Source organism: Zalophus californianus, chromosome 2 (genome assembly GCF_009762305.2).
Source record: "Zalophus californianus isolate mZalCal1 chromosome 2, mZalCal1.pri.v2, whole genome shotgun sequence".
Lineage (NCBI taxonomy): Eukaryota > Metazoa > Chordata > Mammalia > Carnivora > Otariidae > Zalophus > Zalophus californianus.
The window spans coordinates 79,426,508-79,950,331 of record NC_045596.1 but is presented as its reverse complement, the minus strand read 5'-3'; the positions used below and the strand labels follow the sequence as shown (position 1 = coordinate 79,950,331).

General features: G+C 36.1%; 1 protein-coding gene, 2 long non-coding RNA genes and 1 other non-coding gene across 8 annotated transcripts in view; 2 read left to right on the top strand and 2 right to left on the bottom strand.

Moving 5' to 3' along the window:
* STPG2 (sperm tail PG-rich repeat containing 2) overlaps positions 1–24,518 on the top strand; it is a 534,512-nt gene extending 509,994 nt beyond the window's left edge. For all 3 annotated transcript variants that reach the window (XM_035726170.1, XM_035726169.1, XM_035726171.1), the window contains 2 exons: positions 18,843–18,991; positions 24,131–24,518. In XM_035726170.1, coding sequence (XP_035582063.1) covers positions 18,843–18,991; position 24,131 — 150 coding nt within the window. In that variant the 3' untranslated portion in view covers positions 24,132–24,518. The remainder of the gene's footprint in view (positions 1–18,842; positions 18,992–24,130) is intronic.
* A 16,388-nt stretch (positions 24,519–40,906) lies between these two features.
* Positions 40,907–352,010, bottom strand: LOC113924155. 3 transcript variants are annotated; one of them, XR_003520551.2, is made up of 4 exons: positions 351,889–352,010; positions 106,752–106,887; positions 49,800–49,845; positions 40,907–41,699 (listed from the first exon to the last, which is right to left on the bottom strand). It is a non-coding gene; the product is annotated as an uncharacterized LOC113924155 (long non-coding RNA). The 3 variants fall into 3 exon arrangements; XR_003520552.2 differs by lacking the exons at positions 40,907–41,699; positions 49,800–49,845; positions 106,752–106,887 and adding exons at positions 332,031–332,074; positions 332,884–332,917; positions 333,453–333,545 and having other exon boundaries at positions 351,889–351,969; XR_003520553.2 differs by lacking the exon at positions 49,800–49,845.
* Positions 101,475–101,581, bottom strand: LOC113926043. Its single transcript, XR_003521129.1, has one exon. It is a non-coding gene; the product is annotated as a U6 spliceosomal RNA (small nuclear RNA).
* Positions 352,011–366,975: 14,965 nt separating the features above from the next.
* On the top strand, positions 366,976–381,560 carry LOC113924174. The gene is made up of 4 exons (XR_003520566.1): positions 366,976–367,100; positions 378,754–378,898; positions 379,069–379,147; positions 381,435–381,560. It is a non-coding gene; the product is annotated as an uncharacterized LOC113924174 (long non-coding RNA).
* The last annotated feature ends 142,264 nt before the right edge of the window (positions 381,561–523,824 follow it).

Below are 523,824 nucleotides of genomic sequence, written 5' to 3'. Positions count from 1 at the left end.
CTGAGGCACCTTCCCAGAATCTCTGTGGATCTTCATAGCAGTATTTTAGTAGTTTACTATGGGTGAAATATATGCCATATAAGGAATCACTCCAATGACTTGTATCGTTCTGAAGAATATTTGAGAAACACCGAAATAACAGGAATACTGTATTATTTTAATATTATGAATATTACTGTTTCCCCCCTTATTCCAACTAGAGACTGTAGTCAGGAGACATTTACTCAGATAAAGAGAGTAAAGTTTAAACTATGGATAATCAACATATTCTATATGATATAATAGTACACAACAATTTTATAAAGATGCATTTTATACCATAAATCAAGTATATTAAGAATTACATGTTTCAAAATGTATACTGAAAAATACTATGTTAACCAAAAATATGTAACGTACCAAATTCTCTTTTGCAAAATAATGAAAAACATTTTCCACATTATAAATCACAGAGGATAGTTAGTGAAAAACTTGACAAAGTAGCACGAATCAGCAAAGCAAGGGTGCCTCCGATTTCAATCAGCTGTGTTTTAAAATCACAGAGCTCTCATTAAGAGAATTCATCCACAATATTTTCCTAATCTCTTTGCTTCCATATTTTATTTTATTGTTTTTTCTATATCTCCTGAGAGAGAAGACTTGAATCCAAATTGCAAAATAACTGTCTCAAATCTTACTTTTATTTGATTTTATTTTATAAAATGAAAACATGTATTTTAGAAGCTGATAGCTCCCACAATCATAGCTCATTATTCTGTATATAGTGGTTCTAATAAGATCCACCATTATAGTGGGGTATTTTTTACTCACATGTTAATTTCTATTTCTTAATATACCCATAGCTCTTAGCAATGAGGCATGCTCAGTGTGGGGTCTCCTAAATTTGTCTGTCCTTTTGATTACTGGTTCTTTAAATTCTGTCAGATCATTCTCTCGCTGCCCTGACTAGCACGTACAAGTAGGCAAGGAATAACAACATGTTTTAGGCATTTGCCCTCCTTCTTGACCTCCTGACTTCCCGGCATAGAGATCTCTGGCTCAGAGTTTTTAGCTTCTGTACCTTCTGTATCTGTGTCTTCATGTGACATTTCTCCAGACTTCCTTTCTGGTTGTTTAAGCTTGTTCTTTCTCTTTGTTTTGATTGTGTCTGTTTTTGTTTTTGTTTTTGTCTTCTTTGTGGTCATGGGTCAGAAACTCAAATATACAACTGCCTACTGCCCTCATTGTCTTAGATCTCCCTCAGACATCTCAGGCTCAAACTGTCCACAACTAAACCCAGTATCTTCCTCTCCGATTCTGCTCTCCCACCGTACTCTCTCTGTTGGTGAATTACAGCAACATCCTATGAGTTATATTTGACTCCTTCCTATACATTGCTGCCATTATCAAATTGGACAACCCAATGTTTCCAGTGAATTCCCCGTATTCTCTTCCAGATGTAACTATCTTGAGTCAATATTACTTCATTTCAGCTTTTGGTTCATTTTATTCCAAAAAAGGATAAAATATCCACATTGAGTCTAAATCCAAATTCTCTAGTGGGAACTCAGTTCCTCCCTACATTAACATGCATTTTTAAAAAATTTTATAAGTAGTATGTTGTTATTATAGAAAATTGAGCAGTCTGTTAAGCCAATAAGTAGGAGGATTTTTAATAGTTCTACCTGAATATCATAAATCATGTATGTTTGCCTGATTTAAAAAAAAAATGTTTCTAGGGATGCCTGAATGGCTCAGTCAGTTAAGCGTCTATCTTTGGCTCAGGCCATGATCCCAGGGTCCTGGGATTGAGTCCCACATCGGGCTCCTTGCTCATTAGGAAGCCTGCTTCTCCCTCTCTCTAGTCCCCTCCCTCTGCTTATGCGTGTGCGCTCTCTCTCTCTCTCTGACAAATAAAATCTTTAAAAAAAAAAATGCTTCTAGCTGTGTGGGAGTGTTTCCAACCCATGTTTTCTAGACAAGTGGCAGCCAGTTTAATTGCCTGGCCAGAACACTACCATGTTTTGAAGGTACTAAACTTTGGTGGTAAGTGGTTTTGTTTGGGTTCTGATATAGTTTTTGTTTCAGTGTGGAAAGAGAAGCCAGATGGAAGAGAGAAGGGAGTTCGTGGTGTTTAGTTATCATATGAGAAATCTGAAAGCAGCTGGACTAAATACAATACTTTTCTCAAATGTCTTTTTCTTCACTTTCCAATTCCACTGCTTAGGCAAAATTACCACAAGGCTTTTTAACACGTGGAAGAACTTTCTCTGCCTAAGGAGAGGGAAATGGGATTCAGCTGGACCAGGAGGGAATTGATTTGCTCCTCCACAGTCTTTATAGGGCAGAGGAAAAAACTGAATAGTCTAGGGATGAGATTTATAATGACCACTTCCAGAGAAACTGTTTGAACTACTTATTACCGCTTTTAAGTATCTTTTCTTCTAAAAACCTCAAGGTCTCCAGATATTGAGCCTGATATAGTGCATGTTATGTATTTAGGTATTTGAGAGAAAAAAAATCACAGAAGGAGAAGAGACTGATTTTTTTTTTTTTTTTTTAGGTGCTCCCCTTCTAGATGACATTGATTTTAGGAAACTATCCAATGAAATTCTCATTTCCAGAGAGCACAGAGCTCACTGGAGTTTTCCATTTTTTCCTGATGGTCAATCAGAAAAGAACAGAGAGTGTTCACCTTTGATTAATTAAAAGAAAACAAAACAAAACAAATTGGGTGATACATAAACATGAATTTTTAAAAGCCAAAGAAATAACTTTTCATTATTGCTTTCAAATATTAATAAAACTAAATATACAAGTTTGGCACTGTCACAAATTTTTTTTAAGTAAACTCTATGCCCAATATGGGGCTTGAACTCACTACCCTGAGATCAAGAGTTGCATGTTCTAGCTACTGAGCCAGCCAGGTGCTTCTCACTGTCACAAATTTTTAAAGAATCATTTAGTAGGAAAAAAATATTTGGCAGAAATATTTTATGCACTAATTTCTTAGAGTTTTATAAACATTTATCTAGATGTAGTAGTGACTTTTCTTTTAGTTTACATTGTTTATACAAGACCTTAATGATAGGCTGTTAAAGTAGAATTTAATCACGGGATTAATCTTTAAGCGAATATATAGTAAAATCATTTGAATACGCAATGCCTCTTTTTCCTATCACCTTACCTTCTTCTTTTAGAGATAACATAACGCTTACTCTCTGTAGTCTGCAGTACTCCAGAGAGATTCCTTACCAAGTAGTGAATTGATTTGTACTACAGTACACAAAGTTCTATCTTAAAAAAAAAAAAAGAATTACAAGGCAGTTTCAATAATTCCATCAGCCATATTCCTATTTATACCATGGGATGTCTTTTATTTAGTATAGAGTTTGTGGCAGTGTTCCTTGATCACAGTCTAGTTATTTTGCCTTTGTCTACTCTGAGTTTGTATTTGTCTCCTGACCAAGTCCCCAGAACAGTCTAAATTTTTTAACCTATTTACCAGCATTCTCATTATTTTGTTCTCCAATTCCATTTTTAATATAATCAGTTAACAGAATGACCTCCTTTCAGTAGGTTTTAAAAATCACATTATTATTAATATGCTTTATGGTTCATATAACATGAATACTATATGAATGTAAAATGAATTCTTAATCCCGTTATACATGTAATTTATTTTAAAGTCAAAAATTTCTTTTAGTGAATCATCTATCTAGTGATTCTGTTCTCCTATCACCATTAGTAAATGAATGATGATGCTTTTGGAAATTTTTTTTTTCTATATGAAGAAAAGAAGTAAGAGTATTTGATATAGCAGTATGTAACTAAGAATTTGTGTGCTTTTATACAGCTTATAATGTTTCATATTCCTTTAATCATATACTTTTTAACATTTTAATTTTAAAAATGAAAAATTTCTTTATAGTTGCCATTAAAACCAAAAGTGATTATATTGGAAGAGTTTGAATATATTCAGTGACTCTGGCTTATAATTTCCATCTGTAATAATGTAAAAGCACTGTCTGGTTAAGGCTTCCCCATAGGATGGGGTTAAATTCAGTGGCTATGCAATTCTTTTGACCTTTTTCAGATACTGGAGATAACTTAAGTCATTTTCCATTTCTCAGCTATAATATTTCTTTTGAATGTTGTGAACTTTTAAAAAATGTCACTAAAATGTTAACTATTTTTTTTCTTCACACATTTGTGGTTTTTGACTATACCAGCATGGGTGCTAAAAAGTCTATTGCAAATATCTTTAACAAACTCTATAACTACTTCTCTACTTATAGGTAATCCTATTTCACACTTGAATGCATGATTTATGGCATTGAATAATCTATGATCTAGTCTTCTGAAAGGACATGAGAAAAGATCACTGGTTTCCTTTTTTATTCATTACTATTTATTTTAAGTAGCTCATTTTTATTCTAACATTTTTACTATGGTGTTTATACATTTTGGATGATTTTGTTAAACTCTAGGAGGCTGTGAAAAATATAACCATAAAAGCAGTGGAAAAACCCTACAAAAGACAAATGTGATAGTCTCATCCATCTCAAAAGTAAAAACTTTTGTATAAAAAGTAAACACACACATTTAAAATCTTCCAAAAAGAAATAGGAAAATAGTATTAGCAAATACCACAGCTAACTAACAGATATGGATCATTTACTATGTGCCTAGCTGTCTTCTAAGAACTGCTCTTTCCCATCAGTAGAAAAGGAAACCAGATCCCTGTCCGCATTCGTAGAACTAGTAAGAGGCAGTGTTTAGTTCTAGATCTAGAGAGTATAGCTCAAGAGAACACGCTCTTAACCTCTCCACTAAGAGTTAAAAGAAATACAAAATTATTTCCACTACACACGAAGGAGTTCTGAACATGCCACCCCAAAATATGCCACTCTGGCATTTTGACTATTTTGAGTTAAAGGCACTTGAAAAATGGCAGATATAAGAAAAACACTCTAACTTTCCTTCTTTTTTATAAAAGCAGGAGATGAAATTCCCATGTGAAAGATGTTCTCCCAGTACCAAAAGGAAAGTAAGATTCTCATCATCAAGGACAAGAAGTTGAGACTAAAAGAATACTATACAAACAGACCTTGTTAAAAGAATTCTGAGCTTCCTTTAGCTTCTGCACATACTTTAGTTACTTTTCCACGATTGCCTCTCTGTCCCATGTAATGTAAAAGCCTGTAGGTTTCTCCATTTTGGGCATCTTCACTGCTTATGAAGTCTCCTGTGTTATGCAAAACTTGTATTAAATAAATTTGTATGCTTCTCTCCGATAAACTGTCTTAGGTCAATTTAATTAAGGTCCAGCCAAAAAGAACTGTGATTGGGTAAAGGTAAAATTTAGACTTTCTTATACTAGTAACCAAAACAAAATCATTAAAAGAATTAGATGACACTACAATTAGCAAAAAATTTTTGTTTGGGTAGATACACAATGACAGAAGTAGATGATGAAAAAGACAGCAGTATGAATCAGGCTTTTTAAAAAAATTCAAAATACGGTTTGCTCTGGCTCAGTAATTCTATGTCTAACCATCTATCGTAAAAGAGAAAAACTGAAAACAATATAAATTGCATATATTAAATAAATGTTGAAGTAAAATGTGACCTAACCTCAGTGGTATATTATGCTGCCCGAAAATATGTTATTGAAAGTTTTCAATAGGCATATTAGGTAAAATTTAAGAAAAGCTGAATGAAATATGGTGTTAGTAAATAATGCATCAATTATCGGTTCATTAATTGTAAAAAATATGTTAATGTAAGATAATAGCAATAGGGTGACAGTAGGTGTGGTGTATATGGGAACTCTTTGGCAACTTTTCTGTAAACCTGAAATTATCCTCAAATAAAATGTTTATTAAACATTAATAAAATTTCTAGAATTTATATAGGCACATATACATAAATTCATTTAAATTAGAAATTATAATGGCTGGGCACAACTGAGGAATGAAGGGGGCAATGAGTAAATATGAGGAATCAGAATACAATTCAAAGTGTAAACACACAATACAATTCAAAGAGATAAAGAGATGGCAAATACTTTGAAAACTTGAAAACATAGAGAATATTCCAGAAAAACAAGAGTAACAAGAATAAAAATAAAAATTATAATTTGCCACTTTTGCAAATAGAAAAAAGTGAAAAAATATGTGAAAATCTCAATAGACTCAGAAAACAATTTGATAAAATTCATGCCCATTTATTGGAAACACTCTTAACAAGAGATAAAAGTAAACTTCCTTAATCAAATAAAGAAAATATTTTTAAAAAGCCATACTTCAGGATGAACTATTAAAAGCTGTCCATCTATGATTGGGAATGACCCAAGTAGGCTAGTATGGGAAAGACTTTTCCTCTACCCTCATATTCTTGCTAGGGCCTGTGAATTAAACTGACAAAAGACAGATTAATAGGAGAAAAAGCATACACATTTTATTTGATATATAAATGGGGGGGGCTTCATGGAAGGAAATGAATACCCCAAAGAAGAGATTCTTATATATCATTTTAACAAAGAGTGATAAATCATGAAGATATGACAAGACAAAGGAAAAAGGGCTTTGGGCTAGGGGCAGTAAATCGTGAGAAAGTGACTGGGAAATATATTGAGAAAACTAATGGAAGATAAGGTTATTTTAGCAAAGTTTGTTTGTACAGATTCATTTCTATCACTGATGGTAAGGTTGTGCCTCTCTTTCTGAAACAGGGAGGGTACCTTTCTCACAGGAAATTTATAACCTGAATTTAGGTGTAAAGGGGAAGGCAGAGAGCCCTGCCTGCATCTGCTATTTCTAATCAAAATGCCAAAGTGACATATTTTGGGGTGGTATGTTCTGATCCCCTATTTATAACCACTGTTATAACCACTGCAATTTAACCTAGTACTGGAAATCTTCATCAATCCAAGAGGGGCAGAATAAAAAAGAAATTAAGAGTACGAATAATTAGAAGAAATAAAATTGCAATCATTTGCAGATAATGTATTGTATATTTTAAAGGTCCAAAATGATCTACACATAAGCCACATTAATCAATAAATGATTTAGCACAGTTAGTGAACAAAAATGTTATAGATATCAGCAACAGATGGTTAGAAAACAGCATTTTTAAACACCATTTTGGTGACATCAAAAAATATAGGATACCATAAAAAAATCTGGTGAAAGATGGACGAGATCTCTAAATAGATAACTATAAAAAATTATTGGGAAAAATTAAATATGACTCACGTTGAAAAATATGTTTACAAAGTGGAAGTCTAAATATTTGGAGCATATCAGTTTTCTCCCATTGACCTTCAAAGTCAATGTAATCCCAATTAAAAATCTCAGCAGTTTGTGTGTGTAAAAATTGACATGCTGACTTCAAAATTTATATGGAAATTGATAGCCAAAGCAATTATGAATAAGAACATAGCTAGAGGATTTACATATTCGGTATGTTTTATATTTATAAAGGCTACTATAGGTAAGGTAGTGTGGAAAATAAAGAGACAAAAGAAGGTTAAGAACACATCTTACAAATAAACTCCTCTTCATGATAATGTAGTACACTGGGAAAAGTTGGTCTTCTCAGGAAACAGTGCCCATTCAATTGGCTTCCCATATGGGAAAAAAAGAATCTTAACTGCTGTCCTACATCACATATAAGATCTATTTCAGATGTATTATAGATGTAAGAATGAAAAGTAAAAACAGAAAAGATTCTAGAAAAGAAGATAATAGGATAATATCTTCATGAGCTTGAGCTAGTCAAATGGTTTTTTAACAAGACTTAAAAATGCTAACTAATAATGAAAGTGATAAATTGGATAGCATTAACATTTAGAACTTCTATTGATTGAAAGACATCACTAAAAGAATGAAAAGGCATGTGATAGAGAAGGGAGAGGATACTTGAAACCCAAACATCTAGAAAGTAACTTTTACACATGCATGAAAAAGGGCAGATAACCCAATTTAAAATGGACAAAAGACTTGAGCGGGAACATTTTTAAAAAGAGAGGACATCCAAATGGTCATAAAGAGATGAACAAGTACTCAATTTCATCATAAGTGATAATCAAATTAAAATTACAGTATTATACTACTTTATTCCCATTAGCATGGATAAGGTGGGAAAAAAATCATGTCTTGTAAAAGACATGATGAAAAGTGAAACTCGCACAGAATTTGGAAACCGTTTGGTAGATTCTGTAGAACTAAAAGTACAGATAGTTTATGATCTAGCAGTTGCTCTTCAAGGTACATCACTAAGAGAAATGTATATACATGTGTACAAAATGACATGTATAACGATGGATAGTGGGCACCATTTCTAATTACTAAAATTGGGAAACAACTTATAAATGGCCATCAGAAGTAGAGTGGATAAAATACATTATGGTGTATTTATCAAATGAAATGCAAGAAAGAATCAGAGTAAATGTTATAAACAATCACGTTGATCTGCATCACAAGCATCATGTTGAATGAATGAAGCCAGACACAGAAGGAGATCCTCTATGCGATTCCATTTATATAAAGTTTAAAATCAGGCAAAAGTGATCAAATGTAGAAATCTTAGAAGTCAGGGTACTTGTGACTTGCAGGCTCTGAAGTGGATATGGGGAATTGTGGGGGAATATTGGGTGGGGGAATATAGGAGCCTTCTGGAGCACTGGTAATGTTTGATTTCTTGATCTGGGTGCTGTTTGTACAGCAATGTTCACTTTTTGAAGATTCATTATGTTATACTTTTTGTGCATTTTTCTCTATGCTTTAATAAACATCTACTTAAATACATAGAGAATATTTAAGAAGATTAAACACATGTTTAGTATGAGTTCCAGGAAAAGGAAATAAAGAAAGTGGAGAAGAGATATACAAATGATCTCAGCTGAGAATTTTCCAGAAATGAAAGAGGACCTGAAGTCCTCAGAATTTTAAAACAAAGAGAAGTAAAACCTCTCAGGTCTCTGTGTCAGGCTTAGCTTTAAGTACTACAGAACAAAACAGACAACAACTTCTACTAAGCTATACAAGAAATAAAGCAAGACGCCAAAAAAAGGACATGATATGCAAGTTTAATAGGTAGAAAAAGCAGAGAAAGAGGCTGTGAAATATTGGGTTTGGGGAGCAATGCTGAAATCCTAAATGGGTTTCTTACTTGAGGTAGAGAATCAGATATACAGATGCAGGTAGGTGGGTAGATGTGGTGGTGTGGGGGTTGACAAAAGAGAAGAAAGTAAGGCTTCCTTCTACAAATAATTGTAGCTTATCCTCTGTAGTTAATGGGTCATTCAGTTGCCTGTTACTGAATTGTGAGGTGGTTTGCCATGGTTTCATATATTGAGGATGTAGAATGACTATATACATCAATTTGTTAACATGTATCATTTGTACTCTCCCTCTCTTTCTCTGTCTCATTGTCACTCTCCCTCTCCCTCCTCCCTTCCCCTTCCTCTCCTTTCCCCTCCTTATACCCTTAGTAAAGGAAACATAATGTTGCCTTCATTCTCATTCTCCAATTATTTGAAAGAGAAAAATATCAAAGGACCATACTATTTAACAAGACTGACAGTCAATAGAAAGAACAAACTCCTCTCCAATACTTGTAAGGGTGTAGGATGGAGTTAATGCAAATAGACTCGATGGTTAGGAGGGAGGAGCCAACCAGCCCAATAATACAGATTTTACAGATCTCTGGGAGAAAGATAAATCTGAGGCTGTCTAACATCCAAGCTGACATTGTTTAAAAGAGGCATACTTTGAGGCACATGGAATAAAATTGAGTAGAGGACAGAAGACTTCTGATTCCAGGGGAAGAGGAATTGTAACCAGAATATAGCAAAAGGACAGTTGAACCCTTGAAGTCATAGAAAAGAGAGTATGTTTTGAGTTTAAATTTTGTTTCAACGCTTGTTTTGAAAAAATTCCAACTCCAAATAATCAGTTAGCACATTGCATCATTTGTGCTTTCTCTGTCTTTTTATTTTTCTCTGTCTCTCTCTCTCTTACACATTCACTCTCAAACATGTATATATGCATGTATTCATACATTATTATTATTGTAGAATTATATATTGTATAACCATTTGAATTTACCAAATATCACAGTCTTTCATCTTTAAATACTTCAGCACGTATCTCTGACAACAAAGATATTCTCTTACTTAACAACAAAACAATGGATCAAATCCTCGAAATTTTATATTGTTACAATGCCATTATCTCTAATACAGTCCTTATTCTAATTTTTCTACATCAGTATCATCTGTTGTCTTTAATTACCACATTCGTTTAGTCTCCTTCAATCTATAATAGTTCCTCAGTCTTTCAGGTCATTGACCTTTTGGAAGCTATTCAGTAGACTTAGTTTCAATGCTTGCTTATTCTTTCTTCTAAATGCATACTTCTAATCACTATCACAAAAGTTATCAGGCCATTGTCCTCTTATCCTTCTCTGGAAGAGAACAATGTAACACATTTTGTGTTTTTAATATCCCACTGTGGCTTGGAAAGCTATTCAGCACCCCAGGAAAAATATAATAGTTGCTATTTTACCGAACATAAGAATAAAAGTACCGTAATGACTCGTCCTGACTAAAATGTCTTAAGCAACGTGTTTTACTTCACGTAATATATATTATGTTATTATGTTACCATATTATTTATAATTTCATGAAAACTATGGACATGGCAAATTAAAATATAGCCATTTTAACTTTTATTTCATTATGAGTTTGAGAAGGAAAACCCAGCTTTTTAACATTGTATTGACTTTACCTCAATTGTAATTCAAATTTCAAACACATTCATCATAATTTCAATGAAATGGCATATATAAATTGTCCTTTAGTTCAGATTAATTTTAAATCGGTTTTGCAAACCACAGATCACAGAATGTAAAAGTCTAAGTGGACATTAGGTGACTCTTGGCTGCAGACAAGTAGTTTCAGATACTTTTGTATTCTGAAAGCTACTATCTGAACATGGTTTCAATGCAGATCAAATACACTTAAAAGCCAGCTCATATTCATTCTAACGTCAGGTAGCAAATGCTTGGAATACTAAATAACTGTTTTCATTTCTATATGGCAAGGATGGCAGTCTTTTTACTTCTCCTGCTTGCCTATGATTCAAGAAAAAGCAAGTTGTTAATTAGAAGATGTTTGTGCATAGTTAAGAATGTATGATTATGTGTCGTCATCCTTATCACTTCATTTTTTCACCCAACAGTGTAATGACTGCTAGAGTTTAGCTCTTTGATCATGTCACCTCTTCAGTGTGATTATTTGAGCCATTAGATTTTGTTTCTCTCTAGCTTCCTGTTAAATCACCCCATTTCTCAAATATCATAGTTTAAGATTTAATGTTTAACTTAGATTCCAGCTTTTTAGTCTTTTCCAGATCTAATCTGTCTGTTCATATACTTGTTTATCATTCTCCTTCTGCAATTTACTTATAGCATTCGTGATTTTTAACCACTTATTTTATGTGACATACCATCCTCAGCTTCTAAGTTCATATTTTCAACAATAATAATATATAGATGCATTCTTGAACAGTTTGCCATAGATGTCTTTTTTTATTTAACTTATATTAAAGAGATGAGATGAAATAACATTTAAAAATACTCTAAGAGGAGGATTTAATCATGTTAGACAAGTTAGAGTTTAGAACGGAAACATATAGGACATGACAACCTTTGAGTTTTATAAAAATTGTTTCCACCCAAAATTTTGTCTGTCAAATACCATACCTGAATATCTCTATTTTAATCATTATGGCTATTTAAATTATTTAATCTATTATAAGGCAAGCTTTTTCTCATTATTGTCATTATTAAAAACTTACCAATCTATTTTCTCTTGTCTATTCTTTCAGATGAATTTCAGAATCACTCCACATACTTTTAATAGACTTTTTTAAGAGTAGTTTTCTGTTCATAGCAAAATTGAGTGGGAAATGCAGAGAGTTCCCATATACTCCCTGTCCCATCCCAGTCTCCCTACTATCAACCTCCTCCATCACAGGATACATTTATTACAATTAGTGAACCTACACCGACACATCGTAATCACCCAGAGTTCGTAGTTCACATTAGGGTTCACTCAATGCTGTAAATTCTCTGGGTTTGGAAAATTGTATAAGAATATGTATCCATCGTTCTGGTATCACACAGAACAGTTTCACTGCTCTAAAAATTCCTTTGTGTTCTACTTATTTATCCCTACTTCCCATTTATCAGGGTAATAACCACTTATCTTTTTACTGTCTCCATAGTTTTGTTTTTCCACGATGTCATATGGTTGGAATCATACAGTATACAGTCTTTTAAGCTTGGTTTCTGTCAGCTAGTAATATGCCTATAAGGTTCCTCCATGGCTTTTCATGGCTTCATAGCTCATTCTTTTTAACACTGAATAATATCCCATTGTCTAGATGTACCACAGTTTATTTATTCATTCACCTGCTGAAGGATATTTTTGCTGTTTCCAAGTTTTGACAATTATGAACAAATTTGACAATTATAAACACCTCTGTGCAGGTTTTTTGTAGACATAACTTTTCAATGCTTTTGGGTAAATACCAAGGAGTGTGGATTGCATGGTAAGAATATGTTTAGTTTTGTAAGAAACCACAAAACTCTCTCCAAGTGGCTGTACCATTTGATATTCTGACCAGCAGTGAGTGAGTTCCTGTTGCACCACATCCTTACCAGCATTTGGTGATGTCAGTTTTTTGAGTTTTGGCCCTTTGAATAGGTACAAAATGGTATCTTGTTGTTTTAATGTGCAATTCCCTAGTGACATACGGTGTTGAGCATCTTTTCACATGCTTATTTGCCATCTGTATATCTTCTTTGCTGAGATGTCTGTTCGGATCTTTTGCCCAATTTTTAATCAGATTGTTCAAGTGTGAAGAGCTCTTTGTATGTTTTGGATAACAGTTCTTTATCAGATATATCTTTTGCAAATATTTCCTCCCAGTCATGGCTTGTCTTCTCAAGTTCTTGACAGTGTCTTTGGCAGAGCAGAAGTTTTAATTTTAATGGAGGCCAACTTATCAGTGATTTCTTTCATGTGTCATGCCTTTGGTGTTGCATCTAAAAAGTTACTGCCAGAGCCATGGTCATCTAGATTTTCTCCTAGATTATCCTCTAGGAATTTTGTATTTTTGCATTTTACATTTAGGTCTAGGATACCTTTTTAGTTAATTTTTGTGAAGGGTGTAAAGTCTGCGTTTAGATCCACGTTGGGCATTTGGATGTCCAGTTGTTCCAGCACCGTTTGTTGAAAGGCAGTCTTCGCTCCATGGTATTGTCTTTGCTCCTTTGTCAAAGATCAATTGACTACACTTGTGCGGATTTCTTCCTGGGCTCTTTATTCTCTTCCATTTATCTCTATATCTGTTCTTTCATCAATATCACATTATCTTGATTACTGTAGCTTTATAGTAAGTCTTGAAGTTGGATAGTGTGCATTTTTTTAAAGCTTTTATTTATTTATTCATGAGAGACAGAGAGTGAGAGAGAGAAGCAGAGGGAGAAGCAGGCTCCCCGCTGAGCAGGGAGCCCAATGCGGGACTCGATCCCAGGACCCCGGGATCATGACCTGAGCCGAAGGCAGATGCTTAACCATCTGAGCCACCCAGGTGCCCCAATGTGCATTTTATTGATAGTGAACAGTAGCCATGTTTTAGAATCATATAGCTAACTTTACAAAATGACCGTGGCAACATTCTATTTTTTCCTATATTGAGAATAATTTTTAGAACATTACCAGAAATTTTTTCTAAAAAATTTGAAAGACTTTATTGGCATTCCTATTATATAAAACAATAAAATGAAAATCATGTCAGTTACCAATTTGTGAAGAATCAGAAAAATTGCCCAAAAATAAAATCCTAGACCTGGTATGACTTGTCTTTTCTTCTATTTATTTTAATTCTCCACTTTTTAAAAAAAATGTTTAAATATTTAAATTTGCATGAGCCCACAATGTGAATATATGATATTCCATATCTTTATATTTATGATAGTAATTTGCTTTTTACAAATCTGATTATTCCAGTACCAATAACCTTTGAGTACATCCTTTTCCTGTTGACTTGAAATGCCAATTTCATCATATGCTAAATGCCTATGTTTATTTTAAGCCTAGCAAACTACTTTTCCCCTGAATTTACCACCTGTTTTTGGACTTGAGCCACATTGTTTTAAATATAAAGACATATTATTTTATAATATCTGGTACCATACCAGCTCTCTAAATCTTTCTTAGGTTGGCCTTCAGTTTTAGACCTTCAGATCCAGAAGCCTTTGGGGAAAGGAATAGAGGGAACTGGTGGGGTGAATAGCCATAGAAAGAGTTTCATTTATTTCCTCTGCTATGGATAAAGCCTGATACCTCTACTCTATTTCTACTTCCCAAATTCAGACATAGTAGTATCTTGGCTTTTGTCTGAATTCTAATGTCAGAAATAAAATTGGCCAGGGGCACCTGGGTGGCTCAGTCGTTAAGCGTCTGCCTTCGTCTCAGGTCATGATCCCAGGGTCCTGGGATTGAGCCCTGCATCGGGCTCCCTGCTCGGCAGGGAGTCTGCTTCTCCCTCTCCCTCTGCCTGCCGCTCTGTCTATCTGTGCTCTCTCTCTCTGTGTCAAATAAATAAATAAAATCTTAAAAAAAAAAAAAGAAATAAAATTGGCCATGCTCATTTCTAAGTTTGTTCTATGTACTGTGCCAGGATTGAAATTTGGGACCTCGCAAAACTATACTGACTCTCATATTTCCCTCCCAGCAATAACCATACTACTTCCTCATTTCTAGATCAAGAAAGACAAAATGTCAACTTCCAGAAGTCAATATTTTTTTCTTGGAATTGGGTTGAAGATGGGAGATAGGAGGTTTGAATCAGACCCTAAATGGACATTCAGTCCATTCCCATCACTATTATATCTATCAGTAATTCTTTGAAAATTTCACCAGATAAATGTCCTATCCCTGTTTGTCAATATTAACACCTGGTTTTCTATCTTCATGTATTTCCTTAGTCATTTCTATGGGAACAGGACTAAGAGGAACACGACCTGCCACTTACAGAGAGAAACAAACAAAAAGATATCAGATGGAGTTTTCCCTTAATTACATTTTATTTAATTTGTAAATTTATGTATATCTGGATTTATTTTACAATCCTTTTCAACTAGTACTATACATTTCTCCTTTTTTCCATCTTCCACTATTCCAACACCAATACCTCCATATGTCTTATGCTATGGATTTTAACCCTATTGTATTTTTGGGAATATTTCACTATCAGATACCCCCTCCCACTCTCAATTACAGGGTGATTCCCATTGTCTTTTAAATACTTTCAAATCTCGGGGCGCCTGGGTGGGTCAGTAGGTTAAGCATCTGCCTCCAGCTCAGGTCATGATCCCGGGGTCCTGGGACGGAGCCCCATGTTGGGCTCTCTGCTCAGCGGGAAGCCTGCTTTTCCCTCTCCCTCCCTGCTCCCCCTGCTTGTGCTCTCTTTGTCAGATAAATAAATAAAATCTTTAAAATACATATATACATACATACTTTCAAATCTCTTATATATATATATATATATATATATATAAACCGATATTTCCAGACTCTTCATTTACCTTTGACTATTTCTTTCTCTTTTCTATTTTTGAAGCTAGCTGTAGTGCTGTACTTCCTTACTTCTCAATTTCCTCCAATCTAGCTCATAATCACTTTAGTTCACCTCAACTAAGTTAACCAATGTGCTTCTTTTCTCTCAATATGAGGAATGTTTTCCAGTCTACTTATTAATAGATTTCTCGGCAGGGTTGAAATCTCGGTACACTCTCTTATATGCTCTTCTCTTGGCTTCCCTGACACACTACTCTCTGAGATTACTCCTATCCCTCCACCTGCTCCATTTTCCTATCTTTTATACGCTCCTTCCCCATACATGGCCATGAATTTGGGAGTTCTTAATGGCTTGACCCTGGGTCCTTCTCCCGTGCTATAATCTCTCAGTAGTCTATTTGTACAAAACTGCCACATTTTCATCTTTAACCCCTTCTTCTCCCCTGACCAGCAGACTTGTAGAGTCTTCCCTCTTTCTGGAAGATAATTGTAATCTGAAAATCTCTTGCTGAGTAATTCTTATTTAAATAAGCAAAAATAAATAATTCCAATCGAAATTAGTGACATACAATTATTTTAGTAATTAGGTAAGTATACATATGATATTCAATATTTGTATAATAAAAACATTAATGCAAAATATAGTAATGAATAATTTTTCCAAAAGGCAAATCAGAAAATCATCTCTCACCCTCTTTTTAATAAACTTCAATGTTCTCTCATTACTTTTAGCACAAGGGCTAAAATTCTTAACCTGGCTACTTAGCTCTATATCATCACCTTTCACCATGCCTCCCTTCCTCTATACCACTCCAAGCCCACGGGTCTTCTTTCAGTGACTAGAACATGCTACAGGTCTTAGTGTATGTTGGTCTCTGAGCCTGGACTGTGTCTGTCCATTTTCCTCCTCATTGTAGCCTAGGTAGGGTCTGTTCTTCCTTCAAATTTCCAACTTCCATCATCACTTCCTTAATGAAGTCTCTGATTGCCTTTGCTTAGTCAGGTCTTCTATTTGTCTCTATGTACCTCTCCTTGAGAGTTATCATTGTCTGATTTTATATTGATTTTATGATTATCTGATTATTGGTAGTAGATTTCACCAGGCCTGGAGTTTTGTCTTGTTTGTTGGCAATTTCATCATTAGACCCTAGTACAGTGCCTGGCATGTTGAAGGCCCTTGATATTCACTTGTGGAATGAATGAAAGGAGGAGTAAGTAGAATTTCCTGTTTTCCTTTTTTAAATCATGAAACATTTTGGATTATGACTGCAGCTTTGGGGGTAATTCTATGAATGTTGATTTGTTGTTCTTTTGTATTATTTTCTAAAACATTTTTATTTATACTTTCTTTAATTTAATAGTTATTTAAAATGCTCTTTTAAAATTTTTGAGTTTATACTTCAGCTTTATTTTGTTCTAATTTTATTATATTTTTCCTGAAATATATATTTTTTATATTATGAATAAATACTAGATGTTACTCAAATTAATGTTATTTTCCTTATGCTGCATTATATTTATTGGAATTGTATAAACATATTTCTGTTTGCTCAGGCTTTTGAAAGAGAACATGTATGAAAAATTTACATTTTCTGACAGCAAGGTGTGGGGATTGCCTGACTTTGTTCTCATATGCTGATCATGAAAATAATCTGCCTTTTACTTTTATCCTGCTGGAATAATATATCCCAGTGAACTTTCAGTGTTTCTGTAGACCACTAGACTGAAGGCTAATTTCACCTGCTCTGTTTCACAGTTCTGTAAATATAAGAATGAAATTTTATTTTTATGTAAGTTGATATAAAATATTTACTTTTGGGGAGACACTGTACAAGATAATAATAATAATACTTGATACATAATGTTTTTGATATGCCAAGCTTGAGATGCTTTAAACATGTGAACTCATTTAATTCTTAAAACAATACTACAAAATAATTATTGTTTAATCATCATTATTTTTTAAATGTGGAAACCAAAACACAGGGAAAGAGGTTAAATAAGTTACTTAAGGACATACAGAAAGCAGATAGCAAGGCAAGGTTGAGTTCCAACCAAGAGCCCATGCTTTTAACCACTAAACTGTATTGCTTCTCAAGAACAAAGGCTACTTTATATACTTTAATTCAGTTAATAGACCCAGAAAGTCTATATAAGATAGATAGTATTAACTCCATTTGAAAAAGAGGAAACTAAAGTTCAGAGAGGGGGAATAACCTTCCATAGGCCACAGACATTTGAATTGTCTTAAGTTCAGGATTGCACTGAGATCTACTAACTACTCTACATGAAGCTGACTCTAAACCTATAACTATTCATCGTATCACATGCAGACAATGAAAACTATAAATCTAAGAATGCAGTATTCTCAACAATTTGTACTTATCCACTACTTATCTTAATTCCAACTTCTTTATGTATCCTGTTGTACAGTGTTCTTGGAGAGAGGGGCATGAGAACCAACAAAAGATACGTGTTGGTAGCACTTTGCTCAGGCTGGTACCCATCTTATAGGAGGTACTAAATAAATTGGTTGAATGAATATTCCATTATTTTTTTTTAGTGATCTTTTTGCAAGAGATTTAGTAAATATCCCTAACAGCAGTTGAAAATCAGACACTATTTCTTTCTTTCTTTTTTTTTTTTTGGTTTTTAGATTTTTGCTTTCTCAATATTTTCATTGGTAAGTGGATGGTGAATGCAGAAGGACTTTATCTTGTTACTGCATGTTTGTAGTACCAAAAGATAGTTTTGGGCAGATGATATGCATTTAATCAATATTTGTTGAAATGATAAATGTTAAGAGACGGCACATCTGAGAAATCAATATCTACCTTCACTGGAAGCAAAATTTATTTTGAGAATAAAGATGGTTTGATATTGATATATACAAAAAACTGTATCTTTTTAAAACATGATATAAGGTTTCACAAAAGATTTGGTCTCTCTGAAATATGTATAATCTTCAGCAAAACTATTAAACATGCTTTAGTTAACCTCATGACTTGTAATTATTTTATACTTTAAAGCACATTTATGGATATTAACCCTAGGAATCTAAAAGTCCACAATATTAATGAATGGTATTAGTAAGTTGTAAGTTATTCACATTAATGAGCTCATTATAGATTTATAAAAAGTAATTTTTCAAAGTTTATGAATGACATAATTAAAATATGCTATTCTTTTGTTCAAATATCCATAGCTCAGTCCATTTTTAAGACATTCTGTTCTGAAGAAAACATTTAATGTCACTCTACCAAATCCTTTCCTGATTAAGAGAGAAAACACTTTTACTATAAAACAAAAAACCAAACAAAAACACCCAGGAAGCAAAGTAAAATCTTCTAAATGGTAAGTGTGCTTGTTCTCACTAAATCATAGGGTTGCTACATTTTTACAGTCCATAAATTAACTGTCATACAGAATCTCTGAGACAGATAATTTTTTTCTTTCTTCAAAGCAATGCATTTGTATCCTTATTCTAGAGATTGGTTATGTTTATAGCCCCAGGGAGTAAATAACATATTATAGTAGAGGCCACTCTGCATGCTTCTAGAAATAAGTGATAATCTGGTCAAGAATAGCCAGTATATTTTCATTTTTAGAAAGTCTGCTTTTCATTTGCCTTTAATGCTAAGATAGAAGAGTTACCTTAATAACGTAAAGTTGACAGCATTTCTTTTAATTAACCTATATTTTAAAACAAAGAAATCTAAAAAATAATGCCATGCTCTAGTCAGTTATTGTGAGATTACATCTCAGTGAAATATTTAGGCTTTTTCAAACAAATTGTATAATCAAGCAAGTTTGAACTAAGAATATTCCTAAGTAAATAGTTAATAGGTATATAGTAATGACTATCAGTGGTTTAGATTTTAATTTAGGTTGTTTTGGGTTTTTTTGTACCATAGGATGGGCTTGAATAATTTGATGTTACTGTATTCCAAAAAAGCTTGTTTTCATTTCAATATCCATACCACAAAATGGCATTATATTTCAGGAATCTACTGAGATTGTATTAATTGTTAGGGAATTAGATTCTAAAACAAAAGTACTTATTTAAGTAATAAAATATAGAGTTTAATATCTGATAAATTGTTAGATACTTCCTGGAGTAGTAGATCAGATTTATCTAGATGTCATCAGAATTTATTCTTGCCACAGCCTGGACCTCTGACATCCATAATGGTAGCCACTAGTCACATGTGATTATTGAGTACTTGAAATGTAGCTATTTCAAATTGATATGTACTGTAAGTTTAAAATGCACACCAGATTTTGAAGACTTAGTTTCACAAAAAAGGGTATAAAATATCTGATGAATAATATATTTTTTTAAATTTAATACATGTTGAAATGATAGTATTTCAGATATACTGGGTTAAATAAAATATACTATTATGATTATTATCAGCTGTTAATTTTTACATTTAAATGTGATTATAGGCTCATATTTTATTTCTATTGGACAGTGCTGGTCTAGAAAATCTATGTTTTGGAATAGTGATTTCATCAGTGTATTGGAAAACAATATCTACAATAATGGTTTATTTTCCGTTCCATTTCACACAGTATACTTTCACTTCTATTATGTATTTTGTTATGATGGAGCAATAGCCCATTAACTACTCATGGTCATTATTAATTATTAATATGTAGTAATTCTTTAAAGTGCAAAAATATGAAAACTATTTAAAACTACTGTCCTGACTTTTGTGCTATAAATGTTATAATTTTCAATTTTATAACTATTTTTTGATCCCATAAGAGGTTGTTATCATCATTTCTCAAGTTATATTTATTTAGATTTACCCATATATTTATTTGTTTCATTGTCCTTTATTCCTTCTTGCATTTCTGTGCTTCTCTTTGGGATCATTATTTTCCTTTCTAATAAATTTCTTTTAATGTGTGTTCATGAAGGTTTGCTATTGATGAGTTCTCTCCTTTTTTGTTTGGAATCATTTTTATTTCATCTTCATTTTTGAAGAATATTTTTACTGGATAAAGAATTAGAAGTTCCTACATATATTCTTTTAGCACTTTAAAAATGTCATTGCATTGAATAATGCCTTCCATGGTTTCTAAGGAAATGTTTTTCCTTTGGAAATGATGTACCTTTTCTGGCTGCTTTTTCAAATTTTCTCTATACATTTAAAAAAATTATTTTTAATGTCCCTAGGTTTTCCTGCCTCTACCCAAATCTTCTTTGGTGTTCACTAAAGTTCTGAATTGTGTAGGTTGATGTCTTTTTATTAGTTGTGGAAAATCATCACCCATTATCTCTTAAATTATTGCTTTTATAATATTCTCCTTTATATTTTGCAAATGAAATTACAGATATTAAATCTCTTTCATTACTGTGTCTCACGTATCTTGTATATTCTTTTTTTTTTTAAGATTTTGTTTATTTATTTGACTGAGAGAGAGCACAAGTAGGCAGAACAGCAGACAGAGGGAGAGGGAGAAGCAGACTCCCGGCCGAGCAGGGAGCCTGATGCGGGGCTCAATCCCAGGAGCCTGGGATCATGACCTGAGCAGAAGGCAGATGCTTAACCAACTGAGCCACCCAGGTGCCCCTTGTATATTCTTTTCTATATTACAGATCCTCTTTCCTTGCTGTACTTCAGGCTGTCTATTTTCTAACACTCTCTCTTCTAGTTCACTAATCCTCTCTTCAACAGTCCAATCTGCAGTTAAACCATCTATTGCATGCTTAATGTTAATTATTATATTTTAAATTCTATAATTTCTTTTTCATTATTGTTTATAAATTCCAATTATATGGTGAGATCCTCTATCTTCTCAACAATTTTGTTACACGTTTTACTCTACATTTATTTTAAAGGCCACAAACTCTGAATCACCTTTGGATATGTTTTTATTGTCTCTTATTCTCTTAGTTTCTGTGTTTTGATTCTGTCCCCTGGCATGTCTAAGCTTGATCAAATGTTTTTCATAACTTATGAAAAATTATAGAGGAAATTTGATGCTTTATCTCATATTATCTTCCTCCAGACAGAACATCCTTTGGCTTTCTCTCAGGCATCTTATGTATGGGGCAACCAACTTTTCCCAGTGTGGGATTTTGCTTGTTCAGGATTGGACTTCATGTTTTTTGTGAGTGTTGATCTAATTCCTATCAGGTTATGTTCCTAGTGTGTAGCCTTTCTGTAATCTTAACAGGAAGCCAGTGATAATCACTAAAGTTCTTCCTCTAATATTTTTATTTCACTCTTTGAAACTACCAATCACTCTGTGCAACTGCCTAGATCTTTAGCTGCCACTTTTGACTCTACTTCTTAGTCTTTTGACCCTACCCCACTTCAGATAAAATCAAACAAATGTGCTGAGTGGAAAAATGATACAATGTCAAACTCATCAGTGTTCTTCCCTTTTCTTTGGGATTTTGTCCATGTCCTATTGTCTTGAACTTGAACTCTAAGGTTTGTTTCTGAGAAAGCCAAAATCTCAATTTAGATTTCTATCCAGTTTGTGGTTGTCTTCTATTCTACTTCAAAACTAAAAGAATCCTCTAAGGGAGTGTGAGGCTCATCTCAGTGCTATTCCCTCCTCACCTTCCTCACCAGATTTCTGGGCCTTACAAGACCTGGTTGTCTGTGTAGCTCTCCATTCTCTTAAATAAACATAAACAGAAATGAATTCTCTGATTTTTCTCAGAGACTTGGTCTGCAATGAGTTACTCTGCCATATCTGAAATTCTTCCTTTACTGTAATTTGCCTTCTTTCCCTTTTACCTCTAAAACAATTTCTGAAATCCCATATCTTTGATGGACATTTATAACTGAAGAATATTTCCTAAACATGATATATCCTGACATGTACCTATTTACTCAACATCCTACTAAAAAGTACATATTCTTTTTAAAGGAAATGTAGTCTCTTATTAAACTTACTTGCAAATCTATCTCTCTTTTTATTAAGTTCAGTTAGCCAACATATAGTACATCATTAGCTTTTGATGTAGTGTTCAATGGTTCATTAGTTACAAATTATTTCTTTAAGATTATTGTCACATTATAAACTAAAAGAATATGTTACGGTTATATGTTTAGTTATTTAATTATTTTTACCAGTTGTCACACAAAAATAAGTCCTTCAAAAATGTTTTAGTATCCCAGACATGCCCACACACATCCCAAGCCCTTTGTGAAATACAACTTCAGAAGATAAAACCAAACTAGCTCCTTGTTCAACATTACCATTATGGATGAACAGAAAGACTGGTTCTATCTTTTCTGTTTATATACTCTCCTAGCATTACCACCAGAGAACCTCACAAAATGACATTAGATTTCCATTCAGAATTATTCTGCATTTCAGTCAGTATAGTGTAATTTTGCGGCTTCCTCCTTTAATTAGCTTTCAGGAAAAACAATTTTATTTCACAATTAAAGAGAAATGTAATGCTTGGCTAAACTACTACACTAACTCTGAAGAAAAATGAGTGAGTTAACATGTTCAATGGGCTGCTATCAGCCCCACTCATGTTTGGATGAAGGGGAAACAAGCCAGATAACAGAAGGGTGTTGGATGATTGAAAATGGGGAAAGAATTGCCATCTGAATACCAAATAACAGGGGTGAAGTCATCAGAACAAATTTCTGGACTTCATAGGTTTACCCTGGGTCAATCAAGCCACATTTTGTTTAACTGTTCCTGGTCAAAATGGAAATGAATGTAAAATATTTTTGTTATGTGTAGTCTCACATACATAAAACTTAGTGAAAGAATTGATATTTCTTCTGAGATGAAATCTAGTACAGCCTCAAGTGCCCGGATGGCTCAGTGGGTTAAGCGACTGCGTTTGGCTCAGGTTTGAGTCCAGGGGCCTGGGATTGAGCCCCGCATGGAGCTCCCTGCTCAGTGGGGAGCCTGCTTCTCTCTCTCTCTCTGCCTACTGCCCCCTCCCCCACCCTCCACTTGTGCTCTGTCTCTCTCTCTTTCTCTGTCAAATAAATAAATAAAATCTTAAAAAAAAAAGAAATCTAGTCAGCCTCTTACATGTTACAAGTACATTTTATAAATAATTTAATTATAAAGAAGATTAATTCCCAGAAAACCAATGGAAAAATTAGTATATTAAATTATATTTTGAAAGTTTGAACAGCTTATTTGGTTGCTATTTCTTTTCTGTTCTCTCAGTTGGATTTAATACAGTAATATTATGATATAATATCCAAACAACTGCAGGTATAGTATATATTTAATATACACTTTTAACTACTTTGAGTCTCCAGCAGGCTCATTAGGACAATCTTAAAGCTAGGATTACCACATAATATGAACTACTTGATATCAGTGATACTTAGTTAATCTGGTTAGAAGAAAAGAATATTTTGTGAAATTTTTGTATCTTTTTTTATTTGAGGTAATGAACTAGAGGAGCAATGTGAAAGAATACTTTGGCTTAGGTTGAGAAGTACAAAAGAGACACCACTTACTGAAACAGCTTTTCTTTCCCCACAGATATATTCTAAAGGTATTATCTATTAATATAAAGGTAAGCTGACAGTTCTCTCACAAAGAAGTAATTCCATTTTGATGATGCCCTCCATCAGCTACTCAAAGGAATATAATTGCTCTTCTAACCTCAAGAGATAGAAAAATCTGTTCTTGCAAGACATTTATTTCTCTTTCTTTTCCTCAAAATTTTCCTATTACAACAGCAGTATATATATTCATTGCATTCTTTCTAAACATGTATTACTACTGCTTCCATATAAAACACAATGCTGAATAAAGACATCTGAAAACCCTTTCTTTTTTACTGTAGTATTTCATTCTCTAACCAGAGAATACAATTACTTTCCAAATACTAGGCGTGCTGAAAATAAGTACATGATGTTATTATATGTATGTGTTATCCACTTGACTTATTTTCTTACTCTTCATTTCTCTGAAATTAAAGAAGTAGAGAATAAAAATCATAAAAATAATCTTTACTTTGTGCATGTTTTTCTTTGTGTGAATTTTATGTATAGATAGGAGATCAAGGAAAAAGTGATTAAATTATAGCAACACATAGGGGCGCCTGGGTGGCTCAGTTGTTTAAGGATCTGACTCTTGATTTCGGCTCAGGTCATGATCTCAGGATCGTGAGATCAAGCCCCCATGTCGGGTTCCATGCTCAGTGGGGAGTCTGCTTGAGATTTTTCTCTCTCTTTCTCTCTAAAAATAAATAGATGAAACTCTGAGCTCAGTCCTAGCTATGTAACCCTAACTAAAGTTCTGAATCTTTGTTCTATGGCTGTAAAAGCAGTTGGTGTGCTAGATCAGTAGTTTTCAAACATAGCAGCTGCTTCACCATTGCCAAATGAGTTGATAAAGTACGAGAGCTTCCCAGTATCTAGCAACTCCCTAGCTACTGTACTCTGGGATGAAGCCTTAGAATCTGTATTTTCCTCTAGGTGTTTATGTGGTGAAATTAAACTCTACCTACACAATTCCCAAAGTTTCTGTCAAAAAAGGTATTTTTTGCAACAGTTGCCTTTTCATATGTCATGTGAACCATGTAAAATATACTTCTGGTCACAAAAAATTCAGAAAACCAAGAGCATTTGAAGTATATTACCTATGTTGCAACAACCTTGCATGTATTCTTTTCAGGTAGTACCTTATAGAATGATTTTTATTGTCTTCCTCTTAATTATATTCCTCTATAATAGATCACATAATATGAAAATCTGTTCATGAAAGAAAAATAGAAAGATGAAAATTCAGAATGTGGGCAAGTTCATCAATCACAACTCTTAAGATAATGTATTAATTATTCAATAGAACAATTCTTATGTCTGTAATCCTAAAATTGTGTAAAAACTTTCTAGACCAGAACTAGTTGGAAGAACAGATCTAATTGGAAAAGATTTCCCCCACCACCAACTGATACTTTCCAAAAATTGTATCTGAAAGTCTTTTATTTGCTTTAGTTAGTTTTTATCTTTTTCAATTGAACCATCACTATTACTTAATATTAGTTTTTCTTGAGGAGACTTGTCTCTTATTTGATAATTATAGAGCCCATTTTGCAGAGGCAATTTTTTGTTTAGGAATATTTTTAAATCATCTTTTGTTCTTTAGTGTTACTGACCAATTTAACCTTTGCTTAATATGTTAATGTTCAAGATATTCAGTGTTATTACAAAAGGAATTTCATGAGCAGGACAATCCACCACGTGGGTACTCTCAAGATGTATATTGTTACTGTTACACTGTCAGGGTTTCCCTATGTTGCCCAGGGTTATCATTAACTATGGTAACATAGATAAATCCCTGCTCTAACTCACACTAGGGCATGCTGCCTAGAGTTCCCCAATGTGAGAAGCAGCTAAATTGCAAATAGGATCTATGATTTGAATGATCTTCCCTTGTGACTTCTAACTCTATGTCTGATTTTATTTTATTTTTTAAAAAAATTTATTTATTTATTGACACACAGAGAGAGGCAGTGAGAGAGGGAACACAAGCAGGGGGAGTGGGAGAGGGAGAAGCAGGCTTCCCGCTGAGCAGAGAGCCTGGTGCTCAAATCCAGCACTCTGAGATCTTGACCTGAGCCAAAGGCAGAGGCTTAACGACTGAACCACCCAGGCGCCCCTGATATTAAAGATATTACTTGTTTTCTTGCTTTCTGGTATATTAATTAATAATATATAGTATATTTCTTCCAATCAGAAGCTATTAAAAACTAACACTGTACCTCATTTTTAATAGGTCCACAAAATTATTACCTACTTCTTTATCTCCAAGGTTGCTGAAAATGTACTTTATGTGCCCTATTTTCCACTATTTTAAATCAGACCTTACCAGTGACTATCCCTAAATTTGGAGGAAATGCATGAAGTAGTTTTCATGGGATTAAATACTAACCTTCAGAAATTAAAAATGTGTCTCTACAGAGAAATTATACATCATATTTAACGGAGACTTTATTTAGAAATTATATATATACTGTCTATAAACTATATATACTATAAACTATAAAACTATAATCTATAAAACTATTTATAGTTTACTTTTGTAGTATATAGTTTAAAAGCCAAGTCTAACCTATAAAACTCAAGATGACAAAGCTTCTATTTGTAATCTTGCACTCATAACTACTGAACATAAATTTGCTTGTGTAGGATCCCTATATTACTTTACCTAGAATTCTAATAAATGCCAAGCACTAAGAAAATCTTGGAGTCTTGTCTGCAGAATTATCTCGTGTGTGTGTGTGTGTGTGTGTGTGTGTGTAAAACTTGCAGTAAACTACTTCTCTAAAATTTTTTACCTAATTCTTGAAAAGGTGAGGAGTGTTTTCTCTATATTCCTTTGAAAGTAATGTACTTAGCATAGAAGAAAGGTTGTAAGATTTGGGGAAGTGGTTTTGAGCCAATGATGTCCAGTCAGAGACAAAACTTTGATTGAGTGATGCTAATTAACACAATAAAGATGACAAGTTTCTGAACAAGAAGAAAGCTGTGTAAAAGATGATAGCATCAATCCATGAGACACCACTTAATTTTTCACAGGAACCTTCAATATGAAACAACATATAATTAAAAAACAAGTTGACATCAAGAAAGAAAATCCAGGACCCATGTCTTCGTCAGGGCCCCTTCAGCACAATAAAGTAAGTCATTATACATTTGTGTCTAAAATCATATTTTGCTACACTAAGTAATGAATATTATATAATAATGACTAAGGTGTCAAGAAAGTTTCATTAAGCATCTACTTAACATGACAGTGAAGTGCATAGCAGATTTAAGAAGTGTGTCCATTACAAATAATTAAAATTTTTCATTGATAGTATTTAAAAGGTTATAGCTCAGCTGTCTAGATAATTCAGATATCCAGAATGATATATACTCTGAGGATTATGATTTTATCTTCATATGAGGTAAATCTTATTTTTAAAAAATTTTTTTTATTATGTTATGTTAATCACCATACATTACATCGCTAGTTTTTGATGTGGTGTTCCATGATTCATTGTTTGCGTATAACACCTGGTGCTCCATGCAGAACGTGCCCTCTTTAATACCCATCACCAGGCTAACCCATCCCCCCACCCCCTTCCCCTCTAGAACCCTCAGATTGCTTCTCAAGGTCCATAGCCTCTCATGGTTCACATCCCCCATATTGATGAACTGTCTTCAGTTTGCCTTAGTGCCTATACATATAATTTTCTCTGCAGTCAAATAATAAAAGATCTGAAGTGGGTTTTAACATCATTCTTAGTAGATAACATTATAGGGGAGGCATAAATTCATTCCTGAAGCTTGTCTTCTCTTCCCATGGTTAAATATGTCTTAAATTTTGTTGCAAAATGATTTCTCATTTTGAATTTCATTTTGTAAATTCCTTCAAAAGTGAATGGGGGTCTGTGTAATCTATAGGATTATGTGGAACATTACACTTAAACCCATCTTCTTAGAGAGTGTTTCTGACTTGCATAAATTCTTATTATTGTTTTAAACAATTATGAGACAAGCAGGGGCACCTGGCTGTCTTGGTGGGTGGAACGTGTGACTCTTGATCTCAGGGTTGTGAGTTCAGGCCCCATGTTGGATGTAGAGATTATTAAAAAAAAAAAAAATCTTTAAAAATTAAAAAAGAGTGAGACAAGTAAATTGAATATAGCATTGATCACTATGGTTTTTATGTAAGAATGATAATGTATTGCAGGCTGTTTGCTAAGGGGTCACAGAGCAAATTTTTAGGAAAGGAAAGACTACTTTCCCATATCCTGCATATAAAGCTGTTCATCCTCAAAGTTATGAAATTAATACTTAAAGATAATTTTCCATGTATGTCAAATAAATGTAAACTGCTGATCCTAAAACAAGGAAGTTAACTACCAATTGAAAATTTTGTGCAATAGGTCATTGGTTTTTTCAGCAATAAAATTGTTTTACATTTTCTTTAATAATTGATAAGGTCTTGGGCGCCTGGGTGGCTCAGTCGGTTAAGCGACTGCCTTCGGCTCAGGTCATGATCCCGGAGTCCCAGGATCGAGTCCCGCATCGGGCTCCCTGCTCAGCGAGGAGACTGCTTCTCCCTCTGACCCTCCCCCCTCATGTACTCTCTCTCTCTCATTCTCACTCTCTCAAATAAATAAATAAATCTTTAAAAAAATAATTGATAAGGTCTTATTCTATTACAGACATTCTCAGTGCAATTAGTGGTATAAATTCACAGAATTACAAGACTCAAAGACTTTTCATAACTTCCAGCTCACAGAGTACAAACCCAATTCTGCAATGAAGAAATATGTATATAATGGGAGAACTCTATTAATATTTTTCTTAAACTGCAGAGAGTAGAATTAAGTGTCTTTGAATTTTTGATGTTTTGATGTTTTCATAAATACAATATAAACTTTTCAGAAACAAAGTCTTCAACTTATATATCTTCTTATCACCCAAAATGCACAGCAAAATATTTTGCACGTAATAGTCAATTAGTCAATGCATGTGGATTTACTAAGATAAATTCTGTGCATGCCAGGTTGATGATAAAATAAGAGATGCAGCAAAACAAGGTAAGGTGTTTTTCTTCTCCTTTTGTTCAGGCTAAATATTACTGCAGTGTTGTCAAAAATATCAGGCCACCTTCAATGTACCTATTTTACTAGAACTTGTTCTAACTTACTTGTACTGATGAAAAGAATCTTCCAGATGTATATGGTTGAACTATGTTCCTCAAAAAGATTTTGAAATCTTGACTCCCAATATCTGTGAATGTGACTTTATTTGGAAATAGAACATTTGTAGTTGATCATGTTAAAAAAGATTATTTGGGTGGGTCCTAATCCAATGATTCTATCCTGTAAAAGAAAGAAAATTTCTGTCAGTATGGCTGCACACAGAGAGAATTCCATGTGTAGATTAACTCTTTAATCTATCTCAAACTTCAAACCTCCAGACTGAGTCAATATTCTATTGTTTAAACCAATCAGCTTGTGGTATTTTGTTCCTGCAACTCTAGCAAAGTAACACAATATGTGTGAGTCATAAACAATATAAAATTTAGACTTCTTTATTTAGGTGATATAAGAATGGGTTTAAAGTTTAACCTTTTTGTTATTAGTTAAAATGTGCTCTGGGGGGCAATACAATTGTTTGTGATGCAAAGTCAACAAAAATCTTATATGCAATATCAAATTTTAATTTGGTGAAATTTAAAAAAAGTCTATGTATAGACCAGTATTGGAAGTGAAAACTAAAAAAACAAAACAAAACAAAACAAAAAACCCAAAAAAATGAAAATAAAAAAAAACATAGAGGAACAAAAAAGTGATCATAGACTTTCTTTTCCTTTTCCAATTTCCATTCTTTCTGCCTTTTTTCCAATTTTATTAATATTCCTTATTTTGCCCATCAACAATAAAGTGTAGGTAAATTCTATTTTCTTATGGATGGGAGGAAGGAAGAGGAACACTTTTTTTACTTCCAGTAATAGTCATTTAAAAAAAAGTGGAAAGGCATATCATTCAGAATATACAGCCACACAGTCCCTTTAACCACTATATTTAACTGCTATATTTAACCACCATATTTATATTAGCTTGAACATTAATTCTCTACTTCATGTTATTGAAGCCCTTCCATTTTTCATCACTTCCCCTCGATTCTTTATTATCTTTGAAAATACGTATCTAATTCAACAATCTGGATACATTTTCTTTACAATATTTTTTGTTAATCTGTACATTTTTACAATCTGGATGCGTTTTTCTTTACATATATGTTTGATATGCTTTGTATATAGAAGTTAGATTCCTGGGGAGGTAGTCTCTGGCAGGCAGGGCAGGGGGTTTAACATGCAGAATGTTTTTTCAGGATCCTGAGATCAACACTTACAGAAGAGAGCTGGGGTAGCAGGACTGAGCAGAGGGAGAAATTGATGTACCATCCAAGCTCAGCAGCAGCCCTAGTCAAGCCAGTGTGGTGCTCTGCAGACAAAGTGGGACTTTTGGAGTTGTGCTGAATCAGGCTAAAATGGCTGACCCTTACACTCCTACATATATCAGTCGCTGGGTGTGGGTCACCTTGTAGCTATGGGTCACCTATAGTGACCCAATAAGTCATTGGGTGTGGGTCACCTATACTGTTCTCTGTAGCCGAACCAATCCCTTCAAGGGGCTGACAGTTCAAAGCTGTCTGGCAATAGCACTCCCCAGCAGCTGAGGCAGTAAGTCCTTCACCAAAAGGAACCTGGGTATTGAATTTCAGTGTCCACTACATGGACAGGAGTGAGTATCTCCATGAGTTTAATTTACCTCAGTGTAAAAGATACTCTCCTAATACTCTAGAGATTGATTTTTCTTTTTTTTTAAGATTATTTATTTATTTGACAGAGAGAGTATGAGTGAGCACAAGCAGGGCGAGCGGCAGAAGGAGAGGCAGAAGGAGAAGCAGATTCCCTACTGAACATGAGCCCGAGGACTCGATCCCAGGATCCCAGGACCCCAGGATCATGACCTGAGCTGAGAGTAGACGCTTAAGTGACTGAGCCACCCAGGTGCCCCTGATTTTTCTTTTTAATTTGGAATAATTTTGATTATGAGATAAGAGCTGTTGTGCTTAAAACTTTTGTAAATGAAGAATGATTTACTTCATAAAGGAATAATCACATACTAACTTAGATTTTTAGCTTTAAGTTAACTCATATATTCTCAGGTTGACCTTGCGGGAAGCAGGGTTCACCTCTATGCCTGGACGCCCTCTCCAATTTTGAATGCTAAATACTTTCTTACACTGATAGCTGCTGCCCTGAACTTTCAAACATTATTAGATCAGCGTGATAAAGTTGACTTAGAGCAAACACTGAGGAGTGACTCCTGTTATTTTGTCGCTGGTCACCTCTTACTGCTATCACTTAAGGGAATTTAGGCTGGGATTTTAAGACAAAATTATTTTAACTGCCGTGCCTTGGATGCCATAAACTGTCCTATTTACTGGCCCTAAACTATTTTCAGCCAGTTACTTCATACATCTGCCTAGAGAGCTCAGATTCTGCTGGGACCACAGGTAGGTATTGCATTGGTTCACCATCCTGCTGCGTAAGATCCCTGCACATTGTTTCCTTTGCTCATTAAGGTCATAATTTGAAATCAGTTTCTTCCCCAGATTTTTGTGCCCTGTATTTGGCCATGAACCATCTAGCTCCTTCACGTTAATCTCATCCTGGAAACAACCTCTTTCTGCTTCAGTTCTCTCTCTTTATTGCTAGAGAATTAAGTTCTTGTTCCCACCCTTTTTTATCATATCATTATCTCTGAGTTCGGTTTTTCCTGTGGCACTTGGTCACTTTTCTTTTATCATCACTAAACTTTTTAATTTTGTATAAATCCTTTCTGCTTACTGATAAAATTTGCTCACCCCTTTATGGCATCAATTTTGTGTATTTATTTTCCTCATAGTGGCAGAATTTCTGGTGCTCTGGTTTAAACTTGTCTCTAAATACCATGAAATTTCTACCAATAGATAGACAGTGAGGACCCCTGCCCTCACCAAAACCAAAGTGCTATTTAAAATACAAATTTTCACAAAAAATATATGTGAGTCTTAAATATTCAATAGGCCTTTATATCTTTTAATCATTTCTTTTTGTTAAAAATCTATTTTGCTTAGCTCCTAAGTTCCTTTTTGCTTTTTCTAATGTTTTATAGGTCTTGGGCAGGCAGGTTTATTATTTATCCATGAGACAACAAATATTTTGTAAGCATAAATAATAGTCATTCTGAAAGCTGGTGTACATTATGATTATTTCAGTCACAGCAAGAAGGGTTTATCTTAAATTCACTCTTATTTTATGAAATAGGTATATGATAATAGTCATAATATCAATTAAAATAGAAATATGATTAAAAAAATAGTCTCCTCCTTGATTTCTTTAAAGTATAATGGTTTGTCTGTAGTCACCCACTGTACCCATCATCCAGACATTCTCTAGTCTATTTTTGACTGGTTACTATTGTATAAAACATAATCTTATGAAATGAATTCAGCAAAGTTGGAGGATACAAGACCAATATGCAAAAATCAGTTGTATATCTATATACTTCCAGTGAACAATCCAAAAGGGAAATCAAGAGAACAATTTCATTTATAATAGCATAAAAAGAATGAAATACTAAGGGATAAGTTTAACCAAGGAGGCTCAAGACTGGTACATTGAAAGCTATGAAACATTGCTAAAAAATATTAAAGAAGACCTAAATAAATGGAAAAACATTGCATGCTTATGGATTGGAAGACATAACATTGTTAAAATGGAATTATTCTGTAAAGCAACACACATATTAATGCAATCCTTATCAAAATCTTAGTGGCTTTTTTTTTTTTTTAAAGAAATGGAAGAGCTGATTCTAAAATTCATATGGAATTCCAAGGGACCACAAATAGTCAAAACAATCTTGGAGAGAAAAAATTGGAGTACTTGTACTTCTTAATTCAGGAACTTATTACAAAGCTATAGTAATCAAATGGGTGTAGTATTGACTTAAGGATAGACACATAGATTAATGGAATAGAATTAAGAATCTAGAAATAAATCAATACATCTGTGGTCAATTTATTTCAACAGGGTGCCAAAATCATTCAATGGAAAGAATATTGTCTTTAACAAATGATGCTAGGCCAATTGGATATCCATGTGCAAAAGAATGAAATTGGACCCTTTCCTCATACTATATACAAAAAGTAAGTAAATGGACTAAAGAACTAGATGTCAGAGTGAAAACTACGAGATTCTTAGAAGCAAACAAAAGTAAATCTCATGACCTTGGAGTTGGCAATAGTTTTTTAGATATAACACCAAAAACACAAAGGAAAAAAAATAGATGAATGGGACTTCATCAAGATTAAAAATATTTGATAACAGTTCCTCTTGGGGCACCTGGGTGGCTCAGTCATTAAGCGTCTGCCTTTGGCTCAGGTCATGATCCCAGGGTCCTGGGATCGAGCCCACATCGGGCTCCCTGCTCGGCGGGAAGCCTGCTTCTCCCTCTCCCACTCCCCCTGCTTGTGTTGCCTCTCTCGCTATATCTCTCTCTGTCAAATAAATAAATAAAATCTTAAAAAAAAAGATTAAAAATATTTATGCATCAAAGGACACTATCAAGAAAGTGAAAATGAGACCCCAAAATGCTACAAAATATTTGCAAATCATATGCAAAGAATTTAGTATCCAGAGTATGTAAAGAACCCTTACAACAAAAAGACAAACAACCCAATTAAAAATTGAGTGAAGGGCACCTGGGTGGCTCAGTTGGTTAAGTGACTGCCTTCGGCTCAGGTCATGATCCTGGAGTTCCGGGATCAAGTCCCGCATCGGGCTCCCTGCTCAGCAGGGAGTCTGCTTCTCCCTCTGACCCTCCCCCCTCTCATGTGCTCTCTCTCTCTCATTCTCTCTCTCAAATAAAATAAATAAAATCTTTAAATAAATAAATAAATAAATAAAAATTGAGTGAAGTACTTGAATATAAGTTTCTCCAAAGAAAAAATAAATAAATAAAAATTTCGCCAAAGATATACTAATGATCAATAAGCACATGAAAAGATGCTCATCATTTGTCATTTGGGAAATGCAAATCAAAACACAATGAGATATCAAATAACACCTAGCAAGATGAAAATAATAATAATAAATAACAAATATTGCAGGGATATGGAGAAATTGGAACATCCATATATTGCTGGCATGTAAAATGGTACAGCTACTATGAAAAATGGTTTGGCAGTGTTTCAATCACTTAAACATAAAATTACCATGCGATCCAGCTATTCCATTCCTAGGTATATGCTCCAAAGAGTTTAGAACAGATGTTAAACAAAACCTTGTACATGAATGTTCATAATAGTACTATTTAGATTAGTCAAAAAGATACAAACAACCCAGATGTTGAGAAACTGATGAATGGATAAACAAAATGTGGTATATCTATACAATAGATTATCATCCAGCCATAAAGAGTAGTGAAGCACTGATCTATGCCATAGCATGGATAACTCTGAAAACATTAAGCTTAGTAAAAGTTTAAGCCAGACACAAAGGCCACATATTGTATGATTTTGTTTATATGAAATATCCAGAAGAGGCAAATCTGTAGAGACAGAAAGCAGATGAGTGGTTGCCAGGGTTTGTGGGTAGGGAGAAAGGGGTAGTGACTGTTTAATGGGTCTGGAGGTCCTTTTGGGGTGATGAAAGTATTCTGCAACTAGAACAAGCTGAGAGCTGCAACAATGTTGTGAACATCCTAAATGCTACCAAATTGCACACTTTAAAATAGTTAAAAAGGTGAATTTTATGTTGTGAATTTTACAATCGAAAATGATTTATGAAAAAAAAAATGATGCCCCACCAAATGTACATTCTTTTGAAGTTTCATTCCTCATTAAAGTAGAAACTTCTTTCCAAATAGTTGTAATGGGTAGAATTTCATCTTAAAGTCCAAGTGAAAGAATATCTGAGGACACTTCTTTGTTATTACACATGATAGCATATGATGGTAATCAATTTGCTCAGTCTGTTAAGAAAGTTATTTAGTTTTGTAGATACTAAGTCTTGCCACCAAACAAGAAATTCTATAACTGTATTAAAGAGTGTGACGTGGATCATATGAGTAAGTCTAATTAAATGTCTGTTTTACTAAATTGTAAAATCACTAGGAAAGTTTTGGTGTCCCCTAGCATAGATCTGTGGCAGCTCTCTCCACACGCTTGTCACCCCCCAGTTGTAATTTCCATCTGAAAGCGTTTGAGTCAGAAGAGCCCTGGACCTGTGTGGCATCAGTATAAATAGGTCATCACACTGATTCTTAAGTCTTCTGCCTCATTGTGGTAAAATTGATCAAACTCAGAAGGGCCATCTCTACCCAGCCTCTTGTTTTGAAAGAGCAATTATGTTCTGTAAGCACTGGCAATGCAGTCATTGATTTTGGATTCAATGGGACATTCAGGGCAGCATTGGCTTTCTGACTGGCAACAGGAAAATGGGTAAGAACGTTTCAAACTTTATTAAAAAAAAGCAAGCAAACATTAAATTATGTGAAATCACATCTGCTCTGGCTGCTCGTATCTGAGGACTTACCTTGAGGCAGACATGAAACGTCCAAAATTCAACTTTAGAAATTCGAAAATCAACCAGCCACCCTGACTTTGGAGTCCAATACCCAAGATTCCAGCAGAGACTTGAATGTTGACTTAAGGGCTCTTTCAGATATTTAATTTTGAAATTTTATCAGTTTCCAAGAACCAGGATCCTAGGTTGTAGCCTTGGATATAAAAGTGCAGCCCCACGACACTCACAACAAAAATCCCAGCATTGCTTCACAGGCAAAAACTGTACAGGCAAAATGTTTTCCTGGATGAAAGCTACGTTCATGTGCTGCAAGTGCAGGGAAGACAGACTTGTAATGGAATTTTTTGTTCTTTTCGTAATGGAATTTTTTGTTCTTTGTGTTTTTTTCTAAGCTTTGTCTCTTCTGCCCCCCTGCAAGTGCCTCCACTGATGCTTTCCACTGGATTCATCTGTCACAATAGTGTCAGTGAGTGAGGAGAGTTGGTCCTTAGTCCTCCTGATACTGTTTTGGGAAGCTGACGTTAAGTTACAGTGTTTCATTTTGATTTCTACAGACATCTCTAATCCTGAAATTCTAACACACTATACACAATTTGTACTTAACCTCTTTGGTATCTTTTGTTTCTTTGATGGATGGCTGCTGCCAAAAATCAGCTTGGGTGGGGAGCTAAATTTCCAAGAAATGTAAGAACTGCATGCATAGCTAATATCCCTTAGGTTTCCTCCTGCACTCCACATGATAAACAGAGACCTGAGCCAGAGCTCCTGCCTTCTGGGATGGCCCTTACCAATGATGGCTTTGTCTCTTACTTGAGTCCCAGTCCCCTGGTCTGTAAATCAGACATAATTGTGTTTGTCATCCCCTTTACTTCACCAGGGGATTTTAAGGATTGCAAAACCACATTGCACATGACAATACAAAATGCTACGGTAATGGTTAAAATGAAGAATGACCTTGTCCCGCCAATGAGTAATCTACTCTCAGGGAGTAAGTTAGGCATCTGGGATGTGAATAAACTCTCTCTAACCATGAGGGCGCCATTTTCAGCTGAATGCTAGAGGGCATGAAAGAATATACTGTTTCCACAGGAGGCCAGAGTACTTTTGCCCTTCCCACTATGCCTACATTTTTAAGGTAACTAAAAAGTTACAAGGAGATATTAGGCAATCTTGAGAAATTTTAAAAATTAAATCTGGGAAATCATCCCAGTCTTATTGAAGTAAACTTAATTACTGAAGTAACCTCAAATGTCTATCCCTTTCATATAATAAACTGAAGTCTTTCCATGCCATCGGGTTCTCCCCCTGAAGTCAGCCTCAAAGACTAGAAGAAGGAACAGATCACAGTTGCTCTTCACAGCTCATGATAGCTTTTCAAATTATGAATTTATACTAGCTTCTTTTATTCTATTTATAAATGGATTATTATCACATTGTAATGATGTGTAGTCTTCAAGTTCACAACTTATTTTCGAAGCTAGTGATCATTTTGCATGAGTTTGCTAGGACCCGCTAGGGTAACAGAGTACCACAGATCAGGTTGCTTAAATGACAGGAAGGCATGTCTCGTGTTTCCTGGAGACTAGAGAAAATGCATGGCTAGATTTGCTCTGAAGGCTGTGAGGGAGAAATCTGTTCGATTCCTCTCTCCTAGCTTCTGGTGGTTCGACAGTAATCTTTGGCCATCATTAGCTTCTCCTTCATCACCTTGATCTGTGCCTTTATCTTCACTTGGCATTTTCTCTGTGTGCATGTCTGTGTCCAAATGTTCCCTTTTTATAAAGATGCCTGTCGAATTGGATTTAGAGACCCACCTTACTCCAGTGTGACCTCATCTTAATTTAACTAATTACATCTGCAACAACTCTATTTCGAAATAAGGTTGTACTCTCTGAGGTATTAGGGTTTAGGACTTCAACATAAGAATGGGGGGCACAGAATTCAAGCCATAACACAACGGTATTAAATCTAAATTAAATGTATTCAAGCAAAGCAAGAAATAATAACTCATGATAGTTTGAAACTTGTATCTGAAGTCATATTCACTTTTTCCATACTCTCCATGGCTTTTTAGATTTCTGTTGCATCTTTAAGCTTTTATTTTCAATGTCTACATAGTGTCAATTGCTTCTATTCAGAGGTCTTACAGGTTCTCTTTCTTACCCTTTCTAGAGTAATTTCTACATTTTTAGGTTTCTCAATTCCATTACCATTGTTTGGATTACCACTTCATGCATGGGTTATATATCATGTGTTCACTCAAAATTAATAAATGCTTGAAAGCCACGCACCTGAAGCTGGGTTTTAATGAGTGTGCATGGTAGTAGATCTATGAACTTGGGCAAGTGAGTTTCCTTGCCAGTAAAGGGATTCATTTGTAATAGGGTTTTAGCGAGAACTATATAGGATACTGAAAATAAATTTGGTAAAGCTGTGGCCATAATGCTCGAGACTTAGCAAATGCTCCAGTTTTTCATTTAATTATTCAAAATGGCTCTGTGTTATCTGCAAATTGAAGGGAAAACAATGCAGACTTATATGGTTATTCAACTATTTATATAAGACTACATCAGTTTTTTTTTCTAGGTTACATTGCTATAACAAGTGACCCTCGCATAAATCTCAAGTAGTTTATAAAAACAAAGGGATTTTTTGTGTGTGTGGTTTTGTTTTTGCTTTTTTCCTTGTTCCTGTTTTGTATTAGCTACTTGTCACAATAGTTCTGCTCCTGCCCCACATTTCCGCCTTACTCCAGAATGCAGACTAAAAATAGAGCCTGAAGGCCCTATCTAGAACATGCTATTCTTATAACAGAGGAAAGGGGACCAAACCAAATTAGGCAATGGGCTCTCAGAATTTCTGGTCACAATTGCCATTATTCTCACTTCTTCTCAAATTCCATTGCTCAAAGCAAATCATTTGGACTAGCATGGTATCATGAGGTTGGAAGGTTACTCCTTCCACTGAAAGGTACTGCAAGTCACATGATAGACGAAATATGTAATCTAATAGGGTAGGAGGGATAAAATAATTTAGAACATAAGACAATCTGTCAGCAAGACCATTCCTAGTTCTGATACCAGAAAAACACCAGGCTTAGTATTGTTCCCTCTGTAGATGTGCCCTTTTAGTTCTACCCATTGTTGTTCTTCTTCTTCCTAATCTGCTGGAAAAACATAATAATTGTAACCTTGAAATGACTAATATTGATACCCCTCATCAAAGGCTTTTTGAAAAACATCTCATTGTCATACTTTTGTCCACATGCATGATTAATCCCTTCAAACTTCCCAAACCAACATAATCTTTCCTCCTATGCAGATTCATACTTGCTTTCCATAATTTACCCCCAAGTATTTAGTGGTCTGGTAGACATCTTTTGTTTCTGCCTACTTAGGAACACTTTTTGGCTTCTTCTAGTCATAAACCCCCCTTTTTTTTTCTTAAATTACCCTTTAACCATTTTCAGTCTCCTGTCTCAGTTGGGTATTCTGTGCTTTAAAGCAATATGAAATTAAAAAGAAAGGATCATTATGCACTACAATTTTCTCAGAGAAATAGTTCAAGAAAAAATCCTCCAAAGTATAGGTAGAATTTGGGTAAGTAATTGGGAAGAATTCTGGATGAAAGAATTAGGGTGAAACACAATACAGATGATCAAGGCCAGGAGTAAGCTCAGCAGGACTGGAATCGTAGAGTGCTTTAGGGGAGAAAACAAACAAACAAACAAACAAACAAAAAGAAAGAAGCTTGGGATAAGCTAAAAGTGACTTTTGGTGACAAGCAAAGATAATTAGACTTTACCTTGTCAGCAATAAGGAATTTACAAGGAGAGAATAGAATAGTGAAAAGTACACACACTTTATACCACAGTGCTTAAAAGCATGGTCTCAAATCATTTTCCCTGGATTTGAATCCTAAACAATTACTAGCTGTATAAACTTAACAGACATTTCACAATTTTATTTCTCATCTACAGTGGGAATATATATTTTCTATGGAGTTAATGTTCATGTGTAGTTACCACCATCTGCTCTATTTTAAGCGTGGAGGGCGTTACTACAGAATATTAATGGCTTTTGGAAGCACTGACTGAAGAAAACAGTATTTATGCTTAGATCTGAAAGTGAGGCCCAAAGCTGCACTGCAGAACTGGACCAGCACAGGATGCCACTGCCATACTGAGACATTACCCCTACCTCTCCTACGTACAGAGAGTCAGGGCATCTCTGCCACAGTTTACGATAGAAAATGTCAACCTCTGAAACAAATAATACATTATATGTTAATAATAAAAAAAAGAATAAAAAAAAGAAAATGTCAACCTCCAGTTCTGTGTCTCTCTCAACTTCACTCAGTTCATTCAACTTCAACTTCATTCCCATTTTGCATGAATGCATGTGAACGATGCCCTGAAAGCTTGTCTGGAAATGGGTCTGGGGAATGTAGTACTTGGCGATCCCACCTCTGAACCCAGGAAGGCACATGGGGAAGAAATTAGATTCATGTGGAAGGAGCCAACCCACATTATCACCTCCTAACTAACTTGGGGTGGCTGTGAGGAGATGACATTCTGTGTGTCAGACCTTCCCTATGATGTCTGACAGATGGTAAGTGCTCACAAAAGATTTTAGGATCATAGATTTGAATAAAGGAAAAACCAGAAGCAAAGGAGTCATTTATGACATCATTGCTGTAGTTTAGAACAGAAGAAATAATGGCACAAAATGAAAATGAAAATTGTTGTAAATATGAACAGGAGAATAGACATTTGAGCTATTTCAAAGGCATGATGGACAGGATTCAATGATAGAACATAACTGCTAGTTTCTATGTTTATTGTCCAGATTGCTAGTAATTTTCAGTTATAAGACTACTTGTTTTACTCCAACATGCATATTAGAAAGGGAATCACATCAGTTTCAGATAGCAGAATTGGTTGTCCATAGTCTTCTTGTGTCCTCAGACCCAAATATTGTTAGGGCGGATACCTGAAGAGTCTGTGGCAACTCAGCCTTCTCTTTGAAAAAGTAAATCTCAATAAATATGTATTGATGGCTCTTAAGCAATATCTGAACATTTAAAAAGGTATTTACCTAAAACCAGAAATGAAATTAATATGCTGTTTTTTTTTAAGGTAATTTATTTATTTATTTATTTACAGAGAGAGCACACCAGCAGGAGGAGCAACAAAGGAAGAGGGAGAAGCAGGCTCCCCAATGAGCAGGACCCTGAGATCATGACCTGAGCCATAGGCAGACGCTTAACCCACTGAGCCACCCAGGCATCCCTGGGTGTTTTAATCTTGTAAGTCAAAATATCTCCATGTGTAGACAGAAGTCATTAGTGGAGAGAAAGTTAAGCCTTTTTTTTCCTTCTTCTTCTTCCTCTTTTTTTTTTGGTTGTCAAATGATCCTTTATTGAAGTATTTTCCTTTGTAGTTCTTAACTAGCTGGGCTTTCCACCACACCACTATTGATGTTATCTATGATGTCATGGGGTAGCAGCCATCAACATTGCAGCCTACAGACTGGGCAGTCCCCAGGATCTCTTTAATGATTCCAGAGAGTTCTCTGGCTAAAGATCGGTGTCACATCAGTCAAGCAGGGTTGACAGTTTCATCAAAAGTGATGTTTCCACTGGCTTAATGTTTTCTGCTTCTTTTTATCTCTTGGAGGTTCCTTGAGGGCTTTGATAACAAGGCAGAGGCAGAAGGTACCTTGTCAATCTGTCCTGGCTGTTCTAAATGGTCAGCTCTTCACTGTCAGCCTCAGACCCTTCCAATCACCGGTTGCCTTAGAGACAAACCCAGAGGGATGATCTTCAGTGCCCCAACCCATGCACCTCAGGTATACGACTCTGATCTCGTTGGGGTCAAACTTAGGCAGCATGGTGGAGGCGGCTGGTGTCGAACGAACCTGGATTTGGGATGACCGAAGACAGCTGCTACTTTGCCTCCTCTGAGCTGAAAGCCAAAAGCGAGAAAGTTAGATCATTTTATGCAAGACATTTATTTCCCTGAAAAATGATTACTAGTAAGGCCAAAGAATGTGTTAATTCCAAATGCTCAGTAGGACATCCAGCTTCACTAGGTTATATACTTTTCCAGGAAGCCAGTACTAGAGTTCTCACAGTTTTCCCACAGTTTACAAGAGGGGAGGAATTATTCACTTAGCACCTTGTTCATGTACTTTGTACATGAATAATGGCCTGTCTTTTTGTGATCTTCGGTCAAGGTCTTTGGCCCTCAATCTTCTGACTGCTTCTGTTCATCTCTCTCCATCTCCCTCTCCCTCTCTTTCTCTCTCTCATTCTCTCCCCCTCTCTTTTTCCTTTTCTTCTGCTTATATACAAACAATACAGGCTAGTTAGTTTAACTAGAATCTTTTACTGATCACTGATTTTTGTCTGCTTAAGGTGATTGCTTAGCTAGTACAAAGTGACACTTAGTATATTTGGTGACCCAGACTGATCCCTTGAATGATGCTGATTCCTTAGGCACTGTATTCAAGACTTACTGGAGATTTTCTAACCTTTAAACCCCTGAGTATGTGGGCCAGAGTAGAGGTGTGTTACATCTTTGCTCTTAAGAACATTCACTTTAAAAGTGATGAGAAATGAATTGTCTGCTTCTGTACATGTTTATCTCTTGTTACATAGGAAAATGAAGTCAGAATTAGTTTAAAGATAAAAATTTTAGATATAATGTGAAAGACTGGAACATGTTTACATTGCATCAATAAACCATTATACCATGGGGTTATATAAAAACATTTAAAAATATGAACAAGAAAATTAGCATTCATTGAACACTTCCTATGTACCAGGTACTATAGGGAGCATTTTACATATATTCTCCCAATTATTTCTTTTAACAATCAGATGTGTTAAAGACTATTATCTCTACTTTACAGAGCATACTGAGGTTTAGGAAAATCAAGAAACAAGTCTATGTCACACATATGCCGCTAGGAAGAGCAGTGGTAGGAACCAGGCAGACTGATTGCATACCCAGAAGAAATAGACATGTGGATGTATCATGTGAACTAAGATCTTAATTTCTTAATGCTAATATGAAATTGATTCACTAAGCAATTTCTCAGGAAAAGCAAATACTAAATGTCACAACAGATGGAATGCTAGTTTGTTGTCTTATTCTGCCCTTTGGATGGTTCAAGCTATTGCTTCTGGCTTCAGAATTTCAGTTAGGAAAGTCAAAGTTAGGAAAAGTAAATGAGAAAGAATAGAATCACAATGGGCAAATCTTTCAGAAGGACAAATTCGGGATATATTTCAATAAGGAAATGAAAAGGGAATATTGCTTATCTCTAAACTACTTTTTAAAGAATAAGAGTTGTGTGTGGGGGGGTATTTGTTCATTCCATTCCTTATGCAGCAATTTTGTAATATATGTTGTGATATCTACATGTAGCATACATTAGTGTTGCTTTCATCTGCAGAATCCAGAGACTCAGCTATCATTACTTTGTTTTTTTCTGCTTATTTTCATATTTAATCACACATGTTAAGAAAGTTTGTGGCCAGTGAAATGCCTACTTCGAGACCTGTGGCCAAGTGGAGGGGATTTCCAATTTGCTCATCACTCTTAGAAGTCATATGGAGTTAAGACAAAGGGACACATGAGCTACCAGCCTGCATCTTAGACTTCCTCCCACTGAAATACTGTCATAAATTCTAGTAGTCACTATCAGAAAAGGTGCCTATGCAACGTCCCTTTGATTCCTTGCCATTTCCAGGTTTTGCGATAACTTATGGCAGCTTAGTGAGCTAAAGGCTCACTTTGACTAAATCCTAGGCTTCTTTTTGTCTTTCTTTGGTCTACCTTATGACAGTGAAACCAGCCCGAAGGACCCAGCCTGGCAAGGTAAATTCCCAATGATTTATGCAATGTCACTTTCTTGATGATTAACCTGAATAAATCATGGTGGTATTTTCAGCAGTGATACAGCTGCCCTTTATATTCTTATCAGTTTTCCCAGCAAGAAGAAATTAGTCCAGTCCTCCCATTGATCTTGTGAGGAAAATTGTACCTCACAGCAGGGGTTCTAATGATAAACAACGAACACTACAAATCACTTATCAGCTTACTTTTAATCAATAAAACTTCTCACGATACATTATTCTAGCAATTGGTCTAAATCACTGTGCCTATAACTGTTGTTTTCGAAACCTTTTAATCTAATTGGAAAATCTTCCTTTGTACTAGTAATAAACACTCACTAAACTGTCTGCACATAATTGAGCTATAGTAATTTATGGGTGCTCCCTTACTGTTTTGTCCCCTCTTTAATCAGACAGACCATTTTATGTCTTTAACTAATGAAATCTAAAAATCCACCCAGTAGATCTGATCAAATGTCACTCGTGACTAAATCTTCATTAACACTGGCAGGTTCCAAACCTGATGTCCGTCCATCTTGATTTAATTATTGTCTCACAACTGTCCTCTTGTCAGGTGGCAAACACCTTTTCTCCATTTCTTCAAATAGCACACCTTCATCAGCAGGTCTACGGAAGATCTGCAGGAGTAAAGCACAGCCTCTGGCAGCAAGTCTATGAGAGCGCTAGGGATGGAAACAGGGTCATCTCCAGTATAATCAATTCCATGTCTCCTGGTCATGAGCATTGCTTCTGTTTCTGTTTCTTTTGCAACTTTTTCTACTTCTTATCTTTGTCAGTAAAAAAATGCACTTCTATCAATGCAGTCAAGGTGTTCAAGCCCTGATAAATTAATTTATGCTACCCAAGGTCAGAAAAGAACAAAAGATAAACCAATATCCTGTTGAGAGGAATAAACTATTCCCACAATAGCTGATTATTACAGTAGGAAAGTTTTCTTGGGAAACTAAGATTGGAGCAAATGGAATTAGATACTAAGCTTGGAGAAGTGTCACAAAGCTGGCACCTGCAATGACCAGCCAGATCCACAGGAAGGTTTTCATTAACTATATTCAACATGAAACTGAAAAGCACTTATTTCCCTGAACTGTTCTCAGAAACACTGACTGATCAGGTTTATTTTGAAAGTTCCTTTTTGTCCCATCTGCCTCATTTTGAAACATGCCCTCATATCATTTATATAATTCCAAAAAAGGATGCCACTCAGAAGTGACTCGGGTACCTTAAAATTAATAAAAGAGAAAGAGATACCGACAAGCAGGAGCTGAATCAAAAGAGAAAGGAACAATGACATTAGCCTTGAGAGCTAGTTTAATTGCTAGTTAACAAATGTTTATGTAGTTTTGACCATATGCCAGGTACTCTTCTAAGCCCTTCACAAATTTTAACCTTAAAAACAATTCTAAGAGGTTGGTTTTATTAAAAAAAATAATAACATTTTCCAGCTGAGGAAACTGAGACAAAGTTTAAGCATCTTGCTAGAGAGCACAGCTAGTGAGTGGTAGAACTGGGATGTATCCAGATAGATAGGCTTTGGAGTTAATGTTTTTTTCTCTACATTATGCTACTGTTTTGTACAACTGAATGTCTGACTTGATTATGAGTTTCTAGAATGTAGGGCAAAAATAGAGCATAGCAATACCTCGGGGAAGACATTGCTCCTGGTATTTAATTATAAAAATGTATCCTAGCACATATTCCAGAGAACTCTTATCTTTCACCATGATTTCCAAAAAAGGATTCCATGGATCAATGAATTGGGGTATGTTATCCATTTTTTAAATTTCCTTGGAAATTCACAAACACATTGGCATGCTAAAGGCTCTGAGAAGATTTACAACGAAGACATAGGATAACTAGATGTAATCTAATATTTGTAGACCTACTCAACAGCAGAACAAGTTTTCTGGAAGACCCACTAAAATCTTGCGGAACCAATGACTCACCATGAATCACCTTTGGAAAAGTCATGTTAAAGTCTTGTTTACTGTGGGTGCTTCAATGGGCACTGAATAATATGTTAAAAATTTTCTTAACGTATATCCAAAAAACAAATACAAACTGGTTTTCACACCCTTCCATCAAGTTTTTTTTAATTGAATATTTAGCACTGAAATACAATGTGTTTAAAGATGATCCTGAGGGAGGCTAACCTACATATAACCTTTCTGTAGTCACTGGATAGGATGAAATGGAATGCAGGTGCCATCTGCCACAATATCCATGACTATAATTTATATATTATTAATGTTTCAGATTAGTTGCTTCCCAACTGAGATTTTGGAAAACACTTATTAACATGGCCTTAAACCATGTTTTAAAATGGGATACAAATATTTTATTACACAATACAGGAGGCTTTATGTCTTTAAGGGAGGTCATTTTTTCTCAGCAATGGGTCAATTGCTGACTCCCAGAGCCTTGTGTTTTTGAACAGTTTTATGTAGTCTCTTCTATTTGGGGCCTACAGTTGGTTTTTCTAAGTGCCTACAGCATATCTTTGCATAAAATTGGGGAAGTTCTTGTCTTTTCTGTTTCTGCTTGGCTAGTCTTCAGTGGTTAGGAGTATGAGCTTAGACTGATAAGAATGTGGTTAGAAATCTAGCTCCCACTTTTTAGCTCTGGGACTTTGGTTATGTTACTTTGTATTGATAAGTCTTTGATTGTTGGAGGAGAGTGATGATAAGACCTGTTTCACATGGTAATTGTGATGACTAACTGACATAATGCTTTTAAATTATATTGTATGGTACAGGCCATCACCCACTAACTGGTATCTATTTCTAAGATCATTGCTTAAAAATTTAGTTTTTCCTTAGAAATACTGGGGGGCTTGTTAAAGCACAGATTTCTGAGCCCCACCCCCAGAGTTTCTGATTCAGTGGATCTGGGGTAAAGCCTGAGAATCTGCATTACTAACAAATTTCCAGGTGTTGCTGATACTGTTAGTATGAAAACTATACTTTGAGAATCATTGCCATAGAGTAACTGACAAATGTTCTTTAAAAAGAAGCTGTCAAAGTGATCATGTTGTAGCAGGTGCATTTATCAGAGGAATTTACAGATATGCTATCAGAGACATTTAAGTAGCAATGTTTTATTTCATTGTTGTTTTGTATCAAATTCTCTTGCTCTGACATAATGGCGGACTGACACATTAGAGCCCATTTTAGATTCTCCCAGGTCTGTTTCAGTGATGTGGTTAGGATGGTTCTCCCCTAAAAATTATCCAGTGAGAAGTAACACTCATGAGTCATTGGGGACCCCTGAGTGTGCAGCCCGGACAAGAATCATTGAAAAGCTCATCTTTTCACCTTAGAACAGATGGAAGCAGCTAGAGTAAATGATAGACAGAAGGGGAACAGAATTCATTACACCTTCTAAGTTAATATTGACCTGGGAAAAATACGATGATTTCAAAGTTTGTCTTGCTAACTGAGAAAGCCTTCTTAATTAGAGGTAATGTCAAAAAGGTGGCTATTCCCCAAAATTCCTGCTCACCTACCATCTGCTACTGATAAAGGTTGGCAATTAAGAAATGTTAAGAGTAAGTTCTAATTACCTTCCTACCCTTGTTTCTTGTTCCCTTGTTGCTCTTTGATAGCCTTAATTGAAGCCCACATGTGACTCACATCTTCTACTGCATGCTGGCTCCTTCTGCCTAAATACACAGAAATCATCATAAATCCTAAGTTGCCCTCTGGTAAGTGTCTGATGTTAGAAACACAATCTTACACTTCTCAACGTTTCTGTGTATTTTCATCTTACTTAACTGTATTGCTCTGAGTGTGGCAGTGATAGCAGTTCTAAATTTAATTCCCCGAGAATGGCACTTGTCAATTGGCCTAATCCTCCCCTTTGTTAAATTTGATGATGCAATGGAAGTGGCAGTCTTTCTCACCAAGCCCTGACCAAGTGTACTGAGATCCAGGTGGCCATATCCTATTGATGTCACCTCTCCTTTTATAAGTCATAGAAACAAATTTTAGAATCTCTATTTTCAGTAGAGAAATTTTATTTTCTGTGCCTTGGGTACTGCCAGTAGAGAACAGAAAAAGAAGAACATTATGATTTTGGAAGTCATTTATGACTGCTGAGTCTCTGGTTATATAGAAATAACTTGTTTGCTCTCCTACTGCCAGAAAAAAATGATGACACTCCAACACCATGTTGCTATGGTGTGTTTTGAAGGAGAGATTCACCTCACTGCACTGACCTGGAAAAGTCCAAAATAATTGTTTCATTGAGGCCATCATAAATATATCTCTACAAGTAGTGCCTAGAAGCCACAGAAGATCTCCAAATATCTGAGTTTATGAAATTTATTTATATCTAGCATCTGTGTAATTTTTCTCAGTAATTATTTTAGCAAAAACTGAAGAGCCAGATCCTGATAATTTTCCACTTTATCACACGATTCAAAAATGCAGCAAACTACAGGCAGTTCCTCTTTGTGGAACACTTACAGGAGCAAAACCATATGCTGTTCTTGTTCAGGATAATTATAAATCCTTAAACATTTAACTGTACTTGTCTTTCAAACTGGTATCAACTCCAAAACAAACAATTTAATGTGAATAACTCAACACCTAGAATGTCTATGTACCAAACAGTTCATTAAGTCTATGCATGTATCCACACGGCAGTTGCAAATGGCTTCATGTGTTTTCATGAATAACTAAAGTAGGCTAGAAATTAATATTTTTTTCTTTTAGAATAGTCCATGAGGGGGCACCTTGGTGGCTCAGTGTGTTAAGCATCTGCCTTCAGCTCAGGTCATGATCTCAGGGTCCTGGGATTGAGCCCCACATCGGGCTCCCTGCTCAGCAGCGAGTCTGCTTCTCCCTCTTCCTCTGTGATCTGTCTCTCAAATAAATAGAACATTTTTTTAAAAAATTAAAAAAATATAGTCCATCGGGACTTGAAGCCATTGAATTGTAAAGTTAAGCCTTCAAAATCATCTCATCTGGTGATTTTCAAGTTTGGCTATATAAGCTTCAGAGTTAAAACATGTATACCTACCCGAGTGTCAGGTATTTATCATAAGAATAAGAATTTGGGATTCTTACTGTGTATTCAATGGGAAACTGGTATGTCTATTTTTAGATGTTTTATAGATCATTCTGATGGGCATCTGTATCAGTTTCCTAGAGCTTCCATAAAAAGTTACATTAACTTGGTGGCTTAATACAATTGAAATTTATTCTCTCATAGTTCAGGAGGCTAGAAGTCAAAAACCAAGGTGTTGGCAGAGTCATGCTCCTCCTGAAAGCTCTGAAAGTGAAGAATCCTTCCTTGCCTCTTCCAAGCTTCTTGCTTGCTGGCTATCCTTGGCAATCCTCAGCTTACAGCTGCATTGCTCCATTCTTTGCCTCTGGTGGCATCAGTGGTCTTCTCTGTGTGTTTGTGTCTCTAGGTCTCTCCTTATAAGCATATCAGTCATTGGATTTAGGGCCCACCCTCATCTAGAATGATCTCCTCTTAACTTGATTACATCTGCAAAACCCCCATTTCTAAATACGGTAACATCCACAGGTATTAGCGATTAGGTATTGAAACTATTTGGCGGAATTCAATCACTAACACCCCCAAAGTGAAAACTTCTTTTAACCCGGGTACTGCGTGGGACCACTCATGCTGATCGGTCCTTCCTGGTCATGGTACTGTTCCTACTTTGTCTGGAACCACCTGACTTATTCCTAATTATTTGTATTCACTATTCCCAATTCATGTGTATAGAGAGGACTAGACAATGGGCAGATATCAACACCTTTATATATTCCCACAGAAGAAAGGACAGTTTTAAGAGGTGAAGGGATAACAAGTGCAAAGACTCAGAAGTAAGAAAAACTTCACATGCTTCAGAATGAGGAGATGTTGAACGGTGAGTATCAGAGGGAGGGGTAAAGGGTGGGGTTGAAGAGGGAAGCAAGGGCCAGGCCATGAGAGGACCTAGATGTCATGCTAGGGAGCTTCAACTTTCCTTTCCCTTAAGCCAATGGAGAGGTGTTGAAAGATTTCAAGAAAGGAACTGTGTCACTGCATGACTGAGTTTTGTTTTAAGAAATATTACCCTAGTGACAATGTGAAAGTGAACTTAAGGGGGCAAGAGAAGAGTCTTGGAAATCATTTAGATAATTGTTACCTTAGTGGACTGCAGAATGATGACATCATAATTCAAGGTGCTGGTGCTAGGGTGGAGAGAAAATAACAGATTCAAGAGATTGAGTAGAGAGCACTTAGTGGTTAATTAGACACACAAGGAGTGACATGGGATAATTATGTTTTAGCCCTTCCTCCTACATCGTTCATCAAAGGACATTTTTGTAACACTGTGTGTTCCTCTCCTATGTTTTATACTTCTTCACCAAAGCATGCATTTCTCAATCACCTTGTTAAAAGCCTGAAAATGTTCATCCATTTATAATGCTTTTTATTGCCAGATCGTAAGATAGCAAAAATAAAATGTATCTTTGAATAAACTATCACATCACTTCTCAGCAAAAAACCCTGAACATAATACTTGAGTATACATAAGATAAATGCTGAGATGCAATTATTATCTATTGTGATCTAACTTTACATGTTTATTTCAGTGGAACCTTGAACTAAAAGGATTCTAAAGAAAGAAGTATTTTGAATCATCTTCTAGTCAATTCTAAATTAACCAGAATTCTCTTTATGTCAATATTCATTGTTGAAAATCTTATTAAAATGAAATTGTTAAAACCTTGTTTTACTAACTAGCTATATCTTGCCAAACATAATTTTTTTGATGAGTCAAGGTTATTTTTGTACTCCTAACTAATCATTACAAATATCAATGATTAAGCACCCTCCCACCCACTCTGTAGTCCGTAATAACAATTCATTAAGCATACCAAAGGAAGAGTAAGATCAAGTTTTTTTTAAGAAATGAACAACCTAGTATAGAAAGTAGCATAATTTCAAGGGGGGAATTCTAGATTGGACTTCCAGGAATGCTACTGAATTTAGACAGTGGGTCTGGGGCAGAGGGAGGAGACAGGAAATGGTTTCATTTGTGGACATTGAGGGAGCACTAGTGCAAAGCTGTCCACCTGGTGTGTTCAAGGAACAGCAAGGAGGTTGAGTATGGGTAGAAATGAGTGAGCAAGAAGAGGTATATAAGATAAGGTCTGAGAAGTAATCAGCTATGTTTTTTTTTTAAAACATAATTTCCAAATTCTTTGACATTCTTTTCATCAAGAGGTAGAGCTTAGGTCCCTTTCCCTTAAATCTAGGCCCAGTGACTTGTTTGGCCAATAGCATATAGTTAAAGTTATGCTGCTCCAATCTCTAGCTCCAAACCTTAAGAAATGGATACCTTCTACCTTCTGTTCCTTGGGATTCTTGCTCTTGGAGCACAGCTGTCAGGCCGCAAGAAGAGCTGGCCACTTGGAGAGACTACTTCTAGGATCCAGCTAAGAGACCACTGACAGCCAGCATTAGTTGTCAGACCTGTAATTCAAAAGGCCTGTTGGGTGATTCCAGCCCAGCCACCATCAGACTCCAAGTACATGAGGGAGCCTGAGAAAAACCACTAGCTGAGCTTAATCAATGCCAGATATAATAATAATAAAAGATAATTTTATGTTATATAATAATGAGATACAATATATAACATAATTAGTGTTTCTTCACTAACTTTTGGGGTGATCTGTTACAAAGAAATAGGTAAATGATCAGAACACCAGGTTCTATATCCAGGAAAGCTTTTTAGATCATTGTGAAGCTTCCATCCTACATGAAAGAGACCACCAAAATTCAGCTGAAGGTTAATACAATTTGCTTTACATTTTTAAAGGATCATAGTGAGTGCTGATTTGATAAAACACTGAAAAAGGGTAAGAGGTGGAAGAAAGGAAATTAGGCCAGTGATGTAACTAAGGTGTGAGCTCATGGTGTTTGGGATCAAGGTGATGTCATTGAAGTGGGTAAGAACTGCCCACAATCAGGATACCTTTAAAGAAGACTGAATAAGATTTTCTGAAAATATTGCTGTGGGCATAGTCCACTTTCATATATATATTCTCCCAGGAGTCATTCTTATTTATAAACATTTCCCTCTTAGTACAGAGCAGAGTATATACATAATTTTTGCCTTGTTTTGGTCTATTTATTAGCATATTTGAAGGGAAGGTTGGAGCATTGGGCACTTGCTATCTCTATACATCCTATTTCATTCTGTGGAACGTACTTACCTGGTAACTGGTGGCCACTTCTGCAGCTCTCTTTAAACTTCCCCAAATAAGTACTCCTGCCCTCTTTGTTTAAAGTAAGATAAATGAAGGTTAGAGAAGGAGTAGACTAAACGTTACCTGGAGCCCTCCTAGATATTTGTATCTGCTTTCTCTCACCTAGGGGACGAGTTAATTAGATGGCCACTGTTCTCACTATTATGCTGTAGAAATTTTTACTTCAGTGAATTACCTTGTCTGATACAAAGAAATATATAATTAAAGGCTGTGGGAAACCATGACACTTTGTAGCCGCTTCCACATTGGCTACACTCGTGTCAAAATACAGTCTGCCAAGTCAACTATGCATTAAAACAAAGTTTGCTTTCTGTGAATACTTAGTTCAAAAATGATGAAAAGAACGAGTTTAGGATAAGCTTAAAAATGACAAAGGAAATAATGCAAACATAATACAAAATAACAGAGAAATGAAGGATTCTGGGATTCTGGATATGGATGTGTTTAGGGGGGAGGAGCTGATGAAATTATGAGTTGTCATCAAAATTATAAATAACTAAGCCCCATGAGGCCAAATGCTCACAAACCACCCTCTAACACTGAAGGGTGGGCATGTGTTGCATCAAATCCAAGTGTGGTTTGTCTCATCTATCCTCTAAGTCTGAATCAGTAATCACACAACTTTAAAGCACAATTTTTCCATGAAGAGAACCACCAGTCTATGGGTAATGTTTAATTTTGCTGGATGAGATCTCATAATTCAACCCATAAGACACCACATACTAGCCAAATGGAAATGGCCTTTCTGAACTTGACTCTGAAAGCATTCGTTTTGGAAGATAAAGTAATATTTTCACTTTGACTTTGCATTTGAAGATAAGGGTAACCATATCAGGATTTCTACAAAATTATAAATAAAAGGAAAATTTGATGTCTGGTTACAACATCTGCTGGACCATGTGCAATACCATTTCAGGGGCAGATAATAAATGAAGCATGAAAATACAGTAGTGGTACCATCAGAGAGCCACATGAAGAATCTCTTGAAGTTATAACCTAATTAGGTCTCTGGGAAGAGAATGCCTTGCCAAATGCAAGGTATTCATTCATCATATTCTGAAATATCATTTCTTCTTTTATTTATTGAGAATAAGCTTTGTAATATTTATTGTCAATTAAGAAAAAAAAAAGTGAAGCACCATATAATGGAAATCATTATCAGAGTTCTAGCTCTTTCTGTCATTAACATGTAAACCTGGGCAATTCATGTTCTGTCTGGTCACAATTTCCCCAACAGTAAAACTTCAGTTTCAGTAGCACTTCTCCTTCTCAAGCCCCTGCTTTGTTTGTTCTTCAGGTTGGTTCACCCCAGACTATGGTGGGCAAATGCAGGTGTTGGTCCTTGGTTGCTTTTGATTTGCACACATACCCAGCATATCTGGGACTCATGACAGTGCCGAACACCCTGTAGAACTCCTCCTCTCTTTGGGGTACAGCCTGCTGTATACAGGAGCTCGTGGAGAGGTGGATGCCCTCCTCTTCATCATCAAGATCCTTTGAATAATTCCAAGACCATAGCAACAAGATGGCAGAGCCAAAGGACTGTTTTATGGAAAGACTGGGATACATTAAAAGTGTAATTATGGTGGAGGAGGCAAAAGTCAACACAATGCATTAAATATTAGCTTGTCCAGAGTAAGCACTGCACACAGGGAGAGAGTGCATAAGGTTCTGGAGTGCACCTCCCTTCTTAGCCTGCCTTCCCAGCTTTCAGGTTCTACAGGGGAAGGGAGATGGTAGGTAGAGAAGTGACTTGAGCCTCAGTCCCCTCAGGAGGAGTGGCGATGAGTCTTGCAGGCCCCATTGCTTGTGTAGCAAACTGCAGTAAGGTTCATCCTTAGAGCTTTCACTTTTAAATTTTTGTGGTTACATATGGTGAATTATCACATATGCTCATTTCTCTCCAAAACATTTCATTCATTCATTCAACTGACTGGATGAGGCCCACCCACAATGTGGAGAGTAATCTGCTTACTCAAATACTTCCTGAGTTTGATAAAAATATCAGTTGAGGAAATAAGATATCTTAATTCCACCCATTGTTTTTATAATATAATGTCTAATATTTATTATGATAGTAACCAGAATACAATGTTTTATGCACATAAATATTATTTAGAATTGTGAAAATGAACACAAACTAAATAGTTAATAATAAGCAAATGGCTAAATAGAGTATGTTTTGCAGCCCTTCAAAATATTTTACAAGAGTTTTTTAAGAACATGGGAAATTGCTTGTAAATTTATGATTAAAGTTGTATTCTCTCTGTTTGTAATATCTCAATTATGTAAAAAATGCATAGATCAGAAGGGTATTTATCTAAAAATACATAGTTATTATCTATAATGACTATTATCTCTGGATGGAAGTAGTATGGATGATTTTACTTTGCTTCTCTATATTATCTTTATTAAGATTAGCTTTGCAGGCACCTGGGTGGCTCAGTTGTTAAGCGTTTGCTTTCAGCTCAGGTCATGATCCCAGGGTCCTGGGCTTGAGCCCTTCATCAGGCTCCCTGCTCCGCAGGGAGACTGCTTCTTCCTCTCCCACTCCCCCTGCTTGTGTTCTTTCTCTCACTGTCTCTCTCTCTGTCAAATAAATAAATAAAATCTTAAAAAAAAAAAAAAAGATTAGCTTTGGATCCATGAGGAGCAAGATAGTGGAGGAGTAGGAGACCTAAATTTCGTCTGGTCCCAGGAATTCAGCTAGTATCAAACCATTCTGAACACCTACAAACTCAACAGAAGATCAAAGAAAAGAATAACAGCAACTCTCTGAACAGAAAAGCAACCACTGGGCGCCTGGGTGGCTCAGTCGGTTAAGCGTCTGCCTTCGGCTCAGGTCATGATCCCAGGGTCCTGGGATCGAGCCCCACATCCGGCTCCCTGCTCAGCGGGGAGCCTGCTTCTCCCTCTGTCTCTGCCTGCCTGCCTGCCTACTTGTGCTCTCTCTCTCTCTGTCAAATAAATAAATAAAATCTTAAAAAAATAAATATTCTAAAAAAAAAGAAAAGCAACCACTTTCTGGAAGGTAGGATGTGGAGAGAAGTGAATCTGAGGCAATATTCGGGAAGATAGACTGCGGGGGGAGGGAGCCTCCATCAGTAGGCTACCGGCAAGTGATAGAGCAGCGGAGCACAAAACTGGAACTTTTAGAAGTTTGCTCCACCAAGGGACATCACTCCAGTGGCTAAGCAGGGGGGTGGAACCCTCACCTGGACAGTGTGGTCTCAGGACCCTCGGGGTCACAGAAAGACTGTGTGCAGCAGAGTTCCCAGGTATCGGAGCAGGGAAGCCGGCTGCAAAGACAGAGGAGAGGAGAGGGCTCTCAGCTCAGGGTTGCCATTAACCGTGATCCTTGGCACAGTTGAGCCACTGCTCTTCCAGCAGGGATCCAACAAGTGGCAGATCTGGGGAGACCCATTCCTCCCCTGGGAGGAGGGGCATGGGAGCGCACTGCAGGGATCTGCTGGGTTTGGAGACTACAACACTAAACGGTGTTGTGTGCCAGAAACAGAAACGCTTGGAAACAGGCCAGGGGAGCACGGAGTGCTGCCGGAGACGTGGTAGATGGGAGTGATTGACTGCTTTTCTCCGGGGGCGCACCGAGGAATGGGGCCCTGAGCTCTCCGCTCCTCCAGGCAGAGATTGGGAGGCTGCCATTTACACTCTCATCCTCCAAAGCTGTATGGAAGGCTTGCAGGGGACAAAAGCTCCCGAGAGCAAACCCAAGCAGATTACCTAGCTTGGCCCCCGGCAAGGGTGGTGCAATTCTGCCTCGGGCAAAGACATTTGGGAATCACTGCAACAGGCCCCTCCCCCAGAAGATCAGCAAGAACAGCCAGCCAAGACCAAGTTTACCGATCAATGAGAATGGCAGAACTTCAGCACTAGGGGAATACAGCACATAGAATTCATGGCTTTTTTCCCCCATGATTCTTTAGTCTTTCAAAGTTAATTTTTTTTAATTTTCTTTTTTTTTGTTTTTCTATTTTTTGAATTTTCCTTTTTTCCTTTTTCAACCAACATCTTATCAATCCCTTTTTTTAAAAATCTTTTTTATTTTTCATTTTTAGAGTCATATTCAATCCCTTCACTGTAGTTAACCTTATTTTTGGTATATATATATAAAGTTGTTCACTCTTTAAAATTTTGGGATACAGTTTCTTCTAACAGACCAAAATATACCCTAAATCTCTGGTGTATGGTTTTGTTCTAGTCTCCTGCCTGATCACATTCTCCCCCACCCTTTTTTTTTTATTTCTCTTCTTTCTTTTTTCAATCAACATCTTATCTTGTCAATTCCTTTTATAAAATCTTTTATAATTTTCATCTTTACAGTCATATTCCATCCCTTCATCATATTAACCTTTATTTTTGTACATATATAAGTTTTTCTTTCTTTAAAATTTTGGGAAGCACATTCTTCTAACAGACCAAAATACACCCAAAATCTAGTGTGTGGCACTGATCTATGCACCAGACTGATCATATTTGATCATATTCTTTTTTTTTTCTTTTTCTTTTTTTCTTTCTTTCACTTTCTTTTCTCCTGGTTTCGGGTCTCTTCTGATTTGTTTAGTGTATATTTTTCTAGGGTCGTTGTTACCCTGTTAGCATTTTGTTCTCTCATTCATCTATTCACCTCTGGACAAAATTACAAGATGGAAAAACTCACCTCAAAAAAAGAACAAGAGACAGTACTGACTGCCAGGGACCTAATCAATACAGACATTAGTAAGATGTCAGAACTAGAGTTCAGAATGACGATTATAAAGATAGTAGCTGGATTTGAAAAAAGCATAGAAGATACTAGAGAAACCCTTTCTGGAGAAATAAAAGAACTAAAATCTAACCAAATCGAAATCAAAAAGGCTATTAAAGAGGTGCAATCAAAAATGGAGGCTCTGTTGGAATAAATGAGTTAGAAGAGAGGATTAGTGATATAGAAGACCAAATGATGGAGACTAGAGAACCTGAGAAAAAGAGAGATAAACAGCTACAGGATCATGAGGGCAGAATTCAAGAGATAAATGATACCATAAGATGAGACAATATTAGAATAATTGGGATCCCAAAAGAAGAAGAAAGAGAGAGAGGGGCAGAAGGTATATTGGAGGAAATTATAGCAGAGAACTTCCTTAATTTGGGGAAGAAAACAGGCATCAAAATCCAGGAGGGAGAGAGAACCCCTCTCAAAATCAATAAAAATAGGTCAACACCCTGACATCTAGTAGTAAAACTTACAAGTCTCAGAGAAAAAGAGAAAATCCTGAAAGCAGCTTGGGAGAAGAGATCTGTAACCTACAATGGTAGAAACATTAGATTGGCAACAGGCCTATCCACAGAGACCTGGCAATCCAGAAAGGACTGGAATGATATATTCAGAGCACTAAATGAGAAAAATATGCAAGCCAAGAATACTATATCCTGCTAGGCTGTCATTGAAAATAGAAGGAGAGATAAAAAGCTTCCAGGACAAACAAAAACTAAAGGAATTTGCAAACACGAAACGAGCCCTCCAAGAAATATTGAAAAGGGTTCTCTAAGCAAAGAGAGAGCCTAAAAGTAATATAGACCAGAAAGGAACAGAGACAATATACAGTAAAAGTCACCTTGCAGGCAATACAATGGCAATAAATTCATATCTTTCAATAGTTACCCTGAATGTAAATGGGCTAAATGCCCCAATCAAAAGACACAGGCTATCAGATTAGATAAAAAAAACAAGACCCACTGATATGCTGCCTGCAAGAGACTCATTTTAGATCCAAAGACACCCCCAGATTGAAAGTGAGGGGGTGGAAAACCATTTACCATGCTAATGGACACCAAAAGAAAGCTGGGGTGGCAATCCTTATATCAGACAAATTAGATTTTAAACCAAAGACCATAATAACAGATGAGGAAGGACACTATATCCTACTTAAAGGGTCTATCCAACAAGAAGATCTAACAATTGTAAATATCTATGCCCCTAACATGGGAGCAGCCGCTTATATAATCCAATCAATAACAAAAGCAAAGAAACACATCGACAATACAATAATAGTGGGGGACGTTAACACCTCCCTTACTGAAATGGACAGATCATCTAAGCAAAAGATCAACAAGGAAATAAAGACTTTAAATGACACACTGGACCAAATAGACTTCACAGATGTATTCAGAACATTCCATCCCAAAGCAACAGAATACACATTCTTTTCTAGTGTCCATGGACATTCTCCAGAATAGATCATACCCTAGGTCACAAATCAGGTCTCAACTGGTATGAAAAGATTGGGATCATTACCTGCATATTTTCAGAACACAATGCTTTGAAACTAGAACTCAATCACAAGAGGAAAGTCATAAAGAACTCAAGTACATGGAGGCTACAGAGTATCCTACCAAAGAATGAATGGATCAACCAGGAAATTAAAGAAGAATTAAAAAAATTCATGGAAACAAATGAAAATGAAAACCCAACTGTTCAAAATCTTTGGGATACAGCAAAGGCAGTCCTGAGAGGAAAGTAGATAGCAATACAAGCCTTTTTCAAGAAACAAGAAAGGTCTCAAATACACAACCTAACCCTACACCTAAAGGAACTAGAGAAAGAACAGCAAATAAAGCCCAAACCCAGCAGGAGAAGAGAAATAATAAAGATGAGAGCAGAAATCAATGAAATAGAAACCAAAAGAACAGTAGAACAGATCAACGAAACTAGGAGCTGGTTCTTTGAAAGAATTAAGAAGATTGATAAACCCCTGGCCAGACTTATCAAAAAGAAGAGAAGTGACCCAAATCAACAAAATCATGAATGAAAGAGGAGAGATCACAACCAACACCAAAGAGATACAAACAATTATAAGAATATATTATGAGCAACTATATGCCAGCAAATTAGATAATCTGGAAGAAATGGATGCATTCCTAGAGATGTATCAACTACCAAAACTGAATCAGGAAGAAATAGAAAACCTGAACAAACCTATAACCACTAAGGAAATTGAAGCAGTCATCAAAAATCTCCCAAGAAACAAAAGCCCAGGGCCAGATGGCTTCCCAGGGGAATTCTATCAAACATTTAGAGAAGAATTAATACCTATTCTTCTGAAGCTGTTTCAAATAATAGAAATTGAAGGAAAACTTCCAAACTCATTTTATGAGGCCACCATTACCTTGATCCCCAAACCAGACAAAGACTCCATCAAAAAGAATTATAGGCCAATATCCTTGATGAACATGGATGCAAAAATTCTCACCAAAAGACTAGCCAAAAGATCCAACAGTACATTAAAAGGATTATTCACCACGACCAAGTGGGATTTATCCCTGGGCTGCAAGGTTGGTTCAACATCCGCAAATCAATCAATGTGATACAATACATTAACAAAAGAAAGAACAAGAATCATATGATCCTCTCAATAGATGCAGAAAAAGCATTTGACAAACTACAGCATCCTTTCTTGATCAAAACTCTTCAGAGTATATGGATACAGGGTACATACCTCAATATCATAAAAGCCATCTATGAAAAACCCATGGCGAATATCATTCTCAATGGGGAAAAACTGAGAGCTTTCCCCCTAAGGTCAAGAACACGGCAGGGATGTCCACTATCACCACTGCTATTCAACATAGTATTAGAAGTCCTAGCCACAGCAATCAGACAACAAAAAGAAATAAAAGGCATCCTAATCAGCAAAGAAGAAGTCAAACTCTCACTCTTTGCAGATGATATGATACTGTATGTGGAAAACCCAGAAGACTCCACCCCAAAACTGCTAGAACTCATACAGGAATTCAGTAAAGTGGCAGGATATAAAATCAATGCACAGAAATCAGTGGCATTCCTATATACCAACAACAAGACAGAAGAAAGAAATTAAGGAGTCGATCCCATTTACAACTGCAACCAAAACCATAAGATACCTAGGAATAAATCTAACCAAAGAGGCAAAGAATCTGTACTCAGAAAACTATAAAATACTCATGAAAGAAATTGAGGAAGACACAAAGAAATGGAAAAACGTTCCATGCTCATTGGAAGAACAGATATTGTGAAGATGTCAATGCTACCTAGAGCAATCAGCAAAGCTGGTGGCATCAAAATTCCGACTTCAAGCTCTATTACAAAGCTGTAATCATGAAGACAGTATGGTACTGGCACAAAAACAGACACATAGATCAATGGAACAGAATAGAGAGCCCAGAAAGGGACCCTCAACTCTATGGTCAACTCATCTTTGACAAAGCAGGACAGAATGCCCAATGGAAAAAAGACAGTCTCTTCAACCAATGGTGTTGGGAAAATTGGACAGCCACATGCAGAAGAATGAAACTGAGCCATTTTCTTACACCACGCACAAATATAGACTCAAAATAAATGAAAGACCTAAACGTGAGACAGGAGTCCATCAAAATCCTAAAGGAGAACACAGGCAGCAACCTCTTCGACCTCAGTAGCAGCAACTTCTTCCTAGAAACATTGTCAAAGGCAAGGCAAGCAAGGGCAAAAATGAAGTATTGGGACTTCATCAAGATAAAAAGCTTTTGCACAGCGAAAGAAACAGTGAACAAAACCAAAAGACAACCGACAGAATGGGAGAAGATATTTGCAAATGACATATCAGATAAAGGGCTAGTATCCAAAATCTATAAAGAACTTATCAAACTCAACACCCAAAGAACAAATGATCCAATCAAGAAATGGGCAGAAGACATGAACAGACATTTTTCCAAAGAAGACATCCAAATGGCCAACAGACACATGAAAAAGTGCTCAACATCACTCAGCATCAAGGAAATCCAAATCAAAACCTCAATGAGATACCACCTCACACCAGTCAGAATGGCTAAAATTAAGAAGTCAGGAAACGGCAGATGTTGGCGGGGATGCGGAGAAAGGGGAACCCTCCTACACTGTTGGTGGGAATGCAAGCTCGTGCAGCCACTCTGGAAATCAGTATGGAGGTTCCTCAAAAAGTTGAAAATAGAGCTACCATATGACCTAGCAATTGTACTACTGGGTATTTACCCCAAAGATATAAATGTAGTGATCTGAAGGGGTACATGTACCCCGATGTTTATAGCAACAATGTCCACAATAGCCAAACTATGGAAAGAGCCAAGATGTCCATCGGCAGATGAATGGGTAAAGAAGATGTGGTATATATATACAATGGAATATTATGCAGCCATCAAAAGGAATGAAATCTTGCCATTTGCAACAATGTGGATGGAACTGGAGGGTTTTATGCTGAGCGAAATAAGTCAGTCAGAGAAAGACATGTATCATATGATCTCACTGATACGAGGAATTCTTAATCTCAGGAAACAAAATGAGGGTTGCTGGAAGGGTGGGGGGTGGGAGGGATGGGGTGGCTGGGTGATAGACATTGGGGAGGGTATGTGCTATGGTGAGCACTGTGAATTGTGTAAGACTGATGAATCACAGACCTGTACCTCTGAAGCAAATAATACATTATATATTAAAAAAAAAAAAAGAAGATGATAGAAGGGGAAGAATGAAAGGGGGTAAATCGGAGGGGGAGACGAACCATGAGAGACGATGGACTCTGAAAAACAAACTGAGGGTTCTAGAGGGGAGGGGGTTGGGGGGATGGGTTAGCCTGGTGATGGGTATTAAAGAGGGCACATTCTGCATGGAGCACTGGGTGTTACATGCAAACAATGAATCATGGAACACTACATCAAAAACTAGTGATGTAATGTATGGTCATTAACATAACAATAAAAAATAAATAAAAATAAAACATAAAAAAAGAATTCCTTCAACTTAACAACAAAACAACAACAAGAAATTATAAGATGGGGAAAAGACTTGAATAGACATTTCTCCAAAGAAGATACACAAATGGTCAATAAACATAAAAAATGCTCAACATTATTGATAATTACGAAAATGCAAATCAAAACCACAATGAAATACCACCTCATACCCAGTAGGATAGTTGCTATCAAAAAACACAGAAAACAACATTTATTGTCTTTTTGACAACAACCAGAAAAAAGAAGTATTGCCAAGGATGTGGAGAAGTTGGAATCCTTGTATGATGTTGGTGGGAGTGTGGAATGGTGCACCTGCTGTGTTAAACAGTATGGCAGTTCCTCAAAAATAAAAAATAGAATTATCACATGATCCAACAATTTCACTTCTGGGTATATACCTGAAAAGAAACTGAAGGAGGGTCTCCAAGAGATATTTATACACCTATGTTCATAGGAGCACTACTCACAAAAGCCAAAAGGCAGAAGGAACCCAGGTGTCTATTGACATGTGATTAGATAAAAAATATGTAGTGTGTATTATACAATGTAATGTTGTTCAGCCATGTAAAGGACTAATGTTTTGATACATGCTACAACATGGATGGAACTTAAAACCATTATGCTAACTGAAATAAGCCAGACACTAAAGGAAAACAATTATATGATTCCATTTATTTAAGATATCTAGACTAGGCAAAGTTTTAAGGACAGATAGTAAAATAGAAATTACCAGGAGCTGGGAGGAGAGGGGTAATGGGTAGTTATCACTTAATGGGTACAGAATTTCTACTTGAGATGATAGAAGAAGTCTGGAAATAGTGGTGATGGTTACACAACATTGTGGATGTACTTTAGACAGTGAATTATACACTAAAACATGGTTAAAATGTTAAATTCTTTGTTAGGTAAACTTTATCATAATGAAAAATAAGAGTGAAGTGAACTTTCAAAGAAAGGAGTGAAAAATAGAAGAGCATGTCATTGTTAGACAGCTAGTTAGTAAAAACATAAAAATTTATGGGGTTTGGTAGCTACAGACAGGCTTTCAAATGAGCTTCTGTACATTCTGTACAAGAAAAGAAAGAGGAGTTCTAAGCTTTTCTGCTTTGAACTTTTGTTTTTATATGTAATCAAGATTGTGTGCCCTATTCCAGGCTGATTGGGTTAATTCTAAAAAAGATCACAAAAATGACACAACAAAACTCTGTTGAGACACTACTTCCCCCAACTTCAAGATGTTTGTGGTGCTATACAGCTGTTATTAAATTATAACCTAACTTACCTGAAGAGTAGTATGGCAGAAAGAATAATGCTCCCCCCACCCCAAGATGCCCACTCCCTGATTCCCAGAACCTGTGAATATATTATGGTTATATAATTAAAAGGGACTTTTTGCAGAGATGATTAAGATGACAGTATTTGAATGAGGAGATTAGGCTGGATTATCCAGCTATGCTCAATTCAACCGTACAAACCCTTAAACAGAGAGAAATTTTTCTGGCTGCAGGTGGAGAGATGCAGCAGAAGAGAAAGGAAGCAGACAGATGAGGCAAAAACTTTGAAACAGGACAAGGGCGTAAGCCCCTGTTACTGACTTTGAGGGTGAAGGAATGTGGCCATGAGCCAAGGAATGTGGTCACTCAAGAAGCCGAGAACAACTCTCTGCCAACATCCAGCAAGGAAACAGGTCCTCAGCAGCACAACCCCCTGGAATTGAAGTCTGCCAATGGATGGATTCTAAAAGAATCTAGAAATGGATTTTCTCCTAGAACCTCCAGAAAATGTACAGCCTTGATGATACCTTGTTTTGGCCTTGTGGGACACAGAGTAAAGAAACCAGCCAAGCCTACTAGATTTCTGCCCTATTGAATGGTGAGATAGTAAATTTATGTTGTCAAACTGCAAAATTTGTTGTAATTTTTATAATAGTGATATAAACTATACAAATAATAAATCAAGAAGACACAATGCTTGTAAATACATCTAAATTTCTTCTAAACACTAGTCACTATTTAACAACAATCAAAAGAATATCATTTCCAAACATTTTCACCTTTCTTCAGATGGTTTCCTGACATTTAATAGTCTTTGAAATTAAGAAACATTACTCCAAAGTTCCTAAAATTCAGTTCTTTTCCCTGGGTATGCCCTGACTTTTTATAAAGGGCATTCAAGAAAATCAAGGGACAACGAGAAAAATAAAAGAATATTGTTATTTTTTTTGCCTGGTGCATTAGCAAAATCTCAATTCAAATATTGCATACTTGATGTTGAATAATAATGACTCAGGAGATTATTTCTCACTTGCAGAATAAAAATACTTCGAGAGAAAGCAAAACTTCTGTCCACTTTACATGACGGCCCTCATTTTGGTATTCGCTCCAAGCCTCAAGGTCAAGACCACTGAGGTAACTTCAGAAGTCTACAGTGGGTATCTCAAGGATGGAGAATGCACACAGATAGGAGTCAGATGCAACTAAGCTGAATAGAAACGTCCTTTTTTTTTTTCCTTTCTGAATTATTCGTGCCAACCCAGCTTCTTATTCAGAGCGTTAGTTTTACATTGCTCCATAAAAAGTTACCATAAACTTAGTGGTTAAAACAACACATATTTATTACCTCACAGTCTCTGTAGGTCGGGAGTCCTGGCATAGCCTGATTGGGTTCTCTGCTCGAGATTAACCAGGGCTGCAGTCAAGGTGTTGACTCAGCTGTGTGTTCAACTGGCTCAGCTGGGAATCTACCGGCTTCTTCTTCTTTTTTTTTTTTTTTTCAGATTTTATATATTTATTTGACAGAGAGAGAGAAACACAGCACAAGCAGGGGGAATGGGAGAGGGAAAAGCAGGCTCCCCGCTGAGCAGGGGCCCAGATGCCGGACTTGATCCCAGGACCCTGGGATCAATACTCGAGCCAAAAGCAGCCACTTAACCAACTGAGCCACCCAGGCACCCCTGTACTGGCTTTTAAACTCATCCAGAATTCACTTCTTTGTGGCTGTGTGATGGAAGGCGCTGCCTTTTATCTGCTGTCCGCTCTCACCTGAGACTGTCCCCCGGGGCCAACAGATCATCCATGATTTCCTGCCAAGTGGGCTTTCTCAATATAACTGTGTACTTCATCAAGCCGGCAAGGAGAAGCTCTCAAGCAAACTGGCTGGGGAGATTTATATAATGTGATGTAATCACAGGAGTGGCATCCATCACCTTTTACCTATTCTGTTATTTAGAAACTACTCACAGGTCCCACCCACACTCCAGGGAAGGGGATTATGCAAGGGTGTGAGTGCCAGAAGGCAGGGATCCTTACAGTTACCTTTAGGTTTGTCTGCCACACCCAGGTAAAGATTTCATGATTTTGTTGTTTTTCTATGCTTAGAAAATGAAAAGTTAACCGGACTAGGGTTGATTTTTTTTTTTTTTTTTTAATTCCTGTACTCTTTTAGAGGCAAACATGGCATTAGTTAAAAGCACCAACTTTGGAGTAGTTACATAGATCTGGTATCCAATACAGTTGTTGTTGTTGTCGTTGTTTTATATTTTAATTCCAGCACAGTTAACATACAGTATTATCTTAGGGTCAGGTGTACAATATAGTGATTCAACATAGTGCTCATCATTACCAGTTTTACTGTGTGATTTAGGGATAGTTGTTTAACTGCTCTGAACCTTGACTTAACTCTTGTAGAAAATGCAGATAAAATACCTAATAGTTTTTCTGTGAGAATTAAATGACAGAATACATGTAACATATTTAGTAAAGTGAGACAATACAAATTATTTATTGTACATGTTTTTCGTTTTTATAAAAAAATATCCTTTTGATTCTCAGGTAAAAGTGAAAGTTAGTATCTGGGGGAAAATATCTGTTTTACATGATAACTGGAACATAACCTAATCTGTCACACAGATGCAATATATGATATGAAAAGAGATTTTACTGATTACACATTTCATTTGAAGTCATTTCTTATTAATCCATAACACCATTTTTTTGAAATTTGAATTTCACAAATTTCTATCTATTCTAAGAAATACCAAACATAAAACTCACATTTTAAAAAATGCCCTCTCTAAAATTAGATTGGACTGGATCTACTTATTTATGTATTTAGTAGACATACAAAATAATGGAAATTTTTTTTCTTTTGGTTTCTTCATTGACTCCCTTTTAAGTAATGACTTGTCTGCATGAAGTACGAAATCATGGGAGTACTTAAATATACAAATCAAGTGGTCATGGAGGGGGTAATTTTTCTAACAACCATTGTTTGGTTATGCCATGTGGGCCCCATTCAGTTTCACATAAATTGCTGGAGTATAAAACATGGTTCATGGGATGAGTTCATGTACCAGCTGAATTTATTTTTGTCAATTAACAGCTGCATATGCTGCTGAGATCCTTTGACTAATATACTGCATTTGGTTCGTATTACAGCATCCAATACAGATCACACCAGGCCATGGCTATCATGCAGAGAACAATTTTATTGTTGTCATTATTGTGGTCAGGGAATATTTTAGATTTTTATTTTTTGTATTTAACTCAGCATAGATAGATAGATAGATAGATAGATAGATAGATAGATAGATAGATAACTGGGTAGGTAAGTAGCTAGCTAGCTAGATACTTCTTATGGGTGATTCATTCTAGATCATTTTGGAAATTGAGCCATACTAGAAGAACGATGAAATGTATTGAATAGAATTTTTATATATCAGAGAAGGTATATATTAGAATTGGAGAAAAAGTTCACTCCTGATTTGATGGTTTAGGTCTAGGTTATTAATATCTTAACTACCTTTTTTCTTTGCAGTTCTTTGTCCTTCACCACTATCATTAAAATGAGCATGAAATTCAGGAAGGTTTAGACTTATATAGTTGAGAGACCTGGGACAGGGTTTCACACTTAATAATTCATCATTTTTGCTAATCATGGAATTCTTTTTAAAAAGCCTTGGAGTCCTTGTCTATAAAATGGGATTGTTAAACTTCTGCCCTACCTGTCACATACAGTTGTTAGAACGATTAAAATAATATAAATAATGTATTTGGTGTGTCTCACAGTTTCTATGTAGGTATATCTTAAGGTCCTAGGGGTGTAGATATGTAATTCTGGGGCTATATAAAATTTCTTTGATTTACTAGGTGTTTTATAAAAAATGCGTATAACTGGGGGCCTGGCTGGCTCAGTCAGTAGAGTGTGTGACTCTTGATCTCAGGGTCATGATTTTTAGCCCCATGTTGGGTGTAGAGTTTACTTTAATAAACAAACAAACAAACAAACATACATATTCTCTTTCATTCCAAAAATTGCATATAACTTTTTAATTCTACTTCTTAATATATTGCATTAGTTTCAATAAAATCTTGTTTTTACATTTACTCCTGAGTAAAACTGATGCCATGCAAAATTTTACTTTAGCTTTAAGAATTTCATGGCACATGGCTGCTCTGTAAATACATGTGCTTTATAAATTGTAAGCATTTTACACATCTGAATTATCATTATAAATAAAGGAAAGACTTTCTCTTTGAAATAACCTAATAATATGTTTTACTTCTCTAATAAAAGAATATGCTTGGATGAGATTAAAGAAGGCCAAAAGTATGTGACAGAAGGATAAATATGAATATTCTAATTCAAAGTATAGTTAGAGTAATTATTAGCAACATACAGAAGAATATCTTAAAAATTATATATCAGAACCTTATAAAATCAGCCTTTTAAGTAATGTAACCACTAAATATTTCAGCCATCACATCATGAACAATAGCTTTAGATACCACCTTACAAAATGTAGGGAGCCTTTTACCATCATGGCAAATGAATGCAATTTCATGGCAATTTAAATAATCCAGTCTTATCAACAGTTATTAAGCTATTTCTAAGACCAATGGATATAACCACTTTAATCTGACACTCAAGATGAAGGATTGGCTCAAGGTACAACATGATTTGTTTTTGTGTGGGAGCTCACCAAATTATTCATGGCTCATACCAGCTCTTTTACACGGCTGCGTGGCAGAAGCTAGGACTCCATTGCGTTCCAAATGTGCACATTTATCCAGACGCCTTCTTCATCCAAGAAAACCTTAGATTAGTGAACATTTAAATGCCACCATTTGACTGATGTCCACAGAGCTTCTTTGCATTTTAAAACGATTGAAGAACTCATACAAGGCCATCTGGAGTGTATAGGGGGTCGTGTCTCCTTAAGTTCTTACTCTAGATTTACCATGGCTGTATCACTGGGGCTATTCTCATAAAAATAGGTTTCCCAGAAAGTAGAATCATTTGATATATGATACAATAAATAGAGGAGAGAGCATAAATATGAAATGGAGAAAATTTACAAGGTGACTATACTCTTTCAATTTTTATACTTCTACATTATATCATTACAGTTCCATTCGGCTGTTCATTCTTTTAAAGTTGGCTAAACTGCTCCATTTAAGGATTTATGTACTAGATTCCTTACAAATATGGAACATAATTATCTGTGAATTATATTCTGAATATGGCACATCTGAATCTTTGTCACTTGGGCCTCAGCAATAGAAATAGGTCATATTTATGTTTGCTTGAGCTTACTGCATCAAATAGATGATTTTTTATAAAACATGGTAAAAGAAAATCCTACCAAGCGATCTTATTGAAATATAAAACTAAGTGTAACTTCTATTATCTAATTTTCTAATTGTTTCCATATGTAGTCAATTACTAAAAATGTTAGCTCCCTCAACACTGCATATAGTCTACCTTTTCCAAAAGTGTTTGCAGCTCATTTAAAGTAACTGCAAATGTAAATGGTTCCAATGATTGTGTTTACCCTGTTGAGCCATTTAACTCTCTCATATGTAAATTCAAAGATACTGAGAAATGCACAGAGCCTGTACAGGTATAGCTGAGGAACTCCCTCTCTGACTTAGCTGGGGTTTCTGCTGTGAGAGCAATCTGGTTGTGGCACATCTGCCAGCAACTGACCGGTCTAAAGCCATTCAGTCTCTGAAGATATGAGCCAGCTTTTACAATGAGGCTGGTTGGTAGACAAAGTGAAACAACAAAAATTGGCCAATACTGATTTACTTCTACCATCTATTAAAATCTGTTTGATGAGAGAAATAATTCAGCTGTATTCCCTAGATGTTCTTAAACAAACATGTTTCTTTTGACTTTACCCATATTTCTACCCCAGTTATCACCCTCAGACCATGGGTCTGAATTATGATTATTAATTATTAATTATTATTAATTTCATGATTATTCATTCATTAAAGAAATATTTGTTATGTTTCAACTACATGCAGAACATCTCTATTAGGCACTGGAGGAAACATAGCAATGAGTAAAACAGACCACAAATAGCTGCCCTCGTGAAGATCACACTGGGGAGGGGAAGGGGTAAGATATTAAAGAGATAAACGGAAGTGCTAGGTAGGAAAATAAAGCAGGGAGTGTTTAGGGAATCTCCGTTTGGCAGGTGGGGTTGCAATTTTGGCCAGAGCGGCCAGGATGTTGCTGGGTGAATGGAGGAGACTCCTGGGCCTTGAGGCCTTTGCCCAGTCATCCCTGGAAGGTCACCAGAGGCTCTTAGTCTTGAAGCAATAAAAGAATCCAAAGATGGACCAGACGGTGTTGAGCGGAGCAAGTGAAGTTTATTAATGACAAGAGCGCACTCTTGAGAAGTGAGAGTGAGCAAGTTCAAGCAGAGCTGTGCCCAGCTTTGGGTCTCTAACTTATTGACAGTTAATAACCAGCGGGGGAAATATTTATTTGGGGAGGGAATTTCTCTGGGAGCAGTTTTGTGCCTTTTCTCCCTTAAGTTGGTCAGGCTCTCCAGCCTTGTTTGTCTTGGGTCTGTCTGGTTTGATCAGCTTTCCTGGGGCTTTGTTTTTGGAATGCTGCCAGGACAGGTCTCTCCCTTTCCTGATAACATGATTCCCCTTTTGCTGGCCTCCAGGTAGCCTGCGTAAGCCTAACTAACTGTCCACTCCAACAAGGGAAAGTATCCTTGAGAAGGGGGCATTTGAGGAGAGATCAAAAGGGAGAGCAGGGTCATCCTTGTGGCTATTAAGAGAAAAAAATCCAGGCACAGATACAAATCTCTGAAGGGAGAGCTTATTGTTTAAGGAATAGCAGTTACATTACTGTGTTAGAGCAAAGTGAACTAGCATGAGGTTAGTAAGTGATGAAATCAGGCCATGGGAGAGAGGCAAATCACAGTGCTCCTTGGAGGGCCTTGTAAGGACTTTGGCTTCTACTTGGAGTGAGATGGGAAATCAGTGGAGAGTTATGAGCAGTCATGAGCACTTGACTTAGAGTTTGACAAGATCACTCTGGTGTCTGTTTTGAAAAGAGAATGAGGAGGTACTAAAGACAGAAACAGAGAGATTATGATTCAGGTGAGAGATGGGTAGTAGTAGCAGGGGTAGAGAGAATTGGCCAGATTCTGGAAATATTTTGGTAGAACCAACAGATGAGATAGGAGTGTGAAAGAAAAGAAAAAGAAAAGATAAAGGAGACTCGAGATTTGTCTGAGCCTCTGGGAAAATAAAACTAAAAACTGTAAAAGAGACAGATTTGGGGGAAACTCTCAGAAGTCTAGTTTTTAACATGAGATGTCTATTAGATAGCCAAGGGAATAGAATTAAGAGCTAGTTGGATATATGTCTGAAGTTCAAGGGAATAATCTAGACAAGATATATAAGACTTGGAGACATGAAGCTAAACATGGATGTAACATGCTGAGCTGTATGAGATCACCTAAGGAGTGAGTATAGACAATGAAAGAAGTCCTTGGATGGTTTAAGCTTCCTGGTTGATTTTGTTTTGTTGTCTTTTTGTTTCTTTAAGTCTTTATGTCTTTTAATTTGATTCCTTTTTGGGTGTTGAGAGAGTGGTACAAGTATGCTTTTTATTATTTATTTTTAGGCTGACTTACTTTTGAAATGTCACTTGGAACTTAACTGTGGCTAATATATCTTATTGATTTTTTGGGTGAGTTTTATACATATGTTTAATTCCCAACATATGCAAAAAGATAATATACATTTTAACACCCTAGTAAAAATTCCCATAATGTATATGATTATCTTGTCTTATGGCAAGTCATCTTTTCATTATTTCAAAAGTAAGAAAGGAAAGATTCCTGACTCAAAGCTTGGCACTTTGTGTCCCCAGTATCTAACATACTGTCTCATATAGAGATTGTGCTCAGTACACGTTGATTGAATGAGCAGATGTGCATGTTAATTTATTGGGCATATGAGAAATCTGAAGAAGGAATTTTATTTATCAAATTGAAGAAATAATATTCTAATTATTCTTTAATAATAAGATTTTTAAAGTTCCTTTTAATTTTGAAAGTCATACAATTATAGAAAAGCAGTTAATACAGAAATGTAAAAGGAAATAATAACCAGTTTAAGGACATTAAAGAAAACCCACTATTGTAATAAATATTAATAAATAAATAAATAAATACACTATGTGTGGTGCTCAAAATCTCTTTTCTGGGACTTTGACAAGTGATATGGGGTGGCAGGTTAGGAGGTATTTGAGTATCAGTATTGACTTCTTTGAGTATTGGATTTCTAAAGAGGGTGCCCTATCACCATAGACCTTTAGTCAAAAACAAATGGATAGCCTTCCTTGGTGTGGATTTGGGATTTGCCACCATGCCTAGCCCTGAGAGCAGACCTGTTTTCTAAGCCACTCTGCTTCAGGGAACCAAGTAAGCAGGCAAAGCTGTCAATGGCTGTCTCTGAGAACCTTCTATTGGAATTACTTTTCTTGATTTTCACCACCCATGGATACCTCACTTAATGGAAGTCCAATTTCATGTCCCAGATCTGAACTATTCAAGCATCCTGTATCAGTAGTTCATCACAAATGATTAGGATTCAGAATCACATAAACCATTGGTGTGACAAAACTAGGTATAAAATAAAAATCTTGGATTCCTGTCTTTATTGCTTCTTCTGTAAGAGTTTATCTGCTAGGATTATATACATGCTGCATAAGTTCTAGATGCTTAGACATCCTTCATATTAAAAGAATTATGGAAGAATTTTAAGAGTAGATTTAAGAGGCCTACTGAATAGAGGCACAGAGGTATGAAATATTTCAGAATAATCAGTGAGAAGTGTAAAGGAAATTCAGTAATAAAAAAATAGAAGTTGGCAGCTAAATAGTAGGCTTAATGAGTTTTGGCCATCTGAAGGGATATGAAGTGACTTGCTACAAAAGTCAGTAAATATTACTTTTCTGAATAAATTAATCTCCTGTCACAGTTTAAAACACACACACACACACACACACACACACACACTACCCTTTTCTTCTGGAGTTTTACATGAACAGAATAGCCAAATCTATAAAGGATTTGATATAGTTTTACTGAGAAAACAAAAAATAAAGACACTCATCTTGAAGTCTCATTTAGTCTCATGATTTTATGTATAACTTTATCTTTTTTATTTATTAGCCTGTCTGAGTAACTTTCTAGGAGCAGATGTTGATTTGTCAAGATTTTTGTAAAATCTCAAAAATAATTTGCAAACTTGATTTTCATTTGCATTTGTTATCAAGTATGAATGTTCCATATTTGTTTTTAAAGCACGATTTTCTAACAAATAGGTTGTTACAAAAGAAATGATAGTTATAAGTACAGAGAATAACATTTGTTTATCTTTCTGTATAATTCCTTTAGAAATTTATAGGAATCTAATAGGTTAATTATCTCAGAACCCCACCCAATCACACATATAATAATGAAAGTATTGCAAATGCTGTTAATATTAGTAACTATCCAAACCATTATGAATCAATTACTCCAGCACCAAGATCTGACACCCAGTGGGTGTTCAATAAACATTTGTTGAATTTAAATGAATTGATTCAAGAAACTTGAATTGAGCCTCCTGTGGTTGTTCATTTCTCTTCACAATCTGCATTTCATAAAGAAAGCAAGAAATTCACTTAGGAAAGTCAATGTCATTGAATTCACAAATTCTAGCTCAGCTAGTCATGACTATAGAAGGTGGTATTTTCTTGTATTATTGAAAATATACATAAACCCCTTAGAATGGGATTCTGATATATGTGAAGTGTTTCATCTAGGATTCACCAAGTACTATGGTAGTTCCATCCTTACTTTCCCTGTCTTCTTTCTGTCTGCTCTATATCTGAGTCATGGAAATGCTATCATTGTAACCTTTTTAATAATATTTAAATCAAATCTAGTAGTCAAAGGTTTACCAGTTGAAAATAAAGGCCAACATAGAAAAAGAAAAAAAAAAATAAATGGGTTTAGAGCTATATCAATCCTTGGATAAAATTATTACTTTTTTCTTTGAGTTGCTTCTGGCATATTATCCTCTAGCACTGATTAGGGAGAAAAGGAATGCAACTAGCCTTTCTTTCTTTCATTACTAGGTTCTTTTAAGTCTTAGTAACACTTTTGTTTGAGATATCAACTGACACAGCTAGCCATTTTTTACACATAGGCTTCCACTGCAAGTCTATACCTTGCACACAGTAGATAGTCCATAAATATTTCTTGGATCAATAAATGAAAGAGTAACTTAGTATTGATAGATATGCTTTTTGAGTAAAAAATGAGTTAGAAATCCTTAGCAAAATCATTCTTTCCAACTTGACCAGTGTGTTATTCAGCACTTCAAAATACAAGAAATGCCCAGATTTTTTTTCACAAGGGGAAAGTAGACCTAAGACAGGAGCTCAGATTTAAAAAAAAAAATTCTCCATCTTTGCAATAGCTCACCCTACAAGGGCCAGCAGAATAGAACTTAAGAACTTTTTAAGAAATAGTAGTTCAGTAAGTTTTCATTTACCCGCTGTTGTCTAGGAATTATGTGATGCATGAAACAGGCATTAATATGTACCACTTTACATGGCTAAAGTGTGTTGTTATTGTAATCAGGAACTATATAATATGACTCTTCCATCTGTACTTCTTATACTATTCACAAAATATATAAATAAAATGCATTGATTATTGAACAATTAGAAAATGTAATAAAATAATACATCAATTTAAATTTCATGTCTAGAAGTAACTGACAAAATTTTTATAACATATTCTTCATACTCTAAAAATGTATATATTTTAAAAATTCTTAGAAAGTGGGACTATTTTATGTGGATTATTTTAGTCTTTTTGTTTTATTGGATAATATAGTCTAAATATCTTTTCATGTAATTGTATCAATCTAACATATTATTTTTTAATCCACCAGATTATTTTTAATGACTGTGTTATAGTCCATCATATACATGTAAGAGATATATCCCTGAATTTCATACTCTTAGAATTATTTTTTGCTATAATTAGCAAATTTTTAGCAAACAATCCTTCACACATATTTATGATTTTTTTTATTTGTTTATTATGGGCTGTACCTACAGGATTACTTCCCTTCTTGATTCATATTGCCAAGTTTCCTTCCAGCGTGGCAAGATGATTCAGTTTGGACTTCTACATATAATGTGGTATGTTTATTTCTCAAAATCATGCAAACATCAAACATCATTTAATTCTTTGACTAAATAATAAACGAAGACAGCAATCTCATTATTAGCCACCAATGCATTCTCTTTCTTAATTCTCACAGAACACTATGAGGTAAGAAGTCACACTATTTTCCTTTTATAAATAAAGACCCTGAGATTCAGAATGCCTTAAGGATCTAACCAGAAATTGCAAAGCTAGAATCCAAATCCTTTTCACTCATGAGCTGGCACTCTCTACACTACATCATTCAACCTTTCCCACTGAAAAAAGGAACATTTTAAAATTTCATGTCCTGGCTACTGACATTTTATAAATCTATTCCCTACTTGTATTTTTTGCTCACTATTCTTTTCTTGGGACCACGATTTTCCTCATTACTGATTTGCAAGAAGTCTATAAATATAAGGCAACAACTCTGTTATAATACATTTTGCTTTGCATTTGGATCTTATTCAACTCAATATGTCCACAGGATCCTGCAAAGTTTCCATAAGTTGGAAATCATTAGACTGTTCAAAATTTGTGACTTCCAAATAAGTAAAATGCTGCTTAAGTTGACATGGTTAACACATGAATTCTTTCCATAGGACCTCTTCCAACTAGGTCATGTTTTTCAGGATATTCCAAATTATAATCCATACATTAAACAACTTGCTTAATTTCTCTTCCACAATTTTCCTTTCATGAATAATAAAGTTCTTTAATGACCTCCCAAATCTTTCCACATAAAACGAATGTTATTTTTTATCTAAAGTGCTTTTACACACACACACACACACACACACACACACACACACACAGGTAAGAGTAACATTTTAGTTTGAAAAAGTAATTTCAAGGCATTCATTTTTAGATCCAGGAATAATGATCTTTAAACACTTCTGCATGAAACTGAAAAATAGATAATTGGTATATATTTTGAACAGGCAAAGAGATCTGCATCATTGCCTGGTTAGAAGTTGCTTTAATGATATGGTCCAAATGAAGGGAAAATGAAGAATATTAAAGGTCATAAGAACAGCTTAGCCTTTTCATGAGCTCTTGAAAGCAATTTTTAAGTAGATTTAAGTTTTTCCTTTATTGAGTACCACCTTAAATTTATTGAAAAGCTGCCTGAAGTTGTTCAGCAGGAGTTCTATAAAATGTATCTTTAACCCCATTTTTCCTTCTTTTCTCTCATGGGAAAAACAGCTTGAGGATACTTGCCCAGTTGGTTGTCACTTTGGGAGGGTCTTTTAGTAAACACATTCTAAGTGGAACTCTCTGGGTCTGCAAGAGACAGCTGGCTCTTAACACCAAACTTCACATTACAAATTGAGGCAGGCATATCACACGTGGGGGTTTTTGCATCTCTTTGCCTTGCCATTCCAGGCAGGTGCCCTTCCCACAGAGGCCAATGCTCAGGCACTTTTATTTTAACTATAGATGAGTTATAGGGACCATGTGCTTGCCTTTTGAGAGCACTGAATCGACTAGAAGCATAGTTCCCCAACTCCAGCCACAAAGCAGAGTTCCCCAACTCCAACTCCAAACCTCTGCTCTGGGGGAAGAACAGTCCCCCAGAGCAGAGGTAAACTCAGGATCAAACATTCTTGAAAACCAAAAAAACAAGCCAAGATAGCAAATAAATTTTATGAAAAGATGCATAATATCACTTAAAATAAAAGAAACACAACTTGTTTTGTAAAGATTATTGGTAAGGGCATGTGTGAAGAAATACACGTTTTGATGTGAAATTTCATATATATATGAATTTACACATACATATACATACATTTATATATGTATACATATGAAATATATATATTTATGTTTATAGAATTTATATAATTATAATATATAAATATAATTTATAAATCATATAGAAATATAAATATGTAAACATATTAAAATAAATAGAATAAATAAATATATTTAAATATATGAATTGTCATATATTTATATATAGATTTCATATGTATACATACATATATACATATATGAGAAATATGCACAAGATACATACACACAATACTTATATAGGGTACGGGTGTATATAAAATCTATTTGTAAGAATATATATATACATACGTATAACATATCTATCTATATATATGAAATTTATTATTGAAGTATAGATTTCTCCATACATACTGTTACCAATAATCTTTCAAAAAACAAAAACTATTTTTTATTTATTATGTAGATACTTGCATATGTACACATACATATGTACCTCTTTCTCTCTCTCTTTAATCTAGAGTCCAGCTAGTCTATTTATTCTAGGAAATTATCCTATGGAAATGATTGGATAACAATACAAAAATATTCATATAAGAGGGGCGCCTGGGAGGCTCAGTCGTTAAGTGTCTGCCTTCGGCTCAGGTCATGATCCCAGAGTCCTGGGATCGAGCCCCGCATCGGGCTCTCTGCTCTGGCGGGAAGCCTGCTTCTCCCTCTCCCACTCCCCCTGCTTGTGTTCCCTCTCTCGGGGTGTCTCTCTCTGTCAAATAAATAAATAAAATCTTTAAAAAATATATACATATAAGAATTAAAACTATAATAGAAGTAGCTTAAGTGTTAATCTATATGGAATTAATTAAATGAACCAAGGTGCGTGTATACTTTGGCCTACTGGGCAACTGTTAAAGGGGAAGAATCCTCTGTTATTCTACTTAGTGATGTAACATTGGACAATTTCTTAACTTCTTTGCACTTCATTTTTCTCAACTATAAATGAGGATAATTATTGCATCTAACATTCTGGCTGTTACAAAGATAAAATGAGTTCATTTATGTCAGGTACCCAGAAAGATGTATGGCATATAGCTATTTTAAATGCTAGATTTTATTATCCATAGTACAATATGAAATATAGCTGCATTGCCTAGTTAGTTATATGAATAACTCAGATTACAGGACAATATGTATGTATATGTATTTATAATTATATGCATATTTAATAAATGTTTTATACATGCATATATACATATCTCTCTCCAATTTTTATGTACATAAGCAAGTCTGAATGGATAGTTACTGACTGTTAAATAGTGATGATCTCTAAGGTGACTTAAGGAGCAACTTCATTTTTTCCTTTGTACATTTCTTCAGTGTAGACATTTCTATGATATATTTAATAATATCCATGCATTACTTTTATAAAACAGAACAGCAAGGTAACGTTGATTATAGAAACAATCTGAAGAGCAAAAACATCTTCTAAAAAAGGGACAATTTAATTGCATATGCAAAATAGGCCCAATACTTACTAGTAATTTAACAGAAGATATGTGTGAAGTGTTTTTATGCACACTCATTTCATGCAGCTGCACTTACTTACTGAACAATGATTATGGCTTTTATGTTCTATTTTTGCATAATATTCCTATTCTTTACCTTTGTTTTTCTTGCTTGATTATAAGGTGTTTAATTAATACGAGAGAACTTACTTTGTAATTATGCCAACATTTCATTATTTAAATAACAACTGTGTTGGTGAGGTGACCACATTGATAACTTTCATTCCTGGATCCTAACCTTCCCCATAACCTTTTTGTTGGAATAACTTCAGCATTGTGGACTCTTGGGGAAACTAAATATATTTATCACCTCTGACTCCTGCACTATTCTGGTAATGCCATAAACTCTGTTTTACTGAGGATGAAGAATAAAATGGGGACTTGGGGAAAAATGGTAAGATAATATTCCAGATATTTCAGACAGAAATGAATGACAGAGTTGATCAAGGCTCCAAGGAGCAAGAATTAGCTATCAGTGATCATGAAACACAAAAGAGCATTTCTATATTACATTAGAAGGACTAATTATCTAATTATGCTCTGAAAGGAAATCCACTCAGTCATAAGCTATATACTCACCATCTTGTTTCCTGATAGCATCTGAAAGTTTTCCAGACTGACCCAGCTCTGCATCTTTCTAATAGGCCATTTAAAAGGTGTTTTTATTTCCAAATATTTTTTGATGTTCCTGATATCTCATTGTTAGTTTCTAAATAATGTTGTAGTCAGAAACACTAGTCTATATTATTTTGATCTTTTCAAATTTATGGAGACTCATTTTATGCCCCCACCATCTTGCCCTTCTTAGTGAATATTCCATGTACGCTCACAAAAAAAAAGTGTATTTATAGCTGTTGGGTACAGTGTTCTACAAATATCAATCAGGATAACTCTGTTGATGCGATTGTTCAAATCTTCTATAATGATGCTCATATTTTTGTCCCTTTCAGTACCTGAGAAAACATTCTTGAAATGCCTAACTATATATGAATTCTGTTTTACTTGTTCTTTTAGTGGTTAAGCTGTCCTTCATGTACATGAAAGCTTTGTTTTTATATCTTTAAAATTTAAAATTGTTAGGTGTTCTAAATGAATTCATTGTTTTATCATTATGAGATGCTTTATTTCTAGTAAAGACCATTATCTTGAAATTTACTCCAATGTTAGTATAGCCCCGTGCTTAGTGTTTGCATGATGTATCTTTCCATGCTTTTATTTTCAGCATCTTTGTTAATATTTAAACTATGATTCTTGGAAATAACATATAATCAAATCCTTTTATAAAAAAATCTACTTTTACAATCTCTGCCTTTTATGTGGAGTGATTAGTCCATTTTAATGGACTATATTGTGGTTGACTTGGTCTATAATCTGCATATTTGTTCTTATTTATATCATTAACAGTGTTAAAAAAAAGTACAGTATAACTTCATGTTCTTATTGTAATATATCTTACTTCTATATGCACTAATAAAATATCGCTTTAATAAGTCATTCTTTTTAAAACATTTAAACATAAATTTTTATGTGTGTATGTGTAAATAAAGTAAAAAGATATTTTATATCTATCCACATTTTTACCCTATCTGGTCCCCTTATTGGTTTCTGCATCCCTGACTTCCATATGGTATCAATTCTTGGAGAGCATCAGCATTCCATCAAATACAGATCTACCATTAGGGACACTTACAGAAAACCAGACTATTAAGTGAGGAATCTATGGTGACAGGTTAAAGCAGGAACTATGTAGCCAAATGTACAAGGGAAGAGACAATAAAAGGATAATTAGATAGCTTTATTTCTAGTTTTTTTTTCTTTTTTTAAAGATTATTTAAGCACATAATGGAACTTCAGTTTACATGTAGTAGTCTTAAACAATCTTAAATTGTTCTGTTCTTTTTGTTTTTTTTTCTAAGTATTCTTCTTTTGCTTTTCTAACCTAGGTTAACGGTAGACTTAAGAGATAAAATTTCAAATGCCTCTTTTTCATGGAAGAAAGGCTGGAAAATATTGGAAAATATATGGAAAATATTGAATTCATAAAGAAAATTAAGAAATACCTGTCAGAAAACTTTGTATTCTACTTAATGTGTTGATTGCTAAGTTGTTTGCAGATAATTTACAATCCTAAAATTCATGTTTAGTATTCCTAATCCTAAGTGTATAGTTCACTTAAACCACATTATGGATCAATATAATTCCACCCCAACAAGTAGAAGAAAATTTAAAAGAAAATAATAAAAACTTTATACATATAAAAAAATACAGATCTACTAGTGACGAATTTGTCTAGTTTTAGTCTTTCTGAAAATGTCTTTCTTTTGTCTTTATTTTTGAAGAATAATTTCCCTCAATATGAAATTCCAGTTTGGCAGTTCATTTTTGTAATTTCTCTCAGCACTTTGAAAATGTCATTCACTTGTATTTGGTCTTCATTGTTTTTGATAAATCAGCTACCAATATATCTCTATGTAATAGTTGTTTTTTCTTTAGCTGTTTCTTTATATTTGGTTTTCATCAGCTTGTGATGAAACCAGTGGTAGTATTCTTTGCATTTATATTGTTTGGGGGTTGTTGCACTTTTTCAGTCTATTGGTTGACATGGTTTATCAATCAGGAAAAAAATCTCAGCCATGATAGTTCTTCAAATAGTTCTTCTGGCCCATTTTCCCTTTTCTCCTCTTTTGGGACCTCAGTTACACATAAATTACACTGTTTGATATTGTTTCACAGATCTCAGGTGTTCTGTGCCTTTTTTTTCCCGCTTTGGGTTACACATTGAATAATTTCTATTAATAGGTCTTCAAATACACTGATTCTTCTGCTATGTTTAGTCTTCAGTTAATCTCGTAGGGAAAAAAATCTGATACTCTATTTTTCATTTTCTTCATTTTAAAGTGTCCACCTCTCTGCTAAAATTCCTCGTCTATACATGCATATTGTCCACATTTTTGGCTAGGCATATTTCTCCTAGTTATTTTAAAGTCTGTGATAATTCCATCACCAAGGCCAATTCTAGTTCTGTTTCTTTTGATTATTTTCTCTCAACACCTATGGTTACATTGTTTATTTTGTTGTATCTTTTATTATTGTTGTTGTTATTGTTGTTTATGACAGACTTTATACATAACAGACCAAAGTAAATAATATTTGTATCCATAAAAAGGCTGTCCTTCTTATGTCAAGCATTAGTGTTGTGGGCTAAATTAGCCTAATCTATGTTTGACTCTCAATTGAGTTTTCTTGCACTTTTAGTTAAATTCAGTTCATCACTAACTTAAAGTACTTTATATATTTGTTAGGGATTTATTTATTTACTTTGGAGGGGGGAGCGACAGAGGGAGACACAGTATCTTAAGCAGACTCCACGCTGAGCGCAGAGCCCAACAGGGGGCTCAATCTTAGGACACTGAGATCACAATCCTGAGATCATGACCTGAGCCAAAACCAAGAGTTGGACACTTAACTGACTGAACCACCCAGGTGTCCCATGACTTAAAGTACTTTAAAGCCTAACTTAAAATGCTTCCCTCTAGCAAGGTTTGGGATCCGAGCACTAGCAAGAGTCTGGTAATCTCTTTAACTCACATCCAGCTTCCAGCTTTCTGGGTCATTTGGGTGTTCTCTTTGCTCCTCTGGGCCGGCTCCCTGGGAAATTTCTGTCCTGCAGCCCAGCCCTTAGGGTTTGGAGGCAAGCTGTAGGATACTTGGTGAAAGGCCAGAGTTTCTCAGAAGGATTTCTCTCTGTTCTCCCGCCCTATCCCCAACCTTTGGTGTGCAGCTGGAGTGTAGTCAGCAAAAGCTCCAAGCACCTCTCTGGATTTCTCTCATCATTCTCCCTCCCTAGATCTAGGTTTGTTAGATAGTTACTTTGCCCTTGGAAAAGGTCCACTACCTTAGGGGTATCTCTCTCAACTTCCTTGCTCTGTCCCCAGGCTTCAGTGTATCCCATCATGGTGAATACTTGGGGAAAGATAGAGCGGGTGGGTACAGACTTTGGCTGAGATGTCCTGTGGTTTTCATCCTTCATACTGGACTACATAGTGCTGTGAAGATTCATTAGAAGCTGGCCAGGTTTCTACACGCCTGGTCCTTATCTTGGGAAGATTCCTCCTCTTCTCATCCCTGGTAGTGGTAAAAGCAGGTTCCCCAGGGCTCATAACTTGTGGGATTTCAGTTCATTTTAGTTTCTTTGCATATTCTTTGCATAGTTTCTTTGCATATTCCCTGATTTTTTTTTTTTAAACTCCATTTTGTTGCTTACCCAGATTGTTCTAGTAGTTTGGGTCAAGTGCCACTCTCTTGTTACTTTCTACATACTAACTCCAGTTGGTGATTAAAAATGAGTACTACTAATTTGATCTCATGCTCTGGAACACTATGAAATTCTCAGCCAATTTCAGGAAATTGTAAGGAAAAAGCCAACATGAAAATTTATCTATTTCTAATCTCCTTTGTTTCCATACCATGTTCTTCTTTCCTACTCAGTGTTTGCTTTGAAATTCCAGTCTGTTTCTTTAGTACTATTCTTTGTGCTGATATCCTCAATTGATTTGAATGTACCATTTCTACCTTTAGGCCAGCTTTTCTTTTTATAGGGACATATGACTCTTATTGATCTTAAATCTTGGCCTATGGTCATTCTCTTCTCTTTTAAAACCCTTCCCATTTCTTGGCAACTTCATGCAATTACACAGTTTCTACTGATGATTTTTTTGGAAAATTATGTTTCAAATAATGTATGGCCCCATGGATCTATCATATAAGTATGTTGCTATGATTAATTAACACACACTTTATCAATTGTTTTTACTTGATTGAATTTCCTCAAATCTATTTACTGAGAATAACTTCAGAAAAGTTGATCTACTCTAGGAGGTTTCCATCATTATGTTTTTATGTTACTCTAAATTTTATAAACATATTATATAGTTTAACACTGATTACTTGATAATTTATAGATTAAGAAATTTTTATTCTCACTATTATTGAAGTGATTAAATATTTGATGCAACACTTCAAGCACAGACATTCAATTCAATCATTACATATAATTTAAGTGTGGAATTGTCAAAATGAACGCAAGAAGATGAAATCTTCTCATTAAAGCTAAAATGTAGCTATGCCAAAAAATTTACCCACCTTGTAGAAGGTCCATATTCTAAAATATAGTAGCAGCAATTAGAGATTAAAGTGCACAAAGCTGGGGTGCCTGGGTGGCTCAGTCGGTTAAGCATCTGCCTTTGGTTTAGGTCATGATCCTGGGGTCCTGGGATCGAGCCCCGCATCAGGCTCCCTGCTCAGTGGGGAGCCTGCTTCTCCCTCTCCCTCTGCCTGCCTGCCTGTCTGCCTACTTGTGATCTCTCTCTCTCTCTCTCTCTCTCTGTCAAATAAATAAATAAATAAACAAAATATTAAAAAAAAATAGACTGCACAAAGTCAGTAGTGGTGCCTAATTATGTGATGTACTTATACATATTGTGGAATGAAATAAAAAAGGGGCGGGTTGGTTAGGAGAGAAATACCATATAATTTCATTCAATAAAATACTGCTTAGCTACTTTTTAATCTAATTAAATACTGAAATTTAAATATTCATTTCTCCCATACACCCCATTATTACTCATTTGCAGGGAACAAATGGTCAAGAAATATTTAAGGTTTAAAAAATATGTGAGAAAAATGTGAAATTTGTCTGAATTCCACATGTCTGAGCCTCACTGATTACTGTTCAAATGGGTATTTGAATGTATGTATGCGTGTGTGTGTGTGTGTGTGTGTGTGTGTGTGTTTGTGTGTGTTTTAATCACACTATAGTCCTCAGTTAATCAGAGGAGGATGTCTAGTTTAGTCACTATGCATTTTTTTAATTCACCAGTTTTCGGAAGAGGGGAGAAAAATCCCATTCCCTTATAGCACGTGGAATATTTTGAGATGAACAGCTCCTTAATGAAGAGTAGAATGAGAATTATGATAGGCTATTATCTAGGGAAATGTCCTAGTAAGGAAAATAGGAGTTGTAGAAACATCTGGGTTGGATTTTCGGCATAAGCAATCAGATGTTGTGCTCATGAAGCACAACCTTCTTGGGGAAGCAAACCTTCCCAAAGAAAACACGCTGAATCTGTCTGCTTTTATTAATGTGCCTCACTGGTGAATCTTCAGTGGTGATGGATCACCCTCATTTAAGGAATGATGTGCTGGAAAAATGCATTATTTTCAAGAGTAACAGAGTGGATTAATGCAAGTGTGTACTGAAAAAAAATTCAAAACTCTCTCATGATATATGCTGATTTTTGGGTGTTCCCCATTTGCACGGCTGTTTAAGCAAGCACTCTAAATGGAAATGCACTTGACATTTTTGTAACTGGACGTGATCAAACAACATTAGAATTTAGCTGATTTTTCAGAAAATTATTAAACCAATTTCTTCCTCGTTTCCAATACTTGCAAGGGGAAAAAAAGGAATAAAAGACGTTTAATAAAAATTGACACTCAGATGGAAAGCTGCCTGGGAACAATGTAAGGAGGTTGATTTCTCTCTCTTTTTTTTTTCTTTCTCTCCCTTCCTTCTTCTATCACAATAGTCCCGGGCTGCATACATCATCAGAGGAGAATTTTGATCACCTGTTTCCAGGCCTTGTTAAAGCAATTCAGGATAAATGTTCCATAAGGTACCTTGAGACTGAGTTATGCTTGCCATTAATGTTTATGTGACAAGGACTTGTTAAACAGAAATATTCTTAAACGCCCTGTAATAAGTGATTTTGGCCTTGCGGTGCCTAGTGATAGACAACTGAGCTTTAAATTCTGCCAGGGAGGTAAGAGATATCACGGTAAGATGACTATGTCTGCTGCACAAGATCACCAGGCACAATGGTTATTATATTAGCTGGTACAAGTTAGGGTGTCCTATGAACCAGGCTGGTGACAGGAAACGTAATTGTTAGGCTGTTCGGAGCTTATACCTGCAAGAGGATTCCTGCCGTTCTACTGAAAACCAATTTTTTTATCTACTACCGCATAATAAATTACCACAAATTTAGCAGCTTAAAATAACACGTACTTATTACCTAACAGTTTCCATGGTCCAGAATCAAGGCACGCCTTAGCTGGGGCCTCTGCTTTAGGGTCTTGAAAGGCTGCAATCAAGGTATCCGCCAGGGATGGGGTGTCATCTGGGGCTTGGCTAAGGAAGGCTCCACTTCCAAGCTCACATTGTTGTTGGCAGGACCCAGTTCCTTGCTGGCTGTTGGCTGGAGGTCCCCCTCTGTTCCTTGCCATGTTCATATGGCAGTTGGTTTCATCAAAGCCAGCAAGAGACAGAGCTAAAATGAGACTCTTCTGGAAGATGGAAACTATAATTCTACATAACCTAATGACAGAAGTGACATCCATCACCTTTGCCAGATTCTGTGGGCTAGAAGCAAGTCATAGGTCCTGTTCACACTCAAAGGGAAATGACTACTCATAGGTGTGAATACCAGGAGGCAGGGAACACTGGGAGCACATCACATTCACCAAGCCCCAAAGTATTTCTCTAACTTTGAATTCAGTTACATCTAAATAACTTGGTACTCCTGCAAAATTCTGTACAAACATTTCTGTGAAGGAGAATTTTGTAGACTTAAGGAATTCTAAGTGATGTATTATGAAGTCAGTCTAAAAGTTAGAGAACATATATTTTCTGATCCTTCTCCACTCTTTGCTAGCTATATAACATAGGATAATGTCTAGCCTTCCACACCTCCATTTCCCACACGTGAAATAGAAACATAATGCTTATCCTGCCAATCTCACAAACATATTCTCATAATTAAATGACATAAACAAAAGAAAGTGCTTTGAACAAATAAGTTGCTTAAAACTGTAAGATCTATGTGCAGGTGGTCTAACTTTCCCCAGATTTCATTAGTCTGAGATCCTGGATTTAATAATGACTTGATGAGTTTTGATTCCATAGTTCACTACAAGTGATTCCAAGTTCACTGCATCTCCTTGGAAATCCTCCCTGCCCCCTACCCCGAGGGTTTTTGTGAGCTTCCAAAGAATATCTCATATTCTGATAAATACTCTCAATCAGAGGCCAGATGCCATCTACAATGTCCTACTTTTTCTCCTGCCCTGGGCTGCCTGTGTGGGATCCTGGGAATCTGCTGGATCCACTGTCTTCTCAGGGAACAGTGCCCTAGAGCTTCGGACGTGGTAGATCTACAAGTTGAGGGTTTCAAAGGGCCAATGTAGTACATATTCCTCCTTCCCCTCAAGTTTAGAGCCAGTTGAAAAACAGACACAGGAGTTTGATAAATATAGACTAAAATATTAACTTTATTCGGTGGAGGTGGATTAGAAAACACACTTTGGGTTTGTGACTCTACACAGATCTCCTAATAGCAACTGCGAGTTCTGACCTTGGAAAACTCTTTTTAGGAATACAGGCTATGCAGGTTGTTGATGAAGATAAGCTGCAAGGAGAAATCATAGTCTCATCTCCACTGAGCCCTGAGAGCAGGGACAGAGACAGCAAGGCCCCCAGGGCATGGGCTGCTTGCTCACCAAGTGAAAAGCAGGAGCCAGTAGGCACCAGATCCTCCTCATCTCACCAATCATGTCAGCCAATCCTTTTTCCATGGAGAGGAGGGACTAGAGGAAGGACAGAGAGGCTGGAGGAAGAAACTCACATAAACATGAGAAAAATGAAATAAGACACCCCCTAACATTGTGGATTGCTCTAAGGGAAAGTTGGAGACCAACTGCTCTTCTTGCTGAGAAAGGTTGTTCTAAGATAGAAGGTATCAAGCAGTGCTCATTTTGTCTGGTCAAGAATCTGAGAAAAGAATGGGTCAGCCCGGGTATAGCTCTGCTACCCAGTTGTAATAAAAATGAAACATTATTGGCATACTGTGATTTACTCCCTGTGAAATGGACTGGGCCACGGGCTGGAAGTTGATAAAACTAAACCAAATGGCACCATGATACGCCAACAGCAGCAACTCCTTACTAACATAGTTATATTTCTGTCAATTCTTTTTGCAAGGTCACATACTTTGGTTAGTTGAAAGTCAGTGATCACAGTTAACTGAAAACCTGGAAATAATAATACATGGTATGGTGCTATTTACTGAGACTGATTTTCTTCTTTTATTATCTTTGTCAATAGCTTACTGTGCCTCCCAAGAAGTTTTAGAAAATCACAAGAGGGCTAAAGATCAAGTACCAAAGAAAAGTGAAATGGTTTGCAAACGACTTTCAGAACACCAGGTCTGATTCAGATGATGGAAATGAAATAGTAAGTGGAGTTGTTTTTTAAACAATATTGAAGAGAAAATCAATTTCTCCTTGACTTCATTAAATGTGCAGTGAATACAAAAATGTTTTATACCTGTTTGAAGATGTAACACATAAAACCAACCAGTCCAGGGAACTCTTATGCCCCCTCAAGTTCTTAGGAAAGCGAAATGTTTGTTATTATTTATGGGTCACTTCCCTTAGCTTCATATCCATCGGGCCAATCTTAAGGACAGACTCTCTTTGCTCTTGCCTTCCAAAGAGTATGGGTTGGTGAGTGTCTCTAAGCCTGAGTATTTCCCAGGAAATTCTTAGTCTCTCAAAACTAGGCTTCTCTACTCTTCAAGTTTCCCAGTTCTGTCCCAGAGTATCAGCAGCTTAAGTTCAAGTCAGGACTTCTCTTACTCCCACTGCTCTTCTCCACTTCTCATCAATAATCTCTTGGAAATAAGTCAGTGGAAACGGAAATGAGGTGACAGGATTAAAATATGCTCACTCAGCACTTTTTCTATATTTGCCATTGAGGGAGAAGGCAAGTTCTGTCATTTCGATGAGATCATTTAATCTCTATAGGTAAAAAGTTGGGATTACCAGACACTAAAAATTTGTCATAATTTGGCTTATTTTCTTGTAGTGCCCAGCTGCCTGTGTTTGTTGGGTAGTTACACAATCACGAGGGTTCCACAAAGCTGGAGGAGGATTCGGATAGAACATTTTTTTTTTTTTCTCCAGCAGGGTGAGCTCACATTTGAGATTTAAAATGCATTATATTGCAGGTGTTGACCCAATCCTTGCTAATGCAGAGGAGAGTGCACCCCCATGACAGGAAAGGGAGCTAAAAATGTTTCCTGCTGTGCTTATAGCTCTGTCATCACTGTCCATTATTCTTTGTAGATGGTTTTATTGCCTGCTTTGGTCTATAACTCTTCCGCTAAGCAGTTCTCATCTCAAAAACAACTCAATCATCCACCTGTCCATCACCCATCATGAGTTCCATTGTGTCACTAGATGGAAAATTGCTGAATAAAATATCTCACTTTTAATACAGAGCCAAAGCAAGACAATAAAGACTGCACTTTGATCTTTCTCCAAAACTAACAGTGCTGATTCTAACCAGCCTCTACAATAGATGTTGCAGCAGCTGAGGATATTTATACCAATAATACCATTCTTTGGATTGTAGTCCTGATTTGCACCTCTCCTCCCAATGCTGGGCAAAGTTAGGACTAGAGGAAGCTCACACATACAGCAACTAAGAGGGTTTGGCTTGGGATTTCGGAGTTTTCACTTATTTCTTGTCTCCTAAAATAATACCTTCAAAACATTGTATGGGCCAGGATAGCATAAGGAACTGCACCACGGATCATTTTTATAAAGTCACTCATGCCCTGTCTTTTTGATCAGATCAATGGAAATTGGACATTTAGAGGAGACTGCTGAGAAAGGAAATAGATTACCAATAATGCTAGAAAGTTTTACTTCTAAAAAACAAGCAAAAATGCCCCATTCTTCTTATTTTTAATCTAGATTTCAAGTTAAATTATTACATTTATGTGTTATATACTCTCTTAATGCAAAGCCCAATTTTCTGAAAAAGACTCAAATGAAGACTGCAATCATCAGGGTTTTAGAACTTCTGACAACAGCCAGGATATCCATGCTTACCCTCAAGTAGTTCTTAATTTTTTAGTCACTGCTTTCCTATTTCAGTGGTAGTCACAGAAACTTGCTGAATATCCTGGACAATGCAATCAGAGCACAACTCTGATTAGTCACGGGCTCTGTGAGGTTATTAATTTATTTGTTCCAAATAGAGATAATACTTCAACCGACATAGATTGTTAAGTTCTGGGCCTCTAAGAAGCTTATAGCCGCTCATCTTTCTTTTGTTGCCATTAGGAGGCTGAGAGCCCATATTTAGGGTGTGAAAAATCCTTAAAATGTGTTTTTTTTAAACTCACCTTAACATAGCTCTCTCGTGTTTGAGCTGTGTCTGCCCCACTTTCCAGAGTGAGGATGTATGCACGCACAAATGCATATACACGTATGTGCACACTGCACATTCTATTTTGTATATTTTGCATACAACAAATGTGTTTGGAGTTTGAATTGGACACCAATTAATGAATTAACTGAAGACTGTGAGCATACTGATGGCTTATCTCAAATCACCTTTCCATTTGGATTAAGTGTGTGCTACTGCCATTGTTTGAAATCTCCTGATAGATGGTGCTGGTGGTTTATTTTAGCATGCTAAAAATGGGTCAGATACTTCTTTCTTCTTTTTTCCCCCAGATCTCATGGGTTTTGTTTTGTTTAATAGATTCATTCAAAATGTGGGATCTTGCCCTTGGTTTCTAACGAAGTCTTTTGTTAAGTTCAAGCCCAGTAATCACAAACAATGTGGAAGGTAATGGTGTGTGATAGACATAGTTTGCTCTTCTAAGGATTTCAGTTACACTTCAGTTTTTATATTCAGCAAATGAGAGTGCCCTTAAAATCTCTCATCTGTATATAAAAGTGAGTAAAAAAAATTGAAAAGAATAGAAGCTATACCCACAGAATTTATGATGGAAATATAGAGAGCAAGATGGCATTGGTCCATGGAAGAGAGAGAAGTACGTTTTTAATATTTTTTACAGAAAAATAAAAAAACCTTCAGGTTATATTTTGCATCACATATGTTTAGTGCAGATAATTTCAAAGAATGTGTGATAGTAGTGGTGTCATAATCAGCCGGTGAGGAGGGAATGTAATGATTGAAGTGCATAGGCCCCTTCACCCTCCCGGCCGTCCAGCCCAGTGCTGTCTCTATGGCCACCCTCTGAAGGTTCCTTCGCCTCCAAGTACCGGAAGTTCAGGCAGCCCTCTCCAGGTGAGTGCTCTGTGTTCCCTGCCGTCCCTGACCTAATAGCCTCAGGCTCACTGCGGACACTCTGGATGCTCTTGGGTCTCCTTCCTTACTCAACACGCTCAGGTCTGGACTGCGTTCGGATGTCAAAGTCCTAATTAAAATTCTTTAACTATCAGGTGTGGACTTTTTTTTTTTTTTTTTTTTAACTGCAAATCTAGTTAGAAAATAACCGAGACAGAGAGGATTTTGGCTAATTTAAGCTATTTATTATTCTTCCCTGTAAAAAGCAATGAGTAATAAAGGAGGAGAGGGACAAGAACAAAAGCTGCTAGCTCATCATTCCCGGAGTCAAAACTTGGAGGTGAAACCTGGGTAGTCTTACACACTCCACTGGCTGTGGCAGCCACCCAGTTACAAAGTGAGAGCAGGGAAACATTAGATTATTATTCTTAGCCTTAGGGTGCTAAAGAATAGAGTGGGGGTCCTTTTGTCCCCACTTTTTTGTCGAGAGGCTGTGCCCATCCTTCTGTTCTCCCGAGGGGATCTCAAATATGCCACGGTGGCATAACAATTATTTTAAGCTGAAGGTATTTCAGTTTCTTGAAATCTCTTATCTGCCTAAAAGCAGAGCCTCCCAAAAGAACTCAATTGTCATAAATCCCCTCCCAGAGAGCGACCAGGAAAGACTGATTCTTATCATGGGAGACAAACAAAAGAAGTCAGCAGCACACCGAAAAGACCTTTTCACAAAACTATCATCTTGCCCATCTGTTCTGCTAAGGGCCTATTTATTTTACCAAGAAGTCATTTGTTTTCCCCCAAGTGTCCTTTCTCTATACACCACCTTCTAAGAATTTATTTTTCTTCCATAGGTGTTCTCCCTATCCCCTTAGTCTATGAGCCCTAAATTATTTTTTTAAAGATTTTATTTATTTATTTGACCAAGAGAGAGTGCGAGAGAGCACAAGCAGGGGGAGCAGTAGAGGGAGAGGGAGAAGCAGGCTCCCCACGGAGCAGGGAGCCCGATGCGGGACTCGATCCCAGGACCCTGGGATCATGACCTGAGCCGAAGGCAGATGCTTAACCGACTGAGGCACCCAGGCGCCCTGAGCCCCCAATTCTAACCACCACACTGAGTCACATTTCTTGGTGAACTTCCTTATGTTTTTTATTTAAATCATTTTTTTTTTCTCTTTCTAATCTGTCTTCTGATAGTTTCATTCACAGGTCCCCAAGAATTAACTAAGAGGGTAGGGGAGAAGTTTTTCCCTGAGAATAGGGCTTTATGCTTAGGTTTACCAATTTTAGCAGAAGTTCTGTCATTTTTCTTTAGGTGGCTTCCAGAGACCAATGTATTACAGAACTTCATGCATGTGCATTTAAAAAGGTGAAGTCATAACACATATCCTCATATGTATACATAAATTAATTCCTTATAATTTTCACATATGTCTATTTATATAAAACTGTTCTTTCTGAGATAACCTTAAAACACAGGTAATCACAGGGAAATGTGTTTAGTAAAAACTCTGGAGTCTGGTTAATGAAGATTCTTCCCAAATCCTTTCTTACTGCAGAAGCCAGTGATTCAAAAGGAGATTACACTTCTAATAATGCTCAGAAAAACTTTAAATTCAAGTTCATATTACCAAAGACTTATTGATTTGGTATTTTCCTTCCCTTTCCATTTGTTCATAGCTTGAAGTCCAAGAGAAAGAGATTTGGCTCCCATTTTTATTCCTTTCTTATTATCTGTTTGTGTTAGACCCTGGGTAGCTAACTAATGGATGGTAATAAAAAACACAACATCCAAGCAGCACCTAGCAAAGGGCATATGGGTATGGACATGTGAAAATCTGAACTTAAAATGAAATAAAAACAAGACTGACACTGCACTGTCTGGAGTATCCTTCATTCTGCAATAGGAAGCTGGATAGGAGTCTTTTTTTTTTTCTTTCATTTTAGCGAAATGTCTAATCACGTGACTCCCCATAGAATAGTCTTCATGATATTGCCAAGTCATTTAACATGGTGTTTAAACCTAATTATCTCTCTTCCTCTACTCCTTTATAACCCCATCATAGTGCCTATCACATTCTATTAGGATTTTCTGTTTACTTTTCTGTCTTCCCCACTAAATTAATATTCCGTCAAGACAGAAGCATTTAATGTCTCTATCCCCAGAAATGAGCACAAATTATATCTGTATGCCAGCACCTAACTTGTATGTTTAGCACACAGCAGGTGCTCAATATATGTGTATTGAATGGACTCCTAGCTGGAATCCCTCCCCTGATCTTTCTGCCTGCTTAGCTCTTATCCTTCCATTAATATTAACTTCAAAAAATTATCTTTGTAATTCCTAGCCTGGTCTCACAGGCAGAATTAATCACACACTAATCTTTGCCTCTATGTGACTCTCGGCACAGCACTAGTATTACATTTAAACACCATATTTTTAATTGTTTGTTTCTGTTTCTCCTTTCAGATAAGAACTAGGTCTAATTCATTTTTATTGCCTGAATCTAGCATTGCGTGTAACAAAAAAAGAATTGCTGAATAAATGTCCGTGAAATGAATAAAGGAACAATCCCCATGGCAGGAAATACACGAGGTTTTGTTTCCCTAGAGCTATGGGGTGGAATCGTGTCCCACAAAATAATATGTGGATGTCTGACTTAGTACCTCAGAATGTGATTTTATTTGGAAATAGGGTTCTCGCAGAAGTAACTAGTTAAAGTGAGATCATGCTGGAGTAGGGTGGGCCCTTAATCTAATATGACTGGTATCTATATACTAAGGGGAGACTAGACACTCCGGGAAGATGGCCACCGAGACAGAGGCAAAGATTAACATTGTGCTGTAGCAAGCTGAGGAGCACCTGGGGCCACCAGAAACTGGAAGATCCAAACACAGATCGTCCTCTAGGGGCTTTGAAGGGCGTATAGCACTGTCAACACCTTCGTTTTAGACTTTGAACCCCCAGAACTGTGAGAGAATAAATTTCTTTTTTTTTTTTTTTTTTTTATTTATTTATTTGAGAGAGAGAGAGAACGAGTAGAAAGCACGAGAGGGAAGAGGGTCAGAGGGGGAAGCAGACTCCCTGCTGAGCAGGAAGCCCGATGTGGGACTCGATCCCGGGACTCCAGGATCATGACCTGAGCCGAAGGCAGTCGCTTAACCAACTGAGCCACCCAGGCGCCCGAGAGAATAAATTTCTTTTGTTTTCAAATAGCCAGCTTGTGATACATGGGTGGGGCAGTGCTAGGAAACTAATATACCTAGTATATTTATAACTGTCATATATTCCCCCACAAAAATAAGATTTGGAGTATTCCCTAAAATGGAATTGGTTTAGACAAGAGAATAAAAGCAAATGTGGTATTTAATGATTGCCTCTGTTCTGTAAGGTACGAAATGGTGTTGATGGTCCCCCAACATGGCATCCACCAGAAATGCAGGTGAACAAATGAATGAACACATATTTACAAGTTACTGGGTATTAGTAACCTATAGAATGTAATGCCCTTTGTTTTTAAATGTCTCAAAATTGGGAGGAAACTGCCTTGAGAATCATCAAAAAGTGATAATACCTTATTTACTTGGAATCTTTAGTGACTGGAGGCCACAAAATAGAAGACCATAGATTCATCTATCATCTATTCACTCATTCTCCCCCGTTTTCGGAGATATAGCAGTGAATGATACAATGAAGTTCCCCTCTCCTGGAGATTGCGTTCTACTGGGGTACAGCAGAAAAAAATAAAATATAAGACACGTTGGGTGATGCTTTGAAAGAAAATGGGTAGATGGAGATGGAGATGGAGAATATCACAGCAAGGATGCTCTTTTAGTTGGGATTGTCAGATGTCTTTCATAAGATGGGCTTTGAATGGAATGAAAGAATGAGCCATTTATATATGACTTTATATGCATAGATATGTATATATCCACATATATGTTATATTACATATATATATATATATTCCTTTGTGTGAGCTTGTTGATGGGTTGGTTGTAAACAGAGGAGTAATATGATTTGACATAGGATTTCAGTGTCCTTTTTAAAATTTTTTTTAAAGACTTTATTTTTTGTTTGAGAGAGGAGAGACTGAGTGGGGGAAGGGGCAGAGGGAGAAGCCTGCTCCCCGCTGAGCAGGGAGCCCAACAGGGGGCTCGATCTCAGGACCCTGGGATCATGACCTGAGCCAAAGGCAGACGCTTAATCGACTCTGGCACCCAGTCACCCAGGATTTCAGTGTCCTTCTGGCTGTTGTAGGTGAGCATCATGGGGTGAGCAAGGGTAGAAGTCAGTGGAGACTGCAGTAATCTACTTGTAGGTCAGGTCATGGTGATTTGAACTAGTGTGAGAAGTGGTTAGAATTGGGATGTATTATGAAAATGGAATCCAAGATTTGCAGATGAGATATGCATGTAGCCATGAACTGATTTTGGCAGATGAGTAAACATTGTGGTGAAGAAGGGAATGGTGAAGGTGAAGTCGAGGCTGCTTCCTAGGAATTGAAACTAGGAGGGGACTGACTTAAATTATCCCTTCCTCCACACAAAAGCTGGTAGGTTACAGAGAGAAAATGATAATGTGACACAAGGTGAGGATTTCATCAATGCTGGTTCTCTTCTATTTGGAATATTCTGAAAAAGATATGAGACCCCAAAATGTGTCGAAATTAGAGAGCTCATTACCAGCTCTAAGAAACTTGTATTGGATAGAATACTGTAGAAGCTAGGCAGAAAAGTCTTAACAAAAGTAAATCAGTAATTCAGAGTCTCTTCATACACCTTAATTAATAAAGGAAGGGGTTTTGAGAAAATCTGTTGCACACTGGCACGTGATTCAGACAGCCTACGAAGAGCCCATGAAATACATTTCTGAGTTATCTTCAAGTAGTTTCTATAAATGCAGGGCTCTCAGGAGAAAAGGAAGTGCTAGAAATATATCTAGTGAACTCTGAGACAAATGGAGCAGACCAATTTTGTGACTGATTTCACTCTTTTTCCCATTTCAAGCCAAATGCTCCTAAATAAGGGCCCATTCGGTCAATAATGAATTCCCATGATCATGTATGTATTTGAAAATATGCTTTAATTTTTTCAGTTATCTTTACTTTTCATACTTTCTTTTTTTTTTTCCTTTATACTTTTTCACAAAGCTTTGAAGAATGAACCTCTGTTGAAAACAATCTAGATCTCAAATAATCCCTCTTTATCCTCTTTCAGTTCGGTATTACCTTCCTTTCTTTGGCTGTCCCGTCCCAGCCGCCTAGATGACTTGCCTCATTTCAGGCCATGAGTCTTGCCCTTTACACCTTTCAGGCCATCATTAGTCATTTCAAAGATTTTACAGAGGAATGATAAAGGAAACTGTTATTTGAAGGACTTAGGTCTGTGCATTATTTTGGCCTTGACGAATACCCATTGGTAATGAAGACTTCAAAGGGCCTTCATTAGGGCCTCAGAAAGGAACAGCGGGGGGGAAAGTTAATTACCTGGAGCCCCAAATCCTATTTTCCCTTTAACAACCCAGGGCTGCACTTTAAAGGCAATCAAATGGAGTGCCGTTTGGCAAATAGTCAGCCTTTCTTGAAATGCTGAGTGTAATTAGATGCTCTCCTGTCTGTCATTAAAGACAAATTGTTTGTAAATGGTTAACATTTGAGGGCTGCACCTTGTCTTCAAACTTTATCATAATTATATTGCCAATATTGACCAAAATATTCTAAACTGAGAAATGGGAGCTTATGGCAAGGCTGATTGCTTGATAATGAATTACTGCTGTTCTTTTAAAAAGCCTCATTCTTTATTTATTTATTTTGTCTCCATTTTCTTTAGGGGTTTTGATATTTGCAATCCAAATTTACTAGGAAGAAGTCTTCTGTGGAAAGAATCATCCACCCCCCCACCCCCCCCACCCCCGCCATAGTGGCTATTTTTTTTCCTAACTGGGGCTGTGAACCATTGAAAGAAAAAAAAAAAAAAAACAACTTTCAACCCTGTCCAAAATCCACTGGTTTGAAAGAAACCCAGATGTCATTAGTGTGTCAGTGCTCCCTGATGAGAGATAAGGATGAATAAAGCATTTTTGACTTTTAAAGGAGGTTTTGAGACTGTGATGTCATCAGCTTCTATGCTTGATAGTGATTTACATCATTGTACTGCAATTTATTGCGCTACTCTTACTCAGTTGCTAGTCACCCTACATAAAACTAAGAAGTCCAGAAAAAAAGGGCCCAAGAGCCATGCTCTGACCTTATGGTGATAACTGATTTAGACTCTTCATCTTTTAAATGGTCAGTTTTCAAACTGCCACTCATGCCTATGTCATTAGTACTAGTCCAGTAGTTTCTTTCATCCCAAGTACCTAAGGGGCTTTAGGACAAGTTTTTTGTTCAGAATTCTGAACAAAATTATATGTGATGTTCCTGATTGTAAAATAGAGACCACGTTGTTTTTAAGTGGTAATGATCATCATTAAAACTGAATGGTTCAAGGTGCAGATATCAAATCTATTACAGGGATAAATAGCATAACCCAAATGCTCATTTCTCCATTGTCTGTCTAATAAAACTTCTATTTACTAATGAAGAATAAGCTATAAACAGTAACTTAGCAATGAGTTATTTAGAGGTTACTGCATGCTAGGGAGTGTTGCTAGCCCCTTTTATATATTTTCGGTTTAGTATTCACAATAACCCTATGAAATAGATATTATTCTTTCTCTTTCATAAATGAAGAAACTAAGGTTTGCAGACATTATTTTCCCTGGACCTGCAACTAGTAAATGGCAGAGCCAGAAATCTAAGCTATGTTTGTTTTCAAAGTCATGTTCTTTCACATAGACAATTATTACCTAATTCTCTAAACATTGTATGCTATTATTTTCCACTCTTCCAAAAACAGCATTATAAATACTATGGAAATACAATATTGGAGGCTCTTGACAAACTATGTACAGGAAATCAAGTTAAGTCACCTTCATTGTTAACAAAATTAATCTTTGCTACTATTACTAACTAAAGTTAACTACTTAACTATTGTCTATATTTAATGTGTGTGTCCTGAAATTATAGAGAAAATCTAGAGTGGGGATTTGCAAACCATGGCCCCCTAGTTGATGCCTGTTTCTGCAAGTAAAGGCATATTGGAACATGGCCAGCCCCATTCATTTATATATTGTCTATGACTGCTTTCACAATAATATTGTGAAGGGCTTCAGAATATACTGTTATGGAACCTGGACTGGATCTCCCAGTGGAAGAACCAAGAGGCACTCGGAGATCTTGGAGGATAGGAGGTTTATTTTAGGCTGGTGGGCTCAGAGGAGAGTGATCTCCAAAGGTCTGAGCCCTGAGCACAAAGTGGGTAATTTATACACTTCTACTTCCGCATACTTGGTACTTTTGGCACCTGAGGGAAGCAGGGCAGGGGGGAGAACCCCGAAGAGCCCAGGGGCAGGGGCTGGGACTCCTTTGCTGGCTCGGTGGGCCACCTTAAGACACAGATTTCCCTTATCAATACTACTGTGACATAAGGATTATTTTGAGCTGAAGACATTTGAGAGTTAAGAGATGTAAAAAAGGCTTTGTCTGAACTCCCCTTACCTGCCTAAAAGCTAAGCCTCCCCAAAGAGGAGTTATGACTCCTCAACTGTCATAACTCCCTTCCCCAGAATTTCATAACCAGGGAAGATGACTCCTATCAAGAAGTCAGCACTGGGATAAGAAATTGCCTAAAAAGTAATTGTTACAAAACTATCATATATCCTATCTATTTTCCTAAGGGTCCATTTATCTTTCCTAAGAGTGATCTGTTTTCCCATAAGTGCCCCTTCTCCTCCAACTTTTCCCACATTAAGATGGTATATAGGCCCCAAATTCTAACCCCCTCTTTAAGCCACATTTTGTGAGCTGGCCTGTGAACAAACAAGAATTAACCTTGTCTTTTCTCTTGCTAATCTGTCTTTTGCCAGTTTAATTTGCAGGCCCTAAGTACAAACTTAAGAGGGTTGAGGAAAAGTTTTCCTCCCTGACAAATGCAATGTCAAATTGTTGCAACAGAGATCTTGCGGCCTACAAAGCCTAAGATATTTTGCTTTATCTGGCATTTCAGAGAAAAATCTGCTGACCTCTGGTGAGACTGACAGATCATTCAGAAAGGGGAAATAGATCTTCACTACCTTTTAGCTTATTTCACAATGAATATGAAGTTTACATGAAAGGGCACAACCGTGTTATTTACTTGCAAATAATTATGTAGATGCTGGAGGAAATTTATAAGCTTGTTTACTGCCATGTTGGCAATGTGGCCCTTGGCAGTAAGAACCTGGATGGCTATTTCTTGTCTTAAAGGAAGTTACTGTATCATTGTTGTAAAATCTCTTTCTATCAAATGTGCCTAATTTAAGTTCCAATCAGATATCTAGTGTGTAGTATACATGTAGACACAATAAATATTCAAAGACATCATCTAGGGCACCTGGGTGGCTCAGTCGTTAAGCGTCTGCCTTCGGCTCAGGTCATGATCCCAGGGTCCTGGGATTGAGTCCTACATCGGGCTCCCTGCTCAGCGGGAAGCCTGCTTCTCTCTCTCCCTCTGCCCCTCCCCCTGCTTGTGTTCCTGCTCTCGCTGTCTCTCTCTGTCAAATAAATAAATAAAATCTTAAAAAAAAGACATCATCTAGAAAATTATTGTTGTTTAATTTCTATTTTTAAATTGTTACAGAGTTTGATTATTTAATAATTACCTATGCATGCTTCCTCTTCTGTGAATTATCTGTTCAAATCTTACTGACCTCCTCATAAATATTTATAAATACTCTATATACATGATTATGTACTTTTAATGCTCTGTGCTGCCTTTGTGGAAAGATTTTTTTAATGCTAGTAATATTTATCTACATTTCTGTTTCTGAGATTTTTCAGTCACTTATACTTCTAGAAGTTCTTAATCTATCCCGTAATTTTCTGTTAAATTATATTTTCTTATAATATGCTATTGTTTGATTATTTTCCTATGAGTTCTTTATTCATACATATAGATTTATGTAGGAATTTATTAAGTGGTATGACCCACCACAAACACACACACATTTTACTTTCACCATATGCTAATAGCCACTATTTCCACCACCACCACAACCAACCAAACAGCTAACCAAATGCCTTGATAAAAAAAGGCTTTGCCTTTCTCTTCTGGAAGAAGGTAGACGGCTAGGGACTCAGGACCTGAGGAAGAACACAGTGGTGGGTGTCTCTGCTTTTCTTTTTATCTCTTGTATTCCAAACTTGGAGCAGAAGATGCCAGCCACCCAGAAACAAACTTCATCAGAGTTAAAAGAATTGAATGATACAGAAGCTGTTCTCTGACCACAATGGAATCAAACTAGTCAAATAAATAAAGTTAACAGAAAAATCTCTAAACACTTGGAAACTAAACATATTTGTTAATACTCCATGAGTCAAAGGAGTTGACTCAAAAAATACATGGAATTGAAAATAAAAATACAGCATATTAAAATGTGTGTGACAGAGCTAAAGCAGTATAGCTGTATAACCAATAAGAAAACGTAATTCATTATTTTAAAACAACCCACATAGAAATCCTCATGCCCAGATTGTTTCACTGGAAAACCCTACCAGAATTTAGAGGCAGTAACACCAATTTTGCACAGTCTTTTCTAAAAAATAGAAGAGAAATTCATTCTATGAAGCTAGTATTACCCTGATACCAAAACCAGATGACAGTATAAAAAAGAAAACTACAGACCAATATTCTTCATGAAAATCAATGCAAAAATCCTTAAAACTATTTGCAAGTAGACTTCAGCAATATGTAAAAATAATTCTACTTCATGACCAAGTGAGGTTTATTCCAGAGATGCAATGATGGCTCAAATGCAAAAATCAAATATCATCTACCATATTAAGGCAAAAGAAGAAAAATCACATGATCAATTAATACAGAAAAATAATTAGAAAAAATTCAATACCAGTTCTTGATAAAACTGTCAGAAAAGTAACTATATAGAGAAACTTCCTCAACTTGATGATGACCATCCATATAACAGTAAGGAAACAAACTGGCATGGCTAACCTTATACTTAATGGTACAGAACTGAATGCTTTTCCTCTAAGATCAGGAGGAAAGCAAGGACGTCCACTCTCACCACACTTATTCAACATAATGTTGGATATTCTAGCTAGTGTAAGAAAGTAAAAAAGGAAAATAAAAACAATATAGAACCAAAAGGAATACAACTATCCCTATTTTCAGAAGACATGATTGTCTGCATAGAAAGTAAGGAATCTACAAAAAACTCCTAGAAATAATAAGGAGGGTGTTCAATACGGTCACAGTAAATAAGAAAAATATCAGTCATATTTCCAAATACTAGAAATGAGCACAGGGTCACCAAAATCAGTATAATTCCATTGACACTCACCTCCAAAATTATATACTTAGGTATATATCTAACAAAAAGGATTTGTAGGCTGAAAACTCTACAAGGTTGATGAAAGAAATCAAAGAAAACCTAAGTAAGTAGAGACATATTGTGTTTGTGGATCAGAAGACTCAACATAGTAGATATGTCAATTCTTCCCAAATTGATGTAAGTTTTAATGTAATTCCTATCAAAATGCCAACAAGGTTAGTTTTTTTTTTGGTAGGTATTAACAATATCACTCTAAAATTTATGTAGAAAAACAAAAGAACTAGAATAAAGCAATTTTTTTCAAGTTGACATTTTATTTAAATTTCTATATATAAATTTACATACTTAAAGGAAATAAAGTTATTTCTTATAAGAAAGTCTAAATGTTGCCAAGAAAGCAATCTTTGCTCATCTTTCAATTTCAGTGCCACTGAAATTTTTTTTTAATGTTGTTTTCGAAAGACAACTCAGTTCAACTCAAGTAACACCTAGATTTTATTTAAGTCAAATAATACTTAGATTTCATTTTAGGAATTATCAGAAGATCACTGACAAATGATTTTTTACCTATAGTAATCCAAGATTTCAACTCAAATTTAGCAATATATTGTCTTTATATACTCCTAGCTTTGATTCATTCCTTTTTCTTAAAGGTTTTATTTAAATTCCAGTTAGTTAACATACAGTGTAATATTAATTTCAAGTGTACAATATACTGATGCAACACTTCCATATGCTACCTGGTGCTCATCACAAGTGCACTCCTTAATCCCCATCACCTATTTAACCCATCTTCCACCCACCTCCCCTCTGGTGACCATCAGTTTGTTGTCTATAGTTAAGAGTCTGATTCTTGGTCTGCCTCTCTATTCTTTTTTACCCTCTGCTCATTTTTTTGTTCCTTAAAGTCCGCATATGAGTTAAATCATATGATATTTGTCATTCTCTGACTTATTTCCTTAGCATTATACTCTCTAGCTCCATCCACATCATTGCAAAATGGCAAGATGTGATTCTTTTTTATGGCTGAGTAATATTCCATTGTGTGTATCACTTCTTTTTTTTTAAATTCAATTAGCCAACATATAATACATTATTAGTTTCTGAAGTAGTGTTCAATGATGCATCAGTTGCATATAACACCCAGTGCTCATCACATCATGTGCCCTCCTTAATGCCCATCACAGTTATCCCATCCTCCCACCCATCTCCCTTCCCGCAACCCTCAGTTTATTTCCCGGAGTCAAGAGTTTCTCGTGGTTTAGCTCCATCTCTGATTTTTTCCCATTCAGTTTTCCCTCCCCTTATGATCCTCTGCACTATTTCTTATATTCCACGTATGAGTAAAACCATAAAAATATGGAACACTACCTGAATTTGCATGTCATCCTTGCACAGGGGCCATGCTAATCTTCTCTATATTGTTCTAATTTTAGTATGTGTGATGCTGAAGTGAGCACTATACCACAGCTTTTATCTTTGAGATAAATACCTAGTAGCGCAATTGCTGGGTCATAGGGTAGTTCTATTTTTAACTTTTTGAAGGATCTCCATACTGTTCTCCACAGTGGCTGCACCAGTTTGCATTCCCACCAACAGTGCAAGAGTGTTCCTTTTTCTCCACATTCTTGCCAACGCTTACTTGTTTCTTGTGGTTTTTGTTTTGGCCACTCTGACAGGTGTGAGGTGATATCTCATTGTAGTTTTGATTTGTATTTCTCTGATGATGAGTGATGTTGAGCATCTTTTTATGTGTCTGCTGGCCATCTGTATGTCTTCTAGGAAAAATGTCTATTCATGTCTTCTGCCTATTTTTTAATTGGATTATTTTTTGGGGGATGTTGAGTTCTGTAAGTTCTTTTTATATTTTTTTATATTTATTTATTTTTCAGATATGTCATTTGCAAATATCTTCTCCCATTCTGATAGCTGCCTTTTAGTTTTGTTGTTTCCTTTGCTTGCAGAAGCTTTTTATTTTGATGGAGTCCCAGTAGTTTATTTTTGCTTTTATTTCTCTTGCCTCTGGAGACATGTCTTGAAGGAAGTTTATGGCTGATGTCAAAGGGATTACTGCCTGTGTTCTCCTCTAGGATTTTGATGATTTCAGGTCCCACATTTAAGTCTTTAATACATTTTGAATTTAGTTTTGTTATGGTATAAGAAAGTGATCCAGTTTCATTCTTTTGCATGTTGCTGTCCAGTTTTCCCAACACCATTTGTTGAAGAGACTGTCCTTTTTCCATTGGATATTCTTTCCTGCTTTGTTGAAGATTAATTGACCATATAGTTGTGGGTTCCCTTCTGGGTTTTCTATTCTGTTCTATTGATCCATGTTTCTATTTTTGTGCCAGTACCATACTGTCTTGATCACCAGAGCTTTGTATATAATTCAAAGTCTGAAATTGTGATGCCTCCAGCTTTACTTTTTCTTTTTCAAGGTTGCTTTGGCTCTTCAGGATCTTTTGTGGTTCCATACAAATTTTAGGATCATTTGGTCTAGCTCTGTGAAAAATGCTGGTGGTATTTTGATAGAGATTTTATTAAATGTGTAGATTGCTTTGGTAGTGTAGATATTTTAAGAATATTTGTTCTTCCAATCCATGAGCATGGAATGTCTTTCCATTTCTTGGTGTTCTCTTCAATTTTGTTAATCAGTGTTTTATAGTTTTCAGAGTACAGGTCTTTCACTTTTTTGGTTAGGTTTATTTCTAGGTATCTTATTGTTTTTGGAGCAACTGTAAATGGGATTGATTCCTTAATTTCTCTTTCTGTTGCTTCACTATTGGCATATGGAAAAGCAACAGATTTGTGTATGTTGATTTTGTATCCTGAGACTTTATTGAATTTGTTTATCAATTCCAGCAGTTTTTTGGCGGAATCATTTGGGTTTTCTACATAGAATATCATGTCATCTCCAAAGAATGAAAGTTTGATTTTTCCTTGCCGATTTGGATGCCTTTTATTTCTTTGTGTTGTTTGACTGCTGTAGCTAGGACTTCCAGTACTATGTTAAATAACGGTGAGAGTGGACATCCCTGTCTTGTTCCTGACCATAAAGGAAAAGCTCTCAGTTTCTCCCCATTAAGGATGATATTAGCTGTGGGTTTTTCATAGATGGACTTTATTATGTTCAGGTATGTTCCCTCTAAACCTACTTTATCATGAGTGGATATTTTACTTTGTCAAATGCTTCTTCAGCATCTCTTGAAATGATCAAATGGTTCTTATCCTTTTATTAAAGTGGTATATCATAGTGATTGATTTGTGAATATTGAACCACCCTTGCAACCCAGGAAAAAAAATCTCACTTGATCTTGGTGAATGATTCTTTTAATGTATTGTTGGATTCTGTTTGCTAGTATTTTATTAAGATTTTTTGCATCCATGTTCATCAGGGATATTGGCCTGTAGTTCTGTTTTTTTAGTGGAGTCTTTATCTGGTTTTGGTGTCAGAATAATGCTGGCCTCATAGAATGAATGTGGAAGTTTTTCTTCCTTTTCTATTTTTTGGAATAGTTTGAAAACAAGAGGTATTAACTCTTCTTTAAATGTTTGATAGAATTTGCTTGTGAAGCCATCTGGTCCTGGACGTTTTGTTTGTTGAGAGGTTTTTGATTAGTGATTCTGTTTCTTTGCTGGTTATTTGTCTGCTCAGATTTTCTATTTCTTCCTGTTTCAGTTTTGGTAGTTTGTATGTTTCTAGAAATGTGTCCATTTCTTCTAGGTTGTCCAATTTGTTGGCATGCAGTTTTTCATAATATTCTCTTATAATTGTATTTCTGTGGTATTGGTTGTTATTTCTCCTCTCTCTTTATGATTTTATTTATTTGGGGCCTTTCTCTTTTACTTTTGATAAGTCTGGCTAGTAGTTTATCAATTTTATTTTTTCAAAGAACCAGCTCCTGGTTTCATTGATATGTTCTATTTTTTTTTTTTAATTTCTGTATGATTTATTTCTACTCTAATCTTTATTATTTCCTCCCTTCTTCTGGCTTTAGGCTTTGTGTGTTCTTTTTCTAGCTCCTTTAGGTGTAAGGTTAGGTTATATATATGAGATTTTTCTTGCTTCTTGAGGTAGGCGTGTATTGCTGTATAATTCCCTCTTAGGACAACTTTTGCTGCATCTCAAAGGTTTTGGACCATTGTGTTTTCATTTCCACTTTTTCCACATATTTTCTTTGATTTCCTGGTTGACCCATTCATCATTTAGTAGAGTGTTGTTTCGCCTTCATGTATTTGTGGTCTTTCCAAATGTCTTTCTTGGGGTTGACTTCTAGTTTCATAGTGTTGTGGTCAGAAAAGGTGCATGGTATGACTTTGATTGTTTTATACTTGTTGAGGCCTGATTTGTGACCTAGTATGTGCTCCATTCTGGAGAATGTTCCATGTGCACTTGAAAAGAATGTGTATTCTGCTGTTTAAGGATGAAATGGTCTGAATATACCTGTTAAGTCCATCTGGTCCAGTGTGTCATTCAAAGCCATTGTTTCCTTGTTGATTCTCTCTTTAGATGATCTGTCCATTGCTGTAAGGTGTTATTTCTCAAAATAAATAAATCAATTTCTTAAATAAATAAATTTTCTGTTCTCTTTTTCTCTCTTCTTCTTCTGAGACTCCTATAATATGAATGTGACTTTGTTTGATGGAGTTACTGAGCTCCCTAAATCTATTCTCATGTTGCATCATTCTTTTGTTTTGTTTGTTCAGCTTCATTATTTTCCATTATTTTGTCTTCCAGGTCACTAATTTGTTCCTCTGCTTCTTCCAGCCTGCTGTTCATTGCATCAAACCTGTTTCCAAACTCATTTATTACATTCTTCATCAGTGACTGATTCTTTTTTAACTCCTTTATCTCTGTGGAAAGGGTCTCACTAACGTCTTACTCTTGTTTTTTTTTTTTAAAGATTTTATTTATTTGTGAGAGAGAAAGAGAGACAGAGAGCATGGGAGGGAGGAGGGTCAGAAGGAGAAGCAGACTCCCCACCGAGCAGGGAGCCCGATGTGGGGCTCGATCCCGGGACTCCATGACCTGAGCCGAAGGCAGTCGTCCAACCAACTGAGCCACCCAGGTGCCACTAACGTCTTACTCTTTTCTCAAGCCCAGGGAATATTCTTATGACTGTTGTTTTAAATTCTCCATCAGGGGTGCCTGGGTGGCTGAGTCAGTTAAACATCTAACTCACGATTTCAACTCAGGTCATGATTTCAGGGTCCTGAGATCAAGCCCCATGTCGAGCGACATGCTCAGCATGGAATCTGCTTCAGTTTCTCTCCTTCTGCCCCTCCCCCTGCTTGTGGTCTCTCTCTCTCTCCCCCTCTCAAATAAATAAATAAATAAATTCTCCATCAGGCACATTACTTATATCTGTTTTGATTAGATCTCTGGCTGTGGCCTTGTCTTGTTCTTTCATTTGGGACAAATGCCTCCTCTTGGTTTTTTTTTTTTAAGATTTTATTTATTTATTTGAGAGAGAGAATGAGAGAGAGAGAGAGAGAGCACATGAGAGGGGGGAGGGTCAGAGGGAGGAAGAAGCAGACTCCCTGCTGAGCAGGGAGCCTGATGTGGGACTCGATCCCGGGACTCCAGGATCATGACCTGAGCCGAAGGTAGTTGCTTAACCAACTGAGCCACACAGGCACCCTCCTCTTGGCTTTTTGTCTAAATCTCTGCTTTCTGCTATGTGTTAGAAAAGCCAGTTATGTCTCATTCTCCTGAAATAATGGCCTTGTGAAGAAGAAGCAATGTAGTGCCTAGAGTTTGGCAGTTCAGGGAGTGTCTCTGGTGTTTGCCATGCAAGTTATGCTGTTATGTTTTGGCTGCTCTATCCTTCAGGCCAGTCATCTTCAGAGGCTCTCCTTGCCTGCTATGGGTGGTGTTTGGTTCCTGGCCTGAATGTGTTGAGCTTTAACTAGGTATGCTCTTGTCTGCTTGTGAAGTCAGTCCTGACACCAATTCCACCAGAACTGAGGCCCTGCAGAGCTGATGTGGCCAGGAGATGTGGTGTGGGCAGGGTCTGTGCTGGTATTCTGGGGGAGGGTCCTGCTGCTCTGGGACTGAGGCAAGCTTGACTGAGAAGGGCAGTCCTGCCAGAACACAGTGGGGGGTGGGGCTTGGTGTAAGCAAGTTAGGCAGCCAGTGTCCATGCTTAGCTACTTCCCTCAGGTGGCTCTGTGTTTATGTTGGAGGGTGGGAGAAGGAAATGGAGCTGGGCATTTCCTTTGTTCCTGGAGAGGCTTCCCCTTGAAAACTGCCTCTTAGGGACTCCCTTGAGAAGAGCAAATGATCTCTCCACATATGCCCCAAGCATTCTTCAGATTGCTATTTCCACACTGTCTGCCCCCAAGTTGTTTGCTTGCCTTCTCTCCAGGAGCAGGGCAGTGCCCTCATGGCTCCATCCCAACCAAGCCTGGTGACCTTTAAAACTCCAGGCTTTAAGCCCCGCTATTTGCAATAACTCATGAAATTCAGCCCCTGTCATTTTCCAAGCCAATGGCTTTGGGGGAAGGCTCTCCTTGTGTGTTCCCCTGTGTATTCCTGTCTCTCTCACCCTACTTTAAAAGCACAGCTCCCTCCCCTCTACAGCACCCACTATCTATTTCTCCCTTAGACCACATCTCCATACTTCCTACCTTCTTCAATGTGGTCCTTTGTCTCTCTTTAGTTGTGGAGTTTGTTCTGTGAGTCTTCAGTTTGATTTCTGGTGTATTTAGGATGATTTGATAGTTATCTAGTTGGGTCCTCCTATGCCACCGTCATCTTCTGATTCTAGAATAAAGCAATTTTGAAAAATAAAAATAAAGTAGGAAGAATCACTCTACCCAATTTCAAGACTTATTACAGAGCTGTAGTAATAAAGACTGCATTATATTGGCAGAAGGATAGACACATAGATCAATGGAAAAGAACAGAAAATATAGAAGTAGCCCTGTGCAAATATGCCCAACTGAATTTTGACAATCATGGAAAAACCATGCATTGGAGAAAAGATGGGCTTTCAAAACATGGTGCTGGAGCAATTGGACATTCATATTTTAAATAAATACATAAATAAATAAGGAAATCTTGGCAAACATCTCGCACCTTATGCAAAAATTAACTCAAAATGTATTGTGGACTTAATTTTAAAACATAAAACTATAAAACATAAGCAAATTGAAGAAAATATTTAGGATCTAGGGCTAGACAAAAAAAAAAAATCTTAGACTAGGCATCAAAAGCACAATCCATAATAGGAAAAAATGATAAACTGGACTTCAAAACTAAAAACTCTTGCTCTTGAGAAGATCTTGCTAACACAATGAAAGGACCTGTTACAGACTGGGAAGGCTGTAAGAAAACATCTGCAAATCATATTTAAAAAGGACTATTATCTAGAATATATAAGGAACTCTCAAATTTCAACAGTAAAAAACAAACAAAAACAAACAATTCCATTTGAAAATGGACAAAAGACACAATGAGATATTTTGTCAATGAGGATATACAAATGGCAAATAAGTACATGAAAAGATGTTTGATGTCATTAGCCATTAAGGAAGGGAAATGGGAATTAAAAGCACAATGAGATATCACTAAAACCTACCAAAATGGCTAAAATTAAAAATAAATATCAATGATACCAAATTCTGGCAAGGATATGGAGGAACTGGATGATTTATACATGGCTGGTGTGAATGTAAAATGGGAATAATCCAGATGTCTTTCAATAGATGAATGGTTAAAGATACTGTGGTATAGAATTCTACTCAGCAATAAAAAGGAACAAACTACTGAAATTGACAACCTGGATGGATCTCCAGAGAAGTATGTTGACTGAAAAACAAAGCCTATTCCAACGTTACATACAAACCCAAAGGTATGCTTTCATTTATATAACATTCTTAAAATACTGGTTGTCAGGGGATAAGGAGGTAGTGGAGGTGGGAGGGTAGTGGTTGGGAACATAAAAGAGTAACAAGAAGAACCCTGGTGACAACACTGTTTTGTACCTTGATTGTATCAATCTTGGGATCCTGGTTGGGATGTTGTACTATAGTTTTGCAAGTGGTACCACTGGGGGACACTGGATAAAGGGTACATAAGATACCTCTGTATTATTTCTTGTGATTTTATATAAATGTACCTCAAAGTAAAAGTATCTCAAAATAAAAAGTATAATAAGAAAATGGCCTTAACTGGCTATTCCATCCGAAGAATTTCCTGGATGAGGCTTACCTTTTACATAGTGATGAATTTCTCTTACAATTTTCAAATGCAAATGAATAATTCAGCTTAACAAATGTATTTTGAACACTTACTATGATCAAAACAGTGCTAATTAAAATGGTTTGGGTGTGATAATGGATGCGAGGTGGTATGTTAGGAGCTTACAATATATGGAGGGAGACAGAAGCATGTACAAATAACTGTTCTAAGGAAAATAGTAGCAAAGCAGATGGGATGGTTGAAATCTGAGGAAAATCTACTAAAAAACATGAGAAGGATAGCTTACCTACACCTGTGGGTTAGAAATGTATAAGAGTTGTTGTAGAGGAGAGTAGATTGTATGCTCTGAGCAGGGCTTAAGAAGATCAGAAGTATTTCCTTAATTAATTATACAGATATTTGCATTAATTATGCTGACTGGCTAATAGATGCTTCTGAGAAAATGTGGATTGTGCTGAAGTTCTTGCATGATGTTTCATATTTGCTAATTTCCATTCATACCAACAAGTAACATGTGCCCTGATGGCAGTGTTATAATTCCCCTTATGATTTTTGCAGAAGGGATGCTGGCCGTCTTTTTTTGGGCACAACTTTCAAGGTAGACTTAGTGTCCAAAAACCACTAAGTGGTTGCCATGCCATCAGGTGTCAGTGTGGTCAATTAGGACAATGAGCCGAAGTGAAAGTAACAACCAAGCCTTTTTTCACTTAGAGTGACAGTGCAAACAAAAGGCAAGAAGACAGGCACCACTCCCAGCCCCTTGGTGTTCCATTTCCCCCCCCCCCACAACAGCACAGGGAGAGGGTCAGGGGGATGCGCCAAAAATGGGAGGAATCATCTCACTGATGAGGAGCCCCTGACAAAAACTCCTACCTTTCATGGATGTGTGGGCCAGGGGAGGGGAATGGGGGAGAAGCTAGAAGTGGGAAAGCGCTGAGTCAAAGTGGATAAAAGTGACTCAGCTGAGACCCCCAATATGGAGGCCTCCAAATGGACGAGACTAGGTGAGGAATGCAGAGACGCATATGAGAGTGTGAGCACAACTGAGCCACGGAGATGGTGGGTCTGAGTCACACCCCCACAACCCCACCCTTGTGCAGCTTGATGGGCAAAACCTTGTAATCAGTTGCCTGCTGTTGGGCCTGAAAGTTTAAGGTCACACATACGGATTTAGGCCTGAAGCTAGACTCCTCAGTGTCTACCTAGCATTCTGACTTTGGAAAGGTCTTTTTGGGTCCTACAGCCACATCTACATTTTTTAGTGAACCATTCAGGTAGCAGATTTTTTTTCTATTTATTTTGCTATAGTGTCAAGAAATGTGCTAGGTTTGGGCATGATTAAGAATTTAACAATATTATGTTTAAGCAAGTATGAAAAGCTCAGTAATTTTATTTTTCCAGAAGTGTATTAAGTGACTTAGAATTTAATTTAAATAAATAAGTAATCACTGAATCATATCAAAAACCCCAGTTTACTGAACCATCCTGGTTGAGAAGCAATGGCCTAAGTGCCGCATCCAGGAACACACCGAGTGCCTCCTGCCTCTTCTTTGACATGTTTCATTCCTGGTGTCCCTTTGATACTTTAGAAAGTGACCCTTCTAATGTGGACAATAAGACAATTGCAGGTGATGAGCATTATTTTAGTGTTTTTGCTTTCAAGAAAGTAAATTTATAGTAGGAAGCTTATGTTAAACTGGTCATAAAAATACATACTTCTGTATCACCCACAGCCTAATAAGTATGGATAGTGCCAGATGTTTCTTAGTGGGAACAAAGAACTTAATTTTAGAAAGAAGAATTAGATAACATTCGATACCTGGTCAATCTAATCCCTCTCCCCTAAGTAACCTTTCGTGTAGTTCAAGAGAGTTTTCATTTCCTATGGAAGACCTTCTTAATTTCTTAATATGTAAGCTCTGTGGGAATAGTGTTGAATTGACTAAGCACGATAGCTAAAACATCTGATATACAAGAGATGTTGAACAATTTAAAGGATGAATTTTAGGTCATTATATCTCCAGTATACTACGTATCGTATTTTTACTATTTCAAATCCTATATTTTAAAACTCTGTGCAAGTAAGTTTTTTCCTGTATGTTCTTGCTCCTCTTAAAGTATAGCATTTTATATATATCATATAATATTTTACATATATATCATAGCTATATAACAGTGCTTTAAAATAGATGTCTACCTATCATCTATTTATCTATCTATCTAATCATCTATCTATCATCTATCTCTATCAAGTGCTTTTCTCAAAACAAAACAAAACAAAAAAAAGGTTACAAGAGCTTGAAAATTGAAAGAATGCCCCTTTGGCACATTTACGCTGACAAATATTCTACTTTTAAACTCTTGGTCTCCTTGTCCAGTCCTGGGGCATCCGGGGATGTCAGCCTTCAAACTGGCTTCAGATCACGAAGGAGTTTCCTGTGTATAGATTGCAGAAAACTGGGAAATAAACCCATGGATGAGCACACATGAAGGAACATGGTGAAAGTCTAATTAATCACTCTTATTTGCATAGTCTTACTTCCCAAGTACATTACAAAGACTAACAGGAAAATAATGACAATGACAGAAATAGGCGGCATCTTTTCCTTTTTTGAATTTTTTGTCTTTAGTTTTCTTTTGTTTTTTGCAGCTTTAGAGTACATAGCTAGATAAGTAACAGAGTAGAGTATGAGGATCATAGGAAAAGATAAAATGGATTGTTCTCATTTCAAAGAATTCTCCTAAGACAATAGATTGTAATGAGTGAAAGCAGTTTTCTGAGTTCTAGGTATAATAAATACAGTAAAATTAATATTCAAAATTTCTGATATTGCCCTACAAATAGCTACAATGATCTCAGATTTATAGTCAGAGTGACCACATCATTTCTTCCTGAAACCAGAACATTTTGAGTGAATAGGGGAGCTATGGGTAATTATGTCTGGGCAATAGACATACACAGATTGTTCCAGCCAAACAAATACATGTAGTCATGACCTGACAGTGTCCTGTTAATTAAGATAATTACTGAATTCAATCAAGTTTGAAGTTTTAGTTTAATCGTTTGCTTTCTTTGATTTCCTTCTCTTTTGTTCTGGTCTTTCATACTGGCTAGAAAGTTTTTCCCTCAGATCCTCACATGGCTGACTCCTTCTTATCATTAAAATTTTAGCTGTAATGTCTCAATTTTAGAGAGCTCTTTCCTAGAGCACCTTATCTAATGCCATCCATGCCAATATATCTTTTTTGTTTGTTTGTTTTCTTCTCTTCATAGTTGAGATCATGATCTAAATTTATTTCATTATTTATTTACTTGCTAATTGTCTGTCCCTCCCAATCAAATGTAAGCCCCCTAAGAAAGAGACCTTCCGTGTTGTACACTGCCAAGTCTTTAGAACATGGAAGAATTTCTGGCTCAATAAAAATGTGTTGAGTTTATGAACAAATAACTAACAAACCATCATTACTATCTTATATTGGTGTTTAGATTTGGAACTGTAAGGAATGGGAAATATTTTGAATTTAAGGTGTAGGTTATTTGACATTTCTATGTTTTTATGATTTCATGGTTCTGGAAAATGTAAAGATTTGGTTGTGTTAACTAGACTTAAGAAATTTGAGTCATTTGACTAAAAGACAAAAATTGTGGTTTAGGGTGGAATATCCTAACAGTTTCCATTTTTTAATCTGTTCAGATTATAATTTACTTTAGATTCTTAGTTCACTTTATAGCAGCTGAAAATAATCACAGAACATGTGAGGGATTCCAAAGGTGAATACCTCACACATGCAGTTTTTACAATGAATAGCACTCATTCTGCCTTGTTAGAGAGGTACAGAAATAGCCAAGTAGCCCCTGTACGAAGGGGGAGATTTAACTGGTTTGTAGACCCTGGATGTTTCTAAGTCAGTTTTATCAATATGCAATTACAACTCTGAAACTCATCTATCACCCACTGTAGTGGGAGACAGCTTGAAATTCTAACTGGCAGATCCTTCTCCTTTCTTGTTGAACACAGCTCATAAATAACTCTACAGAACTGTCCCTGTTATTTCAATATTAGTGTCATCAAAATTCTCTGACAAGCACATTATATGCCATTGAAAGAAATGGGGGGGAATCCTTTCTGAGATGGATTGATTTTTCTGGAGACTTTGCATCTTTTTAAAATTAAAAAAAACATATTAGAAAGAGTAAGACTAGTCTGTCTTCTTCTGGAGTGGCTGACAGTTTGTAGGTGACCAATAAAAGTTATTGAATGAATCAATGAAAAAATGAAAAAAAAAAGAAAAAAGAAAGAATAAACTCTTAAGATACTACTTATAACTAGACCAAGAATATGGCTATTCCACAAATGAAACTTTTTGTTTTACAGACTGCAGATTTCTTAAAACAGCTATAAAAGAAAAATTATTAGAAATAGCTTCATTTTTTTTTTTAGATGACATAATCGTCTAGCTTGGTCGAAATACAGTAACAGAGCTAGAACTCTACATAAACAAAGTAGGGAAAATTTAATATCTGAAGGACAGTTTGAAAGGGCAACCTGTCTAAAATTCTCTTATGCCCTATTGTCCTTACTTCTCCAATTTTTCTTTGCCCCTAAAATATTACCTTTAGTTAGAATTTTGTCCACAATATGTCTTTGAAAAAAGATTATTCTATCTCTCTACACTTTGTTTTCTTTTCCGTGCTCACTCTCTTTCCTACATTATTAATAAAAGTATTTTAAGTTGGAGGTGTTCAGTGAATCCCTGGTGACATCTTTATAAACAGTATTTTAAAGGTTATTTCTAGATCTTAGTTAAATGTTATTAAGCCTTTAGGGAAAGTGGCAAGGATACTCAGTGATACAGAGTTAGACTCTTTTAAATATGGGGAAATTTCTAGTTATAAATAATTAAGAAAAAATGCTTCTGATTCCTGACAAGATGATCTAGCATGGCTGCTGGCTTACTCCTTAAACTGAAAACCAGAAATGGAAAAGAGAATGACACTAAGAATTCAATAACCTAAGACACATGGTAAGAAACTTCTGGGGAAAGAAGACATTTAGGGTCACATCTGCAATGTGGACATTGAGAGTTCAGGTCAGAGCAAAAATAGGTGCCTCAAACTGGGGGAGAGCTTTATAGTTGTGCATTTCCTTCTTCCATATTCAATCATGGGGTGGGGAGGGAGAGATAATTGCCAGTATCTGCATTATTATGGGACAGAAAAACCATGGTATCACAGCAGAACTAGCCAGAGGTGAACAGGGTCACATCAGCATGATGTTGGGGTACAGCTGAGGTGAAGAGCACATAGTATCTTTATCAAGTAAGTGGGTGAGCTCTGAAGTATTTTCTTCTCCCACTCTTCATTTAGGTGCCTTTAAATGAGGGAAGTAGATCAGGGCAAAGAATAATGCCAGGGACCAAAAAAGAGATACTGGAAAATATCAATACAAAGAAGAGCTGTGATACTGATTTTAAACTTAAGCAAAATAAAATCTAAAAGAGCATCATGTTGATCAAGGGATGGGAATTTTTGCTTGAGACAGGGTAACCACAGGAGGGTGGCATGTGGGAAGGGAGTGGATCGGAGGTGGTTGAGCAGATTGTAATAGTAGAAACTCGCTTCCCTGAGATGGGTCCCAAGTAATGTAGCCACACCCTAAATCGCCACAGGGGCAAAATCTCTGTGCCATGTTTGGTTCCTCTCTTATGTGACTAATAACCAGTCAATGTAGCTGATATATCCAGAGGAATATAAGCCCACAAGAAAGTAGCACCTTATAAATGAAGAATGTATTAATTGAAACAAAGAAATAATTAGATTGAAGCGAAGAAATACAACTCAATAGCAAAGAAAGAAACAATCCTATTAAAAATGGGCATAGGAACTGAAAAGACATTTTTTTTTTCCTAAGAGGACACACAAATGGCCAACAGGTCCATGAAAAGGTGTTCAACATCACTAAGCATCAGGGAATGCAAATGAAGACCTATAATGAGATACTACCTCACACCTGTTAGAATAGCTATCATCAAGAAGACAAAAGATAGCAAGTTTTGATGAGGTAATGGAGAAAAAGGAACACTTGTGCCGTTTTAGTGGAATGTACACTGGTTTAGCCACTATGGAAAATAGTATGGCGTTCCTCAAACAAACAAACAAATAGAACTACTATATGATCCAGCAGTCCCACTACTGAGTGATCTTGCATGGCTGTTGGAAATGAAAACAGGATATTGAAAAGATGTCTGTACTCCCGTGTTTATTTCAGCATTATTCATGATAGCCAAGATATGGAAACAACCAAGTGTCTGTCAGAAAATGAGGCATAAATGTACACACACACACACACACACACACACACACACAGGACTATTATTCAGCCATGAGAAAGAAGGAAATCCTGTCATTTGTACAATGAATGGACCTTAAAGGCATTAATTTAATATTAAAAAAGAAATAATTAGATGGATGTAAGAGTTAATGCATTTGGCCAATAAATATTTATTCCTTTTTATCATGTTAAAGTACAGCACCAAAACAGTGAAAAGACAACCTACAGCATGGGGGGAAATTTCTGCAGTAAGTGTATCTATTTACTAAATCATACATGTGACAGAATATATATATATATATATATATATATTATTTATATATATATATAAACTCTTAAAACTCAATAACCAAAGACAAATGACACAATTTAAAAATGGGCAAAGGATCTAAATGGACATGTTTTTTTCAAAGAAGATATACAAATGGCTAAAAAGTACTTGAAGAATGCTTGACATGATTAGACATCAGGAAAATGCAAATGAAATCACAGGATACCACTTCACAGACACTAGCATGGTTATAATAAAAAGGGCAGAAAATTGCAAGTGTTGGTAGGATGTGGAGAAATTAGAATCATCATATGTAGCTGGTGGGGATGTAAAGAGTTCACTTGCCAACTCTACGTATCATAACCCCTTCAGGTCAATGAAAAGGGAGAAATGGAGAGCCAGGGACATTCCTCTTCTTTATCACTCAAGTAAGAGTTCTCCCAGGAAGCTCCTCAGGTGACTTCCGCTTCAATACTATTGGCCAAAATCCGATCACGGGGCACAGCCGCCCAGAAAGAGATTAGGGACCTGAAGAATATGACGATTTTGATTTCCTCTGATCAACAGTCCTCAAAGTATGATCTGGGAACATGTCCCTTTTAGGGGATCTGAAAGGTCAACACTGTTTTCAGAACAATACTAAAATGTTATTTACCTCCTTTGCTCTCATTTTTTCCTCAAGTGTACAGTGGAGTTTCCCAGAGACTACATGACATGTGATAATTATAAGGTTAATGATCTAGTGGCTATGGGATGTATGTATGCTCATGCATTTTTATGTTTTAAATGTCTCAGTTTTTAATTTCTAATACAGTGAATATCAATCGATTCAACCAACACAAAAGCTCTTTGGTGTCCTTAAAACTTTTGAAAGTGTAATAAGGCTTGAGAAAAAAGGTTTCAAAACTGCTGGCTTAGACTAATCAAGATCCTTAAACTGCTAGGAAGATCACTACATTTAACAAACTGGAGTTTTATTAGCAAAGACGATGGAGGGTTTGGCACTGAGAAGGAAGATGATGAAGTCTGATCAGTCTATGTAAGAAAACAAAATTATAGGACTATTCTCGAATTACAAGCACTTAACTTCTAAGTGAATTATTGGAAAAATGACCACAGCATTATATTAAAAATTGGTATATCATGAGCAAGTAGGATTTCATTCTGGAATGCAGAGATGGTTCATCGTCAGAAAATGTATTAATGTAATTGGACACATAAATAGCCTAATTAGTTAAAATCATATGATCAACTCCATAAGTGATAAAGCTCAAAGTCAATTTTATAATAGTAAGGATCAGAAAATCATAAACTAAAGGGACATTTCATCTGATAAAGAGTATTTACTAAAGCATTTTAAGCAAACACCAGACTAGAGACATTTTTCAAGATCAGAAGCAATAAAGTATCCTTTATCATGGCATCTGTACAATACCAGTTTGGAGATCCATATTTGTATTTATTTATATGATCCATCCATATTTATTTATATGACCTTAAAAATATTTCTTATTTTCAGATGATATGGTTATCTAAAAGAAAGCTCAACAGAACCAACAAGTTACTAAAGCTAAAAAGAGAGCTTGCTAAATACAAAACTATATTACAAATATCATTGCCATTTTTCTGACCTAATAGTAAGCAACTAGAAACTAAAATTGAGAACACAAAAACTGGCCCCTGTAAACTTAGAAACTTAGACATTTGGTCTTTTGCTCTTGCCGTGACTATTAAGAGAGCGAATATGTCATTCAAGAAACATTTATGGATAAATACTGCAAAGCAGCATCCTTGATGATTGGCATAGAGCATTGTCAAAAAGACAAACTATCAGCCTTGTTTCAAGGGAATAGCCTAGTAAAATGAGGATGCTATGTAGCAAAAAGCATACATTTGTATGATTATACCTAATACAAGAATAAGGGACAGTTTTCTTAACATTAATGCTTTTGAAACTAAGTGCTTGCTTCACGTAAAGGGGCACAAAACTATTATATCTGTTTTCCTCCTGAGAATATTAGTAACTGTTTTTCAAAAATATGTAACTATAATTACCTGACATCACTTAAGTATTCATTGTAATCTTACAGCTAGTAGTGCACTCCGGTCTTTTAGACAGACACAGAAAACAGAAAATACAGTTCTTGACTATGAGGACTTAGAAACTAGCTGAAGAGATAAAACATAGTCTCACGCAACAATGTGAGCACAATTACAAAACAAGTACATAAAATAACCCACACTAGGCTAGATACTGCTTCATAAATTAATGTGTGCTAAATAATTATTTATAAATAATTTCTGTGTTTGTAAACACCTCCACTGTGGACAATATGAAGCTACCAACAGTTTAACAGAATTCCATATAGTCACATAATTTCCTTAATACTTATAAATCGGTATAAGCTGGCTCCAGCATACAGTCTATATTTTAAAAGCATCCTTTCTTTCATTATCTCCAAAAGTTACTCCTTCCTTTCCCACTCTGATCACTGGAGAGAGATGTGGAGGTGTTTTCCTCCCAGACAATTCAAGTCTCAACATATCTTATTTCTCATGTTTTGTTAGAAAATCTACAAATGTCATCTGAAATATGTGAATCCTTATAGTCTGTGAAACCATACCCTTAACCACTGTGTGTATTCAAAACACATTTTGTGACAAGATATATGTATAGGTTTTGTACTTGTTAGCGATCTGTTCTGTACACTTCATTGAGACTATTTTTCTCTCTTCAGAGAGTAGCTTCATCTTAGAGAAAACTTTTTCTCCTTACCCGTATCCTCCAGTCAAATTCATTTTTCTCAAATATTCTTTTCATGTTAGCTTTAAAAACCCCTTTACTATTCCCTATAAACTTAGCACTTACGCGTGAAGCATCGTGGGCTTGGTTTATCTAAGATCCTGCCACGTGGATTATTTGCGACAGAAGTGTTAGAGAGTCGAGCTGCCTACTATTCTTTGTGACAGTCGTTCAGCTGATGTTTCTGCATCAGCCTCTGGAAAAGCTGCGGTTCCCTGGGTCCTTTTGGTGTAATTATCTTAGCAGCACCAGAGGTAGTAGTGTGATTGGCTTTGAGTTTGGGGTGTCTTGAAAGCAGGAGGGGGATGATGCAGACAATGTGTCTGGAATTCCAGCTGTCCGCCTCCTTTGTAAATTTGATGCCCAGATTATTCTAGTGTCCAGGAAGGACTGTGGGAGACATACTCTTAAAATGCAAAGGCAGTTTCACATCAAATCTTTTATTAAAGGCATTACCATTTAGTCTCCATAAATCTCAATAGGTCACTTAGCTGGAGAAAATGATAGGACATGTGGTAATATAATGTGGGTAGGGGTAAGGTGAGGAGCGAGAGAGATAAAAAGGAGGAAGGAAAATGTTTTGAGAATGTATGAAAATGCATTTACATCAAGGAGACCCATTTAAACTGTTCAGTTTTGATAAGGGAAGGAAAAAATAACTCATCTATAGCCAGGGTCATGAACAGGTGCATGTAATATATATCGAAATCTCAAAGAATCAGTTTCCTGTAGGAAATTTCTTCATTTGATGCATTATAGTATAAAATAAGTAAAGGTAATGAGGTAAAGGTATGATCTTACATGTACAGGTCTTAAAGTATATGTAAAGATGTTTGACATTCTCATGCCTTTACAAACATGAATTGATAGAAGTGAAATAGGTAATGAGGAGACAGTGTTTTCAACTTAAATTGAACAATGATTTATGATCATGTAACATACGGATATTATTCTGTAGGTTCTCTGGTGACCACAGTTATGAATAAGCTGTATGCTCTTAACCATTAAGAGCTTGTAACTTAGCAGAGGGAAGAAAATCATATATAATTAGATTTACTGTGTGGCAGGCCATGACAAGAGCTCCACAGTGACATAAATAGGCCATGAGAACTTAGGGAAGAAAGAACTTAGTTCTGGGCGGAGGGCGCCTAGTAAAATTCTGGTAAACATGTGGCTTTGAAGCAGAATGTTAATAGACCCGTAGGAGTTATACAGGGGATATCTGAGGAGTAGGGACATTCAATATACAGACCTTCTCTTTATCGTTCATTATTAGTCGAATCTTGATTATTCTATTATATGCCAGACACTGTGTTAGATGTTGGGAGGAATAATGAATAAAGTGTGGTCTCTGCCCTCAAAGAAATAACACTGACTGTTCATGTCATGGAAGCAATTGCTCTTTTCCCTTTCTCCTGCAGTATAAACATGTTGATACAAATTTTTAAACAACTGTTTAACCAGTCATCTAGGGTTATGGAGGTTGAACATTAAATCAGACCAGACACCACATAAATGGGATAGGATGGGGAAGAGGTAACAGAATTTGTGAATTTTAGCACCAGCGCTGTGATGTACCGGGCACACTTGACATCTTTTGTTTTTTTAACATCCCTCTCTTTGTGACAAAATTATCTTGAGTAATAATTATGTAATAACTAATGATAATGATTTTGTTGATTGTTCTTTATTAATAAAAACAATTTAAACAGGGAATTACTTTCAATTTTAAAGCTACTAAAATTTATTAAAATATTTCATGTAGGGCGCCTGGGTGGCTCCGTCCGTTTAGCACCCAACTCTTGGTTTCTGCTCAGGTCATGAGCTCAGGGTTGTGGGATCGAGCCTTGTGTTGGGCTCCGTGCTCAGCTTGGAGTCTGTTTGAGATTCTTCCTCTCCCTCCCCCTTTGTTCCTCCCCACTGCTCTCTCTCTAAAATAAAAAAGTAAATCTAAAAAAAAAATACTTTACGTGTGCACTGAAATTGCACTTAACCAAGTGCATTCATTTCCTATAGCTCCTGTAACAAAGTACTGCAAACTCAGTGAGTTAAAACAACACAAATTTATCGCCTTCCAATTCTGCAGGTCAGAGGTATGAGGTGGGTCTCGTGGGACTAAAATCAAGCTGAAGGCAGGGACTGTGTTCCTTCCAGAGGCTCAAGAGGAGACTCTCTCTCCTTATCTTTTCCTGTTTCTAAAGGTTGCCTCTCTTCCTTCTTCAATCCAACCATCACATTACTCCAAACTCCCCTTCCCTTGTCTCATCTCTTCTCACTCTCCTGCCTCCCTCTTTCACTTACACCGACTGTTGCGATCACATTGCCCTGATCATCCACCGTGATCTCACCATCCCAGCATCCTCAATTTTATCACCTCTGCAATTCCTTTCTGCGGAGTAAGGCAACATATTCACACATTCAGGGACACCTTTGGGTGGGTGGGGATCATTATTTTGCCTAACATGCCAATCAAATGTCTTATAGTTTGCCCTCTGTTTCACTTTTACATTTTATACACACACACACACACACACACACACACACACTCACAGACACACATGCAACTCCAAATACTCACATGGGCTGACTGAGTTGAAGAAACTCAAGTTCTGCTTTTTTTGTTTGTTTTGTTTTGTTTTTTGGTCTTTACAATCACTGTGTTCTATTCATTTATTTCTAACAAATTAAACACAAGAATATGGTTATTCCTAACCTGATTTATTAAACATAGGGTTTTTCACAGGCATTAGAGAAATGAACTGTCCCAAAAGTGAGCTTGAAAAATTCTGCACTGTTATGAATTTATTCTTGACAACAATTTGTATAGTTGAGCCCACATGGGTCTGGGCCAATTGCATATTGGAAGTTGCCTGAAATAACTTTGATGTAGAAAACAATATTCATTAAAGTTTGTGCCATAAAAATGTGCTAATGTTAAACTTCTTTGTGCATTAATGAAGCGCAACAGTAACTGCAGCAATTGTTTAAATTTTAGACCATCACAAGTTTTTTTCATGGAGGAGTAATTTACCACTAACATCGTTTAGGATTACTGGAGCATGGCGATAAGAAAAAGCAGAGTGATTTGCATCCCTGCATTGCCTGTCCACAGGGGTGAGTGTTCCTGCAGCCCTACCTTCGGTTTGCCACTGAATCAATTAGATTCTTCCCAGGTGTATTTTTTTTTTAATGCCTGTTTATCAAAGTCTAATCTGACTATTTCAGGTACAGTAAGTGCTGCTATAATGAGACACAAGTGTTCCTAAAAATCACTCTACAAATTCACTCTGTTGTGACTTTGTTAAAATAACATTTGTTAAGTAGAGCTCAGGGGTATCAGAGGGTGAGCTGTAGTTCAACAAAAGACCACAGAGGAACTGAAAGTGAGTGATTATTCACAGGTCCAAGAGGAGGTTTCATAGCACACCTTGAGCGGCCACCTGGGGAAGTCAAGGCAGGGTGCAGGCAGAGAGAGTGGCAGGGTCTGGGGCACGTGCCCTTATCAGGTCTGCAGGCAGAGGAACTTGGGGTTCTGGGCTAAGGCCAGATTGGTCAATTCAAACCAGAAAGAGTGGGATTTTAGTAAATTTTGCAGGAATCTTAGCTAAGAGGTGCACAAGGGGGAAGACCCCGGGGGGGGGGGTGGGGAGAGTGCTTATCACAGGGGCAGTTGTGGAAGTTACATCAAAAACATAGGGGTGTGTGTGTGTGTGTGTGTGTGTGTGTGTGTGTGTGTGTGTCTTTGTGGGCTGTTATCTAGGGCATGAGCTTGCAGGAGGGGCTAGTGTCAGTTCAAGGTCCCTGTGGGCCACTCAGCCACATAAAATGGATGCCAAGGCAGCAATGTCGTAGAGTGGTTTAGCCAACCTGTCACATACAATCAAGATGACAGACTTATGGGGAAAATGGGATAGAGGCACAAACACTTAAACACTTCAGTGACAAATCAGAAAAAGATAGGAAGTGGATAAAGATGGTAACATAGTTGTACACTTTCTAAGTAATTAGAAAATAGATAAATAATTCAATATGAAACTTGACAGAAACCTGAAGTTTACTTGGGAGGGGGCCTCAGAATTATAGCCTGAGGGTTAGTGCAGTGGTGAAGCGAGAAGGATCTGAAATCTGCCAGAGTTGTTGTGCCAGCTATGGAGAAGTGTGACTCACAACACAGCTGAGATAACTGGTAGATATGTGATGTGTGTGCACATGTGCATTTTGTACCTCCTTATGCGTCTTGGTTCAGAATGGTGTGGTTTTCCACTGTTATGTAGGTTTTCTCACTAATGAAATTGCACATAAGCAACCATGAAATGTGCATCATGCTCAAACTGTTCCTTAAATATCAATCTCATTGCAACAGATTTCTGTTTTCAAAGAAGGCATCATAGCAGGGCCCACCATGATGTCACTCCAACTCTGAGTGGCAACATGAAGACATACAAAAACCTGTTTTCCAACTTGTAGATCAAAGCACGGGCCTGGTACTGGAGGCCAACTGGTTTCATGTCAAGTACACAGCACCTGTGATGAAGCTCCTCCCTCCCCAACTTTCTCAGGTAAGACTAACAGATACCAGTACCTTTCTCTCCTAGGTCTTAACTTGACCTCAGAATCTTTCTAAGGACAAATTTCCAGAGAACCACTGCCAATCAGTTGGAGTTGGTATAAAGAGTTGAAAAACTGCTTTGCCATCACTGATAGTGGAAAAAAGCATGGCTTCCGAAGTCATGTAGACCTGGGTTCAAAACTTGACTCTTCGCTCTCACTTGTAAGTTGTGAGTCTTGAGGAGTTAATTGAACTCCCTCGGCCTCTGCTCTCTGAACTATAAAACTGAGCTAATAATGCTTATTTCAAAAGGTTGTGGTGGGAATGAAATAAGGCCGTATAGACAGGATATGTAGCGCAGTGTCTGCACCTGTCTGCCTTGAGTAGTCTTCTTAACTTCCACCCTAGGCAAAAAAAGAAGCAAAGAAATAAATCTTGATTGAGGGTAGAAGGTAAGGTGGAGGTGTTTCAGTTAACTCATAAACCAAAATAACCATCTTTCTTTCGGGAGTGCATCCTTTCTCTGCCCTGTTCATGCAGACAGACAGATTTTAGTGGGATATTACCAAACCGCAGACACATGGCCCATATTGCCTGGGTTCACCAAGCAATGCTGGGTTAGATACAGACCCACTGAGAGTTTGTTTACCATCACTTCTTGTCATTCGCCCTAGCCACCAGACAATGCTCTCTAGAACTGAGCTTTGAACAAAATATTTTGGCTGCTCCCCTGGGAAAGCAGGTGTATGTGAGATGGATTTTAAAGCTAAACCCATGGACAAAGATGCCAACAGAGAATGTTTCATTCTTTAAAAAAAAAAAAAAAGTTGACTATTTGTGATATGAACTTAGGCATGCTGGACTAAAGATAATAAAGCTCCAATTCACAATAATTTCTTAATGATGTATCAAAAAAATGAAGCATAGAAAACAGGGAAACTCTTGCTTATTTCCTTCAAAAAATAGTGAGATAGGCATTGAACTAATTTCCAAAAGATGCTGTTGAAAAGTAATCTGCGTATTTCAGCTGGTGAAATAGAGACTGTCTTAAAACTGATTACAATCTGGCGAAATGGTGGGAACTATCTCTCTAAGATGTAAATTGCCCAACTACAATTCTTGCTATCAAAGGCACCACATTTTAAAGCTTTAGCTCTCATTTCAGAGGCAGAGATCTGTTTCCTTTGTATTGTAATCTTTAGACAAGAAGATTCAGGCTCATAAACATGCACAACAAGAAAGCTACCCAGGGCAGAGGAAATAGGAACGTTGGCAGAGTACAGTGTTGTTTCTGTCGTGGCTCTGCCAGTTACATGATCCCTCCTGGAAGCTGCTCGTTAGCTGAGACATTATTTCAATTCAGAGGAACTGAACACCAGTGCGGGTTCATGTTCTGGTATAAAAATGGAAGCGCTGAGCTAAAGTCAAATAGAAGTCAGAGCTCCAGGAAAGTAGGAGAGGAAATGATTTCTGCTCCAAGCTCATGCTAAGGATGTACCAATTCATGCCAGATTTGACCTGGGTTTAGACTAAATAGGGTGTCAGATATTTTCATTTAGTAAGAGTATAATACTGATGAGGGATTTTATACATTATTAGTATTTTTATTACTTTCCTGTGAAAGTGCTGTTTTTCAATTATTCTAGGCAGCGATATTGCAGGGGATACAAGGAATATAATATCACTGGTTTTTTTTTCAGCCAGACCAAAAGTTGTGGATTGTGTGTTTGATACTACAGAGAAGGTGCATTCTAATCTGTTAGACCAATAGTTCTTTCCGAATGTGGACTAGAACCACACTCCCTTCTCTGTTTGAAGAGTTAAAGGGCAGAAATTCACCTGGCAGCTGGCTGTCTTTGTAATAGATCTCCAGGAGTGCACTCTTGAAATATCTCAATGACCGCCCAAGATTCTCTGTTTTCATGTGACAGAGGCAACAGGTCTGACGGCAAACAGCAGATAGCCTTGTGATGTGTCAAGGTGGCACCAGTGTCCAATGAAATTGATTCCTGCTGGAAGATGTCAGTTAATATGGTATTATCTAGACTACCCACCTAAACCCAGTTGAGTTGCCATCTGTTCCACAGTGAAACTGGCACAGTCTCTAAGAGGAAACATACTGCCATCCTATATAATGGTCATTGGGATGGAAAGCCAATTGACCATGATAAGTTCTGTTGATTAATTGTTGATGTTAAAATAAAGATTGTAAGCCAAAAAAAAAATTGTAAGGCTATGTCATCCTGAATTTTGTTTTTTCAACGTGAATTTTTATGCTGAAAATGATTTTGGGTTGTCCACTAAATTGCTGTATTTTATATTTATAGGAAAACATGGTATTTACAGATATTTGAGACTAATAAATCAGGTTTATGAAATTATTAATTATGTGTTGCCAGGTCTTAAGAGAAAATGCTGATTTTGTAGTTTTCTACATACTACACACACATACAGACACATGCACACATATTTGTGCTTGCACTTACCATACTACGACTCATCTGAGCATTCTAAGATATTGTCCTGATAGGCAATTAGGTAATTATTTCTCTACTAAGAGAAAATGACCTCTGTAACTATGCCCATAAACTCATATCAGTGAACTCCTCTCAAATAGTTCCCTTTCAAAGGGGTTGCCATATCTGAACTAGCTTAGCACCAGGAACACAGAATGAGCTTAGTAACTATATATATATATATTTTGATGTTGCACAAATTATCTTCATGAACTTCTAAGACTGCAAATGGATGACCCTTGGATTCTGCAGCCATTAGAGCTGTGATTTTTCTCGGTGTATTCTTTAACTATCTCTCCATGATGGGCTGTTGCATCTAAGTTGATGCCTGTCTTATAGTTTACGTCTAGTTTGTTGTTATTCCCATCTTGTTTAATCGTATGCCCATTTTATAGTTTAAGATCAGTTTTTCTTTTGCCTTTTTGTATTTAAAATTAGTTATATTGGTTCATTTATGAATTTAGTAATGAATCCATTTAAATGATAGGTGAATCGATGTTCAGAGTAGGAGGTAGCTCTACTCTGTAAGAGCAGAAGAGAGACAAAAAAACAAATCTGACTGGCCCTTGGTCAGACACAGGCAGGTGCACCAATCAGCCCCACAGTGAGAAAGCTGTAATGATGAGATATGTTATGGACTTGTTGGCTTCAACTCCATCAATCGTGGAAAACACTGAGAGCAATTAGATTTGACATTGATAGACCCTCGTACTCAAAACTCTAGGGAGAGGGATCCCCTCTGCCAACTGCTTGCCATACAGGACTCTTAACTGTTTGTATAAAATGTCTGGCTCCTTAAGAATGAAGGTATCCAAATTAAACCTAAGCAAGGGGGCTATGTTAATTTTGAACTGAAGCTTTATTCTAAGCAAGAAGGCAAATGACATTTGGAAAGGATTGCAAGATGATCCTTGAAAACCCTTCTGCACTTTTTCTTTCCAGATATGCAGAAAGGAATTTATAAAACTTAAGGGAGACAAAATATGTTGCCAATTTATTAAATTCCTTTTCTGGTTTTATCAGTGCCTTTGAACTTTGTGTTTCTGCCACTTGTGGAGTGTGTGATATTCCATGCTTATTTTGTATTTATAAATGTGCAATTATTTTTTATTCCTTTTTATCACAGAAGATTTTGCAAACATGTACTTGTAATATTTATATATGTATAATATAAATATGTTACAGAAGAAGGCAAAGCAAAACAGGAGAACACCTTTGGCAATTGCTGAAGTTATGCATAGTATTTGAACCTAGGCATTACTGTGAAGATACTGTAAAATATTTCACATATATATTTTGGTAATTCTGGCTCTTAAACATTTAAGGAACATGTATAGCAAGAAGCAAATTTAAAAAATATAAAATAAACTAATCCTGAGAATTACTAAATTTTCTTGTTTGTTTAAATTCCCTACCTAAGTGGCTGAAAGATTACTCTAATTGTTTTAAAATATGCTTTTGCCTTATTAATCTTTTAAAAGAATGTTTTGCCATTTCTATTGGTTAAATGCTTTGACTATGTGAATTTTTTCCCTGTCTGTTTCTGTTTTCTATATGCCTCTCTTTTATTAAGTAAAATCCAATGCAAAAGTATTTGTTGACGTTTTTGGAACATACTTGGGACAAAGTATATAATGATGAAAATTCTTTAAGACCACGTGATCTCTGCTTCAGAGCAAAACTGACATATGTGAGATTGGTCTCTAGCTTGTCATTCAAAAAGAACCCAAGTCAATACAAGTTATTGCACCTTCAAGATCAATTTAGGAAAAGATATCAAGACAAGAAGCAATATGTTTACTCAGCATATTTCTCTTCTTTAGGGTAGAATCCCTGAGAGCAGATATGGTCTCTTTAATATGTTCTCCAAGGCAGCCAATACAAAGAAAACTTCTTTTTTGTGCCCCAGTCAGGGACACCTACCTTCCCTATCTATTATATTAGTTGGTTTAGATTTGGCTGCATACTTTAAAAAATGACAGTAATACAAACAAGTTGGGACTTGACTTCTTTCAATACAAAAGAATCCTTTGATTCTAACTTTCTGCTCCTAGGATGATGACACAGTCGTAGTACCATCCCATTTGAATTTCAGGCCCAAAGAGGGAGAAAACAAAAAGCAAAAAGGGAGTCTCTTCCAGAAAAATTATGTCTTTATAAAAAGCAACCTTCATGGAAGTTCTATAATCTTCAGCTTCATCTTATATCTGATTGGCCAGAACCTAGTCACATGACCACATCTTGCTGAAGCAGAGGCTGGGAAATGTATTCTTTTATTCTGGGTGATAACGTGTTCTAAGAATTTGTGTAATGCTACTACTGAGGAGTAAAGGGAACCTTACAGTCTGTATCACAGCTGTTAGTCTTAAATAATTCTGCCTCGTTAAGAAAAGCTTTCCAATTTTTCTGATAATATTTTCTCATTGATAATCTCTTTGACTTTCTATAGCATCTACAATTGGAATCAGTTATTTTGCATGTAATCGAATCCTGACAAACATTGCTGTTCATATGCTTCGTTTATGAATGCCTTGTCTACTCACAGTGACCTATTCAATTCTTTGAAAGGAACATCATATCTTAAGCTCCTTGTTATGATCCACAAAATCCTCTTTTGTAAGAAATACTGCTTACTTTAAATTAGCACCCCTTAATATTGTTTGGATTAATTCATCTCACATTTCTATTCTTAATTGTGTTGTTGAATAACGTTCTTTGCCTTATAACTCCATAAGGACAACAGGAACTATTGAAAAAGACCTGAAATCATATTAGGGAAAGAAATGTAGTTAGTTCACTGAGATTAACTTAATGCCTAAAGATATGTTGTATACTATATTAACTCCTTTCACTAGAATATTTATGAAAATGTTTATTACTATATATTAAGGTGATTTCCTAGAACTTGACAGGGCCTATTTATTCTTTTTCTTGTTTAGATTTATTAAAATTATGTGGAGAGTATGGATATAATAGTTGTAGTTTTCTGTATATATTTATGCCTTTGTGACATAAGATGAAAATCAGTTCATTGAAAAATAACAGACCAATCCTTAAATTTGTTGTTGCTGTTTCATTCCTTATGCAACCAAGTTGAGAGAAGCCCTTTACATGTCAGAAGAGGCACCGTAGAATGGCTCACCACCCTCATGACCTGATTAGACTGAGCAAGTAAACAGCACTCCTCAGTGATACCTAAAGAAGTAAAATTCCTTTGCATTAGGTACCCTCACAAATGAAAGCATTCCCTCTTTTTTTTTTCATTAATGCTAAAGTATGAAGTAGAAACAGAGTCAGAATATACCTATCTGTTACTTGAAAGACCTAGAGAGTTAGACGCTCTGAGAGTATATCCAAATCTAGGGGACTGCTGTAACTGTTTCCTTGAGAAATCTGGTGAGAATCTGAGTTTACAGGGAGAGACTCCTGAGGACAGAGGCAAAATTAATATTTGCTTTTTTCTTTCTGCATCAGTTGTAAGAAAACCCAAGATGTATTGATCTCGCTAGAATCAAAGTTGTCTTTGATAATAGTACTCCTTCATTTGATACACATATACAAGTGGAAAAAGTGACAACTATTCATATCAACAGTCAAGTTTCTCAATGACAGAAAGAACTTAGAGCTATTACATCGCACAAATAATTAATCTAACCACTCCCACAAGAAACTATGCAAATGTTATAAAAGGGCTATTTTTATGCATATCTTTCAACACTTATATGTTCAGGAATCAATATTATTAAATATAGAGGAAGTCCTTAACTGTATAGTACACTAGAATATTGAAGTACACTGTTTGGACTTCTGGTACTCTCTGCGGGATTAATTCTTGAGGTTTTAATGTGTAGCTGCACTGTGAATGCACTGTAAATACTACCACTTGTCTATTGTATTAATTTTGTAAAGTCAGAATATCTGTCCTTTGTGGATTAGGGACAAGTGAATACAAGCTTATAATCTTTGCAGAAGTATCAATTTTATCATGTACAGCTGTGAAAGTAGGTTTAGTGCATTTAATTAGTTTATTTGTACCATGTTGAACCAAACGGATGCTCATTTCAATATTCCACTTTATTATTTCTGCATAGATATCTAGGCTGAATTAAATGTGTAGCATACAGAGCAGGTCTGTATATTTGAAAATGTTATTTTTATTGTTTACCCAGAATGAGTTTGTTAATCTAAGAAATAAACTTGATATTTATCACTTAGATGGGGATAAAATTTGTGTTTTCTTTTAATATATAAATTATGAAAAGTCAAAATGTGTATAAGGCACTCATTACTCTGCTTGATTATTTTACCATATTTTACTTCTTCCTTCCTTCCCTCCCTCCCTCCTTTTTCTTTCTTTCTCTTTTTTCTTTCTTTCTTTTTCTTCCTTCCTTCCTTTCTTCCTTTCTTTCTTTCTTTCTTTCTTTCTTTCTTTCTTTCTTTCTTTCTTTCTTTCTTTTCTTTCTTTTCTTTCTTTCTTTCTTTCTTTCTTTCTTTCTTTCTTCTTTTTCTTCTTTTTTTCTTTCTTTCTTTCTTTCTTTCTTCTTCTTCTTTCTTTCTTTCTTTCTTTCTTTCTTTCTTTCTTTCTCTTTCTTTCTTTCTTTCTTTCTTCTTCCTTCCTTCCTTCCTTCCTTCCTTCCTTCCTTCCTTCCTTCCTTCCTTCCTTCCTTTCTTTCTTTCTTTCTTTCTTTCTTTCTTCCTTCCTTCCTTCCTTCCTTCCTTTCTTCCTTCCTTCCTTCCTTTCTTTCTTCTTTCTTTTTCTTTCTTTTTCTTCTTTCTTTCTTTCTTTTTTTCTTTCATTCTTTCTTTTCTTTATCAGTCTTTCTATCTTTTATTTCTTTTTACAAATTCTAATATGTGCCAATAAAGGGAGATACAATTTCAGTTGCCTCTCTAGTATGTATCTCTCACCCCTTTCTTTACTGTTACAGCACTCCATTTTTGTTCATATATCCACTTCTCCACCATATGACTGAAAGAAAGCTGATCTGGACACCAGAACCTGATTCATCTAAGCCAATAAATGTGTGGCATTGCCCTGGTGACATTAATCATTCAGAATTGGGCAAAAGGAACTAAGTCTGCTCAATTATTGTCCATGATTGGAGGAGCAGTTTCTTCAGCTCTTTCACAAGATCTGAACAAAAGAAAATGATTCACTTACTATGTCAACAAACTTCAGACATTGAGGTCCCAAGTCAAGAAGTTGACAGATTAAATGATAACAGAGAGATTTTAAAAACCTGTGCTCTTGATGACAGCACTGAGCTACTGAAAATACCAGCCGGGAATCTTATGACTTCTAAGCTTCTTATGTGAGATGATGAATATCCTTATTAAATTAGTTTGAATTATTTTATTTAACTTATAGTCAAAAGTAACTGTTTCTTTTAAAATAGTATAACATTGGGGCGCCTGGTGGCTGACTCTTGATTCTTGCTCAGGTCATGAGCTCACGGTCCTGGGATAGAGCTCAGCATTGGGCTCCATGCTCAGTGGGGAGTCTGCTTGAGGATTTCTCTCCCTCTCCCTCCACCCCTCACCCTTCTCACTCGCGCATGCTCTCTCTCTCTCTAAAATAAATAAATAAAATAATATAACATTAACAGGTGCTTATAATCATATGAAAAAATTAAAAGTAAAATAAAAAATCAAAGAAAATAAAAAGATCTACAACAGTGATATCTGAAAATGCCTGTTGACGTTAAGATGTTAACTGAAGTTTTTTTAGCTTTTTCAGATATAGGTTATATCTTTTTTAAGTGTGATCTGAAAGGCTACATTTTTATACATTAATCAATAAATTTTGCTTTTTATTTTATGTCTTTTCTCTCTTACCCAATGAGTATTTTAATGTTTCTATTTTTGACTTGCAGATTTTTAAAATATTCTGAAAATATTTATTGAATAAATATTTATTATTCACTACTATATGCTAGATATTTTGCTGGGCCTGAAGGTGGGAGCAGTAACATAGTAAGTGAAAACAGGTAATGTCCTTGACTTCATGGAGTTAGAGTCGAGAGAAGAACATTAATTATAATGTAGTTATTAAAACAAATGCATTGTTACAAACTAATTGTCCTGAAAGAAAGACCTAAGATATTGTAAGTGCTTCTAGTGTGGGAACACAACCTACTACTGATCAGCCATAGAAAGTTTTGGTGAAGTAACCCTTGAACCAGAACTCGAAGAATTCAGGTAGATAAGAATATCTTCAAATCTCTGTGGTTGAAGGGTGTGTGGTTTTCTGAGCAATTGAAACAAGGTCACTATGATTAGATCAGAAGAAGAATGCTTCACAAAGGGAAGCAGGCAGGTTTTGATCATGCAGGGCTCAGAAGAAGGCTTGTTTCTGTTTTACGATCATTGGAAAACCACTAAAAGTTTGAGATTAGAGGTGGGGGTAGAGAAAAAATCATGTTTTCAAAAAATGATTCTGACTTCGGTGTAGAAGCCCTGTTGGAAGAAGGGGAACGCCGGTGGGAAGGAACCTAAAGATGGGGGGAAAAGGTTGGCTTTGATAAATAATTGGGGGTTAAAATTGATCCGAAATTGGTGGAAGGGTAGTACAGATAATTCCTAGGTTCTTATGGAAAAGGAAAATGATGCATTTTCTTGAATGCATTTTCTTTTGACATTACTTCTGTGCTTCCCAAACACAGTAACATAGATATTCCGTATATATTCTTTTTGTATGTCATTTTTACTTACAAAATCTTAAACCTTTGATAAGTCACAAAATTACTCAAGTTTATAATAAGAAGCAAGGTTGTCCTTCAAAAAAATAAAATTTATAGCTGTTTTGTATGAATACAGTAATTGTGGGAGTTTTTGGAGTTACAGAAAGTATAAAAAAGAATAATTATATAAATTATTAACACATCCTTCACCTAAAGGATTATTACTGTGCTGTTTCTTTTGAATCTATTTCTATAATATAGAATATGTTTTGGAAAATTAAATCTTGTAACATATTCTTTTTAAATTGTTATTTTCACTTAATTTTATGCTGTGAGTGATTTTTATATGATTACTCTTTGAAATGTGATATTTATTATTTGTATACTTCCACTGTAAGAATATATCTTAAATTATTACTTTATTTAACTACTGTCACTATATCTTTAAGCACTGAACATCTTTAAGCAACAATATTTTAACACTTCTTTTGAATGGATTTTTGAAGTTACTGGGTCCAAAGGAGTTTTACGTGTCCAGCATAAAATGCTGATTTGTATATCTTAAAACATACTTTTTTATTCTTTACCCATAAGAAATCTTGTAGTGTACAAACACATGTACTTATTATGTAGCAGTTGAGTTAATGTAAAGCTTACTTGCATTTTCTGAATTTAAACATTATAGAAAGTGAAAGGGTTATATGGCTCTTGTCCTTAAGTTCAATACATAACTTGACAGTGAACAATTTGATCATGATTTGATTGCCTCTTCTGTTTATTTTACCAACTGTCTTAGTCTGCCCAGGCTGTCATAACGAAGTACCACAGACTGGGTGGCTTAAACAAAAGAAATTTATTTTCTCACAATCTGGAGACTAGAAGTCCAAGATCAAGGTGCTAGCAAGGTAGATTTCATTGTGAGGCCTCTTCTTTTGGCTTGTAAGTGGTCACCATCTTGCTATGCATGCACATACCCTTTCTTTGATGCATGTGTGAGAAGACAGAGTGAGCTTTTTGGTATCTCTTCTTATAAGGACACTAATCCTATTGGATCAGGGTCTCACCCTCGTGACCTCATTTAACCTTAGTACTTCTTTCCATAGAAGGCCCACCTCCAAATACAGCCACACTAAGGGTAAGGGCTTCATTGTATTTGGGAAAGTGGGCACAAACATTCAGTCCGTGACACAAATCAAGTGTACAGCATATCTCTGTACTAACCAACAAGTACAGTGAATCTCTGTCACACAGATGTGCTATACCACCAACCACATGGATATAGAAAACAAACAAGAATTCATTGTAGGTAATATAGAAAACAAACATACAAAAAAATGAATAAAAGTAAATAAACAAACAAACAAAAAAAACCCTGTAATTGCTCTGCTTCTTAAAGATTCTACTTCAGGAATTCCACTGTTGGTGTAATTTCTATAAGTCTTTTCTTCTATATATATATATGTATTTTGATTTTTTTCCTCTTCAACATTAAAGTCATGTACACTATGTAGTGTTTTATATGTGAATAAAGTTTTACTTTAAACATGATGCAGGCTGTTGATTTGCATCAATTTTTCTTGATGATAATAAGAACACATCGTTATATTCATCATGGGCATATAGAGTTTGAACTCACCACTTCATTCAGCTAACATTTATTGGATATCTAGCATATGCCATGCACTGTTTTATTGAGGCAGACAGATAAATAATACATAAACATAAAATATGATTTCCCATGGATACATGTTATAAAGAAAATAAAGCAAGGTTGGGAAGTACCTTGATATGGGGACAGAAAGAAAACCATTTTCCACAGGAAGTTTTGTCTTAAGGTGTTAACTTGAGCAAAATTTGAATGAAGTGAGTGAGGAGGCAAAATGACATGAAAATATAATGAAAGATGTTTTCAGCTGAAAAACTTCAACTACAAAGGCCCCAAGGTGCTTGTATGTGTGTTGGTTCTTAGAAGCAGATGGAAAAGAATAAGATGAAAAGTGGCTAAGAGATGAAATCAGGGGGATAATTTGGGGCCAAATCATATAAAGCCTTTCAGGACATGTAAGAACTTTGAAATTTATTCAAAGAGTGTGGGAAGCCATTGGAGAATTTTGAACAAAGGAATTCTATAATAAGTTTTATGTTTTAAAAGGATATATCTGTCCTCTGTGTAGAGCAGAAATAAATGGTAAATGTATGAAAACTGCCTTTCTATTGCCTATGAATATTACTTTTTTTAACTTAATAATGTGATTAATTGCACTGCTATATGTCCTGATATTAAACCATCTGTGCATTCCTGAAGTAAACTGCACTTAATCACACAGGGTATCACATGCAGTTGACTTTAAGTTGCAATTATTTTTTCTGGGGTATTTACATTAATGAACGAGGTTGCTTTCCCAAGCTTTATGAGAAAGTTGGGAGAAACTGAGGCAGGTGCTGTTAAATTAAAACACAATTTAAAGTGAGCATCTTATTGATACATATTTGAAAGTTTTGATCTGTTTTAATTATTTGTGTGGGAAACATAAAATGATCAGAAAAGAGCTGACAAATGTAAAACTATCTTTGGATTAGCAAAGAGTAATTTAAAAATGAATAGGTTGTAATCAATGTTAATGACACTTTGTTGCTGGATAGGAAGTGAGAATTCAGTTTAGCTTCTGAAACAATATAGCATGAACACTACTCCAAAAACTAATGATGTACTATATGTTGGCTAATTGAATTTAAATTAAAAAAAAAGAGAGTTGGGTTCTACCCATTAAAAAAAAAATGAAACAATATAGCATTTCATGGACTTTGGTGCTTTCATTGTTTAGTAGAACAAAACAGTCAATGAATGAAGGATGAATGGATGAATAAATCACCACCATTTGCATGGTAGTGTTCACAAGACAAAACTCTTCAACAACATTACTCACAACAATTTTTGCAATAAAAACCTAAGAAGTGAACTATTCCAAGGTTTTAAGAGAGGCAGTACATTAAAATGGTTAAGAACACCAGAATATTGGGGTACAAGTCTTGTGTTTGCCTCTTATCTCATGCACAATATCTCGTAAACAACATTTTTGCTCCCAGTTTTCTCCATCTGGTGATATGGTGATAATATTTCATGGGTTTATTGTGAACATTAAATGAATAACACACTTAGAATAATGCCTGTAGGCTAGTATGTGTTCAATAAATATTTGCTTTACAAAGATGGTGGAGGTAGAATTAATTGTACGGAGTAGAACTAGCCTTAAACTTAAAAGTTGTCTCAGAGTGGTGTTCTTTCCATTAAATAAATCTAATAAACATACAATTAAAAGGGCATACTAAATAATTTGCTCTATCATCTCAATGTTCTCATATAAAGGAGAGATAATGAATGTTTGGCATTTTGCACAGAAACTGGCACACAAATGTCACGGTTATTATGAGGGCATTTAGCTAATTTGAGGACCTAATTATTTTAAGGCTAAAGCACTTATATAAATATATCATGTTGTTAGAAGGACAGTAACAAGCAATACACTAGTCAGAGATTTGCTACTTGTCTCTACATGGTTCTTTTCAAAGCACAGCTTGCTGTTATCCCCTTAAAAGCCATTTAACCCAGTTTTACTCTATGTGTCCATATGGATGATGGTATTTTGCAGTGTTAGTTATTTATTGGGAAACAATGTCATTTTCAGAGATTGGAGACTACTATATTGTCTGGCCAGGGTTGTTCCTCACTCCCTTACATTCTTCAGCCAGCATGGCAAGAGGCGATTCTGCATACAATGGCACCTGTGTGTTCAAAAGCTTTTACTACCTTTTGCTCTGAGTTTGCTCAGTTTGGAAGCATGACCAAGCTCCACAAGTCATACACCAGCTGGATGGGAGGAAAAGATAAAAACCGGGCCAGAAAAATTCATCCCAGGCCACCTGAAGATGTATTGCTAAACATATCATCTGACCAGGAAATGTCCTACGTAAAATGAAAACATGTACTAACATGAATGAATATATAATACCAAAAAATTTTTTTTCATAGTGTAATAAAATAAAATACAAGAGTGTGAGTAGTTAGTTCTGTTTATGCTATCAACTCAAATATTTGGCAGTGGTAATTACAAAACCTGATATTTAGCAAGTTTTTGCTTGTCAAATAGTCATACAATATCTTTCTGTGTGTGTGTGGTCAAATCATAGATGGCCATTTCCAGTGAACATGTGGTCCCCAGAAGTTATCCTTTTGTGTGAGTGTGTGTGTGTGTGTGTGTGTGTGTGTGTGTGTGCGTGCTGAGGTACTTTGTTTTTTATGGTATGTGCTTTACAATGTACTCTTGGTTCTGGGAAGCAGTGGACACCAATTCTCCTTGGTGAGGGCTCTGGCCACCTTAGTGTCACCTATTAACCTTATTACTATATACTCTGTTAATAATTTAAATACAAGGAATACATTTTATTTAATTTAATAAAAATGCAAGCCCAAATAGGGAAAGGTTGAAGCCTTGCAATTTTTTAGAAATACGCAAGCTAACATTTCTTGGAATTCATATCCTCATGAAAAACCTCTATAATATATTCCCATTACTCTACACTATGGATTAATAATTTATCCAATAAACTCTTCTGCAAGTATAAAGTCTGCCTCAACTACTTAGTGAGTTGGCTTTTAAATTTAGTTACTCCTCATGTTCTTTTAAATGTCTTTTGTTAAAACAGTTTTATTTTTATTTTTTAATTTTTTTAAAGATTTTATTTATTCATAAGAGACAGAGAGAGAGAGAGGGAAAGAGAGAGAGAGGCAGAGGGAGAAGCAGGCCCCCCGCTGAGCAGGGAGCCCGATGAGGGACTCGATCCCGGGACCCTGGGATCATGACCTGAGCGGAAGGCAGATGCTTAACCATCTGAGCCACCCAGGCATCCTAAAACAGTTTTAATCATAAGAAAATTGGGTGAACTCCTGACTAGAACTCTTTAGAGAATAGTCTTAAATGTCTGGCATCATATTTCCCAAGCAGTCTTTCTGCTTCAGAAAATGATTTATTAACCAGAGTTCAGCTGCCTTTTGCTTTTGTTGTTGATGACAAAAGGCATGTTTAAGCATGTTAAATAGGCTTAACATAGTGGACAGAAATGATGGTTTACCATAGCTGAATTTGCTGCCAATGCATATTTCTTCTTTGTTACATATAAGGAATAGTTAATCTGACCTCAAAGAAAAGAAACATATGCTCTCCTAGATAAGGTTCTAGAGATGAATGAGTCTGTCTGCTATATAGCATTTGTTGGTTAGAGAGAAAGGAGAAAAAAAAAAGAAGGTGGAAAATAAGCGGAAAATGAGACTCAGGAAAGCCCGATTCTATAGGGAAAAAGTCAAGTAAAACAGAGAAATGACAGATAAAATGGAATAGAAGTGGGGTGTGTGGATAGAGAATATAAAATGAGCACAGGTATATTGGCAGTCAGCAGTCTCTCTGGGGTCAGATTTGGTATTTGTCCCTTAGCAAATGATTCTAGAATGTTAAACAGTCAGTGTGCCTGTTCTAATGAATTAGGCTGTCAAAAATAAATAAATAAGCTCAATTTGGGGACTACAGTCCATCAGTTATATAATTCCAACAGGCATAACCATCATCCAAATTCTATTTGGGGCTATTCTGTATGCCCCGCATGAATTAAGACTGCAGAGTTCTGGGCCCAGTTTGGTATGGTTCATGTAGCCAGCAGCGGAAAGTGGTGGTTTCCCCTCATTCGTATCATTAGGACAGTCCAGGATGGCTGTATTTGAGTTCCAGTTTTGCCCTCTGTGAGACACTCTGATGTTGTGCCTGCATCTCTTACTCACTAACCTGTTCTCATTTTCTTCAACTCTACCCCATTTTGTAATTATTCTGTTACATTTTATTTTGTTGGACATACTTATGCCAGGCAAATCCTTCTTGATCTTCCAATGTCACTCGATTTATTAAGCACCGTTTTTTCTTAAAACTAATCCTTTTATTTTTAAGACACTTAATCTGCTTGGTTCTCTTTTTACCTTTCTTATCACGTCTTGTTTCCTTTCTCTCTCTTTCTTTCAAAATGTTTATGAGCTAATGATGGTCAGTGAGAAAAATGCTATTTTGCCAAAAAAATGTGGAAAATACTACGCATTATCTCTCTTCTTGATAATTCACCATATTGTATTAGATTCTTTTTTCAAGTTCTAGAATGGAGAAATCTGTGTGTGTTTAACTCAATATCTAGCACTATTTAAACTCTTTTGGTTTCTTGTTTATTGCTCTGCTTTAAAAGGTCTGCAGATAACTCTACATGATAAGCCCCAGTTTGCATATCAAGCATTAATCTAATATTTCCAGTTATCTGTTGGATATATAGGTCTGAGTATTATGCTAGAACTTTAAATTCATTAAAAGGCACATAATTTTTCCCTTTATTGAAAATATGTGTCAGTTGGCTTCAATGAGGCAGGTACCGGTAGTGCTAAGGATAGAGTGACCAACAATACCCTGTTTCTCTGGTGGAAATAAGTAAACAGAAAGTGGGCTGGGGCTTGGGAGAGATAATGACAAGATGGGAGACAGAGAGCTAAACCAAGACTGAATCATGAAAAGTACTCAACCTATGAGTCTGGTTTTCTTTGACAACACAAAGCAGTCACTGAAGGATTTTGAGGTAAGCAATGATCTGTTGTTTTTTTTTTTTTAAGACCCATATGACTCCAGGATGAGGTATACAATAAAGCAATGCAAGACTGGACACTGTGAAATCAGTTATCATAAGCCAATGAGGTGGTAACTTGATGGAACTAATCACAATCTGCTTTATGTTATTCTTTGCTGTACTATTTTTATTTTTTCTACTAAATGTGAGATCCTTGAAGACAGTAAATTTATCTTGTTTATCCTTGTATACTTGTCCATCCTTAGCACATTTCTTTGCACATACTAGATGCTTTCTTAATGACTGCTTGATGAGTAAATAAATACGAACTTGTTACTGTTTAAAACATGTTGCAGAGCACATTTCCTCAAAGGACTGATAAACAAAAAGATATAAAGAAAGTAGTTAATGAGAACCGAGAGAAATAGAAAATTAGTGATGGGTGAAATACAATCATAAAGAAAGAAAATAAAATTTGATGATAGGAATTGCCCATTTAGGAGACATATTAGTTCAAAGGCCTGGTAATTTAATACAGACTTTCACTGCTAAGTCATAGAACTCCAGCCTTTCCATCACCATTTTTTTTTTTTTTAACAAACTGTTGAGTAGGCAGTTATTGCTCAATCTGCTACCCCTCTCTAGGATTGTGCAATCTGTCCTGGGCTTGAAACATTCTCCTATATGGAAGATGGGTGCTGAGTTGCCACTTGGCCCCGGATTCTTCTGTGTTAGTAGGAGGAAACTTCCCCATGTTCTGGGTACACAGTGAATTTCCTTGTATTGCTTATGTATGTGTCATATGACACCTGGACAGCCCCACCGGTAAGTCTGCCTTCCCCCCAAAGGTAAAGGGGTCTTCACCTGCAGCATGAGAAAGATGTTGCTGTCTGCTGCCCTGTGTCGGCTCTTGGGAGAGATCTGCTAGACATGGAGGCAGCACGTACTATAGATGTTGAGCTTGCTGCATCTCTTCTTTCTGTGGGTAAGGCTTGTTCCAACCAGTGCATTGTGTGTTGAGTTACTTTGAACCCATGAAGATGCAGTGAGCTGAATCTGTGGGTTCCTACTTCTAGGTGTTGGTATTGTTATGATTTCTTCCATCTTCCATGTGGTAGGAATCCTCATTTGGAATTGGTACAGTATCTTCCTGCTTGACATAAACACCATTTCTAAGAAATAGAGGATGCTGTAAAATCACTGGGCAGTCTCAATTTGGCCACTGTTCAGTAACCACACCTGAAGTGAAGCTCAGTCCAGGTGCAGAAAATGGGTAAAAGGGAAGCTTAAATTGCTGATGCCTCCCTTTTACTTCTGGAAAAAACAAAAAGTTAAAGGAATGTTTTGAATGTCCATTGGTTATTGTGTTTTTGAATGATTACCTTTAAGCTAAGAGTCTAGAACTATTACCCAATTTCAGTCATACTTGGAGGAACTCTTCTATGCTTTTGGTAAATGTTAAGAAAATAGAGCTTAGCATCAATAGTTTATTGAGCATTTATTATGTGCCAGTTTATGTTATCTGAGTCATCTCTACTTACCCTCTGTTATCCCCACTAGAGAGAGGAAAATTGAGGATCATGGGGGTTAAATAACAGTTAGTAACTGGCAAAGCCTAGCTGACTTCAAAGTTTGTGCTCCTAAACTCTGTATTTCATGCTTTGTGATTTTATTTAAAGAAGAGAAAATGATTAGCTTTCTCATGAGTTCAACGGTGTCTGTGAACTCTTCTGGTCTGTTTGGATTAAAACTGCTAAAAAACCATTTACTCCAACCGTGTTTATTAAAATTCTGCCATGCTGGTCAACACATTAGTAATGGTGGAAACTATAAGCTACCATTAAAAAATACTGTTTCCTTTGGATATGTGTTCACCTAGATCAAAGATGTCATCTTCCTGATACCAGAAAGAATGATGCCCAACAAAAGCCTGGGTATCCTATAAATTAATTTTCTAGTAGTAAAGAGTGTGAGCATACCAAAAAAAGTAAGAATATTGCTATTAGCCAGATCACCAAAATAAATTAAAATCGAGGTGCAAAATCTCAAATGATGATAATACCAAATAACCAATATTGTCCCCATGTTTGATGAGTATGTTAGGCAATGCCAGAATTAATGATTCATTATCTTGGAATAGATCTTTTAAAATTTCTTCTGTTTTCAGCTTTTGAAATATTGTCTTGGCTTCTGGGTGGATAAAGCTACGTGGCTTTGTGTACTGTGATTAAAAGGAAACATATACACCATTTTAAAGTGTCCAGCAGGGATATATGTAAAGACAGGAAGTGAATTAGTCCTACAAAGAGTAGAAGAGTTAGTGGCCTCAAATTGACTCATTAAAACCAACTTCATTTGTATCAAAACCAGTAATCTGGGAAAATCTATGATATCTACTCTCTGGGCAAGAAAAAGCTATGTCATATTTTAGGGGAAAACAACGGATTTGTATTTTCTCAACCTTCAAACACATACTAAAGGGCAGAAAAGAGAAAAAGAAGCTGTTCTGATTATTCTCCCTATGACATGGGGTAGAAAGGCCTGGACCTAATTAGTAGATTGTTTTGGAAAAGCTATGACTGTAACAATTTCAAAGTAGTATAAATAGATACTCAAACTTGAGCAGCTTAAACAAGATACTGAAGAACTTCTAGATGCCCAGAGAGCACATACAGAAGACTCAACGAACATGGCCTTTTAACCGAAGTAGCTCATACATTTTCTCTTAAGTTTTCTGCTGAAGCTAAAGGCTGAAGTAGAAAAGAAATAGACAATTCTCACCTTGGTGACATTTACTGACAGCAAAAATGATAGCATGAATAAAGCTCATTCAGAAACTGAGAAACCAAGCTTTTTAAACTGGGGAACATTTGTACAGGTAGAGGTTATGTTGAATTAATACATAGAACAAGAACTAAATTCTTTTCTAATAAAATCCTGGTCAGAACTGTACTTCTGTACAGAAGTTCTAGGGGACTTTGCTTCCTGAGCCATTAAATTTTCCACCTTCACTGCATTCAATGAAGTTTATGTTCCTTTTTTTTAAATTTATTTATTTATGTTTTTTATTTTATTATGTTATGTTAGTAACCATATAATACATCATTAGTTTTTGATGTGGTGATCCACGATCCATTGTTTTCATATAACACCCAGTGCTCCATGCAGTACGTGCCCTCCTCAATACCCATCACCGGGCCAACCCATCCCCCCACCCCACCTCCCCTCTAAAACCCTGTTTGTTTCTCAGAGTCCACAGTCCTTCATGGCTCATCTCTCCCTCCGATTTCCCCCTCTTCATTTTTCCCTTCCTTCTCCTAATGCCCTCCATGCTGTTCCTTATGTTCCACAAATAAGTGAAGCCATATGATAATTAACTTTCTCTGCTTGACTTATTTCACTTAGCATAATCTCCTCCAGACCCATCCATGTTGATATAAAAGTTGGGTATTCATCCTTTCTGATGGCTGAGTAATATTCCATTGTATATACGGACCACATCTTTATCCATTCATCTGTTGAAGAGCATCTCGGCTCTTTCCACAGTTTGGCTATTGCGGACATTGCTGCTATGAAGATTGGGGTTCATATGGCCCTTCTTTTCACTACATCTGTGTTTTGGGTTAAGTTCCCAGGAACTTGCTGGGTCATAGCGTAGCTCTATTTTTAATTTTTTGAGGAACCTCCACACTGTTTTCCAAAGTGGCTGTACCAACTTGCGTTACCAACAGTGTAAGAGGGTTCCCCTTTCTCCACAACCTCTCCAACATTTGTTTTTTCTTGCCTTGTCAATTTTTGTCATTCTAACTGGTGTAAGGTGGTATCTCAATGTGGTTTTGATTAGAATTTCCCTGATGGCTAATGATGATGACCATTTTTTCATGTGTCTGTTAGCCATTTGTATGTCTTCTTCAGAGAAGTGTCTTTTCATGTCTTCTACCCATTTTTTGACTTGATTATTTGTTTTTTGGGTGTTGAGTTTGAGAAGTTCTTTATAGGTCTTGGATACCAGCCCTTTATCTGTAGTGTCATTTGCAAATATCTTCTCCCATTCTGTGGGTTGCCTCTTTGTTTTGTTGACTGTTTCCTTTGCTGTGCAGAAGCTTTTTATCTTGATGAAGTCCCAAAAGTTCACTTTTGCTTTTGCTTCACTAGCTTTTGGAGATGTATCTTGAAAGAAGTTGCTGTGGCTGATGTCAAAGAGGTTACTGCCTATGTTCTCCTCTAGGATTTTGATGGATTCCTGTTTCACATTGAGGTCTTTCATCCATTTTGAGTTTATCTTTGTGTATGGTGTTAGAGAATGGTCAAGTTTCATTCTTCTGCATGTGGCTGTCCAATTTTCCCAGCACCATTTATTGAAGAGAATTTCAGACCAATATCCCTGATGAATATGGATTCCAAAATCCTCAACAAAATCCTAGCTAATGGGATCCAACAATACATTAAAAGGATCATCCACCACGACCAAGTGGGATTTATTTCCGGGATGCAAGGGTGGTTCAACATTCGCAAATCAATCAATGTGATAGAACACATTAATAAGAGGAGAGAGAAGAACCATATGGTACTCTCAATTGATGCAGAAAAAGCATTTGATGAAAATACAGCATCCTTTCCTGATTAAAACTCTTCAGGGTATAGAGAGAGAGGGAACATTCCTCAAGTTCATAAAATCCATCTCTGAAAAACCCACAGCAAATATCATCCTCAATGGGGAAAAGCTGAGAGCCTTTCCCTTAAGATCAAGAACATGTCAAGGATGCCCACTCTTGCCACTATTGTTCAACATAGTACTAGAAGTCCTAGTAAGAGCAATCAGACAACAAAAAGAAATAAAAGGTATTCAAATATGGCAAAGAAGAAGTCAAACTCTCTCTTTTTGCAGATGACATGATACTTTATGTGGAAAACCCAAAAGACTCCACCCCCGAATTACTAGAACTCATACAGCAATTCAGTCATGTGGCAGGATACAAAATCAATGCACAGAAATCAGTTGCTTTCTTATACACTAACAATGTAACTGTAGAAAGAGAAATTAGAGAAATGATTCCATTTACAATAGCACCAAAAACCATAAGATACCTCAGAATAAACCTAACCAAAGAGGTAAAGGATCTATACTCTAGGAACTACAGAACACTCATGAAAGAAATTGAAGAAGACACAAAAGGATGGAAAAACATTCCATGCTTATGCTTTGGAAGAATAAACATTGTTAAAATGTCTAAGCTACCCAGAGCAAGCTATGCCTTCAGTGCCATCCCGATCAAAATTCCAATGATATTTTTCAAAGTGCTAGAACAAACAATCCTAAAATTTGTATGGAATCAAAAAAGACCCCAAATCACCAAGGAAATGTTGAAAAAGAAAAACAAAGCTGGGGGCATCACATTGCCTGATTTCAAGCTATATTACAAAGCAGTGATCACCAAGACAGCATGGTACTGGCACAAAAACAGACATATAGACCAATGGAACAGAATAGAGAGCCCAGATATGGACCCTCAACTAATGTCAAATAATCTTCGACAAAGCAGGAAAAAATATGCAATGGAAAAAAGACAGTTTATGTTCCTTTTAATGGGGTATTAGAAATTTTTGTTTCCACGATTAGAGGAATGGCCTAAATATCTATGGAAGCATAATATATCAGCAAAACTCATTTATATTAACCCAAAGTTGATTCTTTTTTTTTTCATTGAGGGAGATAAGGTAAGAGAAGAAGTAACTTCTTAGGGTTCAGGTGTTGAATGGAAGAAGATGCTAAGGAATATGAAAGCATGTGGAGAAGTTCAGGTCCTTAATATTGGGGCAGTATGTACTACTCTGATGTTTGCAGAAGTATTTCCCCTGGGGAGTCGTACTTTAGTGCTGATTATAGGGCTCCTGGAACAAATGAGTTGATGGAACAGCCAAAATTCAAACTCATCTTTCCTGATGTTGACCCAGGTAAGGCTTTCTTTTTTTAAATGGAGGCATATCTTCATAATGTCAAGATAGTAGGAATAGAGTCATGTTAGCCTAATCCCTCGGCAGAATTTTTCCCATGGCAATATCACCAGGTATTCCCTAAAAGAAGTGAGCCAATCCTGGTAGCCATGTGAGAACATCTTGCCCTCATCCCCACACACAAAACACAAGTTACTCCATAAGTCAGTGAGAAAAATCACAATTTCCCTTAAAATAATCAAATAGAATTGAGTGGAAAGGCAATATTTATACTCTGTTTTAAGAAACTTACTAAGATCAGATGATCCAAATATAGTTGGAACTTTATTAAGAATATGCCAGTCAATAGTTTTGTTTGTTTGTTTTAACATTAAGAGAGAAGAAAAGTAACTTTTAATTTTGTCCTAAAAGGAACCAGAAGAAGGTATATATGTAGGATTGTCCTAGAATCTTGTCATATTCCAAAGTGAACATGGACCCAGTTCTAAAACATTTGCTTGGCTTAGATTTGAAAAAAGGTTCCCTGTAATTCAAGTCAGTTGGTCCAAAAAAAAAAAAAAAAAAAAAAGCCAAGTTTTTAACCTCCAAGTTGCCTTTTGCTGAAGCTTGTTGCTCAATAGGCTTCCCAGCTGGTGCATCTGGCTCCATGACAGGGCGTGTCAGGTTCTATCGGTCATGATGCTCCACATGACATCATGGATCAGAGAAGAGTACAGACCATAAAAGGAGATGGTGTCACCTCACAATATGAGGTCTCAGCTGGAGAAAGTCTCTGAAACCCTCCAACCCATTATTAAAAGTAACACAAATTTGAGATGAAAAGTTGAGCTTGCTTGGCAACTTGAATTTTATTTGGCTCGAAATTTTATCTCAGAAAAAGTTAAGAGTATGTGAGAGTAAACAGATTATAAAGTTGGGCTCAGAGATCTTGTTTAATTTGAGATAGATATTAGAATTCTCCCACTAACTCAGCTCAGGTTTCATCTCATGGGACACTTGCTAAATTTGATTTCTTTGAACACTATTTAAAAAATACATTTAAGTTAGAAGAGCCTATCTCAGTTTTCCAACTGATGATACAATCTATTCTGATATTACTTAAATGTACATGGTACTCATTACCTTTTAGAAATAAGTACTTTTTGTTTTATGTTATTTTATTGCTGGAACCCATTGACACTTACAACCTTCACACAACTCTCTGTGTTTATGTGATACCATTTCACATGGAGGAAATTGAGGCTGCTCATGGTTCAAAAGCAGATGGAGATGGGAAAGAGAAGAGAGATCCAGTTAGTAAAGTTAGGATTAAAACTACAGGATATTAGAATTGGAAGTTTTCTTAGAAATAATCTAATTCCTAAAGTGTACTGACTTAGAATATTATTTCCACAGGATGTTCCGGAAAAAAAAAAATAGTTCCATTGTCAAAGAAATGGGAGTAATGATGTATTCTACACCCTCAACTGGAGAGACTCAGTGCATTAGTATATTAAAGACCTGAGAATTTCTTTTTTTTTTTAAAGATTTTATTTATTTGACAGAGAGAGATGCAGCGAGAGAGGGAATACAAACAAGGGGAGTGGGAGAGGGAGAAGCAGGCTTCCCATGGAGCAGGGAGCCCGATGCGGGGCTCGATCCCAGGACCCTGGGGTCATGACCTGAGCTGAAGGCAGATGCTTAACAACTGAGCCACCCAGGCGCCCCAAAGACCTGAGAATTTTAAAAAAGAAAAAAAAAATTCTACAAAAAAAAGCTGTGTTTAACTTGTTTCTTCATTTCCCCAAGGTATTGTGGTGTTGTGGTGACAACTCAAATAGATTTGGCTCTGAATCCTAACTTAATTTATTAATTGTGTGTACCTAGCAAATCATTTAGCAACCCTAAACCTCACTTTCCTCATCTAGTAAATGAAGAATAATATTATTTACCACCTAAGGTTGGGGGCAGGATGAAATGAGAAGATGACAGTAAAGCTCCTCGCTTTGCAAGGCCTCACACACAGTGTGTCCTTTTCAAATGGTAGTTTAATTATCTAAAAGATAACACCTGTGATGAAGATATGAATATCATAGGTGAACACAATTCTCATGAGAGTGAAACCAATGCATAATTTTGAAAAAGAAATTATAACCAATAATTAGTAGTAGTAAATGTCATTTGCAATACATAGAGTCATTAGGAAGATGTGAATTTTTGGACTTGTAATACTACGCTCTTTCCATGATAGTTTAGTCATCTTTCATGTGTTATGGAGTAGGTGATTACATAGAGTAATAATAACATTACACAATTTGCTATTGCATCATCTAGATTCAAATTCTAACCTGTCAGTTCCTAGTGGGTAAGCTCACGCAAGTCGCTTGATCTTTTGAGCCAGTTTTCCTATTCATAAGCCATGGATTAAAATATCAGTCCTCTTTGTAAGAGTTGTTGAAGATAAACTATAGAAAATTGATCAGTTAGTAAGGGCTGACCACATCCTAGGCACAACTTTTCGGTAATAAGGTAATAAGTGTTTTACATACATTAAGTGAGCAACTGTTCATGAAAACGCTGCACAAACTCTAACGTATATGCAAGTATTAGTTTGTAGTAACAGGTAATGCAGCTTGGCACCCGGGGGTTTCTGAGTAGTTAACTAAATACCTGACTTCAATCCCAGCAATTACATGGAAGAAGAAAAGAGGATATACTCAGTCCCCAAGTAATTGTGAATTCTTAAAGAGGTTTTAAAAATCTGTTCTAATATCAAATTCCAAACAATGCAAATATGAGTTGAAGTTGCCATGCACTTTTCTTGGATCTCTCTTTTCTTAGGTTAAAACTTCAAGGTATTTGCCCCTAAACAACTGTGGATGAGAATTTGTCAGGACTACATAAAACTTTTGTGGATGGACCTGTTAGGAAAATGGCACATATTATTATTCTGATTTTTTGTAAGAGGAAACTGAGACTCAGGCCAACCAACAAACTGGGAGAACGGGGACATGAACGTAATTCTTAATTGCACAGTCTAAGCCACCTTCTCTTCTCCTGCGTTGGATGTATAAGGAAGGAAAAATAATTAACAGATGATTTTTAGAGCTCAAGCCCTAGCAGATCAATTTTATTAAAGGATTAATCTAATCTACTCTAAAAATAATCCCTGGGCATATATTATGGATTAATAAAGTAAATTTACTCCAAAAAAAGTTTTGTATAATTTAATCATTTTTACATTCTTAAGTGGTTACCAAAAACTTTTGAAGACTCTTCAGTCTATACATATTTTGAGGACAGAAATTATAATCTCCCATAATCCCTCTATGGAGATAGAAAGTGACCTGGATAATTGTTCAACTCTAGTGCTTTATTTGTTTTTTGTTTTTGGTTCTCCTCCTTTAAATGTTATACATATGCTCTCTAAAATAAGTCATGTATTGGATAGTTAGATATATAATTTCCTAATCAATATCATTCAAGATTAAAAAAATCCCTCTGGGGTGAAAAGCCTTTTGGGAAATGGCCTATCACATAATCTGTATAGAACTCTAAATCAGTAAACATTATGTTTCAATGTGTATTTATTGAACACTTCTGTAGTCAAGATGTTGTGCAGAGTAGTAGCCTTCCTGCCATGAAGAAAGTTAATAATCTGATGGGTGAGGTGGAGAGAGAGAATTTTAACTCATAAGGAACATACTGTGCTAGCACAGATAATGATTCCTTTTCCCTGCCCGGATGTGCAAGCTAAGCTTCTCCTAGCACTCTATCCATCCATTCATTCATTCAAGGCATAGTCACCGTGAGTCTACGAGATACCAGGAATTTTACTAGTCTCTAGCAATACTATCATAAACAAAATGAACATAAACTTAGAAACCTTGTCTCAAGAAGTCTGAATCTAATTGATATTAGGGACTGTGCAATGACAATATAGATTGACATCATGATGTGGGCAGTAGAAGAAGCTATTGGAACATACGGGATGAATGCTTTGCCTAGACTTGGGCACTCAGGGAAGGCTTTCTGAAAGAAGCGTCGTCTGAACTGCTAATTGAAGGAAGAGTGGGGGGAATGGAGGAAACATTCCAGCTTAGACAAGATTACACAGGAAGAGCACCTTTAGCCTCATCTTGTAGAACAAACAGAATTGAGCCAGTTGAATAAAATTGTGAGAGAGGGAAAACCACATGTGAAGTTGAAGAGGAATTAAATCACATCAAGTAGATGAGGAAGCACTAGGATTTGGGTACAATCGTCCAAAACTCAACAGTCATGTTGGTAGGACATGAGCCCTGAGGAGAGAGAAGGGTCAAGATTAAAATGAACCCTGATGGTATTAGGTAATAAGGGAGCACTGACAGGCCTCATGCAGAGTAATTGCTTAGACTGACTTCCTCAGATTTACAGATAATAAAATGGGGCTCCAGAGAGGTTCTGTGACTTGCCCAAAGGCACAGAGCTACTTAGAAAAAGAACTAGAAATATAATGCTGGTCTGTGGAGACCTGCTACACATGCCTCACCTTCAATTTTTAAATTATTCAGGAAGTTTAAAATAATGACAAATTGATTGTCTATCAAGTAACGGATAGAAGTGGCTCCTTCTCTCAGGAAGACCCTTAAAGTATGATCTTTTCAGAGTAAATCCTAGGATGATGTCTAGATAAATACAAAAATAAGGTAAAGCTTATTTGATTTGCCATGTATTTTGGTCTCGTCTTCTGTATCGCTCCCTTTACACCTCACTTATTTTTGATTATTCATTGTCTCTCATCCTGAATATGAGTTTCAGAAGGGTCATTGTCATCTTGTCACAGACTGAGAGCCATCTCCCCTGTGTTGCCCAGCACCTGCAGCACAGAGTTAACTCTGATTCAGATTAGCTCTGGGTCAGCTGTGCTGTGAGGAGAGGGTTTTAACCCTTTGTAGAACTGGTTTCTTTCCTAGAGTGAATCTGAGGAAAACACATTCACAGGATTCCTCTTTCCTGGTCTTTCCGCCTCACTCCCTGCCCTCTCTCCAGAGCAGGCTGCATTTTTCTCCCTCAGCCTGCAAGCTTCTGTTTTCTGCCTGGCTGTGCTCACCGCCTTCCTATGGCACCTCAGGGAATTGCCCTCTTATTACCACAATTACAATCTGTACACATTTCATTAAACTAATATCGCTTCGCACAGGCTTTCTCCACAGAACTGCACAGCTGGAGGCCCATTTCTTTTCCTCAGCTTAAACACTTTGACAGGTTAAGAAAGCTATTATGGCTGAATAACAGGTGTTGCAAAACAATGTGCATTTGATGTTTAAATGAGAGAGCTTCTTTATTGACTGCCTTTATTGCAGGGAAGGCTCTCCTTTTTCACAATGACTGGATTTTTATTGTTTTTACTACTTTTTAAAGTGTATTCTGTTGTTTCAGAATAGGTCTGAAGTGACTGCGTGTGGTTATTTGTTATTCTGCTGTCCTTTCCTTTTTTTATGATGATTATTATTTGCGTTTCTTGCTTTATTTCCCAGGTGAAGAATAGTTGCAGAAACAGAAGTGTGGCATTGGGTCTCTCTCCCTCTCCACTAAAAGCACACCCACTTCATGAACAACTCCCAGGGGGCCTCTAAGGGGATCCCTCTCCATTATTTTGCCTGTTTATATTGCCTACCTCAGTCCACTCACCTCCCTTCCAGTGACCCAGTGAATTGGATCTCAAATAAGAAAGTATAAAATATAAATGGAGGGATAGTTTACTGTTATACCTCCTTATCTGAATATCACTGTCACATTCTTTGTTCAGGACCTTACTGCATAGAACTGCATGGTCTGTGTGTCATATGTGTATGTGTATGTATATATTTTTGGCATTTATCCTTTATCTTTTGACATTTGGTTTATTTTTCCTTACACTCATCAATGTTAGGCAAATCTTTATTCCTTTTCTCTGTTTGCTCACACAATATTATGCTCAGCAGGATATGGTCTATTTTATCATTTCAATAAGATGACTTTTGCTAAAGAGACAGTCAAGTGTTAAAATACCGTTTTTCAGAGGCAAGTGCTCAGTGAAAGAGAACACATGATTATGAAAGCACAGAAATAGATGGAAATAAAAGATGGCTCTAAAATACTTAGAATTGTATCTAATGTAGTGCTCTTCATATTGTAGGCACTCAAAAATGCTTATTAACTCAACTATAAGCCATAACATACTTTTTTTAAAAGCAAAACTTAGATTTCATGATCACCTATATTTTATGGCAGCAAAAAACAGAAAGAAAAGAAAGAGGAAAGGGAAAGAAAAAGCTCATTGTTTTCTTCAGCTGAGTATTTTCAATTCTGTTACCATATTCAAAACTGTAATCATCATAATTACTTCCTATTCACTTTTGTGAAGCCAAATGAAGTCATTTGTGTGATTCAGCGAAGTAAACCGCTTACCCAAAACGTGCACGTTGCCTTCTAGGATTGGGAGCTATTTCCCTGTGTGTCTTCAGTTCATAGGACATTTCTTAGGAAAAAGCAAGTGCTCAATAAGTGAGTGTTAAATGAATCAACCTTAGTCGCCTTGGGGCTGAGGAATTCTTCTTCTTTTTTTTTTTTTTAAAGATTTTATTTATTTATTTATTTGAGAGAGAATGAGAGAGAGAGAGCTCATGAGAGGGGGGAGGGTCAGAGGGAGAAGCAGACTCCCTGCTGAATAGGGAGCCCGATGCGGGACTTAATCCCGGGACTCCAGGATCATGACCTGAGCCTAAGGCAGTCGCTTAACCAACTGAGCCACCCAGGCATTCAGGGGCTGAGGAATTCTTCATCTGGATTTCAGATGGCTAGAAGACCTCTTGATATTCTAAGTATGATTTTGTTTGTATGTGCAGGAGTGGGGCAGTGAGAGATCTTGGTTTTCATTTGATTCTCAAAGGAATGTGACCCCCCAAATTTATGACCCCCTCCTTTAGAAAGAAGTGCTTTGAATGATAATTCAGTAAACATTTGCTAAATGAAGAAACAATTTATTGAGCCAGTAGCTCAAGTAAATTTTTTCTATTATAAAGTTCTGCCTAATTGAATGTGGAGTTTAGGAAACTGGGTAAGCTTTACTTGATCTTATAAAAATACACTTCAATTGTTTAATGGCTGCTTCCTAGAGCCAGAGACTGACTGTGATCCTCAACCTACAATTGTGACACAGATGGATATTTTTAATGATGCCCAAACTTGTACTCCCTGTAAGCTCTTTATAGTTTTAAAAGTTCTTTCTCATTTAAAAGACAACAAAAATCCATTTCACTAAAGTATTGATTCACCAGTATCCCTGGGAAAATGTAAGGCCGGTTCTATGTTTGGAGACTTCCAAATATGGCATGTGTCTAAATCTCTGTGATGTCTAACTCAATTTAAAAAAAGTTAGTAATCTTACATTTATGAGGCACATATCTCCTACGAATTTTAATGAGCTTCATGATGTTCCTACAAATTTTGTAGAACAAGGACCAAACAGGAAAGGAAACTAAAATGCAGATATTATTCAATGATATTTCTCATTGGTTGCCTGCTTCTAAAATAATAAATACAGAAAAAAAGATAGGTATTTATAGCTTTAGAAATATCTTTGCAAAAATATCTCCTAATATATATTTCTCTGGTTTAAAACCGAGAAAAAAATTTTGTCAGAAAATTGGTTTTAAAATGAAAGAAAAAATATTTTTTTGTATAATTGAGCCAACAAATTTAGATAAGATGTTACAATTACCTATCCATATATTAAGATCTAGTAAAATACTGTATGTTGCCTCAGTTTATGGAAATCCACTGTAATCATTTTTTAGAATTATATGCTTTCAGATAATTCCATACATGTGGGTGATGTATGAGTCTTCAAGAAGTGGTTTTGTTTAGAAGGTTAATGAATGAAAGATGGCTATCAGATTGAGAGGATTTTGCTTTTGATTTTTCCTTCAAGGGTCAATGATGTTAACTAAATTAATTAATATCACATAGATTCTATTTTTCAGGCTTATACTCTGAGTCATTTTGAAAAACTTTGCATCTTTTGATATTTATGTGAAAGTATATGAAAAAGTTAAATTCAGGTTTTTTTCTATACATTTTTCTCTTTTGAATATTATAACAAGGTATGACTATGTTTGTACAGATTCTCTGATTCAGCCTGTTGAAAATAATAGAATCAGTTGTCCATAACGGTTCTGTCAATTAGATGGTATCTGTGCTGTCTCTTGTCCTAGAAATTCATCTTCTTGAAAGCATCTGTGTTATTGAAAGCAACGGAGCCTGGTAATGCTGGCCATTACCTTTACTTCATTTGCATTTTTGTCCAATATTTTATCCCCACGTTCTGTTCTCACTTCTGAAGTCTCCATCACTCCACCGCATCTCATCAGGCGTCCTCTCAGCCACGCACAGGCCGCCTGCTGTGTGAAAAGGAATGGGTACAAACCAGAGATGCTGTGTGCCTGGGTTTCTCGTGCTTGTTTCTTAAGCCGGCAGCAGCTGGGATGACCCAGATACAAGAACTGTTTTCCTCTCTCGGGGTTTCCCCATTTCCAGGAATGACCATTGTTGCATTACCTCAGGATTTGAAAACACAGCATGATCCCCGTGGGTGGTACAATTTCCTCTGTTGGAAGAATGAGGGCACAATGGGAAATTTAAAGCCCCAAGAGCAAGAAGGTGAGTGTATCAAAACAGAAACTATTAGCACGGTGTTCCATTGTGCCAGCAAATATTCCTCCGTGTATGGAAACACTCAGTGAATTACACACTCACCTGCCTGGTTATGGGCAACAGGCACCAGGAATAAATGCAGTTTTCAAACACAATAGGGAAACTGGGAAAGTTATTCAGTTTGGGAATTAAATCTAAGCAGAAAAGGAAATGTCAGAGAGAAAAGAAAATCTATGATTAATTTAATGAGATTCATTTTCTACTCTGTAAATGCTAAATAACATATACTAGAAAAGGGGGGGCACCTGGGTGGCTCAGTTCATTAGGAGTCTGCCTTCGGCTTAGGTCATGATCCCAGGGTCCAGGGATGGAGCCCCGCTTGCGTCCTCAGGCTCCCTGCTGGGCGGGCGGCCTGCTTCTTCCTCTTCCTGCTCATGCTCTCTCGCTATCTCTCTCTCTCTCAAATAAATAAAATCTTAAAAACAAAAACAAAAACAGTCCCTAGTCATAGAATGAAAATAAGTAAATTTCTAACTTATTTTTTGGATTTGTTGAAAAAAGACTTTAGCTGTTAGTAAATATCCTGAAAAGATTTTTCTTTACCTAAACCAATGGTTCTTAAACTCAAACATGTGTTACAATCGCCTGGGAAACTTGGTAAAATACAGAGGCTCAGGTGTTATTCTGCATCAGTGTGCTGGCCTCTGCACTCTCTGGTTGCTTTCTAGATGATTCTGCTACACACCCAGCTTTGAGAACCACTGATCCAAACCATGAGGGGGAAGAAACAAAACATTTCAAGGCTGTACATTTATCTATTCCTAATTTTTTTGTACTCTTTGAAAAGATGTAATGATAACTTTGGAGCCATTTTTGACTCCTTTATATACCACATCGAATCCATCAACAAATCCTGTTGGCTCTCTAAAATAGAACCCAAAGCTAACTGACCATTTTTCACCACTTTCACCGCCACCATCCTATTCAAAGTCACCCTGATCATTCACCTAGGTTACCACAATAGGACATGTTCTTTAATCCTACCCATGCCATCCCACTCCCAGGTTCTTCCTCCCTACAGCAGCCCGAGTGATCCTGCTAACACTTAAGTAAGACCATGCTATTCGCCTTCTAAGAATCTCCCACGGCTTGCAGTGTAACTCAGAGTAAGAGCCTATGAGTTCTGGAAAACATTACCCCTCTTTCCTCTTACCCTCACTCACTTCTCTCAACCATGCTACCCTCTTTGTTGTCCTTTGCATATGCCATTCTTGCTTTCAGTCTTGGAACATTTGTTGTGGTATGTTGCTTTGCCTGGATTACTCTCTCCCAAGGTAACCAGCTCAGTCACTAGCTTGCCTCCTTCACACCCCTACTCAGATGGCTCCTTGTAGAAATGACTTCTTGACCACTTTTGGTAGAACAGAACCCCAGACCATACTACCACACTGATTTAATTTTCGTTGTGTGTGTGTGTGTGTGTTTTAAACACTTGTTAACATCTGGCATATTATATATTTCTTTATCTGTCCACACTTGTTAGAACGTGAGCTTTATGAAAGCCAAGACTTTATCCTTCTTAATCTGAGTGGTGGTGTATTATAAGCATTTAAGAAGGCTCTGATGAATGAATGAATATAAGATTTCCTCTCAAAACATCCCAAATCACCAACTTAACAGTCTTCCTGAGAATTAGGTAAAATTGATGAGAGTCATTCTTTTAAAGGAGAAAACTAAGGCCCAGACCCATGTATTTATTTAAGTGTATTTATCTAACTAGCATTTACCCAACTAGTATAGAAGTACATTTCTCTTCTCCACACTCTAGACTGGAATTCAGGCTTATGAGACTTCCAAAATCTTATTACATGTCTCTTTTTGGACTTCAAATTTTATACTTAAAGATGAATTTTTGAAATATTACTATACATGTCAACAATAAGATCTCTGTTGACACATACAAAATGTATTTAATTACTTAAAATTGATGAATATGATATTCAGACTACATTTTACTTTGTTTAGAGTTCATATTGAATCTGTTCTCAGACAACATGAGTATGAGTGTATTTCCTTGTATCATTCTTGCACACATTTTCCACCCCAACCTCTCCATTTATGAATGTGTTCCCAGTGACTTCACATCTCTCATTACGTTTGTCCATATTTCATATCTCATTTCCACAAGGTCTTTGTCTCATAGTCAGAAACATCTAATTCCACATAAGACATTCATAACTGAAAGGTGTTAACATAACCTAGGACCCCCTTATATTGTTAATCAAATGCCAGACCTGTTTGACAAATGATTTTTGTGCTACTTCTGTTTAGGAGGTGTTTTATGAGCTTGATTTCAGGGTAAGTTTTTTTTATTTATGACAATAATAGGGTGAACTAAAATATGGGCAATTTCAGATAATATATGATCATGATATCCCTGAATTATTTGATTTTTAACAATTTAACAATAACTATTTGAACCTCATTGTAGGATTTTACGTTCTCACAACTGGAAACTATATTTTCAGATAGAAACAGGGGTGCCTTCAAAATATCTCTCAAATCCTACAAAATAAACAGTTGTATAGTCCACTGATATTTTCAATACTACTTGAGGAATCAGTATACCAGGACAGAATATTTAACTACAGGCTTTGCTTATTTGGGAATATTCAATATAATCCCTAGATAAAATGCCATTGATATTTATGATAATAAATATGAGGAACCAAAGAAAACTACTAGAAAAATATGTCAGTGAAGTATTTACATCTATTAAATTGAGGAGTGAGTGGATTAAAAAGCAATTTATTAATGGCAATTACCTAAGTGGGTAATAATTGATTTTTTCCTCTCTAAAAGAGGTTTTCCACATAACCAGTCTTTGCTTTATAAGAGCTATTTATAAATCTTAATGTTATCCTACTGAATGCATTTAGAATGGCGAGCCTCCTGCTGAGGCCACACCTTGAGTAATGCAGGTGAGGGCCAGGGAGATGGATTGGAAACTGTACCACCAAACTAAGCATTGAGAACAAGAATTCCAGAACAGAGTGCCTGCCCTCCACCAAGAAAGTCAAAATTGGTTCCAACAGTCCTTACATCCCCATTTTTCTCTTCCAGAAGTCCACAGAGTCCTTGTGCACACTGAACACAGAGAGAAGCCACAGATATATTCTCAGAAGTAATAAAAGAGTTCAGTAAGTTCCCTTAATGTAAGTTAGTGTATAGAAGCACATTCCTACATACCAAAAAAGTTATAAAATAAAATTTATATTAAAGTTACCTACAATAATGACAAAAACTATAAAGCACTTAAAATTCTAGTAGAAGACATGTATTAAATGATAATGGTTTGTTACTGTATGGCCTATTACTAGTTTTCATAAGTCTTCTATCTACTTACAATATATTTCCAAATCATTAGAGAAAACAGATATGTGCACTTTAGTGGAAACTTGTTAATTTTGTTGTTCCAATCTTCTGTACCCTTATTATTTTTTTCAAGTGACATTTTCCAATACAATTTTTCGGCAAGTGATTGTGATCATTTTTGCCCTCATATGGAGTACTCAAAAGGAGTACACCCCAATGAATGCTATGGAGGAAACACAAATGTCAATACAGTGCTGCTATCACTGGAATTATGACCTAAAATGAATCAAAATGTGGAGGCCATCACCTACAGATGTTATCCCTTGGAGAAAGGTAAACAAGGTGAAAAAAAAATGAAGAAACAAAAAACTAGTTTTTTGGGCACATTGTTAATAAAACCTCAGTATGATTGTATATTGGCATTTTTTCCCATTTATTGAGAAAAAAATCTGGCTTTGAAAATAAGTAAAAACTTATTCCCTCGTTGAACTTCAAATGTATAAGTGTTTTGAAGAGTATCTTATGCTCTGACCTAAGTTGTTTACTGGTCTGGGGTTTTTAACAGCTAAGGCAAACTCCATGCAAAGCAATTATTAAAACAGGCTTCATTTGTTTCTTATTCCAATTGCACTTTTTCAACTTCTTCCACCTATTAATGAAGAAAGTACTGCTTCTGATAATAGGTAATTACTTTAGATAATAAGTTTTAGGTGGTCTAACAAGTCTTACAGTTCAAAAATTGATTTATGTTTTAAAAGAGTACGGATAAAGATGGCAATGAATTCTCTGGTTATCCAAGATACTTATTTTAAAGTAAGGTAAATAGGCAGAGTAGTTAAGTTTGAGTAATTATTTGTCAGATTGATAAGATGCTTCTTTTCCCCCGTATTTCTAGTATAAGATTATAGCATATTGCATTTTTAAAAAAGAGGGCACTGCAAAATTTCCAGTTCTATATTCTGTTCTAGAACCTAGCCACTTAATCAATAGGTAGATGCTGTTTGCCTGCCACTTAAATTTAGGCAGGTATTTGTGACTGTTTTGGCAGAATGCAGTGGAAGCGATGCTGTGTAACTTTCAAGGCCAGGTTATAAAAGGTGATGTAGCTTCTTCCTAGCCCTCTCCCCATCCCAACTCTCTCTCTGTTCACCCTTGGAACCCAACAACCATGTCATGAAGAATGTTAGGCCATATTTAGTGGCCACAAATATGTGTTTTGATGAATACCCCCGCTAAAGTCTCAGCTGAGTGACAAAATCAGCTGCCAGACAACATCAGCTGCCAAGCCTTCAGGTGATCTCTAGCCATTCACATGAGGTTAAGTAGAGCAGAGGCAAGTGTCTCTACTGAGTCTGCTCAAATAACAGATTCAAGAGAAAAATAAATGTTGTTGCTTAAAGTTGCTAAGTTTCAAGGTGGTTTTTTGCACATTAGATAACTAGAAATAGAAATAAGAATTTAACATCAAGAATCAAAACCACAAATTCTTCACTATTTTTCATATATTACATAAATTGATATGTTGATCTCTCATAATTCTATTAATTTTTGTTTTCTGTGTTTTGGGGTGATGTTATTAGATGCCACTTCACATGAGGTTAAGTAGAGCAGAGGCAAGTGTCTCTACTGAGTCTGCTCAAATAACAGATTCAAGAGAAAAATAAATGTTGTTGCTTAAAGTTGCTAAGTTTCAAGGTGGTTTTTTGCACATTAGATAACTAGAAATAGAAATAAGAATTTAACATCAAGAATCAAAACCACAAATTCTTCACTATTTTTCATATATTACATAAATTGATATGTTGATCTCTCATAATTCTATTAATTTTTGTTTTCTGTGTTTTGGGGTGATGTTATTAGATGCATGCATGTTTTGAATTTATATATAATATATGGTGAGTCAATTCATATTAAATATAAGCATAATGAGAATTATTATATATTACATATGGCAGATCAATCAATATTTAGTATGTCAAAAGCATTGTATTGCTTTTTTAAATTTTTTAAAAATTTATTAGAGAGAGAGAGAGAGAGAGAGAGACAGCATGCACAATCAGGGGGTAGGGGCAAAGGGAGAGGGAGAAGCAGACTGTCCACTGAACAGGGAGCCCAATGTGAGGCTTGATCCCAGGACACTGAGAGCATGACCTGAGCCAAAGGCAGACATTTAACTGACAGAGTCACCCATGTATCCCACAAAGCATTGTATTTCTAATAATTTTTTTTATCTTAGAGTATCATTTATTTGATGTTTATATAGCCATACCAGCTATATCCTGAATAGCATATGCCTAGTGTATTTTATCCATTCTGATTTCTCAAACTTTCTGTGTCATTGTGGTATAGGTATGTATTTTATTTTAAAAAGCATTTAGCTGGATTGTGTAGAAAATGTCAATCTTTGAATATCAAACGGTAAATTTATTTATTTATTTATTTATTTATTTATTTATTTAAAGATTTTATTTATTTATTTGAGAATGAGAGCAAGAGAGACAAAGAGAGAGAGAGCATGAACAGGGTGAGGGGCAGAGGGAGAGACAGGCTCTCTGCTGAGCTAGGAGCCTGATGTGGGGCTCGATCCCGGAACTTGGGGCTCATGACCCTAGCCAAAGGCAGATGCTTAACTGGCTGAGCCCCCCAGGTGCCTCTTAAATGGTAAATTTAATCCACTTACACTTATTGTGATGATAAAGGTATTTGTATTTATTACACCATTAATTTTTTTTCTTTGAGTATAGTTGACACACAAAGTTACATTAGTTTTAGGTGTGCAACATAGTGATTCAACTTCTCTATATGTTATGCTATGAACGCCAGAAGTGTAGCTACCATCTGTCACCATACAACACTATTACAATATCGTTAACTATATTCCCTTTACGGTGCCTTTTATTCTTGTGACTTATTCATTCCATAAGTGGAAGCCTGTATCTCCCACTCCTTTTCACCCTATATTGCCCATTATTCCTCCCCCCTTCCATCTGGCATTTTATTTTGTGATTTCTTTTTACCCAGCTATATCCAGGCTTTTTCTCCCCATCTTCCTTGCTATGAGGTTTCTTTTTCTTTCATTTATTGATTTTTTTTTTATTCTTTGGATTGAAAGTTATACATTATCTTTCTATTTTTTAGTGTATACTCACATTTCTAGTTTGCATATATAACAAAGTCTGAAATGAATCCACATCTTAACCCTCCTCTTAAACAGTACAGTAATTTAGGATGCTCTAACCCTGTTCATCTCTTGGCATTTTCATGTCATTCTTTTTCTGTATTTTAATTCTATCATTTAAAAAATTCTACAGACATCATTTTGTCATTGTCTTATGCAGTAAAAGTTTACCATATGTTAGCAAAAGTATTTGTCATTATTCCTTGCTGTATCTTAGTCCAGCTTTTGAGGTTTAATATTAATTTTCCTAAGATGGAGCTTTTATTTTTTATTTTTAAATTTTATTTATTTATTCATGAGAGAGAGAGATAAGAGAGGCAGAAGCAGAAGCAGGGAGCTTGATGTGGGACTCAATCCCAGGACCCTGAGATCATGACCTGAGTCAAAGGCAGACACTTACCTGACTGAGCCACCCAGGTACCCTAAGATGGAGCTTTTAGAACATCCTCAGGAAATCTGATGATAGCCAACATTAACAGTTTGTTAATTGGAAAATATCTTTACTTTGTCTTCATTCTTGCATAATAGTGTGGCAGATATTGTCCATGTTCTCCAAATATCAAAATATTCATGGCCCCACATCCAGTTCAGCAGTTAGATCTAGCAATTCATCTGAAACATTTATCTCAAATCTGTCCATTCTGTTTCATCAAATTCCACTCTGTAGTATAAATCCTTTCTCTTTATCATCTGGATCACTGCAGTACTCTCCTAACTATTCATCCTTGCTTCCCTCTAGTTCCTGAGAGTGATCTCTTTAAAAACAATGGTGTGTAATCCTTTGTTTCAAATAATTCAATAGCTTAGGGAAAAATGCATTTAGAGTAAAATTCAAATCTTTCACTCTGGTTGATAAGGCCATTCATGGTTTAGTTCCTGCTCACCACTTCTAATATACTGTTATGAACCTCAAAATGAAAACTGAACTGTTTAAAATACCCTAAGAAAACACAGCAAGAAACGTGAATATGAATGATTCTTTAATGCTTTGTAGCCTGTACAAATGTACTATATAATGCTTTCTAATATTTCTTTTGTTTCAAACTTGGTTTCCAGTACATATCATTAAGAGTAGCACTGTAACAATTCAGGTCTTAGATTGAACACAATTATATCTGGGGCAGCAAACATTCCTATTGCTGATGAGCCCACTCTTTAAAACTTAAAAGAGTATCACTGTGATCTATCAAATATGGCTACTCATCATGAATCCTGAGGGATACAGTCCACATCTGGAGGAACCTAACTTCATTACTTCAGACAACCTTCAGTATATTTTTGCCTTAAAGCATCTTTCTATTTAAAGTATAATGAAAAATTCCCAAGAAATTAAATGCCTAGTAGATAGTGGGCTAAAAACTTGTTATCAATTTCAATATATCTTTTTAAACTCACATAAGCAAATAACAAGAGCATCTTTTAAATAGGCAAGGCTCCCCAAATTCCATTTATATTAAGATTACATGGCTATTCATCATCTAAGTGCTTTCTGATTAGGTGGCTATTGAGTCCCTTTGATTGGTTGGTTGTGTTCACTCCTATCAGTTGGCCCTTCCAACCCTGTGACTACCTACTTTCCAGTGGAGGTAATATCTTTATAGTGGTCATTTCTAACATATGCATAGCTTTCCATTAGTATGTAATAGAGCAGTGTTGTATAAGCTTATTTGATCATATGAACTATGTAGCAATCATATTAAAAATATTAATTCCATGTTCCTCTTCTGAAAAGTCTCTTGGCAGACACTGTTAGTGCCCCATCCATATCTACTCTGCACTCACTATTCTGGCACAACCACTATAAGCACTTGCAAATATCCTCCTGGGGGCTCTTTCTTGATCATACAGGACAGATAAGAAGTGATGAAGTATTAATGTTCCTGGAAATAGATCTCAGCCAATGACTAATGGGGGCTTGAAATTCCTTGCCTCTTGGTGGAATAACTATTTGTAACTATTTACATGGCCCCAGAATTCTCCAATAATTTTGAGCTCCAAATATCCTCACTGTAATCTGCTCAATGATCACAACTTCTTGGCTTCCTCTCCTTCCCTGGTTCATTTCCCCACTCCCTTACCATTGCTTCCTGGGATGCCCTTCCAAATATGTTCTTTGTACTCAAACACTTTTCTCAGGGTTTTCTTTTGGGGTCACCCAATTTAGGATAATCTGATGGGTTTGGAATAGGACCAGAACTCTGTGTTTATAACAAGCATTCCAACATGATTCTTGAGATAGATTAGAAGTGGTATTCTATTGCAGGATAACAATCTATTTTTTTTTTTTAATAACCTGAAGCTGTATTCTCTTTGAAACTTCTGTGTGGTACATAATGCAACTGTGAACTCTTCTCCTATATACATATTTTCTTTGATCCCTTCCTATATTGCTTTCTAAAAGATTTTTTATATTTTTGAACTCTAATTAACTCTCACCCTGGTTATTGCAACCTCTTTAGTATTTTTGATTATTTTCATGGGAATCTATGTAATTATGAGTTTATCATACGTGTTAAAAAATTTTTGTGTAAACTCTTAACTTTATGTAATCTGTGATACGTTGTCAAGAAATCAACATTAATGGGATTGTGTTCTCACAATTTCACTAAATTCTATGTTCTTTTATGTGATAGCTCAGATTTGGTTACACTGAATAAATTTTGTCATTATACAAAGTAAATAGCGGTAAGGAAATGAAAGGAACTTTATACAAAATGAATATATAAAGTATTCTTTTTTTTTTCAGATTTCCTCAGTAATGGATGTTGTAATACATTGCCCAGCTACCTCTTTAGGACTGAAAAACATAAAAAAACAACATCACTAGAAGTGGTCCCGGCTTAAAGCCCTCATCATCACCTCTCCAGAAATAGCCTTCAGATGGGAGGAGCTTCTTCAACTCAGGTCAGGTTCCTTTTTCAGAAGCAAGCTACACTCAATGACTGATATGTGAGTATGAAGGTCTGGCCCTCTTACCACAAGCAGGTTAAATCTAAGGAGTTATTCCAGCTTCAGAGTGCCCTCAGGGATCAGCAGAATCTTTTGTGGTCTGTATCACGTAACTTTTCCCTTGCTCAGTCCTGCCTCTTCCTTTTCCTTGTACCAGGTGTGAGTCTAAAGAGCACTCCCTAACTAGTTTTCTGCATGCTCTTCTCCACCTCAGACTCTGCTTCCAGAGGAACCCAACCTGCAGCAATTGGTTTCATGAGCAGTCTTAAGAAAGGTGTGAGAAAGCAGATGCTAAGATGGCATTTTAGAGCTTATTGTCCTCCAGCTCTCCGGTGCTGGGGCTCCATCACTGGTGGTGCACATGGCTGCTGGTATAAAGTATCAAATGGAATTCTTAAAACTTTCACTGGTGGTGAACTGTGATGATATGACCGTAGAAGAGATTGCATTAATAGGGCCAGTGTATCAGGTGTTTGAGAACAATGCAGAAATAGTAACTATAAGGATAATGGAATTGGTTGCATGTTGCTAAGTACAACTGATACTTTGGAAAAGGATAATGAAAAGCTGGGAGAATTAACTGGTAATTAAAACTATGAGTGGAAGTCAGAAGTCTTCCTGTTAGAATACAAAGAGGCTCTCACTTTTTCAAGCTTGAGGACAGAAAAACTCTGCAGACCGGGTCTAGAATTTAATCATAAACTACTAAGAGAGTTACATGCCAAACCTAGTCATGTCTGCTATCCAAAGGTCAGGGCCCAGCATCATCGAATGGGATGCTAGTGTCGAGGCACTCAAATATTGAATCACCAAACATTCCTCAACTCTCTAAGCCTGTGAAGGTGGCTCACTCCTTATTAAGGGCTATTGCTTTCTTGGCCTTAAAGATGATGCAAAGGCCACTACCTATAAGAAAACATAGCACTGTTATCCCCTCTGAATTTCCTGTACTTCCATTCCTGGACACCAGGATAATAATTAGGGCTAGGACCTCATATAACCTGACTAGAGAAGTGCTGTGCCTGCTAATGGAGAAAAAGAATTATACTCACAAGGATATATAGAACTGAGGCAACATATATCAGTAGGAACTAGAAGGTTGAGGTACTTTTGGGACTGGGTTCTGAAAGTGAAATATGAATGGCGGGAAAGATCATAGAGTTGGATAAATTATCAATATGGGTGCACTGTCATGGAATGTGGGATTTAACACCCTAACAAAGGTCTCAGCAACACATTTTTAGAATAGGTCTTAAATGCTGAAAAAAATCAACAAAAAATAAACAATACAAAGGGTGGTGGAAATGCCAAAATTGTTACAGCATAGAAGAGATTTAAAGTCTCAGCAAAGAGGGCATGCTAGAATGATTACACTATGTAAGGTCTGAAATATCACCAATGACTATGTTCCTTGGGACCACCCAGAGGGTTCATTCTGTCAGAGTAATAAGGAATGTGTTGATAATAAGGGAATCAGTATCACAAAGAAGTTCAGTTATGTCTGTTCTCTGTTAAGCCAAGGTAGATGGTAGGATACAGTGTTATAGAACTGCATTCTTTGAGAGCAATGGAGAAATTAGGAGCCCAAAGCAATAAAAGATAGGTGGGGAAACTTAGCCACCAGAAATGAGGTAGATGCAGTTATTGTAATTAGTGGCAAGGTCATAGCATAGAAGGGAGTAAATGGGTGGCCTGACACACAGAATTATGGAGATGACTAAAAGAATATGTCTCCCTTAGGAGCAAGACAGATGGTAGCCAATAAGAGTATGGCTCAAACCAAATAACCAAAACCAATCAGGGATGATCAGGAGTTTAGGGCAGTTGTCCCAAAAAACTGGAGTCCTAGAAAATCTGCTCTAGGAACATATACAAAGAAATAAATCTGAGAAGCACAAGGACTGGAGAGGATACTGAAATGTTGCCCATGTCTCCTCCCAGCTGCCAGCTGATTACACTCAGCTCTGGCAGTTGTGCTCAGCTGGAGAGCTCTGGTTTGTCCAACATCACATCCCTTCCTGGGGGGAGGTCTGTATTCAATTGACAGGTCAGTATAAGACTATAAAGGCTCAGTTCCCTTGCTGCAACTTTGACTGATTATCCCAGTTTCAGAGTTTCCCCTTGGGTCATTTGAGGCCTTTGCTGAGATAGCCTCAGAGCCCAATTTCTCCCTTTGCTCAGTCCTATTTGTTTCTCTTTCCTGCCACAGCTGTTGATTCTGAGAGCACTCCCAAATGCATTTTCTGCCCACTCTCCATCTCAGAGTCTCCTTCCTGGGAAAACCAATACATACTAATTCCCTTTTCTCTTCAACTCATCATCTCCCTCTGGTAAGGTCCATTTGTTTTCTGTTTTAAAAAAAAATATGCTGCACTAATCTCCTAATTCAAAACCTTTGCTCAGGATGTCTGGCTTCAATGCTTTCTTCTTTGGTGCCAATTCCCATTTACATACCCTGTTTACAAAGCACGGTTAAAATCCAAACCACATTGATATTTCTGTGCCCTGGTCATCTATAAGACTCTTCATACTCCTCATTTCCACTAAGTCACAAAGTTTATGTTTTCATGTAAATGTGTTTTTCTGCTAAGAGAATCATTCCTTAAAATTTGAGATTATGCATTAGTTGTGTTTTTTTTTGTAAATTCTCTCTTGAAACCTGTGTAAAACTGGCACATTATAAAAGAGCAACAAGTATTTGTTGATTTGTAGATTACCTAAATGAATGTAATCCACACCCTTCCTTCTCTTCCTCTTCCTGTATAACTCATTACATTTGATTTCTACTTTTAGGTATAGCTTCCCTTTCTAAACTATCCTCCCCACTATCCCCCACCTTCAGCATCAGTTACTGAATCAACTGTGGCAAAAAGAATCCTCAGCATTGTGGTTTCTCCATACATGTTGGCATTTAGATGAGTGAATGAATAAATGATTAAACCAATTAAGTCAAGTTTCCCTACACTTAGAATCTTCTGACTGAGCCCTGTTTAACTGATTCTCATATAAATCTATACACATTCATGAGCCCACTTTACCCCTCTATCAATGCTCCAATGTCCCCAAGTCTGTTCTATAGCCATCTAGATAAACGATCTGCTCTGCTGCACTCATATGTGGAACATAATGAGTAGTGCAGAGGACCACAGGGGAAGGGAGGGAAAACTGAACGGGAAGAAATTAGAGAGGGAGACAAACCATGAGAGACTCTGGACTCCCAGAAGCAAACTGAGGGTTACAGAGGTGAGGAGGGTAGGGGGATGGAGTAACCCAGGTGATGGGTATTAAGAAGGGCACGTGTGATGAGCACTGGATCTTATCCACAACGAGTGAATCGTTGAACACTACATCAAAAACTAATTATGTACTATATGCTGGCTAACTGAACATAATTGAAAAAAAAAAGAGTAGAAAAGTCAGTCATACAGTGACTTAGTTAAGTTCCCCAGCTTAAAAAAAAAAAAAAAAAAAAAAAGATCTGCTGTATTAGCAAGGAGAATGGTAAAGTGGAAGAAGCTAAGGCTTATTCAGCTTCTTGATTATAGCATTTTCTATCTTCACATAAGACCGGAGTCTGCTGTTCTCCATTCTACTCTCTCTGGTAATCAAGGATTGTGGCCCTGCTCCAACCCTTAATCAGTGCCTAAGGTCCCAGTACTTCACTAATTTCTGCCAGTCCTCTTACTCTAGATCTAAATCCTGCTTAGTACCTTTTGCCCATATCAGAAGTTCTTGTCTGTATGTACAAATTGCCTGACAGAATACCTCCTGGTCTTATTTCAGAATAGATTTATTGCCTAATCCTCCTTTATTGCTATGTATCAGAATATGGTTTGGAATTCTTGGTATGTACCATTGTCTAAGCTATGTTTCTTGGACACAGGGCTTCAAATGCAAACTTGCTCTCTTGTGTTCTTACTTCTTGGGTAAATACTTGAGGTAGGGGAAACTTCTACAACAAACATTACTTTCTCAGTTCATTCTGGATGCCATTGCATTGATTTGAAGACAGGTCTTCCTAGTGTATTAATTAGCTAGGGCTGCTGTAACAAAATACCACAGAATAAGTGGTTTAAACAGTATTTATTTTCTCATAGTTCTGAAGTCTAGAAATCTAAAATCAAGATGTTGGCAGGTTTGGTTTCCTCTAAGGCCTCTCTCCTTGGCCTGTAGATAGCCACCTTCTCACTGTGTCCTCACATGGTCTTTTCTCCGTGTGCAAATCACTGGTGTCTCTTTGTATCCTAATTTCCTTATAAGGACACCACTCAGGTTGGATTAGGGATACTCCAAAGTTTTCATTTTGACTTAATTTCATTTTCATTTGACTTAATTACCTTTTAAAGGCCCTATCTCCAAATACATTCACATTTTGAGGTGCTGGGTGTTAGGACTTCAACATATGAATTTTGAGGTGACAGAATTCTGCTCATAACATGTAACATGCACAATGCTCTGTGGTGCTGAGGTCTTAGCAGTTCTCACATTCAAGCCATCCCCTGTATCAAACAATCTATTCTACAGCAGCTTATCATTATTGAGAAATAAACTAAATAGTTGCCTCAAATATATTGAGGTCATTGCTGCTATCAATCCACTTTAATTTTTCTAATAGATTAGATTAATATGCTGACCTCCACTTTGATTTAAGTAGAAAGTTGTTAACAGTTCAAACAAAACTAAACAGAACTGTTGTTATCATTGGATCCAAGTATTTCTGTTTATTCCAAGGGAAAATATTAAATTTTGTTTAATTGGATACATACTCATTACAAAGACAATAAATTCTCAACTCTCCAAATTTGTGATTTTGACCTCTGTTAGTAATTTTTCCACTTCAAAATATTTCCATTCATTCTCAATATATTCTGTAGGAAATTATGCTTTTCTGTGTCAGTGACTAAAATTTTATAGTTTACATAGTCAAAATATGTATAAGAGATTCATAACAACATAATGAGTGTTTGAGAGAGCAGGGAGATCCTGAAGATACGGAAATATTGGTCTAAGATATCATATATTCATACATTCCTTCATAAGTTTATCAAATCCATGGCTGAATTTCATTCCTATGGTCCTCTGACACACAGACCTAGGTAAGGTTATAAGAATACAGAGCCACAATAATATCCGTAAAGATTGTCTCTTTATTCCAGTGTTAGCAGAAGTACCAGGATTTGTGCTGTTTTATCACTGCTCAGAGATTGACTACTCCTGATGGCAAATTTCAGATGATAGATTTGTCAGGAAATTAAAATGCCCAGGAGTGGCTATCAAGGGGCTCTCTGAAGGATCTCCATTATTGACATCAGAAAAAAGAAAACTTGCAATGATATATAATTTTAATTGGACTCTGTCATGACAGGCTGACCACTTGCCCATAGTTATCTTAAGAAAAAATAACATGAAGGGGGAATAAAATTTGCTACATGTCTTCCTCCAGTTGCTTGGAAAAACTGTGACTGTTTTAATTCATTTAAAATGCCCTTTGTCCTGGGCTTTCATTTTAAAAATTTCTTTGACAAAGAAGTAATGGAGGGCGGGTGTGTTCAGCCAGGGTGAAACTGTCTAATGAGAAACCTGTACACTAGCTATTACATGGTCAGTGGAAACTGTTCTTACACTGTGAACCATAAAAAGGATCTGTTCCCTTATTTCATGTTTTCGTCTGTGTCAAATGGAAATACTTTCAAATCTCCCTCTGAAAATTTATTTCAGTAGGGAAAACCAAAGATGTAACACAGTTAAATAATATACTGGACTTATGATGATAACATTGATTTCACTGGGTCCTTGAAAACTCTTAACCCTAGTGAATCTAATTATTTGTTTCTCTGGTAGTTCCTGGAGAACAGAGGTGGTATAGTCTATACCAAGGACCCTAGCCTTCAGGTCCATTTGGTTTGGGCCTCAAGATTTTGGCACTTGTAGTACTTAAAAAATAACTTTTAGCCAATTCTTTTCAGATGGGGTCCATTTTTCTTGAAAAGAGTAAATTGGAAGATCTGAAAAAACTGCTTTCTCATTCCCCCATGATAATACATCACCTGTGATTTTATGATTATAAAATTGAAGAAGAAAGGAGTTTTGCTTTCCTTTTCCAAATAGAATCTCCTTTTTTGACTCCAAAATAAAGACTACTGATGATCAAATTTTAAGTTTTAATTCATTTTCCTAGATACGGTTGTAGGTGAAAGCAAATAAAGTGTTTATTACCTTTTACCTTGAGAGCTTCAAAAAGACATTCTACCTGAGATCATGCAAGAGTCCACTAATGTAAGCTTGGAGTGATTATAATTATGGGTTTGATCATCACATTTTATAATTTTTCTTTTCACTTGAACATCTATTATTGAACACCTGTACTGAGGTCAAAACTGTATCATGGGCTTTGAGAAATACAAAAGGGATATGTGACAGTATTTTCAAATGAGGATATTAAAAGCTATTTAAAGAATAAAAGTGCATAAATGAAATATACAAAAATAACATGAAACCAAGCACATTAGAATCCAATGGAAATTGTACAGATAATGTTATAACCTCAGGGAAGGGAGTTACAATTCAAATCAGAGTGAATGAGCAGACCTCAAGGAAGAGGTGACTCATAAATTTCATACGCTAGGCCTACAGTCTCAGAAAACAGGAAAGAATATTCACAATAGCAGAAATGTGAAAGGTCCAAGGCAGAAATGATCTTGAAATCTCTATAAAGGCTAGTTTGGTATGAACAGTTTGAAACAGTAATGAGATAGAAGGATAAATACATTTGGTATCAAAAAGGCATGATAAAATGCAATAGTTACTGAGACAAAGGAAAAAGTCTTATTTTCACAGTCTCTTTTATTTCAGTTTTATAGTTGTTTTCAAATTTAGCATAACTCTCTAGTGTTAATAGCCACCATGTCATTGGAAAATTCATAATAGACAGAAGAAGTCTGGTAAAATCCTAAAACCTGTCTTAAGCAACTATGATCTTAGGGCATAGAGTGCAGGAGGTACAGTAATGCTCCACTCTTGGTCTCTGGCATCTAGAACCCAGGAGTGATGAAGAGAAACCCTATTTTCACAAACCGTTTGGGCTAGGTTATAAAAATCAAGGTGGACATATATGTGTCAGTAACTGTACACATATATTTACTCAAAGGTAGAGAAGACCTATCCTTACCACCTTACCATCAAGGATTTTACAGTTGTGTAGGAGAGAGAAACATAGACATATTAAAGTCCTCTGTATGTATGTATGTTATTTGTAGTGACAGAACTATGTAAAGACATGGGACAGTATGAAGATACCACTCTTGGGGAGAGTTTATAAAATGCTTCAAAGGAAAAGGTGATTCCTAAGTAAGATTTAAACAGAAGAATCAAATTTTTGCAAGATACATTGAGACTAAAAGGGTATTCCAGGAGGGGTAAGTGACACAGGCAAACGTATCCAGCACCTCTAATGTTAGGGATCCACAGGCATTTTGATATCACTGGATCCTAAATAAAACAGGAGGATAGTGCCAAGAAGTAGCCAGGGACCAGATCATTAAGGAGTCACAGCTTCTTCCTATTAGCCATAGAGAGCCACTGAAGTGTTTAAGCTAGGAAGAAACATGATCAGACTTACCTATCCCAAAGACCATTCTGCCTGCCACAAAGAAAATAGATTAAATATAGTCTAGTTTAGGGTGGGAAACTCAGGTGGCCCTTACAAGCCTCCAAGTACCAGAAAATGAGGGCTTGAACCAAGGCACAACAGTGAGCTCAGGCAGGTATGCTTCTGAGAGCTATTTAGGAAATATTAGCAGGACTTGATTAATTAGTAATAATAATGATGATGACGGTAATAATCACAACGATACCTAATTTTGTTGAGGCAGGCTTCATACTGAATGCTTTCATTTTCACATTAAACCTAGGAGGTAGGTACTCTTAATTCCCCTAAAACTTGTTTCCTCCTAATGTGTCCCAGCTGAATGACTGGGGCCACCTCTTCCCCAATAGCTTAGGCCAGATGCCATCATTATGCTGGTTTTTTTTTTTTTTAAGATTTTATTTATTTGAGAGAGAGAGAATGAGAGACAGAGAGCACGAGAGGGAGGAGAGTCAGAAGGAGAAGCAGACTCCCCGCCGAGCAGGGACCCCGATGTGGGACTCGATCCCGGGACTCCAGGATCATGACCTGAGCCGAAGGCAGTCTCTTAACCAACTGAGCCACCCAGGCGCCCGATCATTATGCTGGTTTAATCTTTCCCTTCCAGCCTCCATCTAATTCATCAGTAAGGAATCCAATCACTCCTCGCCACCTCTATGGCAATAACCCTTGTTCAAAGTGTGATCATCTCTCTCCAGGATTACTTGAAACTACTTCCTAACTGGTTTCTTTTTTCTTCCCTTGTTTCCCAACAGCCTATTCTTCCTACAGTAGTGACAATGACATTCCCCATGCCTCAGAGGCACCCATTGATTCCTATCACACTTAGACCTAGATCATGAAATCAGAAGTCTTTTTTTTTTTTTTTTTTGAGAACCACTGCAACAGGTCCCTCCCCCAGAAGATCAGCAAGAATATGTTTATAGAAATCTTTATAAAGGCCATCCTGCCCTACCTGACGGACCACTGGTTACCTCCTTGACATACCAGTTTCCTCCACATCTCTCCTTCTGCTTTTGTCATACCTCTTTGCTCTTCCATGAACACCTACAAACATGTTCCTGCTTTATGCTTGTGGACTTGTTCTTCCCTCTGCCTGGAGTTCTTTTCACAGGATTCCCTCCCACAGACAGATCTCTGTTCAAATGTCATCTCCTAAAAGATGCCTTCCCTGATCGTTCTGTGTAAAAGAGCACCCTTTTCCCTGTTCTACCATCACTTTCTGTCCTCCAACAAACTTTCATCTTCTTCATTACAGCTACTGCTACCAAATGAATATATCTATTATTTATTTGTTAACTATCTTCCCTGGCTTGTTTTCTATTATATTCCTCAGGCCTGGGGATGGTGTGCCACATACTGTGAGTATATAAAACTTGCTGAATGAATATAAGAATGAATGAAGGAATGAATCCTCTTTTTAGAGATGAAGAAACTGAGACATAAAGAAGCAAGTACATTTTCCAAGTTCATACAGCTCTAGATGTCAAGAGCTGTGGTTCAAGTCTGTGGAATATCACTAAGAACATGCATATTTAGCCTCCATAATGGCTTTATGTGGTTGACAACTCATGGTGGAAACTCCAGTTCACAAAAGAAGATATTAGAGAAAGGATGATTCCTTCTTTTTCCTCATTTTCGTATTTTACTTAGAGTTTTAGACTAGATATGATATCATAGGGAGAACATATTCAGTGTAGCAAAAATAGAAGAGGGTTAGAGATGGAGTCATCCATTGTGTTGTTAGAGAAATTATGACTTAGAGTCAAAAATACTGCTTTCATATTAATCTCGATTACATGGTCATATAAGTGGGCTTCATCCTCCTAGCTATAAAATAGTTAAAGATAATTCCTACTTCAAATATTGTGAGGGTCAAATGAGATATGTGAAATATTTTGTACTATAAAACAATGGGGCACGATCTTGTCTGCAGTATATGATATGATTGTGGTTTAGAGCATATACTTTCTTCTCTTTATTTATTTGAGAGAAAGAGCACGAGAGAGACTGAGCATGAGCAGGGGGGAAGGCAGAGGGAGAGGGAGAAGCAGACTCCCCACTGAGCAGGGAGCCCGATGCGGGGCTCGATCCCAGAAGCCTGGGATCATGACCTGAGCTTAAGGCAGACACTTAACAGACTGAGCCACCCAGGTTCCCCTAATTTCCTCTCTTTCTAATGTGCTATATATTCTGTGATTGTATACCTGTGTTATATGGCTAGATACCACTTGCTTAGATGCTTTTGGCTTTTGCAGACTGAGCTGCTCTCCTAAGAAACCATGCATCTACTGGGGAAATGTGGCTCAATCTGTGCTAACTAGCTGGTGTAATTGACCTTCTGTCCTACCTTGCAAATTACAGTCTTATATCAGGAGTTGCTAACAATAAGATCAGCAAAGAAATTCAGAGACAAAGTAACCCTCTGCACTGTTTTTTTTCCCTATTAAATCCACTGCAAATTGTTGTGACTAGATAATTAAAACAAGCTGAGAATGAGTCTCTTATGGGTGTAAAAAAAAAAAAAACACAGAAAGAAAAGTGGTGTTCCTAGAATTGTCCAACATTTATTCAAACGGAGGTCTTGAAAGGATTCGTTTCATGAGAGGGAAAGGGAAAGGTTTAAAATCTTATGTGTGGCCATTACAGGGAGCATGTTTTCTGTCTCTTCTTGTAGAAATGCATGCCTCTTATCCTCGATGGCTGCCAGGCTTCTTGTCAACCAATTACTTTAAAACAATTGTTTCATTTGGAAAAGATGCCATAGCCCAAGTGATTGTCCCTTGTCAGTGACACATTCAATTAAAACAGCTCTGAATAGGAGTTCTGGAGGGCCTACTGTGCCTTGTCCTATCTTATCAGTCAACAAAGAACAACCTCCGAGACCTCAGTGCCGACTGGTGCCACTGTCAGGTGGTTTGAACATGTTGCACCTTCCCGGGGTTCCTCTGAGTCTTTCGTCTCTGTGCCTTTTACAGCCAATGACAGGCGCCATCTCAGCAGTGTCTGGGTCTACCATGCCAAGAAAGCTTATGGCAGTAAATAAGATGGCAGCTGTGACAGTCCTGACAGCTGGCTGCAGCTCAGGGTGGCAGGCTGAACCGGACTGTGAGCAGTTGGAGCAGCAGTGAGCTATGACCACCATTACTGGTTGGCAGATGTCACTTTCCACACTACTAGTTACTCCATGACGTGACAGACACACTCACATCATGAAACAGGCAGACAGAACTTTCAACAAGCTCTGGACACCTAGCATGTTCTACTCTATACATGGAGTTCAGAAAAAATGTGCACATTCTCATTAAAACATCAATTCCTTGCCTTTGTAGTACTTGTACAATTGGAGAAAAATTTTATGAAGTAACAATGGCAGAGAATTGATACTTCCACATAAGAGCTGGAATCAATGAAAGTGAAACTGATTTCAAAGAAAGGGTTAGTGTGTTGGTTGCCTTTAGAAGAGGTACCATGAGTTCACACACATCTCAGGATTCCTTTGTGTGGAAACTATATATCCCCCATACTTTTGGAATATTCTTTCATACCTGCTTTTCTTAGGCAAGCTCCCCATACCTCTGCCTCTTAACTATTTTTTCCTATTTTTAAGGAGAACAGATGATAAAAAATACCTATTATCAGAGGAGATAGGTACTGTAACATATATGTTATCAAAACAAGTAAAATGAAAACTGTCCTATTAAATTGTATGTACCATTGTAAGTTCATAGACAGGGCAAAATGGATTTCTGTAGCCATGTCAAGTCTGTGCAGAGTATAGATTTGCTACTTTGTCATCAGGTCAACCAAGGTGGGCGAGCAGGCTCTTGGTCTGGAAATTTGGTGTCATGGATCTAAAGTTGAAAGCTGTCAGGCTAGATCTGGCAGCAGGTCAAGACAGAGCTGAATCTGGTCACAGAGAGAAGTCACCAAAATGACAGCAACACAAGCTGATGCTGCTGGTCTCACACCCTGACCCTTTAAGGGGTCTGAGGTCTGTTCACCTAAAACCAATTCTCCTAACATCGAAGGCTCCAAAGCACCCATTAGCCTAATAATCATATTCCTAATAAAAATCTGTCATAGATGTAGCATTTCATATATATGAAGATGCCACTCTAAGCATTTTTGAGGTCTAGTGTATTTTTTAACTGATTTTATAAAACTTTGTCTTGAGTAATATGTCTTGGAAACCCTCACTAGTAGGCAAAATAGTTACTAGAGTTTACAAAAATGCCTCTGAGCTAACACTATTTTAGTACAAACGAAAAGTTGTAAATTTGATAAATGAACATTTTAGATGAATGTGTCCTTAGGCAAATTGATTATTATGCCAATTGATTTTAAGTAAATTAGTTTTAAGCAATTTGACATTCTCCCCCTAAAGGAGCCTTCCCACTCTGAAATTCTAGGACGTCTGATGTGCACTGCCCAAGACAGGGTTTGTCAAGCAGAGTGGCAGCTTTTGTTTGGCTCTATCTGGAAATAAGGCCAAGATTTCTGATACAAAGTAATGATAAAATCAGTACAAAGATAAGTGAGTTATTTATTACAGGCCAGGTATGCACCTATGTATTTCACATTTATTTATTCAATAAACTCTTACTGAGTATCTACTATATGCCAGGCACTGTTCTGAATGAACTCATGTAATCCTTCCACTGACCTTGTGGGTGACCCCCAAATGTGGCAGGTGGGGAGATGGGAACTGAAGCAAAGAAAAGTTAACCAATTGCCTAATTAAGTGGTGAAGGTGGGTTTTCAACCCAGGCAACCTGGGCCAATGCTTTACTGCCTCAGCAGATAGGCTCTGCTGATAAGTCATTACCTACAGGGTTCTAGGTGATTTTTTTCAAGCTGGGTAAAACACCAAAGTAGGTTGTGGAGATGTAGATAACATCCCCTATATAGTTAAAAAGCAAATGTAAGGGCTAAGACTTCGTAGTGATAGCATTACCAGCAGATCAGAAATCACTCTTGGAGAGTCATTCACTTTTTCTGAGCATATCTAATAATCTCCATGTTCTAGACTGAGATGAAAGAAGACACTTATCAAAAGGAGCAAGTGATGAGCAAGAAATTCTAGACACATCCTATTAAAAGAGCAACAGCATGGCATGCTAATGTTCATATTCCTTCTCTCTACTGTCTGGTTGTACATGGAGCCCGAACTTTTGTTTCCTCGCCTCTCCACTTGGGAATACTTCTGTAATGGATGGGAGTTGAATGTTTGGAGGGTATAACTGCAAGGACTTCAATGCTGGCACTTTGCTGGTGCCACAAGTAGGAGCTGATGATGGAGGTCACTTCTGTGTCTTTTATGCTGTTGAACAGGTGAATGACCAGAATAATCAGAGATCTACCACCCTCATGCAGTATCCAGCCTTTGGTGCTAAACATCAGACACCATTCTGGCAATAGAAAATGTAACATTCTAGGGGCACTTGGATGGCCTAGTCAGTTAAGCGTCTGCCTTCGGCTCAGGTCATGATCCCAGGGTCCTGAGATTGAGCCCGAGTCAGGCTCCCTAATCAGTGGGGAGTCTGCTTCTCCCTCTCCCTCTTCCCAACCCCCACTCATGCTCTCTCTTGCTCTCTCTCTCTCTCAAATAAATAAATAAAATCTTAAAAAAAAAGAAACTGTCACATTCTCTTATAACTACTGATAGTACTTATGGTGTCCTTAGTTAAATAAAATTTCCATTATGAGATGGTTATAATGAATCCTAAGACATAGCTTTCATGTAAATTTGTTAGCAAATAAAACAAATAAACCAACAAAATATACATTACTAATTGGAAATGTAGGAAACAATAAACAAAAAAAGAAAAAGAAAAAAGCCTCAGGTTGGAATTATTTAGAGCCAGTATTGCTTGATGATTTGAGCTTTAATTTGCAAGATTAAAAAAAAGAGATAAGAAGGACATTTTGATATGGCTACAGAAATATTTGCAAAAGGTAAAATGTTCTTGCACTGCAACTTAACCCACTGGGGACAGTCCTTCCACAGAAGTAAAAATGTCTTCCGGAGCTCAGCTGGCGATCAGTTTATGCCCTGAAGCATGATTATAATGTTAACCTTGAAAGGTCCTAATGAAATGAGTTTGGTGGTCTCAGCCTATATATTTTTATATGCGCCAGTGCATGCCTTGGAACATATCTTGATGGACTGTCTGCGGAATAGCCCAGCATGTGTCTGAGATTACAGTGTGACCCACAGTCTTCACACTATAACTCCTTATTTTTTCCCACATGATGCACCTCTCAAAATTCAGCCCAGAAGGGAGGGATGACTTCTTAACAACAGTCTGTACATTATTGATGGCGCAAATAGGGCGGTAAAGAGATAACTCTAGGTGTCTTGTTTGCCAGTTGATTAACTAGCGTGAGTGCATTCCCTAGGGAAAACATGCTTTGCAGAAAACCAGTTATCCATTCAGTGTCTCTCTAATGACAATATTGCAAAATTTGAGAACCCCCTTTCCTCAAAGCCTTGACTGAATTTCACTCTTTAAATCAGACTGCAAACAAAGACAAAAAATTGAGATGCATACGGGCCATTTGAGTCAATGGGTCTTACTAAGAATTTGAGGTAAATGACTGAGTTCTATTATTTGTATTTCATTGTAATGATGACAGGTCTCCTGGGTAATCTTTCCAAGTTTTATCTTTTTGTCTGAAAAGGATATGAGATTGCTATTTCTATTACATTTGATTCAAATAAAATATTTAGAAGTGATCCCATGACAGGTTAAAGCCTTAGCATCTGAGGACTGACTGGTGACGTTCTTATGTGATGGTGCCACACTTTCTTGAAAACAGAGATCAAGTTGTAGCTGTCCAGTCTTTCCGTATCTACTCTGGAACTAGCTTAGCCATGTCAGCAGTTTCTTCTCAGTCCCTTGGAGGAAAAGACATTTAACTTCTCTTGAAACCATTATTTCATGACATAAACCAGCTCAGGATGTCTTTCTCTTATATTATATGAGACTGGAATGTGGAGCAAAATTCAGTGGCAAAACTTTTTTTCATAACTAAAAACTTTGCATGTCTTGCTCCTTTGAATGTGAATGTCAGACTGATAAATAGATTGCATTCTTTATACTTAACTCCTCTGAATGGAATTCAAGATTTTTTTTCTGAGGCCATCAGGAATTTATGAACCATTTTTTCTTCTCTCTAGTCTTCAGGGAAGAATCTATTTGTACAAAGAAGACTCTAAGGCATTTGTCATTTTATAGAGTGTACCCATTAGCAAGCATTAAACAGGAACCTAAGATTTTAGGAGTTCTGAGGAACTGTGGAACTATGGAACTGGGGTACATGTATTTAAAGAATATAGACTAAGCACAAACCTTTTATTCTCCCTCATTGAGCATCTTTTCTTCTGTGTCTTGCAGAAAACTCAAATTATAACATTACTCAGATGTTGGCAATTTCTTTGAAAATTTCTGTTGGTTATCATGTATTAGTAGGGACATTTCCACACACCACTGCCGTTTTCTCATTACTCTTAACATACTTAAGGAATATTGGGTTTAAAATCCCCTGTGACTTCTCCTCTTGACTAATGCAAGAAACTCAGACAAGACTAAAATAAAAAAGGGAAATGAATTATTTAGCCTATAGAAGAGAAGGCTAAGTGGGTTTGAGGATCATGAAGGAAATTTAATAATAGTCTTCATGTACAGAGCAGATATTATACAGAGATTGATGGCTAGCTATTCTCTGCATTTACTGAGATCATAATATGAGAAAATAAAATAGGAGAAACTAAGGTAGGAATGAGGAAACATTTCCTGATGTTGAAGTTTGTTGGTTATGAATCATTCAATATTTATTAAGTTTCTATTATATGATGTCATGGTTGCCCAGGATGGAATCGTTTACTCAGGGTTCTTTTTAGAATATATTTACATTTTGTCTGAAGTGATTCAGCTGGTCTTGTTTAGAGAGAGGGAAACACATAATTGGCTTTACAATTGTTGTGATTTCTTCAAAGACACAGCAAAAAAAGTGAGATGCTGATACAAATGTCCATACTAACATAACATGGGTTTCCCCAACACACCTCTTCAGAAGCGTAAGAAAAAACAATGAAACATGAGCATCCATCAATGGAATCATTGAGGCTCCAACATCTTTAAGTCCTTCTTTTAAGCAGGGTCCAATTATGGCTAATTAATCTCCTTGGGTTCTATTAATGTTCTCTTGCAGAGCTAACCATATGAAGCCTCACTGCTTCAGTGACCTTAGCTACCCTTCTAGTGGCTCCCCGTGCTGAACGAAATGATAACCAATGACTTGAGCCAAGATATTTCTCTCTGTTTTGCTACCAATGCACGCTAACCTACTTGTTACTCAACTCCAATTTCTGCTTGATAGGTATCACCCTTCTCTCTGTGTAAGACATTTACTCCTCCGACCCCAAATCTATGTTATCACTAAGGTTAGAGAGGGTCATTTTCACATTAGAAAAATCACTTATTTAAACCCTTGAATAACGTGGACTTGCTCTTAGTTAGGATACCTTCTACATTTTGCTGAGTTTGAGGAAAACATGTGAGTTGTAATATTTTATATGGACCTATAAGTGAAATCCTAACTGATAATCTAGAAGTATGTAATAATTGACTTCAAACAATTAAGACATTTATTTTAAATGAGTTTCTGCCTCCCAAGGTACCCTTCTTCATGTTTGCTATGTTCCTGGTTGTCTCCATTGCTAAGAATCTCAACTCCTGTATCCTGGGGCTGTCAGTTACAAAACTATCTTACCATTTTCAAATTGCAAATTAGGTCATCTTGTAAATATAGCCCTAGGTCACCAGTTTTTTAGCCATGCTTTTCCATAGTCTTATCTCTTTCATATAGTTAGGGAGAAGTACTAAATTTTAAAACCACCTGTTATAGTTACAAAGACAAAGACGTACATCTTAGCACTCACAGGCCATCTGCTTTTGCATGGCCCCTGTAGTAATTTGTAGCTAAGATATAATTAAATAGTATATACAAAGGCCAGGCCAAGGAGAAAAAGGAGCCAGATGCATGGCTTTTTTTAAGATGACCCCAATTTAAGGGGGAGATGAACCATGAGAGGCTATGGACTCTGAGAAACAAACTGAGGGTTCTAGAGGGGAGGGGAGTGGGGATGGGTTAGCCTGGTGATGGGTATTAAAGAGGGCACATATTGAATGGAGCACTGGGTGTTATACTCAAACAATGAATCATGGAACACTACATCAAAAACTAATGATGTAATGTATGGTGATTAACATAACATAATAAAATTAAATTAAAAAAAAAAAAACAGGGTGCCTGGGTGGCTCAGTTGGTTAAGCGACTGCCTTCGGCTCAGGTCATGATCCCGGAGTCCTGGGATCAAGTCCCGCATCGGGCTCCCTGCTCAGTGAGGAGCCTGCTTCTCCCTCTGACCCTCCCCCCCATGTATTCTCTCTCTCATTCTCGCTTTCTCAAATAAATAAATAAATCTTTAAAAAAAAAAAAGGGTACCTAAAGAAAAAAAAAAAAGATGACCCCAATTTATAAATATGATTCTACCCTTATTGGAGAAAAATGTACAGTCAAAGCTAAAATTAAACCCTTCCAAAAACCGAATAGCTAGTCAAAGCTAAAATTAAACACTTCCAAAAACTGAATAGCTATTGAACAATATTTTCATCGAATGTAGGCTGACAATATACAGCTAACTGACAACTTCAGGGGAAGATCAGAGGATGCTTTTCTCAGGAAACTGAGATACAAAGAAAGTATGCAATTTGCCCAAGGCACACCTTGAGTGACAGAGAAGAGATTTGCATTTATGTAAGTCTGAATCCAAACACATGCTTTTTCCTCTATATTAATCAACATTTACAGTGACTATAAAATGATCTCACTATAACTTGTAATACTTCAATCCAAAATTGTAAATATGTGGATAGCTTCTGTTGATCATTCCCTCTTCCCAGAGGCCCTTTATTCCTTCACATGCTTTGTAGGACAACACTCCTCCGGGTTTTCTTCTTGGCTCACTAGCAACCCTTTCTGTCTTCCAAACTTTTAGTTCTTGGAAGGTCCCAGGCGGTAGTACTTTGACTTATTTATATTAAACACTTATTCCTTTGGGGAATTGCTTGCAATCTTGTAGCTTTAAAAATGATTTGTGGGCTAATGGCACCAGATCTACATATACATTTTAGAACTCTGCCCTGAACTCCAGACTTCTACATTCAACTGTATACTCAATATCTCTAGCTGGATGTCCAATAGACAGCTCATATTCAACATGTCTACAGTTGAACTCCTAACTCTGCTTCCAACCTCTGCAAAATTGCTCCATTTTAGTCTTTGTCATATTGATGGCAATTCTGCCCCACAGTTGTTTAGACGCAGGTGCTTAGAATCCTCTTATTTTTCTCTGTACCTTACATCTCATTTATTAGAAAATTGGTCTGGCTCTACCTTCAACTATTTCCAGAACTAGACCATGCCTAAGCAACTCTACTGCTTCTACAACCAGCTCCACAGCACCACCATATCTTGCCTGGGTTACTACTGTTGCCTCCAACAATCCTCCAGCTTCCACCCTTGCTTCCTGTAATCTATTCCCAACATAGCAAGAAGAGCAGTTCTGTTTTACCAGGGATTATGGAACAGTTCTGCTCAAACTCTCCAAATTTTCTCAATACTTCTCAGAGTTAAAGCTGTAATCCTTACAATGGCCTTCAAGGATCAACTAGATTTGGCCCTGTGTTATCTTGCTGACAGTGTTGCCCATTATCCTTTCCCATTCTCAGTTTGCTCCAGCTACCTGGGCCAGAATTTTTATCTTTTTCTCACATACTCCAAGGAGCTCTTGCCTCAAAGCCTTTGCCCTGGTTCTTGCCTCTGCACATAATGCTCTTTCACCAAATGCCTGCATGGCTCACTCCTTGATTTCCTTTAGCTCTTTCCAGCTGAGGATGACCTTAACTACTCCCTTCCTTCCTCCCTCCCAATCTTCCTTAGACTGCATGCACTGTTTTACCTCCTTCATGGCATCTGTCACTTTATAAAGTGCCATGTAATTTAATTATCATGCTTCTTTTTTACATTTTGTCTCTACTCACTAAAATATAAGGCCCATAAAGCAGGTTTTCCAGTGGCTGGTTGTTGGATGAATTCCTGTAAGAGTGCCTCATACACAGTTGGCAGTCAGTAAATATTTTAAGAAAGGAAGAAAGAAAATAAATAAGTGAATGGATAAAAACAGAAAGAAAAGAGAGAGGAAAGAAAAAGAAAATAAAAAAGGAAAGGAAGAAAGAAGAAGCAGGTTTTTTAAAAATGGAATCTGCAATGCTGTATCTCTTACTTAAAGGGTTAGCTTATTCTCTGGATAAAACTGAAATTAAACACTTGGAATAATCAATAATATTTAGAGTCAGAATGTTTTGGGGAGGCATTTTTAAAGTAATTAAGAAGAAATTGGATGTTAGTAAAAAATAAAGATAATTAATCACAGCCAAGAAGAGCCCAAGGACACTTGAAAATTAAATGGGATTCTGGAACAGAAAAGGATATTGGGTAAAAACTAGATATACAAAGTATGGATTTTTGTTAATAATGTCTCAGTATGGGTTCATTAATTATAACATACATATCATACTGCTATGATATGTTAATAATAGTGGAGGCAATGTGGGGTATATGGAAACTCTGTGCTATCATAGCAATTTTTCTATAAATCTAAAGCTGTTCTATGACAAAAAGTTTATTTTTTAAAAAATGGATGTTCACTAGAAAGAACTAATTATGTTTTTTTAGGGCTTTATTTTTATTATTTATTTATTTGTTTATTTAGAACCTCATTTTCATCACATAGGATTTCTGTGTGACACCAGTCCAACTGGTTGAAAAATTTCCCAATACAACTAGTTAAAATTGTTATGAAAGTCACTTGATTTTACATGTACTCACATGTATTTTATGAATCCAAATAATTATAACATCTTAGAAACTACCACTTATGAGAGCCTCAGAAATCTTCAATTATCTCCAAACTCCTTCCAAGAAAAGAAATTTTTAACATTATTCTTGACAAATAATCATCAAGGAAAATTCATCTGGTGAACTGGGGAAATTTTAAAGTTTTAAGATTTGTCCTTTTTTTTTTTTTTTAAGAGAAGGACCATCCTTGGAGTTAGCCCCTATTTTGGTTAGCCAAAATAAAAAGTAAAATTCACAAAAAAATATATTAGTATACCAGAAAATGTACATTTAGTAATCTGAGGAAAACTTTGAAACTAAAATCAGGACATAACACAATGACATTGGAAAAACTGAGAGATTAGTTTAACACCAACTGCTGAGTGTGAGATATACTGTAAATAATCAGTAGTTCCTGTGTGTGTGATTTTTGATCACAGAATATTTTGCACACATCATCACCAAAGTTGTACGAGAGTTATCACCAAGGATACAGCATATAAGCAAGAGAAAGGCAGTCTATGGCATTCTCCATATCATAAAGACATGAAGTTATAAGGTCATAGATTGCAAGCATAATTTGGACACAGAATTAGGTAACCGTTTGAGACTATGGAAGAATTGGTATGGACCACACTGAGAGAGAGACAGAGATAGAAAGAGATAGAGAAGTGATAGAGACCATCTTAAGATGTGGCAACAAGGGGCACCTGAGTGGCCCAGTCATTAAGCGTCTGCCTTCGCCTCAGGTCATGATCCCAGGGTCCTGGGATTGAGCCCCGCATTGGGCTCCCTGCTCGGTGGGAAGCCTGCTTCTCCCTCTCCCACTCCCCCTGCTTGTGTTCCCTCTCTCGCTGTGTCTCTCTCTGTCAAATAAATAAAAATCTTAAAAAAAAAAAGATGTGGCAACAAACCATCTTGGAAGAAGTTCAGGAATGGAACAAATAAATAAATAAGGCTAAAGAAAGAGTGTTTTTTTATTTTTCATTAATAAATAAATTCAAATATGTTTGAGAATTTCTGGGATGCTATATATGAATTAATGAGTTGTTCTCCTTACTGATTCTGGTCAGATCAGCATGGTTAAAAAATCATCGATTCATCTGTGCTAGTAATCCTTTACTGCAACTTGGAGGAAGCCCCAACCCCTACCCACCTCTTGCCAGTTTGGGGACTTTGAGAAGTAAAGTGTTCTAGGCAGCTTGTCCTGTTACTTACTTGCTGTCATCCACAGGAAGCAGTTGTAGGACCAGAAGACAGAAAAGTATGCCACAGTTTGTGCACTCATTTTAGGGTGGTGGGATGTGCTGAGGGTACATATGACCTGGAGACTTTTCAGCTCTACATGGTCATTCCAGGGGTGGGGATGGGAGGAGTTTAACCCACAGACAAATTCCACACACAGGATCATACACCGACTTGGTTACTTTTGTGAATGAGTTAGGTGATTTATCTTTTACTCCCAATAATTACCCCACTGAGAGTGAAAACTGATCAGATTGTTGACTGTAAGTTTTGTGGTTTCTGGCATAGAACTTCAATATTGGGTAATTTCACTTTAAGATGCATTGTCACTACTGACCTCCAGACTTGTCATTGAGAACAGGTTATTTTCAATTTAGGAAGAGCACTTTACCTGACTCTAGTTTTATCTGGATAGATTTTTGTTGTTGCTTTTACGATAGCAGTCTTTTTTCACTGGTACATATCTTATATTAAGTAATCAATCATTTCTCTTGTATTTCCTCTTTGTCTTTCACTTTTAAACAGGTATGGGGTAGATGCACTCAAAGGGAGTTAGCTAACAGGACAGACTAACTTCAGGCAGAAAGACTGGATAATGTTTTTACAAACCTTTATGATGCTCCTGCGCTTTGATCAATACATCCATACTCAATCCAGTAATATTCCTTAAATGGTACCTGGAATCCAGGCAATTCGGTAGCACCTCAGGCCAAACCTCTCCCACAAAACTACTCTTGGGTGGGTCTAAAAGACATCACTAGAAGACTTGTTGAAACAAGGCTGTTACAAATGTTTTTAGAATTTGTAAGGGGATTTGGGAGATAAATGAACAAAATAACTGTTGCTTCCCTCCCCCACTATCTGGAACTTAGAAGATTGACTTGTCAGAATCAGAACAATCATAACTTCCTCATTTTGGGGTATGTCTGTGCTCTAAAGAGCTGTACTGCTCCCACAGGTCTACTTCTAGTTAGAATGAATTTTTTTTCAGAACTATCGGTGGCTCACTTTTGGATGGGAAAGATTCCAGATCTTCATCAGGCTATTTGTATGACTACTTTGGAGTTTATTGAGATAGATAGATAGATAGATAGATAGATAGATAGATAGATAGATAGATAGGTATCTTCATAAACAGTATTGCCTGGAATGAGCATGCTACTTCATCTGCCTGATATTTAGGCCCAAAGCAATAAAATTAGTACTTTCTTTTAATTGCACCATTTTCACTTTCTCTGACAACCCACCACCACCCCATACATCTGGAATTGGATTAATCAACTGCCTGACTTAAATTTTCTGTATTTAATCATTTTCCCTCAAGGTAATATTTCTAACTAGCTTATTTACTCTCTCCTTTTCATTCCAAGCCACTGTTCTGCTCCCAAATTCCATTTATTTTTGTCATCTTCTATTATTCTCCCATGAAATTAGTAATACTACAGACTAATGTACCCCCAATGCCCAGCAAACTTTCTAGCATATAATATACACTAAAAATGTTTTTTTGTGTGAATAAATAAGAACTATATGGATATCAGTCATTCTGAGATTATTATGTGAGTATCATATACTATTCCAATAAAATTATTCTAAGGTTTGTTGAAACGTTGGTAATGCTCTGGCATCAAAAGTATAAACACTGATTTATTCTCTTTGATTTTTCTCAATATAATTTATGATAATGCATTCCAGAATACTAAAATGTGTTATGCATGATGTTTGTCACTATTTCCTTATTCTTGTGTCTATGAGTGAGTTCTTAAAATAAGGAAATACTATGTGTATATATTGTTTTCTTTTGCTTTCTCATTTGAAAACATCACCTATTTTTCTCTGTATTAATTTTTATAGATATTGGTTTTTTTTGTTTTATTAATTTTTGTGTTAAAATGACATCTGAAATATCCATGACAGAGTTTGGGGCTCTAGCCAATAGTTTAGCATTCACTAATTAGTAAAAGTTACAGGATCTGATAGTGTTTTGGTTCCAGATTTGAAGAGATGTTCTGCCTGAAATTCCCTTGCTGGAATAGAATTTAAAAGCAAATACCATATGATTTCACTCATATGTGGAATTTAAGAAACAAAACAAACAAACAAAGGAATAAAAAAGAGAGACAACCCAGAAACAGATTTTTAACTATAGAGAACAAACTAATGGTTGCCAAAGGGGAGGTGGGTGAGGAATGGGTGATACAGCTGAAGGGGATAGGAACACATACACTGAGATGGGCACTGAGTAATATATAGAATTGTTGAATTACTGTATTGTACACCCAAAATTAATACAATTCTGTATGTTAAGTATACTGCAATTAAAATTAAAAAAAAATTCTATGTCTCTGTTCTATTTTGATATCTTGAGACTAAACATACCCTTTTTTTCTTGAGAGAGAAGGGGCAGAGGGAGAGGGAGACAGAGAATCTTAAGCAGGCTCCACGCCCAGCATGGAAACATGGGGATCGATCTCACAACCCTGACATCATGACCTGAGTCCAAATCAAAATTCAGACGTTTAACTGACTAAGCCACCCAGGCGCTTCCCACATCCATGTTTTGAACATATTCTTAGATCATATTTAGCTCTCTCTTGTTCTTGTGTTCTTTGTTAATACCTGCATATTATTTGTGCACATTCCTGGCTCTATTTAAAAGTGGAGAAAATATGACTTCTCCTGCCCAATAGCTAGCATAGTGTTTTGTATGAAATAGATGCTGAATCAATTTGATTAACTAAATTACAGACAATATGTGGAAGGAATAGAATTAATATTGTACTATTTCTACTAAAATTTATAATTCTTCAGTATGCTGCCAAATGGCCAAGTCTATTCTTCATTGATTTCCTGTCAATCATTAAATACATATTTTATTGTTCCATTTTACTTCATTGTTCAGAATTACCCATTTCAGCCATAATTTATTACTTGTTCTATGCTATTTAGGTCTGCTTGCTGGTTCTAAATGACCACAATATCATTTTACAGGTATAATTCACACTAGATAGAAAGTTTAATACAGCTTCTCACCATCTGATCACTTAATAATGTCATGTTTTTGAATTAATGGTATATTGCATCCTATTTCACTAAGTTAAAATGAGAGTGTAATAACAATTATAGTATCTGGAAAGTATAATTTTAGTATTTAAAATATCTAGGAGAATATATATCTAGAAGTCACATTTTTCCCTTAATTGACCACTATAAGAACATTCTCACAGAACTGTTGTTGAATGGATGTCACTGTCAGACAGCATGATTTAATATGGTATTATGTGACTTGTGGGGAGATAAAAGTTAAAATTGGCTTTTCTGGAACCTTCCTGTCTTATCTTTCTTTCATCACAGAGAGGTATAAGTACTGATTGTACTTTTTAATTTCATGTGAATTTTATTTATTTGTGATTAGATATTTGACAGAGACCACTGTCTTGAGTCACATTCTTTCTATTGGGGCTGTCAAGAGTTTAGCTAAGCTTCTCCATGGTATTGATGCCTAGCATTCATTTTGTTTGGCCAACTGACCCACAGGGACCTTAAACTAACTCTAGCCCCTCAGGCAGCACATACCCTAGATAACAGCCCCCAGAGTCACAAACAAATGCAGGTTCTTGATATGATTACCCAAACTGTGATCAACAGTCTTTCCACCCCCTAAGTTCTTCCCCTTGTGCTTAGACAAGACTTCATGGAATTTATCAAACTCCTGCTTTTTTTAGTTTGAGTTGACCAATCTGGCTTTAGTCCAAGAACCCCAAAACACTGTACCCATGGGCTCAAATAAAGGAATGTGCCCCAGATCCTATGGCTTTCTGTCTGCATTCTGCCTTGACCTCCCCATGTGGCCCCTTGAGGCATGCTATGTACCTTCTCCAGGACATATGAGTGATAAACTCTATTTCAATTTCTCTTGTGGTCTCTTGTTGAACTGTGGCACCATGTGCTCCTCTTAACAAATGTTAAGTTAACAAACTCAGAACATACACAAATTCATTTGCTAAAATATAGTATAAATATCAAATTGAGCAAAATTCAGCCAAGTATTTTCTTCTAATGGACAGAACTCAGTAGATATTAAGCCCCTGAAAGGAGAACTGTAACTCCAGAGAGGAGAAATATATTGCACTAAATGATTATGAAAAACAATGTGAGAACACTTAAGCAAGTATAGAATGGTATGTAAAAAATTTAGCATGGATTGATAAAAAGAAAGATGAGTGTCAGGCATAACAAACCAATTAACTTTCATCAAGCAAGAGAGTCAATGAGTTCTTGACAGGGGTAAAGCAATAGACATAATTTGTTTACAGATTAAAAAGCCTCTTTTGACGTGCTACCACATCATAGACAAGAACATGAAATTACCAAGTTATTTATGGAGAAATTATGCATCTAAAGGGGAAAAAAAAGTGCTCAATGGTGAAGGACATTGACAGGCATTCCAGATTACATAGAAGGAAGGAAGTAAATAGAAAGAGGGGGCTACAGCTGTGCCTACATGCCATCTCTGCTCAAAGCGACATCTGCTAACAGGAACAGAATTGAAAGCTGGGATGAAACTAGCATTGCCAATCAATAGTATTGATTGAAACAAATTAAGATCAAATTAGGTCTATTATTAGAAATTTATTTCCTTGGTTTTCCACTGGCTTTGAATTCCTTAGAAAATATTAAGGTGTTTTCATCCACAATAACTATATTTTTCATGCCATTTGACACACCAATGGATAATTAGAAAATTCTGTCCAAAGAACACATACAAACAATGGCAAAACAGATCTTTACTGCACTTCTTCAGTCATATATTTAGATATGTTTTCTCCTCTTTCTTCTTCACATCATGTTTCTCCACACCTGTAAACTCAGCCCAGGACAGTATTCTGTTATAACACATTCTGTATATCCCAATGGAGTCTTATTTTTTCATATTTGCCCATCAATACTGGGTGAGACTCTAATATTTTTATACCTCAAATATTTTAAATAATTTTCCAAGGTAAGCTAAATTCTCAAGTATCTATCTCCAAAATTGGCTCCTTTTCATGTAATTCCAAATCAGATTAATGGCATAATTGCCCAGAAGTTTAATTTTGATGTCCCCTTTTCCTTCTTCTATCCAGAGGCTTCCCTAATATATCTATACATTTTCTTTATTATTCTCAAACTGATATTATTCAGTTTTATTCAAATTCTAATACTTCTAACCTATATTATTATAATCTGTAATAATATCTTTCAATTATATGTTTATTCTTTAAAAATGAACAGTGTTAATTATTTTATAAAATTTATTTTTCTTTCTTTTTTTTTTTTTTTTTTGAGGGGGGTTAGTTAGGGGCAGAGGGAGAGAGAGAAAATCCAAGCAGACTCCATGCCTAGTGCGGAGTCAGACTTGGGATTCAATTATATATATATATATATATATATATATATTCCATTGGGATATATATATATATAACATAATAACATATATTCAGTTATATATATATAATATTCCATTGGGGTTTTTATATATATAAATATATATAGAATATAATCACATATTCTTTATCCATTCATCTGTCAATGGACATCTAGGCTCTTTCCATAGTTTGGTTGTTGTGGACCCTGCTGCTATAAATGTTGGAAGGGACACAAATACATGGAGGTTAAGGAGTATCCTACTAAAGAGTGAATAGGTCAACTAGGAAATTAAAGAAGAATTTTAAAAATTCCTGGAAACTAATGAAAATGAAAACATAGCTGTTCAAAACCTTTGGGATGCAGCAAAGGTGGTCCTAAGAGAGAAGTTATAGCGATTTCTCAAGAAATAAGAAAATTCTCAAATACACAACCTAACCTTACATCTAAAGGAACTGGAGAAAGAACAGCAAATAAAGCCTAAACCCAGCAGAAGAGAATTAATAATGATTAGAGTAGAAATCAATGAAATAGAAACCAAAAGACCAGAAGAACAGATCAACAAAACTAGGAGCTGATTCTTTGAAAAAAATTACTAAGATTGAAAAACTCCTAGCTAGACTTATCAAAAAGAAAAGAGAAAGACCCAAATTAATAAAGTCATGAATGAAAGAGGAGAGATCACAACCAACACTGAAGAAATAGAAACAATTAAAGGAACATATTATGAGCAATTATATGCCAACAAATTAGGCAGTCTGGAAGAAATGGATGAATTCCTAGAGATGTATAAACTATCAAAATTGAAACAGGAAGAAATAAAAAACCTGAACAGACCCATAACCAGTAAGGAAATTGAAGCAGTAATCAAAAATCTCCCAAAAAACAAGAGTCCAGGGCTGGATGGCTTTGCAGAGGAATTCTACCAAACATTTTAAAAAAGAATTAACACCTATTCTTCTGAAACTGTTAATAGAAGGAAAACATCCAAACTCTTTCAATGAAGCCAGCATTACCTTGATCTCAAAACCAAAGACCCCACCAAAAAAGGAAAATTACAGACCAATATCCTTGATGAACATGGATGCAAAAATTCTCACTAAGATACTAGCCAATAGGATCCAATTGTACATTAAAAGGATTATTCACCACGACCAAGTGGGATTTATTCCTGGGCTGCAAGGGTGGTTCAAAATCCACAAATCAATCAATGTAATACAATATATTAATAAAAGAAAGGACAAGAACCATATGATCCGATGCAGAAAAAGCATTTGACAAAGTACAGCATCCTTTCTTGATTAAAACTCTCCACAGTGGGGCGCCTGGGTGGCTCAGTTGGTTAAGCGACTGCCTTTGGCTCAGGTCATGATCCTGGAGTACCGGGATCGAGTCCCACATCGGGCTCCCTGCTCAGCGGGGAGTCTGCTTCTCCCTCTGACCCTCTCCCCTCTCATGCTCTCTCTCTATCTCATTCTCTCTCTCAAATAAATAAATGAAATCTTTAAAAAAAATGAAAAAAAATAAAACTCTCCACAGTGTAGGGATAGAGGGAACATACCTCAATATCATAAAATCCATATACTAAAAGCCCACATTGAACTCTATCCCCCTCAGTTTTTCCCCTAAGGTCAGGAACAGGACAGGGATGTCCACTCTCACCAATGTGGTTCAACATAGTACTAGAAGTCCTAGCCTCAGCAATCAGACAACAAAAAGAAAAAAGGCATCTGAATTGGCAAAGAAGTCAAACTCTCACTCTTCAGATAACATGATACTCTATGTGGAAAACCCAAAAGACTCTACCCTAAAAAAAAAAATCATTCTTGTAAATATCTTCCTTAAGATACACACCTAGCAATAAGTTACTGGGTCAAGGCATGAACATTTACATGGATCAGAAAAGGGGTCAACAAAGCATAACCTGTGGGTCAAGTCTGGCCCACTACCTGTTTTTGTAAACAAAGTTTTACTGTAACACAGTTACACTCATTCATTTAGATATTGTCTATGGCTGCTTTCATACTCCAAGGGCAGAGTTGAATAGTTTAGCCCATAAAGCTGAAAATATTTACTCTCTGGCCCTTTCCAGAAAAATTGGCCAACCTCTGCCTAAAGGCAAAGACTCAACTTATTTCTGAGAAGCAGTTTTCAGTACCTACAAAGAGTTGACTGATTTCACCATACCTTCATCTGTGATGAGAATTATGAAACTTGTAAAACATTTATGAATTGCCTTTTCTCCATTATAGTTTCGCACTTTGTTCTGAAAAGAAGATTGAGAGATCTAGACCCTGTACCAAGGGGCCTGGCAGCTTAGAAAATTGCCCTGAAGCCTTGGTTATATATCCTTCCAAAGAAAGTCGACTACTTCTGGAGTTAGCATTAGCACATCAGTGACCACCAAGTGCTTCCTCTTTCTAGCTAATGAGTTCTACGGAGAGAACACCCTCAGCTAGTTTACAATGCCAACAAATTGAAGAGAAATATAAGAACTCTAACCCATCAGACTTTGTGATATTGTCTACTTTAGCATATGAACTGCTGCAGATGTTTTCCCTTCAAGAGCACAGTTTAATATACACAAAAGTGCCTTAAAGCAAAATTTAGGTTATTGAATAAAGGTCTGCTGACTCGCTTCAGTATGGCATTATGCTGAGATTGCATGCCAGGTGCAAAAGGGCTATCACATTTCATCATTTCTGTGTTGCAAAATCAGGTAACATGGGTATATTAGAAGTTAGATTATCTTCTTGTAATACAAAGTGACCCAATTTGCCAAATAAAAATGGAATGAAAACAGCAGCTTGTAGCAACACCTAAAATATCTTCTGAGTCATTATCTCTTTAATGAAAAGCAACACTGGACAATTTCAACGCAAACTGTGGTTTAGCATCTCATTAGCTGAATAATGGCTTATACACACCATGCATTTCTAAGCACCTGAAGTGTTATAAAAGTGTTACACCAAATGAGTCAAGAGTCCATTCCTCTATCCATCCTCAGATGATAATTAAGATCTTTCTGTCCTTCATTATCTTACCATAATCATGTTTCTTCTTTTATTTTCCTCAGATATTCAGTAGAACAGAGTAAGTTTTCCAAACAGCCTATTTGACATATTCCTAGGTATTTAAATAATTTTTCCCACTGTGGATTATGTGGATGTTTGATTCTGATTTGCCATTTGACTGGCATATTTCTTTTCTTGGGAGTCTTAGGGGGGGTCTAAAAATAAAAGAGGCACTGACTTTGTATACAAAGCCCTCCCAGAACATAAATTACTACTGGGCATCTCCTAGTGCCAGTAAAACAAATCCTGCAACTTTTTAATTGAAGCCTACTGAGACCAGTATGTCTCTATTTTTCAGTTCATTTAAAACATCTCCCTTCAGAAGTGATATTTTCCTTTCAATAATCAAGTAATTACTAGGCTGATTTCACTTCTTTTGCACAAACTTTGCCTTGTGTTCATCAGCCTGGTTCTTTCACCCTGATAAGCCCTGGATACTGGGGCTGGCATAGCTGTTCCATACCAGGCCTGAATCTCTGCAGGCATTTTCCTCCTGTTTCACACTGAGTTAGCAATCAATCCCATCTGTTCTTTATCATTAGAAATTCACAATGTGCTCAAAGCCATTCTTCAAGTAAGGTCTTAAACTTTCAAGGCAGCTTTCTAGATAGATAGATACATACATTCATACACAGAAACATACATATACATATATATACATGCACAGAGTTTTCATACCCACAGTACTCACATAGATTTTGGATAATAAGAAAAATAGGTATCTGGAAATAATTATTTGTGAACAAACTTCATTTGTATATGCTGATTGCTTTATCATTTTCCATGAAATAGTATAAGATGACTATATGTTTGTTTGATATATCATGTTTATGCTATCACTAAAAAGTAAGTTGTTTTTCAAAACATTCATGGATCTAGGCAAGATAATCAATTAGGTGTTAACTTTTTTTTTTATTTTTGCTTCAAGCAATTCTTCATTGACTTAGAAAGTATTCTTGAATTTGATGTGTTGTCAAAGTCAAGAATAATCAGTCCCAAATTCCTTCCAGTCCATTTTGTTGGGGTATCAGCGTTAAAATATAGCAGTATATAAATTAGCTAGTGTATGACATGTTTGAAATAAATACAAGAAAACACTACATAAGAAAGCCCTACAAAATAGTCTTATGGCTTTATAATGAAAATAAATGAACTCTGTATAATATTTACTTTAAAATATGGACAAAGCTGAGGTACTGTGAATCCTTATGAGTGCTGTTCCATTGTGTGTGGTGTGAAGGCATTTTAGTCTAAAACTGCTTCACACAATGAAACCTGTTTCCACAGGTTAGTACAAGTTTCAAGTATATCCAATAATTTAATCTCTTTGCTATATCTCAAAGTCTACCTAATATTTGATTACCTTAAATCTATCTCTGATGTCCAAAACTAAGTCTTGATCAAAATACTAAATCTGTTTCCTTAAGAGATTTGATAATACTTTTATAGAAAATAGTTTTGTTTATTTTCATTGTCAGCATTTTTGTAAAACTATGAATGCTAATTGTATCATTTACTAGAGCACAACAAGGTGTCCTAAGCTTTTAAAAATAATTTCAAAGAGCTGCAAAAGCTCATTGAAATCATGAACACTGAAGTATGGAACAACCCCTAAAATATCTACTTTATATAAATTATATTTCCCATCACCTGTTAAGATATTCTTAGAATAAGCATCCACTTTAATATATCAAGTTTGAAATGCAATTTTTGTGAAACATACAGGAATTTACTAGCCAAACTTCCCTTGGTAATTGCCCATGTGATTCTCAAATATGTCTCAGTAATAAGAAAACAAATTTAAAAGGCCTTGAAATAAGATCTATGACTTTTTAAAACAATGTCTTTTGTATAACATTAAAGCATAATCATTGTAACACTTTAAAGTCAATTTACCTAAATAAAAAAAATATAACAGAATGAACAGAAATTAATTGTGAAATTTATAAAGTCTCCATTGGTGATTAAGCTCTGGGGAGCAAAGCAGATTTTGTGTATATATTCTTTGATATAGCATATCGCTGTCCATTATATAATTTCTTTTGCAGGTATCTTTCTTTATATTGAACTTGGGAAAAATGTGATTTGAAAGTACAGCGGGATCTGTGATACAAATGTCTATTAGAGGTGACTAGCACATCATTTGTCCCAAAATTCCATTAGAGAGGATGGTACAGACCAGGGAAAAATTGAAAGGAGTAATAGAAGGAGCATAGCAATGTGCTGTAAGGTTTTAGATACCTGAAGATGGAAGAAAGACATTGAGTTGGCATTCACCTGATTTCTTCCAAATACTAGTAGATAGGAAGTCAACATATTGTAAATTATTTTTCTTCCTAGCTTGTGATATTTTAGTTAACTGTATTTAATGAAAAACTCTCACCTCTTAGTCTTTTTTTTTTTTTTTTAAGATTTTATTTCTTTATTTGACAGAGAGAGACACAGCGAGAGAGGGAACACAAGCAGGGGGAGTGGGAGAGGGAGAAGCAGGCCTCCCGCCAAGCAGGAGCCTGATGCGGGGCTCGATCCCAGGACCCTGGGATCATGACCTGAGCCAAAGGCAGACGCTTAACGACTGAGCCACCCAGGCGCCCCATCTCACCTCTTAGTCTTGATTCAAGCTAGTCATTCAGTCTCCAAAGTGTAAATGATATGTGACTCATCCCAATCCTTCTTTTTAAGATTCAGTTAATCACCAAATTCTATGGAGTTTTCTTTCAAGATACCTCTTATCCAAGTTCTTTTCACTTTATTTTCATTATCAACATCCTAATCCACACTTTCATCACCTCACTCAGAGATGAATCAAAGAGCTTCCTACGTGTTCTAACTTATCTCCTCCATCTGCTCCATCCTACATACAAATAACAGATGAACCTTGCTTAAATCTTCTTTAAAGAAATTATATCATTATCTACTCCTCCCTCACAATGAATTTCAACAGTACATCCTGTAATGTTTCTCTTTCTCTATCCAAACAACCACATATCTTATGATATCTCAAATATAACTTTAGCTTAAATTATATCAGCCTCTACATTTCAGGGTTTTGATATCTACTGGTACTTGTTTGAATTTGGCTTTGAATTGAGATTTAAAGACTGAGATAATAATAACCATTACTAGAAAATGACTTTTCTAATCGTTTTCAGATGTTTTCAAGTTGATCTCTTCTTGAATCATATAATGCCTGCATTGATTCTTAGTTCATTCATAGTTCTTATAACTATGATCTAGATTTTGATTTCAATCTAATAAGTTATTATTTATTTCTCACTCAGCATTTTTCAAGATAAAGGTATATATTAATTTATATTGAAATGAACCAAATTAGAGATGGCTAAGTAGTTACAAAAAGATCTAGATAGAAAGGGATTTTTGTTTCCCAACTATTCAAATGTTACAGTATTCTTCCTTTTAGAGGTGATTCCACATACGACAGGATTAAGTTACTGTTCCTTAGACCCTGAAATAGGGGAAATGTTCATGTTTAATCGAATACATTTGAGTTCAGATTTTGAGGATATTCTTGCTTTGGAATTTTGGGAAAGAAACTCAACTAATTGAGATCAGAATATCACTGTGAATAAACAGTGTTGATTTTTGTTGATAGTCAACCTAAGCATATTGAAATAGGTTTCCATTTTAAATTTACTTGTGTTCACCAAAAAGATGTACTGAAGTCCTAACTCCTGGCATTTGTAAATATGACCTTATTTGGAAACAGGGTCTTTGTAGATATAGTCAAGTTAAGGTGAGATTATATTGGATTAGAGGGGACCTTAAACCAATGAATAGTGTCTTTATAAGAAGAGGGAAATCTGCACACAGAGTAGACAGAAACACTGGGAACAGCTCCATGTGACAATGGAGGCCAAGACTGAAGTGATGCATCTTGAAGCCCAGGAATGCCAGAAATCACTAGAAGCCAGGAGAGAAGCATGGAAGAAAATCTCCCTCGGAGCCCTCTAGAGGGAACCAACACTACCAACACCTTGATTTTGGACTTCTTGCCACCAGAACTATGAGAGAATAAATTTCTGTTATTTTATGCCACCCAGTTTGTAGTACTTTGTTAAAGTAGCCCTGGGAAATGAAAAAAATATTTAAGCATCTATCTATCTATCTATCTATCTATGCATCCATCAATTCCAGTCATCATCAATCTACTCAAGTTCCATCCATCCATCCATTCATCCATCCATCCATCCATCCATCCATCCATCCATCCATCCATTCATCCATCTATCCATCCATCCTAATAAAGAACACAAATTTTAAAGTCAGTCAAGCCAAACTGCAAGATTTTCAGCAAGTTCTTAGATTTTCAAATCATCAGTTTCCTCATCTGAAACATGAACAGATTTTAAGATTAAATTAAAAAAACTTAGAATAGTACCAGAAACATTAGTGAGGGATCATAATTACATACACACACATAAATATGTATACAAACATATAAATACGTATATCACATATGGTTTTGTAGCAGCAAATGTTAGTTGTCTGCCTAGACCCATGTTCCTTTTATTTCTTAGCAATATCTATTTGGCTAACTATGAATTTTTCTATATGTCCATACATAAATATAAACATATAAGTGGTTTTGTAGCAGAAACTGCTGGTTGTCCCCCACTATCCGTTGTCTCCTACTTTTCTCAGAGCTTCATGTAAGTACATAGAAATCTGGAATAAAAGCTATATTTTCAAGCTACCCAGACTCAAAAGTTGTGACGAAAGAACTATATTCTAGCTATTAGAATATATGTGGAATTGTTGCATTAACTTCCAGTCAGAGTGCTTAATTAAGAGACTGTGTACCTTTCTTTGACAGAGCAGATTCTATTTGCTGGTGTCCTATAATTTGTGACTTGTTGGATGTCCAGCAATCATTTTGACTGTTTGAAGCTGCATGTTGGGAATCATGGAGCACAAGATAAAAGTAAGATTAGTTAATCATAGTTTCTGTAGTTGTCAACTAATTCTAATAGATGCCCCTATTAACAACTTGGGAATGTTTACATCTCAATATACATATGAATGGGCTGAATACAAGAGCATTTTATAAGTGTACTCATTTTTAAGTATTTAGCCCTTTATACCTGTAATTAAGTCCCTGAAGAATGTGAAACCTTCAAACCAGCCCCAAACTGCAGACCCTTAAAACATTCTGTAGGTGAGAGAAATATGGTTCTTCTTATATAGGTGACAGTTGTGCCAATCTCTATGATTTCTAACTTAAATGTTCCCAAGTGATTCATATAAAAGTGAGCAATATGCACAGTCAATTTCAAGAACCTTCTATAAGTTTATCAGTTAACCAGCTAACAAACCCTTCATACTAGGAACCAGTACTGACCCTTCCATTGGCTGACTAGGGCAAGCTCTCAGTGATCCTGGAACTAGATGTATTTTTGTTTTCATTTGTGATGTGGTTTCTTGAAATTTATTATATAACTCTATCGATATCTATAAAATATACATATATTAATCCCATTCTGCTCTTGAATCATTTGCATAAGGCTATGTCTTTGACTACCTCTGTTTTGCCTGATTTTTTCTTTGAAATGAAATTTGGAATTGTCTACCACAAGTGCATAGAAACAGCTTTGGCCTTGTCCTTGTGTGTTTTTTTTTTCCTGTTTCCCTATACTAATCTTTCTCTCTTATCTTCTCCTTTCTCTGTTTGTTCAAAATCATAATTTTTCTATAGGTCATTTGATAAAATTGTAGTTTCTAAGCAGGAGGCTGTACTTGCTGACCTCAGAGGTTTAATATGAGAAGAGAATAACCTGTGGAAAGAGGTCATATAAAACTACTCTGTCTCAAAAACATTTTCTGTGTTGCATTTCCTTACTCTTCCTATGACACATCCCTGTAGCAAATATAAAGTAAGATCAAAAGCATTATCTACCCTCGGTGTTAAGGCATGGCCACACCAATCCTTGGGTGTGTTTATTCTCTGTTCTTTTCATTCATAGATGCTTATGTTTAGTCACATATTAGGATCTATGTTAGGCAATGACATGACCAGTGTGCATTGATAAATATAAATTCCAGCATTTCACCTTTGAATGTTGTCAACTACCAGAAGCAATTGAGCAAAAAAATTTATCCCTGACTGGATAATAATAAAATGAGTAAATAAATTTGGATTAAGTAGAAAGAGAATGCATTAACTGACCATCGGATGCCTAATCAAGAAACTACCTCCATGTGTATTCTTCAAAGAAAAAGGGAATCTACAAAATATTTCTTTGAATTGTCTTGATTTTGGAAAAAAAAAAACCCAACAAACTAGCCACCACCAAATAACAATGATAACTCTAAACTCTATTTCTCTGAGATGAGTTTTGATCATAATTTCTACATATTAAAAATCAGTCCAAAATGAATAATTTTTTTTAATTGTATAGCCTTAAAAACTTAAAGAGCTATTATAAAAACTTTTAAATAGGTACATAAGAGATCATCTTAAAACTAGACCATGCTTTATAAATCTATGATTATATTTAAAATTTTTAAATATGTATACATGCAATTTGCTTAATATTTAGCAAAATAATGGAAATACTTTATGATATTGAGAAAATGTCAAAAACATTAATAATGATGATGAGAACATTTCTATTATAGTGAGAAAGTTAACCCTGCTCCTAAGGCCAAATCTTCTATTGCTTCCTAAACTCTGCATAATACTAGTCATTTCAGGAAATTTGTTCCAGCTGTTATGTTTCCTTTTCCCTATATCATCATGTTTTTCCCTTGCTATTGATCATTTTATGTTTGAAAACTTACCACTAAAAACAAATGACAACTTCTGTGATCCTACATTCCAACCAAGCTGCTTTACACTTTTCTGCCTTCCTTGATAGTACAACTTCATGGAAGTGATAGTTCCTGAAAAAGATGTATTACTAATGATATATCACCTTGTGTTCTTTCTTCTACTCACTGGTATCTGACATTTCTCCCATGACTTCATAGAAAAGTCTTCTTATGAACACCAGTGACCTTCATTTTGCCAAATTTTGTATTCAATACTTTGTTCTCATTTTATTTGACCTGTCAGAGATACTCAGCAAGGTTGACATCCTGCTTCATATACTCTCTTCCCTTGGTTTTTGTAACACAATCATGATTCCTCCTGTCTCATTTGCTGCTCAGTTTGTCTTCTTGGCTTGTTTCTCTTCCTGTGGACATCCTCTAAATCTTGGAGGCCCCAGTCATTTTTTTTTTTTTTTTTTGCCACGGTCTCATTTCTGTCTATACGTTGCTTTCTTGATATTCTAATTCGGTTTTAGGACTTCTTGAGTACCTGACATGTTTTTGACTCCCAATTTCACAGTTTCAGTCTCATCTCTCATGATCCACCTGCCTACTAGGTTATCTCCACTGGATGTCTGGTAAGTTTCTCAAACTTAGCATGTTCAAAAGAGAACTTTTGATTCCTCCTTCTCCCACACCCCATTTCTTCTTTTTTATTATTGAAGTGTAATCGATATATAATTTTCTACTAGTTTCAGGTGTACATCATAATGATGCAACATCCCACACCCTATTTCTGAATGTCCCCTTTCTCTGCATCTCAGTTAATGCCATAGTCACACCCCCTCCCCCGAAACTGGTCAGGTCAAAATTTCAGAAGTCATTCTTGTTCCTCTCCTTGTCTTCCCCCTAACCCACAATTCTACTTGCAAATATATCTTGAATTTATTTATTTTTTTATCATCTTCATTATTACTACTCTATGTGCCTATCATCTCTTCCTAACCATTGCAATTGGCCCCAAATTGTCTTTCTTCCTGCTTTCATTTTGTGTTCCACCAAAGTCTATTATTTTCATGGTAACTCGAGATTTTTTTTTTTAAAGATTTTATTTATTCATCTGAGACAGAGATAGAGAGAGAGAGAAAGAGCATGAGCAGGGAGAGAAGCAGAGGGAGAAGAAGAAGCAGGCTCCTCCCCGAGCCAGGAGCCCGATGTGGGGCTCGATCCCAGGACCCTGGGATCATGACCTGAGCCGAAGGCAGATGCTTAACCATCTGAGCCACCCAGGCGCCCTGAGGTTTTTTTTTTAAACAATGGGTCAACTTATATATTTCCCCTGCTTGAGACTCTCCAATGGCTTCCACTATACATAAATTAAATGTCTTAAAATTTATGATAAAGTTTTTCCTGGCTTGATGTGCTTTTATACTTAAATAATTTCATACAGTATTCTCCTTACACCTTGCATACATGTACTCACCCTAGATTTAGTTCTATTTATCAAATATTTAAGCTCATATTGTGTTACTTTTCTAAAGAGGACCCACTTATCCAAAATTATATCCCCCTCACATATACACCTAATCTCACTGTACCAGCAATCTCTATACCAACACTATGTTTTATTTTTTATATTTTGTATATTTATATTTTATATTTTGTATACTGTCTCTTTCTATCCTACCTAAAATGATCTTGTATATGTATGTTTGTACATACATATATTTTATATTTTGTATATTTATATTTATATTTTATATACTGTCTCTTTCATATTTTATATTTTGTAAATTTATATTTTATATTTTATATACTGTCTCTTGTATATATATGTTTGTATATATATGTGTATATGCTTATTTTCTATCACCCCTAACTAGAATACAAGCTTTATGAAGTCAGAAGCTTATCTATTTTATTTTTCTCTGTATCAAAGTTCCTGGACAGTATCTGGTATGTAATAGATGCTCAGTAAATATTTGATGAATACATTAATAAACTCAAAACTAAGGCTTACTAAAGTTATTTAAAAAGGCGGCACATGGTTATTCTGAACAAAGAAAATTCTGGAGGACATCTGAGTAGCTGTCATTGAAATAATCAAAAGACATTTCAAAAGGGAAAATAATTATATTTATTTAAAAGTCAAAACTGTGGAAAGATGAAATAGCTTGTTTAGGGAGTTTTTTGAGTAGAATATGGATGACCACAGGGAGTGTTTCTATAAAAAGGACGTGAAGCTTAAGGTAGATAATTTAGCTGATGATATATATGGCATCCTTTTATACCCAGGAGCTCCCTTCTCTTTAGATATCATAACCTAATGTGGCATTTAGTTACCTTAAACAATGTAAGTGACCTAATTGAATAGCTTTTACTTTCCCTATCAAACCAATGAATTACTCAGGATACTAGAAATACTATGTTTTAGACCTGTCTCAATTGTGTACCAAGGCTTATATAGGTTACAAGAAATCCATTTCCTCAAAAAAATTATAGCTTATTTTCATTTTCTGTCCCCTCTCAACTTACTACGAGAATCTCTGAAATATCTTCTAAAGAATGTGGAGGGCATATTATTTGGAGAGGTAGTATAAATCATTTGGCACTGGGACTGTTACTTTTTTTCCAAGAAGATCCTTTCCATTTCTTGATATGGATGCCTTATCATCTTCAGCACATGACCTTAAACTCTGGGGAATATAGGATCTAATGGACACTTTGGTTCCTTCATCTTATTCATAAGCAGTATTAATTGCTCACTAGTCAAATAGTGAGCATAGCATAGAATTTGCATAATTTATCACCTGAGGAAAAGATGAAAAGCACTGATAAAATGGATATGGACATTGTTCCTGAATAGCATGGTCTGAGGATAGAAGATAAGGAACTTCAAGCTGGAGTACTCTTAACAGTGCTGAGCACAAATGAACAGGAACAGAAAAGCTGACTGGTCTTCCAGTTACACTGAAATCATCTGAACTAGACAAACTAGTTACTCAGAGCTAAGGACCTGAGATCAATCTGACAGGGTCTGAATCCCTGTTTAACCACATAATTAACTGTAAGACTTAAGTATTAAGACTGAATTAGCTTAACTTCTCACTTATTTCACTGTGTAAAATGGGAATAATGATGGCATGCACACAGTGCGGCTTGGAGGGGAGAAACAAACAGGTTACTTCATGTAAAGCACTTATCAAGGTGCTTGATACATTATAAATGGCCCACAAATGTTAACACTCTTATGCTTTACATGTTTTATAGAGGTTTTCCTAAGTCTACCGCCTTTACCCCTTCTCTAAATGGCTGTTTTTTTGTTTTGTTTGTTTTTGTTTTTTTTAAATCAGTTGAGAATAAAGACAAAATGATAGAACTTAACATAAAAAAATCAGGATAGAGAAAGGGAGAAGAGAGAATAGAGGTTCAGGACCAGAGAAGCATCTCTCATGACTATAAAGTAATGAGGCTGACATATTTCTTCCACAGTAAATTCTGAAGGCAACTTCTTAAGAGGAGCTTCACTCTAGAAATGCTCTGAGCAAAGACAGTGAACTTGAATAAATTTTGTCCCCCCAGGGGGGACAAAATAGCACACTTATTTGGTATATCCCCTCTAACATTTACTAAAAAAAAAAAAAAAAAAAAAGTTTTATAGAGAACCACTTTGAAATAGCACACTTATTTGGTATATCCCCTCTAACATTTACTAAAAAAAAAAAAAAAAAAAAAAGTTTTATAGAGAACCTGTTTAATCCTTAAAATTGAAGAAGAATAATTCTTAAGTTTAGAAAGAAATGCACTCACATACACAGGTGTTCTCTAGAAACTGCAGAAACCCCTGTCAAGAGGCAGAGTTCAGAGTTCAGATGGAAGCACCTTCGATTTTATAGATCAAGATCCAATTACACTCTCAGCTCTTGAGTTTGGCCATGTTCAAACATCAGTTTTGATATCTCAGATCGGTTTACTGAACTGTTTCTCTGGGCAGGCCCTGCAGGAGGAGAGTCCCTTAGTGATCTAGTGAGTAGATCAGACACAGAAACAACGAAAACAGCGCTGTGGCTGGTTTCTCTGATAACGGCAAATGTGTGACAAGAAAGTACAGAGGAGGGTGACAACAATCATATTAGTAAAGAAGGATTTGAGGTTTTCTTCAGGAAGTATGGAAACTCGAGCTTTGCCTTGCAGAATGGACCAAACTCTGGTAGCTGGAAAAAGGGAGGGTCTCTAAAACAGGATTTAAAAGATATTTCCAGTGAGGCCTTTGTCACTAGGCCATCTTAACTCTTCTCTCAGATGCCTTCTGGTGCTCAGTCTAATTTCCTGTTGCACTGTTATAGGAAATCTACCCAATTACTGACTCCATCACTCCCAAATGTTAGGGAACAGGTGGTCAGAGGCCATTCTGGGAGGCCAACTTTCAGTTTGGAAGAGCTCTGAACCTGATACGAACAGAAATATGTATAAAAGTTACTAACCAGATCTCTCCAAGATCAGGGGAGATAGAGATCTGTGTATCATCTCACATTTTTTTTAATACTTTATTTTAGAGCCTGGATGCTGCATCATTAGTGACTGTACAGTGAAGCCAAGCAAAAGAGACTGCTAAGCAATTCCTTGATACTCTGCCGGGGCAGTCCTAAACTTAGAACCAATTCTGGTTGATGTATACACTATTTCTGTTATGTCAGGGTTCATTCTAATTAAAAGTAATAAATCTCCTATTTTTAAAAAATGATTTATTTATTTATTTTAGAGAGAGAGACAGAGAGAGAGCATGAGAGGGAGGGGCAACGGGAAAGGGTGAGAAAATCTCAAGCAGGCTCCACACTGAGCATGGAACGAAACACGGGGCTTGATCTCACAACCTGAGATCACGACCTGAGCAGAAACCAAGAGTTGGAGGCTTAACCGACTGCACCACCCAGGCAACCCTAAACCTCCTATTTTAAATGACAGACAATTTTGTTTATATTTGCTTTGGGTAAATCATACAGAGGAAACCTCATGTGGTCTGGGCCCATAAACACGGAACATAGAGGTGATGAGACAACTCTTTTCTTTAGGAATGACTAGAAAAGACATAAAAGATCAATTAAAAGGTTTGGTAAGAAGGGAGCTCAACCAATCAGGAAAGAATTTATCATTTGGACGAGCCTAATGAGAAAAGCAGTGCACTGGCTGATGTGACAATGTTAAGCAACAAAATTATGATTAATTAAAGAGTAACAAATTCAGGGGGAAAATGGTACAAAAGAGAATTGGACAAACTCTTCCAAGAAAATAATTCCTTCCTTTACTTTGGTTGAATGATTTAAAATAAGAGGAGTTATTCTATTTTCAAAAAATTCTCTGTGAAATAAGTTCAAGTTTTATGTAACTTTAATAATTAAGAATTATAAATATATTTAGAGGATTTTCAACTTCTAATGTTCTAAACTTTATGAAAATTGTGCTATATTTATTCAGAGTACATTAAAAGTAGAAGAAAGGGTGCCTGGGTGGCTCAATCAGTTAAGCATATGCCTTCGGCTCAGGTAATGATCCCAGGGTCCTGGGATCGAGTCCCACATGAGGTTCCCTGCTCTGTAGGGGAGTCTCCTCATCCCTCTCCCTCTGCTGCTCCCCCTGCTTGTGCTGTCTCTCTCTCTCTCTCTGTGTCAAATAAATAAATAAATAAATCTTTAAAAAATAAATAAAAGTAGAAGAAAAGCTGATTAAGTGTAAATATAATAAAATACACTTTACTTATTAAAATGGCAACTTAATGAAATATATTTTTACACTAAATATAGTTTGGAAATTTTAGATCATATGTTTTACAGAATTGATATGTACTGTTTCACCTCTAATTCAGAGCATTTTATTTTATTTATTTAAAAAAATTTAAACATTTTGTTTATTTATTTGAGAGAGACAGAGAGCAGAAGCAGGGGCAGAGGCAAAGGGAGAGGGAGAAGCAGACTCTGATGAGCAGGGAGCCTGATGCAGGGCTCCATTCAGGACCCTGGGATCATGACCTGAGCTAAAGGCAGACATTTAACCAACTAAGCTCCTCAGGAACCCGATTCAGAGCATTTTAAAACCCTCTTTCTTCTTACTTCTTTTAAGCAGAAAATTATGTATAATATGTTTTATTGACTTAAATCATAACAGTAGAGTATCATGGAAAAGTAACTGGTCTTAGAATTGCTGGTTGTGGATTTAAATCCTAAGCACCATGATTTTCTAACAATGTAGCCTTGAGGAAGTTTCTTAAGTTTTCTAAGCTTCCTGAGACTCAGTTTCCTTATATTCAAACTTCACCTAACACACTGTATATGTCAGATTATTGAGGAGGATTAATGAGATGTTGTCTGAGGCAGAAACAAACAAAAATATGAAGCACAGTACCTGTCAGAGAACACACATCCACACTATTAATTTCCTCCTACCATTCCATTACATAGTCTTAACAAAAAGTTAAAAATCTCACTTCATCCAAGATCTAATTAATAGGAATGAGAAAAGTCAGAGAAATTTGTTTCCTGTGATGTCAAGTAGAAAGTTATACATTCCTGGGATTGACATGATGAAGACCAGACTGGATAGAGTGTGCCCAGCACAAATAGGATAATACCCTTTTCCTTGAGGATGTTCACATTTAGTAAATGTGGATGATAAAAACAAGTACTATGTATCTAGTCATGTGCTACAAATACCTAATCTGGAGCAATCTATAAATAGGAAGAGTTTAAATAGTAAATTCATATTTTGGGTTCCTATTGGAACACGTAATGTTAATAATTTATTCACTTCTGTTAAACTTCATGTCTTTTGAAATACCTTCATGTGTGAGTATGTTGACTGAAAACAGAAAGACATATGAAGTTTGATGACTAGAAAAAAATCTGAAGAGTGGCTTAATTCATATAGATAATATATGCAATGATAAGGAAATATGGCTCACATTAATTTGTTAATAAAATTTTATTTTTAAAAATACAAGTATGTTGCATAATCCTAGAGGCACTATGCATATATGCACAATGGGGAAATATTTTTCTCACTCAGCCTAATCAAAAAGTTCCTCAAAGTGTAGGATGGAAGCTCTTTTGTTTTTGTTTTGCTATGGATACTTAATTTAATGACACTCTTTTAGAGAATAAAAGTTATTTTAACACACAAATGGTCGTTTTAAGGTCTAAAACTGTAACTATGAAATATAACAAATAGGGTTAGGAATAAAAAATGGGATAAAAATTGAAGAATGAGGGTGGGATCATTGATAGGGTATAAAAAGGCCTCTGGGAGGAAACATTGGCTAATCTAGGGCCCAGGTCACTTGACTCCTGATCTAATTACTTTCCATATATGCAAAGTTTATATCCTAAGCAGAGAAAGTTTGCATGTATACATGTATTTTAGATAGGAAAATTTTTCTGTACAAGCTCTGTTGTGTAAATTATTATCAATATTAGTTATTCCTCCAAGTTGTCACAGAGTGAGGCACTTGAGCTGTGTTGCAAAGTTTTTCTTCAAACATAAACGGTCCCAGGCTGTTATTTTGTTCTCAGTGTTTAATCCTGCAGTTAGGGTTTCCGTGTTTAATCCCGCTCCTCTTTTGATGTCAAGCTTTCAGGACTCACGCTGTGGTGAGTACAACTGCCACAGGAGTCACTTCCCTTCTCAGGGGAAACAGTTGTACACTCACAGTGAAAACAGAAAGAGCCTCGGAGGCAGACAGACCTGAGTTGGACCCTGGGTCTCTTGGGTTGGGCGGATTGCTCAAACTAAATGAGACTCACTTTTCTCGCCTATAAAATGAAGGTAGCAGAACCTACTTGTTGTGTGAACTAAATGAACAAACACCATCTATAAAATATGAAACAGGATTCCTGGGACATACAAAGGACTCAACAGATCCTTTTTCCCTTCCACATTCTCCCCTGCTGTTGAAAGTATGCTTTTTATGGTTGTTGATTTTGGACAGCACTAATCTAGCTTGATAAAATATTGCCTGAAATAATAGTAAATTGGCTCTGATTAAATGCCTGAGAGACTTTCTTAGGGGTTTACATTTGTCTATTTTGGCTGCCTACTTCTAAGTTTTTGGATGCATTCCAAAGAATTGAGATTTTTTTTTTTTGAGGAAGTGAACTGTCACCACAGTATTGCAGAATCTTAACATTCACTGTTTTTTATCTTCCTGTGTTAAGACAGCCCATGTGCTAAATTGAGAACTTGTTTTCCTATTCACATATAAATGAGGAAATCAGTGGAAACATGAAATATATCAGCTATTCATCATGTAGGCTATAAAATTTCTCAGATTGGTTATTGTATTGAATATTTTACCAAAACACACTTTAATTTAGCCAAACTGGTTCCATGTATATTTTACTACACTTAGTTGGTACCAGTTTAACATTTCTAATTTATTTGTTTAAGATTATGAAAATAAGTTATAAGTGATACCCATTGTTACTGAGTTCTATGTTTTTAATAAATTTTAAAAATTCCTAAAATTAGAATTCCCACAGAAACAAATTCTAAATTCAAAATTCTAATTTTGAAGAATGAGAGCTCATCTTGAGGGCTTAATTATAATCTGGCACTTTTAATTATAAACCATCGCTTTAAGGTATAATCAGATACCTGATTATAGAGATATACAGATAATAATAATAAAAAAGCTTAAATTCTGTCTCTTGAAACATGGATGTCTTCCCACCCTCTCTTCTGGTTTATTTGTTTTAGGGCAATAAACTCTTACTTTTCTTGTCCTGACAGTGAAACAATTATCCTCCTTCAACATAAACTGTATTTACTTTTAATCTTTTTTTTCCACTATGATTTTGGTTATTCTGTTCAATAATAGAAACAAATTATGTATGCTTAATCAATATTAAATTCTTTTAAATACTGCAGAAAGAAAGCATATGGAAGTCACAGTACAGAGATATAAAATGTATAAAATAAAAAATGGAAACATATATCAAATAAAGCAGAAAAATGTTTTACTTGATTTTATTTGTACCTAAATTTTATGTTTTCTCATAATGATCTAAAGTGAATGACTCTAAGGAAATTTGACTAAGTCTTTTACATATACAGGGTTTATTGAGATTTCATGAAGAAGATTATTTTATTCAAGTAATGCCTCATTTCATAGCAATAGATGACAGGAGAGAAAATTGAAGAAATAAATAAATACCAATGGATGCATTTTCAAATTGAAATTTCTATTGAGTCTTATAGATATGAGACTGACTATTAATGAGATTATTTTGATAACATGGGTGATAGAATTTTCCAAAAATAGTCAAAACAGTATCACTCATTCCATATTCTATTTTTACAGTGTGACTTTAACATTTCTTCCATTAAGAGGTATGGTCTACATTCTCTCTCCTTGAATCTGGATGTGGTTATGTAGAGAGCAGAAGTGAGATATATGACTTCTAAGTCTATGTCACAAAGTGATACAATTTCTGATTGATTTTCCTGAATAGTTGCTCTGGGAACCCAGTCACTACACTGTCAGGAAACACAAGCAGCTAATGGATAATTTACATAGAGAAGAACCAAGACCTCCTGGAGCATGGTCTTAGCTGAGCTCCCTGGTGATAGCCAGCACTAACTGGCCAGCCATGTAGAAGTGTCATTTTGAAAGTGGATTAACCAGCTTCTAGTTAAGCCACCACTCCTGATGTTGAAGAGAACAATAATGAACCATCACTCTGAAATCTGCCACAATTACAGATTTGTGAGCAAAGTAAATGACTGCTGTTATTCTTTTAAAATTATTTTTAGAGAGGGGTATGGAGGGGCAGAGGGAGAGAGAGAGAGAGAGAGAATCCTAAGCAGGCTCCATGACCAGTGTGGAGATCTAAGCAGGACTTGATCTCATGACCCGGATATCATGACCTGAGCCAAAATCAAGAGTCGGACACTTAACTGACTGAGGCACCCAGGCGCCCCATGACTGCTATTATTTTAAACTATTAAGTTTTGGGTGTTTTGTTACATAGAGATAGATAACGGATACAGATAATTTCCTAAAACATGGTATCAATTATTCTACTAACTTTGCATAACTTAGAAGTGATCATTGTTCATTTTCTCAGTTGTGAGTCAAATAATTTGGTTTCATCAACTTTAATAAGAGAGGATTTTTATATATATGTCAAAATATCTATGCACATATATACTTAATATATATATTTATATGTCAATATTGAAAGTTTTTTTCATTCACACAAACATCTGATAAAGTCTCATTATCTTCTTGAATAGTAGTTTTGCTTTAAGCTTTAGAAATGAATTATGTGTTATATAAGAGCTGTCAAAACCAGTTTTGTTTCTTTATTTTTTTGCAGCTCAATTTGAGAAATAAATTTTAGAATTGGTCATCCTAAAGAAAGTGTCTCCTAAGAGCCATTTTATGTAAGTATGGCTCAGAAGCAGCAAATATAAAGGTAACTTTATAAAGAAAGAGTATAGGTCACCATTAAAATAGCCTGGGTCATCTCTCACCAAAATAGCTTTAATACATTAAGTGATAGAACAAATATAATCACTGACTAATGGGATAAGTCACTCTAATTTAACTTAATGGTACTTTCCCAAATGCAGTGGGCTCAACAAATGTAGAAACTAAAGTATCCCAAATATTATTAATTGCCTCGTCTTCCTCAGGCAACTGAGGGACAGAACTGTTCAGATAAATCCACAAAATTCTGTGTGAATATCTAAATTTTCATTGGTGGTTTTAAAGTGAACTAAGAAAAAAAACAAGGGAAAGGATTAAAAAAGATAAAATCCACATACAATGTTGGGCATCAAGAGCCGGCCAAAAGAGTGATGTTCCAATTTTAATGTGAGTAAACGATACACAACTATCTGTAACAAAAAGTTGTAATTTATAAGGCAAGCTAATACTAGATGAAGACTGTAATCTAAAAAGTCTTATAAAAATAGATAATTTATTTGAATTGCATAGAAATTAAAGGTTTCATTTACTTTAATAAACAGGAAATTAAAAGTGAGATTGATTGTCAAGCACATGAAAGTGAATTGGCAGATTTAAGAAAATGATGTAGAGTGAAAATAATGATACTTCAGCTTTAAAATAATATTAAAAGTAATAAGAAGTTGAACTGACATGTAGGGGCACCTGGGTGGCTCAGTCGGTTGGCTGTCTGCCTTCGGCTCAGGTCATGATCCCAGGGTCCTGGGATTGAGCCTCACATCGGGCTCCCTGCTCCACAGGAAGCCTGCTTCTCTCTCTCCCACTCCCCCCTGCTTGTGTTCCTTCTCTCACTATGTCTCTCTGTGTCAAATAAATAAATAAAATCTTAAAAAAAAAAGAAGTTGAATTGACATATAGAAAGTGAATCAATAGAAATGATAAACATACTTATGGAAAAACTTTAAGCCTAGATGTGAAAAATAAATAACTAAAATAAATATAATAACTGTATATGTACATGTATGTACACATCTATATTGAGTTACTGAGTTAGATACACTAGGGAAAAGCTGAATGGACTAATACCAAATATGCAAACAACATGCCTAGGTAAAATCACAAATACAAAGGACCAACAAACAATAAGGATTTCAAACTCATAGAAAATCAAATAAAACTTACAAAAATTATAAAACTGCATGTTTTATATTCTAGAGTGAAAGTTATTAAGACATTAATAATAACAAGGTTGCTGCAATTGTGGGAATTTGGGGATTCTCATACAATGCTGACAGGAAGGCGATCTGGTATAAATCCAACGGACAATGTAGTAACAAGTAGTCACAAGCACTTTCTCAGAGGCTTCTATGTGCTCAGAAAAACCCACTTCCCTTTTCCTCTTGGGCACACAGCTGGATGAGATTTCCTATTAGATGTTAGACATACTGTTAAAGGGTCATATGACTAGGATTGGCCCATGGAGAGTGGTTAAAAGTGATGGATACCCCTGTAAATCCTGACCACTAAAACATACTACATGCAATCTTTTATGCACTCTCTATAAAATATCTATCAGTTGAATTATGATAATCCAGTAAAGGATTTGAAGACCCTAGTGAATGGAAGAGCTATGTATTGGTAGGTGTCTGAGTGCCTGATTCACTGCATAGAAGAGAGCCATTCAAGACAACTGGCCAATAATAAATCCATGTGCTGTTGCACAGTTGCAAATGAAAATAAATAGTTGTGTTAATCCACCAAAATTTCAGGGTTATTTGTAACAAACACAGACTTACAGATGATTTGGTATCTTAAAGTATGCTGCTGGCACAGTAAAGGCCTAATATATGAGACATTAAGTGGTCAGGTGGCTCAAAGCAAGAAAACAGTAAGAATTTCAAACTCATAGAAAATCAAACACAATTTACAAAAATTATGAAACTTCATGTTTTATATTCTAGAATGACAGTTTATTAAGATATTAATAATACTAAGGTTGCTGGGACTGTGGGAATTTGGGATTCCAATACAGTGCTGATAGGAGGCTGAGAAGATGGTAATCCAAGTTATGCAGTAGTGAAATATTCAGTAAAACTCTTGCCTGTGATGATCTGGAAGGCAGACAGACCACATGTCTTACTAATCTTGTAGCTCTAGAGAAAGTGGTTTGAAAGAATCAAGAGTGTTTGTGTGTTGTTGGCTCTTATTAAGAAAGTGATAAGCTCACGAAAGTCTTGGCTTTCTAGATGTGAAACTAGATATGAAAAGGAACTTTGAGAGCACAGAGATTTGGAGCAATAAAAATTTATAAAAACGCTATAGTTCCTAAAACCTAAATAGTGAAGGATAAGATTGAAAAATGCTTTTGAAGATACTGTAAATCTTCTAAACTGAAAAAGAATGAATCATTTCTGTGGTAAGGACCTAGAGGGTATTATGCTAAGTGAGAAATAAGTCAGACTGAAAAAGACAAATACCATATGCTTTCACTCATATCTGGAATCTAAAAAACAAAACAAATGAATGAACAAACTAAAAGCAGAATCAGACCTGTAAATACAGAGAACAAACTGATGATTGCCAGAGGGGAAAGTGTGTGGGAATGGGCAAAATGGGTGAAGGGGAGTGGGAGATACAGGCTTCCAGTTATGGAATGAATAAGTCATGGGAATAAAAGGCACAGCATAGACAATGCAGTCAACCATGTTGTAATCAGGTTGTATGGTTACCGATGATAATTACACTTGTGGTGAGCACAGCATAATGTATAGAGAAGTTGAATCACTATGTTGTACACCCGAAACTAATGTAACATTGTGTGTCAAATATACTCAAATAATAGATTTTTAAAACTCAGATTAAATGTACAGACTTCCCATGTATTGTTTAGGTTGACTAAAGCAATTGCCATTACGTTGAGAGAACAGCATGTGTTTGAAGAAGCAAAGAAATGTCTTAAGATTTTTTGTTGCCTAAAAATAGCCTTGGTTGTGGTGAATGACACATGAAACTCACAAGCATAGAACAGCAATCTACTAAATTTATGAAAGGATTTTATTGCCAAAGGAAACATGAGCCTAAACTTAAAAGCCATTGACCATTCAAGTGATAAGATAATGTTCAGGTTACAGTATTTGTACCAAGAGGAACAGATTATGAAACTAGGGAAGACCTAAGAAGGGTCTGTTCCTCATTGTTTACCTTAGTCTACTTTGGTTATGAATATGAAAGACAGTAACTTCTTAGTAAGTAGAACCACTGAATAAAGCAGTTCCAGACAAAGACAAAATCATAGCCTCAAAAAGGAATATCCTGTATCCCATGTTAAGGAGTACTTCTAAGGCCTATCTAGTGAGATCTCTAGATGTCTGCGTACAAACGACTGCTCTGAAGCTCCCATCCTGACCTTCTCAAATAGGATTTTCTGTTGTAGCTATTCTTTCCCAACTACACCAACATATATTGAGTGTAGGGGGAGCCAATGCTCTAATTCAAGGTTATCGGACTAGAGTAGCTATATCTGGATCCTATAAAGAGGGCTACATTCATATTACAATTAATAGCCTGGACCTCAAGTTGGATGCAGTGACCAGATAAGACTTCAGAAGGTATCACTTTAGAAAAAGGGTGAGTAGGAAAAGGTATAAAACTGATATTTGGGGACCTCTGTATCAGAAGCTACTATGGGTTCACCAAAAGCTACATTCCTTTTTCTCTGAGGCACACATTTAGACCACATTCTTCATGTAGGTATATCCATGTGACTGAGTTACAGCCAGTGGATTTTGGGTAAAAGGGATGTGTGATACTTCAGGCCTCCTCCTAAAAATCCTCAAGTGATCTTTCACACTTCTTTTGTAGAGAATCCACCAGAGGACTCTGAATCTTAGGGAATGCACAATGATGAAATAGGAGAAGGCTTAGGATTGAAAACACCACTTGGAGATCTGCTTTACTCATGACAGACTGCTGGATGACCCAGAAAAAACTTTTATGAATTTTGGGGCTGTTATAGCAGTTAGTACATTTGGACCAACATATACTGTGAGTCAATAATTCTATTTCATTGATTTTTTTCCCTAAGGCTGTAGTCAAGTAAACATATATATGTGCAAAAATAAATACACAGGATGTTAATTGAGTTATAGAAACAATATTTTTAGGGCACTAATTAAACTGATTACCGTCCTTTACCTAATTGAATATTTTCTGTCAATTAAAATGATGACACATAAATCAATATAGAAATAGACTTAAGCCATATTATTCATGGAGAAACTTTTATAATAAAGTGACAATATTTATTTAAAGTTAAAATAAATATGTGAAATTATTTGATGACTGTACACAACAAACTGTTGATAGTGATTGAATCTGGGCAATAAAATTAGGAGTGAATTATCACTTTCCCTTTTATTATTTTTTGTACTGTGTGAGTCTTTTACCATTATTATGTACTGCTTTCATTATTAGAAGTTTTAAAAAGGTATTTTCATTTTTTAAAAAAGTAAAATTGATCTCTTACCAGACACATAAGATTTAATCTACACATCAAATTTAATATAGATTGTGCCTTTCCCAATCAATTTTAGTGAATTTGAATTTTTCAAAGACCTCTTCCAATCATCTTGTTTTTTTTTTTAAACAGGTAGCGAGAATTTGGGGAAAAGTGAATATTATCATTGTCTTGTTGTGTTGGACTAGGATTTTTTTTAGAGCAACCAATTCAAGCCATAATGAACTCCTCAGTGATCTTTTGAAGACTCCCTTCCATGTGTTGATTGGATTAGCTATTTTGAAAACCCATGTCCAACTCATCCAACCTTAGTTTCTTTAGTAAACCACCAAGGTCTAAGCATTAATCTATATTTATGCCATCAATCTGCAGTCCTCAGCTTTGAGTCAAACTCACAATTTTCTTCTCCATCTCAATCCTGCCATTATACTGAATAGTTTATATCTATGTAGAAAATGTATTAGTTTCCTAGGTGTGCCATAACAAATTGCCACAAACTGAGTGGCTTAAAGCAACAGAAACATATTCTCTCACAGTCCTGGAGTCTAGAAGTTAAGAATCCAGGAGTCAAGAGGGCCATGCTCCATCAGAGGCTTTTGGGAAGAATCTTTCCTCATCTCTACTAGGTTCTGGTGGTTGCCAGCAATCTTTGGCAATCCTCGACTTGTAGATACATCACTTTAATCGATCCATCTTCACATACCTTTTTCCATGTTTGCCTATTTCTACCCGTGCAAATTTCTGTCTTTTTTTATAAAGACACTAGTCATATTAGGTTTAGAGTCCACTCATCTTAATTATATCTGCAAAGATCCTATTTGTAAATAAGGTCACATTTAAGCTCCAGGGAAAAATGAATTTTGGGAAGACATTATTCAACCTAGTATAGATGGTCCATCCAAAAGCAGTTTTCTGACATTTTCATTTTCAACAAGGTTATAATAGTCCTTAGTTATACTCTCTTTCCATGGTACCCTGGTACTTGCCACAACCTGAAGCTGCTTCACTTCTGAAATATTAAATTTAAGCTTTCTCTTCTCTGACCAAAACTTTTTTCTTCTTGCTTGCTTTTCTCTGTTCCTGCAATATCTATACTTCAAATTCTTTGAGGCTTCTAGTCAATTTTTCCCTCTAATTTTCCTGATGCATCAAGCTCTTCTCATCTTTGCCCACATTCATATTTTGTCCTCAATCTTATGCCCTCAATCTGTCTCTTGGAAATGTCTTCACCATCTCCCTGCCTCACTCCTGTCTTTTTGTTGAGCACATCTAACAAACTCCAAACCTGAATGAAAAGGAATATCTATCTTTGTACCTGTATCCAAGAACCTCAGCCCATATGCAAGATAATTCATATAATCAAATAGACTGTTATCACCATAAATTTGGTACTAAAAAATATGAACTGAACTTTCAACATTCCTGAGTAATTACACTGTATATTTATTCAGATCACTTTCTTATTTCCCTCAACTACAAGTTTCCATCTTTCTGTGACTTTCCTGTCAACCGATAGCTGACATTGACATAGCCTACTTTTAGAAATGCTCTTAAGTCTAGGAAACAAACCAAGGGTTGGTGGAGGGGAGGTGTGGGGGGGATGGGGTAACTGGGTGATCAGCGTTAAGGAGGACACTTGATGTAATGAGCACTGGGTGCTATATGCAACTGATGAATCACTGAATTCTACCCCTGAAACTAATAATACACTATATGTTAACTAAATTGAATTTAAATTAAAAAAAATGCTCTTTTCGCTTCCATAACTCTTCTCTTCTTTGGTACCTCTTTCTAAGTCCTCTTTGCAGGATCATCACGTTTTGACATATTTTTTAATATTGATATATTAGTGAACCTCAAAATTCTCTCTAAACTTATTTTGTTCTCATTCTATATGCATACTAGGAAGGCAACATTACTATTTTTATATTTTCCATTATAATTTATATATTGAAGATTTCCATTTTTTTTGGAAAAAAATCTCTAATTATATCTGTCTTCTAAGCATCAGGCTACATATCCAAATGCTTACTGGATACCTTCATTTGGATGTTCTATTGGTCAGTTCAGTCTGCCATAGCAAGATATCATAAACTGGATGACTTAAACAACAGAAATTTATGTCTCACAGTTCTGTAGGCTGGGAAGTCCAAGATATGGGTGCCAGTATGGTTGGGTTCTGGTGAGAGCTCTCTTCCTGGCTTGAAGATGGCTGCCTTTTCACTGTGTCCTCACATGGCAGGGACAAGGATAGAGAACACATTCTCTGTTGTCTCTCCTTATAAAAGCCCTAATCATGTCATGAGGGTACCACCCTCATGAAATCATCCATACTTAATTACCGCAGAAAAGTTCCATCTCCAAATACCACCACTTTGGGGTTTAAGGCTTCAGCATGTGAATGTGGAGGGGGACACAATTTAGTCCATAGTAAATATCTACAGGTAGATTAACTACAACATGTTGCAAGATTAATTATACCCTGACAGACATAATTATACTATCATCCATCCTAAACTAGAGATCTTATCATCATATTTGACTTTTTGACATTTCCTCTTCCTGCAAACACCAAGCTTTGTCATCTAGTCATTTAAAAAAATACTTATTTAACACCAATAGTATATCAGGCACTGTGTTAGGTGCTGGGTCAACCACAGGGAGACAGAATAGGTGTAATTCACATCCCTAATAAAGCTAAGATTCTGGTGTTGGACAGGGATCACAGACATTTGTCCTCTAACCATGCAAATACATAAAATGTTACAAGTGTGATGAGTATTATGAATGATGGGGACATAGCACTATAATAGAACAACTTATGGATGTCAGAGAAAGATATCCGGAGTGAAGATTGGGCTGAGATGTGAAACAAAAGTAAAGATTTATCAGGTGGAAAAGAAAGAAGGGGAACAGTATTAGCAAAGACCTCACGGCAAGAAAAAATATTGTTGGGACAGGGCCTGGTAAGCCAGTAGGGTAGCATGATATGAGCTTGGCAAGATATGTAGGGTCAGACTGAACAAAGCCTAGGAGTTCTTGTTAAGTGAATTTTATTTTCATCTTAGCAGACAGAGAGCTTTCGAAGCATTTTAAGCAAGAATGTGACATGATTAGATTTACATTTCAAAAGGACTCATTTGTCTGCAGTGAGAAGAGCCTTTTACAGAGGAGCCAAAATTTGCCAGTTAGAAGACTGCATCAGTCATCCAAAAAAGAGATAATTGTAAGGGACCAGAGTGATATCACTGTGAAATGGAGCAAAACACAAAGACTTAATAGATATTTGGGTAGTGGCTTAGTCTGCTTGGGCTGCCATAACAAAATACATAGACTGGGTGGCTTGAACAACAGAAGTGTATTTCTTGCAGCCCTGGGACCTGAGAAGTTCAACATCAATGTGTTGGACACATTGGACATCATTCTAATACCTCTTTTATTTGGCATGTAGGTGGCAGCCACCTCACTGTGTGCTTCCACAATCTCTTCTTTGTGTTTGCAAAGACAGGAGAGAGAGACAGCAAGCTTTCTGGTATCTTTTCTCTTAAGGGCACTAATGCCATTATGAGGGCTCCACCATCATTACCTCATCCAATGCAAATCACTTCCCAAAGGCCTCCTCTCCAAATGTCATCACATTGGTGTTAGGGCTCCAACATATTAATTAGGCAGGAGTTTGGTGGGGGGACACAGTTCAGTCCAGAGCAGGAAGCAAAATTGCTAAGGCCTATTGCTGACCTGGATATGGGGTGGAAAAGTGGAAGATGAGAGTGTCAGGAAGAATCTGAGCTCTCTGGTTTGCACAAGTCAGTGTTCTTCCCTGTCACTCATTTAGCTGTCTACAGTAATTTTCTCACTGGTTTCTCAGGGTTCCTTCCCCCCCGCAACCAGTTTCTTTTCCTCTTTGGTCAGTATGCCCTTTCTAAACTGAAAATCTAATTTGTTTATGCTTCTCAATGACACTCAGGATAAAGACCAAATCCTTGATGTTATCCTCAGAAGAAATATGATCATCAGAATTTTTTTGAATCTTCCAAGACCCATTTCTTGCCACATTCTACCTAGACACCACTCTAAGCAGTAATTGTATTGAAATTATTTTCAGTTTTGTAAATGTTCCTTCTTGATCTTGGAATTTGCACATGCTATCCCATCTAATGAGAAAGTGCTTCTACTTCTCATCCTCTTTTTCCTGGCTAATTCTTATTTATTCTTAAGGGTCAGCTTAGATGGCACTCCTCTAGGAAGCCTTCTCTTAAAGCTCCTCATTCTCAATACTTGATACAGTGCCCTGACTGGCTTACAGTCTCCTAGCACCCTGTATTTAATTTGATTGTCGTGTACCCTAACCATGTTTGTTACTTTGTTTGTTTTTGGTGATTATTTATTTATCTATATCTTCCTGGACTATAAACACTTGTAATGTAGTAGCCATATTTTGGTCATTGTATCTTTAGAACCTAGTATTATAGACCCTCAGTAAACAATTGTTGAAGAATAAATTGCATAGATGAATAAATGGATGAATGGAAATTTTAAATTATATGATAGGTAATTTGGATTTAATTTGGGTGTTCCAGTGCATAATACTGCCAGTGTTACTCCAGAAGAATTCTTTAATAATAGACAAATTTGATAATATTTTTTAAACTTCCCTTTCTTTTTATAGCTTGGATTATATCATTTTATTGAGCAGTTTTCCAGAGAACATTCTGTATTTTCAACAGATTGTATGTTGATAGTGCTTCTTTTAAGTGAATAAAGTTTTTATTTTTATTAGCAATAGCTAATATTGACTGAGCAGGTATTATACATATTCTAGGCATTGTTCCAGGTGGTTTGCATATATTAATGTAATTCTCATAACAATGTTTTATAGGAGATATTATTAGTATTATTTTGTATGTGAGGAAAATGAGACACCAAGAGGTTAAGTAACTTGTGCAAGTTCAAACATCTAGCAAGGGCCAGTCAAGATCTGAATCCAGCCATGCTATCTCCAGTGTCTGTGCTCTCATTTCCTATACATATTACCTCTCAATCTCACATGCAACATGAAATAATCAGAAGATTTTTTAAAACGATTTTAGGCTCAGGAGAAAGATCAGAAAATCCACAGAGTATTAAATAAAATCAATGCATATTTTCTCCCAAAATGATACTTAGTTTTCCTCCTAATTACCTATGCTCTAAACATTTCCACAGCTTCTATAGTCTAAGTACAAAAACAAAAAGGAATTTTGTTCAGGACCTAGCTGAAGAATAAATGAGTAGAGCTCATATGAAAAGGAAAGGAAGAAAAACAAACAAAAAAAATTAAAAGAATCTTTGAACCACATCCAAATACCTTTATACTCCAGGCAACAATAAATGCACCATGAGGAGCTATATGACCCTAACTTCTGTTTGAGATAGTACCCAATGGAGATACACTGGTAACTTTTTGATGGAGCGATTATTATTTGAGGTATACGACAAGTTCTATAGTTTCAGAGCTATTTTTCAGTTTATACAAAATGGGTAGAAGGGGTAGTTGAATGATATCTTTTTCTTTGGAATATAATCATTATCTGTCCACATTCATATAATAATAATAGCTTTGGCAGTGAGAAACAGTAACTAACACCAATTGTTATTCCAATTTTTAGCTGTTCTACAAATACTAGGGGAATAAAAGATGTCTATTTTCTACTTCTCTTCCCTTATTCTTCTCTAAGGGAGAAGAGCCTAATTTCACAGTGACTAGATAGGTTTTACATTTCAGGATGGATGCTTCAAGTAACAGGAAACACAATATTGTCACAATTAACAAGAATGGTCGGTAAGGATATATAGATTGTGTCTTTACATAGATTCATTTATTTCTCAACAACTAACTTATTTGCCAAAGTCATCACAACACTCTGATATTTTATTACATTAATCAATTAATTCATATATTCATTTAACAGATACTTGATGAACTGTCTATGTACAGGGCACTCTTTCCAGTGATGTGTATCTAGTGGTACATAAGACAGACATAATTACTGATCCTCATGAAGCTTACATCCTTGTGGAAAAGGCCAACAGTAAACAAGATAATTAAGGGAATGTATAGTATGTTAGATAGAGATAAGTTTTATGGAGAAAAATAAAGCAAAGAAAAAGAATAGAAAATGCTAATTGGAGGGTAACTAGAGGAAGCATATGGGTGAAGACTTAAAAGAGAAAGCCAACAATATGAGTATATGGAAAAAACCCAAACTTTTAGGCAAAGCAAAAAAGCCAATAGTATTCTTGCTGCATGAGTGTAATAAGGATGCTCATATGCCTAGAGCAGAAAGAAATAGGAAAAGAGCAACAAGAGATGAGTAAAGAAGTAATGGACATCCAGGTCTAAGACATTTTATCATGAGTGACATAGTGTGCCATTGGAGGGTTTTGAGTAGCAGAATGATATCACCTGCTGTGTTTTAACAGGATTACCCTGGTTGCTACATTTGGAAATAGACAAGGAAGAGGCAGGGAGATTAATTGGCAAGCTAGAACATTAATACAGACAAGAAATGATAGTGTTTGAACTTGGGTTGGTGAGAAATGTTCAGATTCTGGAAATATTTTGAATGTAAAGCCAACAAGATTAAATGTGGACTGTGTGAGCAAAAATACATCAAGAATCACTCAAGATTTTGGGCTGTATGTTTGGAATCACAACCTTTGCTACTAACTGAGATAGGGAAAAAATGGAAGATGAGTTGTTGTTGTTGTTGTTGTTGTTTATTTTGGATGTGTGAAGTCTGAGATTAGAATTAGGCTTTCAAGGGGATATATCAAAGTAAGTAGTTGTGCCTAAAAGCATGAACTTCTGAGAAGAGATCTGGGCATCTGGGCTTGTAATACAAATTTGGGACTCATCATCATCTAGGTGATAGTTAACACTCTGAAAGAGGAAGAAAACATTAAGGGACTTGAGATACAGAACTTTACTATCTCATATGGTAGTCACTACCACATAAGGCTATGGAGCATTTGAAATATAACTATTGTCAATTGAGATATGCTTTAAGGGTGAAATATCCATCAGATTTCAAAGACTTAGTGTGCAAAAAAGCATGTATAATATTTTACTATAATTTCTATATTATTAAATATTAAAATAATATCTAGAGACATTTGAGTAAATATTAAAATTAATTTCACCTATTTTTTTCGGTGGCTCTTATTTCCTTTGAGCAGTGTAGATATAGGGAAAAATGAAGTCTAAGAATGGAGCTCTGGGGAATTCCTAGTTTAAGATACTTGGAAAATAAGGAGAAACTAAAACATAGATTGAGAGGGGCAGTTGGTGCTGTAGAACAGATACCAGGAAATGATTGCATCCAAAAAGGCAAATGAACAAAGTATCTTAAGGAGGAAGGAGCAGACATGGAGTTTGATTTACTGTGCCCAATTTTTAATTGACTGTGACACTTGAAATAAAACTAGGGTTGAGAACTGACAATGAAATAGCAATATGAAGATCATTGGTTTGGAAGCAAGAGTAATTTCTGTGGAGCTGTAAGGTGAAAGCCTAATTGAAATGTTTACGAGAGAATTAGAGGAAAGAGATTAGAGGAAAGTAACATAGAAAGCTCTTTTGAAGTGTATTGTGGTAAAGGGGAGACAATGAAATGTTAGTTGGAGATGGTAGTACAGTGGGGTTGAGAGACATCATTTTAGGAAGGGAAATACAGCAGCATAATTTTCATGCTGATATGAGCGATTCAGTACTGAAAGAGTAAATGTTCATGTATGAGCACTGGAAACAAGTGATTTCCTTGTTAGTCTATAGGGGTTGGAGTCTAGAGCAAAATGCAGGTGAGTATATGCAGCTGACTTGCTCACAGAGTACTTAAAATCTAAGGGGCATTGAGACAAAGCATATCTGCATGGAGGGAATTTGTTACTTAAGAATAAACACAGGTGAGGGTAAAAATTGGAGGTTCACTCTTTAAAAATGTAAAGAGGTAAAATATAGAAGAGAGGTGGTTAAATAGTCCAAAAAATCAGAACTTTTATATGAAAATCTGCCTTTAATTCATAAACAAAAAATTATTCTTGGGCAATTCAAAACAAATTTGAATACTGTGTGCTCCACAGTATTATTTATTTTATTTAAAGAAGTGGTTGGGTGCCTGGGTGGCTCAGATGGTTAAGCGTCTGCCTTCAGCTCAGGTCATGATCCCGGAGTCCTGGGATCGAGTCCCGCATCAGGCTCCCTGCTCCTTGGGAGCCTGCTTCTCCCTCTGCCTCTCTCTCTCTCTCTCTCCCTCTCTCTGTCTCTCATAAATAAATAAATAAAATCTTTAAAAAAAAAGAAGTGGTAAACTCTAGGGGAGAGAGGAATTAAAGAGAACAACAGGGTTTAATTTCAGCAATGATGGATGATACTTTGGCTTTTCTTTGCTTTACTTTCAGGAGCATACTTTGAAGGTTTTGTTTTCACTACTGATTGTAGTTTCATTAAGTAACAATGAACATATGTTAATATTAAAGCCAACGTAAAAACTATGTTTGCTTGAAGATGAAGGAAATAGAATAGCTGCATTGCAAAATTAAAACTTTTAACTTTTGTATAAAGAAACAGATTCCAGGTTTTGTTTCTTGAATACCTATCAAATAATTAAGAACCCAAAGCACTAAGTATTTCTAAATACTTGCTTTTAAGAGGAATAAATATAATACATGTCATTTCCATGACTTAATTTTAAATTCAACATTGATTATTGAATACTATTTATCAAATACTGTGATACAAAAGTGAATGAAAGCATTATCCCTGCCTTTGAGAATCATGTACATAAGCAGAAGTGTCACTCCTATAGACAAATAATATAATAAATGGTAATAGAGCATCAATAGAGCATCTGTTATTTGTGGGGCACAGTTCTCACAAAAATCATGCAACATAAGGAAACTGATATTGTAACTTGTCTAATCCATTGTTAACAATGTGGCAGAAGTAGAATTTGAACTGTTTGATTAGTTCCAAAACTTACGTTCTTTCATCTAATCCATATTCCCCTTGACAAGCAAATACAATAATAATGCTATGTGTCACTGATCATAGTTGAGTAATAAATTACCTCAAAGCTTAGTGGTTTAAAGCAACATTAATTATCTCAAGTTTCCATGGGTCAGGAATCTGAGAATGGCTTTCCTGAGTCCCCTAATATTGGTCCCTCAGAGGGTAGAATCAAGTGACAGCTGGAGCCACGGTCATCTCTAAGCTCTACTGGAGGTGAAGCCACCTCCACACTCACTCACTTGGTTTTTGTCAGGATTCAGTTCCTCTCTGGTTGTTGGGCTGAGGAAACTGGATCCTCATGAGCTGCTGACCAGAGGCTTGCCTTGGTTCTTTGCCCCGAGAACCTCTCTGTGGAGTATTTCACAACATGGAAGTTTGCTTCATTACAGAGAATAAGAGAGATGTAGCAAGATGAAAGCTAGAGTTTGTTTTTGTTTTTAACCTAACCTTGGATATGACATTTCATCCCTTTGGCTCTATTCTACCCATTAGAATCAAAGAATTAGGTTCTGTTAACATTCAAAGGGAAAAGATTATACAAGGGTTTTGAATACTAGGACTCAGGCATCATTGGGAACCATTTTAGAAGCAGCCTGCCATAAGGCATATAAAAAATACAGTAGTAGCTCAGAGAAGTTGTTAAATATGTTGGAGTGGAGACCAGAGTTGAAAAGAAGTAAGATGTGTTTGAAATATGGGTTGAAGATTGTATAGTAGTTAAAAAGTTATTTTGTTTTATGGGTTTATTTATTTATTTATTTATTTATTTGCTTAGGGGAAGTATAGTTAAAACATAGAGGGGGGAAGGAAAAGCATACCTGGAAGCTGTAACAATATGGGAAAATATGCTGAGTCATCAAACTGGGAAGGTAAGTTAGAGATAAAATTATAGAATAACAGACCTTAAATTTTGGGAGTCCCTGAGCAAATCTGAATAACTGATGAAAAATAATTATATTGCCCTCAGAAGAAAATTGCACATAAATACAATATTTGTTACTTTTCTGAAGGAAAAGTGGATCTGTGGATCCAGCTTAAAGACAAACAACTCCCCCCACCCCCCACCATGGTTAGTTAGGGCCAGGGAAATTTTGAAGGTCATTCTTACTAAGAAATTGAAATTGTATCCTACAAGTTTTCTGAAGAAACTTAAAGGAGGGCAGTGAGTTGATGACATTCATTAACAATGGGTGCAATGTCACTAACTGATTAGAGGAAAAGAGACAAGTTATGAAGCTATTGAAGTAACCTAGACAATAAGATAAAGAGATCTAACTCGGGCAATGATAGCTAGATAGAAAGACAACCTCTAGAAGATATAATCAGTTGGACTTGTTGGTTGATTTAAAGTTTGAGTGATACAGAAAGGAGAATGACTTTAGATTTCTGGTTTCACGAGCTGGGTGATAACATTGAGAGGATAGGATACGTTTGGGATGAAAAGACAAAAAAGTCATCAGCATATCATATGTACATATTAAAAAAGTATCAATTTTTAGATACAAAAGAATAAGTATAATATTGATGAAAACATATATACTTATATTTGGCTATTTTGTAAGTAATTGTTTAAGTGCAACATCTGCCTGTAATAGAAATACAAATCATGGTCCACATGGTATCTGGAGAAAATAAGAGTTGATAGGGACCATCTACAACAGAAATGAGATACAAAAATGCTGAGAATTGCAAATGGTTCTCTTAGAATATTGTAGACTAAATTAATTAATGGAATTGCACTTCTTAATTTAATTAATGAAGTTTGCAGCCAGAAAATGCTTCTTTCTGGTATTACTCTGACATTCGTTTGACTTCTGTAGGCCAAAGGATATTTCAAATCACCTTACACTCAGGGTTATTCTCCTTATTTCATTCTTTCCTTCTTTTTCCTTCTCCTCTTCCAACTTCCTTTGAAAAATCCAGCTGGGCTATGGTGGACAAAAAGAGTAAAAAGCAATAGAAGTATGAATTGCTTTCTTCCCCTTGGCAATGACAAACTGATGATATTTTAATAATCATGGCCATGAGGATCACCATAAGTCTAGGATTTAGAAATCAGTTTCCTGCCCTTGTGTTCTCCAGCCACCTCCTCTAACTTCTGACAGATTTAGGGGTTATAATTTAGAGAGAAAAATTTTGACCCTTATAGAAGCACTTCACAGTGACAAAATGCCATATGAATTCTGATGCTCTTTCATTTGAGCTTTGGCCTGATGATGACTTCAGTTTAATTCACTAGGAATATTAGGGTCATTTGGCTGAACCATTAACAATAAAACATATGTTTACTGAGTTCTTGTGTTAAGAATACAGCAACCAATATAACATATTTATAAAATATGGCCATATTCTTCAAGAACTGTAAACCTAGTAGATGTAATAAGAGTATATTAATAATTGTGAAGAAGAGAAAATTTATAAACACAATATTATTAATATAAATAAAGTATTATGGAGGTCCAGAGAAAGGAGACATCATACATATCATTAGGAATCCAGATATGTTTCATTTAGTAGGTGGTATGTGAAGCCATTTGTGAGAGACAGATAGGATTTTTGAGAAGTAGAAATAGGAGAAACCATAATCTTAAGACTTAGGGATATATCACTGTTTTAGTAGTTTTTCCAAGGAAAATGAAAGATGAGATTGGAAAGAGTTGAAGTAAAATGAATTTATCTTAACTGGCTTGTCACTAAAAATAAAACAAAATGTTTCTTTTTTTTTTAAGATTTTATTTATTTATTTGAGAGAGAGAGACAGAGAGAGAGAACAAGCCAGGAGTGGGGGCAGAGGGAGAAGGAGAAGCAGACTCTCTGCAGAGCAGGGAGCTTGACAAGTGGCTCAATCCTAGGACCTTGAGATCATGACTTGAGCCAAAGGCAGACGCTTAAATGACTGAGCCACTCAGGTGCCCCAAAACAAAATATTTCTTGGTCTTTGTTGTAGAAACTGGCCGTTTACCAAACTTGTTTCCTCTTCCTCTTTTGCATAGAGCTAACTTGCATTTACCAGCATTCCCTGCAGTTAGGTGTGGCCATGTGTCTGTATTTTGACAATGATGTAAGGTGTGCTACCTCCAGAACTGGCCCCTATAACACTGAATGCAATCCTCCATGTTCTTTCCCCTTCAGAATAAATTTAGAAAACCCACATTACCTGATTTTGAGACTTAGGACAAAGTTACAGTAATCAAAACAATGTTGTTATTGGTTAAAGAATAGAATCATAATCACTGTAATAAAACAAATACTCCAGAAGTAGACCCACACAGATGACTGATTACTGACAAAAGTGCAAAGGCAATTCAATGGAAAGAGGGTAGGCTTTTTGATAAATGGTAGTAAACAATTAGACAATCATAGGCAAGGAAAAAAAAAAGGACCTCAACATATACCTCATATTTTCTATGAAAGTTTAGTCAAAATGGATGTAGGACTAAATATAAAACATAAAACTTTAAAGTTTTAGAAGATATTATGGGTGAAAATCTTTATGATCTTGGGATAATCAGTTATGATACAGGATACCAGAAACGTATCACATGAGAGAAAAGCTGATAAATTAGACTTCATCAAATTAATACCTTTTGTTTTGTGAAAGAAGTATTGAGAGAGTAAAGAGATCAGCCACAGAGCTGGAGAAACCACCTGCAAATCATGTTTATGACAAAGGACTTGTATCTAGAACACAAAAATATTTCTAAAAATCAAACAATTAAAAATACATAAAGTTTGAGCAAAAAAATATGAGTAGATACTGCACCAAGGAAGATATTTTAATGACGCATAAGCATATAAAAAGATATTCTACACAGGTAGTCATTAGAGAAATGTAACTTAAAACGACATGACCTACAAGTACATCGTGTTAGCATAACAAAAAAACCCTTACAATAACAAAAAAACCCTTACAATAACAAGTGCTAGTGAGGATGTAGGACAGCTGGGACTCTCACATTCTGCTGATATGAATGTAAAATGATACAACTGCTTTGGAAAACAGACTGGCAGTTCCTCATGAAGGTAAACACACACTTGCTGCATGACCCGATAATCCTCCTCTTAGGTATTCGTGCTAGAGAAATGCGTACATATAATCACATAAAAACCTGTTTCTGAATTATAGCAACCTTATTCTTAATTCCCCCAAACCGAAACCAAACCATTTGTATTTCAATTGTTGAATAAGTAAGCAAACACTGAAACATCAGTACAATAAAATTCTACTTGCAATAAAAGGAATAAAATATCAACTCATGCAATAATATGGACATATCTCAAATACATTTTGCTAAGTGAAAGATATTCAATGTCAAATGCTATATAACATTCTTGAAAATATAAAACTATAGAAATGAGAACATATCATTTTATGGATTTGGGGATTTGGCGTTGAGGAAGGGGTTGATTACAAATGGGCCTTGTAAGGGAATTTGGGGAGGAATGGAACTAACATATATCATGACTGTGGTGGTAGATACCTGACTCTGTACATTTATTAAACCTTGTAGAACTTATACCATAAGCAGTGAATTTTATTTGATGTAAATTAAAATTTAATAATTTTTAAAAATTAAAAATATACAGGCACAAAATTCTGTAGCTTTAATTTTACTGGTACTACAAATCCTAACAAAGTTTTAGAGTCCAGATTCACAGATACTGTTAATGTGTTCCAATAAAATTTTCAGTAATAAAATGGATTTCTGAGAATATACACGCTTGTTTTCAAGATAGATTAATGATGTCACTAGGCAAGAGGATATAAGAAATTGGTACACTTAGGCATATCATCTTGAACTGCAAAAATATCAAAGAGACAAAAACTCCTGAAAGAATCCAGAGGTAAAAAACAAACAAACAAAATAGAAAACCACACCTTATATACAGTGGAACAAAGATAAGACTTACATCTGACTTCTCAGAAACCATGCAAGCAACAGGAGAGTAGACTGAAATATTTAAAGTGTTGAGAGGAAAGAAAAAAAAACCACAATAACCACCAATCTAGAATTCTGTACTTTGCAATTATTCCTTAAAGGTAAAGGAGAAATAGGACTTTTGCAAAAAAAGTAAAGGAATTTGTTGCTAGTAGACTTGCCTTGAAAGAAATGTTAGAAGAAGTTCTTTTTGGAAAAAGATAATAATGAGTCAGAAGCTGAGATTTACATAAAGAAAGAACATCAATGAAGATGTAAGAAAAGATAAAATAAAAACTTTTTCTTGTTCTTAATTGAGCTAACAGGTAACAGTCTGTTCAAAATAATTAAAACAACAATGTATTCAATTATGTGTGCTTATATATATATATAATGGGTTCATATGCTTGTGTATGCTTATAAATAAGTGAAATGAATAAAAGCAATGATACAAGCAATCAGAGAGAGGAAATTAGGATTATTTTGCTATTATAAGGTAGTAATACTACTTGTGAAGTGGTATAGTGTTATTTGAAAGTGGACTTGGATTGGTTGTAAATGGGTACTGTAAAACCTAGAGCAACCACTAAAAAAGTAAATTAAAGGAGTACACTTGATAAGCTAAAAAAAAAAAAGAGGGAAAATGGAATCATACAAAATGTTCAATTAAAACTAAAAAAGGCAAAAAAAAGTGTGGAAGACAAAAATAAAAACAAAGAACAAGGGCAAGAAATAGAAAACAGTAGCAAATATGGTAGGTATTAATCCAACTATACCAATAATCACTTTGGATATCAATGGTCTAAACACCAATTAAAAAACAGAGACTGTAGATAAAAAAAAATGACCCAACTACAAGAAACACAGGTTATAAAAAACACATATATATTGAAAGTAAATGGATGGAGAAAATTATACCATGCTAACACTAATCAAAAAGAAAACAGGAGAACCTATATTAATTTTATACAGTGCAGACTTCAAAGGAAGGGAAGTTATCAAAGATAAGGAAAGGTATTACATAAAGATAAAAGGGTCAATGCTCCAAGAAGACAATTCTTAAAAGAAAGCATCAAACTACAGAAGGCAAAAACTGATAGAACTGCAAGGAGATATGGATGAATGTACTGTCATAGTTGGAGACTTCAACAGCCCCTTCTTGGAAATGAGCAGATCCAGCAGGAAGAAATCAGTAAGGACATAATAGAACTCAATTATATTATCAATAAACTGGATAGAATGAGCATTATTATATACTACTTCATATATATACTACTTCATCCAACAATAGCGGAATAACATTTTCTCAACCTCATAGAGAACATTCACCAAGATTCCACATTCTGGGCTATAATACATGCCTTCACAAATTTAAAAGAATAGAAACCATACAATGTCTAGCCTTAGACCACAATGGAGTAAAACTAGAAACTGATGATAGAAAGATACCTAGAAAATCCTAAAATACACAGAGATTAAACAACTCACTTCTGACTAACAGATGGTTCAAGGAGGAAATCTCACGAGAAATAAAAATATTTTGAACGAAATAAAATTGAAAAAGAGAATTATCAAAATTTGTGGGATGTTGTAAAAGCTGTGCTTATAAGACAATTTATAGCATTGAATGCATATATTGGAAAAGAAAATGTAAAATCAGTAAACTAAATTTTTCCTTTAGGAAACTAGAAAAAGAAGAGCAAATTAAATCTAAAGTAAGCAGAATGAAAGAAATAATAAGTATAGAGCAGAAATTAATGACATTGAAAACAAGAAATCAAAAGAGTAAATCAATAAAACCAAAAGCTGGTTCTTTAAAAAGATCAATAAAATTGATAAGCTTCTAGCCAGGTTAAGAGAAAGAGAAAAGATACAAATTACTAATATTATAAATGAAAGAAGGGATATCTATCACTACAGATCTCATGGATATTAAAAGGATCATAAAGGAATAATATGAACATCTCTATGCCCACAAATTTGAGAACCCTGATGAAGCGGGCCAACTCCTTGAAAGATACAACCTGCCAAAACTCACACAAGCAGAAATAGATGATCTAAACAGACCTATATCTATTAAAGAAATTGAATTGAATTAATCATTAATAACTTTCTAAATCAGAAAGCACCAGACCCAGATGGGTTCACTGATGAATTGTACCAAACTTTTAGGGAAAAAGTTGTACCCATTCTCTATAGTGTCTTCAAAGGATAAAAGCAGAGGGAATACTTCCTAACTCACTATATGAGGCCAGTGTTAATTGAATACCAAAACAGACAAAAATACTACAAGGAAAGAAAACTACAGACCAATATCTCTCATGAACATAGATGCTGGATTCCTCCACAAAACATTAGCAAATCAAATCCAAAAAGGTCTAAAAAGAATTGTGTAACATGACCAAATGGATTTTATCCCAGATATGCTAGGGTGTTTCGACATTCAAAAATCAATTCATAAAAAAACATAAATTCATGTAATCTATCACATTTACATACTAAAAAGTTCATACAATCATATCAATAGATGCAGAAAGAGCATCTGACAAAATCAAACACCAATTAATAACTCAGTAAACTAGGAATAAAGGGGAACATTCTCAATTTGATAAAGGCTATCTGCGACCAACATACAGCAAACATCATTATTAATGGTGAGAACTTTGAAGCTTTCCCACCAAGATCCGGTATAAGGCAAGAATGTTCCTCCCTGCCCAAATCACTCCTTTTTAACATTGTCCTGGAAGTGCTTCCTAATTCAATACGGCAAGAAAATGAAGTAAAAGTTAAACAGATTGGGAAGGAAGACATAGACCTGACTTTATTCATAGGACAGAGAATGCTCAATTCTAGGAAGCTGTGGATTCAAAGCCCTATCCCGAAACAACCTCCATGTGACCTTGAGTAAGATTCCCAAGTGTGTCTCACCACCTGTAAAATGGAGTAATACTGTCCTCAGAGAGTTTTCTTGAGGACTACATTAAGGTACTGTACTTGCAGACATTTAGGAGAGTACAGGCATATGAAGCTTACCACTTAGTTGTCAGGTGAAGCTCAATCTGAGTGTGTTTAAGAATGATTCCATTGAGGGTGATATAGTAGTAACGGAGAGGATCTCCTTGTAAACTTAATCTGCTTTTCCTCATGACAGGAAATTTTTTCTTAAATTAAAACAATAACATTTATCTTTCCTAATAAACCCTTTTTGCCTTTCCTTCCCATGGCTTGCTCGGGGCTTCAACCACAAATACCATACAAGATTAAATGAGAAACAGTGAATAAAATAATGTGGTTCAAATACCTTGAATGAGAGTAATTCTACTAGTATAATTTTTTAATTAATAGTATTTTCATGTTACTGAGCTTATTTATGTACCACTATATTTTTCTACACCATACAAAATAACATTGGAAATTTTTTTTCTAAAAATTATATTTTCATATGTTTTCTCTTTAATATTGGAAGTATGGCAAATAACCGTCTTTATCTTTCACCCCAGTGGTGAAAGGTGAGTTTGCAAGTAGATAATAATTGGAAAGTAGGAGAGTTTGTATGCATTTGATGAGGGAGTTAATCTTTTATTTGTGAACCAGCCATAGCATTGCAAGTTTGGAATGTTGTATTCTTGGTAATAACAGCAATGCTCTACTTGCCTTCACATATTTTGCAGATGGCCACTTATACATCGATTCAGTATTGTGGCTAATTACATTTTTGGAACAATTTGGTGGTAATAAATCTTTAACCAAAGTTTAATATTCAAATGATACTCTGGTGACTTTCTAGGTACTAACCTAAACAAAGAAGTAACAAGATTTAAAAGATTAGCCAAGCTTTGTTAGTAAAAATGCTCTCTGGCATACATTTGTCTTTCCCTTCCTAAAATGAATAGCTGTGCATTTTTAAATCTATTTTGCGGAAAAAACCCCTTTTGTAATAATTTCATACATAATTCAACAAGGTCGCTTCTGATATTTAAAAAAACAGAGTAGGTGCTAAAGTAAGTTTTTAGGAAATAATATTACAAGATTTAGGAAAAACACAGTCATCACTTACACTATTAAAAGTTCTGCATGTTCCGCATTTTACCTGAGCACAAGATACATACAAATGAACAATCATGTAGTTTGCAATTTCTTGATTTGCTTTTCTCATTCACATAGACTAATACTTATAGATTTTTTTCACTCTCTAGAAATACTGAAATAATAAATATGAAAAAAATCCTCTTTTTTTTAATCAATAATCCTGTAAAACTCATCTGATTTAATAAAGAAAGAAGAGAGAGCAAGGGAAAGAGAGTAGAGAGGACAAAGGTTGAGAAGAGCTGGGGAAGGAGAAAAGAAAAAGAAAGAACTACAATGTTAAACTAAAACTTTAACGTTCAACTCCAAGTTGAGTTTTGATTTAACCTACTAACGTCTTGATTGAAACTCAAATGCCCATCACAAATATGAATGTCTTTTGTTCCCAACAATTTACAGCATTTTATGGCCTATTTCATTGCATCATAAATGTCATAATGACCAAATGTTCCATGAAATGTCATAAAATGACATGAATTACAGCTCTCCTCTAGGTCTATGTCTGGAAAACTGAGTTTCTGGCTCATGCTCAGGTAACGTGCTTTTTGTGTTTGAAATCTCTGTGTACTGTGACACTGAGTTAATTAATTTTACTTTATCGTCCAAATGTACTAAGGTTCTCTCTCAAAAGGTAATTCATTTGTCTGGAGAGTACATACATAGCTGGATTAAGTATCTCCCAATTATAATGCTGTTATTTCTTTAAATATCAGCTGTTTAAGGATTCTTAAAATCTCGTGGTAAAAATGCTCTCTGGCATGATAATGCTTTACAACTAATGTTTCATTTTCAGTATTAGGACATGTACTTCTCTGGAACATATGAAGGTGTATGAGATTTTATCATACTGTTCAAATTCAGTAATAACTGCCATGTTCTTCGGCCACCCCATTTTCCCATTAATCCTGTGCATGCCAGAATGTAATTTGATAGTTTCCTAAACATGAGAAAGGAAAAAGGGGAAAGGTCATAATGCTATTCCCACAATTGTTCTGCCTATACTGGATTACTGACCCTAATTTCACAAGTTGATTTTACTACTTAGCTTTGATTCAGCGGGAAGATTTAGCTTGCTAGCTAAAAACAGTTTTTGAAATGTTAATCTTCAATTTATATCAGCATTTTCTAGCATTTTGCTTCCTTTTTTTCTTAATCCAAACAAAGAAATGATGTGACTGATAGGATTTTAAGACACCTATTCATTTATTCAACAAATATTTATTGAGCCCCTTCTGAATCTGAGCACTGTGACTTAGAAGAAATAAACATGACAATTGTTTCTGCTTTTTGACACTTACCCAAGATCTCAGAAAACAAATATGTAATCCTAAATCCAGCCCTAAGTGTCCAGTTTTGGTAAGCTAGGGTGTTTTCTACAGAACACCATGACTCCAGACCGACAAGAGAAATAACAATCGAAATATTTAAACCAGCATTTTCAATTCTGCAAGCTATTGCTATTCCTTTTTACCTCCTAGTGAATTTTCCCTACACTTTACCACTGGATAAATTACAGGCAACCTAATTTAATCCATCCTTCTCAGTAGGAGAGCATCTTTATGAACTGATATAATTGTACCAGTGAACAGTTTGCTACTTTCAATTTTCCAGTCTCACTCAGTATATTCCTCTGATAGAGGAGAGTAAGGAATAACTGAATGTCCTGAGTAATGTACATCCTTGGCCTCTGCATTTATCTAATTCTCTCTCTTACTCCTACCTTCCTCAACAAAACATTTGTCTCATATCTTTCAACACCCAGTTAATTATTCACGACTTGGTTTATTGGCAATCCCTAGCATGACATACAATAGTCATCCAATAAATTAACTGATAAAACCCCCAAAATAAGCTATAAAAAGTTAAAAAAAAATTGCAGAACATGGTTCATTCCATTTGGCATGACACTTTTACCTATAAGGACTATTGTGTTTTCCCAAAATAATTATTTACTTTTCTGTAGAAAGAAGCTAAAATGATTTTTTTTTAAATTTTTGTTAGGGTTAGACAAAAGAGCCATGAAATAATGGGATTTGTCACATTGGAGGCTTATGTAGTTGGACAATGAATTTTAAGACAAGTATAGGTGTTTAGCTTATTATAATGCCCCAACAGTAAATCCTAAAGCCCAACTCAGCAACAATAGTCAGAGTTTATGTAAGGCAATTTATATATTCCAAGGGGGGAAATTACTACAATGCTTGGGGCACTTAAAAATGTGGAAAAATACAGTGAGAAAGACTGTCAGCCTATGCTTCAATAGCGCTAAGTATATATGTGAATAATTCCCTTGACTTCAATCTTTATAAAATGGATCTTAATCACCAAAGAAAAGACCGGAAGAAAAATGTCTGTTTAAGCGTTTTGTAAAGTTCTGAAACTTCCCATCTGCATTCATTTACCTAAAATCTACCTGTCATGCCAATGTACTTTATACTTTTTTTTTCTCAAGGATTTTTTTTTTTAATGTTTAGCATTTCATGAAAAAATCTTACATTTTGGTAAACCTAAACTTTGCACTTCCTGTGGTTTTATAATTAGTAATTCCAACTGCAAGAACGTCTGATTCAGGAAAAAAAAATCTACAGAAGAAATATTTAAGTGCTTTAAGTAAAAGTATTGGGCAATAACAAAAGAGATATTTGGCATTGTACAAACAAGCCAATGGAAACATTTACATTATAGAAAGAACAATATATTACTTAACACTTGCACAATCGTGTTTCTTATATGGCTTGTTAGGGTCTGGTACATCTTTTAAACTTTCTATTTAATGTGATATCTTAATATCATAGTTTTACATTAGCATTTTTTATAATTTTTAAAAAGAAATTCAAATATATTTACAGAATGTTTTACTTCATGAATGGCATTATGTTAGGGATATTAAAGGATATAAAGATAAAGGAGATATAGCCTATTTCACGAAAGAGTTTTACGTGGTCTATAAGGAGGGAGAGCTCAGCACATTTAATATAGAGACAAAAAATTCAGAGTGGAATATGGTAGGAGATGTTCTGAATGTTAAGTACATTTTTATTTTCAAGTATGCTAAAATTTTCAATTGTTAATAATAGAAGAAAAAAACATTAAGAGTTCATCTCCAAAACATGAGTAACAAATATATGTGCATTCATTATAGTCCCACTATTTCTCAGTTCCTTTGTTTTGAAAGAGCAGATCACAGGCAGAGATTTTCAGGCCTTTTAAAACATTTTACACCTTTTTGTATATGCAAAATTTGGTTGTCTTCTCTATCTAACGTTTCCTCTTGAAGTCTAGCATTTCTTCAAAGACAAAATTAACATTTTAATGTTTATTGTGTGCTGTACCCTGTGATATTCAAGACTCATGAAAACTGGATGAAAGTCAACTTGGACTTGAATGAGTTGAAGGAAGAGCACCCAGATAATAATATTGTTATAGGAAAAGTTTTCCCGTATGCTCATTTGATCTTAAAAAGAGGGGTCATTTATTGTTTGGGGGAAAATTTCTGGTTTGGAGAACTGCTTATAAAGAAATCTCTTCCTTTCATTATTTGTACTTGGCTAGATCCAAAGAATTCTCCAACTGCATCACTTTGTTAATTCACTGAACATAAATTCACAGAATATATGCTATGTGGCAAAGTCTATGCTAAGGATTGGATGTTCAGAGGTGTAGGATCTGGTCTCTAAGCTAAAGGAACTTACAGGTGAGACTGGGGGAAGCACAAGTTAAAAAAAAATATGTAAATGTAACAGGGGAACTGTAAATTTTACCAACACTTCAAGGAAGCTAGAGTTTTCTTAATTTTAAGTTTTCCAGATCTTCTAACAAATTCTACAAGTTGAGCAGAAATCCTGATAGCAAACTATAGGAAGAAAGCAAAAAAAGAACATTTTCACATTTAAGCAAAGGTGTGATACTCAAAGTATTAATAAGTACAACCTATCACTGTATTAAAGGAAAAACACCTCATGAAGGAGTCTCAAGACTTCAAAAAGTAGTTGATGTAAGGAAATCTATTAATGTAATTTTTACAAAAACAAGTTAAGGAGGAAATAAAATAGTATCATGATATCGATCACTAATCCAAATCATGTTAAGAAGTTTAGTACCCATTAACTAAAAAAAAAAAAAAATTAATAAACAAAGAATGGGATAAAGAGTGAGCACCTCTCAGAAAACTATGACAAATCATATATTCTGGTGATACGTTAAGAGGTTCTTTTTACTGAAGTCAGGAACAATACATGCATGGTTACTCTTAATATCTCCGCTTCCGTGTTGGGCTAGATATTTGCCTAAATGTAATTAAACATGGTTGATAAGTTAACTCCTCCTAAAACTATTGTTTAAATCTCTTTCTTTAATAAAACATCATGTGTTCTTAATCCTTAGATCCTTGGACTTATCTTGAGCTCCTTTATAGTGAAGATTAGGTTGGATTTTTTACCACTCTCCCCCCCAAAGAATCCTCAAACATATGGGTTTGTAATACAAAAGACTTGATAATAAATTAACTTCTTGTTATTTGGAATGCATTTTCCTATAGAAAACTGTTTCTGGACTAGTATACAAAACCTATTAATACTAGGGAATGAACTTAAAGAGAAAAAGAACTAAACTACTATGTAAGTGAAATACAGAATACTGAAATAGTGAAACAAAATACTGTTATGCTACAAATAATATAAAATATATAAATAAAACATATAGTGGAAAAATTTCAATTTGAAGCAAGTAAGGTGAGTTTCTAGGCCATTAAAAATCAATGGCACTTCTTTTGTTTTGTTTTGTTTTTCAAGTATGATTTCACTTCAAAAGTGGATTTCTTAATTATTGAAAAATTATTTTAATTATTTTAAAAGAAGTTTATATTTATCAGTTATGATGCCAGTCTTTCATTGGCTTACAACAGATTTTTCCAAAAATAAGCAAATGATTGAATTTATGTAACTGACAAAAAGAGGACAGACAACACAGAATATATTTGAATGAGGTCGTTTCATATAATATTGAAATAAGGAGGACCTTGATGGAGAGTCTTTGTACCACTGCCTTGAGAGAGAGGAAGAACGATGAGTTAGTTGGTGCTTTAGCCAGCCCCCAGGTTCTATCAGCAGAGGTCATCTTGGTTATGGTCCAAAGCAGGTGTGAATAGTCAGGGAAAACGTGAAGATAGTGCAAATAGTCATTTGGAACTACAGAACATTAACCAGATGCACACTAGCAAAGTTTTGACAACTGCATAACTAAATGGACTAATATTTCTAATAATTTTGCTAGAATTAAAATGTATGTATTAGCATGCTGTCGCCAAATTTTAGTGGTCTGTTCATCAGCCTTAGGCTAACTTGCCAAGCAACAGTAATTTGCTATTTTGGAGTAAAAGCTAACTTAAATGTAATGTGTTTCATCTTTCCTTTTAATTGAGCTGAGCAGGCCTAGCCTTATTTAAAAAAAAATTATAATCTGTTCAACATACCATTTTTAGACTATCTAGTATTGGTATTCAACAAAATACACATAGTTTTTGCTGTCTTAGAATGATACTAAACAAGCAAACAGAAATAAATCCATAGTTGAAATGTGTGAAAAATGCAATGAAGGAAAAGAATAGGATACAATAATACACACTAATAGGGAGAATGACTTTTAGGGGACGTGGATATCGAAGGTCTTGTTCAAATGGCATTTAAGCAGCTGTTTGAAAGGTGACTAGGAGCTATCCGTGAGCAGAAAGAGAGGATGTACATTTCAGGTGGAATGAATGGTCCATGAATAGTAATAATAATAGTAACAGCAACAATCAACTTAGATGAAGGAAGAGCTAGTGGTAAAATTCCAGGTTGGCTGGAAGATATTTGAACAACTGGAGTAGTGACAAAGTAGAAGTTGAAGCCAAGGCTTCAAGTTTTTACAGTATTCTGAATATAATGAGGACGCTAAGGCTGCGATAATATTGTAGTCACTTCCCCCACCAGCTTGGTTCTCCGTGGCGGTGGCACACCTGGCCAGACAACTAACCGGAGTTGTCTCCTCGGTGGGCCCAGGCGAGAGGGTGAGAGTGCGGTCTAGGGAGCCAAACTCCCCTCAGCCAGCGTCCTGCAGCGCCCCACCTCACCAGAGCAGATGGAGAGCCGCCCCCGAGGCTCCAGCACGCCCGCCATCGCACGCTGGCTGGCCCTCGCTAGCTGCTCCAATTTCCCGTTTTCCCCTACACCTAAGCCTTGTCTCCAGCGTCAGTGGCATTGCGGTTTGAAGGACTGGAGGAGAGAGCAAGCTCAGGAAATTTCTAAAACATTACTCCGGATGAAAGAACTGTGAATCCTGCTGGTGGTGCCAGAAGAGGTGGGGGCCCATTAAAGTTGGAGGGCTGAGGTGTAATGCAGTTCTACCCAACCTTCCCTCACCTCAGCCATTAAGTCCTCTGTAGTGTGCTGGGGCCTATACAGTGGGTCTGCCCCTGTCACTTCCCCAAATATCTCGTTGGGGTTTCCCTTCAGATTTGACAGTTGGGGGCAGGGGGAGGTATAAGATAGTCAATTTTAACTCATGCTGTTAAGTCCAGAAAATGCGGGAGGAAAAGCACAAGAGCTTACAGGCAAGGTAGTCCATATGGGAACTAGAATTACAGAATCTGTCATTGTAAATAACAGAAACAAAACAAAGGGGATTTATGAACACATGCAACAGGAAAAGTTAGGACTGGTCTAGTTTTAGACACATGAGTCCAGGGGCTTAAACAATGACTGCAGACAAAGCTGGTTTCATTCTCTCTAAGCTGTTTCTATGTGTGTGATTGTACCTTTCATACAGACTAATATGTATGGCCAACAGCATCTTTGAGTTTATATTCTATCAGCTAAGTGACCCCAACAAGAGAGTGATTCTTTCCTCAGTCAATTCCCATAATAAAAGTCTCCTTTTAAATGCAAATCATCTGCCCATCCTTGAACCAATCACTGTGGTCTGGAAACAAAATACCCTGCTCGTCCAGGACTGGCTCCCATGCCCAACCCTCAAATAGGCACGGGTCGGGCTTTCCTGAATCACACTGGCTCAACATGACTGAGCGTGCAGAAGTTGTTCACCAAGAGACACCAGGATGGTATTATTGGAAGAAGTAGAAATGTATGCTGGGTGGGAGACAGATATGGAAGCGGGGGATTACAGAGGCAATCAGGATACTGAGAATAGGAGAAATTGAAGGATAGAGATAGACTCCAGGGGATTTCTTTCTTTCTTTTTTTTTTTAAGATTTTTTATTTATTTTTTGACAAAGAGACAGTGAGAGAGGGAACACAAGCAGGGGGAGTGGTAGAGGGAGAAGCAGGCTCCCCGCGGAGCAAGGAGCCCAACGTGGGACTTGATCCTAGGACCCCGGGATCATGACCCGAGCCGAAAGCAGACCAGGAGACTTCTAAACACAAGTCTGAAAATAGGAGAAAATTACATATTCCTCATCTCCACTCAAGGTCTACTGAATGTGAACCAGAAATTCTAGGGGTGTGCCCTATCAATATGCATTTAAACAATAATAATAAAGTGATTTTTTTCAGCACTCTAAAGGTTGAGAACCACTGGATTAAAATTATAACCATGAGAAGGTCTGAGTCTCTCAGTAATTCAATGTGTAGACTTTCTGTGAGCTATGAATTTATATGATTTTAATTTGCTTGATATCTGGAAAAAAATAATGAGTACAAAACAGACCTCCTACATAATACTAAAATGTTTTTAAATGTTGGTACTTTTATTAGTGCATTTGTATGTAGAGCAAAATTGACTAAAATCTATTTAGTATCAGAAATACCTCTTGGAGATCTTGTTTGGACCTACAACGTCTCAGAAAATTTTCTCCACATAGTAACTTAGAACAGATGAATTGAGTTTTTGAAGATACGGGCAAAAACTTAAAAATGAATACCCATGAGTATCTTTAAACATGAATAAGTTACAAGATTTTGCTTTGGCTCTTAATTTCTTACTCTGCTTAGACTGGAGGTAAGTATTTAGCACTCCTTCAGTGTCAAGTGTGTTGCAGATCCTCGATATTTTACTGCAACAACAGCTCATCACTGGTTACTGTGAAATCTGTTGAGATTTAGCCACCAGGTGTCAGTAAGACTTGCAAAACAGTAGGGTTTTGCAAAGTTCAGTGATTTTGTTCATTCAGTCTCTGGGAACAAATTAATATAGTCTTTGGTTATACCTTTTTTTGTTTCCAGGGAAAGGGAGGCAATCCATTGACAGACCCACTGAACACAGCAAGAATCTAAATCTCCCCCCACCCGCCCCCCCCCACACGTTAAAGCCTTGCTTCACCCCACTTTCAGAATATGGGCCGGGTTTTAAATTTCCAAGAATTGAGTACTTCAGGATTCACAGTGAGTGAAGTAGTTTAACCCAACCCGAAGGAAAAGGATATATCTTTGGAAGGTGATAAGAAGACAGGGAATTTTGCCAATTACATGTAAAGTCCATGAAATGTCAATTAACAAGGAAGCAGTAGAAAAGGTGAGTACTCTTTTAGACTATTTATAATATTGCCAAAGCAATATGCTGGGACAATTGTGAAACAGAAATAAAATGAAGTCTTTTAAAACTATTCATCCAAACTGTTGCATTAGCAGTCTCACTTATTATTGTTGTAGTTGCTGATATTATTATTACTGTTTGTGACATTAGCTTTTCCTCTTCTGTTGTTGCTTATAAGATTTAAATATAAAATCATTTGACCCTTGCATCAAGCCACCTGAACACCTGCGTTTATTTTTCCTGTTTCATATAAACCTTGAATTAAAACTTGAAATTGAGAGCGCCTGGGTCCCTCAGTCAATTAAGTGTCAGACTCTTGATTTCAGCTCAGGTCATGATCTCAGGGTCGTGAGATTGAGCCCTGCTTCAGGCTCTGTGCTGGCCGTGGAGACTGCTTAAGAATCTCTCTCTCCGTCTCCTTCTGTCCCTCCCCCTCACTCTCTCTCAAAAAATTTTTTTAATTAAAATTTTCAAGGCATATCATATCAATGATACCATTACCAAGAAATATTCTATTTCCTATTGTTCTGGGTAGAGATGAGATTTTTGTGAAATGTATTAACTCTCACCTTCTTGAGAATTACTCTAATAGTCACTGTGTTCAGGTAAATCATTTGGTTCAATTCCTGTTTCACTCTGAGTTTCCTCAGAGGCGGATATTTCAAACACTTGGTGTAGCTAGCCTATCTAGTTAAAGTCTGAGCAAGGTCACATAGTCTGTTGACTCATATGGCAATTCCTGTGTAGAACACAAAATTCTACATCATCTTTGAATCAAATCCAATAGCGCAAGATCCCAGCTGTCCTGGTATCTGTTGAAAGCATAAGACTGACCTAGTTGAAATTGTTTCACGGAGTTATTTTGGAGAATTAGTCTTTTAAGACTACAAGAATAATACAAGTTTATTTTAGAACATTTGACAAATGAAGAAAATACTAAGATGAAAAAGAAAAGCAACTATTAATACTTTGACCTACAACTCTCTCAAGATTTTGTTTTGTTATCTTCTTTGTTTCAATGTTTACAGTATTTCAGACAGCAGCAGAAGAAAGTGCTAATTTTATACCAGAAATTACCTATTTCTGAATGAATGGAAAAACTTGATAGAGCATCTTTTCTCAGGATAAAAAATGGTAAGCTACAAGGGCCAGATTGTATTGTTCCTATGCCTTGGCAGAGTGAGGTCCCTGACAGCTACTTCCAGACATAAAGCACTAACATACATCTTTTTCCTCCTTCAAATACAACACATTTCTAGAAATTGAAGTAGGAAAGAATGATTGCATAAAAAGAGGTATGTGGCTGGGAGAAGGGTTTAAACAGCTTTGAAGCTCTATAAACTAGGTCCGGTATTATACGGGTGTGACTTACTTCCCTCTGGTTATAAAAAAGTCTGGGTCTGTAGGGAGTGAGTGATTGCAATACTGGGGAGTATCATGTTTTTTTCCTTTGTGTGCACCTGCTGTTTTGCCTCAAGCCTTCATCAGAACTTTGGTTGGTGGACATTCTATTGATATTTGACAAATTAAAAAAAAATTGTCAGTACTTTTAAATCTTACCATATCACCTTTTATTTTGTGCTGTGTTTCAGTAAGAATGTGAGGAGTGGCTAATCAGGCATTACTAACCTTCTGACATTTAACTTAGGGAGGCCCTCTTCACTGTCACTATGGATGTTCTCACTCTGAGTCATTAGTGGGCACTTTTCCTTTTATGGCTTTTCAGTATGAGTCAGTCAGATGCATTTCTAGTGCCTATCACTGTGCCCAGGACAGAGCAGATGCTGAAAAAATATGGAAAGAGGCAATAAAAATAATTTTTTAGGAGATAGCAATCTATTACCAGATACTAATAATATAAAAGAAGTCGTATTTTTCATTTGTCATGTTTCATCAATGTAGTTGGGACATCTGGTAGATATAATTTAAGGCAGACACTGTTAATATATATGAATGGCAAGAGGCATGCACAAATCAGAATGATAAATATTGGACAGAATTGTAACAAGACAATATTGAACATTTAGATTATACAGAACATAAGTAGAGTTTCACTTTGGGCAATGAATAATAATAGAACTAGAACTCAGTGTTTGGTATGAATGCATGAATGGAACCCCAGTTGCTAAAAAGTGATATTGTCAAGAAGGAAGCCATGCTTGGATAGTGTGTAGGGGAGAAATTGGATCACAAATTGAACTTTGGTTGTACTCAAACTGTGAAGTTGGAACATGACCTGGGAATATCACTAGATTTATCACTTTTGATGGTTTTCAGATTGCTTAGGCTGCCAGGATGCCCTTTTAAACTCTCTATCTGACTGACTGTCTGCATCCTTTCCTGCAGAGCACAGGACTTTGCTACAGTGATCCCTGCATTTATCATGTTCAGATGTGTCTATTTCAATGTGTTTTTCTGAAACTGGAGCAGAAAACCATGTGGAGATTGCATCTGGCACCGGATGCAGTATCTCACCTCATGATATAAGATAATCTTCAAGAGAACACTACTCAGACTCCCATGTACACAAAAAGAAAACATTCTCTAGGGAGGATTATCTAGCTCGCTGATGAATATTTAGTTGAATATTTTTCCAAAATGATATGTAACTTCTAGAAAGCCCCACAAATATCCTAAAATATTATAAATAGCACACAAGTCACTTTCAAGATAATTTGTAACTTATCAGGACATTTTTTATTCAAAATACCTCGATTTGAAATATTATTTTAAGAAGGAAATAGTTTGTATAGTAACATCTTCCTTGGCTATAGGCATGCATCTTTTCCCTTCTAATGTGTTTTGATTCTAAGCTGCATTTGTGACTTTGGCTCTATAGAATATAATCGTGACCTACTGTTTTTCTCATTCATTCACTAAATGTTTACTTAGCACCTCTACCTTTAAATAAGTGTACTATACTCCATAGGAGATACAAAAATGTTTAACTCACAAAAATAAATAGACCCTCCAGGACTTACAGGCCAAGAGAGAAAACAAGAAAATCACACAAATCTTTTAAGATATATATATATATATATATAAAAGTACGTTCCCTGAGAAAAGTGCAAATCAGTTATTCCCAGTTGGGCCAAAGGGAGTGGTGGAACTTTCTAAACATTTTTCTTGTAAAATCACATTGAATTCCTTAAAATATGATGAATTTGAAATCAAGCCAAAAATTAATTGAAGTTGAGTACCAGTAAACATAACAGTCCTGAATAGTGAGGCATATGCATTTATATTTAATTGGCAGAAGTTACCTGATTAAAAATCTGTCAATCATGGTGATGTGAATGGCTGACTCAATCACCTGAGTGAATCATAGGGCATTCAATGAAAACCACTGCTGTAAAAATGACCGGAAAATGAATCAGCCAAAAGTAAATCAATTAGTTGGCTGGTGATAGACTCTGTCTCAAATTTATACAGCAAGTAGGAATCTCTGTTTTATAAGTTTATTTTCTATAACTCAACTACATTTCTGCCAATATGGCAGAAACATAATTTTATTTAAGACATAACCTACTTTTCTTCTTTTTCCAAGGTAGTGCTAAGCTTTGGAAAATCTCACACAGGACAAGGTATTGGAGAGACTCACTAGGTTCTCAGCAACACCTTTCTGTATTGGTTAGGTCTATTGTTTTGCCTGCACTCATCTACCAATCCATATATGTTGCCACACAGGGATTTGTTTATTCCTCCCTGCCTTACCCAGTGGCCCTATTTCCTATAGTTTCATGCCACATTGATAGGCACAAGATTCATACTGCTATTTTCATTCAGAAATAAGGCACAGAAATTCCTGGAAGGCTACCTAAGGGCTTGCCTTTTTTCTCCAGTTCCATGGTGCTATCTAGGAAGTAAAGCTCAGACTCTTTTTGTCTGGGAGGGGACCACCCATTTAATATCCTGACCTCATCATGTGCCATCACTCACTTGCCTCTTTTCCAATGGACAATTTTCTATTTGCAGTGAGAGTGGAGATTACCGTCTTCAATCTATCCCTCTTTAATATTAATTATATACATAGTATTTCTCCATTTACTAAGGGACTTATGCTCTTGGAAAATAATAGACAGAGCACGTCTCTTTTCTGCCTTGTTCCATGAGGTGTTGAGTAGCAAAATGTCTAGCTGCTTGAAATGAAGGACAAACCAAAGTAAAAGGGAGAATATCCAAGGCAGGGTGAACAGTCCTATTTCAAATATGTTTATTCCTTCATATTATGATCACCTTATGAGTTTTTTGATCAAATAAAAATCAAATATATATTAAGCAAAGTTATATAGATAGAATAACTTATATCAGAAAACATATTCATTATTTTGATATCAAGCTTTAAATGAACTGTTTCCAGGGGCTCGGTATGCAAAACCAAATTTTTTCTCTCTCTCTCTCTCTCTTTTTTTTTAGATGCTTATATGACCTAGATGGTAATGATAACACATGGTGCACAAAAATATTATAGATTATGAAAACATAGGAAAAGTAGACTCTAGATAAAGGTTTAGGAATGGTCAATTCCATTTGGATGAAGAAGGATTAGGGAAGTCTTCATTAAGAAGGTTCTTCAGTGTTGAAGAACACTGCATAGTTTTAGAGGAGGGGGTTAACAATACTGAAGTTGATCCTAGGCATATTATGTTGGCTTCAATTGTGGAGGACAAGTGTGAGGGTAGCACAGATAGAAGCAGAGACAATTTTGGAGACTATTTCAGAAGTACAGGCAAGCCATATAATTATATGTTAAAAAAAAAAAGATAGTAGGAAGGGAAAAAGAAAGGGGCTAAATCAGAGTGGGAGATGAACCATGAAAGACTGTGGACTCTGAGAAATAAACTGAGGGTTTTAGAAGGGAGTGGGGTGGGGAGATGGGTTAGCCTGGTGATGGGTATTAAAGAGGGCACATATTGAATGGAGCACTGGGTGTTATGTGCAAACAATGAATCATGGAACACTACATCAAAAACTAATGATGTAATGTATGGTGATAACATAACAATAAAAATTATTAAAAAAAAGAAAAGAGAAAACCAAAATAAATAAATAAAAGGAATCTGCAATAGTGGTGGGGAAGCAGAAGCTTCACAACATTATAAGGAGGCTGAATCAACAAGACCTTGAAATCCAATGCACATAGTAGCTAAATATGAAGTAAAACCCTAGAATGATTCTAGATTTTTAACTCAGGTCTCTGGTGCATGGTGATATATTTCACAAAGATAAAACAAACAATTAAAAAGAAGAGAGCAGTCTATCTGGGGAAAAAATTAATCTAATATAATAATGAAATCTAATTGATAACATGAATTTGACCTTTTTAATACTGAGAATGTTGACTTTTTCATATTCTTATAATAGATGAAGGCTTTGAAATGCTAGGTTTGGTGCATATAATACCAAACTGACTATATATATTTTCTCAGTAATCCACTGTGGATAATTTCAGTATTCTATATTAAAATTCTAGCTGCCACTTGGATGTTATATATCTGATCAGACCTCAACATCTAGAATCCATTTCCCTCTTAACCTGTAGTATACTAAACTAATAAATACTTTGTGTAAGTTAGCAAACAAGATTTCAAAACTACCACACTTCTACTTCTTTTAAAGATTTATTAGCTTAATATAAGGCTTTATTTCAGCTGGGGGATTGGCCTGTGTCATGTTCTGGACTGTGTTCTTCATCTAATGTCCCATTAATATTAAACCAAAGCCAACAATAATAACAAAATCTTGTAAGAGAAGGTAGTGAAATCTTTGGGGGATGCAATTATCTTTACACATACAATAGTGTACTGCCCTTTATGGTATTTTTAAATTGACAGAATTTCATCTTAACTCAGCACCTAGACAGATGATATTGACTAGTGGAAATCTATTTAGTAAATGGAATAATTTCTAAAGTGGTGTATACAGAAAGGTGGCTATGGCATTTATGAAAGCTGTTCTGACTCCAGACCTGTTAAAGGATGGAGGAGGGAACAGTAGCATATGGAATTAGTGTCAAGTTTGTATAGCTGTCACTTTAATGTTAGGGCCACAAAACATACTATTTTTTGGTCTTTCTCTCTTTCTCTCCCTTACCATTTTCTCTTGTGTTTTTCCTTTCCGATGCTTGTCCCTTTCCAGACATCTCTGCCATAAATGAAACCAATCGACTCTTTCACTTATTTTGCTCTTCAAAAAGCATTCATTGAGCCATTCAGTAAAGGTAGGAAAGCAGCTATAAATTGGTTTATAAACTACATGGACTCTGATACAAGGAAAACTTTCTATTGGCCATTGTTACTTGACTACTAGATTGACTAATTTTCTTTGTTATTTTTTTTTTCCTTCCTAAACAGAACAATGCAATCAGAACAATTGTAATGTATTTCCACTTTTCATGAGTGTGTGCTGTGGAGTGAGTGCATCAATGGAAAGAAGTAATTGCTCTGGAAGACAGTCCTAGGGGAGGTGGCCCAGTGAGGAACAGGAGATGACAAAGCCATTCAAGGGGATTGTATTTAATCAAGACATGGTATCACACCATTGTGGGTCCCAATGATTTCAGAAAGGTAGCTTAACCTTGTTAACGTCTCCTGTGAGGAAGAACAAGTCACAGTTCTAGAAAGGACATAGCTCCAGGGAAAACACCCAGCTTGTAGGAGTATCACAACTTGAACCAGAGATAGGAGATTAACTAGGGAAAAGCTTACTGGTGCCAATAGGTCACTACTATAGTGGCACTGTAACCAATATATATCCTATTTCTATTTCTGTTAGTTATCTATCACTGTATAGCAAGTTGCCATAAACTTAGTGGCTAAGAAATCACATATTTATTGTCTCATAGTTTCTGAGTTTCAGAAATCTAGACACAGTGGACACTCTCTCAAAAGGCTGAAATCAAGGTGTTGACCAGGGCAAGGGACTCATCTGAAAGTCAAATAGAAAAGGATCCACTTTCAAACTCAAATGGCTCTTGACAGGATTCTGTTCCTTTTTGGACTATCAGGTTGGGGCCCTCAGCCCCTGGCTGATGGTTGGCCAGAGGCCATTTTCAGTGTCTTGCCATGTGGGCCTTTCTAATGGCTAGCTTACTTCATCAAAACCAGCAAGGGAAAGAGTCAATAAAGAGTATCTCCTCACAAAATAGAAATTAGAATCTTAAAAGTGACATCTTAGCCTTCTGCCTTATCCTCTTATTTATAAGCAAATAATAGATTCCTTTCATACTCAGGGTGAAGGGATTACACAAGGGTGTGAATGCAGAGATAATATGAAGTCACTTTGAAGTCTATCTCCCACAATACTTATATTCACATTTTTTTTTTTATTACAAACTATTCCTAATAAATAGCAGACTAGAAGAAGCATCAATGATAAACTTAGGAGCCAGAAAACTTGGGTTCAAATTCCAGCTCTTCTACTTTCTAGCTGTGTACTTGATATTCAATTATTACTTAACTTCTTTGTGTCTTAATTTCCCTATACATAAAATAGGGAAAATATTCATGATCATCTCTTAAGATTGTCACAAGGATTAAATGAGGTCAGATGTTTAAGTAGTAGAGCAGTCTCAATAAATGTTTGTTATTATAGTTTGTGGGTAATATGACAGAAACAGATCTGTAGTCATTACCCATCTAGACTCTGGATCATCCACTAAAGGGCATGTTTGGGTTTGCAGAGAAGACAAGAATATCCAGAATCACCAAATCACTGATTTACAGATCTGTCTTTAGAACGTAGACCTAGGCTTTGGCTTTCTTTATGGAGAACAGGGTATGGAAAGAATTATACCCATCCTAAGTGTCCTTAAGCTAAAATGAGGATGCAGAAGGAGCTGAGTCACACATACTCTACTTCTCTTAGGTAAAAGGGTTAAGAGTCTTCATACTTTGTTTTCCTCCTGAGAAATGAAAATGCCCACTTTTCTATAGAACCAAGAAGAATATGAATCATGTGGTATCCTTAGCCCCCAACTCAATACTTACCATGACCTATAAGTCACTGCGTTACTCTGGCTCTGTCTATTCGCCATCATCATGACAATAACCTTCTTACCTCACTCAAATGTCCCCAGACTTCCTTTCTGTTCCCCACAGGAACCAGGAGTTTTCTTACCTCACAGACCTGGCATATGCTTTTTCTTCTGACTGCTTTCCCTACATCTGTTCACACTGTCATTGTTTGGTTTCCCCAAGGAAGACTCTGCCTGGGGAAGTCTCCAGGATCTCACGGAGCTGTCCAGCATGTAAATCTTGCTTCTCTAATTTCTTTATTTTACCTTCTCCCCTTATTAGAATGTAAGCTCCATGAGTTCCAAACTGTTTTCTACCTAGTTTTCTGTAGTACTGGCAATATCTAGCATATTAGGTATGCTGGTAGTAACATTTGTTGAATGAATTAATTAATGAGATAGATGCAAAGATATGATTTTTGAATTCAACTATGTCTTTACAAAGGAGGAGAAAAATCATTTTTGCCATTTTAAACCCTCAAGATTTTCAAATAAAATACACTCAATAAAATGGTCACCTAAAGGTAATTATTTTTTCCCTAACAATAATCTAAAGCTATATCTTATTATTCATATGGAAGCATTTTAATAAGTGATAAGTTAATTAAATTAATAATTTTATTCAGGAGCTTAGAAGCAGCAATTTATCAATTTGCATTCATATATTATCCAGGAGGCAGAATTTAGCAATTAGCAATTAATCATGTGCTGATTGGTTTTGAAATAGCTAGTTGTTTGATCTGATTATTTTCACGTGGAATATCTACCGGAGTTCTACATTCTGCATGCACAGCACTGGACTGCCAATAAAAATCGAGTTTCTAATATCATGGGGAAATTCTCACAGTATACTGTTAAGTACAAAGAGTAGTATACGAATTCTATACACTCTGTGAACTCATTTTGTTTTTTTTAGAAAGAAAGATTCTTTAGAAATATAACCAACTATTAAAAGTGGTTATTTCTGAAGGGTGTTTGGGTTGCAGGTGATTTTAATTGTATTCAACCTGCTTTTATGCTTTTTCACAATCTTTGTACTTCAGATTATTCTTAATAAAGAGTTTTCTAATGCAACTGCAAAGAGTTTCTCTGTGTTTGGACATCTTCATAGTTGAAAATCAATGAATAGTTGAGGTCAATATGGATTTCAGTATTAAAGTCTTTTTAGAATGAAAAAGGGACATGAACCAGCTGCATTCAGTAAAGTCCAGGACAGGGACGAATGGACTAATGATGGTTGAACAAAGTTTGGACAATAATCTCAAGGAAGTGTTTCAACCAGTGGGCGGTGCCTGAGTAAAAAACACCCCGCCAAGAGGAGCAGTAGAACAGTCCCCTGGTGCCACTTCAGGAGAACAGAAAGAGCACTTAACAGGAGAGACCCCTGAGGACTATGACTATATTAATGGCTAAACCCACTACTGAAGTCAGGTGGGAAATTGGCCGGGACTCTGCTAAGTCTCAGGTGCTTGATGTAGCTGCCTTTAGACAATGACACATTTTCTGGAGCCTGTGCAGGCCAAGTTCATAGAATTTGGTGGATAACTTTTTTTTTTAGATTTGTCCTTTTCAGAGACTTAGTCCCACACATTAACTCAAAATTATTTCTGAGCTGCTAATTAATTTTCTAACACATAGCACAAAGAAAGGGAAAAAGCCCTTCTTTTTTTTATAGCTCATTCATTTTTACATTTCTTTCTCTGCCCTACCCCTTCTCTATTAGCACAAAGACTCCTTCTATTTTATATAGCTGTAAAAACCAGCAGGCTTCTCTCTTAATCAGTGTTGTCTGGGTTCATCGCCTAAGGGCCTAGGTCGTTAGTAATAAAGGTCATTAGTTGATGTTTCCAACATACAGAGACTGTCAAATGATCCCCTCATTTAATCTCCCCATGATTAGAAACAGGCCTGAGCTTGTAGTATTTAGTCATTTTATTTTCTTGTTGTGGGAGGTAAAAGGCTACCTCTTGGAAACAAAAGCTTTTAAAAACTAATAGCTGCTTCACTGTAGACTTGAAGGAATAACAGACTATATAAAAGCACTCAGAACCGAAACAAGGGAGAAAATGCAAAGAATTGGTATCTGCTTCACCCCAGGTTTCTTCAAGGAGCTGAATTAAACGTGAAAGGAAGAGTCCCATCGAGCGGTAGGCAGCCCTAACTTGCCCGCCCTTGTTACCTTACATCTTAGCACTGTCTGATTTTCCAGCATTCTAATTGAAAAGACACTTTGTAGTAAAAAGCTCTGTTTGAGTCACTTTGAAATCATGATCCTCAGGTTTTCTTTCTGGCAAATGTTTCTTAGAGATCACTGAGCTTATTAAACAGTTCTGTGTTCGGAAGCTTCTAATGTTGGAACAGGCATAATCCAGACACCTTGGTCTAGGACAAATAGCAGCCAATTCCCCATGGACTCTGGACAGAGGCTGTGTGCTGGTTTCCCTCCCTTGACATGTATCTTTAGAAGCTCAGTGCCATGTACACAGGAAGCACCTGGTAAATGTCTGCGGTGGCAGATCGTAATTATATAATCATCATTAGTCATAGAACAGATTAATTTCTCTTCTTCATCTAATGTCCTCTGTGCGCCCAAAAGAAGAATGAGGATTTATAAAATATTACAGATTTTGTAAAGAAGGAAAAATAGTCATATTTGAGTGGAATTTAAATGATCTTTAGGGAGATAAAAGCATTTATGAAGTTTGGACACCTAACAATTTTTCACAATTCATTTTGAAATGTTGAAAATGAGATTAATGAATGCAATTATAGATTTGTTTCTCTTTTCTTCCAATACTTTCCTCAGCATTATGTTACACAATCAGTATTTTGATGTAATAATGGTCCTAAGAAAGTGATTTTTTAACAAAGTCTTTGTTTTCATAGTTATTTTGCAGTACAGAAAAAACTCTTTTAAGCTTTAAAGTTCCTTGAGACAGGAGATACATGAGCCAGTTAAAAAGAAAATGGCAAACTTACAGGATTTAAAGCTCAACCTAATAAAAAAAAGCATAATCAGTTGCATCATACGTGACCACCTTTGATCAAATATCGATAATTTATCTCAGTTGAACTAACCATTCCTGGAGATTTGCTTCCTCTCTGTATAGTCAGCATATCTGTGAGCATTCAGGGTCTCACTAACTCCAAACTGAGGCAGAGAATTCCAGTCACCTGCTCATTGATACACACTATTTTTTAAAAATATTTTATTTATTTATTTGACAGAGAGAGACAGTGACAGAGGGAACACAAGCAGAGGGAGTGGGAGAGGGAGAACCAGGTTCCCTGCCCAGCAGGGAGCCCAATGTGGGGCTTGATCCCAAGATCCCGGGATCATGACCTGAGCCAAAGGCAGCCAACGACTGAGCCACCCAGGCGCCCGATACACTCTATTTTTTAATGAAGAGGATTTGTGGTAAAGGAAATGAAGGGAAAATACCCATGTTGTACATGTACATTTCTGTACACAGAAATACTTCTGTGTACCAGGCACTTTCCCAGCTTTATCTCTTTTAATCCTAATAAGAATTTTACCCTACAGGGTACACATCATTATTTCCATTTTGCAAATAAAGACAGACAGGAGAAGCTGTGATTTCTCCAGGGTGATAAATTTGGGTAGGATGGGAGACAGATTTCAAGCCCAGATTTGACTGCCTCTAAAGCTTATACCCTTTCTTCTATTCCATATTGGTGAAGGTACTCTTGAAAAGATACATCTACTGCATTTATTCTCCCCACCCCATTCAGAAGTTTACATTGCCTGTTTACTTTTCCAACTATTTATATACAACATTATTAATTCTAGCTATTAAGGATATATTGATTTTTCTTTCAATGTAAATTTTCACTTTATCTTACTTTATTTTTGCAATTTATCTTCTTTCTCCTATTTTCTTTTTCCATTGCACTCTTTCTTTCTCCTTATCCTTTCTTTTACAAAAGCAGTTGACAGGAAGGAGGGAAGAAAGCAAAAAAGAAAAAAAAGAAAAGGAAAAAGAAAAAAATTCCCAGTAGCCCAAGTGAAGAAATAAAGAAATATACGAGACTCAGAAGTAATCCTGGGAGGTTAACCAACAAGACTGTACATGTGCCCAGGCCAAACACCATTCATTCAACTCATGTATTGAGTTCCTAGGATGTGCCTTCCATTGTGCTGGTCATAGACCTTAGCATCAGGAAATACAGAGTTTAATGGACAAGATTTAAACATGAAGAAGGTAATGACAAAGAGGACAATATGGCCAAGGTGTTGAGGAGAGACACTGGCTGGGCCTCTAAACAAACTGAGTGCCAAAGATGGTGGTAAACTAGAGCTCCATAAAGAGTTGAAGTTTTGAATGAATCCCAGAGTCTCAAAAGACATATTTGAGTCCAAGGTCCACTATGTGAAGAAGATTTACCTGTGGTTCTAGCCTAAAATGATGACAGCAGCTAAAGACTGTGATTCATCAATATTAGGGTCTAGAGAAGAAAATGTGCTTCAAGCTTAATGGAGGTGCTTTTGGATTTTGTGTTCTTTACCAGAGGGCATACTTGGAGTTATAAGGCTGAAACACATTTTACTCTGCTAACTGTCCTTAATCAGCACAAGACTGTACTCTTAAGTTGTGAATTATGCTTTAGTATTCATAAACAGAACAAAAGAGCTCTGTTCTTTTGCATTTACCTAGTTACTTACATTGACTTTTTACTTTTTTTGGGTATCTTGCTATGTGGCTGAATAATGTAATGGTTAATCATGGAGCAGTCAGATAGAACTCCTCTGTCGGACTGAAGGCTAGAAAACTGTGACATACATAGTTTTATCCAAAATATATCCTAGTGAGCAAATTATTCAATATACTTTTAAAATTAGAAATGTTTCTCTAAATAGAATTTATAACTTTATGTAGAGTTTCCATTAGTTATGGCATTATGTTGAAAATGATAAACAACAAGAAAATAAAAACAGAAAGGAAGTAATTAAAATTTATTTTTATTTTATGTCTAAGAATCACTGAATTTGGAACACACTCAATAATTTTAAAAATATATGTGTCACTGTTACTTTTTTGGAATTACTGTTTATGGGTCTACTAAAAAAAACCCTAAGAACTGACCTTAGTGTAGACTTTGTTCTTGAAGGTGATTTGGGAAATAAAGCATGAAGACATGGCCTAACTTAACACTTTATTACTTTTTATTTATTTACTTATATTTCTAACTTAATACTTTAGTCAATAAAAATGGACTAATGTGTTTATAAGAAAAAAAATCAGCATTAATACCCAATTTCCATCTCTAAAGCTGGTGGAAACAGAAAATGTACATTCTATAAGCAGAAGAGATATAATCTCCAGCATTTCTTTCTTTTCTTTTAAAGGTTTATTTATTTATTTGAGAGAGAGAGAGAGAGAGAGTGTGCACATGCATGTGAGCACGAGGAGAGGTAGAGGGAGAGGGAGAGAATCTCAAACAGACTCCCCACTGAGCCCGATTCGAGGATAAATCTCAGGACTCCGAGATCATGACCTGAGCCAAAATCAGGAGTTGGACACTTAACCAACTGAGCCACCCGGGTGCCCCCAGCATTTCTTTTTTTTTCTTCTTCTTCTCCTTTTTCTTACTCTTGTTTCCTCCTCCTCCCCTTCCTCCTTGTTCACTTTTATGCTGGCTAACTGCCTGCTAGATATACGTTGATAGGGCTTCAAGAAAGTTTTGTTTTAACATATTCACCCTCTCATCCTTCCAACCCAATTGAAATTTCTAATAGCCCATAAATCCCACATGTAGAATTTCTTATTCAAAATAAATTTACAATGAAAATGTTGACATTTTCACTTTGCAAATTGGAGAAAGTTCAAAATTTCCCCTAAATAGCATTGTATTGATGAGCCAGACTGAACAAAGTAATCAATGGCTGTTGATTTAGTTTGAGTTCCATCTTTAGATGCCTCTCCCTAACGTCTTCCTTGGCTGAGTCGAGTGCTGGTCTGAGGGGAGAAATCCCCAGCAAGAGGATGCCAATAGTCAGAGACGTCCTTGACGTGTTTGAAGCAGCAGTATTAATCAGGAGTACTAAGGCAAGAAAGAATGAAGAAGTGAAGAAAACCAGCTGAACATAGGCAAGAGTGAGTTTGGGCAGGCATATGCTAATCAATAGGTTACTTTAATTAACAAAATCATTGTTTATCAGCATTTACAACTGATCTGCTTTTGAATACTCATGAAGAAATATAAAAAAAAAAAAACTCCAGTTCTACTCTAGGAGGCATTATTTATAGAGAACAGAATGGGAGTGATGTTTCTGGAATTGTACATCATGGTAGCCTTCTTGAACATTTACAGATTTGCAGATTTTCCTCATTTTTTACAGAAGCTTTTTCCTATGTACATATCAATCTCCAGTACAAAAACTCAAAGAGCTAACTTTAAAGAAATCCTATTTAATTATTAGATATTATTATTATTATATAATTATTATATAATCTCTATTATATAATAATCTATTATATAGATTATTATATAAAAATCTAATAATTCTCTAAATATTCAGGATGCTAATTATACAGAACGAATAAGCCAGATTTCTGGTTGAAACTGTTTAAAATAACCAAAAATTCATATGAACCTTTTCATAGATTTAGAACTCATATTTGATATAACTTGATGAAAATTATATTGTTATGGATGAAAAACTCCTAAGTAGAATTAGATGTAAATTTCCTTAAGTATATCAGTTTGTATATTTATGATGTCTACTACATATCTGAAAGTGATAATGTTAAAACCTAAGTTCCTAATCATCTCCCAGAAATCTTGGTCTATTTAAAATCTTCTCCATCTATGTTAAGGAAACTCTATCCTTTCAGTTTTTCACACCAAAAAACGTGCGGGTCATCCTTAGCACCTAGAAAATCCTGTTAGTTCTTTCAAATTGGTTTAGAATCTGACCACTACTTGCCACCTCTATTGTTACAAGTTTGGTACTAGTCAACAAAAAGAATGAGGCAGCCCTATTAGTAATAGTATGGAAAGATCAGTATGATATATTAAGTGAAATAATGAAGCTGCAAATGAACTTTTTCTACCATTTGTGTTTTGTAACTTCTCACTACATATAGTAATTTATTGTATTTATATGTGATTTTATTTTGCTTGCGTAGAGAATAAGTAAGAAAGAATATTTTTGTAAGACTCTTGGAGAAACTGGCTGCAACAAAGATGACTTGGGGAAAAAGTGGGAGAGAGCTTTTTGTTTTGATTGTATAATTTCTGCTACCTTCTGAATTTTATACCAAGTGGATGTATTACCAACTTTTTTTTTTAAAATGAAATTTTAGAAGACTATAATTCCCCAAGAAAACATTTCATTTATTTTCCTTTCAAGGCTTACTTAACTAATTGGTACTTTAGAACATTAAATATCTTAAGATATAGTTCCATTTTTCACAATAAAATAGGTGAAAAATAAATTTAATAATATGTGGTTAAGGTAAAATTACACTATGATCATTTTATATCACTATCTTATGGAGAGAATGTGGTTGGAAAGTGGAGATAAATTACTTAAGCCATTATGAGTTCTCTTATCTAGTGAAAATTAAGTGAAATTAAGAAAATGGAATGTATGTTTTGTGTATAAAAGAAAAAAATCATAAAACCCATTAAATTAATAAGGGGTCAAATGATCTTTCAGGGAAAGTGATAGAAATCATGTCTCTGGAGACAACTGTAACCAAAATGGACAAAGTACTAGAAATAACCTTAAGGGAATAATCCTGCTATGAGCCAGGAAAGTACATGACATCAGAGAATGGTTTCTTCTTCCTCAATGATCCAGTACTATGATTATGAACAGTAATTAACTCTAAAACAACAGGGAAGTTAGATGGAAAGAACCATACCTAAAATGTTGGATAATTAAAGTGAATGAAACAGGAAGCATGCACTGGGGACATAAAACGTGCTACTCCAGCAGAGCTATTAACTGTTGCATTAGAGCCCCTAAATCATATGCACTTTTTACCTTCATTGACTTAGGTCAGACTGGATCTCTCCACTAAAGGAGCCAAATGAGTTTAATGTTTTAGCTGGTTGATGCCAATGGCAAAGAGACCTTAAGATGCACTTCAGTAAAGATGTATGATCAAGGAGGCATATGCTTTTCTCCATTAGTGTAACAAGTCGAAAAATCATTTATTTCTGGAAGTGTTTTTTATTGTAACGGATATGGCTCATCATTTAACTCAGTTCACCAAACATCACACACTGGTATTTTATTATAGTTTTAGGAAGAGAAAGGGGAGGTCTTTCAGGGGTGATTCACTGACATTTCTGAAAAGTAATATCACTGCTACAGAATTCTTAAAATGTTAAGTATAGTTTTGAATTTAGAACATGTGGGCACTGAAGTTAAGGGTTTCTGTTACTGTTTTAACTGTATATTATATAATACATGCTTATAAATCCACATAAAACATCGTGGAGTTTCAAAGAAGAGACAAAGTATAATCAATCCTACCATTGAACACCAAAGGGAAGCAATGAAATTGGAGTAAAATATCAGTAAATACTAATGTAATACTAATAAGTACACTATGACTATTTGAGCTGTATATGAATTAGGGCCCCTTTCTCATGCCACAGATTATCCACATGAAAAAAATCAAGTATTCGTATGTTATAATTTCTAATCTCTAGTTTCTTGGTTTCATACAGGAGAAAAAAAAAACTTTCTGAGAGTTAACTTTTCAGTTGTCTCTTTTATAGGTTAGTGACACACAGATAATATAGATTCTCTGGTAATAGCTACACACAAGGTTTTGAGTCATAGATAACTGAAATAATTTGGAGTGAACTACATAACTGAGTAGTTATATTGTGAATCTAGAAGGTAAAATGGGCATTTATATACATGTTATAATAAAGCATAAACATGGAAATTATCAGGTATCAATGAAGTATTTTTAGGATGCCATTTACTGTAGAAATAAGAACTGCAGAAAATCATACTTAAATCATTTTTCTTTTACTTTGGAAATTGAACAAGTATTTAAACATCTCTGAACCTCTATTTACTTAGTAGGAAGTAAGAAATAATATTAGGAATAATAATTCCTACATCATAGGGATATTATGGATAAATTAAAAGTAAAAGGCAGTACTTGGCATAAAATAAATGCTCAATAAATTATAGCCATAATTCTGTGCGAATTTTGCTATGTTAAGCATTTCTTGTAAATGTAATTGTGAATGCATTTTGTGTCTTTTGACAGTTAGTGACCTAACTCTCACTATTAATCAGGTGTTAGCCTGGTAATGTATAAGTATGGGATAGGCTTGCCTTTAAGAGAGTGAATGGTCATTAAGCTGCATAAAGAAGCCGATCTGGCTCTGGCTTGATAATGAGGTTGGCCTGCTTTTTTCTATCATGCTTTTTGTAAGATTTTGCAGTTCGATCTTGTAGATGCACCCTACCAGCCACCTGGAGTCTGTTAGTTTTCCCTCAGGGCAATGTCACACAATGGTTAGAGAAGGGACTCTGGTCAGAGTTCTGGCTGTAAATCTCATATCTGCTGCACCCCATCTTGGAGCATGTGACTTTTCTGTAGCTTAGTTTCACTATATTAAAATGAGGATATAAAAAAAAAGGGATATAATAGCACCAAACTCAAAGTTTAATTGAGAATTAAATGAATCGATGCATGTGAAAATAACATAAAGGGACTGTCACATAAAAGCTGTTTGTAAATGTTAGCCATCATTTTAGTGACTGCTATACATCTGATTTTTCTCAGGTACTGAAAAGTGAATCTGGGAATCTAAAAGAAGTCTTTCCTGAAACCTACATTCAAGCGCTTATGAAGTGATATTTGTATAGTTCGGGAATACATTTTATTCTTATAAATAAAATTAAACACATATTCTAAAATGTGTTAGCAACAATATTGCCTAAACTTGATTATGGTGCGCATTCTTTCTATTTGGCTTAAACTCTACAGAATTTGTTTTCCACCAGTCGATTGACCTTGTTTTACCCTATTCTCCATTTGCAAAATAGATAATGAACTGAATTATAATTTCTTTTTTTAAATATAATCTAAATATACAGACATACCCTTGCATACTTTATGTATAGCAAAAGTTGACTGTTATGACATTTAAGACATAACAATTAAGATATAATACATGTATCTTATATCTTAAAATACAATATATTTAGTTTATCTTTTGTGAATTGATGTAACCAAGTCATTTTTAGGTATTTACAATTGCATTACATATGAGTAACTACGTTCTTAATTAGAGAAATGGAATGACTACCCATTTAATCACAGATTAACATATGATACATTTTAAACTATGATTGCTTAATAATTTTTATCTATGTACCTGTGGTTATATGGTAATTGCATGATTATTGTCTTCACTTTGCTAGTACCTAAATAGTCCTCAAATTCTAGAGAAATTAAAACATTTCCCCTTCATTTTGTATGAATATGTTAAATATGCATATTTTTTAAAATATTTATTCATTTGAGAGAGAGAGTGAGAGAGAGAGCATGGGGAGGGACAGAGAGAGAGAACCCTCAAGCAGACTCCCCACTGAGTGCAAAGCCTGACTCAGGGCTTGATCTTATGACCCATGAGATCTCGATATGTGCTGAAACCAAGAGCCAGACATTCAACTGACTGAGCCCCCCAGGTGCCCCTAAGTATACATATTTAAAATCAAAGTAAAGTAAAATAGAATTAGTTTAAGAAAGGCAAAATGTTTATGTGTTCAAATAATGTTATATGAAAAACATACATAAAGTTTAAAAAAGAACTTGGAAGCTCAAATAAAACAAACAACTGCTTCAATGTATTTAGTTCAAAGTTGGATATAAATTCTTGTAAATGCATTACAGAAAATTATGTGACAAAACTTACTAGACAGTATTGGTATACAATTAGAACACTAGTTTCCTTTTTCTTGGGTCAGGACTAATTGACCATATAGGGCTGAAAATAATGAGGATGGGCTCACTTAATTATGCTTTCAGAATCTTAACCTTGTATTTAAATATTATTTTCATTATCCTTCTGATTCTTTGCCTCTCATTAAAACAAATTCCATCTTCAGAATATGGAAATCTATTTTAATAGAACAAATGAAACTAAGTTTTTAGATCTAGGCTCATGTTAACAGAACGTATGAACAACTGGATATATATTTTGAACCAGATATAATACCAACCTCTGGTTATTTCTGGGTTCTAGAAAATGTATACTTCTGATACAGTATGGTAATTTTTCAAACCAAATGATATAAATATATGTTTGTGTTATACCTACCTATGTATTTTAGGTTGTATGATGTTTTCTAATTATAGATTAAACTGAGATTCCATATCTGAAGGAGATATTAATTTATTCTATTTTTTATATGCAGTAATGTCTTCAATTCTCATCAGCAAGTGACAACTTTTTTAACAACTCTCATTTAGAATGGACATTGGCAAACAATAACTGTGCTGAAATAAAATTTCTGGTTTTACAAGGAAATGCTCTTTCTGTTTTTTTTTTATAAAAAAATCACTAATATTGAAAATCAAGCCAAATCATTATTTTAATTATGGTTTGATGAAGTTCCACTATAGTCATAATCTTAAACATGATTAACACACATTAGCCATCCACCCCATCTAAATATAAATCCAAAATTCACTTAATGATTATCCACATTCTGCATTGTTCTATACTCTTTAGATGTGCCATTTGGAAACATTTAAGTATTTGAAAAATATAGCTTCCCAGCAAGGAGCTTCAGACCTTGAATGATTGGCTATGAGAAGTAGCTCCAAAATTCATCTTACTATTGCATACTGTGTTTATGTAAGGTATACTTATATCTAACTTGTTACTTTTTAAGACTCCTACTCTAAATCTAGAAGGTGCAGGACTCTGGAGGAAGAAGATTTGTATAAAGAAGGTCTTGAGGCCCAAAGGACTTGGAATCTCCTAAGATCACAAAGGAATCAACTAAGTCAGTAATGAAAGGATCATTATCTTCCTTTAACAGTTTCTGTTATATTCATACTTGCAAGGGCTCCCTCATCAATGCATCTGACTATAGTGCCTTCAAGCTGCTCCAAATAAAAAAAATACTGCAATTTGCTGCAAACCTCTTTTGGAAAAGAGCCACTAGGAACTAATGTTGTCTTAGTCTCAGAACTTATATTTTGTTTCTACCTCAGTTGCTACTATACATCTTCCATCAAGCTTTAATGCATCTTGCCCCTAAATTTGACCTTATTTTCATAACTGTAATTTAGCTCCTCTGGCTGGAGAATTTGATGATCCATCCATAGGTGCAATACTTTGAACCAATGACCTTGCCAGCCTAATTCCCTGTCTCTGGGTATGTATCCATAGCCCTTGATAAGCTTACTTCTCCCAATAAGTTCCAGGCACCAGACTTAAATCCTAGCTCCTGGTACAGTTGTGGTTAAAATGGTAATCAAGGCAGGTATTTTCATACACATAGTAATAGTTTTATATACATTGTAAAGTTTTGAAAAAAAAGGTTTATTAGAAAAGTTACCCGTTACATATATCATCCTATCATATTAAACTGTTAAATTATTTTCTCAAATGTTTGTGTACTACATTGTAAACATAGGCTTAATGAACCTTCATAAAATAAACAAAACTCTTCCGTTAGGCCACTAGAACCCTGTCTAGTGTGCATATAATTAGCCATGTCTATTTTTTTTTAAAGATTTTATTTATTTATTCATAAGAGACAGAGAGAAAGACAGGCAGAGGGAGAAACAGGCTCCCCGCTGAGCAGGGAGCCCGATGCGGGACTCGATCCCAGGACTCTGGGATCATGCCCTGAGCCAAAGGGAGACGCTTAATGACTGAGCCGCCCAGGCGCCCAGCCATGTGTATTTTCTGAATCCTAATACATTCTAAGTGAGAATTCATTTCTCTCTCTCTTTTCTCTTAAAACAGTTAACAGTGATATTTCAGGAAGCTATACTTACCTTAAGGATTCTCAAGTCACCCTTAACTATTTTTACACAGGTCAAGATATAACTTACATTCTAGCTTAATAAAAGAGGAAATGATTTCCTTTCCTTTCCATTCTCACATAATTTACCTTGAGTGAGAGAGTTGTCTTCAGCACATCTGGTTCCAAGACAGAACAATGAGATGTTTATAACAAAATAATGTTGCATAATGAAGCACTTCAGGCATATGAAAAGTGAATCTCCAAAGAGATTAGAGCTGTAATTTATATTTTGTTCTGAAGATGAACACCTGTAATAGTCATTTTTCCTTATGGTAGCAATCTTTATAAAATTACAGTGATTTATATTTATATTTGAGGATTAATCCATATTAAATTTGAGTGCCAAAGCAATTTCAAATAAGTAAAAATGCTTTTTCTCTAGGTCAAAAGCAAGTATTGTGAGGATGTAAAACTGTCTTTACAAATGAAAGACAAGTGTTAGAAAAGTGACATCCGTTTCTTTGGCTAATAAGTTTCTCTTTGAACATGCAAAGGCGTATAAAGAAAGGAGACAAGTGTTGAGTGGTTATTTGTCATTAACATCATATTGTGTCTGTTTAATCAAATGCTTTCTTCTGAACACCTAACTAAGATGTAACAGAAGAATACTCATAAAATATCATTGCTTTTTTTCTCTTTTACGAAAACATTTCTGAGTTAATACTCAATGTATAAATATATACCAGTTCCCTCCCAAAATTGAAACATACTTGAACTTTGATTAATGTAAAAGATGAATATTCAGGATATTCCTAAATAGTTGTTAGGTAAACAAAACTCTGGTATCTGCTGAATTTGTAAATTAAAATAATTCGAAAGAAACAATTCATTTCGGGGCCTGCATTTGACTGCACAACCCCATATATGATCAGTGTTAAGCAAAATAGCGTGGTAGTTAGAAGCACTGTCTCTACAGACCATCTGTGTGTGTGTTTCGATACAGTTTGTGACCCAGTGCAGTTGCTTACCTTCTCTGAGTCTCACTTTCTCATTTCTGAAAGAGGGATGACAATAAGTAGCTTCCATTTAAGAGGGCTGTTATTGGAATTCAATGCATCAGTACATGCAGTCCTCAAGAATAATGCCCAGCTCGTAATATAATACTTATCATGATTACAACTTCAGAGATGGCATATAAGAACAATTTAATGAGAAGTCATATTTTTATCATAACTAAATTATTTTGAAAGTGAGGACAATTGGGACTTAACCTTTAAGGTGCTACAAGGTATTTAAAGTACCCAGGTATTACGGGCTGAATGTTTGCCTCCCCCCCTCCAACGCCATTGATAAACTGAAATCCTAACCCCCAAAGTGAAGGTATTGGGAGGTGGTGGCTTTGAGGTCATGAGGGCCCTTATGAATGTGATTAGTGACCTTATAAATCAGACCCCAGAGAGCTCTCTAGCCTCTTCTACCCTATGAGGATCCAGCAAGAGGACAACCATCTAAGAACCAGAAAGTGGGCTCTCACTAGGCACCAAATCTGCAGGAGACTTGATCTTGGACTTCCCAACCTCCAGAATGACAAGAAATAAGTTTCCATTTTTAATAAGCTGCCAAGTCTATGGTATTCTGTTATAGCAGCCTGAAAAAGACTAAGACACAAGGTTTAGACTCTGGCCTAATACTAAATGCAAATATCTCCTTCTTCCTATCTCCCTCCATCCATCTCTCTCTCCCTCCCTTCCCTCTTTCTTGTGGAAACTTAACCTCTAAAAATATAGACAAGTGATCTTGGCCACAACCTCAACAAGATTAAATAAAATCATGTCAGGACTTAGGAAATTATTGGTAGTTATGACTCTGTTTACTGAGAATAAAAAAAATCTTTTATTTTTCCTGACTTTTCTCCTGTTTTGATAGGATTAACTGGGGTAGTAAAGGAGGGCCATAGACATCTGGATTTCAACAGGGCTGCTGAAAATGTCTTTCATTATGTTTTTGTGAGAACTGACTTAATTGAATTTTAAATAAGAGTGACCTAGTGATTTTAATTGACTATAAGCTCATACTGAGACAATACTGAGCTGCGCTGCAAACAGAGATAAATTAGGCTGTATTGGAAATGCATCTCAAGCAAAGGAGGTGAAAGTTTTCAGCCATATCTTGATTTCTCTGTTTATTAGAGGAGCACACTTTAACATGAATATGGCAAAACAGAAACGTATTATAAGGCCAGAAGATTAGAAAGAGCAGGTTAATTGTCTAAGCGCTCTGTCACATGAGGGGAAATGGAGGGAGCTTAGCTTGAGAGGAAGAGAAATAGGAAAGGTATGTTTATTGGCTCCCAATGTGTAAAGACCAGTCATACGGAGGAAGATACTCTGATTCTGTGTCATTCTACAGGACGAAGTTAGGGCAGTACGTGGGAGCACATGGGGAGTATTCAGCATGAAGAAGGGCAAAATACAGCACCCCTGATTATTCTGAATTAAAGTTACTTAAGAGGGGTGCCTGGGTGGCTCAGTCCATTAAGCATCTGCCTTTGGCTCAGGTTATGATCCTGGGGTCCTGGGATTGAGCTCCATGTCAGGTTTCCTGTTCACCGGGGAGCCTGCTTCTCCCTCTCCCACTCCCCCCGCTTGTGCTCTCTCCCTATGTCTCTCTGTCAAATAAATAAATAAAATCTTTAAAAAAAATAAAGTTATTTAAGAAACAGCAAGTGCAAGGACATTCTAACCCTCCGTTGTCCCCTTGAAAGCAGGAAATAAATGTCCCATGTGAATGTACTTTCCCTATACCAGGAGAGTAGGAGACATCCTTATTGCCAGAGAGAGGGGATTCAGGGCCATGAAGGCTGTACAAACATTTCTACTTCCTCACAAATTTACTACCCCAAGCCCAAACTTCTTTGCCTTGTCAGTTCTTCACAAGTTTATTGTTTCTTTCTCTAAAAGGTATAAAAGCTGCCTGCTTTGGTCATTTCTTTGAGTCTCATATCTTTGGGGATCCTGTACATACAATATTGAATTTGTTTTTCTCCTGTTAATCTGTTTGTCAGTTTAATTATGAAACTAGCCAAAGAACCTAGAAGGGGAGAAGGGGGAAGATTTCCTCCCCTACAAGGTCAAACTAAGAAAAAATTTTTTTTTGCTTTTCTCAAGAAATGACAGCTTTTTAAAAAAAATAAAGAAAGAAATATTCTTAGGTTCTGAAGTTTACACAAAACTGGCTGATGATCTGTCCAAAGTGATATAGAGATAATTTCTTCATTAGGTGCTAAACTGGGCTAACTAAACTTAGTGTCAGTTTTCATGACAGCCTCTGTGTAATTTATCCTGAAGATAAGTGGGACTTGAATCCCAAGTGTTATCATCCTGGTCTATGTTTGTGCAATCCTTATATGTTGTGGAAATTATACTGAGATGAAAATATTTTACACAAGGTTTTGAGATATACCAGTATTTTTTGGTGTAAAATGCTTTGAGACCATGCTGTGTGAAAATGTTTATAAATAAATAAAGAAAAAAATTTTTAAAAAGTTGCTATAATGCAATCAACTGAGTAGACTAGTGCTTATCCTATGAAATAAGTCTTTTAGTTATATTACATAGCTAAAGGGAGTAATTGCTAAATACAGCAACAACAACAAAACATTTCCTAGTAGCTCGGCATTCTTATGATGTTAGTGGTTATTTCACTAACATCATACTCTAATCACAAGAATTGACCAAATACCTGAAAAACTGGTATTCCGGATTATTTGAGATTAATCTACAGATTCCATAGAGTTTATTAACAATCTTGGATTTCATTTAAAAAGTTATTATTTTGTGCTTTTCATTTGAGAAGTCAACATTCATACTATGAGTTACATTTACTGAATTGAAGTAACCATAAAGTCAAATATAAAGTCATATTTTCTTTTTTTTTAAAGATTTGATTTATTCATTTATCAGAGGGATAGAGAGCACAAGCAGGGGGAGTGGCAGGCAGAAGGAGAGGGAGAAGCATGTGGGACTCGATCCCAGGACCCTGGGATCACAACCTGAGCCAAAGGCAGTCGCTTAACCGACTGAGCCACCCAGGTGCCCCTAAAGTCATATTTTCTTATTTAGTGAAGAATCTTATAAGGATAAAATATGACAGATGTTTCATTTATTGATAAAAATCACTGAACGGGAACCTAATTATTCTCTCTATAATTCATAATATTATTTTCAGATTTTTAATGTTATACTGTCTCTTCGAAATCTGAATCATTAGGATTTCCTCAAAAAGGTTTTAGCTTTCTGCCTGTATCAACTTGCTAAACTAAGCGTTCAAAGTTTACAGAATTGCTCTTTTAAGTTATTGTAATATAATGTCAAATAAACCTGCCTCAATTATCTTTAAAAAACACAATTAGTAATACTTTTCTAACCATCATTGAGCCTATATATGGCATTCTATGAACCAAGCTGTCCACGAGCATGCATAGTTAGGAAGCAGTGAAATTCAGGGATTATACACAATCAAAATATAAAGGCATTGAGAAAATAATTAAACACCTGGTCACATGCAGACCACTGAGCCAGAAATTGCTAGTTACTACTTGATATCCTTTCTCTCCTTTCTTAAGAAAAGATACTCCCCCACTTCTATCCTCCATTTTATTTAAGTGGCCCTGTGGTATAACTAAAAAATTATATTTACAGTTCTTTCTTTACTAGTTCTGGCCATGTGTGTAAATTCTCACTGATAAGATATAGATACATGCTCTTGGTAGGACTTCTGGAAGGCCTCCTTAAATGGAGCTAAATCAGCTGGGAGGAGTCCTTTGTCTTTTGCCTTTTCCTTCCCCTTGCCCTTCTTCCTGCTGCAACATGTACATGGAATTTGGAGTTCTGGTACCATCTCACTTTGTGGATAGGTACAGAAAGATGTGCATGCAGCACATAAATAGAAGGAGTCTAAGTTGCTTAATGACATTATGAAGTCATCTCACCCACCAATCTAGTAATGCCTACTGATGTTCTTTTCTGAGAAGATAAACACTTGTTCATTTTAGCTACTGGAGTCTGGTCCTAGTTATAAGTAACAAAACACAACACCTAACTGATAGAGACACTCAGTGACATAAAATGTGAGTGGATGCAACTTTCATGTCTATAAGAGTAGCAAAATTTGATTTATTTTGCATGAGGTCACAGTGTAGAAAATATTTGGGGGAAGGTGTGAGTGTATTAAATTATTTTTGTGTGATTCAATAGATCAATCATCAAAGAAATATATATATAGAAATGTGTGATTTAATAACTATTTTTCCTCAAGTAGAATATCCACCATAGTTCAGTTGAAAACAACTGGGTCAGGGATAGGTTTCTAGAATATTTGTGAACTAATTCTTAAATATTTCTGCCAAGAAAATTATGGCAAGGAGGGACCACCTGCATGACACAGATGATTCTGAATTATCACACAGAAAAATGAACCTAGCATTGGAAAACCAGCCATCATGCTTCTCAAAACACTGTCCAACAGACATTAATGTCTCTAATGGATTCTCTGTTGCTTTTTGGCATGAGAATTGATTAGGCTTGGATAGTAATAGAAAATATTCTAACAAAAAAATGAGGTCATTGGAAAACAACTGTGTCTATTTCAGTATTTGACACAGCAAAAATGCCTCTCTGATGCTCAAAGATAAAATGCTTATAAATATACTAATTTCCACTACTATACTCCATTTCACCTCTCCCCAACTTACCTCCAGACGGAGAAAGAAAAGTGATCATAAATGCAACAGATTCTTAAAAATTTACAAAATCACATGTGTCCTCTTTAAGCAGTAATTCTCAAACTTATAATTTTGACCTCTGATACTCATTTAGGCTTTTCCCCTTTATTCTTTCTCCAGCTTCTAGGTGTTTAGCCCATAAAACAAATGAAGCCAGAGCAAGTCCCATATGATGCTAGTTGCATTTGATGGCAGAGATACCAGAAAGCTGTGAGTGGTGAGCCAGTGTAAACATTTGGCTTTTGCTATGATACATGCAAGGGCTCTAAGATGGGGGCATTCTCCTGGCTGCGAAGTTGGAGAATGTGAGAGGTGAAGAGAGGCAGACCATTCTTTTAACACATGAGAGACCATAAATAACCATCTCTTGTTCATATCATACAACTTAAGAGTTGAAATGTAATTTAGTTCTGTAGTTTAAAAAATTAGCATAACTTTTCAGAAGAAAGCATATCATAGAATTCTTGAGTCTAAAAGTGATAACAGCCAATAAAAATGGAGCTCCCCTGGTTAAGGTTTGAAGGGAATAACCTAGTCGATCTTCCCCACTTTCCCTTAAGCAGCTTTTATGGTTTTCCCAGAAAGCTCTGAGTTCTACAGGACCCTCAGAATGGGCAGAACATAGTTGGAAGCTTCTTGTCTAACTTCCTTCCATTTCCTGCCATTGTACAACTTGGGTGCTGGATGAAGAAACTGAGACCAGAGAGTTTCAGGAATTTCCCCACACTTGCACTGTTAGAGGGAGAAGTGAATCTAGACTACTGATCTATGGTTTATTTGTTTATTTTTTCTTTTTGTTTTAAGATTTTATTTATTTACTTGAGAGAGGGAGAATGAGAAAGAGCATGAGAAGGGGTAGGGTCAGAGGGAGAAGCAGACTTCCTGCTGAGCAGGGAGCCCGATGCGGGACTCGATCCTGGGACTCCAGGATCATGACCTGAGGCAAAGGCAGGTGCTTAACCAACTGAGCCACCCAGGTACCTTTGTTTATTTTTCATTATACAACACTGTCTAGATATAAAGGGAATAATTCTTAATATCATTTCAAACTGCTTTTTGAATCATTTCCCATCTGAGTATATTAAATTGCAGAGTGGAATTTGTCACATACTTTGGATTACTTTAGAAACTGAAGGCAATCATGGTTAATCATCAAGGGAGTAATCGAGGGACATGATCTTTGATTGTATAAAAATTCAAGGCAACCATGGACAGTTAACCCAATCAGAATATTATTTATTCATTATCAACTGTTTGCCCAGGATTCTGGATGATATAAAAGAAGCATAAGACATGGTACCTGACCTTAAGTAATGGCCTATTTTGTTAGGTAGACAGTGTGTGTGTGTGTGTGTGTGTGTGTGTGTGTGTGTGTGTGTGCGTGTGTTTAGAAGATAGTTATCAACTGACCTGCGTAGAATTTAATAAAAACTTCATTGTTGTTAATGAAGGAGGAAGACAATCAGATTCTCTTATCAATTAAAAAATGAGTGAAAGAGAGAGAGAGAAGTTCAGAAATTTGGCTTGTGGTCTTTGAAGTTATCAGAGGTTAATGGATCTTTGGTGGTTCAAAGTCTCCTGGCCTGTCAAACTCCCGGAAAGCAGAAGCTAAGGATTTTGAGGAAAATGAAGGGTAGTATGGTGTAAATAGATTATATATGAAAAGAGAAATAGAAATAGAGAATTTAGAAATGGAATAGGGAGCTCAGAATATTCTAACTACTATACTTCCTGAAGTTAGACTGTGAAATCTCCTTCAAAACTTTAGACTCATGAGTCATTCTCTAAGCTTGTGTGAAGGGTTTAAGTTGTACTCAATCAAACTTTTCTTGACTAAGACAGAATAAATGGATACAAATTACCTAGTAGAGTGTATAGTACATAGAATGCAAAACATGATATATATCATTATTATGTTGAAATATTGTAATTCCTGGCACTCAGGATTCCACATGGTTAGAGTTATAAAAACAAAAAATGCAAAGCTGCTCTACTTTTCAGTGTGTTGTGTATAGGAAAACACTGAGTGGAATTTGGGAGCTGGGAGCTTTAGTCCCATTTCCTCTACCAAGTGTCCAGTTGCCCTTGGTTAAGACTGACATAAAGAAGCCTCAATTTTCTAATGACAAAGAGAAGATGAGTGATTTCAAAGATATCTTCCATCTTTAAATTTATGTAAAACTGGGGTTGACTCCAAGGACTGGTATCATCTGCAAATATTTCTTATATTTTTCCTGTGAAATCTTTCATGTGTAAGCTTATATGACTTCAAAATAAAGGAAGGCATGTTTTTCTTTTTTTCTATGTGAACTTTTTCATATTAGCTTTCCAGCCTTGCGCTGTATACATAAACTCATTTCAGAGAATTATTTAATTATCACTGATTAAGAGACAGGGGAATTTTAGTTTCTAAATCATAACATGTGGGAAGTATATGCTTGTTTTCCTTGACATTAACAAGATCTTAATTCCATCCAAAAAGCTGACTTAACACAGATTTAATCTTGTATATGTGTTATTATTGAGAATGGATCTGCTTTTCCATTTGATAGAAAATATGACTGTGCTCTGATGAGAGTGACATTTAAAATTAGTTTCCCAGACCTGGTGTGCCCATTGAAGCCTCACAGATGGAAGAGGAGAAAAATGTCAGAGAAACTCATACACTTGGATTTCTTTCTGCTGCCTACACTTTTCTCCTGATACCTGCTCCTTGGCATGGCCTCTAGTACCTCAAAGGGAAAACATGTTGCAAAATGATATATTAGAGTACTGCACACTATTTTAATACATTTTTAAAGGGAACAACTTTCTTTGCTCTCCTATTGCTGACCTCTCCACCCCTGTATTCATCTTCCTCCCTTCCCTGGATTCCTCAGGACACTCGAATGTTTTCCTGGGGGATGAAAGCAAAGAGAAACCCTTGGTGCTTTAACAGGCTTAGAGGCTGCAGAGAATTCTCATTTCTCACCGTGCCCCTTTTTGATAGCAATTCAAGGACTCGCTGTTGCAAAGACTGACGTGTGTATTTTAAGCAGAAACAACAAGGAAGAGCCAGAAGCTTTTCTGTATGTCACGGTGTTTTTAAAATTGCCCATCACTTGGTTACCATGTCTTCCTCTCTAAGGCAAAACTTTGTAGAGGTTCATCTTCTAGAATAAGCCCATGACAAGTGACCTCTATGGTGTTGGCGGTTGGAATTGTTTTGTAGCTTGTAAATCATATACCATAAGGGAAAAATCTGACCCTGGAAAAAAACCCAAACAAATACATTTATTTGCTAGACCATATTTTTTTTTGAGAAGAAAATCAATTTAAAATGAAACAATTTGATTTAATCTGGCAAAATTTTGGTTCATCTTGGATTTGCGTATTGCTAAGTAATGACTTCATGCTTCCTTTTTTGTTCTCCGTTGGGATTGCTTAATTTTATGTGAAAACTTGACTGGGCTAAGGGATGCCCACACAGCTGGTAAAAATTATTTCTGGGTGTGTCTGTGAGGATGTTTCCGGAATAAATTAGCATTCGAATCAGTAGGCAGTCAAGAAGATCCACCCTCACCCTCTAATCCTTTGAGGACTCTAATAGAACAGTAAGGCAGAGGAAGCGCCAATGCCCCACCCCACTCTCTTCTTGAGCTGGGACTGACAGCTTCCCTTGTCCCTTTTCTCAGGTCTTTGAACTCTGGAACTTGCATCAGCGACCCCCTCTCCCCTGCATTTCTCAGGCCTTCAGACTTAGGGTGAATTGCACCACTGGCTTTCCTGGTTTTGCAGGTCAGAGAGGGTGGATCGTGGAATTTTTTGGCCTCCACAACTGCATGAGCCATTGCTATTAACAAATCTCCTCTTATATATATACATCCATATATATCCTAACAGTCCTGTTTCTCTGGAGAACCCTGACTAATACCCCTATCATTCTCCCCTTTTCTGGGTCTTGGATACAAAAATCCATGTATATTTATCCATTTTCAGTGACACACTGCCCTCAAAAAAAACAAAAAACTTATGTTTGACTTCTGTAAGATGCCAATGTCATCCAAACTTCACTACAAAACACAGGGGTCAACATTAAAATTGCTAGGATATCTTATCTTTCTCTGCAACAGAAAAATTATTAATGTTCTAGGTCCACTCTAGTAAAAACGCACATGTGTTCTTTCTGTTCAATTTTCCAGCACCCTTAAAACTGTGACTTAGCCAAGTAGCCTGAAACTATGTTAGTTTTCACAGTAGTTTCTGAACCAAATGCCTGAAGTAACAGAAAGCAGAGGAACAATACAAGGCAAGGTTCCCTTAACAAGCTGCAGCACTCAGCATGGGAAGATTCCAATCCGGCCACTGAAACTGAAGCAAAATTGCCACTGTTACAATTTTGAAACAGGAGGAGATAAGAGGTTAAATGTTAAATAAGGAAAATCCTTCTAAAACTGAAAAGCAAACCAACCCAAATGACAAATGGAGTGGAATTTTTTTACAAAACCGTGAGCTCCCCATGGCTGGAAGTGTTCAGACAACAGATGGATACTAATCTAGAGGAATCCTGCAATGGGTGGGGGTTACACCAGGTGAGCTCTAAGCCTCTTCTAGTGCACAGATTTCATGGTTCTAGGGACCTTATGGTGAGGGCATTTAAAACAGGACCGAGGGAAAAGAGACAGTGTTAGTCCCCCAGTGTTTTTCCATTTTCTCTCTACTGGCTGGCTCCCAGGAAATGCAGTCTCTCCTTTATAAGAGATGCTAAATTTAATTGGTATGCCTAACCTCACCTATAATCTCCTAAACTGTTTCCCAAGTTTGTTTCTGTACAATTATAGACACCACTTACATGGTTGATAATTTTGTCCATTAACTATGTTTTCAAACGTTCTGAGACACAGTCTCAGAGATGAGGCATGAGAGGTGGCTGGAGCCTGAAGTAGAGAAGAATATGAATTGCACTCAGTCTGTGGCAGAAGGGAAGAGCATAGGAGACTCTTCCCCAGTTCACTTGATTTTTACCTGATGATTTACAAGGTATGTAAATTAGGAGACAACCACAGAAGGTACATTTAATGACATCTTAATGCATCACAGAATTTACGACAAGGCATGAATAGCTTGTGCACTCAACCATTGGAAGCAGATGCTGCAATAATTCTACTTAATACTTAGAAGCAAAGTAAAGCATATTGTTTTTTGTACAAATGTTTATGAAACATTAATAAGAATAATATGCACCATTCAGTGCTGAACATATAATCTGAAATCCTTTCCTATAAATATTTATAAAGGAGACATTTTGGTTCTCAACATAAATTGATTTTAAGCCCAGATTCTGAAATGCTGCATGGTTTTCTTTCTCTGAGTATGTATTTAACTAGAGCAAGACTAACTGACTCAAAAGACAGCACTACTTTTTACTGTACCTACTTACTGTTGAGTCTAAAGAGAATGCTTTGAATCAATTTGTAAAATATACTCTCTACTACAATAGCTCAGCTAGTTGCTTGGAAATGGAATTTTACTATTGTGTTAGCTAGCAAATACTTTCTATGTTGGGAAGAATTAATGAGCTTCATTAAGTTCAAGAAAGTACACAGTTTCTAAATTATGTGGTAATACTTGATATTTAATAATATAAATAATTTAAAAAAGCCTTTTCCATCAATGCCTCAAATGTTGGCTTGGTTATTCACAATGACCAATTACGTGTATTAAAGGAGCTAGAATATATTTGAGGAAAAAAAAAAGAACTTTACATTCCCTTATTACAGTAAATGTGATTTATTATTCAAAATGCTATAGTTCTTCACTGCTAACTACAGTTGCAAGGCTCTTAGTCACACCATTTTCTTTCTGGCAGTATCTTTTCCATTTTCAGTTGTATTATGTTTCTTTTAATGACTTTTACTAGCCAATGTCAGGTTTTGTTTTGTTTTTCCCCTCCCCTTAATGGGGAACCATTTTAGAGAAATAGGATACTCTAACAGTGATTTTCTTCCAGTTAAAATAATCCTAATTGCTGATTGCTCTTCAACTTTGCAGTGCTGTCTCTCCTTAGCTTCCTGAGTTTGGTCAAAAATGTCAAGATTATGAAATGAATTATTTTTGTGACTTTATTTGTGTAAGTATTTAAATATGGAGAAAGTTTAACACTGCAAATTTAGCTTTCTCAAGAAATACAGTGAATTTATTGAAAAGCATCAGACAAAATGTGAGCCTTGGGAGAAGTAAAAGGACTTTATGGTCTAAAGAATATCCCACAGCAACACAGCAGAGAAAGGACAGACTGAGAAGGTTGTTAGGAGCTATGCATAGGAGCGATTTTAAGAGTAATACAGATCTTGCTGCGTTAATACCACTTAAATCTGTCTAACCCATTTGAACACAATATATAATTGGTCATTTGAATCAGCCTTGAGACATTTGATCATAATGTTATGATGTCTGCACTCTCTAATTTATTGGCTCATGTCTTATCATCTAAAGATGCTAGGATTTGTAACATCTTCTCTGACCTTTGTGTTCGTCTTGGATTTCCAAATACAGATAAGCACACCAGATGTCCAAATTCAAAGGGATCTATATCAAGTATTAGAAAACTATGCCATATCTTAAAATATATAAAAAGCTATTTTGATCTGCTCTTGTCCTACTAACTACCAGAAATTGAGACACTGTAAAACAGAATTGGTGAGAAAGTTCTTCTTTTCTATTGCCATGTATCCACTGTATGTTATGAACTTGTTCAACATTGAAAGCTTTTAACAAATTTAACCTCAATTTTGTCTAGAATACCCCTGGTGAAATAAATTTTAACACTAAAGTAAATATGTATTTATAAAAAGTGTGTAGAAAGGGGTGCCTGGGTGGCTCAGTCGTTAAGCGTCTGCCTTTGGCTCAGGTCATAATCCCAGGGTCCTGGGATCCAGCCCTGCATGGAGCCCTGCATGGAGCCCTGCATTGGGCTCCCTGCTCAGCAGGAAGCCTGCTTCTCCCTCTCCCACTCCTCCTGCTGGTGTTTTCTCTCTTGCTGTGTCTCTCTGTCAAGTAAATAAATAAAATCTTTTTTAAAAAGTGTGTATAAAAATTTCTGCTTAAGTACCAGTGACTTCGAAAAATTTTAGTACTAAATTTTAAGTCATTGGTACTCAAGCAAAATTTGTTCTAACTGGAATAAATTAGGATAAATTGAGTTGGTATCAGAAAATAGCTATGATTATTTTGAAGTACCAATTGATATTGTAAAATAAAGCCTTCACAAATATTTAAGTTTAATCAAATCACAAAACTTGTCATGCAGTGGGAAGAGAAAGAATGGAAAATAATGAATATATTTCACAGCCCATTTTAAAGTAGCTAGAGGCAGAGATTATGGTTTAAATAAGCTTTAGAGTAAGCCTAGGATAACAGTATTCCTGAGCCCAATTGTGGTCTAGGCTTGCCTAATAAAGTTGTAAATGTCCTTCTTTTAAGGCCATACTCTTAATTGCCTCATTAGAGTCCACATTCACAACATTACCAGGAGGCTGGGTCTGGTTTATCACCTAGGTTCAAACCCAATGCTAGCCCCTGCTTATTCACAAATACTGGATCATGGGGCTCCAACAGTCACTACAAAATGAGCCTCCTCTTCTCTACTAATTTCATCATTACCTTGATCTGAGGTGAGGGTACCTCCTATCCTCTAGTTATTATCCCAGTCCTTCCTGAGAATGTCTTCTCTCTGCCATTCTCCCTTGAAGTCTGGTAGAGATAAGGATGGCAATGGTAGCAGTGGGAAGGAAACACAATTTTATATATTTATTGCATTTAATATTCATCATAACTCCATTTGGAGAGATCAGAGAAAAGACTTAGAGAGGTTAAGTAAGTAACTTGGCCAAAGTCACACACCAATGAAGTGATGTGGCTGATATTTCTGATTTCAAAACCCCTTTTCCCTTACTGGATCATTGTGATGCTAGCGTGAATGCCTGGTGAGTATGTGCTCTTACATGCAATACTATTATTTTTCCAAGGCCAGTACCATGTTTACCACGATTCCTGGTTCTATCTAGAATGGATCAAAAATTATCAGAGCATTACACCATTTAATTTGATAACAGATTAGGAACTAAGCCTAACATCTTCAATTAGTTTGGAAAGTAGACTATTTCAAAGCAAGTGTAAGTCTTTTTCAAAGCTAGTTTTAAATAGATATTTTTAAGTATAAAATAAACTCCAGTGATCAGAGTTCTGTGGCCAATCAATTATTTTCTAAATTTTTTTTCTCTGAAAACTTACCATAATACTTGACATTTGGCATATGAATAAGAGTTTGAAAGAGAGAATAAGCCGGGGGTAATAAAGATATAAATGATTCTAAGGAGAGGCCTGAGGAAATGTCAGACTGATTGTTGGGACTGCTACTCTTATAACTTACTTTCCTGGATATACCCTTTGACATACTTTCATAAATATTTTCTTTGTCTCTCCAAATGAAGTTCAAACTCCTGAAGCTTGTAGGGCAGATAAAGTGCTTTATTAATATTACCTCCTCAGTGTCTCACATTTAGCTGATGCTTAATAAATATTTATTGAACAAATGAATATAAATGAAAGAGCAAACTTTAAGGTTTGTATATTGTATGTTATACCATATTTGCTTGACTGTAAACTGTCAATTGTCTTTGAGTCAATAAGGAACAATAATAAAACCTATGGAGCAAAGATATTAATCAGAACAAAGTCTTTTAAAAATATGTTTGTAAGTTTGCATGTATGTGTGCAAAGGTATGTGAGTTACAGGTATGTGAGCATGCTTAGTGTTTGCAGTCATCTCTCTTACACAGTGTGTTTTCAAGTGCATATATATTTTTTGTAAGTCATTTGATTGATCAACATTCATATTGTGCTTTTACTATCAGCTATTTGTATAGGTAATCTAGAACTAACTCTGTACCTTAGGAACTTGAGAAGAAAGTTCATGGATACTAGTTCATCACACCAGTCAGTAGCTGATAAAGGTGACAAATTTGATAAGAAGGTGCCAGATTCTCTGTGCTCTGACATTGCTGATGGTGATAGAAGCAAGGCCATTACTCTTGAGCATGGGTTAAAAGCATTAAGTGTTAGATTTGCCCAGAGATGCTTACATTTTGTTTTTTAGTCATATCATAATTAGACAACTTTTGTTGTTGAAATTCTAACCACTAATTACTGTTTTATATTGAAACAACACTTTTTAAATTATGAGAAACACAGTATTTATTAGAAATGCATTATACTTTTTAAAATCAACTAGGCTTGGGACTTCTAATTCTGGACCAAAATGGAGTAAATTCACTTCTCCTTATTGCTTTAATAAGTACAGCTTAAAAAACTATGGAGATTTTACGTTTATATATGTATATATACATATATATGGAATTATATACATATATATGGAATTATATATATATGGAATTTTATATATATATATATAGGTAGGTATATATATGTATATATAGGTAGGTGTATATATATATATATGTGTATATATATATAGGTAGGTATATATATAATAGGTAGGTAGGGAGAGGAGGGCATATCAGCTAGTGACTTTGGGGCCAATGGAATGACTTGGTGAAATTTCTCAGGGTTTTCTTTTTGGCGCATATATTCATGATGGGGAAATGAAAATGCAAGCAACTTGAAAACACCAAAAGGCGCATAGCAAGAAACATGTAAAAAAGAACCCCACGAAAAAGAAATAAATATTATCTTGCTCTAGCCAAAGGACTAGAAAAGGGTCAAATTAGCAAGAGAGAAAACTTTGAGATAATAGCTCCCCCATCCCAGCCAAACACCATGGATAAGAAGCCATGCTCCAATTCACTCCTGCCAGCAAATGCTAGGTAGGGAGTGCAGACATGCATCATCACTATTTATAATGAGCACCACTTCTCACACCTCTCTCCCTCTTCCTTATCTTCTCCCACTGGGTAGGATCCAGGAATAATGAGTATGAAGCTGGGACTTTCATGCCTGGTGGTAATGAACCCACCTGTTCTCATGATATTAGTGTAGGCTTCATGAGGAACCTAGACTTCCACACTCATGCTAGGCTGTGGCCTCCTTTCCCTGCTGGGTAGGATGAGAAAAGGCCTACTAAAACAGAAGATTTAAATAAGATCTGGAATCTATCAATATAATATCCAAAATGTCCAGGATACAACAAAAACTCACTTGTCATAACAAAAAAGAGGAAAAATATCAGCTTAAATGAAAAAGCCATCAACAGATGCCACCATGGAGATGACACAGATGCTGGAATCACCTGACAAAGATCTTAAGGTAGCCATCATAAAAAAACTTTCAAAGAGCAGTTATAAACTTGTTTTAAACACATTAAAAAATAGAAAGTATAAACAAAGGAATAGAAAATACAAATAATAAACAAATGGGAAGTTTAGAACAAAAAAATACAATAACAGAAAAACTCTTAGTGACTGAGCTCAACAACATAATGTAAAGAACAGAGGAAAGAAACAGTAAACATGAAGATGGAACAATATAAATTACTTTATGTGAAAAAGAGAGAAAAAATAAACTGAAAAACAAAATAAACAGAATCTCTGAGATGTGTGGACTATAAGAAAAGATCTGACATTCATGTTGTTGGATTCCCAGAAAGAAACAATGGCTAAAAATTTTCTAAAATTGTCGAAAGTATAAATATACAGGTTCAAGAAGCTGAGTGAACCACAAACAGTATAAACCCAAAGCAAGTCATGTTAAAACATAAGAAATTTCTGAAAACTAAAGACTGAGAAAAAATCTTGAAAGAAGCACAAGAACAATAAAAACACCTTACATACAGTAGAAAAACAATTAGAATGCTCTACATTTCTATATCTAGTGAAATATCCTTTAGGAATCATAGGGAAATAAAAATATTCTCAAGTGAAGCAACACTATGAGAATTTGTCATCAGCACATCTTCCCTAAAAGGATGGCTAAAAAAGTTCTTGAAACAAAATGGGTATGATTAAAAACAACAACAACAACAAGTCTTGGAGCATGAAGAAAGAACTGAAAAAAGTTAAAATATGGCAAATACAGTAAATGTTCCTTCTCATGAGTTTCTAAATTGTTTGATAATGAAATAAACATTATTACATCTGTGGGATGTGGTTCTCTATGTAGAGGAAATATTTAAGAAAATTATGAACTATTATAAACTGAAAAGGGCAAAGGATTTGAAGAAGGGAAGATATTTTGCGGTGATGAAACTATTCTGTATCTTGATTTTGGTGATTGTGTCATGAATCTACACGAGTGATAAAATTACATGAAACTATATATATACATTATACTAATTTTAATTTCCTGGGCTTTGCTATTATGTTATAGTTATGTAAAATGTAACCATTGGGGAAAGTTCGGTGCATGGTCCATGGAACCTATCTGTACCATTTTTGCAACTTCCTGTGAATCTATAGTTAAAAAGTTTTTTTTTTAAAAGGCACAAAGGCTCTGTATACATTTAGGTATATATATATTTGTTATGTATTTTTTTCTTTGAAGAATAAATATATTCTATATGTCATATATGAAGACCTGTTTAGGACTGTTCATTCCAGCCCACATTCAAATTTGGTCCCCATCTAGTACTGGATCTCTGGAAATCACAATGTGGAGACATGTTACAGGATATTTTTAACATGATTCAACATGTTCTTTATACACATATGATGTCAGGATGAAATGCAATGATTAAGCAAAATTTCAAAATGAGATTGATAATTTCTAAGCCATTTCTTAATCAACTGAACTTCCTCTTTGTCACTTCACATAAAGTATTAACTTAGTTAACTTTACTATTTGAGATGTGTTCTCGATCTATTAGATATAAAGAAAAGTGCCATCTCTATAGCTATAGAAATAGCCATTATAAAGATGCTTTCTACTAACAGTTTTTGAATAACTATTATATGCTACATACATTAAATATACCATCTTACTAAAACCCACAACAGTGCTGAAAGGCAGATACTATTTTTTCCCATCTCTTTATCAAAGATAAAGATGAACTGCAGAATATTTAAATAACATACTCAGAATTATTCTCCTAGTTAGTGGCCAAAGACATATTCAAACCTACATTTGTATTAGACAGCTTACAGTCAGGAAAACAGAACCACACAAAGGATCTCAAACAGAAAATATTTAACACAGGGAAACCTTGGTCATGCAGGTTTTTGAAAATGGAAAATGCAAAAATCAGAAAGTATATTAACTCAGAAATAAAAAACTGAGAAGTAGCTACTACCTGAGGGGCTGGGAGAACACAAATTGTTAGAACACTAATTGTTAGTGCCAGAACCTGGCAGCACAGAGGAAAGGTCTCCATCTTTGGTGGCCAATGCTCCAGAGGCAATGTCAGAATAAGAAGAAATGGAGCTAGAGTGAAAGCAAAGGAGAGCAAGAACGATGACCATGTTCCTCTCTTCCCCATTTGTCTCTGAATACCCAATATTTCTTCCTATTGATCACAATCAAAGGGTAACTAACTGGAAAAATACTCTGGGAAACCAAGTTTGCAGATCCCCAGTGTAGACAGGGGTGAGGGGACAGGAATTAAAAATTTAGTTTAGACTGATTTTTTAGTCATAGCATTTATATGGGAACATGATGCCTTCAAGCCAGGGACGATGCATTAATACTTAAAAGTTGAATTTTAAAGGCTAAATTTCTTCATTACATTTTCTAATTTCTAAGAATTCTAAAACTATGTAATATATACATTAATTTTTTTCTTACTTCCCCTCATTCTTCCAGAAGTGCAAAGGTATGCAATTTTATTTTTATATTTAAGCAGGTCTAAAAATCTTTAACATTAAGAAATAATTCTAACCTTTGACATGATCCAAAGTCAAAAAAATGCTGACTTGTTTCATTTTCTTTTCATAGATGCCTGGTTAGCATTCAAGGTGCTAATAAGGCCAAGGTCTCAGGTATATTCCATAATGGGACAGTTAGCATCACTGCCCTCATATCCACAGATTGTTTTCCTGAAGTTAGTTAGACATGTTAACAGATACTGTTGTTCACTTGAAATACCCTGGTGGTTGATGTGCCATTGCAGAACTCTTTGGTAGTATTGGTAGAGGCAGAAGTAAAAGTTTTTCTCTAACTTTTGCTTTTAAAGCTATGTTACTTAGATGTATATGTTGGTAATATGAGATGAGAGATTTGATTGTAATTATGTCTACTTTGTAACAGTATAAATTAAGGGGTGATAAAATAAAATAATTTAGTAGATCTGGACTATGACTTTTGAAAACGAAATTGAACAGAATAATAGAATGGAATGGAATGGAATGGAATGGAATGGAATGGAATAGAATAGAATAGAATAGAATAGAATAGAATAGAATAGAATAGAATAGAATAGAATAGAATAGAGTAGAGTAGAGTAGAGTAGAGTAGAGTAGAGTAGAGTAGAGTAGAGTAGAGTAGAATAGAATAGAATAGAATAGAATAGAATAGAATAGAATAGAATAGAATAGAATAGAATGGGAGACAATGGAATGGGAGAAAAGAGTATTGAATCAGAATAGATCAAGAGGTGAGTAATATTTGGTGAGATGTTATCTGCTTGTCTGTGTGTGTATGTATTCTGCATCATAGTATAAAATGTGCTTCTCACTATAAATTGTGGAAAAAATGTTTGAATTTGAAAAATACAGTGAAAGAAACCTAACTGAAATGATTCTGTACTTCTTGTTGCCTATGTAAGTAAAACTACTGTGGCTAATTTTCTTCCCTTCCTGGATGAAAGGAAAAGGGTAGTAAACTGCCTTAAAATACCAATTCTTCATAAAAAAGTTTATTTGACTTGGTCAATTCCTTCCATCTGCATTTTACTATAGATAAAATTAAGATTTTGAACCTGTTTTATATTTTTTTATTTTTTAATTTTATTTTTTTAATTTCAATTCAATTAATTAACATATAATGTATTATTAGTTTCAGAGGTAGAGTCCAGTGATTCATCAGTCACTGGTGTGAGGTGGTATCTCATTGTGGTTTTGATTTGTATTTCCCTGATGGTTAGTAATGTTGAACATTTTTTCATGTGTTTGTTGGCTATTTGCATGTCTTTTTTTGGAGAAATGTCCATTTGTGTCTTCTGCCCATTTCTTGATTGGATTATTTATTCTTTGGGTGTTAAGTTTGGTAAGTTCTTTATAGATTTTAGATACTAGCACTTTATCTGGTAAGACATTTGCAAATATCTTCTCCCATTCTGTCGGTTGTCTTTTAGTTTTGTTGACTGTTTTCTGCTGTGCAAAACCTTTTTATCTTGATGAAATCCCAATAGTTCATTTTTGCCTTTGGAGACGCGTCCAGCAAAAATTGCTGTGGCCGAGGTCAAAGAGGTTGCTGTGTTGAACCTGTTTTAAAACCAGTATTTTTTATCACCCACTCGGCATTCTGCCACTCCAAATCCTGTAGATTTATCTTGTAGATCTGAAACTTCTTTTTTTAAATTTTATTATGTTATGCTAATCACCATACATTACATCATTAGTTTTTGATGTAGTGTTCCATGATTCATTGTTTGTGTATAACACCCAGTGCTCCATTCTGTATGTGCCCTCTTTAATACCCATCACCAGGCTAACCCATCCCCCCACCCCCTACCCTCTATGTTGTGGTTAGTTTTTAAACTGTCTTTATATCCTAATTGTATACTTTATACCTTACTGGTTATTTAGGGTGTGGGGGGAGCAGTTGTGATTGTTCTAAAAGTAGAACACTGAATAATATTGACATAGTTTATGAGCTGTCGGGTTTTGCCAATCTGATTGTGGTAAGCAGACTCTAAGATGGCCCCCAAATATTTTCCACTTCCTAGTAGTCATGGCCTAATGTAATCCCATCCCCTTTTATAACTTGATTCTTACTAATAGAATACAACGACATTGAGGGATGTCACTTCTATGATTAGATTACGTGGCATTGTGACTTCTGTCTTGTTAGTAGATTCTCAGTAATGCCTTCTCAGCTTGCACAATTTGATGGACAAAGCTTGCACATGGAAGAGATCCACATGGTATGGCCTCCAGACAATAGTCAGCTGGTAACTGAGACCTTCCAGCTCTCTAGGAACCACCGTATAAGAACCAAGAACTGGATGCTGCCAATAACCAGATGAACTAAGAAACTGATCTTTTCTCCAGTTGAAAGCTCAGATGAGACCCCAGCTCTTGCTGACAACTTGAATGCAGCCTTTTGAGAGATTCTTAAGAAGAGGACCAATTTATGCCACCTCTAAATTCTTGATTCACAGAAATTGGGAGATAATAAATGTGTGTTGTTTTAAACAACTAATTTTGGGTGCAATTTATTACACATGCCATGGATAACCAATACATTGGTATATACTCAGTTATGAAACAGGGACATTTGCCATTTTCTGGAAGAATTTTGGTTTTTATAACTTCAGAGGTGCTACTGAAATCTAGTGGGTAAAGGCCAAAGACGCTATCAAACATTTTACAATCCACAGACAGCCTTCCAACAACAAAGAGTTTTCTAATCCAAAATGTCAATAGTGCTAAAGTTGAGAAACCCTGGTCTGAAGCAGATTACAGTACCTATAGACAACAGATTTTAGATCTCGTTCCACATGCTACTTCTAATATCCACTACCAAAAGGAAAATTATTTTTAAATCCATTCCTGGGAATGTTATTGTAAAATCAATGATATTTCATTCACTTTTGAAAGATCACATCTTTTTCTTAGAAATGTTCCAGAAATAAAAGTATGAAACATATTTCCATTAAAATACTTTATTAATCCTAGAGATATGTCCATTCTGAAATATATAGGTAAGCTAGAAGCTGATAACAAAACACCCAAGTGAGCTAGAGAAATTTCACATATTAAAATTACAATGGTAATAACTGAGTAGCCAAATTTATCTTTCTCTATATTTTGTAGATTATGCTCCCCCCTCAGGCTAAGACTCATTATGCCAACTTATATCTTACACTGAAATGGTTCACACACAATACAAGGAGATCCTAAAATCCTTGTGGGTGTGTCTGTAACTTTTCACACTCAAATGAAAATGCTCATGAATAAATCGATGGTGTTGTTACAGAAAGAAGGCATACATTTTTCTACAAATGGAACTGTAAGCAACCAGTGCTCACTGTGAATCATCAGTATTTTTCCTTTATGACCTGTCCTGTCAGAGAAACAGCAGAATTTGTACTGCCCACAAATTGATATATTTCTGCTACATAAAGACAACCTGAATGGTAAGAAAAAAATACTGATATGATTGTGTTTCTGCGTTATTCAGAACAATAATATTATTATCAATTTTTTAAGGAAATAAGAGTAACAGCTGATATTCCATTAAAGAAATAGCTCCTCCCACTAAAGCCAAGCATAGTCATACTCAGAGTTAACCATAATCATGCAGTCTCACAAAGCCGTGCTCCAGTCACCTTCATCAAATAAACTACATAGTCCCTTGGTCTTGACTGCACACATTGCCCATACAGTCAAGGGAATACTGTTGTCCTTCAAGCATATTTCTGTCCTACTTTTATTAACTAGACTAAAGACAGCTGAAAGGCTGATTTAAGCCCACGTTGTGATTTTGCTTTCACGAAGATGATGATGTGATTCATCAGGATAAACTTGAAAAGAGGTTAAAGGTTACAACATGCAAAGTCAAAGGCATTGCCTCAATATCATCCCTTCTGTTCACTACTCAAAAACCTCAATGCCTCCTTATTCCGTACAAAAATTTTAGTCTCTGTCTTGCATTTAATGATTTCCCACCAATTTTTTTAATATATTTTTTAGTACTTCTTATCATGAATTCTTTACTTTGGTCAAATTCAATCGCATTCTTTTCTCCTTCTAATGTCTGTGTCACAGCTCATGAGGTTCCCTCCATTTGGACTAACCTTTTCTTTTTGTGCACAAAGTGTAACTATCCTCAAAAGTCCATGTAATATTTTACTCTTTGTGATGCCCTTTATAGCCCCCAGCAAGGCAATTCTTTTCCTCCTCAAAAAAGACAAAATGTGGTTTATTTGCATATTTCAATTTCCATTTTATATTTAATTGCATGTCTGAGTTATCTTTGCATTTCTCCAATGCATAATGTCTACTATATTAAACACACATGTAATCACTTGACCTAGACCCTAGTGAAAAGTAAAGCACCTGCTTAAATTTGCAAATTCATGTGTTTGTTGTCCAATCATTGAATCTGTATTTTTTGTTTGGTTTGACTTGACTATTACTGAGTGTATCATTCACTTTATAGAATAATAATACAGGACTGACAGATAGCAGTACTTACATGATAGTTAAATACTTAATAGTGGTCTATAGAAAGCTCTCTAATATCATGTATCAACCCTTAGTCTGGCACTATCAAATAAACATATTGATCTTCCTTATTTCTTTCCTTGGTAATGAAAGATGATCTAATTCATCTCAAAGATACTCTTGAAAATCTGAACTGTTGACTTGCTCTGGAATAAAGTTTTCTTTTCTAGGACAGGAAAGGCAATGTGGTTAGTGTGCAATAGCTATAATGTAGGGGAAATACAATTAAATTTAATTAAGCTGGTTTAATGACCAAAATGTTAATACAGTTCTAGTTTATAATATCTGGCCTTAATATGTGTTTTGTCTGATAAATTCATAGTGCCTTCCAACATTCATTTGGCTTGACTCCATTGTCTGTCACAGAAAGAAGCCGAATGGCTCAGAGAGAAGAATAAACAATTCTCCTTCTTGTATAACATGTTTATTTATGGCATATTTGGGTTATAATAAAATAGAACAGTTAGGCAGACTAGCGTCTATCCTGAAGAATAACACATGAAGAAGCAAAAAATGAAAGGAAAATAAGGGAATATAAACACGGATCAGATAATTATGCTTTCTCATTAACTCTGATTGCAATCTTGTAAATGAAACTAAATATCCGGGCATATTTAGAAGACTGAATATATTCCATTACTGGGATTTACCTGCTAATAAAATAAAAATATTCTTCTTTTTAGGTTGAAATTTGGGTTAATTCAATTTTCTTGCCATCATATCATAATGGCACCAGGCAATTAATACCTACTAATGGCATCAGAATTTTCTTCTGAGAGTAAGCACAAAGTCAGGAAACTACAATTTGCAGTGCCAAGGATTTTGTGTGTACCTGTTTTGTGAATTTGCCTTTTATACTAAGGAGTTTAAATATGTGATTCTTTAAAGGTAATTTCACAAGTTTCTTTTTGTCTTCAGGAGAAATATCTAACACTAAAGATGATAATTTTTTTTCCATTTAGTTCTTTTCTTTTTGGAGAACAACAGTCTTTGAAATATATTGCCCTTCACTCAATTGAGTAGCTTCAATTTAAATAAAATATATTCCAGTACTATTTTCTCTTTTGGGAATTTAGGTATATCGTTGATAGTTGAGTACATAGAGGAGAAATAGATAATTTTGTACTTGCTTCATATAACATTGTATGTGGTAAATGCATATAGCACTTCATAAGGAGATTTGTTTCTTGGGAAGCAGTTAGATGATGATGATGTTGGGAAAGAAGCCTGGAAAAAAGGAATGCAGAGGAAGTACTAAAGAAGAAACATGACACAATGCAGCACTTTCCAAAGAGTGTTTCTCATATACCTGCACTACAATTAGCTGGAATGCTTGATAAATATGTAAATTCCTGGACCCACTCAAAACACATTGGGTCAAAACTTTTCAGGTTTAGACAAAAGCATCTGAATTTTTAACAGGCACCTTTAGTGATTCTGAGGCACATTAAAAATTGAGAACCACTGCTAATAAGAAAAGCACATTTTAAATTTTTTATAAGTATAATAAAAAATTTTTAAAAAGCATCAAGGCACTCATGCTTAATATTTTCTCCCTATCTTTTTACCTTTTTAATTCAGCATTTCTACATCATGGTTCTCTGCAGACTCTGTCTGCTCTATAGTCTACCAGGTAGAAGATGATCACATAACTATTAAAGCCCATATCCTTACATTGCTGTTCAAGAAAGCAGCCAAATCTGAGACTATATTCATTTTGTCTCAATTCCAAATTCCTAGGGAAGGGAGTCTCACTAGCTTAGATTGGACTAAGTGCCTGTCATCTGCCCAATCATCTATGGCCCAATAATCTAGGGTCATGAAATAAAACATAGTTAAATGGTGCCACCCCAACCACCTATGAATTCTTTGACAAAATATATTGAGCATATGCTATTTGACAGAGACAGGACACCACATCCAAAATAAAATGGTACACAGTTAGAAAGGAGAAATGTTCCCACAGATGAACAAATTACTCTATTCTGGGCAGAGAACTTAAAACGTGTCAGCCAAAAGTAGCAAAATAGTGGTAAGAACCTCAATGTCTAACAATAAGGCTTAGTTAAAAGATAAGATACACCCACAAAATAGAAGAGTAAAATCCATTCTTAGAAGAATGTATAGAATGAAGGAAAACTGTTCAAGACATATTATCTTGCCAAAACACATACAAATTTTAAGGTAATAAATCTGTGTTGTTTTAAGCCACTACATTTATGGTAATTTATTATGGCAGGAATAGAGAACTAATACAATATGCAAAAGGAGGCAGGTAGCCAGATATGATGCTGCAATTATCATAGATATGTGTGATAATAATAGCATTATTTTAAATGTCCATCATAAGGACATGAATAAATAAATGCTAGCATATTTATATTTCAAATGCTGTATATTAGTTAAAACAGAATAAAACAAATATACATGTATCAACATGTTTAAATCCTCAAAATATCATGTTGAATGATCAAAACAACTTATATAATAACAAATAAATTTTCATATGATTTATGATTTTTTATTGACCTGGAAACACCATATATTGCACATGAATGCTTAGATTTAGTAAAAGTCCATTGGAAGGTTATACATCAAATTCATTATAGTGGTTGCCATTGTGAAAGTAGGAAATGGGACTGAAGAAAATTCCAAAGATAACTCCAAATGTGTATGAAATGTTTTAGGCTTTTATTTTTAAAATCCTAAGGTGAATATATATGAAAAATAAAGAAAACAAATAGAAAGAAGACAGGGAAGGAGAGCCAAAGGATGGGAATCATGATATGTGGAGATCAGATGCCCTGAGATGAAGCTGAAACATTTCTGTGTGCTGTGTAAATTCAGGCAAATTACTTGAGTGTTTTCTAAGCCTTAGTTTTGCTCATTGGGAAAGAAAAAAAAATAAGATATAATATTTTTTTCACCTGTTGGAAGAATTAGAAAAGATCATTTATGTAAAATGGACAATAAAAATAAAAGCCTTGCACATGGTAAAGTCTGAATAGAAAGTAGTTATTTCTCCTTTCCCAACATTATTTATGAGGAGATCTCTCTGTCAGATAGAAAGAGAAAGATGGAGTCTAGAACAAGTGCAAAAAACTTGTTACCCTGACTCACAGAGACATCTGGGTAACTGAACTTCATTTGAGCTCTATAACAATAAATTCAGGAAGGTACTGGCCCAGGCTGTATAAACTTAGAGAGATTAAGAGTGAAAGATGAGAAGTTTGTTCAACTTTGTCTGTTCTGTGTACTATCCCTTAACAATTATACTGTGCATTGCATTATAGATGAGATGCACCTCGCCCGGGTATTGGGCTTTCCAGCATGGATCTGGGCAAGACTGTATCCTGAATTCTTTTAGTTATGTTGGGCCTGAAAAGGTTCCAAATTCTGATCTTTATTTTTTTTTCATCCTTATTATCTACAAATGTTGGTCTACTGTTCAGCCCCTTTTGGGCAGATTAAAATGCTTAACTTGATGAACTCTACTATACATCCAGCATACTATCCAGTGCTGGAGGGAAAATTGTTATTATTATTATTTTGTTCTTGCCCTTTCTAGTGATGGCCAAGGATGTAAGAGGCTATTGTGATGGTCATAAAATGAGGCTAGTAGCTTTAATCTTTTGTCTGTCAGATGTCTCAGCATCTCTAAGTATATCATTTTCCCCTGGCTACACTGATTAATTCAGCGATAAGGATGCAACCTATGGGGATATTGAGATGTTAGTCAGACTTTTGCAAAAGAAGTCCCTACTCTTTTATATTGGACTTGACCCTGGGAGAATAAAGCCATGATACTTATGGTAGCCATCTGGCTACTCAAAGGAGTTTGTAATTAAGCCAAAATGGAGGAAAGAAGAATCAACAAGTGGCAGTAGACCTGGTATAAACACCCTTTAGCCCTTCATACCAAGCTACAATTGACCAGATCCTTTCATGGACTTTTTAGTTACGTAAGGCAATAAATTACCCTTTTTATTTTAGACATTAAAAGTTTTCTATAACTTTGAAATGAAAATGTGATGCATTACCTTTCTTATGGAATATGGCAGCCACAGGAATTAGCCTGGTAGCTCCAGGTTGAAACAGTTCCCTTTGGGGTTTATGGATTCTTCCCAGTAGTACTGAATAATGTCCTGATTAATACTCACATTCTCATTTCCAATCTAAATATGCATTTTCTCTTAGCTCCTTTCAACTCTTAATCCTTTTCTGGGACTACATCTTGCTTTCTATAATCCCCAATTCCCAGAGAGTTGGAAGTCGAGGTTTGTTGAATATAGATATACTTTGTTTCCAAATCAATAATCTATGTAGGATTCCTTAGTGCTGTGCTTTGTTTGGTGTAGGGAACTTTGTGGTATCTCTAATTACCTGAAGTTTTTCTAACTATCATCATTCTGAGATGTGTTCTTTGAAGCATATGCTGATTATTTCCCAACTAACAGACTGGTTTGAGGAAATCTCTGGGCATGGCTGGGTTTTAAGACTGAAGGGTATGAATATAGGAACAACCAGATGCTCAGCTGAAAATTAAACAGACTAAAAGGAAATTATTGGAGAAGGGCAGAACTAGTACCCTGAAATTTGGCTCAAAAGGAAAAAAAAAAGGTTGAAATAATCATGAAAATAGTTGAATCTAGAAGGAAGAGCCACAAAAGAAACTGGCCAAAGGTAATGGAACATCTGTAGGGATAAAAAAACCCAAGCAAATTCAGATATGAATATTAGACAAAATGATAGGAAATAAAACAAGCAAACTCATTCACTGCTACTTCTGATAATCCTTTTCCATCTTCTACTATGTATGGAAATTTGATCGTCTTCACACAGACTTCTTAGCCTCTAAAAAAGGACCTTTTCTATTTTTCAATTAGCATGTGATTTTTCTACCAGACACATGATGCATTTCCTCCCAGCTGCTTTGTGCCCATTTGGAGTTCCTACTCCAGGTAGTGCCTAGTGTACTTTGGCTTCAGGGAAAATTGAAAGGAAACTTTTCTTGCTGTTTTCTGGGTCTAAATCTGACTGTTTTTCTAACAGTTCAGCATCCAACTGATTGTCTAACAATTCAATTCAATTCTGATGTTAACTACCTCGAGTTAGCACAGATCCCAATGGTTAAGGATTCAGTCCCACAAGATCCAAGATTGTTCCCAATCAGATTGCAGGAACCAGCAAAACTGGGGTCCTCAGGTTATCTGCATCTCTGCCCAGCTGGCTACAAATTTGTGTGTTGCTTCAATCTCCTCTTCAGTTTTGATAATTCACTAGGACACTCACAGAACTCAGGAAAGCACTATACTAATGATTAGTTTTATTACAAAGGATAAAACTCAGGAAAAGCCAAATAGAAGAGAAACATAGGTCAAGGTATGTGGGGGAACCGGGGTAGGGGGGTGACACAGTGCTTCCATGCCTTCTCTATGAGCATTACCTTCTGAGGACCTCAATGTGTTCACCACTCCAGAAGCCCCCAGAAACCTTGTCATTCAGAGTTTTTAACTGAGGTTTCATTACATAAACACAATTGATTAAATAATAGACCACTGATTATTTAAACTCAATGTCCAGCCCCTCTCCCAGGAGATTCAGGGATTGGGCTAAAAGTTCCAACCCTCTTATCAGGTGGTTGGTATCTCTGTTGACCAGCAGTCATCCTGAAGCTATATAGGGGCCTACTAGGAGTTAACTCTTTAGCATAAACTCCAGCAGGGTCCAAAGGGGCTTCTTATGAATAACAAAAGGCACTCATCACTGAGGAAATACCAAGGGTTTTAGAAACTCTAAATCAGAATCCGGAATAAAAGATAATACACTTGATCTCTGAACAACCAGAGGGCTGAGGATGCTTGACCCCATGCAGTTGAAAATCCAAGTATAACTTTTGACTCCCCCAAAACTTAATTACTAATAAACTACTGTTGGCCAGAAGCCTTACCAATAACAAAAAGAGTCAATTTACACATATTTTTATGTTATATATATTATAAACTATATTCTTACAATAAAGTAAGATAGAGAAAAGAAAATGTAATTATGAAAATCATAAGGAAAATATGTTTACAGTACTGTACTGTATTTATTGAAAAAAATCTGTTCAAAACCATGTTGTTCAGTGATCAACTGTATGTAATTTGTACTATACCACAGAATTTTTCCCTGAAAATTCCAAAGGTGACATGTAGACCAATCAGAACTTTTGTATCAGCCTCATAAACTCTTGTTCTCTATGCTGGGGTCTTCATAATTTTCTGGACATATCAAAACAGTGTCTCTGAAAATTCTTTAAAATTACATGGGATGATTAGAACTTTTGATTTAAAAACCCCAACTTATTCATATATATTTTATAAAATTGAAAATTCTTCACAATCTTTACAGTAATCTTTAAAGTAATTCTCTCTCTATCTCTCTTTTTTTTTTCCCCCTAATTAACCATTATGCTCTGAATGGCTTGAAGGAGCCTAAAGGTATGGCTCATGATTTTCCTTTTTTGTATATTTTTGCCTGTTATAGTTTCACTTGTTCAGTTTGCATTTCCATAGTTACTACTATATTGCATAATATCTTTAATTCTACAAGTTGATTATTGGCTTGTATTATTCAACACATGTTAGATAATAATAAATAACCACACAACTCCGCGGCTTAATAGAACCAAATGTCTCTTACTCTTGCTTCATGTCTAAACGACCAGCAGGGGACTCTCTTCACTATCCCTATCAGGGTCAAGGCCTTCAGAGGCTTCATTGTGACACCTGTTTCTTAGATTGCCGTGGCAGAGAGAAGAGAACCTGGCAACGCATGCACTGGTCCTAAAAGCTCTGCTCAGGATGGATGTGTGTCATCTGCTCACACTTTATTGACTAAAGCCCCATGAATCTCTCTCTTAACATAACTGCAGGTACCATGATCTTATCAGTTTTTAGTAGGAAATCTAAACATTTATTCTATTTTCCCAGAGATATTTTGACTAATTGAGAGGGTCCCCCCCGCCACGTATTGCCATAAGCCATTCAGAGGTTTTAATAATGAGTTTAATGGTCATGCCTTTGATTCAATGCTTGCCAAGAGTCTGAGTTTCATAATTGGCCTTTTTAATGCAAAGCATTTCTCCATTTTATTTTTTTTACTATTTGGAACTGAGAAACATTTCTGCTTTCAAACCAATATGTCCTTGAATTTGTAGACTTGTCCTATTTTCTTTAAAGTCTGTTTACTTCGATGCATCTTGTTGTGCTGATACCTTGACTAATGCAGTCAATAACAACCACTACATACCATTAGCGTTTTATTTTCTCATCACTTCTCCTAGGTCCACGAATTCACAAAGTATATGAGCTGCCCTCAAAGCAAAGGTGGAAATATTACCAAACGTTTTGACCCTGCATAACATGAACTGTCCTTTTAGGCTCCAATATCATGCCTCCCTACTTGTTTTCTCGCCTTCATATCGATCCCACGTGTTTTAGCCTTGTTGTCACAGCAGTACCCAGTATCAATTTCTGTATCAGTCAGCATAGGTTACATTGGTGGACATTTCCATTTGGCCCTCTAGATCTATATATTTCTCTTCACTACTTTGTGCTCCTTTCTGGGCACCTGATGCTATTATCCACTTCAATACACTCCCTTGTCTTTCAGCTTCCAAGAGATTTCATCAGTAGAAGTTACTGGAAAAAGACTGGAGAGCAAAGGGAAAAAAGGGTCAGGGTACTTATTCTCCTTCAGGTCACTCTGGGTTGGCTGCATTCCTTTACTGAAGGTGACGGCTATTGTCAGGCCCTCTCCACACAACCATACTATCCATGTTCTGATAATGAATTCGCCCTCTTCCTGCCCCACGTCTACTCGTCATAACAGCTCTCCAATGTCACCAGCCCCACACACTACATCATTCCTGGTCAGTTTCCTTAACCTCTGATGACAGCAGCTTCATACAACACCCTCATTTAAATATTTTCAATCATTTAGTTTAAGGGGCTTCCTTTTAGAACTCTGATTGATTAGGTTGTATTTCAGTAGCACACAATCCCTGAATCTTAGTGGCTTAACGTAATAAAAGTGTATTTCTTTCTGAGGCTTCTATCCCAAATGCATGGGCAGGGAGCTCTAATCCATTTAGTCACTAAGCATCACAAGCTTCTGCTTCAATCCTGCTTCTGTGACCAGTAGAAGTCATAGGAAGAGTATACAGCTTACTCATGTAAGGACACTTCTACTTCTGCCTGGATGTGCCACCTGCCACCTTTGCTTACATTTCTAAACTCAAAGGATAAAAGTACCACCCTAACATGCAACCCAAAGGGGGAAAACTGGAAAAATTTAATGACTACTTTACAAATGGTTCAAAAATGGTCGCTGAGGCATAAAGTTATGATGAAATTAAAGCAAATATTAAAACTCATGTTAACTTCATACATGTACGTAGTGAGAATGACGACAGTGCATATTTAGAATTTAATTTTGTTTGTGCTCAAATAAATCTATTAGTATAATGATGCTGCACAATTCATCAAAAAAAGAGTGTAAAGCTCATAGACAAATAACTGAAAAATGAATTGTATTCAGGCGAGGTTCTGAGCCTTCCAGATCTGCTTAGCTCCACTCTAACCCTGGGCCAGGGAGTTGGCCATTTGCCTGTTTCCCACAGAGAGTAGTTCCGGTGGTGGCTTTCACTGCTCCCACGGACTTAAAGGCAAACTTTATTACCATGACATTATGACTTCTTCTCTAACATTGCAAATGATCCTACCACCCCAGGAGTGAGAGCGGGGCTTCAGCAAGAATTCGACTGCCCTCGTGGTATGAGATGAAGCAACTCCAGCTCTTCAGTAGGACCAAGATGGACTCATGGAAATGCCAGATTCCCCAGGAGCCAATTAGCCCCAAAGGGGCTAATTAGCAAAATGCAGAAGAATGGGAAAGGAAATTAAAAAAGGAAATAATAATTGCCCAAAGAAAGATAAAAGACTGGAAAAAGTACACTAAAAGATTGCTTTTGCTTCCTCTCCTGACATTTTTGAGCGGGTGGTGTCTTCTATCCTCTGGGTGTCTTTCCCAAGACTAAGCAGCTGACTGTACTTCCTGTGAAGCTGGGACAGTTTGGTGATATCCAACTTTAAACCTCCTTGCCCTTCTTCACTGCCTCACTTCCCTTCGCCCTCACTCCTGTTCCTCTGTGAGTGTACAGTCTCTCTCAATGCAGTGTTTACACATAAGCTTTGCCTCAGGAAATATTTGCTAAGGAATCTAGGCTTAGAAAAGTAGTCTAGGATGGTCATAGAGAATAGACCCTCAGGAGGAAATCTGAAGTTAGATATCCCTCCTGTCTGAACGCAGTAAAGACCCAATTGTTTGGGGTAGTAAATGGAATGATAAAAATCCCTGGAATGCAATAGCAGTACCATCATTAAAAATTTTAGAAGTAATTAACAGAATTTAGGAATATTTGTTTTTGTTTTTTGTCTCATCATTCTAATTTTAATTTCCTCTTGACCTTTATTACACTCGTGCCCTATTAGAGTTCTTTTTTTTCCTTCTGCCACTTATATTTTTGTGTATGTCTATTAAAATCCTTGCTCAGATTTTTTTTAATAACAAGCATATACTCTTTATTAAAAGCTATAAAAATGTTGAAATGTTATGATATTTTACAGATAAGGCCCCACTGAGTCACACTTCCCCAGAGAATGTCAGTTGTTAGCAGACTCATTAAAAAAAAAAATCTATTGAATTTAATTTAAATTAATCATGATCCTTATGCTGATTTTGCAACTGTCATTTGAATTTTCGGACCCAAATCTGGCTTGTTTACTATTTCTGGACAGTTTGGTAAACAAAATGATACACAAGTTTTAGTAATAGTAAGTTCTCATGCCAAACTTAGAATCAGGTTGGGCTTACCTGAGAGAAAAAAAAAAAGAAGAGTGTTCTAGGGGGCAACTGAAGTTAACAGAAACTCTGACTTAAAATGGCTCAAACGAGTAGGGGATATTTATCTCACATAAGACCAGAGTTAAGAAGTTATTGGTGTTGATTTACCTATCGAAGCCCTGTTGCATCATTCTCATATGTTCGGTGGGGTCTGTGTGTTCGTTAGTTTGCTAGAGTTGCCATAACAAAGTATCACATACTAGGTGGCTTAAATGACAGAAATTTACTTTCTCACAATTCTGGAGGCTAGAAGTCTGAGGTCGAGGTGTCGACACAGTGTTGGCTTTATTCTGAAGCCTCTCTCCTTGGCTTGTAGATGGGTCCGTTTTTTCCTGTGTCTTCCTATGGTCTTTCCTCTGTGTGTGTCCCAACCCCTCTTCTTATAAGGACACAGGTCATATTAGACTGGGACCACCACAATGGTTTCATTTTAACTTAATTACTTCTGTAAAGATTCCATCTCCATTAAAGTCACATTCTGAGGTACTGAAGGTTAAGGCACCAACATATGACCTTTGGTGGAGGAATACAATTCAGCCCATACCACTGTGCTTATCACTTTGTGGTCTTAAAATGATTGCACAGATCTACTATACATATTTACTCTAAAGAGTGAAAGAAATGGAATCTGTTATATTTATCCCTTTTTTTGAAGAAAAACAAAAGCTTCACATACCATCATACTTCCTTCATGAAGTTTATTCATTTATAGCTCATTGGCCAGAAGTGTGTCACATGGTCCCTCCTACTTGCAAGAAAGCCTGGGCAAGTGACAGGATTTTTCAGTATCCATAGCAAAGGGGACAGGGAAGAGAATAACTAAAAATGAGTTTTGAGCCACTTGAGCTACAAAGTCTGTAACAGAGGATTTCATGGAATATGTAACAAATATATTTATGACCCACTACTAATGACAGAGACTATGGCAAGCCCCTGAGATGATTTATGAGTGAACAAAACACAGACCCTGCCTTCACAGAGCTTACAGTGTGGTTTGGAAAGCAGACAAGTAGGCAATTACAATGCTGCATAGCAATTGAGAAGGTGAGGAGCAGCAGAACATACTGTAGAAACTCAAAGGAGAGGCCACAAACTTAGTTATAGAAAATCATCAAAAGCTCCACAAAAATGTGACATCCAAGCTTTTTCCATCTTTAACATGTAAGCAATTTAATATGTGCTTTGTGGAGGTATTTTAAACTGTAAATAAACAATAAGTACAAGGCTTGGGACAAAGTAATTAAAATGTATGTGTCCATTTATTCATAATTTTTTGTTAGTTTATGTACTATGTCACCATAGCAAACCCTTTGTACATCTTCAAATTCATTCCACACAATTTGAAGGGTTCCCTTTTACTCAGTTATTCCTCACATTGATTAAAGCAGGTAGTTACTATTACTGTCCTCATTCTACAGATGAAGAAATCGAGACATTGAAAAATTAAATGATTTGCTCAAGGTCATGTAATTATTAAAAGGCAAGGCTGGGATTTGGGTATAGGTGGTCCAGCATCAAAGATCATGCTCTTAACTACCCTGCCAGCAAGACTCTGCTCATTATTCTCTGCTTCTGATAGTTAATCTTATGTGGTATGAAGAATGTACTCATACTAAAGCCATAATCTTTTCTAATGCCTGAATTTCTATCTCTGGCAGTGACCTGCTCCAGCACTACTGAAAAAAAAAAATGTAGATACTTGCAAGTAAGACCGTAGTATAATTATTTGCCACTGACATGGGAAAAATGGGAACTCCATAAATTCCATCAGTACACAAAATGTTTTTGTTTCCCTAAGGCTGGTCATTTCCTCCACTCACATTTTCTCTTCCTCCGGGATATGCTATAAACTGAATATTGTTAATTTGACATTTGAAACTTGGATACCAGGTTTCAGAAATTGTTTTTGGTTCTTTCTAGGCAATGAAATATAGAGGTTTTGTTTTTATGTAGCAACTATCTCTTTTCTTGTTTTGTCATTTTGTTTATTTTTATTGTTTTGCTTTCACATTTCATTTTTATCCAAACTTGACATGGTTTCTATTTAGTCCTTTGCTTCAGAATATAATTAAAAGAAATATATTCACTAACTGTAACGTGGCTTTTACTTTTGTTTTTCAATGGCATACATTTCAGAGTTAGTAAAACTTCCATTTTGCTTTATTTTCTTCTGGCTGGGAAAGGAGCCTGCTAAAGTATCACATGCAACAGTGGGATCTGAAGAGTACATTGGAGAAAAGATACAAGAGAATTTGTACTAAATGTCTACATATGACTAGCAATTATTCATAATTAAATTATATGCTTAAGAAATCACCAAATTCACAATCCTAAAAAGCTGATTTTTTTTTTTAAGATTTTATTTATTTATTTGGCAGAGAGAGACACAGCGAGAGAGGGAACACAAGCAGGGCAAGTGGGAGAGGGAGAAGCAGGCTTACCGCAGAGCAGAGAGCCCGATGTGGGGCTCGATCACAGGACCCTGGAATCGTGATCTGAGCCAAAGGCAGACACTTAACGACTGAGCCACCCAGGTGCCCCAAAAGCTGATTATTTTTATGCAAATATGTACTGTGGGTAAACTACTATGGCTCAAGAAACTAGATTTTTCTTTTGAGTCAAAGAGTGGTAGTAAATTTTTAACCATAGATTTTAGAGCATGCTGCCACCCATTATCCATTTTTCCATAGTGATCCCTCTCATGCAGGTATTTTGAAAAACTGTATTTTTAAATTTCTAATTGACATAGAAAGCTTTCATGTCTCACCATTTATACTATTTGGAGTTACATGGAATGAATAAAAATTGTCATTATCATTATCATTATTGTCAAGAATTATCAAAGTCTCTGAAAATTCCCAAGGATGTACTTTTTTAATTTGTTATGATGCTACTATATCCATTTTACCTTGACGCAGCAGCACGTAATTCTTATGTTGCCTGTGATAAAGTATGATTTCTATTAAAACTGCAATTGATTCTGTATAATAACTACATTTTGAAATAGACCTTCTCAGCTTTCTCTTGGCAATGCCTATTTATTTTTCAGTCTGTATGGATTTAGTACTTGAAGCCAACTGAGTTTTATTACATTTTAATTTTCCCAATACTGTGACGGCATAAATCACCTAATTCTCTGACATGTTACCGCCTTGCCATTAAGATCTGACAAACAAAAACTTTACTGTGTTTATGATGGTCCCACAGTTCAGCTCTGTTCATCTCCAGGAATTGACCTTGGGGATCTTCTGTTCTGTCTAAGCCTCAGCTCTCTCATCTCTTTAATGGTAATGGCTCTCCGTGGCATGGCTCTTTGACTCATGGCTGGGAGAGTCAAATGACATAAGGTGAGATTGAGCTTATGAAATTGGGGACATGGATTCCCAGGAAGAAAAAGTGGTAATCAGGAGATGCTGAATTCTTAGAATAAAGATATTAGTACATAATCCAATAGAAAGAATTTCACTAGAAGATTTTGGGGAGAAAAATGAAATGATTTGGTATTAAAAGCAACACAAATATATTATGGCATGGAATTCAAACCTACATGAATGTTTAAGATATAATATTCAAAACCAATAGTACAGAAGGCCTCTCCTGACACTGAAATTCCCTTCTGTCACTCTTCTCTCTTTGTCTCAACCACCTACAATACTTGTATGCATTATTCTCTACTGTTAACAGGACTTGACTTGAAAAATAAGCAATATAAATGTGTTTAAATATGTATAAAATGACATCCAAATATGACATATTAATATCACCTTTAGTCTTAATGTGCATTTTGAAAATCCTTCTACATTTCTCTTCACTTAATTTAATCATTTGATTCAAATTGCCATCTTGTGGATCACTGTAACAGCCTTACAACTGACCTACTATGTCCATTCCAGGCTCTCTCAAAGTTATCCTTCAATCCTCAAGTGAAACGGTGCTTCTGAAACTCTAATTCAGTCATGGCACCTTCTCCCTTAAAACCCAGCTGTGACTTCCCATTGTTCTTAAAAAAAACACCAAAGACTTTAACATGCCTTCTTGGAGCCCTTCACAACTGATCTCTTACATTCCTCCTAGCAGTCCTTGTTCCTCCTGTTGTCATTCCTCTTTCAGCCTCTAGTAGAGTTCAAACTCTGTCTGGTCACAGGGCCTTTGCACATACTGTCCTCTTGCTGAAACGGTCTTCCCTCCTCTTCTCATCTATTGACTCCCACCCCCCCCACCATTTGCGATCTTCCAAGAAAAAGCAAACTTCCTAGATAAAACATTCCCTGCTCTGTAGAGTTAGGTAAAACTCCCACTATAGGCCTTATAGCACCTTACATATCTCATTTGTGGCACTTACTATAATTGCAACCAAACATTATTTGTGCAAGAATTTCATTAAGATTTTTCTTTATTAGTTCTCTACTTAAACTTTATCTACTTTGTTCCACAGTAGCACATAATAAATCCTCCATATATATTTGATGAATGAATAAATGAATGAGTGGATACCAGTATACCTTGTATAGCGATTTTCTTCACTTTCTTAAATTTTTATAAATACCTGCAAAATAAAGTTATAATATTCTTCCCAACTAGTAATAATACCATACTGCTGTTTCATTTATATAAAATTTTATTGCTGGCATAGTGTTGGGAATATAATAAGATCAAAATAAATTTTTATTGAAAAGGATTGGATGATACAATTTATAGGAAAATGAAGAGCAGATATATATTTTATTTTAATTAGCTTTAATTAGCATCAACATTAGTTGATATTCTCTGATTAAGATAGAACTATGAGTATACTACTTAGGAGGGGTATACTTCATCATCATCAAATCTCTATACACTATCATGGACGAAGGTAGAATGATCCCAGATAGATGTACTAATGATGTGGGGAAATGTAGAAATACCATTATCATTTAATACCAGATGGGTAATCACCTATTTTTTTTTTTTTTTAGAAATTAGATATTGGCAATTGAAAAATGGATTGTCAAAATGATCATTTTATTACTTATATATTAAGATTCTATTATTAAGCAAGAAACAGTGACAGGCATTCTGAAGAAACCAAATTGAATAAAAGGATATTTCTGTCCTTAAGAAGATTGGGATCCCATAAGAGAGAAAATAAACTCAAAATAGAGTCAGACTGCTGTTATAAATGCTATAGTACAGTGTTATGGGCTGAATGGTGTCCCCCCAATTCAATTCATAGGATGAGGTCTTAACCCTTGGAAGGGTAAAGAAATAAATTTTGGTTGTTAAGGCCACTTGGTCCATGGTATTTTGTTATGGCATCCCTACCTAATACATACAGTTATAATAAAAATGTTTTAGGAGCACAGAAAAGAAAAAACAAAACAGTTTTTCTAGAGTTTAACAGTGTAGGTAACATCTCTGCTTATTTATTAAAGTTGTATAAGACTTTCACAGTAAGATCACATTCTTCTCCATTTCCATGGGTCACTCTGTAAACCTCTCAAGTCTTATAATTTAGTGCCAATTTTGGTCACCCATACCTTAAACCTTTTAACCAGGAATCCTCCATATTAGTTCTTTCTGGTGCTATAATAAATTACCACAAACTTAGTAGCTTAAAACAACACAAATTTATTTTTTTATAGTTGTGTATGTGTGTGTGGGGGGGGGTCACAAGCCCAAAAAAGAGTCTTCTAGAACTAAAATTGAGGTGTTGGTGTTGAGTAAAATTGAGGTGTTGCTTCCTCAAAAGGCTCCTGAGGGGAATTTGTTCCATTTCTTCCAGGTTCTAGAGGCTGCTTGGATCCCTTGGCTCCTGGCCTCTTCCTCATATCATTCCACTTGCTTCCTTTGGTACATATCCTACTACTGCTTGGACCTTTGTTTTCCTTTTATAAGGACTGTTGGGATTACATTGGTTCACTTGAATAATACAGGATAATCTTCCCATTTCAAGATCCTTAGCTTAATCATATTCACAAAGTCCCTTTTGCCATATAACATATCCACAAGTTGTGGGGATCATGATGTGGGCATCTTTGGGGAACTTTACTCTGCCTACTACTCCTACAGAGTAGACCTCTTATATTCCAGTATTCTGCTCTCAATCCTTCCATTTTCTCATTCTTATTAAGCCTGCTTATTGAATTCCAAGCAATATCCAGTGTTGGGTTCTTCCTTTCTTCCCTTCCTTCCTTCCTCCCTTCCTTCCTTCCTTCCTCCCTCCCTCCCTCCCACTCTCTCTCTTTCTTTCTTTCTTTTCTTCTTTTTCTTTCTTCTTTTTCTGGCTTTGCTTTTGTCATTATTCTATGCTGACTGCAATTTGATCTTCTGAACCACTATCTCCCTTGATTCTTCAGTTCCCTTACTCTACTGTCATACTATTGCTCAGCTGAACCCCACGCTGAATTGGTCACCCACTTTCTCCTCTCCCATACTCTGCTATTCTTCCAGGGTAGAAGACCACATAACAAGGGTCTCCAACCTACCTCAGTTTGCAGTGAGGGAACTTTAATTATGCTTTTCCTTTTTGTGTCAATGTCTACTAAAACAAAGGAACACTTTTACCCTTTGCCTCATTCTCAACCTTACCATTTCTCAGTAGATGATCTAATTTCCTATTCCTGTAAAATAATTAAGCCCAACAGCACAAAATACCTGTTTCTTGCTTCCCATTCACAAAAATCCTAGAAAGGATATTATCTAGATATGTAATTCTACACCACTGAACATACATGTCCAACTTTTTCCTCTGCCTGAAATATTCTTACAATATGTCCTAAAGTAGCAAGCTTCTACTTCTCATCAACAATCTAAATTACATTCTTTCTGGGAACCCTTTCTTAACTCTTCTAGGAGAAGTCAGTAGATTCTCTTCTTTACACCAGTCTTAATTACTACTTAGCATTACGATAACTGCTACCATTAATATTACTAACACTATTATGAACAACATAATAATCAGCTACCATTTACCAAATAAATTACTAAACTCCAGCATAGATACTGTTTCTTTTGAATTCCTCAATCACTCCTGAGTTTAAATATAATTCTTATCCTTTTTTACTGCTCTACATACTGAAGTAGTTAAATGTTTTACCCAAGGTCACACAGTTGCAGGATTTACACTCAGGTCTGTCTGATCCAAAGCTTTTATGAAATGCTAAATTCCTTTGGCTTCTTTGCAAATATATCATATTTAACTGCAAGACTATATATGCGCTATACTCTAGACTATATACTCTGAAGATGATAAGTAATTCTGTGGAGCGATTTCTGTAATATTGAGAAGTCAAATTCTTATTATCCCTCCCTGACTGCCAAACTAATGTATTACTCAGAAAGAACATGGGAAAAGCAGTTGCTGTTTCTTAAAACATTAGCTTTCTTATGGAAATTGAGGTATTTAAATTTAAACTCAAAAAAGGCTGTGCAATCCACAATCTCACTTATATCTTTGAAATTCTTATTGGACAGAAAAATGATTTCATAAATATTTATAATATCATATGTTTTTCTTTGTGTAAATTATATAAATATGATTAGAAATAGCTAAGATTAGAAATACTTAATTGGCTTTATTCTGGAAAAAAAGGAACCTTGGACAATTATAGTACACAAAGTTAGGATTTTTTGTTTGTTTATTTTTATTTTTTTACTATTTTTAACTTCTCATGAGACACATGCCATGTAATATATAATGCACTACCATTTCAGGAGGATTTCTGTGTAAAAAAAATATTTCCAACTAGTGCTCAGTCTGACTGACGCTAATCTTGCCGGCTGCATTACTATACATTTATGTTAAAAAAAAAAGTGATCACCTTGCAAATTATCTTTTCATTTACAACCTACAGAGGGAGCAACAGGAGATGGACTGCCAGCTTTTGAAGGCTCCCCAAAGGACAGAGTCTACCAATTCCATTCTAGCCCACAGCATTCCAGAAAAGCAGAGCACTTCATCTCCACCAGCAGTCACCACCACTCAGCAAATACTGGTACAATTGGCTTTTTATGGATAACATTTCCCCAAAGAGCTGGAGTTTAAAATTTCCTACAGCTAAGCCCATTGCATATCTATTTCAATATATGACAGATTCAACTGAGGGTCTAACCAATAAAACCTAAACCAACTGGTATTATATTAGAAGCCATTTATCAGTTGCATAGCTGATGGTGCTCATCTCATCCTGAAAATGAGTGAATGAAAATACATCACTACAGGGCTGGCTAGCTAAATAAATACTATGGAGTTTGAAACTATTACCGCCTTATTCATGCCTGTAATTAAATTTTGAGAGTTTATGTACCAGAAACCTTGAACAGAGTCCTAATAACCCCTAGAAGTCAGGTCTTTTAAAGTGAATGTGCAGATGTACTATGACTGGTCCCAAATCTGACCCAAAGGTCTTCGTGGTTTACTTTGAGGATGAAACTGATAAATTACTAGCCTTGATTCCTGAAAGATCTTTCTTTTATGTTCTGCACTGAATGTAATGTAGTTCATTTTCATTAGGGGAAAGCATAGAGCTTCAGGCAGAACATTCTACTGAGACGCTGTAAAAAATACATGTAGCACACACATTAGTGCATATATTGAGAGAACACACTTAGTTTGAATATCCTTTCCTATAAATCAAGGGATTGGAAACTCTGAAGAGCCACATTAATTTTTTACCTTTAGAAAACTATACTGTTTTGAAGCCGTTTATATGTATGACTAAAAGAAATGTGAAGTTAGGCAGCAATGATAATGTTACTTATTTCATAAATTTAGACAAATTATCTGACTCAATCCCCAAGAGCTTTGTATCTACTTTAAAATTATTTCCATTGTATTCCCCCCAGATTGTGAGGCATGAATACATAGATGTTTCTACCATACAATCTAACTTTTTGGTAGCTGCTTGGATGATTCTGAGGGCTTTATAAGAACATTCAGGAAGGCATGAAGAATCCTGATTGCTAAGCATAAAAAGGAGAGTATGCATTATATGGGAAAAGATTATGAATTTTTATTACCCACTTCTGTGAGCTCCATTTTTCAAACATGTATAGAGTCAGCATGGCTTAGTAGAAAGGACATTAGACCAGGAGCAGCAGGGCTAGACATTCTACCTCAGCTCATACAGGAGCACGTAGCACCTTAGAGTTTGAGCTAATGAACTTTCATATTTGGTTCAGGCTTAACACTTTATTTTTTTTTTAGAAGATTTTATTTATTTACTTGATGGGGGGGCAAGCAGAGGGAGAGGGAGAAGCAGCGTCCCTCGATGAGCAAGGAGCCCAATGAGGGACTCAATCCCAGGACCCTGGGATCATGACCTCAGCCGAAAGCAGACGCTTAACCAACTGAGCCACCCAGGTGCCCCATCATTTTATTATTCCATTTTGCAGTTCTTTTCACAGCATATCATCTGCCTACCTACGTATGTGCCACTCTATCTTGTATCTCATTTTTTAAGAACTACTTTTAAATAGAATTATTTTATGTTTACTTAGCAGTACCAATTTCCAAAATCTAATGATATGCTGGGTAGTCTGGAAATGTGTGGTTAAAAAAAAACTCTTGGTTGCTGGCAAAAATATTTCCAAAATTGGAATATACAGTGTAATGAAAAAATGTGCCAAGTTGTGAGAGTCATTTTAAGTATAACAAGTTGATGCTTACTGGGTAGAACAACTGGTTATAAAGGTAATAAGCTTATCATAGAGCAAAGAGGAAGGGTTTACACAGGATATACAGAAGGGTCAGAGACTGAATAAATCAACTAAAGAAATGATAGCACATTAGGAAAAAATTATTTTTTTAGAACTTATGGGTTTATCTGATTGAAAAGTAAATCTCTTATTATCCTTTCTCTTGTATTTTTTTCTGAAGACTTATTGTGCTGTGACTCACATACATTGATAGGATAAAAAGAGAAGAATATTTTATTTTTTCATCTTTAGTATTTACTCCTACATTAAACATTCCAATTCTCATATCTCTACCTACCAAATTCTCTAAAAAAAAAACACTCCAATAGAAAAAAATTGATAGAATAATTATGGAAACAGGAGGCATATGCAACAGAAAGGGATTATTTGTAGTATTTTTCTTTAGTTTCCCCACTTATTTATTTATTTATTTTTTGAGATCAGCATTCAGATAATTATCTTCAGATCTCTTCATGCTTTTTTTTGATATGTTAGAAACATGGAGTAAAAGGGCTGAGGAAAGCAGCCAGTGGGGGGAAATGCTAAGTCTCTGAATATGAGCATAAAGGAGAATGTTCATAGCACTACTAATTGCTTGCACTCTGTAGTGAGAGGCTGTCAAAACAGCCATGTTATGAGCCCCAAGCTGAAGCAGCTGCGGCTCTTAGTGCACAGAACATTTGGTGTGCTCTATTCCCTACAGAAACACTTCCTCTGTGGTCTTTTGGGAATCTTTGCTTTGATTTCCATTGGATGCATTCATAGTTTTCACTCCCTTCAATAAATCATGGCTAAGAGAGGCCATCTTTTCAGCTGTCTTTGGAAAGGACATCTTAAAATAGAAACTTGTTTAAGAAAAAAAGAAAAGAAAGGAACATTTACTAAAACATTATTAGTAAGGAACAAACATTTATTGAACGTCTACCATGAGATAGAGTCTATGTTAAGCTCTGAAAATAGGTTATATTCAATAAAACTGTGAACATAATTTTTGGACATTAAACCAGAGAATTAGAAGGGCATTTGTAGATAACGTTATTAGAGCTCTGTCGCCCTTTTCCTTTCAGGGTTATTATCCATTAACAGAACTAATAAAATGGTGACAACATGCCAGGACCTTCACTTTTGTTACCTCTTTAAGGCATGTGTTAACTCTGTTTTGAGGTAGGGAAGTTCAGAATCCATAGTGCTAAATAAACAATTTGCTTCAGGTCACACCGTGGCTGACAGATTCTCAGATGGCTTCCCATGATCAGCCCCTCTTGGAGTTCATACCTTAGTATAATTCCTTCACCTTGAGAGTGAGCAGAACCTGTGACTTTTTCTAACTAGTAGAATACGGAAAAAGTGGTGAAATGTTCCATCTGCACTTATATCACATTATGTAATACTTCATCTTGCTAGTGGATTTCTGCTAGAGATTCACCTTGCTCGGTTCCTGAAGTAAGCGGCAATATTGGAAAAGCTCATGTGTCAAGGAATGATGGGCAACCTCTAGGAGTGGCCTCTGGTTAACAGTCACCAAAATTCTTAGTCCTACAACCAAAAGGAAATGATTTCTGTCAACAAACTGAGGGAGCCTGGAAGTGGATTGTTCCACAGATGAGCCTCCAGATGAGAATTTCACTCTGGTCAACACCTTGGCTCCAGCCTTATGAAACCATCAGTAAAGAATCCAGATAGGAAGATTCAAACTCCTGACCCACAGAATTTATGAAGTAATTAATAGATGGTGCATTTTTTTAAGTTGTTGAGTTGTATGGATATGATATATAGCAATATATAACTAACACACATAGAATTTGAGATAGACGCAGAATTCAAATCCAGGTATGCCTGACACTTAAACTAATTCTCTTTCTATAACACCAGTGCTCTGAAAATATGGGTTCCAGGATCCCTTTTATAACAATCATATGGAGGTCTTATAAAAAATATTGTTTTGGGATTCCACAGCTGTCCTACTAAAACAGAATCTCTGGGATAAAGGCTGAGGATTTGCATTTTTTACAAACTCCTGAAGTGATGCTTATACATTTTAACACTGTGAACATTTCATTATACCTTGTTGCTTTTATAGCTGGAGTTATTTATTTCAATTACCTAGAATGAATTTAGGTCATAACATCCTTTTGTCCTTCGAGAAAGGATTATTTTGGAAAGTTGATCATTCTAGGTTTTTATTATAATATGACAAAATTATCAACTGACCGTAGGGAGAAAATCTGTCTTTTCAACTTAGTTTGCATACTTTCAGTTGCATTATCATGCAAAAATAAACAATACGTACTTATTTTATGGCTCAAAATAAAATGGAAAAAACATAGTATCTGTGAGACTCTTCATAGATTAAGAATTTGTGAACAAATCTTGACAGCTTTAAGAACTTTTCTTGTTTTAAACATCAGTAACCTTCTCATTTAAAAAGTCTCAAAGTACCGATTTTAAAGATTTTATCTGTTTATTTGAGAGTGAGAGAAAACACTGAGTGGGGAGAAGAGGGAGAAGCAGGCTTGATGTGGGGCTTGAACCCAGGACCCCAGGATCATGACCCTGAGCCAAAGGCAGATGCTTAATCCACTGAGCCACCCAGGTGCCCCTCAAAGTACCTATTTTAAATTGAATACAATTATGAAAAGATCTTAATAACAGCTAGGAATTATGGGAGTCATATAAAGAAACATATCTGAAATATTTGCAAACCCCAAATAACCCAGACCCACATTGAAAATTGGTGATTACCAAGTGATTCAAGAAGTCTCCTTACTTTTCAGAAATGGCTGCATAAATTTCAAGTACAGATTCAAAGTTGCTAAACTGTTTCCTCCTGAAGCTCAATTTAAAGTGTTTGACAGACAAGAACTGTTTCTATAGCATTCTCCACTGCATGTACCCAGTGGCTAGCAAAGTGCCTGATATACTAATGAATATTTTCTAATGACTGACTAACGTAGAGCAGGAAAGCCTATCAGTCTTCAGCTTTTTTAAAGACTTGATCCTTTAAGACAGAACTTCTTAACCTGAGTTACAGGTATATCAATATAGAGACCTCCTCAGTGCTGCTTGACAGGGCCTAGGGTAGCTAGAGCACCCAAGCTGGTTTCTACTAGATATATGTAGCATTGCCTATTTACCTCATTGTGCCTATTATTATTATGTGTGCCATGACTTTAAACAGATTTGGAGAGTTCTACATTAGGGTTTATATGACACAAAGGCTACACAAATAAACTTTAACTAAACATGTATTTTAATTTATGAGAAATATGAGAATCTCACTGCTTTAATTTTATCTGTCTGACTCCTCAATGTGACAGGCAGGTTTCCCAGAAACTGCCAGAAATGCCTTTGCATAACTAAATAGATAAAATCATCCCACTTCCTATGATCTGCAGCAAACTAAATCTGTGTTACATAGTAGGGAATTCAGGTACTAAGACTATTACATCATAATGTGGTAGTCTTTAAAGAGTCCTTATTTCTTATCTTATAAAGTGTTAAACTTAGATTAAAAGAGTGGAGAGTCATATAAAGGCCAAGAACCCATTTTTCAAATCCTCTTCCAATGCTCATTCTTTAATACTCGTTTCAAATTTTAAGCAATAAGCTTCAGTGATGTTTGGAAGTATAGGTGAGACATGGCAGGACAGTGTTAGCCACAGAGGAAAAAAAGAAAAACAAGTTCCTCAGTACAGACCATCCTTGACTTATGATGCGGTTACATCCCAATAAACCCACTGTAAGTTGAAAATACTATAAGTTGAAAATGCATTTAATATACCTAGCTGACCAAACATCGTAATTTAGACTAGCCTATCTTAACTGAACTCAGAACACTTACATTAGTTTACAGTTGGGCAAAATAATCTAACATGAAGCTTATTTTATAATGAAGTGTTGATGGCCTTATGTAATCTATTGAATACTGTACTGACTGTGAAAAACAGAATGGTTGTGAGTGTATTGGTTGTTTAGCTTTATGACCATGTGGCCAACATGACTGCCCAGCATCACTAGAGAGTATCACACCACATGTTGCTGGCCCAGGAAAAGATCAAAATTCAACTTTGAAGTATGGTTTCTACTGAATGCATATCACTTTTGCAACATCATAAAATTGAAAAATCGTTAAGTTGATCCATCGTAAATTGGGGACCATCTGAATGAAGAAATTCCCCAGATGGCAAGGGAGATATACACAGAAAAAAATAGAAAACTATAAGCAAAGAGGGCTTTAATGCATCAAAAAGATCCTCTTTAAAATCTCTTGGGTGAATGTCAACTATGTTTTCTATGTTTCTGTTTCTGTTGTGTTTTTCTGTCTTTCCAACTCTCTTTCTGTCTCTCTACACCACAAACACACCATCTCCCTTATGCTGGGATAGTTACTATTCCTTTAGTTTGGGGCACATAGGAAGACGGCAGTTCCTGGTCCCTCTTGAAATTAGACATGGCCAAGTGACATGTTTTGAGCAATAAAGTGAGAGCAGGCATAATGTGTCCTTCTCAGATGAAAGTATTTAATTGCCAGAACTCAGATCTCCAGTAATCTTTCTTCTAGCACCAATGATCATAACACAAATTGATGTGAAAATGCTCTTAAGTCAAAGCAGCCTAGAATACTGAGCCAACACATGGAGACAAGTTGACCTAAACTTTTATTCAGATGCAGAGAGTACTGAATATGATCAACTACCTTTTTATGGATAGTTGAGTAGCTAATCATTTGGTGTTGTTTGTTACTAGGACACACCTAGTCCATTTTGGCTAAAGCATCTCCTGAGGACAGACATTAATCCTCAGACAGAGTTGAATCTTAACTTAGAAGGCCATGGTGAAACTGTCCTATAATTTTCAATGCTGAGTTTATCTCCCAATGAGAAAGGACTGAATTTTATTTAGGGCGTTCCTCTTTTTTCACTGATGCCATCCCCTTATGGCCTCACCCTCCACATACTCTCAATTTATGTCTCCTTAGGTGGATTCACACTAAGATAATTGAAGTTTTTCCCCCATTTTACTAAGATATAATTCACACATTACATTGTATAACTTTAATAAGTACAATGTGTTGATTTGATATTATGAATTGCAAAATGATTATTACCATAGAATTAGCAATGGCCTCATCCCATGACATAGCTACTGTTTCCTTTTTGTGGTAAGAACATTTGAGATCTACTCTCTTAGCACATTTAATAATATGATACAGTATTATTAGCTGTAATCACCATGCTGTACATTACATCCCTAAACTTGTTAATCTTAGAGCTAGTAATTTGTATGCTCTGAGCAATATCACCTTTTTCCTCCTACCCCAAACTGACAATTGAACATTTTAATTTTAAATGGCTCTTCAGCTATGAAAATCTGGCTGATACTTTGAAATTACTCCTTGCTTAAGAGAGACCTATTTAGATCTTAGCATTCTGGGTAAATTTGACAGAATTAGACAAATAGTGGCTGTAAGCTAAAACGTACAAAATTTTAAGATAGCACAGAGGAAGAAATCATTAATTCTGTCTCAATGTAGTAGAGAAAATTTTATAGAGATGGAATTTAAATATGGCATTTAAAGCAAGGGTAGAAAGGGAAATGGGTAGGTAAAAAATTATATATGTAATAATTATTTTTATGTATAAATACATATATAAAATTATATATAACTATATACATATGTGCATGTGTATAACAAATGTACACCATATATATATCTCATATATAGACACACACCCACACTTATGTTCATACACATATATCTATATATTTACATATCTGCATACTTCTCATTTAATATACATACACACACATATACCATGGAGAATTGAGAACACACAGTAACAGCAATTAGAAGCAATGAACCACCTGTACACTTAAGAATGAGGACAGACTTTTAAAGATAATAATGAGTGGAAAAAATAAGGAACAACATGATTTATACCACAAGCCATTATGGAAAAAATATGCACACAAAACAAAATGCAATTTTTAAGAGTACATATAATCAAAAGAATATATATAAATGCATTAGAATGGTTATCTGTGGCAGAGAAAGGGAATGGTAAATGGGCATAAAAAATAAAAATAAATAAATTGGACAAAAAGGAGGCCTTCTAAAGACAAGAAATAATGTACCATGAATTAAGATTTTGGTTTACTCAACCCTCAACTCCTAGGTCCCCATACCCTACAAAGATGTGGAGGGCATGTATTCTTTTGGTAGTGTCCAGTGACATTTAGGAAAATATATCCAAGATTAGTTACGGAATGGGGTTAGTTGAAAGATAGGCCTTAGAGGTCTTGGAGAATAAGGGAAGATCAAGAAGAGTTTCCCATATTTAGGAGAACAAGAATAAAAAGGAACTGGGTTTATTTAACAGATTTTTATTGCACATAGGATTCACCAAAGGCTGAAATGCAGAAATCTGAACTACAGCTACCAGATTCTTATCTTGTGCTAATCACTATATATGCTTATGGAATTCTTGTCATATCTGAAAAGCAATGATTGATCTATCTGATGGTAACAGTATAAGAACATAAGGAAGGTAACATGATATGTTTGTGTGTGTGTGTGAAAAATAAATAAATTCTTGGGTAGTTGAAGAAAAGCTGCGGATAGTAAGGGGTAAAGGAAGATTTTTCTCTCAATCTCTAAAATATGAGAAAACCTTGAAGGAGAAATGGAAAAAAATAAAATTAAATTGAAAATTGATATGCCTTTTGATCTGTATGACATCTTGCATTTATAATATTAAATAGATTAAATTTGATTAAATTATGACTTCATATGTTAAAGTTTAATTTAGAAATATATGATATCCTAACTTTTACTGGAAGTATGTGTCTAGTATATACATAATTCAAATTTTCTATCCAATTTCAAAGTATTTATTGAAACATTAAACCATAGTATGTCAATAGAGAACAGTATTTTATTACAGCATAAAACTTTAATAGCACTAGAACATAAGTAAAAGCTAATTTTACTTCTTTTTCTGATAAAAAGAGATACTGGGTTTTCTTTTTTTGTGTTTTTAAAACTATTTTAGGGACACCTGGGTGGTTCAGTTGGTTGAGCGTCCAACTCTTGATTTCAGCTCAGGTCATGATCTCAGGGTCATAAAACTGAGCTCCACATAGGGCTTCACACTCAGTGGGGAATCTGCTTGAGACTTGCTCTCCCTCTGCCCCTCCCCACTGCTCACATGCTCTCTCTCTCACTCAATAAATAAACAAAAATAAAATCTTACAAAAAACATTTTTATTGGACTCTGGAAGGAATTTGTTTCAAATTTATATGCTGTAAATGCAAAATTTATTGCAGTATAGGCCTACCTCAAGAAACAAGAAAAGTCTCAAATACATAACCTCACCTTACACCTAAAGAAGCTAGAAACGGAACAGCAGATAAAGCCTAAAGCCAACAGAATAAGGGAAATAATAAAGATTAGAGCAGAGATAAATGATATAGAAACACAGAAACAAACAGAAAAACAGCAGAATTGGATTAATGAAACTCAGAACTGGTTCTTCTAAAGAATTAATAAAATTGATAAACCCTAGCCAGACTTATCAAAAAGAAAAGAGAAAGGACCCAAATAGATAAAATTATGAATGATATAGGAGAGCCCACAACCAATACCACAGAAATACAAACAATTATAAGAGAATACTATGAAAAATTATATGCCAAAAAAAACTGGGCCACCTGGAAGAAATTGACAAATTCCTAGAAACAAACTACCAAAACTCAAACAGGAAGAAACGGAAAATTTGAACAGACCCGTAACCAGCAAAGAAATTGCATCAGTAATCAAAATCTCCCAACAAACAAAAGTCCTGGACCACATAGCTTCCCAGGGGAATTCTACCAGACATTTAAAAAAGAGTTAATACCTATTCTTCCCAAACTATTCCAAAAAATAGAAATGGAAGGAAACTTCCAGACTCATTCTCCAAAGACAGCATTACCTTGATTCCAAAACCAGACAAATACTCCAGTAAAAAGGAGAATTACAGGCTGATATCCCTGATGAACATGTATACAAAAATTCTCAATAAAATACTAGCAAATCAAATTCAACAGTACATTAAAAGAATTATTTACCATGATCAACTGGGATTTATTTCTGGGCCACAGGGGTGGTTCAATATTTGCAAATCAATCAAAGGGATACACCATAATCTTTTTAAAAAGATTTTAGTTATTTATTTGAGAGAGAGAGAGAGAGAGAGAGAGAGCATGAGCAGGGGGAATGCCAGAGGGACAAGCAGACTCCTCACTCATGAGCATGGAGCTTGACACAGGTTCCATCCCAGGACCCTGAGATCATGACCTGACCTGAAGTCAGACACTTAACCAACTGAGCCACCCAGGCACCCTATGATACACCATATTAATAAAAGAAAGGATAAAAACCATATGATCTTGTCAATAGATACAGAAAAAAACATTTGACAAAATACAGCATTCTTTCCTGATAAAAACCCTCAACAAAGTAAGGATAGATGGAATATAGCTCAACATCATAAAGGCCATATATGAAAGACCCACAACTAATATCATCTTCAGTGGGGAAAAACTGAGAGTCTTTCCCCTATGGTCAAGAACAAGACAAGGATGTCCATTCTCACTATTACTATTTAACATAGTACTGGAAGTCTCAGTCTCAACAATCAGACAACAAAAAGAAATAAAAGGCATCCAAATTGGCAAAGAAGATGTCAAACTTGTACTGTTTGCAGATGACATGATAGTCTATGTAGAAAACCCTAAATACTCCACTAAAAATTGCTAGAACTCATACATGAATTCAGCAAAACTGCAGGATATAAAATCAATGTATAGAAACCTGTTGTATTTCTATACACCAATAACTAAGCAGCAGAAAAAGAAATCAAAGAATCGATTCCATTTGCAATTGCACCCAAAACTATAAGATACCTAGGAATAAATATAACTAAAGAAGTAAAAGATCTATACTATGAAAAACTATAGAATACTTATGAAAGAAATTAAAGAGGACACAAAGAAATGGAAAAGCATTGCATGCTCATGGATTGGAAGAACAAACATTGTTAAAATGTCTCTACTATGCAAAGAAATCTACACATTTAATGCAATCCCATCAAAATACCAATAGCATTTTTCACAGAGCTAGAACAAACAATCCTGAAATTTGTATGGAAGCACAAAAGACCCTGAATAGCCAAAGCAATTCTGAAAAAGAAAAACAAAACTGGAGCTATCATGATTCTGGATTTCAAGTTATATTACAAAGCTGTAGTCATCAAGACACTATGGTACTGGCACAAAAACAGACACATAGATCAATGGAACAGAATAGAAAACCCAGAGATGGACTCTCAACTCTATGGTCAACTAATCTTCAACAAAGTAGGAAAGAAAATCCAATGCAGGAAAAAAAAAGTCTCTTCAACAAATGGTGTTGGGAAAACTGGACGTCAACATGCAGAAGAATTAAACTGGACCACTTTATTACATCATACACAAAAACAAATTCAAAATGGATGAAAGACTTTAATGTGAAACAGGAGCCATCAAAATCCTAGAGGAGAACACAGGTAGAAACCTCTTTGATCTCGGCCATAGCAACTTCTCACCACCCATAGGCAAGGGAAACAAAAGCAAAAATGAACTATTGGGATTTCATCAAGATAAAAAGCTTCTGCACAGCAAAGGAAACAATCAACAAAACTAAAAGGCAGCCTACAGAATGATAGAAGATATCTGCAAATGACATATTTGATAAAGCATTAGTATCCAAAATCTACAAAGAACTTATCAAACTCCACACCCAAAAGATAAATAACCCTTAAGAAATGGGTAGAAGACATGAATAGACACTTTTCAAAAAAAAAAAAAAAAGACATCCAGATGGCTAGCAGATACATCAAAAGATGCTCAACATCACTCATCACTAGGGAAATACAAATCAAAACCATGATGAGATACGATCTCACACCTGTCAGGATGGCTGAAATTAACAACACAAGAACCAATAGGTGTTGGCGAGGATGTGGAGAAAGGGAACCCTCTTGCATTGTTGGTGGGAATATAAACTGGTGCAGCCACTCTAAAGAGCAGTATGGAAAGTGCTCAAAATGTTAAAAATAGACTATGATCCAGCAGTTGCATTACTAGGTATTTACCCGAAGGATACAGAAAGATTCAAAGGGATACAGGCACCCTGATGTTTATAGCAGCATTATCAACAGTAGTCAAACTATGGAGAGAGCCCTAATGTTCATCGCCTGATGAATGGATAAAGGAGATGTGGTGTATGTGTGTTTGTGTGTACACACAAACATATATATAGTGGAATATTGTTCAGCCATCAAAAAGAATGAAATCTTGACATTTGCAATGACGTGGATGGAACTAGAGTGCAGTATGCTAAGTGAAATAAGTGAAATAAGTCAGAGAAAGACAAATACCATATGATCTCACTCATATGTGGAATTTAAGAAAGAAAACAGATGAACATATGGGAAAGGGGAAAAGTAAAAAAAAAAAAAAAAGGAGAGAGGGAAACAAGCCATAAGAGTCTCTTAATGATAGAGAACAAGCTTAGGGTTGATGGAGGGAGATGGACAGGAGATGGGCTAGATGGGTGATGGTTATGAAGGAGGGTACTTGTTATGATGAGCACTGGGTATTGTATATAAATGATGAATCACTGAATTCTACTCCAGAAACCAATTTTGCACTGTACATTAACTACCTAAAATTTAAATTTAAAAAATTGTATTTCGTAAGTGCTATAAATTTTGTCTTTCTTCAAGAAAAGAGAAGCCAAGTCAAAATAGAAAGATATATATTATTTCTATACTAAATCAAGGAAAATCTCATTACTATTTCTTTTGAAGATTTGCAATTTAAAGTAATGCAATATTTCTATGAAATTTTATTACTAATATAAATTATGCCTAAATTTCACATATAAGTGCACTTGAATCTGTTACATAGGACTGAAAAAAAAAGGTATTATTTTTTTTGAGAGAAATATTCCACCCCTCCTTTTAAATTCCACCTGCACACAAAAATAGGTATGATTTACTTGCTCACAAGTTTCAAGGTCTACATTACCTGAGTAATCATAATAAAAAAATAAAGAACACTTAATGAACTCAGGCACTTATTACATTCTAGGCAGAGTTCCAAGCAGTTGGCACATACCAAGTCATTTAATTTTTACCACAACCCTATGAGATACTTACTAGGAGGAAGAAATTGAGGCATGCAGAATTGAAGGCTTTTGCCTAAGGTTAGAAAAAGACTTAGTGGGGCGCCTGGGTGTTTCAGCTGTTATGCGTCTGCCTTTGGCTCAGGTCATGATCCCAGGGTCCTGGGATTGAGCCCTGCATTGGGCTCCCTGCTCGGCAGGAAGCCTGCTTCTCCCTCTCCCACTCCCCCTGCTTTGTTCCCTCTCTCGCTGTCTCTCTCTCTCTCTCAAAATAAATAAATAAAATCTTAAAAAAAAAAAAAAAAGAAAAGAAAAAGTAAAAGAGTAACCCAACTGAGCTTCAATCATATGGTCTGGATCCAGAATTTATGTTCTTAACCACTTGCTATCTTTTTTCCTCAGTGTGGCATTCATGACTCTTATCATCTGGTAGGAGGAAACCTTTCTAGAATCATTGCATATTACTCTGATACATACATTCAACTTCCTAGCCCATTTGATCCTCAAATCTATACCATGTGTTCCTGTCCCCATGATTGTTTATGCTGTCCTTCCTTATTTAATGCTCATCCTTTTTTTAAATAGCCATGTGAAAGGTTAATGTCTCTGACTTTTTCCCCTGGTCCTACCAACCAAAGTGGATTCTTCCTTCCCTCTTTCTTGCCCCTCTAATCATCTAGCACTTAGCTTAAACCACTTATAGGTCTCAGTCCACTTACTGCTTTCTATTTTGTCTTGAGGTTATGTGCACAAATTTTTATATCCCTAAACAATCTTACAGTGCATGAAAACAGGGCCTGTTTATTTTTAATCAGAATATCCAGTCTTATCTTTGAAAGCATCTCTTGATAGAATATATTAATCAGTGAATATATAGTTCATTTAAATGGAAAAAGAGATAAAAAACAATAAAAATGAATTAATCTTGGAGAATTAATTGATGTGTTCATTTTGGGGCAGTACATTATCAGTTTTTTCAGACTATTAAGACTTTTATAAGTAAATTCTAAGTGACGGTTAAGAACTCATTTCCTCATGAAGTGAAAAATTTACTTTCACATTATAAGGTTCAGAGTCAAAGATATGTAAAAATAAGATATAATGTTCAAATCCTTCATAAAAATTTATGAAAATGTAATATGTATAGCTAACAAAATGTGATTTTTAAGTTTAGACAAAACATCTTGGTAGTATTTCTCCTAAATATATTCTAGATGATTGAGCATAGAGGATATGTGTTTCTTTGTATACTTAACTCCATTTTATTGTGCAAATCCCTAGAAGTTAATTTGTATATTCTAGGTGAGTAAAAAAAAAAGAGAGAGAGAGAATACATAAATGTGTGAACAAATTAAAGAATGATTAAAGAACTTTAAGCTTCAAGAAATAACTAGAGTATGTAAGTTTGTTTAAACTTTTACCTTAGAAAGAAACATTTTTTTTTGTTAGAGAGCAAAGAAAGTTTACACTCATTAAAAGGATTTTAGGCTCTTCCTGTTATTCCAAATTGTTATCATTAATGGAGATTGAAACAATGTCTATGCCAAGAACAACACACTAAACCACGAGGTAAATATATCAACTGAGACTTGAAGTCAGGTTATCAGATTGTGGTAAAAAACCTAGCACTGTGAAAAAAAACCTAGACAAAATTTGCATTTTTGGGGGGGTACGGAATTAAGGAACATACTTCCAGTCTTTCACTTATTAGATATTATCCAGCACTGATTATTTTCTGAACTTTCCATTTTAGCCATTTTCACATATAATAGTCTCATTTTATAGTTTTCATGAGTATTTTCCTTATGACTAAATATCTAAGCAGTTTTTCATATGATTACTTTCCATTTTATATCTTTTTTCCCCTAAAATACTTGCTTAAATTGTTTAAGAGAGACAAATGGCTTGTCTCTTTTTTATTAAACTCTAGGATGTACCAAAAAAAAATGTAGGATGTCTTCTGATATTTTTGATGTATGTGTCTTTTTTCCTGATATATGTATGGCAAATATCTTCATTTCTTTAGTTTGTTCTTCATACTTTGATGTATCCTTGATGAACAAGTTGCTAATCTCATTATCATCTATCATTTTTAAGAGGTAATACTTTTGAGCCCCATGGAAGAGTGCTTTGCTTACTGTAATATCATGAGTATGTTTTCCTGTGCTTTCCCCTCCTAAAATCCTCATTTTTCATCATTAACATTTAGATTTCCAATCTGTATAGAACTGATTTTTAGGAAAGATGTGAGATTTTTAGGAGGGGTATAAGATTGGTGGGGGAGGCACTAAGTATATTTTTTTTCTTATGAATATCCAATTGATCCAGCATCATTTATTGAAAAGATCATCCTTTCTACACTGTATTTGTGATTCACATCTGTCAAAAATCAGTACACTATGTATGGATCTCTTTCTGGACTCTGTATATAACTCTAATACACAGCTAGTTACATTGTAAATTTGTACAGCCATTTTGGAAAGCTGCTCGGATATATCTATTAAGCTAGAACATAAGCATATGATTCAGCAGTTCTATTCCTAGGTGTATGTTCAAAATAAATGCATGTAAAAGTTCACCAAAAGGCATATACCTGAATGTTCAGAGAAAAATTATTAGTAATAACTAAACACTGAAAACTACCATATTGTTCATGAATGTTGTAATGGATAATTATGGTATCTCATACAATGAAACACAATGAATAATAAAAATGAATCAACTGTAAACTATGTACAATAACATGGATGAATTTCACAAAGTTGAAGGAAAAAGCCAGCAAGAAAGTGGGAGAATGAATCCTTATACAGTAAGGTTTCACTACAGATACAACTAATCTATAATGCTAGAAGTAAGGATATTGTTAACCATTGGGTATAGTAGTGTAGGAAAAGAGGGAGTCTTCTAGGCTGCTGGTAAGGCTCTATTTCTTGAACTGGATGGTGTATTCAATTTGTGAATGATTATTGGGTGGTATGTGTATGTGTACTTTTAAGTGGATGTTACATTTTAAGAAATGATTTTTAATAGGAAAATATTTAAATAATTTGCAAAGAATAAATCTTTTTTTTAAAGATTTTATTTACTTATTTGACAGAGACACAGCGAGAGAGGGAACACAAGTAGGGGGAGTGGGAGAGGGAGAAGCAGGCTTCCCACTGAGCAGGGAACCCTATGCAGGGCTCGATGCGAGGCTCGATCCCAGGACCCTGGGATCATGACCTAAGCCAAAGGGATGCTTAACGACTGAGCCACCCAGGCGTCCCTAAAGAATAAATCTTAATAAAACTTAGGAAATATTTAGAACAAACCTAAAACTTGTGGGATGCAGTTAAAGCTCTGCTCAGAGGGAATTTTGTGACAGTTTTACATACTTATGTTAGGGGGAAAAAAACCCCTGAATTTATTAAAATAAGCAGACAATTTAATATGTGAGAATAGAGCAACAGAATAAGTGTAAAGAAAGTAGAAAGGAAGAAAGATAGAACAGAGACCATTAACACAGAAAACAGAGAATGAATTAAAGAATCCAATAGTTGCAGGTTTTTATTTTAAATGAATAAAATTGATAAATTTGCAAGGGTGATCAAAAGAAAAAGAAAGTAGTACACATAAAAATATTAAATAACTTTTGGAGTGAGAAATAATACATAAACACTGAATATATTAAAAAGATAATAAAAATATGAGAAACTTGATGACAAATTTGAAAAGTTAGGTTAAATAAGCAAAGGTATTGAAAAATAATTGGGCAAAATAGGATTCAATTCAAGTAGGAAGCAGTTACTCAGAAACAAAGATATGCTCCAGCTTGAGATCAGAAGGTACAGAAGAAAATGATGATAAGTGAGGCTAAAAAGAATAAAAAAGGAATTAATTGAAAGTCTGTCAGGTGAATATCTATATAAATTGGCACCTTCTAACCCATCTCTACTCTTTCACCCCATCCCATGTTCCTGTCTTTTAACCCCAGGTAAACACCTAAACAACTAATCATATAGTAAAAAAAAAAAAAAAAAAAAAGCAAAATCAACAATAAGTAAGACATAGAAAGAACTGCTTGTGGAAAATTTAGAGTTCTGGCTTCCAGAGCAAAGTCATGTCTGTTCCTGGTTTCTCCGACCACTCATTTCTTAATCAAAATTAATAGTTAAGCCATTGTCAACTGACACAGAATTACCTGTCATATTTATGCCAGAGACCAAGCTGAAAACAGACTTAGGCCAGTAGGAGTGAGGGAAATTTACATATGCAGAAGTGAAGGAAAATCACAACAGCTATCTGAAAAAAAATCAACCTACAACAATTAAAAGCTTGAAATAGACCATGATAAATGAAAATTAGAACTGACTCTGGAGGAAAGAGAACACAAGATAATTTAAAACAATATCACTAACCCTAACAGTAATAATAACCACCAACTCTTTTAATTCTCAAGGCCCCCTTTTTAGAAAGAAGTACTTTATTCATGTACTATTTTGGGGCACAAGCCTTATAGTCATCCTAACCTACTTTTTCTCTCATACTTCCTATCTGATTCATCAGTAAGTTTTATCAACTCTATCTTGAAAATATACTCAGAGTTGTTACTTCTCATGAGCTCCAGAATTGACTACCCTAGCCAAGATACCATCATCTCATCAATGAGCTATTTAGTTGGCCCTCTAGTTTGTCTCCTTGCTTCTATGTCCCACTGCCCTTGCACCTCCACCATCATTTACTGTTTCTCCTTGTAAATGTCGCTGTAATCTTGCATGTCACCCTCAAAATTCTCCAATGTTTACTCATATATTAGAATAAAATCTAAATTCCATAATGCTTTATCGGGTCTTATATATTTTAGCAATGGCTACTTTGTAAAAATTTCATCACCCCCAAATATTCTTCCACTCTTTCACATAAATCCCACCAGACTAATCTCTCTACTTGTTCTTGAAATGCAAAATATGCTTTAAATTAAGAATCCATATTAAAAGAAGAAACATAAAACCCACAAGATTTAAATAAGTTAGAATGTAAAACCTACTAATCCTCTCAATATAAAACTAAAGATTTAGTTGATAGAAATCAATGACTATATGTAGATGATGCACAATATCCATTCTATTTAAACAAATGTTATTATTCCTAACAAATAACATTTGTAGGAGCAAACTACTATATTAAAACAGGAAAATAATTTTACATGAAATTACATTTATTGTCTATCTGTATGCAATGTTTTCTATATATACACTGCATTATACTTTGGTATTTTTTATTTTTAATGAAAACTGAATGAACTTCTAAAAGGCTTAAAAACATGTACAACATCATGTTTTATCTCTTTTATCGTGTGGTTATCTCTGAAGGAGAACATAAACATGGGTGATTTTTTTGTGCAAGTTTTGTTCACTCATACTTCCTAAATCTCCCATCTAGTGTTAAATTACTGACAATAACACAGTGCACTTTCAGGATAGTTATATTTCTATGAAAATTTTTAAAAAATCATACAATTGTCTACATACATATGCACACACAAACACATTCACAGAAACTCATATACATAAACTCTTTTTCCAAATAGAGATGTTATGACAACATTTACCCAGTAAGATTTTATTTTATTTTTATTTTATTTTTTTAAAGATTTTATTTATTTGAGAGAGAGAATGAGAGATAGAGAGCACAAGAGGGAGGAGGGTCAGCGGGAGAAGCAGACTCCCTGCTGAGCAGGGAGCCCGACGTGGGACTCGATCCCGGGACTCCAGGATCATAACCTGAGCCAAAGGCAGTCGCTTAACCAACTGAGCCACCCAGGCGCCCAAGATTTTAGAATTGCTATGGACCAGTGACTATAGCACACCTCATTCTTTCCCGCCTTGGGTGCCACTGACTCTTAGAGTTAATCTGCCTCTGTCTCACCTTTCCCCCTTTGTAAATTACATGCATGGGGTCAGATAGTTTAGTTGTTACTTCTTGGCTTTCCATATAAAGAGCCAGGTATTATAAAAATTGTATTGTAAGAGCCACATCAAGACTTGATGCAGATCATGAGATCTTATACTGTGAACACAATGCCATAACTGGATCAGAATTTTGAGTCTCTTGAAATGGGATAAATGTAAACAATTGTGGTCAGGAAGTAGACTGTGGAATATCATTTACAAAAATAGTTGCAATTAATCTTTTTTTTTTAAATTATGACCATACACTATTTGTGATATAACTTTATAGGTCATACATCAAGCAGTAGCATTTATTTCTTGTCTCTTGAATCTAGGCTGCACTTGTAATACATGTTGACCAACAGAGTGCAACAGAAATCATATTGTATGAATTCTAAGCCTTGCTTGCTTCTGCTCTCCTTGCGGAACTCTGAGACTGCTATGTGAACAAGATCAGCTAATATGCAGAATAAGGAGAGTCATATGGCCTAATTTATCTTATTTCCAACTACTGAGAGCTAATCTTCTGAGTAATGAGTGAGGCAATAAAACACCAGCCAGCAGACCTTAGATGTATAAGCAAGTCAAGTATCCTAGATTAGAACAACACAGCTTATCTGTGTACTCATGAGTAAGAATAAGTGACTCTTTTTTTTAATCCGCTAAATCTAGGGAATGTGGGCTGTACAACAACAGTTAACTAATATATTGGTTTAAGGGTATCTGCAATGAAAAAAATCACAGTAGTGGAGAATCTGAAAATTTGGAATAAAGAAAAAAGTTATGGAGAATCACACTACTACTGAAAATAGAAGCAAAAGACTTCAGAGAATAGTAATGAATAAGAGCTGGATTCATTAGTCAAATGGTGAGTGAGACCAAGCAAATATGATTCAGGATTCTATAGTTTCTCGGTTCTATTATTTCTATTATGAAAAATAATTTCAATATCTAAAGCAGGATAAGAGATTGTAATTTGTATACATTATAAACACTGGATGAATAAAGCTATAAAAGTAATTATGCAATGCTTTTGTTTTAGCCTACAAACTTCTCATATCTTTCTTATCCCAGCCTAATTGGCCTTGAATGGGTGACATTTAATATAAATGATGGCTGCACTTACAATATTTATTTTCCACAATATGTTTTTTCATCTCAAATTAATTCAAGATAAGAATTTTCTGATTAGATATAGATAAATTGGATCAACTAGTTTATTCAGTGTAAAATAGAAGCTTGAAACATCTTGAGTATAACATTGACACGTAAGTAGGTATAATCCTGGTGAGCAAATGAACTAATTTTATCAACTGAAGGAAAATATACTATGAGTGAAGGAAAAGTAAAGAAATGTTTAGCAGAAATTCAAATAAACCACACGTACATGAAGAAAAAATACAGTAGAATAGCCAAGAGATGTTTTCTATTTGGAATTGTATAATGTATAAATAGGTCTCTTGGCACCATCATGGTCAAGTTATCAATACTGAGTTAAAGGTTTTACAAACAGAAATGATAGCATTTCAAGGAATATCAACAAAATGGGGAAATGCTAGATTTGCATCATAAAGGACACACACCTTGTTGGGCTTTGAACAGGACAGAAGAAATGCATTTACAATGAAAAATTGAAAGACACTCTTTCAATATGGGCAAAGTGATGTGGAAAATTGGAATAATTATCTGGATAATTTATGCCAAAATGTTAATGAGGTAAAAGAATTCTTTACAATCTGATTCATCTAGGTCAGCTGTCTACATTTATTAAATTAACTGGACAATTATTCAAGTCTCCATTTTTCCAAGCTTGAAAAGACTTTGGTATCGATTCCTTGTTTGCAAGCTAAAACAGAAGAACCCTGGTGCATTACTGGCATTTTCATATTGGCTATAGATCATACTAATTTTTAAACTCACTATGCACTTACAGTTTAAAAATTATTACATTATTCTTAAATATTTATATTGTTGTTAAAATAAGTTTGTTTAAGAATAAATTTCTGATTTAGTCTCTATTAAAGCAATGTCCAAGGCACAAAGCAAAGTTAAATGGCTACAAACCACTGGATAGTTTCATAAGTCTTATAAAGGCTTGACGAAATTATATGAGCTGTAGCTTTGTGTGTTTCAAGTGACAATATGACTCTAGCATTTTGATTCAATTAAAGTAGTATCGGTTCAATGATTAATTTTATTTTTCTACACAATCCAAATACTGACTTTTTTCTTTTGACATTGTTAGTTAGGGGTAAATGGAACATAATAGCATGTGACCTCTCCAGATTGTATAAGAATGAAGCAGAAAACTAGAACAGTGTTCTAAAAGAATCAATATGTTTCAATGTCAAGCATTTGTATCACAACCAAGAGGTATATATTTTATTTTCAACATTTGTGCATTGAAACTGGAAGATGAAAGATATATCTTAAACACAAGCTCACAAAGATCCTTGAACTTGGAGAGTTCAGCCAGACTGCAAAAGTTCCTACTAAGTCTATTCAGACAATTAACAAAGTAACATAAATACTTTCAAAGATTTTAAGATTTGACAGATATTGCAAAACAAATACATTCTTGAAGATATCATCTCAAAAAATCTTTTATCTAAGGTATGGCCCACGTAACTTACTATTAGAAGATGCATAAACTGGAAAAATCTACCCAATACTTGTAATATAGAGCTGCATTTTGCAACCTTGGCAATACTGATAATTTGGGTCAGATAATTCATTGTTGTGGGAGCATGCTTTATGCATTATAAGATATTTAGTAGTTGGATGTCTCGTCTTTCCCCACTAAATGCTAGTTATTACCTTTTCCCCCAACTGCAACAATTAAAAATATCTGCAGATATTGATAAATGTCCCCTAGGGGGCAAAATCGCCCTTGGCTGAGAATCCCTGCCATCGAGGGTACACCTGGCATTCTCCATGCCTTTATACTAGCATACTCTACTAGCTCTTTCCCAGTCAAGTTAGAGCATAGTGCTCTCAGAGGCTGCATCTTTTCAGCTTTGCTCCAGATGGAGGATAGATTTAGAGACTGAAAGGGAAAATGTGGTTAGCAGTGACTTTGCTATGAAGAAACTAACTTGAACATCCTATAGGCAAAGCATAGCCGGTTAGCCCTTCAATTGTCTTAAGTCCTCAAGAGACTTCCCAAAGAAAAAAAATGCAATGAACCCTGGACTTGAGGGTTTACAGCCATTCTATGTGAAGGAACCCCTCCTGCTTGGGAGATCTCTGGCCAAACTGGGAATGTTCCATGTGCTAGGGCTGTGCAAACAGTGTCTTGCCACTCACATGTGGATTTTCTGCTCAAGATCAAAAGCCTGAGCTCTGGAATTCGTAAAAAGAAATCACCAGAGACCAGTGCTAAATTGGAATAGAATCATTAGGCATGCCTGATTTCCCTGAATTTCTGTCATTCCCTGCTAGGGCTGCTGCTTTTTCCAATAACACAAATCTTAAAAAAAAAAAAGCTGAACTGCTTAAGTGTTGCAGAAAAGCAGGTGTTTTTGCATTTTGTTTTTTTCCTGTTAGAATGCTGACTGAAAATGCCTGTTAGTATAAAAACTATCTTTGTTGTTTAAGTTGACCCTATCAAACAATATTAATATGGAGATTTTTTTCTTTCTGATTAATTAGATAAATAGAAAATGATTTTAAAGTGTCTGACAGGGCGCCTGGGTGGTTCAGTCAGTTAAGCGTCTGCCTTCGGGCCAGGTCATGACTCCAGGGTCCTGGGATCAAGCCCCACATGGGGCTCCCTGCTCAGCGGGGAGCCTGCTTCTCCCTCTCCCTTTGTCCCTCTCCTTGCTCGTTCTCTCTCTCTCTAATAAATAAAATCTTAAAAAAAGATAAATAAAGTGTCTGACATATGGAGGAAAAAAATACCTGAACAGGGTTTCTCAACCTCAGCACTGTTGACATTTTGGACTATATAACTGTTGTCGGGAGGCTGTCCTGTGACTTGTAAGATGTTCATCAGTACCCCTGGCCTCTACCCAGTAGATGTCAGTAGCACTGCCACCCTCACCCCCAAGACACAAACACTCTCAAATTGTGGCAAATGAAAATGACTCCAGACATTGCCAAATATCTCTAATTGGAGCAAAATTGCTCAAGTTGAAAACCACTGATCTAGAAAAGTTCTGCCCTGAAATGATAATGGTGTCATTTGGCATTTCAACAAGGCACTTAACAAATCCTTGTCATAAATAACCTTAGGCCACAAAGATTTTCTCCTATTTTTTTTCTAAATGCTTTATAATTTTACATTTGGAGCTATGATCCATTTTGAATTAATTTTAAAGAAGATATGAAGTTAGTGTCCATTTTTTGGCATTTAGACATTGAATTATTCCATTTGTTGGAAGACTATCCTTTCTCCACTTTATTACCTTTACATGGGTGTCAAAAATCAATTGGTTATATTTGTGTGAATCCATTACTAAACTCTCTTCTGTTCCATGGATCTGTCTCTCTACAATAACACACGGCCAATAACAGAACATACAGTAAGTTTAAAAATTAGGCAATAAGAATCCTTAAGTTATATTCTTTTTCAAAACTGTTTTGACTATTTTATTTCTTTTGCCTTTTCATTCAATTATAGAATTAGCTTGCATATAACTAAAAATAAGTTATATATATGTAACAAGACATACATATAGGGGCACCTGGGTGGCTCAGTCGTTAAGCGTCTGCCTTTGGCTCAGGTCATGATCCCAGGGTCCTGGGATCGAGCCCCACATCGGGCTCTGTGCTCGGTGGGAAGCCTGCTTCTCCCTCTCCCACCCCCCCTGCTTGTGTTCCTTCTCTCGCTGTGTCTCTCTCTGTCAAATAAATAAATAAAATCTTTAAAAAAAAGTTAAAAAAACAGGACATACATATAATTTATAATTGTGATTTATATATAGCATGCTATATATACTATATAAATACTGTATAAGTACATAGGTAGGTGTGTATATATATATTCATATGTATAAGTACATGTGGGTATGTGTGTGTACATATATGTGTGTATGTATATATATACTTGCAATAGCTCTAAAAAATAAATACCTAAATCTAACTCCAAGAAAACATGTATGGAATCTTTGTGAACAAAACTACAAAATGGTGATAAAGATTTAAGAAGACATAAATAAAAAGATATGCAATGTACATGGATTGGATAATTCAATATAGCAAAGATATCAATTATCCCCAAATTGAGCTATAACACTATTTCAATCAAATCCAAATCCAAGCAGGGTTGTTTGTCTTTTTTTCTTTTCTTTTCTTTTTCTTTTTGATATATACAAGCTAATTCTAAAACTGAATAAAAAGGCAAAATACAAAACAATAAAAAGAATAAAGCTGAAGGAATTACACTCCAATTCTAAGCCTTACAATAATAATATCACAATAACTCCAATACATATTCATTACCAGAATGTCCTATAAGGTATTAATATCCATAATATATAAACAACTAATACAACTGAACACCAAAATTCCAAATAAGCCGATTAAAAATGGGTAAAAAACTTGAATAGGCACTTTTCCAAAGATGACATACAAATAGATGGCCAATAGACAGATGAAAAGATCCTCAACATTACTAATCATCAGGGAAATGCAAATCAAAACCACAATGACATATCATCTTATACCTGTCAGAACAGTTAGAATTAAAAACACAAGAAATAACAAGTATGATGGGGATGTGAAGAAAAAGGAACCCTTGTGCACTCTTGGTGGGAATGCAAACTGGTACAGCCACTCTGGAAAACAGTATGAAGTTTCATCAAAAAATTAAAAGCAGAAATACCATATAATCCAGTAATTCCATTACTGGGTATTTACCTATAGAAAATGAAAACACTAATTCAAAAAGATGTACACACCCCTATGTTTATTGCAGCATTATTTATAACAGCCAATATATTGAAGCAACTCAAGTGCCCACTGATAGATGAATGGATAAATAAAATATGATATAAATGGGTCTATCTATATATCATCTATCTATCATCTATCTATATCTATCTATCTATCTATCTATCTATCTATCTATCTATCTATCTATCTATCTATCTATCTATCTACCTACCTATCCATCCAGTGGAATATTACTCAGCTATACGAAATAACGGAGACATAAGTTTTCAACTCCTTTGAGTAAATACCAAAGAGTGCAACTGCTGGATTATATGATGAGTGTGTTAAATTTTGTGAAAAACTTCTAAACTGTCTTTAAAAATGGCTGTACCATTTTGCATTCCCACCAGCATTGAATGAGTGTTCCTATTATTCCACATTTTTGCCAGTATTTGGGAAATCTCTGTATCTTCCACTCAATTTTGCTGTGAACATAAACCTGCTCTTAAAAAATAAAATAAAATAATGGAATTTTGCCATTTGTGACACTGATGGACCTAGAGGGTATTATGCTAAATGAAATAAGTAAAATAAGTCAGAGAAAGACAGTACCATCACATTTCACTTATATGTGGAATCTAAAAAATACAAACAAACAAAAACAGAAACAGATCTATAAATACAGAGAACAAACTAGTGGTTGCCAAAAGATAGCAGGGTGGGAGAATAGGCAAAATGGGTGAAGGAGAGTAAAAGGTGTGTTTCCAGTTATGTGGTGAATAAATCATGGGGATGAAAGATATGGCATGGGGAATATAGTCAATGGCATTCTAATAGTGTTGTATGGTGATCTATGGTAGCTACACTGTGGTGAGCATAGTATAACGTATAGAGTTGTTGACACCATGTAGTATACCTGAAACTAATGTAACATGATGTGTCAACTACACTTCAGTAGAAAGAAAGAAAGAAAGAAAGAAAGAAAGAAAGAAAGAAAGAAAGAAAGAAAGAAAGAAAGAAAAGTGTTTACTCTAAACACTGCTTTGTCTGATTACTATACATTTTGATGTCACTGTTTTTAATTTTCTTCATTTAAAAATAATTTTTAATTTACCCAAAGACTTCTATTTTTAATCCATAGATTTTTAAATCATTTAAAAATATCCAAGAGATTTTTTTTGCAGCATTTCTCTCCCTCTCTTTGAAACTATTTTCTGAGATACAACAATATCAAAATTAGGCAATTAATAATGCTACAATGTTCTCTAAGTGCTCAAGTGAAAGGAAGAGTCACATATCGCCCACTTCAAAAAAAGCTGGAAATGACTAAGCTTAATGAGAAAAGCATGTTAAAAGCCAAGATAGGCTGAAAGCTAGGTCTCTTGCACCAAATAGCCAACTTGTAAATGCAAAAGACAAGTTCTTGAAGGAAATTAAAAGTGCTACTCCAGTGAACACAAGAATGATAGGAATGATAAGTCTTATTGCTATTATTACCCACAGTAAAACTTCATTCAAAATTGGAGTCAATCCTCTCACAGACTGCTGGTGCTTTATCAAATAAATTTAGGTAATATTCTAATATTCTAAATCCTTTGTTGTCATTTCAACAATCTTCACAGCATCTTCACCAGGAGTAGTTTCCATCTTGAGAAACCATTTTCTTTGCTCGTTCATAAAGAGCAACTTCTCATCTGTTAAAGTTGTACTATGAGGTTGCAGCAATTCAGTCATATCTTCAGGCTCCATCTGATTCCAGTTCTCTTGCTATTTCCACCACATGTGCAATTACCTCCTCCACTGAAGTCTTGAACCCCTCTAAGTCATCCATGAAGGTTGGAATCAACTTCTTCCAAACTTCTGTTAATGCTGATATTTTGACCTCTTCCCATGAATCACTAATGTCCTTAATAGCATCTAGAATTATGAATACTTTCCAGAAGGTTTTCAATAGACTTTGTGCAGATCCATCAGAGGGAACACTATCTATGGCAGCTATAGTCTTATGAAATATATTTCTTAAATAATTAAGACTTGAAAGTCAAAATAACTCCTTGATCCATAAGTGCAGAATGAATGTTATTTTAGCAGGCATTAAAAACAAATTGAATCTCATCGATCTCATTGTACCTATCCATCAGATCTCTTGGGTGACCAGGTGCATTGTTGATGAGAAGTGATATTTTGAAATGAATATTCTTTTAAAAAAATTCTGAAAGGTAGTTCTCAATTGTGGGCTTAAAAATTTCAGTAAATCATGATGTAAACAGATATGCTGTCATGCAGGCATTGAGCACAGACAGAGTAGATTTAGCACAATTCTTAAGGGCCCTAGGATTTTTAAAATGGTAAATTAGTATTGGTTTCAACTTAAAGTCACCAGCTGTATTAGCCCCTAACAAGATAATCAGCCTATCCTTTAAAACTTTGAAGCAGGACATTGACTTTCCTCTATGGCTATGAAAGTCCATGTAGATGGCATTATTTCCATTAGAAGTCTGTTTCATCTACATTGAAAATCTGTTGGTTTAATGCAGCCATCTTCGTGAATGATCTTAGCTAGATCTTCTGGATAATTTGCTCCATCTTCTACATCGATCAGTATTTGCTGCCTCACCCTGCACTTTGATATTACAGAGATGGCCTCTTTCCCTAAACTTCATGAACCAACCTCTGCTAGCTACAAATTCTTCTGCAGCTTCCTCACCTATCTCAGACTTCACGGAATTGAAGAGAGTGAGGGCCTTGCCCTGAATTAGATTTTAGCTTATGTGAATGTTGGGGCTGGTTTGATCTAACCAGATCATTCAAACTTTCTGCATAATAGCAATGATGTTGTTTCACTTTCTTTTTATTCATGTGTTCACTGATGTAGCACTTCTAATTTCCTTCAAGAACTTGTCTTTTGCATTTACAACTTTGGCTAGCTATTTAGTGCAAGACCTAACTTTTGGCCTATCTTAGCTTTTGATATACCTTCCTCATTAAGCTTAATCATTTCTGACTTTTGATTTAAAGTGGGAGATTCGTGACTCTTCCTTTCACTTGAACACTTAGAGGCCACTTTAGGGTTATTAATTGGCCCAAATTCAATATTACTGTGTCTCAGGGCATAGGGAAGACTTGAGGAGAGGGAGAGAGATGGTAACATGGTTGGTTGGTGAAGGCACAACACACATTTATGGATTAAGTTTGCTGTCTTATATGGGCACTGTTCATGGGGTTCCAAAACAATTATAACAGTAACATCAAAGGTAATTGATCATAGATCACCATAATAAATATAATAATAATGAAAACATCTGAAATATTGCAAGAATTACCAAAATGTGACACAGAGACATGAAGTGAGGACACGCTATTGGAAAATGATGCCAATAGACTTACTTGACACAGGGTTGCCATAAACCTTCAATTTGTAAATATTGTAGTATCTGTGAAGTGCAATAAAGTGAAACACAATAAAACAAAGCACAATAACATGAGGTATGCCTCATGGTACATTATATGGGTTTTGACAGATAGGTGATAACATGTGTTCTCCATTACAGTATCATACAGAATAGTTTCACTGCCCTAAAAATCCCCTCTGTTCTATGTATTCATTTTTTCCTCTCTCCCCTCAAATATCTGACAACTTCTGATTTTTATGATCTCCATAGTTTTACCTTCTCCAGATTGTTATACATATAGTTGTAATCATATAGTAGGTAGCCTTTTTTTTAAGATTTATTTATTTGACAGAGAGAGACAGAGCACAAATACAGGGTAGTGGGGCAAAGGGAGAGGGAGAGAGTCTCAAGCAGATGCCATACAGAGCACAGGGCCCAACAAGGGGCTCCATCTCATAACCCTGAAATGATGACCTAAGCCAAAACCAACTGCACTACCCAAGCCCCCCAGTAGCCCTTAAATATTGGTTTCTTCCAGTTATTAATACACATTCAAGTTTCCTCCATGTCTTTGTGTGGCTTGATAAGTCATTTATTTTTATTGCTGAATAATACTCTTTTGTATGGATGCACCACAGTTTATTCACCCATCAAAGGATCTCTTGGTTACTTCTAAGTTTTAGCAATTGTCAATAAAGCTGCTATTCACGTTCATTTGTAGATTTTTGTGTGGACATAAGTTTTCAACTCATTTGTGTAAACTCCAAGAAGTATGACTGTTGGATCACAAGATAAGAGTATGTTTAGTTCTGTAAGAGCAGCCAAACTCTCTTCCAAAGTGGCTGTATGATTTTGCTTTTCTACCATCAATGAATCAGAGTTCTGCTGCTCTACAACCTTGACATTATTTGGTGTTATCAATGTTTTGGATTTTCCTCATTTGAATAAGTGTGTAGTGGTTATCTTTTTGCTGCTTTAATTTGCAATTCCCTAATGACATATAATGTTGAACATCTTTTCATATGCTTATTTGCCATCTGTCTATCTTTTTGGTGAGATGTCTGTTCAGGTCTTTTATCCACATTTTAATTGTTTGTTTTCTTATTATTGAATTTTAAGAGTTCTTTGTGTATTCTGGCTACCAATTCTTTATAAAATATGTATTTTGTGAACATTTTCTTCCACTCTATGGCTTATTTCATTCTTAACAGTGTGTTTTGCAGAAAAGAAGTTTATAATTTTAATGAAGTCTAAAAGTCTTCATCTAATAATTTCAACATACATGTCATCTCAGTGTTGGTAACTGTCTTTCCCCATTCAAGGAGAAATTTTCTCGGTTCTTCACATACTGAGTAATTTTGGATTATGGTCTACACATTTTGATGTTATAAGACTCTAAGTCTTGTTTATCATCTGTAGAGAATGTTGATATTTTTGTTTTGCAAACAACCAATAAAAAAGGGAAATAAAAGAAGGGGCTTTGAGTTGCTATTCTAATATTGGTTTAGTTTTCAAACTATCATAGTGCTATTCTAATCTGTTCCACACATTCAACACCAAGTCTGAAATTTGAGTGATGTTTTATCTTGTACTCAGTGTTCAAATACTATGTGTGCTGCTTAGATGCAGATCCATTCATATTCAGCTCAGAGGTGAATTTATAAATAATTTCAGGTCAGTCTCCTGAGCTCAACCCTTAGCACCACTGCCCAGGCATATTCCAGTTTTCTGGGTCTCCCTTTTTCTTGTCCTTGAGACAAAAGTTGAGTCTCAATTTATGCCAATCTGCTGCACACTTCCTGCAACATTACCCACATTTGAGACTAAGTAGTGGAGAATGGAAAGGAGGAAAAAGTAAATCAGCATTTTCCTCATACTTTAAGGAGCCCAGCTCCAGGGACAGTGAGGAAGACCCCCTTTCCAGAGATGTATGTTCTTGCTCACCATTGTAGTTCATGTTGTTACTGCTTCCTGGGACTACTTGGGTCCTAGAACACAAAGAACAGTGAGAAGGAAAAGAAGGAGAAAAAAACAAACCAAAACAAAACTGGTGACTTTCTTTACTCTCTGAGCATTAGGACATCTGTTTGTTGCTCTTCAAGCTAGACTAGTGGATTTTTCCTAGCTCTCTCTATGTACTATCTCTTCCAGATTTCAGGCTGTATCAAATTGAGGCTGGGGATACCAGCAGAACAATAATGGTAGATTCACTGATGGTTATATAACACTTTGATCAGTGCTCCTGTTCCTCAAGCCTCATATCATTATTTGCTTTTTAAAGTCTTCAAATAGCGGTCCCTTGCATTCTTTCCAAGTTCAACAGCTGCATTCAGTGGATTACAACGGGCGGACTGTGTTCACTCCATCCTAAAAGTAGAATCTTTAGTCTTATTTTAAAGTACATATTACTGCATCTTAGTGGGTATTTTGTCACATCACAGATTTTTACAATAGTTGAATGAACTTTCCACCTCCTTTATCTTTAACATATTGTATCGTAGAGAAGAGGAATAGAGAAGAACATAGTGTATTTTAGTAAAGGACAGATGATTTTATAAATTTCTGCACATCTTTGTAAACTAAAGTTTAGATATTTAGCAGGCTCCCTCTACATATATGGAGGTGAGTTTGAATGTGATTGGCAACTTCTGCCAAAATCATAGCCATTTTGGCTAGTTTTCTGAGAAAACATGATTTTGTACGTGTATTATATGCTCAAGTGCTGGGATAGGCATTTTCACATATTATCACTCACTCAATTTAATATAATACTGCAATGAATTTTGAATGTACTTACTATTTTCATTTATACAAACAAGGAAAACAAGGATCTGAAAATTAAGAAATTTGTCTTGGGTTAACAGTTTGAAAATGACAGCTTCGGCTTTGTTTTAGATTTTCTGACTCGGACTCCAAAAGCATGTGATGTAGCAAATATTATTTGATTATTTAAAAATCCTATTCAAATAAGGAGGAAAATTATGAAAATACAATTGAGAAAAGACTAAAAAGAAAATAAACAGTGAACTGGATTTTAACATAAAAAAGGACCAAAATAACAGGTAATAACTACCTTTGTCATACTTTACTGTCTGTCAAGAGTCATTTAGTATTTTCTAAGTATTTCTCTAGAAGGAGTTAAGGTTATACAACACTGGAGTTTTAACATATTACTCACAAATTTACAAATAATAATTATAGAAATAACCACTCAGAAGTTAACTTCAAAAATATATTGAAAAAATATACTTTAAAATTGTTAAAATTATAAACATTCATTATTTAGCATAGGTAAAGAGACAGACCCTGGACTCATAGACAGATAGATATACAGAGAGATAAACTGTTTAGATAACCCAAACCTACCCCATTCAAATATATTTATTCAGTACATAAATTGAGGTGATATAACCGAGGAAAAATAATCTTTTTCCTATCTTAGGGTCTTTCACTGAGGTCCTGCAAATTAGAATAACAAAAGACAGATTAATAAGAGAAAAACAGAAGTTTATTAAAACATCCATCACAAATATACATGGGAGCAGTTAATAATGAGTAATTCAAAGCAGTGGTTAGAGCTTGGGTTTATATAACATTTTAACAAAAGAATAAGACAAAGGAAATGGACTTTGAACTTGTAGGGGCAGCAAATTGTGGGAAGGCAAATATATGGAAAATTAAGTAGACAGTGCCTAGTTTTAGCAAGATTTGTTACAGATTTCTCTGGTGACTTCTTTTGGCTGATAAGGGTCTATAGGCTTCTCTAGTGACTAACTTCTGTCCCTCTTGGTGGAGAGGGCAGGGAAGACACTGTAATAAAATTGGGCCATGTTTTTAGAAAATTAGGGGGAACAGAGGTGCCTTGCTGGCTCAGTCAAGATTGTGCATTCAAGCCCCATGTGTGGCATACAGCTTACTTAAAATTACGGGGTGCCTGGGTGGCTCAGTCGTTAAGCATCTGCCTTCGGCTCAGGTCATGTTCCCAGGGTTCTGTGATGGAGCCCCGCAACGGGCTCCCTGCTCTGTGGGAAGCCTGCTTCTCCCTCTCCCACTCCCCTCTGCTTGTGTTCCCTCTCTCGCTGTGTCTCTCTCTCTCTGTCAAATAAATACAATCTTAAAAAAAAAAATAAAAAAAAAGAAAATTAGGGGGAACATAGAAAGCTTTTCTTGTATCTCCTCCTTCTTGGTTGCCTTTAGCTCAAAATAATCCTTATGCCAAAGTACCATATTTTAGGGTGACATCTTCTGCTAAAATTAATGAGTTTAGGAGTACATTTTTCCTTTAGACCAGGGTACTGTTAAGAAAAATTCCTTCTTTTGGGGCGCCTGGGTGACTCAGTCGGTTAAGCGTCTGCCTTCGGCTCAGGTCATGATCCCAGGATCCTTTGATCGAGCCCCGCATCAGGCTCCCTGCTCCGTGGGAAGCCTGTTTCTCCCTTTCCCACTCCCCCTGCTTGTGCTCCCTCTCTAGCTGTGTCTCTCTCTGTCAGATAAATAAATAAAATCTTAAATAAATAAATAAATAAATAAATAAATAAATAAATAAAATCTTAAAAAAAAAGAAAAATTCCTTCTTTGCTTCCTTGTGAGACATTAACCTTTGAAAGTTTATTTTATTACCATCTATGCACTTGTATTCACAGTTCTGAATTATTTTTATGTATTTGCAAAAATACTCTATCTTAAAATGGTCCTTTCAGCAACTTATCCAAGAACCCTTATAGATTAGTGGCTATAACTGAACATTTCAAATGACTTTCTGTGCTACTTGCTAGATTCTGTATACTCAGTTATGTCTATTTGCTGGAATTCAATGAAATGAGTGTGTAGAGGTAACACGCCCAGTGTTTTGTAGATAAAGAGGAGTTGTCCCTCCTCTGAAGGCAACTGCAATCTGATAATTTACATATCACATAAGAAGACTGTGACTGAGAATAATCAGTGCCCTAGGAGAGGAATAAAGACAGCTTATGAGCTGTTCAGATGAGGCTCTGATTTCAAGATTAATGAGAATGTTAGACTCAGGATTTCATTAATTTATTTTCTTATCAAATAATTATTGAATACCTGCTATGCATTTAGGCATTGAAGTAGTGGACGAGAAAGAAATGTCCTTGTTCATGGAGTTTACATTCTACTAGGCAAGAGAAGACAATAAACATTAAAACCATGGCACAGTGATTTCAGGTTGTGATGAACGCTGTAGAAAACTAAGACTAGAATATCATGGCGAGAGGCATGGGTGGGAACAGTGTTTTTATGAGAGGAAGAGATCTTTATATTAAATAACTCTAAATAAAAAGTGTCTTTGGGGTGCCTGGCTGGCTCAATGAGAAGAACATGTGACTCTTGATCTCATGGTTGTGAGTTCAAGCCGCATAGACATTACTTAAATAAACTTAAAAAAATTTTTTTAAGTGTCTTTGAAGGTCATATTTGAATCATAAGAAGGAAGCCACTTAGATTGGAAGAAGGGAGAGAAAGGAGTTAGTATTAAAAGCCAAATGTGGAAGATGCTTAACTTTCTCAAAGAAAGAGGGCTATCATTGATGAGGGAAAGGATAGTAGGAAATGGAATAAAAAAAAAATGGACCTGGGATCACTGAGGGCATAGGAACCATGGTGAGGTGCTTGGACTTCATTCTGTGTGCTGTTGCCCTTGGATGCTTTCATAAAATTTATGTGTCCACAGAGATACCTATGGGCACATGTATCTCAGTCACTATCATCCTAGCCCTGCCCACTTCTTTTTTTCAGGCATTTGGTATACCTGTCTACGTTATTACTTTTCCTCTCATTATCTCTCCTTAGAGGAGGTCAAATATAGCAAAGTAATTTAGAACTCAGGCTTTGGATTCAGATATACCTGGGTTCAAACTTTGACCCTGTTGGCATTAAGATAATTTGGGCTTTGGCCAAGGACCTTAACTCTTCAGACTTCTCATCTGTAATATGAGAAAAGTACATTTAACTTGTCCAGTTTTTACCAGAAACAAGAGTAACAATATTTACAGAGTCCATAAAAATAATATGTACACAGGGCGCCTGGGTGGCTCAGATGGTTGGGCGTCTGCCTTCGGCTCAGGTCCTGATCCCGGGGTCCTGGGATCGAGTCCCGCATTGGGCTCCCTGCTGCTTGGGAGCCTGCTTCTCCCTCTGCCTCTCTCTCTCTCTCTCTCTCTCTGTCTCTCATGAATAAATAAATAAAAATTAAAAAGAATATGTACACAAAAAATGGTACCTACTATTATTGTAAAATATCCTTCCCTTCATTACATATCCAAGATTGTTCTCTATGATGTAGTTTCCAATTGAAATTAATCTCCTCTCTAATGGGCTTCCAATTTTTATCTTCATTTAAAATGACTACATTAAATCACAGAATATGATATTGTGTGAATAGTTACTTGTCCCACTGCAACTTAAGCCTCTTAATGGTGACCACATATCACATCATCATTAAAATCTGCATAACACCTGCACCAAACATGAAACAGGTACATTTAGCAAAGAAAGAAAGAAATGAAAGAATGAATGAATAAATGAACAAATAATTTATATTTATATTTTTGATGAACAAGGGATCAATGCAGATATATAGTTATTATTTCTTTTTATTCTACCTACTTAAACTTGTATAGAAAGTAATGGATGGAGATATAGACTGTGTTTATTACCAAAATTGCCACTCATTTAGCTGCTTTATTATTTTTTTAAAGATTTATTTATTTATTTGTTTGTTTATTTATTTATTTGAGAGAGAGAGAGAGAATGCAAGCAGGGGGAGGGACAGGAGAGGGAGAGAGAGAGAATCTCAAGCAGATTCCCCACTGAGCCTACGTGGGGCTTGATCTCACAACTTCAAGATCATGACCTGAGCAGAAACCCAGAGTTGGACGCTCAACTGACTGAGGCACTCAGGTGCCCCCTCATATAGAAGTTTTATTCTTAACAAATACATTCACTACAAAATCCCTTTAAGCAGTGAGCTCATCATGACATACATACTTTTGTTATGATCACAAAATTCTTTTATATCACCCTTGGTATGATCAGAAATACTCTCCTGTAATGCTGATACAATGAGGAGTGTTGAGGCAAGTCTCAGTGATATAATGATCTATTTACAAAAAGATACTCTTGTCTAGAAATGCTTGTATGTATGGAAGCCTTTGGAAATATTAGATTGCAAATGTCAACCTACCTCTGAGGAGATAAAATAAATAATGAACTGTTTAGGTACTTAAGAAAGAAGCTGGCTTGGTGAATCTTTCTGAGATAATGGATAAAAGTTATGTGATTACTTTATTTGTTTTTATTTAAGCTACTTTAAATGTCAAAAATCTCTTTGAGGGCATTATTTCAAAAGGCTGCAGAAGCAATCCTGTCTTTAAAAATGGAGATCCCTTTCATGAAGAGAAGATTCAATAATAAGTCTTTATACAACTAAGTGCCCAGAGTAGTAGTTTAAGTTCTAGAAAACCTGGTAATTTTATTAAACTTAAGCTTATAAAATCAAAAGGTACGCTTCATGTAATCTATACTTCAAAGAAACATAAACTTACAATTGATAATTGTATGGCTTTATATCACATATAGGAAATTTTTACAAGACACAGGACAGAATATAGCCTAGATGCAGAAATACAAATGATCAAAGAGGTGGTGAGTTTACAACTTCTTAGTTCAGAGGAATGGGTTCTAGTTAACGTCAATCTTAACTGCAAAAACAAGACTGTATGCCTAAAATGAACTAATTATTGACTGTATCTTCACTCATATTTAGTCTTTTCTTACTTTTTCAAAGCTTAAATATCAGCATTTCAACAACTGATTTCTGAAGGCTATATTTACTTCTACACAGAATGCAGAAGCCCTCTGTCTTTCTGGAATCTCCATCTGTGTTTTGTCAATTCATTCTTTCTGCAGAAATTAGCATGTTTATTATTACTTTGTGTTGATAGGGGGAGACATTTTTAACTGGCTTTCTGCTTGGAAATCTTGCTTAAAACAGAGTGAACTAAGTTGCCTCATCATGGCATTTATCGATGTGTAGGAATGTCAAATATGACCCGAGGAGTAAGAGCACTTTTCCTCAAACCATATCCAATATCTCTTGAGTTACAAAAGCAATTTGACTCGGTGTAGGGCAAAACTAGGTGGAACTTAGATTGACTGTGGGTGAATAAACCAGTCTGAGGGGGTCTGAAATCTGAGATTAAATGATTATTGTAGAGAAAGAGACTAAACTGTAGATGCTGAGAAAAAAGCCAAGCACCAAAAAGCTATGTTTCAGTCAAGCAGTGAGTACAGGCCCTGGATTAGTCCAAGGCAGCAATAGGTGGGTGGAGGATCCAGAGGTTAAGACCTGGAAGAAGAGTAGACTGCTGGCCTTTAGGAAATATGTCAGAGAGAAATATGCCCCCAGCCAAAGGGCTGGGTTCATTAATTCACTACTTGTATACTACTGAATACCTGCTATGTGCCAGGCCCTATGCTACTGACTAAAAATAAGAGTTGTGAACAGGTAGACATATTTGCCTTCACAGAGCCAACAGTTAAGTGAAGGACATAAATATTAATTATACATACATAATTATATAAATATTATTGGTATAAGAACATTTTGAATAAATGCCATTCTGTGCTATAAGACCATATGGCAAAAAGTATATAACCTATTTAATAGAATTATAGAAAGTTTCCCTGAAGAGATGATATTTAAGCAGCTCTGATCATTAGGAAAGAGGCTGTCAAGAATAAGGCAAAGGCAATTCCATAGGGACTAAGACACTAAGTCATTGCTAATGCACAGATTCAAAAATGGGATAGGCAGAAGCTAAGTGTTTAAAAATTGAAGCAGAGGGCGCCTGGGTGGCTCAGTTGGTTAAACGACTGCCTTCGGCTCAGGTCATGATCCTGGAGTCCCGGGATCGAGTCCCACATCGGGCTCCCTGCTCCGCGGGGAGTCTGCCTCTCCCTCTGACCCTCTTCCCTCTCATGTGCTATCTCTCTCTCTCATTCTCTCTCTCAAATAAATAAAATCTTTAAAAAAAATAAAAAAATAAGAAAAATAAAAATTGAAGCAGAAAGGAAAAGTTAGTACAGTTGGAAGTATAATTTGATGGGAAACCAGAGAATAGTTAGTACAATGTAGATTCTTTTGTCCTTGCACTCCTGCCTTTCTACAATCACCCTACAGCTCCATCTCTAACCGGTTTAAGCTGAGGATTGATCTTAGACAGTGGAGGAAAGACTGCATTAAATGGCTTCAGTTATAGGAAGAGGAATACAAGCATTTTTGGATCTCCTGGGATCTAAGGAAAATGGAAAAAAAATTTAGAAGACATTATCTCTCTATAACCCACGGTATAAGGATAGAGAAATACTGAAGGTATCCTACTATTTCAATCAATTTTTAAAAAATCAATAAATGTTTATTGAGTAGCCATTACATGTCTGACACTGCTATTCTTGGAAATGCAAAAGTGAACATGATTAATTTTTATACCGAGATGCTCATAGTTTAGTATGGGAGACATTACAGTAGACTCTGATAAATGATATTACAAGGTTGAGTTCTAAAACATCACACAAAAGGGCAGATAATCTAGACCTAAAGAGTTGAGAAGAATTTCCTGGAACAAGTAATGTTTAAACTGAAATGATTAGGGGTGCCTGGGTGGCTCAGTTGGTTAAGTGTCTGCCTTCAGCTCAGGTCATGATCTCAGGGTCCTGGGATAGAGCCCTGGATTGAGCTCCCTGCTCAGGAGGGAGTCTGCTTCTCCCTCTCCTTCTGCCCCTCCCACTTGTGTTTGCACTCGTGCTCTCTCTCTCTCAAATAAAAATAAAATCTTTAAACTGAGATGATTAATGAATAAAATAAAACAGATGATTGGAAACATAGGATTATCCCGGAAAACATGTGGAGTGAAAAGGAAACAGCGCTGAGGAGCATATGCATAAGGAAGGAAGAATAGTTCTTTAATGAAATGGGTATAGGAAGGAAAGCCCCAAAGGGAGCTTATGAAGGATTATCCATACACAATCACAGAATGCAAGGAGAGAGAACATTTCAAGAAGAAAGGAACCTTAGACCATGTGAAAAAGTGGCAAGTCAAAGAATCCTTTAATGATAAATGTCCTTTGGTTTTAGCAACAGAGAGCTTGTTGGTGATCTTAGCTAAAGAGGGTGAAGCCAAGAGCCAAGCTGCAGTTTACTGAGGATTGTTTGGGAGGGAAGAATATAATGATAAAAAGTATGGGCAGGGGCGCCTGGGTGGCTCAGTCATTAAGTGTCTGCCTTCAGCTCAGGTCATATCCCAGGGTCCTGGGATCGAACCCCACCATCGGGCTCCCTGCTCGGCAGGAAGCCTGCTTCTCCCTCTCCCACTCCCCCTGCTTGTGTTCCCTCTCTCACCGTGTCTCGCTCTGTCAAATAAATAAATAAAACATTTAAAAAAAGTATGGACAAATGAACAATGTTTCTTAGGTTCCTATGGGTTGCAGAACATTTGGGGAAGGGTCCTTTGGGTTTCACTCTACTCTGGTCATAGTTGATGTGTTCTGTGTCTAAACTGACTTAAGTTTTAATAATGCAGATGCCAACCTCAAGCACTGTTGACTTGCAAGGTGGTGATATTTGGTTTCCCGTGTCCAGCCTCCTTCAGTGTATCACGGAGCCATTCTCCGCTGAGATTCTGCCATTTGCAAGATGTTATGGGACTCATAAAAACCCTATTGCTTTTATAGTTTTGGAAGGGAGTTTCTCCCAACCTTTCCTCATTTAGTAAACTTTGCTTTCTACATTCTTTCCCTTTTGAGAAATTCCATGGAATTCTATAATTTTTACAAACAAAACCTAGGAGAGCACTTAAATCCTTGTGCCTAGAAATACCTCCTTTGGAACTGACCACTCTGCAGCCTCCACATATAACATTGACCATCTTCTTGAAATCAGAAAGGGAAAGTGTTTATCACAATCTAAGCAAAATCCAAGTTAATGTTTCAATAAATCATCCTGCCACATCAGACATCTTTTGTGCAAATTTCATCCCTTCTCCATAGTTTACACTGTTGGTCTTTTGTTTTTCTGTGGAATTTAGAGACAATTTGTTATTTTCGTTAAACTACCTTAAAGATATATTAAAGAATATTTGAACATTCATTATATTTTCAAAGTCCAATCCCTTTAAGGTTTACATTTCTTTAGTAACTTATGTGTTATTGTGTAAAATATCTTAATTTTTTTCTCTTAAAAATAGATGTCCATAGTTTTCAGGCACTAAACTAACAAGCTTAAAGAATTAATGCATGGACTCAGCACAGTTTTATCTTCACCTAAATTAGTTAACTATGTAGACATTTTGAATAAAAAGAACATAGACACTTGATATTTTTAACTATAACGGAAGGAGCAGCTGCCACCACCATAGGAAATTCATTTAAATGCAATCTCTGAGGGAGTTAGATACACTCATTATCATATGGAAGATTTGTCTTGTGTGTACAGAAGTCTTTAAAGATCAGTCATCTTTCATGAATGTTCTTATCCTTTAGTTTATTTGCTTATGATACCCTTCCCACCAATTCCTATGCTTGTGGAAGATAGTAGTATTTCTGAGGCGGATAATTTCCTTTCTCTTTTTGGGTTCCAGAATATGACTAGAGGTTGTATAAATTCACTGGGATTTCTGTTTACCTGTAATAGCCTCTTCAATTTGTTCTGGTTTATAGTAAGATAATAGTAATGCAAATCCATTCTATGTAAGTTATTTGCTACAAAAAGTTCTGAAAAAACACACCTCAGTAATTTGAAAAATAATTAATTTACAGCTACTAGAAGGTGGTCACATACTACTCATAAGTAAGTTTAGTTTGGCCTCTAGATAGATAGATAGACACACACATATATATACTTACATATATGTAACTTGAATCATTTGTCAGTATTAACACCCAGAAGATTTCCCATGAATAAAATCTAAAACTGTAAACTATAACTGAAAAATGAGATTTGGCATAGCATTTTGGTAAACGTGGAGTTGGGTATGACAAGAGTGAGCTGCAGCACAGTAGCTCCATTCAGACAGAGCATTTCCGCCATCTGGTTCAGAAAGTGATTGGCCTGGCTATTGTGAGCATTTGGATTTGCAACACTGATCTACGTAGGTGATTTCTGATAAAAAGATTTTTATTTCCAAGCCAGTTTTAACAGCAGACCAATGCCTTTAAAAAAAAAAAAAAAAGATTTTATTTGTTTATTTGGGAGACAGCATGAGCAGAGGGAGGGGCAGAGGGAGAAGCAGACTCCCTGCTGGGCAGGGAGCCAAATGCAGGGCTCTATCCCAGGACCCTGGGATCATGATCTGAGCTGAAGGGAGACACTTAAATGACTGAGCCACCCGGCTGCCCCAACCAATGCCTTTTTTAAAAAATGTAAAGAACAACAACAAATTGTCACTTGGTCTGAAGTGGGGTTTGAGTGTGGGTAAGCCCACCTTTTCATCTCTTCATAATAATCGTCCCTAAGCCTCTGAGATATCCTCCATGATATCTTGGCATGTCAAAGAGTATAATGTGAAAACCTCCCTATTGGTAGATATGCAGATAAAAATAAAACACTAATCAAAAAGATATATGCATCCCTATGTTTGTTGCAGCATTATTTATGACAGCCAAGATATAGACATGGCCCAAATGTCCACTGATAGATGAATGGATAAAGATGTGGTACACACACACACACACACACACACACACACACACTGAAATACTCCTCAGCCATAAAAAAGAATGAGATCTTGCCATTTATGACAACATAGGTGAACCTAGAGGGTATTATGTTAAATAAGATAAGTCAGACAGGTAAAGACAAATACCATATAATTCACTTACATACAGAATCTAAAAAACAAAACAAATGAACAATAACAACAACAACAACAACAAACTAAACAGACTCACAGATACAATTTGGTGATTGCCAGAGGAGAGGGGGTTGGGGGAATGGCAAAATAGGTGAAGGGGCTTAAAAGGTAGGAACTTCCACTTAAAAATAAATAAGTCCCAGGGATGTAAGGTACAGCATAGGGAATACCATCAATAATATTGTAATAACATTATATGGTAACAGATGGTAAGAATACTTATTGTGAGCGTTGTAAGGAAAATCTTTATGCTGAGTTATATGCAGAATAGTATTCTTATAGCACAACTATACTGACTTTCTTTATGACACAGTAGTAGGTCAGAGCTATTTTTGCTCTTTCTTATTTTATCTGATTTTATAGTTCAACACTTGTAATTTGAGCTTTGTGTCAAATATCGAGCCAAGATACATCCAAAAAGAAATAAGACACCTTCTTATTTGTCCTTTGTTGGGTCATTTGTTTCCTACCATCGAAAATGGATTTTGCTCTTCCAGCTCAATGAGAACATCATTCCATAATTCAAGATGCCAGCTTGGTCTAGTATGTGCAAGACAAACATATTCTGTCCAAGGTCACTATAATGAGTTTATATTGAAAATGTGGATACATGAGAAATGGAAAACAACTTACTGAGTCTTTTAATGTCCTGTGTTTTACTTCATTCATGTTTCATAGTAATTGAAATTATGTATCAGTGTAACAGTATTATAACCCACAAACACATCTTTCATATTTTTCTCCATTTTTGTCTTTTAAAATTCTTTTCATTTACTTTTAATTGATATAATCCAGGACAGCTTTGTTTTCTATGTTTGTACTCTGAGACTTTTGGAAAGAAAGAGTTATGAAGAATCTAACAGTCTCATAAGTATACCACATAAGGATGTGCAGTTACCAGGTTTTGGCCTTTTTGTAACCCTGCTATACTAAAATCCCTTTTCCTCCCTGCCTTTGGCCAAGAGAGCAGATGGATAATTACACTCCTCAAAAGATAAATTAAAGAAAGAATTTGGACCAACTGGGCTATTGAATATAGTGCTAATGGAGGGTTGTGGAGAAATGGCCAAGTAAGAGTCTCCACTGACCTTATTTTCCTCCTGGTGTCAGTGCTTTCCAGATTAAAAGCTATTTTCTTTTATTGAAATAGAATAGTGCCAAACATTGAACCTGCTTTGTAAGACATACATCAAGAGAGAAAATATTTCACCACAATGACATGACCTGACATTTTAAAGCAGATAACAAATGACATCTTGTCAATGGCACCAATTTATTATTCCTTCTCTTGTACCTTCGTGCCACAGCAGGATACACATTCCTTTTAATCATGAGACTGTGTTAAACAAATTTTTACCAGCAGAGACTATAAAATGTCCCTCATCGTCTCCAAGTATCCTGACCTCTCAGCTGTCCCCACGAAAGCATATAAAGACAAAGGCTATGCTAAATTTTTCATCATTTTATTCCTTTTCAGATCCATTTATGTGAGGGTCTTCCATCACTTACATGGGAGTATATGCTATAACATGAAGTACAACACATTAATCACACTCTTTTTATCCAGCAGACACCAGTGCTAAATCACATTACTCTAAAAAAAGGAACATGAAATAGATGCAAATGTCCAAGGAGGGTGCTCTCCTTTGTGCAGTTACAATAGGAGGGGACTTGCATGGGTGGCCTTCCCATCAGGTCCAGGAGACTCTCAAAGTACATTTTGTTTTTCATGTTTTCTACCACATTCCTCCCCAAAAAGACCCTCTTCTGCTACTTGCTTTAATGTCCCTCAGCTAGTTTATATCATAGAATCTATCACTTTGAACACTGCCCTGGGCAATGACTCTCTAGTTGAACTGTTGTAACTAATCAGCCTGTAAGTTGAGAAATGGGCAGCTGAACTCTCGCTCAGGCCTCTTTCCCAGCAATGAAAAATCTCCCTTTATCTCCACAGTCTCCTATAAGTGTACGAGAATGAGAGTGTACATGCTGAATATTTCTGACTAAGGACATTAAAATTGTAGATCTGAGAGAAGCAGAACAATGCATGTTACTATGTAATCTTAACAATATTTGGAATTAATAGCATTTTCTTAATAACATTTTTAAATTACATTTAGGTTGTAGTTTCGGACACACATCATGAAGATGAGTGGCTTATGATTAGAGAAGACATATATAAAAAAAGTACAGTATAAAGTTAAGTAAATTTCATTTGAAAAAACTGAAGGAGAAGATCTCTCACACAAGATGGGATAAGGTTTATAGTTTAAGATAGACACAGGCTTAAATACCATTTGGACAGCTTTCTAATTATGTGTGGTTGGGCAAGTTATAGAACTTTTTGAACTCTTGATTTCTTCCTTTATGGAATAGGGATGGTACTCTTAGTTATTTAATAGAGTTTGGGAGGGTTACATGAGCTAATATCTATAAAGCTTCAGGCACAGTGGATGACAAATCTAACCACTCAGGGGTTTTATCAGTAAATAAATCAGGTAAATATCAGTTTTCATTATTACCATAATGAAATTCAAAGGCATGCCTAGAATAAAACAAAACAACACAAAATATAATTGTTTCTTTGACTTCATCCAAGGACTGATTGAGCGGAATAATCTCAATTGCTTTATATTTGAACTGTGGATTAGAAGATTTATTGCAGAAAATATAATTTTCCTTAAGAAAGTGTTCCATAAGAAAGTCTTAACAGGTAGCCTAAGAAACACATTAAGATCAAAGTTCTTAAAAATGTAATGACAAAATAGTGATTGTATTAGGATAATTCCACAATATCAATGAAGGGCACGATCACTCCACTTAACAACAAAAAAATATTTTAAACAATTTTAGAATTTTATGCATTTCTAGGAGTACTGGGCCAATCTTCTAGCTTCCACTCTAAAAATAAATAAGAAATGCATACATCACATCTCACAACACTTTAGGCTCTAGGAGTAGTCAGATCTGATGGTTTCATTCATTCTAGATCTATGTAATGATTTGAAATAATTCTAATTTCTTGATTTTCAATTAAAATTATTTTGTTGTACAATGAAGAGATTTTTGCAGGAATACATATAAAACAAAATAAGGAAATGTTCAGGGAGTTCTGTGAAGTAGTCATTTTCTAAATTAGCTTGATATAGTTATTATAGTCTAAAAGAAATGAAGGGGATGTTTCACATTATTATTTTGTGAATATAACACACACTCTTATCCTTTTACTTCTGGTTTTCAGAACAAAAAGGAAAATCCTTAAATCAAATAACTGGGTGGTTGTGAACTAAAATAATTTCTTACTTTAAACTATATAATTCAGAGTCAAGGGGTCATACATTAGTTAAATTTTTTAAAAGTTTCATTCTAAGTTTTTGCCTAGGCTATTAATACACTGGGAATTTTAAAATGTATTTTAAATTACCCTTGGGCACCATGAGCATATTTTGGATTCAAATGAGTCTCACACTAGGAATGTTTACATGGGTAGAATGTATATGGAATATTTTAGGGTATTTTGTTTGTTTTTATCAACTGTTGGTTTGGGATGGTGAGCATCAGTTACCAGGGTTAATAAGAGTTCACAGATAATGAGGCAAGATAGAGAAAGGATTAAGGAATAAAGGATATATTGCATTTTAATCAAGGTACAGTTTTTGTACTGCATCATCTTGCACATCATCCTGAATATAGAAAAAGGAAGTCCACATTCTTTGTTTTTTTCCTATAATAAATTTTAGTGTCGTTTGTTTCAGTGATGTGATAATTTTTTTTCTTAACTGGAACTTGTCACTTAGATTCATTTTTTATTCATCCTTATTCTTCATTTACCTAAAGTAATTCTATTTCCCTTCTTTCCTTTTTCTTTCCTTTTCTTCCTTCTCATTCCCAATGATATACAGAGAGTTCAGTTCCACAAAACCTCACATGTATATATATTACAACAACTTCTTAGCATGCTTCACTGATTTGCTAGGTTTTCACTTCAGTCCAACATGACTTATTCTGGCTCTCTTATTTTTATTTTTTTTAAATCATTAACAGCTTTATATTAAATATAAGTTTCTATCTTGGACTGTGGAACTCTAAGAAATGTAAGATTCAGGCCAACTTCATGCTGTTTAGACCATAGTTAACAAAAAGAATAATAATAGTATGTGAGAGTTAATGACAAATGCACATTACATATTATCACAAGAGCTGCTTCAAGGAGAAGAGAGTGAGATGAGGTGGCACCACAGCCAACCTGGGGACTTTGATCATTAGAGTGGAGTTGGGAGTCCATTTTGGGGAAGATGGTGAGAAAAGGGCATGAGCAAAATAAGGGAGCAAATTAATATACATTGTGCAGCAAGAACACAGCAAGCTGACTTGACTGACTGGCACAGGAAATTGGGAGTGACTAATAGCCTTAGTACTCAAGTCAGGAGACCCAGACTTCACCAGATAAGCGCTTGAAGTGTTTTTGGTCACGGAAGTTGCATCTACACAAAGACTTGGGTTCAGCTGAATTTAAGGGAGACTGAAAAGGGGACAGTAGATGAGGAAAAAAAGAAGTAGCATTTATTCAGCATCTTCTGTGGTTTCATTCAGTTCACGAGCAATATTAAGTTAGGGAATGATGGTACAAATGCTATTTCCTGATGGTCCTCCCTCTCAGAAATTACAGATTAATGGGACAACAGATGCACTCTTTTAATGTATAGGCGTTCCTGTAATAGTGTCATATATATGTTCCTGAAAAATACTTTTGTGCTAAAAAACTTCCATTAAAAGTAACAGGGCTTAAAGGAAAACAAGTAAGATTGGGCAGACCACTCAAAGCCTATGTAACTTTTAAAAGCAGAGTACTAACAAAAGCAATGACAATCTTAACAAAAACGGAAGTACAGCTATACCTCCACTGACATTTGCATCCATTAACTAAACCAGTTGATTCTTTGCGGATATTTAACTCTTGCACTTATGTCTCCTTCTAGGGACTTTGAAAATATTCACCCATAACAGACCAGATATATCAAAATTTAAAAATCTTTCCCAACGTGTTTAACATACGAGAAATGTCTTCATAGTTATGTCATCTTCACTTTCAAATTCCCTAGATTAATGAATGTTGTGGAAAGTGTAGCAATTTCTGAAGCAACTAACCTATTGCCTAGAGTAAGGAACTTAGATTTTCAGCTTTTTCCTTAAGGTTTTGATGTATTACTAACATGTTCTCTGTAACTGTGAGAAAGTTTGCTTTAAATCTCTTCAAAATAAAAGCAGGCTTGGAAAAGTTATGAATGAACTAGAATTATATTGCTGTCTGCATTATATTACACCATTCCCCTATTTAACAATCATAAATAAGTTAATTTTCATTAAATAAACACATATTGCAGCAGAATAGATTGAAATATAATAAACTTTAAGTAGGGGTTGCAAAGGATATCAAGATATTATAGAGAAGGGATTTTTTGATTTAACTCGATGTGTCTGAGAAGGGATCCTTAAACAGGTGATGTCTTAATTGAGCCTTGAGGAATAAGTAAGTAACAGTTGACCAGGTAAAGATGCTACATTCTCCCTGATGGAGAGAGAATGAAGGACAGTGAGGTTGTATGCATTCCTAAGACTGCAGAACTAGTAAGTTATTGGAGTTGGTATTTGAACACAAACAAAGTTCCTAGTGTTCACTCTATGCCACTATATTAGTTTTTCGTATGCTTACTACTTAGGATATATTCTTTAGGTCAGGTGAGAAATGTTAAGGGCTTGAATAATATCATTGGTGCTGGGGATGGAGAAAGCGTTATGAACTGGAGAGTCATTTAGTAACTTAGTAATATTGGATTCAGTCACTGATTTGATGTAGGAGTGAAAAGAGAAAAACTAGTTTCTGACGAGGGCAACTGATTATTGCAATGACAGTATCAGTAACTGAACTTGGAAATGAAAGAGGAGGAACAGGTCTTGTGAAAAGATGATAAGTTGTCTTGGATATGTTGAAGCTGATGTGCCTGTGGAAGAGTTAAATGAAGATGTGTAGCTGAGTAATTGAGTCAAGAATTGTATATGTAGGGCTGGAGCTCAAAGAAGAGCTCGAGACTGAAAACAAAAATATATAATTGGTAATCCTTTGCATGCAAGTGATTGTTCAAAGTATGAAAACACATGACATTTCATTTGAGAGTAGTGCAGGTAAACACTTAAGCACCAAGCAGACTGAGCTCACAAGAAAGACTATAAAGGGACAGTTCTGGAAGTAGGAAAGAGCAGGGTCATGGAAGCCAAAAGAAGAGAGAATTCAAGAAGGGATGAGTGGCAAATGTAAATTCAGCAGAGAGGCCTACTTTAAAATAGACGGGTCATTGAACACCTAGATACGATCTAAGTTAGACGATGGGTAAAGAGGCAAGTCTGATTCAAGTAGGCTAAGAAATACAGAATTGAGTAAGTATATAGTGTGAATAAGAATATCCCGTAAAGAAATTCTTCCTGGAATGGCAAAAGAGGACTAGCATGGTGGCTCAAGTTTAAGTCTTAACGACCAAGGAGGGACATTTTAGGGAGAGAATATTCAAATGTGTTTAAAGATTAAGGAAAAGAGTAAGTGGACATGGATATTCAGGATGTAGCAGAGAAAAGGCATTATTAATAGAACAAATTCCTAAACTTCGTAGGATGGGAAATGATCAAAAGAGAAGGGGAAGGGTTGACAATGAACAAAAGAGGGACAATTCTGTTTCTAAAACTGGAAGCAAGGGAGTAAGAAAGGGGGCATAGCTAGATAAAGTTATTGGTGTGAAAGCAGGGAGATGAGATATCAGACAGACTCAATTGTGTATGCAAGGTTGAAGGCAAAAGACATACTTGAGATTACATGGAATGAGAACAGGAAGATAGCTGATGGAGAATGGTGAAGGTCCAGTAGTGTTCTGAAAGTAAAAGAGGAAGCAGCAGCTGGTTAAAAAAAACAAAAAACAGTGAATCATAGGGGCGCCTGGGTGACTCAGTCGGTGTGGTGTCTTTGGCTCAGGTCATGATCCCAGGGTTCTAGGAATGAGTCCTGCATCAGGCTGCATCAGAGTCTGCTTCTCTTGCTGCCCCTCTCTCTCTTGCTCTCTCTCTCTCAAATAAATAAAATCTATTTAAAAAATAATGAATTATTATTGGGAGCCTAGCTACTCTCTGTGACTCCAAATTTACAGAATTATATGATTTTCTGTAGTAAGCCCCAGCAGCCTATGGTGAAAGAAAGGAGCAATTGTGGGAATAGCTGAGATGGTTGATTTTCCTAAGTGGATACCCTAGACTTGTGCTAAGTCTTCAGATAAATGATGTCAAGTTCTCACATCAAACTCGTAAGGCAGCTATTTTGATCTATATTTTACAGATGATGAAACTAAGTTTTAAGTAATTTATTTAAAATTTGACAAGGTAGTCTAACCCAAGTTCATATGAACACGAAAATCTCTGTTCTTTGCTCCACAGCCAGTTATGGAAATGGAGTAATGGGGGCTAATGTATACTGGGGAAATGACAGTGAGACTGGAGTAAAGAGATTCAGATGTAAGGCTGAAGGCTAGAAAGTCTTTGACTTGTTTATATGGTAGGTGAGAGAGAAAAACAGACAACGTTTATATTTTTGTTCAGGAGCTTGAAGGAATGGTAGTAACTTGATATCAGTCAGAAGCATGGCAATGGAATTAGGCTTTAGGGAAAGTGGATAATTTGTTTCAGTATGTCCTGTTTGAGGCTATAAATAGGACATATGACTAGAAGTATCCTGGTAACAATTTAGGGTTTAGAATATGAGTCTGAAAGAGATATGGTTGCAAATAAAGATTTGTATCTCATTTTGCCTGAGAGGGAACTGAGAGAGTGGATGAAATCTTCATTGTAGGAGGTATAAAAGGAGAAGGAGAAAGGCCAGAATAGAATATACATTTTTAAAAGATTTTATTTATTTATTTGAGAGAAAGATAGCAAGAGAGAGCACAAGCAGGGGGGAGGGGGTAGAGACAGAGGGAGAAGCAGACTCCTCACTGAGCAGAGAACCCAATGTGGGACTTGATCATGACCTGGGATCATGACTTGAGCCAAAGGCAGACGCTTAATTGACTGAACCAACCAGGCGTCCCAGAATATAATATGCATTTAAAGTTGAATGGCATACATACAAAATTTACGACAGTAAAAACACAGGAAAGGAATAACCAGACCGGTAGGAGGAAGACTATGAGAAGGCTGTGCCATATGAACCAAAAGAAGCCTGGTGTTCAGGAACTGCTCCTCAGAGCCTAAGAACAGAGACTGGAAATAGGAATTTAGATATATCCATATTACACTATATGCTTGCTGACTTCAGAAAGAACATTTTTTTAAGAGAGGGAAAGGTTGGCAGAGGGGCAAAGGGAGTGGGAGAATCTTAAGTAGGCTCCATTCTCCGCGTAGAGCCTGTCGCAGGGCTCGATCTCATGAACCTGAGATCATGACCTGAGCTGAAATCAAGAGTCAAAACACTTAACTGACTGAGTCACCCAGGCGACCCCAGAAAGAACAATCTCTAAAAAAGAGAGATAGGAAGAGAATCTAGATTAGAGTTATATATACATTCAAATATGAATATTATTTACTTAACCGACACATATTTTGGTCACAAATTGAAAAGTGTAACTTTCAAATATTACCCTTCATAATTTCCTTACACTTGAGGTACCAACTTGCCTGACGGCAGATTAACTTAGGTTCTGGGTGGGTTTTCCTTCATGAGCACAAGTATTTGTCATTCATTCTAAGTTTAACCCAGTCTCATTTTTGTTCCCTGTTCTTGGGGCTCTCTTGCTGTTTCTCATCCTGCTTCTCTTTCTAAACTCCAAGAGACCTACCTGCCATCAGGAAAATAGCTGGAGAGGAGCGATCCTGCCTCACTGTCATGCAAAGCCCATGCTGGTCTTTTTCGCAGGAGACAGACTGTCCCAGTATAGCTCTCAGTGTTGGCACATCTGTGGCCTTTGTTCTGCTAGCCCTCTTGCACTAACCCCAGGCACACCATTGTCCTTTGATGCCCAGCCTCTGAAGTTCTAAAGATATCTTCCTGGGTCTGGCTGCCAAAGAACTGTCTGTTTATCTCTGCCTGTCTGAGGACCACAAGCATTTAGGTGTCAGTGGTTACCCTTATTCCTCTATAAGGTCCTTTTTTTTTTAAGATTTTATTTTATATATTCAAGAAAGAGAGGGTGAGCGAGAGAGAGAGAGCATGAGCAGGGTGGAGGCACAGAGGGAGAGGGAGAAGCAGACTCCCCACCGAGCAGGGAGCCCGACACGGGGCTTGATTGCAGGACTCTGGGATCATGACCTGAGCCAAAGGCAGACGCTGAACAGACTGAGCCAACCAGACATCCCTATAAGGTCCTCTTGATCACTTCTGTGAGGCTGCTGACTGCCAGAGCTCCAGCCAGGATAGGACAGGTGTTAGTCCCTGTGAGCTGAGGATGTGAACAGAGACAGGCTACGACATTGCTTCTTACTCTAATTTCTTTTCTCTTCTGCTCCTCTTAGGTCTGAGAATTCTTTATGTGGTCTTGCAACTGGAAGGAAAAAGATTCATTTCACAGCCTCAATCTTTTTATTTTCTTCTTCAAATCCAATGAGTCCTTTTACAATTAGAAATTAAGAATAAGGGTTTTTGTTTGTTTGTTTTTGTTCCTGGGGCAAAAGCTGGCTTCTTGTCTCTCAGTCAAAAAAATAAGACTGAAATGGGAAAATGGGAAATGTATGCTGTTTGTATCTCATGTCATTAATCTTCCTTATTTATCACATCCTCTTCCAGAAAAGAATTTAGGCCAGCTTTTATATATTTAGATAAATTGAAGTAAAAAAAATAAACAGATAATGGGGGAGATGAGAAAGAAGGAAAGCAAAAGAAGGAAACAGGAGATGAATTCAAGAGTGCCCTAAGGGCTTCTAAATTTGCTTGAGGCAGGCCACACACTTGACTCGAGTTTCAAAGCAGTCAAAGAAAAGAGGGCAACGTTAGGGGAAACAAGTTGCCCAGTGCCCATAGAAAGGAAACCCACCTGTTGCTTAGAAGAAGCCCAATTATTCCTGTCACAGAGTCTGGAGAAAAATTCCTCCTTTGAGTCCTAATAAAAAGGACACTGTGACATAGTGAACAGTGTCCTCAAGAAACTGTTGCAGCAACTACATCAAGGAGTTTCATGAGACTGTTTGTTACAGTCCTTCATTGTAAGCCCAGGGCACAATGCCAAGGTGAAACACAACTTACTAGGGGTGTTTCTGTGGGGGATAACATTTGGATGTCTAGGTGAGCATTTCTCTGTTCATCAGCCATACATAATCCATGGGTGGGTTTTAATGGTTCCTCTATGCGGATTGAATTACATTTCAGGAAACCTTCCACAGATACTACTCTCTTAACTAAAGTTTTGAATGGTACCGAGCAGCTATAATTTGTAGTTAGGCTCCCTAACAAGTGCCGAGAGTGTAACTACTTTGCGTTATTGATGAAGAACAGAGCCACACATTTTATTGCTATGTGGCCTGGGAGCAGACCAGCATTTCTAAGGAAGGAGGAGGAGCCCTAGAAGGAGCTGGGGTGATAGCTACTCCATTGCTACTCAGAAATATCCATTGGGAAAAGTTGGTCCCAAAGTTCCTCATCAGGAACTTTGCAGTCTGCTTTAACTCAGAGATAAAAAAGGCCTCTTGATTCTGGCCACAATAATTCCAGCCTGGAAAAAAAGTATATCGTGTATATTTAAATACTCAGGGCAATTACAAAACCCAGCATGGCCTCTATAGACCACTTAACCTTGAGCACTGTAATTTCCAGGCATGTCCTGCAGGATAAGTTGGGTTGCAAGTCATATGTAGAAGTAAATAAATGACTCAAAATTGTGTCTAAAATTAAGTTGTAAGTCAAAAAAGTGTTGCTCTGTATCTAACAAAAACAATGAGATTGTTTTTTTAGTGAGGTTGATTAACACTCCTTTTTTGGCAGTAATTAAATAGTAGACCAACTTGCAATTTTAGAATCATAAAAGTGAAATTCACTTTTAACCAATAAATTTTGTTTTGTTTTTAAAATACAATTCTTAAAAAAATGGATTTCAATATGTTAAACCATTTTATTTCTTTGGCATGGCAATAGATTTAATATTGCAGACAAGTTGTGGTAAAGAATGGCTGCTCTCTGGGTGCCTGGGTGGCTCAGTCGGTTAAGCATCTGCCTTTGGCGCAGGTCATGATCCCAGGGTCCTGGGATCGAGCCTCACATCGGGCTCCCTGTTCAGTGGGGAGTCTGCTTCTCCCTCCCTACTCTTGCCCCCTGCTTGTGATCTCTCTCTCTCTCTCATGCTCTCTCTCAAATAAATAAAATATTAAAAAAAAAAGAATGGCTGCCCTCTGTCATTGTATACAGTTTTCTTACATGAATGGTTAGACCTCAAACTTTGCCAAAGCAGAAAAATACTTTCTTTTTGAATGTTTTATTCCTGACCCTCAGCACCGCCTGGTACACAGTCGCTATTAATAGCTAAAACAGCTGCTGTTATTACATTGAACATTGTTCTCTGGTATAAGAAAAGATAAAAATCTTCAAGAGATGTAATAGTTTTTTGCAAATATAATGCATTTAAAAGTACAATATGTACATTTGTATTAAATAGTATCTACTTTTAATCAGTGATATTTGATTCCTTCTTTATTTTACATTGTTTTTCTTTCTTTTTTTATCATTATGTTATGTTAATCACCATACATTACATCATTAGTTTTTGATGTAGTGTTCCATGATTCATTGTTTGCGTATAACACCCAGTGCTCCATGCAGTATGTTGAATGATTCCTTCTTTAATTAAAAAAAAGCTATCACATTTTAATCGATAGCTATGATAGTATGTGGAGGCATGATATAAACAATATGACATTTTTACAAGGCACTTTTGCTTGCTTTTTTGAAATCAGATGTCTCTAAATATATGGTCTGAATAAAAATATATAGCCCAATTATGATACAACTTAGAAACCAAAAAAATACAGTAGAGTTTATTGTAACATATTGGAGGGCTTAATATGTTGAAACAAAAGCAGCTCCCAAAATTTTGGGAACTGATGTTTCTACATTTGCAGGTCATTATGGTTATTAAAGTATAGTAAATGCCACTGTTTATTATGGTCTTAGATTATCCATTCATGTTACTATGATGCTTTTGTGAAGTCGATTAAGTGCTGAATATTAGACTGTGTCTTAGCAGGCTCAAAGGACAAAAATCAGACCTTGAATTTAAGTTTTAATTAATCCAGGTTTCCATTTGCTTAGGTTTTGATAATAGTCCACCTAAAATAGCATGACTAATAGAGATTTTTATCTCTGAATGATATTCCTGCCATCACCACCAACTGCTGAATGTTAAATATGAGATTTGGCAGGTGCAGAGATTTTTAGTCACCTTTAAAAAGCAGTATGTAGACACCCAAGCCAAACAGCTTATACACTAACAAAATCAACATCTAAACCATCTGCCAATGGAACAAACATGTCAGTCATCTTTCCATTTGATTGGCAGTATTTCTTGAAATGGATGATTTTAAACATTATCTCTGATCCTAAACACACACACACACACACACACACACACACACACACACACACACACACACACACACACAGTTCCCATTTCATTTACCTGGCAGTTGAGCTGATTCTAGACAAAATTATGAGGTTAAAAAATGTCCTCTGCTTCTTCCCATTGCTCTTGTATTGCCTGCCCCCCCATTACGACTTTATACCCTGGCACACTCGTCCTACATCTGTTATTAACCCATTAACCCTTGTGTGCTGCTGTACCAGTGACCAGGACGAGTTAATGCTTGCACCTATTTCCCTCCTCTTAGCAAACATATGCTTTTTAGGACTCTGCTTATAGGTGATTATTATGTAGTAATTAAACCAGGCAAACCCATTCTTGATGATTAACTACCCAGCAATTTATAATTCTTACTTTAAAAATTAGTTACCTCTATAAAATATGACTTTCCCCTCCCTAAACGCCTTTATTTTTTTTAAAGATTTTTATTTATTTATTTGAGAGAGCTTGAATGAGAGAGAGAGAGAGAGAGAGCACATGAGAGGGGGGAGGGTCAGAGGGAGAAGCAGACTCCCCCTCCCCGAGCAGGGAGCCCGATATGAGACTCGATCCCAGGACTCCAGGATCATGACCCGAGCTGAAGGCAGTTGCTTAACCAACTGAGCCACCCAGGCGCCCCCTAAAAGCCTTTAAAGACTAAGCATAAATTTTCTAAATGCTTGTTTCTCTCTAGTCTGCTTGGGAAATGTTTAGGAAATTGTTAGCCTATTCAGTGCTCTTGAAATTACAGGTTTTAAGCAGCAGTATAATGCCTACTCATCTCTTTGGCTACCCATGTTTGGAAAACTGCTGAAAAATGGCTCTGCTATGATTTGGCAGTCATAGCAGAAGGTCAGAGTCTCTGAGGTTTGGCAGACTCTGAAATTTCAGGAGGACCTAATTCCTCACTCAACAGACTGAAATTCTCATTCATTCACTAAGATGCTAGACTGAACTTAACAATAGCATCAACAAAAAGTCAGCTGCTAGTCTGAATGTTAAAATTAGGGGCTACTTGAATCAGAGGAAGAAAAAACTAAATGGATGTTGACTTGTATCATTTTATATTTTATTTTCCACTTTCATGTAAGCTGATACAACCTATTTCTACTTTTAAAAGGAGGGAAATTAGATATGCAGAATTCTGTAATATTTATCCTGTCTTCCTTTCAGGATAGAGTATCCAATTATATCTTTTACATAATGCAAAAATCCTCACCACCACAGAGAACACATTTTAAATTTATGGCTCAGAGGGATTTCAATCATCCTTGGCATTCAGCACTCAAGGCGTTTCAGATATTTATTCAGAGCAATATAACAGAAAGTACACAACAGATTGTAATTTAAATGCTGTACTTTTTGCAACATATATTTGCAGTAAAAGCTTGGAGGATATGTAAAAATAAGAATGTATTATGAGTACTGCACATTTTGACTACACACATACTTCTATTCATAAGGGAATTCTCACATAATTCTATTTAACAGACGTTTTCTCTTCATGGCTTTGTGCCAAGTGCATAGAAGGACAAATGACTGATATTCTGTTCTTATAGTCATGTGTGTTGTTTCCTGTCTACTTTAGAATATGTGCACCTCCATTTGGAAACAGTCCAGTTGAATTTGGAAGTCAGGATTTCTTCTGAGATTTGTGTCATTTTATTAGAATTGTAAACATTAAGGTCCAATTGTAGTTGACTTAAGTGATGGTGAATTGAGGAAATTGGGAAATCAAGGGTGGGCAATTTCTTTTAAATAATTTGGTGACTAAGAGAAAGAGAGAGATGATCTTAACTTGAAAGATATGAGAGTTCAGAAAAAAGACATGTGTTCATTTTTAAAAATTAATATGGAAGGAGGATAACTGAGTATGTTTCTATGGTGAAGGGTAAGAGAGAGGTGGAGCTAAAATATCTAGAATATCCAGAAAAGACAGAGAAAATTGATGAGGCAATTCAAGAGGGGGTAAAGTGCCCAGGCAAAAGTGTGAACTTCAGGACTTGGAAGGACGGGTGCTTTCAGCAACAGACAAAAACTCGAAGAGGAAATGCCTAGGCACTTCTCATTGATGGCTTCTATTTTATTTATGAAGTAATACAAGATATGCCGATGTAAAGACAAAAAGAAATCCTTTAGGGAACTTGAGGAGAAAGAATACCGGAATTGGAATACCAGACACTTTGAACACAGTAAGCACCTACTTAAGAATAAATACTCTAGTCACTAAGAAATATCTGGGAATAGTGGCTATTTTTAATACTGCTCTCACTGGTACTTATCACCACACTCTTTATGAGTTCCACAAATATTTATTGAGCTCAGCCTCTGTGCGGGGAGCTATATTAAGGCCGAATAGGTTTTACGGGCCAAGGAGAAGAGATGGCTCTTCAAACAGCTTGTGTTTCTGTTCTGTCAGGTAGCATTAGGCCAAGGAAAATTGTTTATTTCAGCCCATTCTCTTCTTGTATTGAACAATATTGCATTGCTATAATATTCCATTTGCTATTCATGTGACTGCTTCTTGGTTTCCTTAGACTTTCTTGGGCATGTTATTTGTATTTTGTGAATGGATAAAGGATTCATAATGATAGCATTCTGTTCTTTCTCCTCATGCTTTAAAGAGTGTTAGGGTGTTTGTTTGTTAGTGCTTCCTACTGTGAGTAGCTCTGTCCCAATTTAGCATCAGCAGTAATCATTATATTAAGATGACTGTCTCTGTGTAAGATCAGTAACCAGGGTACTAATCACAAAGTTCATTCCACTACATTTATTTTTAGTTTATCAGTAATTTTCAAATGGCTTTTCCAAGCATGCATCACCAAAACATTTCCTATATTTATGTTTACAATCTTCACTATTTTTTCACTCCACTAATGTGGAAAGTCTGCCTCCTTAAAATTTTAAGAAACTAAACTGTAATCATTTAACCTTTGCTATTATGCTGGTTTATTTGTTTGCTTGTTTATGGCACATGAATACTTAATAATATGAATAGACTTAACAACTAAAAAATAAAAAGTTTTTACTAAAATAAAATGTTATCTGACAGAAAATTTTAAAAATAAATCTTTTTTTTCTGTTTAATTCACTCCACATTTACTAGAAATTGTAGTGGAGATTAGTGGTTCCTTCCATGAAGAGCATCCAATCCCCTCCTTGGCCACTAGGAAGTAGTTATTTAGTTCCAGTGGGTTGATCCCACCTCTGGCAGCAGGAAAGAAATTCTAGATGACTTTAGTCATTTAGCATAACTCACACATCCTCATCTTGGTGACTGTCCAGTACACTTCAAATGAGTTGGTCCAACCAGAATGAAATGTAGGGCTTTCATTCTCTGAATTTTTTTGTCCTCTGATGATCTGGTGCCTGGTTGTGACACTTGACCCTACTGCAGCCCAGTGGAGTGGAAGTATAAGAAGAGGAAAGGCAGAGTTGACCTACAGAACAGCTGAGTTCAACCATCTACTGCAATGAGCCAAAGCCTGCCTTATCTCTGGTCATTTCAAGCATGTAAGCCAATAAAAAAACCCTTTATAGTTTGCACAATATTTTCCTAATTATTACAAAACCCAGTTATAAAAAGGAGCATGGTAGGCTTGCTGGATAGAGTATTCTTGACTGCAGATTTCTTCCATTCATCACTTTGAATATATCATGCCACTCCCTTCTGGCTTGCCAAGATTTTTTTGAGAAATCTCCAGCTAGTCTTACGGGTTTTCCTTTGTAAGTTAAGGACTTCTTTTGTTTTGCTGCTTGTAAGATTTTTCTTTATCACTATATTTTGCAAACTTAATTACAATATGTCTTAGTGTTAGCTTACTTGTGTTGATTTTGATGGGAGTTCTCTGCTTCCTGGATCTGGATGTCTATTTCTTTCCCTAGATTAGGGAAGTGTTCTGATATTATTTCTTGAAATAAATTTTCTGCTCCCTTTACTCTCTCTTATTCTTCTCAAACTTCTATAATATGAATGTTATTATATTTGATGGAGTCATGAGTTCCCTAAGTCTATTCTCGTGTCCCATAATTCTTTCTCTCTTTTGTTCACCTTCATTATTTTCCATTATTTTGTCTTCTAAGTCACTAATTTGTCCCTCTGCTTCTTCCAGCCTGCTGTTAATTGCATCAAAACTGTTTTCAATCTTGTTTATTATATTGTTCATCTCTGATTGACTCTTTAATTCTTTTTTCTCTGTGGTAAGAGTCTCATTGATATTTTCTATTCTTTTCTCAAGTATCATTATGATTGTTGCTTTAAATTCTCCAGCAGGCATGTTACTTGTATCTGTTTTGTTTAGATTTCTGGCCATGGCCTTATCTTATTCCTTAATTTGGAATAAATTCCTCTGCCTTGGCATTTTTGTCTAAGTTTCTGTTTTCTTCTCTGTGTTAGAAAAGCCAGTTATGTCTCCTGCTCCTGAAAGTAATGGCCTTGTGAAGAAGAGTTATAAAGTGCCCAGGGCCTAGAACTTCAGGGAGTGTCTCAGAATAGGAAGAGAAATAAAGAGCTTCCCAGACAAATAAAACTCAAAGAAATCTGTGACTGCTAAACCAGCCCTGCAAGAAATGTTAAAGGGACTCTTTGAGTGCAAAGGAGAGACCAAAAATGACAAAGACAAGAGAGGATCAGAGAAAATCTCCAGAGCAATGACAAAACAAGTAATAAAAAATAAAAGTAAAATAAAATAAAAAATAAAAACACATATCTATCAGTAATTACTTTGAATATAAATGTACTAAACACTCCAAACAAAAGACATAGGGCATCAGAATGGATAAAAACACAAGACCCTATAGGCTGCCTCCAAGAGACTCATTTTAGAAATAAAGACACCTGCAGATTGAAAGTGAGGGGTAGAGGCACATTTATCATGCAAAGTACATGTCAAAAGAAAGCCAGGCTAACAATACTTATATGGGATGAACTAGACTTTAAAACAAAGACTGCAGGAGAGACAAAGAAGGGCATTATATAATCATAAAGGGGATGATTGAACAAGAAGAATTAATAATTGTAAATATTTATGCACCCAACATGGGAGCACCAAAATATATAAAACAAGTAATAACAAAAATAAAGGGACTAATTGAAAATAATACAATAATAGTAGGGCACCTTAACAACTGACTAACATCAGTAGACAGATCATCTAAACACAGCATCAACAAACACACAGTGGATTTGAATGACACACTGGATCAGATGGACTTAACAGATACATTCAGAAATTCTATCCTAAAACAGCAGAATACACATTTTTTTCAACTGCACATGGTACGTTCTCCAGAATAGAGCACATATTAGGTCAAAAACAGGCCTCAACAAATAAAAAATGATTGAAATCATACCATGCACCTTTTCTGACCACAACACTGTGAACAAGAAGTCAACCACAACCAAAAATTTGGAAAGAACACAAATACAAGGAGGTTAAACAACATGCTACCACACATTGAATGGATCAACCAAGAAATCAAAGAAAAATAAAAATAAAATACATGGAAACAAATGAAAATGAAAATACAATGGTCCAAAACCTTTGGGATGCAGCAAAAGTGGTTCTTAAGAGTGAAATATACAGCAACACAGGCCTACATCAAGAAGCAAGAAAAATCTCAAATATACAACCTTACCTTACACCTAATTGGAGCTAGAAAAAGAACAACAAATGAAACCTAAAACCAGCATAAGGAAGGAAATAAGAAAGATCAGAGCAGAAATAAATGATATAGAAATGAAAAAAAAACAGCAATAGAAAAGATCAATGAAACCAGGAGCTAGTTCTTTGGAAAAATTAGTAAAATTGATAAACCTCTAGCCAGACTTATCAAGAAAAAAAGAGAGAGGCCTCAAATAAATAAAATCACAAATGAGAGAGGAGAAGTAACAACCGACACCACAGAAACACAAGCAATTGAAAATAACTACATGCCAACAAATTGGACAATCTGGAAGAAATGAACAAATTCCTGGAAACATATAAACTATCAAAACTGAAACAGAAATAGAAAACTTGAAAAGACTGATAACCAGGAAAGAAATGGAATCAGTAATCAAAAAAATCTCAACAAAAAATAGTTCAGGGCCAGATGGCTTCACAGGCAAATTCTACCAATTATTTAAAGAAGAGTTTATTAACTCTATTCTTTTCAAACTATTCCAAAAAATAGAAAAGGAAGGAAAACTCCCAAATTCATTCTATGAGGCCATTATTACTCTGATACCAAAACTAGTTAGAGCCACCAGTGAAAAAGAGAACTATAAGCCAATATCCCTGATGGCATGGATGCAAAAATTCTCAAAAAAAAAAAATACTAGCAAATCAAATTCAACAATACATTAAAGAAATCATTCACCACAATTGAGTGGGATTTATTCCTGGGTTGCAAGGGTGGTTCAATATTTGCAAATCAATCAATGTGATACATCACATTAATAAAAGAAAGGGAAAAAAAACGTGGTCATTTCAACAGATGCAGGAAAAGCATCTATTTTTGACAAAGTATAACATCCATTCATGATAAAAAAAACCTCAACAAATAGGTTTAGAGAGAACATACCTCAACATAATAAAGGCCATCTATGAGAAACCCACAGCTAACATCCTCCTTAATGGGGAAAAGCTCTCAGCTTAGAGCTCTCTCTCGGCTCTCAGGTCAAGAACAAGAAAAGGATTTCTACTCTCACCATTTTTTTTGTCAACGTAGTTCTGAGTCCTAGCCACAACAATCAGATAACAAAAATAAAAGGCATCCAAATCAGTAAGGAAGAAGTAAAACTTTCACTATTTGCAGATGACATGATACTATATATAGAAAATCCTAAAGACTATACCAAAAAAACTGCTATAACTGATAAACAAATTCAGTAAAGTTTCAGGATACAAATCCATGAGCAGAAATAAATTTCATTTCTATACAACAAGAATGAAGCAGTAGAAATAGAAATTAAGAAAACAATCCCATTTACAATTGTACCCAAAACAATAAGATACTTGGGAATAAACCTAACCAAAGAGGTGAAAGATTTGTACTCTGAAAACTATAAAACACTGATGAAAGATAATAAAAGTGACATAAAGAAATGGAAAGACATTCTATGCTCAGGGATTGTAAGAACTAATATTGTTAAAATGTCTATACTACCAAAAGCAATCTAAACATTTAATGCAATCCACATCAAAATACCAACAGCATTTTTCACAGAGTTAGAACAATCCTGAAATTTGTGTGGAACCACAAAAAAACCAGAATTTCCAAAGCAACCTTGAAAAAGAAAAGCAAAGTTGGAAGCATCACAATGTCAGACTTCAAGTTGTATTACAAAGCTGTAATAATCAAAACAGTATGGTATTGACACAAAAATAGACACATATATGACTAGAACAGAACAGAAAACCCACAACTGAACCCCATAAGTATATGGTCAATTAATCTTCAACAAAGCAGGATAGGATATCCAATGGGAAAAAGATAGTCTTTTCATCAAATGGTATTGGGAAAACTGGAGAGCTACATGCAAAAGATAAAACTGGATCACTTTCTTCTGCCAAACTCAAAAATAAATTTGAAATGGATTAAAGACCTAAATGTGAGACCTAAAAACCATAAAAATCCTATAAGAGAACACAGGCAGTAAGTAACCTCTTTGACATTAGCCGTTGCTACATATCTTTCTAGATATGTCTCCTGAGGCATGGGAAACCAAAGCAAAAATAAACTATCTGGACTTCATCAAAATAGAAAGCATCTGCACAGTGAAGAAAACAATAGAACTATAAGGCAACCTACAAAATGGAAGAAGATATTTGTAAATGACATATCTGATAAAGGGCCAGTATCCAAAATATATAAAGAACTTATAGAGTCAACACCCCCCAAAAACTAATTCATTTAAAAACAGGCAGGGGCACCTGGGTGGCACAGTCAGTTGAGCATCTGACTCTTGATTTCAGCTCAGGTTGTGATCTCATGATAGTGGGATTGAGCCCCATGTCATGCTCCATACTCAGCATGGAGTCTGCTTGAGATTCTCTCTCCCTCTGCCACTCCTCCTAGTTTTTTTTTCTCTCTCTCTCAAATAAATAAATCTTGAAAAAAATGGGCAGAAGACATGAACATTTTTCCAAAGAAGACGTACAGATGACCAATAGACCATGAAAAGATGCTCATCATCAGGGAAATATAAATCACAACTACAGTGAGATATCACCTCACATTTGTCAGAATGGCTGAAATCAAGAACACAAGAAACAACAGGTGTTGGGGCGCCTGGGTGGCTCAGTCGTTAAGCGTCTGCCTTCAGCTCAGGTCATGATCCCAGGGTCCTGGGATTGAGCCCCGCATCGGGCTCCCTGCTCAGCAGGAAGCCTGCTTCTCCCTCTCCCTCTGCCCCTGCTTGTGTTCCCTCTCTTGCTGTGTCTCTCCCTGTAAAATAAATAAATAAAATCTTAAAAAAAAAAAGAAAGAAAGAAACAACAGGTGTTGGTGAGGATGTGGAGAAAGAGGAACTCTTGTGTACTGTTGGTGGGAATGCAAACTGGTTGCTGCAGCCACTCTGGAAAATGGTATCGTGTGTCCTCAAAAAGTTAAAAATAGAATTACTTTATGATCCAGCAATTGTGCTACTAGGTATTTACCCAAAGAATACAAAACTACTAATTCAAAGGGATTCATGCACCCTTATGTTTATAGCAGCATTATTTATAATAGCCAAATTATGCAAATAGCTTGAGTGTCCACTGATGGACGAATGGATAAAGAAATTACACACACACACACACACACACACACACACACACACACACACACACACAGGAATATTATTCAGCCATAAAAAAGAATAAAATCTTCCGATTTGCAAAGACATGGATAGGGCTAGAGAGTATAATGCTAAGTGAAATAAGTGAGTCAGAGAAAGGCAAATACCACATGATTTTATTCATATGTGAAATTTAATGAATGAGCAAAGGGGAAAAAAGAGAGAGAGAGAGGCAAACCAGGACTTAGGGGTGACTGGGTGGCTCAGTTGGTTAAGCATCTGCCTTTGGCTCAGGTCATGATCCCTGGGTCCTGGGATCCAGCCCCACGTTGGGCTCCCTGCTCAGTGGGGAGCCTGCTTCTCCTCCCTCTGCCCCTCTACCCCGGCTCATGTTCTTTCCCTCTGCTCTCTTTCTCTCTCTCAAATAAATAAATAAAATCTTAAAAAAAAAAAAAAAGAAACAGACTCTTAACTATAGAGAGCAAACTGATGGTTACCAGAGGGGAGGTGGATGGGGGATGAATTAAATATGTGATGGGGATTAAGCAGTGCACTTTTGATGAGCACTGGGTGATGTATGGAAGTATAGCATCAGTATATTGTACACCTGAAACTAATATTACATTTTATGTTAACTGGAATTTAAATAAAAACTTTTAAAAAGCAGTGTGATAGAAACCCTTTGGAGCTAAACAGACTGATGAGTAATCCCAGGTCAATGAGATACTGATGCCTAAACATCTCTGAATCTCAGTTTTCTTATGTAAAATGGGGATAATTATACTACTGCAGAGTTATCATAAAAATTAAAACAATATATGTTGAATACTACATAGCAGTAAATTTATTGTCACAATGTACTATTAAAAATGCAACATCAAATAGAGTTTTGGACACAACTGCCTCAGTGAAATACTCTTTAGGCTGATTTTTTGAAGTCTCAACTCACTTAAAGTAAGAAGCAAATCTCTGCAGATAAGCAGAAGACATTTTGGTTATGTACCCATCAGCACTGAAAGTAGTTTTATGATGTTCATACTTGTAATTTCTGTGACCCCTGAATGAAAGTCTTCTTCCTGCCTCCTGTCACAATGCATTTTAATAGTTTCTCTGAATAGTATCTATCTCAATATTCTCATTATATTCTAGGTTTTCTGCAAAAGAAATGAAGACTTCTCTAGCCTAAATTTTTGCTTGGCATACTAACTCTTAACTATCCCTAGTTACCAAGTGCTGGATGTGGCCCTCTAAACTCTTAGCTAGTGCTGTCGTTCTTCTACAGAGTAAATGGAGAGCCTATGATCACCCCTACCGCCTCCCCTTTATGGGGCCCTAAAACCATCTGGTGACTCCTGCAGAGTCTATTCAATTTCTCTCCCACCAGATTCTGGGTACTGGCCTGGGCTAAACTTGAATTTGCTGTTCTCCTTTGCACATTGCAATAGAACCTGGAGACCACTTCCTCACCCCTTCCCCAGGAGCTATCCTCACAGCACAGATTTTCAAAGCCAAGCACTACTATTTGCCTCTTCTTTCCCATAGGCATGCTACTGAGAGAATTTGGTGAACCTCATGGTTGAGTTTTTTCAGATTCAGAAAAAAAGTTAAACTTAGATAATTATGAATGTTTTCAGAAAGCTTCAAAGTCTTAAACAGATTGGAGTACATTCCAATATTTTCGTTCATCTGACTTTTATTTATTTTTTTTACTTTCAACAACTTTGGCTAACATTGAGCTTTAATTATGTGCCAGTGATTAGACTAAGAATTTTATATGCATTTTCTTATTCCAAAGAAGGCATGCTTTGAAGACCCCTGTTTTCTTATATTTGGGAAGGTGAGACTTCCCCAATATGGAATTTTACTAAATTAAAAAGCAGACAAGATTAATAAGAAAAAGTTTAGAATTCTTATATTGCTCTTTACTCTGTAGGTGGTCAAAATCAGAAAAAGAATAAAAAGTAATGACCTAAAATCTAGGGGTTATAATATCTTTGCCTTGTGAGAAATCTGGTAACAGATAAATAGAAAAACTAAAGGAAAAATATCCCACAGTTTTAAATATAGCAGTCTATAAATTTTTCATACTGATTATATTTCCTTTTAACTTAGAGACTTATACAAAATCACCTTATGTCCTATAAACTGAATTGATGAAATTAATCAGAATTGTTTTCTTCTTGGGTCATAAATCATAAAGTATTCTTTTGTCCAGTAATCAGCAAATTCTTGTAAGTACAAAGTTGATGGCTCTTTGAGTTTTCATATCATTTTTATAACTGCATTTTCCATAAATGACTCAAGTGTGTTCTTTCTGTAGTAAGTCACTCAGAATGACTCTGATGATGCAATTAGGGTTTCTCTTTCCAGTTACTCTAGGAATTCAACTGAAACAGTCTTCTGTGTGAATAATTCTTCTCTCTTTTTTAAGGCCTTGAAGCTGGGTGACACTTAGGAACTTAGGAAAATAGAATCCAATGAGAATTGCCTGTGTAATAATGTAAGTTTCATAATGTTCTGTGCTGAGAAAACCAAGAAAATTCCATTTCCTGACCTATGTACTCATGGGATGTTCTGAAGATTAATGTGTCTCTTTCAGGGCACTAAGGTACATTTAGAGCACTAAAGAAGTCATTTACTAAATGGTGCCCTTGGGACTTGAAAGAGTTAATGTACCTCTCACAAGGTGAGCAATGTACTCTCAAATGTATGCAAAGATCACTACCAAGCTTATAAAGAATTGTGAGAATGTTTGTTAAAAGCAGCTGCTAATTCATAGCTCTATTATTTATTACTCTAATCTTTAGTCAATATATTTGCTGCTGTTCGTGAGTGCCTTATAAACAATGCAGACAGATGAGAATCTTCTTACTTTTATAAGTGAAAACATGAGGTGCTACAAACATTGGCCAAGATAAAATATTGTAAATGTGTAAATGTTATCCAAATGGCTTGGATTTCAAGAATGAGACAAATTATGGAAAACTTGACATTTGCTTAAAAGTGATTTTTTTTCTCAAATTAAAATCAGGATGGTATTGAATCCTTTGCAGATCTTCTGAAAAAAAAAGTATTAAAGATAATTCGGAGAAATTTCACAATATATAATGCTAAATGATAAAGATATAAAGCTGAATACAGAATATATCACACTTTTATTAAATATGTAAGACATAAGAGCCTAAAGAAATATGGCAAAGTATTAAAATCTTTTACTCTTGGTGATGGTATTTGCAAGTTATAGCTTTTTTTTCTTATAATTTTTTTTGTTTGTTTTCTCTAAACTTCTGTAATGAATATGCCATATAAAGACTTTTCCTGAGACAGTTAAATGTTGTAAAGAAAATCAGGTAACAGGTTACTGGCAACTTAAACATGTTAAATAGTGTTGTTATTTTGCATTCTTTCGTCCTGAAGAAGGAATTTGAGCATTACTCAAATGCATGGTCCTTGCCCAAAAGGAAAGCTATGTTCTTCTTAGCAACTCTTAGAGTGAACTCAATTACTTTTCATGGCCTGGTCCATGTTTCTCAGTTTGGAAGTTGTACACAAATAAGAAAAGAAACTATCCTGAATGATGATGGACCTCAGAATTCTTTCCCCACCTTTCTTCTCAACCCTCTTATTCTTACTGGGTGATCAAACCTATATTCATAGTAACGTCAATTTACATGCTAAAAATTCTCAAATACTTATCTTTAGAAAATCTTTAGAATAGAACTCTCTAGTTTTTCTTATTCAAGTATACAGGCACCTGTAAATATGGATGTACTTACGACTCAGACTCAATACAAGATGAAAAAATTTCAACTAAACTCAGAAGCTTCCCTAAAGCTCCTCCTCTTTTTGTTTCCTTAGAGAATGACATCACTGTCCTACCAAATTTCCAAAGCTGAAGCACTGAAGCCATGTTTGACTCATTCTATAAATATTATTTGATCACTGATTCTACAAATATTACTTTCCATGTATTTCTTATATCTTTTATTTCTCTTGAACTCACTCTTACAACACCTACCAGGGTTCTCAGTTTATCTCACATGAATTAATGCAATAACTTCTGAAATTATCTCCCTTTGTTTGGCCTCCTTTTTCCTTATCTGTCATCCACTTTAAAGTTGGAGGCACATGAAGTTATATTTCAGGTCCATATTTATCTCTGATTCTAAAGCCTGAGCTCTTTCTATTACGACTTTTGTTCCCTATAATAAGGAATTTGGAGAAAGCTTCAACCATCTGTTTAGAAAAAAGTGAAAATCACATGCTTCCTTTTAAACACTGTGGGTTGAACTCAGGCATTAACTCTCATTCCTTCCTCAAACCCCACACAAATTATATAATAGATTTTTATCTTTTGGTCATAAACTCAAACGTCCAGATAAAATTTCCAGTATATATCTTGGAAGTTGGAAAATGATAACTGATTAAATAGAAATGAGAAAGTTGAATTCCACGACAGCAAGATTTTGAGAAGTAAATACCCACAGAATCCCTGAAAGGGTTAGAATAAACAGCACTAGGTACTTCTGGAAGTAAGGGTCAAGACAGAACTATAATCTAGAGAATTTGGGGAAAGTCTATTTAAGAAACAGTTAAATGAGTTTTTCACTGATACTGTCTCCCCCTGCCCATCTCCCATGCAGGAATTGTCCTTTAGGAAACACTAGATGTTTATCAGTTTGCCCAACAACAAAAGGATGGACTTCTTGGTGTGGCTCCTCCACGCAAAACAATATATTTGGCTCTTAAAAAAACAACAGATTTTTAGATATGCAAAATAAATTATTTCCCCTCACCATGCACAATATTCAAACAGTAGAAATAACTAACCATAATACAATGTGACAAAGACTGTTATATACTTATGAATTAAATGCAATCAATCGGTATGTTAGGGATCACAGGAAAAGGGTTTTAGATTAGGGCCCAACCTAATGGCTTTATTTTAACTTGATTACCTCTGTAAAAATCCTATATCTCCAAATAAGGTCACATTCTGAGGGTGTTAGGAATTCAACATATGGGGCACCTGGGTGGCTCAGTCGGTTAAGCGTCTGCCTTCAACTCAGGTCATGATCTCAGGGTCCTGGGATCAAGTCCCCACATCAGGCTCCTTGATCAGCGGGGAGTCTGCTTCTCCTCTCCCCCTCCCCCATGCTCATGATCTCTCTCTCTCTCTCTCTCTCTCTCATGCTCTCTCTCAAATAAGTAAAATCTTTTTTTAAAAAAGGGAATTCAACATACGAATTTTGAGGGGACACAATTCAACCTGTAACAATGTTCATTGTCTAAAGAAGATTATACTGAAAGTCTCTGGCCTGGGGGCATCCTAGGTACAGTTGTGACTGGGATTTTCATTCTGACATTTTGGAATAAAGTAAGTGCTATATTATATGTCTGTGACCCCTTACACATTCATCTCCACCAGACTCCAGGAATTTTGTGGTTACAGATAGAATTAGTCCTTTTTATCATGAATTTAGAAGTGCTTTCTCTAGAAAATGAGACAAGCTCAAGGGAAAATACACTAACATCAGGGGCTCTCTCAAGGAAATGGCCAAGAGTCACTCTACTCTGAAGCCACCCACAGTTCACTGACAGCACACAGTATCACATAGACAGAGCTTCTAGTCAGCATTCGGTTCTCCAACTCTTAAATGTGAACAGATAGCCAAATGTGATCACACTTTGTAAAATCCTTTAATATCAAAGACAGAAACTAAAACAAAAAGAAACACCAAACAAAAAATAAAACCTTGGAAGAAAATACATATAGGGGAAATAAAACTTCAAAAAGTTATTAGTGGTAGGAGGTGAGGGGATCTATAAAAGGACAACAGAGGCAAACTGGCCATTGATGGAACTGTTCAGTATATCGACTATGGTGATGGATACATGACTTAGGCATTTGTCAAAACCCGCACAACTGTACATCACAAAGAATAAGAATAAGAATTGTACATAAACTTAAAAAAATCACCAGAATGTAAGTGGACTCCAAAAGATGCGGTCTTTACAGATGCTGTCTTTACAGAGATAATCAGATTAAAATGAGGTCATTAGGATGGGGCCTAATCCAATGACTGTGTTCTCATTAAAGGGGGGAATTTAGACACACAGACACACAGAAGACAATTTGAAGATACACTGTGAGATGGCCATAAAACCAGATTAATGTATCTACCAGCCAAGGAACACTGAGGATTGCTGGCAAACAACATAAGCTAGATGGAGCAGAGAATTTCCCCCTAGAGCCACCACAGAGAGCATGGCACCGCAGCCACCTTGATTTCAGACTTCTAACCTCCAAAACTGTGGGAAAATAAATTTCTGTTGTTTTAAGCCATTCAGTTTTTGGTACTTTGTTATGGCAGCCCTAGGAAGCTAATATAGTACATTACTTTAGAAAATAGCATTTTGCTTGATTCTATAAGACTAATAACAAAAAAAAAAAGTAGTGCACAAATGCTGCACTCTAGTTAACCAGCTTGATTATCACAGGACTGACTACAGGTTAGAATTTTGGAACTATTTTACATGCACAGTAGGGCTGAATAAATAAATGAATATATTGTAAATAATGTACAGTGAGAGAGATTTCTCTGTTTTGGACAAAGATGTTATAGATACAGAAAGAGGAAAGGCTAGATGAACTCTGCGGTGTTAGATTAGAATTGAAGCTATCAATATAAATTAATGCATATATATACACACATATGCATATGTATACACACATGCACTTAAACAGACATGAGAATATAGATGTATGTTTGTCTGTGCATGTATGTGCATGCTTTATTGTTTATACATGTATTTTCAAGGTCTATCCACTGAGAGGTTCTAGACGCAATGGTAGACTTGGGGCCAAGATTTAGTTTCTAAATGGCATTATTTAATAAATAGAACCAGGGCTCCTCAGAGAAGTGGTAGATTCCAGGGTTGAGAGAGGGTAAGCACAAGATGAGACAAGAGCAACTTGTATTTTTTGTGTACTTTGTCCATTTCTGAAGTAAGGAAGTCCTCAAAAATAGATAGATGTGCACTGAAAGGTCACCAGAGCCAATCTGAAATGACTGCCAAGGACCAAATCTAGAACTATTAGAGCAAGAAGATAAATAATGATAGTACTGGACTAAACTGAAAGAATAAAATAAACATCCTTGAGTGTATACTTACATAAATAAATAATTAAACAAATAAGTAGAAAAGAAGACACAACTCTTCCTTACAAAATAACTTCAATTAATAGATGCAGAAGGCATGCAAAAATAGAAACCAGATTTAGACACAACAACAATAATTATTATAAGCAATATCCACCAATGGTGATGGACACTAAGATGAAGGTACAAATGACATTTCAGGATATTACAGTCTTAGGAACCTCCCCTAAAATAATTATTAACTGCAAAGGTTAAAAAAAGGAAAATTACTTTTATATTGGATAAAACACAGACATTACACTATTTAAATTATCAGGGTAAACATCATCAGTAATAAGACATACCAACATCACATATCTCTGATATGATAAACAGAGAGGGGCACATTATCTTGACAGGTTTATCCAAAATCCACAACCTCAATCTAATCATGGAAGAACATCACATAAGCCCATATTGAAGGATATGTTACAAAACAATTGATCAATACTCTTTATAAGTAAGGTCAGGAAAGACAAGGAAAGACTGAGTAGCTGTCACAGAATGAAAGCAACTAAGCAGACATGATGATTAAGTTCAGTGGAGAATCCTGGGGGAGACAAGGGCATTAGAGGACAAAAATGGTAAAATGTGGATGAAGTCTTATAGTTTAGTTTATAGTATTTTATCAAGGTTTTTTTTTCTCTTTTTTTTTTTAGTTTTGGTCATTGTGCAATGGTTATACAAGATGTTAGCATTAGAGGGGAGTAAGTGTGGGTATATGACAACACTACTAATTTTGAAACTTTATTTTAAGTTTACAGAATAAAAACTTAGAAAAGAAATGCTAATGACACAGATAAGAAAATATACTGATTCATGAAACAAAGGCCTAATGTTATAAAAATAGCATTTATGGAACAAAAAATGCCTGTTGCAAATTAAAATGATGCAAATAGAAAGACTCCGTAAAAGCATTTATAGATTAAGTTGAAGAAATCTCCTAGATGGTAGAAAGTTAATCAAAGAGAAAATAGTAGAGAGAGTATAAGAAAATTGAAAGTGGACCTCAAAAGATCAGGCATCCAAGAGGGAAGACAGAGAAAGAATATTATCAATTTATTAACAAAGTAATTTGAGAAAATTTCCTAATTAAAAGACCCACAGATACTTTTACTTGTTCATGCCATTATGGTTTCATAGATATTTATTTTATTCATTGAATTATAATCCAATGCTACCACATCGGATGGAAATAGAGTCAAAAAAGACGCATTTGTGTAAGATTTCAGAACAAAGACAAGAAAAGGTTTTTAGAGAGAAAGAGAAAAAAAGATCTTACTCTAAAGGTCAAAAATATAGGGACTTTTTGGGGCACCTGGGTGGCTCAGTCATTAGGCACCTGCCTTCGGCGCAGGTCCTGATCCCAGGGTCCTGGGATCAAGCCCCACATGAGCCCGCACTGGGCTCCCTGCTAGGTGGGGAGCCTGCTTCTCCCTCTGCCTACTGCCCCCCCATTTGTACTCTCTCTCTCTGTCAAATAAATAAATAAAATTTTAACAAAATAGGGACTTTTTGTTCTTACTGAGCTTTTTTTGGTAACAGCATTGAAAGCTAAAAACAATATATTTTTAGCATAAAGTATGTTTCAAATTGGAATCTAAACAAGCTAAACTATCATTCAAATTTGAAAGAAAAATATAGACATTTTTATACAAGCAATGTCTCAAATATGTACTCCAACGCACTTGTTTTAGGAAGCCATGAGAGAATGCATGTCTTCAAGGGAGTAAACCTGGAAGTGGAGCTCATAAGTTTAAGCACAAAGCAGCGGTAAAGGAAACCTTAGGATGAAAAGTGTATTCCTTTCTTACTGTCCAAAAAGGAGGCTCTGGAAGAGACTCTCAAGAATATGAAAATTCATAGAATACCAAATACATTTAGTATATTAACAAGAGAATTGTACAAATGGAAAAGAATAGGAGGATAAATTAGTAATAAGTATACTGAAAACAAAGCAAAAAAAATTAGAGGTCACCATTAACTCCAAGGAAAATAAAAGTTCTGCAGTAAAGGAAGAGTTATTCGTAGGTTATTATGAATAGCACTGGGTCACATAAAGTTGAATACAAAATAGACCAAAAATTGCTCTGTATATATTGGGATAACAGGGAAATTAGAAGCATGAATATGTGATGTAGAGGTAACTGTATGACAGCGAGTTAAATCCTAATCTGCTATTATGATAGTCCAATGACAATTCTTACAATGTTAAAATACAGAAATAAAAATAAATTGCAAGGTATTTAAAAATATAGAAGACGCCAAAAGAATAAATTCTAAAAGTCAAAGTGAGCAGTCTTAAGATTTAATAAGAAAACACAATTGTAGAGTTTCATGAACCTTTAGACGTTTATGAATAATCATAAATATTAAAAAGTCAATATAAAAAAAAGAAGAAATAACTAATTGATTCCCCTGCACTCCCAAAAGTCCAAAGCCACTAAAATTGTTCTGGATAATAGTAAGACAGCATTTACTATGGGCTAGGTACTGCTGTAAGTATTTCACATTTATTAACTAAATCCTTTTAAAGGTTATTCCCATTTAATGGATATGACACTATGTTCAAAGAAATTAAGCTATGTTCCCAAAGCTACACACAATGAAATGGCAGTGACAGAATCTGAACCCAGTCAGTCTCTGGAGCACGCATGCTTAATAGCAATGCCCTGAGATTTTTCACATGATAAAATCTATGAGGGGGAATATACAATCATGAGGACAGATCCCAGGAGATGATGCAAGAACATCTGGGTCTATATTTTGACTCTACCACTTACCAACTATGAAGCTTTCGACAAGTCAATTAATTTCTATGGATTTTAGCTTTCTCATCTGTACTGAGAATAACTTCTGAGTGTTGATATTAGAATGAAATAAGGTGATGTAGGGCCAAGCATAGGAAACAGCTGATATAAAGCCTACAAAGGGAATTGCACACAGTAGGCACTCAATAAATATTAACTGATTTGAATTAAACAGATTACTGAAGTGGATAGGAAGTACAATGTTATGTTAGTGCACCTGTAATTCTTAATTCTACCTATAGCTTCTTCAGGATGTCTAAGGAAAAGCCATGGATACTCTAAGGATAGCTAAACCATACAGATCTTTCGATGACTTTGAGTAGAACATCTAAATTTCCTTATATATATGTTATTTTTTCCAGAATCAAAGCAGGATAATTATTAAACCACCATGATATCCTTGACATTTTTTTCAAAATGCTCCTTTTCCAAAAATAGTTTGTTATTTGAAATTGATTCATGTGTCTGACTTAATTGCACTTGTTAAAATTATTCTCTTGGGTTGTTCCGCATGAATAGTAAGTTCAGTCAATACTTTTACACTCCAGGGATGAAATTTTGACAACTTTAAAATGAATTTGCTTCTAAATAATCAGAATCTATGAAACTTTCTTGTAAAAGAGCAGGTCTTAAGCATCTAGGCTAAGACATTTTCATTGTTTCTGAACATTTCCCAAGCTCCCAGAGAAACATTTGGCCTCAGGATATTAATAGCTGTTATGAGAAAAAGGTGGGTTCTGTGATGATAAAATATTGGAAAATGATGAGTTAAAGTAAGATAGCTTTTTTTTTCTGAGAAACTTTTCAGAGTCTCTAATGTGGTAGCTTATGCTTGAATCTCTAATGAGGAATAAAATGTGCACTGTTTTTCAAAATTAATTCAACCACAGCATTTAAAAAAATGTTTTCTTTTGGTCTTTCTTTGTTGTTTGTTTCTGAAGCTTCCTTGAGAAACAATTTGTCTCAGAAAAAACTTCAGAAAATGAAGGTCTAACTAATAGAAGCAGGAGGGTTGATGCCTGGTGGCTTATTTTTCAATGTTATGTTTTATTTTCAGTCCTTTCTTACCTACTTCTTATTCCATAAAGTTGACATTTCTCTCTACAAGTCAAATGAGTAGGTTTTTTCCCCCTAATTACTCTTTATAACTTATTTTTAGTATTTTATACCAAGAGAAAGAAAAAAAATAAATTCAGAAACCTAATGTGTGAATGACCTGACATGTAGTTATATCTAAAACTCAATTAATATGAAACAGCAACTTTTACCAAGAAAATTATTCCTACTCTTGAAATTACAAATATAAGCCAAGTTAGTATTGAATAATGGTTTAAACTGTAGGTACTTAAGTTTAGGTTAGAATCAGATCTGGGCACACAGCTCTCCAAGGTTTAGTTTTGCAAGTGTCATAAAATGGAGATGTAAGTCTGGCATATTTTCTGATTTGGGTGGAGAAAGTTTTGGGGATTTCTCCTAAGAATATTTTATTCTTAGAGAATAAAGTAGATAGTAGCCATATAATTAGTTTCTAGAAAAGCCAATTTGTACAAAACTATTTTATTTCATATATTAATTTAAAAAGTTCAATATGAGAAACTAGATTAAAGAATTTAGTGGCGAATTCTTAACTTTGCACAATTGAACACTCACTTTCTGTCTTCTGAAGTATGGAGAGCAAGAAAAAAAATCAAGTGTGTTTTCCATATCAACTGCGATAACAAATTATTATATTTAGAAATATATTTGATTCTAAACATATATAAGAGGATAATCTGGGTCATTTATGGTAAGAAAAATATTTTAAAGGGACTATCCAGGTAAGTGAATTAATAGATTTCATATTATGTATACAATGCACATTAACCCTGATCAAAATATATAGCAGCTTCTGAGACATCCTGAAGACAATTGCTAAAGAGCACCCCACATGTCTAGCTTAGTCTCTGTTCCTTCTTAAATCCCTTTTTATAGCATCAAAGGTCAATATGGGGGTGGAATTGGAGGGGGAGATTAACCATGAGAGACGATGAACTCTGAGAAATAAGCTGAGGGCGCTGAGGGGAGGGGGTGGGGGGATGGGTTAGCCTGGTGATGGGTATTAAAGAGGGCACGTACTGCATGGAGCACTGGGTGTTATACGCAAACAATGAATCATGGAACACTACATCAAAAACTAAATATATATATATATATATATCAGTTATTGAGAGCAATGTTTTCCTTTGTCTTAGTGACACCATAACCTACACCACAGACTCTCCACCTTTTTTCTCTATGGGTGAGGTTGAAATAAGCTTTACCACTAAAGTCTGCAGAGAAGCCCATCTCTCTCATGCCAGGAGTAGCCACAGATGTATCCTCTCTTACGGTGAAGCTAGAACGGAAATCCCTAGGGAAAGTGCTAGGTTTCAAGAACCTGGAAGACATATTGGTTGTTGGGCCTCTCTTATGTATGTGACAACGATATTTATACTTCATGTTTTCTTCATTTTCTTTATAGCAAAAAACAGAACATTTTATGATTCTGATTTAATTCTTTCTAATGTATAATATTCATGGAAATAAACGTTTCAGTGGTTCTCTGATTTTATTTAACCTCCTGCATATAAACATCTTGACAATTTTTCCTCTATGAAGAAAATATATCCTTCAACAAGTGCCATACATGCATCTCATTTCTTCACAATTGAAGTTTAACTAAAAGCAAAAAGCTACTAATGCATGGCTAATTTTACAATGCAAGCAGATGTTATTAGAAGAACATCTTCCATTGTTAGCCTCTGGCTCCAGTGACTGCCATCCAAAGAATGAGTAGGAAGAAACAATTAGGGGAGCAAGAGCTGCTGTTTGCTAGGGGCACAGAACATGATAGTCAGTTAGAAGTCATTAAATTATAAGTGCCTATAAGAGTGACTCATAATCTATCTTTTCAATGTATTTCAATTACAGATTACCTTTTATAAACATCATTTCTCATCATGACATTACTTCAAATATTTAAGAAATTTTTAAAAAATACGATAATCTTAACTGATAGAATTTAGTCTGCATTTGTAGTTTTATTTAAAGTCTTTAGTTGGGATTCTTTCCATTTAACTGGAAAGCAGAAAGACTAGTATACTGGGGTCATAAATATAAAATAATGAACAACAGTCTTGGGATTTGTTTTAATTTGTATATGTGAGAACAGAAAAGACTTAAATATATGTCCCCCCAAATATACAAAAGACCAAAAAAATCAGTCCTATGACTGGGTATTATTCAGGATTCATACCTTATTGAATATAAACTTCTATTTAATTATCCATATAATAAGGATAATATCTGATTTATACATATCTGTTGTCTGTTGCAAAAGATGGCCATAGATAATTCATGTATCTGTATATGTTTCCTTGAAATGTGACCAGCATTTTTCCATCAAGTGGTAGAGTCTTTTATCACCTCTCTTGAATCTGAGCTGGCCCTGAGATATTCTTTGACCAATAGAATGTGGTAGTATGGTACTATGCAACTTCTGGATCCAGGCCTTGAGATTACTTGAGGCTGCTCTACCCCTTTTAGAACAACCTGTAACCCTGTAAAGAAGCTTGAAATAGGCTCCTTGAGGACAACAGACCACTGGAAAGAGAAACCCAACCAACAATGTACCAGATTCCCAGTGTGGGTGTAGGGCTTTGGACTGTGTGGCCTCCCTGGAGGCACCAGATAACTGCAGCTAAATATATGACTCAGGTGAGACTAGCAGAAGAACCACTCATTTAACCCAACCCAACTGCCAGCTCACAGAATCATGAATGAATAAGGAGTTGTCACTTTAAGCCACTACAGTTCTGGGATGGTTTGTTTTGTAACAATAGATTACTGGGACAACAACTATTTTTTTTTTTTTTTACCAAGGAATTAATATATAGAATCTTTTACAATCACTTGAAGATACTATCTTTACTACTCTTTACATAATTTATAAACTGTATATTTATGAAACTCTAATTTAAAATCCATTAAAGATATTGCATCAGCTAATATCATGTATTGGATATCATTCTAAAATCATTTTCTGAATGGTTCTCATTACTAACTCTTTTTCTGGTTTCCTTTTCCACAACAAAGTTTCCTTCATATTGAATTTATGCAGTTTGATTTTCTTCTGGCTAAGTATATTGTTCTGAGCTCTACTTAATGAACTTCATGATAGTTTTGTGAAATATGTTTTAGGGTCTTTTAGACACTCTTGTCTTCTTTGGATGCGCTGCTCACACTTTAATATCATCGACATTCTGTCATCAACTTCATTGTTTAAAATGTGAAATCTCTTTGAGTACAGGATCAACCACAGAAGAACACTTCTTGGTCCTCCCCCTTCATCAGACACAGCTACATTTCTGACAAGAGTTCTTGCCCACCCCTGCCTTGTCTCCATGAAGAATAATTTGTTCCTGTGGGGCACACTGCCCAGATATGATACAAAGGTATTGTTCTATACCCATTGTGCCAGTGGGTAAACAGAGCTTCACATCAATATGGATATTTAGTATACCTTACCTAATAATCCCTTTTAGTGCTCTTCAAATTATCTTGGATGGACCTTTTGATCTACAACATGGATATCTTTTACTCTAATAAAAGTTCTGTCTCCTAGAAAATGCACAACTGAGCCAAGTCTAAGACTCCTTGAATAACACCTCTTGGCTATGGATGCTGACTACAATCAGATTCAAGTATGTACAACTCTGGCATTGGTGATTAATATTGCTAGATCCTTCCCAGAATTCTTTTGCACTGTCCAGAATTTCTATTTGTTCTCTCTTTGCAGCATGACTATACCAGCTAAAACAAATAACCACACCCTGGGAAGAAGCTCCCTGATTTACTCTCAAGGGTTATATGTTAATTAGGATCCCAGAAGAGAAGAGTTTACACACCCAGAGGGATAATTGAGAAGAATTTAATAAAGGATGCTTTTCAGAGCTGGGGAGAAGATAAAGCCATTATTGTCCCTAGGTCTGAAGTGACAAGTGGAGGGTGTGGCCGTACACAACTGGGTGAGGGCTGCAGTCATAGAAAGTGAGGCACTGCCAAAACAGTAGTCTTTCATGAAGAAGGGATGGTTTTGAATAAATATCCCAGATACTCTTTCCTCCAGAGTTCTCATCTCTAGCTGATTCCCCCCATTTGCCAAACCCAACTAGAAGCCAGAGGGAAAGGCAACCCTGGATTCTTGGAACATAGAGCAGGGCAGATAAGGATGGAATGGATATGGGGGAACAGGGAGGAGGGGCACTCAAGTGCTTCTGGAGAACAAGATGTCCTTTCTGTATACCAAATATGGGGTGTTAGCAGGGAATTTAACTTTATTGTATACACACATTAAATACATCAAAATAAAACCCTTGCTAGGCTTGCTTTTCTTTAACCAGAGAAAAGTGCGGGGATGAAGCACAGGCTCTGAATGTCAGACCAATTTGCTTTAAATCCTGGATTCACCACTTCCTAGCTGTATAACCTTGAGAAAAAATTTACTTTTTTGTTGCTTTGTTTCTCTACCTATAAAATGGAGCTATCTATACCTATTCTATAGAATTATTGTAAAGATTGCACAAAAGGATGGTTGTAAACAATTTAGAACATGCTCAGAATTTAGTAAACTCTAAATAAACGAGCTAATTTTTGCACTGAAAATTATTAGAGTTGGTAATCTTAATTATTGATACTTTTTTTCTTATATAATGACCAGGATTGTTCCTGAATGTGTGGGTCTCTGGATTCCTGCATCTATTGATAATGTTCTTTCAAAAACTGACTTCATTTTTAAAAACTAAAAGAAATAATTGATAATAGAGTTAATAGCAATTAAAAAAAACAAAATTAGTTTTAAGCTATTATTAATTTCTTAATACTAAGATCTGGATTATAATTATCTATTAATAATAAGATGGAATTTCAGGAACATTGATTGCCAGCTTATAGAAAAGCTTATAACTTGGGTCCTAGGTCAATATAGATTAGATTCTTAACTCATGAGAATTACTCTGTGTGTTTTAATTAAAACTCTTATTGCCGAGTCCATAAAGCTGAGGTGACTGGAACAATCCACATATTAGTGAGAAGATATATATGGCAACTGGAGATGTAGTAGAGACACTACCAAGAAGTCGATATAAAGCATTTATTGCACTGAAAGTTTTTACATTTGAAATTTTAGTAAAATGAATTCACATTAGTATGGACAGCATTTCTATAATCACTACTTCAATCAGATATTCCTTTTTTTTTCTCTTTTGAAGATTTTGGGATGAGATACAGTTTTGAAAATCTTCCCCATCACATTCACATGCTCCATTTTATGATAAGCTCTCACGGGTGTTATTTAATAAGGAATAAATGACATATAAGATACAAACTGTTAGATGAGTTTGGGATTAGAACAAAAGAAGTGATGGTCCAAAATGTTAACTTCAAAAAGTCACTAGAGAGTTAAATGATGATTTATAAATACAGCCAAACTTCCAACCTCTAAGAAAACCTGGGAAACATTTATCAGAACCAATAAATAGTAATTTCTTCAGGGTACTTTTCAAATGGCATTTCATCACTAGTTTTATTTTGATCTATTTTTTAAAACTCCAATTCCTCATGAAAACAAGTTTTATAGCTTATGGTATTACTCTAGCAAAATGATTTCCATAAATAAAGCAAGATGCAATGAAAAAGAACATATATAATGATTAATGCATCCGACTTTTAGGCTTATGGTGACTAACTATAATTCCTAAGTCTGAAGTTATTGGAAAGAAAACCTCTCTTATGGAAACAGGCAACAAATCCCAAACTACCTGGGCAGCACAAGCAATTTACTTCCCCTTGACTTAAAGAATTGTTGTTTTATGGCCATTTTCCTAGAGTTTATTGATTTCGTATGCAGTTTTGTACAATGACATAATGCATGTGGGCTTCATACACAGAGACAGAAAGGATAACTAACATTTGTGTCATTTGTCAACCCAGAGTAATCAATGGGACCTGATCTCTACTTAGAAGTGTAAAGCAACAAGGGACAAAGTCTCTTCAAAGTGCCTCAGGGACAAGAAAGGTAAGGATATTGCAGAAGAGAAGAAAAAAATTAAGAAAAAAATCCTAATGTTAAATGTTTGTTAGAAAATAAAATCATGTGTAAGTTTGTTGGCATCTTTCATCAAATGTCACTTTAGTGACATTGTAAGTGCTTAGTCATTTATGTGTGAATGTTTGCTCTATCCATTAAGAAAGAGTGTGGGTTCCTTAATAATTTTCAAAGGTTATTAACTGTGCATAGTCAAAGAATGTGGATGCACTTTAACAGAACATAATCAGGAAAGAAAATCTGCTGTCACATCAAAGTCCTATAATACTTTATAAATTAAAATACAAAAACTTGAATAGTATTTTATGTTTAATTTACCTACATACATGTGCCCTTTCATTACTGTCAGCAAAAAAAAAAAAAAAAAATATTCAGTAGAAAAGATAATATTCAGAGGCAGACCTGAGCAAAATTCTAAAGTTGGTGAAACCATTCTTTCTTCCTTCTAATCTTTCTCTGCTTGTATTTTCTTCCACGACCCCAACAATTATGCCCAGTAACCAGTGGTCTCATGTCATTCTATTGTTGCCCTCTTATCATGGACTGAAAGTCTGTGTCATCCCAAAATTCACTTGTTGAAATCCTCACCCCCAATGTGACAGTATTAGGAGTTGGGGCCTTTGGAGGTGATCAGATCCTGAGGGTGGAGCCCTCATGAGTGGGATTAGTGCCCTTATAAAAGAGACCCCAGACAGCCATCTATGAACCAGGAAGCTGGTCTTCATCAGACTCCGAATCTGCCCGCAACTTAATCTTAGACTTCTCAGTCTCTAGAGCTATGAGAAATAAATACTTATTGTTTAAGCCACCTCATCTATGGTACTTTTGTTATAGCAGCCCAGAAAGACTAAGACACCCCTCACAAATTGACCTAGCAAAGGATTTTCTCTGCATTGCAAACTGCTTGCTGTACCCTAACCTGTTCTCAAAGAATTTGCTTCTCTTTATAGCTGCCACGAGGAGGCAGGGAACACCCTGACCATGTTGCTCCAGCCATAGATAATGGGAACACTGAGGAACTCTAATTTAATCAGACCTAATGGGCAGAGTGACTGATAACTCCTGATTTATGTGACCTTCTTCATCATGAAGAGCAGGTTCAGTCAGATCCCTATCTCAGAAATTTGAAGCAATAGGTAGAGAAAAGAGAGTTACAGTGAAAGGTGTATGCTTGAGTTAAAAAAAAAAAAGAAGGAAAATAAGGTAGAGTTAGAACTGCAATGGCAAATATGAGTCATTGTGCGTGAGAGGTTATAAGGGAGAAAAACCTCAGAGGAAAAGAGTTAAGAAAGAGATGAATGGGATAGACTCACTGAAAGCAGAGCACTAAGAGAAATCCTATGACCCCAGACAAGTGAGAGAAGAGCTTTAATCCTTCACGTTTCCATTTCTAGTTCCTATTCACATGTGGCCTGGCTCTGATTATTGCCTGGCCTTTGAGATCCATGGACTTGCTGTATTCAGAAAATGTCATTCCATTTCTCTGAAGCTAGTTTGATTGAATCTTTGTTCCTTGTTACCAAACTACTCAATACATTATTCACCAAATTAATTTGGAAAGCAGTAATTCTTGCAATTGTAAAGCACTTTCTAATTCATCAAGATTTTCATAAGCATTATCCTGTTTTATCCTCATAACAAGAATGTGAAGTAAGCAGGACAGGTATTGATACCTTCAATTAAAATGAGAAAATGGAATTCCCGAAAGCTGCAGTAATTATACAGTCTCCCAAGACTTATAGGAGTAAAAATAGGACTGGCACCTTGAATTTGCTGTTGGTTTTGTCAGTGAATTATACCTGAACACACACACACACACACACACACACACACACACACACACACACAGGCACGCCAGGATTTCTAGATTTCATCCTTCACTTTTAAAATAAAAAATTTGATCACAATTATAAGCATAAAACATAAAACCACTTTCTCGCTCTTTTGTCACCTTCTCTGAAAAAAACCCTCAGATTCCTCTTTGAAACCTCTGACCCTCTTCACATCCCATCCCTCTAGTCTTCCACATAATGTTCCAGTGTCCTCTCTTCCTCTCTGATTTGCCTTGCAGGCACATTTTGTGGCAACCTCTAATGAGAGCAGCACCTATACTGGCAATGGTCACTGAGGGTGCTGCTGTGATGTGGAAAGCAGCATTTACAGCTGTCCCCACACCGTGGATGCCCTGTAAAAATGCCGACGTCCACATTCTGGAGACAATGTCAAGGCAGCTGCATGTGCCAGAGTTTCAAGGAGCAAACATCTGCCGAAGTCAAAGAGCTCTGAAGGGACCACTGCCGGTAGCCAAACACTGCTGTCAGGGCCAGTTTCTGTTTCTGTTGGAGACTCTTTCACAGCAAGGCTGCTGGCTCTTCTTTAGCGTCTTAAAGAAAATTTTAGTGAAATGACACATGAAGAGCACATCCCAGGCTCAAGCAAAGAACACTGTGACACAAGTGAACACCTTCACCTCTGTAGCAAGTCTGATACCATTCAGGTGCAGTTTGAGCAAATCACAAATTATTGTTGTTCATCCACACCTTCATTCAACAAATATTGATCAAGTACTTATTATATGTTGCCAAACCAGACAGACCCATTCCTTGAATCTGTTGCATTTAAATTCTAGAACAAATTCTGATAGCTCACTATTCCTTTTGTCAGAACATAATTGCTTGTATCAGACATATAAACTTATAACCTGTGGAAGCCAGAAATCTATAGAAACATGTAAGCAGATCTGGATGATCCTGGGAGCAGAAGCCCTTTTTCCTTTCCTTTTCAGACTCTGAAAGCAAAATATGGCACAGAAACTTCTCACACAAATCATATAAGCAGTAAATTCAGTGGTACACCTGATTGGGCAGAGGCTTCCGTCTACTCTTTGGAGTAGACACAGCTCAGAAGATGCCTCATAGTGTATTAAGGGTGTTAGTGAATAGAGTTCTTGACTGGAGGTCAAGAGTCAAGACTGGAGGTCTTAAGAGTTTGCCACAGAAGAGGTGATGTGAACTGATGCCATGGGCTACACAGCAGACAGCCTTAGTCAGACACACATGGAGATCAAAGATTGATCTCAGGTGGTCCACAGCTCAGGGGGATCACAGCCCAGGACCTGCTCTACTGACAGAGATACACATCCTGGAGATTATACCAGCAAACCCTTACAGAATGCCAAAGGGCAGAGCAGCACCCTTCGTTTGTCACTAGTCTGGTTTTCAGCATAGACCAGTGACACTTAACTGGACACCAGTCAGGAACCTGAGAACCTGCCTAGATCGACAGACTTCCAGAGACCTACCCACCTCTTTCCTATCATATACGGTGCTACTAGTCCTTCACATCCAGACACCGTCCTAGAAAAAAACAATAAGAACTTGGAGGTGAGGGGAGAGTGGAAAATTTTAAAGCTTTGCAGTTCATCTAAATGAGAATGAGTCAACTAAAGATACTATTTAAGTTATAAGGTAAGCAACATATACTAAGCTTAGTTTGGTTTTGCTCATGTAGGGGATGGGGAGAGGAGATTGTGAGGAAGATCAGATAATTTAATAGAAAAATTAAGAAACCATGTATTTGTACATAACCTAGTGTAGTGGAAACAAATTTGCAAACCTGTATATTATCTTCAACTCATGAGAAAAGAAATATATTTGTGAAATATGGATCACCAATTTTTATCAAAGTTATGTGTGACTTTTATTTCAGGTACACTTTAAAAATCATTATTGGTTCATTAAAATAAAATTTAGGTCTAAATCATATTATTAGCTAAACCACATAGTAAATAAAACTTCCAACCAAAACCATTTTGATGTATGCCTGTTTATGCACTGTGTGATCCTTATTACATAGTATCTATAATGTATATAGAGATTGCTTATGATTCCGGGTTATAGGTGGTTTTCATGGGAGGATAAAACTCTGAAATATTATTTGAAATTTTCCTTATTGGTGTCCAGTGGGCCCACCTGCCACTCAGCTAGCTGGGCTACTCCAATGGCCTGTCTCAGGTAATGGATGCTACAGCAGAATCTGAGACCAAGGAGAAAAATTCTTGGTATTTTTATTTTCCAAATGTTGGCATTGGAGTTAAGATCTTGGATTTGCAAGAGTTGTTCTGGGTGAGGCCCAAAGGTCTGAGCCCTAAAATCTCTAGGGATGAGTTTAAACCACAAGATAAGAGTGAAAAAGATAAGCAGATGAGCCAGATTTACTCCTCCCTCATGCCCACAAGAAATAAAAATTCCAAAACTAAGGGAAGAATATTAAGGGATAAAGCTATGTGGGCTTCTGCAGGAGAGAGAAGAAGAATGGCCATGTGGACATGGTTGAAGTCTGCAGTGAGGGGCTGTCCATTCTTCATCCAGGTCATAACTGCCCATTTTCTGGCTTCCAGGGAGCCATATGGGAGACAAGCTAGTGTCCCAGACCATCACAGGAGTATCTAAACCACATCACTATGCTAAGGAAGTCCATCAGCAGTTATTTTCAGTATTATTCAAAAAAAGTCTTCCCTTTCACAGCAGTCAGAATATCTCTCATTTTTTACACAGTAGCCCTGACATCTGCCTGAGCCCTGAAACTTGGCTCAACCCTATCTGCCCTGACCTTCCAGAGCAAACAGCCTACCTAGTCAATAGCCCAAGGATCCCCTTCAACTCTAAAGGTAGGGGATAGAAGCCCTGGACACCTGCACTCATGTATGCTGGTGTAAATCACTTCAAACCTCCCCCGAGCCTGAAGTCATATATCTTTACAAAATGAACTGCCTTTGAAAATAGAGTTTGACAGCTTGACAATGGTATTTAGTGAACAACAAACATCATGCCTCTAAATATATGTAGTAAAGAGGAAAGTGTTAAAGAGGGTTTTCTCTTGAGGGAGGAGTTCTTGCCCATCAAAACGGTAAATAGATACAGATAATGACATTGGGGGAAATGAGAGTTTGTAACCCTCTTTTATCGCTACTGCTGAGTGCTCTCTCAATTTTTAAAAATATCATCTATCTAGATAGTGGTCTCCTTTGTACTGCTCTCCCTTACATTAGGGTTTTCCATATGCGTTATAGCTGATCCTGTGGAAACTCCTCTTATATTCCCCAGCTCACCTCTGAAGTCAGGTTCTATTCCGGAAGACAGATTTTATTCATACCTATAGCTTTCTGCTCCCCTTTTCCTGGGACCAATCTTTGCCTCTGGACTGTGCTTGGCAAGGAGTTAATGCCACCAGGAGTGCCACTCAACAAATAAATAGCAGTGGGTACACAGCTCTGGTCTTTTCTTCCCCTGGTGAAATAATTCTACAAAGTCTCGTAGAGGGTCCAGGGCAGGATTGAGCTTCAGTTTCCCACAGCAGTAATCCACTCACTAATAAAACTTTATTGGCTTCCCTCCCTTTTATTTCTCACCTGTTCACTCCTTCACTGTGTTCCCTAAGTTCATCTTCCAGATACTCTACTTGTGTTCGAATATTTGCCTTAGCACCTACTTTTGAAGGACCCGAATTAAGAAATGCACATTGTGGAGTTGATATATCCATGTACTGCAGTCCCAAATAACTTTAGTTGTAAGAAATATGATGCGTTGATATAAATTATCCCTAAAACAAAACACTGTTTTTATATCTTCATCTTTATAGATTTGATTATGAGATTCTTTTTTTTTTTTTTTTACTTAGTAAGGAAATCGCAATAAATGGCAAGGATAGGAACTGTGGAAAGCATGAAACCTCAAAAACTAAGATTAAGTGCAAACCATTTACCTCAGTATACTATTCTTTTGTGCTTATACTGTCCATACCATTTCCTCTAAACATATTTGTTTTAGGTTCAGGTTTATCTCGAAGCTAGATGCCTATCATTTTATAAATAGCTATCATACTTGTCCTCTAAATCCCTTTTCAGCATTCCAAAGTTATGAAGTTCTCATCAAGGTAAAGCACAAGGGAATGTGTTTGATTTTGTTGAGTTAGAGAGATCTGTCCTTGGGAAATGTTTGTTATGTTTAATTATGTACCAGTGTGTCTTCATGAAGCATTTTCTCTGTTAAAGCAATATTGATCTACTTCCCTTTCTATCTAGGCATTTATTTCACAGATCACTGTAGACATGTCAGGCAGTCCAAGAAATGTAAGTTTACAGGAAAATATATAGGGCCAAAAGAAAAAAAAAAGAACACGTTTCTGTTCTTCTATTGTTGTATTAGCCCGTTGAAAAAATATGAAGGAACAAGGGTGAGTTCTAACATTGCACACTATAAAGCTCTGAGAGGCTGTGAGGTGGAAATGAAAAAAAAAATCAAATGAGAGCAGAGAGTGAATTTTGAGATCAATTTACATAGCTCTACTCCTGGGGCTAGCTTGCCCTGGTTATGATGGACAGGTGTCTGTTGGCTCCTTCTTGAATTCACCTTCGCTTGTGGAGCTGAAAAGGCACTTGTCATTCCAACCACATCTAATGTCATTTAGAGACTATAGCAGAGAATAAAAGAAGAACAAATACTGAAATAGGACGGCAGCTGGCATAATTCAAGGTGAATCTCACACTTGGGGATAGTCTGTCTTTATAAGAAGGTAGTGTAAACAATAGCTATAATTTGTGTCAGGATACTTTCTTGAGATCTTTCAAATTGATGATAAAAATGGGAATGCTGCTAATAAAAATGATTAAGGGGAAAAAAACTGAGGGTACTGACTAGCGAAGACATTTAGTAATGGAATATGACACTCTTTGCTTCTAGGTCACTGGTTCCAATTCAGCCTAAATCAAAAGCAGCTGAAGGCTGTGATCATGTAATGTGTGCTTAGTGGGCTATTTGAAAGAGTGTGATGGTCTTAGTTCAGAGAAGACATGTCCATTGCAGCAATAAATATATCACAGTATCACTCATAGCCTTTCAACATTTTTAATTGTTTTGCAATTATTATAAAACTAGATATCTCTTATTACTAGATTCTGTTCTGCTATTTCTTACTACGATTTCAACATTGTCAAAAGGGGCCCCTCAAAAACTGAGTAACAATCTTTTCCCCCTGAGATTTTGGGGATTGATTGGTGGGTGACTTTAATGTTATTCTCTATGGCAACTACTAGCTTCATAAAGTTTTTACAGAGAGCATGAGAGTGTGAGAGAGAGAGAGAGAGAGAGAGAGAGAGCACAAGCAGGGGGGAGGGGCAGAGGGAGAAGCAGACTCCCTACGGAGCAGGGAGCCCAATGCGGGACTCAATCCAAGGACTCTGGGATCATGACCTGAGCAGAAGGCAAATGCTCAACCGACTGATCCACCCAGGCACCCCAAGGTTTTACTTTAAAGTAAAAAAAAAAAAAAATGGCACTCTGTCATTTTGAAGTTGATATTTGAAACGAACTTGAATTAAAGGAGGGGCCTTTTTTTTCTTTTCCTTACTCCCCTCCCCAATTGCTTAAAAAGCATGGCTTGGGTTTCTTGATAATTTTAGAAATGTGGCTAAAAATATTTTTCTAAAAAGCCATCTAGATTCCCTCTATGCCTAGCTCAAAGATGAATTGCTCCAGAGAAGTATCAGACTTGAAATGTATTGACTGGTAGCTACATGAATGGGCAGTAATACTACAGGAAGTCAGGTACCTTCTATATAATACATGCACACAATAACAATGTAGTGTTTACTTTATCAAACCCTGGGGCAACAGCACTTTTTAAAAGTGAATAGTTATTTATTCCAGCCCAACAGGAGGAAGTTAAACTTAAAAGGCAGTAAACAACTCTAAAGACAATTATTTTTCAGCTATGAATGAAAGTCTTACAGATAGTTATACACCCTAAATATACTCAACATATGATGTTCCAGACGAGTTTTGCATTTTGAAGGTTTTGGCAGTTAATGTCACTGTAAAGTATTGAAAAGGAATGGTAGATAAAATGAACCCCAGATCACTGAGGTAATGTTGCATAGTCTTTGGTGTCCACAAAGCTTGGAATATTGGCTCCATCATTTACTATTGTATGTTCTAGCAAAAGAGTAATCTCTCTAGCCTCAATTTTTTAATCCTTAATTTCTAATGTATAATCTACAAAACTGGCCATAACAGTATCAAATTTATTTGGCTCTTGTGGTTATATAGAGAATATGGACATGATATGGACATGATTAATATTAACTTGTTTCCATTTGAGGTCTGAATTTAAATATATATGCATTTTATATATAATATATTTTGGTGAGGATGTGGAGAAAGGGGAACCCTCTTACACTGGGTGGGAATGCAAGCTAGTGCAGCTTCTGTGGAAAAGAGTACGGAGGTTCCTGAAAAAGTTAAAAAATGGAACTACCCTATGACCCAGCAATTGCACTACTAGGTATCTACCCAAAGGATACAAATGTAGTGATCCAAAGGGGCACCTGCACCCCAATGTTTATAGCAGCAATGTCCACAATAGCTAAACTATGGAAAGAGCCCGGATGTCCATCCACAGATGAATGGATAAAGAAGATGTGGGGATGTGGTGCACACACACACACATGCACACACACACACACACACGCACACACACGCGCGCACGCGCGCACACACACACACACACACACACTCTGGAATATCACTCAGCCATCAAAAAACAATGAAATCTTACTATTCGCAACATGTATGGAACTAGAGGGTATTACGCTAAGTGAAATAAGTCAATCAGAGAAAGACAATTATCATATGATTTCACTCATATGTGGAATTTAAGAAATAAAATAGAGAGGGGCGCCTGGGTGGCTCAGTCAGTTAAGCGTCTGCCTTCGGCTCAGTCATGATCCCAGGGTCCTGGGGTCGAGCTCCCCATCAGGCTCCCTGCTCGGCAGGGAGCTTGTTTCTCCCTCTCCCACTCCCCCTGCTTGTGCTCTCTCTCTCTTTGTCAAATAAGATATTTAAAAAAAAAAAAAGAAGAAACAAAATAGAGGATCATAGGGGGTAGGAGGGAAAAATAAGATAAGACCAAACGAGAGCGGGGGAGAAACCATAAGAGACTCTTAACTCTAGGGAACAAACTGAGGGTGGCTGGAGGGGAGCGGGGGAGACTGGGTTAACTGGGTGATGGGCATTAAGGAGGGCACGTGGTGTGATGAGCAACAAGAGTTATATGCAACTGAGGAATAACTGAACTCTACATCTGAAACTAATGATACATTATATGTTAATTAAGTGAATTTAAATAAAACTTAAAAGAAATGTTAGATTTTACACAAACTGCAAATTCTCTTTAGTGTGCAAAACCTAAACTCAAGATACTAATCTCCCCTGATCATTCTGGATAGTATATAGAAATTTATAGTATATCATGAATTAAATAAACACTGTTTAGTTAAACAAAAACCTAATAAACCAACAAAGAAAGATAAGACCTAGAGAGAATGGGACTCTACCTACTACAATGAAATTAATAGTCATTTTATATTCAATGCACAAATGTACATGATTTGTAATTTTCCCCTGCATGTTATGGTGTGTATGTGTATCTATGTATATGTGTGTGTTTAAGATAAGTCTAAATAAACTGTTTCTACCCCATTAGGTTCAGACTTCTCATCTAATTTGTTGGTAACTAGAGGGCCCTCTCAAACACCCCTCCTCTAGGATCTTTCAAACAAAGGGAGAGATACAAGGTGCCAAATGAGGATTTCAATATTGGTTTTATTCTTGGTGTGGTGGTAACTCCCAGTAATGCTACATTGTAAAAGGTGGCTGCAACCAAAGGCAAAATAGAGACATTTCCTTCCTCCTTAAATCTCCTCCTGGTACAGCTAGGGCTACAAAGTAGTTTACGAGTACATCTATCAGCAAGCTTTCAGGCACTTCACAAAACAAGTCACTTGACAAGTGGAGAAAGATGGAGTCCCTGACCCAGATGTAGTTAAAGGCATTGCCTCCTTACCTGCATGTGAGAACTGTGCGGATGGAACATGTGCCTCTGCTTTAGGCCTCAGACACTAGTAGAGTGCTTGCACCAACACAAATTAGTAACTTGGGCTACAATGCTAAAGATTAAGTAAATTGTGGGGAGAGAAGCTACAAGTGTTCACTCCCAGTTTTCCTGGAGTAAAGCAGAACCCCTGCCCTCTTTGAAAGAGGAGGAATGAGAGACATTGCTGTCCTCCAACCTCAAATAATCATTTCATTAGCTTTCTGAAGCTCCACAGTAGAAGCATCTCTTCAGTGTTGTGAAATATAGCATCCTGAAATGTGCATTTGTCTCACTCATCTTTCTCTGTCCTGGAAAGCGCAGGTCAGTGTGGACTTCACATAAAGCAGATCAGAGTCTAAAAAGGAACTGCTCCTGTCCTATTTCACGCTTTGCTAAAACAAACAAACAACAACAAAAACACCTCCGTATGAGCTCCTACATTGAGAATTTCACTTCCCAGAATTATGATGTAAAAAGTTTTTTTAAAAATATTAAAATCCATGAACTCAGTGAGGGACCCTGATGAAATGCTACATAGCTATGTGTTATTTTAAAATGTATGCTTTTAAAATTCACAAGATTAAATGGTTTGAATTAACAAGTATTTGAATCATTTCCTCTAGGACTTATGGGGAAAAATTAAATTCAAACAGGTTTACTATAGGCAAAGGCAAAATTCTTCTTTTGGTAGTGAAAGTTAACAGCAGTGACTGAGTTCAATTTTTTTTTTTTTTTTTTTTTTGCATGCATTGTCTTACTTGATCATTCCAACAGCTTTAAGCGCTAGGACACTTTTAGTGTTTTTTGTTGTTGTTGTTGTGTGCATGAGAAATTTTAGCCTCAGAGAGTTTGTTGTGGTCGCTCTGATCACACAGCTAGAAAGTGAAAGAGGCTGGAATCAAGCCCTAGGGCTCCACATCTCTTTCTGTCTCACCATGCTGCCACTAAGCAGTTACGATTTCATTGTTCTTTTTATTGGGCATTGGGTTAGATGTTTTATTCTGTAAATATCTCTCAGAAATTATAGTGGGAATGAATAGAGGATCATTCTACTCAACACATATTTATGGTGTACCTATTATGCTATTTGGCAATACACTCTCTTTTTATAGCTCTCAGGTACACAAAATGAGATGAGCCTACACTACATACCAGCCTCTGTAAAGAACTGTTTGCTTAGCATTTCTCCTGCTGCTGCTCTTATAGCAGGGATCTAGTCTAAATGTCTTCTAAACAGAAAACTGAACGCATAAGGTTGTATACTAAAACATTAGCGAGCCAAGTAACAGATCTTCTTAACATAGCTGCAGGTTATTCCAACAATATCTCAGCCCCTTCGAGTTTAGAAAGATAGGTCACCATTTCAAAGGTATTTCTATTTTGTCACAGATTTGAGAGATTGAATAGTAGATTCAAACCTTGGGGCGCTTAGCACCGATCTTTTACTGACTGGCATGCTGTTGCAGGATGCCCTCATGGAAATCTGGCTTATTGCATCCCTCTACATTCCCCACAGTTACGAAACTGAAAGAGCCTATCTTCTTGAGAAATATTGGTGACTCTGTGTTTAACATTCACTGGTAAAGTAGAAAAATCTGTACAAATATTTTAATTTTAAAAATTGGTCAGATAATAAATGAGTCAGATAACTAATTACAAGAATGTTTATAATGAAAATACAGGTGTTATAGAAGTAGGTATATTCTTATGTCTTCCATTCTATTTGTTGCTCATTAATCCTTCATCATCATCTCTTACACACACTATTACAGTGGCCCTCTAACAGATCCACTTTTTTCCACTTTTGTTCCTCTCCAGTCTGTTCTCATGGCTATCTACTGTCATGTTTTAAAAATATACGTCAACTCTTTTCTTTTTTTTTTTTTAAGATTTTATTTGTTCATTGAGAGAGAGAGAGAGAGCAAGAGTGAGCAAGCATGAGTGTGGGGAGGGGCAGAGGGAGAGGGAGAAGCAGGCTTCCCGTGGAGCAGGGAGCCCGATGTGGGGCTCGATCCCAAGACCCTGAGATCATGACCTGAGCCGAAGGCAGATGCTTAACCGACTGAGCCACCCAGGTGTCCCTCTTTTCTTTTTTATTGTATAAATACTTCAGTGATTGCCTATCATGAGCATAAAACTCAAACTCCTTATCATGGCTACAAGGCTTTCCATGATCTGGTTCTAGCCTGGCATGCCAGCCTCACTGTGTATCACTCAACTTTTTTCACACATTATGCCAGAAATAGTTTTTTGTTTGACAAATCTGCCAAGGCTTCTTCTACCTCAGGGTCTTTTGTACAGGCTGATCCTTCAGCCACTTCATGAGGCTGATTCATTAATACCCTTTAGGTTTCATGTCCGTTGGGTAGCCTTTCCTGAGCTAAAGTGGACTGACATCCCCCTAACCTCCACTCCCAATTACAACAAGAACAAGAGAACTTTTTATTTCAACTTTGCTTTGTGGATCTAGCTGCTACAAAATTTGTCCTGGCCATACTCCCCACATGTTACTTAAAGGTTTTTTTTTAAACACATATTAATGAAACTATTTGAACTCACTTAATAGAGCAAATACATAAAAAAAAATCGTATTCAAAGATCTGGAAAAATTTTAGGCTTTTTAATAAAGTATAAATTACATATAAACACAAATCAAGAGTATACAAATCGACCAACTTTTACAAATTGAACATACCCTTATAATCAGTACTCAGAGCAAGAAACAGAACATTGCAACTGGAAGTTCTACCACCACAAGTCCTAGTAAGTCCCTCCCCAATCATTCACTCCCAAGTTAACAACAGCCTCATGTAACACTGTACCTTAATTCTGCCTGATTTTGTAATTTTTATAAATAGAAATATATATTGTTTGTCTATCTTCTTCAAAATTACATTTGTGAGATTAATCCATATCTTTGCCTATGGTTATAGTTTGTTTTCATTCTCTACAGACAGTATTCCATTGTGTGAATGTTATAATTTATGTATTCATTTTACCATTTATAGTGTGGTTTTCAGCTTTTGTCTATTACAAATAGTGTTGCTATAAATATATATACCTATAACTAAGAGTGGAATGTTGGGTTATAGGGCATTCATTTGCTAAGTTTTATTGATACTGACAAACATCTTTCCAAAGTGATTGCATCAATTTATACTTCCATTGCAATGTGTACAATTTCCCATTGGTATACATCCTTGCCTAAAATTGATTTTTTTTCTTCTTCATTATAGCCTTTCTGGTGGCTATGTAGCAGTATTATACTACTATTTTAGTTTGTATTTTCTTAGTCACTAATAAAATGAACAATCTTTTCATAAATTTATCAGTCATTTAGATAATGTTTCTCTGTGAAGTGCCTATTCAAGTTCCTTACCTATTATTCTTTCTTATTGCTTTCCTGTCTTTCCCTAATTTTTTTTGTAGTTCTTTATATACGCTGATTAAAAGCTACTTGTAAAATATTGTATCTTCTTCCTTCCTATGACTTCCATTTTTCAGAACCTTAATGATATCTCCTCGTGACAGTGGCTCTAGTCCTAGCATTGTCCTGTTTGCCATTTTTATTTCTTTTTTTCATTTTTCTTTATTTCTAGTGCTATTTTATGAGAATTTAAAGTGATTTTTTTTCTTTTTTAAGTTTCTATTTTAATTCCAGTTAGTTAACATACAGTGTAATATTAGTTTCAGGTGTACAATATAGTGATTCAGTACTTCCATACAATACCCTGTACTCATCACAATTCATTCCTTAATCTCCAACACCTATTTAACCCATCCTTGCACCACCCTTCCCTCTGGCAACCATCAATTTGTTCTCTATAATTAAGAGAATTAAGAGTCTGTTTCTTGCTTTGTTGATCTTATTTTTTTCCCTTTGCCCATTTGTTTGTTCGATTCCACATATGAATGAAATCATATGGTATATGTTTCTCTGACTTATTTTGCTTAGCATTATACTCTCTAGCTCCATCCATGTTGTTGCAAATGGTAAGACTTTGTTCTTTTTTATGGTTTAATAGAGAGCAAGAGAGAGAGGGAGAGAGGGAAAAGAACACAAGTGGGGTGGGGGGCAGAGGGAGAGGGAGAAACAGGCTCCCCGCTGAGCAGGGAGCTGGACTGAGGTGGGGCTCCATCTCCAGACTCCAAGATCATGACCTGAGCTGAAGGCAGACACTTAACCAACTGAACCACCCAGGTGTCCCTGTGGTGAAAGTGTTTTTAAATGTATTGTTGAATTCAGTTTGCTCGTATTTTACTGAGTATTTTATCTCATTTTTAGTGGTGTCTAAATGTTTTAGTTTGTCAATTTCCAAAAAAAAAGGTACCAGGATTTTAATGGATCATACTAAATAAATTAGATCATTTTGATGATACTTACATCTTTATAATATCGAGTCTTATAACCCACAGACATTTGTACTCACAGTGTGATTTTTATAAGAAGAAACTTTTGTTTATAAAATCTCCATCAACACATAGATAAGTTATCAAACTCAAATTTATTATCCCTAAATGATCTTCATGCATTTTTAATCAGCCTAAATTTCCCCCTAACTTCTCTACTAGAATATAAAATTTGATCACATTACTGTTAGTGTCCAAATCGAATTCCCTCATTACCCACTCTGATGAGGAGGACCACAATCCTCTCTTTGGCTCTGTGACACATGCCTTCTGGCTAGATGAAATCCAGCTTGGGCCTACCTCTGTTCTTTGCTTCTCCCACCTCAGCTCATGTTTATCTACTCCACTCAACTGTTCACCAGACCTTATTTAAAACATGCCACTCATGGGGTGCCTGGGTGGCTCAGTCGTTAAGTGTCGGCCTTCAGCTCAGGTCATGATCCCAGGGTCCTGGGATGGAGCCCTGCATCAGGCTCCCTGCTCCGCGGGAAGCCTGCTTCTCCCTCTCCCACTCCCCCTGCTTGTGTTCCCTCTCTCGCTGTGTCTCTCTCTGTCAAATAAATAAATAAAATCTTTAAAAAAAAATAAAAAAAAAACATGCCACTCAGGCCACTATTTCACACTGTTTCACTGTTTCCAGGAGATGTTTTCCACTGCTGATACGACCATCGTGCAGCTCTGAACCAGCAAAACCACCTTGTGGTTTTGTTACTCTATGACACCATGCAAGACTTCAAATATGATGCCCCATGAATAGATGTTCTCAAACACCCTGGAATAAGGACTGCTCAGCTATTTGATAGAGAACAAGACAAAGAAAGGCTCCATTCCCTCTCTGTTATGCTATTTTAATTTATAGTCTGGTGGTGTGTAGGATTTTTGTCTACTGTGAATTAAGCTAATATGAACATTGGCATATAAGTCTGCGTGGAACTATGCTTTTATTTCTCTTGGGTAAATTCCTAGGAGTGCAATAGCTGTGATATATTGAATATATATGAGAAACTGCCAAAAAGTTTTACAAAGTGGTATTACACGTTTATGTTTTGATAAGTAGTATATGAGACTTCCAGGTGTTTCATATACATTCCAATACTTGGTACCGTCAATTTTATTTGTTTTAGCCACTCTAAGGAATGTATGGAGTAATTCATTTATGATTTATATTTTCCTTATGAACTTACGTTCAGTATCTTTTCATGAACTTAGTAGTCATCCAATTTTATTTTCTATTGTGAAGTGTCTGTTCAAATCTTTATGCCCATTTTAATTGGCTTGTTATTATTATTAATGAACTATAAATCATCTTTATTATTCCTAATAATATATATTTATCCTAATTACATTATGTTTTTGGTACTATTATAAATCATTTTCCAATAACTTGCTGCTATGTATATCTATATTCACATTATAAGGCTTGCCTTTCAGTTTCTTAATGGTGTCTTTCGAAAAGTTAAATGTCTTAACTGTCATGAAGTCTCATTTTTCATTTTTTCTTTTGTGGTTTATACCTTTTGTGTTCTATCCAAGATAATACTGCCTAATCCAAGTTTTCAAAGATTTTTCCTGTTGTAAGTTTTATATTACACATACAATTAGATATATGATGCATTTTGAGTTAATTTTTGTGTATTTTGTATATTAAAGTTTCATGTTTATCTTTTCTACATGATTATTCAGTTTTTCCAACTCAATTTCTTAAAAGACCTTCTCTCCCCCATTGAATTGCTTTAGGACCTATGACAAACATCAATTGACCATGTATGTATAGGTTTTTCTGGATTCACAATTCTGTTCTATTGGCTATTTGGTATATCTATTCTTTTACCAGTGCCATGCTTTCTCCCTAATCCTAGGGAGAAAGTATCAGACATTCATCCTGTAGCTTCATAGCAAGTCTTGAAATCAGGTAATGTATGTCCTCTCATTTTGTTCTTTTTAAAAATTACTTTGGTCCTTCTGAGTTTTTTGCATTTTCACATAACTTTTAGAATCAACTTACTGATTTTTACCAAAAAAGGTGGCTAGGATTTTGATTGAGATTGTGTTAATTCTATAGATCAATTTAAGAGAAATTAACATGTTAACAAGGTTTATTCTTCCAATCCATGAACATAGCAAGTATCTTCATTTCTTTAGGTTTTTAATTTTTCTCAATAATGTGCTATAGTTTTCAGTGTATAACCTTGCTTATCTTTTGTTTGATTGATTACTAGTTATTTTTATATTTTGGTAGCATTATGACTAGAATATTCTTTATTTTATTTTCTAATTAACTTTGTAGAAACTAAACTATTACTTTTAATGTATTTGACCCTGGAACAACAGGGGTTTGGACTGTGTGTTGGGGAGGTCCACTTATATATTATTTTTTTAGATACAGTACTGTAAATGTATTTTCTCTTACTTCTGATTTTCTTAATAATACTTTCTTTTCTGTAGTTTATTTTATTGTGAGAATACAGTATAGAATACATAGAACATACATAATATGTGTTAATAAACTGTTCATGTTATCAGTAAGGCTTCTGGCCAACAATAGGCCATTAGTAGTTGTTTTGCAGGAGTCAAAAGTTATATGTGGATTTCAGACTATACAAGGGATCAATGCCCTAACCACTCTGTTTTTCAAGGGTCAACCATAGTTGTCTTGTGGCATACTTAAAATTTTGCTATGTAAATAATAATGTCTTAGACAAATAGAAATATTTTTACTTATTTTTTTTCCAATTGTTATACCTTTCATGTAATTCTTTTCCTTTTTGCAATACCTAGGACCTCCAGTACAAGGTTGGATGGTAATAGTGAGGGTCGACATATTCTCTTTATTCCTAATCCTGGGGAGAAAGTGTCAGACATTCATCCTTAAGTAGGAGGTCAGCTGTAGGTTTCTCATAAATGGCCCTCATCAGTCTGTGGAAGTTCTCTTCTATTGTATGTGGCTGAGTTTTAAAAGTGACTTACACTGAATTTTATGGAATGCACTTCACATCTGTTGAGATGGATCATATGGTTTTTCATCTTTATATTGTGAATATTGGGAATTACATTGAATTTTGAATGTTAAACTAATCTTGCATGGCTAAGTCCAACTTGGTTATGATATGTTGACCTTTTTACATATTGCTGGATTTGATTTGGTAATACTTTGTGGTGGATTTTTGTATAAAGATTCATGAAATATATTTATCTGTAGTGTTTATCTCCTTAAACATATTCATCTAGTTTTGGTATCAGGTTAACCAATGACTTCATTAAATGAGTTGGGAATTATTTCCTCCTCTTCTATTTTCTTTTTTTTTTTTTCTAATTTAAAGATTTTTTTATTTATTTATTCATGAGAGGCAGAGACAGAGAGAGAGAGAGAGAGAGAGAGAGAGAGGCAGAGGGAGAAGCAGGCTTCCCACTGAGCGGGGAGCCCGATGCGGGACTCGATCCCAGGACCCCGGGATCATGACCTGAGCCGAAGGCAGACGCTTAACCATCTGAGCCACCCAGGTGCCCCCTCCTCTTCTATTTTCTAAAAGAGTTGGTACAGAATTGGTATTTCTTTCCTTAGATGTTAGCGAGAATTCACTAGGGAAGCCATGTGGGACTGGACTGCTCTTTGATGGAGCATTTTAAACTACTTTTATATTCTCTAAAATTGATGCACTTATAATGTTCTCTCTTTCGTGTAAATATATATGTTTTCCTTTTCAAATTTTTATTTAAATTCTAGTTAGTTAACATATACTTTTACTATATTTTACTTATTTTTAATTATTTATTTATTTTTAAGGTTTTATTTATTTATTCATGAGAGACAGAGAGAGAGAGAGAGGCAGAGGGAGAAGCAGGCTCCCAAGAAGCAGGGAGCCCGATGTGGGACTCGATCCGAGGACCCCAGGATCATGACCTGAGCCGAAGGCAGACGCTCAACCATCTGAGCCACCCAGGCGCCCTATTTTTAATTTTTTAAAAAGATTTTATTTATTTGTCAGAGACAGAGAGAGCACAAGCAGGTTGGAGTGAAAGGCAGAGGGAGAAGCAGGCTCCGTGCTGAGCAAGGAGCCCAATACGGGACTCAGGCCCAGACCCGGGATCATGACCTGAGCCAAAAGCAGACATTTAACTGACTGAGCCACCCAGACGTCCCATTTCTACTATATTTTAATTATGAACACTTTTCCTTCTGTTCTTATGTTTTAAAGTCACAATGTTTCCCGTAAAGACATTTTCCAATTGAATTTGCTTTTTTTTTTTTTTTTTTTAATCCTAAGAACATATAATACTCCTGAGGGTAAGGACAATGATGTATTTGTATTTGTTCTCTAATGCTTAACACAGTATCCTGTGCAACAGTGTTCAGTAAATATTTATTTAAATGAGTGAATAACTGAACTAATGAAAAGGTCAGTGTTAAGACTTTAATCCATTTATCCTCCCTAAGTCACGTTTTTTTTTCATCCATAACATGAATGAGTGCATATGAATATTATATAGGTTCCAGTCAGTTTTGAAATCCCCTGAGATATATTTCGGTGTAAGAAAAGGAGAATTCAACAACAATGACTTTGTCATTCATACCTCAGTCTCTCATCCACACAGATTTCAGTCCTTCTGTCCCTCTTTATTCTTTTCAGGTGATCGTATTAATATCCGCATGTGTCTCTATTCTTATCTGTGGTAATTTTTATTCTATATTTTAATCATAGAGTTTATAGATAAAAGGGGGGATCTAATCAAAGCCCATCACTGTGCAAAACAATTGTGTCTCAAAGAAAAAAAAGTGTTTTTCGTCTTCTGTTAAGCGACCTCTTGCTAAATGCAAAAGCCTTTGAGTAACAGAATAGAAAGGTTACTATGGGTGACAGTAGAGCTAAGGTATTTGAAGCTTCTCTCTTCCTCCCTCATGTTCAATTATCTTTCAGAGCAGAAATACTAAGACTAAATAAGATTTATAAAATAACTGTGTGTGGCAGGCTTGAGGGTATATATATGTTAAAATCAACATAAAACTATTAAAATCAGGTACAGTTCCTCCTAGTCTCACACCATGGTTTTTCTACAGTATAAGATCAAAAAGTATTTTCTAATTGTTTCTTCTTTAACATGTTATATATTGCAATGCCATTAGAAGACTTAAAGACCCCATATTTCTTACAACTAAGTCCCATAGTGAAGTTGTAATTATTTAATATTGCAATTTTATAGATATGTAAAAATATGTGTGTATATGTATACACCCACACACATGCAATTCTTATTTAGTACAATGATTGTTTTATCTTCCTTGAACAAACAATACAAATCCTTCCTTGAGCCATAGATTTTTACAGCTAATACAGCTATCCTTGTCTCACTGCTACAAGAGAAAGCACATAGGTAAGTACACTTATATACAGCTAACCTGAGTCCCTGCCTATACCCTGCAACATTAAATCCTTTTCTAAAATAAACTGATTTTACTTAAATCCCTCTATAATTAATTGAATAATCTTTTAAGGGTTTGCCTTATAAAGCAAACTAGAAAAAGGACCTATCTCAAGTTGGCCAGTAACCATGTTGTTAGAAAATGAGGTCTTGAGTTTCCACAAATGGGTAAGAATAATTGGTCAGGCAGCTGTTCCTCTGATGAAGAGAAGCACAACAGAGGTACCCTGATAATATTGGTGGCAGATAATTAAATTGCTCAATTTGTGTCCATTTAGAATCTTGCCTATCTTTAATATCATCTGACAGCACTGTTAGCTGTGTCACATGCTAATTGAGAGTGCTTGGTGAAAAATAACAACTGACATAACATCTTTTTAGTTTAATAGAACTATTATGTGTAAGAGAGATGAAAATAGAAAGGGTAGAGGAAAATGAGAAAAAAGATGCATTCAGTCTTTCGTCGCACATTTATTTTGAATATAATCCTAATATTTCTGATTTTTATCATAGGAAGGAAATAAAACAGAATAGGAGTAACCTTTGGTTTTTATAGTTGAGATATTTTTCTTAATTTTCTAATTTAAAAGGTCACTGTATCATGTTCACAGGACTTAGATTATTTCTAGGAAATGTTCTAGGAGTATGTAGTTTCATTTTGTCCCGCCTCTGCGTCAAATTATAGGTAAAAGGAAGAAGGAAAAGATGGAAAAGAAAAAGATGAATTTTGAAGAACAGAAATACGAAATTTTGTATACATAAATTACTGTGGTCTAATATTAATAGTCTAAAAGTGGAAATAATTTGCACATACTTTGAAACATTTAACCATCTTTATTAGTTGAACTCAATTCCCCTTGGGTTTAAACTGGGCTCTATTAATAAAAAAAAGGTCCCTTTGGAAGTTACATTAATGCTTTAGGGCAGTGGTATATTAATAGTAAGTAAGTATAGTATGGTAATGTTCCACGTTGACAGAGAGGTGCCAACTTGCCTTCAGGCACGTAGATGGTGAGTGGAGGGAGCCTGGCTTTGTCTCAGGCAATCTTGTTCTGAGTCTGTGCTCCTCATTAGAACACTAATGCCACCTCTCACTCTGCAGAAGTATTTAACATTACAACTCTTTGGTTACATTGTCATCAACTCCTTTCACAAAGGCTTATCTTGGGTTGTGCATGTGTTTGTGGTTCTGAAGTTGTCATTTCTGTGTCTAAAGATATATCTTTGGGAACTTAGAGGAAAAAAAATAAGCACTTTAGATGTTCAGCCATGTTGTTGCTTGCTAATCATCTACAGTAGGGGAATGCTGTACACTAATTATAATGAATTGATATAATCAATTGATTCCATCTTAATAATTACCAAATTTATAATTGTACCTTAAAAATAACATTCAAAACATATTTTCCATATTGAGTAGATGTATCCTCTATTTAGAAAATTAACCCTGAGTGAAATATGTATATAAATTTAATACTGAGTCAAAATTAATGTATTTCTCTGACCATGGAGCCTTGGTGATAGCAGTTAATTAGGAAAATAATGTAATTATTTTTAGTAGCATTAAGGAGGACATTAAAAATTATATCTCTATTCTTGTGAAAAATACCTCCTGGAATTTTAATGACAAAAATAAATAAATTCTATTTTAACATAATCTAGAAAAACAGCTCCTTGAAAAATATATCCCTTGATGTTCTATGACAAAATAAAATAAAATAAACTGATCAATATTGAAACAAGATAGAGACTACTAATCCCTAAAGAAATGACACCAAGAGTATGTAAGTTTGAAATTTTTCTGGAAGTAATAAAATTATCTTTTTGGAATTTTTATTAAAGAATAATAAAAAATAATTAAGGAATGGCTTAAAACAATAAGGAATACCGTGTGAAAAGTTATTTATAAACAGCTTGCTTTTTATGACCCCTTTATTCATAGCTTCCCTACCTTTCTTATACATGAGATAATGTGTGTAAAATGTGTCACACATAGTCGACAGTTAATTGAATTAGCTTTTGCAGTTGATGGTTTCATTATTTTCAGAGCCCTCTACTGTTTTATTTAAAATAACAAGTTTTTAAGCCATATCATATTTTGTCTCCTGCATATCAGTTCACTGAGAAGTGCTCACTGATTGATTTATTCTGGCTGTTAATGGAGAAGAGAGACATTTTATTATTTCATTTTGAAAACAGTATACTTTGCCCAATGCACCAAAATATTTATTTTTCTAACAATTTCTGAAATAACATCATAAACAACAGTTATCTGAATTATTTTGAAAAGTTATAGATTGCTGTTAAAACATGTTTATTAAAACGGTAATTTTAATATTAAATTATAATTCTGATATTCTGCTGTTTGACATAGTCTCTAAATATTGGGGAAAAAGTTTCAAGTCCTAGGTCAAATTTACTAACCCAAGAAATAAATTTACTGAATAGTAAGTTTGAAAAGTTGTTAAATTTCAATCAGACAAGCCCCAGAGATAAGGTAATTATATTCCTCCTCCTTCCTATCCACTGCAATAATTGTGAAAGCAGAACCCTTATTTTTAGTTATAATTTATCCACCTGATGATATGTATTATTGTAATTCACTTGGTCACTCCTCATCTTCATTTTTATATTAGCAGAGAGTCTGGGATTGTGGTGGGGAAGGGCTGGGGTAACGTTTGTCACTTAAGAGCAGGAGGGATTCCTGAGATTGGTATTCCTGAGTTTCTTTCCCATCTACTTTCTTTCTTTTTGTTAAATTGTTAGCTAGCAGCTGCATGTTTGAACACAGATTCCTTGGTTTCCAGTGAAACAGCACATCGCATAGGATAATAATATTGCTTTGAAAAGGAGATGACAGAAGTTCTGTTGGTGTGGCCTTGATGCAAATTACAATCCCTATATCCTTCAGTTCATGCCACATCTGTGTGAGTTCCTGCATACATTTTCCCTGCCACATCTGTGAGTTGGCTGCATACATTTTCCCATGAGAGGGAAGAAAACTTCTTTGAGCCCCCAAGGAAAAATTAAAATACTAAGCTTAGTGAATGTTATTTTTTTTCCCAATAGGATTATGTACATATTCTTGGTAAAACTTCACTCTACAAATATTGCCAGAAAAATATCCTTTTCTGCTGTTCTACTGAATTCTTTAAAGCCTTAGACTGTTAATTCTGGGTGCCATGACAATGACAGAGGAAAACAAAAAAAAGAAAAAAGTATTAAGGAAAAGCAAGGATTTAGCTTTCAGGCTTTTACTTGGGAATTGGGAATAATACTACAGATTTTGCATCTCTTTATGGGATTTAATGGAGAGTACCTGGCAGAGGAATTTGGGAGGCATTTTAGGTGATTAGTAAAGTGAGCGACAAAGGCCACATCCATTCCCAATCACCTTTCCCTTTTATTTCTCCAGTGCAGCGACTGGAGATACTAACTACTCACCTTTCCAACCTTTAGCTAGATCTAGTCATGTGATAACTTTCCAATAAGCGAAGCATATGCAAAATCTACTCAATAGTTTCTAGGAAAGCTTTTAATTTCCTGATAAAAGGGATATATATAGTACTGCTTCTTCCCTTCCTTGGTGCTTTGAACGGCATGTGATCCTTGCAACTGCAGGAGCCATTTTCTGAACATGAGAAAGGCTAAAAGAATCACAGAGGACTTGTGTTGATACGTGTCATAAACATAAGATGTGCCACCCACAACCCCCCTTAAGGAAGGACAGCTGCTAGCTCTAGAGAGTGGGATCAGCAGACAGCATGCAAACACCAGGTCTTCAGGGTCTAATTCAGCTGCTGAGAGCCACCTGGCCATGGCCATACTCTATCAGTGACAGAGCAAGATGGTTTCTACCCTGAGGCAGACCCAGACATTTCAGGCCAACATAAGACCTTCTGATAGGCAGTATTCACTCTAGGGCTCCCTGCTAGAATGTCTGAGGCTCTGTTGGGTGTGCATTACAGTTTTTATCTGCCCAATCCTCCTTCCTCTCACTCCTCCTAGGTGTTGATCCCTACAAGAAACATCTAACACCCCAAACTCCATCTTGGCCTCTCTTCCAAAGAACCCAACCAGCAGTAAAGAAAACAAAAATGATAGTCATCTGCTTTCTGACATTTTTACATGTGAGAAAACAATTTATTTAAACTACAGTTACTTGCAAAGTTTCAGTTACCTGCTGTGAAATCATTTCTAGCTGTTATAGGGAAACAGTTCCAGAATTTTTTTCTTAAGTATTTTCTTTAATTCTCCCAAGTAAGTAGTAGTATTTATAATATCCTATAAATTATTATAACTAGCAGAAATACCAATATTTTTGCTCCAAAGTCCTTATTTTATTAATAAGAAATCTGAGGCCCAGGAATATGGATGAGGCTCAGTCAAGAAACCAAAAAAAGGCTATATCAAATAATTTATTTAATGCTTTCTTTCTTTCTTGTGTACTGAAGCTCCTTCATTGCTTCCCCACATTTTACACTGTAATCTAGAGCAGCTGTTCTCAAGTGTGGTCTCTATACTAGCAGGGTCAGCATCACATGGAAACTCGTTAGAAATTAAATGCAAATTTCAGGGTCCTATCTTGAACATATAGAATCAGAAATTCTAGCAGGGAGGAAGTGAAGCTAGTAATCTCTGGTATAACAAGAGCTCCAGGTGATTCTGATGCATGCTAAAGTCTGGAGAATAATAGCTTAGAGAAAGATCTCTATTGATAGGAGAAGCCAAAGCTTCTGGTCTCAGATCACCTACAAAATGGTAGTATGATCTTGAGGCTGTTACTGTGTGTACCTTAGTTTACTTACTGAAAAAACTGGGGTTAAACCAAAGCAATACATTTAACAATGGATTTGTATCAGTAAGAGTTCTCTAGAGAAAGAGAACCAATAAGATGTGTCTATGTTTGTGTGTGCATATTGGGTGCATATACAGAGACACCTATGTGTGCATGTGCGTGTGCATAGAAACAGAGATAGATATTGAGAAATTTATTTTACAGAATTGGCTCACATGATTGTGGAGGCCAGCAAGTCCACAATCTGCAGAACAGGCCAGCAGGCTGGAGACCCAGGGAAGAGATGATGTTGTAGCTCAAGTCCAAAGGCAGACTGAGGGTAGAATTCATCCTCAGAGATCTCAGTCTCTTTTTAAGGCTTTCAACTGATTGGATAAGACCCACTCACATTATTGAAAGTAATAATCTATTGATTCAAGTGTTAATCTCACCTAAAAATTACTTTCACAGTAATATTCAGGGTACAGAGGTACAGAAGGTACTTCTGGGTACAGAGGCCTCATTAAAGTGACACATAAAATTAACCACCACAAGACCCTTTGTTTGAATGAATGAAACACTATACAGAAGTCCATATGTAACACAAATAAAAGCTCAATGGTTAAAGCAGGATGAGTCCCCGAAAGTTGTTATAGTTAACACCACACACTTCTACACCACCACTTTCTGTTACTAAGGGGTCTTGTAGAATCTGCAAAGATATATTGATGCACCATATAAAAACCACATAAACACCTAAATAATCGGGCTACTTCCAGCTATCAGGCACCAATTGATGTAAGAAGATACTGCCAGGCAAGGTCTTAAAGGCCTTTCCTTTATTCTAAATATTTAGAAATCTGTAATTTATTGTCACTTACCTAAATGTATGACTTTTCTCTGCTAATCAAATGCCTCTCTCACCCAAGAGCATGTTTATTAAGTACAGCAATTATTTATTGTCTACCGACTTTATGCAGGGCTCTCTATTAAATTTTGCTTTGACAAAATTTTAGGAAACTCATTTCAAAAAGAAAGCAAGGGCAAATTTACACTCAATCCATGTGTAAATTCTTAGAGATTTCAAATAAATGGGGTAAGAATCAATAAAATTTTAATATAATAATATGGCATTTCTTAACAGTATCCTTTAAATTAAATCAAGCTCTCTGGATACAGGAATCCATCACTGTGGGATTAAACAGTAATGGTTTCTGAAATGAAACCCTCTGGTACTATCATTTTAAAATTATTCTGCCTGTTTTGGGGTGCCTGGGTGGCTCAGTTGGTTGAGCATGTGATTCTTGATCTCAGCTCAGGTCTTGAACTGAGGGTTATGAGTTCAAGCCCAATGTTGGGATCCACGCATAGTGTGGAGCCTACTTAAAATCATTCTGCCTGTTTTGTCTAAACCTATACAAAACCAGCATCAAAATATCAGGAATGTTCATATGAAAAAGAAAATTCTTCCCAGTCATGAGTTCTTAAATGCTTCTTGCATAAGAATTCAAGGCATTATAGAGATTAATCAGGAATCAAAAAATAGGTTTGAATTGCATTCTTTTGAAACATTTTTAATGTAGCAATAATTGCTTTGTGCATAGGTATTTTTTTTAAATTTAAGAGTAGTCTGCACTCATTAGATAATGAAACTAATAACATTTTTGCCACAGTCTTTCCTGTATTTCCCATAATTATAATGAAGTGACCTGGATTCTCTAAAAGCCATGTTTAGATTGGCATTTTATGTTATCTCTAAATGTAGCAACACATGGTAAGTGTTCTTTCCTTTTATTACAGGTGAAGGAACGAAAATTCAAAGAACCCACGTGTTGTTAAGGTCAAATAACTAGGAAGTACAGAAGCCTGGATTTGAAACCAAGTTTACTTACAGAGTTTCTGGGCCTGTTCTAACAAATGCCAGTGATATGACCATACAAATCTATTATTTATACCTGGGGGACAGTGGAGACCTGGAAAGAAGAGATAAACTCTTTAAAAAGAGGTGAAAGGGATTAGATCAAGATGACAAATTGAGCATATTTGTCCATCTCACATCTAACCTTATATTCCCTTGGAATAACTGAAAATAAAATTTTAAAAAAGAAGCTTCTAGGGGCTCCATGTCCAGGATAACAATGTGAAGAGCTCTGCAGACCCAATCCTCGGTGAAATAAGCAAAGCTAATGAAAATTATAAAACTAAAAACAAATTAGTCTCTGGAAATTGTTCCAAGGCTATACAACTAATGAAAAAAAAAATACTCAAGAATAAAGGAAGACGTTCTTCTCTCAGTCAAAAGAGTGAAAGACTGGCATTTAAGCCATGACTCACAGCTTGCTTCTCTTTATCCACCAAACTCAGCTTGATGAAAGCTCTACCTTATGTAGGTGTGGTCAAGAGGTTGGGGTTCCTTCTTCCCTCAGCTCCCAGTTGAGTTTTACCATATCTCACCAGAAGGCATCAGTATTTCTCATCCATTCCAAGTGCAAGTTGAAGAGGCTAAATCCCTGGAGGGTGCTGGCTAACAGTTGGGTTCCTTTTTCCACCCAGGCCCTACTCACAGGACAGAGGCTCTACTCCATGTGCAGCAAACTGAGAATACTGAGGTCACTGTGGTCTTCACACCAGCTCATTCTTAGAGCAGATATTCCATTTTGGGAGAGGCAAGCCAAGAAACTCAGAGGCTATTGCCCCTCTCAGAGCTCAGAGTTTTACCAGGAGGAGAGGCATTCCATAAAAAAAGAGAGCTCTGAAGTTCTACCTAAAGCAACTGTCTTGGGGCGCCTGGGTGGCTCAGTTGGTTAAGCGTCTGCCTTTGGCTCGGGTCATGATCCCAGAGCTCTGGGATTGAGCCCCACTTTGGGCTCCCTGCTCAGCGGGGAGTCTGCTTCTCCCTCTCCCTCTGCCGCTCTCCCTGCTCATTCTCTCTCTCTCTGTCACTCTCTCTCTCAAATAAATAAATAAATAAATACATAAAATCTTTTAAAAAATATTTGTCTTTATTTGAAATAAAGTTCAAGCTGGAGTGCTCTCAAAAACAATAGCTCCTCTTAATTAACAGCAACAAGCTAAACCATTGGCCATCCAATTTTCAGGAGAGAACCATGGAAAGAGACAACTGAACAGAGCCCTCCTGGGGACAGGAAAACTTTAAACACTGGCCTCAAAAATTACCATTATCTGAATTTAATTGGACCAGACTGCTGAGCAATTTATACTTCTAGAGTAATGGTGAAAACAATAGAGAAATCAGGCAATAATTAATAAAGCCTAAATGAGTAGTGTGTGAGACTAAAGGAAGCAGATAACAGAGAGACTGGAGAAAGAGAGAGCTCTGATAAAACCAATGTCATCCCAGGGTGATTGTATACATGCCCAGGGCTACATCTTCAGATGAGTGTCACCAAAGTCTTCACACTACATTGGGAATGGACATTTCTAAGTAGCCTAGTCAAATCACAAAACAAATAAGCACACAAACAATAATAAAAACAATCCCAGAGAGAATGGAGGGGAATCAACATCTAGACTTGCTAAAATATATTGTGTAAAATTTTTCAAAAGTTATGAGATATGATACATGTGGTAGCAGTATGAGACACAGGATGAGACACAGGAAAAAGAGCAGGCAACAGAAATTGTCTGTGAGAGAGACCAGATATCAGGTTTAACAGACAAAACCCTGAGAGTCACCATTACAAACATGTTCAAAGAATGAAAGGAAATCATGCTTAAGGAGTAGGGCAAGGTATGAAGTATGAAGACAATGTCTCCTCAGATAGACAATATCAGTGGAGATACAGAAATCATCAAAAGAACTAGATGAAAATTCCTTATTTGAAAACTACAATAACTGAAATGAAAAATTCATTAGAGAGCTCAACAACAAATTTGAACTGGTAGAAGAATCAATGAACTCAAAAATAAATTGATAGAGATTATGCAATCCAAAAAACAGAGAGAAAATAGAATGAAGAAAAATAAACAACCTCAGAGGAATGTGGGGCACCTTTAAATGTGCCAACATGTGTATTTGAAATACAGGAGGAAAGGAAAAAAGGAAGGAGCCATACACACACACACACACACATATAACACAAGTATATATATACACACACATATATATATGCACACACATATGTGTGTGTGTATCTCCATATATATGTATATAGAAATGCAGCTGAAGATTTCACAAGTTGTCAAAAGACATTAACCTACATATTCAAGAAGTTCAGTGAATTCCAAGTAGGATAAATGCAAAAAGAGCACACCAGACACATCATAGTAAAAATGCTGAAAGCTAAAGTGAAAATCTGAACACAGCAAGATAAAAATGACTTGTCATATACAAAGGAATCCCAATAAGATTGTCAATTTATAAGATGCAATGGAAGCCAAAGGTAGTGGGTGACATATTCAAAATGCCCACAAACAGACAAAGATTGTTAACCAAGAATATTGTGTCCAACAAAACTATCTCTCAAAAACGAAGGCAAAATGAAGACATTACCAGATAAAAACTGAAAGAATCTGTTACTAGCAGATCAACTTTACAAGAAGTATTAAAAGAAACCCTTTAGGTAGACAGCAAATAAACAAATAGAAATTGGAATCCTCAGAGAAAAACAAAAGACAACAATATATCCAACTTTATCAAAAAACCAAGTTAACCAAAGACTGACTGTCTGTCTGGATTAAAAAGCAAGATCCAACTTATTTGCTATCTACAAGAGACCGACTTCAGATTCAATGATGAAATAGGTGAAACTTAAAAGATGGAAAAGATATATCATGAAAATAACAACCATAGTAAAGGTAGAATGATTATTCTAATATTGAATAGAATTTAAAATAAATCAATGACTTTTTCTGAGGCTCAAGACTTTCTTTTTTAAAGTAGGCTTCTGTAGGGGAAGGGCAACTGATGAGAAACCATGCTCTTCATGTTACAGAATAGTTATAAGAATCACAGTGTTAACATTAAAAAGCAAACTATAAAATAGTAAGGCAATTATGTTAATAGTGTTGATAAAGTATATAAGTTAAAATCCTTTAATAAACTGTTATTTGTAAAAAATGGTTTTTTAAAATTCTCCACCCGAATATGGCAAGCCTGATTTCCATTTCCTTTGTCTGGAGAAATGCTGACAAAATACATATTTCTTTACATCATTTAAAAATGATTCAGAAGGTGGAGCGTTATGGAGTTTCTGAATCAATACGTCTCAGGTTCATTGGGAGCCTAAGCCAAGAAATACTAAGCTAGTTTCAGACTTAATAATACCAAAATCCCCTCAAGGTTTTGTGTTGGTACTGGTGTAGTTTTGTAGCTAACCAGGTAACTAATGGATAAACATAAGAGTTTTTAAGTCTGAAGTAACAAATAATATTGAAAGAGATTGCTAAGTTAGTTTGAAATCTTGCTTTTGCTGTCATTTGCATAGCACACTGTTTTTACTGTGAAGGAGAAGGGCATCTGGAAGACTCTCCCATAATTAGTATTTATGGCGATTGCAGAATCTGCTCTAACCTGACTGAGGAGCACTGAGCTCCTGCCCCTTCCAAAACTTCTTAGGAAATACAAGCACGGACAGACTCAGAGATCCTTTTCAATATTGTGCATCTCCATCCCTCTGAATTAGATCTGTCTACTTGGTCCCTTCTGCTACTTTCACTCATATTCAACACTTGGATCCCCTTCTCCAATGAAAAAGACACTATTTTTGTGTCCCCTAGAGATTAAGGAGCCTGTGGCCATTTATTTTAGCTTGTTATTTCCCCTGATTATCAACCGGAATCTCCTTGCACTCCTGACCCACACTCCTATTTCTAGCCTCTTTGTCCATTCTCTTCTCTAGAAAGTTTTATATCAAAAGTTTATGCCCTCATTCACATGTGCAATTGACAAGATGGCCAGCTTATTTGAAAATGGTTAAGTATTGACATCATCAGATATACATGCTATGTATTAAGTCTGAAAAAGCAAAATAATTTATCTGAAGCTCTAGTAAAAAATTTTATAATAAGATTTGTCACGATAAAGGGAAATAAAGGTTTTTAATCATCAATTGATGTAACAGCTGGGTATAAATGCCAAGAAATATAAAGACACTAAAACTTCCATTAAAACTTAGATTTTAAAAGTAATTCTTAAAATTAATTACTATATTATTCTAAAATATAAACTCCAGGATGTGCAAGATTTCACATTATTTGTTCATTCATTCATTCATTCAAATATTCATTGAAATCTTATATGGGTGGAAAGTATAAAACTATGTTAAGTGCGATTCTTGTTTTAGAGGAGTTCTGAAAAGAGCCAAATACAGAGCCAACTTCATTAGGTTATAGCTACATTGTGTAAGCATGTCATAGAAAGCTTCTATTCTAGTTCAGAATACTATTCATTACTTTTAATAATATAAGAATAAATATTATGGAGTAAAAAAAAAACCAGTAGCATGTCATATAAGATATGGAGTTACCTTTTAAAATCAGTAAAGCAGTTTTTTTTCCTCAAACACTCATAAGCATCGTTAAGTGCTTCATTATTTTACTTCATAATTCTAATGATATTCTTAAGGGATACCAGTAATTTGATTAAGCATAAATGTCCATATTCATTTTTTATGTTCTCTCTTTAAAGTGTTAATTACAATCAAGTACAATTCTGTACATACACCATAGCTAAAGAAACAAAGTGTATATGCAAACCGAGACCTCTTTTTTGTCACAGCAAACTTAGGAGCTGTACAACCTTGAGAATCAAAGTAGGTAAGAGAACTATCTGCAACAGCAATTAATTAACAGGGTAAATTGGACTCCAACTCTGTTCCAATGAAATCCTTAAAAACAATGCAGACTGTCTCATCTCCTTTACAAATGCACATATATTTATTGTTAGGCCAAAGATTTACTCAAACTACATTTAGATGTCCAAAGAAAAGGTAGTTTATTTTGTGTGTTACTGATATAAATTTCGTTACAATTCCACAATTTTTAGTGTAATGGCAAAAACATCTAAATTTTAGTCCAGTTGGGTAAGCATTGTGGATATAATAATTTAAACTTTCCTGTTAGATAAATGCTTAGCCTTTTTAAATAAAAATACTATCCTGCTGTAAAAATCCAAGTGTTTTGTAGGATACTATAGTAATGAAGGGAGCTGATAAGCATACATAGATTGGCTATCCTCTGCATAATCTTCGGATTTTGCTGAGGTATGGCTGGTCTGGGTTACTCACTGAACTTCCAGGGGAAATTTGGCTGGTGTCTCTCTCTCTAAGGACTGTGGTTGGTACAGCTCATGGTCTTCTTTTTCCCTTGTCACAAGAGGGCCTGACAGTCCTCTGATTGTTCTGGTCTCATCTAGTTCTCCTTGCTGTTGGGGAGTGTCCTGTCATCTGGCTATGACAACCATGGGTGGCAGCCCTGGCAATCAGTCCACTGTGCATCCTTTGCTATAAGAAACTTTGGCCATTATGTGAGGACCCAGCTCTGAAAAACTCCCCAGCCTTTGAAAACTTTTTGTTTTTATTTTAAACTATAACAACTTACAGAAATGTGTAAATTGTGTGAAGAATGGTTGTAAAGCAAACAGCAATGTAATCACCATCCAGGTAAAAAATGAGAACATTTCTAACACCCTTGAAGCTTCTATGCACCCCTAAAAACCATCCTCTTATTCCAACTCCCAGAGGTACAACTGTGCAGTTGATTTATTGTTTTCCTGTACAGATAGAACACCAAAATATACATACCTAAATGATATAATTTACAGTTTAGATTTTTCTGCCTTTAAAATTTACACAAATATATCATATCATAAGTAAATATTTGTCTTGCCTCTTGCACTGAACATTATATTTGCAAAATACAATGGCGCAGTTGGTTAAGCAACTGACTCTGACTCTTGGTTTCGGCTCAGGTCATGATCTCAGGGTCCTGAGATCAAGTGACGATTAGCTTAAGACTCTCTAGCCCTCTGCCCCTCCCCCGTCCCCTCTCTCTTTCAAACAACTAAATCTTTAAAAAAAATATATTTGCAAAATTAATCCATACAAAGCACATAGCTCTAGTTTATTTATTTTTTACTTAATTGTATCCCATTGTGTGAACATATCAAACATAACTTTAAATTGTAGTATATTCTGCCACACAAACATATCAAACCTAACTTTAACTTTTGATGGGCAATGTTTTACCAGTGTTGGTTTATTATAAACACTGTTAGAAATATTCTTTGAATGGTACACTTATTGCATGAGGGTCTCTAGGTTAAATAACCAGAAGTTAACTTCCTGGGACAGGGACACACAAATCTTCAACTTCAGTAACTATTACAAACTGTTTTCCAAAGTGACTGTGCCCGGTTAAACTCCCACCAGCTGGCTATGAATGCTTTAGAAACTTCCAGAGAGGTATGATGGGGCACGAGACAGTAGGAGACAACACTTGCATTGCAAGAGTTGAAAACATACATGCAGCTACACTTGAGGTGAACACAATGTATGAACTTGTTAAATCACTACGTTGTACCCCTAAAATTAATGTAACATCGTGTCAACTACAGACACGCAACATGCATCTATGTCTGTCCACATTCTGGCTGTAGCCCAAAAGAAGGCTATTAATTTATATAAATGTAAATATGTAAACATATAAATACACTTACATCTCTGTGTGCTCGCAGATCCTCTCCCCTGCTTGGTCCTGTCTCGGACAAGAGTGCCCCTCGCTCTGCCACCGAGTTTGCCCTATGCGGAGGAGGCGCGCACTGCAGGGCCCTGCGAGGCGCTGGGTGGCTAGGAGGCGGGGCTGAAGAGTACGGGGCACACTTTGCAAGAGAGCAGGGGCTGCCGCCATGAGGAGCAGTGCCATGGGAGTCGCTGCACCTGACCCGCCAGCTGGTGCGCACTGTGGCCGAGCTGCAACATGACGACTAGCGGCGGCGGAAGCAGGAGGAAGCACTGGGCTTAGCTGCCTGGCTGTCCGGCACCACGCACGCCCCGCACGCCTGGCCCCTAGCCCGCTCCCGGGGTCCTGTATGGCGCGCCCGCCTGCCTGCGCCCCGCCCACTTCACCCGCCACGCCAGCGTCTCGCTGTTGGGCAAGGCCAGAATGTGGATCACGACAAGGGCAGGAGATCATGACGAAGCTAGCGAGGTGGGGAGAAGCACCTCAAACTCGTGCGTCATCAGATCTGGCTACCAGCCAGGGGCAGGCCCCGAAGTCATGGCTCCCCGGAGGCCAAACCTACCAGTCGCCAGAGCTCCCCAGCCAGTCACGCCTGTCACTCGAGTATCTGAGTTCTCTGGGGACGCCTCAGTCACAGCTCTACCGCTCAAGTTGGCTGCCACCGGGAGCTGGAGGTGGGGACGCAGCTTGAGCGCCAGCGAGGCTGCCACACACCCTGGACCCCCAGTCCCAGGGAGCATTCTTCTTTCACGCAGTCTTTGTGGAGCTCTGGCTCTGGGGCGGTGCCAAGAGGCAAGAGTAAAGACAGCCCACCCCTGGTGACGCCAGCTTCGTCGCCTCCATCCCCGCAGCAGCCGGCCACGGCTCAGGGCCACTGCGGCCTTTCAAAACGTCATCGGTGAAGCTTAGTTTAACCGGTTGAGCTGGCTCCTGTGTCTGCCCAAAGGGCGGGTGGCATGTTAGAAACCTGGCCTCATCACGAAGAAAGTAAATGGGTAGGAAGAACTGAACCCTGACCCTTCTTCATAATTTGAGCGGCTGTTACTTCACTGCAGACGAGCCTCGGAAGCTAGTGCCTGGTCAGTCCTGAGATGACGTCCCGAAGTCCTAGATCTTAAGGTGGACCTCACGACCTTGACATTTATCTTTGTAAATACCTCGTGTCCTGAGTAACTACCTCACAGCTTGCTTCCCTTCTTTCAGTCCCCCTCATGCAAGCAGTACTGCACCATCACCCGTCACAGCCTGCCGGTGGCCTGATGCAGGGCTTCTGCTAGGAGCTTAGGGTCCACTCCTCTTCCCTCCCAGACACACACACCCAGAGATATAAGCCTCTAAGGGCTGGGTTCTATCAGAGCTCTCTGGATGCTTCTAAGGGCCCTTCTCCCTATCCCTACAGGCTTGGGAGGAGAGATTAAGGTGGGGGTACCAGGACAAGTATCTGGGTACCTGACATATTTTTCCTTTGTTTTCCGTCTCCCCTCCATCCTCCACATATTGCAGGACTGGAAGGGCTGATAGCAAGCTTTTGGGCTTTCCCTTCGTGTGGTTCCTGTCCTCTCATCTCTATGGCAGTGACATTACACCCTAAGTGGAAGTGCATTTTCCCCATATTTAAGAAAACAAAATTATGATCTAAATCCTTCAGGCTAAAAGGGTTTAGAATTCCCTGCCCTCCATCCCTTAACAAAGCCTGTTTGTGAAACCTGTTGTCTTGCTACAAAATCAAGTCTGACAATGAAATCTGAGATATAACTACTTTGTTCTAGCACTTATTTGCCTTTTCTCTGAGATATCAGATCCCATTGTTTTCAATGGGTGAGAAATTCACATGACATCAAGATTTATAGAATATTCAAATTCAAGTGAAAATGTTTCAAAAGTATTTTTTTCTTCCAGTTTTATGATGCTGGGGGAGGGGGCAGGTAGGGAGAAGACACTCCTATACCTTATCTTCCCACTGCTGTACCTACTCCTTTGCTGAGTTCACTATTTTTTTTTTTTTTGTAAATTGAGAAGTCCTGTATAGAGTAATTAACTGCTTTAGATGAAAAGTTCTTCTGAAGGCTATACAAATTACATATGATTTTCCAAAAGCTTTGTATATTAGAATTCATAAATGAGAATAGTGTGAATTTATAACTATTTTACTATTTACAAATATCCAATATATTTTGATGCTAAGGGACAGCATTAGAATTAGGCAGGTAGAATTAGGTCACTCTATAATACACCACATGAATCTTAGGGAATTGCTTTTAAAAGGTCTCACAAATCTAGAGAGATAAATACAATTTATTTTCGTAGGGCTTTTTCTCTGTTGCAAATTGTGACAGAGCAGCAACTATCACGCTTTTCTAAATTCCTGAATTGTTTACTGTATCTCAAAGCAAGTTTTATTATAAGTCACTGCCCTGGAGTTTGGACTAGTTGGAGATGCAGGTGGGTAGAGAAAAAAAGTCCAGATGGATGTGAGATGCAACTACCAACTTGAAGTGGGGGATTTCAAGGTGGACAAAATGTCCTTCCTCATCAGCCAAGCCAAGGGAAACACTGATCTACTTTACATAAAATAGGAAACACCTGGGTTTTCTACTTTCATAAAGAGTATGAATAAAATAGAAACATATGTGGGAAAAGAAAATTGAATCTAATTTCTGCCTCCATGATAGATTGAGAACACAACTAATCATCAATATAATTAAAAAGATAAATTAAATTGGAGCATGTAATAGCATTTGAGATCACAAGCTAGGAAGCCTTTAGTGAACATAAAGAATTTAATAATTGATAACATAGAGGAATTATAAAATATGTGCAGCTTTGAAAAAATAAATCACTATTTTGGCAATATTTGGCTCATATTTAACAATGTTGCTTTTAATAAAATAACAAGAGTTGCCAACATGGAGCAATTAGGTCAGACAAACTAGGAATTAATTACGGTAGACAGGCCCATATGTCACAAAAGCATTGCACATGTTCTCCAAGCCTTGCCTGGAAAGGGAAAGATTTATTCTGGGAAAGCTCTTGAGATAGTAAAAGGGACATTGCCGCAAAAGTTCGAATTGAAAGTGACTTTGCAGAATTCAAATCATGAAGGCACAAAGTTGGATTCAGTACAGACTAGAACTAGGTGAATTTTCTTCAGTACTTCTTCAATTATTTAAAATAAATCAAGCAGTACCTAAATGGTATGACTTTAACAACCACACCAGTTCTTAGAGTGTATCAGGGACCAAATTCAACAAGGCAGTAGCTACTGATTCTCTTCATTTATGTATTAGTTCAAGCTGGTAGAGAGGAATGATTAGCAAATCACAATCCTTGGGGTGCATATACATGGCCTAGATTCAAGATACGAACCAAAATTTAGTTTTAGCATGAAGGATCAGGAATTCAGCCTCTGTTTTGGTTCCTAAATATTCTCCAGTATTATCCTTTGGGTCCTTAAAAATCATTGTCAATTTTTTTCAGGATTTTTAATTTATTTATTTGAGAGAGAGAGTGAGCGAGAGAGAGCATGAGCACGGGGAGGGGCAGAGGGAGAAGGAGAAGCAGACTCCCCTCTGAGCAGGGAGCCTGATTTAGGGCTCCATGCTAGGGCCCTGGGAAAATGACCCGAGTGGAAGGCAGATGTTTAACTGACTGAGCCACCCAGGTGCCCCTCATTGTTAGGTTTTATCTTAATATTCTTTTTTTTAAGATTTTTATTTATTTATTTATTTGAGAGAGAGAGAGAATGAGAGATAGAAAGCACGAGAGGGAAGAGGGTCAGAGGGAGAAGCAGACTCCCTGCTGAGCAGGAAGCCCGATGTGGGACTCGATCCCGGGACTCCAGGATCATGACCTGAGCCGAAGGCAGTCGCTTGACCAACTGAGCCACCCAGGCGCCCTATCTTAATATTCTCTTCATTACTAAAGCATATCATCAAGTTTGGAATATGCATTTTCACTAAGAGAACCAATATTTCCAGTGTAAATGAAACAAAAGAAACCTAATTTTTTTTTCTTTAAATTGACCTTTTTGTAAGTCAAGTTTGGTTGTCTCTGCTGAACTCTATCACAATCCTGATTTCTTTTTTTTTTAATTTTTTATTGTTATGTTAATCACCATATATTACATAATTTGTTTTGGTGTACTGTTCCATGATTCATTGTTTGTTCATAACACCCAGTGCTCCATGCAGAACGTGCCCTCCTCAATACCCATCACCAGGCTAACCCATCCCCCCACCCTCCTCCCCTCCAGAAACCTCAGTTTGTTTTTCAGAGTCCATCATCTCTCCTGGTTCGTCTCCCCCTCTGACTTACTCCCCTTCATTCTTCCTCTCCTGCTATCTTCTTCTTTTTCTTTTTTCTTAACATATGTTGCGTTATTTGTTTCAGAAGTACAGATCTGTGATTCAACAGTCTTACACAATTCACAGCGCTCACCGTAGCACATATCTTCCCCAATGTCCATCACCCAGCCACCCCATCCCTCCCATCCCCGACCACTCCAGCAACCCTCAGTTTGTTCCTGAGATTAAGAATTCCTCATATCAGTGAGGTCATATGATACATGTCTTTCTCTGATTGACTTATTTCACTCAGCATAACACCCTCCAGTTCCATCCACGTCGTTGCAAATGGCAAGATCTCATTCCTTTTGATGGCTGCATAATATTCCATTGTGTATATATACCACTTCCTCTTTATCCATTCATCTGTCGATGGACATCTTGGCTCTTTCCACAGTTTGGCTATTGTGGACATTGCTGCTATAAACATTGGGGTGCACGTACCCCTTCGGTTCCCTACATTTGTATCTTTGGGGTAAATACCCAGTAGTGCAATTGCTGGATCGAATGGTAGCTCTAATTTCAACTGTTTGAGGAACCTCCACACTGTTTTCCAGAGTGGTTGCACCAGCTTGCATTCCCACCAACAGTGTAGTAGGGTTCCCCTTTCTCCACATCCCCGCCAACATCTGTCGTTCCCTGACTTGTTAATTTCAGCCATTCTGACTGGTGTGAGGTGGTATCTCATTGAGGTTTTGATTTGGATTTCCCTGATGCCGAGTGATGTTGAGCACTTTTTCATGTGCCTGTTGGCCATTTGGATGTCTTCTTTGGAAAAATGTCTGTTCCTGTCTTCTGCCCATTTCTTGATTGGATTATTTGTTCTTTGGGTGTTGAGTTTGATAAGTTCTTTATAGATTTTGGATACTGGCCCTTTATCTGATATGTCATTTGCAAATATTTTCTCCCATTCTGTCGGTTGTCTTTTGGTTTTGTGGACTGTTTCTTTTGCTGTGCAAAAGCTTTTTATCTTGATGAAATCCCAATAGTTCATTTTTGCCCTGGCTTCCCGTGCCTTTGGCGATGTTTCTAGGAAGAAGTTGCTGCGGCTGAGGTCGAAGAGCTTGCTACCTGTGTTCTCCTTTAGGATTTTGATGGACTCCTGTCTCACATTGAGGTCTTTCAACCATTTGGAGTCTACTTTTGTGTGTGGTGTAAGGAAATGGTCCAGTTTCATTCTTCTGCATGTGGCTGTCCAATTTTCCCAACACCATTTGTTGAAGAGACTGTCTTTTTTCCATTGGACATTCTTTCCTGCTTTGTCAAAGATTAGTTGACCATAGAGTTGAGGGTCCATTTCTGGGCTCTCGATTCTGTTCCATTGATCTATGTGTCTGTTTTTGTGCCAGTCTAAGTCTATATTCATGATTCCATTTTACTGTAGACTCAGAAGGATCACCTGCCTTCTCACTCTTCCAGTGTTATCTGCTAGGATCTTTGTCCAGTAACTTTTGTTTCCCCAGACATTTTAATGCTTGCCTATAAAGTTTTAGTAGCTGAATTTAGCCCAAAAAGAGAATGAATTTTTGAGACATTTAGGCATGACATCTGCTTTCCCGGCACCATCATCTTTTTCTTCCTATAAAATGTAAATGATACATTATTTAAAGGGGTGGTAATACCCTTACATACATGAATCATGATTATATTAATTTAGCTCTAAACTTTTCAGATACTTACCAAGATTCTATCATTAAAATTCAACTTACAAACTATATGTTACTCCTATCTCCCTAAATACGTACATGTTTCATCATAAACTTCCTCGTCTTTGGCAAACTAGCACCTCTTCTAACCAGGTGTTTGTGCTGACACCCATTCTGCTGATGCCATTTCTAGTCCCTGGAAGGAGGGCAGGAGGAATATTAGACTCTTTTGTCATTGCCTTTGCTATCATGTTGCCTTGTCGTTTATTGTTCCCATTGTGTTGCCAGCCCTCCCACCTAGGTCCTGGCCTCTAAGGAGGACCTGGACTCTTTCCTGTACTCTTTTTGTCCTGTCCCTTTAGAGTCTTTGCTCCTGTTTTCTGGTCCATGGAATCATCTGCCTGTTTTTTCTCCTCTGCCGGTCTCCACAGCTGAAGTCATTTTTGTCACCACCTGCAGCATATCTCAGGCTCTCATCACATGCCCCAGAAACAGAGTTCTGGCCCTTGGCCTCCAATCTTACAACTTGTTGCCAAGCCCACCATCCCACCTTCACTCATGTGTAGAATCTCTTAACTGTGTAGTCTGCTAGACTGTTCCATTATGCTATGTCACCATGCATGCCCATTTCCTACCAAGTGCAAGCCCCATGCAATAACAATCACCTGCTTTTCTGGGCAGCTGCTTGATGATTGCCACTGTATGCACTGTATGTCTCATACCCCAGCAATAAAAGGCTGTACGTCATGGTGTGGGCCCTCCACACAAAGCAATATATTGGACTGTAATATATTTTAAAAAGCATAATTTTATTACATATTATATATGTGCTTGATAGATAATATATGCATATTACATATACATTTTTTTCTAGTGGCTATCTATAATGTAGGCCGAAGCAATTGTTACAAGGTAGAAGGGAGACATATCATAAAATTATTATTTAAACGAGTTTAGAACAAAAAATTGCACCAGCAGAGGTCAACTCTCAGTGCAAACTAGCAAATAAACCACAATAATTTACCTTTAGAAACAATTCATTTTTAGCCATGACACTGCTTTAGCAATATGCAGTAACACAAACAGAACTACCCAAGGTGTTTTGTCACATCCTTTCTATATTGAATTTGGCAACATCTTGTATTAAATTCATCTGGATTATACTAATGTTTAAACTAAACCAATGAAAGACTGTACCAGGGCACAGATACAGCCAATTATTTCAGAGGTTTAAAATACCACTTTTATACCACTCTTAAAGAGATAACACATTTAGAAATGCAAAAGTAAATTGTTTCCCCTCACCATACACAATGTTTAAATACAAAGGATTAGATATAACTAACCATAATATAATATGACAAATTCTGCTGTATAGCTATGGATTAAGTGCAGCTAATCTCTATGATGTGGCCCAAAGGAAGAGGATTTTTGAGTACAGCCTTGAAGGGTATCTTGACAGAATGTTTAAGAAAGGCCACAAGAAGCAAAAATATTCACATTTTAACTAGGCCTGTGTAAATAATGTTTGTACTTATAATAAAGTTGCTGGTGGATAGCAAGAATAAATCACCACCAAAAACACTTATGCTTTAGGTGTCTGGAGAAGGCATATTGTAATGATTTACTTATTTGGGCATTCACCAATTTAACCTAGTTCTAATGACTATAGTTTAGTCATTAGATAATGAGGCTGCTCTAGCCAAAGAAGATGTATTCCAGAATGCATTCTAATGTTCTGTACAACTTCATGTTGACAATTGGGAACAGTATACATACACAGTTTCCTGCCACACCTAAACCCTCAGTGTATCTGGAATTATTTTACTTATTACCAATCATTTCCACTTCATATTCCTATGCCAATATTTTAATGACATTTTTATGACTTCCTCCCAGATAGTTGGTTAGCTCTTAGATAGGAAAGCCAAGAATCATTTGCTCTTATGCCCTCTGCACCTACAGGAATGCTTGAACATATAATGGATACGCTATAAATGGTGTATAAATAATTTGATCCTGATTACTCTACCAAAGTTTTCATTCTTCCTTGTGACCAAAAATCTTTCTTGTCAATTGGATGACTAGCTGAATTCCTGTATTGATGAGGGCTGTGCTGGGCTCCCTGCTAAATATCTCAGTTCCTGTGGGTCTCAGATTTCTGTCTTGTTCTCTGTCCTCTGGGAAGCTAGACCAGAGATTTGGAATTCTAGCTCTCAAAACTGTATTAAACTTCTACTGCAACACTTAATGTACTACTACATCCCTTTATGTACATGAACGTGTCCACGTGGAATATCACTGAGACACTGGCACCCGTTGAATCCCCACTATGTGCGTCTCTCTTAGGTACTGTATTTGTTTGCCAGGGCGGCCATGACATAATACCACAGAGTGGGAGGCTTAAACAACTGAAATAGATTGTCTCACAGTTCTGGAGGCTAGAAGTCCAAGATTAAAGTGTTGCAGGGTTGGTTCTTTCTGAGGGCTGTGAGGGCAAATTGGTTCCATGCTTATCTCCTAACTCCTCATAGTTTACTGGCAATCTTTGGTGCTTGTAAAAGATAAAGATACTTTCTGCTTTCGTCTGTCTTTTTTTATAAGGACATTAACCATATTGGATTAGGGGTCTACCCTACTCCAGTATGGCCTCATCTTATTTTAACTAGTTAACATCTGCAACAACTCTGCTACCACATAAGATCACATTATGAGGTATTGGGGGCTAGGAATTCAATATGAATTTTAGGGGAATGCAATTCAACCCACAACAGGTATTATATATACTTTTTCTTATTTAATCCTCACAACAATTATAGGAGGTAAGTATATTTATCTCTATTAGATAAAAATCATTTCTGGAAACTATCTAATCAAAATGTTTAGGTGACATTGCCATGTCTGTGTTTGGAAAATGTGTTTTCTCTCATTCACAGAGCATCGTAAAATCAGCTTCCTTAATAGAACTGCTCTCTGACTAGGAACTCCCAACTATGAATTCTTGTGGTTATGTTTTTATTTGTTATTGGTTTTCTTGGCTGCATAGTTGCTTTGTGGGCATTTGGATAGGCAATTGGGTGACAAGATATCTGATATATAATAATTCTTTCCTGGGAGATGATACCAGCTGACCTCTACTTTTCTTACAGTTTATTTTCTCTCATTGGAGGGTCTGTTTTGTTTTTCATCAAGCCAGTTTCAAACTGTTCAGATGTTTTACCAAGTAATATAATTGTTTATCTTATATATGAGTAAAAAGAAAATCACTAAGCTTATATTTTAATGCGTATGTGCCATTGATTTTGAATAACCCTTTTTACAAGGTCGGATTTAAGGAGAATTTGTTCAAGTAGTATTTTTTAGAGAACATAGAAAACACTGTATCATATCTTTGTTGTTTTTTTTTTTGGTGACTGAGATCTGTAATCTTTTGTAAACGGATCCTACTTCAATTTTATTTTGCTTCTTTATTTAATATTGAGAATATATGGAATCAATTTATAGTAAGCAAAGACCTAGTGAGGCAGTTTTATTACAGAGCAGAAGATTTTATCTCTAGCTGCTCAGTCTAATAACTATGGTATAGAGACAAGAAACTATGGGAAAAGGCATTGTATATCAAGAAATATTCTTCCTGGACTACTCTAGAAGATGTTCTGCTTACAGATAGGAATAATTGAAATCCCCTCCAACACAGAAGAGAAGATTACTAGCATAGCACATTCACATATTAACTCAGTCACACTAGAAGCCCTAAAGAGTTTCATCATCGTAAATTTGTATAACAGAAATTAGGTATAGAAAAGTAACAGGCAATGACAAATCTATATGGCTAAGGAAGAGATTACCTATGAACTAAACTGGAGAAAACTGCCAACAAATGGACTATCATAATAAAAGATGATCATTCCAACAGAGTGATAATAGCTCTCCATAGGATGGTTGTCTCAGTTGCCAACAGAACTGATATGCAGAAGTCAGACAGATATGAAGACAGAGATACCACCCAACTTTATTGTGCCCGAGGAAATAATAATTAAGGCCAAAACCATAATGTCTCTTGTAATTTGGGGCGTATGTTGTATTTAAAATAATTATAGTGATCTCTTTTCCCAGACTGTGGTACTAGCTTTTCTTTGGTTAACCTTTTTGATGTTTTCCCACAAATGGGTCCACATTCAAATGAGAAGTGTGCCTTTATTGCTAAAAATATATCTAAGCCAGATTGTAATAAATTTTTCTAATAATCTCCCAGGTAAACATGGTCTCTGATTACTCCTTATGGAATTATTTCCAAATTAAACTATTTTTCAAGTTTAAAAAATATCCTCATTCTTCTTTTCTCATATTTAATTTATTCCTCCTACAAACTCACACCTAGATTTCTACAGTGGTCTTTTAGCCAGGCTCCTGGTTTTTTGTGTCTTTCTCTTTCATCTATGTTGTGTAATATGATGTGTGTTACCTAAGTGGATGAGTAAGGAATTTAGTTTAAGGGTCCTGGTGAAATAAGGTAGCACTAAAGCCCAAGTAGCAATCACAGGTTTGAATATTATGGAAAATGGGAACAATGTACTCTGTCTTTCAAAATCTAAGAACACTGAGGTCCTACTTGCAATTCCTATGGTTGCCCTGAGCAGGGACCTGCACCACTCCTTACTGGCCACCGCTATTCCCCGACTCACATGCCTTCATTTGTTGATCCACACACTCAGTTAACTGAGACTTGTTGAGCAAGTCCCGTGTGCCATGGTGACTAGTAAATACTGGGCCCCTTCCCTACTCTCACAGGATTTATGAACTGGCTCAGGATATAGACAAGCAAATTGGAAACCATAATCTATTTTTATATTAGGTTTTACTTTTTATTATAAATGCTATAATGGGGATTTACCGGTTTTTAAGAACTCGTATGTTAAGGATACCTAGTTCAGATTTGGGGACCAAAATAGACTTTCCAAAACAGTGAACTTAAGCTGAGACCCAAAGCACTGTTAGGGATGGGCATTCAGGCAAGTGGGAGAGTGCCACAGTTATGGCCCCTTAAACTGGGGTTTACAAACACAGAGAGAACAAAGAGCATATGCTAAGGAACTGAAATGAGGTCCTTGGGGTAAAGTAAAGAGCATGCGAGAGAGAGAACAGTGTCAAGAACTGGGGCTAGAAAGATAAGCAGGGCTAAAATATGAAGTCCGTGCACATTCATTTCCCAACCTTCTTGTGTTCCCAGAAGTGTGTCACTCAGACTACCTTGCCCTGTTGGCTTCCATGTAAGTTCAGTGGTGGAAGGCACTAGAGTACAGGGTAGGAGAAGAGGATCCAGGGTGTTTTTCCCTCTTCCTCTGAAGAGGCTGCATCTTCTCATGATTCCAGCTCCCACCAGACCCTCTTCACCCATGGTCCCAACTCCTGTCAGACAAGTTCCTGCAAAAGTTCCAGCTTCTTCCAGGAATTGCTGATTCTAAATTCTGGTAACATTACTTATTCTGGTTGTTCACGGCTCCTGGAGTAGTAGTGGCTTCCCACCGTTGCCAATTTCGTCTTGTCTCAGCATCCCTTCTAATTCTTTTGTAGCACCTTTGTAATTGCTCATTGTATTCACTTAACTCTTTTGAAAGAACTTGTGTGGATTCTGGTTTCCTAACTTGATTGATAAAAATGGCTTTATGGGCCACATTATTGGAAGTAAGGGTTATTCTGGAAGCAACGGCAAAACTATATTTTAAGCAGGACCTGTGACTTAGTTATATATGTACTACAGAGTGATCACACAGGCTGATGTGTGAAGAATAAATAGAGGGGAAAGACCAGTGGCAGTGGCTCTTGCCAGTGGCAAGAAGGTTCTGTGAAAATCTGGGTAAGAGATGACTTGGGCTATGAAAACTGCAGTGGGCCTAGAGTTGGGTGGAAGGAAGTGAGCTCCAGTCATGATCAATTTTGTGAGGAGTGAGAGAGAGAAGATTCAGAAGTGATTCCCAAATTTCCCCTCTGGGCATCCAGATCAGTGGTAGTGCTATTTACTGTGATGCAGAATACAAGAGGAGCAGGCTGGAGGAGAGTAAGTGATTGATTCAGTGTGGAATGCTGGAGTTGTTTGGGATACAAGATACAGTGGAGCTACTTCATACTACTAGGTATGTTGGGCTGGAACTCAAGAGAGAGGTCAGTCCTGGAGAAATAAATGGGGGAGTCGTCACCCATGAAAAGTGTAATTGAAGCCACAAAAGTAGACAGTGTTGCTTGGGGAGTTGAAAGTGGGAGTTCTTAAGCTTGATCAAGTCATAAGATTCTTGGATAATTTCTCCCAGATTAATACGTATGAGTACATAGTGACTTTTTTGTAAATGAAGCAAGCAGGCCAGGAGAAAAACCTTCAAAGACCAATTTGTAGAGGCTGGACTGAGAAGCCTAGGTCAACATTTCTATCTTTGCTGCTTAAGCAAATGTCCATTTCTAACCCACTCACAACTGTCCACATCTCCACCTCTCAGGTTGTTTGCTGAGGTTCTTTTTACTAGGCAAAGATGACTAATAGTCTCTAAGAGTCCCTCACCTGCTATATAGGTGTCCCAGCCACAGTACCTTTTCCAGGACCCTCTTTGCCTCCTTGCTTTTGGTGTCTCTGGTGACTAGTTCTCATCAATGGAAAGTGAATGGAAATGATGTGAGCCATTCCTGGCCAAGACTCTTAAGAAAAACTTTATGGTTCATCCATTGTCTTATCTATCTATCCTGCTGGCTGATTGCAAATGGTAATCTACAACTTGGGGACAAGGGAGCCATAAACTGGAGAAGTCCTGCTCTCAGAATCAGTGTGTACAGAGAGCTTCCAATGACTAGGAACATTTACTTTGCACTGTCACAAGAATGAGATATAAGTTTTATTGGTTGAGACACATATATTTGGTTCCCTTTTATAGAACTTCAGCCCACACCAACTAATACACTGTGTTACCTGTGAGTTTATTTTAAATTCTGCTTCATTCTGAGTAATCTGACTCTGTGTATTTTGCATCTAATATTTCTCACGGGAGAAGATCCAGTTGGCTTTGTAGATTACCATCTGATCAAGTATTCCACTCTGGCACAGATTTTCCTGCCAGTCACCTGGTCCCTCTTATGTTAAGTTATAGGTGACTGCCTTAAGGTTAGTCACAGATTCTTGGAATTAATTCCGGCTATGATAATGGAGTCAAATGTTATTACACATGAAATGTGTGTGTGAGCTACTCTTTGTGACCACTTTGCTCAGAAGAGTGACAATTTGCTCCAGTTTTCTGGAGCAAGGCCAATGTTTGTCTCCTATTCTGGTATAGTCATTAAGACTATTTCCCTTTACTCTGAAAAATGTCCCAGCTTGGAATGTAAATTATATGAGCTCCCTATTCAAAAGAGGTATACCTTTTCACAGATATTTCTCCAATGCTAAACAGATTACTGTATGTAAACTCCATTTGTATGTACAATACTGATGTTCAAATACCTCACACATACTCTACTCCATTGTTTCTTGAACTTGTTCTCCTCATTTATCCAACCGTATTTTTTATGCTGTTGAAAGGGTTCACTTCTTGTTATCTAGCCAGTCAGCTTACTTCTTCCCTGGACATTGGATATTTACCTACCCATCATCTATATTCCTTTTTCTAGTAATGGCTCCCCCCTTCCTTTGGCAACCACCTACCAAGGTGTTTGTTCAGATAGAACTTCCTCCATCCTCATCTCCAGGCAATACTCATCAGAACCTCATATTTCTTTGGCCAATCAGATCCAGAGAAGGTTGGACCCATGACTTAAGCAGTGTCAATTACAACTACTCCTAAGACTCTTAATAGAATGGCAGAGAGGAGAGAGAGAGAGCAAATGAGTGAGAGGCCTATTAATCATATGTAAATACGAATCAAGATGATTCTGATTCCAGACTACCCATGAAAATTTTCAGTATTGTGCTAATAAATTCATTCATTTGGAACTGTCAACTGAGAATAAAGTCAGAGCTAAAGTAAAACAAAAAGCGTTTATTTGGGATCTTGGAATTAGTTTGGGGAACACAGATTTGGGCAACAACCCAAATATTATTCCTTCCCCAACAGGGAACAAAAGTCAAGGGTTTTTAAAAACAAAAGGGAATGCGTCTATATGTGTTCACGAAGAGTTTTGATTGGGAGTGGTGATAGAAAACTAATCTGGACTGAATATAATCAGTTGCTAAGGCTATCACTAAACAAATTCTCCTGCTGAAGCAAGTTGCAGGTGTTTGGGCCGAGTCCTTGGAATATTTGCATTGTGGCCCAATTCAAAAATTCATAGTTCCACCCACGAGGATGTGCGTAAGGCACATCTCCTTAATGTCCTCCCAGCTCCAATCTTAGACATAAGTGACCGCAGCTTATTTCACCTTTCACAAAATGTAGAAGTCATATATCTCTAACTTCTTCCTCTGTGCCTTTGTTCATGATATTTCTTCAAACTGAAATGTTTCATTTCACTCTTTCGCCAATCCAGCTTCATTACTTTGGGATTAGGCAAAAACACTCATCTATCTTCAGAGATCCTTTCCTGACTAACTTCATCCCATTATAATCCATAATTTACTCGGAAAGCATCAGACTTTACATACAGGTTCATACTGCAAAGCAACAGATGCAGTATTACATAGTAACCTGTAGCACTGCTATTAGGGAAGAATTAGTAGCATTCCTTTATGCACAACATCCTTTCTAGTGAATTGCAGCAACTGAACTAATCACTGTAACACAGGTGTATATCAGAACTTTTTCATTTGAATATGACAGAAACTCAACTTGCACCAAGTTAATTTAGAAGAAAACATTGACTCCTCTAACTGGGAAATGCCAGTAGATATACCATTGAGGGCTGGAAGAAGAAGTTCAAACCAGAACTTGTTCTCTCTTTATCCATCTCTCAACTTTCTCTTTCCATTTGCTTAATACTGAAAATAGACTCTCCATGGAGTGAGAGATATGGCTGTGATCATCCTTTCAGCTTAGCAACCCTTGCCATTAAATGCAATATTGCAAGCTAACTGTCGTACAAAAGTCCAGGGGAGAATTCTAATTGACCAGATTTGAGCTCAAGTCCATCCATGAAGCAATCACTGAGGCAGAGGATGTGGTGTTCTCTCACTGGCAGGACCTCTGCTAGTCCATATGGCTCCATAGCCTTTGTACAAATGAGCAAATAATTTCCCCACTAGGTAGAGGCAGCCCTGCAGGTGAACAGCTTGGCAAGCAGATGGAGCCTTTATGAGAATTAGAGAAAGGTGACCTTTCTCTGGGAGTGTACACCCCATGCCAAGGTACACAGCTTGGGGAGAGAAGCATGGCTAGATATCAGGCCCCACTCTTTCCCTTGGCCAGACATGTTTAAACACAACAAACTGCATAAGGTAGCTCCACTCATTGGCCATTGTGGATCATATGACCACCATTTGTTGGAGTAGGTAATAAAGGTGGGGATGAGATGTAGGTAGGGAAAGTCACTAGGACTACCGTTCCAGCCATATATAGAGATGAAGTGGCTCCTAAAAGGAAAAATGTTTAAAAGACACACATATGCTCACTTCACCCATTGTATAACATTTTTTTTTAACTCAAAGTAGAAATTAGAACACTGATGTTTTTATTAGCTAAGTAAGAGAAATATAAGTGGGAAAATTTTTCAGAGAGCAGAATATGCAGACAGGCAACTTTTTCCTCTTTTTCAACGTTCTTTTCCTTTTTTAACTTAAGTAAAATTAACTAGCTTAATTTACAAATAAAATAATCTTGAATTCTTCTTTTTTCAGGTATAGTGTGAGAAATTAAGTGCAGTGTACCATAGCAGCCCACCTCTGCTACCTGCTTTATTATCATTATTATTATTATTATTATTTTTTTGCTTTGAAGTAGTCTCAGTGTAAAGCCTGCTGCTAGGTTAATTACTTAACTAAAGGATGAGTTCCTAATGCTTCCCTTTCAAGGAGACCTCTGCCTCTTACCTTAGCTCTTTTATTTTGAAATCTGGCCCTTTCAAAAGTCCCTTGTTATGATGGCCATTACCTTCTATATACAAATTGCAATAATAATAATAATAAAAGAATACTTTAACTGCAGTATCCCCCATCCCCATTTGTGTGACTTTCACATGCCGAACAGTGATATTAACCAAATATTCAAGTTTACCCCGCTGGAGAATCTGATTCCCTCCTTGTGTTTCACAGACTGTTTTGTTTTCTTTTTCTTCTGTTGTAATGAATATTATCATTACTCATCCCTTCTTTCCCCTCTATTGTTCTTTCAGAGGCAAAGTTCTTCTTAAATCCTGCATATTTTTATTGTTATATTTTTCTTAAATTTTAAAGTAAGTATGAACACCAAAGAAAAATATCATTCTAATAGAGCTGCACATTGGTTTCCTGAGAATACAGGTATTTTGCACTTTTTTTCAATTGGAATATTGGCAACTTTCTATCATACTTTAATAATTTATAATATATGTATTTTTGTATAGTCTCAGATCATGCTTTGTATTTCTTTTATGATTGTACAATCTGAAATGATTGTAGGTATATAACACCAGCTTGATCAATATTAAATAAATTATGTAATAATTCTATAAGTTAATTTTAAAGTCCTTTCAAAGGTTTTATATCTTCAGTGTGTTACCTGTAAGACACTTTAGTTGAACATCTCTAAAGATGATTTGCCTAGGGCGCCTGGGTGGCTCAGTCGGTTAAGCCTCTGCCTTTGGCTCAGGTCATGATCCCAGGGTCCTGGGATCGAGTCCCACATCGGGCTCCCTGCTCTGGGGGGAGCCTGCTTTCTCCCTCTCCTCCCCACTTATGCTCTCTCTCTCACTATTTCTGTCTCTCTCTCTCAAGTAACTAAAATTAAAAAAAAATTAAAAAAAAGATTATTTGCCTAATCCACACCTGCTTATGTCATGATTTTCTCACTATTGTGAGTAATAATACAGGGTGAGGGCTTTAGACTTAGACTACTTGGGACTGGTACAGAAATAACTGGGCAAGTGTCTGTGCTCCAGAAAACAGGACAAGACAAGAGCACTGGGAAGCTCATTTAATGAAATAAGGAAAAAAAGCTCTGAAAGGGGCAAAGAGTACAAAACCAAACCATTTGCCTAAAATATTCCTCAGAGCCAACTTTAGATCTAATGCTAAAATCAAGATAAAATAGGTAATTGTACTTTTCTAATTATCTGCTTGTCATTGTTAGAAGTTTTTTGTTGAGGGGGGAAGCCATTGCTCAATGTTCATATATGCAGGAATTTTTATTCTAACTTCAATTCCTTATGTAAATTATGTTAAAAAATGTGTGACTAAGACTATTAGATGATCTGTTTAAGAATTCCTAGAACCTGTACTCTTAGTTCTTCTCTTCCTATCTTAGATAAATATAATTCCACTCGGGTATAACCTCCCATTGCGTATATGGTTTTACATCTGTATATACTATACATACTTTATATACTATATATATATATATATAGTAATATATACATATGGAATACGTGTGGGGTGGCATATCTGTGTGTTCAAGTTTTAACCATGTCTATTGTGACTCTCTTTTATTTGTTTCTTCCTCTTCTAACTGTATTTCTACAATAGGACCAATTCATTTATTTTAGTTGATCTTTGTTAGCCTATCATCTTCCCTAATGTATAGCATTTTGTAAAAGCCTTGATGGCCTTTTGTTGGACACAATATTAAAATAATGAATTGAGGGGCTCCTGGTTCACTCATTTGGTGGAGTTGTGTGCCTCTTGATGTTGGGGTTGGAAGTTCAAGCCCCACACTGGGTGTAGATTACTTAAAAAAATAAAATCTTAAAAAAAGTATAAAATAATGAATTGAGTTGCAACATTTAAGCAGTCTGTTGATTATAAGGTAAAGGACATCCTAACTCCAACTAGATTAGAGAAAAATGGAATTTATCAGTCTAAAAAAGAAGTGAAGATTAGACTTTTCATATGTAAGAAGGTCAAAAGTGACACCTAGACCACAGAAATAATTAGAACAGAGCCTCAGATGCCTCCATAATTATTACTGAAATCCAGTTACTTCCAGAAAGTAAGAAATATGATCAAATACAGTTTCTGAATTTTATATGGAAAAGTTTAGTTTAATTGATTTCTTTCCACTACCATGGACAATTCTAGTTGGCTTAACTTGTGTCAGAGACCCATCCTGGACCCATCAAAGGGACTGAAGGACTGAGGCATGGAAGATCATGACTGAGATAAGAAAGGGGGCAATTCCAGGAAGAGTGGGGTTGCTGTTGCAGCTCCTGGAAGAATTGAGGCATTAGATTAAAAATTATAATTATTATGTAAAATATAAAGTATATAAATTATAAATTTAATACATAAATATAAAAATAGAACTATTTATAAAAATAAAATGTAAATATACAAAATTACTACTATAATCATAATAGTAAATGGTCATACATTGAGATTTTAAAATACATGAAGGCAAATCTATAGGGCATTAAAAATATGAAGTTTTAGAAGATTTTTAAGATATCTCATAATGATACATTATATCACATTTATTACACAGGAAGCTAAACTTAAAATTTCAACTGAGGCACTGAGGTAAGTTAAGATTTCTGATACTTAATGAGTTGTGAGATATACCAAAATGCGTTAGTCAAAAGAAATATCTTAAAACTAAGTTCCGTGCCTTCACTTGTTAGGGATATAGCCTAAAAGGGGGAATTGGAAAGGAGATTCTGAGGAGAGGTGCTATTACATCCTACTCAACAACAAGGGAAGGGTAGATAAAGTAATCCAATAAAATACAGGATGTCCAGTTAAAAATGTCCAGTTAGAAATTCGGATAAACAATGAGTGATTTTTTTATAAGTTTATGGTAAATATTGCATTGTTACTTATCTGAAATTCAAATTTAACTGGGCATCCTGTATCTTATTTAAGTGTGTAGAGATTCTACCCTCTAACCCACAGCCAATCAGAGAAACACCAAAGGGACCACCCAGAGAGTATGCCCAACTTGGGGACTCATTAGATGTGCATGACCCAGGCTAAGAAAACCAGTGATTTTAACAGCATTGTGGTAGGTGCTTCTTTCCATAAGAAAGCACGGTAAGAATTGTCCATGAAGAAAAAGTGGGCCAAACCAAAGTGATTGCAGGAGTGGAATGAGGCCCTTTTAATTCCTGTCCAAGAGACTGTCAGAATTAGTAGCTCGAAAGCTAGTGGTGGATGAGTTGGGGGTAAGAAGTTGAGTGAGGGAGGAGTTAGCTAGGGTAGGACGGGTGTAGGATAGATTGTGTGGTCCATATGTCAGTCATTGCTCCAGTAAACAGTCACGGAAGTTTCCACAAAGCCAACCATGAGACCAAGATTTGATTCTCCACCTATGCCAAACCCAAAGAATATAACAAATATCACAATACAGGCTAATATGAATTTTCTGTATTCTGTTTTTCTCATAATTCAACCAAGAAGGGCTAAAAGCTTGAGGTGGGATTACAAGCAGAATAAAGGGAAAAAGTAAAAAAAAAAAAAAAAAAAAGAAAAAGAGGCAGCCTACTTGCTAGTCAGTAATACTGGAAGTGAGAAATGGGGTAGTTGGGGGTTGTGGATAGAAGTGACCAAAAACTTTATTTTTCAATGAAGATTTAAACTATTGTACTAGACATTTCTAACTAAATAGTTCAGAGGGTTTTTGTGGAGTAAAGTGATCATGGAACTTTTTTTAAAAGCTGAGAACAGAAAATATTTTTTCTCTTAAAATTTTTTTAGGGGATCCTGAGAGATAGTCCATGAAGTTGTGATTATACTTCTTCAGTCACATTTATTAAATCCATCAGTCATGTGTGTGTGTGTTACTGTTTTTTAGGATTCAATTATAAAAGTCAATGAAGAATTCTAGTATTAAAATAGCATAAACATTTAACATCTTTTGTAAGTCATTACATCAAAATAACCTATAAGAAAAGGATCATTTTCTTTAATATTTTACTTTTATTTATTTATTTTACTTTTATTATTTTATTAAATTTAAAAATTTAATTTGTCATTTTTAGCTTGCATGTATTTTGAAAAGAATAGTAATAAACACTCTTCTGTTAAGAAATTGGCTATAGAACTTTTTTTCTTTTTTCTTTTTCCTGTTAGTTATCTAGAAAATATGTTTTCAATTAGACTGGGGGCTGAAGAAACCATGATCAGAGGAACACAACATGTAAAATAAATTTCACATTATTCACAGTGATGGTTCTGCCATTATTTCTTAAGGAATGAGTTTTCCAGTGGCAGACTCGCTTTGGAAGACACTTCTGGTGAACTCCTACTGACTTACGTGTGTTTATTTATTTATTTTTTAAAGATTTAATTATTTATTTGAGAGAGCGAGAATGAGAGAGAGAGAGAGTACATGAGAGGGGGGAGGGTCAGAGGGAGAAGCAGGCTCCTGGCTGAGCAGGGAGCCTGATGAGGGACTCGATCCCGGGACTCCAGGATCATGACTTGAGCCGAAGGCAGTCACTTAACCAACTGAGCCACCCAGGGGCCCCATACGTGTGTTTATATTCTCCATCATTTCCCTATGCTTCTCTGTGCTTTCATATATACAGTTTACAAAAAGTCAGCTATCTCAGACTTGATATACAGCTCGAAAATACACTGCTAAGACAAATGGGTTGTTTTAGGGCTGCTGAAGGGGCGCTTCATTGTATGGGACTCTTTTAATAGTTCAGTGGAAAATGAGGTGCAAAAAGTGCCAATTTAATGGAATTTGAATACAACATAAGGTTTCATATCATTTTAGTTTCTTAGATAAATCTGTAATTTTGCAGAGTTGCTGCATGAAAATGAGAAAGTATTTGTTAAGCAAACAGAGGCAACAGAAAAGCAATATTCTTGGAGTTAATATTTATTATATATTGACAATATTTAAAATTATTGTATGATATGGTGGCAGGTCTTTCGAGATTATTATACTCAGAACTTAATTATACATATATTTAAATCTATTTTCAGGGTATTATTAGCAGTTAGAGAAAATAATGTTTTAAGTTGGTAGAGTTCCCTGAAATATTCTTATAAATATACTAAAATTATGGGTTCAGATGTCTAAATTAATCATCCTTAAAATATACTTAAGAAATATGAGTTGTGGGGTGCCTGGGTAGCTCAGTTTTTAAGCTCCTGCCTTCAGCTCAGGTCATGATCCCAGGGTTCTGGGATCCAGCCCCACGTTGGGCTCCCTGCTCCACAAGAAGTCTGCTTCTCCCTCTCCCACTCCCCCTGCTTGTGTTCTGTCTCTCAAATAAATTAATAAAACCTAAAAAAAAAAAAGAAAAGAAATATGAGTCTTGAATATACAGTGACTCCTTCATCTTCTGTTCTCATTCTTGAATGAGAATGAATTGGAGTCACTATTAATCGCACATGAAACAGGAAATGTTTAGATTTGATTTTTTCTTTAATGGGGAGAATTATCCTTTTCAATCTCCACACACAATGGAAACAACTACTGTTCTATTTGTCATCAAGTCCAACCATGGTGTCACTGTCAAGATGGTGTCAAACATTTTTGTAGCATTTACATCAGCAGGAGCCCCCCATCTTTATTTTTTTTAATATTTTATTTATTTATTTGTCAGAGACAGAGAAAGAGAGATAGCACGCTCACAGGCAGGGAGGAAGGGCAGAGGGAGAAGCAGACTCCCTGCTGGGCAGGGAGCCCCATGCGGGACTCGATCCCAGGACCCTGGGATCATGACCTAAGCGGAAGGCAGACACTTAATGACTGAACCACCCAGGTGACCCGCCCTCTCCCTTCTTTAAAACCAGGCATTGTAAGTTTATCTGTCCCTTGGTATAATGTTAAATCAAACCTTTCCAGGCATTGTGTTAAATCAAAATGTTCTAGTCTTCCTACTGGGGCTGTTTCAATTCCAAGACCAAGCATTGCAGAAATGTGATTAGGCAGGCATCTTGTGCTGGTTAAGGCTCCTCTGTGATGTGTTCTAGGCCTGAATTTCATTCTATGTTGTATAACAATTATACAGCATTAAGTTAAACTTGAGAATGCAATTTATGCAAAAGTTTGGAAATAAAATTTCCCCATTTTAATGGAATGCTGAGGGTAATTTTTCCCCTATTGTTAAGCGAATGATTAACTAAATTTAATAAGATATGGTATATATGTCCCAAGAATTTTACATGAATTTGGGGGAGAAAACTTTATTGCCCATAGAGACTGACATGCTATTAAGCTTAGAGTGCAGTTTCTTCAATATTTCTTCTTAGAAAATAACAGTAAAGCCTTTGAATTCAAGAAATGAGAAAAAATTCTCTACTTGTTTTCCTGCAGAGGGGAGCCCAAAATGCTTCTCCCGTGGTAGAGTCCAAAGTTCTCCCTTCTGTGTGAGATGCCTTCTATAGTAGGACATGTGTTTAAATATAAGTAGGGCATATATTTAAAGATAAGAAATTAGAGTGAGCTTTAAAGAGAGAAGGTAAATTAGTTGACTCATGATTTCCCAATTTCTAACTGCCTGACACACAGCATTCATATTCAGAGGTAAAAAGCTTTATCAGTTTATCAAATATTAAAATTAACAGCAATAACTTTATTTCCTTTACAGATATGTGGATCGGTAACTCTACTTAATTAAGTTGATATTTCACAATCTTGACAAAATACTTTTGAGTCCCAGGTCTCCTATCAATTTCAAAATATTGCCTTATTATCCTAGAATTTGTTTTCCTTCTATAATCATGGGATACCAACATGACTAAACTGGAAAAGATTTATTAGTCTAATACCCTTATTTTGTAGATGAGTTAGTGAGGCTTAGAGAGTGTGAATACCTAGTTAGATACTAGAAATATGTAAATAATCTTGTTTATTTTTTTCAATTATGGTAATAAAAGGTAGAATGTTATCTTTCCACCATTGATTCATCACCAGTATAGCATTTATCTCTGTAGAACATATGTCTCCCGTGTATCCCTGGATTTTATGCTCTAAAATACTGAGAATACATCACTTAAATTTTTCTAGAAATAGGACACTTGGTTGCTGGCATTATTTGAAATGAATAAAAACTAGTGTGATGATATATGGGTTCTTTTTTTCAGCCCTGGAGGTGGCTAATTTTGTGACATTAGGAAAGCTTTCTTATTTCTCTATACCTCAGATTTATTGAATCATATAATCAACTGATTGTCATAATGTTTAATATTTATTGAATATAAAATGTGAGTCATGCACTTTTTTACACACATTATTTACTCTACTAGAGTCAAAGCAATCTTGCAAATTAGGAGTCATAATCCTCATTTTATAGAGACAGGAGCTAAAGGTCAGAAAAGGTAAAGAGCTTGCCAAAGTCAAACAACAAACAAGAGGTGGGCTTGATCTGAACTCACGCCTTCCTGCCCATACAGGCCATGCTTTTTTAATTGTATTAAACTGCCCCCAGTTTATACCAGGTGCCATTATGATGAGTCATCACTTTTAAGGGATTACTGTTGGGTTTTGTGCTTATTATTTGCATTCATTGCTATGTAGGAACAACAGTAACAGATATAATATACTTAGTATGTGCCAAAAAGCTTTAAGTGTCATTTAGAACATGGGTTAATAACAAAAAAAGGAAAAATAGAAGTAAGTAGGATGAGTTTCTCCCATGGTGAGCTTTATTTTGCTGGATTAAAAACAAGGAATCATGAACTGACTGGTGTTCAATAAAGATTACAAGTGAAAAAGGCATGGTGACATGTGAAACACAACCTGGATGTGGATTCCCAGTGTGGTCAGCATCTTGGCTCCTCCCAGTTACCAGCAGAGCCATCTCTAGGACATCGCCCAGGCCTTGGTGTCCTTATACGGAGACACTTGCCCAGCTCCCCGCACAGGGTGATTATGAAGACCCGCTGTTTATGATATATGAGAAAGCACAACTTAAAGAAGTGAAAGTAGGTAGAAAACAATGTGAATTTTAAACTCTTGATGACTCTTGGAAAAATGTTGGGATACATTAGTGCTACTGTAAGGGCCATGCAAACTGATGAGTTCGTCACATCTAACGAATGAGGATTTTTCTTTCCAGGTAGCACATTAACTACATAGATGTTATTCTCGCCCAGCAAAGAGCTTTGCTTTGGGCAAAAAGCCAAGATAATAAAAATCCTTCCCATTTTCATGTTGACACAGGGTCAAGATTATAGAATCTTGAATTCTGATCCAAGAGATATTGTCCAGAAATGCAGTACCTTGCAAATAAAGAGACTAGTAATTTCTTGGGTTGTATCCTGTGTAATAAGGGATAAACATCTGTAGGCAGCATTTTAAAGAGAAAACACTGAAGGAGAGAAAAATCTTCTTAAATTCCAGCACTGCATAGAGCAGTTATTGAAGAAGCAGGGTCTTAAAAAATCCCAGAAATTGTTATTGTAAGTTCTAATTCTGCATTGAATCCACAGGAGAGTTATTTGGGACAACATAGGAATCAACAATGAAAGATGGGAATATAAATGTAACCAGGAGAGAGATATATAGAGACTTCTGGCTAACATGTCCTACTAATTTAAGAAAGGGGAAACAGAAAATCAATGTAAGTGCCAAATTAAATACTATTTACGGCTTGTTGAAATATCTATTTATGTTTGAGTTCATAATTGTCTGGTAAACAGTGTGTAGTTTATTCCACAATGTGGCTTCAGCTATAACTGAGTGTTTATGAGGTTCTGGATTGAAAGAAAATCAAACACCATTAAAATAGTCATGTATATTGGGCACAACCCAATAAATAATTTTAGTCGAGGTTCTGGTACCCATATCAATAAGCAGTAAGTTTCCCATTACAGGATGTTAATTCAATTACTTATTCTAGGTTTCATATTAAGAAAGTACTTTGAAAATTGTTGCTATCGATCACATACAATTATGAAGGATTCAAATTATCCTCATTCAATCCTCACAACATCTCTTATGTGGGGAGGGGCGTTCAATTATTCAAGCCATTTGCTGAGGACGAAGCTGAAACTTTCTGTGATTCTATCATGTGCCCAAGCACGTCTGACTAACAAGAAGCACACAGGGGATTTGAAACAGGCATTCTGACTCCGGAATATGAGCTACTGATACTGCATGGTTGGATTTCCTACTAGTCCTCATCTTGCACATGGAAAAGAAAAAGTGCATTTTTTTTATATGCACATAGAGTTCTGGGCAGAGTGCCAGGGTCTTAGTTTACAGCAAAGCCTCCATTCCCCTTATCCAGACAGCTTCTTTTTCTTTCTGCAGAGCTATTGATGAGGGAGAACTTTGTCTTTGGTTTTATAGCTGGTGAACATTGAATAAGATATTCCCAGATATAGACTTGTGCTTTATCACTGAATGAAAATGATTGCAGCCACAGCAGTCAAGTATGTGAACACTGTTTCCAAGTCCTGTCATCTATCAAGTCAAGTAGTGATTTTTCAGTTTCTTTAGTATTTCCATAAGAGTAGGCCAGGAAATACACAGTTGGACTGTTATCAGTCAATAAAAGATTGCCAGACAGAATCCCGCCTGGGCTCAAGCCCCACATCAGGCTTCTTACTCGGCGGGGAGTCTGCTTCTCCCTCTCCCTCTGCACACCGCCCCCCCCCGCTCATGATTTCTCTCAAATAAATAAAATCTTAAAAAAAAAAAAAAAGATTGCCAGACAGAATCATCCTGTGTGTGGGTGTGTGTGTATGTTTGTACCTGTATGTTCATATATTACTTCCATAATTATATAACTTTTCTGAAATTTAAAATATACTGAAATTTATATCAGGCCGCACTTTTCATTATTAACTCTGCCTCTTCTAATGTTCAATTCCCAAAGCAAAGATTTTTTTTTTAAGATTTTATTTATTTATTTGACAGAGAGAGAGCACAAGCAGGGAGAATGGCAGGCAGAGGGAGAGGGAGAAGCAGGCTCCCCACTGAGCAAGGAGCCCGATGTGGGGCTCGATTCCAGGATCATGACCTGAGCCAAAGGCAGTCGCTTAAGCAACTGAGCCACCCAGGTGCCCCCAAAGCAAAGATTTTTAACAGAACAGTTAAAGCTAGGTAATTTAGACTTACTAATTATTTTTCTTAGAAGCAGGTTGGTTTGTCCAGTGAATATAAAGACCCAGGCAAACAACTTAAAATATACCTTTTTAGGGGGGAAGTAAATTCTACAAGGGGCATTCATTCAAGAAATGTTAGAAGGCAAGGCTCCCTTCTTAGACCTTGTCTGTTTTCTCCCCTCTCTTTCTTAAGGCCGGCAGCTGTCATTTAATGTTATCTTCCTAGAAATTCTCCACCATGCATGGCTATAGATTGGGATCTGATCTCCTTTATCAATCCCCTTATTGCTATCACAAGATACATACACCAGCCTCCTTGTGCTGCTCCCAAAGCCAAAATAAGAGGTTCTCTTCTTTTTGAAGGACTTGTCATTAAAAAAAAAAAAAAAGAGGAAAGAAAGAAACACAGGGATAAGATATGAAATCGGCAGAAGGGACCAAAGTGTTGCTCAGAAGTAAAAACATTAAAAAAGGTTCTCTTAGTTGGGACCAAGCACTCATAGTACCAAGAATATTATGCTGAGAGTTTTATAAAAATTTCAGCTTTAAATCCTCCCAAAAAGGCTTCTTCTATCAGATTTACTCAGGCCTACCTTCGAGTCACTTCTCAGCTCAAAGTTTGCTAAGTATTGCTATCTCAACCACTGGTCGCTCTTGATTATCCTCCTGTGTTTGCTTCACAGCACATGTCACAGTCTGAATATACCTTGCCTGTTTGTTTGTTTATTCATGACTTTTCTCTCTTATCAGAGTCCCTAGACTATGAGACCTCAGTCAAAAACGATTTACACTCTGCAGCAGCTGTGTGAATTTAGCAGTTTCCTAGCATGACTGAGCCTCTGTTTGCACATCTGCAAAATTGGACTAATTATAACTTAACAATTGTGAAGATTAAAAATGTGCATAAAGCTGTGAATACCGACCAGTGTATATTAAGGATCATTTCCACTTTATTTGCAATATAGTGATCTAATTTAAACAACTATAATCTCCTTTCTACACCTCTGAAATAGCCTCCTGTCACTTTTCCCTGCCCCCTTTCCCATTTTCATAGAAGGCATGCTTCTAAATGTAAATGATTATGCCTCAACTTAAAACACTGGTTTCACACTTAGAAATCCAAATTCCTTGAAATGCCCTAGGTAATCCTGTGCAATCTGTTTATTACCCACCTCTTGGAACTCATTTTATACCATCTCCTCTCTCTCATGGCATTTTCTCTTCTGTTACTTAAATATAACAAACACCTCTCTCATATTTTTACATGTTTCATTATCGCTTACTGTTTAAAGAAATATGACGGTGGAACAGACGAATTTGTAAAATATCAAACATGTACTCTTAACATGAAATGAATTTCTAGAAATAAATATTTAACAATGGATGAATTAAACAGTAGGTGCCAAGAGAGGGAGAGTAAATGGATTAGAAGAAGTATCTGGAAAGTATAGCATAAAAGGGAAAATAAATTGAAAATATGAAAGAGCATTTGAAGTATGGTACATAGAATGAGATGCCCCAAATAGTTCTCTAGAATGTCTGAGAAGAGGAGAGTGGAGGTGCACTGATTATATCAAGAAGCAATGACACTGAGTTTATCAGATTGGAAGAACACACAAAGCCCTCAACAGGATAAATACAAACAAATCTACATTTATAGATATTATAATAAAACTTTGCAACCTGGAAGACAAAAAGAAATTTTGAAGTCACTAGAGAAAATAAATAGATTCCTTTTAAGAACGAACAGACAGAAAACAGGTATTTCATTTCCAATAGCAGATGCCAGAAGACAATGGAGTGATCCATTTCTCAGTAATGCATCCACATGCAGGATTTTATTGAAAGAACTAGTAAAGGATTTATTTCACTTTGTTGAGAGCAAGGACTTGGTCCACTTTGATCACTGGCTCTTTCCTGCCAGTGTCTAGAATGGATAGTAGGAACTCCAGTGTCATTTTCTGAATGAATGAATGAATGAATGAATGAACAAATGAAAGAAAGAGCTCAAAAACTGTTATAAGTGTAAATAAAAGTAATGAGCAAGTAAGGGTCACAAAATGTACAACATTCTATTGGTACTTGCTCCATATTCCATTTGAGATGGTGCGTGTCGTTTATAACTTTACAGTTACTTCTTAAGGAGGGGCTCACAAAACTTCCTTCTTCTGACTCACAGTGAAGAACAAAGACATTCCTTTTACCCAGCATGAGGATGCAGCAAGACAGACAATGAATAGCTTCCCTTAGCCTGTATAGAGGACAATTTACATTTCTGAAAACCTTTTACTGAGCTCACTCTAGTTCAGTTCATCGCTCAAGATATGGATTTCCTTTCTATTAAGAATCCAAATATTATATCTTCTCGTCATTCTACTTTTATGTTACTCTTAGGAGTTACAAGTAATTCATTTTCATGCTGTGTAGAAGCTGTAGAGTATAAATATATTCCTTTTTAAAGATCTCACTCATAGAATTATAGTTGTGTTTATTTCTTCTGTACTCCATGGTTTCAGTTCCATTAAGTTTATGAGTTGACATCCCAAAGAGTTGTGTTTTCTAGTAATATATGCCTATGTGTATGAGGGATATAAAAAATACCTTCCCTTTATGTTCAGCATTTTCATTATAGAATAAAACACTTTTTATTTGCTATAAATTCTATCTTGATGTTGCCTATTTTCTTAATTAATAGACTTTATTTATTGGAGCAATTTTAGGCTTACACAAAATTAAACAGAAAATACAGGCAGTTCCTATATATTCCCTCTCCTACCTTTATTATGTACATCTTGCAAACATGTGGTACACTTGTTACAACCGATGAACGAATATTGATACGTCATTATTAATTGAAATCCATAGTTTACTTTAGGGTTCACTCTTTGTGTTGTACTGTCCTTTTGGTTTTGACAAAGGCATAATATCATGTATCCACCATTACACTATCATATGCCATTATAGCATAATAATAGTTTCACTGCCCTAAAAATGCCCCATGCTCTACCTGTTCATCCCCCTCAAACCACTTGCAACTACTGATTTTTAAATGTTTCCATAGCTTTCCCTATTCCAGAATATCATATGGTTGTAATCCTACAGTATGCAGCCTTTTCACTCTGGCTTCTTTCATATAAGGTTCCTCTATGTCTCTTGTGGCTTAATAGCTCATTTCCTTTTTTAGTACTAATATTCCATTGTAATGGATGTACCACAGTTTATTTATCCATTTACCTACTGAAGGACATGTTGGTTGTTTTCAGGTTTTGGTAATTATGAAGAATGTTGCTGTAAATATTTATGTGCAGGTTTTTGTGTGGACATAAGTTTTCACCTCATTTGGGCACATACCAAGGATATGCTTGCTGGGTTGTATGGTAAAACTGTGTTTAGCTTTATAAGAAACTGTCAAACCATCCTCCAAAGTGGTAGTACCATTTTTCATTCCTGCTAGCAATGGATGGGTTTTTGTTGCTCCACATCCTTACCAGCATTTAGTGTTGTCAGTGTTTTGATTTGAGCCATTCTTATAGGTATGAAGTGATGTATCATTGTTTTCCCTAATGACACACATTTTGAACATATTTGTATATGTTTATTTGCCTCTTTTTATTTTCTTTGGTGAGATGTCTGTTCAGATCATTTACCCACACTTTAATTGGGTTGTTTTCTTGCTGTGAATTTTTAAGAGTATATGCATATATATATATATATATATATATATATATATATACATATATATTTGAATACAGTCCTTCATTAGATACAAGTTTTGTAAGATTTTTCTTGCAGTCTGTGGCTTGTTTCATTCTGAGAATAGTGTGTTGTGCATAGCAGAAGTTTTTAATTGTAATGAAGTCCGATTTATCAGTTCTTATTTTTATGAATCATGCTTTGGAGTTGTTTCTAAGAAAACATCGCCAAACTAAAGATCACCTTGATTTTCTCCAATATGGTCTTGTAGAAGTTTCATAGTTTTGTATTTTACATGTAGGTCTCTGATCTATTTTGAGTTAATTTTTGTGAAAGGTTTAAGATTGTGTCTAATTTATGTTTTGGTCATGGATATTCCCTCCTGTTTTGTTAATTAGAGATTTCTTTATTACTGTTGGGAGAAAGTTGCATTCACAAAGTATTGTGATTAATTGTATCAGGTTTCCACTGAAGCCATTTTATAAATTAAATGTTATAATAGTTTGCTTGGGCCGCCATAACAAAATACTATAGGGTGGGTGGCTTAAACAATAGAAGTTTGTTTTTTCCCAGTTGTGGAGGCTGGGATGTCCAAGACCCCATGGGTCTTGGTTCCTGGTGAGCGTTCTCTTCTTGGCTTGTAAATGGCTGTCTTCGTAGTGTGTCTTCATATGGCAGAGAAGGCAAGAGAAACTCTCTCCTTAATAACCCTCTTCTTATAAACCTGCAATCCTATCAGATTATGGCCTCATCGTCTGACCTTATTTAACCTTAATTACCTCCTAAATAAACCCTATGTCTACCTACAGTCACTTTGAGGGCTAGGGCTTCAATATATGAATTAGGGGGGAACACAATTCAATACATAGCAAATGTGAATATTATTTGCTTCAATACATTATGGAATTTTAAATTCAGATTGTGTTTGTATGAAGACATTATCACTTTTTAACTGAACAAGGGCTTTATGTCCTCAAGTCAAATGAGAACATCTTTTATTTTCCAGATCACTTAGAAAATCAATTCTGTCAATTTTTTTCACTGTGGGAAGTTAGAAACTCTGTGTGTATTCTGCTTTTGTTTTGCTTTGTTTTGTTTTGCTTGTTTTACCTCTTAGTCCAGTTATAAATTCCTGAAGAATTGGTGATTAACCTCAGTTGTATTTGAACATTGACCCAGGAAATTCTTTAATACCAGTCAGATTTCAGTGACCCAGCTGCAAAGGAACCAAAAAATATCTTGGGTGGGCATGAATGGTCAGCAAGTTTTCTTTTTATGCTGGAGATCACTAAAACATTGGCAGAGAATAGAGAGGACTTCAGCAAGACTTCATTGCTGTGAACTACTTTGACTTAACCCACGTTAAAAACCAGCAGTACCTAACAATAAGAATTTAAAGGAACAAAACTTATAATGCTGACTCATAAGGTCCCTTGGTATTTATAATATTCTTTATATTATCTTGTTAATGTTTTTTTCAGAATGATATATGAAACTGGTTATGAAAATGGTATTCTTTCATACTGGTAAATCATGGGAAATATATACCCATGTACAATGTCCTTGTCTGTTATCTAATGATTATGGAAAGATTATTACTTATAAGCATTTAACTTGAGGTGATGGAAAGCGTACTGACTGATTATAGCGCCTGTAATATCCTGAATGCTTATCTTACTCCATGTCACCTTAGGTGTTCACTTGATCTTTATGGTGCTCAATTTGGGTTAAAAAAAAAAAGATACAACTTAAAGTGTCTTCAAAACTAAAAACATGTCTGGTTTTAAAGAAATAGTTAAGAAATAAATACACTAATTGCTGTATACTCTGCAATGTGAATATAATAGGGAAAGAGTGAGAAGACACAGGGCACATAAAGCAGAAAGTCTTCTTTCAGGAAGTTTAAAATTATCAAAGCACATTTAAAACAATCAGATTTTAAAAAGGCAATAATGAATGAATTACTTAATAATGGGGACATAAACACCAATAGTGCCAGGCACAATCTAATAAATGAGGACTGGGATGGTTATGGGAAGTTTCGTAGAGGGGATGGCAGGCAGAATAATAATCCCTCCTCCAAAAGATATCTCTGTTTTAATCCCTGGAACCTGTGACTATCTTACTTTACATGTCATGGTGGTTAGTTTTGTGTCACTCGGCTAGCCAGCAGGACCCAGATATTTGATCAAACACCAGTCTAGATGTTGTTGTGAAGGTGTGTTTTAGTTGACATTAACATTCAGATCAGTGGATTTTTAATAAAGTAGATTAACCTCCATAAGAGCTGGACCTCATCTAATTGGTGGAAGGTCTCAAGAGAAAAAAAGACTGAAGTTCCCTGAGGGAGAGGAAATTCTGCCTTCAGACTGCCTTTGGAGTCAAGGTGCAGCATCAGCTCTTCCCCGGGTTTTCAGCCTGCACATCTACAGATTTTAGACTTGCCAGTCCATGCAATTGTATTACACAGTTCCTGAGATAAGTCTCTTTCTCCCTTGTTCTCTCTCCCTCTTTCTGTCTGTTTCTCCGTCATACACACACACACACACACACACACACACACACACACACACATGCGCACACACACACACACACACACACACACACTCCATTGGCTCTGTTTCTCTGGAGAAGCTGGACTAATACAATGACAAAAAGGACCTTGCAGATGTGATTAAGAGCAGGAACCTTGAGACGAGATGATCCTTGATTATGAGGTGGACTCAATCTAGTCGCATAGACCCTGAAAATGGAGAACCATTCCTGGCTGTGGCTAGAGGGCAGCATGACTATGGAAGAAAAGCTAGGGAGCTAGGGTGTAGCTGGTATGAGGAGAGGGTGTAATTGAGCCAAGGGCTGGGGGTGGGCCTTTAGGCGAGGGTGTGTGTCTCCTCCAGAGCCTCCATAAAGGTACACAGCCCTGTTAACGTCTTGATTGTAGCACAGACATCCACGCAGGTCTTCTTCCTTAAGGAACTAAAAGAATAAATCTGTGACGTTTTAAACCCCTAAATTTGTGGTAATTTATTACAGTAGGAATGGGAAACTATTGAATAAGTTTTGTGGAGGCGCAATTGCAATGCAGGCCTGATTGTGGAGTATTACTGCCCTGAAGGAGGTGGGCTTGCCCGGATGGAGAAACAGGTCTCATGTAGGTGTAATCTGTCATACCACTGCAGCAGATGCTGACTCAGCTGACACGCTAATCAGGGCCACGCAGCACCGCTTCTGAAGCTGCTGGAGGGGCAGTAGGGTAGCTGGATGAGAACAGCAATTTTGCCACTTAACTACCTTGGATCCCACTTGTCTGAAATTGCACCTTTTTACATAGTCATCATAGATCATGATATTTAAGGCTATAAAAGATAAGAGGTCAGTTGGTCCAGGCCTCAGTCTTCATGTAACCACGTTCATGACTAGCATCCTTACGATCAAAATCTGTAACTGAGACCCAGAGGAGAACTATTGTCTGTCTAAGGTAGTGCTGCTAGTCATCAACAGAGTAGTCTCTGAAATGCAGGTCAAATAGCACATCTATGTGAGAAACTTCAAAAAAGGAAAGATCACGTTTACTGATTAGGTGATTTGGTATCTGTTCCTCTAATACAAAGCACTTTGAAATTTCATTTTAATATTTAAATAGCTCATTGTACATACTGAGGCATTAGTTTTTCTTTGTAAATAGAACCCCTAACTCTCAGAAAATTGTGAACAGGAGAAAAACTACTTAGCTGCAGGACTGACTTTTCTGCTTACCTGAATTTTTTGACCAATGGATTGCCTGTGATTTTTTTTTAAGATGTATTTATTTATTTGAGAAAGAGAGGCATGAGCAGGGGAGGGGCAGAGGGAGAGGAGAGAGAGAATCCCAAGCAGATTCCACACTGAGCGTGGAGCCTAACATGGGGTTTGATCCCATGACCCATGAGATCATGACCCGAGCTGAAATCAACAGATGCTTAACCAACTGAGCTACCCAAGTGCCCCTCCCTGTGATTTTTTAATGGTATTTATTGTTTGCTTATACAGCTATGGACGTGAGAATCATCTCTTGAATATATGAGTTAGAGGGATAAATCTCATATATCAATGTTTGTTAATGTTGTAAGAAAAATCTTTAACAAACAGCAAAAGAATGACAACCCTAGCCTTATATATTGTGTTGGAAAAGGATGCCTAGAATATGCTAATGAAAGCTTGTAGTTACACTATTATTTATGGCAGAACATGCTGATCTTAAGTATGATTATAAACACCATTATGTATTAGGTGCAATTCATTTTTTTTTCTCAGTCTGGTTTGAGGACCCATGAGATTATATATCATCTCAGCATGCAACCAGTACAATATCTGAGCTAGTTGGAACACTGAGCACATTGCCCTTAGAGACAATTACTCTTCTTAGGAATAAGAATATGATCATTCAAGAGTACCTCCTTTCTGAGTAATAAGATTCCAAAGTCATCAGAGCCCAGCTATAATATCACACCGAGGCAATGTAGAGTGGTAAGAGCACCCATTCACCTGGGTTTGAGTTTCTTTCCTTCTTTCCTTCCTTCCTTTTTTATTTCCTTCCACAAATATTTACAATGTGTCAAGCTGTTATTAGGCTACCATTATTAAATAGTTATTAAGGTATAATTTCTGGTTTGAAAGAGCATGTAGTTTAGTCATACACCACTGCTGACTGTCTGACCCTTACTTACGTTGCTTGACTTCTCTGAGCACCTAGCACTGAGTCTGGCATTGATTAGAGGTGAACTAAAGGAAAATGTCCTCTTCCTTGATCCCAGATACTTTGCTGGGTGATATCTCATGGACAACTCCTACCTCTCTCTTCTTTCTTACACCAATAATTTTGAGTGATTGTGAGATAGGGTTGGGAAAGATGAGTTTCCTTCCTGTAGAGGGAGCTCCTTTAGCATAACATTCTGGGGCTTCTGTGCCTCATCATCCGTTTATGCCCTCAGGGACTTACCTGATGGGTGAACTTAGAAGGAGAATCTAGGTATGAGGGGTCTCTCTCTCTCTCTCCCCCTCTCCCCCTCCCTCTCCCTCTCTCTCCCTCCTCTCTGAGGAAGTAGATATCCTGTCTAAATCCCCCATGCTCTAAGTTATCAAGGGCCTCATTCCAGGACTGAAGTATGTAGTGATCCCCTTTTGGCTTTGTCATAGTGGGTAAGTCTTTTATTGTGGTGTTCATTCTAAGAAAGCCGACTTATTCTCCAATAAAAGTCACATTCTCCATAATCAGTAATAAAGAAGAAATTTTGGCGCCCATCTGCCTTTCTCAATTGGTTCAGAACTCAGGTGGGGAAGAGCAGTGATATTTATTGTGCCACTGTGAATCCCATTAAATGATAGTTATTGTTTCCTTGGGACTCTTTTGCAGAAAATAATTTTTTAAAATGCCACTTGCACCTAATGATTGCAGATGCTAGCATAATAGAAACAGGCTGGGGTCACATGCCTCTCTCTGTTTTCCTCTGTGAGAGAGTAATTGTTGCATGATTCCTTTCTCCCAAAAGAGAGGTTATAAAAGATCATGATGAGGCTGTTCCTTTATGTTTCTTCTTTCCTTATTTAAAAATTAATGGCTTGGTTCCAAAGGAGTTGTCAGAGTTTCCTACTAATTTTCTTAATTATTGTTTTTAATGGTGCAATTGCATTTTGGATATGTAATATTTTTTAATTTGTTATATTTTACTACACCCTTGTGAGGTAGGACATCCACATTTTGTAGTTTAAGAAACTGCCAGGAAAAAGGAAGTGACTTGCCTAATGCCATACAATAAAACTGTGAATTTGTTGGTGAATATGGAATTAGGCATAATTAGAATTCATCAGTAAGCTCTCTCTTAGGAAATTCACCTGGAGACTCATCAGTAGGCACAGCTGAAACTTTTCAAAATGTAGCGCAGGAAAGTTGGCTTCCTGTTCTGCTTATTATAATTGAATTATTGAGACCTTTAATATAAAACTTAGTGTTTTATTTTGGACCAGCCCTGAGTGGGAGGTTGTAGCAATAGTCCTGGAAAAGACTGAAGACTCTAAAATGCATTTGTTCTGACTAAAAGTGCTAAACTTTGATTAACTTTAGCGTAACTGATGTAAAAATTTGAAAATGTTTTTACTGATTCTTCCTTGTCATGTTACATTGTAATATGTTGAAATCAGCTTATAATAATTAGTGAAAGCCAACTTAAATTTTCAGGAATATTGCAAACCAGTTGTTAGACATAGCCATTATTAAAAATCAAAATTAAAACTTTAAAAACTATTGAGAACAAAACAAATATCAAAGTTTATAACTTCTTAATTATTTTAATGTATTGTACTATTAGGTATACTGTATACTCTTACTTTATGGTATCTAAATGGAGGAAATGCTATATAATTATGTGCTACCAAATATCTCTTCCCAAATATGCCTTCCCAACTGCTTTTAGTGATTTTATATTAGCAGTTTGAATTCAGTCATGGTATGAATATTTACACCAAATATTGAAATATTTATTGAAACCAGTAAATGCCACAAATCAGGACTTGATTTATTGTTTTGTTGATTGGACTTAAGAAAGTTATGGAGAAAATGTTAATAGTGCAGATTAAACTTCAAAGTATGTGCTGTCTGTAGCTGTTACGTTGTGACTAGCATAAAAATATTTGAGGAAATACCCTTTCAGCATTAAAAATCTGTTAGTCAATTCAGCAAAAATGTGCTCACTGAATTGGTGAATGAGTAAAGTTCTCACATTTGTCTTCATTATTTTACCCTTATCTTATTAATATAAATTAAAATGTTAACCAACATTTTTTGTGAATTGAAAGTGTACTTTGGCTATGGATACAAGAGTTCAGCAAAAATCAATGAGAGCATTGCATGAGAATCAACTAACAGAGTTTACAATAAAAAGTGTTATGTATTTTATTGTTATTTGTAAATTATGGCTACATACCCTATATTTTATATATATACATTTTTTCAGAGAGCTGGTATATAGTGGGTTGAATAGTAGTTCCTGCAATAGATATGTCTTTTAATTCTCAGAATTTAGGAGTATCACACACATAAGATAGCAAAAGATGGGCATTACTTAATATTGCTTGCAAGGAGATTATCCTGGATAATCTGGGTGGGTCCTCAATGCAATGACATGTATCCTTAATAAAACAGACACATGGAGGAGGAAACAGAGAGGAGGAGGACGCAGAGTGACTCTGGTGGCAGGGAGTGGAGTGATGTGGCCACAAGCCAAGGAATGCTTGCAGCTACCAGAAGCTGGATGAGAAAAGACATATTCTCCCCTGGAGCCTCTGGAGGGAGGATGATCCTGCCAACAGCTTAGTTTTGTGCTTCTGGACTCCAGAACCATGAGAAATAAATTTCTCTTGTTTGAACTCACCCAGTTCTTGGTAATTTGTTATGACAGCCCTAGGAAACTGTTACAAGGTGTGATGAAAAACTATTTTATGGCTGCATTTGGCATTAGGTAGGGAAGTTGTGTTGAAAGGATCAGGGTTCTAGTCTCCCCAGCTTATGGCTACTTACATTTTTTTTAATGCATCTAAGAAATTCCTTTTTACATGTTTCAATGGTAAAAATAAAACTCATTTACTTCAGAGTCTTTATCAGCTCTAACTCTCTCCTAATGTGCATGTGTGCCCCACCCCCAATATTCCTAAAAAGTGGTGCCCAGACTCATATCCTTTACTCTCCTTACCAAACTTTCAATCCCCTTGTCTGCTGGGCAACCTTTCATCAGATCTTGTATCTCCACAATTTCTTTGCTATTCTCTGTGTTTTAACAATTCCACTGCCATTTATTACCAAGATCCCCCAGTTTCTCATCTGACTAGTTTTAACTATTGCATTATTCCCTTGCTCTGTATTATTGCTATTCTCAGTAGTGTAACATCTTGGAATTTGAAGGGCCTTTGAATCTTTGCATCAGATTGATTTACTAATTTGGAGGTTATTTGCCCTCTCTATGGTTCTATTGCTTTTCTGTCATGCTTTAACTCTAAGCTTGTTAGCCTCTGTCTTAATGAACTTCTCTATTCTGGTTGTCTTGGTGATATCTCTATTGTATTTGGTTTCTCTTACATTGTCTTGTATTCACTTTGTTAATCTCACTTATGGAAGATCAGAAATATGCTGCCAGAGAAGAGAGATTTATCAATATCATTATTATACCAATATTGTCTAATATAAGACTTTGATTTGCTAAAAACTAGCCTCTGCTATGATTTCCAAAATAAAAATAAATAAATAAAAATTGACCACATAGTTTAGCCAAGATTTGTTGAGTACCACTAGTATACCTGTGTTTGGCATTGGTTCAGACAAAACAAAAAACCAAAAAACCAAAAACAGTGAATAAGACCTCAGTCCCTCCACCCCTGGCTTAAGGTACTTTAAGTGCTTTATAAATTCATCTAGATATTTTATTTGTAGCAATTCCAGGGTGTCTTCCATTAGTTTCATTAGGAATAATCTTCATTTTGTTGCACAAAACTTGACTAATGGCCTAGGAAGTTTCCTTCACTACTTGGACATTTATAAGGCAGCTCACATTATGCTTGGATCTCTTTAGGACCTGTGGGTATTTGCTATTTATAGAGAACCCTCTGAATATGTTCAAACATTTAATTTCTTTCCAACCCCTTCCTTTGTTACTCCAAATGACTGTGTTTAAGTTTTCCTAGCAGGAGAAAATATTTTTTTTTCAGTTTATACTTAGACAATCTTCACTTTAAAGGCAGAAGAAAGCAATATATTAAGAAATTTACCATTCTTGATTCTGCTTTTCTATTCATCGATCAATTTGCAGTTAGATTTAATGTTTCTCTCTTATATTATTTCCTGTGATTTTGAACTCAGTAATACTCAAAGAACTATTGTTCTGTTGTTTAGTATTTGTGGTTTCTTTCAAGAGCAAAAATAAATGATTATTTTAAACTACATCCTTTGATTTTCTGCCACATAATTTTATTCCTAATTCATTCTTTTCTGTAAGTTTGAAGGGAATATGGTCTATGCAGCAGGATGCTTTCATAGGAAATTCTACAGGTTTATGCAATTATCTCACAGAAGCTGGAAGTATGTTTTGTACAACAAATATTGAGGTATGATTGATATACAATAAACTTCACATGTTCTAACTGTAAAATATGTGTGTGTATAAAACTACAATCAAAATAATGAATATATTCATCACTTTCCCCCAGAATTTCCTCACGCTGTTCTGTGATCCCTCTCCTAGCCCTTTTCACCCATTCCTCATCCCCAATCATTGATCTGTTTTTTGAGCATATAGATTAGCTTGTATTTTCTAGAATTTTAGAAAAAGGTATAGCAGAGGTATAGAAAAAGGTATAGAAAATGTACTGGTTTTTGTCTGGCTTCTTTCACTCAGCATAATTATTTTGAAATCATTCGTGTCATTGCTTATATAAATTGTTTATTCCACTTTATTGCTGAATAGATTTCCATTGAAGTGACAAACCACAAGTTGTTTATTGATTCACCTGTTGATGGATATTTGGGTCATTTCCAGGTTGGGGGTATTATAAATAACTTGCTATGACATTTGTGTACAAGTCTTTGTGTTGAAATATGTTTCATTTCTCTAGGAAACACCTAGGACTGATGGTGGGGTCATACTGGAGGTATGTGTTTATCATTTTAAGAAACTGTCAAACTGTTTTCCAAAGTGGTTGTACTGTTTCCACCAGCAATGGAACTAGCTCCACTTGCCCTACATTCCTCACCATTACTTTGTATTGTCAGTCTTTGTTACTATAGGCCTCATAATAGGAATGTAAAGCTATCTGCTTGTGGCTTTAATGTTTCATTTCCTTAATGTTTACTGATGTTAAATATCTATTCATGTGCTAATTTGTATCTTCTTTCATCAAGTGTCTGTTCAAGTGTTATTTGTATATTCTGTACACAAATCTTTTATCAGATACGTGCTTTGCAAGTATGTTTCCCCTAATCTGTAGCTTGTCTTTTCATTCTTCTGACAGTGTCTTTTACAGAGCAGTTCTTACATGTATGCAGTCCAACATACTGGTATTTTATTTTATGAATCATGCTTTTGTTGCTATACTTAAAAAATCATTTCCTAATCCTGATCACTGAATTCTTTTCTATGTTTACCGCTATAAGTTTTAGATTTTACATTAAGCTTATGAGCTACTTATATTGCAAGGTATGGATTGTAGTTCTTTATTTTAGGGCTATCTAATTTTCAACACCATTTGTTGTTAGAAAAACTATATTTCTCTACTGAATTGCTTTTGCACCTTTATCAAAAATCAGTTGCTCACATATTTTGGAATCTATTTCTTGACTCTCTGTTCTGTTCTGTTGATCCACTTGTGTATCTTGATGCCAGTACCATACTACCTGGACTATAATAATTTATAGCATTATAATAATTTTAGAAATTAGTCCTTCAGTCTTCTTTTTTCAGTACTTATTTATTATTTTTTATTTTGATTATGTTAGGTTATGTACATTTAGTTACTTCTTCCATTTGTATTTTAGAAAGAACTTGTCAGTTTATACAAAACCTATGATGGGAATTTGATTGAAATTATTTTGGTCTATAGACTAAATAGGGGAAGATAGGCATCTTAACAATATTAGTTCCTTCTGATACATGAATATTTATCTCAGTTTATTAAGGTCTTGATTTCTCTTAATAATGTTTTGTAGTTTTCAGTGCACAGGTCTTGCACATCTTTTGTCAGTTTTATTATTAAGCATTTCATATTTTCTGATGCTCTTGTAGATGCTATTGTTTTATTTATTTTTGATTTCTAATTGCGACTGATGTACAGAAATACAATTAAATTTATTAAAATTCTTTTGGATTCTATTGAAATTGATCTTATTTCCTACCTTCTTCTGAAATTCATTAATGGCTTTTTTGTCTATTCCATCAATTTTTTTTTTACATTGACTATCACACTGTCTACAAATAAAAAGTTTTACTTCTCTCTTTCAAATCTGAATGGCAACCATTTCTTTTTTTGTGCTTTATTACACTGATTGGAATTTCCAGTAAAATTTTGAATAAAGGTGTAGAGAGTTTATTCTTTTTTTTTTTAAGATTTTATTTATTTATTTATGAGAGAGAAAGGGAGAGAAAGAGAGAGTCCACGAGTAGAGGGAGGGGCAGAGGGAGAAGCAGGCTCCCCCACGAGCAGGGAGCCCGATGTAGGACGTGATCCGAGCACCCTGGGATCATGACCTGCGCCAAAGGCAGATGCTTAATGGACTTAGCCACCAAGTGCCGGAGAGAGTTTATCCTTGATTGTAGGAGTAAATAATTTAATCTTTTACTGTTAAGTATATTAACTGTAGATGTAAACGTTCTTTACCAGTCAAGAAAAATCTATTTTGCTCCTAGTTTGCTTGGATTTTTTTTTTAAATCTGGAATGGATGTTTGATATTTTTTACTCTTTTTTTTACCCACCTATTGAGATGTCTTATGTGTATATGTAAATATGGTGACTTAACACAGATTGATTTTCCAAATGTTTAACCAATGTTCCATTCTTAGTGGAAATCCCACTTGTTTATTATTATTATCCTTTTTATATGTTTTTGCTTTCTTTTTGAAATAACTGCCTTCTTTTGGAATAATTGAGGATTTTTTTTTATGATTACAGTTGATCTGTTGCCTTAACACAAACTCATTGTTTTCTTATTTAAACTCTTTATTTTTTTTTATTTTTCAAACTCTTTAGTTTAAAACAAACTCTTTTGTTATCTTAGTGGTTCTTGAGAGTTTAGAATATGCATCTTTATCTATGCATACTTTCAAATCATACAATACTATTTCACTGGTATGATAAAGCTCTTATTATAGAATAAGAGCTTTAAAATATTATTTAAAATATTTATTTAAAACATTATACCCCCAGCCTTTGTGCTATTGTTGCCATACATTTTACTTCTCCATATATTATAAATCCCACTGTGCATTGGTATTATTTTTGCTTAATAGCCGGTTTTCTATTAAGGAAACTTAAATCATTTTTTAAAATATAGCAACCCATTTAGTTTCTGTAACAAATGTTCTTCAATCTTTATTCAGGATTCCATCTGGTAACATTGTTCATCTGCTTGTAGGACTTGAATGTTACTGATTGTATGGTTCTGGAAGTGATAGATTCTTTAGGCTTTTGCTTGTGTAAATGGCCTTTATTTCACCCTCAATTTTAAAACTTATGTTCTCTTGGTAAAAGTCTAGATTGACTGTACTTTTCTTGTAGTACTTTAAATATGTTTTCCTACTGTCTTCTCTCTTACATTATTTATGATGGGAATTCCTCTATCATCTTTATCTTCATTCTTTTGTATATAATAGATCGTTTTCTCTGGCTGTTTTTTATTTCTCTCTTTATCATCCGTTTTAAGCAATTCAGTGATGCTATGCTTTAGTGTATCTTTCTTTATGTTTATTTTTGTGCTTGGGTTTTGTTGATTTTTGGATATATGGGGTTTTATTTTTTGTCAGATTTTGAAACATATGACCATTATTTTTCCAATTTTTATTTTTTTCAGTTCTTGCAGTGTCTCCTCTCCTTTGGAGTCTCCAATTAAAAAATATTTGGCCTCGTAAAATTTTCCTGCAGTTCAGCTCATGTTCTCTTCATTTTTTTTTAAAGTCAATTTTCTCTGTGTCTTTCATTTCTGATGGTTTTTATTACTAAGTCTTCATATTCATTTTTTTCTCCTACAAGGTCTCTTTTTAATCCCTTCTAGTATAATTTTTATATCAAACTGTTATTCTCATTTCTAGAAGTTCAATTTAGGCCTTTTATTTTTTTAAATTATTTTTTTATTATGTTATGTTAATCCCCATACATTACATCATTAGTTTTTGATGTAGTGTTCCTTGATTCATTGTTTGCATATAACACCCAGTGCTCCATGCAGAACGTGCCCTCTTTAATACCCATCACCAGACTAACCCATCCCCCCACCCCCTCCCCTCTAGAACCCTCAGTTTGTTTCTCAGAGTCCATTGTCTCTCATGGTTCATCTCCCCTTCTGATTACCCCCTTCATTCTTCCCCTCCTGCTATCTTCTTCTTCTTCTTCTTTTTTTTAAACATATAATGTATTATTTGCTTCAGAGGTACAGATCTGTGATTCAACAGTCTTGCACACTTCACAGCGCTCACCATAGCACATACCATCCCCAATGTCTATCATTAAATTTACATCACCATGCCTACTTAATACGTTCAGTCTTTCCTCTAGTTTCTTGAACATATGGAATTCAGTTATAATAATTGTTTTAATGCCTGGACCGTGAATTCTATCCTCTATGTCATTTCTGAGACAGTTTTTATTAATTGTTTTTCTTTTCTTCATGAGTCATATATCTGTATTTCTTTGGATGCTTGGTAATTTTTCTTTTGGATTCAGACATAGTATGTTTTATCTTGTTTGTGTGCTGGATGTTTTGTATGCCTGAAAATATTATTGAGAGTTGTTTTACAATATGGTTAAGTTACTTGTAAATAGTTTAAGATTTTATTGGCAGGTGCTTTATGTTTTGTTAGATGAAACTAGGTCAACATCTAATCTTGGGTACATTTACTTCACCGCTAATTATTCTACTTGATACTCTGTGAATTTTGAAGTTTTCTGCTGAAGATGTATGGGGATATTCCAGCCCTCTGTGAGCCCTCCATACTGTTTTCCTCAATATAGGGTTTCTCAGCCTTGGTGTTGTTGATATTTTAGACCGTATAATTCACTGTTGTGAGGCGCTCTCCTGCGTACTGTGGCATGTTTGGCAGCATCCCAGGCTCCTATCTACTTGATGGTAGTATCACCCTCCCTACAGGTTGTGACAACAAAGATATCTGGAGATATTGCCAAGTGGATCCTTAGGGGCAAAATTGCCCCCAGTAGAAAATGACTACTCTGATGTTTTGGGGCAGCCCTTTCCTTGGTCTCAGGTAGTTTCCTTGCATTTCTGCACTGATCAGTATGCAGCTGAATGCTTGAGGGTGAACCTCTGAAGATGTCTCAAGTTCTCCCTCTGTCTACCTCTATCCTCTGTGTTCCTTTGCCCTGTGACTTCTAGCCACATTTCTTGTCCTCAACTTAGGGAGTCTGCTTGGCTCTTTTCTGGGTTCCTTCTGTCTGTGCTGTAGCCTGGACACTTTCCTAGGGAGTAAGCTGGGCAATTGTAGGACTCAGCTTGTTTGTTTTTCATCTTTCAGAGATCACTGTTCTCACTGAAGTTTCTTGTGTTTTTCATTATTTAAATAAGATATTAATAGTTAAGTTATAATATATTTATGTATAACACATGCACATATATATATGTATATATTCTTTTTTTGCTCTTATTTACAGTATTCTGGCATGTTTAAATGCCCTTGTTTTGGAAATATATCCCCTTTGCTCTATAGTTAGGAGGGAAAAAGACCCTATCACTATAAAATTTGTCTTTATTGAGTGAATGTCTAACTTGTCAAAATTTTTATTCTAGAACTATAGATATAAATGTTTTTCTTATCTTTACATAAAATCCAGGAACTGACTTGCCAGATCCTACTTACAAAAATTAGCGTGACTTCTGAACTGAATTATTGTATTCCTATCAACAAGAAGCTAAAAGATAAATAAAAATTAAAGGCTAAAAGTGAATTTATATTAACCTTCAATAACTAACTAGAATTGGAATATTTTAAAAATAATTAGGAGGACTTAAGCAACGTTGGTTGCCAATCATGCATTTTATTTTATTTCTTTCGATAAGTAAAAGTTAATGAATAAATATGTGTAAGCATTTGCAATGTTTTCTGGTATTGTGATAAGTCAAACTTGATACTAGTGAAGTTGGGTCATATCCATTAGCTTTTTGGCAGTTCCCTGACTCCACCTGCCCAGTTTGCCACCCTTGTGTAATTGTACAAAGTTCGAACATACTCCACCTTGCTTTGCTTTTCTTGAAGCTTGTTCTCCTAAGAAGAAACTCTTGCTAATGCAATAAATTAATCTGTATTGATTTGTAAATAGGAACCCTACTTTTTGCTCCAATATGTACATTTAAATTTAACATGATTCACTGATACCTACTATGTTTCAGGCAGCATTTTATATGATGAACTATAGCTTCAGCTAATTTCTCCATTTCAAAACGTAATAATAATATTATGTATTTTAGAAATGTTTTGCATGTAAGAGGGCTTTTTTCCCATATTTTTGGAATCATCTGGTATAAGTAATTTTTATTCTGCTTACCATACAGCCAGTCAAAACTTGGAGAAAAGGCTCATTAAGTGACAAACATATAGAGTGAGATACATATTTACCCTCTTTTTTTCTAAGTGTACAGTTGCATATTTGTTTGTTCATTTGTTTGTTTTTAAAGAAAATATTTCAGTCCAAAATTCTCTTGCTGTTCCTTGGGGAAGATAGAGAGTAATTTTCAGAATGGACTAAACTATGCTAGAAATGGCAAAACATAAAATTGTCCTTTATTAGAACGAACTGAGCACACACTGCACCTACGTAAAATCTGTCACTCTTGTAAAGCATTTTATATAGAAGAGGATGTGCAGCTGTGTTTTTATAACACAGTGAAGTTCCATCATCCCACACAATGCTAGATACTCTTCCAGAGGGCCTGTATTATGCCTCTAGATAAACCACTGGCAATCTTTTAAATTCCGCCTTTCTTTTTCCTGACCTAATTATTTTTTTCTGTTTAATTATTTTATTCTCCCAGTTCCACTTTTTACTTCTTATTTTAATCAAAGTTACTAAATAGAATTTGAGGTACATGTTTTGTATTTCATAATAGTGTTCTTAATTTGGTATTATTGAATAAAATTTATTTCTTAAATCAGAAAGTTTAATGAAAATTGAGGTTAAATTTCTTTTGTTTAAAATTTGCAGAGACTTTGAGTTCAGCCTTTTCCAAATATTTCTGTTCCCACATATAACTAGTTCACCATCATTCCCTCACATAGATACTATTGATGTGTTTTCAAACTTGGCCTTGCATCTTCATTTTGTTGCATGCTGGCCCAAGCCAATTTGGTCATTCACAATTATCAATGTTTCTTTGGTTTGTTTGTTTTTGTTTTTAAAAATAGGTATCAGTAATCTCTAATAGTTAAGTGAGAGCCACAGATTTGCTTTTTTAAAATGCTACTACCTGCTAGTAAATATGATAAAGACAAGTGTCAGATTATTCCTACTTATGGAAACATCTGTTAGAAAACAGTGACAAAAACAGTCATAATTTTTTCTTATAAGTTCAGTGGAGTGCATGTAGCTCATTATCATTTTAGGAATTCTGGTGAGAATCCACACAAAAGGTGGATTATGTGACAATCTTCTAGCAGCAAAATTTAGTTGCCTGGTTGGAATACAGTGATTGAATTCTTCATTAAAAATCCTTCATTACAAACTGAGGGTTCTAGAGGGGAGGTGCTGGGGGGATGAGTTAGCCTGGTGATGGGTATTAAAGAGGGCACGTATTGAATGGAGCATTGGGTGTTATAGAAAAACAATGAATCATGGAACACTACATCAAAAACTAATGATGTAATGTGTGGTGATTAACATAACATAATAAAATTAAAAAATAAAAAAATAAATGTCAACACTCTAAAAAAAAAAAAATCCTTCATTAAATATCTGACCCAAGGGTTGAATCAACAATATTAGGACTAGGGTACTGCTCTGAAACTTATAACCTGCTGGACAAATCAAGATACTTTGAATGACACATATCACCAATGCAAAAGTATTTCTAATGTCTAACTTCTTTTGTATTAGTTTAAAAACCCACTACAGTAGTTGGAGCTAAAGATAATGGAAGACATTATAATCAGTTCTGGGATTTGAACTCCAGGTAACTGAACAACAAGTTCTGGAGTAGGCATCCCTGATTGGATCATGCAAATTAACCAACTGCTCTTAAAGTACAGGTTGAAGTTAATTTATACACACATACATGTGCACAACACATTCAGCTGAAGCATTTTAGGGTACATTAGATAGCAATATAAGAACGTCTACACATATAAAATCCATGTTACAAGTATCTTCCAGATTAATCTCTCTAAAACAAAGCTATGTATTTTTCATACTCCCTTCTTCCTCAAAGGTTCAATTGTCTATTATCTATAGATTTATATCAAACTCCTTAGCCTAAAGAGATGGGCATCCAAGATCTGGTGCCATATACCTCACCAGTCTTAACTGCTACCACTTTTCTAATGATCTCTTTCACTTGCCTACATGACTCTTCCCAGTTTTATTTTTCTCTCATCTTCATCATTATTTCTTCTCCATCTCCATGAGTAAATAAGCTCCCTTATTCTTAATGCATGGCAATGACTCCAACTTTTCTTCTATTCTCTTCTGAACCTTTTTCTGTGCCTAACTCTATGCTCATGAGACTTTAACAATGACCTTTGTGTTGCGCTAAAAGGAGGAGCTAAGTAAGGGAAATAGTAGGTGTTTTCAGAGGAGGGAGGGCAAGGTCAAGATAAATAGGGACAGAGATCTTCAAACTAAATGACAGTGACACAATTCATCAGATTCTCTTAAGAATTGGAAGTTTAAATTATTGCACAAATAGCAATTTGGAGAAATAACACAAACCAAGCCTAAAAAATAAAATCTAAAAAAAGAAAAGTTTTGTGGAGGACCTCCAGTATTAAGACAAAGTATTCACCTTGCCTGAATGACCATATAGATTATTATTAGAAAACTTGGATGCCCTCTCCAAATTGTCTTGAAATTCCATTCTCCTAATCCCATAATGATTTTTCCTATTTTTGTGGGAATAGAGGATGCTAACATGATAAACATCATTCTTAAGGTATTTCAAAGTTACCTGCAACCTTTCCCCTAAGACATTTACATGCTTTTTTAAAATTTATTATTGTTATGTTAATCACCATACATTACATCATTAGTTCTTGATGCAGTGTTCCATGATTCAGTGTTTGTGCATAACACCCAGTGCTCTACGCAGAATGTGCCCTCTTTAATAGCCATCACCAGGCTAAACCATCCCCTCACCCCCTCCCCTCTAGAACCCTCAGTTTGTTTTTCAGAGTCCATCGTCTCTCATGGTTCGTCTCCCCTTCCGACTTACTCCCCTTCATTCTTCCCCTCCTGCTATCTTCATCTTCTTCTTTTTTTTAACATATATTGCATTATTTGTTTCAGAAGTGCAGATCTGCGATTCAACAGTCTTGCACAATTCACAGCGCTCACCATAGCACGTACCCTCCCCAGTGTCAATCACCCAGCCACCCCATCCCTCCCACCCTCCACCACTCCAGCAACCCTCAGTTTGTTTCCTGAGATTAAGAATTCCTCATATCAGTGAGGTCATATGATACATGTCTTTCTCTGATTGACTTATTTTTTCACTCAGCATAACACCCTTCAGTTCCATCCACGTCGCTGCAAATGGTAAGATCTCATTCCTTTTGAAGGCTGCATAATATTCCATTGTGTATATATACCACATCTTCTTTATCCATTCATCTGTCGATGGAAATCTTGGCTCTTTCCACAGTTTGGCTATTGTGGACATTGCTGCTATAAACATCAGGTGCACGTACCCCTTCGGATCCCTACATTTGTATCTTTGGGGTAAATACCCAGTAGTGCAATTCCTGGATCGTATGGAAGCTCTATTTTCAACTGTTTCAGGAACCTCCATACTGTTTTCCAGAGTGGTTGCACCAGCTTGCATTCCCATCAACAGTGTAGGAGGGTTCCCCTTTCTCCGCATCTCCGCCAACATCTGTCGTTTCCTGACTTGTTAATTTCAGCCATTCTGACTGGTGTGAGGTGGTATCTCTTTGAGGTTTTGATTTGGATTTCCTGACGCCGAGCGATGTTGAACACTTTTTCATGTGTCTGTTGGCCATTTGGATGTCTTCGTTGGAAAAATGTCTGTTCCTGTCTTCTGCCCATTTCTTGATTGGATTATTTGTTCTTTGAGTGTTGAGTTTGATAAGTTCTTTATAGATTTTGGATACTAACCCTTTATCTGATATGTCATTTGCAAATATTTTCTCCCATTCTGTCGGTTGTCTTTTGGTTTTGTGGACTGTTTCTTTTGCTGTGCAAAGCTTTTTATCTTGATGAAATCCCAATAGTTCATTTTTGCTCTTGCTTCCATTGCCTTTGGCGATGTTTCTAGGAAGAAGTTGCTGCGGCTGAGATCGAAGAGGTTGCTACCTGTGTTCTCCTTTAGGATGTTGATGGACTCCTGTCTCACGTTTAGGTCTTTCAACCATTTGGAGTCTATTTTTGTGTGTGGTGTAAGGAAATGGTCCAGTTTCATTCTTCTGCATGTGGCTGTCCAATTTTCCCAACACTGTTTGTTGAAGAGACTGTCTTTTTGCCATTGGACATTCTTTCCTGCTTTGTCAAAGATGAGTTGACCATAGAGTTGAGGGTCCATTTCTGGGCTCTCGATTCTGTTCCATTGATCTATGTATCTGTTTTTGTGCCAGTACCATACTGTCTTGATGATGACAGCTTTGTAATAGAGCTGGAAGTCTGGAATTGTGATGACGCCAGCTTTGCTTTTCTTTTTCAATATTCCTCTGGCTATTCGGGGTCTCTTCTGGTTCCATACAAATTTTAGGATTATTTGTTCCATTTCTTTGAAAAAAATGGATGGTATTTTGATGGGGATTGCACTGAATGTGTAGATTGCTCTAGGTAGCATTGACATCTTCACAATGTTTGTTCTTCCAATCCATGATCATGGAACGTTTTTCCATTTCTTTGTGTCTTCTTCAATTTCTTTCCTGATATTTTAGTTTTCTGAGTACAGATCCTTTGCCTCCTTGGTTAAATTTATTCCTAGGTATCTTATGGTTTTGGGTGTAATTCTAAATGGGATCGACTCCTTGATTTGTCTCTCTTCTGTCTTGTTGTTGGTGTATAGGAATGCCACTGATTTCTGTGCATTGATTTTATATCCTGCCACTTTGCTGAATTCCTGTATGAGTTCTAGCTGTTTTGGGGTGGAGTCTTTTGGGTTTTCCACATACAGTATCATATCATCTGCAAAGAGTGAGAGTTTGACTTCCTCCTTGCTGATGTGGATACCTTTGATTTATTTTTGTTGTCTGATTGCTGTGGCTAGGACTTCTAATAATATGTTGAATAGCACTGGTCATAGTGGACATCCCTGCCACGTTCTTGACCTTAGGGAGAAAGCTCTCAGCTTTTCCCCACTGAAAATGAAATTTGCTGTAGGTTTTTCATAGATGGCTTTTATGATATTGAGGTATGTACCCTCTATCCCTATACTCTGAAGAGTTTTAATCAAGAAAGGATGCTGTACTTTTTCAAATGCTTTTTCTGCATCTATTGAGAGGATCATATGATTCTTGTTCTTTCTTTTGTTAATGTATTGTATCACGTTGATTGTTTTGCAGATGTTGAACCAACATTGCAGCCCAGGGATAAATCCCACTTTGTCATGGTGAATAATCCTTTTAATGTACTGTTGGGTCCTATTGACTAGTGTTTTGGTGAGAATTTTTGCATCCATGTTCATCAAGGATATTGGTCTGTAATTCTCTTTTTGATGCGGTCTTTGTCTGGTTTTGGGATCAAGGTAATGGTGGCCTCATAAAACGATTTTGGAAGTTTTCCTTCCATTTCTATTTTTTGGAATAGTTTCAGGAAAATAGGTATAATTCCTCTTTAAATGTTTGGTAGAATTCCCCTGGGAAGCCATCTGGCCCTGGGCTTTTGTTTGTTGGGAGATTTTTGATGACTGCTTCAATTCCTTAGGGGTTATAGGTCTGTTCAGGTTTCTATTTCTTTTGGTAGTTGGTACATCTCTAGGAATGCACCCATTTCTTCCAGGTTATCTAATTTGCTGGCATAGAGTTGCTCATAATATGTTCTTATAATTGATTGTATTTCTTTGGTGTTGGTTGTGATCTCTCCTCTTTCATTCATGATTTTGTTGATTTGGGTCATTTCTCTTTTCTTTTTATAAGTCTGGCCAAGGGTTTATCAATCTTGTTAATTCTTTCAGAGAACCAGCTACTAGTTTCATTGATCTGTTCTACTGTTCTTTTGGTTTGTATTTCATTGATTTCTGCTCTGATCTTTATGATTTCTCTTCTCCTGCTGGGTTTAGGCTTTATTTGCTGTTTTTTCTCTAACTCCTTCAGGTGTAGGGTTAGGTTGTGTATGTGAGACCTTTCTTGTTTCTTGAAAAAGGCTTGTATTGCTATCTACTTTCCTCTCAGGACTGCCTTTGCTGTATCCCAAAGATTTTGAACAGTTGTGTTTTCATTTTCATTGGTTTCCATGAATTTTTTAATTCTTCTTTAATTTCCTGGTTGACCCATTCATTCTTTAGTAGGATGTTCCTTAGCCTCCATGTATTTGAGTTCTTTCTGACTTTCCTCTTGTGATTGAGTTCTAGTTTCAAAGCATTGTGGTCTGAAAATCTGCAGGGAATGATCCCAATCTTTTGGTACCAGTTGAGACCTGATTTGTGACCTAGGATGTGATCTATTCTGGAGAGTGTTCCATGGGCACTAGAGAAGAATGTGTATTCCGTTGCTTTGGGATGGAATGTTCTGAATATGTCTGTGACGTCCATTTGGTCCAGTGTTTCATTTAAAGTCTTTATTTCCTTGTTGATCTTTTGCTTAGATGATCTGTCCATTTCACTCAGGGGGTGTGAAAGTCCCCCACCATTATTGTATTGTTGTCAATGTGTTTCTTTGCTTTTGTTATTAATTTCCTTATAAAATTGGCTGTTCCCATGTTAGGGGCATAGATATTTACAATTGTTAGATCTTCTTGTTGGATAGACCCTTTAAGTAAGATATAGTGTCCTTCTTCATCTCTTATTACAGTCTTTGTTTTAAAATCTAATTTGTCTGATATAAGGATTGCCACCCCAGCTTTCTTTTGGTGTCCATTAGCATGGTAAATTGTTTTCCACCCCCTCACTATCAATCTGGGGGTGTCTTTGGGTCTAAAATGAGTCTCTTGCAGACAGCATATCGATGCGTCTTGTTTTTTAATCCAATCTGATAGCCTGTGTCTTTTGATTGGGACATTGAGTCCACTTACATTCAGGGTAACTATTGAAAGATAGGAATTTAGTGCCATTGTATTGCCTGTAAGGTGACTGTGACTGTATATTGTCTGTGTTCCTTTCTGATCTATGCTGCTTTTAGGCTCTCTCTTTGCTTAAAGGACCCCTTTCAGTATTTCTTTTAGGGCTGGTTTCGTGTTTGCCAATTCCTTTAGTTTTTGTTTGTCCTGGAAGCTTTTTATCTCTCCTTCAATTTCAATGACAGCCTAGCTGGATATAGTATTCTTGGCTGCATATTTTTCTCATTTAGTGCTCTGAAGATATCATGCCAGTCCTTTCTGGCCTGCCAGATCTCTGTGGAGAGGTCTGTTGCCAATCTAATATTTCTACCATTGTAGGTTACATATCTCTTCTCCTGAGCTGCTTTCAGGATTTTCTCTTTGTCTCTGAGACTCGTAAGTTTTACTATTAGATGTCGCGGTGTTGACCTATTTTTATTGATTTTGAGAGGGGTTCTCTGTGCCTCCTGGATTTTGATGCCTGTTTCCTTCCCCACATTAAGGAAGTTCTCTGCTATAATTTGCTCCATTCTACCTTCTGCCCCTCTCTCTCTTTCTTCTTCTTCTGGGATCCCAATTATTCTAATGTTGTTTTGTCTTATCGTATTGCTTATCTCTCAAATTCTGCCCTCGTGATCCTGTACTTGTTTCTCTCTCTTTTTCTCAGCCTCTTTATTTTCCATCATTTCGTCTTCTATATCACTGATTCTCTCTTCTGCCTCATTTATCCTAGCAGTTAGTGCCCCCATTTTTGATTGCACCTCATTAATAGCCTTTTTGATTTTGACTTGGTTAGATTTTAGTTCTTTTATTTCTCCAGAATGGGTTTCTCTAATAACTTCCATGCTTTTTTCAAGCCCAGCTAGTATCTTTAAAGTCATGATTCTGAACTCTAGGTCTGACATTGTACTCATGTCCGTATTGAGTAGGTCCCTGGCAGACGGTACTACCTCTTGTTCTTTTTGCTGTGGTGATTTTTTTCATCTTATCATTTTGTCCAGAGGAGAATAGATGAATGATTGAACAAAATGCTAACAGATTAACAACGTCCCCAGCAAATATACTCTATACAAATCAGAAAAGACCTGAAACCAGGGGAAAAGAAAGAAAAAGAAAGAAAAAAGAAAGAGAAAAAAAAAGAAAAAAGATAAAAACAAACAAAAACCGAACAAAACAAAAAAAACAGAATATGATCAAATGTGATCAGGCTAGTGCATAGATCAGTGCCACACACTAGATTTTGGGTGTATTTTGGTCTGTTAGAATAAAGTGCCTCCTAAAATTTTAAAGGAAGAAAGACTTATATATGTACAAAATAAGGGTTGATACAATGAAGGGATGGAAGATGACTGTAAAGATGAAAATTATAAAAGATTTTTTTAAAGATTTTATTTATTTATTTGAGAGAGAGAGAGAATGAGAGATAGAACACATGAGAGGGAAGAGGGTCAGAGGGAGAAGCAGACTCCCTGCTGAGCAGGAAACCCAATGTGGGACTCGATCCCGGACTCCAGGATCATGACGTGAGCCGAAGGCAGTCGCTTAACCCACTGAGCCACCCAGGCACCCGAAAATTATAAAAGATTTTATAAAAGGAATTGATAAGATAAGAAGTTGTTTGAAAAAAGAAAGAAGAAGATTTAAAAAAAAAGAAAAAAAAAGGGAGAGAATGTGATCAGGCAGGAGACCAGAACAAAGCTGTACACTAGTGATTTAGGGTATATTTTGATCCATTAGAAGAAACTGTATCTCAAAATTTTAAAGAGTGAACAACTTATATATATATGCCAAAAATAAGGGTAACTACTATGAAGGGTAAAGTAGGATTCTAAAAATGAAAAATAAAAAAATATTTTTTTAAAAATAGGGATTGATAAGGTGTTGGTTGAAAAAGGGAAAAAGAAAAATTCAAAAAAAAAAACAGCTAAAAAAATATTAACTTTGAAAAACTAATGAATCATGGTAAAAAAGCCATGAATTCTATGTGCAGTATTCCCCTAGCGCTGTAGTTCTCCCGCTCTCCTTGATAGGTAAACTTGGTCTTGACTTGCTGGCTGTTCGTGCTGATCTTCTGGGGGAGGGACCTGTTGCCGTGGTTCCCAAATGTCTTTGCTGGAGGTGGAATTGCCCTGCCCTTGTTTGTCCGGGCCAAGCAAGCTGCTCGGGTTTGCTCTTGGGAGCTTTTGTTCCCTGCAAGCTCTCGGTACAACTTTGGAGGACTAGAGTGAAAATGGTGGCCTCCCAATCTCCACCCGGAGGAGCCGAGAACTCGGGGCCCCGCTCCTCAGTGCACCCCCAGAGAAAAGCAGTCAGTCACTCTCGTCTCCCCGGTCTCCGGCCGCACTCCGTGCTCACCCGGCCTGTGACTGAGTGTTTCTATATCTGGCATCCGACCCCGTGTGGAGTCTCCAAACCCAGTAGATCCCTGCGGTGCACTCCCGCGCTTCTCCTCCCTGGGGAGGAAGGGGAGTCTCCCCAGATCTGCCGCTTGTTGGGTCCCTGCTGGAGGAGCAGTGGCCCGACTGGGCCATGGATCACAGTTTATGGCAACCCCGAGCTGAGAGCCCTCGCCTTGTCTCCGTCTTTGCAGCTGGCTTCCCTGCTCCGATACCTGGGAGCTCTGCCGCACTCAGGCACCCCCGGTCTTTTTGTGACCCCGAGGGTCCTGAGACCACACTGTCCCGCGAGGGTTCCACCCTCAGCTTAGCCACTGGAGCGACGTCCCTCAGCGGAGCCGACTTCTAAAAGTTCTGATTTTGTGCTCTGCGGCTCTATCACTTGCCAGAATGGGCCGATGGAGGTGCCCTCCCCCGCCGTCTGTCCTCCCGAATATCACCTTGGATTCACTTCTCTGCACGTCCTACCTTCCAGTAAGTGGTCACTTTTCTGTTCAGAGAGTTGTTGCTATTCTTCTCTTTGATCTCCTGTTGAGTTCGTAGGTGTTGAGAATGGTTTGATCCCTATTCAGCTGAATTCCTGAGACCAGACGAAATCCAGGTCTCCCACTCCTCCGCCATCTTGCCAAGACATTTACATGTTTTAAGTGAAGGAGAATAAATAACATATGCAGATTCCATATTTAAAATTCATTTGTAAAGAAACCCAGATGGCTTTCCCTTTATATATATATATCCTTCCCCACTAGATTAAAGAAAAATAGTCACACATAATGTAAAATGAGAATTTGCAAGGATATAACTCAGCAGATTTAGGGGCAGGTAGAGGCCCAAACCCTTGACCCCAGCAAAATCTAAAAGGTTTAGATTACTACTTTCCCACTTGTTGCACCTTCATTCAGCCCCCCTTTGCCTTCTCTCTGATCATCATCATCAAGCAACTATTGCTCAGAGTACAGGATCCCCTGACAAAACTGAAATTTCCCCTCTTCAGGCAAAGAACTGAAATCTGTGCAGGTAACATTAGGAAGTTGTTTGAATTTTGATAGGGACTACATCGTTATGTGATACCCTTTGATCGGTTTTGCCTGTAGATGCTATGAAGTATTTTGTTCATTGTGCATCGATGGATCAAAGTACTGTCTATCCCAGAAAGAACGATATCTAGATTTTGGCAAATTTTAAAACAAGGACTTTATAAAGAAGTAGAAACTATAATGATTTAGAAGCAAACTTTATTTTTTTCAGTCTCCCCAAGTGGAAAGGAGAGCTACCAAGTGAAAACTTGGAACAAGCAACCAACCATCACTACTGATGCCTATATACCCTAAGAGCTTCTGATGGCTCATTCCCAAGGGGAGATTCCATACTCTAGCACATTCTTCAATGAGGAGGACAGTAATTCCCAGCCTATTTTTATTCCATGTTTGGGGGCTTATATCAGCCAGCCAAACAATATTATAATACCTATGATTCTACTTGTATACAATTTTTCAACGGGCAAAGATAATGTACAGTGACAAAAAAAATATGACAATGATAGCCTGGCACAGTCATGGTGTAGTGGTATGATGTTGATTAGCTAAGGAGATAAGGGAACTTTTTTGAGGTGATAGAAATATTCTGTATCTTGACTGTGGTGGTAGTTACTGGAATACATTTGTCAAAACTTGTCAAACTGCATTCAAAATGGGTATATTTTATTGAACATAGATTATACCTCAGTACAGTTTATTTATACTTTAAATATATATATTAATAATACCTATACAGATATACTTTAATATAATGGAAATATATTCTTATTTTTCTTATTTTTAGAATTATAATCTTTGTGTGAGGCTTTTGTACTTTAGTAGGAGATATTCATAACATCACTCTCATTTCAAGTATTTTGATTAAAACTTTTATAACATTTTAAATGCTAGTTCCATTTAATAGTTTTCTTCTGATTTGCTTAGCTTAGTTTATTTCAAGGAAAATTATCATAGGAGGTGTATATCTAAATGATTTCTAGTTGTTATTATGTGATCTGGAATATTAACTCCTGAGGTCTACAGAAGCATAATTCAGTAAGGAATGGAAATTTGAGTAACTGGCATGGTTAACATCACATCAGAAAATGTTTTAACTACTGATAAATCGCTTCCCAATAGAAATCTCTAATTGTTTGTTTTGTCCTAACTTTTTTGCAAATATTAAAAATATTGTGGAAGTATTGATGCGTACGTTGTCTACTGCCCCAAAGAAGTTGTCTTCCTGCTGTATACATTAAAGGTAATTTAGTCTATGAGGTATTAGTCATTTGTAGTGGTGATATCTGCTAGAACTTCTTTATTTTTTTAAAGATTTTATTTATTTGGCAGTGAGAGAGAGAGAACAAGCAGGGGGAGCGACAGGCAGAAGGAGAGGGAGAAGCAGGCCTACCAGAGCAAGGAGCCCGATGCGGAGCTCGATCCCAGGACCCTGGGATCATGACCCGAGCCGAAGGCAGATATTTATTTATTTTTATTTTTATTTTTATTTTTTTTTTTTTTAAAGATTTTATTTGTTTATTTGAGAGAGAGAGAATGAGAGATAGAGAGCACGAGAGGGAAGAGAGTCAGAGGGAGAAGCAGACTCCCTGCTGAGCAGGGAGCCCGATGCGGGACTCGATCCCGGGACTCCAGGATCATGACCTGAGCCGAAGGCAGTCGCTTAACCAACTGAGCCACCCAGGCGCCCCCCGAAGGCAGATATTTAACCGACTGAGTCACCCAGGTGACCCTGGAACGTCTAATTAAAGACAGAAATGAAGCATATTTATATCTATGTATAATAATTAGATCCTTTTCTTCCTTGTTTTCATTCTTTCCTTATGAATAATTCTATTTACCACTCAAGCTGGAGATTGATTCTCTTGGAAACTGCACATTGTTTGTATGCTAAGCTCTAATTGATAAGGAGGAAAAATATGTTATCTATTTTCTGTGAGAGCTAATAGAGACTTTTCCATTGTGCTTTCTCTCTGTAGTTTCCAGGTCCATATCAGATCTCAGAGTAATGAGAGCACATTGATTTTAATGCCAATCTATTTTGGGAAAGACTGTAGCAGACGTTGTTGGTGTCTCATGCTGCATCCCTGTATCCCATCTCTGACTCCTGGGAGGGCTCTTCAGTAGCATGCTGAGGTTTTCCCAACTCTGCCTCAGGTTTTTCTCTAAGCAGCAGCGAAAAGCCCTCTTAGCCCACTGGCAGCTATGGCATCAAGGAGCTGGTGGAAGTGCTCACGCAGGGAGAGGTGTCACCACTACAAACTGTAGGAATCTAGGGCTGGTGGATAAAAGTTGCACCTTTCGATCCTTCAGGCACACGTTTTGAGTATCTACAATAAGATTTATCAGATAGTCTCAAGTGGGGTTGAGCACCAGATGCCCACATTGAGGACAAGCGTAATAATTTCTCTTGCATTGTTTTTCCTTCCCTGTCTCTTTTCCTCTTCTCCTTCACCCTAGCAATCTGGGATCACCTCCCATATAAAATACATGAACCCAAGTCCTTACCTCAGGCTCTGCTTACAAGTGAACTCAGACCAAGGCAACTAAGATGACTTCTCCTCTATAATTATTATTTTTTTTTGCAGTGGAAGTAAATTTTCTTGACTGTATGTTATTATGTTTAACTTAGAGTTCACAGTTCTCAGCTCTGAGATGAACATTTTGTATTCACACAGTGGAAATGAGGACATTGGCTTGAATTATTGCTCAATTTCTTATTACATGACCTTGAACAAATCATTTTCCTTCTGTGAGGCATGAGTTTGCTTCTTGTAGACTGTGATGGTAATAACTATTATATGATTATATTAAGCTTAAATTAAATAATTTATAGGAAAAATTTTAAGTACAAAGGACTGTATAAATACAAGGCATTTTAAGTACTACCTGACACAAGAAGCTTCTTAAAATATTGCTTTTTAAAATTTTGTTTGGTTCACTCTTTGTTTCTGCTTATGTACATATTTCTCCTGTAAACTTTAAAAATTTTATTCTTAAATAGATACGCATCTATCACATATATAATCCTTTATGTGAATTGTTGAGGTAGCATGTAGGAATTTATTAGCTCAATAACTGAAAAGTTCAGTAATGGTTTCAGTCATGACAGAATATAGGATTCAGGTTCTCTCTCTTTCCCTCTGTCTTTTCTCCCTTCTGTCTCTCTCTTTGTTCATCTCTCAGTTATATTATTTACCTTTGTTGAATTCATTCTTAAGTTTTCTATATATCGTGGAACAAGAGCCTTCTCTGTCTACTGTCTTACATTATCCCAGGTTGGCAAACCAAGAGAGACTATGTCTTTCTTGATAGTTTCAGAAAATTTCCAGGTGCAGGGCGCCTGGGTGGCTCAGTTGGCGACTGCCTTTGCTCAGGTCATGATCCTGGAGTCCCAGGATCGAGTCCCACATCGGGCTCCCTGCTTGGCAGGGAGTCTGCTTCTCCCTCTCACCCTCCCCCCTCTCGTGTGCTCTCTCTCTCTCTCTCTCTCATTCTCGCTCTCTCAAATAAATAAATAAATAAAATCTTTAAAAAAAATTTCCAGTTGTGACCCAGATTGGCCTCTTGAATAATGTGTCCATCCATGATTCAATTATTATGGGGGATAGAGTTGTCTGATCTTACAAGTCAGCCAGCTCCTCCCTTCCCTCTCCTCTTTCAGTAAAACATACAAATACATTTACATATTTGTTTACTATGTGTGTCTCTTCTAAAGGCTGCGAGACCTGGTAATTACAACAGACTTTTTTTTTTTTTTCCCTTGGATAATGTGTTGGCCCTGAGTATTCAGATTTATGAATGCATCATCCTGAAGGTAAATTTCTTTGTATAATAAAAGTATGAGGAATATGGGAGGGCTAGGTATTAAGAACTAAGCCGTAGGTAGCAAAACTGGGTGCAGACTGGAGACAAATTTTGAAGAATCCTAAAGAGGTTATCATGTTATTTCTTATGGTATACTTTTCTCCATGAAATAATCAAGTAATTCTACATCAGATGGTCTCTTGGTAAGTCTTAAGAGAGGCCAATTGTGCACGTAGAATGGTACAGGGACACAGAGCCTAACAGATTTATAGAAAGTTTGTTTTATGTTAATAGCACTCTCCTCTCTTGTAAAGACTGGCTCATCACCCATTGTTCAGACACTGCTCTGAGCAGGGATCTTTTAGATTCATAGTGAAGACAGTGGTGTTAATTGTTCCAGTTTATCCCATTTCTTGATTTTCTCTTTGAGTCACAAGCAGTGAAAACAGAATGTGCTACAAGCATAAATTTATTATTGTTTCTTGTATCTTAATAACATATATTGGCAGATGCTGTTTGTTACTTTATTCTCTTCCTGGGCACACAGGAATAGTCTGTATTTTCTTACTGTTAGGTTGTATCACTGAGATTGAGTTTTGGCCAGTAAGATGTGGACATTTATTATGTGTACTGTTTCTTGGTCTGGACTTAAAAAAAAAAAAAACTTTCTGCATAAATCCCCAGATCAGACTTTCCGTACTGTGCTGACTCTGGAGGCCAAGTATTACAGATATATAACTACAAAGTAGAGGAAGGTTGACTGATCCACATTAAATCACACATATAAGATATAAATTTTTATTAAGCCTTTGAAATTTCAGGATTTATTTGTTGCAACAGTTAGAGTTGCTTACTCTAACAAATACGTTATGCCATTAGCCTAATCGCTGTGTACATATGACTGAAAATAAATAAAATTCAATTTGATAATAGGCTTCAGGATTTCATCAGTGCTTTTTATTATCAATTTGCCAATAAATGTCCTTTTGGGGTCAAAAAAGCATCCATTCCCTTCATGAAAATTGCTTGATTCTTTTAGAATTTCTCTTCCCATACATTGTATTCTGGCCTTATTCTCTTGTGTATACCCCTAAGCTTTCAAAGAGTATTGGATCTATTTCCTTACTCATTGGGGAATATTTTGCTACATCTCAATTCCATCATTTCTTTTCTATGTTAATTTCTTCCTCAAAATGACAACATGGGTCCTGATTTCTTTCTTCATCTTCTGAATGCCTAGTATCTCTTTAATCATTCCATTAACATGGACACAAACTAGGAAACTCATCTTATAATCCTTTAGATTCAATCATTTTGTTATTATTTTAATTCAAATAAGAGTTAAATATATAGTAAAAGCAATCATTAAAGGTAATCTAATGCCAAAGTATATTTTTTCATCAATATTACTCTAAAATATTCTTTTTCACTGAATATACATACTTTTTTGGTCTATTCTTTTTTTTAAGATTTTATTTATTTATTTGAGAGAGAGGAAGACAGAGTGAAAGAAAGAGAACACGAGCGAGGTGAGGGGCAGAGGGAGAAGCAGACTCCCCACTGAGCAGGGAGCCTGATCCCCCGGGTCGATCCCAGGACTCCAGGATCATGACTGGAGCCAAAGGCAGACACTTAACTGACTGAGCCACCCAGGCGCCCCTTGTTTGTCTATTCTGAGAGTTGTCAGTGCTTTTGGCCCAGTTGCTTCAGTCCCTTGAAAGAAATACTGGTACTTCTTGAATTTGTAATTTAAAAATTTTCCCTTGTATTCCCAGCTTTGTATTATACTTACAGCTCTGCTTTCTTCTTACATTATGCATCTCTCTTTTTCAATCATCCAAGATTCTGTGTAATGTTTCCTTCGTTTCTTATCTAGTCCAGGTGTTTTTCTTTTTCCCTCAGTATCAACTTTCCTTAGAAAGTCGTTTGATTATCATCATAATTTATTTTATTCACCTTTATGTAACTCTGTAATATTAAAGTGGTATTTTATTTCTCATTTGTTTTTCTAATGTCTAATTATTTTGTCCTATGTTTTTTCTATAGGAATCTTTATTGCACATAGATTTAATATTGTCTCTTATACGAACTTTCCTGGAGGAAGCACTGCATTGTATTGTAACTTGTCCCAAACTACAAATGTTTCAAGTGTATAAGTGCTGGCCCTCAACTCCTATTGTAATGAAGCCTGATGCAGATATCATGTTACTGTTCATGCTGCTTTTCTGTTTTATTTTTTTTTAAAGATTTTATTTATTTATTTATTTGACAGAGGCAAAGCGAGAGAGGGAACACAAGCAGGGGGAGTGGCAGAGGGAGAAGCAGGCTTCCCACTGAGCAGGGAGCCTAATGCGGGGCTCCATCCCAGGACCCTGGGATCATGACCTGAGCCGAAGGCAGACGCTTAACAACTGAGCCACCCAGGCGCCCCTGCTTTTCTATTATTCATAAGTCTCAGTAGAGTGTATAGTTTCTGGTAAATTCTTAATTATTTACTAAATCAGACTAAATTAGAGTAAATTCACATTTATACAGGTAAGTATAATAATCATAACAATTGAAAATATAAAAATCTTTACATATACATTAATACTCTTTATAAAAAGAAAGAAAAAATATAATACACATTGCAATCTAATAAAACGAACAACTGAATTGGAACATTTTTAAACAGCAGAACTTCTGAATGTCACAAACATCATGGTTGCATGAAGAGCATTGGTGTAATGGTTAAGCTCTTAACTTTTGGAGCCAGATCAGGCTCCATAGCTTATTCCAAATATACTGCTGTGAGATATTAGCACAGTAATTAAACTCCCTATGACTCAGGCTTTAATTTTTTTTTTTTTTTTTGGTTTGTTCATTTTTTTTTTCATGTGTAAAATGGCAGGGGTTACTTCACAGGCTCTTATGAACACTTAGTATGTTAATACTTGTGGCACATAGTAAGCAGTGTATAAGTGTTAACTCTAATTTCAAATCTGTATTTGCCTTGCCACTACTGTCCACTCATGAGAATAAATACAAAACTAGATTTTCTCAGGTATGCATTTAGGCTATTGTCTGCAAAAGCCTGAGGCAGTGACTTCTAGAACATTCAGGTTGATTTTGCTTTAACAACACCTAAAAGGATTTTTTGAAATTTGGGGTGTGGGACACCACTAAGAGAATTGTCTGGGGGTGGGGTAAGTGGGGAGAAAAATTGGTTAAATTACATGCAATTTTGTGAAACATTTAATTAAGACAATTAAGCATGGTGGTATTTAAAGGCAAAGTTTCCTATCTTGGGATGGGTACCGATCACAGGTGGTTACAGAGTATTTTTGAGCTATTTTTAGACATTTTTTCCACTTGCGTTATCTCCGGCTGTGTCATCCTGCTGTTCATCACCTTTCTGAAAGCTTCTGTGATGCTCATCTTAGGAGTTACTGGTATCTACACTAATCCTCTTACATACAAGTGTCTTTACTAAAGTACATAAGGTCCACATGGCTGACACTATTATTCCAGTTGCCTCTCTTTCCAGCATGCTGGTGATGCAGGCAGGCTGGGTCCAAGAACCCAGGTGAGGGTCCCATAGGACCAGCCAAGACGCTTCTTGGCTTCACATAGGATAAAAATCAAACGTGATCCAGAGCAAATGAAAACAGAGTTTATTGAATAGCATGAGTGACAGAGAATAGCAGCAGATGGAGTGTCTGGGAGATTGAGAGAGGAGAGAAGAATGAGTCTCATTGTTGATTAGAGCTAGGGGTTTATATTGGGAAAGAGTCTAGAGTATGTGTTCCTTCAGGCATCCACACTAGGGTCTAATCAAAGGCAAGTGTCAGGTGAACAATAGGCGTTATTTCATAAATTACTGAAGGTAGGGGTGTTGAAGCTAGTGTTAGCCAAGGTGCGTTTGAAGCTAATGTCCTGGAACGTATTTGGGATCTGGCTCTTCTTAGGTGTTATCAGGTGTTTGGGACCTAGGACAAAACTCAGAGTGATTAACTCTCTTGCTTCCTCCTTGAAGTGGGAACATGGCTTCTTGGCTTATTTAGAGGCAAAATATGGAACATGAGTAAATGGGGCGTAGCAGAAAAAACCGGCAGAGATGGGGCCTTTCTAAAACAGAGTCCTTTCAGCTTTCCTACCTCACTGGGATGCTGGGCAACTGGGGGGCTTGTGTGTTGTATTTATCAGTTTCCATGGTGTAATTATTTCTACCAAGCTCAATTTAAAGCCACCAGTGGTTTCAAAATTGACTCATAAAATGCCAGAGCCCTCAACAATCAACGTGTGGGAACCAGTCCAAGCTGCCCCCCTACCCACTGCTGATATTTCTCCTTTCATATGTAGGTTTTTTTCAGAGTTTCATAAATGTGAACAAGAGTGAAGTTTCTCCTAATACCAGCTTTAACTTCTGCAACTTTTGGGGGACCAAAAAGGAATTTGCATAGTTTCTGATGGGATGAAAACACTTCTGGGCAAAGTGATATTGGAAGATTATTCTTTCGACTTTTTCTTGTGTCCTACGGTAAAGAGCCCATACCATAATTACAGAGCAATCTCAAAGGGACAGCATGTTTTTGAGGCTTTTGCAACCCAGAACTGGGGCATAGGGATGGGAGCAGTATCCATTCTTTCCTTTCCTTCCCCTATGGGCTACAGAAAACACATGGAAAAGTAACGGAGGTAGAGAATCTTATTATATTTTCATTCAGAATGCCTAGCACAGCTTGGCCTTTCCTCTCCAATACCCCTGCAATTCTCCCTCAAGTATTCTGAGGGAAACTTTGAAATAATTAAACTACAATTTAATGCATTGCAGCTGTTTTACTAGACTTGCTCACAACCTTCTTTTAATGACTCCTTTCATTATTCTATTCCCTTTACCCACTTATATTTTAGCAATAATGGCCTTTAAACAGGACATGAGGTGATGGTAACAACAGTAACAAAAAAATGTTATTCTTTTCTGTTCACAATAATGCAAAATTTAGAGGCAAAGATTGTTCCATTGTACTTACCTGATTACCCTACTTACAATGGGGGAGGTTTGCATTCCTTTCTATAGAAAGAAAGAAATAATACTAACTGCCTAGCTAGTTTAGCAAAACATGCACAGATTACATTTTATATTACATCCAGCAGTTGAAGAAGGGAGAAATTAGTACTAAATTCTGGAAGAAAAAAATATGTCATTCTGAGATTCCCAATAGCGGACTGATTCTTCATGTTCATAAGTTTCGGATATTGCTTAGTGATTTTAGTGGTTGCTGATTCACTTGTTCTTATATCCGAGTCTTACATTGACATTATGCTCACTTGATTCAGAGCACTGAAGCTGAAAACCAGTCAGATTAAGGGCTGAAGGAATAATGCATAGATAAAAATCATGCTGTTCCTCCATATACATAAAACCTTTCTCTAAATAATACAGGACATTGGGGACATGTTACCTTGCTAATCTCTGTAATAGTCTGATTAAACTAATTAGGTAGATACTACTTCATTAAAGGGAGATGTAGGGTCTCAAGAGAGGTGGTCATTTCTCAGCTCCCTCCCAATGTTCAAGCAGGGAGATGAATGATCTCTTTAGGATTCCCCTGTGAGGCTGGGCCAGATCTGACCAAGGAAATCAGACAGGATTGGGATGGAAAAAACTGAGAAGCAACACATTGATAATATTACATTGAATGAGAAAATTAATGTGTTAAAAATCAAGTTGTTTTATTCAAAGATATAATTTTAGAGAAAATTATCTATTGCTAATTTGTTGGGTCAAACTAGAAAAAGCAGGATAAAAATAATGAAATTATGTACCTCTTTCCTTCCAAAACCATGCAAACCAAAAGCAATTTTGAAGCCTTTGGTATGTTATATAAAGCACTAAGGGAGGTACATCAGAAATTACAGTTACATTCTGTTTTTATCGTTCTTAACAATGATCAAAGACAATAAACATTCAAAATGACATGAAGATAATTACATAACAGCGTATCGGCAAACACATTGATTACATTGGTTATCTAACTGTATACAATTGGCCAATATCACTGATAGATAACTTTCTGCTCTATTTGAACAGATAATCTCAGATCTTTCTAATTACAACAGCATTACTTAATCCTTCAGGATCCAGCTAGCATTATTCTATAAATCAGCAATATATATTCCTTAGAAACATGAAAGTTCTCTTCCATTCTTAGCAATGTGCAGATCAATTTTCAGGAGTCATTCTGACTGAGCAATTTGATTGCATCTTAAGAGGTTAAAACTCCTCTGGCAAGATATGCTGATTTATTGGTTTCAAAATGGAAATGAAAATTCTAAGTGCTGGATCAGCAAAAGCAAGGCACAGAAAGCTGGTGACCTTCAGGACTCTTGAGATTCAGTGTTAAGGTGGCCTGATCCCAAACTCAGGGAAGGAATTGGCTCCATAGGCCTGAAACAAGCTTCAGTGCCTAAACTGCAAATCCTGTGGCTGGGCTTTCAGAGAAAATTCAGGGTGGGCTATCTGGCACTGCTGCTGAATTGAACAAATACAGGAGGTAAAAAGTGGATGTTGTTTATATTTAGTCAATGCAAGTTGTTCCCCCTACAGCAACGTTTCAATTTGACTTTTGTGCCATAGAACTGTGTAATATGGCGGCCCTGCTTGGATATACTTCACTGACATATATCCACACTCTTCGATCTCTTCCCTAAACCATACCTATGCTCAGAATTCTCCCCAAGCAATAATGTGTTTATTTCTAATGATGCTCTATTTGCGATCTCTGTTCCTGAGCCGTCAGAATAACTACACAGTAGTGGCATGCCCAAATGTAACAAATGACAAGGCATGAGCTGTGTTTCTGTGCTCTGAAAGCTAAGTTCCTCAGCTAGGAAAATAATGTAATTCAAATTTTGGGACACATGCATATACATCATTTTAGAATCTCTTAATATTCATAGTACTCCAATAACATTAGGTATAAACAAATTGAGTATTAGAGTCTCTGCTTCTGAGATGTTTGCTTCCAAAATGATTTTACGAACACATTTTTAAACCTTAAGTAAAAGGTATTCAGTCCATGGGTCATAGATTGCTAACCTTTGATCTATAGGATAATTAAGTGATCTAAAACAATTTCTAAAAATGAGAAAACAATAATTCAATATATTGACTAATAAATAGGTTTTGGTCATTTTCCAGCTAAGACAGGCTTTGTTGATTTACAAGGAGGCAGAAGATATTGGCAGCAACGCATATCAACTTCCATTTGATAAACTTCCTACAAATGTTGGAACTTTGCAACAGGTCACAGGCTTTAAAGTCTGGCCTCAGATTGAGAGTTACTAGGGACTGAGCTGTATCTTCATTATGATTATCGTAATCTGGTAAACCCTGGTAAATATATATATATATATATATAGATGATAAATATATATATATATAATTTTCAATTTTATTACATCACCTATCACATCACAGGGAAGAGGCAAGTTGCTTTTATGGGTGTGTATCAACTAGGTGATGTAGATTTGAATTTTATCCCAACAAGGGCTAATTTGCCTCAACTCCTTTAATTCTATTTTGCTATTAATGGGTGCTAATAAAAAGTTCTTATTTTTCTGTTTTTATATGTCTATTGTGTTTGAGAGAAATACTATATTCTATTTTCAGTGATCATCTTTCATTTTGTATATTTGCTGAACGTCTCTCTGCTAAGCATTGGAGTCTGGAATGCAGTGCAGATTTTTTATGTGATTAAATAAAACGACAGTAAGTCATTTTACATGGATGTCTCTCTTTTTCTTAAGAAAAATAGGACCTTATTAGTTTCTGTTCAGGCCAGTTTTCTTACTCCTTTTTACTTTCAAGTATTTTGTTGAATCCAAAAACAGTATTGAGATACCTGACCTATACAAAATACTAAGGAATGGAACCACGCATAGATCACATAGAGCTCCCCACCTCCTTTACTGCCCAAACTCTATAGTGAGTAAAGAGCAGCCTGTGGCCCCTGGATGGCACAGTCTGTTAAGCATCTGACTCTTGATATCGGCCTACATCTTGATCTCAGGGTTGTGAGTTCAGGCCCCGCACTGGGCTCCATTGCTGGGCATGGAGCCTACATTAAAAAAAAAAAAAAAAAAAAAAAAAAAAAAAAAAAGAAAGAGCAGCTTGAACTTAAAGACAGCAGAGAATAACTGAGTTATTAAAGGTTTTCTCAAAAGTTGAATGCAGATAAGTCATACAGAAGTGTTTCTAAAATTTGTTTTAGGCATGTTTCTCTCTCTCTCAGGAGCATCTAGAACACTTTCCTCTTTGTCTTGCCCACACAGCTCCTTCACTGCAACCCAAGTCCCCTGTGCTGGTGAACTGTATCTTACTATTTGCTGTTCAGGCATACCACAGTATTCCTCCTACACACTAACTGTGTACAGGCCTCAAGATATACATTGTATGCATATGTATATGTATGCATATTATATGTATGTGTCTCTGCCATGAGACCTGACCACTTTCCCAGGGTTTAAGCCTCTTTACATATATGGAAGATATTTCTTTCTATTAACATTAAGGTGCTTGCAGTCTAATAAGGGGCATAGGATACCCTCAAATTAAAAAAAAATATGAAAAGTGAGGGTCTGGGAAATTGGTAATAACAAGAAAAATGTCACCAACTAGCCTAAAGCAGATCAGAAGGAAAATTTTCTTTTGATACCTCCAAGGTCTTGCATTTTTTCTCATATCTTTCTTGTTTTTACTTTCTTATGCTTTTCACCCTCTTTAAACATCACTACCAATTTCTCTTTATAGCTTTGATGAATTTATAAAATGTATATATTTTTTCCATATTGAGGCCAATATTATCATGACAATGTTTCTCATATGGACTGAGGAGCTGAGTCGTTGTGAATGTAATTCAGGATATTATCTGCTAAGTGTAAGAGGGAAGAGGTATGGGTAGTTCAGGTTGAAGAGCTGTAGAAACAGTATGTGTGTAATATATAAAAACATAAGAACTTTGCCTTGTAATTAAGAAGAAGCATCAGTTCTATTTAGGCAGTGAAACAGAGCTGTGGTTCATTGATATAGACAGTAATTGATGGGTGCCATGAAATCCCTTTAAATGTGTCCCTTAAAATGACCATCAGGTGACCAAAGATTCCTAGGTTAATTTGGTATCCAAGCAAGTTTTGCTTGCAATTGTTTTGATTGAAAAATGGTGATATCAGGTAAAATCATTTTCAGTAATTTTGTTTTGCATTCACTTGTCTCTTCATTTATTCATTCATATAGTTAATACATCTTTGTGATGATTTTTCTTAGTGCCAGAAACTGCATTAAATAAATATGGCCCAGGGTACCAGAGACCACAGGGACAGACAGATACAAAATCAATGAGAACAGCTAGAAGTATAATTATGAGTTGTGATAAATGTTATGAATGAAATGGTTTTTCTTAATAAAATGAGGACGCCTAAATTGCCTTATAAAAGAAATATTATATAGTGTTTAAGAACTTATCCTCTGAAGTCTGCCTGGGATCTTGTTCCTCTACTTCCAAGCTTTATTATATTGGGCAAATTGCCTGATTTTGTTGTATATCATTTTCTCACCTATAAAATGGTAATGACATAGTGTTTGCTTCATAGAGTTAAATAAGGATGGAAAGAATTAATATGTAAATGTATGTCAATTTCTTAAAGCAGTAACTGGGAGGAAAGTTAGTGAGTTCTGAATGCATATCTGCTATTATAATTCAGGTGATCAGGGAAGTCCTGTATAACGAATTCCTGTTGATGTTTCTAGAATTATTTTATGTATAACCTGTGTTTATCCTGATGCAGCTCACATAAAATGAAAGAGGGCTTAAAATTGTTGGTGTTCCTTTCTTAGTGATAGCAAAATGCCCCTTTCATGTGTGGGCTAGCCAGTGATTCATGGGAAGTTTCAATGATAATTTTATTTTTAATTGTTACAGATTAATGTAAATCTCATTGAATGACTGTTTGATTGCCTCTTGGTTTTGCATAAGAGTCTTTTCTTATGAACCCCTGAATAGAGCAGATTTTATGATGCCATTCTATATGACAGAAATTGATGATTATTTAAAACATTAATTGATCAAATCATACCAAATTTGCATTGTGAAAACTTGGCTTATGAGGAAAATGTCTGTATTTGAAAGTATGCAACAAATGCACTGTTTTGAGAACCTTCCATCTAGAGAGTAGAAATTAGGAGGATTTGGGAAGGCATTCATGCAAGCTTTGAAATTCTTTTAGTAGGAATTTGATGCAAGATGTTAGACCACTGAGAATAATTTTTTTTGAGAACCCTGACTTTTGTTCTGCAAAGAATCTTTGTGTACTGATGGTCTCAAAGGAGTTTTTGTTAACATCTCCCATTTCCTACACTGGGTATGATTCAGGGAGACCTTTGTTGTTTAATATGCTTTCTTCTGGAGCAATTCTCAATCTGCCAGATCTTCCTGGTGAGTGAGATAGGGAGGTGCTTTGATTTCTTGACTGTGTGGTACAGTTTATATAGAGCAGCTTTCTTTTTTGAATAGGCCTTGAGTGGCCTGAAAGAGATAGACTGTACCATTGAAAGGACACAACTTACTGCTCTCTGGGAATAATTCATCCATTCATCCACTCAGAGAATTGGTTAATAAAGTATTTATTTTCAGTATACCCACAGCTTTTTTCCTTTCAAGGGACTCAGAATTTGTTTGTTTGTTTTGCTTTGGGTTTTGATTTTTATACCCTAATCTACCACATCAACAAGGATTTTTATAGGGCCCCTGTGCAAAGATACGTGTTTTAACTGGGTTTGTGATTATTTATTGATTGATTGATTGTTTGATTGATTTAGCTAAATTTAATTGCAAAACAAATGTAAGTATGGCAAAGGGAATTTGTGCTTAGTAAATCCAGAGAAAAACGAGAGGAAGATTTATACATGTAATAAATATGAGATCCAGATAAGCAGAGGCCATTTTTTGTATCCCTCACACTACCTATTTTGTGCCTGTCATGTAATAGAATTTCAGTATATGTTACAAATCAGCTGAGTTAACATCATGTCCTCAACTCACCCTTTTCAGAACACATAGGCCATTCATTTTAATGGGTAACTGAATAATGTGAAATTTATTGACAACAATGTTGTTTATATCTTTAAAGACACTTATTTGAAATAAAGACACAACGATTACAAAAAGCAATGTGATTTTTCTCTGTGTTGCTCATTGAAACTAAAGGGAAAAATAAGCAAACAAACAAAATAATTAAAATGGACCATCAATTAGTTTAGGCCCCTTCTTTCCTTCCTTCCTTCCTTCCTTCCTTCCTTCCTTCCTTCCTTCCTTCCTTCCTTCCTTCCTTCCTTTTTGTTCCTTTTTCCTTTCTTTCTGACTGCAAACTACATTGTTCATTTCTATACTTACAAAGGGTGCTCTTTCATGGTCAAAAGAGTAACTAAGAATTGAGTTAGAAAAAATGTTAACAGATGTCAGAAATCCTGATCATAGTGAAATAATCATACATTAGAAATCAAGTCCCTTTAAAACATTTTAGACTAAAATAAAACATATTGTGACTAGTCCTCACTGTCTCACTTCAGATTATAGATAAAAACACCTTTAAATATTCTTCTCACCAATAAGTCCTTTAATAAAAGGTCTAACAATACTCATTGCCAAACAATGAGAACAGAGCTTTGGGTAGAAAATTACATCATACCCTGAAGATCCCCCCATTCTGAGAGTATTTATAATGATCATTTCATTGGTTTATTCATTCATTCATTTAAAAAAAATCATCAGTGATTGTAGAGTGGTGAAAGAAACAAAGTCCCTGACTTCTTAGAGCTACTGGGGGATCATAAAATAAATACATAATGTCAGCTTGTGATATATGCTATGAACAAAGAAATAAAACAGGTGATAGACTCAGAGAATGAAGAGATTGACAGGGTCCTGATATGGCTTTGATGTTTATGGAAGGTCTCTCTGAACAGATGACTGTGATGGCTTTTTGATGTGTTAATTTAGCTAAGCTACTGCCCCCAGTTATTCAGCCAAATAGTAATCAAGATGCTCCTGTAAAGAAATTATGCTCATGTAATTAAAGTTGCTCATCAGTTGACTTTAAGTAAGTAATTATTCTGGATGGACCTGACTTAATCAGTTGGGAGGACTTAAAATGAGTATTAAAATCAGTCTTTCTCGAGAGACAAGACCAGTTCTCAACAATTTGACAACAATATCATGCCTGTGGAGTTACAGTCTACTTATGATCTTCCCTTTCTGATGGCCTGTCCTACAAGTTTTAGACTTGGTAAACCAGCTCCACAATCACATAAGCCATTCTCTAACAGATTTTCTGTCTCTTAAAAAAAATATATTGCTTCTCTGAATGAACTCTGAATAAGTTAATATTGAATAAGTTAATATTGAAACAAAATCCTCAGTAAACTGGGAAAATGAGTCATTTTAGGTCTTCAGTCTGAATCTTTTAGGCAGTGGGGTAAAAAAGACCTCGAGGCAGAAATGAGAGGTAGAGGAAGCTGTAAAAGCCCTGTTTTTAATGTGCATCTATGGATTGGAGTCATATATTGTTGATACAGATAAAAATAGTGATGAAATCTTGTAGGACTTCATAGTCCATGTGAAAATTAAGAGATTTTATTTCAGTATAACGAGGATTTAGGTCACTGGAGGGTTTTGAGCCATGAACTGATGTGCTCAGATGAATACCATAAATATCTGCTGCTGTATGAAAAATAAATCCTGGGAGTTATGATCAGCATGAGGAAGATCTAGGGGGAAGCTATCACACTGGGGTCTTTGATGGTGGTTGGGCTAGTGGCAAAAAGTGAATGCTTAGGGATATAGTTTAGGGACAGAGTTTGCAAGGATTATAGTTGGATTGGAATGTGTAGGATAAGGGAGAACAAGGAATCAAGGACTAAAAGAAGCCTGAGAAGCTGGATGAGATTTTATTTACTGAGAACAAGAAGATAGAAGAGGGGCAAATAGGTGAGAGATATTGAAATCCGGGGAAGAAGTGGGGGAGTTCATCTCTGTGACAAGAGAAACGCCAGAGTCTGCTGTTCTAGATGCAGGTAGATTGGGAAGTGTGGTTTAGGGAGAGTATGTAAATTCTCTTCCCATTGCTTCTATGTTTCTATGAAATAAAGGAAAAACCATCTCCGTTCTAGTAATATCCATGATGTGGGTTAGAACCCCCAAAAGTAGCTGCTTGAGAGAGCTTCAGGGAAAAGTGTGCTCAAGACAAGGGGTTTGGTTTCTTACGCAGATTGTGGAAACAGTATCGATGCCACAGAGGTGGGCTGAGAGGTAGCTATACAAAGAGCTCATGAAGATCTGTCTCTTAAATCTTGAAGTGGACAGTGTTATAGCTGGTGCTGTCCCTGGAGGAACTGTGAGAGGCAGGAGCTTCACACTCAGCACTGTGAATGTTTTCTGTCAACATCCTTCTGTGTTATCTTTTCAACAGATCTGGGGGCAATTTGTATAATTGACATTATGTAAGGTCCATGTACATAAGGACCAAGGAAACGTTTGGGTTAAGGGTGTTTTTACTCCTTAAGAGTAAAAGACTCTTTACTCCTTAAGAGCTCCTGTGGCGCTCTTTCATTGCCCATACCCCATACTCTTTACCAGCACCATAATAGCTCAAACTGTGCTATACTTTCAAGAAACTTCAATGAAAGGAAACTGCTGTAGTAAAGAAAGAGACACTGCAGGCCCAACAGCTACCACCTACACTCAAGCCATTCATCAGACCCTGATGCCACTACTGTTCTCACTAGCACCCCCTGTTATACAGAGTTGCCTAGCACATAGCCAATGCCATACCACTGCATTGAAGAGAATCCATTTCTCCTGTGTCTGTAATCATTTGTTTCTTTGCTCTTGCATCCCACAGACAGCATTACGTGAGCCACCCTCTTAAGTTCTTTTCCTTTTTAATTGAAGATTTCCCTGGGATACCTGTGGGCCCATGAGGATGGGAGTGAGTGCATGGGACAAGTCTGCAGAGTATATGCCATATTGTACTCAGCATTTCCCTTCATTCAACCAGAGACCACTGTGATTGGACAAAGATTTTGAGACTGACTTCTTTCACTTAGGGTTTATAAGGATGTTTATATTAGACTCAAATACCACTAAGCTCCTATGAGTTGCACAGGAAATGCTTTATGCCATAATTGCCATGGTACAAAGAAACACAAAGTTTCAAGGTACAAAGAAGAACAAGTTTTTATTCAGTGGAATTGTGTTGTAATGGAGATCTTCATTTAAATGCAAATGACAGATACACTATAAATACAAAGCTTTTTAAAAAGGGCGAGCAGCAAAAGTCATACATTCAGGAACATCTTTAGAAGATCCTTTTTTAAAAAAAAAATATTAATTTATTTGAAAGAGAGAGCGTACAAGTAGGGGGAGGGGAAGAGAGCCAAGCTCAATCCCAGGGCCCCGGGATCAGGTCCTGAGCCAAAGGTAGATGTTTAACTGATTGAGCCACCCAGGCGTCCCTTTAGAAGATACTTTTTAAGTAAATATATCTGAATTTCTTCTTCACAGATTCAGCCTATGAAATGGTGAGTTGCTCATGAATTATTTTGAAGAGATTTTGATATACTAATCAGCTAAATATATCTGTCAGTGTAATTATTATTTAGAAACATTCAGATCTGATTGGCTTATTGAAAATTTGTCACATATATCTGAAATGACAAATTCACTACCTAAAGCTATTCAGTCCTACACTTTTTTATACATTAAAGTTATTATATCACTTACTGTCTGGAGTAGTAAAATGGATAGTTTTTCTTTTTGCTCTTCTTAAATATTTTCTCATATAACATGCTTTACAAACACTTTTATTACTTCTGAGATGGAACATATTTTCTGGGAAAGAGTCAAAATTTTGCTTTTATTCTGACCTTTTGTCATAAAAGAAAACCACATATCATAGTCAGAAGAGATTACTACTGATCCAAACCTCTATTTTGAGGAAGCCCATGTCACTATCAGGTGGCCTCTACATACAGTTTCTTGATTAAACTGAAACAATGGGTAAGGTGAATAATTGCTAAGAATATTGGCTTTCTGTCTTAAAAAACTATGGGTCTCCAAAATTGCCATGCAGTAACTCTACTTCCTTGGTCTGTTCCTGTGTAGCTCTTTCATTGCCCATAGTAAGGGTCCTTTCTGGATTGAATAACATTGACTAAGATTGGATGGCTTCAGAAGACTAGGTAAGAAATGTTTACCAATATACCATACATCAAACTCCTACCTTAAATGCTCTCAAATTTAAGCTCTTATCACTTTATTTTTTTCCTTGATAAATTTTCTATACTAATTATTTTGAATCGTTTTCTCAGTGTGTTTTGGACTATTGCAGCTGTTTCATGATATAATATCAAAACCTACATTTTGGCATCATCTGAATTTTGTGTGTGTGTGTTAGGTAACACTTTCAGTGCTATTAGGGAAAATGATCTGATTCATGAAGTGATGGTGGATTAAAAATAAGGCATTGATTTTTATCTCTTCAAAAAGCTTAAGAATAAAAATGGAAGACAACAGATGATAAAAGTCATAGTTAATTTTGTCAAAAGGAAACTGGTTGTCTATATTAATCATAGTTCTTATGATTAAGCCACTCAAATTACCTTGAAGGAGAAGAAAACAAAAAAGTAAAAATAGGATGAAAAGGAGGAAAGAATTTAGTAGAAGGTTACTGAGATATCTCATGGACCCTGAAGAAAGATGTATTTCTAATCCCCTCAGGAACTGAAACTGTTTTTTATTGATTCTATTTTTACTAAATATAATTATTAAGTACAATAAAAATTACTTTTAGCATTTTAGTTTCTTGTTTTTGAGAAATTATTGTCTCTACTTTTTATTAAATATTTGCTTCATTATTTTCTTCTTTTCCTCTGAAACCAGGTTTCGCTCCATTCTCAAGAAGACTTACAGAGGCTATAGACTTTGAAACCTACTTGCAGATCCCTAAGAGAGAAAGATATGGTGAATCCAGCCTGAATCGAGTGCCCATTTTTGGTCCAATCAGTGATGACTAGAGGTGGGTTTCACACAGTGCAAATATGACAGGAGGTGCTCTAACTCTGTAGGATGGGAGAGAAATTATCAGAAAAATAAAATACCACAGGTTGATCAAACATCACAAGATTTCTTCTATTAATATAACATCAACTTTCAGGGTAAAATTACCAATACCTATGTTAATGACCCTTTGTTAATGATGGTTCTAATTGAGACCTCTGTCCAGGAAATGATTTGATCACAAGTGAAGGGTAACCTTGTAAGGAGAGGAATATCTTATTATATTTTAATTTTGACTGTGATATGGATGATTTTGTTAGTTTTTTATGATAAAATTTGGAAGATTCTATAATGGCCATTGTGTTAGAATTCTAAAGAGAATCAATAGGAAATAGGATGGGGTGGGTGGAGAGAGAGACAGACAGAGAGAGAGAGAGAGATTGATTTTAAGGAATCAGTTCCTGTCATTTTCAGAGATGGCAAGTGGCAAGTCCAAAATCAATAGGGCCAGCTGCTGGTTGGTGATTCAGGTAAGAGTTGATGTTGCATCCTTGAGTTCAGAGGCTGGAAATTCAGGGAGAATTTTTATGTTGCCATCTTAAGACAAGATTCCTTCTTCTTCAGGAAACCTCTGTCTTTTAAACACTTCAAACTGATAGGGTGAAGCCCACCCACATTATGGGAGTAATCTACTGTACTTAAAGTCAACTGCTTGTAAATATTAATCACATCCTAAAGAAATATCTAGATTAGTGTTTCACCAAACAACTGGTTATCATGGTCTAATCAAGTTGACACATAAAATTAACCATTATAGTGATCAAGTCCCCTTGTTTTTCTGTATTAATGCTGAGCTACTAACTACTTAGAGCTCTTTAAGGAGAATCTGTTCATAATGCTTCTTTATCTTCTTGTGATTGTATTGTCTTTAAAGAGATAATTCAGTCTGTTTGTTTTTATATTATTATTTAGGAATGACAAAATTAGCAGAAATGCAATGTGTATATATTTTTTACAATTATTTTTTTAAAATTTCAAGTGCTGCATTTCGTTGTTGGCAAACTGCTCTCATATTCTTGCAACAAATGGAATTTACATCATTATAATTTATGTGACAGTGGTAAGAAAAGATAAGATGTCTTAGGATTACAACAAATTAAATACTTTCCCCTTCCATTGCTACACATAGCCAAATCAAAAATGGGGGAAAAACATCTCAAACTGCAGGGAGTGTTGAGAATAAATTCTCATGTAAGTCAAATATTAATGAAAATGAGATTGTATGACTAAACTGAGAGGTCACAGTAGACCTGGAACTATTAAAAAAATGTGTTAAAAACCATTGTAGAGAAACTAAGGATATCAACAAGCAAGGAAAGAAGAATGATGAAATCACTGATATATAAAGGGGATTTAGAACAATGGGTATGAGCAGAAGGTTACAGATCCATGTTGTTGAAGTCCTTTAGGAAATTCAAAAGCTGAGCAAGAAATAGGTTTCACCAGCTAAGAGTTCAAACATAATCTCCACTGAATTGTTAATTTAACAGTGCAAATTATTTAATCTCAATTTACGTTACTCTCTTAAAATGGTTTATATATGGCAATGTTTGGAGTGGTTCTTACAGAAAAAAAAAAAAAGACTGGTAATTGGGCCTGAATTTGAATTTATTATTATAAATCAATTATGTGACATCAATATTTTATCAAGTACATGAAGTGTTTCAAATTATAAAATAGAGTTGTTAAATTTATTAAAAAGATTGAATAAATTATTATAAAGTTCTCAAGCCTAGGTTACTTTATATTGTTTAGAAGGACATGCTTCTATTTATTGTCACCATTAGGAATGTATGCTTCCACTTAACACACAGTCAAATTAATTGAACTGTATAATTCAGAATGAGGGCATTTTTTTTTTCAAATTAAGGAAAACGAAATTTAATGTTGGGAGAAAATATGTTTTTGTAAGACTTAAAACAAGTTAATTTCTTAGTTTCAAAGCAGATTATTATTATTATTATTCCCCAAAGGTATTATTTTTTTTCATTTTTTAAAAAATTTTATTATGTTATGTTAATCACCATACATTACATCATTAGTTTTTGATATAGTGTTCCATGACTCATTGTTTGCTATAACACCCAGTGCTCCATTCAATACATGCGCTCTTTAATACCCATCACCAGGCTAACCCATCCCCCACCCCCCCCTCCCCTCTAGAACCCTCAGTTTGTTTCTCAGAGTCCATAGTCTCTCATGGTTCATCTCCCCCTCTCATTTCCCTGTCTTCAATTTTTCCCTTCCTACTATCTTCTTTTTTTTTTTTAACATATAATGTATTATTTGTTTCAGAGGTACAGGTCTGTGATTCAATGGTCCTACACAATTCACAGCACTCACCATGGCACATACCCTTCCCAATGTCCATCACCCAGCCACCCCATCCCCCCCACTCCCCACCACTCCAGCAACCCTGTTTGTTTCCCAAGATTAAGAATTCCTCGTATCAGTGAGATCATACGATACATGTCTTTCTCTGATTGACTTATTTCGCTCAGCCTAATACCCTCCAGTTCCATCCACATCGTTTGCAAATGGTAAGATTTCATTCCTTTAGATGGCTGCATAATATTCCATTGTATATGTATACCACATCTTCTTTATCCATTCATCTGGCAATGGACATCTTGGCTCTTTCCAGAGTTTGGCTATTGTAGACATTGCTGCTATAAAAATTGGGGTGCATGTACCCCTTCGGATCCCTACATTTGTATCTACCCAGTGGTGCAATTGCTGGGTCATAGGGTAGCTCTATTTTCAACTTTTTGAGGAGCCTCCGTATTGGTTTCCAGAGTGGCTGCACCAGCTTGCATTCCCATCAACAGTGTAGGAGGGTTCCCCTTTCTCCGCATGCCTGCCAACATCTGTCGTTTCCTGACTTGTTAATTTTAGCCATTCTGACTGGTGTGAGGTGGTATCTCATTGAGGTTTTGATTTGGATTTCCCTGATGCTGAGCGATGTTGAGCACTTTTTCATGTGTCTGTTGCCCATTTGGATGTCTTCGTTGGAAAAATGTCTGTTCATGTCTTCTGCCCATTTCTTGATTGGATTATTTGTTCTTTGGGTGTTGAGTTTGATAAGTGCTTTATAGATTTTGGATACTAGCCCTTTATCTGATATGTCCTTTGCAAATATCTTCTCCCATTCTGTCAGTTGTCTTGGTTTTGTTGAATGTTTCTTTTGCTGTGCAAAAGCTTTTTATCTTGATGAAATCCCAATAGTTCATTTTTGCCCTTGCTTCCCTTGCCTTTGGTGATGTTTCTAGGAAGAAGTTGCTGCAGCCGAGGTCAAAGAGGTTGCTGCCTGTGGTCTCCTCTAGGATTTTGATGGACTCCTTTCTCACATTTAGGTCTTTCAACCATTTGGAGTCTATTTTTGTGTGTGGTGTAAGGAAATGGTCCAGTTTCATTCTTCTGCATGTGGCTGTCCAATTTTCCCAACACCATTTGTTGAAGAAACTGTCTTTTTTCCATTGGACATTCTTTCCTCCTTTGTCAAAGATTAGTTGACCATAGAGTTGAGGGTCCATTTCTAGGCTCTCTATTCTGTTCCATTGATCTATGTGTCTGTTTTTGTGCCAGTACCGTACTGTCTTGATGATGACAGCTTTGTAATAGAGCTGGAAGTCTGGAATTGTGATGCCACCAGCTTTGCTTTTCTTTTTCTATTATTATGTTATGTTAATCACCATACATTACATTATTAGTTTTTGATGTAGTGTTCCATGATTCATTGTTTGTGTATAACACCCAGTGCTCCATGCAGAATGTGCCCTCTTTAATACCTATCACCATGCTAACCCATCCCCCCACTCCTCTCCCCTCTAGAACCCTCAGATCGTTTCTCAGAGTCCATAGTCTCTCATGGTTCATCTCCCCTTCTGATTCCCCCCCTTCATTCTTCCCCTCCTGCTATCTTCTTCTTTTTTTCTTTTAACATATAATTTATTATTTGTTTCAGAGGTACAGGTCTGTGATTCAACAGTCTTCCACAATTCACAGCGCTTACCATAGCACATACCCTCCCCAATGTCTATCACCCAGCCACCCCATCCCTCCCACACCCCACCCTTCCAGCAACCCTCAGTTTGTTTCCTGAGATAAAGAATTCCTCATATCAGTGAGGTCATATGATACATGTCTTTCTCTGATTGACTTATTTTGCTCAGCATAATACCCTGCAGTTCCATCCACCTTGTTGCAAATGTAAACCCCTGGCCAGACTTTCTTTTCTTTTTCAACATTCCTCTGGCTATTTGGGGTCTTTTCTGGTTCCATACAAACTTTAGGATTATTTGTTCCATTTCTTTGAAAAAGTTGCTGGTATTTTGATAGGGATTGCATTAAATGTGTAGATTGCTCCAGGTAACTTTGACATCTTCACAATATTTGTTCTTCCAATCAATGAGCATGAAAGGTTTTTCCAATTCTATGTGTCTTCCTCAATTTCTTTCATGAGTATTTTATAGTTTTCTGAGTACAGATCCTTTGCCTCTTTGGTTAGATTTATTCCTAGGTATCTTGTGGTTTTGGGTGCAATTGTAAATGGGATTGACTCCTTAATTTCTTTTTCTTCTGTCTTGTTGTTGGTGTATAGGAATGCCACTGATTTCTGTGCATTGACTTTATATCCTGCCACTTTACTGAATTCCTGTCCACAGCAATCAGACAACAAAAAGAAATAAAACGCATCCAGATCGGCAAAGAAGAATTCAAACTTTCACTCTTTGCAGATGATATGATACTTTATGTGGAAAACCCAAAAGACTCCACCCCAAAACTGCTAGAACTCATAAAGAAGGACGGCATTTGCACTTAAGATATATGCCACCAAGTCCTAGAGCTGAGATGCCAAAAGATTCAATTTGTTATCACAATATCCAAATTATTCATTTTTCAAAATGCTTTAACTCAGCTTTTTTTTTTTAAGATATTTTTTTAATTTATTCATTTGAGACACAGAGATACAGAGAGAGAGAGAGCATGAGCAGGAGCAGAGGCAGAGGGAGAGGGAGAAGCAGGCTCCCTGCTGAGCCAGGAACCCGATGTGGGGCTCTATCCCAGGAACCTGAGATCATGACCTGAGCAGAAGGCAGACGCTTAACCATCTGTTTAACTCAGCTTTTAATATGTTATATTCATATGAAATTTCTGGTAACTCTGATAGTTTCTTCTCTGTGCTCCAAAATAAGGCACAAAAAGGAAGTTATAAAAAAGACTACATACTTTTAAAATTTCCTAATGTGTGGACTAAGGGAAAGCAAGCTATGTGGGCAGGAAACTATATTTTACATTTAGTAAACTATGAACACGGAGCACACATGAGTAGATTTTGCTGTACTAATCAAATAAAAGACATAAAATGTTAATGAAACATTTAATGGTCTACATAATCATTATTGTACAGCATAGTAATTAGGTGTAAAATTGTAAGCAACTCACATGAAAGTCAATAATCATAATACTTATTATGACATTTTGAGTTCACATAGTGTCCTGACACTCCCTTTTCTTAGTGACACGATGAGAGGCTACTCAAGCAGTTTTGTGAATTTTGGTCATTCATATGATGAGACCAATTCATAGTCCATAACATTTGAAGAAAAAGAAAGAAGATTCCACTTCAATTCTCACACAGAATAAGACCCTTAGACTCTGGAGTCTCCTCTATATTTAGTTTGCCATTGATGCCCTTCACGAAAGAATAAAGTATTTTCACAACTCCCCAAATACTTGCATGCTTTAAGGGAAGAATCAAAGGGCAGACTTGTACCACAGTAATGATTGCTTGGGGCATTAACCATTATAATAGAATCAGTATGTTAAAATGGGGCGATTATGTAGGGAATTGAGGTAGAGGATGAAATTTCAGGCCAAGACCCAAAGACAGGGCTTAAAAGGGAGAGAGAGATACAGCCCAGAGAATGCCATGGGGTAGAGTTGAGCAGAGCAGGAGGTGAAGGAAGAAGTTGCCATGAGTTTTCATGCCACTGCTCAGGTAGTGTACTGATCCTGAATCAGTTAGATTAAAGATGCCTGAGTTCCTCTGATTTTAACAAAGCTGGGATCTGCAGCCTCCATCATCATCCTGGGGTTCAACCAGCTTGCAGCAATCCTGTCTCCTTCAGGACAACCATCATGTAGTAGCTACTTCCAGTGGTCTGGTCTTTATGTTTCTTTTCCCAAGACTCAGCCAAAGGAGCTGGATGAGAAAAGAATGATTTACATAAAGGAGTTATCATATGGGGCTTTGAAGGAAAAATAATACCCACTTTATTACACCCCTTTACCTCTTTTCATACTTTTTTAGTGATGTCTATTTTCTTTTTAAAAGAAAAAAAGTTGGGTAAAAGTAAAATAAAAGCTCTTTCTTCCTCATTTATGCCAGCTCCATGAAGGTGAAAAGAACCTGTAGAAACCTCCATTTGTGCCTTAAGCCAAGCACAATACAAGAGTTTGCAACTGAGAGTTGAAAGATAAATGTTTTGTCAGCAGTCAAGAATCTTCAGTCTTAACTTTTAATGCACATGTGGAAAGGGCTAGAATGGCACAGATTTGCCTGCTCCAAATTTTCTTCCTACTGTTTCAATCTGGTTCCACCCATATTCCCTGGAAGAAGCTGGGCAATTTTCTTCCCCTCAGCTTTGGCCTGTTACTCTTAGAATCTTCCAGCCCAGAGCCCTTGCCTCCTAAACAGTGCATGTTCTGAACTCAGCCCATTTCCCCCGCTTTTCTCAGATCTATATTTAAGAAAAGAAAAACACAAAAGTTCTAGCTTTATAATCCTGCTGATTTAAGCCATGTCTTACAAAGTACTTGTTTAAAAATATAAGATAATGTCAAACCAAATTTGATTCATTTTGCATAGAGTTACAACTATATGCCAAGAAAACATAGAGGCTGGCTCTTTGGCTTTCCTTAGGGGCTCAAGGGGTTAAGAGTTGAGTGCTTCCCAGTTTATGGCCCCCTTTTTAAATCTACATCTTCACCTCTGCAAATCACTCTCTTAGTTTTATTTTTCTTTCTTCTCAGAATCCTACTTTAGTTTACCCTCTTCCTATTATAGCTGTCTACTCCTTGTGTTTGCTTTCTATCTCTATGTATCTTGGGAAAATTATATACAATATTATTTTATATATGTAAGTAGTTTAAATTTACATATATTGGACTGTGCTAGAAATCTAATCTTTTTTCTTTCCTTTGTTTAAACTTAATGATACATATGTAAGATTTATCAGAATGGCTGTATCATATTTCAGATGTTTCAGATATTTTTCCATCACATTTTACTTAATTCAGTTCTCTACTAAGCTCCTTATTTAGACACTTAACATACCTTCAGGGGCGCCTGGGTGGCACAGTCAGTTAAACATCTGACTCTTGGTTTCAGCTCAGGTCATGATCTCAGGGTCATAAGATCCAGCCCCACCTCCAGTTCCGCACTCAGCGTGGAGTCTGCTTGGGCTCTCTCTTCCTCTCCCTCTGCCTCTCCCCTCGTAAAATAAATAAGTAAATCTTAAAAAAAAAACCAAAAACCAAAAACAAAATAAAACATTGCTTTCAACTCCCTGTTGTCAGAATATTGTAACAGCAACAACCACAGTAGTAACAACAGTATGATTACATGGTGTTTGTATCCTACTTTCTCTGAGGTATGAAACCAGGAGGGAATTTCTTAGTGATAGGGTCTGGCTAGTGTTATTTCATTTTTTCCTCAAATAACTGCACTAGTCTATATTTCCATCAGTAATGTACTAGCATACTTGGTGTCCAACATTCTCACCAATATTTGGTATTATCACATTTTCTCATTTTTGCTAAATAATGTTTGCAAGGAGGGCTATTCACTATGGTTTTAATTTCATTTCTCTCTTCATAATGAAGTCGTACATATCTTCATATACTTTCCCTTTTGGTGCCTATTAATATCCATAATAGACTTCTTGTCTTCCTCTTTCACCTAGGTTCCTTAATCATGCTAAGGTGAATCATTAGTCTTTTTTTAACTGTAACAATTTCCGTCCAGTCTGTCAACTGTCAGCGAATGTGGCGCATAGTATCCCCTACTGACTGTTTTCTAGTTTTACCTCTCCAGAGTCCCAACCTTCATTGTTTAACTCAGGTGCATTCTTTGTCATTAAACCTGTTTTTACTACTCAAATATCATGAGTTCTTCTATTGTTTATTATCTCTACTATCACGTGTCACTTATATTTCTTGAGGTATTAGTGATATTCCTACAACATGTACTCAATATAATAGCTTGTGTTGAATATATTTGCATCTTTTATGATGCCATTTGTGCCTAACACAGTGTTTAGGAAATAGCTGTCTATTTATTGATTGATATATTTGCTGAGGTCTTTAAAAAGTGGTTGCCATCACCCATTATGCATTATGTGATAGGTGATTCATTTGTCAGTACATTTTATTCGGTTATAAAGTCTCAGCAAGGTTTTATTATAGTTTCACAATCAATGTAGCAATAAAACCTAATAGAAAAGACTAAGCAAATGTTCTTGTTAGTAAAGCTTACATACTTAGGTTAAATGCATTGGAACATTCTTACTCCTGTTACATCGAAAGTATGGGTTTACCTTGAAATTTTATTTTGCTTGCTTACTAGCTGTTTAGCTCAAATTGTCCACAAACATCACTATTAATTTTATAGAAAAATGTCTTGTAAAACAGTGGTGAATGTGGAAATCATTTCCCATACTCATGCATCCAATGGCAAACAGTGGCACTATAACCGGTTTCTATGGATTTCATTCCCATGGTTATTCTTGAGCTAATCTTCATTCTAATAAAAGTGTCAACCAAATGATTATTGGTTTTGAGATTTGGGGTTGAGGTATATTTAATATTGTCCTGATAGAACTCTATTAACTCTTGAGAAAAAGTCTGCACCCAAAGAATGAAAACAGAAATGGAAGCGATTTTATGCCCTCTTTCCCTAGCCCTCAATCCCAGGCTCTGGATGTAGAAAAGACTGATTAAGAAATTCAAAATGGATGTAGTGGTGTTAATAATCTTTTTTGAGCCAGAGCTTAACTATCATTGAGTTACTCAATCTGAATATGGGTAGATTTCTTACTCTAAGGAGAGCATTGTCAGGAACAGATTATCCTCAAAAGTTTATTTGAATGAAGAAGTCCCTTCAGAGAATGCCCCTCCATGTTCTTGGCCAGATAGTAAAACCAGCTTCAGACTAGGGCTTATTCTTCCAGTCCCCTGGCGTCCTAAGACTTACTCAAAGACTGTGGAGCAGGGGCATGCTTAAGCATTATTCATCTTGCTGAGGGTTTGCATTATTTGCCTTGCTGTAGCTGACAAAGTTTAGTAATATTTGGAAAATAAGACACCTTAAAAGCTGTATCCCAAGGCCTAGCATAACATTTGTTTAAATTTAATGGACATTTTGACCCAATAGTAGTCAATGTCTACATATAAGTTTATCCAATATTATTCCTTTTCCAAAGCACTCACATACACATATCTTGCAGTGACCTTTCCATTCACAGGTCAATATCTGCTTTCATTCATTATCTTCCACAATAGAACACTGGTGAACAGCACTTTCTCAATTTCCTATACAACATTGATAAGGCAGCATTAAAAGAAAAATGAACATATGCATGCAGTGTTTTTTAAAACATCAAAGCCAAAGAGCTATTTTTCTAAATACCGAATGACAAAATTTATAGTTTCTATGCAAGGATAATACATGTAAAATTTCTTAACTTTTCTATTTCAACCTTCTAATTAACCTTGCTTGTTTTAAAAAATTACTTCTTTTTGCAAAGAGTTAGTGATTTAAAATACATACTAAATATTAATATATAAAATTTATACAGATTTATTAATGTTATTTATTTAAATAATAGCCATTTTAAATATATTTAAACTGTGATTTTAAAAACTGCATATTTATTTATTTATATAGCTTCAACTTGAAGAGTTATATGAAGGCTATTATAACTTTAGAGTGATTAATATAAAACTGAGCTGTAGGACACACATAACCTTCAAATTTTATCAGTGAAGAACCAGCAGAGACATTTATTTATCTTAGTATCATGTATCTGTCTCTCTTCTGAGTATCAGGAAATTCTCCAGACATCCCTCAAAATCCCTGAATGGACTGGATGTCAAACCATAGAATAGTACTTTAAAAATGTTTCTGTTAAACTACTTCATCAGGGTCTACACTTGTTACCGATTTCATCAAAGCTCCTTAACAATTTTTCTACTCAGCTGTGTTCTCTTTCTCCAGTTTATTTTACGTAAGTTTGAAATGGTTAACTGATAAATAAAACCCTAAACCTTTCCAAGTATAATATAAAAGAGGAACATGTAATTTACATAGTTTCTAGAAAATTAAGGACTATAAATTGCTTCTCTGTTGACTCTAAGACATGAATAAGTCTTGTGCTCAGTGATTTAAAAAAATTCTATTTATTGTGCAATATTCTAATAATAATGAAAACTCATTAAAAATTACTCACAATCCCCAGTTCTAATAAATCTACTTCATTTTCATTTTTATTTTTCTCCCAATTCCCATTAATACCCATGGTTTACACAAGGATATTTATATAACAAAACTTTGTATTTTCTCCTTTTTTAGTTTAATATTTCTATATCAGACTTCTTTACCTTGGTGGCACACAGTCTTTCAAAATATGAAAGAATTTCTTGAAGTACGCACACACAAAATTTAAAAATGATAAACAATGCTTATGATACTGAAAGCAATGTGTCAAATCTCAATGTGGAGAGATATGGGGATAAAACAAACAAACAGACAAACACATAGTTTTGTGGCCAAAGCACAAAAGGCTTTAGGCTCTGTCTAAAGAATTTAACCACCAAGAAAGACCCATGAAAAGAGTACTTCCCCAGCTTCACATGCACAGTAATTATGATCAGAATTCAGCATCTTTATTTAAATTTACCATATTTGTATGTCTTATTCAATCATATGCAGATGCCTTGAGAGGGGAATTGTGCGTCCGGTACTTCAAGCTAATGGGGAAATGGATTCAGAGGAGACAAGAGAACCAGAGGGTAATGAGAGAAGGGTCCCTCGGAAAACCCTGCTCTCAAATCTATATGCATATGTTTCCAACCCATCAAATAAAAATAATAATAATGCCTACTTCATAATGTTATGGTAATGATTAAATGAGTCACTACAAAGAAGTTGTTCGAAACAGTCTCTGCTACTCAATACCTGTGGGCTAGCTACCTGATTTTCAGTTCTCTAGATACTAGAAATTAAGCCATTTTCTTGTACCCCTCATATTTCTCATGTTCCTCAACTACGGTGAATACATGCCCTGGTTACATGGGACAGTTCTGGTTTATGCTTACTAGCATTATTATAAAAACTCTTCCTCTTATGTTCAAAAGTCTCCTATTTTACACAATGATTTATATGGTCACCTTAGCCTGTTTATTTTCCTTTGTAATACTTATCATCATCATCTAATATACTGTGTATTTATTGAATATATATTTATTGTCTGTCTGTACTAAGTATAAGCTCCATAGTAAAAAAAAATGATCTTTTTAATGAATTTTCTAGTGTCCAAAACATGTCTGATGTATAACAATGACTTAAAAAATATTAGTTGAATGAATGAACTAATCATCTTGATCATGGTGGAGCAATAGTTGGGAGATTTCCATGTTATTTTGGGATACCCTTGTTTTCACAATGGACAGCAAGGCTGTAGCAAGGTTGGTGCAAGATATGCCAAAGCCTCTCAGGATGTCCAAGTGGGAAAAGTGGTGGCAGGGGGTCGTCTGATCAGCTGCCATGTAAGAGATTGCCACCATCTCTAAAGCAATTAGAATATGCCTTCTGGAAATAGCTTTGACATTATCTCTATCTTCTTTACTGCTGTTATTCATATTTGCCTTCTTTTATTATTCGAGTTGCCCTGATCATTTGTATTCCAACATAATTAGGGCCTATAGCAGGAGGTTGAGGTGGGATCACAAGAATAGTGTGATTTGTACCTTACAGCACTTACTTTCCCCCCAAATTACCCCAATCATGGTCTATATATCAGCCAGCCACAAAGACGGTACTGTAGACAGAATAACATGACAACTTGATGGGTCTTAAAAATAATGGCAAAGCAACTTACAAACTATATTTTACATTATTATCATAACCACAAACCATTTATTGTGGTGTTATTCGTAAAGTATGTTGCTGAATTCCAAAAAGGTTTGAGAAATAACTCCTCTTAATATCTGAAATGCTTGAATATTTTTAGCTTAAATATAGTGTATGTGACATAACAAACAACATAGCAACTCAACCTCTGTAGAATGTTGACTATGCTCCAGATACTGAGCTAGGCACTGTAAAGGCACACTATCTGCCATCAGAGTGCCCAATTCAATAGGTGAGAGAGGAGTAAATTTTGTCCAATGTGATGGGTGCTCTGATAGAATCATGCAGAGTTATTGAAGGGGCAAATACAAATGCACAGAATATGGTAATTAATCATTGTTTTGGGTTTCCATGGAGGAAGGTTTTAGTCAGTGTCCTAAGTGGAAGGAGTTGGGGTTAGGGTTGATCTTCAAAACTTTCTTATGATAAACATTGTGACTACTTTGATACAATACCACAGGGATTAAAGAATCATCTTCTCTAGGAATTTGTATGGAAAAAAATATAAACCCATAATCTATTTGTGCCAGGAGATAGGAATTGAAATTAATATAGCATTTCAAATTCTCTTTCAGTCTCTTAGTTTTTTGAAATGCATCACTTGTCCCTAGGGCACACAATTGTGAAACTGTTTACCTAATGTTCAGGGAAAACAGAGAAGTGTCTGCATATTTCTGGGTGGAAGGCTTTGCTGTTTTATAGATATTCCATTGCCTCAAAAGCAATGGCCTTTCCAAGAGAACTTAGAAATAATTTTGCTAATTTAGATTTCCTCTTAAACAGAATTACCTTTGCACTGCATTAATATATTTCAGCAGTAAAATGGCCTTTACATTTTCCTGATGTGTCAGGGACAAGTTTAAGTTTTACTTTCTATGCAGTAAGTCCTTCTAAGAGAAAACATAGGATTTCAATTTATATTTCTAAACACCAAAATAAACTCATCTTACATAAATGAACAGTGTCATTGGCTGCAATTTACATCTCAATGTAAATGTCATTTCCCTGCTTACTGTTGAAGCTTTAAGTTCAGGCTTTGAAAAAGGCACTATCTGTTCCTGTTATTACAAGCTACACTCCTGACAGCTCTCACATTAATGACACCAGATTGCTTGCTTTAGTGCTTTCCTTTTTGGAGCTTATTTTGTCATCTTCCACCCCTTCTTTGCCCGTTCTCAAACAGAATACATTCTAATGAGATTTAGAAAAGTTACAAGTTTTCAAACTAAGAAGAAAACTCCCTTTTTTTCTGATTTAGGTGACAACATGCCCCAGAATTTACTTAGGAGGTGAAGCCTACACACCTTGGCTAGATTCCATCAGGGCAGAAGGTAGATAGAAAATTACTTTTTCCCAGGTATCACATGTATGTTTAATACAGTTAAGGGTGAGGATAAGTTGTCACAAGGGACTGAACCAAAGCAAGGGGACAGTTTGATTTTGTATGTCCTCTGGGGTATAGAAAAATAAACCTAAATTATCTTTTTACATTTAAGAAGTATATAGGATAACTTATTACATATATATATATATATATAGAGAGAGAGAGAGAGAGAGAGAGAGATTCAACTTATGATAAACAAGTTTTTTTATGTCATTTAGGGACTTTTGCTAGATTATATAACTCAAAATAGATAATAGGCAAAATAGAGAATGCAGAGAGCTAAAAGCTAACTCTTTAAGAGAGATTAGTTCCTGTTGAAGGATTTTAACAATGTGATGGTGATACAGTCTGAGAAATATTATAAGGGGCATATGATGATATTATGTAACAACATGTATGAAAAGTAAAAGGAGATAAAAGCAAAATATGTCATTTTTTTGTTATGGAAGATAGGACAGTTACTTAGTTTCAAAACAAGAATAAGAATGTCATAGGCATGTTTGAAGAGAAAATATGGTGACCATAAAGCCAATACTTCCATCTTCGGGATGGGATAATATTCATGAAAGCTCTTTCAGTTATTTGAAAGAAAGTAAGTAGATGGATCCAGATTACTATACTATACTTACTATTATTATTTGGAGAAAGAGCCATATTTTTCTCTAAAATTTAAATTGTGGTGACATATGAAAGAAAATGATGGTTGAGAATTCTAGTCATTTTTTTTCTTTATTAAATATGGTTCAAAAGGTTCTGTCTGTGAAGACTTCAGATGACATGGGCAGAGCCACAGGATACAAAAGTCTTCTACATGATTTGTCTAGAAGCTTGAGTTTCTAATATATTATGGAAATATATTACACTGCAAATATATCATGGAAAATAAAGGAGAATATCAGATTACTCAAGGTTTAAATGGATAAAAATGAGTCAATAGAAAGCTTAAGATATCAATAGATTACCAGTTCTATGATCAATCATGATCAAAACTTAAAGACATAGAATAAAAATCCAAAGGCATCTTTCACTCTTTATATTTTCTTTTCACACTGGGGAAAGTAGTACATTTTTATTTGCAATCTGTGTTTAGTTTCTTCATAATTCATTGCCAACATTTTCCCCTGTGTGATGTGTTCATTTGTTATATGTCAGTGTACCAACTATCTGAGCGTGACACTGACAATTATCACACAGGAAAATATTAGAGAAAAGACTAGGGCTGTTAGAAGGGACAGAGAATTGTATTTTTTTCTGACTTTTTTGATCAATAAAATAAACATGAGGAACATGAATCACGATGTGCTATGAGGCTTCTAAAAGATAAAAATGTTATCACAAATGAAATCCTATTTCTGCAATCACAAATGATTCTGACGACTAAGGGAAGGATCAGTTTCCCGAAGAGAGCCTTATGACTGCAAAAGTGGTTCTCAGATAAATTTGGATTTTAAAAGGACAGAAAGACTTGAAACAAAGTTTCTAAGAAGGTCATAGACCTCAGGACAAATACAGGAGACTAACATGGCATAGTGAGAATGATGTTACGAAGGACAAAGCCACCAATAAGCATCCCAGCACTCATCTCCTCTGGGAGCATGCAGCTTGTATGAGGTGGCATTCTTTTGTACTCTACAGAGAATCTGTTATTTCCACTGACGTAGGTCCACCCGTCTGTCTCTTCCACTAGATTCTGGACTCCTTGAAGGAAGGAAATTGTCTTTATGTCTTCTTCAATCAACAGAGTGCCTATTACAAAGTAAGTAACTTAATAAATGTTTGATGAATAAAAGGAAGTACTGTGTACACATAATGTCAAGTGCACCAAAAAAAAAAAGTCTCTTAAAAATCACATATGATAGAAGAAAATCAAAGAAGGGATCGCCTTGCTGTTGGCAGTCAACACCACAGAATACAGTCTTTGACATTTTGCACCCACATTTTCTGTGAGTAAAAACAAACTTGAAACAAAAGGGGATATACTAAACCTAAGTAAGAGAGGATGGATGTTCAAGGGGAATGAAAATGGGAAGAGAACAATACGTCTGCTCTGAATGAGTACAGGTTAGGGTTGCTCAACCTAGTTGAATTATATTCCAGCTCAGGACATAATTTACTCCCTGTATAATTTTCCCATTGTAAAAATTAAAAAATGTTATGGTAGACTATTTGAGAGCTAGTGAGTTTCCTACTCATTGAGAATCTTAAGCAAGAGCTGGATGCTGGTGTGATGGAGATGGAGAAGATTCAACATGAGAAAGTAGTGGGGCCAGATTGTATTAAGATTCTTTCTCTTTAATTTGAAAATTCTAAGCATGTAAGAATCTTCTTGAACTCATCTCTCATCTTAAGGGTTTTGCCTAATTCTTAAAGGTCTTCTAAAAAAAATTCATTCTCTCCACTTGTTAATCCCTTTTAAGATGTAAAATCATTTTGGTAGGATATAATTGTCAACTATCAGTATTACCTACTTAGCAGTTGTGCTTTAGTAAAAATAGTACGATTTTTCTAGTCATATCTATTGTAAAACAATGATTATGGATATAGAATTTATTTCATGTGTTGTTTGATTTTATCTTGGTTCTGCCCTCCCTTAATTATGTAGTTTTGAGTAAGCAACATGAACTTCTAAATTTTAGTTTATGCATGTATTAAATAAGGATAACAGTTTCCTCATAAGGTTGTCATGAGGATTAAATGAAATAATGCCTGAAATAGTGGCTAGTGCAGGTAATTGCATCAATAAATGTTGAGGTCTAATTGCTCAGTATTTAATTTTTCTGACCCTAAATTTTTTCAGCTGTGAATTGGAGTAAAAGAGAATCCTTTATCACCTCACAGAATTGTAGTCAAGACATAATGAGTATGAAATTCATGCAACACAGTGTCTGACTCGTAGTAGTACTTCAACAAGTGCTAGTATTTTCTGCCCTCTTAAAGATCTTTGGGACTGCTGGCAATATTTGACACTCTCTTCTGTATCTGGCCTTAGCTTGCATTATTCATGTTTTCTTTTAGCCTGCTAAAGCACACATTTAAATACCAGCCCCGTTATCTCTTGGTTTAGACAGTGATTCTCAATCTTTTCTGAGGATTTAAAACCCCCTTGAGAAGTTCTTGAAAGCAACAGCCTCTCTTTCAAGAAATATACACAGGAACATATATATCTATATCAATTTCACCCAATTTCAACTAGTTTATGGATCCCGGAAATCAGTTCATGGACATGAGTCCCAGGTTATACGACATGGTCTATAGCACACACTGGTTGTACATGAAGACACAAATAATAAAAAATGGAATCAGCCATTGCACATTGCTCTCCAACTATATGCACATCAGCCCTGTATACATTTGAGTTAGTGTTATCTAGTTTAGTTTCGATGCTTCCAGAGGATTCATACAGAACTTTTCTTTGGAGTATGACTAATATATTGGGGTTCACAAGTGGACACCCTCCATTAATAAATACTAAATGATATTAAAATAAAATGAAAGAAACCTCACTCTGTGAGAAATGCCACCTAGGAATTAAGGAAATGAAACAAAAATACCAATTTGTTTAAATAAGGACTATAGAAAGGCTAAAAGAGAAATGAACTTCAAATTAATAAACATAGACATAAATATGTGCATACATATTCAGGTAATAGCTTACCTAACTCAAGGCAACAAAATGCAATTTTCCACTAGCCTGGTTTAGTGGTTTGATTGAGCCACTCTTTGAACTTCTCCCTAACTTAGCTGTCACTGATCTAATTGCACAAACTAAGCTTTCAAAAGCTATTTAAAGGTTTAGAGAAAAGTGTAGCTGTGTGAAACATAATTTTCTCACACTTCCCAAGTATTTTACCAATATTAAAAAATAGTTGGATTTTTAGAAAACTCAATACCCCTCCCCACAAAACAGTGATTTTAGAGGTACTATGAAAAAGATTAATAATCTCTGGTAGAGAGACATAATAAACATCTATTGCCCAGACCAGGAATGTGCAACAGGTGTATTTGAAGCTATCACAAAATAGTAAAGTTCTTCTAGAATGGCTTTACAAGTGGTTTCAGTGTGAATTCAGAGCCTCATTTTTCTCATAATATGGTTATCCATAATTTTGTATTAGGCCAACAACTGTCAGGGTTTCTGAGACTGGATGTTATCCATTATCTATGTCAAATATCATGGAATTCTGTTGTGTTATTTTAGAACATACCTAAAACAAATGTATTCAGTCCAACATACTTTCAATACATTAGGTATTTATATTATAAAGAACTATGCTATCAACTGGTTTTAACATAAATTCAAGAAAATAATTATATTTAATATACTGTATTAATTTTATTCATTTGCAATGCCTTTGCAACTTAAGATTTCAAAAAAAAACAACAGAAAACAAAAAAACATTATCTTGTAAGAGTATATGACTAGGTTTTGGAGTCAGAGTAGATTCAAATTCTGACCACATCATTTACTATTTCTGGAACTTTACAAACCTGTGGTTATGACTCTGATTCTTAGACACCACTAAGCCAAAGTGTCAAAACTGGCTTCATCAGAGGAATAAAGTGAATTACTCAGAAAGGGCACGAAGGAGTCTGTTTAGTACAATATAACACTAAATTAAAATCTAAGGAATATGTGTAAACTGACACCAATTAACTTTTGAGTAATTGAAATTATTTAAGTAAATGGCTAGAATGTAATGAAAGAAAAAAACATTTTAACGTTTTGTTTACAATTCAGAAATAACTACTCCTATACATTACCTGTGTATTTCTATATGACTTAAGAATTTTATACCTCTGTAATGAGACTTCTCTGGATTGGTTTCTAATTGTCCCTTAAAATTTTGCTACTCAGGATATAATCTTTGAACCAGCAGCTTCTTCCTCACATCGAAGCCTTCAGAAATACAGAATCTTAGGCCCTCCTTGAAACTGCGTTTGAATTTTTATCTTAACAAGATTACTAGGAGATTTGTATGGACATTAAAATTTGAGGACAGTTGTTGAAGCCTGATAAACATGTCATTTTCCTGGTGTACATTACTTTTAATTTCATTAATCAAAATTTTTTATTTGATCTTTTTTCTTTTAAAAGGGATTCCCCAAACAAACTGAGGGTTCTAGAGGGGAGGGGGGTGGGGGGATGGGTTAGCCTGGTGATGGGTATTAAAGAGGGCACGTTCTGCATGGAGCACTGGCTGTTATACCAAACAATGAATCATGGAACACTACATCAAAAACTAATGATGTAATGTGTGGTGATTAACATAATAATAAAAAATAAGGGATTCTCCATATTAAAGAACACAATGCAAAGTTCACATGGATTTTACAAATGAAACAGAAAACTTCAAATAAATTTTATGCTTTTACCAGCTCAGAATGTCCAAAGAAAGAACAGCTTTTTCTACTTTCATTAGTACACAGTGAGAAAAGATTTAGAAGAATTATGTAACCAAATGCATCATCCAATCACGAGTCTCCACTGAAAAGAATTTAATACAAATTCTGAATTATTGTCAAAATGTTCTCTTCCCCATTGTAAAGATAAGAGAAAAAATGTTATTAGTCATATCTGATGAACTTCCACTAGTAACTTAGTGACTAAGCTTTTTAAAAATCAGAACACCACTATATGGTTTCCAGAGTAGCTGGAAAAAAGTGGTTTTAGTTAACTACATAATTCACTTTACATATTCATTTAAATTTTTTTCTCTATCCTAAGTAAAAAATATCTCCCTTTGTTTTCAGAAATTTCGGATTGATAAAATCCTACCTAATTACTGAAAAATCATTTTGCTTAGTGTGGGAAACACCTACACTGAATGGTTCCCCTTGAGAATGGTGTCTAAGCCTGAAACATTTCTACCTGGTGTCATCGTCATTAAATGGCAAGAAAAAAATGACATTTTATCAACAGAATATAAGAGTGATACCACAAGTACATGTATCAATCAGAAAAGTTGCTGCTAGAGAAAAAGGATGGCTGGGTCTGAGGCTTTTAATTAATGTATGTTTGATACTCAACAATTCATTTTGTCACTTTCAGATTCCCTAGTAGGCAAAGAGTGGCAAGAAGGGAAGACTTAAGAAAAAATATGTTAAGAGACAACCTCAAGCTTGGAAAAAAATGCTGTCATTTTTACCCCCTGTAATTTGGAAATGTACATATTTTCTTTAAAATTTTTGCACATAGAAGAACTTATTCCAAGTTATAGAGAGCAACTGCTTTCAATATTTCTTGTTAAATGCATTGTATCTTTAAACATATAAGAACCATTGTGATTTGGGGTTTGTAGTTTTGAAGCCCTCCATTGAGTGGAGTGGGGAGTGGACACTAGGGGAGATGTTATGGAAAAAAAGGCAAGATACAATAGAGACTTATTTTTTTCTCTGTTTAGATAAGAAGATACTTATATTTTCATAAAGGCTTTATACCTCATGAGGAACTTTTCTTACACTGTTTAATGGTAATATTGGGGCCGTTAATTAGATATTGCTATTCATATTTTACAGATGAGTAAATTCAGGCTCAGTGATGTAATATGACTCAACCAAAGTGATAAGAGATATTTGAATTTGGTATCTGGGATTGAAATTCAGGTCTTCTCACTGCAAAGTTTGCTACTAGCCCTACTATGGTGATTCTGAAAACAAAACAAGTTTTCAATTAAAATATGTAATAATAATAATAAAATAATAAAAATAATTATCACCAATTCTGTGCCTCCTTTGTGCCAAAAACTGATTCCAAAGCTCTAACGAACTCATTTAACCCTTATAACAACCTTATTTGTGGGATCCATATTACAGATGTACAAATGGAGACACAGAGAAGTTATATAATTTCCTCTTAGTCACTGAGCCAGGAAGTAGCAGAGTCAAGTTTTGAACTCAGGTCACTCACTCCAAATTTCTGTTCTTTATACTTCCCTAATGCAATAATATGTGTGATATGCTTAGCTCAGTACCTGACACAGATTCCCAAGTAATACTATTGCTAATAAGTATTACTATTAATATCTAAAATAGAATCCAGTTTGTCAAAAGAGAATATTTTTGGATAATAGCAATTACATTGTTGAAAAATTAAACATTGATATATTGAGAGTTAAGCATATAATTGATTAATATTTAATTTTTAGCATACAATTTATACGTATATATGGAATAGGCTCTTTCTGGAATTAAATAAAGTCAAGAGAATAATAAATCTCTCCTCAATATTATCAAAACCCACACAAAGAATATTCCTTATATGTCAAAATAACATATAGCAGCAGGCAATGCAGAATAGAATTTCCTTTTTTGTTTGAAAAATAGCTGTGTTCCCTGAGAACAAAAAATCTAAAAACATTCCTTGTTAATACAATCAATTTTAGATATTCATCATCTAAGAGGTAAGTACTTTCAGTACTCAGTATTTATATATCCAAAAACTGACACCAATAAAGTTAAATAAGCTGCTTGATCTCACAGTAAATGATAGAACTCAGAATCTAGTCAGTCTGGCTCTGAAGCCTGAGTGGAAAGTTTTAAAACAAGTGGGGGTTAAAACCCCCTTGAGATTTCCTTTTTTTGAAAGGGCTGCAGTGGAGGAAATTCATCACAAGAAACTCTGTGAACAGTGAGAAATTGTGCTTTGATCCCAGAGCCACATATCCAAATTTATCTACACAAAATAAGGTCTCATTTTAATACTTGCCATGTACAGAAATGCAATGACACATACACATTTGCTTAATTTTCTCCACTAGTTTTATTGTATTTCTATTGTATCTGGAAAGTAATATCAGTGGTATAGTTATTAATTTTATCTCAAAGCAAAATGTCTAGTTTGTTGGGAAAAATATTAATCTCTTACTAATTCTGTTCTGAGTTTTTTGATAATGGTTATTTCTGAAATACATGTTCCTACATATTATATGCATTAATTTCTTTATCAGCTCTGATTTGAAGACTAAATTGAGGTATGGAATTTTATTTATTTGATTAAACTTGCTTCTAATACAGAACAATATTGTTTAATATTACTACTACAAATTTTATTTTCTCACATTTGTGTTTGTAAGTAAAGAGGCACATCATGGAAGCTAACTCACCTCTGTGTTTGGAGCCTGTGTATACTCTTTTACTCATCTGGGATAATGTATTATACAGGGATACTTTATGAACTGCCAGGACAAAAGTTTCAAGACAAACATTATTTTTTTCATAAAATATAAATATAATTGTAATTCCTTACCTTCATACAGCATTTTATTATTTATTTGTTATTATTTTATTATTCATTCCATATGCATTCTCTCACTTGAACCTGGTAACAAACCAATGACACCGTTGAGAGATAAATTATTCCAGGTTGTTTTTCTTCTCCTCCTCCTTCTTCCTAAAGGATTCTTAAGAATTTTTGCAGAAAGCATAACTCATATGTCAAACTGGGACCCCATGAATGTTTTGTTCGACCCACAAAATTTAGCATGGCACTTTACTTTAAAAAAATGAAGTTTTGCAATCCTTAATTGTTAAGAAATATTGCATAATATTTACATGATATAAAGTTTTTCTGCATTTCACAATAGATGTAGTAAGATAGCAGCACTTTTATCTCACTTTTTAGTCTTCAAGTGAGAATTGGTGAGGAAATTAATGTAGTATAGTATCTAGAAATATATATTTTAAAAATGCCATTACCAACTGAGAGTAGAAAGAAGACACTAAATTTTTGGTTAATCAAATTTTATTTGATAAAATTTCAAATTCCTCTTGAAAATCTGGAAGACATTACTATATTAGGCCTGCTGTCCTACATGGAAAGCAGTGAAGAGTTGTACATCACTTTTTTCCCTTACATTCAGTTTACCATGCCCTTGGAGCCCCTCTACACTTCAGCCAGATATCAGTGTCTGCCATGTGTAGATTATGTCATTAATAAAACTTGTGAAATTCTACTTTTTTCATATAAAAATTGGATATATTGATATTTTATAGGGATGTCATTATGGTATAAAATCTATCAAAACCCTTTAATATCTGTTACATTAAGCAAACTTAATATGCTATTAACAATAAAATCTCGCTAAGTTTATTCATATTTTATCACTCCAAATGAGTACATCTCAATTTTTTCTGTTCACTTTAGGTCATCACTACACAGAAGAAATTGTGTGAATTACTGGAGGTTTTTGTTTTTTGGTTTTCAGTTTTTTTATCTTGTGTCATAAGTGGGATTCTAAAAGGGGTTTAACATTTAATCTCATAAATGTTAATATTAGTAAGTGTTTCAATTCCTCCAAGTAAAAGATACTAGTTACAGTTACCAAGTGTACATTTTTACTTTTAGGAAGGACAGACTAAATGGGGGTAGGAAGCAAGCAATCACAGATGGCTATAGATAGCTTGCTGGTTACTCAAGCTTTCTTTCTTTGCCCTGTGGCTGGGAATGTTGAAGAAAATAGTGAGGAACCAGAGTTCCCTGCTTTCTGCTCTCCAGCCTGACCCTTTATTATGCTATTTCTCCACAACTTGTTAGATGACTCATTAGGTGGTTTCACTAACAAGTGAAGCTTGGTTATTATGGAAACAAATTTTCCATATGTTAGTCTAATAATTTTACTCTGTAAATTCTATAGTTTCCCTGGAAGTCAGGCTTCAATGAAAACTTTTGGAACATGGCCTTGGTTTTGTGCACAGATTTCATTTCTTTCATTTTATTTATTATTTTTAAAATTTTGAACTGATGTTGGACATACAGAAAAATTGCAAAAAAAAGAAAAAAGTCTAAACCATGTTCTTCCTTTTCTCACCCTCACTCACTCTCCCTAATGTTAACATCTTATATAACCACAGGACAGTGGTAAGAACAGAAAATTAACATTGGTACAATAGTATTAACTATTAATGTATTGATCACATTGACTTTCATCATTTTTTCCCCACTGATGTCCTTTTTGTGTTGCAGGATCATATCAAGGATCATGTACTTGTTATTTCTACTTTGGCTCTTCTTTCTTTCTTTCTTTCTTTCTTTCTTTCTTTCTTTCTTTCTTTCTTTCTTTCTTTCTTTCATTTTTCTTTCTTTAAATATTTATTTATTTATTTATCTGGGTGGGGAGGGGCAGAGGGAGAGGGAGAGAGAGAATCTCAAGCAGACTCCACACTGAGGGCAGAGCATGATGCGGGTGCTCAATCTCAGGACCCTGACTGAGATCACAACCTGAGCCAAAACCAAGAGTCAGATGCTTAACCAATTGTGCCACCCAGGCGCCCCTCTCCTTAGTCTCTTCTAATCTGTAACAGTCCCTCAATCTTCCCTTGTCTTTCATGAGCTTGTCACTTTTAAATCACACTGATCAAATATTTGGTTTTTTATAAAATGGTATTTTTTTATCATCCTCCCCAGCATGCCTTGTGTCCCTGTGTGGATTTACCTTAAGTTTCCTTTCTCTTACTGTGTTGGAATAAGTGCATTGAGGAGGATCGAGCTGGATGGGAGGCTTCAAGAAAAGAATGCAAGGTAGAATAACAATAGTTTAAAAAGGGAAGAAAGAACCAAACTCTGTGGTAATTATGGTAATTGGGTAAAAAGAGAAGAATATCTAAAAATATCAGGGAGGCAATGTATCAAATTAAAATATCTTGATACCCCACAATATACACTTTGAATGGCTGGTGGAGGAGAAACCTAAGAATACACATGGTATACATATGAAGATCAGCCATTGCTCATGAAAAGTTGTGTATTAACGTTTGGGAGGCATAGAGTAAAGAGATTGAAGTAAATTGTCCTGAGGTCCTTTTGCTGTTTTGACTAAAGGAATGAACTTTGTTAAAGGAACATAGTGTGCACTTTATTTCTAGCTTTTAAAGGTTGTGCCAGATAGTTCTTGTGAACTGGGGAGAGCAAAGTGATTAAAATGAGAAATGTCCTTCCACCTTGCAGGGACAAGTGGGAGGGAGAGAAGGTACACTGGAAAATATGGGTAGGTAGAACTTCCATTAATTGGGAGGTGTGTTACAAGTGCCTCTCAAGTAGAAACAGGTCTACCCATCTGGTTGTAGTAAGGAGGAAGGAGGATGTGATATGAATATTTGGTCATAGAAAGGAAATCTACCATGTTATATTTTCATTTTTTTAAATGGGCTCATTTTTAAGCGTACTTTCTGTGACTCCTTATGATTAAATGCTCTTCTGTCATGCTTGCGAACTTGTAGAAGAGAAGTGGATTTCCCTCAAACCTATTTTATTCCATCCTTCGGAAATGCTTTTTACATGGTAGGCACTCCATATATGATGGTAAGAATGATGAAGTAACCCAACACACAGGAATAAAGAAAATAAGAGTTAGGGTGGACAAACAACATGAAAATAAAAGTGCTGTTAACACAGTGCTTGAAAAGGAAAAAGAGAAAAACTGGGGTGATAAAAAGAGTGTGGCTATATAAGCGTGTGGAATGGAATAACTTACTACTTATTGAGAGATTCTGTGTGAAGGGAAGTGTCAAAAATCATAATGCTTTCTAAGTTTATAGAGATCTAAATGTGCTTTATTGATTCTGTGTACTTGAAAGTAGGTGACAGAGCACCTTTGCCTTCCTTTAGAGATGGAGGCACTAAGATACAACTCTATAGTTTTACTTAAGACAAAATTAAATCTCACACAAAAGGAAAGGCTCTCATTAAACTAGATTCTCATGATTTGGTCTGAGCCTCCAAGGAACGCGAATTACAGTTGTAGTATTTTCTGGCTGAGAAAACTCAAAGACTAAGATGACGGAAAAATGTGTTTGTTAAACAAGTCAAATACCACTAAATGAAAAATGATTTTGATAATAAGGCCTCAATGTACCTAACCTAAATCTGTTCTTATGATGATTAATAGCTCCTCATTCCCTATTTACTTCCCTTGTGCCTTCTTCATTCTCATGCTCTGCATTCATACTCACATGTGTTCTTTCTCTCTATCCATAATAAGAGGCGAAAGACAAACTATGACTTAACATTGAAGGAAATTAAGCAATATTTCAAATGTACCTTGAGTTAATAACCTAACAATAAAAAAATAATTAAAATTACTGAAGTTGTGGTCACGTTCAAAGCCAGACTTCTTGTAAGTGCTTCCTGTCCCTTTCAATTAACATAAACTTTAAATCCAATTTCTTATGCATTAGCACAGTTAATTTATTGTCCTTTAAATGCTTTCTTCATGAAATCCCATACAGAATATGTTTAAAACATTTTTCTCACCCTTAGTCAAAAGTTGGAAACTTGATTTTCCTTCATAGAACAGAATCCAAACCTTTAAGATCCAAGACCCTATTGCTTGGAAAACTAAGCAAACTTCACCCTAACCAAATCCCATCATTCCTTATTTCATTAATTTTCCATTAAAGAAAAAATAATCCATGCTATGTAAAACTTGCCAATATTTGGAGTTCTGAGTTGGTTATTAAATAAATTGTTTTTTGAATAATGCATTTATAACAGATTTCCAAACCAGATCTAGTTCTCTTATATTTTGGAAAATATGCTTCATGAATGTTTCTCCTTATGAAATTTTGGAGTTCTCTGCTTTTAACTTTTACTGAAACTTTCTCAAATAGTCAACAACATGTTTTTTGCTATTTGTTTATTTATTTATTTTTGGTTTTGCTTTTTGAAGAAGAGCTATTACAATAAACATAGAGTGCCGTTATCAGATTTTATAATTTGACTTTGTGGTTTGGTTATCATGACACATAAGCTTGAAGGAGACTAATAATAATAATAATACTATTTAGGGTTTGGATGAAGATATTGAATAAAATTGGACATGAGTTCAAGAATTATCTTTCAAAAAGATGACTTTTTTTATTAACTTTAGAGTTAAGGCAAAATAAGTAGGATGTGTTTCAGTTACAGGATGATAGCTTGTATTACAATTTGAGCAGAGGCTTTCTGAGATTGAAATCAAGCAACTCAGAACAGTGATTCAAAGACTGTATCAGGGGGCGGAGCAAGATGGCGGAGGAGTAGGAGACCTGGATTTCGTCTGGTCTCAGGAATTCAGCTGAATAGGGATCAAACCATTCTGAACACCTACGAACTCAACAGGAGACCGAAGAAGAGAGCAGCAACAACTCTCTGAACAGAGAAGCGACCACTTACTGGAAGGTAGGATGTGCGGAGAAGTGAATCCGAGGCGATATTCGGGAGGATAGACGATGGGGGAGGGGCCCTCCGTCGGCCGCTTCTGGCAAGTGCTAGAGCTGCGGAGCCGAAATCGGAACTTTTAGAAGCCGGCTCCGCTGAGGGACGTCGCTCCAGTGGCTAAGTGGGGGGTGGAACCCTCGCGGGACAGTGTGGTCTCAGGACCCTCGGGGTCACAGACAGACTGGGGGTGCGTGAGTGCGGCAGAACTCCCAGGTATCGGAGCGGGGAAGCCGGCTGCAGAGACGGAGCCGAGGCGCGGGCTCACAGCTCGGGGTTGCCACAATAAACTGATCCGTGGCCCAGTCGGGGCACTGCTCCTCCAGCAGGGACCCAACAAGCGGCAGAGCCGGGGAGACTCCCCTTCCTGCCCTGGGAGGAGTGGCACGGGAGTGCACCGCGGGGATCTGCTGGGTTTGGAGACTCCACACGGGGTCGGGTGCCAGAGATAGAAACGCTCGGTCACAGGCCGGGTGAGCACGCAGTGTGGCCGGAGACCGGGGACATGGGAGTGACTGCTTTTCTCTGGGGGCACACTGAGGAGTGGGGCCCCGAGTTCTCAGCTCCTCTGGGCAGAGAGTGGGAGGCCACCATTTTCACTCTGGTCCTCCAAAGCTGTACCGAGAGCTTCAAGGAACAAAAGCTCCTGAGAGCAAACCCAAGCAGCTTGCTTAGCCCGGACCGACAAGGGCGGGGCAATTCTGCCTCCGGCAAAGACATTTGGGAACCATGGCAGCAGGCCCCTCCCCCAGAAGATCAGCACGAACAGCCAGCCAAGACCAAGTTTACTGATCAAGGAGAATGGGAGAACTCCAGCGCTAGGGTAATACTGCACATAGAATTCATGGCGTTTTTACCATGATTCATTACGTTTTCAAAGTTAACTTTTTAAACTGATTTTGGGGTTTTTTTTTTTTGAATTTTTCTTCTTTCCTTTTTCAACCAACATCTTATCAATCCCTTTTTTAAAAAAAAAATTGTTATTTTTCATTTTTAGAGTCATATTTTATCCCTTCATAGTAGTTACCATTATTTTTGGCATATATATATAAGATGTTCTCTCTTTAAAATTTTGATATACAGTTTCTTCTAACAGATCAAAATATACCCTAAATCACTAGTGTATAGCTTTGTTCTCGTCTCCTGCCTGATCACAGTCTCTCCCATTGTTTTTTTCTTTTCTTTTTTCTTTTTTTTAAATCTTCTTCTTTCTTCTTTCAAACAACTTCTTATCAATTCCGTTTATAAAACCTTTTATAAGTTTCATCTTTACAGTCATCTTCCATCCCTTCATTGTCTCAACCCTTATTTTGTACATATATAAGTCTTTCTTCCTTTAAAATTTTAGGAGGCACTTTGTTCTAACAGACCAAAATACACCCAAAATCTAGTGTGTGGCACTGATCTATGCACTAGCTTGATCATATTTGATCATATTCTGTTTTTTTTTGTTTTGTTTTGTTCTGTTTTTGTTTGTATTTATCTTTTTCTTTTTTTTCTCTTTCTTTTTTCTTTCTTTCCCTTTCTTTTCCCCTGGTTTCAGGTCTTTTCTGATTTGTATAGGGTATATTTGCTGGGGACGTTAACCTGTTAGCATTTTGTTCTCTCATTTATCTGTTCTCCTCTGGACAAAATGACAAGACGAAAAAAATCACCTCAGCAAAAAGAACAAGAGGTAGTACCGTCTGCCAGGGACCTACTCAATATGGATATTACTACGATGTCGGCCCTAGAGTTCAGAATCATGACTTTAAAGATACTAGCTGGGCTTGAAAAAAGCGTGGAAGTTATTAGAGAAACCCATTCTGGAGAAATTAAAGAACTAAAATCTAACCAAGTCGAAATCAAAAAGGCTATTAATGAGGTGCAATCAAAAATGGGGGCACTAACTGCTAGGATAAATGAGGCAGAAGAGAGAATCAGCGATATAGAAGACCAAATGATGGAAAATAAAGAGGCTGAGAAAAAGAGAGAGAAACAACTACAGGATTATGAGGGCAGAATTTGAGAGATAAGCGATATGATAAGACGAAACAACATTAGAATAATTGGGATCCCAGAAGAAGAAAGAGAGAGAGGGGCAGAAGGTAGAATGGAGCAAATTATAGCAGAGAACTTCCCTAATGTGGGGAAGGAAAGAGGCATCAAAATCCAGGAGGCACAGAGAACCCCTCTCAAAATCAATAAAAATAGGTCAACACCCCGACATCTAATAGTAAAACTTACGAGTCTCAGAGACAAAGAGAAAATCCTGAAAGCAGCTCGGGAGAAGAGATATGTAACCTACAATGGTAGAAACATTAGATTGGCAACAGACCTCTCCACAGAGACCTGGCAGGCCAGAAAGGACTGGCATGATATCATCAGAGCACTAAACGACAAAAATATGCAGCCAAGAATACTATATCCAGCTAGGCTGTCATTGAAAATTGAAGGAGAGATAAAAAGCTTCCAGGAGAAACAAAAACTAAAGGAATTTGCAAGCACGAAACCAGCCCTCCAAGAAATATTGAAAGGGGTCCTTTAAGCAAAGAGAGAGCCTAAAAGCAGCATAGATCAGAAAGGAACACAGACAATATACACTCACAGTCCCCTTACAGGCAATACAATGGCACTAAATTCCTATCTTTCAATAGTTACCCTGAATGTAAATGGACTCAGTGCCCCAATCAAAAGACACAGGCTATCAGATTGGATTAAAAAACAAAATGCATCAATATGCTATCTGCAAGAGACTCATTTTAGACCCAAAGACACCCCCAGATTGATAGTGAGGGGGTGGAAAACCATTTACCATGCTAATGGACACCAAAAGGAAGCTGGGGTGGCAATCCTTATATCAGACAAATTAGATTTTAAAACAAAGACTGTAATAAGAGATGAAGAAGGACACTATATCTTACTTAAAGGGTTTATCCAACAAGAAGATCTAACAATTGTAAATATCTATGCCCCTAACATGGGAGCAGCCAATTCTATAAGGAAATTAATAACAAAAGCAAAGAAACACATTGACAACAATACAATAATGGTGGGGGACTTTCACACCCCCTGAGTGAAATGGACAGATCATCTAAGCAAAAGATCAACAAGGAAATAAAGACTTTAAATGAAACACTGGACCAAATGGACGTCACAGACATATTCAGAACATTCCATCCCAAAGCAACAGAAAACACATTCTTCTCTAGTGCCCATGGAACATTCTCCATAATTGATCACATCCTAGGTCACGAATCAGGTCTCAACCGATACCAAAAGATTGAGATTATTCCCTGCATATTTTCAGACCACAGTGCTTTGAAACTAGAACTCAATCATAAGAGGAAAGTCGGAAAGAACTCAAATACATGGAGGCTAAAGAGCATCCTACTAAAGAATGAATGGGTCAACCAGGAAATTAAAGAAGAATTTAAAAAATTCATGGAAACCAATGAAAATGAAAACACAACAGTTCAAAATCTTTGGGATACAGCAAAGGCAGTCCTGAGAGGAAAGTAGCTAGCAATACAAGCCTTTCTCAAGAAACAAGAAAGGTCTCAAATACACAACCTAACCCTACACCTAAAGGAGCTAGAGAAAGAACAGCAAATAAAGCCTAAACCCAGCAGGAGAAGAGAAATCATAAAGATCAGAGCAGAAGTCAATGAAATAGAAACCAAAAGAACAGTAGAACAGATCAACAAAACTAGGAGTTGGTTCTTTGAAAGAATTAAGAAGATTGATAAACCCCTGGCCAGACTTATCAAAAAGAAAAGAGAAATGACCCAAATCAACAAAACATGGATGAAAGAGTAGAGATCACAACCAACACAAAAGAAATACAAACAATTATAAGAACATATTATGAGCAACTCTATGCCAGCAAATTAGATAACCTGGAAAAATGGGTGCATTCCTAGAAATGTATCAACCGCCAAAACTGAACCAGGAAGAAATAGAAAACTGAACAGACCTATACCCACTAAGGAAAATGAAGCAGTCATCAAAAATCTCCCAACAAACAAAAGCCCAGGGCCAGATGGCTTCCCAGGGGAATTCTACCAAATATTTAAAGAAGAATTACTACCTATTCTCCTGAAACTGTTCCAAAAAAGAAATGGAAGGAAAACTTCCAAACTCATTTTATGAGGCCACCATTACCTTGATCCCAAAACCAGACAAAGACCCCATCAAAAAGGAGAATTACAGACCAATATCCTTGATGAACATGGATGCAAAAATTCTCACCAAAATACTAGCCAATAGGCTCCAACAGTACATTAAAAGGATTATTCACCATGACCAAGTGGGATTTATCCCTGGGCTGCAAGGTTGGTTCAACAACCACAAATCAATCAATGTGATACAATACATTAACAAAAGAAAGAACAAGAGTCATATGATCCTCTCAATAGATGAAGAAAAAGCATTTGAAAAAGTACAGCATCCTTTCTTGTTCAAAACTCTTCAGAGTATAGGGATAGAGGGTACATACCTCAATATCATAAAAGCCATCTATGAAAAACCTACAGCAAATATCATTTTCAATGGGGAAAAGCTGAGAGCTTTTCCCCTAAGGTCAGGAACACGGCAGGGATGTCCACTATTCAACATAGTATTAGAAGTCCTAGCCACAGCAATCAGACAACATAGTATTAGAAGTCCTAGCCATAGCAATCAGACAACAAAAATAAATCAAAGGCATCCAAATTGGCAAAGAAGAAGTCAAACTCTCACTCTTTGCAGATGATATGATACTGTATGTGGAAAACCCAAAAGATTCCACCCCAAAACTGCTAGAAGTCATACAGGAATTCAGTAAAGTGGCAGGATATAAAATCAATGCACAGAAATCAGTGGCATTCCTATACACCAACAACAAGACAGAAGAGAGACAAATCAAGGAGTCGATCCCATTTACAACTGCACCCAAAACCATAAGATACCTAGGAATAAATTTAACCAAGGAGGCAAAGGATCTGTACTCAGAAAACTATAATAAAATACTCAGGAAAGAAATTGAAAAAGACACAAAGAAATGGAAAAACGTTCCATGCTCATGGACTGGAAGAACAAACATTGTGAAGATGTCAATGCTCCCTAGAGCAATCTACACATTCAATGTAATCCCCATCAAAATACCATCCACTTTTTTCAAAGAAATGGAACAAATAATCCTAACATTTGTATGGACCCAGAAGAGACCCCGAATAGCCAGAGGAATATTGAAAAAGTAAAGCAAAGCTGGCGGCATCACAATTCCGGGCTTCCAGCTCTATTACAAAGCTGTCATCATCAAGACAGTATGGTACTGGCACAAAAACAGACACATAGATCAATGGAACAGAATCGAGAGCCCAGAAATGGACCCTCAAGTCTATGGTCAACTCATCTTTGACAAAGCAGGAAAGAATGTCCAATGGCAAAAAGACAGTCTCTTCAACAAATGGTGTTGGGCAATTTGGACAGCCACATGCAGAAGAATGAAACTGGACCATTTCCTTACACCACACACAAAAATAGACTCCAAATGGTTGAAAGACCTAAACGTGAGACAGGAGTCCATCAAACTCCTAAAGGAGACCACAGGCAGCAACCTCTTCGACCTCAGCTGCAGCAGATTCTTCCTAGAAACATTGCCAAAGGCAAGGGAAGCAAAGGCAAAAATGAACTATTGGGATTTAATCAAGATAAAAGGCTTTTGCACAGCAAAAGAAACAGTCCACAAAACCAAAAGACAACCGACAGAATGGGAGAAAATATTTGCAAATGACATATCAGATAAAGGGCTAGTATCCAAAATCTATAAAGCACTTATCAAACTCAACACCGAAAGAACAAATAATCCAATCAAGAAATGGGCAGAAGACAGAAACAGACATTTTTCCAAAGAAGACATCCAAATGGCCAACAGACACATGAAAAAGTGCTCAACATCGCTCAGCATCAGGGAAATCCAAATCACAACCTCAATGAGATACCACCTCACACCAGTGAGAATGGCTAGAATTAACAATTCAGGACACGACAGATGTTGGCGGGGATGTGGAAAACGGGGACCCCTCCTACACTGTTGGTGGGAATGCAAGCTGGTGCAACCACTCTGGAAAACAGTATGGAGGTTCCTCAAACAGTTGAAAACAGAGCTACCCTACAGACCCAGCAATTGCACTACTGGGTATTTACCCCAAAGTTACAAATGTAGGGATCCGAAGAGGTACATGCACCCCAATGTTTATAGCAGCAATGTCCACAATAGCCAAACTGTGGAAAGAGCCAAGATGTCCACCAACAGATGAATGGATAAAAAAGAGGTGGTGTATATACAGAATGGAATATTATGCAGCCATCAAAAGGAATGAGATCTTGCCATTTGCAACGACATGGATGGAACTGGAGAGTGTTATGCTGAGTGAAATAAGTCAATCAGAGAAAGACATGTATCATATGGCCTCGCTGATATGAGGAATTTTTAACCTCAGAAAAGAACCTGAGTGTTGCTGGAATGGTGGGGGGTGGGAGGGATGGGGTGGCTGGATGACAGACATTGGTGAGGGTATGTGCTATGGTGAGCGCTGTGAATTGAGCATGACTGTTGAATCACAGATCAGTACCTCTGAAACAAATAATGCAATATATGTTAAGAAAAAAAAGAAAAAGAAAATAGCAGGAGGGGAAGAATGAAGGGGAGTAAGTCGGAGGGGGAGACGAACCATTAGAGATGATGGACTCTGAAAAACAAACTGAGCTTTCTAGAGGGGAGTGGGTTTGGGGGATGGGTTAGCCTGGTGATGGGTATTAAAGAAGGCACATTCTGTGTGGAGCACTGGGTGTTATGCACAAACGATGAATCATGGAACACTACATCAAAAACTAATGATGTTTGGTGATTAACATAACAATAAAAAATTAAAAAAAAAGACTCTATCATATGTTTAGAGGAAGCA